Source organism: Anser cygnoides, chromosome 2 (assembly GCF_040182565.1).
Source record: "Anser cygnoides isolate HZ-2024a breed goose chromosome 2, Taihu_goose_T2T_genome, whole genome shotgun sequence".
NCBI classification, from domain to species: domain Eukaryota; kingdom Metazoa; phylum Chordata; class Aves; order Anseriformes; family Anatidae; genus Anser; species Anser cygnoides.
The window spans coordinates 82183407-82654628 of record NC_089874.1 but is presented as its reverse complement, the minus strand read 5'-3'; the positions used below and the strand labels follow the sequence as shown (position 1 = coordinate 82654628).

Here is a 471222-nt window from a genome sequence, read left to right as displayed (position 1 = left end):
GTGCTGCGAGCTGGCGAGGCACTGGGCTGACCTCGCTCCTCCTGTTGCTAGGCTGACTTACCACTGCCGGGGGGGCCTCACTGATGAAGGGCTTTATGCAATTATATATATAAAAAAAATTACAACACAACCAAGTAGCAGCACTGAAGTCCCGAGGGTGGAAAATTGCCAGATTTATCACTGCTCTGTGAAATTTGCTCGGGGGCAGGAGGCTGCGGTGAGGCTCCCAGCATCCTGGAAGCCCTGCGTTGTGCCGTGAGGAGAAAAGGCATCACGTTGTAGCTCTTTGCAGTTTCCTGAATATGCAGGCAGTGATTTCTGTGAAGACCCGGCATCTCCAAACGTCGGTGGTACGAAGCCAGGTTGCTTTTGCTTTATGCAGAGAAGTGCATCTGAAGTCTGTAATTATATGCATGTTCAAATTGAACTCTCAGGCTTATGAGAAAACTATGCTGTTCTCTGTTTCCCAGTAACTGATAGATGCTTTTTAACTCTCCTGAAATTGTGAATTTTGCTGTGGATTAACTGCAGCCACGAGACGTGGGAATGGAGCTTATGAAATTCGTTTATGTCGGGAGGAAGTGGAAGGGTGAAATACACATCTTCCTTTTCTAGAGTTTGATTGATGACAGCTATTTGGAAGAACGGTAAAATGAAACAGGAGAGTTTGCAATCTGCAGTTTTCTGACCGGAGTCTGGCAATCTTGAAGAAGAGTGATCTGATTATAGGAGCTTTCCACAAAAAAAAAAAAAAAAATAAGGGAATAAAAAGTAATTTATCACAGATTACTGTAAATGATTCCATACCACAACTCTTTATACCGAGTGAACAAATTACACGCTCCCACAGTGGCAGGAAAGTGCCAGAAGGCCTTGAAACCGCCAAGGTGGGCAATGTTACACACCCAGTTACCAGAGACCGAGAGACCCCTGGGCAGCAGAGCAGGCCAAAGAGCAGCCGAAGTCCTTGTGGGTGCTGGAGCTGCTGAGGTGGTGCTGGCCACAGCTCCACCTCGAGCAGCTAGCACAGCTACAGCAGGATGGGTCCAGCTACCACCCGCGTAATCCCTTGTTCTAACCTTAATTAATATTTTGCTGGGCAATTCATAAAATGGTTGAGGACCCCTGGAGACCACCTGGTCCAACCCCCTGCTCAAGTCACCCAGAGCAGGCTGCCCAGGAGCACCACGTCCAGGAGGCTTTTGAAGATCTCCAAGGAGGGAGGCCCCACAGCCCCTCTGGGCAACTAACGCAGGGATACCTTATTGGTTCTGTCTAATTTTTCTGAGACACCTGCTGCAATGGGACAACACAAACACCATACTGCCTTTGTAGAATCAGTTTTGCCATGAACGGTATTCAAAGAGGATTTTTAAGTTGTATCAAATAAGCAATGATTACCCAACTTGGTTTTTGTTTTTAAAGATACCATTTCAAAATAGCATGCCCTCATTAAACGGGAATTACTTAATCCCCAGCCCTCGACTACAGAAAACTTGACTGACAAGTCAGTTCTGGATGAAAAGCTGATGAGCACTGAGAAATGCTAATGTGGGAAAAATTATATTTATACTTTGTCTGTTATAAGTCACCATCAATGGTGCCGTTGAATGTTCATCCGTGTTTTCAGAGGGTATGTATGAATCACCTTAGTGATTCCTGTTAACATGTGAAGGTGGGGGGGGGGAGTTTAGAAAGAAGGAATTTAATGCCCTTTAGCCCTGCAACATGTTAGGGATCTTATTCAGCTCTCTTGTTTAGTACCATGTTTTTTCTAGCAAGGGAGATTTCCCCTACAGACAAGGAAGCAAGAGACTAATGTTGATGTCAGAATACTGAAGCAAAAGACAAAACATTTGCCACCGTAAAAATAATTCAAAGAGCAGGAGAAGGATGAGCAAAGGGACTTTTTCAAATTTAACAATATAATAATATCCTTCTTTGTAAAGAGAAATTGAACATCTTCATACGGAAGCTCTTCTGAAAATAATACCTAATTTTATCAGTAATGATGATTTCCAGCCTTCAAAATGCTAGGTGTGCACCTGTATCCCTCATCCATCCGTGAGCTTGTCACAACTGTAGGAGCAAATTGGGTATGAAGATAACAAGGAACAGAAAATGTACGCTGATTGCTGCTCCAGCTGTGAGCTTAAGCGCAACAATGTCTGCATGTTCTGGGCTGGTTGTGTTCCTCCTGGAGAGTAGGGCCTTTGGCGTAGCAAGGCATTTAAGACGGTGCTTATTCAAGGAAACTCTTAATTATAAATGCGCTTTTAGATTGAGCGTAAAATTAAGAACCATTCTTGAACTGAGAAGTTTCCATTAATTGATGCCTGAAATAGAATTGGGCTGTAAATTATCTAATAGGTCGTGCTTGTGTTTATGTATTCAGGAGCACATTCAGAGTTGCATTGCCTGGAAGGTTATTTGTATTTACATCCCCCTAAAAAATGTTCAGCAAGGGTTGATCTGTATTTCTAACTCCAAAACCAATTCCAGCAAGGTAATATCAATGCTACTAAATGCTCTTTAGCTTTGCACCTCAAAGCACCGTGCAGAAGTGGGTAAGTGTGATTATTTCCATGTTACAGAGAGAGGAGAAAAGAGGCAAGTATCTCCCCAGTTGCCCATCAAGCCCCCGTCAAGGCAACGGGGAGAACTTGAGTCCCTGTGTCCTGCATGTGGAGCTTCGGGCTGTGAATCACAGAACCATGGAATGGCTCCGGTTGGAAGGGGCCTTAAAGATCACCCAGCTCCAACCCCCTGCCATGGGCAGGGACACCTCCCACCAGACCAGGTTGCTCAGGGCCCCATCCAGCCTGGCCTTGAACGCTTCCAGGGATGGGACAACCACAGCTTCTCTGGGCAACCTGCGCCAGTGCCTCACCACCCGCTGAGTGAAGCTCCCTCATGGCTGAGTGAGCTGGAGGCCGCCTGAGAGCTGTCTGTGATGGCAGTGATGGCCAGCATTACCTGCCGGCAGCACATGGCCTTCCCTCGCCTGACAAGGGAGGTCTTTACTCTTGCAGCGCCCCCGGTTTCCCCTTGAATTTCAGTTTCTTGCAGAGCTGAACACGGTGAGGTTTTCCTACGCAGCCGTCAGCAGCGTGGTGCCGAGATCCTTTGATGACACAAATGCTTTCCGTTGCGGCCTACGCAGGCTGCGGTATGTCAGCATTGCAGTTAAACAGCTCGGAAATGCAGCTTCATTAGCGAACTTTGGAATTTCTTCTCCAGCACAAACTTCTCCTTCCCGGCACGTATGAAGAAGGCAATTTACAGAAGTAAATACCAGCTTCCCCATCGCTGTTCAAGGTAATGAGCAGCTGACGCTGAGCTAGCTGTGCAGCTGAAAACCACGCGCCGAGGAAACAGATTAGAGAAGAAACACCAGCTTCGTTACCAGGATTGATTACAGGTCGATGGTATTTATCTAGTGTCATATTAAATCCTGCATTAAAATTAAAGAAATATTTTACAGATTTTGTTTTTAATTTGTGTTGGTATTAATTGCGAAGCCAGACCTTGTAATTGCTGAGTGGACTCAGTAACCGCTATACACTAATCCTCTTACTGCGTCTTTGGCTCTTCTGTTTTCAGCTGTGTGTTTTGTTTGTTTTTTTTTCAAAAGGAAAAGAGCTTCATTTTCTCTTGGATATTAATGCACCAAAAGATTCTCTTCCAGAACCGCAGAAATCCTTTCCTGTAACTATTTCTTTTTATCTTTCGTGTTCACATGGCTTCTTCAACCCATTTTGTTCCAAAACCCTACAGCTCCTGGAGGTATTCATCACTATTGATAGAGATGGATTAATGCGGATTCATTAAGCTGTAACCAACGCAGTGACTTGGAGGCAATGGTTTTACATAATACAGGGCCCTAAATAGCACGACTGGCACATTTGAAGTGACCCAGGAGATCCGAATGTTTTCGGTATCAGTTCTTCATGAGGTTAGTCATCTCTCATTAATTCACTCCTAAGTGTCTCAGCCGAGCACGGCAGTGCCTGTTGTTAAAAGGCCGTACACGAAGGCCTTTCACGCAAGGCTGAGCATGTGTTTCTGCTGTACAGCAGGTTTGGCAACAAGGTTGGCTGGCAGAGTTCATGCCCCTACTCACTGTTATTTGCCCGTTCTGCGTGGTGTGCTGCTCGCACCAGCGCGCCGCTGCGACTCTGGGGCTGCCCTGTCAACCGGGTGATGGAAATGCTCTGCGTTAACGTGAATTATGCCTTAAGAACCTCAGGTATTGCTTCGACACGGTAAGAATCTATCACATAAATACATGTTATTTAGTTGTGAATGAATAAGCACTGACTTGAGAATGGTGTACTGGAAGATAAACTTTCAAAATAGGTATTACTGATGATTTATGCCAGTACAGAATGCTATCAGCAGCTGCATCTACAGCAATTTACTAGTAGTATAAGCAAAGATGCACCTTAACGCCCTTTGAAGGAACTATTTAACTTTATTACTTGAACACGAAAGGTGAATCTTGGTAAAAGTAAACATGAAAATCCTCCAAGGAGATTAATAAAGTATACCCTTACACAATTAAAATACTGGCAGGATCAACTTAGAAGTTAATACCAAAATAGTCACTTCATTTGTGACTGTGTGATTCTACATAGCCATATGCCTGTGCACAAAAATAAGAATGCTCTTAGCAATATACCGGGACAACCTGAATGAGCCCAGTGTTCACGGATGAGTCTAAACAAAACCTTCAGGAAAACGAGGCCACCATCTAGCCTATGGATAATAGGGCTCTCCAAGGAATGACCCTGGTTGCTGTAAGGCCCTGCTCCATGCTCTCTGTCAGCCTGCAGAGAAGCTGGCCTGGCACTGGCAGGGAGCAAGGTCATAGGAAGAGGGGGATCAGCTGCCCTTTCAGCATCCAGATTTCACTGGGGTGAAAATCTGCATTGTTAGCACTGCAGATGTTGGCCAAGGCACAGCAAACTGCAGCCACAGGTATTTATTTGGCAGCCTAACTGTTACAGAGGCAGCATCATCCTGCTTTCGGCTTTCCAAAGGTGTCCTCTGTTGTTCTGTGAGTGCCAAGAACAGAGCCATGTGCCCTGTGTGACTGCTCTGGCCAGAACAAGGATAACCCAAGTTCTCCAAAGGAACATGAATTCTCCTTGCTAGAGCAAAATAAGGTCTCATTTTTTCCAAGCTTGTAAGTGCCCGGGCACTGTCACCAGTTGCATGCTCTTCCAGGGTACTCAGGACACATGACCTACCTGTTGCACAAACCAAGACATGCTTTGAGGTTAAAATATTCATTGGCCTCTTGAGACAACAGGTGATGAACTTGTAAAAACCTGTCAATGGCCCCAGCGCAGTTGGGAAATGCCATGCTTTGAAAGTCAGCTAGAGTTTTAGGAACATTGCTTCTGCCAACAGATACTGATAAGCTGTTTTCATAACAGTATCATAAACTTCAGCTTCCACCCACCTGACACATGTCTTTGCCACACCAGACAGGTCAGCCCTGCACTGACAGCAGGTCTGGAATTCAGTGCTGCAGGAACTGAAGCTTTCCAGCATGGATTCTCTGACAGAGGTGTTGCCCAGAGCACATGGTGCAGGTTTTTCTTGCAGATTTGAAAAGGTGGGGAGAGGGAGCTAGCCTGGTACCTGGGGCAGTGAACCATCAGTGTTGTGGTTTTGTTTGTTGTTTGTTTGTTTAAGTGCTGAAGTTTTCTCCATGCAGTTGTTCTGTGTTGTAGCAAATAAGACGTAGCCATGGAGCTCTTCTCCCCAGCATCTGCAGACGGGCTCCTGGCAGCGCTCCCGTCCGTGATGATTTAGCACAGCTGGCCTGCCTGGATTTCTGTGTGATAGCCGAATATTTTGTGCCACACCACTCTTGGCTGCCCCTTTATACATTCTCCATATTAGATACCACAGCGTACAAGGAGCTTTCAGTGGATTCTTGGGTGACTGGCAGAAAACCCTTTGCCACGTCACTCCCCAACACGGTGGCATTGCTTGCAAAAAGCGTCACCTAATTCCTAGTGCATGATGCTTTGTCTTCACTTCCTTTAGCCAGGGCTCTGCTGCCTCAACACCTTCAGGCGTGCCTCCTCTTTGTCACTTACCCTGAGAAGAAAAGCGTTGCATCCGCGGCCTATTACCCGAGCCAGACGGATGGTGCAGCTCTCCAAAACCGGCAGCCAGTCTCAGGAGACCTCCAGGGAGCTGTGCAGGAACATGCAGAAAGCAATGCTCAGAGGCTACGCTGATGCTCCTTCTGTCCTTGGTGGCATGGAGCAGCTTTCGAAGGAGGCGGTCACACTGAGCCAACATGACCAGGAGTGACAGGAGCAAAGACAGGCTGCTCCATGAGCAGCTGTGGAGACCGAACGAAGCCAATTAGTTTGGAAAGCCTCCATGTGAAACTTGCAGCGAACACATTTACCGCAGCGGAGTGATAGGTGATCAGAGCTAGGATGCTCTAAGATGGCTGCAAGCCTTTCCTGTAATGTCCCCACACAGCCCTGCCTTGAAGAGAGTCATCAAAAAGGTTGGACAGGAAGAGACCTCTGGAGGTCGTCCTTCTTCGAGCAGGGCAAGTGCCAAAGTGAGATCGCATCGCCCGGGGCCTCGTCAGGCAAGACTTTACAGGCTGAAATTAGCAGCCTGACTCACAGGACGAGAAACTGGTTGTCAATGAGATGGCTGTTGAGCGAGTGTAACAGCAGATTGTCAAATACATAACCAACGGCTCCGTTTTTGCAAGAGCTGAGGAACAGAAATCATTTGTAAGATTTCCAACCTACGTTCTGTCGAGAACGTAAAAGTCACCAGAGAGGATTAAACTACTGGTCCTGCCAGACAGCGTCCTGCTGCAGAGCGGCTGCTACCACACACCCCAAGGAACGAGGCAAGGAGCATGGTGGCAGGCAGCCCTAGAAAACTTTTCCCAAAACTGCAGTGGCAGGATGCTGGCTTCTCCCCAGAAGCCGAAGAGCGTAAATCCCTTCCAGAGCCCTTGTTTATTTTTACGCGTGTATTACCGGCCCTCTTTTGAGTCCTGCTGAGCTTCTGGTTGCGACGATACTCGGGAGGAAGGAATTCTGCGGAGTAATTGCACGTTGTGCAAAAATTTATTTCCTTTTTTATCACTTTTAAATGCATCCCTTTTCAACATAATTGAACGTTCCCTCGTGTTTATACAGCGCAAGGGAAAACCAGCAGCATGTATTTTTGAGGGCATTTGCTGGACAGAGGTTGGGACTGGCTTCCCACAGCTTCAAGCCAGGGGAAATCACAACAGAGAAGAATAAGCAAATCAAGGGTTCTGTTTAATCAAACTCAACAGTAATTTGCAACAAAAGGAAAATCTTATCCTTGAGCAATTTCATAGGAAAATTGGACCTTATATCTCACCAAAGATTTTTTTCTATTTCTGTTTCCTATTTTTCATCCAGGAGCGATTTAATACAATTTCTTGCCATAAAGAAAAATCAAGCAAACACCCTCAACACTAACCCTTTGTTCCAGCTGCAAAACATACACAAAAACACCCCTTATTAAAGGGGCTAATTAAGTACGTGATCCTTTTTTTCTTCTCATAAAAGCTGCTGGAAAGCAACCCAAGCAACGTCCTTATTACAGCGGTGCTGGGAAAGTTCCCGCCTTGGCAGGGGAAGGGTACTTGCGATAGCACGATGATTCTGTTTCCAAATTCCCTGATGTGCTGGGGTCGTGTCATGTGTTTACACTCCGCCTTACCAGGAAATAACAACACGGGCAGAAGTGTTTATTTTTGGTGTCACTACATTTCAGCAGATGTTACAGCCTCAATTATCCTGGTACTTCAGCTGTAACATTGCATTACTCTCTAAGCTCCATTTATTTGGCTGAAACTGTTTTGTTGGAAGACACTGCCTTCTGTAAGCTGGAGCTTCAGCATGGTGGAGCTTGACAGATACCTTCGGTAAGCAAATTTATCTTTTTGGATTGATTTTGCAGCCTCGCTACAAATCACGTTCGACATACAGCTGAACAAAACACGTTTCTGAACGCGGAGGATAAAACATCTGTCCATTCTAGACTATCTAGTGCCTTAACGCAGGCTCATTAGTCAAAAAGAGTCATTGCCGTTTTTCAAATCCTGTATGTTTCAGTCAGTGTCACGCTTCTGCGAGGCGGGGAAATTCTGCCTTCGGCATCCTCACGGTAAAGGTGAGCATCAGTCGCCGCGTGCAGCACCGTCGGGGAACAGAGCGACGCATCCCGCGGCTCCTGAGTCACAGCTGGGAAATGCAGCACGACAATCACCCCCTCCCGAGGCCGACCACGATGAGCTGCGGCGGAGTGATTTCAAGAAACGGGGATCACTTGACTCGTTTTTGCTTCCTGCCTTTGCCAAGTCTTTAAGCATACCACTGTCACCGCTCATTTACTGCAACGCCTTGCACTGGAGCGACTTGTGAAAGAGGGCCGTGCATTTGTAATTTAAAGATTTTTCCCTTTGCAATAGCACAAGCATTTTACACGCTTTCTGAGGAGCACGTGGAATTTAGAACGCACAAATGAAGTTGAAAATAACTGAAAATAATGTGAGTCGAGCAAACAAAACTGGCACAGAAATTGGCCAAACGGTAGCTCAAGCAAGGTAAATCAGATACTTCAGGAAGAACCGAATCAAATCATTTTCTTTTAAAATACTTCTCACACAAATACTTCTCTCTCTCTCTCATAACACGTCTGCCATGTCTCCTGCTTTATGAACATGTGTACACTTTGCTTGGTAAAAAAGCAGGAGCTTTCGTTGTACCGCACTGCAATCTATATATAGCAAGACGTGGCAGCTTTGTGCTATTTCTCATCAGAAATTCAGTGGGGCTACAAGGAGAGGGGACTCGTTAAAGTTTTATTATTTCAGTAGCAGTATTCTCCAGAGACAACAGTAATAAATTCCCTATACTGTGACTGTCTAAACAGATTATCCAACAATTATGTATTAATTATTAATCATCCAGTGACTCAGAAGCCACCTCGTGGCTCTCTACTGCAGGAATCCTACGGCTTTTGCAACCTAATGGTATGATTTCCCCAACTGCAATGTTGCAACGCTAAACTATACGGAAGGTTAATAGGAGAGGGAGTGATAAAGTCACATGAATGTCTAAGGTTGCACCTCGACTTGCTGGCAGCAGGCTGTGAAAAAGTAACCTAGGCAAATTTATCAGGGAAATACAGAAAGCTAGTTAGCTTACGGATTACTACTAGAATTGAAATGGGGTTGAATGTGTTTTAAAGGGTCTGGAGGGGGATCCATGGAAATACCTCCAAATAAGCAAGTAGGTAAGAACATCTTTTTCTCGTCTGTTTCCTCAGAGCACCTTTTCCAACCCAGTGTTTAAGTGGCAGGACTGAGAGCTGTAATTCGCATTATCTATGCGCATCCTTGGCTGCACATGTTTACCGCACAGGAAAACAAGATTGATTTCTCGTCCTTAAGCACATTTATAATGTCTGTGCAAATGAATGTAGGGCACATCCTGGCAAGATCAATATTTATGCAGCCTACTTTGGAAAGAGCAAGGGAGTTTCTTCAGAGCAGCGGGGGACCCTGTCGTTTGTTTTCCTGCAGTTTCCTCTTTTTCCCCCTTTTAATCAGCAGTGAGCACTGAGCAGGATGCAGGCGAACTGCATGGAAAAGGAGCATTAGCTCAGGGACAGCCCTGGGCCACCTGAAGCACTGAGATGCCCTATGGACATGCAGCCAAATGCAGAGCCTGAGAGCCCCAGTTTGGGAGCCACTGCCACCGAGGAGGGCAAGGATCAGGCCCCACAGCAGGCTGGCAGAAGAGCAGCAATTAGCTATCCTAATTAAACGCAATGATGGAACATCAAATGCTGTGTGGTTTATTTCCTGTTCTAAAGGTTCACGTGTTTTGTGCGTGCGTTCCCCACACTGCTTGTCACAGCTGACCTCGTGCATTTATTTTGTGTGATAAACAGAGGTAGGTATAATAAATCAAAAGGCAGAAAGGAAACAAAACAAGCCAGCCTTCCCGCAGCATGCCAGCGTCGATGTTTAAGAGCATCCTCCCCAACAGCTGTTTCTCAGCAGCCCACCTCTCCTTGTCCTTGCACCTGGGAGGGTGCAGCTTCACCAATCCACCAGCGCAAGGTGGCTGATGTTATCTTTACTCTTCCTTCTGCGCTATTTATTGGAAGCCTTTTTTACCCTGACTTGAACAAAGTCAGAGGCCCGCAAGTGCACTGATGGCAGAGGTTCCCACATAGCTGTGTGTGTCTTTAAAAATAAACTGGAGTTCCAGATCAGTAATTTCACTATGTCCATGCCCTCTGATTCACTGAGTCAGTTTAAGCCTCTGTCTAACAAAACACATTTTAGAGATATAAAACGCATACCCAGCAAGCATTATTTTTTTTCCAAGGGGGCTCCACCACGATTCAAACGTTACAAGCTACAGGTTTTTGATGAGCCTTCATTCCTATGGCTGTGCCACTGAAATGGTGCATTAGCACAAGCAACACACTGAATGCCTCTGCTGTAAATAGTTCAATTTTTCTGAGTAAATAAGTAGGCAATAAGAGCCCTGTCACTTTTATGTTGACAAAGCATCTTAGTTACTAAGTAACTAGAGAGATGTTTCCCTTCTGCTTGACGTAATTATAAAATGCCTTTCATTAGCTCGTGAAAACGTTAGGGCTCAAAGCACAGATCCTCGAACACAGGTCCCCGTTTGTAGGGAAACACAATTCACGCTGACCAGCTACAAACATTTCCTTCTTATAGGGGCCCATAGCCCCTCACAGCCAGGCTCAGGTATCTGAAGCCACCTTCCAAGTGCCCAAGGGCCGGCGGTGCACGTATGATGTTTTCCCCATGACTAACCTGAAACGTCCTTGCTGCCCCACAGGCAGAGAGGAGGGCAATTCCCTTCCTCTCTGCAGCGTGCTGAAACGCTCCGCTTGCCTCCTCCGGGCGGAATAAACCCCGTGCCCTTGCTCTTGCCTTGTAGGTCATGCTCCCAGGTTGGCATCTGCGCCGCGTCCAGCCGAGGCACGTGCCCAAAACCAACCTCCAGCGTGACCTCCAGGTGCAGGAACAGGCTTCTGCCCGTGTCTTGCGAGCTGCAGCCCTGTCTGTGTGCCCCGGCGTGGCCTTTGCCTTTGTCTCAGAAACAGGCTCAGAGCACAAGCCAGAGCCTGGCCTTGCTGTCTGTGAGCCAAGCTACTGCCTGGTGTGGAAGCAGAAAGGAGCTGGCCCTAGCCCAGTCCGTCCTCGTTCATTGTATCGTCAGGTGTGAGCTGCTCTGATCCTTTGCTCCATTTTCTTTTTTTTCCTGGTAGCTGAAGTAGAGCCAGCAGCTCTTTGCCTCCCCGGCTTCTTCTTCACCCCCCTGGCTTAAAGTCAGCTTCACTTGTCCTCCAGCAAGTCTTACAGACAGCTGCTGGTGGCTCAGATTTTGTTAGCCAGGTCTGCAGGCATCCAAGTCTGAAGAACAGCTGTCAACGTGCAAACAACCAGCTTCTGCCCAAACTCCTTCCCCTGTCCCTTCCTTGCAAGGGGCACGCACCTCTCTGCCGCAAACCACTAGTAGCGTCCTGCCACCTGGGGTGCAACCCGCACCCCCCTTTCTCCCTCCTTCCTGCTTATTTGTGGCAAACAAAGCCAGACAAACTCTGAATGAGTATGGTATTTTTAAATTTTGCCATGAGCGGTTTCATATAAAATGAAGTCCCTTCATAAATCTTCCACATATTTGGATCAACAAAACTCAAACGTGTGTGCTTCCCAGGAGGAAACCTGCTTTCTTTTTTAGGGAGGGATAGAAAAATACATGTGGTTCTCCATACATCCCTACACATTGCTATTTGTCCTCCCTGCTGCAAACTTCTCGTAGCGACCTGCCACTCAGTTTGTACCTTCCTTTGCCCCCAGACCATTTTCCTCTTTCTAGGGCTGCCTCTGGTTTACCTTCCTTTTTTTTGCGTCTCTTTCGGTCTTTTATTCCTTAGGCCTAAGTTTACCATTTTTTTTTTGCACGACACCATCGACCCCAAAAAGCACAAATAATACAGAAACATACACTGCTGCTGCAAAGCAGGCTGCTGGCTCTTCCAGAGCACTAAGGAAACACCCCATAAAAGCCAAGGACAGGGACAGGCTGAATGCAGGCGGGCACCACCGAGAGACCACCAAGCGTGAGGGGTCCCCCTTTGTGCACAGCAAGGCCACTCAGGCCCTTTGCTTTCTCCCCGTTTATGAGGGTCCCCACACACTGCAGCTGTCCGCGCACAGAGAGGGTCAATGCAGCTGCATGGGTGCAGCCTGTGCATTCACAAAGCATTCAGCAAGTGTGGTGCCACCAGGCGAATGCAGCCCCCATTTCTCCAATTAATATTTACAAGGGAAAAGTTAGGGGAAAATACTTATCACTGCCCGTGCAAGACATGCTTTTCCCTTTTACTTTGGGCTAAATGTATCAATGGAGTTAAACATTTATTGGCCCTTGCGCAAGCAGGGACAGAGACCTGACTGAAAGCCAAACACTTCCAAAAAGAAGCCAGCTCATGTTGACAAGAAGATGCAGCGCTCCAAGGAAATGAAGATGAGCGAGATTGCAAAACTGGGATGCCTGAGCTTGCAAATTACTTGTAACAGGTCCAGAAATTACCTGTCTGGTGCTGTTGTTTTACCTTTTGCCTACCACTGGGTATGCATCTAAACTCATTAGAGCGCGGTATCGGGACACCTAATTTGTTTGCAGCTAGTTATTGGCCATTATAATAACAATGGCATGATGCATGCAAAAGCACGCCAGCATTTTGGTGGCCGCGTGCGGGCGCGCCGGCTGGCTGCAGCATCGCCCGCCGAGAGCCCGGTTGCAAAACACTCGCCGGTCCCATTAGGAGCAATTTGAGGGGCAGAGCGGGGAGCACGAGGCCTCCCTCGGCCACACGCAAACACGCCCGCTTTATGCTTGCTTCCTCCTTAATTGCGGATGAGCAGAGCCCAGGCATTTTTCTTCCCATCCGGACTGGGTTTGAGAATAACAAAATGAGGGAGAGCGGAGGTTACAACAGGCAGGTCTTTACCTCCTTCCCCAGGCGCTGTATGCATCCAGCAAGCACTGTCCAAAATCAATTTTCTAGCCTCCCCCCGTTACCACACATACTATTAAATAGCTTATTTTGTAGCAGGAGCAATTTTTCCCCCCTCCCAGCTGAGCGCTTCCCTCAGATATCAGCGCGGAGAGTTATTGCTGCAGTTTGGCCAGAACCCTCACACCCAGACGGTGCGCGGGGATAACAAAGGCCGTGAATCAGCTCAAAAAAAAAGGATGAAAGGGAAAACAAGAACTGTATCACTGGCTGAACCTCAAGTGCTAATGGGAATTTGGCCTGCATAAGGCAGACTGCAGATTTGGACTAGTACAGTGTAAATCTTGGTAACATCCTCCTCTGGCATTTGGTTCTGCTTCTAAAAAAATTCTCAGGATCTGCAAAGGATTTGCAAGGTTTTTAAGAAAAGTAATATATATATATGCAAGGAAGCTGCAAGGAAGTGAAAATAATTCAAAGCTTTTACAAAAATATGCAGAAAACCATTTCCTTTAACCAGCTTTACCAAGTACAGACAGCTGCTGATTGAGGGACATAAACTCCATAAACTCTTTTTTTTTTTTCTTTTCCCTCAATAGAAACACTTTTTCTGATGATTTATTGTTCTCTGGGCTTGTCATGAAACAGAACAAGTGTCAGTAGTGTGCCCTGTGAACACAAAAATACCGTGGATAACATCTTAAATCACAAGATTTTGCCTTTCAAATGTTCCTCACTGCAGCGAGCCCTGTGTTTACCAAGAAACAAAAGCTATAAAGAGAACAGGTTTTGTTTGGCACAGTAATATATCTAGAACAATTATTTTGTGGTTATGGAAAAACCCGTGCTGTTTTCCTTGTATGTCTTGAGAAAAAATTTTCTCTCCAAGACGTTTTATGAAAAGCTTGGTCTGCCCCACAAAACCATGCTGTATGCTTAATTCAATAATGGAAATCCGATGTAAAACGCAAGGGCTGCAAACGAGAGGTGAAGCCTCACGAGGCCGTGCGAGCCCTCTCCCGGGACGGAGGACAACTCCCGACTTCAGCCTCTGTTGCAGTAACGCGCCGAGTCCTGACACGCAGCGTAGATTAATATTCATTAATAATAGCTGCTCAAGTTTCGTGCTACAGCCCCAGGGGCAAGCAAACCTCACATCACAACGGCAGGCTTCGCCGCCCTCACGGCCGCCACCTCCTTAGCAGGGCATTTGCTGGCCGATTCCCTAAATCAGTGGCCAGAGGGTTTACCTGGGAGGGTGGCCTCTTCCTTGGCCTTTTCTCCCACCCGAACACAGCTCCAGGCTGTCCCCGATCTATTTTTCCCCACCAGTGCTGCCTTGCAGGGGTACGGCAGCTTCTTCTCTCCCCCCAGAAACAACCAAAGTGCTGCAGGGCATTTCCAGCAGGTCGTGAGGCCCAGATGCGCCTGACGTACCTCAGGGAAGCCAGCTTTGATGGGATTGCATACCCTGGCTGTTCAAGGTGGGTAATGTAGGCTTCACCACGAGCACGTGGAGAAGTTGGCTTCAGCACGGTGCCAGCACTGCCTGATGCACCCAGCAGGGCCTTCGCTGCTGTGGTTTTTAACCTGTCGCTCACAAGATGGCACCTCCACCAAGAGCTATCAGGTTCCTCACATTTCCTACCACAGCAGTCGCCAAGTATTAGTTAAGAAGTGTTCCCTGTACTATGACAAGCACATTAATCTTGATGCAGAAGAAATTAAAATGCTTTTGTCTCCGTTGGGGTGGTTTCGGTGGTGCGCATGCATGTAACGTACAAAGTTTCTCGCGGCTAGGCCGCGCTTCGTTACCTGAAATCAATTTGTCAGAGTTCCTTGATCTCCAGCACAGGATCCAGCAGTTGTGCAACTCTGGAAAAACCTTCTGTTGCACAATATTATTTGGTGTCTCCTCTTTCTGAAATACAACTGTGCAATCCAAGCTGTATTGCGAGCACCAGCCTATTTGTACATCACACACACCTCTCCCTGCCTGTCTGTGTACAGATGTACATACCAAACACTGCCTGCCTGTTGGGGCAAACAGTGAGCAACCCTCTTTTCTCCACACAGTGAAAAGCATCAGGAAAACGAGGTCAGAAGCTGAAGGTGGTCCCTGACCACCTTGATTTGTATTTGAACCACCAGTGTGAAGGCTATTTCTCAAATAGGAAAGATGGCCAGCCCGTGCCCCACACGTTCAACTCCACACATTCCTTGCCCAAAATGAATCTTTCAAAAGAAAATATGAATCATCACACGGCAATTCAACTCCGTATAATGTCCCCTAGTCAACAGAGTGCATCATTTTACAAACATGTATGGACCGGCCCTCATCTCAGAGCTCTTGCAACACCTACGAGATGAGCAGATAGCAAGTGAGAGAGAGAGAACGGAGCAAATGGACCTTCCTGAGGTGTTTAAGTTCTTACTCCCACTGAAACCCGAAGGAAGAAGTCAGCCTGGAAGATTTGGCTTACATGAAACCAGAGATGGTCACACACAACAGGTTGCATAGTGGTGGAGAAGACAGTAACCCTAAAGTCTCCTGAGTCCCAGCCTTCTGCCGTTCATTCCTAGTTTAATGCCAGAATGCTTGATCTTCCAGAAGCTTCTACTAAGATTTCTGCATTTGTTGAAATTTTTAAAATGAAACCTAATCCCCTACAGGGAAGCCTATATTGCCTTTTTTTTTTTTCCTCCCCACTGCCACAGAGGAGATGAAATATGATTTATTTATTTATTTTATATCCCTCATTGATTTTTTTCCTGGGTTTGTGAAGGGTTCACAATTGAGAATGATGGTTCTTCTGGGCATGACCATCCATTTTAAGTGACTTATTTTGCATTAAAGCGTTGGAGGACAGGCTGCAATAAGTACGGTATGGACAGATATGCCTGAGGGCTTATTCCTGCCCTACAGCCCCCCACCAGCTTCACTTAAAAATGAGCTCTCAGCACAATTTGGTTACAGCAGCACAGAGGGCTGTGCGGAGCTCGCAGGCATTTTACCCAAGCATGGTGTGGTTCAGGGAGCAGAGACCTCAGAGTGACTGCGCTCTGTGGGCGGTGGAGGGAAGGACCTGCTTCCTTTTGGACCTGCTGTCCACCCTAGTTTGCGATTGCCCAATTTGCCTTCTTGACACCACGAGGCTGGGCTCTGCCCCAGCTTGTGGATACTGAGACACTGTGTGAGCCACAGGCATCCTCTGGGCACCAAACCCTGGGGACTGGTTTTGGAGAGGGTGTAGCAGGGCTCCCACCAACACCAGCTGGCACTGAGGAACATGTTCATGGCTGTGCCTCCCCCGGAGAAAAGGCAGTCACGTTTCGACCACCACGGAAAGGAGACCCGGGAGCTTGGTTCAAGCGTGGACCTTGACCACCCGCATAGCCAGAGAGTGAGTCACCTGATGACCCTGCAAGCCACATCTGCTGGAGATGTGTGTTGGTTTCCAAGCCACTTCCCGGCTCTTGGTCATGACTCTTTCAGTAACCTTGCTCTTGGAAATGGTTAGAGCACGTCAACTGTAACAGCAAAAGAAAAAGATGAATGTAACTGAAAGAAAAGATGCAGCGCAAAGGGTGTATCCAACAGCTACAACTTAAACACATGCTGTCTGGTCACCTGCAGCAAGCTGAAAATGGGGTCTTATCGCGGGAGATGTTGGACAACTGTGACTACAGCTGCAGTTACCTGAGCTACAGATACACATGCAAATAAAAAATAAAACCAGGTGTACCTATAAATAAAATACAGAACCACAGAATAGCTGAGGTTGAAAGAGACTGCCTGATCCATTCCCTGCTCAAACAACAGCCAGCTTCAACGTCAGGGCAAGGCTTCAATGAGAGCTTGGTATCTGGGTATCTCCATGGGTGGAGAATGGGCAGCCACTATCTGGCTAACAGGCTAATAGTTTGTGTGATTTGGCTATATTCTTACTGATCTTAATAAATTTAAGAGGTTTTGCTTTTCCTATTTAAATATCATAGAATCATAGAATATCCTGAGTTGGAAGGGACCCACAAGGATCATCGAGTCCAAGTCCTGGCACCACACAAATATGCTGTTGACTAGTGTCAGGCCTATGATACTTGGAAGGATCCTTCACCTGGTCCTACACGGCTACTCCCATCTTCTTATCTGGTTTCTAATACTGAGAGCAACAAGGCTCTGAAACAACCTTTTACCAGGAGAAGGACAAAATCCAGCCTAATTGCCTCTATAAAGGAGCTATGGTAGTCTATAAAAGAAGTTTGTAATGGGAGGTGAGTGATGATAGAAGTTGTAGTCTCTAACCCAAGAAGGCTCTTTAGACCCTGTAAATGTTTCCCTTTGAACAGCTTGACAGCAAAGACTTTTACCCTTGACAAAACTGCATTTGCAGATCATCCTCCTGTGTCACCAGGGTTTGCACACTCATGGTTCAAACCTGGGCTGGGCTTGAAATCAAACACTGGAGGTAGGCGCAGCTGCAGAGGCAGCGTTGCTCCTGCCGGGCTTCAACTCCTCAGCCCTCAAGGTCTTCCAGGACAGTCCTGGATATATGGGATGTCTTAGAGCTGAACTGCACCTTGGCAAAGCTGCTTAGTATTCATCCTTTGGGGCCAAATGCTGGCTATCATACAGGGTGAGAGTGATTCATGAGGAAGAAAAGGCAACTTTTGAAAAATAGTGTGGTTTTTTTGGTTTGTTTTGTTTTTTCCAAGGAAGCCTAGAAGGCAGAGTGACAAGATGTATGAAGAGACCATTTATGCAGACAGGCAGCATGGCCTATTTAAGAGGCAAGTGAAAGAGCAATTATTCTGGACTTCCATTCTGATGTTAACCAAAAATGAGAAATGTCAGGATTTGGCAGAAGGACCACACACAGTCAAGGAAGCAGCACTGGCAGCAGGGAGGTTACGCTAGCAAATGGACTCTGAATGGGAAGCAAATGAAAGCTGAATCTCCTGCTCGCAAAATCATCAAGCCGGCACTTCCAGGAGCAATCGACACAAGCAAACGCGCTGAAACACTTCTGTAAGGCAGACTGGGGGGGATACAGAAAGTAAGCCAATTACTGCTGCACTTGCTTCCCCCTTCAGGAAAGTTGCGCACGGTGAGGGCCAGCTCTGTCCTGGATTTCTGCCCGGCCAAGGTCGCGCAGCTGAGGCGGCACTTGGGACCAAGCACAGGGTGGGGTTGCCTGTATCTGCTGTAGCACAACCCCTGAGCTCCTCAGAGGAAATTCTGGAAGAAATTTTATTTCTGTCACCGAAAGGAGCATTTCTTGTTCCATGTTCTGGAGAAGGGAAGAAGGGATGAGGTCTGGGACAGAGGCTACCAGACCAGTGCTACCTGGTCTGGTAAGCTACCAGACCCGCGGTGCAGCGGGTGACACCAGACGTGCTCGTGCTGCCCAGCACTCCAGTCAGGAAGCACCTCAGCATGGGCAGGGTGACCCAGCCCCGCGCTCCGCCCCCTCAGGTGCCACAGGCTGCACTCCTGGACTTCCTCTGACAGAGGGGATTCGTGTTCTTTCCTTAACTCACTCTCGGCATCTAACTCGGGGGCTCTCATCCCACCTGAGGTTTCCCCATGACTACATGCTGCGGCATCACCCCACCAGAGCCAAGCTGCACCCTCCCAGGCATCCCCCGCACACCTCATCTGGGGACACAGACATAGCCCTGGGCTTCTAACACGTCTTCTGCGCTTCCCTCAAAGCAAACCTCTTTGGCAGACAGCATCATTTATGCCTTCCTTCCGCCTCATACCTCTGTTTACAATCAACACAACAGGGGACAAAAGTATCTCTGTGTCTCACAGAGATGGAATTAATTATACAGCAGATTCCGAAGTGCCCAGATAATTTCATTTTTAGGACCACTCGACGTGCTGTGGCTACAGCCTTGAGGCATTGTTTGAAAACTTAGAAGGAAAAAAGCCCCAGATCACAAGTGCTCCTAGAGGAGCGCAGAGCACCGCAAGTTTCCACAGAAGGAGGTAGGTGGCTGTACGCACCCCTCACGATGGGCACTTGGTTGTTTTGCCCACGTGAAGGACATGCGAGTGGGGGCCTGGTAAGGATTTACCGTGATCAGCCCAGCTCAGGAAGGGGACATCCCACAGATCTTGTTTTGTGTGTGTACAGAGGGCACTTGGACACAGCAGTGGTGGGGATGGGAGGTCCCTGAGTGAAGCAGGGGCTGGGACAGGGCAGGAGATGGCTCTGGTCACTGACACGTTCCTGCCTCACCAAGCTCGTAAGGAGCTGCTGAGCTGGACAACAGGAGCTGCAAGGGCTACACGAGCAAAAGCCATGGGGCATCTTGAAGGGTAGGTGGGGAAGGAGCAACCTGAGTTGCTGTTCATCTGTGTATGTTCATCTGAAAGCCTTTTACTGCTCTTCTGTTTTCAGCAAGCACCTCAGCATGAGGATGTGAAATATCAGAATAAAGAAGAAATGCTCTCAGCCTTTCTTCTAATATAAATGTATATTTTAATATCAGAGAGGAAGCCTGTCGAGGGATGCCACATGAGATTTCTGCCCCAGCTCACATGTAAGCCTCGTGTTTCTCATTGGTTTAAATGCAGTCAAACTCAGCTGTGCTTTGGCCTCTGGGGCAGCAGTAGCATCTTCAACACACCACATCTCCATCTCGCGTTGTGCTCATTTACAGGTCAGGCATCCTTCTGGCACACGTCTTCAGTCACCACCTTTCCAGCACCCAAGTTTCCTCTGAAATCCTGCTACAGGCAGACACCACATCTATGCTCCATTTCAATGCCTCCTGCCCCAGTCTGGACATTGTCTTCCCACCACAGCTGATGGTCAGTGTGCGTGAGAAGACAAGGCCAATCTCTGGGCGTTCAAAAGAAAATGAATCCGGGGAGTGAACTTGTCCCTAATCACGTTGCCTGGACTTCTGAAGCTTTTGGAGCCAAAACATGACATCATCCTAACATGACACGATGATCAAATAAACAATGTAGAATAAAAACGCATAAATGAAAAGCCAGCTCTGAGAAATGACTTACAGCCAAGCTAACCGTGAAATCCAACAGTAGCAGATCCAGAAACAGGGATTTGGAGGTTGACCCCATTACCCCCACTAGAAGTGGGCAGGTAGAAGGAGGAACACAGGAGATGGAAGGGTTTGAGACTGAAAATGAGAAGATAGGACCCCACATAGGCAGCACTATGGAACTGGAGGTGAAGGGGCAAATGACCTTGTCTTTCATGGGGATAATTCTGCCCACCTGAAACCAAGTTGCTTACTCCAGGTGCTATCCATATACCCCACCTGTGAGCACCTGAACAGAGCTGTTGTGCTCTTAACAGATAAAACAAAGGGCAGGCAAAGTCCTGGATTGAGAACAAGCAGCCTGTAGGCTGGAGACATCTCAGCCGATAAAAAAAACCTCACTCAAAACACATTCGCATTAACATTCGTAAGCCAGTGCCACAGAATCATTGCCACTCTTTGTCTCAAAGAGGGGAAAATGACATTTCAGACCCCTTGTGGTCTAAAATGCACCATCAAATGAGTTTTCAGCTGAGGCGATTTTATCTGTAAATTAGAGAAATGTAGTTTGCCTTCTCTGATACGGCAATGGCAGTCTGGAGCAAAATCTGCCCTCTTTCACCCGTCCCTGCTGCCTCGGGCTCACTGTGTAATACCTTATTTTAATAGGTCTCAAATGAGCAGCGAAATACATAACCGCACAGTTTAATGGCTTCCACACTGCTGCAAAAATACTTACATAAAAGCGTAGCTGGAAAGCCCTGTTTACATCAGGGGAGAGGCGCAGCCGGCGAAATCAGCACTGGGTTATTTTGGCTTTGCATTTGTTGCATGACTGAAGTTAGTTCAAAAGTATCTGGGACAGAAAGTGGGCCTGAACCAGCTATAAATAAACAATATTTAGTGACCCTAATGGCTACATTTTAGACTATTTTTTTTCCATCTCTTCTCTCCTCAGCTGCATGTTGCTCCTCGTTTAGGTTTTGCTGCAATTATCAAGCATCTTAAATGGTATCTTCTGCAAACTGGATGACCTCCAACCCTTCTACTTGCCACCCCATCCTTCGGCCCACAGCTAACAAGAACCTGTAGGAAGCAAACCATCACCTGCAGGGGGGTTCATGCACCACAGCACAAGCGAGATGAAGAGGTGAGCTTCAGGAGATGCTGAAGGCTCGCTGAGGAGCTGCAGGAGGGAGCCCAGGGTGACCTGGCTGTCCCCAGCACCTGAGCAGATCTGGTCCCACCAACAGCCCCAGGCAAGGTGGGTCGGGCCCAGGGTCCATCGCGGGGGCCCAGGCAGGAGCAGGAACGATGCAGGGGGTACCTGCATCACTCGGCCAGGATTAGGCACAGGGGTGAGATGGGGCTGCTGGCCATGGGCAGGGCCAGGCCGTTACGGCCAATTAGTGCTCTCCGGTGGCAGCTGTTCATTTTTTCCCGAGCTTTGGCTTGTATTTTTTTTGTTGTTGTCCTTCATTGGAACCGCTGGTGCTCTGCACGGAGGGTTTGTGAAGCACAGCTCCCCACCTGGGGATAGCGCAAACAGCTGCTGCGGCTCCTCCACCATCTCTCCCTTCCTTCCATCCTTTAAACTCTCGCATTTCCTTGTATCAAAGGCATGGCCAGCTGTACAAATAAAATCCTGGCACAGATAGAACAATTGCCGCACAACATGCAAACACCTAAGCAAAGCAAAGCAGCATTATGTACAGCTTGAGAAAGAGCATTGGAAACAAAATTAATTTTGCTAAAGAACTGAGGGCATTTCCCAGCTTTCAAGTGGCAACAGGAGGAGCCTGGTGTACGCCTCCATCAAAGACAGATAGAGACTGAACGAGCTCACTAACAAAAGGGAAGCAAGCGTATGGAATATGTTACCCGCATTGGTCATGGAAATCAGGAGCTTTAAAGGGTTCAGAAGGAAATTAGATACATTTCTAAACAAAGAAACTTTGAAAACTACGGGGTGGCTGACAATGCCTGGCAATGGAGGGAGAGGCCTCTGTAGCCTTCCCTTTCACCCGAGTAAGTGAAATATTCTGGATATGAAAGTAGGCTCAAACTGGCCAGCAAAAGCTGGTTAAGGAAGCGCACTGAAGATCTGAAGGATGAAACTTTAAGGCTTCAATCAAAGAGTTTTGAAAAACGGGGCCCAGACAACTGGTGAAACTTTCTAGGTACTCACACTCCGGCTGTCTATGCAATTGGTATTGTCAAACGGGCTCGACCTACTCTGTCCTAATCCTCATTGTATGTGCTTGCAAGAAGGCTATTAGTTAGGAAGGTTTCTGTTTTTGAAATTGAGCAAATAAGCATAAACGATTAAAGTCTGGAACTGAAGCTTCTGCAGCGCAGACCAGCACTGATCTCTCGAGCAGTCCTGGTCCCTCCTGTGGCTCCGGATCCCAGCACCCTCTCCTCTGCCACCGCAAGCAGCATGGTACATGCCTGTGTCCACACACAAACGGGATTTGTGTCCTGTTCTTTGCCTCCTCCACCCGAGAAGTTGCTAGAAATGAGAGATCCTTCCTTAAAAGGGAAGAAAAAATTGGTGGCTTCAAAGTGGAATTTTAAGTCACAGCTCCCACTTTTTCACAATGACAGGTACTGGCACAGTCCTATGCCGAAATTGTTACCTCCTTGCACAGGTTATTTTATTTTGGGTTAGTAAGTTTTCAGCATTGTTGTCTGGGAGTTTTGCATACCATTGATTAAAGCATTTCCAACGGCCCTCTATTATGTACATGTTTCCAGTAGGCGTGTAAAAGAAATGCTAAAAGGAAAATCAGGGCATGAGAAAGATGACAAAAAAAAAAAAAAAGCTAGCACATTAATGAAAATGGAAAACACATCAAAGGAAAACACCATAAAGGTGCATTAGCTAGCTGACAACTCTGGATAGCCTTAAGAATTGTGAATGGCACAGTATTTTAAATGTATTATTACAGTCTATTCTATTATTATGCAGTCCACATAAATTAGCCCTATGTAGGTTGCAGGAAGCTCCAATTTCCTCTGTTGCGTGTGTGAGATGGTCAGCGGCACTATGATTAAATGCAGAAGTCATTTGTGTCTGTACCAAACAGATGCAATCACTTCTTCGTTCTTTGCTATGAACTGGATCTGAGCTGAGGTAAGAAATCTAGTGAAATCATCTCGTCTCAAGCACACCCCAATGCCCGCTGGTATTTTGTTGCTGCTGCTTTCCCCTCCCCTCCTCACACATTACTGATCTTTTCATTCAACATTTTTATTTCATAACACTTGCTTGACAGAGACCAAGATTTCCTGGTCTACATGCTCAGTTTGAAATACCTGGAAATCATTTCAATGTGCACCTCAGAGCTGATCTGGTCTTTAAGGAGCAACTAAAGTCTCGTGTCAAGTTTTCATCCAGAAGTCTTGCCACTGCTAAGCTGTCCACTCGTGTGCTGGGGCATGCGCGTATCCTGTAAAAAAAAATCTTTAAAAAAGGCGAATACGGTGTTTTGACAGCAAGAAAATCTTGTTTTACTGACTACTCTATTTAGACGCATCATGAGTTTCAAAATTTCATTTCAGTTAAACAACAAAAAAATCCGAAGCTCTTGAAAGTGCCACTAGCTTTCAACCTATCAGTGGTGTAAAATAAGACTATTACAATGTAAACATAGTATTTTATTATGTAAAATACTATTGTTTTTTTTCCTAAGGAGTCCCTACTGAGTATCTTAAAACTAAACTTAAAGTAGCAATCCCCATTTTTCATCAATCACACCGATCAGCATCTTTTGACTTAATTCCTAACTTTGTATCAGTAATCAACATCCTCTATCTCTACAAAACAATATACATTAGTAATCAATAAAAAACTGTGACTTTAAATCAAACAGGAGAATTCTAAAATGAATGTACTGATGGTACCTTCCTCGGCATGATGTTAAGAGGCTGTTACTCTATCAGTTTACCAACAATTTTTTTCAGCCTATACTTTCCTAAATCATTTTATTGACCCATTTATACAACAGTGACTCTTTACACCAGTCAGGAAGCATGTACCATTCTCAGAAAGTATGGCTTTATTACGTTCCATCTCTTGGGCAACATGCTCCTGAGCATGAGACACTCCAGACAAGTATATAATTTGAAATTAAATACTGTATTGTGGACCTTCGGACTGTGTATAGAAGACATAAATAAGATTAACTAACCTGAAAGACAGCCAGACTCCCTCAGGAATTATTCTAGTTTGCAAACAAGCTATATGGACTTAAAAAGATACTCTGAAGATACAGCTTTCACACTTGGCTGCAGTTCTCCAGGTTTTCAATACCGTCTATGAGACCTTGCCTATTTTAGCTCTAGGTAGTTAATGCTTCAGATACGCTTTCAGCATGCTTATTTTTTTGAGACGACGACTATGTGCTTCATGCTAGAAAATACATAAACATGAGACATCCCTACAGAAACTAACGTAACAAAAATCACAAGTCAAAAAAATCCCCCAAATAAGCTTACTTTCATGGCTCAAAGACGTTAAAACGAAGTGAAACCGAAGCATCTTACATGGTATCTCAGAAGCACAAGTATATTCAACTGGTGGAGTTATGCTGCCACCTATTGTGAAGATGAACTCAAGAGATTCACTTCATTTCGCTAGGACAGCGCATATGCGAGAACTGCCATCTCTCCCTCATTAAAAACGCTTTCTTCCTAAATATCTGCTACTGATCATTGCTGGAGACAGGATGCAGGCATAGGTGAACTTTCGGTCAGACCAAATATAGCTGCTTGTATGTTTTGACCTCTAACCTACTCCAATATACAGTTTAAATAAGACTAAGGAACGCGCCTGTCTGCAGCTGTTCGTTCAAAGCCGAGATCAGAACTGGAGCTCTGCTCCTTTGCCCTAAGCAGCAACTGAGACATACAACAGCTAAGCACGGAGGGAGGTACCACTCTCTCCCTGCAATAACACTTTGACATTTGCTTTTCCTTCCCTCCTTCAAAGAGCAGAGGGCCGTTGCTTAGTGCTGGGAGCCCGTCCACGTCACCGAGCCCTAGCATGAGTCCACAGGACAGTAACCTCAGCGTGATTCCCACTGAGCAACTCTGCTCCCTTCGACAAGCTCATGGAGAGACGACACGAGGTCCAAACCAGACAGCATCTGCCTATAGCACCAGAATACACCAGCAGTAGGGGTTTGCTGACTTCTCATACTCGATGAGCAGGTTTGGGATACCAGGGTTTATACAACAAAAGGTGGCCTGACTAGGTGTTCCAGACACCTCTTCCTCCTCGCGACCACCAGTGCGATACACGACCTTTACGTATACTGTGCCAAATTCTGTACGTACCGTGCCTAATTCTGGCAGCCGTAATTATCGATGGCACTTCCACTCCTCTATGATTCAATTAACTTGGCACTGGTCTAGTTCTGCAGTTCGCAGTATGCATTTTTGCACCTTTCACTTTTCCATCTGCCTCGGCACGATGCATATGGCCTCTCTTTCCGAACAAGAGCTCCTTCACCCCCTCAATGGTACCAGCTAAGTCAAGATCGAGGCATTAGGTCATCGCTGCCACCCTAATGTCACTTAGCTGGGAAAATTAGGTCATCTGTTCACTCATAAGCAAGCTATGTGCATCGACGCACTCACCCCCTGATACTAATCTCGCCAGTCCTGTCCGTGCCCCGCTCATTGTTCGTTTTTCCTCCCAGCTTTGGGGACAAACGCCACACTTCCACATCCGCAGCAAGCCATACAAACCAGGAGCAGCACAGAACTTGGGAGTCGCTCCTGGACAGCCTGAACAGCAGCCAGGGCCAGCCAGATAGGGGGATTGCCTCACGGATCTTCAGGGCATTCAACTGCTTCCAAGCCACTGAATGGAAGAATCCCTGCAGTTGTAGTTAAACCTGATTGCCCAGGTGAGAGCAGGGTAGCCAGCGAGGACAGCTGGGTGAGAGTATCGTTAGGTCTCCGGCAAAACAAGCAGCAGAATAATGAGGCATTTCATACTGCTTGCAGTGCCAGAGGGCAAGCATTTTTAGATGTTAGGATTGATAGGTGCGCCCGGGATCTGTTAGTCAGGATTGCTCGCAGCATAAACAGACGGTGTCATTCAGGCACACCGGAGCATCAGCATCTCTGATGGCATGATAAGTAGCAGATCCCTTTTTCAAAGCAATATGGTTAACTCACAAATTCCTTGGACATGAGCACGCACTCCGGGAGGGATACGAGATCCTTGCAGAAACGGAATGTTTGCATAATGATGTTTTGTGTGATACCTCATTAAAATACCCGCTATTATGCAAGTTGCCCAAGGAAAAAAGGTTGGGTTTGTGGGCAGCTTTGAGCCTTCTCATGTTGGTTGGTTTCTCATGAAGTAGGTTGCTCTGGGTAGTAAGCTGGGATAAAGATCTAAGACAGTCTGTGGTCCTCAGCTCGGTAGGTAAGCTGCTGCTAAGCACTAGGAATTAGAAGCTCTGGCTGTACAGTAGAGGGAAGGGAAGGTGACAGAGTAATTATTACCCTCCTCTTTTTCAGTACTACTTGAGCACATTCGGGTATTAAACTCCTATCATACCACTCAGCTGTAATCTACACATACATAAGCTGCTTCTCTAGCCCCAAAACTCCTGCTGTCCTTCCACGTATTTTAGCAGACGGAAGAAGATCTCACCTTCCAGTTAGTGCATGACCAGCAAACACGCTGTATCGAGGAGTACAGTGGACTCAAGTTGCACTGCAGTCAAAAAAGCATGTTTAAACTGGGTTTCACCCCAACTCCAGGAGCCATCAGAATAAAACACAGGCTTAACTGCTCTGAAAGAGCTCGGGTCAAAGTCCTGGGTCTATCACAGAAGGCCATCCTCTTTCTCCCAAGAGATCTATCTGCCCTAGAGGAGCTGAAAGCAAGAGACAGTATCCTGACTGCAGTTACAAGACTGATCTTACCTTCAGTCAAATACTCTCAGCTTCATCTTAAAAGTGACAGATTCCAAGCAAAACAGTAGCTTGCCAAAACCTTCCACGTTCCCATCCTCTACCCAGAAGCAAAGTACCACTTTTATTTCATTTTTCTCAGCGATAAAGGACAGTACTTGAACACGGGTACTTTTTTTTTCTTTTTTTATTGCTGTTAAGTCAAGGAAAAAGGTTGCATAAAATCCAATCTCTTCTAGAAATATAAGTGACCTTTCCAGTACATTTCAAATATCAAAGTATATGGTAAACATACAAATAAAGAGAAGGTAACATACCTCCTATTTACAGTACAGTATTTTAAATCATAAAATAAGTTCCATAAAGTACAACTGGCAGGTAATTCACAATACAAGTCCATTGGTGGTTTAACACCCTCACTTCAACTCAAACGCAGTTCATTCATTTCAAGTGGTCCAAAAATACCCAGATCAAATAAAAATTTTAATCAAAATAATTTTCATTTACTACTTAAACTTTTTTTTTTTTTTTAAATTAAAGCTTTCATCTACCTCCCTCCCCGTTTCCCCCCCCTCCAAGAAAAAAGTTTCAAAATGTACACTGGTGCTATAAATATAAATGCTACCTATGAAGAAATGTAGTAATCAAGCTTTTTTTCTTCAAGTTTTTTTTTTTTTTTGTTTAGCAATTTATTAGACGGCTGAACCAAAGATTGATTTTATTTCATCCCTCTACCGGACACTGGGCCTTAGTTTAAGAAAAAAGATTTCTGCCATGAACTGTGAGGAATGCCAAACCCTATGGATATACAGTGGTAGTTGTTCATCGGTGTTGAATGCAGCAGTCAAAAAATACACTCATCTTCCAGATAACCTCAGTGCACTTTAGGAAATCAAATATTACCTGGAAGCAATTTAGTACTTATATTGGCTTTTAAAAATAAAATAAAAAATACAGCAGCATTAAACTTACTTACTCATGATACTGACATGATTAATACCATCTTAACACTCATTTCAGTCTTTCACATTATACCGTAATTACGCATAGTGGTAAATTGTTATAAAATAGTGACTTTGCTATTTGGTAGACAGGTTCTAATACTAATACCTGACTATTTTGTAGAAAACCATAGCTTTTGTTCAGTTTGAAATAAAACATTTACATTCTAAGTACAATGCAACACTAATAGTTTAGGAAAAAAATATTCAATCAAGTAATGTTCATTCTGTGTTGACACGATGTAGAATAGCTTTAAAAAAGGAAAAAATGCTGTCAACTTTCATTACAAATGCAAACACACTGAGTACAACATTCATACCATTTTTTTCACCTTTTTTTTTTTTTGCTGAACATACAGGCTAAAAAGCTACAATGGAAGAAAAATCTGTCAATTTAAGCTTGTTCATTTTTAAAAATCTGTTCAAGTCCACACAGTTTCAGCCACTTCCTGCTCTATGTATTTTCATTATTTGGGACTCTCAAGAGCTGTGTATATGTATTTTTAGTAGATATAGTACACACAGTACGGTGTGTTCCTTTGGATTCTCCTAATAGGACGTTTGAACATCTCCCCTCAATTCATGAGCATTAATTTAGAGTAGGGGCAGGGTCTGTATGAACTGCTAAACACTCATGCAAGTCCAACGAATCCACGTGGACAGACAGGGAAAAGAAAATCAAACAGCAGCATAAAGAGGACAGGGAGTGGGAGGGGGAGAAGATTGTGGTGGGGAACATGACCAAGTTTCTTCTTTCACCATATGGCTGCTCCACCAGTGATGTCAGAGGTCAGAGGACTTTTTTTTTTTTTTAAATGCAGTAAACATTGCACATGTCTCAAGTCTTCAGTGCAAAAGCATGGTTCGAATGCTCTTTTTGATTGTTTGGCTGTGTGTGTGAATTACATGCATTACGCAAGCCTTTTGTAGAACCAGAAGGAGACCAGGGACTCAGCTTTCTTCTTTTGTATGGAACAGAGGTGCAAAAGCAATGAAAAATTCCAAAAGAATATAAAACCGGGAATGTCCCAAAACACAAGACCACCCCCCCCTCCCACACACACCTTCCCCCAATTTCCCAAGCTTCAGTTTAAGTAGGCAATGTTTACTTGTTTCAGTCTGCAGAATCCAAGGTATCATTGGAAGGGGGAGGGGGAGGTGCGTATCTCAGTCTGTAAGTGCCTAAAACAGGAAAGAGAACTACTAAGTCACTGCTCACAATTAAAATGGATTACAAAACCACTACAAGGTATCAAAATGGACATGCTCTTCAAAAGGCACTATCATCCTCCAGTCCTTTCAAAGTAGGTCCCAAGATTTTATACTATTTTCTTTCAACTGCTCGCTAAAAATGTCAGCTTTTTTAAAAAAACCACAGACAGCAGATATAGGACTTCACCCTTGTTGGAAAAAACGCAGAGAAAAGAAGACCCCACCAAGGCTCGTCCTTCCTGTTCCAGTCCGACCAAACAAGTCAAGTCAGAGTGGGCACAGGCCAAGAACCAGGAGCAGTTCACGTTCCATGTGAACACTGCCTTTTCTCCACTGTTCTGAATGGAGAAAAAAACGGCGCGCAAGACCGAAGCCTTTGATTTTTGGTTCCAATTGGTTTCTGCCTTTTTGCTGCAACTTGTCTGAAAAGTTGAAGCGTATTTCATTTGTGTATTTCACGATGGGGCACAGAGGATGGCTGGTTGTGCAAATGTAAGCTTTACAAAAGTTAAATTATCAAATGGCCACTTCATTTGCTTTTTTGAGTTCTCCTAAGTTTTAAGGATTCACGTTCACATTATAGACAGTAATGGATATTTTCTACACTTTTTGCCAATAAATTCTCTCCAAAAAACACTGAACAGGAATGGAAAAATTGGAACAACATGCAAATCTCAACATAATGCCAAAAACAAACCAGTGAAAGGAATGACAAGTTAGAACAGATACAGTTTGAGTTCCCAGCTCTGAATCGTGCCCATTTTCAGCTTCGCGCTGTGAATCCCATTCCCTTGCTCTGTTCTACAAAAATTTCAGGCAGAGATAAGATACTTTGCAGTTTTAGAGCAGGTCACTAATGCACAACCATTTACACAAAACATACACACGCACGCACACCTTTCTGCAAGACCAGAAACAGCACATTCAGTAAGGTAAAGAGAAACTGCTAAACTCAAAAGCAAGTCCGCTGGGAGTTATCATGATTACCTTGTTGACTGGCCTCCATGGATGACTGCTTACAGTCCTGCGCATAGTGTCCACTTACACCACAATTGTAACATGAAACGTTCCCGTTCTTCTTGGGTCCCGACCCATTTGTGTTGGCAACTACGTTAGGTGCTGGATATACAGGATAGAACCTCCCAAATCCTGCCATCTGCTGCATACCATAGTTGGCTTGGCTCCCCATTACCGGGTCATGCATAAGCCCGTTTGCATATGGAGACTGAGGCAGGAAGAAAGGAAGTTGTGTTCCATTGCTTTGATGTGCTTGATTGAGGTAGCTGCCATTGCAAAGGGATGGCAGAGTGAAGAAAGATGGAACTCTGTAGACTTGTCCATGAAGTGGGTTATGATAAAAATAGCTATTAATCTGAAGGCTTCCGTTGGTCCCACAGCTACACCTCCGTCCGCAAGAACCGCAAGGACCAGATCCCAACTGCTGCGGAGGTAACATTGTCCCATTAGTGTTATTGTTTCCAACAGCGTTTATGTAGGATGTGCTGTCGCTCTGTGCAGTGCTGTGTGTTAAAGCAGGGCTCGGGCTAGGGGCAGGGCCTGGTGTGTGTGTAGGTATTGCGGGAGGAACGGTGGACTGCACCTGGCCAACACCTAAACCAGCGGACTGAGGTGGCGAGGAAGTTGCTACAGTGTTTAGCACGTTTGTATTCTGGTTGGGCAACACACTGGTAGCGTGAGGACTGCCTGGCAAAGCGTACGAAGCTGGTGGAGGTGGTGGTGCTGCCGTGGAGAGACCAGCTGCTGGAAGAACTACCTTGAGATTGGTAGGCTGAGGGATCGCTCCTGGGTTTCCCTCAATGTGAGGCACCATTTGATTCAGTCCTACCACCTGGGATGCAGGTTTTGTGATGGGATCTGTCGTAGGAACTGGGGATCCTGGGAAACTACCTGGATTGTGGACTGGGATAAAGGCAGTATTTGGTGATCCAATACTTAAGTTTCCTGTTGGCTGCTGCGGTCCATTAACTGTGCAACTTTCTGACGATCCCTGTGGAGAGGGCATTTTCAATCTGTGTATTGCCAAATGCAAAGCAGGGCTACCAGGCTGGACAGAGTGTGGAAGGAAAGTGGATGGGACTGGCAAAGGGGAAGCCATCAGCTCAAGGCGTTTCTCAGGTTCACCAGAAGTCCCCGGGCCCATTCCACCAGGAGGTGAATTCGCAGACTCTCTCACTGGTGAGACAGCAACAGGCGTGGTAACGAGCATTCCCATCGTTTTACCATCTGCAGATATGGGCGGTGGGACAACTGCTTCAGGCTTTTGGGCAGCGCTGTGCATCACACAGTGTAAGGCAGGCATAAAGGAAATGTGTTGGAACTTTGCGTTCAAAGGATCTTCCGAAAGGCTTCCGTTTTCGTTATTCACCGCAGAGATCTGAGCAGATGATTTGTTCATGTTTGATGAACTGACAGCACTGTAGCCTGTAAACCTGGTTGCGTTTTGATTCCCAGAGTCCTCAGAATTGCTATCCGTATCTGTGGAGAAAACAGCGTTTGTCAGAGTCGGAAGAATGTATATGAAACTACATTAACTCTCACCCTGGACTCATTCACCCACATAAAACTACATTTGCCGACACAAATGATAGTTACATCTTCCTGAATTAGAACAACTTTGAGACTATTTTCATTCATCCAGATCAGGGTAGGTCAATCTCAATCACTCGCCTATACCAAACTGCCTAACAAGCTACCGTGTCTTTGACTTGTGAATATCTGCAAATGGGAACGGTGGTACACAGACCACATTAGGAATTTGCATCTACCTTGAAAGATATTAACACAGTTTACTCAAATTTGGAAGGAGTGGCAAATTCAACGGCCATTAAATACAAAGAGAAGAACCTCCCAGAAATGATGGGCATACTTTGATGTAAAACAAGTCAACTTTATGCCAAACATAAAACATTTTTTCCATATACTGTGCTGCTGAACTTAATCAAGAGACCTACATCACTGAAGTCAGAAAATACTGGTATCTTGTATGACATACATGTACGTAGCAATCTAAAACTCAACAGTATGCAAACAGTCATGCTATTTGCAAGAAGCCTTCAAATCATCCAGCCACAAAACTCACAAAACAAGACGTCATCTGTGGCGAGTTCAGAAATGAGAGCAGCTAATAAAACTGAGAAACCAATTAAAATTAATGCAAGAAAAAGATTAGTCAAGGAATACAGAAGTTCATGCACACTCTCCACAAATCCAACCTCTGTCTTTTTCTTCTTCACTATCAAAGCTTTCCCTCCCATCATGTCGTGGACTAGAAGGAGAACTGTAACTTTCAGACGATGTTTCTCCACATGTATCATGACCAGATCCAGCATCCAAATTCAGATCTAAAAATAAAAATTGGCATTTTTATTTTTAATCTTAGTATATTGAAGTGAGATTGTTTTGGTTTGCTGATATCACGCTAGTCCAGATTTTTGTTTGTTATACTGTGTTCCTACTTAATTGCATCTGTCCCTTCTAATGTTTTAACGCCGTGCATCAAGGGCTAGTCTTGTACCCCACATATCTGATGACTGAATCCTTCATGTTAAAGAAGGTGACACTGAAAATTCACATTTATGCAGAATAATCAAAAGAATAACCCTTCAAAAGTTTTGTGATGCTTATAAAAAGTGTACTGTAATAATAATTTCCTCTGCATGGTAGCAGTCAATTGTTTCCATTCAAGTAGGTGAAATACTCCTTGGTCACACCAGCAAAGGCAGAAAGCTAACTCAGCAGGCACAGTCCAAACAATACACCTTTTCATCACGAACTGTTCAAGAACAGGCTTTAAGCCAACTGTATCAACAAAATCAGAAAAAGAGGTGAACTACAGATGCGTAAAATTGCTTTCTAAATTTTGAAAGGGATCGTGGGAAACTCATTTGCTGGAAATGGGATTTCAGGGTGGGTTTGGATCCTATTAGTGAAGTCAAGTCTAAGCCAGAATGCTCCGGCTTTCAGGTTCAGCCTCAGAGGTGAAGTAACAAGAGAGATGTGTGCTCTCACAGAATGTAGGCCAGATGCTAGCAACAAGGAAACCCCGATGCGGCAAAACTCTGTTGGAAAAACTCCAGGACAAAACCAGAACTCTTATTTAGGTTACTATTAATTGTTATAAATTTTTAATTTATTTATAATTATTGATTCATTACTGTTATCGCAAATATAACAGGTTGGGATAAGTCATTATAAAGCTGACATAATGTTTTGATTCTTGAAACCATTTTCCCGGCTAGAGAAAACCTATACTGAAACCTATACTTGGTAAAATTATTACATATTCTAAACACTTGTTAAAATATAATGTGAAGTGGAAGTGTCAACCTCACAATGCTGACAATTGTTCAAAAAGTCCAAAGCACTTATCACAAAATATCAAGTCTTCTAAGTTACAAGTGTAACTAAATGAGGACTCAAAAGCTAAAAATAGGGAGTGAAAAATGGAAGAAAATACGATGCAATTAAGAGCTGCTGACTCAAAAGAGGACATTTCAAACCATGCTTTCAGATACAACGCTAGGGAGACTCAGACGGCTACATGATTTTTTCTTCTTGTAGACTGCATCTCGAAAAGAGTGTATCAGATGACATTTTTATGTTTGTACGCAAACAGGTAGAAAGCTCATCCCTGAAGACTGAATTGCTTCTAAACTCTCTGGGCTGAAGCTTCTTCTTGGAGCAGCATTAACTAGCCATCTCTATCAAGGAGGCAGTTTCACATCTGTGGATTACTGCATAGTGGGTGAACGCAAAGCACTCCTTTTTAGCATTGCACTGTATCACACAAAATTGCACAGTCTCTGAAAGTTACCATCAGTTCATAAACACTCAGTGTGTTTTGCTTAACATGAGCAGTAAGCAATCAAACGTATACAAAAAGCTGTCCTGTATATTATTTTTCCTACTTGTACAGCTCTTACCTATAACCTTTTACAAACGTATTGTTTTTGCTAACTTTGTGAACTGTGAATTCTTAAAGTTTCTGTCAGATTTTAATACACTTTTTAGAAGATAACAAAAGCTGCCCACAAAGCACATGACACTAATTCAGATATGGGATCTACCTGGAACTCTCAAAGGTAAGAAGTGATGAGAAGAAAGAATGAAAACTTGTTCAAGACTGTACCCCACGGAGAAGCATGAGCAAGACAAGGCACTTTGAAAGAGTGCTTTCAACACTTAGGCCAATTAGGTGGTATAGAAAAAGGTAAATTCTTTTTCAACTTTCTGTTGGGAAAACTAAATATGGGAAAGACAAGGATGCAACTGATATTAGGAGGCTGGAAAACATCAAGACATCAAAGTCAATAGGTAACATAGCCCTTCAGAAAATGATAGTAAAACCTGAAGGCTCAACTTACTAAAACAAAAATGATATTTGTGTTGCTTAACACTGACTGATGTATACAAACTCTGGCCCAGACACTAGATTTTGCTGCGTTACCTAAACTTGAAAACCCTGTTAGGGCAGCGTACGCGGTTCTGTGCTCAGTAGTCACCTGGTTTATGCACTACAGTTCACCAAAGGGTCACACCAGAGGGTTTTTATAACGGGTTCCCCATGTGCCACCCCATAGCACTAGCAATCCATGAAACTAGTGATCTGCAAAGGAAATGCTAATGACAAGACGCTGGACTTCCACACACTCAGACTGCTGAATTCCATACAGAAGAAGCCTAACTCTAACTGTTTCTGCAACTACTACTCAAGGCAATTTACGAAGACTTTACTAGAATGTTTCCAGTTTTGCACAAAAGGAGACATACCCTAAGCAATTTTATACAAAATACTGTCTAGCACATTTTATCCAGAAAGTCAAAGCACAGACTAGACAGCCAACATGCTGACTTGCACTGAAAGAAACTTCAAATTTGTGATTTCCTCTTCACTGCAGAACAATGAATAAATGGGCAAAACTGGATATTCTGTTTCTTACAAAGAGCTTAGGAGAAAACATCTTACCTTTTGCTGTCCCTGTACGTATGTGCTGTGATGCTGCAACTCTAACTCCATTAGTCCTGTTATTCAACCGGCAGTCAGTTTTCTTTGCTTTCTCCCTGTGTAAATAATTTTCACGTTTTTTTTTCCCCAAATGCATGAGCACAGATAACCAACCATGTATGAAAACAGAATGCCACTGTAAACAAAGGCAGTAACTCCAGGCCACAAATGTGTATTTAACAGATTTAACAACAAATGTAGATAATGCACTAATAGCCTTTATTTATTTGTTTAATATACCAGTAATTAAACTACCAACAGTGTTACTGAACACTTTGAATAAAGATCTAAAAGAAAACACACAAGAGTTTAAAAAAAAAAAAAAAGAGGATGCAGCTGATTCTGCAGCCTTTCCTGAAAGCTAACGAATGTTAGTGAAGCCATACCCTAGCCTATGGTAAAAGCATCTGGTTACAGAGTAATAAAATGACAAGAAGTCAAGTTGAAACCTTATTAGATAAGGTTGTAAATTTTTTCACTTCCTTACGGTGGAGGATTGTTAAGCCCACAGGAAGTTCTGAAGCCCTCTGATTCACAAATTATCTTCAATAAAACATTTCAGCAAGTTACCACCCACTGTCTGTCCTTACTTGATCTTCACCATTTTCTGGACAGCTTTTCAATTTTTAACTTTCACATAAATATAAAGGGAAAAAAAGGTAATTCTGTATCACTCAACCTGCTTCTGCTCCTTAGTCTGTTTGCTAAATGACAACTGACAATTTTAGGAAAGGAATGCATACAATTACATTCTGTTTATCGCATTACTTCTTTTCAAAAAATAAAAGGTTTTTTTATATAGCCTAGTCTCACAATATGCCAGCTCTTATTCCACGATAGTAAAACAAAGCAGCTAACTGACTGTACGCTCTGTTTATCAGAGTGAATGCACCACACGTCGTTCCTGGATTACTGGTTACGTTGGAAACCTACTTTTCCAGCTGTGGCTTTCCCTTCTTCTTGCTTACTGCAGAGAGACTTCGTTTTTCCCCTGTATGCTAAACAGAAAATACAATAATGCGAGTCATAAAAGATAATTTGTATCATGAAAACAAACAAAAAACCTTAGACTTAAAGGTCTATGAGCCCATGACTAGTGCTGCTCACAGATGCTACAGCCATACAGACAACTATTTGTATGGTGCAATCAGACCTTCAGAATCATGCATATCATCTTGCGTTTATGCTATTATTAGCAAAGGACACAGCGAATTACTACTTCCAAATATTCAGAAGATATCAGTCAAATTACTGCTATAAGTAAGCTGTAAGTCTTTCCATTTGAGGAGAAAACCAAACACTTTTCATCAAATACTCCCTAACAACTCCTTCCTCGAAAAGAAGTTATCTCATCAGAGTTAATCATAAGGCTTAAGGGGCTACAGAACTTTTGATTTAAGTGGAATTATCTGATTGGGAGGGGGAGAAGAGTACATGTGGCAAATTATTTTTACATTGCAAGTTATATTCACATCTTGACAAAACAGGTACCTGGCCTTGATTGCTGCTAAACTAAACTCTATAAAATACCACCTAGGAGCGTATTAGAAAAAACACAACATCTGCATTTTTCTGTAAGTATATACTAGTTGCTAGTGATATCTCATATTTGGCAAAGCAGTAAAAACTGTGACAACCCAAAAATAGTCTCTGCCTACGCTGTATTTGGAAATCTTCTAAATGAGAAGTAGCTTTTACTCCTTCAGTACATCAATTTTGTCTTGCCTCAAGCTCGCGTACTTCAAGCTTTGATGCAGTCTACCATTTCTGCTTTGAAAACGAATCTCAATTCATTACCCTAGTTTGTGAAATAAGGAAACTTTGGCTTGCCATTCCCCACATAATAATCAATAGCCTAATTCTGCATGTGGAATGAAATCAATATTAAGCAATTCTAACATTCAGGGTTTTTCAAATGAAAACGTGAGCAACCTTCCTTCCCTCAATTTCAGTACCTGAATTTATTTATGAGTAATTATTCCTCCTGACCACACTCATACCGAAATTGACCACCGGAGACAAAAAAAAATAAAAATCTCACACAATGTGTATATATGCATCCAGCTATTAACTTTTTCAATGAAGATTAATACTTAAGTTACTTAGATAATGGAGGTAAGATAGATGAGGGCATGTCTAACCTGTACTCCCTGCTGCGCCGTTCATATAGTTTACTTATTAATACCACGTTGAGTTTGTTGCTTGCAACAACACAAATTCCTTAGGCCTTCTGAAATTCTCTGTTACAGAGAGTTGTAACTTATTGTACAACACGCTACAATAACAGGAAGTTCCTGCTAAGAAATTAACATTAAGACTTTTCTGATTGCACACGTCCTATTGGGATGTTTTAGCTATAAATTCAAAACAAAATACTTAAACTTCAACAGAGTGGTAAGTGTAAAAATTATGAGGGGTTTTCTAATCAAGGTAGGTCACCTGCAACTTGAACATGGACAATTATCGCTACAATTTTAGCAGTCTTCTTCGTCTTTTATATCTAAATATAATCATGTGTAGAGGACAGTCTCATTTCAGAGTTTCAGAACATTGCTTTAAATGTAAAAACAACACACCTGGTCAAGTAGGTTTGTACAGTGCTCTGGGTGCTGCTGGGCAATACAGCTTTTTCTTCTCCAGTCCATTACCCCATTTTGCTCAGAGTGCTGTATGTTAAGGCTATCCAGTGAAGAACATTTTGCACTACTAGTGCTGCTGAAAGGAAAAAAACAAAAGCTATGCCAACGTGAACAAACTTGTGGGCTTTTCCTACCAACATACACATTTTTACATTGTGTTGGGAAACAGTTATTTTGCTTTCTGAAAACGCTAGAAATTCAAGACATTTTAAAGACAAATTACAGAAGTTCTTGCACACTAAAGTTATAATAACGACCTGAACATACATGGAGTTCCTTTTGAACGTCTACTAGAATTTGATGCAAAAGTCAGAAAAAAAACATTTGGAGAAAACAGCACTTGAGAGAAGAGTTTTCATGGATATTTCTGCACGCAGTCTTTTTGTTCGCTTATATCATACAAGATGTGGGGAAACTTTCCAGAAAGAAATGTATTCTGAATTCATTCTCTTTCTTCCTTATGATTAATGACAAAATTTGTAATTACTATTTCAGAATTCATAACACATATCAGAAAAGGAGCGCATGCCTACTTACAAATCGTGCTGCAGCTGTGTTTATTTGAATTTCAAACTAGTCCTCTTGTTTTATATGTTAACCTTGAGGGCTGCTAGATTTGAGTAGTGCTGGGAAATGAGATTTGCATTCGACATTTTCTGTGGGCCTTATAATGCCTTGCACTGATGCTTCTCTTAGCAGTTGCCAGCCAGTGGCAAGTTTTAGCTAGGTCTGAGAGCGCTTGTCAGTGAAGACTGCTGGACAAACAGTCAGGGGTCTCACAAGGTCAGTAAGGGCACATGGATCTATATAAACTTGTCATCTACCATTCAAAAACATATCCTACTATTCACTGGATGCAAAAAATAAGGGGAAAAAAAAGGAGTTAATACTTTTAACTTCTTATCAAAATACTCATGCTGGAAATTTAAAGCACCTTTTAATTCAGGGCTTTTGTCAAGGTACATGAAAATTACTGTAATATGAGATGTTAATCAGTTCCCATGATGGCAGAAATCTAGCTCACTCCAAAGCAGAAGACATGCTGAAGTTCCAGCAGCTACTTACCAAACACCTCTGCAAGTAAGTGCTCAAACTAATTTAAAAGACATGCAATAGAATATTTAAAAACAAAACAAAACAAAAAAAGCTCAGACAAACGGTGAGAACCCAAGGTGGTCCCTAAATAGAGACATGACTCCATAATTGTAGAGATCTAAGCAAGGTCACTTTAGAAACTTCTGCCAAATAGGATTAAGTGAAGCTGCTGCTAAATTTGTTGTCATTTCGTATAAGCTGAAATACTGGTAAATATTTATTTCAGATATTCAATCTCATTCCTCCAAGCAAACTTCTGGACCTTTTCAAGAGTAAGGCTGCCATACTTAAATAACAACAGAAAACAGACGGATATAATGTATAAATTTTCCTGAAATGTACCAATGCTGTCTGAGATGAACCATTATTTACTCTAGAAAATTTTGTATACATTTAAAAGAGAAAAGTATCATTCAATGCCATTTCTTTAGAGCCTATAAATAGCAGGCATAGGTTTTAAGGAAGTCTCAGTGTGAACACAGAAGGATTAACAGGCCTTCAGTAATCAAGTGGTAAACACATTTTCCCCTCTTAAGAAGAAAATAACAGCTAGCAAAAAGATTTTCTATCACGAAGATTTGTGGAAAGACCTGTCCCAGTTCATCAAGCTGCTTCTAAAAAAACCACTTTGAAGAGAGATCCTAAACAACAGTCAGTTCTAGTATACTTTATTATAAGAGTAAGTATACTTATAAGTCTATATTATAAGAGTAAGAAAAAAAAAGACTAATTCTTTTGGATTGATAACTGTATGTTAATAAGCTTGGATTGAGCTCTTATGACTTCATAGTAGTTTTCTAACCACTGGCATAATCAAAGATTTTGTTAAGATGCCATTCTCTTCTTGGACAAATTTAAGTTGAGAGTAACTTAGGAGGGTTAAAAACAAAAACAAAATGAAACCAAATCACTAAGTTGTCCAATCAGTAATTTCACAACAATCTTGTTGGTTAAGATTCACAAAACTTTGACAAATGGTTTTGCACTACGATTGTTTGTTAATTATTGTAATTTCAAGTGAATCTTTCCCCTGAGATAAATACATCTTACAGATAACGTAACAGTTAAACACAGAACAAAATTGCAAACCACAAGAAAAACTCTATTCGTTTTTTCCCGTTAATATAGTTAAAATACTGCACAACTATGTGCAAACATCTCCAAAGATTCTGGTTAAGATACATTAACAAGTGAATGGACTTAAATAAACAAGGTATACAAGCTCTAGCTGCTAAACAAGGGAAAGAATGGGCTACCTTCTCCGCTAAGATCATCTTTGAAACTATTGAAGAAAAGCTGAGAATCAACAGCACTGGAAGTTTCCATATATGCATGTGTGCATGCACAAGGGAAAGAAAATATAAAATATATATTGATATTACCCAGACTATAAACAAAATCAAAATATCAACTTAAACAGAAGACTAACAAAATTTGTGTAAGAAGAGAGTTCCAAATGACCTATACCTACAGATTCAGAAACACAATCTTTTATAATATTTTCAGTAGAGTTTTTAATACAGAACTTGTCCATGTTACATAGACCTTTCTAATACAGATTAAGCTAATCGGAGAAACAACCAACTGAACAAGCTTTTATCTAGAAGGAAAAATATACTACCAAAGCACTAACAAATGAAGTTCAGAAAGGTAGCATGGGCACATTACATCCTGGTACCTACTTGGCAACAGGACTTTTTCCATTATGTTTCTTGTGGACTGTTGTGTGTTGCATTACATCTGGAAAAAAAAAGGCAAAAGGCATGATTCCAATAGCAGTTATTTTCTCGTTTAGATCAATCCAGAAAATTCATCTTTCCATCACTACCCGACACACTGGAAGACATCTCCATTAAATATACTAGACTGAATTTACAGTGGTGAAATTAACAGATGTTGCATAGAGGACAGATCAGTTTGTACAGACAGTAGAATCAAGACTCTTTACCTTCAATTTCACAAAAGAATGAAACAGAGAAATAGGAAGCATAACAACCCTCTGTTTGCTCACCTCTAGATTTAGTCATAAGGACTAAATGTGTGATTGAGTATTGTCCAGTATGAAAGGGATGAAAAGAAGAAAGTGAATTAAGTCAGAAAAGTTCAGAATTCTGTAATTTTTTTTTTGGCTACTAAAATGAATCTCAAAATTCCATGTCATTCACAAGTTCTGAATAGTGAATGAAGGTAAGTCTTACACAGAAGAATTGCATTCTGACCCTCAGAAATTTCACTGTGCATGTAAAGCTTTACTGATAACATGAGACAGAAAAAGAGATACCGCCTCAAACAAGAAACAAGAACCTTGGATTCGTGGTCTGCCCATTTCTTTAAAACAATGGTTGAACTTTAACAAAAACAAGTTTTTTTTTCAATTGCAACTAGCCTTCTTGGTAGCCATCATTGGGCCTGAACTCCTGTCAATGCAACACAGAAGTCCAAATGACGACTTGAAAAAAAATAATTCAATTTTAAAACTTCTGGTAGCACTTATTAAAATGGCACACAAGGTGTTCTGCATTGCATTTGTAGCTTCATCGGTTGAACAAATTCCTTTTAAGGACAGTATATAAAACTTCTTGAGCTGTTTTTGAATATACTGTAAATTTACTTGGTGTATTCTGAACTCTACAGAAGAATATAACAAAACAATCTTAAATAAGAAAAGTCTGTCTGAACTGCATATGTGGATTACTGATTGCACATAAGATCAACTACAAGCTTATTAGTTATTAGCATGTAAGAGGATAAGAGCGGTGCCTTTCTGTGAAAGCTAGTACATCTGTGCATGTTCACCTATCAGCCCCATTTCTCATCCTTTCCACCTACCAGAAAGTTCTACTTGCTCATTACTCAAAGCAATGTGAAACTGGCTTGACATTCATTACAGAATGAAATTACTGACCAGCCACTAGACTGCTGCTTCCATTTGTGAACTGTTTCCTGAGGTATTTGGAAAACACCAGCTTTGAGACTGTAATCAATATTCACTACAGTCCCAAACAGTTAAAATCCTTATTAACTGGCCAGAGTATAAAAGCAGTGTAAGTTAAGAGGAAAAACTTCAATATCCTTTCTGTGTAAAACTAAAATCTAGACAAATTTGACACATTTATAGCAAAACAAGCTGCTGCATTCAACTTGTAACCCAAATAACTGAAGAATAGGTAAAAACATGAAAAGCTGCAAACAAACTTGTCTCAAGTAAATCGTGGAGTATTTCTTCCTGTTTCCTCAACACAGCCGTGAACTTCTGCCTCCAAGCTGTCTATGAACAATCCCACTTCTTGGATTATATAGCAACCCTCTAAGGAAACTGTAGGATGTATACAACGACTCTTCATTTATATAGCACATTTCATCCAAATCTCTCAGCTTTGTACCAATAAAGAAATTGGTCAACTGCATGATTTCCAGAACTGAGTGTGGTAAATTTTCTCAGAGAAGAACCACCTTTAAGTACACAACTACCTTCCTCCTGACTTGAAGCTTCTGAACTGTCCTCCTTGAAGTGTTCTGGTGCTTTAACCGTCTTCAAAGAGGGTTGTAAGTTACCTGCAGAGAATAAAGTTCACGTAGTAACTTTATAGATCTTGAACAACTAGACAGTTCCTGAGTTCTTGCACTAAACTGGAAGCTAGGGAAATGGAAGACTGAACTTTCTGGTTTGCATGTGGCAATAATTTGAACATCGTCTCCTTCAAAGCTGGCCATCTCCAAGAACAGAGGCTCTATGGAGATGCTTTTATTTTGAAGAAAAATGTGTGCAAAACAATTTTAAAGCTATGGTAAAATTTCAAAAGCTTTGGATTGTGATTATATTATGAATATTTCTATCGTATTGCACATCAGATTTTTCATAAATAATATTTTCTGTTTCAGCAGGAAATAGCAGGAGACCAACTACAGTTACTAAAATTTTTACACAATAAGTTACACTCCACTGTTAAATCGTTCACCTGTCAAAGGAGACTTAATTTGGGCTGAAATCGTCTAGTGCCCTTAACACAGTCTTGATGCATCATTTTTGCCTTGTTATGCCAGACGAGGTAACAAAAAGTGGCAATAATATTTACAGTTTTGTTGCAAAAATACCAGTGCCCCACTCTGAAAGAAAACTAAGTTCAGCAATGAATTTAACTCTAGGAGTCGACTCTTTTCCTCTCAAAAAGTTCCAAGTTAGCGCAGGTAACAGCATCTGAAAGCTGCTGTTCAAGGTCTTGAAGTATTGATGGGAAGATCTTCCTGAGTATTGTTTGCATTGAACATACTAAACCCCAAGAGATCGTGTTTGAATGAAGTCTACTGGGATCAAAAATTTACCCCAGCCTGAAGAGGTGTCTAAAATAACTGATGTTATGAACCAGAAGAGAGCTAATTGATTCCCTCCTTAATGGAACTGTGACAGCATAGATAATGACGCTTACTGAACATGTTATTCAGTGTGAGATCTCAACTATTATTTAAGGTATAAAGATCCTCCACTGAATTGACAAGTTATTTCCACAAAGGTTTTACTAAAATCATACCTATAGCATTTAAGTACTTCAGAGAGTATTTTTATATTTCTGTGAATGGACATTGTATCCCCAGATCTAAAAAATGACTGAAGACCAATGCAAGCCACAGTAACTTTCTGTAATTCATTCTGCACATTTGAGTTAAGAAAAATCTCATCCCAGTTCTCAAACACATGCTTCTTCCCTCTCCCCCAGCACTGTCACCATACTCAAAATATGCCACCATGGCCTAAATTGTAATTGTAAATACTTAGCAGGATTTCAGGCTTCCCAAACACGAAATTTAGAAAAACACAGTGGCCAGCAATAAAAAACAAACAAAAAACTCAAAAAAGAGCAGGATGAGTACTTCTGTCTTAGCACAGAACGTATTAGTCTGCTCTACAGTAAATGTGATGGTGAAACTGAACCATCCCAGAGGAGTTATCCAGTCTCCCTTATCAACAGATAAACAACTACACTTAAATTTATCATGCTATTTGTCTTCATCAAAGCTTTCCTTACTATCTATCCCAATGTCAGGGCCCTGAACCACACCAGTGATCTTTACAGCCTCTTCTGTCCTCCCAAGGACCACACCTGCCTGCGTTCGAGACCAGCTCTGGTACAGGGCAGTTTTGCAATCTCGGGTGAGACTGCTGGGAATGAGCTGGGAGACGCCTCGTGCAGGGCCTCCATCCTTGGGCTCAGGAGCCACATTCAAACTCAGGTCTTTGCCAGGGCTATGCTGCAGCCGTGCCTGGGCCTAGCCACGTCTCGCTGATCCTGTTCTTAACCCTGACCCACTGACTTTTCTGCCCTGACCTCAGACATGACTCACTGCTACCGACTTCTCTGGTAATCACCAGACTCTTGCCTGTCCCTGAGCCTAATCCTCCTCACAGCAAGTTAAGCCCATTACAAGTTTTCTCTCCTCTCTGCTAAACGATGAAGTTCCTCATCCTTTCTATCTGTCATGCATTTTAGATCTGACAAATCCTCATGACCTTTCATGTAGCCTATATGCACATATATACACATTTTTGTTTGTTTTTATTACAAATTATCTCCCATTTATGATCACACTATAATCTGTAAGGCATTGTCCTGCAGAATTAATGTTTTAATCTACCAACAACCCTGCAGATCATTTCTGTCCTGCACTCATGCAGTTGAGTCTACTATGATGGGACCTAGCACTGGTTCTTTTTCAGTGCATTTCTACAATTTGTGAAGATCATTTTAAATCATAATAATGTACAACAACATACCGACAACTTTTTCCCACCTAGATGTAGCCTATAGACTAATACATGCAAATCCTATGCAGTGTGTCCATCATTAATGTGGATCTTTCTGGACCTTGGAACTTCCTTCCTCCCCATGCAGCTCTTCATTACAAGAGAGTTGTCAGAATTTTTCACAGCAATAAATTCCAGCCAATTTCACAATCATCCTGGACCTCATTAGTTTAACTGATATATGAAACTTACATATAAGAATGTCCTAACTGTTACTAAAAAAAAAAAAAAATTCAAAACCACAAATAACATCTTCAGCTTCTCCCATAATAACAAGGCCCTATCTGATCATAGAAAGAACACATCTGATACACCACATGTATCGTCTCAGATTTGTGTTAACTGTCATCCCTTTATTTTCTTTCGAGTGCTCACAAGCACTCTGTTCAAAAACTCTGACTTATTCCTTACTAAGATCTTCTGCAACTTCTTAGGCTATGGTCTCACAGTCAGTACTGTAACTGTCATGGTGTATAACATGCACTGAAAGAAGAAAAGATTCAATAGAAACAAAGAGCACATCTTAAGGCAGCCATACAGAGAAGCTAAGCTTGGGTCACACCATTTATAATACAGAAGTGCCAGGTCCACCAAGGAAATATCAGCAACGCAAATGCTCTGAACAAGTTTCTTTAAGATCTGAAGTCAGAGCCATCCTACTATTTACATACTATGTATCCAAACCAAATCTTAGTTTAAATATCAAGACAAACTCTACAAAATCTACAAAAGAAACCAAATAAATAACATGCAGTTTTTTGGGGTCAGTGCAGCAGGCTTTTTGTTCCCATGTTTACAACAGCCTCATCATTCATTTTCACAGGATTCATAAGAAAGGTAGCAGTAGCTTTAATAAAAAAGCATGCTTTTTAAAAACCTGTTTGAAGTCTTGAAGCTTTAAAGAAGTTTTTGAATGGCCAAAAGTATTTGGCTGCATTTCTATTCAATACCACTTGTCCTACTGCTGAAGTGCTAGTGAGGTCAGGGAATTCTGGCCCGTTTTCAGATTTCTTATAAGGATAAAGTCCCAAAGTGTTGCACGTGCTCAATTTATTTTTACCTATTTTAGCAGCATGATGGTACAGAGAAGAAAGAAAGAAAAGAACACAGGCTGATGCTTCACAGCACATTCCCACTGCCAAAAGCGTATGTGTCTGCTGAAAACAACTATTCATTGGCAGTGAGTTCAAGTATGACCAGTAGAATACAATGTAACATGAATACGTAATTAAAAAACATAATTAGGCATGACAGGAAGAATCATTTTTTATAGACTTTTTGTTACATAGAACAGTATTAAGATATTTCTTACTGTGAGTGTGCAAAGATTCTGATGAAATTGATTGGAAGAAGTTGTATACTCTCTGATTCTGCAGAAAAGCTTGTGATGTATTTGAAAATAGCTGCCTGAAATTTAAGTGAAATTTTGTTAAACTGTAAGTAATATTTCATAGGAAGAATAGAAAAGTACCATTTAAGAGCAAATTAGGTAGTTCTTAAAAAGACTAAACACTTTAACTTGCAAACTTGGACACTGAGCATACAGAAGATTAAAGGCTACTTCAGAGCTTTGTTGTTCAGTCCTTGTGTTCAGTCCTAGTTGGAGTACAGCCAGTAAAAGAAATTGGTATGATGGATTTTTTTAAAATTAAAAACGTACGTGCTTTTGAGCCACCCTAATTCAAATATTTTCGCCACCTGTAACATTATCAGGCAGGAGCTTGGACAGATTCAAAAAAGCACTGAACCTTAAGTTTTAACTTTTTTCCTCAACTTCTTTTTTTTCCAAAGCAATGCACCTACTTGTTAAATACACTTATTTGATTAAATACAAAGTTGAATTCACTTATAAAGACAGTGTTTGAATTTCATAATTATCTCCAAGAGAAAGGGTGGGATTCTCAAAATTGCTCAGCACTGTTCTGAATCTGTTCCCAAGAGTTCAATGACTTCCTATAGCTTCAGACAAGAAAACAGTCCAAGAATAAATATTTTAAGTCTCACAACAGCTTTCCAGCTTTTGCTTGCCAGCACTACAGTTCTACTATTTTTTTTTTGGAGGGGGGGTAAAGGCAATAAAAAATTTTTTTGGCCAACCAAGCACGTACTTAAGACACCTAAATACACATTTCTGCTTAACTGACACTGTAAGAAATTTTTTTTTACGAAGTAATGCTATTGTCAAGATTATTCACATGGTCATTTAGCATAGTCACAACTTCATTTATAAATAGTAATTACAACTCCATACTACATCATGGTTCGATATACTGAAAAGATATCCTCAGTGTGTTTGTAATTATTCTGCAGTTAGGCTTTACACCTCTTCTGTACTGCAGATACTTACCAATCGACCAATATTTAAAAACATGATGCTTATTACTCAAAACTGACCTAGTTTTTACCTTGAACATCAAGCCAATAAAAGCCAAATAATGGTACAGATCAAAATAAAAGAAAATTGGGAAGGAGACGGGAAGGGGAAGGTTGAGGCATGCAGCAGCTCTGTATCTTCTGTAGCTAAGCTATTGAGACAAAACCCTGAGATGTAAGAAGCTTGGACTCGAGTACTCATCTGCAGTATTCAGAGCAGGAGCTTGACAAGCAGTGCCTGATTACTTCAGCAAGTGTCTCAAGACACACTTGGCCTAACCTGATTAATAGTTTTAAGTTACTTTGAATAAGGTTGAACAACCCTGACAGAAAAGAACAAACCTAACAAGGTACCTATAGCAAATAAAAAGAACAAGGGAGGCATATTCAAATTCATACTGCTTTTCTGAGGTACAGGATTTAATCAAAATGGTCCACAGCTCAGCAAGCACTCTCATAACTAGATAACAGGTTATGAGGTATCCGCCCTTTTCTTACAAATGTGTGAACTGCATTTTATTTTATAGATACGCTTCATTGTTACTGTTTATTCATTTCCAAATTCTGTTGTGTCACTCTATCGTGATTTAGAATCAGAAAATAGCACTTTGCGTTATTTAGAAAAATTAAAAAGTATGTCTTTGTACAATGGAGATAAGGCCCTCCTCCCTAAAGCACCAATCATTGCTAAACAATGTTGTCCCACACTAATACTTTCTTAATTGGATGATTACTCCTTAATAAGTCCACACCACTGAAGTTTGAAAGTAGACTCTCATTTTCAAGAAAAAAGATATATTTCATCATTGCCTTCCCTTCTTCTTCATAAATTGCATTTACACAGCAGAATTTACACTGTCCCTAGCAGTCATCTAGTTTGATTGCAATCCCTTTTCAGATAATGCATTTCAGGTTATTTGCTAGAATTCTCACCTGATTATGGGCTCAAGATCAGCATGCCTTCGCTCTTCCCTCTTCTGAAAACCCTGATTTAGTGCTCTTAAAATAGTCTTGTCAAATGCTTCAGAAGACAATTCCTTTGGAAGCTGAGAAAAAGGTTAAAAATGTCAATTACTCATTTCTCATCTTACGATTATCTTTGTTCATCATCAGTCTTTATACTTTTTGTTATCAACAGGAAACTCTACTGTTCCAACTTGAATAAAGTAATTTGCAGACAAAGTACAACAAATTATCATAATTTAATTTTGGTAGAGAAACACTTTGCTGTAAATTCTCCTATCAAGTCTAGGTGTATGAAGCTCTAAAGCTGTCTTTAAAAGAAGATGTAGATTCAGAAATTTACTGATGTTCTTTCTCAGAATAATTTACATCCTTTTTCAATGTCTTTCTTTAAAGGTTTCACACAAAAAAAGTAGGTCTGAAAATAACAACAACAAAAAATACCAGGGAGGACGACGAGCACTGTACTCACTATCATTATTTCACTAGATTAAATTATTTCAAAGAAAGAGTAGAAATGACCATTTAAAGTTACATAATGCACTGGGTTTCAGCAGGCAATACTGAGATCACTCAATAGCAAGTCCTTTTCCAGTTGCTATTACCACCAAAGCTTCTTATGAAAATTCATTCTATTTCCAATGCCAGTATCACAAAGTGATACTTCTGATGTTCTAGTGCAGAATGTAAAATTCTTGCTACCAAGGAGCTGTCAATTTTAAATGAAAAATTTTCCCTAGAACAAAATTTTCTCACATTTGTAACTTCCAGAACGATGTCCTACAGTATATGAAAGGCTGGTGAAATTAGTTAATTTATTTAGAAAAAATAATAAAAGTATTTTTTTTTAATTTTGGTACAGTTAAAAGAAAACAGCCACAGCAGATATGCTTTCTCCTAAACTTAAAAGCTATTGCTGATCTGGTTTACATCTACCATCAGTTTTGATCAACAACACTAAGCAACTTATACTATAGCGGCATCCTCCTCTCATATATCTGTAATATGCCCAATCCAGAGCGCCAGCTGGATATACCATGCTGCTAGTGGTATAACAGCAAAGCACTAAGTAATTCTTTCACTGATTGAAGTGCTACTAATAAACAGACACTATGTCTAATGTAGATAATTGCTTGGTAACATGCAAAAATAGGAACTTCTGGAATTCAGATAGACAGATACTGTTAGTATTAGTATAACGCCATAGCACCTGAAGTGCATTAGATACGAAAACAGACAGAAATGCTTCTGAACAGAAAGTAGGTTTTCTGAACACTTTGGCTTTAATATGTGTTACTGAGTATCTCTGACTGAAGAATTTGTCAGTATTAAACAAATGGTTTACTCATGCTACTCCAAAAGCATGGGGAGGTGCAAACTTCCTGTCACAATGTTCTGTATATAATTTTGCCTCAAGAAACAGCCACAACTTTTTTTTCCTTTAAAGCTTTCATTAAAAGGGATTCAAATCCTCTTGTAGATTAAGATTCAGAGTTATACAAACCAAAGTGTAGGTGCTTACTATCTTAACTCCAGGTAATGAGATAGCCTTGTTACCACAAGCATGTTAGTCCTTCCACATATGTGGGTAACTTCCTACACACAAATAACTTCTTATGCTTATCACCCAAGAGAAGGTGCTCTTCAAATATAAGGAAAAGTTACCCCATTTACTACACCTCAGCTTTTCTCATCAATGCTGCTACTCTGTAACAAGTTTTATACAATTATCTTACTCCTACCACCCACAAACTTGTAATTTCCTATCAAGTAGTTTGCCCATTCCTTTCTGCCCTAGGAAACAGAGCGTACTACTTAACAATGCTATGCAGACTGGAAATAACAGAAAGCCAGAATGCAACGACGGGTGAACTTGACAGCATTCATACTTCCATGGTGCTTTTTAAAGCAAGACAAATTCCTCCTATTGTGTTTAACAATTTCCTTTCTTCTGCTGGCTATCAAACCAATAGAAACCAAAATGCTTTTTCAGCTGCGCACATTCTCCACAGAGCCACCACTGCAAGCTTGTAACAGCTTTTAGTTATCTCCCTCCCGCCCTGCCATCTTCTATATATCCAGACTCCGCCAGAGCCAGAGCAATCAGCCAGCACACGGAACATTCCACGTCTGAAGAGCTGCCCATCAGTCCGACTCAACAGCTCTACAAATGAACATTTTGGATCCTGTTTGCCTGACTCCTCCTTGCAGTGAGTAGGTACTAGAAGGTCCATTTCAGAAGCCGGTGTGTTTCTTTACTTTGCAGGTAGGAGAACATGAGGCATGCAGTTCAGCACTCATCCCATGAGCTGCAGAGGATCTCATACGACAACCCTGCTTTTAAGGTTCTCTTCATGAATAGAGGGATTTCATGGACACGCTGTCCACAACTAGATATTCCACCCATAATTCAAACCCTCACAAATCAAGCTGTGGGAACTCTCAGAACTAGATATCCCAACTGGATTACAGCAGCAGCAAATACTCTCCTTCATTTTTATAACACTAGAAAACACCGTATTGATAACAAACGGTGAACAAGACTGTGGCCTTTGTACAGTAACAGGTGTTCCACTTGCAATTAACACCGCAGTAAGAGCTTCAGATGCTATCGAAACATGCCGAAAACAGAGCTCTCCTTAGTACCCTGAACGGTGAGGAGTTTAAATATAGAATTTCCCAGAACAGACAGAACCCCAAATATTAGGCACTGACAATGAAACACACAGTTCAAGGTCATCACACTCTGGGGATCCACATGTTGTCTCTGCACACGAATACATTCCCTGCTTTGGGAGGAGGGAGAGGGGCTTAGAGAATATCTACTTCTTGTAAACATACACGTGCACGCATAAGCAGTTTGTAGAGTTTCTCAAGTTTAACTCCTGACAGTAAATATGCCTGCCTTTGTTCTGCTGAAGAATACAACAGTAAGATTAAAAGCTGTTATGCTCGTGGATCTGCATCATTAATTAAAATAAAAAAATATATATTCTTAAGGTTATTCTAATAGGGTACAAATTAGCAAATTAGCAGTGCTTGCCCCTATATATTAATTCTGTGGGTATATTGTACAGTCAATTTTAAGGCAGCTCAGTTAAAGCTGCCAGACAAGTTTGAGTCATTTGAAACTCCTCAAACTTTCTGTTGAACTTCTTCATCTGTCAAGTTGCTCCACCACAATAAACATAATTTAAATGGTTAATAAAATTCTGTAGTAAAAAAGCCGGTAGCCTGCTTTTGTTTTTGTAATTACATCCCAGAAATCACAGATCTCCTAAACTACATCTGAAGTTACAAATCTGATGTATAAACACTACTTTTGTATTTCAATACATACTTTTAGCAGGAATTCCTGAAGCTCCTGGTGTGTTTTTGTTACACATGTTACCGAAAGATCGGACCAGGTTACCTGAATAATGAAAGAGAAGAGAATGAGTAAAGTTTCTTTTTTTCAAAGATCATACCAGTTAGTCAACTTCAACATTTTCTTAACTCTTATATTGAGATCATCAGACTTCACATTAGCAGCTAAGTAAATACCAGGCAAAATAGAGATAACAGTGTACCTTTTAGAGACGTACACTAATTTTGAGTGCACATTTTGAGATCATTTTAATGTTATTTGTGGCTAAAAGCAATATGAACAAATTCAGGTCAATGCAATCAAGTCCCTGAAGATTACTTAGTGACTCCAAAAGAAGCCAGGCAGAAGGCTGTGTAATTACAGGATTTCTATCAAACAGTCGTCATTAACTTCAAAAAACAGAGCGAAGAACTATAGGTCAGATATACTGGATTTTGTTCTTGCTGCCATTATCATTAGTCAATAAATAAATGAACAAAAATCTTTCTGCTTCTCTTGCATATAAAATAATTTTATCTGCCTCAGGTTTGATACTAATATGGTCATACTAAACTTCTCGTAGGATACAATTCATAAAAAATATTGCAAGTTACTAAAGAAGTTACTTGAGTAAGACAGCATATTGGTATATGCTATCAAATGTTCAATAGCTTATTGTTCTGACACAACATGCAAGCATTAAAACAGCACCTTCACGTGCATATTTTGAGAAAAAAGCAGCTTGGTTAGATGAGTGCTGCCTGGCTTTTAGTCAACCTCTGTGCTTAAGATTCCCATTACATGCATGGGAAGATTCTGTGTAATGGGAGCAGACAAGGCAATTATAAACATTAATTTACTCCAAAGAGCAGACAGGAAAATGTCAACCACCAACTGCCTTCATCTTAGTCCCCTGAAATGCCAGCTACTGTTGGTGACCTTGGTTGGGAAGCCATGACTGTAAATTGCTGTTAAAACCTTAAGAAGCAGTGTCTGGGCAAGCATAAAATGATCCACAGTGAGGAACACGGTATATACCTGCACAGATGAGGAGAGGAAACTGTTTTCTAAAAGAACTGAGGTGGAGGAGATTCAAGCTTACTCAAATACTTCCCAGAATATCTCCAAACATTCCCCCTTTAACAAAGAAATTCAAAACCACTGTCAAATCCATCTACATGCTGAACTTCTAAAATAGTTTTGTGATTTTAAATATTAATAATCCATATGGGCATTCTGTATGAACCTCCTGTATCTACTATTGCATTTTACTTAGTACCTAGTTCACAGACTATTTGGCCAAAATATCAATGACAAGGCTGAAATACTTGGGCAAGTTAATCTAAGAATTGAAGGCTAAATTCTATATTAACGTCCTCTGCAAAAGAAGAGTGTTTTTTTTGTTTTGGTTTCATTTTTTGATTGTTTTTTTCCTCCAAATTTCAGCTTCAGACACGTCCAACATCAAACCTCTTTTTACCTCTTCAAAGAGCTCCCATGACGCACATCAAATGACCAATTACATTAGTTATAATGTTTGATCTACAGCATTCTTTTGTTTGGGGAAAAATGCTAAGACCAAATCTGGTATACCAGATCTGCATCTACTGACCAAATGACTCATGTTAGTCAATCCTTGCTAAGAAAATTATGACTTCGACTCAACCAGAATATCACCGCCAACAGCCTTAGCAGCTATTATTTAAACACCTACAGCTTTTAATAGCAGACTTCAATACTGAAAGCTTCTTTTCCAAAGTAGTGTGAAGTAGTGTTTCAGTTTTGCTTAAAATTCACTTTTGATTGTTTGATATGTTGCCTCTGGTTATTATTATACATGAAGACTATACTAGGAAGGCCTTCAAATTTATTAGCATCATTTTAGTTTGTTTTTTTCAGTAAATGAAAAAACAAACACCCAAGCCACAAAAAAACAGTTTTGTCATTCACGAATGATATCTAAGATGAATATATGACTCCAAGTAATACGTAGCTGCAGACAAGAACTGTACTTCTTTGTCACTCGAGCAAACAATCAGCTAGTTTTAGAATTCTTTGCAACGCTTGCCCCAAAACAGCATAGGCCAAGTTTACTGAAGTAACGTCACACTCAACTGCTGCTGGTGTTTTACACTTTCCCATCTTATGCCCACAATTACATAAAAAAAAACCTGCTCTGCACACCGAATCCAAAAGAATTACAGGGTAATACCAGGAATCTCTGAAGAGCCTCATGTAATTAAAAATGGTCTCTGAGCAGGTATTTGAAACAAGCTGTATACCTCTACAATAGATATCATGAAGATACCAACGTTCCAGGGGTTATTTGCTTACTTTGAATGTGTACTCCAAATGTTTGTCAGCCCTTTTTCTTGGTACTCCTTTCAGGGTTATCTTCTCAATGTGCACAGCTGAAAGAAAAACAGTTTATCGTGCATACTAAAATTATAGTTTGAAAACATACCTACTTACCTAGCCACTCTGAGAACTGCCATACATTATTTACTGACTCACATAACCCAGCTCCCTCTCAGAAGCTATTTTACCGTAACTAACTGCAGGGGGCAGGTGGAACCTTGTTCTCTACAAAGCGTTTCTCAGACCTGACCACAACCCTTTAATTGCAGATCACAGGAATCTGGGCATTAACCAAGAGGTTACTTGAACCTAAAGTCACATAAACACACCGTTAACCACTATGAGTGAAAAGGCAATGAAAATTGATCAAGTTGCTTCTTTATTCCAAGAAGTAATGAGCGCTGAAAAAGAACAGTGACAGTGTCTTCTACATCTCTTTCTGAAATGTCAAGTAGTAGCGAGAGAAAACTGAATTCCACATTTCTGAAAGGCATTTAGGTGGAAGAAACACTTGGTGAAGGAGTAAAGGAGTCAGAAGTGAGTATCAGCAAACTGGAAATCATAGAATCACAGAATGGTTTGGGTTGGAAGGGACATTAAACCCCCCCTGCCATGGGCAGGGACACCTCCCACCACACCAGGTTGCCCAAAGCCCCAGCCAGCCTGGCCTTGAACACTCCCAGGGATGGGGCATCCACAGCTTCGCTGGGCAGCTTGTGCCAGGGCCTCACCACCCTCTGAGTAAAGAATTTATTCCTAATATCTAATTTAAATCTACCCTATTTTAGTTTAAAGTCATTCCTCCTTGTCCTATCAGTACACCCCCTGGCAAAGAGTCCCTCCCCAGCTCTCCTGAGCCCCCTTTAGGTACTGGAAGGCTGCTGTTAGGTCTCCCTGGAGCCTTCTCTTCTCCAGGCTGAACAACCCCAACTTCCTCTGCCCGTCTTTGTAGGAGAGGTGCTCCAGCCCTCTGATTATCCTCATGGCCCTCCTCTGGACTCGCTCTATTACATCCATGTCCTTTTGTGCTGGGCGCAGCAGAGCTGAGCAGAGGGGGACAATCACCTCCCTCGCCCTGCTGGCCACGCTGCTTTTGATGCAGCCCAGGATACGGTTGGCCTTCTGGGCTGCAAGTGCACATTGCCAAATGAAGAGCAGAAGCAGAAGGCTACTACGATCATACCACACAGAGTATCATTAGATTGAACTGAAAAGGAAGAAGGGTACTTTAAAGTACATACTACTTAAACATTCCTTCCCCACAGTCTGCTTTGTTCAGGAATAGACAAGTTCTAGCTGTGACATAGCAGCAGCTATGTATGGCCTTCAGGATCTGGAGATACTCTTCAGAGCACAAAATATTATTCAGGCAATACTGTATATAAAAATCCTCGTATAGCTGAGATGGGCTTTACACTTTTCCTGCTATGCTGTTCTAACAACTCAACCGAATTTTGTTCCCTTACAAGCGTGATCATGACATGTAAAAATTTTTATTCAAAAACAGCTCTGCCAACTCTGCACCATGAATGCTTCTTTTCAGTGCTTTTGAAGCTCTTTTTGAAGGGTATTACCAGTTAACATTTTCCTTTCAATTCTTAACTGCCCCCCTTTTTTTTTTTTTTTTTAAAACAGGGGATACATATTGGGAACTACTCATAACAATTAAAATTACCAACTTCTTACAAGTATGTGTTACAAAGCTTATCCTTGGAATTTAACTAATTACCATTTCATCCAACTTCAACACTTTTAATGAATCCTGTTAGAGTTACAATTAAAGTATCATCCCCATCTGAATATGCCAGTCCTGGGAAAACTAAGTATTAGCAACTTAACAAATCTAAAAATCAGAATAATAAACAGGCATACAAGCCTAGTGATAGTATTCAGCTCCCAATTCTTTTCTTGGGAAGAGTGACAAACGCTGGGTTGGAATGGTGTACATTGGCTGTAACCCTTTACCTGGGAGTTACAAGAACTGGACAACCAGTTCATTTTGATCAATTACTGAAGACTATTTATTGCAAAATCAAAAAAAATCTGAGACGAACTAAGGATGCCAAATAATAACATACAACTATATATCATGGAAAACTGAATTTTTACCTCTCTGGTATAGATAGAAGCACTGTTAGAAAAAGGGCTATGGCCTAACATCAGTTTTAGTGCATTAAAGTTCCTTAACAGCCAATGTTAAAATCAATACCATCAGCTGGACTGATATGCAGAAGCTAATTAAAAAGTTGATTCCCATAACTGGAATCGAGAATAATGTTTTAAGTTCCATTATTTCACCATACGCATATATTTAATTATGGAAACTAATCAGCATCATTAACATTCACATAGAGACAAGATTTTTTCTAACTAGACTGTGGCTATTTTAAACTATTGAATGTTATCGATGCTAAATAGATTTGTCTTCTAATATAAAGAAATTTTATTACACAATGCAGTACCTTCAACTTCCTTAACTTCTTTTGCTGCTGTTAAACGCTCAATTTTATTAAGTTATACACAACAGATAATTACCGCGTAATTGCCTTACAACCTTAGTTTCACAGATTCAATAGCCTACTTTAAAATCCAGTTTCCACAATCACATTTTAAATACTCTAAATGGCTAGACCAAGATGAAATGTTTGAACATGCAAGCTAACAAGGTGCGTTGCATCTCTAAATCTGTTCTGAATGCAACACACATTCAATTCAATTAAATTAAACCTAAGTGATACTGCTTCCATTTTATTTTAAGTATCAATTGAGATTTCTAAGAATCAAAATCAACAAAGCTGAGAATAAAAAAAAAAAACCGTCAGTGCTATTTCTAACCCAGCTGGCACCCTCTATCATAAATCTAATATAACAAATATCACAAAATTATTCTGATCCTTCCCTGCAGTTTCTAAATACAATACAAATACTGAGAAATATTTAAGTACTTTGCTAGACTCGTTTATTCATCTTTGCTTTGCTTCTGTTATTTAATTCAGGAATGTCACTTATGAGTCTCCCATTTCTGTTTCTAATTTGTGAATACGAACACTTTGTTCTTAAAACTCTGTAAAAGGTTTTCAAATACGTTTGTTGTCTGTAATCTGCCATAATCTTTTTTTTTTTTTTGGTAAGGAATTAAAACTTGCAAATTGCCTGTCTTCAAAGTGTAATTAAATCTCCACAATATAGACAAAAGGATATTTATCAGGACAAAAGAATAGCAATGGTTTTCCCAGATTGCTAGCTCTTCACTAACCGGAAGATAGTGTAAGCTTATTTTGAGTAGACAAGTGATCTGCTAATCTTGTTGGAGAATAAAGAGTAAGAAGAAATCTGTTTTCAATAATGCTCATTTCTTCAAACTGTTCTGGCAATTGTACAAACGAATTCTGTTTGTGCTCTGAAGTCTTATCCTTATTCTTCCCTGTACATCCAAAATACAACCTACTTCTGTATGGAAAGCCTCCCACTTCTCTGAACTACCACTTCTATAAAACCTCCTTTCTTTCTTCCTTTTTTTTTTTTTTTTTAAGGCTAATCAAATACAACTAAATTGATTAGCAAAAGCTATTCATGGCTTCACAGTATGCTTAAATTTGTTTCAAAAAATTAAACAACACTAATACAGTGGCATTAAGTTTTTTTGCCTTCTTCCAAATGCCATAGCACTTTTTTTCAGGAGGACACTCATTTGCAATTGGTTTTCATGCATGCAGTCACAAACATTTAGCAGCTAACAAGGATGACAACCTGCCATAACAAAGATAAGACCGAGTAGGCAGCAGAGAAGCTATTATACCTACCCACCATTGCAGTTTCTCATTCAGATGAGCAGCAAGAAAAAAGTAAGATTTCTACAACTCCAAGGTGAGTTTAGCCTTAAAAAAAAAACACACCTCAAAATACTCCTGAAAAGAAACTTCAGAATACATACCTTCTCGCTGAGGTCTATGGGAAGCCATCGGTAGTCCGTCATGAGGTGCTGTGGTTCGTTCTAGCAAACTGGTCTCATTACTCGACATGCAGTCACTATGGGAAAAGTCATTCTAAATCGAGAAGGAAAGAAAAACGAAGTATATTAATACAATGCCTACAATCAAAACATACTCTTTACAGCAGAAGATACCCCCAAAACAGTTATTTTGTATTCTACAGGAAAAAAATAGAAATAGAGGCTCTTGAGAGGAGTCAAAATGATCACTAGCAATTTCAATTCTTACTTTTTTTTTCCCCCCCGTCAACTATCACCTCCACTGTAACAATGACTTTATTTTAAAAGCAGAATGATGTGGGGGACAGATCGTGTGCCTTTAGTCTATCTCAGGGTGGACAATTCAAGATGAGTAACTCAGAACTTCAGTGCTAATTTACTATTAGTATGAACTCTTTCGGTTACTAATCTGTGAAGTAATCTACTCACAGCTTTGCAAACATATGCTCCCTAGTTACATTCATGCACTGTATCTTCAGCCTGCCACCTCTTCTGCATAGGAAATCATGAATATCTGTTTGGACAGTCTACCGGGACATACGATCCTAACAGCCAAATCCGTGCACCTCCAGCTAACCAGACATTCAGAACACAACCGGTTGCCATCAACACCCTCTCCTTCACAGAGAAAAGGAAAGGACCCAGAGCTCATTACCCCCCATATCTGCATGCAGACTTCAAAATGATATGCCAAGAATTTTTACTCCTTTAATACAGTGCGTAAGGAGGGACAGTACAGCAAGTCATACCGCTCAGATAACGCAGATGGATCTCTCAGAGTAAAAGGACAAACTCCCAGAGTAAAAGAACAAACAATGACACATGGATAACCTAGCAGAAAAGTATCAGATGAGCATGAACTTCAAGTGTTGGTGTTTTTTTGTTTTTAATGGTAACATGAACCTGTATAATTTTTCCCAAATTGAGATAAAATGTTAATGTAACTGTTTACATGCCTTTCAATGACCAGGTCTTGTTATAAACCAAACCAGCTAACCAACATAAAACTCAGAAACATTGTAAACCCTCCAGTTGACCAATGTAATTTTACATTTCAAGGAAAGACACTAAATGAGACCTTAAAAAAGCCATGCGTGTAGAATTAGAAAATGTTAGAAGTTACTAGCGAGTTTCTAGATTTATCTATTAAGTGAGACATCTGGTTTTGCCTGTAGCATGTAGTATAACATATGAGCTTAGTATATGCATGCAAGTACCATCAATATGCAAATATCTTGACCTCTGTGGCATGGTGGATTGGTGTGGGGGGCAGTGGCAGCACACAGAGGGAGAGAAGGTTCTCTGTCTCACACACATCAATGAAATGCTATTTTTGTTTGGTTGTTTTTTACTGAGTACTGGATGCTAGAGCAAAAGTTAGTTTTCTCAGGAAAGCTTTCAGAAGAAGGAAGTTAGATGGGGGCATTCACTGCACCCTGAATCTTAGCAGAACGTCTTAAAACAAATGAAGTTTCTGGGAGAAATGGACACTTTTTGTTGTAGATGTATACTAAAAGTTCAAAGTTTATTCCTCTCATTCAGGATGAAGAGCATTACTCCATTAAAGACCTTCATAAGAGAAAGGCAGAGGGAAAAGATAAATCTTCAGACAGTATTCTTACCATTTTTAAATACAGGAAGCATAAGATATTTGAAAATAAGTACCAGAATGTGAAAGAATCTTTTTTTTTTCCCTGAAGGACTTCTGACGGGACAAACCAGCTGCCAGGACAGACCCAAGACCATCACAAAAAATACACCAGAATGAGGAAGCACAGGCATTGAAATGCATCAAAATTCCCTTACAGAATGAGTTTTTTAAGATTTTGCAGATGTCCCAATTACAGCTTGCTTCATTTTACTAAACCAGCTTTACAGCATCTGTGGCTTGGGTACAAACTGAGGCAACTCCTAACAAAACACACAACTCTTTTAGGACCCAGGTAATCACACTGACATCAAGCCTGCCCTGGGCATACTGTTAATCCAACTTTCATCAGTCTCATCCACAGCGGTACAAAATCAGCAACTGAACATCTAACGTGCCCTTTAGATTGCACTACAAACGGTCAGAGGAATTGAAAGACATTTCAGCTGTTTCATCCAAAGCAGCGTATGGTTCGTGTTCTGCACTGAATGTCGGTAATTTCAGGTTTCAAAGCAGTCTGCCTTAAAATACAAAGCACTTGTTGTTTCCTCAAGATAAAACTCACACCAATCCCTAGTCACTCAGTAGATGATCTCAGCAAACTTCTTTACTGACCAAAACATCACTTCATGCTTTAAATGTCTAATAAATTGTGAGCATAATGTCAGACCTGGAACAAGAAAGGAAAATAGCTGCATATCTGTGAGATTGCATTTTAACAGCTCTAAGCCAATTTGCAAACTTATTTTACTAAACAGAAATTCACAAGCATGCCCTGGAGAGAGCCACTTTAAGATCTCTTCAAGACTTCCAACGACACCGTTTCACCAGATATTTCGTAATATCCAAGGACAGAGCCAAAAGCAAGCATTTCAGTTTTTAAGTGTTAACTCCTGGTCATGCGTTATTGGCAGAACTGTTGGCATTTGGGAATTAAATTTATCCTGTTAAAACAGTGATTCATTTAAGACTGTCCATGCAAAGCATCACTACTATGATTAAGCAGCTGTGTCCAGACTACGTTAAGTTAACAATTTCAGCAAACATTTTAGAATAAGAGTGAATGTCTTCCTGTAGAGATGGTCAGCGTTAATTATCTAAGTAAGGTCCTTCCTTAAACTACATCCACATGCTTTGCCATCATCCACATCCCATGTAGAAGACAACAGACTTTTGGATGAACTCTGACAGTGGATATTAACTCTGCTCTACTTTCAGATGTCTTTTTCCACCTTTGAAATCATGATTGTAAGAGCTGAAGGCAGTGCTCCACTCACTTTAAGGTGTCAGCTAGGATTTCCACCTAATCATCAATTGCCTTTTCTTTAGCTCACAAACAGATCTACTACTGAATTTGAAGTCACACCTTCTCTTGCTTTTCAAGTCAAGCTATTTCTTTTGATTATCAGAAAAATAAACTACAATTCTAATAAGTAACTAATAGCTAAGAAGTCAAAGAAATTGGAAGCACTTTTTAGAAGAGGGGTTTAGAAATAAAATTTGTTTCAAAGATATATTTTGCTCACCTTATATCAGAGAAGCAGTAAACATTATTGCCACACCTCCTATGCTAGACTGCTGCTTTTCACTTACAATATATATGAGTGTTTTAATAGTGTTGAAATATTTTTGCAGAGTCTTATTCTGGAGTGGTTACTTTCCTACACATGGCAGCTTTCTCTGTATGAGGTGAACTACATCCACATTTGAAGGCTCCCTCTACTCTGCAATATATTATGTGGTTCAAGCTTGTATTTAGACAAGTCCTGACACTGATAATTTTATAAATTATCGTAACTGTAAATAGATCATAATTCAATCAAAAAATTCTTCACCTAGCAAGTTGAACCAGTAATATGTACTACATGTATTCGGTGAATGATAGCTTTCACAGCACGTGCTGGAATACAGGAGGTAGACGGTAGGCTATCTAGGGCAGTCATAGCTTTACCTTGCAGCTTACTGTCTGCAAACATTGTTTCTGTGCCAGCTACAGATCCTGTGCTTAAGCTGCATTACAACTCTTCGTTAGCTACTATGAGAGTCCTACATCAAGCACTCACAAGGAAGTAAGACTTAAGTGCCACTGCCAGAGTGGCCTGCAAGTGACTGGAAGGTCCAGGCAGTCCAGAGGGCCAACAAATATTAAATGGCTGCTACCTGCTGCTAGTCACACCACAGCCACAAGCCCTTTAACACTGCCTATGCCCCTCAGGAGTTCCTGTCAATGGTCAGCAAGTTTAGTGCTAGTTGTACTCATCATTTCCTGTTGTATAGGGTTTACTGGCAAGGTTGTGGTAGCAGGGGGGCCGCAAGGGTGGCCTCTGTGAGGAGCCAAGAACACGCCCCGTGTTAGGTAAAAGCCAGCTCCAGAAGGACCTGCCACTGGACAATGCTGTTTATGCCTTCACGATAACATATTTAAGAAAGGAGAAAAAATGCTGTGCAGCAGCTGTGAGAAAAAGGAGTGAGAAAAACATGAGAAGCAGCCTGGCAGCCCCCAAGGTCAGTGCAGCAGGAGATGCTCCAGGCACTGGAGCAGCAGTTCCCCTGCAGCCCGTGGAGGAGCCCCCGGTGGAGCAGGGGGACGTGGCCTGGAGGAGGCTGCGGCCCATGGAGAGGCCAGGCACAGAGCCTGCCCTGGCAGCAACTGCAGCCCATGGGGGACCCACACTGGAGCAGAGGCAGAGTGTGAGGAGGAAGGAGCAGCAGAGACGAAACATTATGGACTCACCGCAACCCCAATTCCCCATCCCCCTGCACTGCTCTGTGGGAAAAGGCTCAAAGAGTCAAGACTGAAGTTGAGCCTGGTTTGAAGGAGGTGGTGGAATGAAGGTGCTTTTCATTTTGTGGGTTGGGTTTTTTTTTTGGTTGCTTTTAGTTCTCAGTGCCTTCCTGTTATCAGCTGGCAATACATCCAAGTGACCTTCCCCAAGCTGAGTCTATTTTGCCCGTAGTGGTAATTTGTGAGCCATCTCCCAGTCCTTATCAGAACCTTAGAAGTTTTTTCATCCGATTTTCTCCCTGCTCTGCCTTGCTGAGGAGGGGGATAGAGAGTGGCTTGAGGGGCACTTGGTGACCAGCAAGGTTAACCCACCACACCTGCTGATGAATAAAATGGATTCACACAACACATGCAAGCATAAGATTAATTCCTGCAAAGGCTTTTATCACTGCAAGGCTTTCACATGCAAGGATTCTGTGCGGTTCGTAGTGCTGCTGATTAAATACAGTGAAGCAAGTAACGTGGGTGGCCCCAAACGAGTTGCCAAATAATTGATCTGATTATCTCACAGATCTTTGTGACAGGCTAGGGCATTAGCTACATTTCTCCTTGAAAGCTAACTGAAATAAAACAGTGCTCTAAGGTATGTCTGCTCTCACTACCTAGACCAGAGTTTTGTAGCTGGAACGTCATTGCTCATATGGCTGAAACCAAGCACCTTATTAAAGAAAACACCTATCACTTGAGATGTCTTTTTAGTCACAGGAAACCAGCATCAGCTGCTCAAAACGGAGAGCCCTGCTCAAAAAGACATTACTCTGCATAGCTAACACATGAGAGCTGAGAAAGTCTCAGCTAGTCTACGTGCGGCAAGTGTCCACGCTCTGCCTTCTATTAGTGCAGACTGCCGATGAGAAAGTGTCGTGCTGGTATTCGTTTGGCAATCTGTAATGAAATCTGTTACTGGATAACCTACTAATCATCAAGAGTAATGCACATAAATCTTCTGATGTTTGCGTTGCCCTTTCATAAAAGAGCTATTCATGCATCAGCTCTGATGAGCACTAACAAGGGAAACCTGCTTGCAGCAGTTGGATGGCTTGATTAGTTCTAACCACCCAAAAAGGAAAGCCTATTTTTCTGCAAGATTTCAGTCAACGTGCTGGTAGGGACAGCACTGCTTAGCCTTGCAGGCTGTGCAGATGTAAAGCAGCGCAGCTTATCCGTTCACGTACACATGGGAGTTGGCAAACAAAACCAGATGCCAAGTAACAAACATTGAAGAAAGCATCCTGGAAGAACCAAGGTCTAACTTGTGACCACACTTTCTCAACTGCAGCATCCGTACCTTAGAGAAATTTGTGTAACACCAGAATAATCTCTATTAGATTAGAGACTCACAGAACACCCAGAGTTGGAAGATCTGGTGCCAGTTACAGGACTAAAGCCATGATTTGCTCAACACGATCCTTGCAAGCTACCATCCTCAGTGCTTCACAGCTACGCAGCAGATACACGGCCACGTAGCCATGGTGGCACAGAGGCCGTACCACCTCTTGAGAAGCAAGTCAGGTGAAACTCCACACGCACACATACCTGTATCTGTGCTCTATCGCTTAATTCTTGCTGTAGTTTGCATAGAGGGATAGAGCATTTATGCTGTCGTATACTTTAATGGAAATCCAGCACGTGCACTTAACACCAATGCAAAAACACAGGGCAGCAGCAGACCCAATTCTTCCAAATCTGCTAATGTTGACAACTGTTGATGCAACAGATTGTCTCCCATGCAAAAAACCCACTACTGCCTTGAACGAGCTGCTTGCCAAATGCAAGGTCGAGACTGAAGGCAGCTGCCCAACTGACATTGCTAAGTTACACTTCTGTTTTCCAGCTTTCCCCTAAGCAACTGCACTAACTGCCCTACTGATTTGAGATGCAGAGAGCTGTGGGACAAGTCCAAGAACAGAATCAACCTCAAGATCTAACACCACGAAGATCTACACAATTAACTCTCTTTTGGCCACAGCCAGCAAACAAAGGCTTCCTTCTTAACTCGGTTTTCAGGTGCAGAATCAAGTTCCAGAAGAATAATGCTTATCCTACTTATAATCGCAGGCTGGAGACATTGGCTGACACAAGCCTTCATGAAGTTCAGCAACGGGAACTGTGAAGTCCTGCAACCTGGGGAGAAACAAGCACGCTGAGGGGGGCGATCCCTTGATAGGACAAGGGGGAATGGTTTTATATTCAGTAAAAAATTTAGATTAGATATAAGGAAGATATTCTTCACTCAGAGGGTGGTGAGGCACCCAAACAGGTTGCCCAGAGAAGCTGTGGATGCCCCATCCCTGGAAGCGCTCAAGGCCAGGTTCTTCACTGATGTTTAGAGTGAAACTATTTTAAGAGCTCACCTCCAAGAGGTAGCAATAAAGCATGGTGAGACAGACAAAACTTCTGAAAAATCACCAGTTGATTCACGGTGGAAAAGTACACCGCAGAAAAGCTTCAGCAATCACATACTGATCAACCTGAAGCACTGTGAAGCCATGACAATTTTGAGACAAAGGGTATACCGACCTCTAATGCAGGATTATTAAATCTGGCTGTCAAGGCCTACGACAACTAACCTTGAAGAGCCAGACACGTCAGCTACAGCAGGGATTTACAATGCTGGCAGAAGACTGCACCTTGTGTTTGCTAGAGACACAGCAAGTTCTTGAAGTCTCATCTGCATCACACTTTTTACCTGGATTTAAACCACAGCTTAACCTAGCTAGCCTGTCTCAAAACAGAGATCTTGAAGCTACAGCCAGTAATGCAGCAGTTTAGATGTTACTGCATCTCCAGTCAGTTGCTCATCCCACAGCTTCACGTAGCTTCAGTACTAAGAAAATTACTTGAACATGTTAGTTCAGACTGATACACAAAAGTTATTCTCACGACCACCTAGGGTGACAGAAAGATTCAAAAAAATATTTGTCCCTTAAGACTAGTTCAAGCACAACTAGTTCTGAGAGGAGACAATGCCTTCATGGCCACTGCTAACTACTGACAGAGAATAATACATCTAAGAAGCATGGTTTAAAAGTTTTCTTTCATGTATGTTGTTCAAGTTCTGAACAGAAAGTCTGCCATTTTCTTATCTTCGCTCTTAAGACACTTCCCAGGGCATCAAATCCCCTTCCACAGTTAAATGTGTTTTTACTTTCATCTACCAAAAGGACAAGATTAAGAGGCCAAGGAAAGGCAACAAGCTCACAAAGGAGTGTGATTTCCAGCCAGATCTTGGAGCCTGTCCTCTGCAAGCTTCAGTCTCTCCAAGTATAAATGATTAAGACTTGGAAGATACTACAAAAATTTACCCAAATCTTGGAGGAAACGTGGACAAGAAAATGTGGTAACAAACTTAAGTAGAGATAAACCTACAGACTTCCTACGGAAGACTAGAGATAAAGCTACAGACCTTCTATGGAAGAGTGTGCTTCCATAGATACAGCCATCTTACCGCTGCTGTCCACGTCCTTTTCTTTAGAAAGAACAGAGAGCCCTCAGTACCCCAAGCCCTGGGAGATCCTGCTGTCGACAGGTAAGTCAACCCTGAGTGACACTGGAAACCCAGCCACGGCTTAACAGCAGCAATGCAAGTGCAAGCGTTAGGAAGCCATGGGTACATCTGCAGTCCCCCCAGTGCTTATTTAAGACAACAGAGAAAAAATTGACACGGAAACCAGGGGGAGGCTGATGAAGGCTGGCATAAAGGGACTGGGCAAGGCTACAATCTTGTCTTAATACCTCAAAATTAGAGCTGAACAATGACTAAAGCAACTGAAAGCCATGTAAGTTTTCCATCTGCAGTTTCCTGGAGCATTAACATGTACGTTTAAACAGAGGTCTTTCATTTTAGGAGCTGCTTTTATCTATCCATGACTTCCTTCCCAGAAGACTTCCAGTAATGTTTCTGGACATCCCCAACTCCTGTTTCAAGTCAGAGAAATTTCTGCTCAGAGACAAGGATGTTACAGTCACTGAGAGAGACAGAATACTTTGTATCTCAATATGCAAAACATGTAAAACTCTAGTAGTTTGCTGGACCATCCACAATTTAAAAGATTCTTGCCAACAATAAAAAGTCATCTTTATCCTTCTGTCTCTTATTTAAACCAGACACCATGATACTTAAAGGAGTATTTGAGTACACTGCAGTTTCGATTGTGTGCGTTTTTCTTCTCTCAGAGCTCTTAGGATCTAAAATTAAGTTCTAGTACCTGGTGCTGCTGCAAGTCACTGAAGATCAATCATAAAAGCACTCTTCTAATTTGCAGACAAAATAAACTATAAATAGAAGCCTACTAAACAAAATACCCTGTAAATAGAAACTTTCCCTTTATTTTTAAGTAGGGACTTTTTGTGTGAAGAATCCTCAAGCCAGGTAATTATAAAACTATTCAGCAAGCCATTATCTGCAGGAGACTGCTTATTTCAGTAGAACCTTAGTTCTATTACCATCAAGTATTCCTGATTAAATGCTCCCGCGTATTACGCAAGCCACATTTATCATGTTTGTATGTACTCAGACCTCCTTCGCTATTTCAGCATTCAGACCATAGATCTGGGTTCGAGCAAGATAGGCCATGAACAGGTTTGATCCTGATGGACTTATTAAACATACATAATCAACACCAGAATTAAGCTGTTCTGCTACTTAAACTGATATACGTTAGTGGTATCAGTGTACTTTTTGGTCATTAGTAAGGTTTTTTATGACTACAGATGTGAATGCTGCTGCCTTCTTTTTATACACCAACTCCAGATTCAAAGTCCATATTCTGCACAGCTTAATGCGTCGATGACTTTTTTTTCCCTACATCTTCATTTAGAAATTTGCAAGTTGTATCAGGTGTTTTACCTTAAATAAACATAGTATTTCAGAACACAAGTTTATGCAATTATAAGGCAATCCTACCTCTGCCCATCCCACTCCAACAGTGCTAACCCTCACAAGTTTTGAGCCTATTATTTCCATCTGAATTTGTAAAAGGGTATCGTTACAAAGCGTTAGGTTCTTAAAGAACCATTAGAATAGGATCGCTGCTCTTCTTGGTCTCCCGTTAGATCCTTGTCAAGAAGCAACTTCCACGTGAGCTCCATGTTACCGGGCAGCGCAGACCCTAACCAGAAAACACAGTCCCAAGCATGAGAAAAAAGTAAGCTACCTGACATCCCTAAAGACCGCCCGGTTCCAGCCCCCTCCCACGGGGGGGGACACCTCCCACCAGCCCAGGCTGCCCAAGGCCCCATCCGGCCTGGCCTTGAGCACCCCCAGGGATGGGGATGGGGCACCCACAGCTCCTCTGGGCAGCCTGTGCCAGGGCCTCACCGCACCTAACGCCCCCCCCCCCCCCCCCCCCCCCCGGGGGAGCCGCACGCGCCCCCACGGCGCGCTGCCATTGGCCGCCCGCGAGCCTCCCCGTTACGCAACGCCCCCCCCCCGTGCGGGCCGGGGAGGATCCCGCCCTGCGGGCACGTGACGCCGAGCGCAGGCCGCGCCGCCGCCATCTTGGAGGGGGCGGGAAGCGGCGGGGCCGGCGGGCCCGCAGCGCCGCCGGGGGGGCGCCATGATGGGGGCCGGGGGCGGGGGCGGGCCGCAGCCGCGGGGCCCGGCCCTCACAGCCGCCGCGGGGCGGCGGGCACCGACCCTGCGCGGGGTGCGGGGGGGGGGAACGAGCACGCGGGCGCCTGACGGGATTTTAAATCGGCCCCGTGTAACGGAACAGCGGCATTTTGTGAGGGAAGCCTTGAGCCACGCTGACTCCGTCACCTTCCATTTTCACCTGTCAGGGTCCCTGCAAACCTGAACTGAACAGCCTCGGCAGAAACACAGCAGTCCCTCTGTGCCCTGTCAGCCGCTGCTTCCCAGAAGAGGCTCTGCTCTATTTACAGTTTAACCAATAAGAAAAAAAAAACCTTGCAGAAGGCATGCAGTTGAGCCCTGCGCAGACCAGGCAGTATGTGACATGCATGTTCAGCCAAGCTGGTTCGGATCTCTCCGTGTTCCCTCTGCAGAAGAAACCACCACAACTTGGAAGCCTGCTTTTACGCCGAAGCCAGAACGCCACACGGAGCAGACTGCAATTCCAGTAGTTCATGGGAGCCTGCTCTCCCAGTGCCTTTGGTGGGGCACGCTGAGCACTTAGAGCTGGTGTGCCAGCTTCAGCCAGGAAGCGTGCTTCTAGTTATTAGCACTTCAAACCCAGCAAGGGCAGCGTCCAGCCTTACCGCTTCCTGTAACCCCATCTTCCCCCCCTCTACAGGGACTTGCAGGACATTTTGGGAGAGCTAGACTCGATACAGCTCAGTGAGCCAAAATAAACACTTTTTGGACTTATGCTATGAATTCAGTATGATTTCAGTACCATAACATCCACCCACTAGTTTATGACCTGCCAAATGTGCTTTGGCCTTAAAATGGTACAAGCGTGTACTTAGCATATTTGAAGTCTTAAAAATCCCTGTCTCCTTTCAGTAGTCCTCAAAAGCACATCCTGTCTTTACCAAGCAGATCAAGGGCCATTCCTTTAGAATCACAGCAGTTTTCTGTGAGTGGATGAACTGGACAGCATCAAAAGTAAATTTAAAAAAAAAATGTTTGTACCTTTTTCTGTTAAGCCCCTGACGAATGTGTTGGTTTTAACAGCCTATCTGCATTGTAAGTACCTATCTTCCAGCCCTTTCTTCCTCTTTGCACGAGAGGCCATCTATAGACCAAAAACTGCAGAGCTCCAAGACGATGACTTGGTTGCATAAATATGGGGCGGATTTTTTTTAAAGCAAACATTCACCAAAAGGGCAGCAATGGGTGGCCAGGGGGGAAAAACCCACGTTTAGATATTGCTGCTGCATATGAGAATGCTTCAGTGCCACTCATGGAGAGTCCTCGCTCTGTGACAGCCACCTTCCAGCAACAAGTGGCACATCTGCTTTCAAGATGTGCTCTGCTGCTTCCTGACAGCCACCCAGAAATTAAGCTTTTCTCTGAACAGAAGTTGCAGTTGTGACATTTTAATTTGCTCGTTTAGTAAAACGATTACCACCCCTTCCCAAAGGCCTTCAACCACCTCACGGAACGCGGCTTTTGAGAACCAGCCTCGCGGCCGCTGACCCTTAACTACAGCCCTGATCCTTGCCAAGTCTCATTTTTGGGGGGAGAGAGCAGCTTCCACGTGAAAATTGCCCCAACACCTTCTATTGTTTGGAGCCCCTGCAGCAAGCTCTCTCAGGCCGTATGGTTTCGATCTGGCGTTATGATTATTTTTACGAGTTTAGCCAAGCTGCCGCTTGCACTTCTGCATCGTGCAACTTCTTCAGCGGCCTGCAGCGTACGAGGCAGCCGCTCGAGCTTTACGGGCACTCTGCATCCTACGCTCTAGCAACACGGGGGCTCTAAAGGCAGCGCACCAGAAAGCATGGCTGGCCAGAAAAAGCACCCCCCCCCCCCCCCACTACGTCATACCGGGCAGTATTACGTCACAGCCCCACATTCGCAGCAGGCCCTACAGAGAAGGGGGGCAGGGCTCTCTGGGTGCCCTCTGCCCATCCCACGGGGGTGGGGGGGCTTCGCCTCGGCTCCTAGAAAATCACGGGGAGGGGGCGAAGAAAGGGGAGGGCGCCCAGCGGGAGGGCAGGGCGCGGGGCACGCCGTTACCTGGGCTCGGGGGCGGCCGAAGCCCTCCTCGTCCTGGTCCCCGCACAGGGCCCTCCGCAGGCGCTCCAGGTGCTCCCTCAGGGTGACCCGCTGGTGGAAGGAGAAGGCCGGGTGCAGCGAGGCCATGGTGAAGAGCAGCAGCAGCTCCTCCTGCGCGCCGAAGCCCAGGCCCTGGGCGGCGGGGAGGGGAGCCTGGCCGTTCTCCCCGGCGCCGTCCATCACCACCACCACGTCGTCGTCGTCGTCCTCCTCCTCCTCGGCCGCCTCCTCCTCGGCAGCGCCCGCCGGGGGCCGCCTTGCCGGGCAGCTCTGCAGGATGGAGTCCACCTGGGGCAGCAGGCGGTGCAGGCGGCCGGCGGCCTCGCGGTTCTCGGAGCCCAGCAGGGCCAGGTAGACGATGAGCTTGGAGCGCACGGCCGGGTCGCGGAAGTCGCCGAGCTGCCCGGGGTCGCTCAGCCCGTTGGCCTTGGCCTCCGAGTCGCGGAGGCAGTGGTAGTCCTTGCGGGCCAGGTCCTCCAGGCACGAGCCGAGGAACCGCAGCTCCAGCGGGTTGCACAGGTCCAGCAGCCCCACCATGAACTCCAGCCGCTGCGCCGAGCCCAGCACCAGCCCGAACCACTCGTACACCGTCTCCTTGTCGGTGCGGGCCGCCGCCGCGCCGGGCCCACCGCCGGCACCGCCACCGGCAGCGCTCGGCGTGGCGGCGGCGGCGGCGGGGGGAGGCGGCGGGCCGGGCCCGGGCCCCGTCCCGGTTCCCAAGCCGTGCAGCTGGCTCGGCCTGTCCGGCCCGCACCCCCTCCCCGCGGCGGCTCCCCCGCGGGCCGGCGGCCGGGGCAGCTGCTGCAGCTGGAGGTGACAGTCCAGGGCCGCGCCGGGCTCCTTCAGCCCCAGCCCCGCGGCCGCCGCCTCTTCCGCCGCCGCCGCCTTGTGGCTCGTCTGCTTGAGGGGCAGCTTCATCTTCAGCATCCTCGGCGAGGGGCGGCCGCCAGCGTCCCGCGGGGCCCGGCTGCGGGGCTGGGCGCGGAGGGGAAGGGGACGAAGGGGGGTGGCGGCGGCGCTCAGGCGGAGCCGCCGCTCATCGCCGCCGCGGCCCTGCCGGCGCGGGAGAGGCGCGCGCGGGGGCAACGCTCCGGTGCGTGCCGGGAAACGGGGGGGGCCGGAGGGAGGGAGGGAGGGAGGGGGCGGCGGCTCCCGCAGCGCCCCCCCGGCCGCCGCCTCCTCCTCCTGCCGCTGCCCCTATCGGCGCCGCCGACGTCAGCGCGCTCGCGACCGCGGGGCGGGGCGGCCGTTGGGGCCGTTAGGGCCGCTGCGGGGGGTGTGTGGCGTGCTGAGGGGGGCGCCGCCAGGAGGAAGGGTTCCCTAAGGGTGGGCGCTGTGAGGGCGCTGCCGCCGCCCTGCTCTGTTCCCAGGCCTGCGGGGAGCCCGCAGTTATCGGATTGAACAGCCCGAGCAATCTTGCTTCTTGCTCCGGCTCCCGCACGTTTACATAAAGACGGCGTAACTGAAAACAGAATCGCAAAACCCGTCCCATCACGGTGAAGAACAAAATGTGGCCCGCTAATTAGAATTATGCAAAGCAGCGTCCCTAAACAGCTTACAGCAACAAAGTACGAAGGGCCGCTGCTAACCCCCCCCTTATCTGTCTGTCCGGGAGCTGATTGTGCTGCCATGAAAGAGCCTATTTATTAAACAACCAAGTAAATGTCATGCAGATTGTAATAATCTTGCATGCATCGTTCAGATTTGACACAGACCTTCAGTGTACTCTTCAGTGGTGGTTACAGACTAAACCATATCCTGATTTCTTATATATATTCAGTGAGTACATATACTCACATACATACATTCTATTAAAAAATAAACTTTTAGGTAGTATATGTTAGGTTTATACTTTCCTAATGGCTGCTTTGACCTCTTCTAGTAACACAAATAGACTTGAACCCGATTCAGCTAACTCCACTCTTTCATTACCTTCACAGACCATGGTCACTGCCATCACGGCCTCTTCCAAGGCTTGTGACAGCAGAAATGTAGCAGGGAGCAGGAAGTTGTTCTACTGTTTTCTCCCAGATTGCTAGCAGTTCTTCATCAGTCCCAGAACCAGGAAGGTGAAGAGTAGGTGTAAGAGGTCTCATAAACCCCTTTATTCTTCCATTTTATCTTCCTATGCTGTTCACTGGTTAGGGCCTGGCTGGACCGATGAATCACTCCAAATACTTACAGTTAATAGAACAGTTATCATAATATCCCAAGATAATATTTTCTTACCATTATGAAGCAATAATTCTTGTCTCATTATTACGAGTTTTCTGTTTTGTTTTGTTTCCAAATAAAATCAGCCATGACTATCACAGCAGATATACTAAGCTGAAATCATGGATTTACTGAAACATGACCAGAGGCCTCTACTTTGAACGGCTGTTTCATCTGAATAGAATTTGCAGGATCAGAATTAAAATTGTATGGGTGTTAGAAATAACATTTCTCATATTTTAACAATATGTGATTCGAATAAAACGTGACATAGTTCCAAACAGATGACACCATGGAGGGGGGAAAATGAATTTAATTTTGGTGGGAGGGAAGAAGGCAATGAGAGAAAGAGAAAGTCCACTGAACCATTCATAAGTCCACAAAGGTATGAAAAATTGCACATGCATGAGGGTAATGGTTGAAAGTACACTCCCCAAGTCCAGAAAATACTTGAGCATGTGCCTACGTCCATCCCGATGTGATAGTTCCCAAGCTGATGCTAAGTTTCACAACTAAGCTGAAGAACCTGATTAACTCAGCCCCTTTGTATCTCTGGTTTTCTAATGGTTTAAATTATGATACCTGAGGAAAACAGATTTGCAATATAGGAAAAACAAAACAAAACAAGAAAAAAAAAAAACAGGAAAGGGACTGGTGTGAGAAGGCAAAAAGAAAACAAAGATACTCTAAGTGGGCTTAGAAGCATTTCAGTAGCTCAGGGAGTTGGCAGCAAGAAGAAACAGGACAATGTGGAACAAGGACTCTGAGTATCCAGAGGAAATGAAAGTGAAACTCAGGGCTGGGAATGGAAGAAGAAAGCAGCGGGGCAATGCACGAACACTGCTGTGATACGCTGCCCTTGAGATGTTCTAATCTGATTTTCTTAATAGCATGTTAGAGGAGATGGGAGAAAGAACTGCGACTTCTGCATGATGCATACCATAGACTTGCAGGAAAACAAGTGCAAATCACTCAAAGCAGCTACACACCAGCTAGTTATGGTGCGGTACATATGGAGGGAATAGCCTAACTAGAGCAGCAAGTAAAGATCCCCAATAAAGGTTTGGAGCAGTTTTGCTCACTCATGATTTGCCATTTATCTTATGAGAGTTGGTGTTTTTTTGAGTAGCTTACCTTTTGTGAAACAGGTGATCATTACCTTTTAGTCAGGACTCTCTGGAAGAAAAAAGTCTTGAGAACACGACAATTTGAAATTCACTGAAAACAAAACCTGACAAATCAATATGTTATTACATTGAAAAAAAAATCTTATTGCTTTAATGGTTTTTGAATATTTGAGCTCATTTATTCTTTCCTTTGTCCTCTTTTTCAGGATGAGCTGAACAAGCTTATATTCCTCTGTGCATAATGGGTGCAGATGGGGTCTAGTGGCTTGGAGCAAGGCAGCCTGATGGTATGTGGAAGGGTTAGGGTGTCAGTATCACCTCTAAGGTTGGATCTCAGTCAAAAACCAAGTCAACTGATAAAATGGCGACATTTACTTAGCCATCTTCCCAAACACATAATTTGCAGCCTGATTATATTTTCAATAACGGAAAAATGTATTTAAGTGCTTGCTTTAATACTGATTTTTAAAATCTGATACCATAACTTCCTCTTCAAGTAAATTTAAAATGGTATTGGCAGGAAGTCTTTATCATTTAAGATTAGACATGATGGATAGATCATTTCATGGTACGTTATTAGACAGTTTTGAAAGCTAAAGCTATGTTTAAGGAATGAGATTTTTTTCAATACGCATGTGCGGAATGAAGACATGCATTTTTCAGACTTAATGTACCTAGTGAAATTCAGAAGATGACCCATAGTCCTGATTTCATTTGCACCCTGTGCAGGAATAAATATACTGTATTAAACACAGTTTAAATAGTTTACACATAGCTTTGGATTTAAAGTTACTGGAAAATAAGTTCAGTGTAGGCTGAGGGTGTGTCCCTGGGATTAACATCGTTATGAAAGCCTATTTCTAAAGTCAAAGTTGTTGGTTATTCATTTGCAAAGGTCACCTGTCCCAGGACTCTGTGGCAAGCTGGCCAATAAAGACAATGTTACGAAACACGGTTGCAAATTTCAGTTCACCGTTCAAGGGAAGCTGAACTGAGGCCACAACCCTTTTTTTACATTGCTGTCAAAGGTGAATTATTACTATTTTCAGCTGGATGCAGACGAGAAATGTACGAAAGACTGAAACATTACCAAGCTGCTAAGATTTCAGCTTATGTGTGAACAGAGCGGGCTGCCTACCTGCACGGGGTTCCAACCCATGGTACAAATGGCAGTCTGTATTGGTTTGCTCTTATCCGTGTAAAATAGTAAATAACAGCAAGAGAATTTAGGGAGAGCAAAGAATATACTAGCACTGGGATACTCATATCATTTGCATCTTCTGGCCAGCACTTTCCCTACGCTGATGGAAATTCCACCACCACAGAGGACAGTCTGCATTGATTTGGATCACAGTGATTTGAAGTAAGAATGAATCGTGCTGATGAATTATACATTGTACCTGGAACTGGGATATGCGCAGAAAGCTACTGCCTGATCTAGGTGAGAAATCACTTTGGGGAGAACAAAGTGATGGGATTTCCAAAAGCATTCAGCTTTGGGCTTTCGGATATTGCAGAGAGGCCAGTGACTGCAGGGAATTTCAGGTGAACCATTGCTGTGGGCTTTCACAATGAGCCCATGGACATGTGCATACAAGCAATCTGTGTGCACAGTTCTGCCAACACTGGGGTTTTGCTGTCTTGGGAAGTCCTACTTAAGTTAGACCATTGGGCACAAGGCCATTCGAGCACATGCCCAAATCAGCCCCTGTTCTGGTTCGCAGTGAAGTACATCCTTAAGCGTAGGGCAGTGAAATTTAAACACCTACACGCAGAAGAAAAGACCTAGGCCACCTTAAACATCTGATTAAAGTTAATTGAAATCTGCTCTTAAACGAGGGCCTGCAGGAGGAATGTAGGTGTGGCTCCGACACGCCAGAGCCCAAGCACCAGGCCTGCCTGGAGTTAGTCATGTACATGATAATTGTGTATGCAACGAGCGCCCGGGAATCAAACTCTCCTGAGAGATTTATTGGCTGGATTATTTCACCATCTCTACATTTATGCCAGCAGGAGAAGAACAAAATCCTGGTCAGGCTGTAAGGAGCTACCGTGTGCACCAAACATCCTTCAGAATAAATACGGACTCAGAGGTGCTTGGCGAAGAAGCTTTACATCCTGACCTTTAAAATGTGCAGTCACGGTTATGGAGACCAAGTGATGCCAGCGTGAGCTGCAGAAGAGTCATGAGTCACTTGTGAAATCTCTGCTGCAGAAGGAACACGTTATCCCTTCACTCTGCTGGTAGTGCCAGTCTCTTGCTGTCTTAAGAGACCCATCTGCTGCTGCCCAAATTAGACACACAGCTCTCGCCATCACCATGCAAAGCAGTCAGTGCTCAGAGCGTAGCATTCTCCTCAGCCTGAGCCTTGCTTAGCATCTTACCTACAGCAAGGGAAACCCCCTCCTGCCAAGCGTGGCTTACGTCCCATGCACGGCCTCAAGAGAGGAACGGCTGCTGTGCAACTGCCAGAGCTGATTTCTCAGCACTGGGACTCTGCAGGTCTTTGCCAGCAAGCCCCGCTGTAGGACAAAAGGAGAGAGCTTCCTTTGGGGCAGAAGTTGCTATCATGAGCCGATGGATGAGATGGGGGTCTGGTGAAGAACTGAGCACCTCAGCTGCACAGTTCACGGTATTACCTGAGGAATTTGCTACTACTCATTTGTCTTCAGCTCTGCACACTTAGTCTGGCTCACGGCGCACAACATTGCTGTTGAAAAAAAAGCTCAAGCTTCAGCTGACCTCAGTGTGCCATTGCTGCTTGTTTGAATCCACAGTGTGTGCCTTAACCTGAAAATAATGCAGGAAGGCTTACCAGAGCAGATGTTACACTGCCATTCGGTTATTTTAAAGTAGGTTGTGAAAATATGTAAATCCAAAGAAAAAAAACCTTCACTTTAGCCATGCATGTCTCCTGCAGTGTATGTATATATGTTGAGATGCTCTTAGTTCAAATTACCAGTCCTTGGAAGCTTCGACATTTTCCCTTCTGGGATGTCCAGTACATCGTTCAGGTGTGAAGCCCTGCTCCTAAAGTGGGACTTCTCCATTTGGCAACCCTCTCGAAAATAGAACAAGCAATTGGAAATCTCTTGATGGGTAGGTGTTTCAGACTGGAGATGTTTCTCATTTTCTGCTTCTGAAGAATGAGTAGGTTGCATTGAAATAGTGACATCTGTGGGAGCTTTTTAAGTCTGATATGTATTTATTAGGACTTTATGGCACATAAGTGGGATGTCTTACAATCTGTGATATTTGAGGGAAAGCATCACAGAAATCATTCTGGAAAAAAAAAAAAGTAATTCAATTAATCAATAGAGTCAATAACTCCTCAGGAAAAAAAAAAAAAAAAAGGAATAAATTCCTGGTCCTACTGAAATTAACAGCCCCACTTCAGAGATCTTCAAAGGGCCAAGGCATCAAATTTGGCCTTGAGCAAACCTGAAGTGGGGATCTGTTGTACAGAAAATATCTACAGCATCTCTGGGCACCGAGCACCAGCATGGCTCCTTGGAGCTACTAAGTGCAGCCCATGGGAAGATGGATGTGTCACCAGCGCTGCCCTCAGCTCAGCCAGTCTCCAGCCTTACCCCTCGGGGCATCGCAAGTTCCCACCTTTCTTCCTTTGGTTGGGTGTTTTGTTTTTGTTTTTTGGTGGCGTCCAGTCTCAGGGGCAGCTGTGCTTCTTTTTCATAAGGAAGAAGAGTAGTTCCTACATGGAAGACATAGGGCACCTTTCACATGTACATGGACACTCAAATCATTCTCACTTAGAGCTCAGCGCCTGCCCCTCCGCTCCCCTCGTGAGGGAGCTGCAGGCCGCCATGAGGCCTCCCCTCAGCCTGCTCTGCTCGGGGCTGAACAAACCAAGGGACCTCAGCTGCTCCTCATGTGTCTTGCCCTCTAGACCTTTCACCATCTTCTTAGTCCTCCTTTGGACACTCTAATAGTTTTATGTCCTTCTCATATTGTGGCGCCCAAAACTGTGCACAGAACTTGGGGTGAGGCCGCACCAGGCAGAGCAGAGCGTGCGTTCAGGCATACGTGTAGCTTGAACTTACACGTAAAAGTGACGAGACTTGTGCTTTGCTTAGCAGACAGAGACATTTCACGTGGCTGAAGCCCAAAGCATCATTCATTATTTTTTTTTGTCCTCAGTTACAGGCTTTCCTTAATAACTGAAGACAAGTGAAGGGTCACAAAATTACCCCGTTTCACCCTGCTTCCATTTCATCCCTACCTCTAGGGAAGTTTTTAACAGGATATAATTATCATCCATAATCATCTACTAACTCTTGAATATAATAGGCTGGTCATGCCTTGCTTTCTCTAACATGTATTGAACAAGCAATCAGAATTTCAAAGAGGAATACCCTTTCTTTCTCAGGAATCTGGAAAATATTACAGGCTCTGAAGAGGAGAGGAGAGAGGAGAGAGGAGAGAGGAGAGAGGGGAGAGGGGAGAGGGGAGAGGGGAGAGGGGAGAGGGGAGGAGAGGGGAGGAGAGGGGAGGAGAGGCGAGGCGAGGCGAGGCGAGGCGAGGCGAGGCGAGGCGAGGCGAGGCGAGGAGAAAGAAAAGCCTGGCTGAAGAAGCATTGGTGAAAGGCTGCTTTTTAATGAATAATTTTGAAACTTTTCTGTCAAAAAAACCTCTTAACGTCTTCCTCTACATTAAGTAGTTCCAGATTTACTGAACTGCATTTATCCTGTTTTTCTCCTCTTCATGCCATTTGATTCATAGCCACTCTTATGCCCTAAATACCTACCGTTACATACCAATGGGCATCAGGTGCCTTTTGATGGCCTTTGAAAGGCATGCCTTTAACAAATCTGTTCTTAGCCCAGATGATGTTTTCTTGCTGTGACCCATGTCAGATCTCTTAGTCCCCCCCAGTTCCCACCTCGCTGTAACTCAAGAGCAACCCTGAAGTGGGCTTTAGAAGAGATTTGGAAGTGGTCTGTAAAAGATGACTGCCAGTGGCCCACTTGGTTCTGAGGAGAGCCCAGACCCATGCTTGAAGAGGGCCGATAGCGTTTATTCGAATGCATGCCTACGCAGAGTGGTGACCAGCCCTTGCAACTCTCAGGGGCCTCCATTGACTCCTATCGCTGTACCCCTTCTGGTCCTGCCACATGGGCCAAACGAGGTTGCTTCATGTCCCTTCCCCAGAGGTCCCAGGATTGCCTGCTGCAAGGGAAGACATCATCTGTAGAAGCCAGGCTGCCTAAAGGACAACATGGATAATGTCTGGAGTGTTTCCAAGATGGGCAGTGATGCTGTTTCCAGAGCTGGTCGGCTCAGGACTCGTGCAGACTAGTGTGTTTGCCTGAGGTCCCCATTCAAGGGCTTCCTTTTCTTCTGCCATACACCTGAGACATCTGTTTACCATCTGCGGGAAACTCGTCCTGCCACGAATGAGCCTTTCTCTGTATTTGTGCAGCAGCCAAGGCATTGATTGAGGCCTCTAGAAAGTAATATAATACATAATAAAATACATAATTAAGAAATCCTCTCTTAGTCAGGGACACGTTTTGCTTTTTATATCTTTAATATTCCTGGTGTACTTTGAGACACTAAATGAATAACAAACTTTAATACTTTGAGTTTGCCTAAAGATGATAAAAAAGCCCTGACGATAGAAGGCTTAAATTGGAAAACGTTGTGAACATGCAGTCCACAGTGCAGCTCTCTTATCTGTCTTGACAACTGGCTTTGTCACCTCCCAGAGAAAAGGTGGAAAAATCAATTAAATCAAATGAATTACACTGTTGAAACCTTTTGTGGGATCCCTAAAAAGGCACTCCAGTTCCTTGGGAAAGGATGTTCTATACCTGGGTTTTAAATCATTTCACCAATTTAACTTTTTACCAATTTAATTACTAATCTGTGTTGGAAGCTAGATGCAAGATAATTTTGCCCAATTCTTTCTTTCTCTTCCTTTCCTGTTTTAAAGACTCTCCAGGGGTCGCCTTTCTTCAGCTCTGAACATTCTGTTTAAATACTTCAAAAAAAACTTTGAAATGTGAACATCTAGCTTGGATATGTAGCTTAAATCCAGCATCTAATGAATTCCAAGGGGTTCCCAGCTCCCTAAATTTCTCTGAATATCACACTCTGGTTAATTTTATAATTATATTGCCCTAGGAACTCGTGTTTTTAAGCACTTAGAGAGCATAGTAATGAACACGAGAGAAAAGCCAAAGAAACGTGACAGAGACATGGGTTTCAAACTCCAAGTGCCAGAGACATGAACATCTTTTCCTTTTAAATAAGCTCTCAACCATAAAAGAAAAAAAAATCTGCTGAAGCTGATTTGAGACATGCAGCCTAACAAGAGGTTTCCTCTCACTAGAGCTCTGAAAATACTTGGACTTTTTTTTTGCCATCTGCCAAGCACTTTTCAAATACTGTTTACTTAATTTTAACCCTCTCCTGAGGGACCAGTAAAAAATTACTGCGTTCTTTTCCAAGGTGCAGAAATTGAAACAAACATGGTTAGACCCTGTTATTTAGGAATTTATTCCCAGCAGATGTAATCTCTTTAGCAATACTGTCTTCAGGATTAATGGTTGGAGGGAGCAACAAGAGAGGACAAGAACTGGGAGATTAGAAGTTTTCCAAAGGAAATGAACAGAGATGAAGGAAGAAGAATACGTAAACTGGAATCATACTCTAGAGTGGGAACAAATATTTAGAAGCTCTGTAAAATGCCTGGGAAATAAGGTGAAATCCATAGGCCCAGCACGGTAACAGGAGGTGAAGACGGAGCCTTCAAGCAGCATGTTTGCTCTGGTGGAAGCGAGGGGCAAGCCACACTGCCCATGCCAGCCCTGTGTTTCACTCAGCCCATTGCCAGGGCACAAAACCTTCCTTATCTCTATCTTCATTTCTCCTGTCTGCAAATGGACCTCATACCTTGAGCACAGGAGGGTGTTTAATGACAGAACTGAGAAACGCGGCTGAACCTCATTGCCTCCAGCTAACCAAACGCTGACACACAACTTTCTACCATCGCCACTGCAAGATATATATAATTGGTACATGTTTTAGCACTGTCAGTTCTCTTGTTTTGTCTTACCTCAAAGTATTTGTTGCAGTGGGTAAGTCTTAATTACACATCTGAAGAATACATGCTCATACCATGCACCATACCATGCAACATCATCCAGGCATTCAGAACAGCGGTGGTTTTCTTGTTGGTCATAAGACCCAGTAGCTAAAGCCTAATAGCTTGCTTCCCACTGGCTTTTCTCTCCTGTGGCCATCTCAAAGCTTTAGTCTGAGAAGCATGGCGGAATTGGTCCATAGAGTACAATTAATTGTAGATTATAAATATAGCTTCAGGAACTTTGCCAACGTGATAATATTAGGCAGCGCTCTTAGGCACTCAAGTAGCGTCATTTAACCCTAAGTAGTATCCACATTTCCAAAGATGATTAGAGCTGACACATTTTGACTTAAAAAAAAAAAAGTCAAAAACTATGCTTTTGAAAATTATGCTGCATTGCATTCAGTGTGAATTAGAGAACAATGTCAAACCTGAGAAACATTGCTTTTCATAAAAAAGTATTGTTTGAAATAAATTCTCTATCAACTCATATTGCAAAGAAGGCAGCAGAAACAGGACATTATGTTAGGAGTTCTGTATTTCTAAACTGCATTGCCTGACCCTGCCAACAGTCAACATGAAGATCCATTTTACTGCACCGTACCACTATAAAAAGAAGCTTAAAATGGAAGCAAAATAATTGGAACCAGTCAGAACTTCCAACAAAATGTATTTGCATTGAAAAATGTTGTTTTGCCAAGGCTCAAGTGATATGTTGGGATACATTATTTGTGATTAAATCCTTAATGGTGTCTGAAAACTGGCATTATCTTCCTACTGCCAAGCAGGCATAAGCAGAAATGGGATTTTTCAATCTTGCAATAGATGCTTCAGCACAGTTCTGCTGCATAAATATAGTTTCCAAACCTAATGCAGATTGATAACATTTCCAAACGATGGGAGAAATTCTTGTCCTGAGGCTAGCTACAAATTTTGCTAATGTCTTCTTCAAAGTCCATTTACATGATTAGAAGGGTGCAAAGTTGCTGTTGTATAAATGAGAGTAACTCAGAACATTGGGAATATCATCTCAAATGAAGCTTTCATATACACCCACAGCATAAGTATTTTATAAACTTTGCTGTCACAACCTTCTTGGCACTGAAAGTCACATCTATAAAGGAGACCAGCATAGGTGCCATCAAGGATCAGATAATAAAGCAAGAACCACTGAAAGAAATAGACCTTGTCCCATCCTTTGGATGAGCATTTTACATGTCAGAACTTCTGTCCTTCTTGGAAGTCCAGAAAAGCAGTAAGTTCTGAATACTGTTTATTTTGCAGATGTAATGTGCATGCATATTGTGGTGGAAAATGCTGCCTATTAGCCTCATGCTGTCTAACACAAAGGAGGGGAAAAGTCTTGCGAAGTGCTGCCTTGGACCTTACTGGAGGGAGAAGTAGCAGAAAGGAAAACAGGTTGCAGTGGTTGCAGGAGACAGTTACGGGGAACAGCGTGAACCAAAGCACATGAAGTGTAGTTAACAGGTTTCAGCCACACAGAGGGAGGCAAGACAGAAAGGCTGTGAAGAGGAGAGGGCAAGGTTAAGAAGAAAGTGCAGGCCAACTACTGTCTAGTGCTCAGGAAAGAGGCCTGAAGAGTGCTCCCACACTCAACCTGTCTGGATGTAAGCGTGCTCTGGGACAACAGCGTGAGCTGCTCCAACCCCACTTCGGCATGGCCCCACCTTGTCCTAGGTGGAAGGCTCCCACCTTGTCTTCTCCGTCACCACTGCTGCTTTTCTGATCCCACTGCAAATGGGTTCAGGCAGCTGAGCGTGCAAAAAAAAATAAATTACTGTTTCATTTTATTTTAAACTTGGCAATTATAGTTTTGCATCCATTACTTTTCTGTTTTGATTTTTGAACTCTCTCACCATCAGACAAACTTTATGTTGAGGCAAAGCAAGTGTCTGGCTAGGACTAGAACTGCACTTGTTCCAGCTCCGACTTACACCAGCTTAAACCATCATGGACATGCGTCATGAATGTATTCCAAGCCTAGCATGAAATCTGCAGGTTTGGGACAATGTTAGTCAATTTAGAGCTATTGCTAGCTATACCCTGGAGATCTCTTCAAGGTCAAAACTAATTCTTTGCAGAGACGACCAAGCAGACATCACTGATATAAGAATAATTAGATACCACATTGCAGTTTACTTTAACTGACAATTTGTTTGGCAAAGAGCACATCTTCTACTATGCATATCTTGAACTACTCAATCTCTGTTTTCAATGTTCTTTGCTTAAATCCAAGCAAAACCAAAGTTTTTTCTGAATCCCAGCCCACCCATAATACTGAACTATCAGAGAAAAATTAAATATTTTCATTTGTGCTCCCTTTTAAGAGAAATAAACAGAAGAGCATAAATATACCATATTTGTATGTGCTGGCACTCAGGGAAGTCATCCTGCTCTACTTAAAGAGCAGCAAAGGCAGGGTTTCTTGGTTTAGATAATTAATGCACGTGTAGCCATCCTTAGAGGTACCCACTACCTTTTGGCTGGCATCATACCTCCCCCTGCATCCCTGTCTGAACCTCCCTTTCCACCTGTTGGCAGGCAGGGACGTGGCAACGGTGGCGCTGCAGTGGGACTTGAGAGCAGGTGATGGGACACCAAAGCCCTTGACGGTGCTCAAGTGATGTGGGTTTTGCATCAGGGACAAGGATAAACTAACTGAGCAGTTGGACAGAGGTCATGGATATGTCCCATGGGGATAGAGGGTAGAAAACACACAAGGCATGCTGTCACAGACAAAGTTGTTGGGTCCCCTTCACTGGGTTTCCCTCACGTTTAGCTGTGCAATTTGAGCACAAAATGGTTGCCACCATTCACCTTTGCTGACTTCTACACTGGTTATTAACTTGTGTAAATATAAGTGGCTATGAAAACTGCACCGCTAATCCACTAACAACACACAGAAAGAACAGGTACATTCCTGCAAGACCTTAGGATATTCTATGATTCTATGAGTTGGAAGAGACCCACAAGGATCATAAAGTCCAATTCCTGGCTCCACACAGGACCACCCAAAAATCAGACCGTGTGTCTAAGAGCGTTGTCCAAACACTTCTTGAACTCCAGCAGGCTGGGTGCTGTGACCACTGCCCCAGGGAGCCTGTCCCAGTGCCCGACCACTCTCTGGGTGCAGAACCTTTCCCTAACACCCAGCCTGACCCTCCCCTGTCCCAGCCCCATGCCGTTCCCTCGGGTCCTGTCGCTGTCCCCAGAGAGCAGAGCTCAGCGCCTGCCCCTCCGCTCCCCTCGTGAGGGAGCTGCAGGCCGCCATGAGGCCTCCCCTCAGCCTGCTCTGCTCTGGGCTGAACAAACCAAGGGACCTCGGCTGCTCCACATAGGTCTTCCCCTCCAGATCCTTCACCATCTTCATCATCCTCCTTTGGACAAGACTAATGGCTTAAGACTTTGGACAACTCTCTAACTACTTTACGTCCTTCTCATATTGGTGAACCTTCCACTCTAAGATCTTAAAACATTTTACAAACAGCAATATGGTAAAGCCCAGCACATTTTAGTCAGGTCATCCTTTTTTCACCTCCTGCTGCAGACAAAAAGTTGAGGTGCTGAGAGATTGAAGTGCCTTGCTCAAGCTGTAGAGGCACAACCCAAACCAGCAACTCCTAGCCCTCAGACTTCCCAACAGGCACACCCTTCTTCCCTGAAATAATGTCTTGAAATGGGAAGCAAGAAAAGAAAGCTGCTTCAACAAAATTGTAAGCTCAATTTTAAATTGGAGTAAGTAGGTAATGGGAATACTAGGAACTGGGTAACACACATGAAAACAGTGAAGGAAGGTAACTAAAGAAGGGTGGTGGGATTAAACTGGTGAGATGTTCTCCTACTCATTGTACCAATTAACTGTCTGGCAGAAATGTAAAGGGGACAAATATTATATGACATGCACCAGCCAACTCCAATGCGGGTAATAACATCACCAGAAGCGCATGGGTGTGAGCTGAGAATCAGGACTGGCGGGTGGAGACCCGCTGTCCCCGCAGGGCCTGCTGCCGGAGGGTGACACCAGCCCTGGGCAGGAACATGGCGGGGCCTTCATCGCACAGCCCAGGTGTCCTCACAGAAATGGCGGCCCAGGCCCTGGCTGGAGAAGGACTTCACTGTAGGACAGCCCAGGAAAAAAAAATAATCCAGACTTGCAGGCCAATTGATAAGAGAAATGAGTGTTTTGTTGTTGTTTTTTTTTCCCTCCCCTATCTTTGAGGGAGGATCCCTGCCTGTCACTTTTAATTAGCCAAATTATGGCTGTCATTGCATTATGCAGCTCATTAAGTTCTAGGAGTCTGCCTCAGATATTATAGGGAAATAACAGAGCCAGACTTGATAAGATTCCTTCTCCTAACCAGAAGAATATGATATTTCCCTGAAGCAAACCTTTGTTTCATCCCAGCTCATTTTTAATCCTGCTTTACATCTTTCTAATAATAACTAAGGACTTCAGTTTAGTGGTGCTGTTCTCAGAAAATAATAAATAAATCAATAGATGGACAAGCCTCTATTACCAAGCGTACTGACCTCTCGCTCTTATGGCCAGGATGGTCAAGTACTACATACCTTTGCCTCAAGATACCTTGCACAGAATGTCTTAATATTTTTCTATCAAAGGCATACAACCGTTTACTTCTGCAATGGAAATTCCTCCCCCTTGCTGGGGTTTATGAGGTTTTGTTTATAAATGTGGCACACGTCACTGTTGTAATTCTTTCCCTGTATAACAATTTATCTATCTATTGGAGACAGCTGTCAGACAGGCTCCAGTTCAAATACAGCGTGTTACAGAAACAGGCTATACCTTCCCACAATGACCATATTTTTCCTTACCTCGCTGTTGCTCTAAAGAAATCATAGATCCAAACCTATCTAAACCATTCCTACTGTCGCACACGTTTATACACAAAAAAAATAAAAAATAACCACTGAATAAAAGTGTTTTTTGAATTCTGTATTAAAATCTTATTCCATCCACAAGAGTTGATAATGGATAGCTTTCAGCTACTCTTACTCTCCCTAAGTATTTAATTACAGAAGCCTTTGGGATCTCAGGCAGGTGTGCGGGTCCTGTTGTATTCAGCACAAACACAGAACAAAAGGATGGCGAGTGCGAAGCATGGGTGTAAGGCCAGATGCAATGGACAATCAATGGGTAAATACATGGAGGCAATGAAGTGATATTCATCAGCGCAAGATGTCCTGATCTCAGCGCCCTGGTGGCCTAGCCCTTATAATTTCTTTTTATCAACATCGTAAAAAGGCAGGATGTTTTAAGGTGACCAGTGAAAGCAGTTAATAGAACAGCTGTATACATTCCTTCATTAAACTCCACTACAGTAGGAAAACTGGCATTGGAGAAAATCTGATGGTGTTTATTTAACTAACATTTTCAAAAGTGGAGACAGCAAGGTCTGGGGGACACCAACTTGAGGGGCTTGTCCTTTTCGTAGGGACAGGGATGGTGTGGCTCCCAGCATGAGTGCAGGAGGTGGCAGAGGGAGGGAGGAAGCATTCCTGAACCAAGACTGGGGAGGACGGCCAAGGGGGAGCAGCTGGAAGGGAGGTGGAAGATGGACAACATATGGCAATAATATTGAAGGGGGTGGGAGCGAAGTGCTGTGTAATGCAGGAAAAGGAGCACAGAGGAGAGAGGTCAGGTGGTGCAGACCCTGGGGAGAAGCTCAGCTCGCCCAGCACTTTTCAGTCTGAAGAAAGGATGACACACAAGACGATGGGTGCAAGGACACTGATCAAGGCTGCGTCCACGTTGCATAAGATCAAAGAGCAATACGGCTATACCTGTGAGGGGCATAGTGGCCACCTGTATCTCTGAAGCTTTGCCTGTATTCCAAATGCATTTCCAGGGCTTGCTACTGAAAACAAACATACTGTTTACTTTCTCTTTCCCCTTAGACATACCAAGTCTCCCTGGGAAAATACGGTTAACTTCCCTAAAACCATCAGCATGCTGTTTAGTAATTTTAGTCCCATCCAAGTCCTGCTATGCAGTTAAAAACTGGACCACGTGCTTCCTGTTAAAGCAGAACATCATGTCCCACCTTGGAAAATACACTACATTTGACTGTCCACATTTAGTGGGGCAAACTAATAGGTCTGGCAGGGCAACAAATGTGAGACCGCTACTACACAAGCCACTAATTTACCAGTCTTCTAAATAAGATACAGACCAGTCAATAAAGCACATTTCAATTTAGTTTTCTTCAGGGGAGAAAAATCAAAAGAAGAAACCCAGAAGAAGAAAACAAAAGAAAAAAAAGAGAGATTTTGGCTCCTGGACATCTATCCGTTCATTTTCAAAGTCTGCTTTTATTTATCCTCTGGTTTTCATTGATCTGTGGCGATAAATGTGCCAGCTGAGAGAATTTAGTTTTAACAGACAATTTTTCTTCCCTCTGCCAAAAGTGATCAGGTTTCCTCTGTGAGCAGTGCTCAAGAGTCTTCAGTCAAGTTGAAATATATCTCAGTTCAGAGGATTATAACCAAATTAAATACAGCTTTGCTCTCAAAGATTATTATTATTTTTTTAGGATCTCTAGAATACATTTTCATTCCTTTTCACCCTAAGACATACAGATTTATTGTCAGCATATGAAACCCAGCACAAGTTTTGTACTGCACCTTCACATACTACAAACCCTCCTTCTCCTCTTCCTTCAGCCTGCCTGTGACTTCCTTCCTCACCCTCCTCTGCCAAACACCTCCCGGTCGCCCTGCCCTCACCTTCTGCTGCCATTTCCAGACCCAAGCATTCATCCCCCAGCCTGCTGGCACCGTCACCCTCACGTGCTCATCCCTACAGGTCCCTAGCATGGGACAGGATGAGTCCAGAAGCCTCCACAAGACCCTTATCCTACAGCAGATATCACCTGGGCCCTGCAGGCTGCTGGGTTGCTGCTCAGGAGCCTCCCACCTGACTGGCACGAGGTGAAAATTAGCTACTCACCAATCTGCAAATCAAAAAAAGTGTAAAACTACTGCTTAAGAACAACCCACCTCCTCCTTTCTGCTGCTAGTGAATCACTTTTCCTCTTTCCCCGTTTGTTTGTTTGTTTTTGTTGTGTGCTTTTTTTTTTCCCTCCTCAGCCTCTCTCAAGATATATTTGGGTATTTTCTGACTGCAAGCATCTCAGAGCAAGCTTCCTCCCATCCCAAAGCTTTGAAGCTCCCTTTTACAACATAGGAGTTAATTCAGTGGCAAATCCCAAGGAGCAACTGATTTAAACATTGTTTATTGAAGGAAAGTGCTTCTTTTAGCTTAGATTTGATGCATCTGTGTGTAGCCATTCCCACCCACCCCCCCCCCAAAAAAAACCCCGTGCACTCAGTAGTTGAAACAGCACACCACAGCGTGCCACATTTGCAGTGTGGGCACCGGCACTTTTCATCTAAATGCTGCGAAGGGGGAGCCCACGTACTAGAGCTCTGGCATTTGCATACCAGTGCTTTTGGGTTCTCGCACTGGGACTTGTGAATTTCCCACGTGACTGACATATATAAAGTGTAGGTGCATGCAGGAAGGGAAACACTTGCCAAGAACGTATTTCCACGTGGGCTTTCCCCGCTTTGTCTATTTTCTATCCCCTGTAATGAAACCTCCCAACCTGTTTAAATCAGCAGGCTTATGTTTTAGTGGGTCAAGTGGCCCAGTATACAAAGCAATGGGTAAGTTAAGCATTGATTGTGCTTCGGTAAATCAGGAATTAGTTGGGGGTAATTAGCTAAACATCACCTAGTCTTTACTGAAAGGGAGTTGCTAGCTCAGACCACAAAGGGAATGAGGACTTTGTGCAGAAGTGGCTACTTTTGCAGTTCTATTACCGTTATTGCCTGGTTGGTTAATGCAATTAGTAGCATAAATCACAGTAATTTCATGTGGCAATGGTGAGTTAATGTATCTGTAAATAATGCTCAATACTGTATGTAAAAATATTTAAAAAAAAAAAAGTATGAAATTAAACTTCCTGCCATTATAGAAATTCAATTTTAGTGTACTGGTGGAAACCTGACAAGAAAAGCTATAAAATTAGTGTGAGCAGGTTACTAAAAAATTCCTATGACACCACCAAATGTTTCAGTTTTAGAAGGGAAACATGTTCAGCTCGCAACTTGACTGTCTCTGCTTCTGGCTGCTTAATACTGCAACCTAAATATCGCTTGATCAGGGCTAATTGGGCTTTTTGTATGCAAATTCCCGCAGTTCAAGTAGGAAAGTGCGAGCACTTCATAGCACATGCAGCCAGGAGCACTCAAGCATCAGACATCGCGGGGGCGAGTCGAAGCCACAAGGCTCAACACCAAGCATAGGGGGGTCCCTGGCCCCACAGCCAGGGGGGAGACGAGCAGGGTGCCCCCACCCCAGCCCCACATCGGAGGGCTGCTGCTCCCCGCCATCCTCCCGAGGAGGAGGAGGAGGAGGAAGGAGAGGACGACATGGGCCCAGACAGCAGTTGTTTAGCTTGGCCACCCTCACCTCCCGCCGTTTTCCCTGGCAGCATCCAGTCATTCCCACAGTAAGCCCGGTCTGGGCATGAGATGCTGGTGTTCGGCTGCTGCTCTGGGTGTAGCTGAAGTTTTCCTGAGGAGTTCAAGCCCATGTTTCAAAACCCTTTACAGCTTTGGCCAGACAGGAGCAGGTCTCCCTGGCAGGGGGATGAAAGTGGCTGCCCAGCATCCAGCCCTTCTGCTCGCTGAATGGCGAGGGCCGCGTAGGAGAAGGTGCGAGGGCTCTTCACAAAAACCCACAAGAATCTCAGAGCGCAAAGTGTTCAGCAGCCGGAAACACAGGACTGGAGCCAGCTCCCCTGGACGCGAAAACCATTACTTAACAATTTCATTCCCTTCTTTATGGAGGTAGACAGAGATGTCCAAAAGCGCAGAGCAAATCAGTCATTCACATTAAAAAAAAAAAAAAAAAACCATACACAAAACCCTCAAGATTTTAATGAAATCCATAAAACGCAAAAAAAAAAAAAAAAAAGGCACAATTGTCTGTAAAAATGTTTTCATAGGATCACTGTGTGAGCTGTGACTCCTGCTGATGTTTTTTAGGTCCATGAGCAGACCGTGGACTCACAGTGAGCCCTCCTTCCCTGAGGAGCCACATCATGGAGAATCGCTTGGACAGAAGAAAACACAGCTCGGATACTGACAACTTGACCTAAAATGGGTTTCCTCCATTTCTTATTTCTGGGTGACTTAAGCCTTTGAATTTTGACAACAATTGGCTCATAACTTGTTTTACTTAAGTCACCACATCTCCTTATCGTGTAAGAGACACAGAAGACAAATCTATGGTCCGCTTTATCATTTCTTGAAGAAATAAAGAGGGGAAAAAAGTATCTTGCTGCATTTCAAAATGCACAGTCTCTTAAAAAAAATATTTCAAAAAAGTAAACAATGGGTAGACTCACATCCTTGCTCAAAGCCCATAACAAACAGCACATGTACACACACAAACAAACCTGCAAAATGATGCAGCAACCAAACCAACACAAATTATTACTAGCAGCGGCTCCGAATCATCTGGGGAAATGTATGTCAGGATCGCTCCCAGAGCAAGCATCTGTAGCTGCTCGGCTCTTTTATTATCAGAGAAGAGTTTGATGGCAGTAAAGCGAGCCACGCTTTTATTATTTGTTGCACAGATCCCCGTGGCACCGTTTTATGTAGCCATCCCCGTTAAGTTTACGCACAGAGATACCACGTCACTCAATACCTGCACCCTTGCAGTATCAGAGATAGGCCAGTAGGATGGAAGGCATAACTTCGTTAGCTCAGCCAGCAGAGGGAACTGCTGATCGGCACTAATTGCTTGCACTGGTCTCGTGTACATCCTACCCAGCCCAGTTTGTAGTTTTGTGTATGTAGTTTATTTCCCTGTGTGCCAGACAGCACGTCACTCAGCCTGTGCCAGCGCCACAGCGCCCCTGGGGCCCTCATCTTCTTTCACCTTCACCCCATGGCTTCCTCCTTGGAGCACAGCAAGCTCCGGAGCCCGTCATGTACCAATGACATTTCTGTGCCTTTCTGACCATTTGAGTATTTTAGCCAGAACTTGAACTTGGCTGAACGTGCAGAGTCCTTTCCCTCACCCCCCTTTTCTTCCCCTCCTGCCCTGCTCCCTGCCCGATGCAATGCAACCAGCACTTACACAGAGAGTTAAATCCGGCAACTCTCGTCCAGCCAAAACGCCACAGAGCCAGTGGCAGGTTTAACCTACACGTACTGCAGCTCTAAGGGATGGGGTTTAGCGATGGGACTCAGTAGGTGAGGCTGATGGATGGACTGGATGATCTTGAAGGTCTTTTCCAACCCAGATGATCCTGTGATGCCCGGCATGCAACCAGACTGCGAGCTCCTTCCCCACCTCGCCAACACACTTGACATCTTCCAATAGCACCAAGGGCTTCCCAAGGGTTTTTTGCCACCAATGCTGCTTTCATGGCAGAAGAGCAGGTGGGCTGTGGCCATGTCAGCTATACCTCTTCGATGGAGGGCATGCAGGAACCCTGCAGCAGCTCCCTGCCACCCCATTTCCTGCACCCAGAGCAGAATAACAAAAAGGCATAGGTGGGCAGAGGGCCTGGCCTCCTGCTTTCGAGTAAAGTCAGCAGGGGAGCTCAGTTTGGAATAATAGAATGAATTAGCCTGGAACTGGGCCAGGATTCAAGTTATGCTAATTGTGGGTTTAAAATTAGTGTAATGCTCAACACCTCCTTCCTTCAGTCTTGAGAAAGGTGCCTGGGAAGGGTGTTATGTCTGATTTGTGCTTTTACAGCCTTGAGAGGAAGGTGCTTTTACCACGTGAAATTAATTGCTTGGGAGCTCTCCCTGGGCCCTCGCAAGGAATTGGAGGGAGTTAAAAGGCAACAGCTGTAGAGTGAATAAAGGCAGGAATAAAGCGAATAAAGGTGGAATAAAGGCAGCACCTTGCAGGAGTAGTTTTAATTTTCCTCGTAATGCAGCCGTGCTTAGCCTAGGAGTTTCCCATCTCCTTAACCCTTCCTTTTCCATTACATTTTATGTAAAACAAAAAACCTGCATGTGCCAAAGCCCTTCGAGGGTTTTTGGGGACAGCTCTGTCTACAGTCTGGTGGCAGCTGCCACCCACCGCGTGGCAGAGCGCGCGAGGCTCTCCTACCTGACCCTCCTGCCTCGTAGCCATGGACTGACTTATGGCTAGTAAATATTACTCACCCAGAGTAGCTGTTCTGGTGCAGGTGTAGTCGTTGTCTTTCTTATTTCTTGCAGCACATCGGTGTGCTTCTGAGCGCCTCCCGTGCACTCTTCCACGCCTGAGTTCTCCGCCTTTTGGGGTGGCTTGGAGCAGCTGCCATTTTATGAAGGAAAATAACGAAACCTAAGAAACACTTTTATTTGCTCTTTGCAAGCTTGGCAGGATCCTTGGTCAGGAGGGAACAGGGATTAACAGCCTGGTGTTTTGAGTCTGGCAAGTCTATACCCCAAAACCACAACACGTTAATGTCCTGGAGGCTGTCAGGTAGCCCAATGCTGGACTTTAGGCAGTGGAAACCACCTGACTTGCTGTAAATGCCCCTCACTCACCCCTGCTGCATTAATGGCCTTAAACTGAAAGAGGGTAGATTCAGATTAGATATAAGGAAGAAATTTTTAACTCAGAATTTTACCTACTAATTCTTTGCTGTTCAGCCTGGCCTTGATCATTTCTGGGGATGGGGCATCCACAACTTCTCGGGGCAACCTGCTCTGTGAGGCCCTGGCACAGGCTGCCCGGAGAAGCTGTGGGTGCCCCATCCCTGGAGGTGCTCAAGGCCAGGCTGGGTGGGGCTTTGGGCCATCGTGTTTTGTCAGAGGAGGTGGCACAGGACAGAGCTGGGAGGGAAACTGCCCCCGGCGGCTTAACCCTGGCCAGCTAGTTAAAGCACTTGTGATTTTTACACTTGTTGATGCTATTTCAGTGCTCCGTCTGTAACATCTGGTTGCCTTAGATACACGAGGTAACTACGGCAACTAGATATTACAGGGAGAGGGATGAGAAACGCAACAACACTGCTGAATTTGTCAGGCTCTAAAACAGCTTTTCTGTGAAGCAGGGGCAGGTGCAGAAGGCACGCCAGTGCTGCGGGGCAGCGAGTGGCAAAGGTGTAGTTGTGGCCTCAGGATCTCCAGCACTGGGCTGCGTAAACCTCTGGAGGCATCAGCCCTTGACTCCTGTTTGCAGCCAGACTGCTGGCCAAAGTGAGTTAGCAATGCTGGCAGAGCTCAAAGGGAGGTGCCCAGCATTCATATTGGAGCTATTTCCATGGCAAGAACATCAGTCCCCATCATTCCCCCCAGAAAAGGAAGGAGCTGGGAGCTGCAAATTTTCCTCCCCTGTTTTCTGTCTAAGGGGAGGAAGAGGAGAAGGGAAAGGGTTGTGCTAAATGGAGTCACCGTGAACTTGAACATGCTCACGTCCCAAATACCACTGCTTTAATGATGCCTTGGTGACAACGTAATGCCACAAAACCGATCACAAAATCACGCACAGTTGTCATTTACTGATTATTTTGGTGCTTTTTGGAACAATTAGTTATATGCTAGGAGGCGAGCAGCTCTCAGGGTGCGCCTTGTGTGCTGTCGCCCCTGCAGATGCGGTTGTTAAAGTGCACTGAAACACCCCCGTGGCCTCTCTGCTCTAGACAGTAGGGAGGAGTGGGTGTTCGCAGATTTCAGAGCGAACCACCCAAGATTTCCAGAAAGACGTGTTTATGCCCAAAATGTCTGACTTTTTTTTTCTCTGTCTTGAAGGAAAAGCTTTTTTAATAAATCCATGTGAAAATTTGGATCCACATGCTGCATGAATATCCTTCACCAGGGTTATTCCTACGCAAAAATTTTCCCTGCGTGGTTAGGACAAAACATTTTTTACTTGACTCGATGTTATAGTCATTGGGAAGCAGAAGAAAGCTAGCGCCGTGGCTCCATCTGATGCATTTCACTAAAAGTACCTGTCAGATTAGGGTGTTAAAATAGCTAACCGGCACCAGTTCTGCAAATGAAGTCATCACTCATTAATCCTGGCGACACTGCCTTCAGAGCCACGAAGGGCACAGCCTTATTATGTTGCTTACATAGGAAATCCGAGTGTCTAAAACAGACTGCCCCCCACTTTTCACCTCAGCATGCTCCCCGAGTGAAGCTTGAACAGACTCCTGTTTCCCTCATTGCACAGGCTAGCTGGTAACTAACATAGAGCCATACTTTTCCTGGTAAAGTGCCCTCCTGGAATTCTTCGCTATTATCTTCAGAGATGTGAACTAGTTAGATGAGCAGAAATGAAATTCGGTGTCAGTAAATGTAAAGCAATACAGGCTGGAGGTGTAATGAGAGCATTTCAAGCACCTTAAGGGCTCTAAATTAACTGTCTCGATTTCATAAAGTGACCCGGGTGGCATTACAGAACTCAGTGAAAATCATTGCTCAATGTGCAATCAAAAATGTTGACAAGATATAAGGAAGTTTAAAGAATGGGCTGCAAGTTAGAAAAAGGAAAGGATTTTAAGACCATTTCAAATAACCAAGCACAGGGCAGGCCCAGGAATAACACCGTACATTCACTGGTCAACAGATTTCACAAAAGGTATCATCACAAGGGTCTGGAGGAATTTTGTAAGACAAAGCAAGTACAAAACCTTCCCAATCAAAGCGAGGTTTGAAGGAGTCAGACTGTATTCCCTAGAAAGCAGAAAACTAGGAGGGGACCTTAATACAAGCCTGGGCAATGAGAAATGATGTGAAGAAGAGATCAGGGGCTTCTCTTTTTCCTACTTTGCAAAATGAGGGAATATTCATCAAATTGAAAGATGGGAAGTGCACACATTAAAAAAAAAGGAGATACTTTTTCACAGTATAAATCCCTGGAGATGGCTGTGAAGGCAGCCTAGGAGGTTACTGCCCAGACACCCTTCCCTATTTGGTACCTGCAGGTGCTGGCTCCTTGGTCACCCCACATCACCGTCTGACACATTAGCTTAAAACCAGGGTGAAAATGTCCACGTAGCAAGGTGTATGAGGTCTGGCAGCTAGCAGCTGAAGTACACGATCCACTCTGCTTCATTACGGGGTTGAAAGCCACCAGCAGAGGTGTAGTAACAACTACATGGTGATAAAGAGCTGCAGCTGCTGGCTTAATGAATGTAGGTCAGAGCTGCAAAACCTTAATCTACAGAGGAAGTATGAATGTCACAAGCATAATGAGATTCATGCAGGACTGCAAGTTGTGGGGGTAGCCTGCACTCCCAGAGCTCACCAAAATTAACTGACGGCAAATGTATCTATTCTTGTGTAGATGCACACAAACTAAGCAGCAAGACCTTCTGAAAACATGGTGACCTTGTCAGGTGCTGGTGAAAGATTACAAACTTTTCCCACTCAGCTGGCAGCATAGGGCTGGGACCTTTCAACAGACTGCAGCATCACGAGGCCTTGACAAGAGCATTTTTCCTGATATGTGCCAAAACTCCTATGTGATCCAGTCACGTAACCAGTGCTGCTTGGTGAAGAATATCTAGTGAGTTCAATGGGAACATCCTATCTGGGCGGCTTGCAGCATGTGGGAGCCTTGAGCTGCATGCAGTGTCTTTGGTACTGTGTCAGCCTTAATATGGGATAAGCTGCTCTAATCGGACATCCATTCAGGGAGGGAAAAGAGAGCCTTCAAGACTTGCTCTTTGCAGACACATGTCTTTCTCACTATTAATCTGAAAAGTGACATCGATTATTTTGTCTGTGTTGGAGCCATGATTACTTCATTTCTATATACTGAGGTCTACAGCAAAAATGTTTTGTGAAAAGAACCATAAATTTCACAGGTGACTTGAAAACTAACACCTGGGGACAGGGGACAGAAGAAGACCCAAGTCTAAAACTCAGCAAACAATTGACATGGTTGTATTCTACTGGGATGAGGGCTTATGAGCTCTCTCTCAAGGAACAGGCTGGAGTAAGGCTGTACCTTGGAGAGCTGTTTTGTCTCTTCATAGAGCCATGCACAGTGGTTTGAACACTGTACCCACCTTTGGTCATTCCCTGATATTCACGACATTAAACCCTGCTTTGCTCTACAGAAGTGAAAGTAGCCTGGGCTTTGTGTGATGGGACCTGGTTTTTTATAGAAGTGGGTTATCAAAACTGGTTTCAACACAAAGAAGTCAACTGATTTATTTTTGTTTAACCTACCAGGCAACAGAAACGGAACTGAAAATGCTCCTGATCCTCTCCTGTTATACAAGGAAGTGTGGTGGTCTGTGGTGATGAACAAAACAGCCCGGGTGTCAGAGCAGGAGCGTGGTGGTAGCTCAGATGGTTCCCATGCGGACGTGCCCCATTCTAGGAGCCCGTAAATGCTCCAAGGTGTGGCTGGTTCGGTTAGTGATTTAGGTGATCTGGTCATTTAAAGTGGGTTGCTGTATGTAAAAGCAGAAGAGGAAGGGATAATCTGCTCCAAACCCAAGTGCTGTGTAACCAAGTCACATCTCCGTGAGTGCTGCCCAGCACGCTCCCTCCTCTCGGAGGACACGCCTGGAGACCCACCTCTGGGCACAGCCACACGGCTGAGAGGATGTGCTGCTATTGCTCCCTCCAGAGAGATTCCTCCTATTTTGGCATACAAACTTTGGAAATGCTGGTCTTTCTCTAGGAGCACCGATCCTGAGGGCCATACCAGACAGGGGCCTGAACAACCGACAAAGCCTATGACTGATTCACTGAGCCCCATCCAGCCTGGCCTTGAACACCTCCAGGGATGGGGCATCCACAGCTTCTCTGGGCAGCCTGTGCCAGGGCCTCACCACCCTCACAGTGATGAATTTCTTCCTTATATCTAATCTAAACCTACGCTCTTTTACTTTAAAACTGCCATGCCTTGTCCTATCATCTCCTCATCCACATTCAACTACCTCATCTCCTGCTCTGCTTCCCCTGGGTACCTGATATCTTGCTCTCTGCCTTACCATTCCTCCTTCTGTCCTTCCGGACTTCCCCACAGCCCCCCATATTTGTGGCTCCCCGGCTTCCTGTGAGACACCAAACATCTCGTCCATCCTTCCCCAGCCTCCCTGGGCTCTGTCACTTGTCTGCTGCACTCATCTTGCCTGGCTCCATCCGTACCACTACCTCTGGTCTGCCTGCCAAGCCTCAGGCATTTCTCACCCCCAGGCACAGAAGGACCTCATCCCCTGCACATGGGCCTAGGGGGTGGCTTGAGTTCCTGTCACCCCAGGGTGTCAAGAAGATACTGTGAGAAAAGCCAGGATATATTGCTGATGCCTTCCTCTTTACACTGATATGCATGTAAAGCTGGGGAAAACAGGGAAGAAATTCTTTTAGAATTTCTTTCTTTAGCATTTAGTACTATGTATTTGTTACAAATTATTAATATCAGAACAGCATCACATTACACACTCTTTAACCTACAATATGTAAAGCCGTTGTGTTGTTAAAAGCTATCATAGGCAAAACCAAGTCCTGTTTGCGTTGTTTACAGTGATGTTTCAATCTGAACACGTATTCTACCAGTTTCTGACACTGTGTGGAAGCTACTAGTGCAATGGAAGTCTATAAGACTTCCAATATTTCCTTAAAAAATACATTTTACAGCAGCTGTATTACATTTACATGCGTTCTTTGTGTGTGTCCCAAGAAGCAATCTTTGTTCACAAACCAAAAATCTTACACTGATGCTTTTTTTAGGCTTTAAATTGTATATACACTTACAGAGAAACTAAGTTTTATGGACATGTTGTATTTTAGAGAAATGTCGATGGGAAAAATACAAGTATATTCCACCTCTAATACTATAAATGTCATGATTCAGACTCTGCAGAAGTTATAGGAGGTATTTCATAAATTGAATTGATTTCCTTGTGTTGAGTGAGAATGCAATTCTTACCCTGCGCTTTGGAGAAGTATGTAAATGTAAGACTCAATAAGCAAAAACTATTTCCGTATTGTAATTTTCAATACATTAAACTTCAGGGATCCTTTTTCTCCCTTAAGGATTTTTTTTTTTCCAGAGTACTCTCAAAGGCAGTTCAGAAATGAGAAGACTTCTAGGAAAGGATTGCAAAAGGAGGCAACTCTCGCCGCAGCGCAAGAGTCAGAAAAGAAAGCTTTAATACTAGCACAAAACGGTCTTTGACTTCAAAGGCTTAATTTCTGGCAGGCACAAGATGGATAAAACCAATCATTTCCTCTTCAGATTTTGTTTTCTACTAATTGAATGTCTGTTCTTGTAAAGCGTGCTAGTGAATGGCACATAGTGCTGGCTACAGCCCAGCTCTCTGAGGTCCTGAGTTTATCCATTTGATAAAATACATAATTAAGCTCATTGTGTGCGCACAACCCAAGGTCCCACTGACTTTGACAGCTGATAAGATCGCACTTGGAGACAGTCAGCATCTGTTCGTAAGTTATTATTCCTCCCACTCCAATTTCAGTTGCGTTATTTGTTGCGGCTGTTTATCCGCATTGACTAAGGATTTCACAGCAGCTCCAAGGATTTGAGATACATTTTCCATTTTATGTCTGTATTCTTTACATTTCCTTGAATCATCCCAGTTACCCTATTTCTACAGCAGGGCTGTTGTGGTGAGCAGGCTGGACCTTGCTTTGCTCTCCCTGCAGCGGGGCCTCGGTCTTCATCTGCTCGCTCGTTGAGGCGATAGGAAACGAGGCAAGGAGAAATCACGCTTAACGAGGAGTCTTTGGCGAAAGGGGTTTGTAACTAAAAATACAACCCGCTCCTCCCCCCGGCTTCTACAGTTTGTAAAAGCAGCGGAGACAGTATTTGTGCAGGCGCTTCCCCACGGCTCCATCTGGTGGCCTTGGTCCCAGCCGAGGGAGAAGGGATCGGCGGGCAGCGGGCGCACGCCTTCGCTTAACGAAGCCTGCAGAGCACGGGGCAGAAAGGTGCTGGTGGACCTGTACCTACCCCGCGCATACGGGCTGCGATAAACCTGGCAGCCGAACAGTGCGCTACTACATGCTATGCTGAAATCAGAGGAGACGGGGGATTTGTTTTCTCTTGCTTTGCCTTTTGCCTCTTGGCACCGTTCTTCTGCCCTCCGAATCAGCGAAACCCTTTTGTGTGGATGGAGGCTGGGGGAACAGACAGGTGCAGAGCTAGCACGGAAATCTCTCCCGACAGGGTAGGAGCAGTCAAAGGCAGGCTGGACAGGCATTTCTGGTGGCTGCAGGAGCTCCAGATTTGGGTCGTTTTCATAGGGCTGAGTGATTCCCAGTTGGTCTGAGGGTGGTTGTAAAAGGCTGTGGTTCAGTGAGCTGACTTAAGGTCCGTGAGCCTGAAGGATCATTCTGGGCACCTTCACAAACTACAAGGAGAGCCAAAGCAATAGGTGTCACCACAGTAGTTGAGGAGGGATTGCTTGGTTGATCCCAGCCTTGCGGAGCCAGCTAAATACTAGTCATACTCTAATACCCCATGTGTACACATATATGTGGCTGTTAAATGTTATATGTATATACACCCAATGGCGAAAAGTAATCCGCTTATTTTGATACAGCACTGTCAGGTTAAAAGCATTTTCTTTGATCTAGCACACAGTCAGGAATCCGTAAGCAATCATACGTGATGCTGGCACTGCTCAGGATAGCTGACATCCACAGAGACTTCTTTTCGTGCACGCTGCCTGCAGGGAATACATACCACACTGGGATTTCTCTGTTTCCATTTTGATCACATTGCTCAAACATGAGAATGAGTCATCCACCATACTGAAAACCACGACCTTTGTATTTACACCAAAAAAGGGATGATAAGCTTAGGAGAGGGAAAGAATACTAGGGGAAAAAAAAATAATCCAAGCACGTCTTTGCTGTTTGAAACATATTCAGCTGCTCTCATCAGGATGTACGTTAAAGAAGTTGTGATTGGGTTTGTTTTCTCTATCTGCATGAACTGTGAGGGACTCATGTCAGCAGCACCGCAGTCCCTGCAGCAGGTGTATCCTGATCTCAGTAAAGCAAAGCAAAGCTTTGTGTGTCCGTCCAGCAAAGGAACCACAGGATAGTTTTATTTAGAAACAGGCTCCATCTTTAACTTAGGGCAATCGTGCTCTTCAGCCACCTCCAGCAGAAAAATGGCGCTGGGAGGGAACAAAATAGTGGCATGGAAGAGTGCTTACTATCAAAGTAAAATCTCAGCGAAACATGGAGATCCAAAATCAATTGAACGTCAACGCTTTTAGAAATATTTACTAGGAAAGAATTCTTGAGTATGTTTTTCTCATATTAAGTCTCCTCCTAAAGAAGAATAAAAATACTTGTCTGATTTCTAGTAGTTTTTATCAAAGAAGCATCAGCTGCAAAATTTACTATAGAGTAGATAAAAGTATAATGCAGTAGATCCAAATGGGACCTGATAAAGAACCTGACTCTGAAAAGAAAAGCCTTAAAGCGCATCAACATTTACATATGGCAGGCTAGCCTGACTGACAAACCTGCGCATTGAAGTGGATTTATTTTTATGTCTCTCTCTATACTGTGCTTGCAGCATCCTTTCAGACAAAGGAGACAACCCCCTTTCAATGATGATTTGTGTAAATGAAGATGATGAACTGGACAAGCTTCTAACGAGCCCGTGAAGCGCTGCCCATTCAGCAGACACGGCGGACCCACGGGGTGAGGATGAAAAGAGCAGGGGTTGCAGGAAGCATTTATGAGAAGCCTGCTGAGAAGATCATTAGAGCCACTTGCATCTATCCCATTCTGCAGCACACTCAAAGGGTGGCCTCAGAAGGAAGTTTGGCTGTGCACCAGTGGGCAGCTGCATTTTTAAGTGGACACCCATGTTAAAGAAACACTTTCCATGTTACAGCATGAGCTCTGCCATCTGTTGCCTAGCTCATTTATCACCAACTAAGCTTGCAAAAAAAAACCCGAGGAACTGAAATGATGCAAAAAGCAAATGTCCTTGGGGAAACAGCATTTCGTATTTCCCACAGGGAGCAAGAACTTCTGTACTTTAGAAGTGCCTGCAACACTAAAAGAGAGAGAATAAATGTTAGAACGGATCAAAACCATAGAAAGTAAAGAAAGCAAGCTGCTTCATAAAGGCTAAGTAATTGAGATTTTTAATGTCAAGCCTGCATGCTGAAAAACACCTCCTAAATCCTCATTTAAGGAGCTTCAAATAATTGAGGCTTTATTTAAATAGCCTGCCATTAAAATCCAGTGAAGATCAATAGGAAAAGCCTATTAGGGCCGTGGATCCTGCATCTGAAATGGTCGGTCCCACTTTGTGATTTGTCTCCCCCATGGCTGCCTACGGCAAATTTCACTTCATTTTTTGCACGCCGATTTTTTATTTTTTTTTCAGAGAGACACAGACAGGGCTGGTTTCCTCTGATGGAAACCCTGGACCACCGGCCAGCTGCTCAGCCATCACTCCTTCCCCTGGGGGAGAGAGGGCAGCGGGGTCCCAGCGGGCTGCAGAGCACGGGGGTGGCGAAGCCTCCGGGATGCTGCCGCCTGCCTCGCCGCTGCCGGAGGAGCAGGGTCCCCGCCGGCAGCAACAAGTCGCTGCCGTGCCTCCTGCAGGGCTGTGAGAAGAGGGAACACGCTCTTTTGGACTCTTTGCACCAGCCCCAGACCTTGCCTCTCGCCCTCCCCACCCTACGGTGGGAAATGTGAAGGCCCATCCCCAGGCACAGGACAAAGCTTTCGGTCCTGTAACTGGATGCAGGCACAGCAGTGGGGAGCTAGCTGAAACACCATTTCTTTTTCCGTCATTTTCGAAGCTGACTAAGGAAATAGCTGTGTTAGAGTGAAAGCAACAGCCTGCAAGCTTTTGAGGAAAGGCAGGAAGTGTAGAAGGTGTGGAGGGATTGTGCTCTATGTAAAAGAGCAATGTGAGAACACGGGCATGAGGACAGGTCTGTTGAGCGCCTTTGGGTCAAAATCAGAGGTGTCACCCCCAAGGGAAAGCTCTCGGTGGATTTCTGCTGTGGACCAACTTATCAAGAAAAAGAAATGGGTGAAGCCTTCTTCAGACCGCTCCGAGACTGACTGCGGCAGCCTTGGCTGCAGTGATGATAAGGGCACAGAGGTTAACATCCTCAGGGGAGTGACGAAGGTAAGTAGCAGAATCAAGGCCCAGATCTTCAGAAGCGCAGATTTCAGCTTGCTGAGGGTGCTCTTAGGAAGGATCCCAGGAGGGCCTAGGGGCCAAAGGAGTTCAGGAGTGTTGGGAGACTTCTGGACACAGCATTCTCCAAGTACAAGAGCAGTTCATTCACATAAAGTGGAAAAGGAACCAGCACAGAAACCAGTCTGGTTAAATAGTGAGCTACTGAGAGAACGGAACTGAAACAAAACAAAACAAAACAAAACAAAACAAAACAAAACAAAATCAACCAAACAACCAAAGAGAAAAACATCTGGAACGCAAACTTCCACGGGATGTCAAGAGCAGCAAGAAAGTACTAACATAGTTAGCTACAAATAGAGAAAAACCTGACGGTTTTCCTTCATGCCTTCTTTGCCTTGATCTTCATGAGTAAGGTCAGCCTCCCACGTCTCTATGGAAGCAATGATGAAGCAAATGGTGAACTCCTGACAGTGGAAGAGGGCTGAGTTAGCTGAGGTAGGTATTGGCTTTTCCTGGCTTTCTTCTTGTCCTTCATGCCTGGAAACAGCTTCTAAGAGAACCTGTTCCATAATTTTTCCAGAGACTCATGTGAGGCTGACTCATACGTACTTTCCCAAATCTACTTTTTTTTGCACTTTTTGTAGATGGGTGTAATATTTGCCCTTTTCCAGTCATCTGGGACTTCCCCTGAATGCCATGACCTATTAAAAATGTTAAAAGTGTGACTTTGTAGGGATGTTGGCCTCCTAGCAGCCTCAGACACATGCTGCCAAGTCCCATTGACTCGTGTAGTATGTCCAGCTTGTACAGGTCAACCCTGGCACTCCTGAGCTCCTTTGCTCACCTTGGCAGACTTACTTGGGAACCTTACAAACACTTTCCTGGAACTTGAAATTGGGTGCAACTTTGTGTATGATCAGCTGCATATAATGTACAGAAATCTGAGACTGTCAGCAGAGACATACGATGCCACAGACCTGTCAACTTCGAAGCTAGCAAAAGCTAGTGCAACACCCGGACACCAATCAAGTGGTCAAGCAGGCTAAAGAATGTGGTCATCTTCAGCCAAAATAAAGGAACCAAAAGTCAGCTATCCAAAAGAAGAAGAAAAATGCAGTTATAAAACACATCCAATCAGACACTCTGGGGTACTCAGCCACCGCAACAGGGTCCCTTAATGTTCCTAAGGGCCCTGGAGGATACACACAAAAACTGCCCACTGCCCATCGCCGATTATTAAATTGCTGGGTAGAATGGGTTTGTAGACATAACAAAGGTTGAAAACATTTATTCAGCTTAAGTAAATCTTCCCATATGTGATGAAATTGGAAAGGACATAAGGTATGACAAAAAAAATAAAAGAACAGGAAAAAAGGAAAAAGAGAGAGGAATTTCTCCTGCGCTATCTCCTCGGGTAAGGACACTGTGTGTGATCAGCCACGCCATTTACACAGCAGCAGTTCCTCCTCTTGGCTTGAGGGGGAATTGCTGCTTTTTGATTTGTCCCTCACAATTTTGCTAACGTGGACTCAGCAATCGTACGTAAAGCAGTCTCTTTTAATATGCAATTGGGTTAGACAAACTGGAATTACACGGAGCTGATGTGTGTTCTCCGCTTCCGCCTTCCCACTCAGCAAGATGACTGACACCGCGGCGCAGCGGCAGAGTGAACTCGTATGGCAGAGCTCTGGGAGAAATAATCTATTGTACAGAAACAATTCACTCTTCGCTCTAGCAATGAGGACAGCACCACGGAAGAGAGGAGAAACACGCTGACGATAATCTTTTAGCCTGAAGCGGTGCTCAGTCCCATCGGCACCTGGCATCCTAAGGCCCCTGCTTCGGCAGCCTTGTGGGTGCTGTCACCGCGAGCGTCACGAGATTATCAGCTTGGGTTTTGCCGGAGATGCTGAGCCAAAGGGAAAGTGAATCGCTGGCATCTAGCACCTCGGGGTGGCAGTGAATCCTCACAGACCAGACCGTGCCAGGCAGAGCTCCCAGGTGCCCACATCTGCGAGCGGGAGCGCTGCGAGGCGCTGCCCTGGGCAGGCTGTGGGGAGGTGGCCCCACACCTGCCTTTGGGGTCCGTGTGGAGGTATCCCCGAGGGACTGCGACAGGCAACAGCCATTGGGAAGGAGGCTTGGAGAACGAACGGGCTTGTAAAGCACAGAGTGGTTCAGCCTTCCTCGCAAAAACCTCAGGAAACTTGGCCGAATACATTTCAATTTTCCAGTGGCTATAATTAAGCGTCTATTAATAATATATATTACATGCTCCAGAAATAACTTCTCCACACAGAGAATTTGCAGCCATTTTACCACGTCCACTGGCATGTGCTGACAGCAAGGAATTCTCCAAATGTTGTAGATGGCTTTTAAGGAGGGTTTGGGGGGGAGACTGCTGCCTAATTTGAGCGGATGTCTCTGAAAAAACTATAGCCCTATTACAACACCCGAGCAGCACAGAGCCATCCTTCAGCAGGGTTCTCTCTTATAAAAGACACAGGGCTGTAGTTGCTCAGGTATCATTGCTACGATAAGAGGAGGGGAACCTCAATGGACAGGTAGAAATTATGATGTTTTAGGGATGCTGCTCCCAGGTATGCTGTAGCCCTGCCAAATGATTTCCAATCTCTGCGTGAATGCGCAGTAAAGCACGCAGATGAGCAGCAGCTATTGTGCATATTGATCTTTAATCCCATACTGGTTTTCATGGGGATAAGAAGGGCTGCTCCAGCACCTTTGAGCAAAAGACTGCTCCTCGTTTTCCCATGGATAATACACAGAGGTATTGCTGCCTTTCCAGGCCTCAAGTGGCTGCTTTTCCAAAGCACCTAGCATATCTGCCATAGATAATGCATGTTGTGGGCTCCTCAGACTGAAAGACTTTCAAAAATGCATGCTGTGCAGGATGAAACTTCAGGAATAAATTGGAAGGAGTGTCCAGTTCTTAGCAGTAAAACCACATTCGACGTGTGAAAGCTCCTGCTCGATTCCGTGCGTGTGCCTGGCCGCACTTACTCTCTGTTGCAGAACGTACTGGGGAAGGGAGGAGCACTTTTTCTTAAAACGATTCCACACACAAAGAAAGGTTATGAAAATCTAGCCAGGAATGTTTTTATATTCACAATTTATTTATTTGTTTATGTCAAAATGAGCATGGGCATATAATAATGCATTTGATTCTCCCCATTATTTCAAATCTTCACTCTTTCTTCTGTAGATCTTCAAGATTTTTATTGTCATTAATTACATGTATTACTATAGCAGCCAGAAGCCTCCAAATTTTTGCCCAGTGCATAGGGCAGCATTGTACAAACAGGTGTTAAAAACCAGCCCTTGCTCCAAAGTGACAACAAATGAAATCACGAGGGTACAGAAGTCCCTGTGGGGTCCACGTCTACACAGCCAGGCAGAGACCCAGGGAACATGCAGCGTGCTGATGAGGGTGACATGGTTTCTTCGCTTTTGGGTAGGCTCTGGAGGAAGAAGAATCGGATCTACCGTTTCCTACAAGGGACTGGCCACAGTGCTGAGATCATGACGACCCTTTTCTTCATGCCTGCTGATGAACCTAGTGTCAAACCCTGCTCAGTAGGATTCTGCAATTTGGGAGGTGAAAAATGTGCCTTTACTGAGGAGTGGTGTCCTGGATTAACTCTTTTCAGGAAAATGTGACTGAAAACATGAAGTGGGAAAACACTTGCACCATCTTGCATGAACCTGATGTGTAGCTCTGCTTCCTTGTCCCTGTTGCACCAGGATACAGAAACAGGCCTGAAGAGGCTACAAGGAGGTTGTTACAGGATCCAGCAGGAAAAACAAAACAATACCACAGATAACACAGCCTCAGTTGCACACTTTCTTCAAAGAGGCAGAGGTAGTTTAGGCCGTCACTCAACAGGACAACCTACTTGCCTGGCTGAGTCCAGGGTAGGACGGTCTGGTTCTCTGAAGGCCACAGAGAGGTGAAAAGGAGCCTGGCTGTTTGCACACCCTTTCCCCCAGCCACCCAAGAGACAGTTGCACGTCTGTGCCAAGCTTTACATCCCAGATATACAAATAATGCAGAATTATTTTCCTGAGAGGTGAAGGTGGCTTAGCCCATCCTTCTGTTTTCTGGATGAGTAGTTCATCCAGATGATCTTTTCCAACGTTAATGATTCTATGATTCATCGTGGCACAGTGGTCACCCTGTTAGCTTCCTAATTTCTCTTCACCCCCAGAGCAGTACTACTGCAAACAGGGCAGCTAGGTGATAAACCTCTCAGCTTTAAAACCTTCATGAAGAGGAGCCCTCCCTGCCAGAGATCTTTTCAGTCAGGGCGGATGAGATCACACTCAACAAGAGACCCCTTTGCTGTCTAGTACGAAATGCAGCACTGATCCTCCTGAAGGCTCAGGCTGAAGAAAACCTCCTGCAGCACTCACACAATGCAGGAGAATATCAGAAAATTACGCCATGTCAGGAAAACATTAAAAATATCAACATCTCCTCCTGGGATTTCCCTGAGTCTCTGTTCCCTTCACCTTTCTCTCCATGGTCACTGGTGGAGGAGGCTGAAGGATACAGGACCTGAACAAAAGCCAACCGAGCAGCTGAGACCCTACTAACGACAGCTACTACTGTTCTTTAAATCCAGCCCCCTGGTCCCATAGCTTGTCAGCGCTTAGTGTGACAGTGGTTATGCTCCGATTTCAGCTCAGACAGGCCAAGCTCTGGAAACAGTTTCGTGCTGCCCAAATAATGTTCTGCTTACTAATTAAAATATCAAGGGGAAAGACAAATTTGTTTGGGCAGATGAAGGAACACGTGTCTGACCCTGACCAAATTCTCCATCTTCAGGCGCTCTCCTGTCACTCAGGAAATGTCTGCAGCTACTTGCCCTAGATCCTTCCCCCACCTGCTAGCAGTTCTGTGGCTTAAACCTCAGTGACATGATTTGTGCTACAGCATGCCAGGCACATGTCGCTCATCTTTAGCTTCAGGGGTCTGAGTTCCTCTGGGGAGATGCAGTAAGGCAGAGGTGAATCAGGGTTCAGAACTATAAATGCTCTTTGCTCAGGATTAATCTGATACGCTTTCAAGGCATATCAGTGCTAATGTGCCTGTTACCGTAACGCGGGCGGCACTACACACAATCACACCCACAAGTTAGCAAGGGGCAGGCACAGATCCTGACTTTTGCACTGGTTTAGGACTGGAGCGCCTGTTCCTTTGGGGAAAGATGGGAAGGGCTGGAGCCACGCACCCGATCCCTGCCAGGAGTAGAGGTGGCTGTCGCTTCCTTCTACCACCAGAGGTATCGAGGAGGACCAAGGCCCCGTGAAATGGTTCACCTGATACAGCTACTAAATTCCTGCCCAGAGGAAAAAAACAAAAACAACACCTGGGCAGTGCTTGGGGCCCCTTCCAGCACGCTGCCCCCTCTCCAGGAGGGGACATCCGGTGATTCACACTCTCCCCCTGGCCAAGTCCCCCAGCCTGAGGGTTTCCCTCGGCCGTCCTTCGCTGCTGCCCGGGGAGGAACACAGGGGGAGTCCCTCAGCGCTCTCCCAGGGGACCCCAGCGGCCTCCGAAGAAACGAATCCGTCGCAACAACCGGGATTCGGGGTTGACCCCCTTGCGGGCCGTCAGTTCAACACCTTCTCCGAGGAGTGTCCCAGCCTCCCCTCCTCCTGCACGGGCTGCGAGGCCTCATGGCGTAGGCCCGGGCTCGGCACCGTGGCCGTGTGGTGGTGCCGCGGCCCGGCGGCCCCCCCGGCGTGCAGCTCGGCGCACTTCTCCTTGTAGTGCTGCGCGTTGCCGGCGAAGGTCTCGCAGCGGCTGGGGTTCTCCTCCTGCACCGGGCTGCCCACGTTCTCCGAGGCCGCCCCTGACGAGGCCGTTGCCCCCTCCTGGGAGTTTTGGCTAAGGTAGACGACGATGATGTCTCCCTTGAAATTCATTACTTGTCCACTGGAAATAAACGTGGAGTTACTGTTTCCAGTCACATTTCCTGGGGAAGGAGCGGGGGAGAAAAGAAGACAGGCGTGATTAATATTTTCTCTCATGAGGCGGGTGTTTAGCACGGTGAATGTAATCCGCCGCGATAGCTTTACTTTTGTTCCATTATTTTTATCCCGTGACATAGGGATGCTCTTATAATCAATGCCTTCCACGGGGCTCTCTCATGATTTCCACTTGTGCCGCCTCGGGACGACGCCTGTCACCCTCGGGGAGCCTGTCTGCAGCATTTGGAAAAGTTCTCTCTCTACACTGCTCTCCTGCAAGCAAGAGCACGCGAGATAACCTCATCTTCCCATGGCCTCTGGATGCTTGAGCTGCTCCCAGGCCGCCTCCACACGCGGTTTGTGAGGAAACAGCTATCATTTCTAATTCTTAGATGCGTTTTAGAGCCCCAGGCATCACATTGCCTTTTCCCCCTTGGTAAGCAATCACTCCTATGGTGAGGGCTAGGCAGCAGGTTTATTGAATAAGTCCTGAATGACTTAATGTTAGGCCTTGCAGTCACAGCGTCCAAATGACACAGAGCTTATACGATTATCTTGTATTGTCCCATCTCCCACGTAGGCACACTCCAGCCCTCATCCAGTGCCCTCATGGATTTAACGGGATATATGTTGGCTACGGGGAAAAGAGAGTCTATAATACAGCAGCCTAACAGAGTTACGGCTTCAGTAAGTCTGCCTGCGGCTAGAGATTTCTCAGTATAAATCCAATCTTTGTCTCACTCAAGGACTGGGTCACTGACTCAAGCGACAGCAGGACCAGGCTCTGGGAATTAATAAACTTCCCTTGGAGTGGAAAGAAAATAACTGAGAACAAAGTTTCAACAACAAACTAACAAACTTCCCTGAAATTAAACAAAGTTGACCAAAACAACCAAATAAATAACTCTTGTAGCCTATGAACACTTCTCCTTAGAAATGTTTTTTTCCTGCTGAGCTTCGCTTAACCATGACTTGCAGATTGACCGTGCCCCTCACAGACGTTTTGTGCATTTTCTCAATGCTCTCCTCAACACTTGAGACCTTCACAGTTTGGTTGCAGCTGAGCCCGGAGAAAAGCTGTTTTCCCAGCAGCCGACGGTGCTGTTTACACACCAGCAGTGCACATTGGGTGCCAGCAGTGCCGACTGAAGGCCTCACACAAAGCACTCATAGCCGAGTCTGGGTAGCACTGGAGCATCTAACAGCCCCCCTCAAGCGATCCTATTTACCTGAGCTGAACCACCTCACTGATAGCTCTCTGCCGTCTTTCCAAGTACTGCTGATTACCGTGAGGTGTCAGTAAGAGTGCTCACCGCAGGGACTTCTCCCTGTCTGCCTCTTCCCCTGCGTTCAGGTTGTTTGCTGTCAGCACGGCTCTGTTAGGCACCACGGGAGGACAGCAATAACTTTTTGCTTTCATACGGATTGCCTGCCACTCAGAAAAAGGCACTGCAAAAGTTCACCAGTGCTCGGCACGAGATTCAGAGTTTGGAAATATAAGTGATGGAGTAAAAAAAAAAAAAAAAAAGTGGATAAACACATTTAAATTGTTTAGTTGAATGTTGCTAGCAATTCTTCACTGCTTCCTGTTTATGCTGAAACAAAAGTAAATGTGAAGCACAGAAGCACAGAAAATGGACCTAGGAGCTTCCTGGATTGCACTAAGAAATGTGCTTCCAACCTGAAAAGTATAAGGGACACCTTCAGAGGGCAAGTGAAGGCAGACTTCTCTGCAGAATTTCAGCCTTTCGATCTCTTCGTACTGCCTGATGATATTAATTACAATGACAGATTAATTTCTGTGGTAATTATTCACTGGGAACTGGAACGATGTAGGCAATTAATTTCCTCAGAGCCATCTAATGGCATCTGGGTGGTAGGAGCTGGTTGTTGCAGCTGAACCAGGCTGGTTTGGGCTCTGGAAGCGAAAGTCTCCACAAAACCACCCCTAGTCCCCTGTCACATGAATCTTCAACCACTCGTGTTTTACGCTGAAGCCCTACACGAGACGTGAGGTGGCTGTGATCCATGTCCTGACTGCTGCATCTTCTGACTGCCTCCAGGGAGATTTGGGAGGGTGCTTGAAGGCTTCCCTCAATTGCTGTCCATGACCCCTGTAACGGCAACTGTCCAGAGGTTTACTTTGGCCCTCTCAGGTTATTTCACAGTAGGGGCAGAGTCTGCAACTTCTGTTGTCATTCTGAATGCTAAGGAACCAAAACCAAAACTTCATGGAATTACCCATGGCATTTTTCTTCCCATTTCTTCACCCACCCACTTCCAGGCAGTTCTGTCTTAGCACAACTGTGTGCAAAGCCTGGTGGCTACAGCTGCTTTGAGAAGCTTCACAGAAAGTTATTTTGCACATTTGTCCCATCCGGGCACCTCACAGGGCCCAGCAAAACGACTGATGCTGCTACAGCTCCACACACAGCCCCAAATGTGAGCTGGGGCGCTTCAGCGAGGAAGCTACTACTGCTAAGCCCGCTCCCCCTTCTCATGCAACCAGGAGTGACCAGCAGGGCACAGCCACTCCACGGGCTGAAAAACCCTCTGCCAGCAAGGCACCTTAGCTCCCTACCAACTAAACCCATGCTCTCATACTGCCCACTGCTCGGTCAGTGCCTCCACCGTCACGCCGCGGTGGCGGCGAATTAGGAACGCTGAATCTGTGCTCAGGTGACAGCAGATGGCACTGTAGCACGTACACACCCGAAGGCACAGATGCAATTAAAATCACACAGAAAGAATTGTGCCGTCGAGTTAAGATGGCACTTCCCAGCATGTCACTTACATCCAAACTCTCCTGCTTGCCTTAACGTTTCTTAATATTTTCTCTTCCTCTTCTTGAGAGATTTAGAAAGAAAAGCAGTACTTCTGCAGGGCCAGATAAGACTTGACTTTCAGTATTACCTCAGAGTCACCTTCCACAAAAATAAAATCTGTCTGCTCTTTACTACTATTAAGTTTTGTACAGATCAGGGAGCGAAACTGTTTCGAGATTTCAGGAAACTGAAGCAGTAGAAAGAGTATCTGCTCTTAGAAAGATCAACACTGCACGCTTTCAGGTTCTTGCACAGCTTGTATGCTTAGAAGGGAAGGGCCCTCAAAATGTCACTTGCGGGTCTTCAAAGTGTCACTTTTGGGCTTTGGCAGATTGACAAGAAAGTCTGCGTAAGAAGCCTTAAGGCATGATGTGGTTTTAAAGAAGAGCAACCGCTTACGATTGCTGTGTGTATTACAGTAATACTCAGATGTCCCAGTCAAAGCTAAGGTCCCATTACGCCCGGCAGCACATAGATGCAAAAGCAGAGCATCTGTCTTTAAGAGGTTATAATCTAAAATGACTAATAACACATGACAAGACGATTGCAGACTTTTATACTGAAAAGTCTGAGGGAGGAAGGTTTTATCCAGAAAATGCTCATAACTTCCCTTCTGCTAGTTTTGCTTCACTGATTTTTCTCCCTGCTTTCGTTCGACTATTTTGCAATATTCACTCGATTTGTAAATTAGTAGCCAAGTAGTAAACTGGTGACATCAGTGTTTCAGAGCTGTTTTTGGGACAAAGTGCTTGCATGTGAAGAAACAAATGTATGTATGAAATTATCTTTAGGTGAACGTTTATATATTAGCAAATTAAAACAAAGAGAAAGAGCTAAAGGCAAAAAATTGATCACAGTCTCTTAGACCCTACCCTGGCCACCAGGTAACAGCTCCAGCTGGAGTTTTACTGACGGCCACGTGACTGTAACTGCACCTCAACTTAACGGCAAGGACAAAGATGCATGTGCAGGCTGCTGAATGGAAAAACACCCATCAGAGTTACTTGTCCCTTCTCAGCTCAGCCTCTAGGTGACCATTCTCTCCTAAGTTTTCTGTCATACAAAGGCCTGCCGCAGCAAAGATTACTGAGTTACAGGACTGGCTGGCTTTTGCAGCCACATCAGACGCTGAGTTCTGCATTGCTGGTCAGATCATGGCAGGACAATGACCCCTCACAGTGCTCGCGCTATTTGCAGAATTCACAGTGAACCAAAAGCCTTGCTAGTTCAGTTTTGTCTTTCAGGTTAGCGTCAGGGCAATTAAGCAAAAAGGCACCATGCCATTTTTCTCTACTCCTAGATCAGACCCTCTGGATGATACCAAGCTAGCACGGAGAACAGTCTATACAACTGCGTACAGGTCAAGCCTAATGGACTCACCAGATGCTGGAGGGAGGTCTGAAGTGCTGCTGTTTGTCCCTGAAGTGCTTCTGCTTGTGTTCTGGTACTTCGTGCTGGTACCGTCAGAAGATGCATCTTCCATACCATGGTCACTTGTTAGAGTGCTCTGACCAGCAGAGAGAAAATTCAAGCCACAGGTGCACTGTGCATAGGATCCAGTTTCTGGGGAGGTGGAGGCACTGTCAACTGCAGCACAACAGGGTTTGCTCCACTTTCTGGGAGATTCCTGGTATGAAATGCCACACCTTACACAGATCTTCTCTGAGTCATGGTTCGTTGCAAAACGATCTGTGTCTTTGCTGTCTGTTTCCTTTGGACAACTGTGGACACGTTGGTAAGATTTCTGAAGATATTTGTCCATGGCAGCGTGTGCACCATCTGCATCGGAGAAGGAGTCAGAGCCTTGAGAGACGGACACGTCCTCTGTACTCCCAACTCCTGAAAAGCACTGATTCAAGCTATCGTTCTCCCCGATCTCCACCGGTTCTGAAAACGACGACACAGTTTTACTGTCAGGCCGACTCAGCAAAGATAAATAATCAGCAGCATTGAGATCTTTATCCATATATTCGTCTTCTGTGGGAACAGGTGGGAAATGGTCGTGATCGGTCTCTGTTACCACAGAAAGCTGCTGGAGGTTCCCCCCGGCCTCACAGGGTGCCGTGCTGGGGCTGCTGTGACTGCACGAGGTGTGAGCGCCGGCACAGGATGAGCTCCCGGGGCCAGGACAGGCAGCAGGGCCCAGGAGACGCATGTCTTCAGAGCCCTGGGGGACAACGGCGTTCGGTATGTTTACAGCAACGAACGCATCTCTGGGGGGCTCCTGAAAGACACACAAAAGAAAAACGTATTTGATACATAAACTGGCAGAAGGTTGTCTTCTGAACAAAGGAGGAATAGGCAATGTCTTGGTGTTTCCTTGGTGTGGAGCTGGCGGGGCTAAGCAGCACTGACGCATTTGAATCTTGAGAAGTGTAATTCTGTTCTGCTGTGAAACTGTGACTGGCTGGCTGAACTCTGCCAGTGATCAGAAAAAAATCTGGGGACAATAACAATGGCGGGAGAAGACTGTTCCTAGCTTTTAAGGATCACAGAATCATCTAGGTTGGAAAAGACTTTCAAGATCATTGAGTCCATCCATCAACCAGCCATCAAGAGGGCACTTAAGGGTAAATAAACCTAGAAGTTGCTAGATTCTGCTGTTCCTTGTAGACCATCCAAAAGCCCTACGTAACCTAACTGCTTGTAAGGTTTATAACCTCCCTGAACAACCTATGCCTTTCTTGATCTGTGGAGGCCTCTCTGGAAGCAGAATCTTAATTATCAGATTAAAAAAAAATCACACCAACACAAGGCTGCTTTAACCTGGAAAAGGCTAAGACAACAAATACAAAAGCCCATGACGTTACCTTCCAACTATGTTTCACATGAAGCTATGTTTTTGGTTGGAGATCCACAAAAAAAGGTTTGGGAAATACTTCAAGGGTTCCCTTCAGTTCCTGCCAGTCATGCCGTAATGATGGGTATTTGGGATCTGCTACCTTTCATTTCTAGCATCTGTTTACTTCTTCCAGGATGGAGGAGAGTAAATGCCACCAGCCACTAATTGCTGTTGATTCACTCCTCTGTCCTGGGGGATCTAAACTGCTGCCAATGCAGGGCGTTACATGAACATTTATGAGAAAAAAGAGGAACTGCCTGCTCAAATTTTTTTTTTTTTTTTTTTTTTGGTAGCAATAGGATTTGAGTGTTGCCACAACTAAGCTAGACAGAGCTCCTAGACTGGCAGGTGGGATGGTGGGGACAGCATGCACCTGGGACACAGGGAACCTCAGTCCACATCCCATGTGGATCAGGCAGCGCATAAGCGTGTGAACAAGGATTTCAGCATGTGCTGGAATAAAAGGGACTCGTGGCCATTTTCTTTAGCTGATGGCTGTGTGCTTAGTACTTTGCATGTCTGGCATTCTTGGCATTGCCTCAGATCCAGGTTTCTCTTTCATGAGGACTCTGGTATGTAAAAAGGTGCAAACACAACTAAAGTTTCTTCTAATCTTAGGAGAGAGCCTTTCTAAATCCTAGGTAGAATCTCAGGGCTCATATTCAACCTTCTCCTCTTATAAACATTTAATCTTCAAAGAGACTGTTACCGCTGTTAAAGCTGGCTGAAACCAGAGAGCAGGTTCAGAAGCTATATGAGAATGGTGATTTCATAACCCTCACATTTACAGAAAACCAGACTAAAAAAGCCAAAGCTGTGAGTGGTTTTTGAGGAACTCAAAACTTTTTTTCTAGCCAAACATTATCATGGACTCTGAAGTAAGGAGGAGTGTCAGGAATATTGTCAGAAAGCCATAAAAATTTTAATGTCCCTGACTTTACCTTTGTTCCTTTTATTTGGCTGCACACTTCATTAGCCCAATTCTGTAGATCTGCTGTAGGGAAAAGAAAAGAGTAGCTGTAACATATAGCAGGCGCTGAAGCTAGCCACAGACCTAAACACCCACAGTCATGCACTCACGATCCATAATATTACATTAAATAAAACCCAGCAAGACTGTTGTTTTTACTGACTGTTCAAGTGTCCCAGCATCAGTCTAGCTCAGGACTCATTGTAACTGGAACAGAGAGATATTTCTGTGGAATAAATGTTTCCAAGCTCCTAAAATAGCCTACGGTTAAACTGTGTTCCACATCAAATGGGGTTTCTTTCCTGGTCATATGTCACCATGCTATGACTAGCCTGATACCGACCCGCTTACAACTGTACAGTCTATTTCAAGAGAAGTCACATGGATGGCCCAAAGACCATTCCCAGAAAGGAGTGAGGAGACTGGAGAGAAGAGGGTAAGCCACTGAAACCACGGGATGGCAGACTGGAATACAGCGTATTCCACTTAATCAAGATGTATTTAATTGGGAAACTCACTTAATCAGAGTATCTCCCAAGGAAAAGCTTCAAGTCTAGTAACACTTTACAGCAGGGACTGCTGCTTAATAGAGTGAGCAACTCTTCTTGTTTTCTATTCATGCTTTCAGGAAATTTTGCAGGGCTCAGGTCTTGCGTACACTTTAGGCTCGTGCTGGTTTTGTATGTCTGAAGATAGATCAGCTACGTAGCCACTGGCACTTCCCAGCAATGACTCTGTTCCTCTGAAGTGAGGTCTGCACATTTACCATCAGTCCCCAAGCAGGCAGAGCTTCTTCTCTGGGGCTCTGATCAGCAGGATCTACCACATGAAGGCAATGAAGGACTGCTGCTGCAGAGCAGCAGGGTGATAGGAATCTCAAATAAGGAGCATTCCCCCCAACCTGCTCTGCATCGTAAGTATTTGGTTTGCAGGGAGAGTCACCATTTCCTCCAGCCCATCCCAGGAATTCCAGATTTAGCAAAACCCGTGTTTAGTGTGGCAGAGGCAGCCTATTTCTAAAATATGGGTTGAAAAATACTTTACAAGAGAGGATTGCTGTATTCCCTTCCACTGCTCCCAAAACATTTCAAGAATTGCTGGGGTTTGGGAAAGGAGATGAAGGGAAAAATACAGTAGGAAAAGCTTTCCATGGGAAAGAGGGGAGAAAATAAAAAATGAAGAGAACGGTAAGCATATGTCCTTCACTGTGAAGACATAGGGCTTAACACAGAGTTGAGTAACTGTTAGAGGTACTTCTGTCATATTCATAATATATTCAATGCCCTCGTGTTATCCAGAATGTCTTTGCTAGATTTTTTTTATTTTTTCTATTTTTATTATTTGTTCTATTCCTTCTACTATTTCTGCAGTCTCTCATCAGAACTTTGTCCTTCAGACAAAACCATTGCCTCCATTATGTTTTGAAACAAACATCGGTTTTGAAATCCATATTTTAACCTACCCAGATGCGGGTTTCAGGGGAGGAAAGGAAGTGGGGAGAAGGAGATGGGAGGTGATGAAGGCCCCGTAAGTCCCTCCCTGCTTCCCTCTGACCACGGGCTCTGCCGTGCCAGGCAGCGCAGAGCAGCCCTGCTGGTACAGAAGACCCAGCACCACCCTCCACCACCCACACCGTGCCCCAGGGGCTGCAGGAGGATGCTGAGCAATATGCACTATGTGTAGGTGTAATATGCTCCCTGCCTACAGGAAAGGTTTAAGCCTGGCTTTGTGCTAGTCAAGACATCCATATGGACAGCACATCCAAAAGTTTCATCTCCTGGTGGTTACCTGCAAAACCAGAGTGCACAAAGAGCCACGTGGCTGTCACATTCATGCATATTAGCTATCATGTACCTGTCAGCTTTTTTCCCTTATTCTTGTAGTACACGATGAAGATGACAATGCCAATTAGTGCCACAAAAAACAAGATGACAATCAACACGTATAAAATCTTGTTTGTTCCTGCAGAATATAAGAAAGATAGTACCATCAACATGCAGCGTGTTCTCAGCAGTATGACAATCCTCGCTCATTCACTTGTTTTACCACAGGAGGGGGATTTTTTTCTTCCTAATTGATTTTCAGTTTCTGTAATAACGACCACAGCTCTAGCGCCCGCGTAGCTCTGTGACAAGCAGCCTCAGCAAAGGTACCTGGTACAGAGCCATCTCAGTAAAAACTGAGCGTCTGCGAGAGGTGTGAGGCAAACATCCTTCTCTGAAAGTCTCCTTGCAATCTGTCAGCTGCCCTGGGCTGGGCTTGCTCTGCCTCCAGATAAGGGGGAAATGCAGATCACAGAGACTATGGACTTCAGCCAGCAGAACTCTGCCTTCATCTCAGATTATGAAGGATCACTGCGTGCCAGCCAAACAGCCTCTCTGGTACCATATCCTCGCTGGAGAGAGAAAAGGGCTGTTGGCAAGAAGGGAGAGCTACATTCATCTGAGACTGTGTCCACTGCTATAAAATAAGCGTGGGGAGAAGCTGGTGGCCTTTAAACAGGAGACATGCATATGGAAACTGGCAGGCTGAAAAATGAAAGAGCAGGAAACGTGATGGAGGTCAGGGGTATAACAGCAGCGCTGCTCACCACGCAGTTTCAGGGAGAGGTGTAAAGCACTGCTTAGTATTGGACATCTGGTCTAGAGCTGCTGGGCTTAAACTAATCTTTAAAAGCAAGATTTTCCAAGAGAAAAAGAGACCAATCTTGGTTTACAGCTGCTTCTCCTAGAGTCAAGTACAAAAGGAATATAGTTAAGCCAGCCAAAAACCCTTGTAAATACATCCCTTCTCGAGGGACTTTCTAATGAATGATTTCTATGAGACACATACCGTCTTCTGGTTGCTCAGGTATCTTCCGTTCTGCACAAACTGCATCTGACTTATCAGTCCCAGGGACTACTTCCGCCATTCCCAGAGCTGTACAGCTGAAAAGGAAAGACAAAGAGGCTAGAATCCCAAAGAGGGAGCTTGTCGGGGCTCCTACACTTCTGCAGAGTGGTACCTTCTGTTGTAAAGTACTCTTGCATTTCTCCACCCTTAAGAAGCTCAGGTGCCTTCTTTATGTTCAGCTACATCAACTCAGCTGATGTTACTGCTCTCTCTTGTTTCCCCCTGGGGAGCAGGACTAGAGCTCCAGCATAAGAAAGCCCTTACCACTGCACAACTAGCCAAGATGCTCTGCGCACTCCGCAGGCAAGAGGACACCCCCCTGAAAAGCGTGCTCGCTCAAGCTTCTCGCTGCCTTGTGGCTATCACAGGCCTTTTGCACGACAAACGGACTTACTTGGTCCAGGCTTTACACTCGTCGGTGGATGAAGCAACCTTTGAGAAGTAACCTCTGGGACATGGCATACACTTCGTGTCCTTGTCCTGTTGCACTGCGAGTAGTGAAGGAAGAAAAAACATTACAGCTGAGTTTCTGTGAGTTCCTCTCATGCGAGGGGAAGGTGACTATGCTCCCCCATCCTCCCGCTTCACCCCCCTTGCCAAAAGCTCCGCTGAGGAGAGGATCTAAAATTACATTGGAGCTGCAATGACAGTCACACGTAAGCAGAAAGAAGTGCTCAGGTGAGACCAGCACATTCCTCTGCATGATCAGAATAAGAAATGACCAGGAGCCATTTGCAGCTACTGTGAAGTAACACACAGCTCTTATATCCTTCCACTGCCATGAACTTCCCCATGTCGATGCTATGCCACAGGCAGCGACACCAACTGGTGTTGTCACTTCTTTGAAGCCACAGTGAACACGATGCTGTATAAGGGTTTGCTAGATTGGAGGGAAAACACCACCACTGTGCTCTAGGCAGGCCCATTCAGCATTTCATCCTCTATTGCCCTATTGTGTGCTCCTTTTTTGGAGTTCCTTGCGCTTGGTACAGATGTTCCCAGTGTTCGTTACAAGTCAGAACTTGACTGTCTCTGTTTTCCACCCACAAAACACCAGCATTTTGATCTCAGTCAGAGACCTTGTACTAAATTAAATGTCTGTAATAAATCTTTGCATTACAAGTTGTCTAAAACAAAGAATACTTGCTCTATCCGAAAGGTGTTTATCACTTTTAACTCATAACATTACAGAATGGCAAACCAAAGCCATCTGGCAAAAACTGATTTCAAATCTGACCTCAGCAACAATCCTCAGTGAACCACTTCTCCGAATCGTGGAGCAATGCACAAACTGGTGATTCACAGACTGGCACCTCAGCAAACATTACAAATGCACCGAAGACCTTGTGATTATTGCCATGCACATGTGAAAGCTTGTAAATGTCACCTCATCCAAGATATTATTTAAACTGCAGAGGCAGAAGCCTTCAAAATACAAATAGTCCTGGAGAGTTACATGCAGCAGCAATGATTTGAGAGTCTACAGTACCTGCTCTTTAACACCACAACCTACATGATGCTGGCCTTATTCTGTAGGCCTGAGCTGGACATTTTACTTTCGTACATCCTCTCTGTATCTTACCAGGGTGCCCAATTCCAAATCCTGGAGCACATATGGTATTTCGTTGACAGCAGTCACAGTCCTCATTCCAGTGGTAACCTGTGGTACAGGCACACTGCCGCTGGAATGTGCTGTTTCCCGGGTTCACTTCTTTCAAGGCTTTCCCTAGAGGAGAAAGCAAACAGGAGAAAATATCTCTCTGATAACAGGCCTCGTGTCTATGAACCTCCTGTTCTACCTATTTGCTTTGCTTGAAGGCCAGATGCAAAACTACTCATGTTAAAGGAAAAGCTACCTTGGGGGACCCTTGATTAGCATTAGGCACCTCACTGACTGGGCTCCTGAGCATGCTTCTCCTTGTCGCTCCTGGAGAACATAAAGAGAGGGAGTGCACAGTATGCTGGGCAAAAGGACAGCCTTTAAGATCCAGCTCACAGGGAGTGAACAGCCCCAGTAAAGATAATCATATCAGCAGCATGGAGACTATGGCCATGGTATTCAGCAGGGCACAGAACCAAAACTTCCTGGTGTCTGGGGACCTCCCTATCCACCAGGTTCTTGCGCCACCTCCGTTACCATGTACCTGAACAAAGCATCTGCCCTAGGTCTGCTTGTTCGTCTTTATGCTTCGCTAATTTGGATTAAAAGGTTTTTCAGTGTGAGCAGCTCACCTTGATCGCATATTTTATGTAGCAAGCATTTGTCTTCTTCATTCCAGACATCCATATACTCGTTTGGGCCGCACGGCTGACACACGCTGTCAGAAGTCGCAGTGCATTTAGCAGACATATACTTTCCTGTGAACAAGAGAAGGACAAGGTCATCTGTAAGTTGCACACCAGCTGTCTGAGAAGCACAGGGAAAATAATGAGCCGGGCTAACGCTGCTGTACCACAGGGACAATCATTTCTTCCTCTCCCCCATTCATTTCCTCAGTCTGGCCCCCAGTTAGAGGACTGAAACATCTGTGAAGTTTATGGCATAGGAGCAGTCCCATGAGAATCCACGAGAATCGAGCTGTTTCCATCTCCTGCAGTGGTTAAATGCTATTCCAACACAACAGCTGCTGAGACTTTTGCTGAGGTCAGCAGGACCGCTCCTGCACTACAAGACACTTGAGGGCCTGAGATCATGCATTTGCAAGGGTATGTGCAAACAGATTTGCAGAGTCACAAGAACAAGCTGCCTTACTGACCCCCAGAGCTGTTTCTAGGGAACTTTTTCCTTTACTAAGGAAGCGCAGCCCAGTGCTCACGTACCTGGCTCACACTTGGTGCAGCACCGCCCGGAGTATTCATAGTGTTGTTCGCTGTCACACAGCAGAGTGCTTTGTAGTGACAACTGCAGTGGAGAAGGAGAGAGAGGACATGAGACCCAGCACACCCAGAAAGCTTCAGACCTGCCTTATCACAATGCTGGCAGACAGAAGGAAAACTTCTCTTCAGTGCAGCATTTTGGACAGCAGTAAAACATTACTCAACATTTACGACTTCAAAGACGCTTTGTAGACAGACTAAGAATATGTACGTGATACTGTACACACAGGGACTTGTAATGCAGCCAGGCGATAAACAAATAGCACAATCTTGCAATTTGTCATGAACTTTTAGCCTGCTGTATAATCTTTTCTTACAGTGCTCTATTATTTGAAACTCATGACTTCAAAACAATTGTAAAGAAAATTGTGTTGACATACTTCCGTAGTCTCTTCTACATATATGACCTCAGATCGAGACCTAGGCCACTGACAGTTTTAAAACACAGCATCTGGCTAACAGGTAAAGTGAATGATTTATACCCTTGAAAAATAAGTTCCCATCTTCCCACTGCGATACGCAACACCCCTAGCTAGCACCATAAAATGCTGGCCCTTATTTCTGCAGCTTTCTATGGTTCCCACTATGTTCTGCAGAGGTGACCTCATCTCACTGGGGCAGCCATCCACAGAGGGGACACAAACGAAGCCTTTTTGCTTCTCCAGAACCAAGAAAACAACACACCCGAGCCCCAACCCCACCAAACAAAACGGTTACATGAGAGGCCCCTGCTTTGGCCGCCCCGGAGTCTCCTGGCATTGGTCCTCCGGGCAAACTCAACACCTTACGTCCAGTTGGTGATCTTGTGATAGGTGAAACGACTCCAAATCAGGCCTCTAGCAAGGAACGCCTCACTCCGGTTGAACACTGCTGTTAAAATCTCATTTACAGGACACTGTAATTTTTACTTGGGGAAAGCTGCGCAAGAACTTGTATTGCTGCTTAACAGGAGCTTTTGCTGTCTAATAGCATGTAAGAGCCCTGTGCCTGCTGATATTGGTTTCCGTTCCTCTACTTAGTGTTCTCCCCTTGCTTCCACCAAGCCCTTGCCTCTCCTCTTTCCTCCTTGTCGTAGTCTCATCATCTGCAATATCTTGAATATAAACTACTTTTCCCTGAGCACCTTGACCTCTTCTAATGCTGGGAAGGGTCTTGCGACTTAAAGATGACCAAAGAGGTTGACATTTTTCTTTAAAACACCACCTCCTGTCTCGGAGTTTGAGCCATTTTTGTCTCGTTATTTCCTTGTCCTTCCCTATCTTTGCACTTACTAGCAGTGTCTTGTCTGTGACGAGATTACGCATTTTTTGGAACAAAGACTGCGCTTCATGTTTGCACAGCACCTCACGCAAGGGTCACTGTCAGCACGACTGGGATCCCAACCATAACGTAAATAAGCACAGACATACTTCCACAAGTTTTCCTTCTGGCTTATTCCTGACACCTTGCTCATCTCCCCGAATATCAGGACAACGACCAGTGCTGGCAAAGCAGTAAGTGTAATGCCAGGAGCGTGTTTTTGGTGCCGTGCTTTAGCTGGCGTGCGCTGGCCAGGCCGGGGCTGAGACCACACTGCAGGACCCAGCAGCAGGAAGGACTCGAGGGACTGACTCCTATTCCCGGCCGTCCGCACTGGCAGCAAAAGCGACCAGATCAGGACGGGTCCAGTCACTTGCTTTTTATAGCAGACCGCTCTTTCTTCCTCGTTTGCCCCAGTTTGAAAGTTCCTCTTTAGAAGAAAAGGCTAAAAAACGACTGGAGTGTCAAAGAAGGGCAAATCGCCCTTTTTAAGGAAGGATATGCAAATCTGCTGAAGAACTTACCGCTAAAGGGTCTGGAATGATTTCCGAAAACCAAAGCTCAGCCTGAACAGAACAAGCACCCCCCGCGCTGAGGCTCGGAGAGCAGGCTAATTGCTCAGCTACCTTTAGGAAATCGATTCGCACCTCCCTGCTTTACAGCATAAAGAGGGCTATTGTTGCAAAATACAGCTGCAGCTACGTAAATCCACGCTCTGTGTCAGTAAGTATTCTCTTCTGTGACTGTGTCCTTCCCCTTTTGGGACAAGCCAATGCATTTACCAAGCTGCGATATTCCCTTCTTTGGTTTACACTTGGAGAAATAAAGACAAAGCTATCACTGTCCACGTGCTAACTAACTCCCTCCGCCCGAAGGAGAGGGATTTGGGACAGGTATTTTTTGACCTGCCGAGTGTGAAAGCTGGGTGTGGAGAGGACAGGAAAGGAAACAACAGAAACTTTGTGTTTTCTCAGGGTGGCAGCAGATCCAGCGAGCTGGGGGCCTTTTGTTAGCGGGGCGCGAGAAGCCGGCCCGAAGCACGTGCGCTGCCAGCAGTGACGCCCCGCCAGCGCGAACGCATTCCCAGCCGCAGCGCCGGCCTGAGATAGGGAAGTGCAATTCATGTCACAGAGGAGGAACTCGCACCCAGAGGCCGGACGGCTTCACAAAGGTGACAGGAAATTAGTGGCAAAGCAGGAAAGAGAACCAAGTCTCAAGCTCGCCCTGTAACCCCTAGGGCATCCTTCCTCTCCTTGGCGCTTGCCCGTAAGCAGGAGCGATGTTGACATCTCCAAGCTCATCTCTTGGAGAAAAAGTTATCCATCTCGTCTGAAGTAGCACGACAGAACGAAAAAACAAAGCCTGATCATTCCTTTAACACTCACTGTTGGTAAAGGTTTTCATTAAATCCCACCACCGTACGTGAATGAGTGCTTCAATGAGGTCTAGGTATCCTGTGTGCATTTAATTCGTCACTTAAAATGTACGCAAAGCACATGTTTGCTCCTCTTCCTAAAAAAAAGTTAGCTCTCCTGCTTAATTGGTCCTGGGCAGCCAGCCAGGGCCTTGCTGGAGCAGGAGGACTGGGCCAGGTGACCTCCAGAGGTCCCTTCCCACCTCAGGCATTCCCTGATTTGGTGATTTGTATTTCCTCAAAACAAGAATATCCAAGAGGGAAAGAATCCGGGGAGCGAAGACAAACATCCTCTGGGCTCGGCAGATTGCCACAGGTCCGGTTCGATAAAGCACGCCGACACCTCCTTGCCTTCAAGCACATGAGTAGCATCGATGAGTTCTTTGGAAAAACAGGCATGCTCACGTCAAGGTTTGCAGGAGGACCGTGCTTTGGTGTCAGGCAGCTGCAGGCAGCCTTCTCAGCCTCTTTTTATTTTTTTCCCCCCATTTCTTGCAAAAGGACGCTAAGCAAGAACGTGCTTGTAGGGTTGGAGAACGTCAATGAGTCACAGCTACAAAGCACAACTGTGTTACTCAGACCTTGAAAAAACACGCACGCAGGTGCTTCTGAAGGGGGAACCAGCAGCATTCAGATTCCTGTCCCCAGGCTTAAGGAAATATTTATTCTCGGTGCTGTTGAGCAATCGGATGACAGCAGAAGCTGTGTGTCATAGATGCTAAAATTACTTTCTCGCTCAGATGAATATTCAGACATACATTTCAGAGAAGATAAAGTTGCATGGGCCTCTTTCCTTTAAAAGAAAAAATCTGGAAGAGCAAGCTCGGGGGTTTCCACAGTCTTTTTCCCATGTCACTTCGGAACAAGAACCTGAGGCCTCAATGGGGACTGCTCGTTAGCGAAAATCTGGCTTTTGCAAAAGTTGAGACGTAAAGGGACACGTCAAGGGGTAGCTATCATAAGATGACACCTTCTTGCTCAGTGTAGTTGTTTCTGGAGAGCATTCAAGCCATCCGTCATCGTTTCACTGACCAAAGCACATTTTTTCTGCATTTAGTACTGCAGACCCAAAGCACCTATGGGAGAATGAACTCCAGCACGTCCTGCCTCACACACCTCTTGCTCTTTGAGCTCTGGTGCCTCCTTTTACTCACACTACTTGCTTTTGAGATCCTTGGCCATGCCTGCTGCAGAAGCATAGTATTTCCATGGCTCCTCGGGCTTTATTTCTCCCTGACAAGAGGACTGAGCTTTGACCAACCAGTCTGAAGTATCCTGTGCAGCCTCAGCACCTTGACCTTCAGCAAGGCAGGCCTCTGGTCACCTGCTGCTGCTCCGGTTTCGGATGCAAGTCACTCCCTCTCCCCTTCCAGGTACCGACTGCATGCCCACAGCCCTTTCGGGCCGACCCGGTGTGGCTCAGCAGTGTCGCTAAGCAAAACCAGATTTCTTCAGCTCACCGCCAGCCTCGGTGGCTCGACAAAAATTATTTCAGAACAAACATAGGATCTGGCTCTAGCGTGGCACTGCTCCACGTGGCTGGCATTCCCAGGAGCTCTGCTGGGGCATGTAACAGTAACACTCACAGTAGACAGCTCTCAATGTTTTTACAACTGCGAGTTGGTGAGGGGGGAAGAGGAATTTTGTATTAAAAAGGCTTGATCATAATCACACGGACACCGAATGCAACAGCTCCTTCACAGCCAGGCTTCGCTGCCGACACAAACTCAATCAGGACAGCCCGCAAGTCGCAGCCGCACAATTCCAGTTATTCGCTCGCAGGTCTGTAATTCAACGCAAAAATCTTAGCTTGTGAATGAAATGCTTTTGGTGATGTCAACTTTCCAGTGACCAGTAAACCACATCACAGAACTACCACCACGTGGTCAAATATAGCCGGGAAATGGCAACGGCTAAAAACTAAATATTATTTCGCTCTTAAAAATAGGCCCTTGAAACCCTGCTAGAGCCTGAATACCTAACGAGGCCAGAAGAACACGAAGAATAACACAGATAACACAGAGATTAAAAGAAAACCATAACTTGCAAGCAGAAAGTGGACAAACGGGGGTAAAATCCCCATCCTGGCTATTCCCACTGCTCCCCCGTTTCAACACGTGCCGAAAAGCAAACACCTGAGCGGCTGGTGCTGCCCCACCGAGGGGAAGGTCCATCCATCACTGCCAAGCCCGACGGAGCTATTTCTAGCAGGCAGACGACGTGAAGGAGAAGTGCCTCGCTGACCACGCTGGCAGCGGGGCGCGGGGGTAGGGCAGACAGGAACCTCAGGTGCATCAGATGGGAGACGAGGGGGGTGACAGGCGGCGGGGCTGCAAGCGGCCGGCGGAGCGGGGAGTCAGCCAGCTCTCCTCTGCGGGCTGAAAACTCGCCGTCACATGCACAGCACGGGTCACCCAGTGGCAAAGTCATCCCCGCACAGCACGCAGAAAGGCAGACCTCATGTTTTCACCAGCTGGTCAGCAGCATCCACGCATTACTGATAGGGAGGAAGACAGTGGTGTGTGCCGAACAGCAGGTGGCTGCCAGGTAGGGTGATTTGGAAATGGATCAAAGAAATGAAACCCGAAAGCCAACCAAACCAAAATATTTAACCAGGAGGTCTGAAAGCAACACAACGGTCCCTAAAAAACAGGAATAAGGACTGCGGAGTAGTGACACTACCAAAGCTGCTACCTAGATATCTTGGAGACAGACCTGCGAAGGCAAATCCCGTCTGGATGAAGCAGGTGCCGGAGCACCGCTCAGCAGGAAGGCTCTGCAGCCTCACCCCGCCGGGTACAGCCTCGGTGACTCGCTCCCTCCACTCACCCATGCTTAATTAAAATAATAACAATAAAAGGGCACTAAAGACACATTCACGGGCTGTTCTCTCCTCTCACATTTTAGTCCAACAGAGCATTTTTCCATCCTTCATGACCTGAAGTTGAGGCTTAATGCAGAAATAACCACGAGAGATTTCTTGGGCCGGGCTATTTCTGGATGCCAGATTAGAAGGGCTCAACATAGACTGCGTATGCCAAAAAAACATAGAAAAAACACACGTAAACAAATGTGTTTATGCATCCTTTCCTCCCAGCACGCCACCAGTGCGGAGCGTAGCAGTCTCTGGTGGTGTGGTGTGGACGGCAGGAACGGCGTGGCTGGAGCTGCCCCGTCTCGCCGTGAAGGGACTGCTGTCTGTACGAGGGGGCTCGGGACCCGGCGGAGAAACGGTTCACTGACTCTTCAGGTGCCACCACGAGGAGCCAGCTCTGCCCGTGGGCCAGTTCAGCCCGCAGAAATATCCCTCCCCGATCTGGAAAGGCTTTGGCTGATCTCCACAAGAAGCCCGTTTTACTACACGTGGTATCGCAGGGGAGAACCTTTTTCCTGTGAGGGCAGATTGAAGCAGTCGTCTCCTTGTTCTCGCTACCAGGCGATGAAAGTTAGAGAGAACATGATGCTCGCAAAGGCAGAACTACTCGGTGTGGCAAAATAACAGGCTCAAAATAGATTCCCCTGTATGCTACGTAAGCAATTTTTAGGACTTCATATGAACTTAGCAGCACATTTTCCCTATCGGTATTCCAGATTAATGGCTTGCCTAACAAAACTTCACGGTATTTTTTTTTCCATACAAGATTTTTTTTCCTTTTCCCTCCATTTTGACCACTGGCTAAATATATTCTGCACCGATCTGCAGTCGCAAGTGTTGTTCTTTCTCATTCTTGAACAGACCCTATATACTTCTTTTTCTTTTGGAGTAACCACAGAGTGGTGAGGGTGAATGACCTCATTTTTTTTTTTCTTTCTTCATTTTTTATTTTTACCCCTCCTCAGCTAGTTGGCTCTCGCAGGGTGGATTGAACCGGCCAGCTCGGCTCTCTGACCGCACACGAGTGTGCCACGCGGGGATGCGGCGGGGAAGGGGCACGGGGCCAGGGGCTGTGCTCGGCCAAAATTTGTGTGGAGGCCGGAGGGGACCTGGAGAAAGAGGACGAGGGCTGGGAGACGCTGCCTGCATGACGGTAGCCAGCTGGGGGGACAGATCTGCCCCCTTCCCAGCAGACCTCCCCGTGACTTTGGTGGGAAGGGGACAGGGCTCTAACCCACGGTGATTAACGACTCTTCAGCTGTATTTGCAGCCTTGACATCCTAAGCACTGTGCAAACAGCAGGGAAAGCCAAGCCCTGGGCCCAGAGAGCTCACGCCCTGAAAAGACAAACAGAAAGGCAACCACGGGAAGCACTGCGAGGAGCAGCTGAGGTCGGTGCGCAGGCACGGGGCAAGGAGCAGGACGTCCCGGGGCGCCTGGCGTCAGCCCCCCTGCCCCGGGGTGAGCCCCCAGGGAGCTCCTGTCGCCGATGCCGACACCACGCCGCAGATCCCACTCCCCGGAGCAGCGGCACACGGACGAGGTGACACGCGAACGACAGACCAGGGTGCTGGCGCTTCCCTGGAGGCGAGGCACCGCAGCCAGCGCTGCGGCGGAGCGGGCGCGAGGGCAGACTGCCTGCCTGGGGTGCCGGGGCTCGCTCCTGCAGCCCACCCTGCAACCCGGTCCCGTGCCGGTCCGGGAACAGCCCTCCTTCCACTGCGTGAACTTTGGGCCGCGTTCAAAGAAGAGCAAGTCATAAAACGGGGCACGTCCTTGCAGGCAGGCTATTGTGCCGCACAGACCGAGGCCTACCCAAGTCCATAGTGCAACCTGGTTAAACAGCACTCGATTTTTATATCGTGTCTGTAGCACACAAATATTTGCCTTTGCGCTTTCCATCGGTAATAACGAACCGTTCTCGGAGCAGCTGCTTCTCCCTGCGAGCAGCACCCACCAACGCACGCCTCAGCCAGAGGGCGAGCAGCAGCAGCAGCAGCCAGCGGCTCAGCACGCTGGGTTTCCATCGAAAGGAAGGGGGCAGCCAGCGCGAGGAGCACGGCTGCAGCTGAGGAGGTGAAGAACCAGCCTCCCCCTTGCCCTCTCCCCCCCATGCCCACCTCCGGCACGCTAACCCAGCACCCGAAGCACCGCCGCCTCCCACGGGGCAGAGCCGAGGGCTGCATCCCGCAGCAGCAGCAGGAACCCCGCTGGCTTTGGTCGGGTCACGGTCACGGTCCTTGGGGCCACCTTTAATCCCTCTGCTTGACCCGCGTCCTCTTGTTTCCCTGCGGCACAGTGAGAAGAAAGCCCTGTGCCACAGGCGACAGGGGTTAGCACGCCGCAGATGGCAGGCTGATAAGCTCCGAATTCTACTGACTTGTGGAGCGTGGTGACGGCCCGTTTTGGTCCTCGCTGTGGGAAAGTAGAAATTGCATCAGGAAGATGATGTTAACGTGAAAAGAGAAGCGACAACGGTTTCTTAAACTGTGAATCGGTTCGGTTTTATATGCAAGGCGTTATTCCTTTTATATGAGGTGCTGTAAAACGTTATTTCAGATTTTCACGTGATCCGGGGGAACCTGCGATGCAACGAAAAGCTTGCCAGTTTCCCTTGCAGGACCCTTTCCTGCAGGGGCATTTTGACAAGTAAACTAACTGAATGGCAATAACTGTTAAAATTATGCTGTTAACACCAGAATAAATCCAGGGCTTTAGGCTAGATATGATATCGTAAATTTTGCTCTACTGGGTGACTCCTTTGGCCCTAACAAGGGCAGGAACACTGGACTGGGAAAGCCTATGATCTGACAGCACGGACACGTTTATGCTGTTTTTCTTTCTCGCCATAAATACTGTGCATCTTAGGAAGTTTAAAGATAATCTACATGTTGGGCAAAATAAAATCCTAGATTATGAGGAATTCTGGATGCTTTCAGTGAGCAAACTTTCCCTGTAAAGTAAATATTACGGAGTAGTGGAAGAATCCATCCTGCTGCCATACAAGAAGAATCCTTGATGTTACACCTGGTAACTGAGTTACCACATATTTGCGAATGCACGTTCTCACAGGCTTTAACACCCATCCGACAGAAACGATCTTGCTCTTCACCAGTCTGAAGCAAGGAACGGGATGTGAATATTCTGTACAAAGAAGCTGAGCGGATCACATTTGCTTTCAGATCTCAAAAAGCAAAATACTGTGCCCTCTGACATCTGCCCGGGACAAATCACTTGGAAAGATCATCTTGAGGCTGAAGCACAAGACAAGGAGGGCTGAGCTTTGCTCCCAGTAGTTCTGCTCCATGCTTGGTATGTGACCTACAGCAAGTCACGAATTCTCTGTTCCTGTTTCCTCTTTGGTGAACATGATGACGATGATAATGTCTATTCTCAGCAGCGTTATGAGTACCTACTAACTTACAAGTTAGCAAGTGTTTCTCATTCCTCACAGGAAATGCATTGCACATATTACTGTCCTACCACCACCCCACCATACTGTTGACTCTAACACCAAGGGCATCAGGCAAATTTCAGCCCTGCCACACTTATTCTCATAGCTTCTTCCATCAGAAAGACCACCCATAAGGGGATTATAAAAGACACAGTTCAAATCAGTCAGGTAAAGGAGAACCTGAAAGGCTGCCTGGGAGCAGCATCTATCCAGGCCTGCCTTGCATTCTCCTGCTTTGCTTTCAGGACTTGCTCACTGTGGCAGAGAAAGTATCAGATCAACCAGATTTTGACGACGTGTGGCTTTTCCCATGTAAACTTAACTACAACTTTCCTAGAGACCCTTACTATTTTGCACTGCTACTAAAACACTGGCACTGGGAAGCTGTACCCTATGCAGCCCCCTGCAGACTCAGAATTAGGCACGTGTTGAAAGCAGTGGAAAGACTTTACACACCAGTCCCAAATAAATACAAGTTCCCTGTTTTGCATCCTCTGAAAGGCTATGAACTGAAAGACAAGAAACAACGAGGGGTAACTACTGGCTCCTACACCAAGGCACCTGAAACACTGAGATGAAAAGCATGGAAATCTGAATTTATAAGGTTTGGTCAAGAGGAGCAGTTTTCAGGCAATGAGGAGATTCCAGGGGAACAACTGCCCCAAGACCAAATAGCTCCAGAAAGAAGTAAATGTCATGGCTAGTGATAACCAGGTCTGCTTGCCATGCTGCATTGAACACAGTCCTGAACACCAGTACAGAAAAACAGGTAGATACAGAAGCTGCTGAGGGACAGGACAAAGTGCCTGAAAGCTGTTATGTAAAAGTGACTTTTGAAACATGCAGGCTCGTTTGTATACATATGGAGGACACCTGGAAAGCAGCAATTTCGGAGAAGCCTAAGGAGTGAGGGTGGACAGAAAGAAACATATATTTTGGCGGGGAAAAAAGGCCTGTGTGGTTTCAGGCAACATATTTAGGAACAGGGATCCAGAAGGAAGGCTCTCAGGACTATGTGGTCAGACATTAAATTGTAAGCTGCAGACAGCAGAGTCTTTTTTTTCTTTCCTCCCTTAATCTTTCTTTCCTTGAAGCTGCACCTTGCTCTCAAGGGACGCTGACATGGCCCATGCAGCAGCACCATGTTTAAGGAGGCACTTAACATGACACTTACGCCTAATCAAGAATAATGAGACAGAGAAATAGTAGAAGTTCAACTGAAAGAAATACAGATGGCAGCGAGGCTGCCAAACATTTGATTAACGGTTGCAATAAAGCGCCGGCAGCATGGGATTAGCAGAAGACCTGCCGGCATACAGGGCCCTAAGTAACCTGGAGGGAGAGGAATTATTTTTAAGCGGTCTGATGAGAAATAGCACAGCGAGATCCTGCAGACTCGAGAGGGGCTCCGTCGCGCGGTGCTGACGGGGCTGAGCGACAGCAGGCTGCAGGAGGGGGCTCGGTGGGCGCAGGGAGGCCAGCAGGCACCGCCGCGTGCGGCCGCCGCCATCCCGGGGCGCGAAGCACACACGCTCGGCCGGCGAGCGGCGGCGGGGCCGAACCCGGTGCCATCTTTCTCCTCGAAGCACGAGGGCCCTGCAGCACCTCCAAGGCTCACAGGGCCACCGGGCTTGGCGCCTGGGCCACCCCAAGGGCCACGCACCCACCAGGCCCGCGTCCTCCAGCCGTGGGGCTCCCAAGGCGGCTGCGGGGCTGCGGGTGCTGGGGCCTGGCGAGATGCCCCGGGTAGAGCCGCTGGGCAGGGTGGAGCCCGCCTTATTATTTTTTTTTTTAACTCTCCATGCAAATTATACCCCTCGGCAACCTCACTGCTGGTTTCTCACACCCCGCCGCGGGCGGCTTTCCCCGCCGGTTCCCCGGCTTCGTGCGGAGGAGCTGGGCTGGAGGGCGAGGAGGAGCCGCCGAGCCGAGCCGAGCCGAGCCGGGCCGAGCCGGGCCGGGCCGGGCCGGGCCGGGCGGCCAAGGAGGAACCGCCGGAGCGAGCAAACGGGGGAGCCGAGCCGGGAGGGGGGGCAGCGGGCAGGAGGAGGGGTCCCTTACCTGCTGGTGTCCCGCGGCGGCCAGGCAGAGCAGCGCCAGCCAGCCCGGCGGGCCCGGCATGGCTCCGGGGCCCCGCACGGCTCCGGGGCCCGGCACGGCCCGGCCCGGCCCGGCTCCGGGGCCGCGCTACCGCCGGCCAGCCGAGCCCCAGCGCCCCGGCGGCGCGGGCAGGCGCATCGGGCGGCTTACTTCTGCTTCTGCCTTTCCTTCCTCTCAGCTACGCGAGGGGAGAAGAGAGAAGGAGAAGAAGAAGAAAAAAAAAAAAGAGCCTGACTGTAGTTCCCACAGCATTTCCTCAGACTTGACATGCAGGTTTTTTTGGTTTTTGTTTTTTTTTTTTTCTTCTTTGATTTGTTGGTATGTTGTTTTTTTTTTTTTTTTTCCCTTCTTCTCGTCCCTCCCTTTCCTTTCTCCACCCCCTTTTAGTCACCATACCCACGTCCCTCCTCCTGCCTCTAGGCACTGCTTTCCCCGTCCTGCCCCGCCGGGCTCCCACCTGCCTCCCACCACCTTCTGGGCAACATCTTGGGGACGCGTCCTCCCCAAAATCCGCTGCCCACCCAGTCGTCGCCTGCTCCTTCACACCGCTTCTGGCTGTTCCCTCATGCTATCTGAAGACATCTCGGGGCTCAGCCGAGCCTCCAACAGCCTTCCTCAACCCGCCTGCCTTCGTGAACCCGCGTGGCCCTCGCGCCATGCCAACCCGCACGGCCCCGGGGAGGCAGGGGGACCCTCGCTGGTGCAGCGTGAGGATGGGGCCGAGCCAGCCCTGTCGTCCTAACACCGTCCCCGTGTGCCCGTGCTCATGTTCCAGAGCAAAAAAAAAAAAAAAAGCCAGGAGCATGATTCTGGATTGAATTAAGAAGGAAGTTGTTCTTTCACTTGTGTATTTAGATTTAACCCTTGGCTGGGGAAAAAAAAATATATATATATATTCATAAGCTGCTCTACATTTACAAGTAAATACGTGCTAACACCGAAGACAGAGGGTATTTAAAAACTATTCTTTACTTGGTCTGCTGTGGTCTCTTTTCTGCTGGAAGGAGCCAAGGAGAAGTCAAGGCAGGACTGGCCCCAGGATTTCTCTGATAGCTAATGCAAGGCACCTGTCCGGGTGGCAAAACACAGCTGCCATCTTCTCCCTACCTCTGCATGATTTCTGGAGGCTGTGAAGCCAGACCCGTTTACTCTTTCTAAAGCTCCTTTCTACACTTAATACGTTCTCAGCATCCTCTGCACTGCTCGCCCTGACATGAGCTTGATGCTCCACACCACAGTGTGGTATGGAGCCAAACGCGGGGTGATTCTCCTGGCCCAGGGCTGGCGGCTGGTCCTGCTGCCCCTTCACCTCAAGGGCAGTGAGGCCAGGGCTGTGCTGCGGGCTGTTAGGGAGCTGTAAAGCTTGCAATCATAGGATCAGAGCCCAGCTGAGCTGCCAGAAGAGTCAGGGCCTCTACGCACACAGGCTGGCCAGGCCGCAGCTCTTCTGCTGAACAGAACAATACGAAGACGGGGGGAAGGCCATGGCACTGGGTGTGCCCAGAGGGTGACGCACAAAGCCTCCTTCGCCCGGCGCTTCGTAAGGCAGCACGTGAGGCCTCAGTACCACAGGTGCCCAGCTGCTGAGGATGGCTTTTGCTCCTGGGGGGAGACCAGAGGAGATCCTTCTGCCAGAGCCACCTCCCCACCACCAGCAGCTCACAGCCCTGGCGTTTTGAAGTGCTTGTATTTGACACACAAGGAAATGTTTCTTTTTAAACAGAACAAGCTGTTAAGTCTCTTCCCCTTTTCACATTTAGCACAATACCAAGGCTATGAGCAGTGTTTATTTACCAGCTGCTCACTCTAACCACAGATTTACAGGAGCAAGCTCGCTGTCACCAGCAGTTAGACGCCTTGTCCTCTCTGCCTGGGAAGGTGCTGAGGACAGCCCAGCCCTGCTCAGCGCAGAGCCGCTCCAGGCAGTTCACTGTTACACAGCAGCTTCGTTATTTTCACATTCTGATCCCCAGTCTTGCCTGAAGTATTTGCTGTTCGGGCTGAAATTTCTTTTTTTTTTTTTTTTTTTTTTTTCCTTCTCTTTTTCTTTCCACTATCTGAAAACAGCCTCTTTTGGAAAGCTCAGACGTTTTCCTCTGAGTTAAATTTTATGTTTCTGAGCCAAAAACCACAGAAGCCACTACTGGGTGCTTTATAGTCTTAATTATGTATTGCAGTAGATTGTTAGAAACTGAAATGCAAATGCTTGGAAATACAAACTAGAGAACATATAGAAGAAAGTGTTATCAACGCTCTTTCGTTTATTGCATTTATAATTCTATGCAGCACAAGTAAAAACCAAAAATTTACACCAAAACTGGTTTGTCAGCTTTTATTTTGTAGAAAAGATACATTTTGTATTATCGAATACTGTTTTTTGTATTTGTTTTCAGCTAGCTTTGCAAAACACATACATTGAATAAAGATGAAATACCTGTAAATCTGTAAGTTTTGAACTTCTGATGGCATCCGGGTGCCTGCTGTTTCTATTCACTACTGTGATGTGTAAGCCTCGACTGGGCTATCCTTTGCAATGCTCTTCCTAAAGAAGAGAGATGGAAAACCACGTGCAGCCTTACAGGTGCGACATATTCAAAATACCCTATTTGATATCAGGATCCCTTCCTTTGTGAAGTCTGCCACAGAAACAAACCATCAGAGCAGTCAATAAATTAGCAGTGGTATGGTTTGTTAGTACAGATCTCTTCTTACCTCCTTCCTAGCAAGAGAGAAGTAGAAATTGCATGCCAAAAATACGTCAAAGAAGTACAGCAGTCAATGCTGTATTGTTTTATAACTGTCTGAAAATAAGGCCATTTCAGCATTGGTGTGCAAACGCCTTTTTTCCCAGAGCTTGGATAAACAGTGACTAATTCCCAGACAACCAGCCAACTTGACTCCTGTCATTCAGACATTTTCAACGTGAAAAGCAAAGATAAAGACTGTTTTGGTAGATACAGCGATCGAATGCAAACAACACCTACACACATGAACAGGCTCACGTTCACATCCCCAGATATGCCTTCTCTGCGTCTTAGAAGAGCCTGGGTCTTCGAAAGGATGGAAAGGAAACCTGAGCAGAGAAGCAAAACTGAAAGGCAGGGGTTTGTTTCAGCCTCTCCGTGCTGCACAGAAATGCTGTGAAGGTGCCTCACATGCAGCAAAGGGACAGAGGAATGGAAGGAGGGATTTTCCTTGGATCTAGGTCAGTGGGTTCCTTCCACTAGACGTAGTAAAGGCTGGTTAGGACTTGAGGTTCTGAACTACATACAGGCTTTGTAAATATGAGCACCCAGCTGGGTCAGGGTGAGCGAGAAACCCAGAGGATCTGCAAAGCTGCTGGGGCAGCAGCAACCCATGCAGAGAGTGTGTTGTGGGGCCAGGGAGAGAGGGTGCCCCAGCTGCCTCGCCACCCACCGCAGGGAGAAGCCCCCTGTAAGGTACAGGGTCTGCAGCTTTCTGACAGTGCAAAAGAAAAAAAGACCTATTTGCACATCTTTAGCACAGGGGGCTCTAATTTCAGTTTAGGTCTCCAGCTATTAAAATAAATCCATTAAAAAATTCCATTATTTACCCCCCAAAAAATCTATACAAAAAAAACACTGTCAACTTGAAACTGTCTTCTTCCTCTGAAGTACCCATTTCCACAGCAGACTATTGCCCAATCTGCCTAAGATTTTCAAACGCACACAGTATTTTTCATGACAGAGCAACTATAAGGAAGCTTGTAAGGCACATATGGTGTGGGTTACACCAAACACACTTCTGACAATCCCACAAAAACGTACCAGAGCAGAATGCCTGTCAGAAACCTGAAGTTTGCTGCATTCAAAAGGAGCAAGCGCACAACTAGCCACTGCTAACAAGCTGAATGTTTGAAGTATGTGCAAGCACTCATTGAACTGATACGTTATCACCGACGTTATCACCTGTGGCGATAACCATGCCTACGTACTTGTGGAAGGAAATACAAACGTTGTGGTGAATTTTTAACTTTGAACATTTGTTCACACTGGTGCTGACCTCCGAGACTCAAGTCCTATGTTCATCCTTAGGACAAGAGCAGCAGCGGCAGTCCTGGGAGCTTTCCCTGTGCTGCCCAGAACACCAACCTGTGTGCAGCCTGGAGATGCGTCTTTGGGGCTGGCAAAACACCCAACAGCCCACCCCACCGTGAGGACCGGCACCTTAACACTTCTTTGAAACACTGTGCAGCACCCATCGCCAGTTTGACAGAGCCACCCTGCCACGTTATCTAACCCTGCGTGCTGAACTATCACGAACGTCTTTGAAAATTTACCAGAACGCTCAGGTGACTCATCCTTGGATCAACAGAGGGCATTCATCTCTCAGCAAAGGATCGAGCTGAAATGAAACCTTGCTGCCTAGTAAAAACTACAGCTGCCGCTTCCCTGTCCCCACGCAGCATGCTGAAAGGGAAGGTGTAACAGGCCTGGCAGAACGACACAAGGGATCCTACAGGGCACAGGCTACAGCTGCTGTAACCACTGCAGGACTCCATCGTGATGCGTCCACCTCAGCTGGAAAGAAGTTTCTCAGCTTTTGGGAAACGGGAAAAGAATAGCAGCACAAGATCACAATCAACATAATTTTTGGAATGGGCATACTCAAATACACAGCAAACAGCTCTATTTGTATGCGCGAAGGACTTAAACAGTAGAATTCAAAAAGGGCATCTGCCTCTAGGATGGGAATGTTGGAGGATGTCCTGCTGGGGATGCTGATGTCCCAAAGCGTGCCTCTCGCAGGTTAGGGTACAGACCAGCCCCAAGGGCAGAAGATGAGGGAGACTGGGGGGAGTGCATACAATGCAAGTGCTGGGAAAAGAAACAGCCAGGTTCACAAGTCACATTTTCAAGACATTGATTTCTACTGTGTAACTGCTCTTGCTCGAACTTTCTACAAACCGGAAAACTTCAGCCAGAGGAAACTTTCCACTGTATGGAAAGCATTACACAAGTTCAAGCTCAGTACACAGTACAGGCGCCTCCAAAGAACCAGGCTGTTTGCCACTGACCTGCACATCTTTTCACAAACTCTGTAAGCAGAACCACCTTTCTTACAGCTTACCTGCAATACTGGAGAGCATCAAACGTAAAGGCAGAGCACTTTAGAAACAGTTTCCCTGGAAAATGATTACTCATTCGTGGTTACTTGTTGAGATTTGTTAACACCTGAGATATTACCATACACTACTGAAATCCAGGACCTGGCTAGCCAACGTACGGGAAAACAACAATCCTCCATACCTCTGACTAATTTCATTGCCTAAAACAAACTAGCTACTCCTATCTTTTTCATGACCTGAATGTTAGCTACAAATACCAGCCAAATGCACTTAGCAAGCCAACAAACCAGTTTCCTTGACGTGCTGTTGCCTGACACGTTATTGCGATCCTGCAATTCATCAGTTATTCTGTGATTCTGTCTAGGATGAATGCCATGCCAATCAGACCATTATATCAGCATATTAATGGCTTTCTACTCCGTGAAGCTTTTTCATCCTTTACTTCAGTATCAACATCAGCAAGTTTTATACAGAAAAGTACTTAAAACATCTTCAGCGCGATATCCATTTTTAGAAACTGCACTAAAACTCCTAGAACAGAAAAATCCTACTAACACCATCACAACATGGAATACAGAAACATTCCACATTCCTGCTTTTTCTGCACCATTATTAAATCTTATCTGCATGTAGCAACAAATTCCAGTACATTCCAATAATTCTTCCCCCTTCTTCACCAGAGATATTTCACCTGTAATTTTTATCTTTCAATCTTAACATGTTAATTTGCAGTAATTAGTGTCAGGTTCCCCATTTTCTGTAGCCATGAATCCATGCAAATACTGCTATCAGTTCTCCTAACCAGACCATACTTTTACGTACAACAAGCAGCACCAGCAGGATTTTTTTCCCTCTTCTTGATGGAAAGGGAAGCTGGGAGAGAATGACAGAAGAATGCGTTGCTTTTCTCAAAGAACTCCCTTTATTCTCATTGATTAGAATATAAAGAAAGATTAATTTACCTTATAGTTTAGAAAACAATCTCTTTCAGAACAGAGTACATGCAAATAATGACTTGTATCTAATCTACACAAAACTTATTTAGATCATGAACGCTCACCCAGGCAGCCATGTGTCCTCCACCCATCAATCATCTTTGCTTAAGAGCACAGGAGTTGATCCTTTAAATTTTGTCTTTCAACATTTTGTCTTTAAACATTTTGTTTTTTTACAGAATCCTTATTTTGGCAAAATCATAAGCGATTGAAGATACGTCTTTGAGGATGAATTCCTTTCCATGCTGGCTATCCATCTGTCTTGTTTTAATGAAGCATTTTCACCCAAAAGGTTCACTTAACTTGTTTTGTATAATAACAGGAAGGAAAAAAGTTAATCTTAAAGAAAGGAAATACATTTTTAATTTTATTTAAGAGTTCTCTTTTCTATCCCACTCCTGAGTGCTATAGTGCCACTGTTTGGAGGAAAAACAAAACCAAAACAACTACCTTCCCCCCCCTACCCCCCAGGAGAAAAAAAAAAAAAAAAAAAGCCCCCACACAACCTTCTGCAACCAACATACACTAAAATAGACATGAAATTTAGGAGGTTAAACTCCTGGAGACTACCTGCAAGATGTTTTTTCACCTTCACTTTTTTCAGCTCAGTGGTCATGACAATGGAGCTGGTCTTTCTGGGGTTTCTCAGTCAAATTCCTCCTTGGATCAGCTAGTATGGAGTAAAACGCTGACTACCGAAAGCTAAACTTTGCAAGTTTACAGATATTACATTTATACGCATAAACTAAGGAGACTCTCATGCCACAATCACCCATGGTTAAATTGCTGTCACAGCTTTTTGGCTTGTGCTGATCAGCAGGTTTCCAAACTCTGGCTGAAGTTCAGTGGGGGCTATGAACCACTCTCACAGGCAGGCTGAATGCAGCTGCCCTGCTGTAAAGAGTTCAGCCGTAAAATTATTTCGGTCTCAGGACTACAGTGCTACCTCTGGCACTGCAACTACTTGTACAGATAATGAAAAAAAAAAGGCTAAAGGATTTCTGTGTATTTAACATATATATAAGGGCTGTTTTGATGTGATCATCTTCTTGGAGAAGAGAGGAAGTAACAAGACACGGCAGGTATACAAAACTTTTTATTGACAACAGAACAATAGAGAGGAACATCACCACTTCCCATTCCTCAGGAATGTCTCCATTTCACAGTCAGTCTGCTAAAAGTATACTTTCATGGTAACAAGCAACAAGAAGGCATGGAGCTGTCTGTAATCTCAAGAAAAATGGTTCAGTGAAGGGTAAAGGGACTGGCAGTGTGCAAGTGTGCAGCAGGCCCTGTCACAACACAAACACGGCAGGCAACCGTATACGCAGAGCCAACAGGCACCGACACCAAAGCAGTCAGAAGCCTCAAATTACCTCTATTATTTCCACCTCAGGGCACTACGTGAAGCGCTGCCATCCATATCCTGTCCCAGGAGACTGCAATTTCTCCCTTCACTCCTTTGCTTCCCTATCCTTAAAGACGTTTATGCTTCCAACTGAATGGTGTCGTCTCAGAGAGTGCCTGATCTTTTATATTTTATCACATCTTACCAGTTTATGCATGCACTTGAGTTTACTTTCAGAAGCTTACGTTGACATAAAGGAAAAAGAAAAGTGCTGCATAAGAATAAACGGATTTAGTTGTTAATGCTTCCTTGCTAAGAAAAACGCTTCATTACAAGATACTCCTTGTAATGTTTTTTCATAAAGTATGTATGCAGTCTACCTAACACTTGAAAGAAACTGCATGTCAAAACTCCTTACTATAATTTCAACTACTCTGAAATGAAATTTGAACTGAGATTCAAGCTAAACAACAAAATCTGTACACAGAACTGCACAATGAATGCAAGACGAAAGCAGTCTTTCTCCTGCATAAGGTTACTCTGCCTGCAGAACTGTGTCGGGACCCTGTAGTAGTTTATACATTTGTGAATCTTCATTTATCACGTTTTGCCTTTACTTCAGCAAATGTGCCTCTGGATGTGCAACTAGTTGTTAAAGTGCTTTAAAATAAAACAAAAACTCCAACAAAACAAAACATCCCTCAAAAACCGCAACAGATGTGAGAATTTTATCTGAAGGATTTTGTACAGCATTTACAATGTCAGCATAAAGCATCTGAAACATGAGCATTCCCTGCAGACTGATGCAGTGCAAGCAGTCTTAGACATTAGATGCTGCAATTCCTCTGGATTCAAGATGCACAATACTTACAAAAACAACCCTAGAAGCACAGACAAATGCTGGTGGCTCCTCCTCTTCTTTTTAGAAACATAATAAAAAAATCTGCATTACTCTTTCATAATTTAAATACATAAGTAATCTCCACTTTTATTACTTCATGACAATGACTTCAAATTTACATTATTTTAAGTACCGTCATAATAGCTCCATGTATAATACAGATATTTGCTGATATCCTGTCAGAAAATAATAATAAAAAACAAAAACAGAAAACAAAACCCTTCCACTATATAAAAAAAATTATGCTGGAAAGACAAGAACACAGAACAAGGACTTGGTACAGACTATGATTTCAGTTTTATATCAACCACAGTTAACCCAAAATTAACAGATACACAGCGATATTCAAAAGCAGTGCAAATATCTTTGGAGGTTAGAATAAAATTATACTACAAGAACATAAGACAGAAGAAATAAAAAGGCAAGTACTTCAAGTACAGGAACCAGTCTCTGTGAGGTCCATCTTAGTGTTAGCTGGGAGCTCCTTTTCCCATCTTACTTCTTCCTCTGGAACACATTAGCCAACATTGCACCTGATGTAGTCAGCTGGCCCATTTTGTTCAAAAACTTGGTCTTTGTATCCTCACTCACAAGGCTCGCAGCAATCGACATTGAGCTAGGAAAGACAAAAATTCAGTTACAGAAGACTACAAACAAAAAGAACACCGTGCTGTTCTTTAATAAACATCTAAATTGTCTTTGCATGTTAGTGGTTTCAAGATGACAAAAGATCAGTCTATCATGAGGAATTAAAAAAACATCACCACCAAGCCCAAATACATATAATACCATTCACGTAACACCATAAAGTGAATTATCATGGCCTCTAGAACAGTCCTAGTGAAAAGTAGTAAAACGTTTTCGTGCACACTATTTTTAATTTTATTTTTTACCACCTTTGGAAGTCATCACACTAGCATTGATTAGATATTTGATGATTGCTACAGTGACAAATACCTCTGTGGAAAGATCAGCTTTACCTTCTCACCAGAAATGTCTATCTTTATCCTTCAATATTACATTTGTTTAATACAAGAACAACAGTATTGGATTAGACCAATCTAGCCCATGTATCCTGCCTCTGACAGTGACCATAAGCAGACATGCAGGGAAGAGTAAAAACAAAGAAAGTATAAATGGTGGCCCCTCTCCTTAAAACTCTCTTATTTTCCAACTGCTTCTGCCTAAGCAGAGTTTAGAATTTGCATTGTCTGTCAACTTAGTAACTCCCAAAAGATCTTTATTGCTCAGTCTTCCTTTGATACCCCATACATTTCTTGCAAAACCCACCCTTGGGCACAGCTCTATTGGTTTCACCTGGCAGAGAAGCCTTCTCCTGGTGGCTGCGAATGTGACCCCTACGACCTTTCCTCGAGCGCTCCTACTTCATACATACTGAGGAAGACAATGCAGAGTCCACGAAGTTTTCACAAACCAGACTAGAAAGAGCAACATACTGAACCTACATGATGCTACAGATGTTCTCATGTGCTGTAGTCACATACAAGCAAAACCAGCAGTCTGGAGCAGGCTTTTAGCACTATGAGAACTTCAGCCTGCAGGCCAGCCCCATGAAAGAGGGATGTGAGATGCATGCCACATGCATTGCCCTCAGCACTTAAGCTAAGTACCTCATGCCTTCTGAGATTCTGGACAGAAGCTCAATTACTATCTTCTATGGATCAAAAACTAAGAACAAAGTCATGTGGAAAACAGGAGCTTCATTACTACGATACAAATAAAAGTGTGTTGCCTTGCGTTTTACACCAGAGAGACAGAAACAACCAAAACTGAATTGAAGTTCCTAAGATGTGCTTCAGTGCAGGATTTCTGGTCACAATCTTGGACACCATTATGGAAGATCCTCCACAGAACATTATGCTGGAGGCACAGAAAAAAAAAGAGACATGAAAGCCTTACCCCTGTGGTTCTTGGACGGTCTTGTTTTCCACTTTCTGTTCACATTCTTTTATCATGGAGCTTAAAATGACCTAAAATGAGTAAGGAAGAGATAGACATGATACTTTTTCTGTTACATCAACACTTCACACTAAATCTGCTCCCCAACTAATTTTGACACTAGCAGAACTGTTTAAAATGAATCTCCTGTGTTTTTCAAGTGCATTTAAGTAGCAACTATCTGATAATGCCCTGAGGTAGAAACAACAAAACCATTCAAAATACTTTAAGGAAGAAAAGATTTTTGAACCAGTTACAAGAGTTCAAGAGTCCCTCCTGCTTCCCTCCTATTTTTTTTTAAAAGAGAGCCAAACAAAACTCACTTCTGTTACGCATCTCCTTATCTCCATTTTTTTTCAAACCTTACATTTATTAACAGTTAATACAAACGCTCATCTTCCCTGTATTTTCCTTTAGTTTTCAAGTATGTTTTAAAATTCTTGTAATTACCAGCATGATGCATGAAAGAAAAAGCAAGGAAAGAAAAGAAAAAAGCACGGTAGTGTGCAGAGATGACAACTTAATGGAAAGGAAATGTGAAAGCAAACTTAATACATCATTTCACTGATGTCTTCCAGGGTTACTATGGATCAAGTTTTTTTTTTTTGTTTGTTTGTTTGTTTTTTCCTTTTACTTTAGCAATTCCAGCACTAAAGGTTTCTGCAGAATATTTACGACTAAACTTCCCCACTTGAAAGACTGACAATAGAACTGACTGGGTCTTAGAAATCTCTGTCATGGTGCCTACAAGCATCACGTCAAGGCAAGGAGCAAGGCAAGGCAATTCCAGTTCTGCAGTAAAAGCCATAGTGAGTTTTCTAGCACACTGGAGTTGGAGTAAATATTTTAAAGCTTATGTTTCCCTTGGGATAAGAAAATAAAACATTTGGCATCATGCCTGAAGACAATCTGTCATAGTGAGGCAGAATGTGATAAAGATCGCTCTCAATCCTCTGTCATTTATTTATTTATTTAAGCCTACTTCAGCCTTCAGTTCCTTCTCTGGCTACAGAGAATTACATAAGCTCTTTTGGTTTAATTTAGAACTGAAAGTGTCCTTACACTTTATGAGTTCCACTAATGACTACACAAAAATGAAGTATTAATATTTGTAACAGTTATCTCATTAGTCAATACGACATAAGAAAGAAAATGAAACCCAACTTTTGCCTAGTGCACCTTTCAGGTATGTTCTTGGACTTCACAATACACAACACACCTCTCAGCTCACTCTGAACACAGAGTTGCCTTTGATTGATGCTCAGATCAGTACTGTCCCAATCTGAACGCCCTCTGAAGTCAGATTATTTCCTTATAAGGTTTGAAAGTCCTTCAAATTAATTCACATCCCCCCCAGTTCCACAGATAAATAATATAAAATGATATAATACAGAGCAAACAAGAATTAGACTATAGGTTATTAGACTAAAAATGTAACCAGAATAGATTTTGTTACCAAGTTTAAGAATTCAGGACTCCTAGAAAATATAGTCTAGCTGAATTATCTCACTTGACCAACGTAAAGAACAGTAATTACTTTTCTCAAGTACAAAGCAATCCCTGAAGAACACTATTAACCTTGAGAAAAGACATTCATAAAGACCTTTCTTCACACAGTTAGATTAAATCTTTTCTTCCATCACTTGAAGCGTTCAGACTGTCAAGATTTTCCAGCATGCAACTGAATTATTTCTCTGACTTTCAGCTACTGAATTAATCTCTGTGTATTCCAATCCCTATTAGTGTTCATCCTCTTGAAGTATTTACAAAAAAGACCAAGACACATGGCCAAAACTTTGAAGTTTCTCAAGTCAGCTTCTCTAGCTACCTCTTTGCTTTTGCTACTTTTCTGTGAGCATCCACCATGGAAGATCTTGGTAGCTCTCATGTTGTCCTGTCTACTTATTATAATCTGCTTTTTATGATTCACGGACTCACAGAATGGTTGATGTTGAAAGGGACCTCTGGCGACCATATAGTCCAACCCCGCCTTCTTAATCAGGGCCACCTACAGCGCGTTGCCCCAGACCATGTCCGGATAGTTTTTGCACACCTCCAAGGTACAAGACTCCACAATCTCTCTAGGACCAGTGCTTGGTCACCCTCACAGTAAAAAAAAGTGTTTCCTGATGTTCAGATGGCACCTCCTGCGTTCCTGTTTTTTTCCCACTGCCTCTTGTCCTGTCCCTGAGCACTACTGCAAAGAGCCTGGCTCAGCCTCTTTGCAGCTTCCCTTCAAGTGTTTATACACATGGATGAGATCCCCCTGAGTCTTCTCTTCTCCAGGTTGAACGGTTCCAGCTCTTTCACGCCTCCTCATAGAAGAGATGCTCCGGTCCATTATCTCACTGGCCCTTCATTGGACTCTCCAGTATAACACTCTCTCTTCTCTGCTGGGGAGTCCAGAACTGGAAACCGCGCTCCAGACATGAAGTTCGTCCCACATATTTCAGGACTATGTTTTCTTATCCTTTCTCTCTGCTGAATTTGCTTATCATTTGTCTCCTGAACTCCACCAATTTTCACTTCCATTTCCTTGGACATACTGTGGCCACGGATTTTAGTGTATTATTGTTTTAATGAAAAAACAGATGGTAAAAACATTTCTTTTTATTCAGTCTGTGAACATCTATGACACTAGCTGCAGTTCAATACTTTTCTTCAGGGTACTCAGCCTAAAGATATAATCAATTTTACAGATTTTAAGTTGTGGGACCAATTTCTTTCCCCCCAAATCCTCAATGCTATATACTTTGATACTATTCATGAGTAGCTTTCCTTTACTTCTGGTTTTAAATATCATTACATTTCAGCTCTTGCTGCCACCTGTATCTCATACTCAGTAAATGTTGCTGCTCACCTCATGCTCTGGTGAGAGATGTTCCATGTCATTTCGTAAACACTTAAGTCCTGGTAAAAAGTGATTGACCATTAAATCCTCTGAAATAACTAAAAATCGTGTCGTTAAGGATTGTCTTTTGAAATTATACAATTTTATTCTCTCTTCTGATACTATGCAATTTTGTCTTATCAAACACAAGGACAAGCTACAACAGCAATACACAGGAAACAACATCATTTGCTACCTTACAACTAACAAAAAAAAGTTTGAAACATTTAACTTCATATATTTCATACATCAATACCATTTTCATACATATATATATATGTATTTTTAAAGTTAGTGGTTAAGATCAAGGGATTTTTTTGCAAGTATTTTTAAGTTCCACCTTCCGTGAAAATCTCCTCTTTATACTGAGCAGATCATATTTTAGATCACACATTCAAAGACAAACTTAGTTATTTCTCAAATATTAATCTTCTCCACCCACAATAGAATTAACACCTAAACTTCCCCTAAAAATAAAAAAAAAAAGGATACAACAACAGGAAAGAGCACTGTAGGCTTCGAACAGGTGGGTGGCGATATCCAGTCTCTTAGAATCCACAGACTGCTGGTTGTTGACCAAGGCTAACTTGTGCAAGTGTGGAATAACAACTGCAAAAAGCAAATACTACCATAAGTATTTGAAATTGCTTTCCATAGACTTGCTTAGCATTAAGAGGTTGTTAAGTTACAATCGCAGGCATCTGAAACAGCACGCATCAATGTGGGATAAGAGCTGCAAATAATGGCTTTGATGGGACTGCTCATGCAGATGTAATTGACCAATTCCAATGTGAAATAAAAGTGTAGTAAGAACATCTAAAATGAAAAAGGCCCCTCAGAGTACCACCTTTGGAACAGTAACAATTTACAGAAAATATTTTGTGACATTATTATTCCCCTGTCGCTAAAGCCGTCTAAAGTATATTTCTATTTTATAAATACAGCTCATCAGCTAGCAATACAGATATTGCATGTCATGAGAAAACTTCACTGACTAGAGAGGAAGTCTTATCTGGTGAATTTAGCCTGCTAAACTCAATGCCTACAACCGTTGGTATGATCGCTCCTCATGCTTTGTTTACATCTTTAAGACAATCTAATAATGAACTTTGCTCTTCTATGTGCCTTACCTTTCTGGGCCATGAAAAAGAAACAACAGACCAAACCTCTACCTTGTTAACCTGGGATACACTCACATTTAAGATGTGTGGAATACTTGACATTTATAATGCCAGAGGGATTGGGGTGAAGAAGGGGACGGGGGTAGGGGTGAGAGGAAGGCATTTTACATGCTAAGTAATTCAGAAAAGGCAAATTCATATTTGTTCTTGTGACCAGTCCCCTTCAGCTTTGAAATTATTAAATTTCCACATGCTGATGTGCTGTAGGTACATCAACGCGAGGTCAAGTGAAAATTATATTGGCAAGGTCAAAAAAATATCTAGGGACACATCAAACTCTAAAAAATAGGAGTTTTCATGGATTTTTTTGTAAAGACAGTATCAACACAACCAGCAAACTATTAGCCTCAGGACAAGAAGAGGAAGAATTCATCTTCCCAACACTGCAACTTACATTCATCTCGAAACCTGGGCTCAGCATTAGGTCCAACTCTTCCAAACGTTTTTATGATTTCTGTATGTAGAGAATGTTGGTCTTGATACTGAGGGTCCTCCAGGAAAGATGCCAGCTGCATTTTTACCCTTTCCAGAAGCTTAAAAGTTCCCAGAGAAATAATAAGTTCACCAAAGAATGAAGATGTTAGAAACATTAAGCTCAGAGTACGTCTATAAATCTTCTGTATTTTATATGATAAACTTTGGACCTTCTGCTCACTTACAATCTTTTCTGAAAGGATGTTCCAACCTGTTTAATACAGCTCCGTATTTTAAAGACTTAACAGTGTTTTACTCTGATCTATCTTTAACTATAGGCAGGTGTTTTCACGTAGCCAGTCTCTCCTCCTGAAGTTTGCTCACAATTTTTATCTATTGTAATTTCCCTCATTACTAGTATCTTTGGAGTTTCTCTTTTTAAATACAACTGAGTTCACATTAGTTTCTTTGTAATATATCACCTAAATAAGATGAAAAAATTCCTGCAGAAGACAGATGCATAGATGAGCATCATAAAAGCAATGGAATTAAAAAGATTACTTCAACTAAAGGCTAGAAAAACTGAAACAAAATACAAATATGTCTAAGATGACAAATACTTAATTTGCACTCAAAGTTGTTAAAATAACATTTTCTGATACATTTTGGAAGGAGCTACCACCTTTGTTCTCTAAGGTTTATTATAATTAGTGCAATGAATACAGTCATTTTTGTGTGGTAACAAAACCGTATTCTTTCCAAACTGATTATAGACATGCAATCCAAACTACAAAATTGTAACTTAGCCATCTTCCAAGTACTTGTGAGTCATCACTGACTTCTTACTCACATTTCCTCAAATGCATTCTTTTAGAGTATGTTGAAATTACAGGAAGAATGCAAGCTCTGCAAAAAGTTGCGAGGACTTTACAAAGAAATTTGATTGTACAACTAGTACATGAAATAAAATACAGTATTTCTATAATTAGAGCAGAATCCTAGCTGTCTTGTTCAGAATTCTGATTTACTACCACTGTTTCATCATTTAGAAAACAAGGAGAAATTGCATATCTACATTGTCCTGAAGTATCATTTCATTTACTGCACTTCGATGTCTTTTCATGTCTTCTTGGGTACGACGTGCTGAGACAGTTGCAGAGGACCAGCAACATGAAGGAACTACAAGAGACTTATGCCCTTCTAAAGTAGTTGGAAGCCAACAACGATATCCTAAGCAACCTAAAATGGTGCAATGTATTTATGTGGAGGTAACCAAACCCTAACATGACTTTTTGATCATCATTTTAAAGTAAAGCCACCTATTTAATTTGGAAAAAGTGGATTTGGATTTCTCAACTGTATTAGAAAATGTTTGTTCGTTTTACATATTTTAGCCATGGGTTTCCCATCTTTTAACACAGGCCTCTCCCTTTGCATATCTGTTTTTGTGTTGTTTTTTTTTTTAGTGTTTGGCTTGATATTTAGAAGCAGATGTTTTTCTCAGTTAAAAGAGGGTTTGCTTTTTTGTATAAAAATAGCACGCAAAACAAACAAAAAATCGAAACAAACGAACAAAAAAAAATGACTACAGAAAAACTGAAAAGCATTTTAAAAGAGAAAACAACCAATGAAGAAATAATTTAGAAGTTTTTTTTTTTTCCTTTCTTCTCCAAGTTCATTAATAGTAAGTTATTGGATTTATCAAACCAAGTCTGACAATAGGACTCTTACCTCTCTTTGAGTAACAGTTTCCATGATGGTCCCAAAAGCAGGAATTGTTGCAATCCTCACTGAGCTACAAGAGAAAAATGGTGTCTTTAAGATCTATTCAACATTAAGAATATAAATAATTAAAAATAGAGCAAAACTAAAAAAATTAGTACTTTAAATTACGTTAGTTTCTAGCAATGACAAAACAAAAAAAGCAGACCAGGAGAAAAGACAGACAGGATTAACTCAAGGTCTCAATCTGAAACTCACAATTCAGGATCACTGGACAAGGTTACAAGGGCCGGAGCAACCCGCTTGTCAACTAATGCTTCACTCATGCCTCGAAGAGTCAGCTGTAAACCAGTCAACATGCAATAAAAAATGGTTTGGTAAACTGGAAGGAGAACTGGGTTAGCTGTGACTGAGGATGGGCAGGCAGACTCTTGGGGTTTATCTTGTTTTAGTCACCCACACAATATATTAAACTGATTAAGACACTATTCATGCTCTAGCATTTATTGATAATAAACCTGTTAGTAAGATTAGCAAAGCATCCCTCCTTAGCTTGAAAGAAATATCACATCAGAGTATTATATTACATGTAGTCCATTGAATTGAAGTACTATGGTTGTCTACCGGAAATTAGGTACTGCCAAGACTGTTTCACATTTCAATATTGCATATGATACTTAATTTTGCAATAGTAAAGCTGGTAACATTACAGAGCACATTAATATGCAGCTTTCTACTAGAAATGATTTAAGCAAGTGTCAAAACTGAAATTATGATTTAATATAAAAATCAAAAAAGACATCAATTTAGTTTTCTACTTAAAATGTATTCTGCGATTTTATTCTGTTTAGTTCTAGGTGTTCCAATAAACCTTTCTATTTACAGATAGGTGATTTTAAAGTTACATTTGTTCAAAAGTAATACCCTTTTTTTTTTCTCTCAGCTAGAATAACAAACAGAACTGATGGTTATTTCTTCCTATTAAGAGGGATGCTAGATACATAAGACAGTCAGGAAACTTACATTTCAGGGTCACTGGAGAGAGTAATGAGAGCAGGAACAACTCTCTGAGCTACCAGAGTTTCATGTACCCCCTTCACCAACAGCTGAATGGTCGGAGCAGGGGGGTTATCACAGGTGATGCACGGAAATAGCGAGCACAGTATCATGGGAAGAAGAACGGCACAACCAAGAGAGAGAAAGAAAAAAACACAAAAAGCAAACCAAAATTAGAAGCTAAGCAAATACTGCTACACTAGTGCTTCATAAATGCAAAGGCACGAAGAAAGCTGAAGTGGTCTGGCGATCAGCACAAACCTGACAAATTCCATGACACAATGTAGTTTTCTCTATTTTCAGCTATTTTAAAACTCAAACTTTAGAAAGTTTAGGAAGTAATTTATGCATTATCATTCAAATCTTGTAAAACACTAAAATGATGCCAATTTGACAGTCTAATCTAAACAGTGTTCTACCTCAATGGAATGGTGGTTCTTACAGTATGTGACTGTCAAATGCAAAGTAAGATTTCTTTAGTTAGGCCAAATGCATGTAGTTTTCCAGCACTGAATGACACCTCTCAGACTTCTACCAAGGTGACAAACAGCATCTTCCCAGAGGCCACTAAGCTTTCCACAGTCATTATTTATTTTAGATTTAACAGCCTTCTAAGCAGTCTGTATGTGAAACAACCCAAGTTATACTTGCTGGTCTATACAGGTAGAAAATGGGTAATAATCCTTGATTTAACCATGAAATGTATTTCACCAAGTCTTTTTGAGTACTAAAAAATATGTCGCAATACATCCCAAATATTAAAAACTGAGATCACAGTGAAATTTATGTCATTATCCATAAATGTTTAAATTGTTTACACTTAGAAGTGCCTAAGTGATTTTTTTAACATTACTTATGTAGCAAATATATATGTATTTGTATATACTTGTGAAGTGTGTGTATGTGTAGCAGATGCCCTCTACATGTTTTCTACATACAAGATGGCCTAATTTTTAGAAAATGTCAGATTCTAAACTTTCCTCCTCAGCGAACAGTTCTGTTTTGTTTTGCTCGTTTGTTTTCATCTGCATTAGTAAAAAAGGAAAAGCCTTGATATTTTCATCCTGCACGTTATATAAGAAAGTCTGCATGTATTTGCTGGTTTTAGGGGATAGGCATAATGGGTTTGGTGAGTAGTTTCTGAGAGAAATTTGAAGTATGTTCTCAATATTTAGCTATATTCTAATTACCCACATTCCAGCATGAACACAAAGTAAATTATCTGCTTTTTCTCCAGAAGTGTCAAAAGAGAACATGTAAGATCCATATGTGCCATGGGGAAAGCAGTACCTGGTAGTATATCATGCAGTGCTAAAATCAGGCAAAAAAATATTTACACTCTCTAATTAGAGAATTTTACCTTCTGCTATTTGATTGAGCATTCCGGTTTTACTGACTCTGAATTTAAAACATGAAGTCAATTATTAAAGACTGGAAGGAACCTGACTTTCGAGAAGCCTTCTACACAAAGGTGTGATTTTTGTTAAGCAATATTTGTGCATGTGCGTGCATGTGCGTACACATGCTGTGAACATATTGTGATTACAGATAATAACTGGAGAAGGAAGCACAGGGGAGAGAATTGTTAAACTGCGTAAGCATTACTGCTGCAAAACACCCGGGGTGGAAAGCTGCAACTTCCTATACTCATAATTTACATAGTACTAGGAGTGCACTAGCAAACTACTACATTTTAATACTAATTTTTCATGATTAGTTAGAGTGGCAGCAACTTAAAAAGTGCTGCTGTATTCAGCTTTAGTGGTACTCTTCAAACTGATGTTAACGACATAGCTCACTGTTCAGCCATGGTGACCTTCCTCTCATACAGTTAAGCTATACAATGCTTACTGTTTTCAATTTTGAACAAATAGGTTCTTTACTTTTTTCTTTACTAATCTTAATTTTGAGAAAAATCTGGAGGGAATGTAGCGCTTTGTAATTAGCAAACATTTTAGAATGATCTCAGTTTCATGATTATATGACCTGCTGCACTTCTAATTATGGTAAAGCATGGCAAACAGCATCATTGTCTTACAGAAAACAAAACATGCTTCATAATTCAAGTGTCATACTGGACTTATGTTCCTAACCTTGCACCTAAACAGACCAACAAAGTTTATAACTCAACTACACACTTGTTCAAACCAGCACAGTCAAATCTGTTTGCATCAACATTTAAATGGGAAACTACTGACAGAAAACATTAACACACAGGAGCAAAAGAAACAGCTGGATGGGCAAAGCCACATAGCAGCACGTAAGGCTACAGTGAGACAGACAACACAGATTCTTAAACCTCTTTTAATTCCTACAGAACAATGTGTGTTCATTACTTCAGACATACTACACCTTAGAAATTGTAGCACAAAGCTTCCTGTCCCCAAAGGCGAGCAGAGACACAGACCTCTGCGTCCTTCTTGGCCACAACAGACTATAAGGGTTTGGTAATGTGATTTTGCAGGCATAAATGGCAGAGGTCTCTGTGCTGCTGCAGACCGCTGCACTGGTCAGAATATTTATAGTACACATATAGCTGTCCTGCTGGTGACGCGCTCTTCTGTCTTACTATCAAGTCATTATTATCTACCTTATCAGAGAATTGCTGGGCTTTGCCAGTGAACCACCTCTGAGATGTCAGAAATTCCTTGAATGAAGGAATCTTCAAAAGTAAAACCAACTATTACCATCTCTTTACACAGCTGACTTACATTGCCATGTATAAATATGTATGCTGTGGCTACTAAGTGGCAACATTATTAAAATCTATCAGTCGAGAAAAGTGTCCGCAATCAAATTGCCTCTGCATTAGTAAAAACTGAAATATATTAGGAAACAAGCAGTCAAGCAGCATGCAGAACTACCTAAAAATAACCAATATGCAGTCAGAGTAGAAAAAACTGCAACTAAGACAACAGCCTGTATTAACTGAAGTCTTTCATGAATTGACCAAAAATTGCCATCTCCTTTTCACAGGGAAAAATGAACAAACATAAAGTTGGATATTTTCAAGTGAAGTCAAACAATAGGTCTTTTCATTGTTTAGTGCTTTATCTGCAATGACTTGCAAAATTGCAGTAGAGAAAACTAATGATTTTGGTTATACTAATTGCTCTTTTTTTTGTGATTTGTGTTTGCAAATAGCTACAAGATGGCAGATTCAGCTAGAGGTCTACAGCAAAGCTATACAATGAATCGAACTTAACAGAATCCCAAACAAAAGGAAAAGGAATGAAAAGAATAAAAAAAAAAGATATTCTCTTTGTTCAGCAAGTAGAATATGTTCCAGTGTTTCTGTATATGCCTTTTTTAATCAAAACTTGATAAAACAAAGGCATGATGTAGAAATAAAATCATACTTATTAACTAAAGGCAACAGTCTATGTTAACGTTTAAAAATCAGAATAAAAAGATGAAGTTGTCAATCTAGTAAATTAAGGAATTGTATATTTAGCCAATTATGTATTTTTTGTAAAAATTAGAATGCTACCATATTTGGCGCCAATGGAAACTAGTTTGAGCTACAATGCAGGTGGACTGTTTGTATACAGAAAAGGTATTGAAAACCATTAACTTGTGAATTAGGCTACTGATGACATGTTAAATAGCAAAAGCAAATGTTACAACTTGGAGATGGATGCTTGCTTATATTTACATACAGACCTAAGCAAACACATTTGACAATGTATTTAATTCTGGTTTGAACACAATTTTGCAATGAAATGCATTTTCATAATCAGAAAATGTTTTTCAGCATGCAATAATCAAAATGCAAAAACCAAGTCAGTAGCAGATCAAAGAACACATACACGGTTACTACAGAAACATTTTGAAAGTGGCTAATGACAAATTGCTTAATGAAAGATGTGCTGTTGAATAAAGAACAGATACAGAAACAACTGTACAACTTCCTGCTCCATCACATAGTACACAGCTTATTGAAGCAATGTGTAATTTTTAGGCATGTATCAATTTTATCTGAATCACTACTTTTATATATACACTAAGGTTTCAAATAAGTGATCTAAAAAACTTTGGGTATCACTTACCTCAAACATTCTAGCAGCTGTGCATCGAACAAGAGCAGAAGTATGGACAACTCCATACCATAAGACAGTTAACAGCAACTCGTGATAAGCTGGGTTTGCACTACAAGGTAACAGTTGGGCAATCAAAAGAACAGGACAAAAAATATCCCCAAACCCTGCATAGGTTCTTTGCCTACAAAAAACTGTCTCAAGAATCTATTGCTCAACTAGTCTAAACCTCCAACTCTTATCCTTTATGAAGGATACATTTGCTCCATTCCTAAGAACACGCAACATTTGCTGTCTAGAAAACAGGTTGCATTTTCAAGTTCATTTAAAAAAACACCTTAAGAATATAATTTTCAGTATATTACAACACTGAACTGAATGCAAACACATACGTAGAACATACTGTAATAATATGGAAAATACTAAATGAATTCCTATTTTATCCTTAATAACATTTCTGTAGCTTGCTTTTTTTTTCCTATGTGTGTGAGCGGGTTTGGTGTTTCTTTTTTTAACTTTTTTTGTTGTTGTTGTTTTATCACTACATTTTTAATTTTTGAGATAAAATGTTTACATTTTGTGAAACACCAAGGAAAAATGTAAGGATGCTCTTCATTCATCTGAAGCATCACTGTTGATAAAATTACAGCCAGATTGGGAGCTCTTAATAAAAGCTTCTAATGCATTCAGTTCCAGTCAAATCCAATGTATATTTTTTACCCCAGTTCCACAAAGGAAGCTTTCAGGCTATCAAGAGGAGCATGTGACAGTGAAAGCATGGTCATGACATCTTCCAAGAAGCCAACTAACAGCTTGCGGTCTTCTTCCTAAAGAAATACAACATTAAATGTAGTAGAACTGCTGTCGTTGTGATGACCTACAGCTACAAAAAAGACAAACTATAAGAGAGAGAGAGAAAATTAGATTTAGCATTTAATAATCTTACGAATTTCAAAAATGTCCTTTTAGAACAAGAACCTTTTAAAGTAAACACAAGACTGTATTTTTCTATTTCATCAACTAAGCACATGCTCCTGCACAAATTCCTCTAAGAGTTTTACTAAAGAAACTTAAAGCCAATTACTTGAGCACTTTCATGGCTCCTGACAGTTTGTGATTGCTTACAGCCCACTGTGAGAAATTTAAGTCCATCTGTGAGATGATGTAGGGTTTTGTAAGCCCCATTTTCTTGCAAGCCACGTATATGCCAGTCCATAGCTTCTGCTTACTGGAGGATTAGGGAGTATTATTATGGAGTGTTTATTTTACTACTAGGTAACACTAAAATTTTATGACTCCAACTGTGCTCAAAACAGCAATTTACCTGCTTATTTATTTCAGAGACTGTTGCAAAATTATGGCTCGCAAGGGACACAGCTAAACAGCCAAGAACCCATTTACCGAACATCACAAATATTTTTGATAAAGGCACATCACAGTTGCCAATGTCTACGAGTTAGACACTAAGATTTAGTGAATTCAGGTTTTAACACTGGTGACTACTGCCTAAATGTAGCAGACCTACCTAGGAAACTTTAAAATGGACCTACAGCTGCCTACTTGTCTATTATCTTCAAAGCATGAGAGCATTAGAAGTTTTCAGAGAAAGTGGTGTGTTTTTTAATATATATTCTGTTTTTGTCTGGGAGAATAAATGCATAACATTATGTGAAATTTAACAAAGAAACAGAAAACCAAACCTACCTGAATATAGCACGTAAGGACCCCTGTTGCATAGATGGGAACTGTGGCTTTTGTTAGCACTCCGTTGCCTGCTGTGGAATCTAATGGAACATAGTGAAGAATTTAGTTTTCATATGTACATATATAAAGTAAAATATTTTTGCATTGTAAGAGTGTGTGCATATATATATTTTCATCTTTATATATACACATAAAGAATGTATATACATATACACACATGCTAAAATAATGCTCGACTGGTATTTGCATTTGAGATTTTATTTGCAATTTACACACACAGTGTACAACTTCAGTGTTTCATTCAGATTAAGATGAGATTTTTCAACATTTCAGAAAGATGAAAGATTTGAGAACTGTGGTGTGAAAATGTTATTTGAACAGCAGAGTAACGATTTTTTTCCAGCTGCTGCTAAGATCAATTTTTATTCATTTGAATAAAACATTACTCACCTATGTTTTCCTCAGACAGTCTTAAGATTTCTTGGAATTGTGGTTTTACCTACATAAAGGATTATGAAACGCACATTAGAAAACCTGTTGGTAGCGTCAATTAACTTTCAAAAAATTAAGACAACAAATCCAGAAAAGGACATTTTGAAGACACAGAAAGAAAAAATAAAACCTTTAAAAAGCATAGCCTTTTGCCACAATTTGAAGTGTGACATAAAGAGAATAAAAATTTCTACTGAGTACCCACTCAGTAGCTACCTTTGACGTAGCAGCATTTAGCACTCTTACTGTTAAGAGCTGAAGTCTCTTATCACTTTGCTTAACTGGGCCTTAGGGTTTATGGTTCTACCTAGCTACATGTAAAAGAAATAAATAAAGGAATAATTTTTGTATGTTTATTTCTTTGTTGTCCATGAAGTGCTCTCCTCCAAAATATAGCTGTGGTCAACAATACTGAAGCACTTTTATGTGCTTATTAAGCAAGAATTGCAGAAATAACCTACAGAGGGGACTTTTTGAAGACCAGAGTGATTTTAACTTTCCCTATGGAATCTGCATATTGTAGGTTCACACGGAATGCTATCTTGTTTTTTAATTTTACCTTTAGATAATCTAGTATTTTAGCATTTCCCTTTAAAATATTTTAAATTAATATTCTGAATAAATATTCAGAAGTTATTGTATTGAGAAAAAAAATAACATATTTCCTTGATAAAAAACATTTAGATAAAACCTGTAGAAACTATTTTCAGCAGAGACTATGCATTTTAAATTACTGATCAAGTACAGGACGGAGTATTTATAAGTGCCACAAACAATGGACAGTATGCTGTTCTGAAGAAAGAAAATTGTGAAATCGCTAGAATTGGAATGACCTCTCCCATTCTGTATGCCACTCACAAAACAAGTCTGAAGAACCCAGTAAAAAAACCCTTGCACGTTAGGCAAGACGAAAAGGTCATTCTGAAATGCTCATTGGCTAAAAAACATAAAACAAAAGGATGCAAAAGACGGTTTAAAAATATCAGGCTTAAAAGTACTTACAGAAAAGCATCAGTGGGGCATACAAATGTCACATAAAACATGGGTACTCAAACATACTGTAAATATGGATAGTATATATTATCAAGGTACTTTTTTGGCAGAGCATTTCAAGGTACTTTCTTACCTTAGTGTTTGTAAAAATTTTCCCAAATGTCCTACAAAGTCTCCAGAAAAATCTAGAGAACTCATGGACACATGCAGTTGATGCTACATTGATCTTGCCAACTATTTCTATAAGCTGTGGTAGCCTAAAAATCAGAAAAAAAAGAATATTAGACACCACTTTGATCTTTTGCTTCTCTCCAGTTATATTTGTATAGATTTACTGTTTATGCTAATAAATACACATATTAAGTGCTACTGGTTCTAATAAAATTATCTACACGTTCTGTACAATTCCTAACCATTGAAGAAAGCAAGGGTTTAAATGTCAGAAAAGTACATTCTGTCAGGTAGCTGAATTTTCTGATTAAAATCAAAGATAATCCAGAATGCAATAAAAAAAATCTATCCTTTTCTCTTTAAAAATTAATAATTCTTAAACACAATCATACTTGAAACCTTTATGTTTTGTACCGCTAAACAAAACCATGCTGAAGGACTATCAGTTTTGACCATTTTTAGGAATCGTAAGGTGGAAATGAACTCACAGTTGATTTACTACCCATAGCAGAGTCTCCCAGCCAGTGGTACCCTCGTGTTCTAGCTGGTAGTCGTAAAGTTGCAACAGCACCGCCAGTTGTTCACGGCTTCCAATGATGATGGCCACATCCTGAAGAGGTGATGCAGGTCGGGGAAATCTAGTGACTGTAACAGCAGAGAACAAGCAACCATGAACAAAATAAGATGAAAATACCTTGGCGGTCATCTCAATAAAGATAGACAAGGAAGTCTGAAACTCTTTAGTAACGTCTGTTTAAGTTTATCAAGTTACGTTTTAAAAATCAGTGAGTTAAATATAACTCTAAAGAGATTACACAACCCTCACTTAACAAAAGAAAACGCAAAGATTGCTGGTGGTTCCAGAGACAACACTGCAGATTTATGGTAGAATGACTACAAGACAAGGTCTCTTGACTTCTTCTGCTAAGCTTTAATCATCAGACTGCTCCATCCTTTATACTTCAAGTAATTTTTGAGGAGATGGGGTAGTGGGTGGGCAGCATCAAGTATTTGAATCATCAAAAGAGAGGAATTTACAAAGAAAAAGCAAGACCTCCAAAAATTCTAAACCATTAAAATATGTGGGGCAGAAGGTCTGCTCCACCAACGTTTCTTCTATTTCTCTTAATTTATGCCAAGTATACTTAAAATTATTCAACAATGAAGTGAGAAGTACGTAACCTTTCCTACTGTGGAATTCAAGAAAACAAACTTGCCATTCCAGCAGTGCTACTGGATTAGTGAAAAGTACGTGAGATTTTTTCTTCCACTTATGTGGAGGAAGCAACTCTCTGACTATGTTGAAGCCTGAAATTTTTGAATTCCTTATTTAAGCACTAGCAACTCAGGGAAAATGTACTCATCTTCAAATGACTCAGGTCAGCTGGCAGAGCTTTACTGTGGCATGTCTAACATTTTTATGTTAATGCACACAACATACCACTTGCTCCTTTCCAAATTCCCTTTTAAATGTAAAGTTGTTACCCATTCTTTGAATCTTGACATATAGCACCATTAACAGCATGTAGCAGGTATTACCAGCAAAATCTTTAGAAAGTATTCACTATAGAAGAAAACATTCTATAGGCTGGGAGTGCTGATCTAAGTGCAACTTCACTAATAGGCCATTCAGTCTGCCAAGGTAATTACATAGACACATAAGAAATGGTGAAGCTCCTGAACTAGGCTGTATTTTTCCCTCTTGGTAAAATCTTTTATTTGTAAGAATTCACTGAATCTGATGACAGCTTTCTTGAACTATTATTGGCTATTTGTGGAAAACAGTTATTCGGAAACCTTTAAGAAGTCCAATTAAGGGTTGTTTTGCTTCCTCAAAAGTTTCTTTTGAAAAGTAGACAGAAATACTCTGAGATGAAATAAAGAAAACTATTTTTAGCAATAATCAAGTGGCTTAAGCATAGGAAAGACTGGAAAAAGGAAACATTGCTTAAGGATTTGCTAAGGGAAACCCAAATGTAAAAAAACATACAGAAGGCAAAACCTTATTTCCTTCCCTCCTTCCCCACCAATTCATGTTTTGTATTAGAACAATGAAGTATTTTACTGCAAGATTGTCACAGAATTACATAAAATGACGTCACTAGGCACAGAGAAGCCATTTTGCCTATAACGTACACTAAGGAACACTGCTAAGTAACTAAAGAAATTTTAGCCAAAAAAGAGATATAATTTAGTTCTCCTTTCTTCTACTGGCAATCATTTTGTACATATTCATGTCTTACAAATTTCTTCTGTATCAATAAACTGATGTTTGTAATTAGTTAAATAGCTGAGACGTTTTTTTTCCTAACACTGACTTATTTCATAGCAATAGAGTAGGAGTGGGGGGATGAGGGAAGGAAGCAGAAAGACTTTTTCCCAAAAAGGGAAAAAACAGAACAAAAAAAGTCATGACAAATCTATGTTGGAATCTAGCTTTTAAAAGAACAATAATTCACTCCATCAACTCAGTCACATTAAAGGAAGTTCATAACACGACAGAGGTTCCCTGAACTTCTTCCTCTGTTCTTGCTACATCTGAAAATACAACAAAAAACAGGTAGAGCAGAAAAAAGGTTTGGGGACAAGAACTTAGACTATCTTATAGACAGAATGAAAAAAAAAAAAACACACTAAAGTTTATGCATAAATTCTGCAGCTTATGTTTTTGTACTAACCCTAAGTATTTGAGAATTCCACGTAAATGTGGACTATGCACTATTTCTGACATTTCTTCTTTGCATTTAACACTGATTTGAGATTTGTCACTGAATTATACTTACGTTTCCCAAAATTCCACGTATCAGAAATTAATCATTTACCTTCTATCTGTGGTACTTCTCCCTGAAGTTTAGCCTTGCTTGCGAAAGGCGCATTCTGTAGCACCAATGCAAACAACGAAGGAATCAGTGACTGTAAAGCAGACAGATACATGTGGAGCTTATGTTCATCCAAGCCATGTTCTCCTTCCTGAAACAGACAGGACATTTAAAGTTTTCAGGTTGAATGCACTTGTGATGAACTACTACATAGAAATGCTAATTATATAGTAATATATTCTGACCACAAGTGTACTTTGTGTCACCATCCAAACACCCTTCTTGCCCTTAGGGTACTTCTCAAAAGAATTAAGCAACATAGCCTTTGGCATTTAGTGGTTCACATCATGGAACATAACAATATTCTGAAAGAATATTTTTCAGCACATTTTGAAAAATAGGACTCTTTCGTCTCGAGGACCAATGCATCTAAAAATTGAATAAACTAGTTACTTTTAGATTACTCTTTAAGTCACTCTTAAAATGGGCAGCCTGGTTAAGAATGTTAAATTGTATGAGATATCCTATTTTCCAGAACTCTCCAGGTATCTACCCCAGCCAACTGTGCAGACAAACAGACTCAAAACTGCAAACCACGTAATTAAACCATTCAATCATCCTTTTTCTGGTGTGCAATAAATACTGCACTTTATTAAAAGCTACACTGTGTGACACTTAAAAACAATGTAAATACAGGACAAATGTATTCAGAAAAACATGCCATCTGGTCACAGACTCAAGTAAGCTTTTTCTGAAATGCACATTGATTCTTGGGCTCTAAAACAAAATGTTAAAGAAACATCTGTTTTGTTTGTTCTTTTTTGTTTGTTTTCTTCCCATTTTGAAGCACAAATAAATGTTAAAAGTTACAAAAAAAACCCTCCAGAAAATTGCTAACATAAGTAGCAATTACGGAAATTTTTAAAAAGTCAGTGTATGTAACAAAGATAAAAAGAAAACTCTCCAGTGCAGAAACAGCTGAACACATACCCTGAGCAGTTTTTCAATTTTATTAAGCAGTGTAGGTATAAGATGGAACTGTAAATTTCCCAGTTCTGTTGTCCAGGCAGCATACGCAGGTAAAAATACCTGATGTGTTGCACTAACTACGCGTTCTGAAGGGTCTCCTAAAGCCGAAAGCAGCAGTTCAAACCCCTGGCAAAAAAAAATTAAATTAAGAATATAATGACTTTTCCTACAATTTATCCTGAAGATAGATACACAAAACATGCACAGACTAGAAAAAAATCACCTATTGTAAAACTTTTACACTAATAAAAAGTAAACCAAAGTAGTATATTGAGGCCTTTCAACAGACATTCCCACTTCATCTGCAAAGGTAAACAACACGTAGTCCAACAACCTTGCTAGCATTTTTTTACCGTCAAGTTATCAGAAATAATACAAACACATTTGACCACCCCACCTTCAAAAACTCATGACAGGAAGAGAAATTCTTTGCTTTCAAGAACTTGAAGTATTATTAGCCAGCATTAATAACAACTACAAGTAGGCTTTGTTGTAGCATATGAATCTTTGTTAGCAAATGATGATTTCAAATTGGCTAATAGTATCAGGTGGGCAATGAAGTGTTATGTTCTTGAAAGTGATTTATGAATTATTAAAGAAGCTTCTGTATGAAGCTTACACCCAAGGTTCTAATGACACTTGTATGTATATGCTTTCTTTTCAGTCTCAGCGATACAATAAAAACCAGCATTCATATAAAACATGAACATTTAAAAGTATCAAGAACTGTTTAATAAAAATATTTAAAATTATGTGTTTCCTACTCAAGAAATAAATATAGAACACATTTCATAGACACAGAACCCAACTCAAACTGTACCTGTTGATATTTGTCTGGATCGTCAATATACCCCATAATGATGCCAAGGCTTTTGATCACAGCTTCTCGTACCAGATCTGCCTTATCTTCCATTAGCATTTGTTGCAGCATGGAAAGTACTAATGAACTACGAATTTCCTTCTGTTTGTAAAGAAGAAAAATTCTTGTTAAATCCGATGAAACAAGATATGCTGGTTCATATCAATTTCTATAAATAATTTGCCCTTCTATTAGTGCTCGCAAACAACAATCCCTTCCTCCAACTATGGATCCCCTTCTGAATACTATGCGTTCAGCTGCCAAGATAGCAGATGAATGAAAATAAAGTTTCAGTAGCCTCTTTAGAGAGCCTTTTGTCCTACTAAGCATAGAACTGGAGTCCTTTAACTCATATGGAAGCACGTACCAGAAATAACTGACAGCAAAATACTACTGTAGGCCTAGATTTGGAAGAGTACTTAAAACAGAATCTTTAATCACTTCATTGCTAAATTGGAGAAGCAGGTTTTTAATTTTCATTATTTTCATCTTTGTCTGAAGCTTCAAATTCTAGTTGGCCACTGACCTAATTTTGCTGCCTCTTTTGACTAGCAGCATTCTTCATGTCAAACATTACAGTGTCCAAAGAACTCTGTTACTGGGTATCATTTTTTCAGTGATGATTTACTTAATTGATCTTAACTACCTTTACTTCATGTTTTCTGAAACAAAGACGATTTTATCAGGCTACACTGGTTGTTAAGACATGTTATAGCTACACTGATCTGCTTTCCTCTATAATAATAGATATCCTCTTTATTGAGCCTCCTATGTGTGACAAAGTAGAAGATAACGTGACTGTCTACATGTGACATCCACCCTTGGCTATATTAGAAAAGGCAACATGTTTACATCAAGCAACAGATTTTATCGTTGGTTTCATGAAAAGTATTAAGAGTCATTATTAATACTTACTGGAAGGTAAGGTGCTAGAGCTCCGCAAGACTCTGCTACCAGTAGCCGTCTCTCTGGGTATTTGTGGTTGATCTGGTGAAGAGAAACAGAATGGCTATTTGCTTTGCAGAAACCAGTATTCAAAATGTGGTTAGAATGAACTGCAACACAGGGATATGTGTGCACCTCTTAGATAAACATTGGCTGTGCCTGTAGAAGTTGCATATGGGTATGAAGCTGCCTCAAATTCTTGCACTGATGCATAAAGGCAGGGCAGATATAGCCTTCTCTGTTGTCCTGTAAGTCAGAGCTTACTATAAGAGAAGCTGGGAACTATGTATGTAAACGCAGCAAAAATAAGGGTAGAAAGCAGTGCATGGGTTGCTGGACTCACAGAAAATATTCTCCATAGAATATGAGTAACTTGGGAGCTGGCAGATCCTGAAATATTTTGTCTTGTCCTCTAAGAACTACACAAGTGCCCTCTAGTGATCTGAGCCAACCATTGTAGCATAGCTGCCCAGGTCTTGCCAAGCAGTCAGGGTCAGAAGAGGACATAAATACTAAAAAAATTCTAAGCCTAAAAGTATTTGCATGGTTTTGAAGTTCTGTTCCCAAGTTCAGCATGAACATGTCAAGTCTCTAAGATGCGACTGAACACAGTTCCTGTTCTCAAGAGCCTCTTACTCCTGTGCTGCCTACCTCCCCTTTCCAAAGGCCATTTGAAAATTCTGCCATAGAAATTTGATATCAACACTTCCGAAAGAAGTTTGCATTCCAGTGGAATCAGCTTTTATGATCAGTGAGAGAACAGCACTAATGGCTGAGCAATGAAAAACAGTATGTTTCAATACCCCTTGTGAATAAAAAATTTTAGGGCCAAACAATGGCAGGGAAAAGTGAATAGTTTCATCCTGTCAGGTAAAACAGGATATGCACCTGGTGTGACTATTTCTTTTTCTCTTGCTGTGCAGATGAACAGCTATCTTAACATGGAAAAGACCAAGGTAATGCCGCCATCTGAGTCTTGGCCTTTACTGGGCAGACTTGTCTTCAGCAACCCCAGATCCCTAAAAATCATGGGAAACTTTGGAGCCAGGAAGACTTACCCTTGGGAGAGAATGATCAGGTTAGGAAACATTTAAACAAATTGGACACATGTGAGTCTATGGACCTTGGTGGGATGCACCCCTGAATGCTGAGAGAGCTGGCTGCTGTCATGGCAAGACCACTCTTGACAAACACTGAATGGCTGTTGCAATGGGGGAGGTTCCTGAGCACCGGAAGGAACCAAATGTGACCACTATCTTCAAGAAGGACAAGACAAGATCCAGGGAAATACAGATCAGTCTGCCTTACCTCACTGTCTGGAAAAGCATTGGAGCAATTAATCCCAGAAACCACAAGAACGTGATTGGGAATCATGTTCTTCAAGTCAACATGGATTTGGGTAGGAAAAACCATACCTGATCAGCCCGATAGCCTTCTAAGATGAGATGACTGGCTCAGAGAACAAGGAGAAAGCAGGGGATTTTGTTTATCTTGACTTCAGGAAGGCTTTTGATACTGCCTCCCATAACATCTTCACATACAAGCTGACAAAGTCTGGGCTCGACAAGTGCGCAGTGAGGCGGACAGAAAACTGGCTGAACTAATTGCAGGCTCAAACAGTTGTGACCAGAAGCACAAAGTCCAGCAGAGGGGGGTCAATCCCCGGTGGAATGCCCCAGGGGGTGATTCCAAGGCCAATAATGGAGATGTGTAACAAAGTGTTGCACCCAGGCAGAAATAACTCCCATGCACAGGGCCAGGCTCAGGGCCAACAGGCTGGAAAGCTGCTCAGCAGAGAGTGACCTGGAGGGCCTGGTTGTGGATACCAAGCTGAGCCAGCAATGCACCCTCATAGCCAAGAAAGCATAGGGTATTCTGGGCAGCAGTAGGATGACCATGATGCGTAGGTAAGGAAAATGATGATTCTTCTCCTCTCCTCAGCACTGGTGATACCAAATCTGTGTACAGTTCTGCGTACAGTTCTGGGCTCCCCAGTGAGAGAGACATGGACATATTTTAGCAAGTCCAGCAGAAAGATAAGACGATGATTAAGAGATAGGAGTATCAGATATATGGGGGGAGACTGAGAGAGCTGGGTTTGTTTGGTCTTGAGAAGTGAAATCTCCGAAGATATATCATGCATATGAAGCAAACTTAACCATCAAGCATGAAAGAATTCCTTGAGTGTCTCTGATTTTTTTGTTTTGCATTCATACACCAACAGGGCACCTGTAATATTTTGCAAGCATGGAGATTTAGATTTCATAGATGGCAAACACTATGGGCATACATTAGACTGCTTTTAATACTTGAAACTAATGGTATCTTTGGCTCATGTGGCAGCTTTCTAAACACAAAGTCCCTAGTGGTAATAGACATATACTCCACTTCCTGAACCTTTGCCTACTCAAGGGAAATTGCAAATACTCGTTTCATCTGGTTTAGGTGGAGTGGCAAGGCAATATAAATATTGCCCCTGTTACTTCAGAGACATACTGACATACTGGAAAGGAAAAAAGAAAAAGACCCAAGTTTCTCTAACGCTTGTTGTTCAGGGAAGATTATTATTCCATGAAAATGTAAACATAACAGTAAATTGATTATCATTTCTTTTCCTTTGTCTTTAATTAGTAGTACTACATTTTTGGAAGCCAGTTAATTGGTCACTAGCTGTTAGGGAACTTTTAGCATCCACAGAGCCTTGATCTAAACTCAGATGAGCAAGCCAGAAAATTCTACGTGTAGAGCTGTGAACAGCAGGTAGAAATATTGCAAAGACTAGCTTGAGATCCAGAGTATGCAGATAAAAATGCTGAATGTTCTGAAAGCCCAGTCCTTTGCATCTGTAAGTACATTTTGGTTGAAGCTCAACTACATTAGCCCCTTCATGATTAAGGGATTAGTGGCATCCACTGAGAAAAGATAGAAAATCATACTGTATGTGTACTTTTGAGGTCTTTCTACAAAATCAGTTTTGTGACAATGAGATTCAGCTAGTATTTTGCTGGAGAAAATGCTGACCTGGGCTCAGTACTGCAAACAAAGCCTGGCAAACTGCATTAAATAAATGCATGATGTCATATGGCTTGGCAGCCTGATATGCTGCACTGTCACAGTTGGACTGGTTTGTCTTGTGCATCAGCAATTATCAGGAAACTGGAACGATGAAGATGGGCTCTTACTGAAGTGAGACTGGTTCCTTTAAACACTGTTTAACTTTCATGAGAAGCACTAAGAAAACAAAACAAGGTTTAAGTTTAACTGCTGTGAATCTTTCCTTTAATCAACAGATAAATTAGTCATACACATAAGCACAAATGCTACATCTAATATGTACTTGCACCGTCAAAAAGCGTTAAGGCAATTAAAGATTGGACTTTATTGTGAAACAGAGATGGCTGAGTTATGCATGTGGAGAAACAGGAGACAATTATCAGACCAGAAAGACGGGGCCATCAAAACAAGCATTACAACTCTTGTCATAGCTTAATTATTCACTGTCTTTTAGGTGATGAAATCCTTTTATTTTTTCTACCATAAAGAAGGAAAGATTTTCACCCGAACTCATCTTGTTCTGTTTCTATGTCTCAGATGAAACAGAAAGAGCATTCAGTTTGGTTGTTCGGTTCTTTCTGTTAATTCAGACTATCTGTAGAAAAGGTCATTGTGATTCTAGAAGTCACACTGTAAGCTTCAGGCTGGTCTTGGAGGTATAAGCCATCTATACTTCTGACTACATTAATCTTTAATTTTCTGTTGAAGAAATGCGTATACTGCTCCAAGGTGCTCCAAGGACTTATTAATTACAATGTAAAAGTCAGCAAATTATATCTTTGAATGCAAATGGATTTCCAACAGTCTGGAAATGACTGTTTGAAATTTATAAACACACCTAGTTGGCAATAGGTTAGACAGCACTGCTGATGAATGTGTGCCTGTCTGCATTTCTATATAACATGCAGGTACGTGATGTACAGATACCTAGAATCTCCAGATACACTTGATGAAATTTTCTGTTTCTGAATTCTTTTCCATGTTCCATAAAGGTATACATAATAATGACAAAGACATCCAAATACATCTCTGAAAAATTCCTTGAACCGACATTTACTGAAAAAGAAAACTAAAACAACCCCCACGTCAACAAATAAAACCAAACATTTATGAAGTTGCAACTAATTTACTAATGTAAAGCACAAAATAACCATTACCTGTTCCCAACACTGTGGTAAAAGCTCAGCTTCTACACGCGTTGGTCCAACATGTCGGGCAAAGGCCACACAACCGGTCAGTATCATCTGTCTGAAAACATAAATTTAAAAAGCTTAATCTGTTTATAAAGAGAAGCTCTATAACATATGACATCCTAATTCTTTAAGTTAGGAAAAACGTGTATGGTCAGGCAACAGGTAATTATCTACAGTCAGAATCTTACTCCATACACACTGACTGACACTGACTGAAAGGCTAAATCTTAAACTGAAAGCCATTATATTGTTTTCTACTTAATATGCCTTTTCAAGAAACTAGTAGATCCAAAATGCAATGAGCCAGAGCCTGAAAATCGCTGACTGGGGAACCCCTGAGCACTCATTTCCTAATGTCTGAGATTGGGAATCTCTGACTAAATCTCTGATACAAGTCTTAATTCTGAATACCATGACTCACCATGCAATAACAAGATCTAAGTTAATTAACACTACCTACTGCTTTTATTTAGAAGCATCTGTTGGTTTGAATGACCTTTGTTCAAAGTAATTTCATTCTTTCATGAAATGGTCTTGCAACATTCTAATATGCAAGTTACTGTCATCTCTCCCAAAATACTGGACTTTACCCTTGTCAGAAATCTTCAAAAGCCCATTACGGAAGGGACACAATCAATCAGTAGTATATATGATGACCTAATTTCTATTTATATTCTTGCTAAAAAAACAACAACAACAAAACAAACAATTTAGGAGATTTAAAAATACTTATTCCTAAATTATTATTATTTACTATTAGGATCCAAAAAAACTTAAAGTAAAAATGTCCTTTTGACCAATCCATGCAAGCAGCTGGGTGAGTAACTTCAGGAACTATGTGAGGTCATAAATCCCTCATTATTTTTTCCACTATCTTACCTACATTTAAGACATTTGAAGAACCACCTTCCTCACAAACAGCTATACACAAAATGAGGTTCTACTGTAGGTGTAGAAGTAAAATTTAACTTAAAAGTGGATATATAGGGAATGATTGAAGATAGATCACCCTGTTGCAAAATACATAGTAGGGAAGTTTGAAGGGAGGGGCGGATGTTTGTTTTTAAGTCCATTGAGGCAAAAATGAGATTAAACAATTGGCATTTGCAAAACTGTACTCAGCTGTCATTTATAATATTTTAACTTTTATTTGACGAGAGTTTATTTTGCTAGGAATTTTGAGTTTTAGTTATTTCTTCTGTTAACAGGACTGGAATGAAACCAACTTTGCATACAGTTTACCAATTTGATCTAGTTTTAGTGTTTACATCAACACTTAAGATAACCAGTTTCAAATGATAACACACAAACTTGAGACACTCATTTTATCACCTTTACAGTCAGATTAGAATACTACTGAATTTGTTCATTAATACTTTGCAGAAGGCAAGACAGAATTAATCTGATACCATTTCAGTGTAATTTCTGAACTCCTGAATATTTACTGCAGCTAACAGTATGCCCTTAAGGTTGAAAGGCAGAGATTCTGCTGATTATTTCTTAACCAGTAATACAACATACTCCTCCATCAAAAAGAGACGTGTTAACTTTCAGAATATTTTCAAGGAGAAATAGTCTACCTAAAAGATTTTTTCCCAGCATGCTTTAGGCCAAAAAATACAAGCTTTTTTTTAAAAAAATATTTTTTTAGTTTCTCTACCACGTACAGTGAACTAGACCTTTGATCAAGGTAGAAGGTTTGGGGGAAAAACAAAAACATGACGATTAGATAAGACTCGAGAAATCAAAAGCTGATATTGTGATACCAATATGGAGACAAAAGACCGTGGCAATTCCAAGTTCTACAACAAACAAGAGAAATTCAAATACCTGTCTGGTTCTTGACCTACATACTGCACCTAATCACAGAACTGGGCAACAGAGCATACTTTCACAATAAATAAATAGCAAATGGCAGGATACAGTAGTCATGTGAAATCTACTGCATCAGAAAAAGGGAAAGACAAACTATTTTATTTTTAACTAAACCTCAAAAAACCTTAATGAAATCTCAAAATTAAGTCAGACTTCCCTTTTGCCTTGGCAATAAAGTTGGGAAATTTCAGATATTGCAAAACTATTCAAAATGTTTGACATATTTTACTATAACCATCCTTCAAGTATGTGACAACAGCTGGTATTTCAGGGAAAGGAAAGGTTGAAAGGAACCCAATGACAAGTTATTGAAACCAAATACGTTAACACTGAACTATTCCAAAAGTTGCTGTCTAAACTAGATATGGGGCAAAATGTATTTCCACTTATTGTCACGATGCTCTCTTTTGTTAACAAGATGTTGAGAAGGCTTTCCACAAACAGCTCTCTTCAGCTTATTTATGTGCTTATGATCCCCTAGACAGGAACATAAAGCCAATAAGTACTACTCAGCTTCATCAGTACAAAAAACAAAGTGAAATCAAGAATCAGACTCAAGGAACATGGCAAGAGTTAGAGCAGAACACATAGCTTAACACTTCTTAGCTCTTCCTAGACGTTTTAGAAAGTGGCTGCATGTACTGGTTAGCAATTTAGTCTCACAATACACAGTTCAGAGTCTTTTGTTACACCTAAAGTTTACATTAAAAACTTGCTTACAAGAGCTTTCCATCATATGTCAACAAGTTACATGAATTCTGCACAAAGTGGCATCATATGACCCAAGAAAACTCATACTAGTCCCACTAAGTGTAATGTATTTTAATTTCTCTTCAGTAAGAGAGCTGTTTCTACATATATTACGCTTGGAGATTTTCTCAAGAGCTTACATTTCAATCTATGTTTTAACCTTGTCCTAAAAGACCCCAACAATAAACTACTTTCTTCATGGCTCCCTGGCTTCCAAAAATGACATAATTGTCCAAAAAGCAGTTTAAGTAAAGCTAACACGTATTTGCTTGCAGAAGAGAATTTGATACACATTTGGAAAAGCCAAATAGTGAATTAATGAGCAGAGCCTTGAGGATAAAAGTGGACTTGTTAAATATGACAAATGTACAAGACTACGGTGATATGTTACGTCTACAAGCACCAAAATGCCTTTCACAGGAGAAAGGACAACACAGGCTTTCTGACTAACTGTTAGCATACTTTACAAGGTCAAATATTTATAGTAAGCAGCAAGTTTATTTTAATGGGTTGTTCAGTATAAATATGATGCCATATTTCAGTCTCCTACATTTAACAAACTAAAAAAGTCAACTTATCTGCTACTTTAATGTATAATGTAGGCCTGTACAGCATAGCAGTAGGTGACTGAGTAACATAAGAGCTAATTAACATGATTGTCCTGGTGATTAAACCTGATTGTCTTTGCTCACTTGATAGCACGCAAGACTGCTAAAACATTATTTAAACTTACTTAGATAAAAATCAAGCATTAATAGTATACTTCCATAAATATATGATATAAAGAAATACTGACTGAAACAAGCTCTGAATAAGTATTTCCCAATTTTTATTCAGAATCTCTTTTCTTTGATGGAGGTTATTCTTCAGTAAGGTGCTGTGGCAACATTAAAATTGATTACAACTTACATGTGTGTAAATAAGTCATGCATACATGGCATGTACCCCTCTGCCCTCCAGGGAATATAGCAGAATACTCTTCCCAAATTTATGATGAAACCAAGTTATCATTTTTAGATATAAATTTCTATTTCACAACAAAGAATGAACAACTTTAAGGAAAAAGCAAGTTGGATTTTCTTCCTTCTTAGCTGCTGGAAATGACATACCCAACAACAGCTAAACAAATGTATGAAAAATCAACTTGACAGGCCACCGGCCTTGTGACAAATCAACTACAAGTGACTAGAATTGAGATGCAGCTTCCTGCCCTCCTCAATCACAAAACAGTTTTAACTTCACAATCTGCATGGGATATTGAAAACGTTTTAGAGAACTGTAGATTTTTCAGAAGCAATTTTCTGATGTACCAAAAGTAGAACAAGGACTGCTTCTTTATGTCATTTCAACCTGCATAGTGCCACTGTACTACAAGTTAACTTATTTATTCATACTTTTTGTGTCTGTTTTAGTCTCCAAGCCATCTCTTTCAATTACACATCATCACTATGTTTTAACATGGGAACAATTCAAAAAGACACCAGAACACTTGGGTTTCGGAGATTTTTCAAAAGAAACGTGTTTGACTTATTTCATTAAAGCCTATTTTGTCTGAAGACAGCATAGAGAAGCAACAGATACAGATGCTTTATAACAACTCTGAATAAAATAATGGAAGAACAACAGATCACCAAATACGAAAAACTTTCCATAATTAAAGAAAACATACCAGCTAGGATACAGCCTTTCAACCTTAAGGATAATCTAACCCAGACTGGTACAAAGTCAGACATTCTGACTACTAAGAAAGAACTACATTTATAAAGCAAAATAAAAACAATATTTTGTTTCAAAGGCTTAACTAAAATAAAACAAAGCTCTTAATACTTGTCAAAACTAAATAATTTGCTTCAGTCTTCTGAATTTTTATTACTAACATAGTAGTGAACCACAAACAAAAAGAGTACTACTTTCCTCCAATTGTTTTCCCATGCTAAATAAACACGGTATTTAGCTTACAAACATATGGGTAACTAGAACATGCTAAGACAGGAGTTTAAAAAAGCTGCTTTGATCCCTCTATCTACCACTACTAAGAAGTAGGATCCTAAACTAAGAAGTAGGATCCTAAAGTTTATTTTTACAGAAAATTCCAGTTCATCCTTAAGGAAGAGAGGAACTGAAATGTTACACTGCAGCTAACCAAGCACATTCTTGCATTTCAGTAACTAGAAAGTACAGGTTATAGAAATGGAAAGCCCCAAAGTCCACACAAATTTGTCAACATTATACCAACAAAATATCAGCTTCAGTGAAACTTGGTTAAAATCATCCAGTAATATCCAATTTCTATTAGTTCTGCTTCTCTGACAAAGAAAAAACGTTCCTTCTTGTCCTGCAACACACAAACACAAACACACCTTTGCTCATCATCTGGTCGTTTGATCAAATTGAACAGGATGTGTAGAAGCTGATCTCTCTCTTTGGGTTCAGGATGGAGGCAGGCCGTACACAGGATGAGTGGGATCAGTTCCTAAAAAGTTGCAGGTAGGGGAAAACCAAACAAAGTAAAAATGTTTTTGGCAAATTTTCATTAATGGAAAAAGAAACTAAGAAGATAAATCTAGTCACGTAACATCAAAAAAGTTACAGATGTTTCAGTCTTGACCTCTTATAAAAGTGACCTGAAAAAAGTGAAGGCTTACGAAAGTTAGAATTATCTTCCTGCTAGGAAAGATTAGGGGACAACCAGCACAGAAAATAAAAAGCTCAACACAAATTACAATTAACATATGCAGGTCACTTGTAACCAGAGTTACAGGACATATATGGTCTATATTTTTTCCACTACGTACTGAACTAAGAAACCTCCACAGACATCTATGGAACAATCTGTGGAGTTAGAGATAAAATGTCCAATGAAGCACGCACAAAATTTTCATGCACAAATTTGAACGAGCATCATGGAACATACACTGGTAAAGGTGACTGCAGACAAAATACGTTCTATTTTGTGTTGATTGAGAATGACATGGTTTATTAAAAGATTTTTTTCAATAAATAGGCAATATCTGAGTCTGAATTTTATCTTTAGAGCAATTCAATTTCGTTAATGAACAAACTACCAAGAAAATACCATATGAAACATTAACTAAGAGAAAATACAAGATTGTTCACAGCAGCAAAGATTTTCTTATCTATATGCCTTAAAACCTTAATGGTATTCATTCCCAGAAGAAACAAATGTTTGTAAAACACGGACTGGAAGTCCCTTTCCTTCACCCTGATAATAGGAGTCTTTACTCCAACCCAATTTGGAAACGACACAATTTCCAGTTGATTTTAATAATATATGGACAGAAATATCACAATGGGAGTTTGGGGAAGAAAAGCAACACAAACCAAGGCGTCTGCAGAGAAAACACAGGCTAGTAGCCAGGAGACTGCCTCTCCCACCTTGCCCACACTTGGGAGCCAATTTCAACAGAAAAGCTCTTTGCAAATTAATAAGAAGTGACAAACAAGCAGATGACACTGGCAAAACACTTTTCATATTACCAGGAAAGATTGTACAACGCCTAGAAAAAACTGTAGTTCTCTCTAACATCGTTGCAGAGAGGTGCCAAATTCTGCTTGCAGACAATTCAAAGTGACCTATTCTTGATGTTCTTGAGAAGTAAGCTCAACTTTGATTATCCTGAATAGCCAGAGCTATGTTTATTATAAGCAAAGAACAATGCTCTGTTTTAGAGCATCACCTAAGCTAGTCTCCTCCTGAGAGTTCTTGTTTTCATTAAAAAAAATAATCTACTCAACATGCTTTTTTCCCCCCGAAGATGGCCAAGACAGGTCCTAGAATGTATTTCAATGTTCTGCGAGTCCCTTTAGCAATATTTAACCCATCAAAAGGTATGGATTAGGAAAATTACGAGACAGAGGAGTGCATACAGAAATACCTCACCAACCACTTCAAAAATCTGGAAGTACAGAAAGAGAAATGAAAACTAGATTTGAGTAATTGGACACTTCTTTTTCTCAACATTTTAATATAAACCAATTTTGGATTTTGCTTTTCTATGATTTTAGCACAATGTAAAAAAATGTGAAAACCTGTATTAAAGAGAAATTTTACAAATGTTATTGCACGAAGAGCTAAACTTTCTTCATTTGAAACCTCCCTTCCCTCTAGAATTTGCACGTTGTATGTTATTCTTTGTATCTTTAACGTTCAGTTTTTGCTCCTATTTGAAGTTCTGAGAAGGGAGGGGACTTAACCTATTTATTTTTTTGTTTTGTACTTCACAGAAGCATTTTCTCTACTGTAAACACTGTTTTAACTCAAAAAGATTCTAAAAAAATTACAATAAAAATGCCACGCTAAATACCAATACTTATACATTAAGGTAAGATCTTTCAAAAAATAAATCCAATTGCATTTTGTATATACAGAACATAATTACTAACTTCACCATAATGATTATAGCTCATGGAAAAACCTTTTTACCAAAAAATAACTACATTACTATGCTGAGACATAACTTTCTGAAGGCTACTCTAAGTTCAAATCATCCTAATAGTCTTGCAAATATTCCTAAGGATTCTTATAAAGATTATTAACATATATGTATCTCCTGTGAAACGGGACACACATAGTTTTAAGGAGGTTTTGTTTCATCTGTTGAAATCATTACACTGACTCCACTTTCTTACTATGTTTGAGTACCTACTCAAAAATCTCAATTGCTCACTCAGAACTACTAGATTTCAAAACAGTGTCATGAGGATTTTTTTTAAAGCTTCCTTTCAAATTAAAGTAAGTTAATAAAGTTGCTTTTTTCCATCTGAGTCGTATGAAAGGAAAACACCTCTCAATATTCACCTAGACAACTGTTGATGAATTACCTAATACCACTGATATGGGGCAGATACAAGGCTAATTCTTTACCTTGCAGAAAGCTGGTTATTATAGCTGATGGAATTAGCTGTGTTTTCTTGTCCATTGGTCATTCTTTCATGCATACTATGGGAGAAGAGAGTGTTCTCTGCATCGCTGCATCAGTGCTGCTACAGTTCCTTCTATTAAGGGGAGTGGAGAAAGAGTGAAAAGTCTTGAACAGTGTTGTGCGTGTTCCCTACAGACTTCATAGAAGGGAAGGTAAAACTGGAGATGAAAGGATCTTTCTCTAAAGAACAAAAACTGCTCTCATAGATGGACAGAACGGGTCAAGTGAGGTCTTCTGAAGATTTAAGAAGGGACAGATTCTTGTCTGAATATTCAAGATGATTAAGAACATAGCCGTACAACACTGACTTACAGGCAGGTTCGGGTTCATTCCTGTTTGCTGATAAAGGACATGCCTTAGACAAATCCCAGATTTTTCATTCTCAAAAAAGCCAGCAGAGGAATGCTGTAGAAAACTGCACATTTTCCAGTAACACAGAACAGAATTGGCATTTGGCTAATCAAGGAGAGGACTTCCAGTGCTAATTGAAACATTCTGCCTTCCTTGGGAAGGAATATCACTTGTGCTGACACTTAGACGTTAAGAACTTAAAATTTAAATGAAACTTCACTTCTCTATTTAATTTTGGATCCTTCCTAAACATCCTGTACATGCCTCACAGTCGCCTTTCCCTTTTGCCTCTGACTTCAGAAAACTGTGATTAGTTTCTACTGCTGCCAGTAAACGATACCGGAAGGAGTGACTCACATAGTTTTCTCATTCGAGGGCAAGCGGACTGCTATCATATTTTCAGCGCTTGTGATTTGATGAGTGAGTCCAGAAATAAATCACATTGTACTGGAGGTCTCACCTCTACTACTGAAAAGGTAAGTTTCTTTCTGGGGCAGTTTGTATTTGTGAAATGTCCAATTGTAGAAGGGAGAGGAAAAAAAAGTTAATTTGTTTTTACTGTGAAATGAGCCACACACAGGTAAACCATGGACAAGACCACAAAGCTGACCCAGCACACTGCACAGAAGAACTGAAACCACCCAGCTTTTTGTTTTGCTTCTGGGTAACTCTCGTTTTAGGTCTCCCCAAAGAAAAAAAATCACGTTTTTTCTACAGCATGAAATATACCATAGAACCTTTGCACAACTTCTCCTTAACTTATAACAACATATTCTGTGATCTTTGAACAGGATTCACTATTTGAGCTGACTGAAGTTCTCAATAACAACAACATTTACATAGGCATATGAAGCAGCTCTTCATTATGGTCAAAAGCAGGTGGCTTTTTAACAGGAACTGGTATTACCTCAACTAGAGGCAAAACAGTTCCTCCTACAGGTTTTTATATATATATATATATTTATATATATATATATATATAATATACATATTATAGCAAGCATTTGTCTATTTTGCTGACAACTTTCTTATAAGGTAGCATGTTATTTTCCTATCAGTGTTGTTGGCCATGTTACAAGATTTTTGTTTAATGTTCTGACAAGTCTTGTACAACTGAGTTTCTTTCACTATTCATGTCTTTTGGTCAAAGTGTTCATCAGTAAAATAATCATCTCAAAGAACAAATGAAATTAGTGTTAAGTGCCAAGATTGGTTACTTTAATAGCTTGGCATAGTCACCTTCTTTATTATTTAAAATATTAAAATTAACAACATGGCAAAGAGTTGTAAACATAATTAACCAGGATGACATTATGATAGATCTCATGAATGTGTTCCTTTTATTCTTCTCTGCTAGTCAATGTTTAAGTTGTGATCGAATATTATATTATTATAACATTTTATATGATGTTAAAGTATTATATTACATAACATTACAATATTATGTAATCTTTTTTCTGTGATGTAAAGCCTCTGAATATTAGTAAAGCTAACAAAATCTTGATCGAAGCAACTGATACAGCTGCAGGTGCTAGTTAAGTTACAGGTACAGAATCTCTTGTGCAAGGATGTATTTGAAGTTCAGAATTTAGACATCTTTTAGTTTTAAAATGAAAAAAATATTTAATTGTAGTGTTAATACATGACACAAACTGTAAGAGCCTACATCAGACTAAATTGTACTAAGTAGCAGAAAAAAATTAATTGCTCATTTAAATGTTTTTCTTCTCCCCTATTATATTCCTTTATTTCTCCCCTAAAAGAGGAGCAGTCTTTTAGAATACACTGATGGATGACCACTTTCATGCCTGGGAATGGGGGGGGGGGGGGGAGCTTTTTTTTTTTTTTTTTTTACTTTTTGAACAAAGCCTGCATTTTATGACTTTTAAAGGATAAGACTGAGATGAAAATCTGAGGTCACATATGCAGTACAACTGTACTGAGACAGATAGCTATAAAACTAACCACAGACTAAGTGCCTCAGTAATGTCTATGTGTAGTTAACGCATGCTAATGCAAATAACTTCACATCTACAGCATTACTCTCTTCTAGCCAAGAATGGCACTCAGAGCTTGCGGATTCCGCATTATCTTTCCTTCAACTATGAAGAAATAACAGCAGAACTTGGTTCTTAGCATGTTCAACTCTATATAAATAGAAGTTTTCCAACAGAAAAATTTAGTAGAGGACATTCAATAAGCTATTGCTATTATGATTTTGCTAAGTTTGCATTACACTAATGAAAGCTAACAAGATAAACTAATCCTGGAATAACAGGGAATTGAAAGGTACCAACAGTCGCGGAAGTGTTTCTTGATTAAGATCAAGTGTAACAAGATCCTGATACTAAGTCAAAAAGTTTACTCTGGCGCAAACTCTGCTCAAAGACTACAGATTGCAGAGTATGGAAGTTGAACATGTAAGCAAGGTTATTCCTGTTACCTAACAGACACTGATTTTTAGATTTATTAAGTCTGACAAATCAGTTTTGAACTGATTTATTATTGCAAAACAAAATTTAAGTGTCTCTTTAACTAAAATTTAGCTAAAGGAATCTATTTATTGTATATCTCCTGGCAAACACAAGGTGGTTGATTATGTTTTTATTTTGTTTAAATAAATGTACTTCAGTACATAAAATAAGTAATTTTGGAAATGTGTCAGTCATTCTGACACTAACTAGTTGTTCAGATGTCAACTATGATATTTAATGGACCGCTTCTTAACATGTCAGGCAGCCTGCTACTAAGGGTGAGAAGCATTCATGAAATGGCCTCTAAAACTCTTGTGAAGGACAATACCTATTGAGACCATCATTCTCCACAAACACAGTTTCTCCAGAACAAAAATACACAGCACAATAATTTCAGCTTAAGATTTTGCAACTAAATAGAACGTGATGGATACTTAAGGAACTAAGATGGGGGGACACACTAGAGATTCATTACAAAATTATGTTTAATTCTCATGCTTTATACACTAACAGAGAAAGATCTTAAATACCACCATTATATATTTTCAGAGCAGACTAGTAATCATTTTTTAAGTATCTTGCTTAAGTTGGTGGTCTTTTGATACATTTTTACTTATCAATAAAATCCTGCTACAACTCTCTAACAATACAACTGTTAAGATGAGACCCAAAGCTGTACCTTGTTGAAGAGAGCCTAATTCCTATTTTGGGTTTCTGTAGTATTGATATTCCAAAATACTAACAGACGGTCTACCCAAGTTTTCCTTCAAATTCCATGACTACACCTGAAAGAACATTACAATAGCTACAGTAGTGGGTGGTAACTGAGAAAAGATATTTTTAAAGAAAATTTCAGTTCTTGGGACATTAAGCATCCCATGCGATCCAGTTACAAAATTCTGAATTGTGAGATCTTCAATCAAATTGAAACACGTGATTCATTTAAGATGAAAATATATGTAATCAAATCTAGCTTCAATTGTAAAACAAAGTAAGTAGGGAATAGCCTGAAAGTCACAAAACTATTAAATGCATTACACAGATTATGCTACAAGCTGTGAAAATAAGCCAAAATACCATATACTGCCAAGCAGAGGGAAGGAGAGGAGTAATTATGAAACCAGAAATTAAGCACTGATCCTGGAACATTCACAGAACTATTTTGAAAGATTATTAACATAATCTTTTCCATTGAAAAATAACAACAAAAAAACACTCACTATAAAAGGATTGGGGGAGGGGGTTACAAATTTTGACACTTTTAATTGGTACATCTCAAATTCAACATATTAACAGCTAATAATTATTTGTTACTAAACTTTAGATTATAGGATCAGTACAAATTTCTTAAGGAGTTTTCAAAGCCTTAAAATAAATTTATGCAATATGCACTAAATCTACCATACTGTAGGTCCCCTTGGCAAGAACTAAAACTTACTCAAACTATACTATTTTAAATCTCTTGTTTTGGTGTTACGTATAGGACTGTTGAATTTTCGCCTTTTTTTTTTTTTTTTTTTTTACATGCTTTTGGTAACATGCAATATTTACAGTATAGCAAAAAAAAAATTTTTTTCCCATCTTCAATCACCATCTTCCTTTTCTATATTATACAGTGTGCATGATTATGCAAAACACCAACTTCATTTACAATCAAAATAAACATTGCATTCACTACAAGTTTAAGGAAAATGTATAAGCAAAATTGGTAATTTTCTTATGAAGAGGTGCCTTTGATGAACATTGTCTTGGATGTTACACGGAGCTTCCAAAAAAGACAATAAAATCTTTTTGAAGTACATAGTGCTGTAAAAGAAACTAAACATTAATCTTCTTTGAAATTGATAGACTAAATAAACCAAACGTAGCATCTGAACTTTATATCCTCTGTTCTTTGTAACACATATCCAGCACAGTCTTCTCTAACAAAAATATTTACGCTACCACAAACAAATGGACCTACAGTAACATTTAGTAGTCCTGCTGAAAGCTAATGGGTGCCTTAAGCAAAGGAAGAAATATTAGGATACCATGCAGGTTTACTGAACTCACCTGACAGAGGTGTAAAACCATTTTCTAGGAGCAGAGATGCATGCACAAAAGTAAGAATATGATTGCAAGTAACAGACTTTCATGACAACATCTTCAAAACGAACAAGAAAGCATCCTGGTAAAAATAAAAAGCAAAATTTCAGGGTTCCTCACCTCTCGCTTTGCAAGCAGCACATTAGGAACAATATGAGGCAGGCAGCGTCCCAACATTAACATGACACTTTTTTCACTGTCTGCAATTCGAGATACCTAGAAAACCAAGTATATTAACTTACTTTTTTTTAATTGAAGCACAGGAATAGAAAAACATCTTTTTAGAGGAATAGTAAGAATTGCTGCAGGCTGATCATTTAACCAAAAATATTTAATTCGCTCACATACTAACTCATTAGTTTCTGGTCTTGCAGTTGGTACGCCAACTTCAAAAGCATGAATCTACTTGTTGAGACTCGAAACTTTCCAGTAATTACATAGTTACAGCTAGGTATCATACTTAAGCTAAAATCCCTATTTCTTAAGTTTCATGCACTTAAATTTATCTTTCTATTTACATTACGAAGTCCTGTAACAAAACAATTATTGCTAGTTTAACTATTGCTACCATGCAGAATAAAGGACACGCTAGTTTATGCCAACTGGAATTTACCTCTGATCCCAAACGGCTGTCTGCTGACATCCGACAGAAGGACAGTAGTGCTTGATGGAAAGCTGGTGACAATTTCCTGAAATACCATCAGAAAGGGAGGGGAAGAAAAAAATAACAGATCAGAAGGGTAACTGAACAAGTCCTTTGACTCTGGTTTAACCAGCTAGATAAAATGACATTCAAAAGCTTGTTTTCCATGAAGCACATAGCAGAGCTGTTTAAAATTATCTTTGACTTTTAGGGTTTTTAGTTTGCAGCAAGGCAACAGTGGATGTACTAATTAACAAGTTACTTTTAGCTCCTAAAAAGGAAACATCTTTCAAACTGCTTCACAGACAAAAATAGGACAAAAGAAGAAAGAAAAGGAAGCTTTGGCAATACAAGAGGAAGCAGGCAATTCTGAAAAGCAAGGAAAAAATATCAAGCAAACAGCAGTTTTTGCTCAATGTTCTGATTCTGCACATTGGATAAAAATGTTTGAGTAGTCAGTCATTTATTAGCTTCAGGATTAAATCCATACTGCTAAATGGCCACTCTGAAATCTAAATGTTGGCCTTCAGACGGATAGTGAGAGCATCAAAACTAAACTTGAGTTGCTGCCTCCTCCCTGACGTGTGTCTGTAGAAGTACCACCTCACGGTCACATGCAGCACCAGCACACAGCCCAGCTACTCAAAGCCTCAAGCATATACATAAAACCCCGATAAGAGTCTCAGAACTACCTTGTCCAAGGACAATAATTTGGCAGAAGTGTTCTCAGAAAGCAATTATTGGACTGACCACTACATAAAACAGGCTAGTGTCGGCAGCAGCAGCATCCAACTTTTCCCAGTAATGAAAACTCCCTCTACCTTACCTGAAGCATGTATTTAGATGCTAATCAAACATTGCTTCATGCGCTATGCTTAAAAAGAGAACTTGTCTTCCAGAACACACACAGAAAATAACTGACCGTCTATCACCATTTTCTGTTTGAATCCTCTAACTGTATCAGATGAGATTAAGGAAGAAGTCCTATTTCTTATGTGCAAAGTGCTTATCACCTTTTCAACTCTTAAAACTGCCATTTTGTGAGCCTAAGTGCACAAAAACCTACATGCATGTGATTGCACATGTATGGACATATATACATTTTTATTTACTGGATTGAAATATTACACTATAATAAATACATCAACCACTCTTTTCTAACAAAAGCCAAAAACACCCCACACCAACATTAAGAAGCTATGTTCCTACTTAACATTGTTAAAATGAAAACAGAAGGATTTGGATAAATATACCGGGGCATTTCTCCTCTTCTGACTATTTACAAAATACGATACCTAAGAATTCACATTTATTACTTAAAATCAACTATTTTTTTTGACAATATATATTTTTTAAAAAACATGTTTTCAGTTTTAATGAAGTCAGTTTAATTCAGACCAACTTGATTTAATGAAAGGGTTTACTTTAAAAAAAGAATACTAAAAGACCTAGATGGTAGTCAGTTGTAAAGCATCTTGGTTTGATAATCTGCTAGCCCTTAATATGCAAAAGCATTATTGAATGGTGCATTTACAAACTCTACTCAAAGCCTTACAGTTTATTCACACTGGAAGAATAGGAACAGGTGTTGCAAAGCAGTACTGCAATATTAACAGACTCAGAAAGCCCTAGCCAACCTTTGTCTTGGAGGTCTTTTGTCTCAGCGCTCCATAGAAGGTCAAATCCTTATCTACCTGAAACCTTAATTAAACACCTAAATAAGGGCTAAGCTCTATCCCCATTTTGGAGAGACTGAAAAGCTAAGTGTGACAACGTGTCACTAAATTTCTCTGGGGATTAATTAACAGCAAGCTCTGGGCAACATGGATTCCATCACGCCTTCTGGCTACGTACACTCTAGAAAGCTTCTTGATGAAATCTAGTAAAATCCTTGAAGGCTTTTCCTCACAGAAATGAAGACAAACCCAGGCCTCTTGCACACAAGGCAGTGGAAAGTCTTTTCAAGGACCAACAGATGCCAGTAATGAAGATGTTCAAATACAAGGAAGTATGATGCATACAAAAATCAAGCACCACTACTCTATTCCATACATAACTAGGAAAAAAGAGTCAATTTACTGAAAAAAATAGGACTGAATGTTACATACAGAAAACACCTTGTGTTTGGTTCAAATTGCCAAACACCTAAAATGAGTTGAATAAATATATGCGGTGAAGTCTATTTAAGCTACTGCTAGTGCTTTCTCCTTCAATCTGTTATACAAGGCACTTTTCCAAGGATCTCCATGTCCTCATTTTCGGGCATGCACACACATCTGTTCTCACTGCAGTTACACAAAGCAGGCACACTTGCTCTTCTAGCCTTTCATCCCATCTGAGCAAGATTTTTGCCAAGAATCCATTCTGTAGCTCCTGCAGTAACAATCTTGCCTTTTAGAACCGCGGCTTAGCATTTATTGCAGCTTTTTAATACCCTTTGAATAAACTGTAGTGATTGTCTTCTACAAACAACTGCCCCCAGTCTGAAGGAAATAAATACACAGCACTTGAACAATGCTTCTTCTCCCACAGATCTCAAAATACTTAAGAAAGCATTTAATTCTTAATAGAACATTACTGTATTACAAGCCAAGTTTGTAACCCAGGAAGACAATTCATAGATAAAAATCTATAAAACACTATCAAACATGGCTTCCTTTGACCCTTCAATGACACGTCAAACAGAACTTTCAGTACAAAAATAGCTAAACATTACACACACATTACCTATTTCTGCAGTGAACACTGTATGAGTGGACTTTTGAAGTTAACATTCTCAATGTGAATTCAAGGTTCTCTTCAACTACTTTTCAAATAAATTCACTTGCATATAGATTTTAAAATTTCAGTTTTAACTACTTTATTTTTATTTAACTACTTATTTAGTATTTAACTATTTTTCTAAAGATGTCAGATTCCTCTGGAGATACTCATAGTTCCTTCCTCACTCACTGATCTCCCCCTATTTTGATACCTATCCTCTACTATCCCTAAAACCATCAATCTACCATTCATATTCTTAATTCCTCCTGGCACTCCCAATTACTCTAAACAAAAAAACGTGCAGAAAGTCACAGTTGAAAGTAGGCATACACATTTATAATTCATGTATGACACGTACAAATTTTGACTATTGAGGTTTACTTTCCCATTAAACGCTAGTAAGTTCAGCTAGAATAGATTAAATTAGTAGTAATACTCTAACCCACTGTATTCAGAAATCAGACATCTTTACTGCTGCTTTATTCTAAAGAGGATATATCACTAAAAAACTGTCTCTATCCACTAGGATTGAGTGAGAGAAGTTTGGTAAATCTAGGGTGAACAGGACTTAGAATTTGCAAGAAAAGTTAATTACTAGCAAGGGTAGCAACTCACTTTTTTTTGAGTGGGTTGGGGAGGAGAGCAGGAGGCAGCGGTAATTTTCAGCCTGTATTGATTTTCCATCTTCACAGAGTATTACAAACAAGGATTTCTGCTTGGTAATATTTTCAGATACATACCTTTAGCTGTATATACTCTTAGTATCTGGGTGGCCCACATTACTTCCAATAGCTACACAGTTACTTATCTATTACTTACTGGACATCTTACTTTCTCTCTTCACTATAATGCTTAAGAAGATTGCATATTGGAGAGATTTTGTTACGAACACCCAGACACAAACCCATTGCTTCCAAGTAAAAACATGAATACTCTATTTTCATTAAAAGAATTAAAGTTACGTAAAGAAGAACTGCCCAGAATTCAAAGCTCAAAAAGCAGAATGTCATTGGTAACCTTTATTGGTTATTAAAATAAATAATAATTTTTAAAAAAAGATATATGGTTGTGTTATATACTGTAAGAATAACAATAAGCACTTGCATCTACATACGAAAAGCAAAAATTTCCCCAACCAGTCTTCAAGTAGAACAGAAGAGATTTCATTACAAAATTAAATTTTAACGGAGAACGGAAACATCCTGTCTTCTCATTCATCATATTGATTTTAGCTTTTTCTGTTGTTGTTGTTGCAAGGAACAGGGCAACTTTTAGAAACAAGTAGGAGGTGAAAATAAAGCCTTAATGTTGATGCTAAAAATTATCTTCCCTAAAACCCATCAGGAACAATATGTGAAAATACCAGCAGTACGCCCTAAAGGTATATTAAGTCTTTCATTTGTATTCAGAACATGAAGTGATCTATGCCTGCTGCAGAATTTTACTGTTAGAAAAATATCTATCCACTTTACAAAAATTTTTAATTAGAGTATTTCAGTTAAAACTTATCACCAACCTATTAGGTTTATCAAAGTGGACTGCAGCTTTAGTTGATGGAGCACAAGAGGACAGTTTCTCTGTTTCTTTACGGGGCACAGAATTTAGCGTATCATCTTTAGAAGTCCTTGAATCCACTTCAGCTGATAAAGAAAGGCTTTTCTCCTCAGTGTTTCCATGTTTATTGTCATTCTCAGAGCTCTTGATATCCAAGTACCGTCCATTGTCCTCTGAGACTGTGAGAGGCACTTGTTTTGAAGAAGGATGGGGAGCTACACCATAAACTGTTGACACAGCAAAGTTTTCATTCTTGAGGAAGTCTATTTCACTAAAAAATTAAAGCAAACAATGAAATATTTTTGTAACTTTCATGAGAAGGTTGTTGGAATCACAAGACAAGCAAGGAAATAAGGACAACATACTGAACAGCTCCCTCTTTATCTCCAGTATGTTCAAAACTTCCATTAATAGACATAATTCTGCATCACACAAGGTCTTCAAATAAGCACCAGTTTACCAGAGTTCTTTAGTCAATAATTAGCAGTAAGAAAAATGCTGCATTCAGAATAAGTGAATCAATTATATAAATGAATAAAAAGAGCTAGCATTACATGCTTCTGGCTGAACTCTAAGCACTGAAACATTGTCAGGAGACAGAAATCCATCTGGGGTGCAAAACTTAAAATGCTATAGCAGGGAATTAATACATACCATCCCACATGGCTTTCAAATGGTATCTGTGCAGATCAATAAAGCCACTGAAAAACTACACGCTTGCCCTTACGTTGTATTGATGCATCTCTTAAGAGAAATTATATTTTATTGCTTACAGAACCATATGTTTTGACCAAACATTTGAAGTCTTTTTGTTTTTGTTAAAGATACTGTCACTTCTACTAGTCTTGCACTGTAGAAGGAAAACCTATATTGAAATAAGTTATTAAAACAAACACCTTTAACAGTGTTTGCAAGCTGTACGCACTGCAGTACTGAGGAGCGAAATACAGCTGACTCAAGAGAAAACTTACACAAAACACATCAGAACTGATTCTGTTTTCAATTAGGTAAATAAAGAAGTTGCCTTGAAAGAACAAAGCTCATTACAGAATTAAATGATGTAGGTAATAAAATGCGACTACTCAGTTTGAAGCCTCGTTTTTTCCTTCAAATCAAATAGCACGTATTAAAAGGGAAGACTGCCCTGTTCCAAAGAACTCCTAGTAATCCCACTGTTATAAATTATGTTGTCATAACTGTTCTAGAAAAACACTGAGAAGTTATTTCAACATTTCTTTCCAGTCAAGCAGATTGATAAGTACATACCTCTCAAGTCTTTGGATTTGTTCCATCAAAGACCATTTCTCACTGTTTAACACACTAATTTGATCTTCTAATTTTTGCACTATTAAACATTGCTAAATACAAGACAGAAACAAAAGAGTTTAGTACAGTAAAGTAGCAATGCGAACAGCTGAAATATTTCTTCTGTACAATCTCTTACTTCTATTGATTGTGGTGTTGTTTCAAATACAGGGATGTTCCCAAGTATAGGAGTGGCAGCCTCCAATTCATCATCATCTACACCAACTGATACATCCACCACATCTCTCGCAGTAACATGATGGTTTCCAAAGTCACGATAGAGTTGTAACAGGTCAGGAGGTTTTGGAATGTTCAATCCTACATCATCCCACAGTTCAAAATCCTTCAAGGGAATAAGAGAAACCAAACTAAACCATACTTCCTCTTAGTATGTTTTTTCTTCCTCATTTAACTGTAGGTCTGTATTTGCTGTAGAACAGCAAAACAGTCGTGTCAAAGTTGCACTGTAGTAACAAGGAAATCTTGAAAGAGGTAACAAGAAACAAAAGTAGAAAAACATCTCATTTCATGAAATAAAGCATTTCACACTAAAGACAGCTCTAGGTTGTGTACTCAACAGAGATCCTTCCAAAACACACAGCACACTTTTTATTTCTTCTGGATGCAAATACTTTTGAGAATCAGATACATTGCTGATCAAACTCCAGCAGAAGTCTGTAAAGTTGGTAGAAGACTGACAGGGCTATCATTTTGTTCCCATCTCATTCACAAGTGCAGGTATAGTCTTCCAGAAGCAGACAGTCAAATTGCTCTGAAGATGACTGACAGCGTGCACGTGCTCAGCAAAATCTAGACATAATGTTATTAACTGTACATGGGTGAAAACAACAGTAGGGCCTCCCATCTCAAACCACTACTACATGACTTTACTTTTTTCATTGACATGTAACCATTCTATTACTACAAGATTATTTCACATTCCTACGTATAAGCAGGTGTACACCTTTCCACAGGAGTTGTAATGCTTGCTTTCAGGGCATTAAATCTCAAATACATATACATAGTCAAGAGTTTTTTTCTACTCTTCAAAATTTTCACTATGTTTTGTCATAGTCTAGTTATATACATGTATTTGAACAAATAATCCTTATTTTGTGAAAGAATGACATTAATCTAGAAAAAACAATGTGCATGCTATACATTAACTTAGTATGTTTATGTTTACTCTCTACAATTGAGAACTTTGTTTTTGTTAGTAACCTTACAACATAAAACATTTCTAGCTGAGAAAAATGCAAAAAGCAGGGAGAAGCTATTCATCTTATTTGGTTTTGGGGCTGTACCCTCACAAGTTTATGTATGAAGACCTATTAAACTCCACTTTTAAGTGGGTGATCCAGCAAGTATTTTTAATTATTTTCTTTAGAGATGAAGGTTCGAACTGTAGGAAAAAAACCTAGGGGATTAGTTAGAGAGAGAACTGGTTGAAATTCGCATAGAGAAATATTTAATTCTACTAGAAATATTCCAGTGTTGTGCTACATATATATTGAATGTTGATGACATCACTTTCTTTACCCAGTAAGAGTTATTATGTAACTAGAACCTTCCCAAAAGAGATATAAAACTGATCATCTTAAGAAAAATGCATTAAAGCACAGCTATGTTATGAAATACCTAAGATAAGACCTTATTACAAAGAGACTGGATTCAGCGTCACAGTGTGATTAAATATACACATAAATATACGCTCAGGAGATGACAAAGAATGAGTATAATTAATCATCCCACACAAATCAACTATTTAAGGCCACGTGCTGGAGGACGGCGTTGCAAAGCTCATGGAAGCCCTGCAGTGCGGGGCTGTCTTCCTGAGCCTGCAGGACAGCAGGGCCACGCTGCAGCTGCAAGGGGAGGCCAGGCACGCTACCCTTCATCTCTTCAAATTTTCTGTTGCTGAGGTGAGGACCCAGCTCCAAGTGCTGATGTCTGGCTTGGTGACTTGCATCAAGAACCTAGAGGAATGTCTCGAAGATCTGTGTGTGGTTGTGCAACAGGGCAAGGGGAGAAAGGAGATCAGCCTCCATCTGCTGCCGTGGTATCATCTCTCTCCCACCAAAGGTTTCCGCAGGTGAGCTGGTTCAGAGAACCACGTGAGGTAGCAGTTAAGAAGCTACGTTATCACTCTTTGTCCCACACTTCTCTTCATGAGCTCTAGCCAGATTGGCCAGGAGAGATGCAAATGTGTGGGCTGGGCAGCAGAGGTGCTACTTCTCTTTTCCTGCTTGGGCTGGCCTGTTCCCAAAGCTGGCCAGGGCCTTCCCAGACCACCTTGGGCAGAAGAGATCCTGCATGGGACTAGAGAAAGCAGCACTGTGACAGTGTGCAGGAGCACAACTTTGCCCCCCCATGGATGACACCACACCTTCATCTGTGTGTGTGGAAGTTACCTTACGGAGGCAAGTTGCCTTTACTGTGAAGGTGACAGAGCACTGGAAAAGGTTGCTGTGGAGTCTCCTTCTCTGGAGATATTCAAAACCCTACTGGATGTGATCCTGTACCACATGCTGTATGTGACCCTGCTTGGCAGGGGGGCTGGACCAGATAATCTCCAGAGGTCCCTTCCAGCCTCAGCCATTCTGTGATTCTGTGACAAAGTCATGTTCAAGATTTTATGACATCCAGATCCTTGAGTTTAACTGGAAGGACGTCCATCAGAATACAGAGAAGTGTAGAAGTACATATAACTCATAGTATAATTAAACAGTTGTAACAAAAAGTTGAAACAAAATGTATGCTTAACTTTAGTTTCAAGAAATAAGTTATTAGTGTTACTATGGCTAACTACTGGAAGCAGCTAGCTATTTGTTGCTCTAAGAACAAAGCAAAGCTATGCAATTAAGTATTATCTTAAGAATGATTACAATATTATATATATTTATTATTAAAATAGTATACGTAAGTTTGATATTAAATATATACAAAAGCCAGCAATGTGCACTTGCAGCAAATAAGCCTAACATATTCTGGACTGCACTAGGCAAAGTGTTGCCAGCAGGTCAAAGGAGGTGATTCCCTCCATTCAGCACTAGTGAGGCCACACTAGAGGCGCCATACGTGAAGTGTGGTGCCCAGTTCTGGGTTCCCCAGTACAAAGGAGACATGCGCATACCGGAGAGACGGTAAGGGCCACAAAGATGATGAAGGGATTGGAGTACCTCTCCTATGAGGAAAGGCTGAGAGAGCTGGGACTGTTCAGCTTGGGCAAGAGAAAAGTCAGGGGGATCTCACCGATGTGTATAAACACCTGACGGGAGGCTGCAAAGCAGATGGAGCCAGGCTCTTCTCAGTGGTGCCCAGTGACAGGACAAGAGTCAATGGGCACAAGTTGAAATGCAGGAGGTGCCATCTGAACAACAGGAAACTGTGAGGGTGAATGAGTACTGGCACAGATTGACCAGAGAGGTTGTGGAGTCTCCATCCTTGGAAATCTTCAAAAGCCATCTAGACACAATCCTGGACAATCCACTCTACGCCAGCCCTGCTTGAGCAGGGATCTGGACCAGATTAATTCCAGAGGTCCCTTCCAACCTCAGCCACACTCTGATATTAAGTATTTGACTTTCTAGATATGTAAGCTGAATAGTGAAATACAAATTGAGATAGTTTTCATCATCTTGTTTTGGTTCCTTTACAGAAAGCAAGCATTCTAGTTTCCTTCCTACAAATTCTGAGGATATACTCCTCTAAATGCTGTGTTTTCAGGTGATGCTTTATTTATGAAAATGCTAACATACTTAACTCTTAGAATACTCATCTTAACATTACTTAAGTTCACTACAAAATCCGAATATGGGAAGCGGACATGTAAAAAAAAAAAAAGCACATAAGACCTTACCTGATCATGGTTTTCATCTGAAAATGTTATTGACGTAAGCTTGTAACTATTCTTCAATAAAAATTCATTAACTAGGAAGTTTAGAGCTCTTTTCTCAAGAGGTCTGATTGGCTCCTAGAAAAAAAAAGAAAACAATACACTACTTCTGTGGTTCATTCTCCTGCCATCTACTGAAGGCATGTCTGGATTAATGTCCATGCAAAGCCCAGTTATCACCAACCACCTACCTGAATTTCAGGACTTGATTTATAATTTTTTCGTTCCTGCAAAGGAACTTCATTTTCTGGGGAGGAAAAAAAGAAGTAACTAAATTTTACTCTTTCAGAGAGGATGAGCTCAGCTACTTCTACATTGTTCAAAGTAGAGACTTAAGAAAAGGTTTATGTACACCACCTGCAGCCTGAGTCAGGTTGGCTCGGAGGGCCTGTATGGTCTCCTTGGCTTTCCGTAGTTCAAATTCCAGGACTGGACAGGGATTTGGATTAAACACACACAGGCATCCAACCAAGGCAAGGGAAACAAAAAATAAAATATAAAAAGCAAGGATGGGTGTGAAAAAAAATATACAGTTCGTATTAAACAGAAAGCATGCAATCTTTATGGAACTTATGAACACATGCAGCAGAGTTGGTCTGAAAGCAAACTGGTGAACATTTTCCATAGTTCCATTGGCCTTAAGTTAGCTCTATCAAAATTTCAAGCTGTCTGACAAGGACTCGCTGTAGGGTGTTTTGTTTTTGTTTTTAATTTTGTATATTAATTGGATTTTTTTTTTTTTAATTTCTCCCCCAGCTACAGTCGGTTGATACTGTTAAGCATTTTGATTTCTAGGCGGTGGGGGACTACATGGGTGATCAGAGGACAGATCTAAAAAAAGCAAATACATGCTGGTGGCAGTGTTAGCTGTTTCCATGTAGCAATGCTGAAACCTTAATATAAATGTACTGTCCCACCAAGTACACTTTTTTTTTTTTGAAAATGAACTTATATACTGAAATTTTACTACCTCAAATGGCAGAATTTGAAACATAGTTCATACTCTTACTAAAAACCCATCTCTTTTTAAAACCTTTTTGTTTTACTATACGTTTTCAGGAGTCACAGAATAATTTCTGTTAATTAAATGTATTGAAGGGAATTCAAAACCTAAAGAGATGCACAAGACAAAAAAGCAAAATATGCAGTTTTCTCAATATTTACAGAGAAGCTTACAAAAAAAAAGTATTTGATCCATTATTCTTAAAAGTTTCTGGTGAGCCTTGATCATGCAACACTTTCAATCATCTAAGGTTATTTTAGAGACTCCAAAATACAAAATTCTAGCTGCCACTTCCACCTGCCCTCACTTCCATTACTGTTATGAATTTCTCACATTCCATTATTTCCTCTAAAAAGGGCCAGGAGTGCTTTGTTTGCACTAGAATCTCATGTGTTTTAATTTTAAACCACATCTACGCTGCGGTGTCCAATTATAAAGCCTTGTACTTTTGCAAGAAACATAGTACATGCCTTTTTAATAGCCAGTTAGAGCATCTGAAGGAGCCTATTTAGGGAATTGCTAGATGATTTCCATTAATTCCCAGATTACTTTAATTACACTTAAATAAACAGTTATGATAAATAATGAGTCTTGTACTTAAATATACAAGATAAGCACAAAACAGCTACCATACCAAAGTGTTAAGCTGCTTGAAACTATTCTAACAGTTACTTAATTTTGATTCCCACACAAAACTAGAAGTGTTGCAGTTGCTTTTAACAAGAATATATTTGAGTGACTTTTAATCATTCCTGGAAATAATTTACCATGGCATTTTGAAATACTTGCAGAGGACAGTACATGGCAGAAACGCTGAATTGGCTCTTGTTTGTAAGAAATGTTACTGAAGACTACAAAAGGTGGTTTCCTTTTTGGAACATCTGTGACTAAGAATTTTTGGATCACTAAGAATTTTTTGCATGCATGGAAAAAAAGATTCACTCAGTTTGCATTTATCCATAAAAACTGAAGGAGTAACTACGGTACACCACGTTTGCTACATGAAAGGAACTTGTTTGATGCACAGAATTTTACTGCAGCGATATAAAAGCGCAACTGAGGATACAATGAATAAAATGTATAAAATCTCTCTAGTAGTCAGCAATGCTGATCTGCAAATACTTCTGTGCAACAAAGTTAGAAAATGCTCTTGTAGTAAGGTATCTGATCATTTTAGTACTTCCTTACATTTGATTTACTAATTGACAGTTACGATTCTAAGTTGAAAGCTACTAATTTTTTAGTTTTTGAAAATAGTAAAGAATTCAAATTAATTAGTTCTTCTGATGGAAATGACTTTGTGTTAACATTTTATTCTCTGAAATTTTTTTAAATGACCAGAACAGTTGCAGATCAGGAGTGCCCTGCACTAGAATGATATAAATAATAATAAAAAAAATGTTAGAAAAACAACACAAACTAGAAAAACTCAGGAATCTCATCAAGGAAAATAGGAATAAGACATGACTGAAGGCGTAGAAAGCCAAAAAACTCATGTCAGACAAACCCATGTCAGACGGCAAGAATTAATTTTTTAGTTAACTGTGACAATGCTGAAAATTCTTAGAAGCCATTAGGACTTCCCCTATTCAACCTTAAAAGATTACTCTGCTGCATGTTTCTCTTTATACAGTAGAAGATTCGGAACATAACATATTTGTGAAGAACTCACTTCAAAGCCTGTCACAACAGTTATACAATTCCACTACAAAACAGGATTGCTATAGTTGCACCTCATTTCCTTGTCTTAGCAATGTAATCATTATAATTGCCACTGTACAAACCTCAGTGTACCCAGAAGTCAACACACTTGGCTTTTATCCAAAGAAGCTTGTTTCCAAGTTTTTATTTATTTTTTGTAAAGTTACAATCTCAATAAAATTTAATTATGATTAGAAGCTCTATTTTAGAACTTATTCTGAAATACAATCTTCTGCCAAAACACATGACGATTTTTAATTCAATGTCTATACTAATGAAATCATTTGTTGATGATCTGCGATTCTCTTCTTAAATAAAAATGCAAACCCCTATCCCCTTTCTTTCTAACCTTTTAGAAGTACTGACTTCTTTTAAAAGAAATGAGCTGGTCTCTCTCTTCCCCCTCTCCTCCTGTTGCAATGCTTGCATACCTTTGCAAACTTAACCCTTTAAAAACACTGATAAAGTCTGCTGAAGTTTAACTTCATGCTTGACTGAATTCATAACGTGTAACTAATTACAGTACTTGGTGAAAGGAGTTCACACTCCTTAAGAATGATGCATAGAAGAGCTTTATTGCAGACAGCCTAGGAAAGGAAAGAACTGAATTGATTCTCTTCTCTTCATCAGGAAAGCAGAGAGCAGAAACTGGGAGCTATGAGGTTGGTTAATCCTCCTGTAAGAGTGCATTCCGGATTTAAGTGGCTGTCTTACTTTTCCTTTTTAAAGAACTCAAATCACTACACCTGCTATTCTGAAAAATATTACTTAGCCCTACTTAAGAGTTGAATTTTCAAGCAAGCAACTAAGGATTAGACCAAGAATTAAGTGCTTCAGTTTTCATGTAGCTAATCTAACACTTAAAAAAATAAGTGCATATGAGTAATGGGTGGCTTGTCTGCTCAGCTTAGAAATTTAAAAATGACTTATTTTCAAGGATCTTATTCTATTCATTCACTTAATGACTTCAGAAGTTGTTGAACCATGGATTCATGGTTACATGAACATTAGTTATAAAGAACAACTTGTGGTTTGTGATATTGAACGATTTGAGACGTACGTGAACAGCACTCTCGTTGGGCAAAGGCAAAAAAGCTGAAGGAATAAACAGTATTTCTAAAATTTTTCAGTATTTACTTCTGTTTACATGGTGTGTTTTTTTTAACCCAATTACACATGAATTCTGAATTCTACATTAGAATTATCTTGTCAGACTTTTGCAAACTTCAGTACGAAATACTTCTGACAACACTCGGAATCTAGTTTGACACTGTGAAGACATTGACGGCATTCCAACATTTTCATTTGAAGTAGACCTCCTCTGAAGCACAGTATCAAGGGCCCCTGTGCTTACCTAGCTTTCTCTGAATTTGGACATACTGTTAGAAGTTTTACTGTTGTTCAATTTCCTCCATCAATTCAAAACTATTCCAGAGGTCCTAAATTAAGCCCTCTAAAACGTGTATGACATCCCATTACATTCAATGGATTTGTGCCTACATCTTGTGTCAATGAGAAAAAATTGGTTGTCAGTGAAGCTAGTATCACAGTACACTTCAAGACCTGATGTTTCCTAATTTCCACTTCCCAGATACAAGTCCTAAGAAGAAGTGACCATATTTACTGTCAGCATGAAACATTTCAGGACATAAAACAGGTAGAACCAAAAGGCAAAGTTGTACTAGAGATGGCTATCAAGCTACAAAAATTATGATCATTCAGAGACTTGAGTGCAAGTTAACAGAGAACTTGTTATCATTCTAAGACTGGGAAGCCAACACTTAACTCATTCGCCTCATTAATGTGTCCAAGTTAACAGGACAAGACCAACTACAGAGAAGATCTGATAGAGCAGCCTGATCTTTAGATTCAACCCTTGGAGACTACCAACCTTGAAAGAAATTAAGGAGATGCACAACTGCTAAACAGGACATAAGACAGAAAATGAGAAGACAGGAACTGGTCCATTTCCACTATGAACAAATTGAACACACAATGGTAGCAAGTGACTACAGACAAGTAGCAGCAAGTCTTACAGACTCCTATTGTGGGCTTTTGTTGTGATTTTTTTTATTTTGTTTTTGTCAATTTTTTCATTTCTGAATTGTGTTCAATATTATTTATTTTTTTAAAAAGGGCTGTACAAAAAGCAGAAACATAAGTCTAGATAACATGAAATCTTCAAAAATAAGTGAGTTTTTGAACTTCTCTTCTCTCCAAGTCCTGACAGTGACAATATTTTATTGCGCTAATCAAAAGATACACATTTTAGCCAGAAATTTACACAGAAAAAAAACAAAGAACACAAATGACTGAAATGGAATTTGATGATTTTTCATTTTATTATCACTGAAATAACAGCATCACATTTCTAAAATTATCAGAACACTAGACGTCAAAGGTAGGTTAGCAATGCTTAATACTTTAAATTACAGAAAGTAGAGTTTTTAGATCACAAATATACATGTGCAGTCAGGCTAAGATGTGGCAGAAGATTCAGTTCAGAATGTCAGATAACCTCTTTACACTGAATACTGGAGGGTATTTGATTTCAAGTTAGGAATTTTTATAGAACAACCAGAGAACAGAAGACCTATTTGGAGGAGGTTTACTAAGCCTAATAAAGCCTTCAGTACTGACCTTATCTTAGTAAGAACTGCTTCGGTACTTAGTCTTATAGAACAAGTTGTTTTTACCTAGTACACTGCAAGATCTAACAATGCATACATTTTTTGAAACTTTGTGTATTATGAATGCATTATCCAATTAGTTACACAGCACTCTAAATCTATATTAAGATCAGGTAAATGAGAAAGAAAATAGATGTTTTCTGTCCGATTAGTTCTGCAATGTTGATCCACACCCTGATGGGTCTTTGTGACTTGCATCTGTTCAGACAAGCTGATGATAAGAGACCCACTTCGCTTCCTTTGATCAGATTCTCCAAATGACAAGTTCACACCAACTCTTCAGAATATTTTTGCTTCTAGGCTTTTTAACTTCAGATGGAATGAGGTGGACTAACAGATTTGAAACACTGAAATCCATTTTTACCAAGACTCTGTCTAGTTATTTCCAATATATATATATTTTTTGACAGGTAAAAGAAGTCTGGCGGCTAAGTCTAACACCATCCGTCAGGGCAAAAACAGAAACATGAAGGCTTTGGACAGTATACGCAGATATTTTTGATTTGGTGCTTTCCAATACAAAAAAGTATTTGTATGGGATATGTTATAACTTCATTTTTCAAGTTCCTCTGACTCAGGATTCATGTCTTTTAAATGACTGATATGACTTCTATCCTTCATTTGACATTTGACTAGGAAATTGATAATAGAAATCATGGACTGTGTCCAAATGGTTAAAAAAAACCCACAAAGATAACAGCATGAGAAATGCATATAAAAAAAAGAAACTACTCAAATCTAACTTTGAGAATTATCAAAAAAACACATGACTATCCGATCATTGCCTCCAGCTTTTGCAATACATTACAATTTTACCTCCTATGGATCAAAGCTCTTTGCTAAGAAGAAAGAATATGAGAAGAAATAAGCAGAATGGGCTACTTACATTTCAAAGCACATTTGCAGCTAAGGACAACTTCAAAAATAGAAGTTATTAGCCAGATTTTTTTCAAAGGAGGAGATGGATATAGAAAGGTTTTGAAATCTCTACTGAAATATTTTTAATGTGCATATTAAAAAATTTCAGTGTTCTGAAGGCACTTCCATGCAAGTCAATTTACTGCTTGGAGGCTGCATACAGAATTGATGCATGAGATTGTAAGCAATTATAATTGAACAGAAATAGGATGTTCTAGAAAACTTCCAAGTTTTCACTAACATCCAGAAATCCTATCTAGTATTGCTTTCTTTGGTAAAGTTCTTATATCAGTTTTTAACAACTCATGGAAAAATCTCTCTAAAGGAACACAGAAATGCTATGTAAATATCCTGCCAAATAATTTGCTTGTCTATTACATTAAAGTAGCCAATTAATATACCATAGTCTTCAAAAATCTCTATTTTAGTACATAATAAATTACATTTAATATTTCGTTTTAGGATATATTGATTTCATGCTGGAAACAATCAATATTTTGTAATTAATGTTCCATCGGAAGATGAATGGTCTTACTAGATGTCAATTCTGCCTGGTCCTCACTTTCCACAAGCACCTCTAATCCAAGTCAGTTATCAAACACAGCTCCAAGCAAAGATCAAGCCAGTTCTTTCAGTAATACTATTGCCAAGAAAGATTGTGGCATAATGACCACACGGACACCTTGTCAACCCCCATGGCTACACTCCCACAAAAGATTACCTAGAAAGATTACGTACATACTGGAATAATCTACCAAGATGATGGAAAAAAACAGGGAAACGCCTGCTTCTGCACTGTATTACAGAACATGATTCAGAAATACCTGGGTTCCTTAAAGACGTTTTGTTTAGAACAGCAACTGCGTATTTTTAGATTTTTCGCTCCTTGAAACTGACAATATACATCGCAAAAGACAAGAATTCAATCATTGTAAGAATCTGACAGTTTTCACGTAAATCAAAGAACAATAATTACCTATAGATTCAGAACAGAACACCAAAATACATGAATCTTCATATTTGAGAATTTCACTATTCCTCTACCTCAGCAACAAAGGTCACATAAGAAAAATGACAGTTTCCCGACATCTTTGTTTCTTTTCTGTGGTTCAACACTGGTTGCTATTTCAGACTAATAGAGAGAGGAAATTTCATAACGAAGAACCTTTATAGAATTATGTTTAAGCATCCTCTTCTGTATTTTTGTACTTGCCAGTGTTTCTGCTCGGATAAAGCATGGTGGATAAAGCAGAGATAGTGATATGGAGCAGAGGTATGACAGCTTGCATCACTTCAGGTTTCATAAGCTAAAAAATGTGAACAAAGGTCACAGAATGGACAATTTTCGGGTGGTTATGATGTTAAGCAGCATTATTTGACAGGAAGAAAAATAAGCAGCATGTTTTAGAGAGATTTTATGATTTTCTCTGGAGAAGCTGTGAATAGCTTAATATCTGGATCTTAGAAAAAAGCATGGATTATAGTAACATAGCTCACATGCAAAAGAGACTACTATAAAAATTTCAGATGTAAAAGAAAAATGTTCTCTGCCTTTGATAGTTGAAAATCCTGAAATTAAAATTCCGCAGCCTTAATTTCAGTACTACATGAAGCAAAAAGACCTGTCACTTTGAAAAAATCTTATATGATCCAGAAATCAAATGGGAAGAGAAGAAAAGCACTACAATTAAGATTTGTAGCAAAAATGACTTGTGGAACTGAGAAACCCCAAATGTTGTGTTTTTTTTTTTTTTTTTTTTTTAAAGCACGTTTGATCTAAACATGCACTATGTTTAACCAGATGATTCACTGCAGATCTGTACATCAGAAAGCTGTTATCTAGCTCGTAGTCACACACTACTACATGGAACACATTGTGTTTCAGCTAAATATTAGAAGGCAGTAGGTTTCTATTGTCAGAAACTGTGTCCAAGTTTCAAGAATATTGCTTGTTTAAGTCATATAGAAATACACCTGCCTGAAAATTTACAATAATTATAGTAGAAACGTCTGAAATCTGATGCATTGTTAAGTGACTAGTTAAACCACCACAGTGTGAAGTCTAGTCATCTTCAGGAATGTTCATTTAAATACACTGCTGCTACAAACAGCAAGGCAAATTGTGAAGTCAACTTCCTATTATTCCTAAATCATAAGAACTTACCTGCTACTCTTTCGTCTGTTTCCCTATTGCCATCATCAGAGTATCTTGCAAAATCTAGGGAATCAAGAGTACTGATGCTTCCAGCGCGATCTTAAGAAAAAAATAGAAAAGAAAAAAAAAAGACATCTTAAAAAGTCCTGAAGAGTTGATTAGCTTTAATGAAGAAAGTCAAAACATCTTATTTCAGATACTATTAATAAAAGGCTACATGTGCTGCATGACTGAAATTTCACTACGTTTTCCAAAAAGTCTGTCTCTAAGCAGGTATAAATAACCAGGATCAGAGTACATCACTAAGTTTTTTAAAATACAGCACTACACCAAGATCAGTGAACAGGCGCTACAACAGATTCCCTTTCCCCACTCCCCAAAAGACAGCCCTTCCGCCCTCCAGACAGTATGTCAAGAACAGCATATAGTAGCTCCTTCCCTTTTCCACAAGGGCCACAGACCTCTTCTTGGACTTAAATGAGTACACATAAGAAACCATGCAGATACAAACTCCTTTGTAACAAGCTGCAAGCAGTTCTGTTCCCCTTTTTAGTATTTTAAGTCACATTAACGTAGCCAAACACTTTACAGTACTTCTTTTACTTCACTGTATTTTAATTTATTATATTTTCTATTTACTCAGCATTATCTCCTGACTCTAACCATTAACTCCAGTACAAACTCACTTAATACAACATTTACTAATGAATGCATTATCTAGCAAAATTAAAGCAAAACAAGCACAGTTCTTGGTACTGCAGTCATAATACTCATGTTCTAGAATTTATTTTTTAGATCATTCAAGAAATTTAGAAACTAGCATAAGGTTTTGATATGACCACTAACTTTTCCATTTCAGCAAAAGAAATGCATACTATCTTGAGAATTTCAAGTCCGTTGAAGTACACATTCACCTTTTTGTTAGAAAAAAACGTGCAATGAAATAGCTCAAACAGTGACAGAACCCAAAATAAATAGAATACATTCCTAACACAATTGAACATGCAAAATTATATTAAGTAATCTAAATCTTTCTCCTCCTTTGGAAATTAATTTCTATGTAGCTCTGCAGACATCATTTTAATTACATTAGAATTGTTGTCACTTTAACAAAGAACAAATTCCACATGGCTGTCAAAAATTGCAACTCTCAGAGGGAAGAAAAGCAATTTCATCACTTCTTTGTCACATTCTGTCACGACTAACACTATTGAAAGTATTTAAATCTAAAAGATTTATTCTGCATTGTGTCAGAAATTAAAGAATCTATTATACAGACTGATTGAAAACGTTATGCTTATCTGGAAAACTTCTGAGAATAACAAGTTTGCTAGTTCAAGCAGAGGTATTCTGCTCCAAACTACAGTGCACGGCAATCCTCATTTGTCTATTTGCATCAAGGACGTGGTAGTGTACGCTGTATGTATAATAGTATCTAACCACGTTTTTTTTTTGCCACAACTATGCTTTGCTACCCAGGCGAAGAAATAGATTGTTCCTCCTGAATACATCCCATTTGGTATTTAGTTTTAAAACTCACTGTTCATTTGCAGGTTCTGATCTTTCTGCAGGTTTTCCAGACGCTAACCTGATTTAAGAATTCCGTTTAGGCTGCTTCACAGTGCTTAGCATCATGAATTTTGAACGCGCGGAGAGAAAGTCTTCTCATCTGACTTTTCTGAACGCCTAACACTGTTTGGAAAGCGCTGCTGCAAATTATTTCGTTTGGGGCTGCACGTTTTCTCAGTTCAGTTTTTTGAAATCAAATTCAAGACTCAAGTTAAACAAAGAAACAGCATACAAATAAAGATCTCAATGCAAAAATGATGTTTAAGGAAAGTGACCCAGTCTCAGATATAGCGCCACTGTGGCAAAGCACAGCCCGATTTTCAATTTCTCTTACAAAGCAGGTAACATCAAAGAAGCAATTCCCAAACTTTCAGGTAAAGTCAATCACATCAGAATTATCCAAGCATCCAAAGCTGGACGCAACAAAACCTTGTTCACATGACTGGCAGCATATTTCAGAGGCAAAGGCTTCCCCAAAACTCGTAAATCAAACCCAGCCACGAAACACAAACTTATTTGCCAAAGCAACAGCCAGAGGCTTCTTGAAAAAGCAGTTGCCTAGAAAACAGCATGGTGTCATCTATGTCAGGTGTCATCCTGTATCAGCATGTATTCAATGGAGGCTATTTAAGATTGTACCAGCAGCTGTAAATCAAACAGTTCCCCGCCAGTGAACATGCACCAGTTTTACAATGTTAATAGTACTTGCATAAACCAAATAAAACCATACACTCTGGCGATTTTAACATCCATAAACTTCCTTAAGCATCATCTGCACGCACACCAGCAATTTGTGGGCTTAAAATTTGTACATTCACTGTTTAGACTTCTCATCGCCATCACAGTATTCATAACAGCAAACATCTGACACTCTTATATACAGGTTGGTATACGAATCTACCTCACATATAACTTTCCTTCTCAAAAACATAATTAAGCTTGGTGCTGTCATTACTAAACCAAGTCAATCTTTGTACTTGAAGAACGCGGAGATAACGGGCTTCTATCTGTAGATACGGTTTCCAATGACAAATGACTTTACGTATCATTGTGGTGAAACCTGAAACTACACTAAGGAGTGTGTAGTAGGCCACCCAAAAACATGATGTAGGAAAAGGAACATTAGCAGTATACACACACAGGCTGCACAGGACTTGCTCAATTCAGTGTCCCTCTAGGTAATACACACTGCAGATGTTGGGAAATTACAGCTTCTACAACACAAACTAAATGGTTAGTTTGGGTAACGTAACAAGACTTGTATCACTACGTTGCTGTAGCATAATGCCTTTAAAATATGCGGTGTGGCTACAGCATGGGCTCCTATCACGGTGCCCACACGGACCTCACCGACCTCAGCTAGACCGGCAGCCTCTGCCCCGAGGCACCGACGCTCATGAGCCAAGGGGAAAGTGGGCAGCAAAGGCAGCCCCCTTCCTCCCATCCAGAGCCAAAACACTTCAACATGAAATGCAACCTCGCCCCTTACTACCTCCTTTACAGGCAGTCGTCCGTGGAGACTTACCTCCCAAGACTAATGCCACCATCCAGAAAACTATACAATAACATTTTATAACCTCAAGGTTTATGCTTCCATAAAGCATATACCTGCACAGCAAAGGATCAGATGGGGACGTCGGTACCTTCACTGCAGGCCACACAATGGCCTCATTCACCCAGAAAATTAGCAGGGTTGTTTGAAGGAGAGCAATCGGGATGGGAAGGGTTGTGCTCAGCCCATGCAGCTCACCTAAGGAATGTGAAACATCACCATTTTTCTCAAGTAGAAGTAGTTGCACTCTGAGTGGAAGTATCGCAACTAAAGCATTCGGGAGAGAGAACAACTTTTTGAACCAACTGGGAAAAACACATTTTTTTTTTTTTTAGGAAAGACAGTATGTTTCTTTAGTTAATGTCTATTTAATGAAAAAGAAAAATCTTAGCTTCATGCTATTTGGCAAGGAAAAAATCAAAGCAGAACCCTGCAAAGTGCTAAAAAAGAGAAATATGCTTTGGCTGACCTCCGTTTCTGTTCTAGCAAAAAAAAAAAAAGCAAGGCAGCAGTGGGAAGCCATTTTGCTGTTATTACATGCACGTTCTCACCAACAATCTTCTGCACATAGATTTTGTATTCCTTTATATGTTTTCTGAACTAAAGCACCTTTATTTTTAATCAGTAATTCCTTCCGAGTAAAAGGAAAACAAACCCTGCTGTCAGTTTCATATTTCAGAAATATCAAAACAACATAACAGGAACAGTGCTGAGAAGGAGGTATTAAAAAGCATAGCCCTGTGATGTGGCAAGACAGAGTGCCAGGGATGCACAGAAAGCAAGCAAGAGAGGGGTAGGCTTTTGATACCTCCTGCTAGTGAAACGCCAGGAAATAGACTGGGATAGTAACAGAGAGCCTGCATATGTCTTGTCTCCCACCTGAGCCACTGGAAAGGTATTAAGAAAAATCAAAAAGCAAAGAATCATACTTGATACTCAAAGCTAAGTTTTTTAAACCATCTGTTGAAAAATGGAACCGCTTTCATTTCTTTTGTGAAGTTAAAACTCAGGCTCATCATCATGTTTTGCTCACTGACTTATCTTTTAAAATATTGCTTCATTCCAAAGGAAAAAAAAAAAATCCAATTCCCTTCTTATTCCCAGACCTGTCACCTGTATTATGTGCAGGTTTCTGCTGACAACTTCTGTTCCTTGGGCGTATTCACCTCTTTCTTTCAATGCAACCTGAGTGTAACTGTCTCAGGGAGGAAAAAACAGACAAACCAAAATCAAAACAAAGTGGTAGCTCCTTGCACTAGCATACATAAAGATAAGGCTAAGTTTTGTTCACTCTGATGGTAAAAACAGTTTATTTCAACTAATTTATCTAAAGGGATGCAACAGGAATCACATTAACCACAAGGTACAAAAATGAAGCATAAATAAATTGCCGTCTTCTACATTAGTACTTAATTAATATTCTTTATGTAAGCATAATATCACGTATCTGCTAAAGACAGACAAACCAAGCAATACTGCTTCTTGATGAAAATGCTCAAGAAATAGTATAGATCTTTTAGAAGCTATTTGCATTTACTTTGACAACAGCTGAATTTTTAAAAATACTTGTTGGTAAAGCAGCCATCAGTAAAGCAGTTGTCACATTTTCTTGATGGCAAGAAATCCTATCACTGCGTACTAGCAATTAACCAAGCAGAGCATGTGAAGACCAAGATCTTTTTCCCTGAAATTCAAGAAGTAATAAAGGTAATACCATTAGAAATTCAAAGAGGATTCGTCTTTTGCAAGCGTAAGCGTTCACTTGTACTGAAAAATTTCTGTAGCAAAACTAATACCATGCTTTAAACTGATGGGGGTAGTAAATGGCTGCTGGCAGTTTGGTTCAGATGAGCATCCATACAAAGCAAGAGGCAATGCAAAGAGAATTCTTCACCATGAAGACCAAAGGTAGCTTTTCACTAGATATTTGATACACTAGGACCAAATCTTTTCCATTTTAAGCCAGGCTTCATGTGCATCTTATGCAAGGAGATACAGCTGTAAGAAGACAGCTCATATACATGACAGGAAGATGCAAATGTTTTCAAGACAGTAAAAGTTCAAAGTTCATTAATCTAGCTTAAAACTTACGCCTATCATGCTATTATGAAACCATCATCTAGACTCTTCAGAAGCCCATCCTCACACATCATTCTTTGGAGAAGGAAAAAAACACTACATTTCACCAGAAAAGGAAACAGAAATGGAAAACAAAGAAAACACTCCTGGAAGACAATAAACCTACATGTTTAATACAGTTCCACTTGTCATTTATCGTAGCCTTACTAAGGCAGGAAGGTGGCCTGGAAACACACCACAGACCTGGAAAAAAAACATTATGGAATGTTGTTCATGCTATCAGATATCAGAAAGTATTTACAGAGAATTTTGAGTATTCGAGCTTGCAGAGTTCCAGAAGCTCACCTTCCAAAAGCATGGACTTTTTTTTTTTGAAACACTTCAGAGAAGGTCAAAATGCTCTGACATTGGTGTTAGAAGTATTGCACAAGCAACTTGATCTACCAGAAGTAATTTATTTGACAACACGCACTCTTCACTAAATTAAATTTTAATTACATAGGATTTCAACCTTAACGAGGCCTCCTTAACATTAGATTTCCAGGTTATATCTAAAACTGCGGAGAGGTACAAGTTACTCTTCATTCTTGAACTTAAGATAGAAAATTTGTTCTGTAGAAAACAGATAAAGAAACAGGGAATTGCTAAGGTTTATTTTTCTTATGAATTAAAAAAACATAATTCAACCAACAGACATGCTATATAATTTACTGTTATGCTACATATAACAGTAAATTAGACTCCAAATTTTATTAGCTGCAGTATAATGAAAGTAGTTGGGAATTATAAATGTCAGGAAACCATGTAATTACAATTATATTTGAGAGAATCCAAGAAAAAAATTCTGATTACAAGATACTCTCAGATCCATAAGAGATGATAAAGCTACACATGTTGACTACTGCAGCGCTTTTCAACCTACAACCCATGGACTACTATCAAGGCAAGCTTTAGGATACGTAAGGGTGTGATTGCATGCAACTTTAGAAAATATACAGAAGTTTCTCCTGTTATGAAGCTCTTCCTCCTCCTAATCTACACATTAAAGTACAGTCAAATTTTCTATCCCAAGGAAGCTAAGGTCATAAGGAAAACAAAGCTGATTTTTTTGAAGGTGTCTGTAAGTCCAAGACACTGGAAAAAAACACTCCATATCCATCTGAAGAAGCCAACAGTACAACATTTTACAGAGTACAGCTCATTTTTATATTTAGGACACCCAACATAATTTTCAGGTTCCCAAGAAGATATAGGCAAACCAGCAGACTGGCAACAGAACCCAACTGACAAGTTTCCTTAGAAACTATTCAGGTCTGCCACTTTTTTCTTTTCTTCTGTGCTAGAGGAAAAATAGAAGAATTGCTTATGTTCAGGCCTAAGGAAATACTAGTGTCAGAATATGTATTTTAGATCTCATTCTGTTGGTGGTACAGAAGTCAGCAGACTAGGTATTACACCTACCTTAAACGTTCAAGACCTAGCCTAAACTAGCCCTTTCTGTCACACAACAGCTTGCTTGCTCTCTTCTAGAGCACTGGTCTATAGAAACATGTCCTTGAATTACTCACATCTTCGGCCGTCTTGCACAACATTACAGGCAGAAACAGCAGGAACTGAGGAAACTGGGCATGGACACCACGTGGGAGAAAGAATAAGCACGTGCAAGCGGTAAAAGAGGAAGTTTTAGCTCCAAATTAGTACCAAAATGCAAATATGTGTATGTGAATAAACCAACCGGCAAGAGGGGTACACTCACAGATGTGGAACAAGATAAAAACGCAAACAGCTTGAATGGAGATGTCTCTACACTGAAGAATCTGACATCATTAACACTTTGAAAAGCGATTATCAATTTACAGCTTATATTTGTAGCCACATTATGTAGCAACTGAAATAGGTATTTTGCGTAGTATCTTGTGCAATACATATGAATTGAACAATTTAATTCCCCATGTAGTGGCTTTCTTTACTCTAAACCTTGCCAGACTTGACAAGACGACAGTGGAGCAATATTGCTTTGAGAAGTCTTAACTGGCTGCTGCATTTAGAAGTTCTGACATGTTTCAGCTTCTTCCCTTCCTCCCAGCTTCCCACTGCTGCATCAGCCAGCAGCGCAAACTAGATCCACGGCAGCAGATACGTGATCTAGCATGAAACCTATCAGGAAGGAACAGACTTAGTGGTCAAGTTTTTAAATCAATTTGAAATTTCACAGTGAACATAGCAGATCAACACGCTCCACATTGCTATGCTAACTCTGATAGGGAACTAGGAGCCTTTAAGCCATCTATTGCATCAGGCACTAAATCGTACACACCCAGTCGATGAGCATCTCTTTCGCCCTCACCCAGATGTTCTTTCTTTGATGAATTTTCAAAATTGCTACGTGCTCGAAAGAAGTTCTCAGAGCACCATCAAATTAAAAGGGAAACTAAATTAAGTACAGCTCCTAGAATAAAATTAACTTTGAGCCACCAGAGCAATCCACTTACAAGTCACCTAGAATTTTAACAGGTGTTCAAGATGATCAGATCATGCTAGCCCATGACAGGAAATCCAAACCAGTGTGAAAACAGATGATCAATACATTCACCTACTTCATGCTACGAAAACTCCTGGGAAGCATGAGGGTTAAAGCCCTAAAACTACTTGGAGAACGCTTATCTATGCTTGCTGGCCACGAACAGCAGAAAAAAACAAATCACCAGTTATGTATAACAAATGCTTTGCTATATAGATTGCAATAAAAAGATAATGCTTTCTCTTACGGAAAGGCATGAGCAGAAGCTCCCGTGCAGGAAGCCACACAAGCACAAGATCGATCCCGCAGCCTAGCAGAGAAATAGCACGCTCACGAGCCACTGACTGGGGTTAAGATACAGATCCAGGCACACCCGGGCTGACCTCGCAGAGAGCCTCCCAGCAGCAAACATAGTGCTCTGGTACATCTGCTTACAGCGCAGACAGACGCAGGCAGCACCCATGATACTTGAGCCCGAAAGAACTCAGTTGGCCCTGCTAAAAGCCACTGAGTGTTGCTGCAGCGAACACAAAGACCCCAGGGGCAATTTACCTTGGGGAAAACGCCAAGGCTCCAGCTGCCAGAGCTTCCCAAAAGAGAAGAGCTAAGGGAGAAGCATGGTGCTGGGGCACAACTTCCAGCCCCTGATCCCAGCTTCAGCAGAAATTAGGAAAGCATCAACAGAATCAAGTTAGCTCCATATGCTCTGTGTTGCAGCTCTGCCTTTCCCAATGCATACAAATCAGCTTGCAATACAAGGATTTTTCCTTTCTCTGCAGTAACCAGCTTTTAGTGATATTCTCTGATGCCAGGCAAAATTATCTTGCATCAATCCAGTCCTTAAGTGGCTGACTTTGACGAGGAACTACTTAACATGCACAGATGACACCCACCTTAATTCTCAAGCACCGTCTTCACTCAGTTTTCACATTATTTCACCTCCAGCATATTCTCCTTTCCCTGATTTTTACACTTATCTCAGGATAGTAGTAAATTTTCCAATTAAGTTTTAACACGTCTAAACTGATTTTATACAGAATTTAAAAAAATATTAAAAAACTAAAACTGAGAAACTAGAGACTGAAGCATCTCTCCCACAAGGAAAGGCCAAGAGAGCTGGGACTGTTCAGCCTGGAGAAGAAGAGCCTTAAGGTGGGATCTCATCCATGTGTACCAACACCTGGAGGGAGGGTGCAAAGACGAGGGACTTTACTCAGTGGTGTCTGGGGACAGGACAAGAGGCAAAGTGCACAAACTGGAACACAGGAGGTGCCATCTGAACACCAGGAAACACTTTTCTTTTTTTTTTTTTACTGAGCAGTGTCAGAGGTTGCCCAGCAAGGTTGTGGAACCTCCCTCCCTTCTTGAAGGTATTTGAAAGTCGCCTGTCAAACGAGTATTTGCTCATTTTTACCCTGCCCCACCAACATCAAACCAACATGAAAAAGTACTTGTCATATAAATATTTTTTTTTTCCTGTGAGTTTTTATGTAATAGTATTTCCTTCAATTCAAAAGCAAAGTTACATCACCACCGTGCAGAGTTGTACTGCAGGAAGGGAGGAATTAAATTGCCCGTCCCCTGTGGTGCACAGAGGGGAAAGAGTTCGGTATTTCCCAAAGGCTTTTTCAGCTTGGTCCATTTAAAATCAACAACAAAAACAACACCTCTAAAAAAACCCTTCTTGTCCAACAAACTCAACATACACTTTATACCATGTCTTAGTCATCTGTATTGTAACTAAAAATCCAAAGCCTACAAGCTTACCTACAATTTTCAGCCTTTGCCCAAGAGGTATCAAATGCAGTTTTATCAAGCCTACACCTTTACAATATACTAGAAAATCAATGACAAGTCATACATTTAACGTGAATAGTTGTAATGCAGAACACGCAACAAAATCAGGTTTTAAGACATATCTCCATGTGCTGATAGGAAAGATACTTCTGATGCTGTACTTGCACATGACACCAAGTTAGGTGCGTGTGTCCATCTGCTCGAGGGCAGGAAGGCTCTGCAGGAGGATCTGGATAGGCTGGACCAACAGGCTGAAGCCAACTGCATGAAGTTCAACAAGGCCAAGTGCCAGGTCCTGCCTCTGGGGCGCAACAACCCCAAGCAGCGCTACAGGCTGGGAGATGAGTGGCTGGAAAGCTGCCTGGCAGAGAAGGACCTGGGAGTATTGGTTGATAGTCGGCTGAATATGAGCCAGCAGTGCGCTCAGGTGGCCAAGAAGGCCAACGGCATCCTGGCCTGCATAAGAAGCAGTGTGGCCAGCAGGTCTAGGGAAGTGATTGTGCCCCTGTACTCGGCTCTGGTGAGGCCGCACCTCGAGTACTGTGTTCAGTTTTGGGCCCCTCGCTACAGGAAGGACATGGAGGTGCTCGAGTGAGTCCAGAGAAGGGCAACGAAGCTGGTGAGGGGTCTGGAGAACAAGTCTTACGAGGAGCGGCTGAGGGAGCTGGGGTTGTTCAGCCTGGAGAAGAGGAGGCTCAGGGGAGACCTCATCGCTCTCTACAGTTACCTGAAAGAGGCTGTAGCGAGGTGGGGGTTGGTCTATTCTCCCACGTGCCTGGTGACAGGACGAGGGGGAATGGGCTAAAGTTGCGCCAGGGGAGGTTTAGGTTGGATATTAGGAGGAACTTCTTTACCGAAAGGGTCGTTAGGCATTGGAATGGGCTGCCCAGGGAAGTGGTTGAGTCGCCATCCCTGGAGGTCTTTAAAAGACATTTAGATGTAGAGCTTAGTGATATGGTTTAGTGGAGGACTTGTTAGTGTTAGGACAGAGGTTGGACTCGGTGATCTTGGAGGTCTCTTCCAACCTAGACGATTCTGTGATTTTAAACAGTTCCAAATGTAAGAATGATTTAACTCAGAATTTGTTAGAAATCTTAATTTGGTTTGAAAGTATGAGAACTCCCTGAAACTTCCGTTTTCCATATTTTCATTAATTCTGAGTTTATAGAATACAGTTGTTAGAAACTTTAAATTAATCAGGATGGACTTTGCACGCAAGTCAGCTTCCAACACACTTGGATATCAGTACCTAATTCATCATGGCTTGCCTGCAAATACTAGACAGTTCTTTTAATATCAGGCAATGAATCTTGTGTAAATTTCCAGCAAGCGTGCTCTCGGCAGAACAGAATTTACAAGTTGCATCTTCTGTCGAAAACGACAATTCTCAGAGGAAGAAAAGCTTCAGGAAACTCCATACACTTTGCAGAGAATTGAAATTACACACAGGGAAGCTTGAGAAGCTGCCAACCGCTGGCTCTCAAACGCAATGCTCCCGCTGATGCCCTTGCTCTCCCCCTCCTCTCCACACAACCACCTCTCCCTTCCCCACCAGCAGAACTGATCGAAGGGAATGTGTGCTGCTCCAGCACCCAGTCTGCTCATTGTGATGAAACTTTCACACCAGGCACGGCTCAACTCTCCCGTGACTGCACTAGCTACAGTGCCTACACACAGGTTCACTTCTGCTTTCCCCAGCACGGAAAACCAGCAGCAGCTCTGGCATAGGAACAGAAGAGAAAGCCAGGGCTCGTGCAGCTAGATTCCCCAGAGGGTACCCGCAAACATCCTAAGAGTTGAAGGGCGCACAAATAAGTTACTGCAAGGTAACGCCTGGTGTGGCCATAGGAACCCTTGTTACCCAGTGACAACCTGAGCTGTGCCTGCCTCCTCCTGGGGGATATCAGCCTGCCCTGCTTCGCCCATCTCTGCCGGACGTACCTCGTGCTGCCTGGTCGCATCACTTCTTTGTGTCACTGCACCATTACGGGCACGAACCCATCTTCAGATCCACCAAGACACCCCAGAGCACTCCAATACAGGTATCAGCCAAAGATTAAACAATTCACTCCTTGGCTGCAGCTATCAAAAATTCAGTTCCTCTTTCCTTCAGCATTACATACAGGTATTTTCTGTCCTTTTGAAGAGACAACATTCAGCGTCTCCCGCTTGTCCGTAACAGCGGTCTTGACACCCTCTTCACCTACACCCTTCAATCCTTTCCTTCACAAGAGGAGGACCTTTCCTAAAACAGGTATTAAACCCACTGTCTCACCCACAAGCCGTCAGATCACCATTCATAAAGAAACCAGTGAAAGTTTTAAGCTGATAACGAAAGCAAAACAATACAAGGCAGAACCCTAGTCATTAGAACAACAGATATTACATCATCTTCGTAATTTCCAATCCTATTTAGATTGTCATTAAAGCTGTGGGAGCCCTTTTGATGTAGTACTCTTCTGAAATACATTCATTTAAAGCAAAAATCTGATGAAACACAGATCATGACAAGGGCACGTACAGAGTCACAGCATCACTGTGCCTGTAGCTCAGGATTCAGAGCTGTGATGAAGCCTCCACCTTCTTGTGATAGCATCATCAATGTGCTCTTCCTGCGCCCTTCTTCCAGTAGGACCTAGCTGAATTCCAAAGGCTGTAAGCAAAAACAGAGATACTTCACTGTATCTGAAACACACACACAAATCCCAAACTGCAAGAAAACCCTGCAGTTTACTGCACAGTAGCAGGATCAACTCTCTCTATATTTGTACTCACAGATTAACTTAATGTAACTGGAATCAACCCCCTGGAAAATTACAAACAATTTTACTTTTGAAATATCCAGAAAAAAAATAATCCCCTGAAAAATACAAATGCAGCAGACAAGTTTAACCCCTTTATGATTTTCTTTAAAGCCATTTCAAATTTTTAAAATATTTCTCCTTTATAAAGAAGAAAATAGAAGGCAGATTTTGAGACTAAAGCTAACTCTAACAGTGTAAGCTGCATCCCTTCAGGAAACAGCATTCACCAAGCGTAATACTCACAGGGCACCATACCAAACACATAAGAAACGCAAGTCTTCATCACCTGCTATGCTCAAGCCTGAATTATGGCTGTCAACTTAAAGGACTTCTTGGCACAACATTTGAGGCCGGGCAACAAAGATGAGACATTTGAGCCACTGGATTATTTCTAATCTTTAATTGTCTCAATTTATATGATACAACGGTGATGGGGAAGGGACCGTAATTTTACTTCTAAAACGTAGGTGCTAACCAAAGCCTCCTCAGAGATCTGGAATACCGTGTGAAGCAAGGACTTCCAAACTACACCACTCATATGACTAGCATTAGAAGAGTGGTAGCAAAATGGTCTAGCAGGTTGGTCACCACTGCTATCGAATCCAATGGAAGAAGCAAACATGTAAGTTTGGGAAGACCTAAGCAGAGATGCAGGATATGAAGGATGACTGCACACAAGTGCTTTGCGACTAAAGGAGCAGCGCTGACTCCTTCACAATGTCAATTTTTTTAAAATTCCACAAACAAAAGTGTTAGACACCATACACCTTTCCCCGTTTTTCATTACGGTACAGCTTTCTCTCTGTTTGCAGCTGTGACATATTGCTGCTGCAAAATGGAGGGGTGTTTTTTTCCAAAAATACAGGAGATCCTAGTCATCTGACTATCAACTGCTTTGTAACCAAGCGCTCTGAAGCACGGTTCAGAGATGAAACAGCTTCTAAGTCACTAGTTGGCCACATGATGCTAGTTCTTTAGCTGCTAGGATACTTCACTAAAACCTCTTTGTAGTAGTCCATAAAGAGAAAAGGGAAAAAAGCCCAAGACTGCATATATTATATATATATATGTGGTTAGCACCATATATACATAACCATATAACCATATTTTAGCTTGCCTAAAACACCAAGAGCTGCTGATGAACAGTTGCAGTGAAATTCTCCCATTGTGCATATGAATGCATATACAGTGCAAAGCTGCCCATAGCTCAGTGGAAATCCTCAGGCAGCATTCCAGACATGCTTCACATTCAGTGCCAGTCACCTTTTCCACATCCACTCAGACTACGGAAAACCTCAGCATACAACCAGAGTCACCTAACTTGGGAGTAGGGGATAGCAGGTGCAGGGCCTATGCTGAGAATGAACTCTGACTTTAGGCATCAACACTTTTTCTTTACGCTGAACACACGTGTTTTGTTTTTTTTCCCACTGAGGCACAAAATTCAAGTGACCTTGAAATGTCAATCATACCAAATTCTACTACCTTCTACATCAATAGTTTCTACGAAGAAAACTGCAGTTTTATGCTCAAACTCATTTTGGCATATTAACGTGAGAGCAGGTAGCTGGAATACCCACATATGAATTCTCTGCAAGTCTGCACGATTGCAGGAATAACAGACCACCTCTCAACAGCTTAACTTCACAGCTAACTTAGGAAAACACGCACTCACTGCTGGATTAGACCTGTGGTTTATTTATCTGATCAAATACAATACCAGCTGCTGAAGAAGAAAATGAAAAGAATTCCTGCAAGGACCTTACAATTTTCAGCCCATCAATCTTCTGCAATCAATTTTAACATTTGGATATTGGCTTAAATTCAGAGATATGAGTCCTTCTCAGTTCTCGTTAACATTAACCAGGCTCAGGCTGAACAGCACCGACGCAAATCACCAGCTCTGCACTAGATCTCCACATCTCAACAAATCTGATGACAAAAAAAGTTCGAAAATCTACTTGAGCTACGCAAAAATACATTTTTCTCATTGTTCTGGATCTGACACCTGTCAACGTCAGTCAATGTTAATTGTCTTTTGAAATGCTTTTGAGACAAAAAAAGCACACAACTTCTGTTATAGACACTGGATTTCAAGACACTTCTATGTAACTTTTAACCTAAGGTCTACCATATCTATTTTTACCATGCCTCAGTATTGTTACACTGCTCCAAAAATACATTTTAGCCCCTCTCCTCTCCTCACCTCCTTCCCCCCTTGTTTAATAGTTGCATCCTGCTGCCATGCATTCTGCAGGTCAGCACAACAACCATAAAGATGTTCTCACATAAACGTACATTGCTGTAGAATGCCCCAATTTCTGGGGTGTATAACACCACTTACACAGGCTGCTGTTCTCCTAATCCTACTGGAGTATGTACATCATCAACAACTGGAAACAGCATATCATGTTCGCATAGAAAGGAGAATGTTTAGTCAGTTGGATGAATTGCCTGGAAGCCCCGAGAAAGCTGCTTTTAAGGAAACAGAAGTTTTTGCTGGCCCATGGCCTTGAAGCATGAGCTTCTTCCAACGTTCACCAATCTTATCGTGAAAGCAACCACACTGAAGCTCTCAGTAGGACAAAGCCAAGTATGAAATTCTAAGCATTTGTAAACAAGACAAGCAGCATATAAACAACACGGCAGGAATTGAAGAAAAATTCCATCCAGTTTTTAAAATACATTGAAAAAAATGATAAAAGCTGAAAGCCTATGTGCCTCCTACAATCCAAGTCATCCAGATACCACCAGTTCTTTCCAATTTTTAAGTCTGACTGCAGGTCTTTGCAACATTAGAAACTTTATTGTAAAGTAAACGGAAGTATAGGACTACGTGCAGAACGCCACTAGGTATCTTGGAATATATGTATAGATAACCCTTTCAACAGTCTGCTGAAAAGAACAGCGTTCATTTCAGCGCTGGCCAGGAGTTCATTAGGACCTCAAAAGTCAGGTGGCTGGGCAACTTCTCTCTCTCAGTGCCACTTCCATTAGCTACCAGGTTTTTAAAACTCTACTGTTCTCAACAGCCGTATCGTTAAATCACACAAGTAATTCTATTCTAAGCCATCTGCTCTACTACTAAAACCTAAAAGCTTTTAAGGCCAGCTATGCCACACCTTTTGAAACACCCTCACCGCTTCCAGTAGGTACGCTAGTCCAGTATACTTCCCCCCATCCCAAGTGGTGATCCCCGAAACGGAGAGCCCAAGACTGCAAGCGCCTGGAAAGCCTGGCAGCACTGGTTATCGGAAACACTGCGCTAGTGGTGTGCGACCAGGCAGTACCCGCGGAACTGAGGCCCACCCTTGGGCGCCTAAGCACCGCGCTGACAGGAACACCGCGCGGGCTCCTGACAGCCCGTTTCTGACAGCTGTTACGTGACCCTGCGCAACGTGCTCTGGGTGACCCTGCCCGAGCAGGCGGCCGGACCAGGCTGTCTCGGGAGATCCCTTCCAACCTCAGCCATCCCGTGAGACTTTAAAGGGATGGGTCAGGGGTTTCGACAGCCCTTTCGCCATGCAACACACGCGTTCCTTCTTGAGGGGAGGTACTCGGGAGGGCACACGAGGCCCAGGGCAGCCCAGCACCCATCTCAGGAGCCACCTCAGCTCCTGCCCCGTGCCCGGCCTCCGCCGTCAGGCCGAGGCTCCCCGGGACCCGCGAGCAGGACGGGGGCAGCCCGGCCGCCCGCCCCGTCCCCCCGGCACTTACTGAGCTGCCCGGGGCCGGGCTCCCTGCCGCCGGCCGCCCCCAGCACGCTGCCGGCCAGGCCTCCCCCGGCGCCGGGCGGCGTGCCGCTCTGCCTCTCGAAGTTGCCGGGGTTGGAGAAGAAATCCCGCAGGCGGGGCAGCTCGCGGCCGCTCTCCAGCAGCTCCGTGTGCAGCTCCAGCGCCGTCAGCAGGAACTGGTCCCGCAGCAGCTGCGCCGCCATCGCGTCCATCGACACCCGCGGCGGCTCCCCCGCCGCCCCGGCCCCGGCCCCGCCCCGCCATCGCCCGGCGCCCCCGCCGCCCGCGGGCCCGCCGGCTCCTCGGGGCTGCCCGGCTCCTCCCGCCGCGGCTCGGCCGGCCCGCCCGGCTCCGTGCTGCTGCTGCTGCCGCCGCCGCCGCCGGGCCGCCCGCCGCCGGGCTCGTCCTCCTCCGAGTCGCTGAGGAAGGGGTTCACGCTGCCGCCGCCGCCGCCCCCGCCCGCCGCCGCCGCCATCTTGCGGCGCGACGAGACCGCGGCGGGGCCCGCGCGGAGCCGCCTCGGCGGGGACGGGACCGGGGACGGGCCCGCCCCGGCTGCTGCGGGCGCTGCCGCCGGCGACGCGAGGCGAGGCCCTCCCGCGCGCCCGCCCGCCCGCCGCCCACTGCGCTCCGCAGCCCGCCCCGCGGCCTCTTCCGGCTCGCCGCTCTCGCGAGCGCTGCCCGCCCGACGGCCCCGTCCCCGCCGCCTGTGGGGGCGTGGGCGGGGCTGGGGGCGTGGCTTGCGGGGGTGGGCGGGGCTTCTTGGCAGCGGGGGCCGCGGAAGCGGAAGGGGATCGCGGCCGGGCGCGCGGCGGGAGGCGAGTGAGTTGTGGCGCCTGCGCAGTGCGCGCTGCGGGGAGCGGGGCCGGGGGACGTGGGAGGGGAGGGGAGGGGAGGGGAGGGGAGGGGAGGGGGGGGGGGGAGGGGAGGGGAGGGGAGGGGAGGGGAGGGGAGGGGAGGGGGTCAGGGCTGGGCTGGGCTGGGCTGGGCTGGGCTCTGGCCGCCGTCAGGGTTGGGAGCTCCGTCCTCACTGCTCATGGAGTCCCTCCCCAGCTCTCCTGGGCCCCCTTTAGGTACTGGAAGGCTGCTGTAAGGTCTCCCCAGAGCCCTCTCTTCTCCAGGCTGAACAACCCCAGCTCCCTCAGCCTGTCCCCGTAGGAGAGGGGCGGCATCCCCTCTGAGCATCCCCACGGCCCTCTGGGCTCGCTCCAACAGCTCTCTGTCCGTCCTGTGCTGGGGCTTGTTCTGCACGTGTCCTGGTACAGGCCCGTCAGAATCACAGAATCACAGAATCATCTAGGTTGGAAGAGACCTCCAAGGTCACCGAGTCCAACCTCTGACCTAACACTAACAAGTCCTTCACTAAACCATATCACTAAGGGCTACATCTAAACGTCTTTTAAAGACCTCCAAGGACGGTGACTCAACCACTTCCCTGGGCAGCCCGTTCCAATGCCTAACAACCCTTTCAGTAAAGAAGTTCTTCCTAATACCCAACCTAAACCTCCCCTGGTGCAACTTTAGCCCATTCCCCCTCGTCCTGTCACCAGGCACGTGGGAGAATAGACCAACCCCCACCTCGCCACAGCAGGGACACCACTTGTCACCGCTCTCCTCTTGGACATAGAGCCATTGACCGCAGCAGCTGTCTGAATGCAACCACCCAGCCAATGCCTTGCCCACCTGGTGGTCTGGGGGACAGAGGATGGGATACAGTTTTTTTAATCTTTTGATCATCCTATGTACCTTGTGAGAAAAATCTCAATAATTCAATGAAGAAACCCTTAGCCAAGTTCAGCTCCAGCAGTGCCTTTGCTTTCGTGATCCCCTCCCAGACCTTATCCCTGTTATCTTCTCCGGATTTGTGTCCCGCCTCCACTGCCTGTCGATTTTGGTTTTGTGTTTCAGTTTGGCTAAGATGGCCCGACTCAGCCAAGTTGGTCTCCTGCCACCCCTGCCAGACTTCTTGCGTGTTGGGATTGAGAGCTCTTGTGCCCTATGAAAAATGTCTTTCAATATTTCTGAGCTCCCATTCATTCCTTTATCTCTGGGGTCATTTTCCCAAGGGATCCTGTGCACTGGTATCCTAAGTAATGAAAAATTTGCCTTTCTGAACTTTGGGGTCTTGATTCTACTTTATGCCTGTCTCATGTCCCTCAAGACTGAGAATTAGTCAGAGTAGTAAAAAGCTTTTTATCTGGAAGTATACCATTCTCATTAAAATGATGATGTGAAGGTGTTACCTGGGTTGTGCATCTGACAAGGCCATCTTTTGTTACGCTCTGCCTTCAATATGTGTTCATACTGAAGGAAGTTCAGCTCACTGGAAATAATGCTGAACAGGGTCAGCATTACTTTCTCTTCTGTTTCTTTGAAAACATCCTCTTTCAGTTCCTGCTACGCTCGTAGGAGTTCTGTTAGTGTCAAGCTGATTCACTGGGAGTTCTGTTGGTTGCTTTACTGAAAGCAAAACTGGGGTTGAAATCTCTAATGGAAGAGTGGCCAAATTTCAGGGAGGCACAAAGACGTGTTTCTGAGTGTTTGGAAGTGACCATTCTGCTAATTAATTGAAACCGTATCAAGACTACCTATAATCTTATTTTACTGGGCCTTACTAGATATAGGAGTACTTAGTACCATAACTGCAAACTGGTTAATTCGTGTTCTATTAGTATGCTATAAAAGAGTGGTACTCCCGTATTTAGTTTACATACGTTTTCCTTAAAATGCAATCAATCTGTCCTTTAATAAACTTTTTTTTTTCCAATAATATACTGATTTCATATTGTGTATATCATAGGAAAAGAGTAGGGGAGTGTGAATGGGTTGTAGCATAAAATGAAGCGGCAGTATATTGAAAATGGGATTTTTACTTAGATTACAATAAAAATAAGAAAAGCGTTTTCTCTTGGTACTTTGGTGGAATCAGTGTGGTGGATTTCGTTAAGGAAATCTTGTCGCTTTCCTTTCTGGAGAGTTAAAGGATGCTCAGTGTGAACTTACTAAAAGTTGACCTGCTTGTGGTCTTTTTCCCTTTTTTCCCTTACTGATGTCCTGTAGCAGCCTCTAGTGGTGATCTGCGATGTTTACAAGTGATTTGAAGTTTAAAGATGGTTTAAACAAGTCTCCGTTTCTTTTAAGGTATGCGATGCTTCTGGCTTCTGTGTAGTTTTACAATAAGGACTAAATTTTTCTCTTCTATCCTAAAATAGTGCAAAAATATTCCTCTTTTTCAGTACTTCCTAAGAGGTTTGTTTTGGCTTATTAAACTAATTGAAATATTTACACTGATGTCCCTCAGTTGCTCCAAAATACTTTACTGGCACCTAGGATAAGGTTAACGCAGCTGAAGTACATATTCCAGAGCTGAAGAACGTAGGAAGAAAAGTGTGTTTAAACTGCCTTGTGCAATAACAATATGCTTAAAAATAGTTTATTGCAGTATACAAATAGGTACTCTAAGAGTCTAATTTAAGAGACTTGAGAAGAAAGCCTCATAAGAAACATCCATCACCGTGGAGGATGTGTGAGGCAGAAAAAGATGCTGAAGCTTTGGAAACAAGGCATTAAATAAGTTTACTTGATGGAGACATCTACAAATTCATTTATTTTTCTGCCTCCAAAAGGTGTGCATTGTTTCTTACTGGAATTAAAATTTTCTTTTGCCTTTAAAGGGTGCAAGTTGTTTGTCTGAAGAATAGCTTACCTTAATATGCCTCAGAAAATGAGGTTCCAAAAATAGGTCTGTCAAGCTGGGTATCCAAAATATGGATGGCTTGTAAGGAGATAAAAAAACAAACAGCCTTCAGAGGGTTTTCTTGTGTTTTTTGTTTGTTTGTTTTTGTTTTGTTTTGGTTTTTTTTTTTGGGGGGGGGAGTGTATAAAACAAAACCCATTTTTTCTGCCTATGCATATTTTTTCATGGATTTTTAAACGTGCACTTCTTGAAGCAGAAAATGAGTAGAAACACATCGGTCTTTGCTCTTCTTGTGTTGATTTTTGTAGGGTTGTTGAATCCTGATGTAATATAAGCTATTTTATAAATATTTTTTGTATGTTAAGTATAGCTTTACCCATAGAAACCGACTTTATAATATATCTGAAGTTGGGATCTGAAGTAAAAATAAGACAGAAGTGAGAAGGGACTCTTGGAAATATTTTCAGCCTTTACAAAAATGCGATAATGTCCCACAAAGTAAGAGGAGAACGTGTAAGTTTGCAGACGACACCAAGCTGGGGGGAAGTGTCGATCTGTGTAGGGAGGCCCTGCAGAGGGACCTGGACAGGATGGGTCGATGGGCACAGGCCAGCGGGGTGAGGTTCAACATGGCAGAGTGCCGGGTCCTGCGCTTTGGTCACAACAACCCCATGCAGCGCTGCAGGCCTGGGGCAGAGTGGCTGGAAAGCTGTGCAGAGGAAAAGGATCTGGGGGTGCTGGTTGATGCTCGCCTGAACGTGAGCCGGCAGTGTGCCCAGGTGGCCGAGAAGGCCGACGGCATCCTGGCTTGTGTCAGGAATAGTGCAGCCAGCAGGAGCAGGGAGGTGATCGTCACCCTGTGCTCTGCTCTGGTGAGGCCGCACCTCGAGTACTGTGTTCAGCTTTGGGCCCCTCAGTACAGGAAGGACATCGAGGCCCCAGAGCGTGTCCAGAGAAGGGCAACGAAGCTGGTGAAGGGCCTGGAACACAAGTCCTGTGAGGAGCGGCTGAGGGAACTGGGGTTGTTTGGTCTGGAGAAGAGGAGGCTCAGGGGAGACCTTATTGCTCTCTACAGCTACCTGAAAGGAAAGTGTGGGGAGCTGGGGGTCGGCCTCTTCTCACTGGTAACTAGGGATAGGGCTAGAGAGAATGGCCTCAAGTTGTGCCAGGGGAGGTTCAGGTTAGAAATCAGGAGACATTTCTTCTCAGAAAGCGCAGTCAGGCATTGGGACGGGTTGCCCAGGGAGGTGGTGGAGTCACCGTCCCTGGGGGCGTTTAAGGAAAGGTGGGTCTTGGTGCTTAGGGACATGGTTTAGTGGGTGACACTGGTGGTAGGGTGATGGTTGCACCAGGTGATCTTGGAGGTCTTTTCCAACCTTAATTTTTCTATGAGGTTAGAAATAATTTCTTCCTTTGGGAGGAGAAAAGTTCAATCACTTTTTTCTCTCTAGATGTGTTGTTTTGAAGCATTTCTGTGAACAGTGGATGTTTGAAGAGCCTGCTGTGAGACGCATGGTGAATAAAACATTTACGGCCTGAGAAAAATTTTAGAAATTTCGGAATCAAACTTTGTTCAAATTTCGTGTCATATATTTCATGTTTTTGCAAAAATGAATAGAGAGAAATGCCACTGAAGCCACAACTTGGGGATAAGAGATACGACCTTTTATACATCCACAAATCAGAGAATTGAGTCGTTGGTCTTCATTCACTCAAGTTTGGAAACCTGTGGAAGATGGGTGTATTGTCTGCAAATGTGGGCTGTGCAGAAAGAAAGTTGTGGAGGTTAACAGATGGCTGTTAAAGAAGGCATGCCTTACCATGTTGAAGGACAGTTTAGGTGGGAAAGGAAACAGTGGAAATCGAGTATGAAAATGGTCTTTGTAAAGTCATTCAGAGGTTTAAAAGTACTAAACTCACGTGAGAGGCTAGGCTATGCTGCCTGAATTTATTAACGTGTCCGTTATTGAAGCTTTCTGGAGGTGAAAACAAGGCTTGAAATTGAGAAGGTCTTATTTATTCCTGTCACTGCAGAAGCACACTCCACCAACTTGCAAAAAGATTTCTATATGTACTATGTTTTCCTTATTCTGCCTGCTGTTGTTCAGTCGAGTATTGGAGGAAAATGTGATTGAAGATATTTAAGCTAGCCTGTGGAGGAGGTCATGCGATGAAGGCAATGATGTTAATAAATGTGATATAAGTTGGAAAACAAAGTAAGAATCTGAGGACGTGCTTCGAATGTGCTAAGTTAGCACAGCTGGGAGGTGATGCAGTCCTGCCCATCTGGTGCCAACAGAGGTCTATTTTATTAATTAGAATGGGCAACTGTACTAGAGCAAACTTATTTCAGTTTCCTTCCTTTTTTTTTTTTTTTCCTTTAGGTTACTTTCAGTGAATTCTCCAGTCTGTCTCGCTATGCAGTTTTACAGGCAGCTGTGCCAGTCCAACGGAGGGCTTGGCATGGGAATATGTGGATGGGAGCAGAGGACAGGACAACTCTCTGCAGCTGTCCTAGCTTGGTTTTTCTTGTGGTATTTGTGACTGTGAGGACCTCTTGTTCTTCTGACATGGCAGTAGCAGTTAGGTATTCGTGTAGCAACACCTGATGAAATATTTCCCTTGCTGGTTTTAATTATTTTGGGAAACAGATGTTTTTAATTACAAGACAGTTCCTACAGATGGTTGGATACAGGTAAATAAGTGCTACACAGATATGAATAATAGACTTTTTCTGTCACCTTAAAACTAGCTGGTTGTTTCCTCCCTGAGAGCAGGTACCTAATGTAGGTAGAACTTGTCTGTGTGTTTTTAACATGAGACTATATTTGATGTCTGTAATAATAGTGTCTGCTCTTTGTAATCTTCTACGTACCAGTGTTGCATCGCTCCGTTGTTTTGTTAGCAGAGAAATCAGTCAATGAAAAATAACTACTTGTGAAAGGAAGGCAATACAACTTCTTTGCTTGAAGAATTCTCAATAAACCTCAACATATCCGTGATCAAATACTATGTACACTTGCATTACTAGTTTAGAAGTTGAATGTTCCCTTGAAGGTCATACAGTCCGTCCTTTTAATGTTTTTCTGGGCCTTGCAACTAGTTATTTCAGCTTCTTGAATCATTTCATTTGGTGATTGGAGCACTTTTCCCCCCTTGTGCTAGTTTCTTTATGATGAACCTGTACATACTGAAAGCCTGTTTCTAAGATGGATCCTGCTAGGGTCTTGGTCTGTAACGGTGCCCACGTACAGTTAAAGCAGAGCCAAGATCCTTCTTAATGCTTGCATAGCCCTGAGAAAGACAGATAAGGCATCAGAAAGGGAAATTCCCTCCGGGAGCTGCCAAACAGGCAAGTTTGGGATGAGGGAGCCGGGTGGTAGGCAGGGATTGCTCTATGGGGCGTGCTGTGGGTGCAGGTTCTGTAGGTTAAGAGTTGTACAATAGCAATTACGCTAGCCAGTTGATTATACCTTATGATCAAAAGCAATTCTACTGGCTAGCAGAATTGGTTGAAATAGTACTTTTATCTCACAAGCTCGTGAGTCCTTTCTAAAACACTTTTTTTGAAAGAGCGGGAACCTGTGAAATGATTATTTGACTTACGTGTTTATTTATTATTGAAAGTGTTACTCTGTGCTTAGAAGGTTGTCTTGCAGTCCTTTTTTCCTTCAGCCTGAAACTATTGGCAAATTGACATTCGACAGCCTGTGTGCAGGAAGTAGCTGATAAGTGGCTTCTTCCATTGAAGATATTTCTTGTTTTTTGGTAGCAGTTGATACTGATCAGAAAATGTGACTTAAGACAAAACTCTCTTGTTTCAGCTTTTTTCAGTCTTAAACTAGCTTCTGTAGAGCATACTTTGAACACCATTTTCTTTGTCTAAATGTTTTCTCTGTGTATATACAGGAAAAAAATTGCAAGCTGGTTCTTACTGCAAGCTTAATAGAGCTGAAGGTCGTCTTCCATCCTTTTCCCTGTGTGCTCTACCTTAATATTTGCTGTGTGACTTCGAAGAGTTCGATGCTCCCATCTTTTACTGATAAAGGGAAGAACTGTGCTGCTTGTACTGGTGCCTGTGTCTCACTGCCTGTGTTTATTGAAAATGACTTTACAAATATCTCGTGGGCTTTCAGCTTTGGATTGTCAGGGAGGTCTCCAGTGAGACAGCAAGACTGCTGTGGCAAGTGGTCTTCCGTGCAGTTGTGTTCTTGTAAGTACTGCTTCTTTACTGACCATAGCAGTCCTGGAAGCAGGTGTGCTGGGCTCTGTTAGGTGCTCCTAGGCGGAGGTTCTTTGCCCAAAAATAATCCACAAAACTTGTGAAAAATCTGTCTACGAGATCTCCAAACAGGACATGAAGAAATGAAGTCAAAACATCCCTTTTCTCTGCAAGAATAGAGGTTATACAATATAATGCAAGTCACTTCTGGCAGGAGAAACAACTAAACAGTCTATGTTTATGAAATGATGAATATATGAATGAAATGTCCATGGAATATGATGTTAAGCTGTAGAACAGTGGTGCTCGAAGAAATCTTGCTTATAGAGTATGGCGGTATGACTCCAAAGTCAAGAAATATCCGAAAGGAATCGTGAATACTGCCTGAAAACAGACAGGCTCCCAAAGTGCTGCTGCTGATGAAATAGCTGATTCACAGCAAAAAAAGACACAGCTGTTGGGTTTGAGTTTTGTTTTTTCTGAGATCTGTACTTTTATAATGGCCTGCATGGTGAGCAAAAGTAATGCTGCGTTTCTCCCTTTCCCTTTCTCTGTACTTGGCTGACCAGTGTTTGCAGAGGATGATGCTCTTGTTCTCTTCCACGCCTCAAAGCGTGAGAAAACCACCCTTGTTCCTTCTCAGCGCCGTCATCTTGTCATTGTTGTTCCTGAGTATGTTTCTGTACCTGGGAGACTTGTGGGTACTGTTCCCGTGCTCACAGGGTAATTCAGATTGAATTCTGTAGGCTGGCACTGGAGTGACTGATTTGCAGGGAAGTTCAAGTCATTCTGCCTCGTAGGCCACAGTCAGGTTTCTCCTTGGAGTGTTTTTGCAAAGGAGACTTTTCTAGGCAGGCAAAGCAATTTTGATTATCAAGAGATGTTAAAAAGAAAATTAAATATTCCTTGGGCTCTCTGCCTCAGGTTTGGATGTGCTTTACTGAACCACATTTAAAATTTAAAGCAGATGTCATTTGTTATTATAATCCATAAAATGCTCAGTGAAGATGTTGAACATAAAATAATTATAAACAGATGGTTTAAATTACAAAAGCCACTTCAGTGCAAGAGCAAGTAAAAATACTGTCATTACAGTTTCATTGTCTGACGGAGCATATTATGCCTCAGCAGAGAAAGAAAATGAAATTTGGGAAAGGAGGAAGAGGGACTTGATCATTATCTCACTTACATTCATTGTATGTGTGAAGTCACGATGAGGTTTTTGAGTTTCCAATGTTTTAAGTATTGTGTAAAGATGCGAGTAGGCTTACTGGGAGGCCGGCTGGTAAGTCTGCTGTATAAATTTGTGCAGTCACTAGGCGTGTGCCTTGACAGCAGGAATCACTTGATTGTATTACTTGACAAGTTTAACTCTTTAAAAAAATCTAGACTAGTAAAAGAATAGGGTAAGGGCTGCTAGCGCTATCGTGGATGGAGTATAATTGCCACACCACGAAAAATACTGTCACACAGCAAAACTCCCATTTCGCTCCCCTGCCCTAAGCGGAAGGATCATGTTTTATGTATGGACAAATTGTACAGTCACCAATTTGACAGTTTAAATTACATAATACACAACGCCGTTTAGTTGAAAAATGTATTCGTCAGCCAGAAACAGAGCAGACATTCCTGTCTATTTCTTTTTTCCATAAAAGATACTTACCAAGGCCATTGGTGCTTATTGAAAATGCCTTTCCAATGGATTTTCTTCATCTTAACCAACAGACTTGGCAGTATTTAGTGAGGCATGGTCCCTCTAAAAGAATTGATTAATGTGACTACAGCTCCCTCTCTTGACACTTTATTATCCTTAAAAAATATTCCTGCCAGTGAGGCATACTCCATGTAGTGTTTTGTGCTTGTTTTATTGCATATTTAGGAAAAAAAAAAAGGCAGGGAAAGGAAAAGTTACATTTCTCACAAAGAACTATGTTATATTGCAGCACAAATATGGGTTTCTTTGCCTTATCTGTAATGCTGAGAGATTATAACTTCAGGGAAAAACAGCTTGGATGTGGATTGCTTCAGGGAAACAAGCATTTCCGTAATTATATCAGCTTTCCCGCTCAGCTTTAAGGGAGCTGATCCTTTCGGGGGGGCTGTGGATGCAGGTTGTGCAGCGGCCAGACCTGGCTGCAGGGGAAGTACTGGGCTGTGGTGCAAGGCGAAAAATGTCTTGTTAGCAGGGTATGGCTCAGCTGGAGAGGAGAGCTGATGTGGAACAGGCTGCCTGCTTCTTGTCTTCCATGGGGCGCAGGGGGCTCATCGCAGCTGTCTTGCTCCCCTGCTACTGTCCCAGTCTGGGTGTTGTAGTTCCTGCACTTACACGAGCACTGGTGAGGAACCTGCCTCTAAGGAGGGATTTCTGGGGTGGTTTTGATAGGTGTGAGTACAAAGAAAGAGGAGGCCTTCTCGGTTCCCCGGCTGGTGGCAGGTGTTGTTTTTTCTTTTTCTTAAAAAAGAAAAAAAGACCACCTCTCACGTGATCAAATCACTTTATTCTGGAAAAAAATAATTATCTGCAGCTAGGTGATCCTTGCTGCTTGTCTTTAATCTCCTAGACTTTAGGAAAGGCATCTGCTGACTCCGTCTTGTTGAAGACTCCCTGTGCACGTATGTGGTCTTTTCTCTGATCACGTACAAGATCCAATAAAGTGAGAAGCTGTGAACACAGTCTGCGGAAGCCCACGAGGCAACCCAGAACAGTGCTAATTTTCTATTTGCTCTGCTCATGTGGCCAACTCCTATTTAATGGGCAGTGAACAGCTTGGTGGGTCTTTAGTACTTTTCTGTTAAGAATCCGAAACTCTGTTGTTGGCTCCAAATAGTTTAAATACAAATACATAGTTTAGTTTGTGACATACTGGAGGTTGGACAATGTCGTTATTGGCTCCGTATTTAGTTTTAGGTGGTAGTAATAGAAGGAGAGAAAATACAGAAAAAGAATAAATCAGAGCCTGATGCACTGTTTGCTGCTTGGGCTGAGTCTGTGGAGGAGATGAATTGGCTGCCTGAGCTGTATTATTGTAAGTAGCGTCTTTGGATGGACAGTAAGAAACAACAAGTGATAAATGGGTTGAAACATGCTCCTGACTCTCACTCTATTGTCTGTAAGGCTAGAAGCTGTAATCTTTTCTCTTAGTATGTGATAGGCAGTAGCTAAATGGAATTGAGTAGAGTAATGCAATCAGGATTTGGGCAAAGCTTAAATCTTTGGATTGTGGGAGGCAGTGCACTGAGTCACTTGCTAGGGGGTTGCCTGGGAAAGCATCAGAGGACCCAAAAATGCTGACACATCCTTAACTTAAGTTTTATTGACAGCAAGATGTAAGATACATCTTCAAGGGAGAGTTTGTTTATCCACTTTTTGGGTGGCCAAGCACACGAGGGCAGAGATTTTTGCACTAGAAATAAACTTAGATTCAGTTCCTTGTCCTCCAAAGTTAAAAGGGCTATGTGTCTAATGCATTTCTTTTTTGCTTCTCTTGACAGGCTTTGGCTTTTGCTTTTTCTTATAACTTAATAGTCAATCTACTTTTCTTTTTCTCCTAGTTTTTTTGTCCTTTTAATATGTCTTGTGGGGTTGCCTTGAACCATCAAGCACCAGACTCTACAGAGAAATTTGCTTGCGATGACTCCTACAACAGGAGGAAGGAGAAGAGGAAGGGTCTCTCTCTTCTTTTGTGTGGTGCCCCATAAAAGCTGGATTCCATTTCTGTGTCTCTGAGGATGCAGAGGAACAGTACGTAGAAAAGCGTTTTTCCTGCTAGAGCAGACGTGTGCTCCTGAGAAGCATTACCTGTACTCCTCTGTGCCTGGGGGGCGTGAGGGCAGACTTCACTGGCTTGAGGGATGTCTGAGCGCCTGGAGTGTACTGGGACAGCTGCTCTCTGCTCTTCCCAGCCAGACGAGCGTGCTGGAGAGCTGCTGGGCACCAAGGCGTTTGATACCGAGGCTTTGATCTGCAGCTCCTCTTTACGCTGACAGGTGTGTCAGGGCACCTCTGAGATCCTGTTCCACCTCTGGTTCCCACATTGAACCTGCAGGCTGAGACTGGCTTCTGAACAATCCTGTCAAATGGTGATGCAAAAGCACAGAGGGAGAAGAAAAGGGGCGTGGAAGAGATCTCTGTGTTGCAGATGATTCAGCTCAGTGCTCTGAAGACCTGTGCGTTTTCACATTTCGTGGTGCTGTCACCCCATTCTAGTTGTTACTGCACTGGTTGCGTGGAGGCTGTGGACTTGCAGTCCAAGGCTTTCCATTGTGTCTTTGAGAACAAGGTCAAGTTATGATTCCAGCCATCTTGGAAAAGGGGAGAGAGCAGTGTAAATTAGAGCCCATCATAGGCAGAAAAAAACCAGATGTACCAGGAGGCTGACACGGAGGCTTCTTCTGATTACAGAAGGTCACATCCAGATCTTGCAAGAGAAAACATTTTCACCATATATTTGTAGCTTTACTTTTCCACACTGATGGTCCCTGCACAAGAGCGCAGTGGAGGAGATCACCCCAGGGAACCCATTTGTATTTGAAGTGAGACGCGTTCATCTTTTTTCCTGTTTGTGCTACAAATGCTTATATTTGTAATTACACTGCTTGGCATTAGGCCTTCTTTTTCCATGGAGGTCACTTACAAATTCTGGAAGTCCCCTTGTCTTTTAACCTTTGCTTTCTTCCCTGGTGGTCTGCCTTTCATGATTCAGTGATCCATGGTAAATCAACCTTTAATAGTAAGTCCCAGCTGGTAGTGATTAAGCCAAGAAACAAATTAGTGTCAGCCAAGACCTGTTTCTGCATAGCTGTGGATTGTTTAGACAGGCAAGATCTTACTCAAAATGGAAACTGGTTTTTATGTGGAAAGTGGCCATTTCAGTCCATCATTCAACAATCTTCCACCCATGTCTGTCTTAGACTGTGGCACGTAAGTTCAGAGGGCTCTAGCAAAGGCATTTCTTTGTCAGGGTATACTTTACTTCATTAATCTGTAAATGTTCATTTCCATGTGTATTTAAGCCTCTGACAGGTTATTTCATGAGTCAACGTAACCCTGAATGTTATATTTTACCTTGGTTGCTGTTTCCTCTGCAGGTGGGGTGGTTCAGAACCTGGTCCTTATATTTGATGGTTGCAGTTTCTTCTATAGGCAGTGTGCGTATGGGACCCCTCTGACAATCTTCAGTCTCTAGGAAAAGCTTTCTGAAAATTAATTAGCCCATTTTAATTGATGCTTCTGAACCTTTTAGGCAAACTGCTGTTTCAGCATCCTGGAGTGAAAAGGGGTATTTACCTCTCTTTTCAGTCAGGAACCAAATTTTATCCCGAGCATCCTCTCTGAGAGGACTAATGTGCACAGCCCTTCTCTTCAGGTAGTCTCATTGCTCTGCTTTCTCAGATCCTGCCTGCCTGCCTTGGTTAGGTGTTGGAGAAGAGGTTGGGTCAGAGTAGTTCTTCAGCCATGACCGTGCTTAAAAGTATCTGTCACCTTTAGGCGGGTACCTGGAACCGTGCTTTTTGATGAATTAGTGCAAGAGCTGGTGTGCTGCTGAAGGGAGAGCTGTGGAGATGTCTCATTTGCTTGAAGAGCTCTATAGCTGTAATTACGTGATTTCAAGCAGAAAGATACACGGGAGTGGGGCGGACATGTAGAGAAACGCTTGAAGATAAGAAAAGCAGAAGTATTCAACTGCCAGTAACCAAAGCTCTACAAGAGAGGTCATCTTTCTGCCTGATTGTTTTTCTTTCTCCTCACTTTGTAGTCAAAGATGTCGTATTGAGGGCTGAGAAGAAATGGGGATGTGCTCCAAGTGTGGTAGTGTGTGTTGAGAAGAGCTGAGAATGAGATGAGAATAGACCCATGGAAAGCTGGGTCCAAAAAAAACCTGATCTTGGGTGTTTGTCCTGTGGGATAGAACGGGTGCTTTGACTGTTGGGAAGTCTCAAGGAAATCCAAGCTGAAAATCAGTTACTGGAAATCCTAATTCATGTTGTTCCATGATACTTCTTGTGTTTGAAGAAAACGTATTTCATAAGCAGTCTAAACAACTTCAGACACTTCAGAGTAGCAACGACCAAGTTCGGCTGTAACTTGATCAGCACGAAAAGGTGCAGAAGGTCATTGTTGCTTGTCTACAATTGCTTCCTGCTGACTCTTCTTACCAATGCTCTTTGAGTCTTCTCTAGCCACAGACGTGTGCTCGTTTGCAAGACCTCACAAGGGCTTAGTGGTTCAAAAACAAGACTGCAGTTAGGGCAGGGAGCTGGGTACCCGTCTGTGATCCTGCTTGAGATGGTTACACATCTGCTTTGGAGCTTTGCAGGCGCTTCATATGTGTGGGAAGGTATTTGTGTGCCTGAGGAGAGGACGCTCCTCGTGGTGGTAAGTCACTGCAGTGATGCACAAGGCTGTGCGTTACGGGAGCGATATAAGCTAAGCCAGAGGCAGAAGGAGCAGCTATAAGGGGTGTGATGAAAGCAGGTGGGTTGGGAGCTGCCTGTAGTGAAATCATCAAATGGTGATGAGCAATTGGATATCTTGTGCCCGGAAGAGTGGCCTACTATAGTGTAATTGAACTGTGGTTGCAAATGAAGTCTTTTTTTGGACTTAATTTTGTAGATCACTGTACTCTGATGACATGGTATTAGACTTGAATTGTGTTGATTACACTCTTTTTGCTGCAACCTACGTCTCAGGCCTGGGGAGATTTAAAGCAAAGGGAAATACTTCGTGCTGTAAACAGTTTAGATTACTAATGCTGTAATTGGAAGAACTTAGAAAATGTTAAGCTATAGAATTGTAGTATTGGGAGCACCCAGCAGCAAGTATCTGATTGAAATAATGTGCTCTCATTAAGAGGGTATTTAGTTGCATCGGCTTCTAGGCATGAATAGTTCAGATTCTCTTATCAAAACAGCACAACTACATCAGAAGAGAAAGCCCTTTGGAAAATAAGACTGAGTAAAATGAGGTAATGAGGTAAAGACAGAACTGTGCGAGTTCCTGCTTCAGTGATAAAACCTAACTCTGCATTGAGTAGGGCTACTAGATGGTGTCTCTTTGAAATGCCGTAATCTCGATCTTGTTACTTTTTTCTCTCAGTCTCTGAAGTTGGAAATCGTTACTATATTAATTATTTTGATTAGGAAGAAGGCTGTTGCAGCTGTATTTCAGTAGGGAAAATTAGTGGAAATGTAACTTAGAGTTAAGCTGCGCATAGGCCTGAATTTTACTTTGACGAGTATTATGACATAGATATAAAAAAAAATTTCAAATCTTGAAATCAAAACTTTCAAAACTTCAAATCTTTTTTCCCTCCCCGTGGTTTTCCTGACCCTTTAAAACTTTTATTTTAAGAAAATCTTTCAGGGTTTTTGTCAGAGTCAATTATGCTGTAGTGAAGCCTTTCTTTCCTTCCTTGATAAAAATAATCGTCTTACCATGTGGTGGCTGTCTGTGCCTGTCCGTGTTCCTGTTTCAAACTATTGGAGTTCTGTAAGTAGCAAGATAAGAAATGTGTGCTTTCTCGTTCGGGAGCACTAACTAGATCCGGAATGAAGAGCTGCTTTTGGAGAGAGGTGTGTATTGATAGAGACAATTGAATGTCGGCACCTTCCAGGCTGTTAGGAAGATCTGTTTCTAAATTAGTGAATGGAGGTGTGGAGGTGCTGTTTGGGTAAAGCTGATAATTATCTTATGTAAATAATGAAGTTAGTGGTTTGGACAGTGCTAATAGACTCATTCAGGCTAAGTTTCCCATTTTACCTAACTCTGTATGTGTTTGCGTTGCCTTCAGTAGGCATCGTATGAAACCCTCAGTGCATGTGGTGGATGCATGCATTTCCAGTGTATCTATTTTTAAGCATCTTTGTATCCCTATCCTGACTTCAAAGAATGAAGGCAGAAAAAACACGCTGAAAGCAGAGATTATCGTCCAGCTGAACCATAATTCTTCACCTGTTGCTATTTTGTCACCTTTCTTAAAAGAGTAATAGCGATCTGCACTCACACAGAGCATCTTTGTTCGTTTAAAATAAGTTTCTAAATGGAGTATAATGAGCCCGGAATTGATGGTAAATTTACAGAAAGCACCTTTGGGTGGATGCGCGCTGTAGGATGGCTTTCCCTAGCTGACTTTGCTCCCTGTCTGCCTCAAAGCTGTCGTGCAGTCGGCCAGTAGAGGGTAGTATGTTCACGGAGACGTCGTGTTGTCCCGTCACTGCTGCAGGTAACAGAAACCGGCTGACTGTCAGAGATGCTGGCTTGATTTAATGGTCTTCTGAAGCCAGCCCGTATCCCAGTAAACGCCAGAGTGGAGGTGGTGTGACATAGCTATCTGACAGGCTGAATCAGCAATGCGATGACTTCTGACCAAAAGCAGCGTATCTGGGAAAAAGCTTCTTGTAAATAAAGTTTGCTTTTGGATCTGGGTAACCGCTCTAGTTATGGTACTCCCATTCTGTAACAAATGAAATAAATACTAATCCTAATAAGTCTCATATGACTAACTATGTTTTTCTTACTCCCTCTCAGTGTTGGACTTTGCCTTGGCAGCCCCCTGTTACCATGGGTATACCAGTCTTCATACTTGCTGGTCTCCTTGTCCATTTTGTGTTCTTGGTCTCCATTTTTGACATCTACTTCAGCTCTCCTCTGGTTCATGGTATGACCCCTCAGCAGACTCCACTGCCACCTCCAGCAAAACGTCTCGTACTCTTTGTTGCCGATGGTCTGCGGGCAGATTCGCTGTATGAATTGGATAGCAACAACACTTCCCATGCACCTTACCTACGGTAAGTCCACCCAAAAATGCTTCTGATCCAGAAGGTTTAGTTTCTGGTGACAGTTCTATGTAATGATGAAAAGTGTTCTCATAGGAACAAGAGAAACAAAGGCAACTGTGGCGGCTTGGTACTGCCTTCCCTCTGCCTTTGAAGTGACAAATTTTTGCAGTTATGCTCTGCATGGCATCAATTTTGAAACCGAAGTCATTTATTTAAACTGCTTCCTGGATGTTCAGTTTAGCAGGAGTAGTTCATTAATGCACCTGTCTTCCAATTCTAAGCTGCTGATGAGGCTTCTTAAGGAGTGATTAAAAAAGATGGGCTGAACGGATCTAACAGCAAGCTGCCTCTTCCTGTTTGTTCCACCTTTCCTGCGTGCGTGACCCCGCTGTCTCTCTTGTGCTATCTCTAGCATCTCTCATTGCATAATGGCATGATTTGGTTTAAGATCGTGGAAAAATAATGCTGCCAGAAAGGAATGCTAAAAGTCTTGTCTTAGAGTGATTAAAGTTAACGTTCTCCAGCCTTCCTTGTTTCCTTATGTCAAGATAGTTACTTGATCATAAGACAAATAATTGCCTAAACTTGAAAAAAAGGAGACAGTGCTAAATAAGACTGCTTTTGTGTAATAGCTGAGGTCTGGCTGGCATATCAGAGCAAATCCACGTAATCAATCATCTGAAGCTGCTATGGCATTTCCAGTCTGCTATAGAAATCTGGGAAGCCTGTGCTTTAGTGCTTGCCATCCTGTGTGGGAGTACTTGTAACCGTTTCTCTGGCTGAGTTAGGGTTCTTGTAAGGTGTGCTTTATGCTACACCAGTGTGTTTTCCATACCTTCTTTTAGTGGTGGACTTCATGCCTCTTCCAGAGCAGATTCTTCTTCTTAGGACTAGATTTGTTGGTCTTTTGTAGCATCATAAGGTTGTGAATACCATAGTGCCCCATCTCTAGGAGCAATGGTGTGTTGGGGCCAAAATAACCTCTTTTCCAGCCATTAAGTGTCTTAAGTTCTTCAGTTTCAGAAATTCAGCATTATTACACTTTTCTAGTAATAAGGCAAACCATATATTAGCTTGTCCAGTATTGGGAAATTTGTGCTTTTCTGTCTTTGCTTTACTTTGTCCTATTCCAAAATTTGTGTAAGTAAAACCTTGTCACTTATGCTGAGAGGACCTGGGTAAGTGGAGGAAAGAGCTGCCTTAGAAGAAAAGATACTGGTAGGTCACCGGAGTAAAATGCCAGTGAGATTTGAGGTGCCATCTGTCTATCTCTAGTTCTTTCATTCTGCCTATAAATAATAAATGCATGTGTGAGCACGTATATGTGAGATGAAAGCATGCAGCGTGCTGTGCCTTCTGAAAGGTGGAAGGCAAGGCAGACCAGGGCATATCAAGTCCACTGTTCTGCACGTTCGTTCTTAAGTGTCAAGTGTGCAGTCCCTTACCTGCTTTAGTGTGCAGCATAATAGGCAGATTACTTGTCTCGTGCAGGTGGAGCACTTTGGGAGCTACTGTTTCGTTAAGGAGGAAAGATTATCTTTAAATGAGCAAGAGTTATTCATGTAGCAATGTGCCATAAATGAAAGCAAGGTGTTTTAGTAGGCATGTAAAGTTAATAAATATCCATTATGGTTGGAACAGATTGCTGGCTGATGTATATCGAGTACTCAGGCTTTTATTCTACAAATATTCTTGAAAAATCTGTTGTGTTCCAACCAAACCAGCAGTGTTCTGGTAGCTACAAGGGACGGCAGGTGGTGTGGTCTGAACTGCTGTGGTGTAGTGCTGATGAGGACTGCAAGGAGGATGTTTTATTCCTTGTCAGTCACGTTTTGTATGTATTACTATATCATATTGATCACTATTATGGGTAGCTAATGTTTGTCCTGTCAGGGAAATGAATTTTTAAAACAGTTATTCTGAGTAAAAGGCTTTGAAATAATTCAAAATGGCTAAGTGAATTTTGAAAAGGTAAATGATATTCTGACTATATTCCTTATGTTATTGTTCACTTCAGACATATTAATGCAACCCATCAGAAACAAATGTAAAGGATTACTTTCTAACTTTGGCAAAACGGAGTTGGGAAGTAATCCAAGGGGTACAAATCAAAGTCTAATTAAAACAATTTCCTACCTGTTGTTACAGTGAAGTGAGAGGAGAGCCAAAATTGTTTTATCTGTCTTAAGTCTTCCACTAATGCTAGTGCAATATATCTTGATCAGTCTCCGGTAAGAATAAATTAGAAACCTCTTTCGCTGATACTTAAATCCTTTTTTTTCAGAATAGTACTTGTTTTCAATATGAGTTGTCTTAAAAGTTGGCTGAGGTGATAGCTAGAAATAATGTCAGAAAATGGTATTGCCTTTTTCATTTTTCTCTGTAATATTTGGGCTATTCAAAGTAGTCCCGTGAACTTTCAAGTAGGCCTGAGAATGTGAGATCCAAGATGAATATAAGCTATGAATTCCATGAGCACAGTCAAGCCTTAAATATTCTATGTTCTGGCTTGATTCTTATGTCATTCATGAGAGAAATGTGTTTAGTGTACAGAACTTGTAATTAACAACTGTATAAAACCAGATTGGTCTATCTGTTAAAAACCAAGTTACAAAACATGAACTTGGGATCTACATTCGATCACATTCAAACTCAGAGAGTTTTGTAACTTACACCTTGAACAACAAAAGTAACTTCTGGTAGATTTGATTCTTAAAACTGATTTGGATTTGTTGTTCAAAAGAATCTGCTCCTTTTTTCCTGAGCAATAGTATAAGGTACGTCATGTTGTGTTTTAATCTCTTCTCCTTCCACCCACCACCCTGACAGTGGGCAGTGAATGTTTCTCTGCTTCCAGAAGATGGAGACAAGAAAACACTTGATGATAATGCTCGCTTGCTTGCTCTCTGACAGGTTCCAGCTGTTCATATCTTTAGCAGACAAGAACAGTTTGAGCCTGTTTCTTATGCTTGAGCTTTGTCCTCTATTTTCTTTGCTTTTAATCTTACAGCTATTGTATGTGTATAATCCCTAGACAATTTCTTTATTTCTTTATATTTGGTGAGAACCTACTCTCCTTCACTTCAGCGTAACTGCAAAAGATATGAGGTTTGCCTGGATTTTCTCCGTGTTGTTTGAATGATTTGCACATTACGTTCACATTTGGTTTATATCCTCTCGTTGCTGGCTTCCAAGATTAAGCGTAGATAAAGAAGACAGACATGGTCCCAAGAACTAATTATACTTGAGCATATTTAATGAGCAAAGGAAGATTGAACTTTCAAGCTAAATGGAAAGAACAAAGAAAAGCAATGCCAGACAGCAACAATTTGTTGGGCAGGGATGGGGGAGTTAAGCCATATTAGAAAGCAGCAGGAAAAAAAACTCTACGTTACATGTAAGTGCTGTAAAACATCAGCTAAACTAGTCTCTTTGAAGTGTTGGTGGTCAACAATAGCAATGTTATCTATATATTATAATTATATATTATAATATATTGTAATATATATTATAATATATATTATAATTTAATATTATAATATTATGTAATATTATAATACAGAACTACTTTCAGTTAATGTTTGGTTTGAGTTGCTGCACAGCAGGCTAAAGCAAAAAATCTTATTTTTACTCTGGGCTTTCTGTATTCCCTGTGTAGCATCCTACCTGTCACTCTTTTTATCTGCAAAACATTTTACTTGCAAGAAGTCACAAGCATTAACAGCCTTGTATCCTGTTTCCAGGGGCATTCTGGAGAACAGTGGCAGCTGGGGCATCTCTCATACCCGGGTCCCAACAGAATCTAGACCAGGGCATGTTGCACTAATAGCTGGGTTTTATGAAGACGTCAGTGCAGTTGCTAAAGGTATGCCAGTCTTTTTAAAGTTTTAAACACTGTCCTCCAGAATAAGGAATTTTAGTGATTGATATATACTTGCATAGTGGTTTGTATAACAAGATTATATGGAAAAATCTCATTTTGGATAGTTTTCCCAGTGTTAATATTGATAGCTATGAAAATGCATTACACAAGTTAATATTTTATAACATAGTAAAATTTAGCACCTTAAGTCTAAAAGCAGAAAAGCTTTCTGGATTTACCTTTTCATGTAACATATTTTTTTTAATTATAATTTGGGATATAATGGAAGGTGGTTAAATGTTGCAAACAAAAGTAAACTGCAGTGTTTTAGCTGAACCGTTGTCAGGTGGAGTTGAAGGATCAGTAGCAAAATGGAGTGGAAACTTCAGCTATGGTTTAGCTGGAGATAGCTGCTGTCGGTGAATGCTTGGTGGTTAATAATATGGAACAAACCTTCACATTTCTAACTTGCTGTCTTGTATGCTTCTATGCCTTCCCCCAGGAACACTTGCAATGTTGTATGTTGTTTTTGGAAAGGGGAGGGTAAGAGGAATTACCTGATCTTGTCCAGGCTTCTAGTCAGAAGGTTCTTCCTTCTGACATCTGTTATGAATGCAGGATTGGCTTGAATTGCTGTTAAGAGCATCTCTTTATATTTGTCAGCTGCCTTGTCACAGAAAGTCTTTAAGGTTTTCTTGTGAAAGGGTGGAACATGATTACTGGTAATATAATACGTGTGTGTAACTTAATGCACAATATGTTGAAAGCTGCAATCAGATAACAGGGGATTTAGAATTCAGGAAAATTTTAGCTTTGTAGAAGGTAAGCCAGCTGTGTGTTGTTTGTCTGAATCCTTGCATAATGAGATTTGCTTAGGTTTTCAGCTCATTTCTTGATGAATGGGGGACTAATTGCAAATAGAGGTAAAAAGAAGTAAAACTGAGACCTACAGAGCGTGGTTCATTATGAAATAGTAGAAGGGACCTCCCCCATCCCCCACCCCCCAAAAAAAGAAATTTTGCGTGGACTATTAGTCTTATAAGTCAAAGAAGTCTTTTAGCAATCCAATTGAAATCTATGTATGTTTAACAGGATGGAAGGAGAATCCAGTGGAATTTGACTCTGTTTTCAATGAAAGTAAATATACCTGGAGCTGGGGAAGCCCAGATATTTTGCCAATGTTTGCAAAAGGTAAGGTTTAAATTTTGTGAATCTTTAACACATAGTTATCTGGTAATAAAATAGAAAGACTTGCAATTTTCAAGTTAGAGAAGAAGGTGAATGACATGTTTCCAGTTTATTTTTTGTACATGTGATTTCTAGTTCGTGAATTCAAGACTGGGTGGAGAAACGGTAAGCTTTAAGAAGATATCCCTATTTTATTATCCCTATTTATCATCCATTTAAATTGGCTTTACTAAATTCTGTCACCATAGTAAAGGAGAAACACCCATAACTAAAAGGACTTCATGCTTTTAATTTGGTTTAAAGTTCTTACTTCTTTTTCTGAACTCCAGTCTCTCCTCATTCCCCCCAGTATCTCCTCTGTCACACACACCTCTTTTTTTTTTTTCCTGTTCCTAGGTTGGTCCATATAAATTTAAGTTTATGAAAAGCTGTAAAAATATATTCTAGTAGTTTACACTTTCCCATGACCTCAGATAACAGCTTGTATTTAGAAATATTTTGATGGTGGCTGGGGAGAGAGGAAAGGTAGTATACTGCCCTTGCACAGATTATTTACATTTCTAGGGATGTATCCTTGGGAAAATATTTGGGGAATTCAAGAATTTTACAAAGCCCTGTCCTTTTGTTAGTTTTCTTTGAGTAAGAAGATAAGCAGGGGACTGGAAGCAGCTTTGATGTTTTCTGCAGGGGTGTGCAAGGGTAATTCCATACAGTTGTCTCGTGTCTCAATATGGCTTCTTCTGAGTGACACCAATGTAGCTGTATAGTTTTTGTTTTGTTTTGTTTTGTTTTTAGAATCCTCCAAAAATGAACTGTCCTTGAAGGCATGTGGCTGCACTGCTTGAGAAAGGTTTAGTGAAGCACTGTTTGAGAAGTAGATGTTATCTGGGAAGCAGTTTCTTGTGATATAAAGCTGATTTAACTTTTTGTTGGAAAAAGTGTTTTTTCCCTTCTTCCTTCTCTCCAATATAAGCTTTATCTATAAACAATCTATTTTTGATCATGTATAGAATAAAGACATTGACCATTTCTTTGTTACGAGTTTCCAAAGAAGAGGTGAAGTGGGAAAGTTTGGCTTCTATAACAAAGAAAGGAATGGAATCAAGTAGCTGTTAACTTTAGCTTCGCTTTCACAAAAAGCTGAAAAGAAGATGAGTGGAGCATAGCTTAAACTCTCTCCTCCTTTCCATATTGAAAATTAGTAAGGTCACATGAGTATTGTATTTTTTTTATCATGCCAAAATATTCAGAATTCTTTTAACTGTTTCACCACTCTCGTTGGATGACAAATGAAGAATATATGGTACCCGCTGGGTTTTGTCAAGGAGTGAAAAATCCTGTTTGCTGGCATTATTTATCTTCAGGTCTTTTTTCTGTCATAAAATAAATATTTCAGTCAGATCAGTGTGGATTCTATAGAGAAGGTAAATAAAATGCTGTTGGATGTCGATATCAAAATACTTCATATGCATGATGTCTGAAGGAGGGAAGTGGTTGGTCCACTTTGTGCTGGTGAGGCCTCACCTCAAGTTCTGTGTACGTTTTTGAGCACCACAATATATCAGGACATAAAACTATTAGAGTGTGAAGGAGGTCTGTGAAGATGGTGAAGGGTCTAGAGAGCAAGACGTGTGAGGAACGGCTGAGGTCCCTTGGTTTGTTCAGCCCCGAGCAGAGCAGGCGGAGGAGAGGCTTCATGGCGGCCTGCAGCTCCCTCACGAGGGGAGCGGAGGGGCGGGCGCTGAGCTCTGCTCTCTGGGGACAGCGACAGGACCCGAGGGAACGGCATGGAGCTGGGACAGGGGAGGGTCAGGCTGGGGTTAGGGAAAGGTTCTTCACTGAGAAGGTGGTCAGGCACTGGGACAGGCTCCCCAGGGCAGTGGTCACAGCACCCAGCCTGCTGGTGTTCAAGGAGCATTTTTGGACAAGGCTCTCAGGCATATTATTTGGTTTTTGGGTGGTCTTGTGTGGAGCCAAGAGTTGGACTTGATGTTCCTTGTGGATCCCTTCCAATTTGGGGTATGCTATGATTTTAAGAGTACCCTTTCTTGGAAACCAGCTGCAATGCTAGGGTCATTGTTTCTTGGGCCCTGAGAAGGGTATCCTCAAGACCATGAGGACAACCCTGTGCCAGGGTTATTGTGAAGAGTTTGTGCCTCCTCAGTATTTACATTCAGATTGAAACAGACCTTTCCATCACCTCCTCTTGTTCCTACAGCACACCAAGGAACTGGAAAAAAGCAGAATTTTTCACATTCCTCACCTGGCTCTGTTTGGTGCCAGTTGTCTGTTGCCTGTGTACTCTATTGGCTCCATATCTGACTGTCCTTGTGCCTTCATTAGCTCTTTGCCTCCTTTGTACGTGTAAAATTTGCCAGCCAAAGTCTCCTGCTAGTGTAGGCTCTGGTGTCCCGCGACAGACTTGTCAGACACAGAACTGTCTCGCTAACAGAATGAGAAGTTTGATTTCCAAAGGATGTAATCTTACTGTAGGAGGATAACTCTATTCCTAACCCTACTATTTGAATCTTGATATTAAGGGCTGAGACAACGTGCCAGGCAGAAGTCTGCAGTAGGAACAGCTGGTATCTGGTGTGGGGGTTTCTGGCATCTCCGTGTTATTTCCATTAGTGTAATGGCACCACTAAACACAGTAGAGCTCTGTGCTTCTTAAGGATGTTTTCATCCTTGGCTGTCATCTATTTCTCTGTCACATCTTTGCTTCCTCCTTGCCTTGTCCCCACATTTAAAAGAAGTATCAGGCATACTGTTGCCTATCACCTCTCAAAATACAGAAATATAAAATATTATTAAATAATATTGTATAGCTGGTTGTTTCCTTGTTTCTTAAATCATTTTATATCTTCCCAGCACTCCAAAGCTTTCCTTATGTGGCCTCATTTAGCCACTGTGTTTCTCTTTAACAATGCAGGGTTAGTTTTTTTTTGCTCTGGTGGAAATTAGAATAGGTAACTAGTAGCATTCCCTTACTCAGTCTGCAAGCTACATGCCTTTTGTGTAGCTTTTTTGGTATTGTACCTCACAAAAACAGGTCTTGTCCGATGTTCTGTAATGCTACAGAAAAAACAGTACAGCACTCTAACCTCTTTGAACATCAGTCGTTCTTACAGTGATCACCAGGGCTTATTTCTTCTTTTGAGCTCCTTTATCCACCAATTTGAACTCCTTAATTCACTTTTAAGTGCCCTGGAGTATTTTGTTCTTTTCTTTCAGACTGAGAAGTGCAGCGTGTGTTCTGGGTTATAAGTAGTAGTAACATCTCCTGAGGGACAGCAGGGGGAACTGCACCAGATCTGTGCCAGCTTTCATCTTTCTGGCCTGAAATACCTGCATCACTTGCGTAGGTTTGGATGTAATCTTGGTTAAACAGCTCCCTTATACTGGGATGTTAGTCCATTCACAAGCCTGGAAGCTTACGAAATGGTGTTATACAATTGACATCCAGAAAATCAGCTACATGCTGACTGGCAATCAACTGATAGAAGAATGTCTCCCCTTTGGGATTTTATGTAGTCAAAGTAGAAATAGCATTCCCAAGCTGTTAACAGCTCAGCCACTGACTGAATAGTTCATTAAACTGCACCTAATTTCAGATCTTTCCAGGACTTCAGAAGTTTACTTTCTTCTAGGTCTTCATTATCTTTCCCCCCCTCTTTTTCTGCTTTGCTTTGTGGACAGTGAATGCAGAATGAAATCATCTTGTTCAGATGCTGTGTGTTTGCATCAGTGGACCTCATGTTGTACCCCATGCTGTTGCCTGCCTTGTATGTAATATATGATGGTTTCCTGTATAAAAGGCCTACATGATATCCTATTGTCTTGTATGATTCACTTTAACAACCAAAAGCTAAGTACAATTTACTAAACAAATAACAAAAGAAAAAAAACAACAACTTGTGTGCTAAAATAAGGCTCTAGGTGTCTAGTTTTCTGTTAGAAGTTTTAGTGAAGTTACTTGTTTCAAAACTAACTTGCTTTAACTTGCTTTTAACTTGCTTTAACTGGAAGTTGTTCAATTTCTATCTGCTTTTTGTCACGAGTGCATTGGATAACATTGTTGCTCAACCTCCTCAAAGATGCTGATAAGCTAATGAGATAAAAATGGTATCCAGACTTAAAAACATAAATGGTGGAATAATTTAAGGAGAGATCCTTCTTTGAATTCTCTCAGGATTGTCATTCTTGATGGATTTGTGTTCCTATGCATTAATATTCATGTATTTTTTACTAAGGGAAAAGGATGAAAACTTTTCTTTCTGTTGTCTCTTATTCCATCTATATTGTTTTTGCAGGTGCTTCTGGAGATCATGTCTATACGTTTTGTTACACAGCAGAAAGTGAAGACTTTGGAGCACAAGATGCATCCAAGCTTGATACTTGGGTTTTTGACCATGTTAAGGTGAGCAAAGAATCTTCTTATGCTACCTGTGTATAAAACATAGGTAACGTTTATTTTACTATAGATCTGGAAAATAAGAAATTTTTGAAAGAGATATCAGAGATATCATTTGAGGCAGTAAGTATTAAAAAAAAAGGCTTGAATTGATTATCATGAGTCATGTAATAGAATAGAGGAAGTGTGTCATTCAATACTAATTAAAATGCTGATAAACGTACCCTTTTAACAAATACTCTTGGCTTTCCTTAGACTTAAATTTGCATTTTATCTGAAACCTATCTTTTTAGAGTACTACAGACTGTTTAAAATTTTGTGTGATTAGTTAAGAATTTCCTAACAAGTATCTGGATATTAGGAAAAATTTCTTTACTGAAAGGGTCTTGCAGCATTGGAACAGGCTGCCCAGGGAAATGGTTGAGTCACCATCCCTGGAGGTCTTCAGGAAACATTTAGAGGTAGAACTTAGTAGGATGGTTTCGTGGTGGACTTGTCAATACTACGTTAAAGGCTGGACTTAGATGATATCTTAGAGGTGTTTTCCTACCTGAATGAGGTAGGGAGAAACAGGACTTCGTTATGGAAAAAAAAATGGGCAGTATTATTCGCTTAATTTCTGTCAGGACTCGACCTACACCAAGTATAGTGTTGCTTGTTCTGATGCGTGTAGATGACTCCTGATTATCTGCTGAGGCTGATGCCATGCTGTGACTGCCAGAGGAGCCATGGTTAGTTTTGTTAAAAAGGCAATTTAGGCCCTGAAGCAGGATTACTCATTCACATGATGCTCAGCTCAGCTAGACAGTCTTCTGTGATATTACCGTTGTTTGTATTAATATCCAATGCACATAGTACTTAATTTGTGAATTCCTGTGTTCATGTTATGCTGTGCTACTTCAGTTGTCCTGAATTAAGAAATGCTGTTAGTGGGTGTTGGTGCATAAGTCTGTACGTCAATGGAGTGATTAGGTGGGGTTTGACTTTCTGTGTCTCATAACAATGTTAAATGCAGTTCAAGTCTTAATAAACTTCTTCCACATGATCTTTGGGCTGGATACATTAACATTAGCTGCAGTGTAAATCAAATCAAACCTAAATAAAAAGAAATAAACCGATATATAAACCAAATCAGCATCAGTGGTAGGAAGCCAAGGGTGGGCCTGCTTAAAACGATGATGTAGGGTTGAAAAGTTTATTACAAGTCACCAGTGTTCAAAGGAAGTGATTTTCTGAGTTTGCAAGCAGAAAGACAATTTTTGTTTTGTTTTTTAACCATCGCCCTCTCTGAACTTGCACCTGTGCCAGGTTGTTTGTTGTAATATGTATGAATAATACAAATCAAATTAGGCTGTCAGTTACCCTTGAACAGTTGCCTTAAAGTTACACCCTGCTGTCATTTAGAGTTGCACAGGTATGAGGGTGGTGCTACCTTTCTCTTGTTTTAAAACACACAATGACATTTCTTATTTCAAACTATAATGATATGCTTAACATATGTCATTGCTAATGACTTTTTCCTTGGAACCAGCACCCACCGTTATTGTAAAGGCTTATTTTGCCTTCTGAATTTCATGCTGTGAATGGGTAGGACTTGATTGACTAGTGTAAAATACTTATTTCGTTAATCATCTCTTCAGTTACACATCAGCGATTGCTTCAGAAGCATGAAACTTGAGGCTGCCTGAAACAGGTCACTCTTCTACTATAACTCCAGCATCTGTCTCAGCCATGCTGGTGTGAATATATGGGTAACAAAGATAATGTGCTGAAATCTGAAGTCTACTTCTTCTGCAACGTGTGTTTGAGTTAAAATTAAAGGCAGGAAAATGCTTAACAACATATCATTTGACTTTGTCTTGCATTTCTGGTCCCTGAATTTGTGTCTCCTGCTCTAGGAAGTAAAAGACGAAGGGTGTACCCCCTCTTTGCTGTGTAGTTAGCAGGTCCCAAACATCACGAGGCCTTTTGCGGTTTCCTCTGCCTCCCGAAAAGATGGGGATAAAACGGAGAATGGCCGACTAATGTTATAATGTAATGTTAATGGCTGTTAGCTCTGTCTCTGTGGAATTGCTTATTCTCTTCAAAAGCGCTAAGTAGCAGAAACTCAATTAGTCAGGAGGTATGTAAACTCTGACTAGTATTTGTGTATACGTTGGAAGCAGATTTCTTAAGTCATGAGTGGAGGAAAAAACATAAGATTCTTTATAGTTCTTACAACGTCTATTTATGGTATAAGGACATCCTAGCCCTTTCTGAGAACAGAGAAAGCTAGGTATAGACTAGATGATGTGAGTGGTTATCTGCAGCTCGATTAAAGCTTTGTGGCATGTTAATTTGTGGTAGTAGTTTGTGGGTACTACTACCACCCACCTAGGCCACTTAGGTATGGGGTTATTGGACTTTCCAGAAACCTTCAAAAATAACTAGCAGACCAACTGGAATGTGGCAGGATGTGACCCAACAATTTTCAGTTAATCACCTTTACCTGGATCATACTTTGACTTTGCGCTGAAAAAAAAAAAGGGAACAATTGCTATAAGACTAGGTTAACAGTAATAAATAAATATTTCAAAATGCATTTCTGATTTTTTTTAAAAAATATTGGGGAAAAACGCTTTTATAAGATTGAACCTAATCATATTTAGTATAAAATGATTAAAATATTCTAAGAAGTCATACAGTCTCTTGGAGATGAGTCTCAGTAGTGGTCTGACCACAATTTATTATGACCACAGGGTCAAAATACTTTTAAAATATTAAGTTGATGTCTTCTGATTTAAACGGACATGTAGATGCAGATAGCAAGTTTCTTTCTCTTTTCATTTTGCCCATAGTATTTCTTCCTTTGGCCCCTTTCTGCCAGAAACAGGCCACCCAAGCCTTCAGACTGTTCCTTGTACGTTTGCTGGAGGTTGGAGTCCAGAACTGGATCATGTTAACCTTTGAAGTTCTGCAAGCCGTGTGCCGTGACCTGATGTGGATTTCAATACAAATAGCTTTGTTTTAATTAGCAGTATGATGGTTGAATGATTTATTTAAATGTATAGCGCTGCTGTGCATAAGCATGCTCTATGGATATAAGCCTGACATACATATTTTTATCCTGCCTTTTTAGTTTGCATCTAAAAATTGGCATAACCATTTAAACTCTCGCATGAGCACACATCAGTGTGCACAACTTTAATCAGCCAATTTAATTAAGTTGTCCTGGATTTGTGTGTGAAGAAGCTTTGTGGCAGGAGGAAGTTTGTTTAGTCTCTTTCTTCTTGTGCAGCCATGCAGTCAGCAGCAGTTTATGAACTCTACGAAAGGATTGTGCTTCCAAGGAAGGCTCTGTTTTGGGGGGAACAAGGTACCCTCAACAACTTGGTAGATATCAGTGAAGTCTATATTTTGTTCAGACATCAGTAAAGCAGGTATTTGCTAGACCTTCTAGGTACACTTTTCTTTGCTTTTTCCAATACAAGGAGGGGTGTGACACTAACATTTCTTACGATACTAAGATTTACAGATGTTAAAACCCAACTTCTCTTTTAAATGTTATGTTTTAAGCATTATAAACAACTTTTCAGTTTATTGTGAAAGTTTTTAGTGGAAAATTTATTATCAATCTTCCTAAACTGTTCAGTTGTAGCCAGCATATTTATTTACCAGAAAAACAGAAAAGTTAGCTGGATTCTGGGAATTGAATTATCTATTCCTTGTAAAGCTTGTCATTAGTGTAACTCAGAATCAAAGGAAAATCAAGTTGGAAGAGGGCTCTAGTGGTATGTAGTCTAGCTCCCTGCATGAAGGAATTCCAGTTACAGCAGGTTGCTCAGGCCTTCCCACTCAAGTTTTGAGCATCTTGGAGGGCAGAAATATTCCAGCCTCTTTAGGTACCTGTTCAAAGATCTGGCTGCACTCATGGTTTCGAAAGTAATAAAAACAAGTAGTAAGTCCCTATCTTACTGGCATTTCCTGTGTTTCAATTTGTCCTTTGCCCTATTGTCAAATGTTTCTGAGAAGTCTGGCTCCATATCCTCTTCAGCTTCCTAGTAAAGAGTTGTAGGCCAAGTTTCTCTCAGCCTCATTGTTTATTCCCACCCCAAAACTTCTTGGGGACACTTAGCTTAAATATACAAAGGAGATAATATCACTCAACAGAGCAAATAAAAGCTAAATGAAAAAAATAGAGACAAATATGTAGTTAACGTTCAGTGGTGGCTTGGCAACTAGTGGCCACAAGTTTCAAGTTTTGTGAATGGGTACTAAAACCAGGAGGCATTTAGAAGGCTATGAGGATAGTGTTGGGCACACAGTACAGCAACCACTTGAGCAAGGTTATTTGTTTTTTCCCCAAATGTTTAGTCTCCTGTTTATCAGCTCGTCAGGTTTAGCAGCCTAAGATAATTCCTTGCAGTGAATTTTCTATTTGCTTTTCGGAGCATGCGATTTTAAAAATGTTCCATGGGATAAAAGTTTGCATTTGCTCTTTGAAGAGATGCTGTCTCTCAAGTTACACTCTCCTTCCCTTTGCCATATTCTTAATTAGCCTGAGGTTATGCAAGCAGTTCTGGCTGCTGCTGCTTAGGGTTAAGAGGTGGCTGGTGCTGGAGGAGCGGGGCATTTTTGGAGCATCACAGGAACTTCTCTAAAATAAAGCCTTGTTTTCCTCTTAGAGTTTTCTTTTGCTTTGTTAAGCCTTGATGTAAAGTACCTTTCTTCTAATATTCATCTATGTTTTAAGATATAAGTCCAGTAATTTCCTGTTTCTGTACTGATATTTAATTAAAAATAAAACAGAACTATACAGTATCCTGTAAATTATTGGTGTGTTCTGGGAGGCTTCTTCAGTTTGTGGTCAAATATGTGTAGGTGGACAGACACGTGGGAAATGGAAACACCTATAAAAATAATTATACTGCTTTCAAAACAATGCAATCAGATGGCTTTTTTTTTTTTTTCTCATGTACCTTCATTTGAAACATCTCTGGGCTTGGGTAAGACTTTTTTTGTTTGGAGAAGAGATAGAGCATGCAAATATCAGTCTGTGGCTAGGCTATATTCAGGGGGAAAAAGGGTGGAATTGAGTACTACCATGGTATCCTGACACAGCTTACCATGGTGGTCTTGCTGCTGGCTTGGTTTACTTCTTGGTACAATGACTTTAGTTTACCCAAGGTGTGAGCTTTAATTTTTAGCAGCTGCACTGCCATCACAGGTATGTGATAGGTTGCTTTTCCCTTTGGCGACAGAAATGGTTCGTTGTGTCTACCAGCATTTTCCCTAGGCACCTGTGTGAAATTCAAAGACACTTTTCTCTATGTTCCTGTTACTGAAAGGTCCTCTGGATGCTCTTTGAACTGAAATCCTACCCAACCTTGTTTCCTTGGGCAGTTCTGTTTCTAGGGAGATCATGCTGAAATAGCTGTCTGCCTGCATTTTGCATTGCTGTAATATGGCTGGTCTAACTCTGAATAGCCATGTCAAGACTCATACAATCTCAGGGGAAAATCCCCCCCCCCCCCCCGGCATCTGCCTCGGGGATGCTTAAGTAGGACATGTGCAAGGCAGATGTATGTTCTGTAGCGCTTGTATTTGCAAAGCGTGTCTTGTTTTGTTCTGTTTTAATATGGTTTCTGGAAATGAGTTGTAGCTTGGTATCTCAGTCCTGCAGAATCTGCTTCCAAAGCAGCAGTATTGAGAACTTCGCTCCCAGCTTAAAAATCGATAGAAATATGAAGCTGTAAGTGGAGCTCACGAATGGTGCGTAGTTGTGTACATGTAGGAGGCAAAGAAGGGTTGATACAGTCATCTGGTATGTCTCCCTAATGAAACTAGGAAAAAAAATACTTAAGTGTTGCCTGTCTAGATAAGCTGAAACCTTGGACTGACTATATTGATGGTAGTAAGTAAAGTAAGTAAATTGGGAAGCAATTTTTCCTTCATAACTACTGGTATTTTGATGCAAAACCAGCTGCATTTTAATAGGCTTCCTGTCATCTTTATCCATTCTTCTCAGATTAACATCTTAATGGCTTATTCCATACAGAGCTTCTTTAATTCTTCAAGAAGTAATCAAACATTGTTCTCTGCACTAAATGAAGAAAAAGTGGTTCTGTTCCTGCATTTGCTAGGCATAGACACGAATGGACATGCTCATCGGCCAAACTCAAGGTAATTGGAGAGGTTAAGTATATCTTTCTAGTGTTGAGTGTATACAGTAACTCCTTCTTTTCTTGACCTTGCTCTTTATCAAGCCCCAAACAAGACTTGCAGTCCTGAGGGTTTCTACAATAGGCCATGTATGTCACCATGATTACTTATGCTCTGAATTTTGAGGGGTTTCTTGTTTTAAGGTCTTCTGTATAGAAGTTTTTTGTTGTCTGTTTTTTGTTTGTTTGTTGTTGGTTTTTGCTATATGCCTTATGCTTGGTTCCAATTCTCTACTCAGATCTGATTTTTTAGCAGGTCCTTTAATTTATACATGATCTAGAGGATGTGTAGGGACTTGCACTTTCGCATGTAAAATGTAAACAGTTTTTGGATTCTGCGTGGCTGAAAGTTTGTAAGGCTGGTTCTGTAGAAAAAAGTAAGATCAGAAATAATGATGCTGAAATTTGTCAGCCATCCTTTACCTTTCCTAGGGCATTTGAATGAAGAGTTTAGATTATTAACAGTATTCATCATCAGTTCACCTTGCAGTAGGGTATTTGAGAGATTTCCTTTTGTTTAGACAAATGTTTTGTATATAGGATTTTATATTTTTTCTGTTCTCTTGATCCTTGCAGAGTCCTTGTTCTGATTTTCTATGTCGTTCCAAAGTTTATATTTGTTGTATGTCTCATGTTCTTTTCTATTTTGGTGTTTTCAACTTGACTTTAGCAACAGCACAAATAGAAAATCGGTTGGCCAATAGTTAATCTTGGTCACTGTCTCTAAAAAATATATGATTTTTTAGGTTTAGACTCTGACTCAAACTCTGGGATCTGTGCTGATCTATGAATAGTCTCAAAACAGTTCTTGCATTGTGAAGTCTTAGTTACTAGCTTTAAATTAGAAGTTTCAGAAGTTATTTTATGTTTGAATTTTCCAGAATTCCTTAATTATGATTCTTAATTGTTAGAATCACAGAATGGTTTGGGTTGGACCCTTAAGGATCACCTGGTTCCAACCCCCTGCCACGGGCAGGGACACCTCCCACCAGACCAGGCTGCCCAAAGCCCCATCCAGCCTGGCCTTGAACACCTCCAGGGATGGGGCATCCACAGCTTCTCTGGGCAGCCTGTGCCAGGGCCTCACTGCACTCTGAGTGAAGCGTTTCTTCCTTGTATCTAATCTAAGCCTACCCTTTTCTGGTTTAAAACCATTCCCCCTTGTCCTGTCACTACACTCCCTGGTAAATTTGCTTCATTACTGTGGGTAATAAGCTGTCCACAATCAAGGACCGGTTAGATTTGCAATACAAACAGAAAGCCATTGAGACTGTAGTTCAAGGGACTTTCCAACTGCAATGTGACAATTTAGTATCTCACATTAGACTTAGAGGAGAGGGAGTTTTACATCTAGAATGCCTTTTGTTAGCTTGAGGTTCTGTGAGGAGTAAAGTTGGGCATAATTACTGTGGATAACTTGCTTTATACCAAACGCAAAAGCTACCTTGAATCTAATAACTTTTTTTTTTCTCTCCAGGGAATACAAGGAGAATATTAGAAAAGTTGATGAGGGTGTAAAAGAAATTGCTTCAATGCTTGAAAGCTTTTATGGAAATGATGGAAAAACTGCATTTATCTTAACTTCTGACCATGGAATGACAGATTGGGGTGAGCATTTTTAAATGTTGACAGTCAGCTGAGTTTATGGGTGGGAGTTGGGTGTGGGATATATATCTGGAGTGGGATTAGAGCTCTGTCCCATTAGAAGCTTTGGAGCTTCTGCTTTGATCTGATAAGTACTGCTTGTGTATGAACCCCATGTGAATTAGGAAATGGTTAATGGGGACTACAGGGGCCCTCATCAGTCCTGTGACAGCTGAGTTGCATATCTGAACAGAACAGACAAAAAAAAAAAAAAAAGGTTAAGCTCAACTCCAATTCTCTTAGTGGCTGCTAAGGGGGAGAAAAAGCCCTGAATACCAATTCTGTCAGTACCTCTTTGAGGAAAACGAGTCCAAACAGGAGACTTATTTGGTTGCCAATAGCAAAGGTGGTCTTGTTCAAGTCCAGGTGGGACAGAAAGTCATCACTTTGGTCCTGTGAGTGCCTGGGAAAGGTGGTGAATCAGACTGGGAGCTGGTGACCAAGTTTTCTGGGGTGGTCTGTCTTCCCACTTGTGCTTTTAGGTACACCAGAAAGGATGGGACTGCTGCGCGATCTTTTTAGAAGAGGCTGGTGCTGGAGAGTACGAGGAGCAGCGGTGAGGACAGGAGAGCGAGGCAGGTGGCCAGCCAGGCTGGTACTCATAGAGGGCACTTGTGAAGGGCACAACCACAGCTGCTGAAGGACTGGAGGCAATTCTGATATAACAAGGTTTAGGGCAGATGAGGAGAGTTTCCTGAGGTCAACTCCTTTAGACAAATCTTTTCCCCTTTCTTTTTTCCTCCAGTAATATTAAGAACATTGCTGTCCTTGCATGCTACCAACTGGAGGGATAAGTCCGTCTTACTATGCTGTGTGTGCTCATAGCTATTAACTGTGACACTTCTGAATCAAGGTGTGGTCATGCCAAAATTCAGCATCTTATACCGTGTGAAATCCTGAACTTTTCTAGCGGACGCTATTCAAGCTTTCTGTTATCAGAGATGACAAAAGCATTCATATCTATTCAAAATCAGCCTAATTGCCATCTGCTCATTTGCAAAATGGTCTGCTTTGAGTATTATTTATTGTTGAGCTGGCTGCCACTTAAAATAAAATTGAAATTTTTTTTTTTGTTTAAAGTAATAATTTTTAAATATATGTATATGCAAGTGTCTGTGTGTATATATACATAAAGACAGATATTGTATGATATATATGATCAGAGGGACCTCAGGAGGTCCAACCACCCACTCAAAGCAGGCTCAGCTTTGGGATCAGATGAGGCTGCTTGGGCTTTATCCAGCAGGGCCTTGAAAACCTCAAAGGATGGAGCCTGCACAGCCCCTTTGGGCAGCCTTTTCCATTCCTTGGCTGTCTTTATGGAGGGGAGGAATACACTTCCATTATCTGCAGTCTGAACATCCTCTGTTTCAACTCATGCCTGTTGTCTCTCATCCTTCTGTCGTATAGCACAGCGTAGACCTGGTTCCATCATCTTGCAAACTCACTGGCACTGCGGTACAAGCAGGCTGCTGTTGTGTGTCCCGCTACAAACACACACCACACACACACACTGTGGTGGTTTTACTCAGGTGGGCGGCTGAGCTCCACCACAACCGCTCTCTCACTCCCCCTCCTCAAAGAGGAACAGGGAGAAAATATGATGAAAAGGGCTCAAGGGTTGAGATAAGGACGAGGAGATCGCACAGTAATTATTGTGACGGGCAAAACAGACTCAGCGTAGGGAGATAGTAAGATTTATTGCTTATTACTAACAAGCTAGAGAAGTGAGAAACAAAGGAAAGAAACCAAAAGCACCTTCGCTCCCATTCACCCTCTTCCACCTACTCCCCCCGCGCGGCGCAGGGGAACAATGGGGTTATGGTCAGTCTATAGCGCTTCTTTGCCGCCGCTCCTTCTCAGTCGCTCTTGTCCCCTGTGCTGTGGGGTCCCTCCCACGGGATGCAGTCCTTGGTGAACTGATCCGGCGTGGGCTTCCCACAGGCAGCAGCTCTTCAAGAACTGCTCCAGATATGGGTCCGTACCACGGGGTCCATCCCCCAGGAGCAAACTGCTCCAACCTGGATCCCCCACGGGCAGCAGCTCCTGCCAGGTCACCTGCTCCTGCGTGGTCTCCTCTCCACGGGCTACAGCTCCGGCCTGGAATCTGCTCCGCCAGGGGTCTTCCACAGGCCGCAGCCTCCGTCGGTGCAGGTCCACCTGCTCCACCGTGGTCTCCCCCACAGGCTGCAGCATGGAACCCTGCTCCACTGTGGTACTCCATGGGCTGCAGGGGGACAGCGTGCTTCACCATGGTCCTCACCACAGGCCCCAGGGGACTTCTGCTCCAGCGCCTGGAGCACCTCTCCCCCTCCTTCTTCACTGACCTTGGCGCCTGCAAGGCTGTTCCCCACTCCTCTCACTCTCCCAGCTGCTGTGTGGCGCAGCAGTTTTTTTTTCCCTGTCTTAAATATGCTCTCACAGAGGCACAAAACAACATCACTTATCTGGCTCAGCTCTGGTCAGCAGTGGGGCCCTTACCTAACATGGGGCAGCTTCTAGATCCTTCTCACAGAAGCCACCCCTATAGCCCCCTGCTACCAAAACCTTGCCACGTAAACCCACTACACGCACACACAAATCTCTTGTCCAGGTTAAACAAATCCCAGCATCTCAGCCTCTCCTCACAAGGCATGTGCTCTTCTGGCCAGTTTGGTGGCCTTTCACTGAACTTGTGCGAGTGGAGGGCCATGAAGATGATCAGAGGGCTGGAGCACCTCTCCTACGAAGAAAGGGCTGAAAGAGCTGGGGCTGTTCAGCCTAAAGAATAGAAGGCTCCTGGGTGACCTCGTTGCAGCTTTTCAATACGTAAAGGGGATGTACAAAAAAGATGGAGAACAACTCTTCGCTCTGTCAAAGACAGGACAAGAGGGAATAAATAGCTTTAAACTAAAAGAGGGGAGATTTAGATTAGATTTTCAGAAGAAATTCTTCACTCAGAGGGTGGTGAGGCCCTGGCACAGGCTGCCCAGAGAAGCTGTGGATGCCCCATCCCTGGAGGTGCTCAAGGCCAGGCTGGCTGGGGCTTTGAGCAGCCTGGTCTGGTGGGAGGTGTCCCTGCCCATGGCAGGGGGGTGGAGCTGGGTGATCTTTAAGGTCCTTTCCAACAGAAACCATTCTGTGATTCATTCCAGTTGGTGATGTCTTTCCTCTTCTGGGGGAGTCCAAAATTGGATGCAATGCCTAGAGGCTATCTCAGAAGGCCTTACTGGGGGAGAGTAATCCCTTGCTTGGATCTATTCCCTGGTAACGCAGCCCAGGGTGCTGTTGGCATTTCTTGCTGCAAGAGCATGCTGCTGGCTCATCAACAGCTTGCTTTCTACCGAGTGTCCTGTGTACTCTTCAGCAGGTGTGCATGTGAATATAAAATGGATGCCATATTAAGGTATTCAAAGACCTGTCTTTCATCTGCATTAGCCTGGATTAGTTTTCCAGTTAGTGCATGTGTTTGTTTCAGTAGGTGAAAACAGATCAGCTTTGCTGTTAGTTTGTCTGGAAGAGTAGGTAGTCTTGTTAATAAAATATATTTGTATATATTCTGAGGTGTTCTCATTATGTACTGGAACGTTTGAAGGGGGAATGAAAGGTGACAGGAGTAAGACTTCAGGCTTTGAGAACTACTGGTCTGCCACAGTTTTCTGTCATTCCTTCCTGTCAGAAGTGAAAGCTTGATCTTCAGCCAGAAGTGACAGTAACTTTAAAGCTGACCTGAGTGAATACAAGAGCAAACTTAAAGAAGAGGCAGAGGCCCATAGCCAGCCTTCTGAGGCTACTTCAGTAGATTTTTATTCAGGCTTGTGGTATCCACAACTGCTACAGTCTTTCAGTGACTATTTGCAGAACGGGATGGGCACTAAATTTAAATAAATAATTAAGAGGGTTGTGAGGATTTCCAGCCATTGTTAGCAAAGGCTGATAAAAATCACTTGCTTTCTCAGTCTGACTCCGTGATCTTGCTTTAAGCTGACCTCAGAGGGGATTCCTGACTGCTAACACAGGTAGTCCCACACCAACCCTCATGGCCTCTTGTTCCTGCTGCCCTCATGACAAACATACTGCTGTGTGGTATGCTGGACAGGAGAACAGAAACCTAAACCAGCAGCACCATCTCCTTCCCTTTCCCTTGAAAAAAGTGTCTGTTTGGGGGTGCTGATGGGGGAACAGGGAACTGACCCGGCTGAAATAATTCAGTTTAAGTCTGGATTCGACTGAAACCTGGTCCTTAAAATAGGAAGGGCGGGTACAGCTGCCTCTCTCAGCTACATCTGTCTTGCAGTGTTAATGGAGGCACACTGTCACTAAAATGCTGATAGAGCTGGTGGCTCAGGTAAAATGAAAGCTCACCAAAAACCGTACTTTCCTCCTGTGATACAAGGAAATAGCTGATGCATGGAGGATGGAGGAAGCGTGAGCTCCATCTGTTCTTTTCCCAAATTCCGTGAGGAGGAATATTTGCTGCTTTTGAGCCCAGAGAAAGCCTTCCCAGGGATTTCTGTATGTCTGAAATCTTATTTGCAGACCAGTGTGGTTATTTAAAGAAAGCAGAGCTGGCTTTTCAGTTCTGCCATAGCAATTGTACAGGCAACCTCAGTGCTATTTCCAAATTTATATTGAATTGTTTTTTTTTTCCTTTAAAAATCTGCCCTTGAAGCAATGCATTTTTCTCTATCCTCTTGAATGATTAAAATATACATACAGAGGGGTTGTGTGTCTACACACACATACAAATAAAGCGTATAGTCTTGTAGCGTGTGCCCTGACCAGCATAGTTTGTATAACCATCTCATTACTTTTGAGACTGGATTGTGTCACTGCTGTTGCACCTCACCCACTGAATCCAATGACCAAAGTTTCTTTCAAGCTTGTGTGGCTTCTGCGTCAGTGCAGCTGTGTTGAGATGTTGCAGTTTTAGTTTTCTCCTTTGGGCAGCTGATATGTTAGTCTGGAGGGAATTAAATTTCTCAGGGAACGACCTGCTGTTTCATCAATTCTTAAACTGTGCTACCAGGCTTTAAAGCCTTAAAAATGAACTTGCATCACTGGGAAAGGATGGCAGATGCTATGTATCTTGTCTCCTGTTTTTGAAATTGAAGTTTAATCCTTATTTGAGTACCACAGAGATCAATTCTGTGTGATTTCTAGGCACATAGCTAACTAACTGCTCAAATCAACCAGCTCTGGTTTCCATGGAGCACTCAGGAACAGGCACGTGCAACAGGATTTGAACAGGTGACTTTCTGTGCCTTAAGGCTTTTGAACGCTTTGGCTTTAGTTTCTGTATTAAGCTTCTTCTTCTTTTTTTTTTTTTTTTTTCATATACAACATTATATTTGTATAGGCTTGACCTAAGTGATACCAGTTTCCCAACTTAATTCAACCTTGAATTTTGTTCCTATAACAGAATCTTAGCATACGTTCAATAATAAAAACTGTGTGTGTAAACATTTATTTATTACACTATGCATGTTAAAGCTTACGTTGTTTTTGTTTTGGTGTATTTTAGGTTCCCATGGAGCTGGTCATCCGTCAGAGACTTTAACACCACTGATCGTTTGGGGTGCTGGAGTGAATTATCCACAGAAAGTCACATCCCAGTTCTTTGAAGACAATTTTTTGAAAGGTATGTAAAATGCGAAACTTAAGTGTGAGGTTTTAGTGGAAAGGGCAGTGTTCAACAGTTATATCTGTTAAGCTTCACTGACTTCTGTTCCATTGCAGTAAATGTAACCTGCTTTGTGCGAGAAAGTGTAGAAAGCAAAGGTGACAGGACAAACATATGGGGGATATAGCAAAACTGGATAGATAATATCAGAGTAATTTCTTCTTGAGTCATGGAACTGAGGACTTTCTCTTTGCATACGGAAGACTATTAACACCCTTAAAATTTGGTTCCAGAGGAGACTTACTTCTTCAGAAGACTCCTAGAGGTTAAAAGTTATTTGTACAGAAACATTAGTTGACATGTCCTAGGACCTCTTTCTAGCTCCACAGTAGAATCCTGGGAACTTGCCTAGAGCATCTTATCTCACATTCATCCTCGTAGCTGTTGAGGAAATGTAAACAGTCTTTCTCAATCAAAAACTGTGACTATTTTACTGTTAATTTTCCCCTTTGTAACTTATTTAAGGAAAGTAAACACTGCTATTAAAAAAAATATATATTTCAAAGCTATAAATACTGGTTTATTGAAATTTCCTTGGGATTTGAAAATCAGATGTGATTAACTGCATAAGCTCTTCCTTTTTCATGTGTTTGACTTCTGTAGCCTGCTCTGTTTCTTAAGATGCCTTGAATCTCTCATGGTGTTTCTTGGGATCAAATGACTTCATATTTTATTGGATTGTTTGTCAAGCTGCATTAGAGAAGAGAAAATGGGCAAAAATGACTTGAGACATGAGGTTTTAACCCCACCCTGCTCTTGAGAAGGTATTTGGTAACAGATTAAACAGGACTTGTCCAGCGTAGACAACGTACATGTTGTGCTCATTATTCCCTGCTGTAAAATTACAACATGTCAGATAAAATTGAAAATTAGTTGTACAATAAACAATGGAAAAAAATGAAAACAACAGATTTTGGTGTCTGGTGGCTTACGTGCTAGACTTTTAAGGACACTTAGTGTCTTTGTTTATCCATAATAGATGATTTTTACAGCTGTTGCAGTTTTGATTCTTAGCAGCTTTAGTACAAACACCAGCATTTGATTTCAAGTAATGATGAAAATGGTGTGAGAGCACTTCAAAGAAGATGACTGTTGAGCTGACGTCTAGGTACAAAATAGAAAAAGGGGGTGGCTGCTACCAGTTAGGAAATGTTTATTTTCCTTAAAGCAGGGAATATGTCTGCACCCTGCTGTGCCTGCTTCATGTTTTCCTTGTAGTGGTGTTTTGTTTGTCTGTTTGTTGATTTAAAAAAAAAAAAAAAGCCCTTCATTCTGACCTTATTCTGCAGCCTTCCATCTGAAAATCACGGTGCTGTTTGGCTTAGGCACTGGTTACAGGTTCTTAATTGTCAGGAATAATCTCTCTTTGAGTTCTGAGTGTCTTTGAATATACTGAGAGTTGTAATCTCTATTTGAGTAATAACTATCTTCTAAAAAGTGAATACGCTCTCTATGGTAGCATATTACATTTTGGCAGTGTATTACAGCTTCCAGTAGGCTGTGCAGCATAAAAGAAAAGAAAAAATTGTTGAAATGGAACTTGACACTTTCTCAGGTCAGTACAGTTCAGCTACTCCATTAAGTTACAAACCCGTATGTTTTCATAAAACTGCGATATGCAAGAAAAAATGATTAAAATAATTTTCTTGAAAAGTTCTCTGAATTTGCCTTTCCTGCTCCATAGAAAAGAAGCTGAAACCATGCGCAGGTAAAGAGAGATTGCTTTATTACTGATGTATGCAGGTGTCAGATTTATACTTGAGTTTGCATGTGCCAGCGTTCAAGTTCTTGCATCTACTGACAAAATCCTTCCTAAGTTCTGAGTTACAAGTTCTTGGAAACAGCACAGTATTTTCAACGCTGGCCTACCTGAGCTCTGTTCAATGCAAGTGGGCTCTAGGCAGCTCAGTGAATTGTCTCTCCTCTCATCGCCATCAAGGGTAGGTGCCCCCAGAGGCGGTGCTGGCAGTCAGGACTCGGTCCATCTAATTTGACACGCGATGATTAGCGTGCTCCCTGGGTACTCTGAAGGACACGACGCCCGCTCCGGATGGGCAGCCTTCTCCTCATCAGTCCATTCACCTGTGCGTTGCCTTCCCTCAAGGCTGCCCGTGCAATCCTTGTGGAAGGATTCACGACGGCAGAGCCCCATCCTGCGGGCAGTGTGTAGTGTTACCAGTTTGGCTGTTGCCTTGGCCCCTCAGGGAAGAGAGAAAATGGAGCTGCTCTCCAGCTCCTCAGCATGCACACACCCTGCCAGGTGGCCTTCAGATGCCCGTCCAGAGAAGCCTGTAAGTGCGTGCTGGTGGCTTTCACCCACAGGCTTCCCTTTTTCAGAGGAAGCTCAGCCTGCTTTGCTGCACATGAGGTTTCGCTTCCGTGAGGTTTTATGAGAGGCTTGGTTTGGTCCATGCAGCCTCGTGCTAGTCTCTCTTCAGCTGGCACCTCCCTGCGGTTTCCTCTGGACTGTTTGCAACTGACTGCCCTGCAGGCTGCAGGGCAAGGGAAGGAAAATGTCAAACAAACTGGAAACTGCTGAACGCTGTACAGGAAACTTAAACAGAGAGCTTGAAACACAAAACCAGCTAGGGCAGCATCTAGATTCACCGTGTCTCATTCCCAGGAGTGCAACCCAGCTTGGCCAGTGTGTAGGTGTGTCCTGTTCTTTGGGAACACTTGGATTTCATATCTTACAGTGCCTGGTCCAAGCCTTGTGGCTCAAATTATTCTCCTCTTGAAAATATATAAACAAGGGAAGCAGAGAAGTAAAAGTTTCTAGGTTTGCTAGAAGCTTCTCCAGCAGAGCTACAGTTTCTTCCTTCCCTAGACACGTTGTATGTGTATAGACTGTTTTTCCACGTTTTTGATTGGGAAATGTTATTTAAAAGGGAAAAAACATTGCTTTTATATAATAAAAATATAGGAGAGAATCTGTCTCTAGAAATACAAACCTGCTTCCTGCTCTGGGAAGCAAAAGGAAACAAACTTGCTCATTTTGGTGCAAGTTTAATACAGGATTCATGATAAATGCTGATAATACTTCCCCCGTGTTGCTATGGGAACTCACTGCAACTATTTCTTACTGCTGTTAAGATGCATGGCTGCTGTTCAGGGTGCTCTTAGCACATAAATAACAGTGAACTCGCAATCGGGTCCCTGAAGCTTGCAGTGGTACGAGCTAATTGCTGAAAATAAGTGTGGTACATGCAATATTCAAAATAGGAATGTTTGGGTCTGGTGCTGACAGGGTATAGTGAAAGACAAAAAAGATACAGTCCGGATTTGAATGCTTATTGTTGTTTGGAAAAATAATGAGGTTGAGCCAGAACTTTGAAATACGGCTTACCAGCGCTCTTAACAAAATCTGTTTCTGCTGCCCTTAAACTTTCATTCACTTAAACCCAGAGGATGATTGTAGACAAAGTGCTTATACTGGAAGTGGTGTAAGTGAGGCAGCTGCAATTCGGAGATGCTGGGCAGAGCCCTGCTTGCATCTGTGCTGTTTCTGTGGTGCCGTTTGGGCAAATAGCATTAGCAGGGCAGCGACTGGTCCACTTAGCTTTGTGTGTTTGTTTGGGAAAGGTGGCTGTGTCCCTGTGGCTAACATTACGTTGGGTTCCCCAGTTGAGGATAAGTTGCCCTGAATTCTTTACTGCTGTAATCAAGGTCTGCTCTAGGTACATAGCTGACAGCATTTTAAGTACTGTGAGCAAGCCTTTCTCAGCCCCTACCATTTTTCTCCTGTGTATCTGATTTTTTTTAAACTTGAGTTACCAAAATTGTAGGGTTGGTGGGTTTTTTCTTTCTTTTTTTTTTTTTTTCTCGTGTTATTGTTGTAGGTATTGGGTGAGCTAATTTAAACACCAGGAGAAGGCATGAAAAAAAACACCTCAACTTTGTTTTGAAATAGCTCTCTACCCCCAGTGAAAACAGAAAATTTCCTCTTCATTTCCTTAGAGGTTAATGGAGAGCAGGAAAATGCTGTTTTCAACCAGATTTTTGTATGATGCACCATAGCTTCAGGGGTTTGTCTCTGTCTCTGTCTTCATTGTAGTTGTTCTGATTACTAAATTGTTGAACTTTTCCCTTGAGCTTGCTTTTAGCCAGTATTGCATATGGCACATATGAAGTATGTTTGTACCACTCCGTACTGGTACATTAGAAACCTTTGGTTAACCTTTAAAAAAAAAAAAAAGGCACTTGAAGAGATTTAAACAGTCTTCCTAAACCTGAGTTTGATTCTTTTAGTTGGTACAGAAGATAACACATCACTTTCTGTGCTGTGCTGAAAAAAAATAAAAGGCTTGGACTTTCTTCAACTGATCTGGGTCACAATTGCAGGCAGCAATTTATCCTGGTGGATAAAAGAAAATGTGAACTGAAATGAACGCATTTTATTGTTTCTGCCTGTTGTGTTCCATCCATAACCTCTCCTGAGCTAGCATCCTAAAGCCAAATTATAATTTTCTTTAGTAACAACACTGTTCAGAAAATGCCAACAAGACATTAAATGTCATTTGAATTATCCCTTTCAAATCTATTTAGACTATTTGTTCACGTGCTCTGTTATTTCTTGCAGAGTGGAAACTGGAGAACCTGAAGAGGCTGGATGTCAATCAGGTATCAAATATACCTAATTTAAGAACTCATAAGCTTTCAAATGGAGTTTTGTGTGATTTAAACTAATTGAGGGAACTTGAATGAATCATCACACTGACTTGGCATTTCCGTGGAACGTGCAGGAACTGCCCCTATACTGACCATAAGTGATCTAAGCTTCTTCATGTTAACACACAGCAGCTAGGTACGACTTCTTTTCCTGAAGATGCATTTTCACGCCATTTTTAATTGCGATAATATGCCTTTTTAGAAGGAGTGCAGTACAATATGTGAGGTATTCCTTGCAAGCTCAGTGTCAGTTATCTGATTGTAACTGGAATAGCATCTGTTTTCAGAGTGGGATGTTTTTGCAAGCTTTTAGAAATAGCTTGTGATGCCTTCCTTCAACTTTCTGCTTTTTAAAATATTTTGGATCTGAGCTATTGCCTACTCCTATGTAAGGTGCCTGGCTAAACAAAGAAAGTATAGTCTGATGGCCATGCTTCCCAAGCTAGTGAACATCTGCATGCTTTTTGCTACATTGAAGTTAACCAGTTTTATGTTTAGCGTCGTTTTTCAGAGCTATTTTGATGTCTGTATTTTTGTCACTTTTTTCAGAAGTTGCTATCACTTATGAATCAAAACCAATTCTTACTGTACCATTGAACTGTTTTTTTTAACAAAGTCTGTAGTATGGCCCAGCCACTTGGCTGTTTAGACAAATATGTAGCATTGCACTGTGAAGGAAGAAGGAAAGGACAACTTAACCCTTGATACTAAATCAGCCGATCTTTTATAAATCAAGGAGATAATGTACATCTGTGCACTGGCAACTTGATTCTTCCTTTATCCCGTCCTATGAAACCCAATGTATGAATAAGACTCCAAACATGATAAAACAATGGAAAGAAACTTTTACTGTGAGATTAAAGTTGGGAAAGCTTTGGATAAGCTGCTTTCAGCAAAACCCTAGTATGAAATTAGAGATGGATTTCTGCTTATATTATACTACATACTCTCTGACTACAAACAAATGATGTTTTGGAGTCTGCATCTGCACAGTAAACATGAGGCTGCAGCAGTGCCTTTGATTTCAGCATAGTTTCTTCAGATTTATGGTGGAGAAATAAAAAATCTTAGTGTATAGTTATATACTGTAGAAAAATATAAACCTAGTGAAAATCCAGTGTTTATCATCATAAGTAGAAGGTAATGGTAACTTATTTTCTGAGAAGCCTCGATGTAGGTAAAGGTACCTTCTTGAGGGTTAAGGGCTAAGTGGACACAGGAAAAGATATAGAGCCCCTCTGTGAAGGGGAGAAGTTGAGTAATCCTCACTGTGAAAACTTGGGAGGAGCATTTTGAAAAGCAAAAATTGTGCAAAAAATTGGTGTATTGCTTAAAACTGTAAATATGAAATGAGTGCTTTCTGTGGTATGTTGTCATAAAGCAGTATGCTTCTGAGCGCAGTGAAGAAGGTACTGAATTCCTGTGAATAAACACTTTTTTTATTTTGCTTTTTAAACTAAATATATAGTCTTGAAACTTTATCAGTAGTGGAGTCTGAACATTTTGAATCTAATCATTTCATGATGACTACAAGAAAGAGTAAACGAAATATTATGAAGTAGTGATGTTATAACTTCACAGTTTTATACCATTTACTGTTACAAATGTAGATACGTTAAAATTAAACTGAACTTATTAGTTCTAGAAGCTGGGATTGTGTTAAAATGGGATGTTTCTGTTTGCACAGGCTGATATAGCACCGCTGATGGCTTCCCTTATTGGTGTTCCTTTCCCCCTGAATTCTGTGGTAAGTAGTACAAATGTCTTAACATATTATGGGAATCTGCGTGTCTTAAAGGAAGAGATTTTGGGGACGAGATAGAAGGGGAAAGATTACAGTTCTGGGAAATTGCTCGAGGGTATGAGACTGCTTCTAGTTTTAATTTTATGTGCATATATTTTCACTTTGGAGCATAAACTTAATCTTTTTATATATTATATAGTACTTTAATTTGCAAAGGCAGTCGATCCTTTTATAACCTGCAACCTTACACTGTTGAGCTATGTAAAAGGTTTTTGTTTGTTTTTTAGGGATGGTAAAAATGCAATATGGTTTGAATAACATTTGATTTTGATCAAGAAAGCTGAATATGTAAACAAGATAGTTCTTGCAATCTAATGTTTAATTATTTCTTGTGTAATTTAGTGTGATGAGTTTTTTTCAGATGGTATCTTGTGCTTTTAATTTCACGAACAGTGAGAGAACAGTCTTCACTGAGATAGCTTTTTCTTTGAATTTGCTTCCTATGTTTTTGTGTAGCCCAAAGGTTGTCTAATAAATACCTAATTGGCAATTAGCATTGCATCAGCATGCTCTGATGCTTCTCATTTTCCATTTAAAACATCAAAATACAACACACTTTCAAAATATTTCTTCTGCAAGCTCTGCCCCAGTCCCCCTGTCTTGCAGTGATTGCTGGACTTGCAAAGCAACCTGAGAAAAGTGTCCTAACACTCACTTTCTCATCCTGAGTACCAGGCAAGTCAGGACCAAGCAAGGGTTTGAATGGAAACCTTCTAGATATTTAAAAAAAAAATGGCATATGATGAGTGGTTGAGGCTTTATTACTATATAATATGTAGTTTAATTAACAGTTTGCATTATGTGCCTTTGTGTTCCTGTGAGAGCTGGGATAATATGAGCAGTCTTTGCAATGCTGAGAAATGATGTAAGAGCATTGTTAAGGTGTTACAGTAGTTATTTAAGTAGTAATTTGAAGCACTCTTACTGCTCATTTGGCCCACCATACAGTTGGAGAAATTCCGTTGTCTCCCCGTAAATTTTTAAGATTTACTTATATATTTATTTATTCTTCCCCAGGGAACCCTGCCTCTGGAATATCTGAACAATAGTGCTCATTTCAAAGCAGAGAGCATGTTTACCAATGCTGTTCAGGTTCTCGAGCAATTTAAGGTAATTAAACGTGGTGGAAAAGACAAATATCTCTTTGAATAATAATTATTATTGTTCTGTGTGAAATAATTATAGCGGGCCATGCAGTGTATATGGCACGCTGTGATTCAAAGGACTAAAATTGTACACACATACTAGGTGGTGCTAGCTGTGAACTGTATCTGAAGAGGTTTGAAAGACTTCAATAAAACATCTCCTTAGTAAGGAAAATGAGCCACTTTTTCTTGATTCGGATCTTAATGCTGATGTTTATTGATGTTAGTGTAAACCTGCAGCAGTGTGTAGGTAGGCCTGAAGCTGAGCACTGATTTCTGCTATTGGTAAAGGAAAATTTCTTTTTCAGCAGTGGTTGGGAGAGAAGGCTCTAAGGCAGACCAGTAAACAGATCAAAAAGTAACAGGCACATGTCCATTAAAGAAATTAAATTAGTGTGTTGATTAACCTTTAGATTACGCTTAATATCTGTTGTATGCTTTGTAAGCATTTATCTCTGCTTTCTATCTTGATTTGTCTCATATTGGATATTATAAGAACATATATGTGGTTCAAAAGGGGGGGGTGAAGGGTTTTGTTTCACTAGATGCTGTTTAACTGTGGAGTAAAATCCTAAAAAGAAACAAATCCTAGAAGTTTTAGTTTTGGCAAGACATAGAAATGCTTTGAAGGAAATTTATCATCTCCACAGATAGGAAGCAGAGTCATGCAGAACTGTTGGGAAAGCATGTGACGGTGTCAGAGCGAGGAAGTCACTTGAGATGACCTGTAACATGATGATTAGTGCCTTCAGCACCTTCTGTCCCTTGAGCGCACAGGTTCCCAAACACAGTTTGTATGGATATCAAATTGGCCATGTCAACAGCAGAGTTGCTTTCCAGTCTCTGGTGGTGGAGAGCTGGCATGTAGCAGAGGAAGTGACTGGCTGTTGGGATGTGAAGTTGAAGTATGCTGGCAGAGCCTCCGCAGTTGGAAGACCTCTGCTCTATGTATTGAACAAGTAAATTGGCTCTTTTTGGTTAAATTGTTGTCTCAGGGAATGTTTAAGAAAAAAGTAGTTCTAGTCCTCCTTGTCTTTATTTTTATTCTGTAATTTTGTAGTGTTGAGCTATTTTCTTGTTGGGTAGCTTGTTTCTAGAATTGTTTTGGAAGGTTTGTTTGTGATTTTTGTTTGCATTTCTTTGCTGAAGCAGAAGTAGCACACTGCCTTAGACATGCCAAGTGGGTTTTTACTTTTCCTGTGATGGACTGACCAGACCACAGTTTGTACTCCCTGGAGAGAGGATGTTGTGTTGGATGGATAGGATGAGACATGTGGGTTGCTACTTCAAGCTGTCAGATTCTGGAAGCAGTGTGCTAGAGAGTTCTTTCCTCTGCTTTATGCCAGCAGTCAAACTCAAGTCAAACTGGTGCAGGAGACCTTAAAGATGTTTTGAAGGGCCTTGGGCAAAGTGACTCTGGCATCCAAGCCTTCTATTTTTATCCAAGTGCAGGTTAATCGATCTAACAGTATTGCTTCAGCACTGTTGCAGCAGCGTTCCAGTTCCTGTCCAGCATAAATAATGCCACTTTCACAGGAGACTGTCACTAAAGTCTGTTAGGATTTCTAGCCATTTCTTTCCTTTCTCCTGAAAACTGTAGAAGTCCTGTAAAAAAATCACTGCTGTAGAGAGGGAGCTGTATTTTACCTACTTTGGAGCAGCTCCGGCTTCCCGAAAAACACTGATTCAGCACTGAGGAGTTACACAGACAAACGTTTAACACCTGGTTTCTTGGACACTATATTGGCAACTTGATTTAATTCCTTTTCCGTAGTCTTAGAACTTTTCTGTGGCTTAGTTTAATGCCTGACATAATTTTTGTTCTTGTTGCAACTTACATTTAATGGTTTAACTTTTTTCTTATGCAGGTTAAGATGAATCAGAAAAAGGCAACTACATTGTCATTTCTGTTCACACCATTTAAGTAAGTGCGTGTAAAAGCTTACCTTGATTGTTTTAACGCTTTGGTATTTCAGTGAAATCCAGTGACAGAGAAATCTGGCCTCTTCCTTCCTTGTTAAATGATAATGTTTATCTAACTATGAAACTTCGCATTAGAATGAAGATTTTGTGCAATAAATTTCTGTTTAAAAGTTCTGGTTAGAAGTAGATCTAAAAAAATAATAATCCATTCCTTACACTTAATCTTTGGTTAAGGGTTATTTACTTAACTTTTTTGACAATATAGATATATAGAGACTGCATGGTAACTCTCCCTGATTTCTTTTTTGCTATGTTCTTTTATCATTCCTGATGAAAGGTGCTATAGGGCTAGGAAATACAAACGAGAAAGAGAACAGATTGTACGTATATCAAAGTTGGACTAAGAATTGTTTCTTCTGCAATTTAAATTCTAATGAATAGCCAACAAACAAAACCCCTTGCAGCCAGAAATCAGGCTCAAACTCTTTGTGTTGTCTAGTATTTGTTTCCAAGGCCATGAAGGAATTTTGAAAAAGATTTGTGTATCTGTGAGCTCTGTGTTCCAGTGTACGCAGCCGCTACTGACCTACTCACCCATCAGTCTTATCCAGCTAAAGCTGCTTTATCCTATTGCCCTCTTCCTGCCCCAGAAGTTTTGAGAGAGCTTTGCTATGGGTGCGCATGATCGGTTCTGCCTTTAGTGTGTGGAGTGCTCCAAAAATGCTTTGTCATTGAGCGCAGCTGTTTTCCTTTGGGAAATAAAACCGATGTTAATTAAGATCTTTAAATCATAGGAGCAGTAAAGTACTAGACTCTTTTCCTGTGAAGTACATTTAACTGCTAAATAAGATTGCTGTCTTTCCGAATAGAGATTTATTGTGTGAGTTTTATACCACTAGCTTCTTCAAAGGGCAGGGCTCCAAGACACTTAGTTTCTGAGACCCCAGTTAAGTCAATCACGGGCACATAACAAATGCTTTGATTTAAATTCTGATTGAGAATGAATGACAATTGCATTACCTAATAACTTACTGATCTGTATGGAACAAAAATGCCATATGCAAAGGACAGTCAGTCATCTTTGGTTCTGTGGGGAAATCTGTTAGATTGTCTTCACAGCTCTTCTTTAAATTTCACCTTTCTGCAAGAAATGTCTGATTCTGTAAAATAGGGTGTATTTTCTTAACATTGAGGTTACCTGTAAGAGAACTAAGAGCTGCTAATTGCCTAATGAATTGGTGTTTTCATCTTTTTTTTTTTTTTTGGGGGGGGGGAGAGAAGGTGTATTTTGGGTTGAAATGTTCTTGAAATGCTTGAGACATTTATCACTTTGAAAATATAACTAAAACTTGGTATAAAAATATTGTTACTTTTTAGCATGGTGCATTGCAAAAATACATTTATTCTACTTTCTCTATATATTCTTAAATAGTTTCTGAATCAGAATTCGGGGTAGTGGTTTCAGGGGAAAGGTGTGTGAAACCAAAACCATTCCTTGGATGTGTGGATTAGCTTACAGAAGGTGTTAGCATGTTGTGTGTATAAAGACTGGCCTTGGTTCCTCAAGAAGATCTTGTTTCTCTTCACTCTAGGAAAGCAAGAAAAGACTCATATCACAGACCTTCCCCTGCTTCATGGGGATGTGACTGTGAGAGCAGTGATTGTGAGCCTGAGTGTCAGCTGCCGTTGCTGATCCGATGCATTGGTGTAAGCCAGCTTTCACCAGTTGTCCAAACAAACCTTGCTTGAACTAGAGTGAGATGCTCGGGGAAAGGCGTGTATCCCCTTTTGCTGGCTTTACTGTGTAGGTCAGGCAGCGTGTGTGTTTGGGGGCAGAGAGGAGATGGGCATTTCAAGTCTTCGCAGCTAGCCTTGTCCGTGTTAACTGTCAGAACCCTCAAATTTGTTAACACATGTAAGTAGTTTTTCTGCTGTGTGCTACCGAGCATGTTTTGAAGGAGAGAAGCCCAGAAGGCAGCAGCATTATTGCCCACATGATCCAGTTTCAAATCCGGCAATACAATACATGTTGTCCCTGATATCACTACGCTAAATAAAATTGTGTGAAAGGAAGAGTAAGTACAATTTTGTATTAGCAGTCTCTTCAAAGATAGCAAAAATCTCCACAGATACAATACAGGACTAAATTACCCCATCTTTGGGTATCTGAAACAGGAGATCTCTTGGTATACTGTTTCAAAATAGTTGGTAGTAGTATAGAGATTCCATTCCTGCACAGCTATACACTATTTGGACTTGTCAGCATAGGTGTAATGAGAGGTTTGGCCACAAATTTATGTTAATCTATGATTGGCCTGGTGCACTGTTGAGCACAGTTCTGTATTGTTACTTCTGACCACTACTGGCCTTTCATTAAGGTGAGAATAGCTTCTTCCACCACTACTCATTGTTTTGAATTTTGTACAAAGGAGTTATATATCCTTTTTTAATCTTTCTGGTGCATGAAATGTGTAACGTGATGCTCAGAAACCGTAATGCTTTATTCCTCCCTAGTTTATAGGAGGTTAGTGAAGCATAGTTCATGGCTTTGGGACCATCAACTTTATGTGGAAATTTGAAAAGTAAATACTCAGTCTTGGAATATTACACATTCTGTTTCAGTACCTTGATAACCCGAAAGTAAACAAAAATGCCTTAGAATTGAGCTCCTTAAATTACTTAAGTTAAATGGTGTAACTGAATAAATGTTGTTTAAGTCTGTGTAACTGAAATGTGGATGTGAATTCCAGAAGAAATATGAATGTAAAATTTCAGACGGAGACATTCTATTTCCATAGAAGTTGATACAATTACTATTAAAGCTTTGTTTATACAGAGGGAGATACATTCACAGATAATGCGTTCTGTAGAAAGAAAACTTTCCAGAAAAACTCAGCTTATTTTTTCAGCAAGAAATAGCATAAAAAGGTATTCTTATATTCTAAGGGGGAAATCCTGTTTCTGAGCTTGAATTTTCAAGGCGTATCATTGCCACGTGACTAGAAAACTCTTCATGACCTCTGATGCAATGACTCAAAAACTAGCGTTTGAGTTGCACATTGAATCTCTCACACCAAAAGCATTAAGCTAGTTTATCTATACGACAAGCCTGTTTTTATGCCTTATTTATACAATGCTGGCAACAGAGAGGAAGTCTCTTGAAGTGATAAAAGTCTCCTGATTTCCACAAGGAATCTATCCTCTAGTAGAAATGTGGCTAGCGCAATGGGTGGAGAGTAAAGGAGGCCATTGGAAATGTGCCTTTCTCACTTGGATCCAAATTGCATCTCTGAAATCATCTGTCAAATTTGTAAGGATGGGGAGGATGGATCTGGTCGTTGTTATGCAATGGAAACTTCCCTAAGTGTCTACTTGACCACCTTTGAGGCCGGTCAGAATTTGGGTAGCTGTATCTATTAATAGGGATGTGTCTGGCTGTCAGTGTCGTTTTCATTTAGTTAAAGTCTCTTCATCAAGGAACGAATCTGTATAAAAGTGTGTCCTGAGGCTACCTGTGAAACTGAGTATACATTTTAGAAGGAGCTCAGCTGCAAGGGTCTGATTCTGCAAGGCAAGGTGCACAACCTGCTCCTAGAGGGGTGAATACACAAGAGCAGAAGCATCCTCTGCTTATGTGCAAGTCACTTGTGAGGCTTATGTTGAATAATTCTTTAGAATATTTATAGGCAATTCCAGTTGGATATCTGAAGGGATTACTGTCTGAAATGAGTTTTCCTCCCACTTCCTTCCACTCCCTGCATTTTTCTCCAGCTGTGAAAAGCAAGTCGTCAGAGGTTACTTGTGTAACAAAATCCTGCCGCGTTCCTGAGACATAGGCACAGTGCCCTGACCTTTGTAAGTAAGAAAGGCAGGTACCAAAATACCAGATGCTTTGAAGAAAGACAGAGGGAGGACAAATCTGAAGACTGCGGAGAGAAAGACCGATGTCCAGGATAGTGAATTATCTTAGCATTCTGACCACTTGATGTACCTTAAAGCAACTGCAGAGCTGGCACTGTTTGAAGAGGAGTGTGCCAAGGGGCCAGATGCTGCTGTTGCAAAAGCATTCCCAAAGCTAGCACCTCCAGACTCTGCAAGAAATCCTAAAAGGAGTAGCTGGAGGACAGTTGTAGTGAGGTGAGTAGATGGGACATCAGTGTTGCATTGAAATCATCTTAAACCAGTTAAAACAACTTGATTATTCCAACAGGTGCAAGAGATTTAAGATATTAAATTACACAGAAGCACAGGAGTGCATTTTGTGTATGGCTGGCATACGCAATGCTTTCAAGCAAGACTCTGCTTCCAGCTGTTCAGGTTCTGGTTGACCCATGGTAAGACAGCAGGAGCAGTAGGTTAAGAACCACCACGTACAAAGAAGAGATGGGCAGCTGGATTATGAGTGCTTCATTTCCTCTAGCTGTGCTTTTTCGAATGTCTTTGGCAGTTTATATCAACAAGAAAGGTGGTGTTTTTTTCTTCAGGAAACAGCATAACTATTACTCAAGGTAACCATACCACCTTGATGTTGCATTCTTAAAGTAATTTAAGTATTCTTAAGTAATTTCACTGCTTGAATGCTAAATTTTAATAATCCAGGAGTTATTGGTATGTATAATCAAGCTATGACTTCCATAACTATAGTTCTACAGGAAGTCCCTGCATTGTAGTGTGTGCGGTGTTCTGCAGTTAGGACATGTTTCTCCCTCACTGTGCTAAAATGTAACATTTCCTTCCCCCCTACTCTCCCATATAAATTGAGATATGACTGCCTTAAACATTTGTAAGGATTTAATTCAAGGATGCATCAGTCATGTAGACTGAGTCTTTGCACGTAGTTATGCATCGTGTATTTGTGCTCTGCCCTTGTGAGGCCCCACCTGGAGCCCTGCGCTCAGCTCTGGGGCCCCCAGCACAAGAAGGACGTGGGTTTGTTAGAGTGGGTCCAGAGGAGGACCACGAAGTTGCTCAGAGGGCTGGAGCACCTCTCCTATGAAAAAAGGCTGAGAGAGCTGGGGCTGTTCAGCCTAAAGAATAGAAGGCTCCGGGGTGACCTCATTGCAGCTTTTCAGTACTTACCTGGCTTATAAGAAAAGATGGAGAGCACCTTTTTGCTTGGGCAGATAATGACAGGACAAAGGGGAATGGCTGTAGACTAAAAGAGGGGAGATTTAGATTAGGTTTTCAGAAGAAATTCTTCACTCAGAGTGCAGTGAGGCCCTGGCACAGGCTGCCCAGAGAAGCTGTGGGTGCCCCATCCCTGGAGGTGTTCAAGGCCAGGCTGGATGGGGCCTTGGGCAACCTGGTCTGGTGGGAGGTGTCCCTGCCATGGCAGGGGGTGGAACTTTATGGGTTTTAAGGTCCCTTCCAACCCAAACCATTCTGTGATCCTATGTTCTGTGATTTGCCATGGCAATAGAAAATAGCTCATTCATAACGTGGAGTGTCTGTGAAGATGTACAGCAATTTCAAAGAAAGGCCATATGCACAAATATCTCTTTTCTTCTTCCTTTCTGTGACTGAAGATACAGCACTCCATTGTTCCCTCTGTCTGATGGCCTTTCAAAACTGAACTAAGAAATATTTTGACAAAATTGACATTTGGATCAAAGTGAAATGAGTGACTTCTCCTCCACCATTAGGTGGGGCAGGGTCCCTTAAGGTCAGTAAACACAGTGCATCCTTTAAAGCATCAAGTTCTTGTTTTGTTTAAATAAATGGCATTTATTTAAGTAAATGGCGGTACCTGAGATGCATGTGGTTATATACATTAAGGATTGTTAGATGTATTAGAAATTACTGTCTACTATAAAACACATGTTCTTTGGCAAAAAAACAAAAAAGGTCAGCTTCTGTTTCACTGAATGTGCTGTGTCTGAATCGCTCTGAACGATGATCAGGGAGGATGCAGTCCTCTTCGAAAGCAGGCACCCTGCTGGTCGCAGGTTTCAGCACACTCAAAAGCTTTCAGTTTTTACATACAGAGCTTACTGGCGGTGCTTTCTGCACAGAAGGACTGGACATAATTGGATTTATTATCAAGTAGGAAGTAGGTCTTTAGAAGAATCTAAGAGGCTAATGTGTAAGATAAAAGTATCGCAAGATTTGTATGTATTTGCCTGTCGCCTTGTGTAAATCTCATTGGCCTTTTCTGGGAGATTACGAGGCTTCGTGTAATGAGGATGGCAGGGGGTGTGCAGGGCAGGCAGCGGGGTGGGAAGGGCAGAGGATGTTCATCACGGGGGGAGTCAAGTGGGAGAAAGAGCACAGGGCTCTTTGGATCTCACTAAGAAAGGCACAACAACAAATAGGGTAAAATAGCTGCTTTAATAAAATAAGATTTACTCATTATCTATATTCTTTTTACTTTAAGTCCCTTTGGATGCTGGGCACCCCACCTCATGTTCCTGTAGCATCAGGCAGAGCCCAGATGGATTTTCCCACAGCATTGCACAGATCCTGCCCATGGAGAGGTTCCTTCTCTTTGGTCATTGAAACTGTTATGTGATTTGCTTACAGTAAATCAATTTTATTTATTATTCCTACTGTCAAACAAAACAGAGGTTCACATGAGAACTTCCTGCTGCACTGTGAGATAAAGGCCAGGCTGTGCAGGCAGTATAAGCACTGGGTGCGAGCTGCCCGTGGCTCCTCTGTTACAGCCATCTGGATGAGCTTGGCCAAGGGGTTTGTGCAGCACCACACAGCCTGAAGGCCATGCTGGACGTGCAGTGCAGGCCTCGGGTGGCTTGATTCAACTCAGCAGCTCGGTGGATCACTGACTCCCCTATGTACGATGGTCTCCAGGTCAGGATTACTGCAGGGAGGCAGGCCCTAGCGAGCAGGGTTACCCAAAAGTGCATTTCTGTGCCCAGGGGACCCTGTTATTAGGTGCCTGCCTCAATCTACGACATGTTGTGTCCACGGCTGCATGCCTCAGATGCAACTGGTAGGAAAAGGGTAGCTGCGGTTTGGGTGTTCGGCACGTGGGACCGTGGAGCAGAAGACCTGTGGCACAACACAGCAGGCCCATAATACTGCAGCTATCTAAACGTAGCTCAGTGCATGACATAAATCCATCGTGCATCTTGCAGAGGAAAGGACTGGCTTGCAGTATAGGTAGGGCATTATCATTTAGTCTGCGTATCCCCTGCACTACCGAAATAGAGGAGACTAAAAATAGTTCATTTTCATTCCTTCGAGCATCTGCATCTTCCCTATTAAGCTGCTTCCTTTTCCGAGGCTGCTGCACTATGTCCCGTTGACTCCTCAAGCAAAACACCCCCTCCCTGTGAGATTCCCGCTCCGGTTCCTCAGTTCCGCTTCGAAGCGTCCGGAGGGACCGCATCCGAGTGGCCTCTGCCTGTCTGCAGCTCTTGCAGTAGTAGTTTGCATGCAAACTCGGGCTGTACGCTGCCTGGTTATCTTAATTGTTTCTGTTCAGTGAATTGGCAGCTGGCAGTTAGCTTGCCTTCTCCTTTTCCTCTCATCTTTGCTATCTAAAGGATTTACATAAATATCCTAAGGCACTTTGCTGTAGAATATTTGAATGTGCTTCATCGGGGATGCTGATTTGTGGAAATAAAGGCTGTTTTAGTTTTTAGGATTTGGTAGCCTAGGATTAAGCCATTAGCAGTCAGACCCCTTCCTGTGGTTTCATTTGTGTCCTATTTCTTCATTTGCACGTTCGTAAATCTGAATGTGAAAGCATAGGTTTTTGAACTGCATCACTAGAGATGCTTTTTGGTATCTGTAGCCTATGGAAGTGTATGTTCTGTATTTTCATTATGCTTTACAGCTTAAAAAACTCAGGACTTAGAAGTGTCTTATTACCCTTCTTACTCCTCTTCTTTGTTTTTTCAGAGTGCCTGATGTGGTGCTTTTAATATTTATTAAAAGGAAAAATTTTGCAAAGGCAACTGATGACTGCCCTACAGCCAGACTGGCTGACTTACTCTAGCACAGTAGTTGGAGAACTCAGAAGCCACAAAAACCTAGCTGAATTGTAGCCACTACAGAGCTGGAACTTCTGGCAGTGGAATAGCAGGAGGCGAGAGGTTGGATCAGGAGGAGGTGGAATATTGAGGGTCCTGGGCCTTTAGCAGCAGCGTCAGAGGTACTTAACTCTTTAGTGTGGGTTAACTCTTTAGTGTATCGTGTTCTTTAGCACTGCCTTATCACACTAAAATGTTACTGTATTTTTTCCACGTGTAAATTAGTTGCATCTTCTAAACTACCAAAACTAAATTTCCTAGGACTCGCCTCTTTAGTAGTGTAGGCTGCATTTTAACATTTTACTAAAATGTTTTCAGCTGTCTCTACAGATTAAGCATCACCAAGTTGCCCACTGAATCATTTAATCTTTGGTATTTCACTATTTGTTCAACACTGAAATAAGTTTCTGTATCTCACAGTATGTGCTTTCTGTCTGTCTTTTGAAGATACAGTAAGACAACTCTTTTTTTTGAACAGGCACGTCTAAAGAACTAGAGCAAACACATTTTAAAAATGGAGAAAATCAGCTTCTGAATGTTAAAATGAATGTGTAATTTGGTAAAGTCCATGAAACTATAACACCCTATTTTTTCCTGATCATTACTTCTAGTAGCATCATGTACTCTGTACTTTACAGCGAGTTCAGTGAAAAGTAAACATCGTGGTTCCAGACTTTGATTTCTGAAATATCTATTTGGTTGATTTCCTCCATGGCCCACTGAATGAACTCACGACTTTGCATCGTTTGCTATTCACTTTCTGATAATTTTCTGCTCTTGATAGGGAATTGTGAGGGCTTTGTATTATGCATTTCATTCTCTTGCTACAAGGGTATGCACCATGCCTTTAAAAGAAATGATAGGATGATAAGGTTAGGCTTGATTCTGATTGCACTATCATTAATATCAAATCTCTGCACTCAGATTGCTTGTTAGTACGAATTTGATGTGAATCAGGAATAGGCATGCAATCACATTTCTTGTGATTGATCCTCATCACGCACTGTAAGTATCTTGCTTTGTCCTTTCCCACCTGATCTCTTCTGAGATGCTCTCTGTTGTATGGTGGAGTGTTTGAAGGCAGCTCTCGTAGGAGACTGGCTTTGTTTTGGGATCCTCTTGCTGCTCCGAAAAGGCTGTGAAAAAGTGTTGTTCCATTACTTGTACATCTTTTGAATAGCAGCCCTGCAAAAGCACCGGGCTAGTTTTATATCTGCACTTCCAAGATGCCATTTCGTCAGCAGCAGTGGTGTGGATCAAAATAATAATAGTTGGTCCTCTAAGTACTATTTCAGCTGATTGCAGAATTGCTGAACTGGAAGCAATCTGTCCTTCTTAGTATGACTCCCTCACAGTGGGAGAGTTGGTAAACAGTCTGAATATATTCAACTGCTTCTGTTGCTGGCTGTTTTCTCTCCTGGTGAGAGCAGAGAGATGTTAGTGCTGGCCCCACTCAGCATGACGAGAATGCAGGTGTGTGGCAGAGACCTGGGCTGCTCCGTGGGTGGGATGGTGCCAGCGGGAGAATCTGATGATGAGAGGGGCAGCGTTACTCCAGGGGATTCCTTTCAGGTTGCAAATTACCAAAATGCCAGCAATTTTGTTGGGAAGAGGACAAGGATCTGTGACCGCTCAGCCTTTTGAAGGAAGAGGTTGCTCGGACTGTTTGGAAAGCGTCAGTCTGGTGCCTCTTTCATTGCAAACTGTTTGGGAGTTTGAAATTTCATAGCAAAGCAGGTGAGAAGGTCTGCCGTGTGTGATGTTGCCATATGTGCTGGATCGACATGAGCTGGCAATGTGCGCTTGCAGCCCAGAAGGCCAACCGTATCCTGGGCCGCACCAAAAGCAGCGTGGCCAGCAGGTCGAGGGAGGTGATTGTCCCCCTCTGCTCTGCTCTTGTGAGACCCCACCTGGAGACCTGTCTTGAGCTCTGGGGTCTCCAGGACAAGAAGGACAGGGCTGGAGCACCTCTCCTATGGAGACAGGCTGAGGGAGTTGGGGTTGTTCAGCTTGGAGAAGAGAGGGCTCTGGGGAGACCTTACAGCGGCCTTCCAGTGCCTTTAGGGGGCCTACAGGAAAGCTGGGGAGGGACTCTGTATCAGGGAGTGTAGTGACAGGACAAGAAGTAATGGCTTTAAACTAAAAGAGGGTATGTTTAGATTAGATATTAGGAAGAAATTCTTTTCTCAGAGGGTGGTGAGGCCCTGGCACAGGCTGCCCAGAGAAGCTGTGGGTGCCCCATCCCTGGAGGTGCTCAAGGCCAGGCTGGATGGGGCCTTGGGCAGCCTGGTCTGGTGGGAGGTGTCCCTGCCCATGGGAGGGGGCTGGAACCAGATGGTCCTTAAGGTGCTTTCCAACCCAAACCATCTGTGATTCTGTGTTCAGGAGAAGCTGACACATACAAAATCCTAGTAGGCTTTATTCAGGTGGCCTTTCCACATCTCTTTGGGGTTCATCATGAGGTTCAAAGGATGTATATCCTTACCCTCGAGATTTTTGTTTCCCTTCAATGGAAAAAGTTGGTCTTTTTCCCCATTTCCTAATACCTAATATGCAAAGTTAGATGATGGATGTCTGCTGAGCAGCTATTGCTGCTGGTGGGGTATGGGTTATAGAAATGTGATCACTGTTTTCTGCAAATCTTGTCATTCTGAAAGTGTTGCAGAATGCACAGGTTTCAGTGTTTGTTTTTGCTAACGGGGAGAGTAAAAAAGGAGTGATGGATGTAATGTGTATGAACTGATGGTGGTGAGGTACGTGGAGTTTGTCCTGGAGAGATCGAGTTCTCATGTAATAAATTAAGCTCTCAAGCACGAGTAGTCTATTAGTTTTACATACAGGGATGCGTGTGTGTTTGAGGGAACTGAAAACAAATTTGTTTCAACTGCTTGACAGCAAGCTTTAAAAAAGAAAAAAGAAACTCAGCATTTTTCTTCATACATTGCATCTGCCAGTCTGTGATGCTTCCTTGACTTTCATGATGAAATCTGGAGCACTTTAAATGTTAAACTACTACAGATCCTAAGGGCTGTGGGTTTTTTATAGCATAATTCTGGAAAATTTACTGTACGATATAATGACTATAAATCATTATCCAAATAACCAGACATAATAAAATTACCATACTAGTAGTAGAGGGTACAGATGTCATTGTAAGATGTCTCTCTCCGTTCTGTTCCATGGCTTGGCTGTAGCATGCTGTGTATGCTGTTGGGGATGGTAATTCTGTAGCGTGATGATAAATAAGATTCGTTGGCCAAAGAGAGGTCCCCTTGACATTGCTACGGTAGCCTTGCTTCATCACAGTCTTGTTATTAGTGCTGTCAAATAGCTTAGCTTATATGAAGCGTGAATGATGTGTTAGAAAGATTAATCCTGTCAGGTATGCTTATGAGAAGGGTAGCTAACATCTCATAAGGGATAGTTTACAAGCACTTGCACAATTAGCCCAATTGTTTTCTTTCATAATTAACTATGTTTATTCACGGATGAAGCTGTGATTTCTGTCTGGAGCTAGAAAGCTAATTTCAGATAGCCATATTGAAAAACAAAATTACCCTTCTCCTGGTGCCACCATCATTTCCTGTGAAGAAGGTGGAGTCCTAATGTTATTGTGAATGCATTTATATTATTTATCATATACAGGACTATTAAGTTCTTAGTTTTTTTGTTCAAGTTAAATCTCAGGGTTCTACACTTCACAGTGTGTGAGCGATGTATTTTGTAATGCTTTTTTGTTCAAAGACAGGAGGAGAGCTGAGTTGACTGACTGCGTTCTCTTTCCTATTACTAGACAAATACAGAGAAAACAAAACTTCTAGGATATTGTGTTACAGAAAAATTTGACTTTTACTAGTTGTACTTCAAATTTGGTATTTGGTAGAACTGGATGGTGATGGGTAGCCAGAAAGAGCATGTACATTCACAACTTTAAGCTCTCTTTATAGAGTTCAGAATCTTTTTAATGATGATCAGTAAACTCACTTAATTACTATTAATATTAATTGCACATATGTGCGTTAAATGACCTTGAGAATACATTAGCATGCTAGTAGTGCCTCTGGGATTGCTGCACACTGAAACACAGGGAAATAACTGGTCTGCTTATCCTTGTCTCTGACACTATCTGTTTTGTATTCCAAACCTTCTGAATGGTTTCAATTAAGTTAAAATTAAACTAACCGGTGCTAAGAATAGTTCAAGATTTAACCTGTCAGATTCACATTTGCCTTGCAGTTTTGTTGTTTGGTCACATCTAAAATGAAAACCTACCAAACAGTTTTTCCAGTTTGTGCTCTGATCATTACTATTAGAATATAGTAGCATCTCATAAATTTTGTCTGTAAAGAATGAAATTCTTGACACCTGATAAATTTGATTCTATTTCTTCTCTTGCACTGAAATCCTGTATGCGTTCAGGTAGTCAAAATTAACCATCGATCATAGTCATCTTTGAATAGATGCAATACTTGTTTAGGTATTACTTTTTCCTCTTCTCCATTCCTTCATTTTTGGGTGGTTCCTTACTGTTTGCCTCAAAAGGGTAGGTTTCAGCAGTTTGCAGCTTTGTTTTTTCCTTCTCCAGAGTCTGGTTACCTTTTAATGTATAGTAGTATACTATGGTGGAACCTCTCATTGCTGAATGCATATGGGTGGAGCTAAGTCCAGTAGTTTTCAGCATTGCCTTGAATTCTTAATACTTCTAAATATTCTTAAATTCCTCCTTTAGGTTTTCTACAGTCAGCTGTGGGCTGTTTATTTAAGTCCCTGTCTTCTCCCTTCTCTAGTCAACTTTCCACTTCCATTCATGTGTAAGCTTTATCTCTTTGATCTTTCTGCTACCTCTGGTGAGGATGTGTATCAAGATCCTTGGTGGATGATAAAGTGCTTATGGTGAACTACATTCAGCCCTTAACTGAGGGATAATCTGCATGCTTAGTAGCTCTTCTCTTCAGTCTGGTGTGAGATGTAAAAATCCTCTAATCACTTATTTTAGTTTTTGTTGAATATGGAGGCAAATAATATCTAAGATGACAATCAAACTTTGTATTCAGGATGAAACTTGCGTTTTGATACAGGTATGTGTGAACAGTCTTTAGTTTCTGGTAGAATTCATTAACTTAACACAAAAGTAATCCATAGATAATTGTAATGTCAGTACTTGAAATCCATGTGTATGGAAGTAAGGTAAAATGTGTGGTACGATGTTAGCGATTGAGAATTAACTGTGCATTTGCTAATGGCAACCCCATTTGACATAATAATTGCATTGTGCATTTGACTTACTGAACCTTTCTGCTTAAAAAAACATTTAGTCTGTTACACCGTTCCATGTGCAGAGATCCCAGGAGCTGTCATCTAAGAAGGAATAGGTAAAGACTGTAACTTGTTCATTAATATTAAAATGATTCATTGAGAGTAAAAAGATAATTAGGGGATTTATAGCTAAATGACTGTAGGAAAGATATAAAGTGAAAGGTAAAAATAAGGCTTTTCTAGCATATTAAACCTTTGCATTAAATATTATACGGATAATTGTCAGAAAGCATACATATAAAACAGTAAAAATGAGACAATGGACATAGGAACCCTTTGGATGAATTTAAGTTCTGAATGAATATTTATTAATATTAATTATTTTAAAATATTAATAATATTAATATTTATTCCAGATTCTTTAAATCCTTACCTAAAAGTTAGCACTTTTTCTTCCTGTTATTCATAAGGTGGAAACTGCCACATGGGTTTGGTTCCTTTGGCAGTTTGCCCTGCCAAAAACGTTAGCAAAACTAGACAGATCAAAGATTTCTCTGAGGCAGTGCTAGCATCTTGTTAGCCTACTTGAAGAATTGATTCCTCCTTGAATTATCACCAGCCTCGGTGCACGCTCTCTGGCTATGTGCTGGTAGCCCTTGGCCTTTGAAGCTGTAGGGTTGACGTCCATAGGGACATACCACAAAGGCGTGGAAACAACCAGCATTCATTCTGCTACTTTTCAAGGCTGTTTTCTGAAGTCTTCTGTCTTCCCCTCCAAAGTTAAGGTGATGAAATGTTCACTGTCACCATGTTATTCATCTTCCTTTTTTCCTCTGTTGCTTTTCTGTTACAGAGTGTATTGAATTCCATGGGACCTCTCACTTCCTGCTCATTTACAGATACCACCTTTAGATTCTTCTAGATTTAAAACAGCTGAACATTTTAAATGCAGTTAGTTATTTACCTTTTTCAAAAGATAGATAGATTTTTGCTGCTATTATCTTATATGTTTTAGAAGACTCCTGCTCAATACTGCTGTGCTCTGAAATCAAAGCAATCTAGCAAAACATATCAGGGTACTATTAGTAATAAAAAGTAAAATAGTAATAAAAAAAAAAAAAATTAGGTTGGTCAATCACAGAATCTTTCACATCAGTTTCATGGCTCAAAAGATAGCGTGTATGTATCATTGATGATGTATCAGCTGCTTCTGGGTGGCAGGCAGAAGTAGTTCCTACAGCTCCTATCAAATGCTCAGAAGTAAGTGTTTCCAAGCAGTGGTTGCATAACATCAAAAACTCCTCCCATGGTTCAACGGAGTGCCCACCCAGGTAATTGCTGCTGATGAAAATAATAGGAATGAGACCCCAAGGCTGGATCTGGATTTGGCACAGCCTGAAACATGAAGTTTGGATTTCTGCGTGTGGAGGAGTGTGCGCAAGGGCCAATGGTACACTGCTGGGCCATCGTGCTGGGGGTGCTGTGAAGATGATGCTGTGGCTCAGCAGCATTGTGGAGGGTGTGAAGGATAACTTTCCTGTATCTGTTTATCAGCTATCATGAAGTTGGGACCCATGACAATTTTCCTCTGTGGTGCTGAGAGGGCCAGTGGCTGACAATTTGCCCAGGGGATCCTCTGCCCTGCTGCCATCCTTAACCTGGAACAAAGTGGCAAGGGATTCAGCTCCTTCCTCCTCTGTTTGGTGGGGGTTGGTTGACTGGTTTGTTCTTCCATGGTGCTATTTCCTGTAAAGGAAGAGTTGTAGAAATGATTTTGGATGACTATCAAACTCATTAAAGTCAGAGATTTTTACCACAGGCCTCAGTGCTGTCAGGTAATTGTGCTATCCCCTGGTATGGGGACTCTGTTAACAGCTTCCTGTGGAAGAGGAGATAAACTCTTTATTTTCCTTTTTTTCTTTTTTTTTTTTTTTAAATAAAAGATTGTTAGGCGTCATCTATGGCCATTGTGGATCCTGAACAGTTTGTCCTGTGCTGACAGGCTTTCAAACTTCGTACAGCCATGAGTATCATCAAATCAGTTAATTTGCTTAATTCTTGTGTGTGCAGTGCTTTTTGTTCAGGGCAGTGATCAATAATAATGCACAAGGGAGAGAATTTTCACCAGCAGTATTAGGTGGGAATAAAAGATGTGTCTATTAATGCAAAATTCTTGGGGTAAGTTAGACAGCAGCAGTGTTGACTTACATGTGAAAATGAATATAGAGGTGTAGAGCATTCCCCTAATGAAATTTGGAAAACTTGTTTTGTTTTGTTTCATTCCAGAGTCATTTTTGATTACGAAGTGAAGTTTTTCTGTCTCCTCCTCTGTTCATGAAAAGAAGCATTAATGTTAATATCTGTTTATTTTGTTGTACAGGCCACTTTCTGATTCTGAACAGATCAGCTTTTTAAAGAAAACAAGACTGTATATTCAGCAGCAAAAGTATGATGAAGCGGTAAGTGCGTCTTTGCTATCTATCTTCTAGAAAATTTGAGAACTTCTGCTATATGTAAATATATTTAGATTTGTTTAACTTAAACCAGAAAATATTTGTCCTTCTGATGCACATCTCACTTACCAACACAAATAAAATCCCATTGTAAGTCTCCGAAGTTTTGCATTTCATGACATCAGCTCTATTGAACAATACTGACTTACTCAGTTTTTTCTCATAGTTATTAAACTTTTTGCTACCATTTCACAGTATAGCAGCACACAATGTATGTTTATCTTTTCTGCTGTAAAAAAGGGTAAATTTAAAGAGATACTAAGGCATATAGATCATAATCATCCTTCCTAGGCTGCTAGTTGCATGAAAAAGTATGGTGACTTATTCTGTCGTAGACCCTGCTTTGTTTTGTACTTCTCTTACATGAACCAATTGTTCATGTTTTTAATTTTGCATTTCACTTTGTCAGAAACTGAGAGCCATATGTGGAATCATTATGTGCTTCGCAAGTCTTGAATACCTTCCTAAGCATTTGCTGCTACTCACTGAGACAGGGTACTTGATGATTGCAATTTGCCAGTGCTTGTATTCTGACATTCACAGAAATAATTTGCAGAGCTCAATGATACAAAGAAGACTTTCATTTTAACAGGTTTAGGTTAGTTACTGACTTTTGTGTGAAAAAGCCCATGAAAAAGTTGAATCTGTACGATTGCATTTAACCTAGCAAATGCATGGAAGAATAATTCTGTTATGTGCTAAGGTTCAGCTCCTTTTTTTTTTTCTTAATATGTTTCTCAGGGTTATAAACTACTGTTTCATGCACAGAACAACTAAACCTATTTTATACCTTGTACCTTTTCACTTACATCATTGTAAATTGGAAATAGCTCAGTTGACATCAATGGATTTTTTTGGTGTGAAAACAGACCTTTTTTATTTCCAAATACTACTTGTCTGTTACAGATTTACTTATAGGATGTATTTTAATCATTTTCAGTAGTCAAACCTGCAAGTTTGAGTGTTGGGTCATAGAACAGAATCATAGAAAAATTAAGGTTGGAAAAGACCTTCAAGATCATCTCGTCCAACCATCCCCCTACCACCAATGTCACACACTAAACCATGTCCCTAAGCACCAGGTCCAACCTTTCCTTGAACACCCCCAGGGATAGTGACTCAACCACTTCCCTGGGCAACCCATTACAATGCCTGACTGCTCTTTCTGAGAAGAAATGTCTCCAAATTGTTTTATTGTTGAAGAGTAGTGCTCTTTGTTCAATTCTTTGTTTTAATTGTTGAAGAGTAGGGGCATGACGTTTCCATTTTTCCACTCACCAGGGACATTGCCCAAATGCCAGGACTTTTCAACTCTGATGGAGAGAGGCTTGGCAACTCCATCAGCCAGTTCCCTCAGGACCCTGGGATTCATGTCATCAGGTCCCATAGACTTGTACCTGTTTAGATTCATCAGGTGGTCTCGAACCTCCTCTTCACTGACAGTGGGTGGGACTTTGATCCCCCAGCCAAAGGGGAACCCTTTGATCATCTACGGGTTCAGGGAAATGAAAGACCTGGGAAGCCTGTCTACCAGTGCAGATGGAGGCAAAGAAGTTGTTGAGTACCTCAGCCTTCTCCATGTCTGTCATTACCAATTACTCAGATATAGAAACTCACTCCTAATGTAAGAAATTAGTCACCTATAATCGCTTACACACTACTATTTTCACCCCTCAGTCTATTTTCACAAATGTTAGAGGCGCATGGTGGCCCTCGGGGACTCCTCCTGTCACCCCAGCGCAGCAGCCCGAAGGAAGCTGAGTCCTCTCTTGTGCACTTCCTCGAGGCTCTGTGCAGAAGGGATGCCACCTCTCACACAAGGGCTGGGGGATGGGAAAGGAGCACTCACACAACCCCTGAGAATCAGCAACAGAGTTCTTTATTGCCAGGACATCCTGCAGGTAAGCTTGCGGGATGCCCATGGTGTTTGGTGGCTCCAAGCTAACGCTTGGGATGGAGCCTGTGCGACGAGTAGGGAGTTCGCCGGGCACTCCAGCAACACTGCTGGGGCGCTCTGATGGCACAGAGCGAAGACATGCTGAGGTAGTCGCAGGTCTGATCTGGCCAAGGTGGATCCACTTCCATCAGTTCCTCCACATCTGGTGGATCCATCTCCATGGGCTCCACGGTGTGTGGCAGAAGGATAAGCCACTCCTTGCCCGGGACTGCCCAAATGGGATGCCTTCTGTCCGGAATGTTTTCAGGCCAGGGTGCCGAAGCAGGGGGTCGTCCAGTTCCACCCCTAGGTCCCATGCCACTGTCTGGTTGATTTTCATGCATAGGTTTGACGCTGCCGTCCATTTTACAGCCATGCCTGGGTCCCGCACTGTGTTCCGGATTTTGGGCATGCCTCTGCTCCCCACGGCTGTCTGTCTGATGCTCCTGACTTTGCCCCACGCCACTGCTGTGCCTATAGTAAGGCCCAGGCCCCCTGTTGCTGGGTGTTTGAGGGGCCGGCCTGTTCCCTGCATCGTTGCGGTACCAATGGTACCGCCTGTATCTGTGGGCTGGGCGCCAGAGGTCCCTTGGGCACTGGTGTCTCTTGTGCTGCCAGCGCTATTCCTCGGCCCACGACACATTTTTTGGTCAGGTGCATTCCTTCTTGGTGCTTCACCGGACTGCATGGCTGTCCTCGCACACCAAGGAGGCCTGCCGCTCTCCTTGCTCTTCTAGTCTTCTTCCTGCCGCACAAACTGGCAGTCAGAGGGTCTAGATGCTCAGCGAGTGGTGGGCCAGCTGCAGGGGGCCTGTTTTATAGGGCCCAGAGCAAAGGCAGGGCAGTGGTGGCCACAGCAAGCCTCTGTGATGGAGTGGCCCCTGCATGGCCAAAGGTGGCTGTGTTGGGAGCAGCCTGGAAGATGCCCTCACGTGGAAGAAGGAGGAGGATTGGGGGGGTTGAGGGCCCCTTTTCTGGGGCTGGCTCCCCCAGGCCATTTGGCTTGCCAGAGGTTGCCCCTTGGCCACAGGGACTGCCCTTCACGTCCCATCCTGTGCCCTGGGTTTATTTTTAACACTGGTTTTTATGTAATTTCATTCTATTCTTTACAGAAAAGAACAGAAGCAAGGTGTATCTTCAGCCCCAGTGCCCATGTGCACTTTGTGCTCTGAATGAAGAATTTCTTCCTCACATCACATCTAATCTCAATCTCCCCTCCATTTGTTCAAAGCCATTACTCCTTGTTCCATCGCTACACTCCCTGAGAGAGTCCCTCTCCAGCTTTCTTTCATCTGAACTTGGAGTTGCTCAGAGGCCCTAGAGGTCTAGGGACTCGAGTCCTCTTATATACGAACTTTACTCCTTGTTTGCTTCAGGTACCCAATGTGTCCATGATCGCTCTTTTGAGTACTAACAAATTAGGGTTGTGCCTGTGCCTGTGCCCATTCTCAGCTTCCTATATAGCAAGATAGAAAGTTCTGTGCATTACCAGTGCATTCTGTGCTGGGATTTAGGAGTTTCTTTGCATTCTCAACCCTGCAACTCTTTACATTTCAAATATGTATTGATATTTGTTTTCTCAGGAATGGTGTGATTTTGGGGGGAGTTTGCCCCTTGGCAGACTCTTCAATAGTTGATACACTTTTTTCTGTTGATAGAAATTTTGTCCCAACTTTTTGGTTTAATAGGATCTCTGTCACCTGTTTTAACTGATAACAGCAAGCAGATGATATCAGCATACTCTAATTCATTTATTTTGAGGAACTTTCTGCCCTTCCAAGTGTTTTATGTGTAAGACTGCTTCTCAAAGGATTTTGACAGCGAGACAAATGTTAAATATTATTGCCCTTATCCTTGTACTTGACCTCTTATCTGATCAAGGCAGATCTGAACTTCTTTTTTCAAATTTCCTAGTACTTTGTGGGTCATAGGAAGTAATGGCACATTATTGATTGACATTTCCTCAAATTGAGCAGGAACTGGAAATCAAGTGCTCCAAGAGAAGAGAGTATTTTTTCTACTGGGAGATGGATGTGATATGTCCACTACTGTGCCTAGCCTTGAGAACCATATCAGGCGAATTAATGGAGACAATTATAATAATAACAAAGGATTTAATGGATACTTGGGCATATAAAGAAGCATCATTATGTGTGCTTAACTTCTTCTTATACCCTTCCTTAAAGATCTCTCCATCAATCAGAGAATCCTCTGTGACCATAAATTACACAGTTGTTTCCCATCTTTGGGAAAATCACTGGGGTCAGCACACCTGTGTGTAAGGAATGCAACTCACAGTGGGAATACCACCATCTTTATCATGGTGTCTCCCCAGTGGTTACTAAAGGGAAGGAGGTACTGAGCTAGAGCGACTTGTGATTTAACTTAGTACAGCCCAGTATCATCTGTATCCATAGTCATCCTCCTATTTAAATGTGGTGCTCTCAGAAGCTCGTGACTGTTTTTTTTTCAGGGGGTCACCTGTAAAGGTCAAATGCTGATGGGACAAACAAGTGGTGTGCTTTACAGAATCACAGAATCGTCTAGGTAGGAAGAGACCTCCAAGATCACCGAGTCCAACCTCTGACCTAACACTAACAAGTCCTCCACTAAACCATATCACTAAGGGCTACATCTAAACATCTTTTAAAGACCTCCAGGGATGGTGACTCAACCACCTCCCTGGGCAGCCTGTTCCAATGCCTAACAACCCTTTCAGTAAAGAAGTTCTTCCTAATATCCAACCTAAACCTCCCCTGGCCCAACTTTAGCCCATTCCCCCTCGTCCTGTCACCAGGCACGTGGGAGAATAGACCAACCCCCACCTCGCTACAGCCTCCTTTAAGGTACCTGTAGAGTGCGATAAGGTCGCCCCTGAGCCTTCTTTTCTCCAGGCTGAACAAGCCCAGCTCCCTCAGCCGCTACTCGTAAGACTTGTTCTCTAGACCCCTCACCAGCTTCGTTGCCCTTCTCTGAACTCGCTCAAGCACCTCCATGTCCTTCTTGTAGCGAGGGTCCCAAGACTGAACACAGTACTCGAGGTGGGGCCTTACCAGAGCTGAGTACAGGGAGACAATCACTTCCCTAGACCTGCTGGCCACGATGCTTCTTATACAGGCCAGGATGCTGTTGGCCTTCTTGGCCACCTGAGCACGCTGCTGGCTCATATTCAGCCGACTGTCAACCAATACTCCCAGGTCCTTCTCTGCCAGGCAGCTTTCTAACCACTCATCTCCCAGCCTGTAGCGCTGCTTGGGGTTGTTGTGCCCCAGATGCAGGACCCAGCACTTGGCCTTGTTGAACCTCATACAGTTGGCTTCAGCCCATCAGTCCAGCCTATCCAGATCCTCCTGCAGAGCCTTCCTTCCCTCGAGCAGATCAACACACGCACCTAACTTGGTGTCGTCTGCCAACTTACTGAGGGTGCACTCAAACCCCTCATCCAGATCATCGATAAAGATGTTCAAGAGAACTGGCCCCAGCACTGAGCCCTGGGGGACTCCACTAGTGACCGTCCTCCAACTGGATTTAACTCCATTCACCACGACTCTTTGGGCCCGGCCATCCAGCCAGTTTTTAACCCAACAAAGCGTAAGCCAGTCCAAGCCAAGAGCAGCCAGTTTCTTGAGGAGAAAGCTGTGGGAAACGGTGTCAAAAGCCTCACTGAAGTCAAGGTAGACCACATCCACAGCCTTTCCCTCATCCACCCAGTGTGTCACTTTGTCATAGAAGGAGAGATCAGGTTCGTCAAGCAGGACCTACCTTTCATAAACCCATGCTGACTGGGCCTGATCACCTGATTGCCCTGCAAGTGCCGCGTGATGACACTCAAGATCATCTGCTCCATGAGCTTCCCTGGCACTGAGGTCAAGCTAACAGGCCTATAGTTTCCCGGGTCAATCCTCCGGCCCTTCTTGTAGATGGGTATCACATTTGCTAGCCGCCAGTTGACTGGGACCTCCCCCGATAGCCAGGACTGCTGATAAATGATGGAAAGTGACTTGGCCAGCTCTTCTGCCGGTTCTTGCAGTACCCTCGGGTGGATCCCATCCGGCCCCATCGACTTGCGTACAGATGGCTGACTTTATGTCCAACAGGAGTCTGAAGCAGTGCACACTCCAGTAGTTGATGTTGGCCAAAACACCGTACCTGGTTGTACAGAGGACACATGCTGGGAATGGCAAAACTGCTTGAGCTGCAGTTGTTGTTTGGGTTGATTTGTGGTATGGAGCTTACGTTACTTCAAACTGTTGCTTGTATGTTTTGTCTGTCTCTAGGTATCTCTGTGCAAAACCCTGATTAACCTTGCTTTGGAAGGCCTGTCGTATTACCATACTTATGACAGATTATTCCTGGGCCTAAGTATTGCAATGGGTTTCGTGGGATGGACGACATACGTGATTCTGGTGATTGTCAAGACCCATACCAATTTGACTAAGACTGTCCAGAGCAGTAACAAGGTAGGTCAGAAATATGCAGTGATTTCTCCCTGTTTTCAGTGTTATACATGTGCCTGGTGCCTTTGTGCAGGAGATCAAACTGCACACATTCCACTGTTCAGTTCTTTTGACCACACATGGAAACAGGTGCTATAATCCTGCCTGGTGTTATTGTTTGGACCATTAATTAAGATCAGTATTCCAATGCATAACAAGTCAGAATATGCAATACTGTGTTTTCTGAGTTTCTTTCTTACAGTTGTGCATTTTACTAAACGCTAATGCAAATGTAATAATTTAAAACTATTAGAGAATCTATCTATAACCAGAAGTCAATTTTCAGCATTAAGTGTAATGAAGTCAGCACTCTAGTAATAGTCATTGTTATACAATGAAGAATACAGACTTTTGGCTTCCATTTTAAGATTTTTGTTTTCTACTGTAGGGACAAAAAAATTTGCATGTAGATTCTTTTGTTCCTGTCCTCAGTAGTGGTGGGTAATCAGTCTTCAGAAGCCTTGCAATTGCATGATGGCATTTTTAAAATGTATAACCTGTTTTAATTGAAAGGTGAACTGTGGTTTCACAGGTCAGCTTGCACTCTTGCCCTTTACAATTTGCAAGAGTAGAGAAGAAAATATCAAAGAGTAAGCTCTTTATAACAAGGTTAAAATGGCTCGATTTTTCACAAAGTTCAAAATCCTAGGAAATTCATTTTTGTTTCAGTCATTCATCAGAAGAGAGAGACCTCAAAAAGGTGAACCAGCTAAAAGCTAGCATTTCACTAGGGGAAGATTAAAGCTTTACAGAGAGAAACAAACAAACAGACAAACCCTCCCAGACTTAAGAATTTGTTTCAGAATAAAAGAAATTGTTTAATTTGGTAATGAGTATTCCTGTAGCATCTTTACTGCCTTCAGTATATTATTCTGGGAAAATTCCCATCATGCTATCTTGGTGTTTTTACAACTGGCTGAAATTGAGAGAGTCTTGGCTTTTAATGAAAATGATCAAACAGAATTGAATCAGAAAATATTCGTAAGCGATGTGCTTCATTACTTAGTTTTTCTTTCATCAAATAATTTAGAAGAAATAGTCCAAGATGCTTATGTTAGATATGAACAAAATAATTACAAAAATTAGACTGAATATCGGACATGTTAAAAGCTTAAGCAAAAATGTAGTATTTTTAGTCAACATCAAATTTCACTTCTAAAATAATTTGTTATTTTCAACAGGTAAAATCTCAAAAATGTTATGCAAAACTTAGGCCAGCGACACTGGTGGGGAAAAAAGAGGTTCCATATGTTGCATGTAGAATTTTTCTTTTCACTGTTTTAATAACAGGCCCTTTTCTGTAGATTTTTTATTTTTTTTAGTGTTCATATATATTTAGGGAGTCACAGTGTGAGCCTGACGCTTCTTACGTGGAAGTTATTTGGTTTATAGATAGTATCAGAGCTACTTAAAGAATATTGCTGAGAAACCAATCTACCATTGACAAATAGTTTTGTGCAAAGCACAGCCGTGTATATCCAGTAGCAGCCTTTGAATAATGAAACTGCATATCCTGTATATGTCATCTATAAAAGTCAGTGGCTTCTTATGCTGCTTATGAAAAAACATTTTTTTTCTTTTAGAGTGGGGTGTTGTTTCACTTAGAAAGAAGCCTAACCTTTTAATCTAATTCTAAACATTCACAGAAAATGTGAAATCAGTTTCTATCTTCAATGCATGACCAGCTATTGGATTGTATAATCTTTATCTCGATGTGGAATAAAACGTTGATTGTGTGTGTTTACTCATTCGACAATAAATTCCATTGTGTGTATATCCTATCTATACATATTCATTTTGTGTACGTGTCAGCAAATGTAAAATTTAAAACTAATGGAACCAAATTGCATTAGGTCAGCTTTCTGTATGACTTTCTTTTCCTTTAATGGCATATCTTAGCAGAAATTGTATTTTAAAAATCATTTAGAACTTGCATTTGCTGTCAGCTTAGATCAGGGCAGTTTTATGTCAATTACGGCAGGGAGGAGAACAAAAACTGCTAACCCATCGATGTGGCCTGCTAATTGAGTGTCTTGTCTTCTCAGCATATCTAGCGTAGTCGTGTATCCTTTTAAATAACTCATTCAGAGAAACTGACATTTCTGTTATAAAAGAAAACAGGTTTTTCAGTCATTACCTACCCATTGTGCTGAGGACTGCTCTGCTACTAAAGCTGCCTTCACAACCTCAAGTTGCAATACCAAAAGATAAAATTGTTCATTTAAAACTTGCATGTAATCTTCCTCTACCTGAATGTTCCTAAAGAAGGAAAAGTAGTTCAATGACCAAGTAAAAGGTGGATGGATTGACTGTTTAATGCTCTTCTTTGTGCAAGTGAGAGACCGCTGCTAACTGCTGATTAGTCCCCATCAGCCTGCGCTGCTTCTTCAGCGGGTGCATCAGTCTTTGCACCAGGAAAAATTGGGTTAGCTCACAGGGCAGCTCCTGCACCACCATCCTTGCTTTCATCTCCACTTTGTTAGCAGCAAATTGAATTTGGGGCTGGCTTAGCTTAATGCCCAAAGGTGGAAACTGCGGGGGATCAGGAGCAACTTAGGGGAACTTAGCTGTGGAAGGCTAGTGGTAGCCTTCGGTAGCTGCCACTAAATCCTGAAGAGCTGATCTCAGTAGGAGTTGATGTCTTGTATTTTAATTTGTTTCTCTTATAAATGCCTCAAGTAGGAGAAGGAAACGTGTGCTAATGGAATTTTCATTAAATGCTTTGACCGTAATGCTGTGAACTTGAACTCAAAAGGTTATGCTTTGAGTCTATTTTTAGAATCTAAATTTAAGAGTTGTTTTTTTCCAAGACTTTTCGTGCTCTGACTTCCACTGGACTTCAAGCATCTGTTGAACTTAAATAGTGTTGCACGCATTAGGCTTCCAGATTGTACAAGTGCACTTTGCCTGTGCAGAGTTTACTGCAGGACCCTACGTAGAGCAATATTTAGAAGCAGATCTTCAAATCCTTCTGCAGCTTTTAATTGGGCTGGAAACAGCATCCAGAGTTGTATTCATAGACACGAGGCAGCTTGAGTGGCTGTTCTAACATAGCATTTGCTTTAGGGTGTAACTCACAAGTGGAAAATAGCTTGTAGTTTAAACCATTTCATTGCTGTTTTAGCGTTGTTTGTCTAACCGTTTGTTTTTCAGGAATCTACAGTGCTCTTGTACAGTTTTACATTTGTTGGGATGATGATAACGTTTTTCCTGTTGATTCAAACGTGTCCTTGGACATACTACATATATTGTCTGTTGCCGGTACCTGTGTGGTATGCAGTTATGAGAGAGTGAGTAAAGAATATGTTTTACAAATTATGTTTTTTAAAACCAGGTTCATGTGTCCTTTTTGTTGATAATTAAATTATTTCTGTAAGTTTGGGAGAAAAATAGATACAACTGTAATTAAATTTGCTGAAATGTTTTCTGAGACATTCCAGAGTACTCTGGTTTATATTTCACTTGACATATAGAAAAGTTTCCAAACAGGCTAATGCAGCTGCCAGTTCTAGCAGATATCTTTTCTTTTAGCAAAAATAAATTCATGTTATTCCAAGATGAGATGTTTTCAGTACTTTGGAACAAACAGGTGCTAAAATCTTGACCAAAAATGGGTAAAATGGAGCGGGTTGTTCCTTTTCTTAAGTTATTCTGAAATGGTCTGATTCTGGAAATGTTAGGTATGCTGAACTCCAGCTGCTTTTGGAGAAGATGTGCTAGTCATATTGAGGATTGTGCTCTGATACTGAAGTGAACTGGTCTTGCTTGGCTTTAACTTGACTAAATACCTCATGTCCAACAAGACTTCTTCCTTTCTGTTTTCTATTACTTCCATAATCTACTAGCAATTCTGTAGATACCAACTAGGTATTATTCAGGGAAAATGAGACCAACTGCAGTTAGATAATGAGCTGCCTCATAAAACACTGGAAGAGCTAACTGTTTTTTTTTCCCTCTAAAGCATGTGAATGTTTCATCAGTTATGATGGACATTAAACACAGCATAACCAAAGATGTTCATAAACTCAGAGTCAATTTGGATAAAAAGCAATCTGAAGCTTGTCCAAATACTCATGAAGATATGCCAGAAATGGGAGGGAAAAAACTGAAGGGTTTTATTGTAGGTTTTATATCAAATAAAACTGGGCAGAAGGAGCCTCAGGCCATCACCCAATCTTAATTTCTAGCTGCAGACAGGATCTGCAATACCTTGGTCATTTCTTGTGCTCTGACCCCTCACCCCTGCCCTTCAAAGCAGTAAAAATTTATATTATTTCTGTTGTGTTACAATAATGATTATTGTGTTCCATCATTTTGAACAGACTTCATGTTATTCAAAACCTCGCTGCAAATCTCTGGTCACTTCCAATCAGTCAGTCTCTAGGATTCATCTTGATTTCTATAGTGGGAATTGAAATACTAGTAAGTATCTTATTTGTATGTATCAACAGGGTATCTCATTGCTACCATTTCTCTCTGAGGAATTGTAGGTTTTATTAATGTGCTTGGTTTTCAATCTTACGTTGAATTTTCTTTATTAGGTTTTCAGCTTTTTCTACCGCTCTACACTCACTGTGGGTCTTCTTGTGTTTGCTGGCTGGCCAGTGATCACACAGCTGTGGGTTCAAGCAAAGGTACTGTATGGCTTTTCTTGCTTTACTTAGCAACAACAACAACAACAACATTTTAAATGACTGGCAGATGATTGCAACTTAGGATGTTGGGATTCATCTCTTTTGTAATGCTGCTTCTGATTCTTTTTCAGTTATGCTCTAACTCTGATCTTTGTCAGCAGCACGTAGCAAAGCAAGGGGAATTTCATGTGATTTGGGTAGAATTCTCATATACAAGACAAGCAATAGGATTGGTTAAGAATCAGAACTGATTTGACAGACATTTTGACTGACAGCTGTCATGCATTCTAGTCTACAGTGATTTTAGGCAGGAACAGTTGTAATCTCTCTAGATTACAACTTGACAGAATTCTGTTTTTTTTCCTGGAGTCCAGTATCCTGGCTGTCACTGTCATGTATCATGCTTCTGTTCTCATTCCAGGATAGCTATGAGCTAGCTATCAGTTTTCTGTTGTTAGTGACAAAAAGAATGGTTGGTTTAAAGTCATATGAAGTGCACATCATTTATCGAATTGTCGTAGTGACAAAAGCATTGACATACATGACTGGTGAAAATGCCACCATTTAAGAAATATACTTTTTAATTGAAAAAAAAAAAAGAAATAACTGAAAAATGCTTGTCATGTCTTTATTGTCCGCAGTCAAATGGCGTGTATTGTTCCTCAGAGGCAGCTTCCTCTACTGCTTTTCACAGGAAAAAAACTCCTCTGCTTCAGTAGATAAGGATGTGAAGTGGCACAATCTTTAATATAAGAGACAGTTGTTCCATTAGTTTGTTGAAACTTCTCTTACCTTGCAGAATACCTAAAACCTAGAGGTCTGGGGTAGTATTAGCATTTTAATTGAAATAAAAATTTGTACCCAAATTGCTAAGTCTTGCTTTGCAAGAACTATTGTGATGTAGGCTTCTCTTCGCTTTCTTTTATTGTATCTCAGTAATCAAGTAACACGTCTTAAAATTGGGTGTACAAAGAAGACACTTTCTAGCCCTGAAAATATGTTTTCAGGGACTAGAATCTGACAAGAGCTTGAAAATTTTAAGTGATGTATCTCTTCCTGACTATTGAAAATAAAACACCTGAGAGTTTTCTTTTTCCTCACAGCAGAGAATTTAGGGAACTAGTTAGGTGATTATGGAAGGTAAATCAAATGACATTCAGATACAAAGACTGGAAAATGTTACCATATTGCTAGAGATTGGCGACTAGTTAGCTGCTGCAATCTTCTGATGAGATTACGGTTTTATTCCTTTCTTCCATAAGGTTACTCAGCAGCTTTCTGGTTACTGCAATGTGCATGAAGGCCACGCTTTGAGAAAGCGCTTTTAAGAATAAAAATTAAAGCTTAGCTTTAATTCTCATTGTCTTTGATGGGATTTTGACAGCTGTGTAAATGAGTTTCTTTTTTGGATTAAATCAAAGCTCTGTAATTCAAATGACCTTGTGGCCTTTTACAGTTAATCTTATTATTGATATATATGTGAGGTTTTTGTCTGTTGGGAGGTGCTTGTAGCTGTTGGTAGTTCACTGAATTTTTTGTTTTTTGTCTGTCCACGTGACGATTGTCTATCCATATGGCCTCCAAAAATCCCATTTGTTTTTGTTTCTTTTAGACAACAACATCGATCTGGACTGTTCTGTGTGCACTCCTGGCAGTATTTCCTTTAATGCCTGTTGTAGGAAGAGAACCGAACATTCCTCTGGTGTAAGAATCTTGTCTTGCTGTTTAAGAGTTTTATTTCCCTCTTTGATATTCAGAATTTAGACCGACTTGATATATGTGAGGAGTTGTGTTATTGAAAGCTGGCTGAGACAGATATTGAAATTCAGAATTTAACTAATATGATTATAGAGACGTCGGTTAGTCACTAATGTCAATGAGAAGAGACTTTTAATTCTCTTGCAGTACTTCAAAGAATGCCAAATCCATTTGCTTTTTGCATTATTCTGTGATTTCTTGTGGAGGGAAACATTTTTCACAATACCAGAATTGACAAATTGTACATGAAAATAAAGTTGTCATTAAAGGAGGAGCTTCACTGGGGTACAGACATGGTAAATAGCAGTGACATGTGAATATGAATATTTATTCAAAAGCAGTTTACTTTGACAGCATCTTTCTGAATTTCTCCATCTAATTTTAAATACTTTGTCTTTGAATAACTTCCTGTAACTAATGAGTTATTCAGAGAAATAGAACAAATAGGATCACGAGAGCTCTCCTATTGTGTGCTACTCTTTCATCATAGAGGCATTCTCTTTTATCTGGATGCAGTCCAGTTAGTTGGCCTGAAGGAGTTAGGCTTGTGTTATCCTTGTAGTTACTGCAGAGAGACTTGGATTGACCTGGACTGCAGGGGCTCCTTCTGCTGTCTGACAGAACATACGGTGGCCCATGGGAGTCAGGGTGCCCGATCCTCAGTAAAATATGGGTTGAGGGCAGCAATATATGATTGCAGATAGAATAAAGAGCCCATATATTTTCAAAATTATTTACGTTCTGCCTCAATATTTTTCACTGTAATTTAAATCTATCCGTCGAAAACCTTTGGTGCTTGGGCATATTAGAAATATTCAAGACAGATTAGTGATGGCTGTAGTACCACCTCTTGGCTGTATATACAGATCTGTATGTCTGCTGGTTGTGAGCTTTTTTATTCTTTATAACAGCTTAGCACAGCTTAGAAATCAAAATGGAATTAAATTACCTTCAAGTCTTCCTCCCTGACACTTCTTTACATTCACCTTACCCTGGCTGTTCATCTTCCTATTTATTTCTCTAATGAAACATTGTACCTCTAATATAGCTTGTACCTGTCTGAATCTTGTCAAGGGAGTTTTGAAATTGCAAGGCCTTGAAGCAGCAATTAAAAGTATATGTTTATGTGACACTTCATGATATTGAAGATAAGGAGATACTGGAAGAGAAGATACCACAGGATGAAATTAAAGTGCCAGTGAGAAATAGGTGCATTTATTAAATCTGTTCTTGAACACTGGCACTATAGGTCAGGCCAGCGCTTCTTCAGGACATTAATAAAACTTGCACAGTATGATCCTGACTAAACTCCTTCATAAAAAGGAAGCATACAAGAGGTGAATGCGGGGTTGCATGACCCAGGAGGAACGTAGACATGATTGACTCAGTGTGCAGGGTGGGTTAGGATGCCATACAGGAGCCAAAGGAAAACTAGGGAAAATGTGGACTCTGCTGTTCATTGGGACAGGGGACCTGGTGGCAAAGGACTTGGAACAGACTAAAGCCTTCCTTGCCTCTGTTGTTATTGGTAAGACTGACCTTAAGGATCCACAGCCTTCAGGCCCGTGAGACCTGCAGGAAAGTCTGGAGCAAGGACAACTTCCTCTTAGTGGAAGAGGATCAGGTTAGGGAACACTTTATTTGGAGGATCCAGGGAGCTACAGGCTGGTTAGTCTCGCATCAATCACTGGGAAAGGCAATGAAGCAACTAATCCTGGAAACAAACCGTTTCCAAACATATGACGGAAAAGAAGGTGATTGGGAGTGGTCAACATGAATTTACGAAGGGGAAATTGTGCTTGACCAACATGACAGCCTTCAAAGATGAGATGACTGGCTGACTGAACAAGAGGAGAGCAGTGGATACGGTTTATTTTGATTTTAGCAAGCCTTTTAGTATGGTCTTCCATAACATCCTCATACAAAAACTGATAACATACAGGCTAGGTCAGTGGACAGTGAGGCGGACTGAAAACTGGCTGAACTTTCAGGTTCAAAGGGTTGTAATCAGTGACACAAAGTCCAGGTGGAGGCCAATCAGTAGTGGTGTACACTAGGGCTTGGTACTGGAGTCAATTATGTTTTGATATCTACATTATTGACCTGTTTGATGGGATAAAATGTACCCTCAACAAGTTGGCAGGGGATATAAAACTGCGAGAAGTGGTTGATTCACCAGATGGATGTGCTGCCATTCAAAGGAAGCTCAGTAGGCTGGAGAAATGAGCAGACATGTCCCTTGTGAAGTTGAGGAAAGGGAAATGCAAAGTCCTGCACCTGAAGAGTAACAACCGTATGCATCAGGCAGGCTGAGGGCTAACTGGGTTGACCATGAGCTCTCACTGTGCTCCTTGCAGCAAAGAAGGCCAGTGGTGCCCTGGGCTACTTTAGGGCGAGCATTGCCAGCAGGTCAGGGATGGTGATTATTGTTCTCTGCCCAGTCCTGGTGAAACACATCTGGATTGCAGAGCCAGTGCTGGAACATCTGTCATATGAGGAGAGATTGGTAGCTGAAACCAGGTATCCTGGAGAAGACTCAGGAGGGTCTTATCCAAGTATGTGTATACTTGAATGGGGGAGAAGAGTAAAGATGACAGATTCAGATTCTTCTCAGTGGTATCCAGTGAAAAGACAAGAAATGGGCACAAATCCAGGTACACAAAATTCCATTTAAACATAAGAAACTTTTTTTTTTTTTTACACTGATTAAAATGGTCAAAGACTGGATCAGGTTGCCCAGACAGGTTGTAGAGGTTTTGTTGTTGGAATTATTCAACACTCAAGTGGACATTGCCCTTAGCAGCCTGTGGAAATTGGCACTGCTTTGAGTAGGGAGTTAGACTAAGTTGCTCTCCAGAGGTGCCTTCCAATCTTCATTCTGTAAGTGAATAGCCTGCAGTTGTGTTACTGTTCTGGCTAGATCATTACCAGAAAATTACTATTGTAATGCAATTAAGCAGACCGATTTTATTGAATATGAGCTATTTGTACTTTTTTTGTTATGCCTGAGACAACACAATGAGTGGAGCAGTCACAAATGGACATTTTGGTCAGTAGCCTCTACATGGCGATGCCAAAAGACAAACGGTGGTAACTGAAAAACTAAAAATGATGGGTAACAAAGCAGGTACGTGGCCAAAATGGTGATTTTTGTCACTACCCAAAAAGAATGTAAGTCTGTATTTGTGGATGATAAGCTTGTGAAAAAAAAAAAAAAAAAAGTACATGACTCTGAATTTTGTTTTTCCAAAGCTGGATGTTAAAATTCCTTTAATGTATTCTGTCTTGATACTGTAACAAGTTATTTTATCTTAGTGAAGAACACGTCTATGAAAAAGTTCTGATTTGTTAATTTTGGTGCAATTTCTGAGGATTTTATTGTTCTTTTGTTTTTATAGAATAGCAGCTGGTTTGCTGACTCTTTTGATCTCTGGCTTCTCCTTGGCGTCTTCCTGTAAAAGTGAAAATAAGTACAGAAATAATGAAGATATGAAAATACATTTTTATCAGGTCAGTTGCTACTTTACAGTAATTCTCAATGTTAATGTTTCTATGTGCAATTTTTTTTTTACTTTAAGAACCTTTTCCTACCAAAGCCACAATTTTCAAAAAGAAATTGGTTGTTGCTGAGTTTTCTCCTTAACTGTTGTCTTCAAGAGGACTGTATGCTCATGGTAATACACATTTTTAAATCTCATAATGTGTTCCCAAAAGCTCTTCCTTTATGTGCATTGGTACCTAAATGTGCATGCACATTGTGATGCTCTGCTCCAAGAATTTGATGCTCTGCTCCTGCCTTCAGTCTGTGTATTTAATTCCCACTGACCTTTGCAGGACTGTCCATGCACACTAAGGACAAGCTTGTTGGTTCAGGGGTTTATTTCCAGTTTCTGGGTGGCTGTTTGAAAAACAACTGCGAGACTGATACTGAGCTGCTTTTCTGTTCATTAAATCTTCTTTCAGATGAAAGATGAGATTTTTCTTCGCAGCTTCATAAAATAGGTAGATCTTTTCATACTTGGTGCTAATTAAGTTCTAGAGAGCTTTTAAGATTTTAATAATACTTTGCATGTCTGCAGTCCTCAATTTTTAAAAAAACTTGTTACAAGATAATGGTTTTATTTTAGGACTAACGGTGTTTCTTGAAAGCTTTATTGGTTATGACTTGTATGCTGGAATTTCCTGTTGAGCTAAGCAATGCATTCGTTATATTTTCTTTTTAGGTATGGAGCTCAAATTGGTAAGAGGAGGTGGGGAAAGAATACTGAAGTCTTAAAATGCCTTTACCTGAGCATGCGTGTACTTATGATGTGGTGGTGGTTTCTCTTAACTTTTTCAGCTTAACCTAGGAAAGGAAGTATTGGTTCCCATCTTAAACATTTAAGGCAGACATTTCCCGTATATAATCAGCCATGGATTTCTCACTGGAAAGCTCAGAAACAACTTATATTGGGGGAGTGGGAGTGCTCTTAGGTGGGCCAAGGTCAGCCCGCCACACAACTGTGACAGCATCTCAGCAGTGTAACTTTGTGGAGAAACTCACAAACGAGGAGGATGAAATAGATCAGTAGTCAAAGAGTAATGCCAGATGCTTCTTGAGCCAGCTTCAGAGATTCAGGAAATTCTGTGAGCCCTGCGATACTTAATTAGATGAAAAGGGTCTGCCTGCTTGTTCAGGGAGAAACATCTTCCTTTTAGTCCCAAGCTGTAAGAAGATCATAAAGCTCCTCAATTTGCTCCCTAATCAGGGGATATTTTTACAATAATGACATGTCATTACTGTTATCTATTAGGTTTTTATTTCAATAGCTTTCTTAGGAGTGACAAAGCTGGGATCCATCATTCACTCTCTGGATGAGGAAAGGATTGGGAAGGAAGAACATTTAGACTCAGAGGGGGAAAAGAACATTACAGAGCCGTTACATATGTTCCTCGGTTAAGAGCTTGTTTTGCGGTTAAAATTTATTTGGTTGCTCTGAAATGTACAGGAATGCTAAAGGAAAACGTCTGTCAGAACACTGGTGTCATTTCTAGACACTGGAATTCCCTTGTTCTCCCTTTACTTTTTCTTTTGAGTTGGAGTTTTCAGAGGGGCTGGGGTGGGAGGAGTCAAAAATGCTGATCTGGAGCATTTTGAGCTGTCGAGTTCAAGACACAACTCCTGGGCAGTTTTAAGGGTGAGATGCATCTTCTCATCAGACAAGGCCTATTTTATAAAGGCAGCGGTCAGGTTACTGATGCTCCTACACATAAGCACACACAATCAGGTTCTTGCTTTGCATCTGAGAAAGGATTTCTTGAGAACAGTTCCTGCAGCTCCCCCACCTGTGCTGTTTGGAAGCTGTCACTGGAAGTAATGCTTTCCTCTGATATGTGTTACTACTTAGGAGAAAAAGAGTGGTTGCTTGATGATTCTTATTCTTCATTTTGGTGAATGAAAGGATAGATTCATTTGCTATGATTCGTTCTTCTTGGTGTGCTCCTTTCCTGTCAAGTGTTGATTGAAGTAGAAGGAAAAATATAGTGTCCCTCATGAGCAGTCTTTAAGTTATGCCTTGGGATTCCCTTAGCAACTTCGCCAACCTGTCTTTATAGGTTCAGCTCTGACCAAAAGCCTTTGAACTACCCAAGAGAGAAGGAATAACTGGAGGTTCTAGCTTTACTACTTCTTTCAGCAAAAAAAAACCTGCTGATCTGGCCTAACTTCGCTTACCAGGATCCCTTGACTCCTCTTTTTTCAATCCCTTTCTTCCTTGTTCTGGTACTGTCTGCATGCAAGACCCCTCTTTTGAATCTTTCATTTCAAATTTTCAATCACTCATCTCAAATTTTTGCATCTGTTCATTTAGGATGAGATGCATTTTCATACAAGAAAGCGGATAATATTTCCTAAAGACTCAAGTAGTTCTTTCCATTTGCCCGAGTTGTTCGCCACAAGTTATTTTGGAATTGCATCTCAATAAAGATGCTTCCCTTTTCAGTTTTCTTCCTATGTCAGAGAAAGAAAGGGGTTCAGCATTGCTTAGGCTATTTTTGTTGTGCTTATTTTTTTTTTCTTCAGCAGACAGCTTTCTTCTTTCTTGTCCAAGGGAGCTTCCTTTTCCATCTGAGAATTAGCCTGTAGTGAAGATGCCATGTCTGGTAAGGAACAAAGCTTGTTCCATTACGTTAATTGTTCCCCCTTTTGGCAAAAAGAGACCCACAGAGGAGACAAAACTAAAAATAATAATAATAATTTTTTTAAATGGCAGCTTGTATGTAGCCATCCCCAGAGATGATAAATATCTCTGGTCCAGTCCTGAGCTGTATATTTTTTTCTTGGTTTCTCCATGCATGGGACAGAGTATATTTCCTGGCAAATGAGTATGAACTACCTACCTGTATGGATCTGAGAGCCCGTTTACAGGCTACGCATTCGTTTACTGGCTTTTGTAGGTATTCATCGTGGATTTCCAACACTGGTCTTAGCCTTAAAGAAACAAAAAAAGACAGACAACCAAACATTGTGATCAAAAAGATTTGTCAACTGAAGTGTTATAAATAAAAGTAAAAATACAGGATTAATTAATTATATGTACATTTACAGTTGTAACAGAATCTTCAGTTTTGTTCAGACCTAGTTTTGTAGTTTTGATATATGTCACTGTCTGCTTGAGGCAGAAGGATACTAATTACTTCCCTATTGTTTCTGAAAATTGTCAAGAGTTTCTTAGGTTTTCTTTTGATATCATTAATGCGGGAATAACACTTTTTCCCGAATTTGGTTTCCTGTGGCAAGGAGAGCATTGGTTTCTGGTTAATGCCACTTCTGTCTTTTAGAAGGCTTCGGGAGTGCTTAAAAATGAGTTAGTTATAATCCATCAGCTAGACTGCTGCAGTGCTTACTGTACGACTTCATTTTTTTGGCTGGAGTGAATGTCGGTTTAGCTCTTTGCCAGCAGTTTCATAGCTGAGGTCCAGTTCTGGTTGTACCAAAATCACTGCTGTTCCCACTGGCTGATAAGGCTGGGCCAAGCTGTTATTCCTATGAGACCTGAGCTTCCTGTGGGTCCAGGGTGGGCAGTTGATTGGTTTTCTTCTTTCAATTACTTAAAACCCCAGTAGGAATCCATGTCATATCTATGGAGTTAGGGGACAGGAGGGTATTTTCAGCCAGCCTTGTATGCAGTCCAGCAGATGATGCTGGTTCTTGGACCATCCTCTCTGTGGGCTGTTGTCACATGTGGTGCTCAGGAAAGTTGCTGGCAAGGACATGCAGGGATTGCAGATGTCACTCTTGGTTTCCTCTTTCTAGCTGAGACCTGCAGATGACCATTTCTCAGAGGCCAGCTCTCAGGCTGTTCAAGAAGAATCTCTGAACTAAAAGGAGGTGTGCAGGGGGAAGGAAGACAGGTTCTTAGCTGGAGACCTCTCTTTACATCTCCAAGTTGCTTCTGTGTTGTTCCACAGTCCTGGAGATGTCAATGAAAGCTGGGAGCACTTTGAACATCAGCTAAACTGTGAACACAAATCTCAGAAGCAGACGCTGAGCACCACCCCAGGTCTAGCATAGATCTAGCAGCAGTAAATGGGGTTTTACTGATGTGCCCAGATCATCACTAATCTTACAAGGCACAAGCTATATTATGCATGATGACTCAAAGTGACTTCACCAGTGACTAGGAGGTAGCAGGGGGGATTACCAGAGCTCATGACACTCAAAGAAGTTGAAAAGATATGTCAAAGGGGAGAGGGGATCTGGCCTTGATGCAGTGAAAAGATCCCAAATAAACATCAGAGGTCTAAATGGGCCAATTATCTGAGCTTTTGAAGGCATAATGGTTTGACCTAGTTTGGTCACATAGAAATACAAGTTACATTTTCATGTGCTCTGAAATTAAGCAGAACCAGCAGATACTGAGCACCTCTGAAACTGGGCCAAGAAAGGGTGCTGACTGCCAAATATATCCTCTGGGCAGGTACCACTAAATGTCAGGATGGGAAGTGGCAGCTATTCCTATGGTAAAAAGTTACGGCTGGGAACACTGTTTAGTTGCTTTGCCTTAAAAAAAAAACACAACAGCAATTAGATCTTGCAATGCTATTTTAAAGCACGTTTGCAAAGTGCCGTGTATGCTTGATTTGCCTTTAGTGGAACTGTGGAGTTGTGAACAAATAGCAGTAATTAAAAACTTGGCTCAAACATTTTCTTGAATAATTGTCTGCTTTCAAAAATAACTGACTCATGGGGTAATGTCCCTAAGGGTGTGCTTTATGTTGTTTTTTTTTTGGGGGGGTGCTCCTACCAGATGACTGATTGGCGCCTCCTGAATTAGTCCAAAACAAAAACCCTTTCCATCTTCTGTGTTTTTCCAGAGCAGAGGCAAGTGTGCTGCCCCTGCAAAGCTCTTAACTATCCTTTCCCTTCCCCCTGGGCCTGATCCTGCAGCAGAGCCAGAAGTTCTGCTGGTTCTTCATGGCTGCCATGCGAGGACAAATGCTCTTCTGCCTATTTGTTCTGTGTTTGGTTGGTTCTTTTTTTCACATTTGCACTTATTTTAAGAAAAATATAGGGGGAGGAGGATGTGGGAAGGTGATAAATGGGGTTAGCTTATAAAAAGGGAATTCCATGTTGAGCTTTGATTCGTTGGAGGATTCTCACAATATCTAGCAAATACGAAACATATATACCTACGAGTGTGTAAAATATGCGAGGAAATCAGAAGAGGCATTGTTACTTGATGACTTTACAAGATATATAAGGTGTTGGCAAAAAATTGGGGGCATATATTTTGTGTGGTTTATGTGGTTGTTTAAGGAGTTACTGTTTACAGAGGGTATATCACTGCAAATTACTGATCTGGAACACTTAAGCTATTTAAAAATAGCATGAATAAGTTTTAAAATAAATTTAAAAAAAAGACTAGAAAAGTTTTAAAGGGCATAAATTCTACAAAGGTAGAAATACTCTACTTACATGTCAGAAATTCTTCCTCAGGCTTCCCACTCTTGCATTGATTCAGATGAGGTGTTTATGCAACTCTAAAGCATATTTACATATTTAGTATGAGGTGGCAGAGATCCCTACACTAATTACGCGTTTTATTGATTTTCTTGTTTCTAGATGTTGAGTATTGCACTTTCAACATATGTTGTGAGCAATACCCATAACAGTCTGAAGAACAAACAGGGATTGCCTGTATTCAATCAAGTTATCAGTTGGACCACTCTAGGTAAGAACATCTTGCTTCCCAAACTTGTTTTCTGATAATTTGTGGTGTTAGGGGTTGGTTGGGGTATTGTTAGTATTAACATTTTACTTTTGCACATATTCCTTGATTTGAATCCTTATAGTTTGTAAATGTGTTTACTGTTCTTTTCTATTTTTTTTCTGATGAATGTGTTAGTCTTCTAAAAATTACTAATTCTAAATTAATAATTAAAATTCTAGTAATTCTAAAAATTACTTCTTTTTAAGTTTGTAATAGAATGTGAACAACTGTGACTTATAAGTAGCTTTATCTTTTGTTTTGAATATTCTGAGTATCTTGAAGATCCCTTTAGGGTACAAATGCCGTTTTTGCTTTACTTGAAGCCAAACGGTACAAACGCCGGTACAAATGCCGGTACAAACGGTTTTTTTGCTTTACTTGAAGCCAGATAAGGGTGATCTGAGATGTTCTACAAGCAAGCCAGTTAAAGCACAGTGAAGTAATGAAAAGATTGTTGCTATATTTCAATAAAAATAAACCTGCAGCCGATGACAGAGATCCCTGGAGTATTGGGTAGGCTTTTCAGAGCTGCCTTACAAAGTACTTGTGAACTAATGATATTAGTATACATTTGATATGTTAGAACCTAACTATTAAAGAAAAAATTTACAAGACTGGATTTTTCACTGCTCTTAAATTAAAATCTTAGGATGATTAAACACAGCAAATGTAATTATCACTGGGGTTATAGACCACAGTAAAGTAATGCCTTTGGTATTTCAGCTATAAAATAATTTCTGTAGGGCTCCATTAGAAAATGTTAGGAAATATTTATCACTGACTCATTTGGAATATGGGACTTCTTTTAAAGCTAAACATATCCCCTTTTAAATTTGAAAGCAGCAGTTTCCTATAAGTCAGGACCAAGAATTTAAATACAGCTTAACGGAAGAATTATGGCTCTTGTTTTCTAGTTGCTGAATGTCAGATACTGTGTGCATTCCTGTATTGGTGACATTGCTGTAACTTAATCAGATTTTGTCTGTTTTGCCATTCTTGCTTCTGTTTGATTGAACTAATTCAAGACTGATACAACTGATTGTGATCACTATGTGTATGAGGAACACTTTTTGTAATGTAGTTCTCTTTGGAGCATTCTCTTTTCCATCATCCTTTCCTACCTCTTCATACCCTACTAAGCTAAGTGCTTGTCTCTGTGTGGATGAATTCCTTGCAGTTTTTAAAGTCAATGAAATCAATGATGTCCTGCTTGGCTTACTGTAGCAGGAATTGAGGTTAAAGGTTATCTTTCTCTCCTGTGTAATGGTGAGAGAAAAATATTTTTCATCAAAGAGATGATTTGGGAAGTCATAGAGGTCTAGAGTTATAAGGAAAAAGTATATTAGAAATTCTCTTTGCTGATGGTGTTGTGTCTATGATAGAAGCAATACTGAAAGTGAAGCAAGCTATGTGCCCTGTTTGCTGCCATGGTGGTATTGAATATTTTAGCAAAATTTTTCAGACTGGAAGTAATCATTTTAAGTGGATGTGATATTCCAGGTAGGAGCCTTATGCATTTGTTGAAGTTGCTTTACATAATTAAACACCTAAGCAGGTAAAAAGCTAAGGCATCCAACAGTATGTCCTCAATACTCCTATTGTAGAGAGATGCCCTGTCACTTGCATAACCACAACTTAGCATCTGCCTTGTCATTAGCATCTACCATAAATGTGACATCACGTGTTTTCTAGCAAATTGTTCCCACCCCCACCCCCAGCTATTCATTCTGATGAAGTCTACGGTGTTTAAAAAAATAATAATTTTAGGCCTAAATTAAAACTTTAAAGAAAGGCTGGTTGCGGGGTAGGGGGAAATCAGGCAAGAAACTAGTCACAGGTGGGTTCCTGAAGGCCTGCAAAAGGGTCCAGCTGGCTTCAGCTGTTATGCCACGTGGTTGTTGCAGTGTACCTTAACTACAAACATACAGAGTTAAACCCAAGAGGTATAAAGTGAATCCAGCTGCTTCCACATTCTACAGAACCTTCTTTTGTGTATTAGTAGCTTTCATTGATGGAAATCTACGATAGCAACTAGCCAAATTTTCAGTAACTTCATGCCATAATTTTGTCCTGGGACACAAACAGACTGCATAGGTCAGCCAGAAGTGTGCAGGTCTTTTGATGGCTAATATTTCATGTGACATATCAGAGATGGAAAGGGTGATTATCACCTGCCAGACACTCATCTGTTTTCATGTGTGATTGTGCACGGAAACCAATGCACATCTGATGCGTTGAGCCTAATTTACAGAGGCCCATAGCCACACTGAATTTCTTTCCACCAACTCTGGCTTGCAGTGAGTGTGCCTGGAGTTTCTCCTTGAGCCAAGCTTTCTTTAAGCACAGAAAGCTAAAAGGAATGCTGAAAGGCTGAAGCACCCTTGAAATGAAGTCACTTATTCTCTAACTGTAGCAGTGGCCCAGGCTGAAAGCCAGGAAATAAAACATGCTGACCCACAGTTTGTAGAAACTGCCTCATCTCTCTTTCATTGATATGCTTGCTATAAACACTATTATATGCTATGACAATAAGCACAACAAAACAAATGAGCTTTCCATATATTATAGTTTTATTTCTGTTCCATGATAGAATATGTATTAATTAAGACTCAATGCTGATGCAGCCTTTGAATGTTTCAGCCTAGTGAGGGGACCATAATACAACAAAGAATCACACCAATGTTATTTGTCCACTTCTTTCTTTATAAATGTATTGAATAAAATTTTTTAAAAATTATTTAAAAAAAAAAGCAGGTTTAAAGGGAACAGGTCATGAGATCATGGCAATTCTTTTGCTTCTCCCTTTCCCCGCTTCAAGTGCCTGGCCGTTTTTCCTCTACCTTTCTTCTTCTTTGCTCATTCTCTTCCAGTAGCCCATTTCCACTTTTCTCAGTTTTCCTCACCTCCTGCAAGCCACTGGGACACATCCTTACCTGCAGAAGTTTCCCAGCTAGAAGACTTAGCACTGACTCAGCTAACCAGGGCTGAGCAATGGACTGTGCTAAGGAGCTACATGCAACTCCTTAGACCCTACATCTGCATTATAAAAATGCATTACAGGTTAAAGGCGAGAAGCATGAATCACAACAGATAGGTCCCCTATAGTTCCTTAAATCTTCCTGTTTTAAACCTTTCAAGCAGAGAAGCTAGTAAGTTGATACTTTCTATATCTGTAGTACCAGTATTTTCAGTTGCACCTCAAAATATGGCAGCCTACCTAGTCTCATAAAATGGAGCAGTTGTTCCCTAACTGCAGTCTTAGAGCTGTTGGTGGCCTTCAAGGCCATGGTTAGTGGTTCTCAGACTTGTAGTAAACAGTGAGGTTTGACTGGTTTTTTGGGGGGTAGTTCTTCTGTATTATCTTAAGGGAACAGCAATTCATGAGAAATTATAAAGGCTGTGGGCTAGAAAGCCAGGAGATTGTAGAGAAATGATAGAAAATGACAGCGACCAAAATTACTTTTGATAAATATTAAATGTTCCAAACACCAGTTTTCCTTTACCAGAAGTAACTTCTGAAAATAAGAGGGCATATATGACCAGTATTGAGTTTTCATACATAAATGTCAAGATTTGAAGAACGTTATCTTGTTACTGATGATGAAATGTTTTGCATGCAGTGACTGACAGATCTCTCTTCTTTGCAGTTTCTTCCTCAGTGTTGCCGTTACTGAGCCCCACGTTTCTTTTTCCGCGACTGTTCAGCATACTGCTTTCCCTGATGGCCACCTACCTACTCCTCAGCACAGGGTACTTCTTTCTTACTCTATTGCATTGACCTTGCATATAAGAATTGGGACTAAATGTGAAACTGTCTGCTGAATCTCATGTACATTCCTTTTAAAGGTGTAAATCTTGCTTGCAGCTGTAGTCTCACTGTTTATCTCTTCGATTAGTTCCCTAAAGAAAATTTCAGGGGAACTTCCGTAGTTCTCCTTGTATTTATTGTAAGCACTCTGTTTTGTTGACATTCCTTTCAGCTAGACCAAGCAGAGGCTGAAAGGATGTGTATTCAAACAGTCTTGCACCAAATAAGAAAATCTGTTTTAGTTTCTTCTGTTGTTTTAGTACATGCTTTTCTCCTCACAAAAAAAAAAATAACTTTCTTCTCAGTTGCCCAGCACTTGTGTGTAGCTATGGCTTAAATGACATGATGGGAAACAAGTAGCCCTAAAATGAGGGAAAATTTTATTCAGAGATATTTTCGTGGAAGTATCTTTTTTTCAACGGGATGCTAGATCCCCATAAAGAGCAGGGCTTTCTCCTTTTCAGATAAAAGGCAATTCTCCAGAGCTTGTAAAGGAAGAAAACACCATGTCAGCCAACCCACTTTTTGTCCAGAGTCAGTAGCTCTTAAAAGCATAATTAATGGGGAGTGTAGGAACCATCCCTTCTGCCTCCCCTCCCACTTATCCTCTGGATTTAATTTCACTGGAAAATTAAGTGGAATAAAATATCTTGCAGCAGACATTTTGCAATAGCTGCCGCTTGTGGATACGCTCATTTCAGATGAAACATCTCTTTTTTTATCTCCTGCCTGCCCCTTCCTCCCACTTTCCCATTAGGTTTTTGATCCTAATCTTGCTCCTGTCAACACACGCAGTCTTGAACTCGACCTTCTTAGCCTGTCCTGGTTGCTGGATAAAGCATTAAAATTATTCTGAGGATGACGACCTCCCTCTTTGTATTATGGCCCTTCACCAAATTGCTTAAACGCTTACAGCTCTGTGCTGCCTTCCTACAATGTTCAAATAGACCAACAAATTCTAAAACAATTATTCAAAAAAAAACAAACCAAAAAACAATTGCAGCAAACCCAAGGTTCTCCGTACCAAAAGCATTTTCTCCTCAGCATTCTGTTACATTATGTAATGATAGCCTGGTGCCTTACTTGGGTAACTCCAGCACCTTCCTAGGTGTAGTTAGGTGGAAGTATTGAAGCCAGCTGAATAGCATAGCTGCTTACAACAAGTTGTCACTGACTCAGTTGAAGACATTCCGTTTGTAGGCAAGTGTAGATGATTGTGAGGCTTGCAGGTACTTCTGACAACCCAAGCATTGTCATCTTCATGATAAAGTGCTTGCCACTTTGGAAATTAAAACAAATATTCAAAGTTTTTTGTTCCAGTTTGAAAGCACTTTGTAGCTGCACTAGTGGGGAGATATAATATGGAGACGATATCAAGATTAACTGTTATCATTTTCTTACTTCTAGACAAATAAGTCTGAGTCTAGTGAAAAAAGGGAAAAATTTCAGTCTTTTCAGTATTAGTGTCAGAGTCATTGTCAGTTTTAGAATGCCATCCTGAAAGAAGAAAAGAAGAAGCACCCAACCTGGGACATAGAAGGCAGGGAAAAACTAGTATTATATGAAAACAGTCTACACCCCCAAGTTATAAAGGTGTTTTAATTTCTCAAATAAATACATTCATAGTTTCCTGTGCTGGTATGCTGTAGAAGCCAGCAGTCCCCCCTCTGAGACCGGGCATCTAGCTTCTAGAAAAGCTGAGGTGACTTGATTAGAGTGTGGCTTGATGCTGCTGTTGGGATGGATGTTGCTGTTGGGGTAGATTGATATGTAGCAAAGAAAAAGGACATTCAGCTTCAGTAAAATGTGATGCTCTTTTAATCATATAGATGCCTCTCTCCTGGCAGCTGGTTTGAGACCACCAGAAAGAGTTTGTGTGATTAGGTCCTAAAGAGACACACCTTCTAGATGCTAGGTTGGACTGTACCTCCTCAGTTTCAAGTAGCTCTTGTTATAAAACTTTCAGTTTTGCAGAAAACAGGTGCTGAATTTGACATTTTTTTTTCTTCCTGTTTCTTTTAAATTTCATTTGCTAGAATTTTGTTAAAATCAGTCGTGATACTGATGGGAACTCAGCCAGTGTTGTGGCAGCCATCAGATAAGGAAATGAGTACAAAACACAACTGACTAAAGCTGAAGCAGTCTGCCTCTCCTAGTTTTATAATTTAATCATTGTGTGGCTTTACAGTTCACCAGCCAACTGTGTGTACTCCTCAGAAATGGTGGGTGAAGAAAAAAAATATTGATGTTTGATGTTAAATAGTTGTTAGTGACTGCACTTACTATGATTATTACGTTGTTACTCAGGTATGAAGCTCTGTTTCCGCTGGTGCTCTCTGGTTTGATGTTTGTGTGGATACACATGGAACAAGAAGCACTGCAGCACTATGGTCTTTCGCTCAAACCAAAGGTAACAGCTCCAGATAATTTTATCAAGTTAATTATCAGCTTAATCTTTTACCTTCAGGCATAATAAACAGTTCCAATAAACAATAAAGTTCTGAGTGACTTTCGCAGAGCAAAACTGTGCATTTCCTTTTTTTGAGCTTAGGAGGCCAGTAACAACTGTCTCATGAAATGGGAATGTGACCTTGTAAAAAAGATGTTTCACATCAGAGCTCCTTTCTAGGAATGCAGGAAGTCAATTTGACTTAGTGGTGTGTTCTGTTGGCTACTGGCTGTTCTTCAAATGTAGTGCTAATCAGAGTAAGGTACAGTAACTCTTCAGATCAAGTGCAATGTCACAGTACTTTCTTTCTGATGGCAGTCGTGAGTGTCCGTGTAAAGGCTGAAAAGAAATAATTTCATTTCTGAAATGACCCATAGGAAATACAAGAAATCTTGTGTGACTTTGTCCTGCCCCTCTCTTTCATCAAAGATGGCCCTTTATTTCTGATATGACAGACAAGGAGTAGGAGACTAAATTGAAGCTGTAACATTCTTGGATTTGCCTGGAGACAGAATTTTGTAATAGGTATCGATGCAATTTCTTTCACCCTAAAATTTTCAAAGCACTTTTTAAAGCCCATGCTGCTCACGCTGCTGTTTAACTTTTAAATTAGGTCCAGGTTTTAGCAGGCTGTGGCTTTGCCATTGATTTGGGTAGAGCCCGGATGCCTGTTATAGAGCTGTCTGGGTGCTCAGAGCTAAGCAGGTGTGCAACGTGGCTCTTCTTCACTTCTCCCAATTGTGCCCTCCTTGGTGCTGGTCAGAGAGAATCTGGGTAGGGATGCACAGAAGTGGCCAGAGACGCTTGTAAGAGAAGTGGTGGTATTTATCTTCTGTGACAAAGCAGTCACTAGAGTGGATCTGACAAATGCTGTGATTTTGTCTCCTCAAGGGAGACAATTTTACAACTTGAAAGAGAACAGGTTTTACCAATTTATTGCTGGATATCGGAAATGAAAATGGGAATCACTTTTTATGTATATTGCATATACTAGCAGTATTTTGTGTGAGCAAGCTTTGTGGCATCTTAAGTGATAGAGATGGAGTCTGAATGCAAAAATGTAAAAGTAACACGCACACAGACAGAAAAAACAAACCATAGTGCAAGGCCATGATAGCGGGAAATTCTTAGCACAGCACAGTTTTCAGTGGGATCTACTTTCTCTTCTGCTCCTGAACCCACTGTACCTTTTGCATCTTGTGACAAGCCACCTGTGATGCTTGCCTGCCTGATGGTGGTCTGATATTCTGTTTGCTTTAAAATGAAATTCTATTAAAGCATTGTATTATGTAGAAGACTTGAACAGTGATGAACACTTTATTAATCAAATATAAACAACAAGAACATAAGTGAGCTATAATTATGGTTTATGTTGTCAGTATCTGTATGTCTTTTGACTTTTCTTTCGGTTTCAAGTGAACGTAACAATAACGCTCACCCCACTTCCCACTTTTAGATTAGAAAAATCATCTCTTGAATGCCTGTTAATACCTGCCATAAAGCAAATGTTGTACTTGAGAATCCACCTCAGTTCTCTGATGTGAGATCATTAATTAAAATGTTGACTGTATTGAATGTCTGTTACTTGACTTTTTTCTTTTCCTCAGTGAAAAGGAGTTCATTGGCCTCTTAAACTCCATGAAGACAGTTTCTCTTCAGGTCAAGTGATTGAGTGAAGGAGACGGAGAATATTTTAGTATTCTCATCCACAGCATAAGTCAATTAAGGATGATTGCGGTCTATTATTTCTGTGGGTCTTTATCCACATGTTCATGTGACTAGTGGAAGTGTGCGTGTGTAGGAGAAATATTTATGATGGAAAAAGAGAAGATGATAAATATAAGTCATAGAAGTTCTTTTTTAGTCTAGATAACAGCGGAAACTCCGCTTGTGTTCACTTACTTGATCATCTCACTAGTACAATCTTTCTGGCAGATTCATTGAAGTATAATGAAAATATGGGTAAGTTTGCAGTTCTCATCATAATGTCACTCTAATAACAGCTGCTAGGGAAGTAGGTTTCTTTCTCATTCATTTCAGTGAAAAATATGGTGTTTCTATTGAAGTACATCCGTTATGTTACGTATTGATTTCTTCTGCTGTCTTCCCAGCTTGCTGTTTTCAACTTCGCCTATGCCACTGATATAACTCAGTTTCGACAGCTCCACCTCGATGACATCCGCAGGTCTTTCTTCTTTGTATCCTTTTGGCTGCTGCTTTCCAGGAGAAAGATGGGTTTGTTTCAGAAGGTCCTACAATCAAAAACTTCTAGTCTGGTAGAGAAACAGAAAGCTAGCTAAGAAAAAACAAAGAAAAAGAAATAAAGAAACGAAAGCTAGTGAAGAAACGAAACAGAAGCTAGTGACGATGATCTGACTCGCGTTGCTCAGAAGACAACAGTCTTCTTGTCCATTGCTTTTTATACAGTAGTAAAAAAATAAATCTATAATGAACTGTACTTTCCTTTGAAATCTGTCTCCTTGGCCACTTTTAAAAGTTTAATCTCTTATAACTATTACAGTTAAACTCAACTTTATTCTAAGGGCACCAATTTTCAGTTTGGCTGTATTTTATTACATTTTGGCTGTAGAGAATTCATTCAGCCTTCACAAATTAGTTGGAAAAGGTGATATTAAAATTATACTTGTTTTGTTTTTTCTCTTATGGCAGTTTATTAGGAAGAAAATGTTGGCTGTGGCCAATCAGATGAGATGAGAAGGAAAGTTCCAGCAGACTCTAATGAAATACGTTGCCAGAGTCTGGCCTAGAATAAAATGTGTCACACATCTTTTCTGCTGCTAGAAAGGATTTGTACTTGGGGGGAAGGGTTGCTTGTTCACTAGCATAGCAATTATTTTGCATTACTGTAACTGCAACTGCTGATATTTTTTTTCAATACTCTAAAAGCTTGATAAAATTACTGCTTTTCTCTTTCATCCTGGGACTGCAGTTGAAATTATTTGTTTTTACAGTATACCTGAAAACAGCCTGAGATCCTGCAGTGAGTTCATCTATTTCATTTGCTGCTTTGCTGTTTTTAACAACAAAAAAAGCTATTTTTTGTTGAAATTACTGCTGTCAGATCCTAAAAATTAGCCAAAACCAGACCCAAACAATATGATTATATTTTTTAAAGTTTCAGCATAGTACTTCTTTAATATCAAACACTTAAGATGAGATTAAGTTATTATATTTAATTGAAAACACTTGAATGTATCCTGTTCAGCTCCTGGAAAAAAATACACAGTTTGCTAGTCTCCTTTGCGGAGGCCAGGTGTGACACATACTAGCTCAAAAGGTACTGTTTTGTTTAACTCGGGTATGTGTAACAATTAGAAACTGTGGTGTTAAAAGACTTTTCTACTAGAACAATCACATTGTACCCACAACCCTGTTAGTTGTTTATCTTAAAAAGAATTTTTAAGGTTCCTATATGGGGCACAAAAGTCAGCCTTGCACTGATTGACCTTGTAGCCTGATTTTCCAAAAGCAGATTCAGATTGCATACGCTTAGCATTTTCATTAGACATATGTGCCACTGGTATTTTTTTCTGCTTTATTAGAAAATTGTTGTTGTTATAAATCTCAACTGGCAGATTTGCATTATGCTGTTAGACTGTTGCGTTACTAAACTTGAAATGATGTGATACGCTTGGGAGGCATAATTTCTGTAGTTATGCTGACCTAATCCTTCAGAAATATTGCATACAGAATCGCGATGATTCTGCTGAGTATTTGGTAGCAAGCTGTTTATGCAGAGACTTGAATGATCGGAGGCAGTAGCTGTAACAGGAGTGGAAAGACCCAGAAGGGCCTCTAGCAGCAGGAGCCATTGTCAGTGACCCTCTGCCTGATGGGAAGAGGGGAAAAAAAAAAAAAAGGCAGTTAAAACCATTTTTTAACCAAAGAGATGAGAGCTAGAAGGGTCCCAATGAGCTCAGGAGGTAGAAGAAATTCATCTTTCATGTACTCCTGTAGCAGCAAGTGTTGTATCTAGATGAATAAGGTAGGTTTATAAAACATTGAGCTATACAGATTGTGCCAGAGTTGTCGTCCCTCCCCGAAGCAAGGAGTAGCTGGGAGTCCTGAGTTGCAGTGGATAGACTCAGCATAATTTTTGGACAGCAAAGCTGCAGAAGGGATAACAGCCTTTAGTCTTATTTCATGGCCAACTACCTCTTCCATGGTTAATTCCTCACTAAAGCAATCTATTTTGTTTGGTGATACACAATGCTATTATTATTATTTTTTTTTTGCAAAAATGTATGTTTGTATTTCTGGGATCGTGGTCCAGGTATGTTCCTGTCTTGTTAGGGACCCAGAAAACAAACTGAAGGTTTCTGGCAGGGGATTAAGACACCCTCTAAAACGTTACATGTGCAGCTTGTCTTTCAAATTTGGTGCAATCAGGTGTGAATTCTTGAGTGGAGCTAGACAATGCTTTGGTTTTCTTAATGCCATGTAAAGCTGTAACAGTAAGTCTGCATCTTGTAGTTTCATGACAGGATTTGGGAATGAAATTGACAGGATTTGGGAATGAAATTGACAGGGTTTGGGAATGAAATTGACAGGGTTTGGGAATTAACTTGGAATAAAGGGGGAAAATGCTGGGTTTGTTTTACTACAGCTGTTTCTGCAGTGTGTTTTCCTTAAATACATCTAGGTTTTCTTCATAGTGACAGCCTTTTTTGGCACTGGAAACATAGCTTCCGTTAACAGGTAAATCTTATTCATTGATTTGAGAAACAGTAGGCTACAACAGTTCTTCCTACAGTTGGTATACTGAATATAAATTTGGTTAGCAAGATCAAGGCAGCAGAATTAAAGCAATATTCAGCAATAATAATAATAACTTACTTTTTCTGCTCTCTGTAACCTGTTCCCTAAAAGCCTGCACTGTTTGGTTACGGGGTCATCTCAATTTCTATTAGAAGCTATTGGCAGTATGAGTTGAGAAAGCTCGGCTGCTCATTAGCAGCATGACTCCCCAAAAGACACCAGCAGAGAAAAATTGTAGAGAAAGAAAAGTGTAAACAGTCCTTGCTAATTTAATATTTGAGCAAGAGGAGAGAAGGCTGGAAGCCTTGTTTAAAAATGTATATACACAGGAGTAACTAAATGGTACCTTTTTTTTAATGCAAAATGCCATTTTGAGGACATGTTGTAATGTCTTTTTCATGTTTCCCTAGTTTTGATCCTGCGTCTGTCTATTGTTTCTTAACTGTGTTCAGTCCCTTTATGATGGGAGGCTTGCTTGTGCTGAAGGTTAGTAATCCTACCTTAGTGAAATTTTCTCAAAGAGCTGTTTAATAAATGACATATCGTGTACACAGTTGTTACTTTGCAATTTACAAAAACATATATATGTATTTGAGCTTCATTAGCCTTCTCAACCATGTGTGAAGCTTTCAGCCTTTGTATTGTTTCTAGAGATGGATTCTTCTGATTCTCAAAGGAGAGAAGCTAAATAGTATGGAAAGTATAATTTAACTGTATTAGATCAGTTTATTGCATTAAAATGGAAATTTTAAATGTTGAAAAGACTTCTAGATTATTTTTAAAATGGTAAGTTTTCCCTGTAGTATAATATCTACAGAAACATGGATGGAATATATATATTTTATTAGTTCCATCTATCTACATTACATTAAGTACAGTCTTTGAATGCTCTACTGATTAGGCTGTCATTTTCACAATGAGTGCTATTTTTAATATTTTTTCTAATATCTTAATGGTCTATTAGAGATTGGATTGCACTTCTGGTTTGCAGGCAAGGTGTGGGAGCTCTGTTCTGATACTTGAGAACAGGATCCGCCAGGGGCAGAGGCAAACAGGAAGGGAAACATGGAATTTATGGATTTCTTTTAAAATATGCAGTAGCTCCTGCCTCTGCATCTCTGCTGCTTCTGTCCTTAGGTATATGCACTTAGGTATATGATGTGTAATACTCCAGGACACAAGTCAGTGCAAACTTTCTGGATCCTAGGGAAGAGCTTTTTAGCCTCTAAGAGTTGTGATGTGCTTATACTTCTAACTTAAGAAGTGCAAGTCAACTTTAGAAGGAGCAAAAGACAATGTTAATGTTTCTAACTTTTTGGGGGGCTTTGTTTTGTTCTTAGTTTACTGAACTGCTTTCATTTGCTTTACTTGGCTTTGGAGGAGCAGTGTGATCTTTTTTTTTTTTTGCTGAATACATGCTATACTTTAATTTTTATTTTTATTTTTGTGTGTGTGTGAGGCTAAGATAGACCTATTACACTTCACTTGGAGCTCTGCAGCCTGTCACACAGGATATTAGATCTGAATAGTTCTGTCTTCTAGCCTTGCTCTAGTATTTATCATCAGTGTTAAAATGGCTAAATGAAGTGAGGATCATTAATGTGTTTTAATTATAGTTTTCCATACTGCTTCATGGTTTATTTCACTGCAGTTCAGCTATGATGATGGAAGGGGTTTTCTATTCATCTACTAAACATGCTTCCTGCAGAATGGGTCTCTACTCTTTCTTGCCAATATTTTGTTTTTGTAACATACACATTTTGTGATAATTTCAGAAGAACGAAACTGTTTCCACAACCTGCCAGGTTGTTGTGTAAATACAGTTATAAACCAAAATGTTGTTTCTGTTTTAACAGGTTGTAATCCCATTTGTTCTGGTATCATGTGCTTTTGAAGCTGTTCAAGTCACAACACAGCTATCTTCTAAGAGGTACAGCAAGTGCTGTAGTTCTGCATTAGTAAGGGTTTCAAATCTATTTTGCAAGACTTCAAGATTGTCATATCTAAATTTAAAAGAAAAAAATCAGCCGATGGGTCATACTGTTACTTGTTATTACAGTTTGGTTTTCTTGTTCAGTGATTCTGCAAGCTCAGGAGTTCTTTTTGTGATAAATGATTATAAATGGAGGTGTTGGCTCTGTCTGAAGCAATCAGATATTTAATATTCCTTCTTGACAATACACAGAAGGAACATTGTTTTCTCCGTAATATAGAAAAATGAGCAGAATCTGAAGTCTGATTTTTGTTTCATGTTGCAACTCTGCTTATAGTACAATATTTTAAAAATAATCCATTTATAAGGTAACCAATTCAGAACTGTGTAGCACTGACCTCACCACAAATAGCATTAAAAAAAAAAAAGTATGTATGCCCTTCTATGGCAGTTTAATGCTGCTCAGGTGTCCTCAATATTATATGTTTTTTGTGGTAGGGCTAGATGGCTGCCAGCCCTTTCTCCATCTCTGAAGACTTTTCAGAGTGAATGTGAGAAGGGTCCCCAGCCTCCGTTCATCATGTGGGATTACAGATGGTGCTGAGATGTAGGAGGTCCACCACCTAATTTTGAATTTGTCACAGTGGGATCTTGTGTGGGGCCAAGGGTCTCACTGGACAGCGGCAGGGGGACCGCAGTGACTTTATCCTGCGTATTGCTCAGCGAAGATGGAGGAAGCTGTCCTTGATCACTGTGGTGTCCTGTGCCTTTCTGTTTGTTTCCACCCTGCCTGTGCTCTGCCTGTTGTCTCCTTCTGCAGTTTCACCTGGTACTTAGAGGGGAATGGCAGCCTGAAACCCAACTTCTTGTTGAAGAGGCAGCACAAGGCTTGCCTTCCCACTTACTTTTCCTGCCTCAGCTGTGCATGCAGTGTGTTGGGGCAGACCCTTGACCCCCCAGGAAGGGAAGGGTATCTGTCTTCCTTACTAAGGTTAATACAGGAGCAGGGCTGCACTGAGGAACTGGCGTTGTTCAGAAAGTCAGCTAGCAATTCACATCTGTAGGGATCAGGCATCACAAAGGTCAGCATTTCCCAACTTCCGAATGCTTTGCAACACTGGAGATATTGCAAGCTTTTGTGTAATGTGCATGTGTGTGTGTGAGAGGGGAAATTGTGTATTTTTAAAGCATGGGACACAAGTACATCTTTGCAGGTTTATGAGGCTGTGGTTGTACCTCAGGCTGGGATTTTTGCTGGCTTCATTTAGCTGCTCAGGTAACAATAGCAGTGATACCGCCACAGCATCGGCTTGGGATCAAGACAGAAACCATAAGATGTGCCCAGGTTCCCTGGAGGGGTTGTGCTCTGATTATCAGCACATCCTGGAGTCTGTGCTGTACTCTCATTATTGCTCTTGCTGCCCCTGCTAGCTAAATTAAGCCATCACAGGGGGCAATCGTGTTTTTGTAGTGTTATAAACATGCTCTGAAATTAGCGTTGTCCTTCCATTGCGAAAGGCTTCCCGCAGTTCAGAAGGGCATAAAGCAGATTTTTGTTGTTCCGTCAAATTGCTCCCAAACTCCCTGTTTATAGATTAAAGAATTATTCTTTCTTTCTTTCTTTTTTTTTTTTTTTCTTTTTTCTGTTCATGGGGAGTATTCTGTCAGAATATGTTCTTATAACTTCCCTGTGAAAACAGCCCTCTGGCTGAGTGCTTCCTAGGCTTCCAAGATTGCAACATCTGATCTGAGCCATAGGTAAGGGGACAGGTGCCTTTCAGTGAGCCTGAGACACAGTAGGTTTGTGGCATCCTGATTTACTAACGAAGCACATGCAGACTTTGGCAATACCAGAAACAACTTCTTATTTGAAGACATTGGTATGGGTGTCCTCCCAGAACAGGCTTGTGCAACACTGCTGCAGGACATTTTTTTCCCAAAAAAAGGCTTCATGGATTTACGGCGATAGTACTGATAAATTAACTGTATTATAGTTAAAGACTCCTCTGCTAATGGGTCAGTTCCTTGCTACATTGCTTCAGCATCATTAACTTAGAAACTAGTTTTAAGCAGTTATAGTAATTGCTTTCATGCAATTTAGGATTTACATAGTTTAATGAAAAGAAGAATAGGTTAATGGGGAAAAAAATAGCTCTACGTGCTCCCTTCTGGTTCATTTTATTGGCCGCAGTCTACTTTCCAGAGGTAAACTGCTGCCTGACAGACTCCAGTGAGTCTGCAAGCGTGCCACCAAAATGCTGCACCTTGTTGGAGCAGCTCACAGGTACCCAGGGCTCTGGAAGGGGGAGGCAAGCTCCTCATTCAGCAGGGATGGTTGTAGAGTAGGACTGATCAGCTCAGGTATCCGCCTGCGCAAAACAGTTTTGCTCACTCCTGAGTCCATCCCGAAGCCTCTAAATCAGCTTTCTTTGGCTTAGCTGGCACATGATTTCCCTGTGTAAGGGATGGACAGGCACTGTTTCTAACATGCTCTTGTTCTCTGCTAGTGACTCGTGTTAGGTTTCTCTGTTGCAAAATTGAAGCTGTTAATGTGAAATGTTATTTTCAAGTAGGGTGGGATTAAAAACACCAAACATTCTAGTCATATATTTTAACTGTTCTCTAATACATCGAAAAGTTGCTGAGCGATTGAAAGGCGACCACAAGAATTCACATCTTATTTTCTTTACGGGGGAGAAGGGGAGTTAGTATGCTTTGCAACATCTGTGGCCGTGAAAGAAGGTTGATCTGTTGCTGTTTTATTTTTCTTTGCAGCCTTTTCCTCATTGTTCTTGTGATTTCAGACATCATGGCTTTGGTAAGTTGTTGCACGTTCTCTTCAAATAAGATAAAGCAGAGGGCTCTGCTAACTCCAGCTAGAGATCTGAATTTGCTTCAGACTTCAAAGTTTTTGCAACTAGGGCAGTAAATTGAAATCCTAGCATAATTTAGAAATAACACTCCTGCAATCACCGCTCTTCGAATTTCGTGTAATTAAAGTTTCCAAAGAAGCAATATACTTATAATAACAAGAGACAAAAATGAAGTAACAAGTCATTCTCAGTTTTTCGTGTGCTTTCCAATCAAATTCTTTGGAAGAGTTTAAATGAGAGTATCAGTTTTAGCTGTGTGCTAGGTTTAGTTAATTTTTCAGGAATTTGAACCTTTTCCTCACACCTTCTCCCCCTTCCCATAAAAAAAAAAAAAGATTAAAAGGAAAAATGTGTTACCATTTTCATTGTTAGAATTATCAGCATCTGGGAGATCTGCAACACATGAAAAGGCACAGTGCCTTTTGTAATAAGCTGTTAGGAAATATATTGAGATAGATTGAATTACCTTGGTTCGTGGACACAAACAACCCAGATCTGAGCAATAATAACCCAGTATAATTTTTACAGATTAAAGGTGTGTTTTCATTGTCTCCCTCTAACTGTATCAAGTAATATCAGTTGGTGCCTCTTAATATCATAAATTCAACAGAAATCTTTAAAAGCATCAGGTAGAGCTGGTGTTCTTGCTTTTATGTGTTGTTTTCATTTAGTCGCTTCGGAGTAAGTATTCCAGATGTGATGTCATTGGGCATCATAATGTACAATGCAGTGTGATCTATGGATCTTACCTTATGGGAAAAACACCACAAGTACAAAACCAAATAACGACTAATTTGTCTGTAGAGTAAAAAATGGAGAAGGTATAGTTTTGTGTAATTCCAAACAAGTATTTTGACTAAACTAGTTTTTGATAACCTTCAGAGGAAAAGGATTAAAATATCAGTAAGCCACTCTCTTAGTGTTTCACTAATAAAATCAGTCCTATTTAGACCAAGACAAAAGAGGAATGGGGGTGTGTACAGATACATAGCAAGCCCCAGTATTTTGTATCTCACATGTTCTTGTATTTTGACTTAATGATTTAAAAAAAATTAGCAAATATGTACTTGGTGTAGAAAACAAAACAAGACCAAAAAGGTTTGATATGTAGGAGCTTTGTGTACATCAAGAAATGAGAAAGCTAGCAGGAAAAAAAAATGAAACAACGCTGGTTTTCTTGTCTTCCGAAGTATTTAATGTGGCCGTCAGCTATAATTCACTGATAAATAATTGTCTTCCCCTGACTTTATTGCCTTTTTGCAAATGGGAAACTGCCAGACTTGCACTAATAAATTTGTGGCAGAATTCCATGTAAACAATATGTAGTCTCCTTTTTGACATTAGGCATTACTTGGGATCCCATTATTTTGGGCAATAAGGTGAACTGTATTTTCTTATTGAAAAGGTTCTCTGCTGGTAATCTCTGTTTCCTGCAAACAGAAACAGAACTCAGTCTATCTTTAGCTGTTTGTGTTTGATACCATGTTAAGTCTATCTCTGGCTCCTAGAGTATTCTTTACTTTTGTCCAAATGAGCATTCCTGGAAAGGTCTTGCCCTTGTTCTACTTGAATTAGAGACTTGGAGTAAACAACCTGAAAATGTTCATTTTAATTTTAGGTTTCAAATTGTGCAATGATGATATACTAATAAAACTTGTTGTTTTTTTTTTTCCTAGCACTTTTTCTTTTTGGTTAAAGATTATGGAAGCTGGCTCGAAATAGGAACAAGGTACAGTATTTTTTTTGCCTCCATTGCATTTTAAGAAGGCTCATAGGTTAATATTGTTGTTTATCTACTCAGAACTCTTGTAATTTTTTCCAATTACTCTCCTTAATCAAATGCTTCGGTGATGTTCCCCATACTTAAAACACATATGAATACATATGTGCACACGTACACCCCAACACATGCATAGATATATCCACAGCTAAAATTACATCTTAAAATCTGTGCCAAAGCAACGTGGAGTAAGTAATTAATCTTGCATGACAAGAAATCCTGTTATTTTTAAAGAACAGTAATTACCCAAAAATATCTTAATTACTGATTTACATTGTAATTAGTTTTAATTACTGTTAAAATAATAATTTATCAAAGCTGTTAATTGTCATGAATCTAGTTAAATTTCCATATAAGATCCCCTGTGAATTCATGAACATTGTGCGAATATGTTGGTGGGTACCAATACCCATGCATTTATCCTACCTGCAGTTGGGGGAGAATAAATCTGTGTCATTTAAGATACAAATCACAATTTCAGCGAGTGAATTTGTTTTGCATTGTGAGTCCTACAGCATACATCGTTGAGTAGGTTTTCAACTGTGCATTCTTATTTGTGAGTGGCCCAGAAACAGCAAATTCAAGAAATGCACGTTTCAGACTTACCTTCCCTGAGTTGTGGGAGTAGGTAGTATTCTGTAATAAGCTTAGTAGGGAATGTGGTGTTAATAATCCAGCCAATCTGGTCACTTGAAACTGTTATTTAAACAAAAGTTGAATAGTGACCCGTTGTTAATACTCTGTTTAGTCTACATTTACCCTCTGCTTTGCTGAGCCCTGCACTTCTTTGGGTGCATGCATGCATATATACACACACATTCTGCCTGTTTTCTTTTGGAGGCTGAAACTCCTGCCTACAGCTGTTGAAGGTTCCTAATGGGAGGAGATCGAGTTAGATCAAATAATGGAAACACTGCTTTAACATCACAGTTCCTTGTTGCTGTCAGGTTATGGTTAGTCAGATGGCCTCATCCTTTGGTTTGAATTCCTCTGTAGGTTAATAAGGATTTTAAAGACCTCTAAAGTGGTCTGTTCAGCTGGGCAAGAAGCTTTCTAACTGGGAGTTAGCGAGCAAGAACAAAAATTGCCACAAGTAACCCAAACCTTTGTTTCTCATGTACAGTCTTCACAGCACAGTGATTTACAGCTGGGATAGGTTGTTGGATCTATTTCAGCTGGAGGTAGGCTTTGTTCCAAAGAGCTTGGGGGAGCCTGTTATATACAAATGCAATTCTGCCTCTCATGTGTGTTTTGAACACTGAAGAAGGCATTGAAGAAGTCCTTTTTCAAAGTAATTTGTGATTAATTTTATACATGTCAATGCGTAACGCTCAGGCAGTGTTAAATTTGTCATTACTTCACCTTTGAATGCTTGACTTTACAACCTACATTATTTTATTGCAGTTTCTTTACGTATGTTGTGTGTATATATATGTGTGTGTGTGTGCATGCACATAAGATAAAACTGACTGGGCTGTGTAAGAAAAGAGGTGAAGCTGGAGGGAGAACTGAAGCAGTCCTCTTACCTAGAGTGAACAATCTTTTGACCCCCTGATCCTGAGCAGATTTTTCAACGTGCAGTCCTCAAGCTTGGCAGAATGAGCAGGCAATGGCACAAGATTTTTTTGTTTATTCCTGAAAGATGAGATTCGTGGGGTTTTGGGCAATTCCCAAAACTGGTGGGAGAGAGATACTAATGTGCCTCTTTCCTGTCCTTTTGTTACAGACGCTGTGACAGCTCTGTAGCATTCCTGTTGCAGTGTTGTCTGTTGTTGCTTTGACAGCAAGGTCTGAAAATATCCTCTCTCAGCTGACATTTTAGGTGTTGCCAAAATTTTCCTGAGAAGACTGAGTCAGTTAAGGAAATGATGGTTGGTTTGTTTCCAACCATTTGTATCTCAACAAAACCTGTGCAGAATTTAATGGAACAAAGAATAGGAGCGCCCTTAGGACCAGCTGCTGTCTTTTTCTGTGTGTGTGGTAGTGATAGGAAGTAGTTTGAGGAGGATACAATTTTCTGGTTCATTTTATATTACTAGTTACAAGATCACTGAAATGAAACTGGAAAAGCAGCAATTTAGTTGCCTAGTGAAAAACGAGAGGTTCATTCCTTTGAAGTCCTCTGAAGTGGTGTATATCCTGCATTTGGAAAGTTTCTGATGTATATTTCCATTCTTTCATCCTTTTTTGTGGTGATAGATTTCTCTGGATTTTCTAATTACCACACCTTGAAATTTTTGAATGTCCTCTCGCTAAGAATATGAAAGTTGAGTAGGAAATGCTCATTAGGCAACAGCTGGATTTTTCAATACCAGTGCTCAGTACTTTCAAATGTAAGGTCCCTTGAGGAAAAATATGACTTTCATCGCTATTTTATGGTGGTATTGTTTCCTAGTGGATCTCTCGCATCATTCAGAAGTAGCGTTTGTTTGCCTGACTGATGTATTTCCATTTTTTTATTTCACCCCTGACTCCTGCCTCTTACATCTCAGTCTACCATGCCTCAAAGCTGCCGTAACAACATGTCTGTATTCTTCTGGTTGAATACACCGTACCACTTAAGTATTGTCTCTGAATGTAAAGAGATTTTTACTTTTCCCTCTCTTCCAGTTCATTAATGAAGTGCCGAGAAACAACACACCCAACATAAAGTCCTGTAGTATCACATTCAGCAAATTATCAACCCACCATTGATTACCTCCTCTCAGGAAATTACAAATTAGCGTGATTATTTATGGCTGAAAGTTTTGATGCCCCGTTGGTTAATGGTGCTACCAAAATCAGCAGGAACTTATTTTTCAGAGGGTGTTTGCTTTTCATTGTTTTGATATAAGAACAAGGTATAATCTTTCAGTGAATATTGAATTCATAGTGTTGTCTTATGCAAGCTTCTGAGGTCTGCTAACCTTACCCTGTACGTATATATCTCGAGGTGACCCTGAATTGTATCATATGCTGTAGAAGAACCCGCCATTACATTTCATAGATACACTAATGCAGTATTCACAGTATGTCTGATTTATCAGTGTGTAGTACCTGGTCATGAGAAGTTTGTTCTGACAGGTTCTTTTATTTTTGAAGAACAGATGAATAGAATAGATAGCTTTTCAACTTCTTTGTCACTAAAATATATTTCTCTATGGCTTAAAAGCTATGTTTTATCTATCTATCTATAAAAATGGAGATATATAGCCTTTAAAACCTACTATAGCTGTATAGTACGTGCGGTTTGTAAATAGCTGTATAAACAGATGGTCAAGACAGAACCCTGAAACTTCTTTATATGACAGTATTATATAGTTTTATCCAGACACACACTGTACTACTTGCTCTCTTTTTATAACAGTTGCTAGAAGATATAAAGATAGATACAGTCTGAACTGTTCTTCTGCAGTTTCAAAGTTCAGAGGAGATAGATAAAGCATAGATCAAGGGTTTAGGTTTTCATCTGATAGAAACAGTTTTATTTTGGGGATGGTGGTGTTCTAGGGCTGTTAATTAAAACAAGGGTCTTGTGTCTAGGAGGAAAATGGTGTTTATCAACAATCTCTAAAGCAGGATCTAGAACAATGTGCTTTGTGATTTGCTTCAGATGAAATGGAGAGAGAGATGGTGAAGGATCCTGGCTGAAAATACAGGAGGCTTAAAATTCAAAACCTGTGTCTGGTCTCTGAAGTATTTCTTGGTTGTTGCTGTTTGTTTTGTTTGTTTGTTTGTTTGTTTTTTCCCAAGCACACAGAAAGCAGCATGTCCTGTAGAGATAAGGTCCTTAAACACTTCTGGAAAGAGCTCTTCCAAGTACTTGCATGAGTTACTTTATTCTATTTGTTTTAGTTCAGTCTCTGTTTTTTAATTGCTAAGGTAACTTGCTCCATCTTCCTTCCTTCCCAGTTTCCAGTCAGGTCTGCCATCTTAGCAGTTAGCCTGGCTTGAGAGACCAGGCACAGTTTGGGGCAGGATCAGTTTTTCTTGTTCTCTAGTTATGTTTGATTCCTCTTTTCTTGTTTTAGTACTTCTCCTTGATATCCACTGTCCCAAACAAAACCACGAGAGAGTAGTACCTCGTATGTTCTCCTTCTGGTTACTTGTGACCAAAATGGGTGTTGCCCTGATTCAGATTTTTCCTAGCACTAGCCTTGCCTGTTAACCTTGATCCACAGGTGGGGCAAACACCTTTCTGTTGAGTGGTGCTGCCTTACCTTAGTTTGTCCGTGTTCCCCTACACCAGCTACCTCTTCTCTTACCATTACCTGTCCCTGCCCATCTTGTCCTCCATACTCGTTGCCCCCACTGTAGGCTCACTGTGCCCCACCAGGCCCGGTGTCTTCCCTTCTTCTGCAGGGGTCTGACTTGCCTGGAGCCTGCAATCTCACTCCTTTGTCTTGTTAGCTCAGCTTTGACTTGCGATGGAGGAACCTTGTTCTGAGAATTCCCTGCTTCTCTGTAACTACAGATCCAGCCAAGGGTGTAGTTCTGGGTTGTGCAGGAATCAAGAGCTTTTTCCACTGCTGTTGTGGCACATACCTGTAAGAGTCTCGCTTTGTTTGTTTGTTTAATTACAGCATTACCCCAGCCTGAGAACTAATTTACCAAGCAGAGCTGCCTGCAGGCACTGCAGTACCAGTTGCTGATAGCCCCAGAGATGCTGGCTGTTTGCAATTATGTGACAAATAGACTGAAATTGCTTTTAATTGTGCTCTGTGGCACAATATATATTTTCTTTACTCTGAACATCAGATATTTTAATAAAGGAGCATAGCCATTCCGCCTTATGCAGTATAGCAAGAGAAAAATGTGTGCAGCGCTCTCTTCTTTATAAAAGCATGAAGAATCTAATTCCCAGACCGACAGGTGGCTAAGCAGAGTTTGCAGAGGCTTTTTCCTTTGAAAAAGCTCCTCTCTGTTCCCCCGAATAATGGATGAGCACCCACATCTGGTAAAGCCTCTTTCAGGACAGAGGGCAAGTCAGATGTCTGCTGAAGCACCATGCTGATGGCAGCAAGTCTTCAAGCAAGCCTCAGATGACTGTCTCTGTCAGGGTGTCTGTAAGAGGAAAGGTAGGGTCCTCATTTGACTTCTCATTTTCAGATTTTGCATTTTCAAGCTTTCTTTTAGAGCTGGAGTAAAAGTATTGCTGCTACTGTACATGAGAAACAACAATTCTGGTGCCAAGTGAGTGGGAAGGCTGAGGTGTTTCCAGTAATACGTGAGACATTAAGCCACGCAGCTGTTCATCAGGGTGGCTGTTCTCTTAATAGCTATGCAAACTGCTGTACCTGGGGTGCTCGTACAAGGACACGTTACACCACGAAAACAACTGCGGCTAGGGTTTGACTTTGGCAGCGTTACGTCCTTTCCCACAGAGCACTGAAACTCGGACAGAGTCTGTAACACACCCAGGTGGACTTCCAAGGGCTGCTCTTGAGGGAGTTGCGTAATCTTTGTATCATAAATTCACTGCGGGCCACGAAGTCCGAAGTGCACCGACCAGATGAAAGTGTGCTTTGTGCCTGGTTTCATGCTCTCGTTGTGCGGATTTGTACGTTCCCCACAGAAACAGAGCAGGAGACTGGCTCTGGTAGCTGTGCTGCTCTGCTTAGCTCATGCTAGAGAGGGAGATACTAGTAGGAAAGGGACGTAGGAAATATGTCTCCTGTCTGATAAATTAAACCTTCGTTTGTTCACAGTAGGGAACGTTTTCGGTTACACTGCACACAGGTGGGAGTTACGCAGAAGCAAGCTGCAGGATGTTGGGGTGGGTTATGCTTGCTGAGGCGGGGGCCCATTCGCACCGGTGGATTTTTGTAAATGATTCCTTAAATGTATGTCTTTTGAGCAAGGTATTTGTGAGAAGGTTATAATCAGCCTCAATGGAAACAGAAAAATCTTGTAGCGTGAGTCAGGTCCCTCTCAGTGCTCTCCACCCATTTTGTTCAGATGGGTTCCTTCGGTTGCTTGCATCCTGGCTGTGGGAGAGCTCCTGCTCATTAGTGAACTTTTGGATGACTTTTATTCTCTCACAGTGGTTAGTGGCCAAGCTTTGTTAAGAGCCAGCGCTTCTACGCTTCGCAGAACTAAATTACGGCGTGCCAGTGCCAAGATTGTCACAATCTCGGGGTCGTGAGGATTGATAGCATCAGTTACGAGCTTTACTGCTCTTCCGTGGCTAAACTGTCAAACAGAATGGGTCCTCAGGCAGAAATTCCAGATCATTAAACCTGCAAGTACTCCTTGCAATCCTTTTTTTCTAAATAAACTCAGGCTTCATCAAGCCTGAAGTTACCCCACGCGTCCTAAGGAGCCATCTGCTTTGAAATAGCGGAGATGGGGTTCATCGGGAGATACGAACACCTCTTGTGTCAGAATGTCAGTGTCTTCAATAGTCCTGGGGAAAAAAACAACAAAAAATAATAAAAAAAACAGCTGCACTGGTGACTCGGGATGCTGTGATGCAAACGAGTGCAGCAGTGTTTCATCTGAAACGCTAGGCTGAAATGTCATGATTTAGAAAAATACTAATTTCTTAGTGGTTACATTAACAACCAGCATGATTCAGACACTGAATGCAGGATGCTGAATCTCCCAGGTCAAATCTCAGTCTGAACCAATAGCTGTCTGTACTGCTGGTGAGCATCAGATACTTGAGGAAGTAATGTGCGAGTTTGAGCAAGTGGAGAACAATCTGTGTGTGTGCTAAGCTTTTACTTATTAGTGACTTGAGGTCTTCCTAACCCAGAAGTTGCATCTTTGTATCATGTCTATTAGCCACTCTTGAACTGATTTGATTAATCTCTTTGAATCCATGTGTTACCACAGCAGTGAAATCTATGATTTCTAGAAACATTGGAAAAAAGTGTGTTTTCTTAAAGCAGCTTATCACTGGAGAAGTGCTTTCTCTAGAAAACTGCAGCTTGACTGACCTAAATACCTCAGTTGTCTTATTATAAAGAAATGTCTACTTCTGGGCAAGGTCTCCCTAAATTCTGCTTGATCAGTCCATAGCAAACTGCTTACAATGGTTTGTTGCATACATTGAATTATCCACTTGGATGAAGAAATACATATTTTTTATATGCATGTGTGTAAACCTAGTGCTTCTTATTCACTTGGTACACATTCAGTTGTGTTTTCTGTTGTCCCCAACTTTTTTGGTTTGCAACAGACCTGACTTTGTTTTTTTTTACTCGATAGTGCTGCTGTAATCGTCTTCCTGGAGTAACATAAGTAAAGTAGGTCTAGTTTAAAAAAAATAATCAGGTAAGTCAATTTTTTCTACTCCACAAACTTGCATTTCTCTGTTTTTGTCTGTCTCGTCCTTGCAGCATTAGCCACTACGTGCTGGTGATGTCGCTGACCATATTTATGATGCTGATGAACGGACTGGCCCAGTTGCTAACTACAAAGAGACTTGAACTTTCCAGAAGGACTAAGCACCATGCCACGTGATGAAGCGATAAATGTTCCTGCCCTTCTGCCCACCCTCCAGCTTCCTTTGAACCAACCTCCATTTCTGGAATATAAATATAAATTAACAGACTTCAGTGCCAAAATCCCATCCAGGGATCAGAGGGCGCTGCTGCTGCAGATTAAATGCTGTGACTGATATTTGCGTTTGGAGGTTGCCGTTTAGACATCATGGGGCCAAAACAGCCTTAGCTCTATTCTCCAACTGTACGTATTTCTTGAAAATAAAATAAAATGCAGCAGGTAAGTCCTGTTTAAAGATACAGGAAACCTTTGGTGGTTTTTTTTTTTTTTGGCTGCTGTAATTTACTTGCCAGCTGTTTGTCTCACATGCATACTCTCATTAGGAGTCTGCAAAGTCATAGCTTCATTTCATTTCTCACATAAGTATCTCACAGACAAAAGCATAAATCAAATCAGTCTGGGCAGATCACTGATTTATATGTTGCCAATGTGGCATATGCATTTGAGTATCTCTGGAACTGGCTACACTTTTTGCAAGCCGTGTAAACATGAGGCAGACTGTGTGAGGCAGGTTAAGACTGGTACGCTGCGAGGCTGTTTCTGTAAGACAATAGCTTTTAGCTAACCTCGGTGCAATCTGCGGCCTCTGACCATGCTCCCTGCTGCCTCCTCTGCCAGTGCTTGGGCGGGCTGAGCAGTAAGCCAAATGAAGTAATTGATCCAAATGGAAATGAACCTGATTAAAGAACTGTAGAATAGTATCAGACAGGTTTCCTGGTCCGGCTCGTGACAGAGGGCAGGCAGGAAGGATAGGGCTGATTGTTTCGGTGACAGCCTACAGTTAGATCAGCATAAAGAGGTCATGAAGCTGCAGCTGGAGATGGTGGTTTGCACACAGTGATGCCTATTCTGCTGTGCGGAGGATTTTTTTTTTCCCTTGTTTCTTCGTTTTTCTTTCCACTTGTGTTCTGGTCTGAATTGCAAGCGTCAGTTTGGGTAATGGCTATGCCGTGAAACAAACACAGACACAAATCTCCTGCTTGTATGCTGATTAGAAGTGAGAGCACAAAGAGCCAGGAGACTTAGAGGCTCTGCTGTCATGGGTGCTCCTGGGGACCCAGCAACTGTAAATCCGTTGCGTGAGGCTTTGAGACAGACTTGCAGCTTCGTAGCCTTTCCAACAGCAAGCGTCAGCTTCCCTACCACTAGCCCAAAGTTAATTAAGTAGCTCAAACTGCAGCACCCACCTATACCTCGATGTTTTAGCATTCCCTAAAGTCATCTGTTGTAAGAATTAAACAAAAATGGTATCTCCTGCTCAACAAGAGGCCTGCGCAAAGCTAGGTGCCCTGCCTTTGAAACAGTGTTTTGCATCCACACCGTGGGTGAAACGGCCCATGCAGCAGGGCCCTTTGCACAGGGAAGAAACCGAGGGGAAGAAAAAATTTCTCCGTTCTGCTCCATTGTGTGATAGCATCACCGACAAGCTGTGCTGTGCAATATCCCTGTGTCACACTCCCAAGCTGCAGCCAGGTCTTCCTGTCTGTGAGCTGATGCATATGGTACGTGGTGCTGGCAGCCAGGGCTAGACGCTCGTCACGAGGGCTGTTTCAGAGCTCTTCCCAGCCATCTGGCATTTGGCCACGGTCACAGGGCTGTTTAACGCTCTTGGAAACTAGTCATCCCCGCAGGAAGTTTGGCTGGGAGGAACCAGTCGCAAAGCTCCATCTGCTTGTTGAGTGCTCGAAAATATCCTGTCGTGGGCCTGCAGTCATCCGTGCAACCTCAGAGTGCCTCGTGAGAGTGTCTGAGCACCGGAGAGGGAGTCATTTTTCCACTAGGTAGTAGCCCGGTGGCCCTCCTGGGCATGTTGCTAGCACAGCTGGCCTCAGTCACGGAAGATATTTCACAGTTATTACAGGCTGTGCACGCAGGCTTGCATGTTGGAAGGTGGGCATGTGCCTACTGCCAGTAGCCATGCTTTAAGGCGAAGAGCAACCACGAGCGTGTTGACAGTTGCTGCTGCAGCAAAGACAGCGTTCAGACATGGGAATCTGCCACTCTCGTTCTCCGTAAATCCGGTGAGTCTTTGCCGTGGAGAGCCATCCCACCTCAGCCCCAGACTATCAGGTATGCACGCTGGGTGCTGTATCATCAGCTCTGCGTGACCTAACCCATCTCCTGAGACCTCTGTCCACAGCTCTGTCATGTCAGCACGCACAGCTATAGGCAGCTGTGCCACTGAACACCCCAGCCTCCATCACCAGAGCGATTTCTTTGCCAGGCGACTGTTTGCAGAGCAAATTCACTGATGGGAGCAGCTGAACAGCTGGCGTTGGTGTGACATGAAGGAATTGACTCAAAAAGTAGGAACGCTGGGCCCGCAGGGCTGCCACCCTGAAGGCAGGTCTTCTGCAGGCATGTCAGAAACGCTGTCTGTCTCCGACAAGGCCAAGTGGATGTCCTACCTACCCAGTAAAAGCACCGGAGGTACGTTCTGTCTAGTGCTGCAGGCTCCCTGGGACAAGGCACAGAAACTCGAGCTTGATGTCATTTTTTATTATCTTGGGCTATTTATTCTTGGGCTATGATGGTAATACAGTGGCTCACCCCACTGTCCCCAGTGCTGCTAACATGTGGTGGCAGGCATAATCAATATATTCTGGTACGCAGGCGAGTGGAAATGGCTGTGCCAAGTGCGACCTGCATCAGTTACACTTTCTGCTTGTGGCTTCCATTGTGCCTCCTTCCACAAAGTAGGTTTTCTTACCTCCGTTCCTGTAAGAGCAGAACAGAGGCATTGAGGGGGGCATTTACAACGTGCACACTTTTTTATTTTTCCCCCAGTGCTTCTCTGAAAGGGACTGTTCCTGCTTGCCCTTTTTTAATTGGGCCGCAGTGGCAGCAACCTTAGCTCACCTTTCCCTCCCCCCTGCCAGCCCCGTGCATCCCTGTGCCGTTTGCAAATTCAGTTTCTAGCGGAGGCCGCGGGAGTGCTGGAGAGCAGCTCTGGTGGAGGGGCAGGGTTGGCTGTGCTGATCCTGCTGATCCTCTTGCTGGAGTCTTGGCCTGCACGTTTGGGTTTACTCCAGCTCAGGGAGGTGTCAAAAATTCTCCCGCTCAGCTACTTTAGGCAGACCCATGGGGTGTGTGACACAGTAGACTCCTGCCTCTTACTGATACGTGTTTCCTTTTCCAAAAACAAACGTCATCTGGAATAAAAAGTCCTCGCCAACCTTAGGAGTTAAGGTAGGGAACGAAGTTCACATTTATCTGAGTTTAGGCTTTCTTCTGCTCTGCTAGTGGGTCTTCAGTCCCTCTTCATGAGCGGGGCTCTGGGCACAGAAGCAGGGACTCTGATGTTGCAGGCATCAGCTGGCTCTTGTGTTTTCAGCCAGGGACATGAAGGCAGAAGTACCCCGAGCCCTCCTGCCTCCCTTCTTTCACCTGCAGCAGAGCTGCAGCCTCTCTGACTCCACAGCAGGTGAGGCTCCAGATGGTGAAAACCTCAGGCAGGGAAAGGCAGGGAGATCGACATTATTTATCCCTGAGGCAGCGCAATTTCTTTTAACTATACTGGTAGAGTAAAAACCTCTGCAAATCTTCTATCTGCTTCCTTTCAGAGACATGGATCCCCAAAGAACAAGCCGTAAACCTGGAGTACCCATCAGGTATTGCAATGCGAGGGAAGCTGCAATGTGAGAGCAGCTGATATAAAGCTCTTGTAATCTTCAGTGCTAGGAATTGTTCTCTGCTATTGTGTTATCGAGGCTGTACAAAGCTTTTTGATACAAGTCCAGAGAGTGAGCTGTTTCTTCAGTGATGATGAAGCTTAGATTATATCAAAACCTCTTATGACTCAAACCAAATGATTTCCCCTTCCCTCCCCACAGAGTAAATCAGATTTTACAAGCTTTGCCAATTTCAATGCCTGCCGTAGCTGTTACGTGAAGGCTGTAGCTGCCTTACAACTTCGTGAATGAGGATGTGAATACGTTCATTCATCAGCTTTGATACTTTGACCCAAACCTTGCTTTCTAGAAAGGCTGACCTCTCCTGTCTGGTTTGGCCGAGCCAAGATACAAGCATCGTTTCACCTCCCACCTCCCAGCTGGTCTGTAAGGGGTTGAAGCTCATCACTTTGCAGAATTTTCTGTCCACGTGAATCCTGCAATCCCTTTCGCCGTGTCTTACGCTTTGGGGTGGCGGGAGTTGCTTCTCAAATGCTTTTGGCAAAGAGGATATGAGCATGGAGGGTGCGCTGGGGTGTGCAGTGCATCGCAGTGGCTGGGCAGCTCTGGGCACCCCCTTCTCCATCCTCCCACAGCTTCGTCCAGCCCGAAGGCAAAAAACTTGGACTTCTGTTGTCTTTGGGCAGCTGCCTTGTGAGCTGCAGTGGCCGGGGGAGGTCTGGGAGCACACCTCGCACTGTGGCAGCAGCGCTTGTGGGACAGCCCCAGGACAGTCCTGGCCATTCAGGGGACAGGACTGGTGGCAAGGGGACATTATTTGCAGAGAGCCTCTTGCTGCAAATCCCTCCTCAGGCAGAAAAGAGTCACCCAGACCAGTTACACTATTAGGGACACCGGGGTTGGATCCAGCTCCAACTTCAGCTGCTTCCTGCAGGAGCATCTTCCTCAGCCCTGGGGCAGGGTGCAGCGTTTTGGCATTTGGGGAGGGCTGAAAAGGGGAAGGAAAATGCCGAAAGCATGGCACTCATCCCGTTCCCGTGACCTTTGAAATCAAGCTTGTCGATATTTTCTTTATTCGTTTATTTATTGAGTCGTGCTTGGCAGCAAGCTCCATAACTTTCTAACTGTGACAGTGATAATATCAACTGGAAGTAAAGGAAAATAGATTTCATCTCATTTGCGTTTTATTTTGCAGGCAAGTTATAACAGCAAATGCCCTTTTTCTTTTCATTTCCTTCAGCGTTGCATAAGATGAGGCTGACATACAGCTTTAGCGTTCGCTCGGGTCCTTACTGCTGACCAGCCTGTGAATGGCCGGACACCAGCCGGTGATTTCTGAGAGCGCCAAGAGGGCAAACCCACATCCCCAACCAAGTGTACCTGCAACGGGAACCGAGCAGCGATGGAGCCCAGCTCTGCTCTGAATTTCGTGTTATCTCGAGGTGCCATCTCTGCCCCCGTGAGGCCCCTCTTACCCGGGATCATCCTGCGATCCAGGCTGCTGAGTGCACGCCCCGTGCTCAGGTCGGTGGCTGAGAGAAGGACAGGAGCGTGCAGAATCAGGCCTGGGGATTTTAAATTTAAATCACCGCGAGTGCAGCCACAGCCGGGTCCAACATTTCTGCCTTGCAGCAAGACGGGAGAAGTACATGAAAGCCAGGCTTCACTACACAGACTTTGCTGTCCTCGCTGCCTCCTCTTCCTCCTCCTTCCTCCTCCTTGGGGGTCTGCAGTGTGGCTCCAGCAGCGCCTGCCCAACCCCAACCGAGTTTCATCAGACCTGAGCCGATCCAAAGGACGTGTTCAGTAACAAACGTTGCAAAATTGAACCGCTGACATTTAGGGTAGGGGAAATCTCTGACGGAGGCCTAAACTCCTCTAATTAAACTTAGCACAAACGCTAAAGGACAAGGCACGTCGAGTGCAGCTCTCGTATTGACTTCCCGCGAAGTAACCTTTTATGTGTATCTCAACAGACGTGGCCTTTTGTGCTGGACATCATTATTCTGCTTTGTTGGTGTGTGAGACAGTGCAAGAGGGAAAGCTGCAGAATGATTTCAGCTGGGGTTGAAATTTGGTGGTGTTTGTCTAAGTGAGACATGTGAGCAGAGTCAGGCTTTGAAAATACTGCCCTTTCATTTTTGTATCAATTTCCATATTAAGTTACGGGACACTAGAACTCAGTGTACAAAGAATTGCTATCCAGAGCTATATTTAGCTACTCAGATGTTTGTGTCTCCATCTCACCACAGCTCCAGAAGTGAGTGGATATTTTCCATCACTGGCTTTGAGTAGGAAGCTTGTTGTATCTGACCTGCTGTGAAAGGAAAACAAATGTTTAGCCACCATACATTTTTTCCGTGTAAAGGTACTTTTCTGCATCGCTTGTAACCTACCTTAACACCTTTCTTATAAGATAATGCAAACTTATTTTAACGTAACTTGGCATTTGACTGGTATTTAAAGCAGAAAGCAGAAACAAAGCACACAGGTCATTTTTTGAGAATGAAATCCTGAAGGAAAACCTCCTAGTATTTGGGATGACAGCCAAATCTTTATCCAGGACCTAAATCCAATGCAAGCCTTCCAAAACACTGTCCAAGACTCCTCTATTTCCGGGGGCTTTATTTCACTGCTGGTCCCCAAACAGTCTCACAGTGAACCCTGCCTAAACTCTGCCCCTGAGTGCGGTGCGTGGCGGTCTCCCCCCTGGCCTCATCCCCACCCTGTGCCTACTCCTGGCCAGGACCAGCGCCTCCCTGCAGCCCAAGGGGTTTGTTCAGTTCTTTTGTTTGTTTGTTCTGGATTTTTTTTTACATGATTCTTAAATCTTGGGGTTTGATTTTTTTTTTCAATTAATGCTTGGGAGACCAGCTGGCAGCATTCATTCATTTTAATATGACTCACGTCGAGAAGTGCTCAAACTTCCTCTTAGAGAAAGTGGCTGAATGCATTTATTTTTCAGGCAGTTTGCTTGGCAGAGGATAAATTCTTACTGAAATTGCTCTACGGAGCCGGGGAATGGACTCTGACATTTTTCCTTCACGGTACTCATTTCTCGCAAAAGCGTGTGATGTTTGGGGAAAAGCAGCCTTTTCGTTAGCGGATGCGTGCAAGGCCCCACGGGCGAGAGCGCAGAATAACTGGCTCTGCAATCCACAGAAGTGCAACTGATGGCGTTTTTAAGGCTCTGTATCAGCAAGGCACCACTGCTACCTATCACTCCAACACAATGTATCGGGAGCGAATGGCTTCACCTCTATTTTCTCTCCTCGTGGCGATTTTAATTTGTGAAAAATCATGGGAGCTGCAAGCTTCCTACAGAGGAAGCAAGCCAGCGAAGGTAAGCGGAGGTGACATCCGCCGTGGTTCACAGCAATTAACGTCAGCAACAGAAGGAAAAATTAAAACGGTCGCTGATGTTTGGGAGAATTACCTTGTGATACATCGTGAATACCCTCACTCACAATAAATAAACGTTATTTAACTTAATCTGTGCCACAGTTATGCACATGTGCTCATCATGCATTTGACAGCTTGCTCCCATCCTCACTCTTTCTGGTGGCGGTGTGCGTAAGATGGATTGATGTACATGCTCCTTAAGGTGAAGTGCGTGATGCTCGTCAGGTGAGAGCTAAATGGCATTATTTATTTGTTTATTTTGCAAGCCTGCGAATGCGCCTCGCTATTAAGACTAGGAACGCTGTAATGATTCTGTTTAATTAACGGAGCAGTAACTTCCTTGCCAGCCCTAAGTGCTGTTTGATCTATCTGAGATGTCACAGGACGGGAGAACTCCTGCAAAGGGCTGAGGAAGCATTATTTGTGCTCAGCGCGTGGAGCTTTATGAAAGCAATTTACATATTTGCACGCTGAAGCATGACTACCAGCACATAAGCAAGGTGATAAATGATTAACTATAAAAGATTGACGGTTTCGGCAAAAATCCAGCCGAGCACTTAAGCATGTGCTTACCTTCAAACAACCTGGCTCTGCTGACTGCAGTGGAGCAGAGTCGGGCCCTTTCTTCAGTTCAGGAAACTGCTCGTGCACTTTAATTAGACCTGTGCTTACGGGACCCGGAGGACCTGAGTCTGGCTAAGGGAGCTTACAAAAGGGAAAAACTTTCGTGTGGAGCATCCGTGTCAGGGTGGCGGCAGTAAGCAAGAGTAATCAGAGCTTGTCGTGGATGGAGCATCCTCAGCTGTCAGTTGGCTGGCTTTCCTCAGGCTAGGGACAAAAAAGGGAGGTATTTCAGCAAAAGGCTAACCTAGCTGCCCGTTTCAGAACAGCGTTTTGTTCTGTTTTGTTTTTAATTTGGGGGAACATAAACATATTAAATATTTTATTGTTATTCAGTGAAAATCTCGTTCTGCTTTGGCCAAATATTGCTTTCACTAAATGGCTTAATTGGAAAGGGAACGAGGCCAAGAAAAACCTAAACCCAACAGCAGCAACAAAATGTTTTTGTTTTGCAGTATCTTTAAACTCCCTTCCACCATTCGTCCTGCACCCACCTTATGCAACCAACCAGAGAACCTCTAACTTTGCTTCATCACAAGCTCCTTTCTGGCAATATTTTTGGAAGTTCCTGAAGCTGCAGGTGAAAAAAGCTGCTCTGAACCATGGGTGTTATTAAAAGCTGAAGGTCTGAATCGGGGTCGTTCTGATGAAGTTGTGTTTGGACTCCGTGTAACAAACTTTCTTCAAGTTTCATGTGCCTAGGTGAAATTTAGCAAGCCAGAACTACAGCTGAAGCCCACTGCTTTCTCCTTTTAACTTTTTTAAAGGAGAATATGTGAGTTTATATCCCTGTCAGAAACATGCTTGTTGAGTTACCGCTTCCCTCTCCAGCAGATCCATAAACACAACGGCTACTTTGCATTCTCTCGAGCATGAAACCTTCCCAATGATCCCTGTGCCCTTTTACATTAGCACTAACCTGTGTACACCACTGTTGCATGTTCTTTGCTTTTTGGGATGATTTTTGACCTTTTTTTTCTCTTTATTTCTGCTAATATCATCTCTTAAAATACGTCTGAGGTTGATGCTGGTCAGGTGAAGCTTTATTGAAGCATGGCAAAGTGAAGGTGTCTTTCAGGAGATATGCAGGAAGCCAGTAATCTCCCTTTTTTGAATAAAAATGGAAATGAGTGGATTCAACCCCTAAAACACCAGCCCTGGATGATTAACAAAAAACAGAAAGGGATGTTGAAAAAAAAAATTCTAGGGTCCAAATTCAGATCTAAGAAATAAGATACTGTTCCTGGAGTGTGCATTTTCTGGAGTAACCAGGAGACAGCCAGAAAAAAAAGTTGGAAATAGGATCCCGAGATAATGGCTGAAATGTCTCTCTACAGGCTTGAGTGCTAGCTAGAAAATAATAAGGAAATTATCTCTGAATTGATTCTGTCTTCAGGGCTTTTGTACTTTCTCTCTTTTGTGCAGAATCAACAGGATTGCATAAAAAATACCTGAATCCCTCACCACTTTCTGCTTATAATGGAAACAGCTTAAAAGACAGCGAACAGTGATCAAACAGCATTACATACAACTCCTTATGAAAGTAGCCATATTTTTGTGGTCAGAGGGGAGGGGGGCCTAGAACTTTCTCCATGGCCATTTAATACACCAAAATAGATTTTACGTCCCTGCAATACACACACCTTGGATGTAAGACAGCAACCACCAAAATCTGTAGGATTTTCCCGAAGTCCATGGAAGCCAATAGATGAAGAGGTCTGTTGTAGATAGTGCACCAGAGACAATCTTTTTTTTTTTTTTTTTTTTTTTTTTTTTTTTTTCCCCACTGCGATGTGCGATGTCTCCATCTGCAAGCGTGGCCTTTGGGGGTGCTTGCCTTTCCGCTGAGAAGTCTCAGGCTTCATCTTCTCTACACGCTCCCAGCAGGCAGCTGGAGGCAGCTGTCAGCTCCACCCCTGAGCCTTCTCCCCTTTGTGCTGACCACAGGAGCTCCCTCAGCCTGCCCCTGTATGCTGTGTGCCCCGGCACCCCACTCCCTCCAGTGCCATCAGCTGGGCCCACTCCACACCCACCAGTACCTTTCCTGTACTGGGGAGACCAGAACAGGATGCAGGAGTCCAGACGCAGTTACTAAATTGTCCCCAAATAAGAGAGGAAAGAGGTTTTCTGGTTTTTTTTTTTTTTTTATTTTTATTTTTTATTATTTTATTACTATTTTTTTATTGCTATTTATTGCCTGGTCTTGGAAGAGGTCCTAATGAAGCTCTTATTCATTCTTCTCTGAATGAACAGTGACGCTGCGCTCCAGCACTTCTTCCCGGCAGACCTGAAGTCTTCTGTTTCTTCAGAGGAGCAGCCGTCTCCCTGACAGTTTTGGCTGATCTGCTGCTCTTCTTTTTGCGTTGCCATGGAAGGTGCGGCTTCCTCTTCAAGCAGCCATGGGGCAGCCTTCTTGTCCTCAGACGGAGACATCACCGGGCTCCAGGTCCCAAGGTCCACCGTGGCTCTCTGAGGGGTTCCTTCTGCCGTCCTGGTGCAGCATCCCAGAGGAAGCCAAGTCCCCTCTTGCCCACTCCTCAGGACTCCGTGCAGAAGGGATGACACCTCTGGACGAGGTGGGGGTAGGGGATAGAGGATGGGGGACGGGAAAAAGGCCACCCTGCAGGCGAGCCAGCAGGATGGCTGTGGACGGCCTTTCAGCTATTTTGAGGCGCGGAGGCCGGGCCGTGAATACGGAGCAGGTCGGGTGCTCCTGCGATGCTGCCAGTGGGACTTGATGGTAACGAGCCTGGGCACGGTGGTATTGTGCCAGCTCAGCTGGGGTGGAGCATCCACCTCCATTGGCTCATCTGGAGGTGGATCCACCTCCATGGGATCTTCATCTGGAGGTGGATCCACCTCCATGGCCTCCACATCACGAGTCGCAGCACAGGGCACTGCTCTTCTGCCCCAGGCACCGGTCCTCCTCTGCTTCCTCGTCACAAGCTGTGGCCGAATTCTCTTTAGTTTGAGGAACGAATCCTCTCTAGACCCATGCAAGGATGGGCAGCCTTTGCCCCAGGTCCTCTTCCTGCCATCCATGATGGGTATCGTCAGAGGCCTGGAAGCTCAGCGAGTGGCAGGCCCTGCGCAGGGGCCTTTTATAGGGCTCGGAACAATACGGGGGGCAGGTGCCACTGTGACATCAGCAAGCCTCTGTGATGGTGGCCAACGCATGGCCAAACGCGGCTGTTGTTGGGAGAGGTGTCTGTGGCCTGAAAGACGCCCTCACGAGGAAGGAGGAGGGTCGGGGGGCAGAGGGCCCCTTTCCTGGGGATGGCTCTCCCTGGCCATTATTGACTGCCAGAGAGACAGGCTGCCCCTTGGGCACAGGGCCTGCCCTCCAGCCCCCTCCTCATCCTATGCCTGGGCTCCCTGTGCCACAAGATGGTGGCAGCAGTGTTTCCGGAGGGGCAGGGCCTCCACTACCCCCTGCCACCGACCGGGCTGCCTGCAAGTGGTGCAGCCCCCCATGCTGACAGCAGCTGAGAGGGGGCAAAGCACCCAGACATCCTGCAGATTGGCAATGGAGGCACGGCCAGGCAGCGCCAGGTCTCCCAGCAGTCAATAAAAGCCCTGCTGACGATCAAGTGCTGTGGGAGCCCTTCTCAGGGGCCATCTCCTACACCTACCCCTGTCCCTGGAGCATGAGGAGGTGCCATCACTTGTGCCCCGAGGCATGGGGGAGGAGAGGGCCTGGTCTCTGCACTACTGTGCTGCCACAACACGGGGAGTCTGTGGGAGGGCTGCCGAGGTCCTCGGGGCCTGGAGGTGGTGGGGGTCAGTCTGAGGTTCACCCTTGCTCTCTTCTCTAGTGTTAAGGAGAAACCTTCTCAACATTTTTGGGGCTTCCCTGCTTCCACGTTCAGAGGAAGAGGTCTCCTGTCTGGTTGGAAGAATCACCAGTAGCTCCTGACTGGGAGCCTTCAGGCACATTTCCAGGGGGAAGCTCCTGCCTGCCTGACACCTGGTGCACCCCTCCCTGCTCAAGCAGGGTCACTTACTGCACCTAGCCCAGGACCACGTCCAGGCAGGTTTTGAGTATCTCCACGGAAGGAGACTCCACAACCTTTCTGGGCAACTTATTCCAGTGCTCTGTGCCCCTCACAGTAAAGTTTTTCCTCATATTCAGATGGACCTTCCCTTGTTTCACTTTGTGCCCGCTGCTTCTCATCCTGTAACCGGGCTCCACTGAAAAGGGTCTGGCCCCCATGCTCTTAAAATATCGATATACACTGATAAGATCCCCTCTCAGCCTTCTCCAGGCTCTACAGGCCTAGCCTGTTATCCCTAGGCGCCTTTGCAAAACTACTGTGAAATGAATTCAATTCCATTCTTATTTGTAAACTCCTGCAAGATAATGTTTGCTACGGGTATCATTCGCTATAGCGTTCTTTATTGCGTTGAAGCATCACCCAGGTACGTCGTGACCCAAAATTTTGTTGTTTTCATGTAGTTGCAAGGGTCTGCAGGGTGTCATACGGAGCCATGTGGGAGCAGTTGCTGAAGAGCTGCTGCCTGTGGGCAGCCCCCGCAGGCTCAGTTCAGGGAAGGACGGCATCCCGTGGGAGGGACCCCACGGGGAGCAGGGGCAGGGAGGGACCGTGAGGGAGCAGCAGAGATGAAGCGTCAGGGACTGACCGCAGCCCCCACTTCCCATTCCCCTGCGCTGTTTGGGGGGAAGATGTAGAAGAGGGTGGATGGGGGAAGGTGTTTTCAGTTTGCTTTTAGTTCTCACTGCTCTAGCCTGCTAGTGATAGGCAATAAATTTCATTAATCTCCCTATGCTGAGTCTGTTTTGCCCATGACGATAATCATTGAGTGATCTCCCTGTCCTTAGTTCAACCCTCCACCCCTTTCCATCATGCTTTCTCTCCCTTTTCCTTTGAGGTGGAGGAGAGAGGGACTGTGGTAGAGTCCAGCTGCCCGGCTGAGTAAAGGCACCATGCTCTTCCATTAGCATTATCAAATGCTTTGGGTTTGCTTTTTTTACTAAAAGGAAACTATATATTTTTAGTTCCTCTGGAGTCAGACAATTCAGAAATCAGTAAATCACACAGAATCATACCAGAAGAGGAAGGTATGTTGTTTTCTTTTTCAACCAGTTCTATGTTTTGTCTTGCCTGCAAAATTCTTCCTGCTTCTCACATGCGTGATAATGGAGGCAGCCAGCGTTTCTCATATAAGCCAGAAAAGATGTAATGATAAATGTTTAACTGCAGTTTTCCATTTCATATTCTGAAAGTAAAAATAGGGAAAAAAAATAGACATCTTAATGATGTCCTATCATCATCACAATCTCTTCAGCTAACATGGGAGGAGGACACACAATTACCTGGACAGAGACAAAGTATACTGACATCAGTTATTCCTCAGCTGAAGCTGCTTTTTAAGTGCGTGAGCACAAAAAGCTTTAAGGAACAATGCATAAAATGCTATTATCTTTGGAAAAAACAATATTCAACTGGCTTGGCCATTATGTAGGTGAAAGCACGATGTGTACCAAGACTGTTGAGTACATTTCCATGAGATTAGTTAAATCATCTAAGCAAAATGTCCCTGCTATCTGTCTCACCCTATGCTCTGATGCTGGGGTACTTGGAAACAAAAGCAGCAATGAGGATGCAGCGCTTCATGAGCAATGCCATTATTTTTCTGATAAAAGAAGAGGCGCAAGGAGGTGGAAAGAGGCAGGTTAGTGGTAGGGAAAAGGGCAGCTCTGGACTCTGTTCTGGTTGCTGTCACAGCATGTGACCTCGGGCAACTTGATGAAGTGTCTGGGATCACTTCTTTGCACTTGATTTCATCGTGAACAAAACTTCACAACACCATAATTCCCACTGAAATCCGCAGCCTTTGGTAGGAGGTACAGCACACATCACCACTTCACCTGTGAGATGGGAGTCATTTGACAGGATGACCCACACTTTACCCTTTTTCCGCAAGGTTAATAGCCTGCCTGGACATGAGAGGCAATTTCCTACTGCTGCCTCTGTAATGGGTGCAGTGGGAACCTGATCTCAGCTGGGGTCTTTGGGAAAGGCAGCAATTCCCATAATAACCCCCGCAGCATTGTTTAAAGGATCTTTCCCAGGTTTTGATCGTCTCTGCCGATATTGTGTAATAATAATATTTGCTGGAGCTGAGACAGATGCTGGCCTTTCCAGCATAGCCCTAGGATGAGCCAGCCAGGATGGATGGGGTCTTTCTGTGGGTTGTTTTTGTGTTGTTCCAGAGATTCGCAGGCAATTTGGAGAATATGTCCCCAGGACATTCTGCTTTGGAAAACAGGCAGAGGGGCTGGGATGTGTTAGCTCAGCTGCAGCTTTATTGGCAATACAGAACACGAAATAACACAAAGTTTTCATCTGGCCATAGAAATGACTAAATAGAAGTACTTTACGACTCTGGGAATGTTACATTCTTGTCATGTTTTAGCATTTGCAGATACAACAGATGAAGCAAATTAAACTATGTGTTCACTAAAAGAATGCATTCTTAGCCACAGTCTTTGTTAACTTGCCTGCAAATAAACACAAATAACTGGAAAATGTATTCTGAAGAGTTGGTAGCCTGGTTTGCGTTATTTTTTTTTTGGCCTTTGGCTTACACACATGCCTATGTATGTGTGTGTGTGTGTGTGTGTGTAGCTGTAGGCAACCTATCAGCTGTGCCTGCTAAATTTGTTACCTGGTGGGTTTCTCAGCACAGGAGAAGCCACATGGCTGCACATCCCTCATTTGCATTCCAGTTGGATACAGCTTTGGCAATTTGTTTATGCAACTAAATGTATGCAATCATCAATAACACAGTCCACAATAAGTCCCAATTAACGTTGCCACAGGAACCTTCCTTCATGTTTGTGCTGGCTTCTGTAGATTTAAATGCTCAACCTTAATGATGCATTAATGTTGTTTTCTTTTCTTTTTTCTTTTTTTTTTTTTTTCTTAATGCTGTGTTTGCAGTATAAGGACTACAATTTATTTTGTTCTCTTTGCCCAGCAGGGACATTTTTTCTACTGGCTGTTTAATAAGAAGCCTTCATGAGTACAAAAGCCATTTATCTTTATTAGTTGAATATTTTTGCTCATCACCTCTCTTACATTTATGAATTAAATATTTATTGATTTTTTCCACAAAGAAAAATGCCCCGCTGCTCAGTAAGAGCAATTACACCAGCTATGCACAGGAACAAGAACCGTAAGGAAAGCAAACTTACTTATGTAAGTTGTGTCAGAAATGACAGAAACTGCATGTCTTCTAATGGAGGTCCTTACTCACTTGTGGGGTCTGTTTTAATTGAAGAAATCTGTAAAATGGGCTGTGAAAGAAGGGCTTGCATCAGTTTGTTTGCTTTTTTGTTTTTGTTTGGTTTGTTTTTTCCTTCTTTGCTTTGTGATACACAGAAGAAAGATGAAGGATTTTTGTTGTCTTCCCCACTCTTTGTTTGTAATTTCATCAATAGACCTGGAGAACTGGTGAGTCTGCAGGTGTCTGTCAGATACCACATGAAACCTATCTAGTTATAACTGAAAGCGATTAGCTTACTCCCATTTTTTGACTGATGAATTACCTGTAACGCTTGAAGGACTGCTGTGGTCATCTACCCGATATTTCTGCATCAAGTTTACTTAACTACAGAAATGGAATTTGATATCGAGTCTGCATCTCCAGCACGGAAACCAACCCCCCTGGCCAACATGCCAGGTTGTCTCTGTCTCTCTGATAGCTCATGTGAACTATCAACATATTTAAGTGTTTGTGTAAGTACAGGATTGCCTCCTCAGGTTTCAATTGCAAGAAGAAAACAGTCAAGGAAAAAAACTCTAAAAATTGTTTGCCCTCCCCAGCACTTTCTGTACTGTTTGACATTATATTGCTAGGTATTGTATTATCATGAGATCAATTTCTTTTTATTTCCCCCCTATGCATAATTCAAAGATAATCCCATATGCTTCAGCTTTGACACATATGGTCTGCAAATGCTACCTTTTACTCCTTTAATTCTCAAGGGTATTGCAATGATGCTTTGGATCACCACATCCTCTCAGGATAGATACTTCTGGGCACGCTGCTACCTAGTCCAAGCCTTTCTCTTCCCTGCGCCGTTGAGAAGACTGGACGCCTGGGCTGGCAGCCCTTCCTGGAGGAGGCTGGACTCATCACCCTGACCACCGTATGCATCACCTGGTTGAGGCATTGGCTCTGCACAAAGATGTTTCACACCAAAGCGTGTGGTGGGAGAGACGCTGGGTGCTGTCATCCCTTTTCCGTGTGAGAGCAAGAAAAAGAGAGCAGCTCTCCCACAAGCAGAAGACCCGGTAGGGCCAGGGCTTCTGGGCAAGGCTGTGCCTGTGCCTGATCCCCTGGGAGCCCAGGCAAGGGACAGCAGGCGGGTGGCATCTGCTGACCCACCACATGGCTGTGCCCACTCTTGGCCACCAGCTCTTTCCTGGGATCTCTTGTTCTCCCGGACCACTGTGTCTCATCAGGCTCGTAGAAATTCAATTATTTCTGGTACTTATACCTCTGAGACTCCTTTGAATTGAGCTGAAGTCACCTTCGAGAGAGAGAAAGGCAGAGTGCAGTGGAGTAGGTCTTTTCTCCTTAGGACATTAGCCTCCTTAGGCTAACGATCCTGGCCTCTACCTGCCTGACCTTCCCCTCCTGCAGCCCTTGGCAGCTGAGATTAAAGAAAATTGGTGCCCCTGGTATAAATCATCTCCACAAATCACCTTTCCTTAGGCAAATACTGCCTCTGGGGATGCAGCCCTCTGAACCCTGTGGTCCAAATTGGCCAAAACAAAGCCAATCCCGCTCCTCATTACTGACTCCCTTAACATCTGCAGGATGCCCTGAAAACCTGAACTTCAGTTCATGTTTTTGGGACGGAGGGAGCCTGGAAAAGAAAGGGAGCTTCTGTCCCTGGGGTCTGACCTCTGCGAGGGGTTCCCTCAGCCACTTGGGGCCTGCAGTTGGGGCTTGGCTACACGAGTTGCAGGCAGTTCCTCAATGCCCAGCTGTAATTACTTCTTTTCTTCAAGGAGGCCATGATTAAGAGCTCTTTGGTGTGGACAGCTGCCAGTGGCACCTTCAGTGGGATGAATTCTTTGCTGGTGAAGGCAAAAGTCTAGGCCTTCCTCTCCAGACTCTAAGACATGAGGTTTTCCTTCCTCGCTGGGCAACAACAAACCCTGACAGAAGGACATTGATCCCAGCTGGGCTGACACCACAGGTTACGTGGGACCGCCCCAAGGAAGGACAAGCAAGCAAAAAGGCCCACGGTCCTGTTCTGCTGGGTGGCAGTAGGCCTTGGTTGGGCTCTGTGATGATCTCCTCAGGTGCACCACCAGCAGAGCACGCAGACTCCCTGGGCTTCGCTCTATATGTTTGCCTCCCAGGATAAACCACTTTTTGGTTTGGTGTTTGCTTTTGCTTTCAACAGAAATGCTGTTTACACAGTTGCAGTTTTCATCATCTGCACTTTTTTTTTTTTTTCCTGCAATAGCAGTAATGTCACCTCCCTCCCACTTCTCTGGGCACTTCTGACACATCCGTCAAATGCCCACAGCACGTTTGTCACAAAATGCCTTTTGACAGGAATGGCAGCTCACGGCCCACAGCTACAAAGGATGTTACGAAGATCAGCATGAGGACAGTACATGGGGCAAATGCTGAGGTAATGTCAGACATCGGGGCTTACATAATATTCTTCAAAATGCTCTTTAATCGGCTCTCCTTGTGGGACTTCTCCACCTTTGGCTCTGATGGACTTGTTTTTCCCCGTGAGCTTGCAGACGTGTTTTTGCTGTTATCTCTTTCTGTTGAAACACTCCTGTAATGATCGTTTGCTCATCACTGGAGCCATGCTTCTTGGGAAACTGAATAGCAGCAGAACTGGAAGAAATTTTCTACGTCTCCTGATAGATACGATTTAGGTTAACACTTTCTTGTCAGACACAGGCTTGCCGAAGCTGTCTTCTGACCAGTTGTACTCCTGTATTTAAGCTCTACTGATATTTCACCTTCATGTTGTTTCTGTGGCAGGTAATTCCTTTCTTTGTAATGTGCCTTCTAGCTGAGGGTATGTAACCACCCGTGGAGGCGACCACGCTGCTGGGATGAGCACACCTGAGGGCCAGGAAGAGGCCAGCTGGAAGCATTGCTGCCTTTTGGTGTTAACAACTGCAGCTCGTCCAGTATTGTGAGCAACACATGTGCAAAGGAGCACGTCCTTTCTCTCTGGAGCTCCTAGAGTAAGGAATTGCAATGGGCAGACCCACTCCCCGGCGTGCTGGGATGCACTCAGGTGTGCAGAAGGTCAGCTCCATACCCACTGCTGCTGCACTCCCCTGGGTGAGAACCCCAAGGTGCCCCTGAGGTGCCCTGCAGCAGGCTCATCACTGTCAAAAACAGCCTGGCTCTGCGTGACAGTGAGTGATATTTTCTCCTGTGGTGTCAGCCAAACCTCGGCTTCACCCATGTCAGGTTCGCGATGAAAGATACTCTCCTCCTTCTCCTCCTCCTCCTCAGGACTGACTCTTTGAAAACCAGGGCTGGCTTTCAAGTGCTGGCAGTTAAAAGAGATAACAACACGCCTGCCCATGAAAGCTAACCGTCCTGAATGAGCTCATGGGAAAATCTGATCTAACCTGCCTGTCTGAACAGTATTTATCAGCACTGCTACCCGAGGATTAGGCAGTCCAGCCTGGCTGCACCGAGGAAAGTCAGCGAAAGCAGATGTTTTTATTTCAAACTTTCCAATGTAGCATTTTTTTTAAAAAGTCACGCCTTCTTTTTTTTTTTTTTTTTTTTTTTTTTTGGCAAAGCCTCTAGGGAAACAAGCAGTACTTCAAAATGCTGCTGCCTCCATTTGTTTAAACATTTCAGGATGCTGATGTCATGTCCCTGCCCCCTACCCCAACCTCAGCAAATATGAAGACTTCTGAGCTGTGGGGAAGAACAGGACCAGTGCCTTGCCTGGTGTAAATCCCTACAGTAGCACCGATGTCAGGGGAGCTGAGTTACATAGGCTCACGTGCTTGAACTGCAAGGGCAAGCCAACTCGCGTGCAGGCTTGGGGACTGTGGCCCTGATCCCAGTGCTCTGCACATCCAGCCCTCCAACGTGCCCAGCCTGGCACTAGTGTCTGCTGCTTGTGCTCCACCTGCTGCACACAAGGTGGGGGTTTTCAGCCGGGTCTGGCCAAAATACAGCTGTCATTCCCCCCCTGGGTTGTGAGCAGTTCAAACAGTGCATCCCTGGGCTATAGGCTTCAGGTGGCCTGTTTAGGCACAGGGCTTGGAAGATGATGGGAGGCAGCTGGGGGATGAAGGTCTGCCTCAGAGCTGCCTGCCGGCTGAGCCCAAGAGGTGGGACAGCTGGGACCCTCCTGGTTTCTTTCTCCATGGTGGTAGTGTTCCTCCCGCCCTGGGCTCCCTCAGGTACGTGCCCTGGGCTTGTATCATACGGGGGTTTTGTTATGGGATTTTTATTGTGAGGCAGAAAGGCTTCAAAGCTTTTGCTGGATACCAGTGAGGCTCAGGTTTGTTCCTGCTCTCCTACTGCATGTCAGGCAGGCTCCACGCCTTACTGTTGTTGGAGCAGGATTCCTCCTCTCTGCCCTAGTAGCTATGTGGAAGTCTGTGCTGCTACTTTCATGATACCCCAGGGAGTATTTTTGTCAGCTGTTGTTTATTGCAAAAGCATGCTAATCCTCTGATTCCAGCCCAGTAGGAATGGAAACTCTTGTTGCTTCGCATTACTCAAGAGTCAGCGTTTTTTACTAGATGAGACTGAGGGATAAAGGATGTCCACTTAGGAGTGTAGACATGTGATACTAGAATAAAGTTAATAAAAGATAAAATAAAACAATTAAGATTGTACTTAAAAATATATATGTTTTTTCTTTTTAGCTATTCCTGCAACCCAGCTAGCTCTTTAGGGTAGTTCATTAGCTGCTGCTGCAAGGGCTGGCATATTCTGGAGTGCTTTTTGTTGCCTCTTAAAGGTGACTGTTAGAAAAATTACTCTGGTCGCCCTGTTCCTGTTCTCTACACAGGAGAACCTTCTTGTTTGATTGCCCCTTGCCTGTGATTTACCCCCTGGGATCTTTTATGGGTCCGTAAGGACTTACATTGCTTCGTTCTCACCTTTCCACCCTTTCAGGTTACTGAATGTACGTTTCTGTTGAAGAAGTAATTACCTCATTCCTGGATTCAGGCTACATCCGTTTGCTTATGAAAACAGTGTAGTGTGTCTCTATGCACGATGTATTACAAGAAATGTTAACACTACAAACTCTTTCTATGATTGATAATTGGCAGCTTGCCACGAACTTTGCACACAGCCTAAATACATAAACGCAACCAAAGGGTGATCCGAGGACATGGTTTCCAACATGGTGCAATGCTCGGCTCCCATTTTATTAGATTTTCAGGACTCCACCCCAGCCAGCTACAGAGGAGATGCTGAGTTTACCGTAGTTAATAAAAGACAAATCCCATGCTCGTTGTCATGCCCCTTTCAGCAGTATGTTGCTGCTTTTGCAGGGATTTTCCCAGCACCCAGCTGGTGGCCTTGCGGAGAAGTTTCTCCAGCTCTGCTGTGGTCAGAACCCAACAGTCCCCTGCCAAGACGATGGCATTTTGCTGCCATGAAAAAGAGGGCATAGGCTGATGGGCTCTCCTGAGGCAGCTGGAGGAAAGAGCTTGCTGTATCTGCCAAGCATATTTCTCCCTGAGCTTTGCATGCAGGTAGGTGTGACTTGCACACAAGTTCTCTTCCTGTCCCTCTCACGTGCCCAAAAGTGTCCACAAGACTTGGGTCCTATGGACCCAGTAATCCCAAGGATGTGCTGGCTGCCCTCGCTGAAGCTGCAGAGTGAACGCTCCCAACTTTGTTGCTTCAATTAATTTCTTGCGCCAGACTGGAAATGTCTAAAATGCATCTCCCTTATTCCCTGTCCTGGTCCCAGAGGAACCAAGTGACAAAAATACTCCTTGACATCAGCAGAGCCCATCTCAGAAATCTTACTGAAAGAACTGAGATCAGGTCTGGGCCCCAGACTGCTGATTAGAAGTAGCAGTTTGGGCTAACTTAAAGCATCTTTTTTTCAAAAATATACTTCTAAGGAGTATGAAGAGCATGGAGACTAGCTTTTTTTTTTTTTTTTTAATCTCTTTTGAATCAGAAAAAAGATGATAGTGAAGCTAGTGGGAGTGTAAAGGATTTTTCTCTGAGAAATTATCAACCTCTTTGTTCTTTTTTAAAAAAAGAAAATCTAATGAAAAGCCTTTCTCCTCCCCAAAAGCCCAGCCTTTCCAGAGTTCACTTTAAGATCTTTAAAAAAGTAGTTTGGAAGAACAGCTTTAATGAAAAGCAAGGCTAAAGAGAAAATGTTTGGCTGAAAAGTGACTTCTTCTGAAAAAGTAGCTCTCTTTTGCCTAGTTTCTATATTTAAATTCTTATCAGAGAAAAAGCTATTTTTGCAGGAAAGTTTCTGTGGAAAAATGTTTTGATTGGTTCAGTGCAGGAGTCAGAATTCCAACCCGAGGGTAGCTCTTCACTGAGCTGTATTTCACAAACAAGCCTCCAATTACTTTCCTTTTTACTGAAAAATACTCTCCTTTTCTTGCCAAGCACGTCTGGCAAATCTCAGACTAACCGTGCTGCTGGGGCTAAAGTGGGGCTTTGCATTGGAAGATGATTTGTGACCGCCCGTCCTTTTTCTCCTGCGTCCTTATAACGGATGCAAATCACTTGGATCAATTGTCAAGATGGATATGAAGGACTCGCTTGTCATATCGCTATACGTACATATGTTTGCTCTTTTCAGATAGGTATGATGTTCATGATTTGCAGCCAAGGTTTGATTTGTAGATGGTAATACAGCTCTGCAATGTGTAAGTTTTCCTGGTGTGACCTTTATAAAAAGAATACACTGGATTAGAGAAGTTCTATCAGAAAGGCAATGAAATGGTAAAGCTAATAATCTCTGCCAGGATGCTAGGCATAGGTTGTCATGCAACAAATGGGTTTTGTGGGCCCTTAAGAGCAAACATCTGCAGTACAATTCATGGGTTATTAAAACCATGATGCTCATTAGCAGAATCTTAAAAGCTTGAGGGGTGTGTGTGTGAGAGAGAGAGGGAAGTTAATCCAAATATCTTTTTGTTATTTACTTGAAAACAAGAGTACCCAGAGTGAACCTTCTTACTGGCCTTGAGGCTTTAAGTTGATTGTGTTAGTATGAATAATAGAGCAGTAGTTTGTGTAATGGTTAAATGCTTTATGAGGGTAATGATATTTTTCTAATTTATAATTATCAAGCAAATTTCCATTTGAAATCATACAGCACTCCTTCCCCATAATCTCACAATGCGTTTACAATTAAAAAGGCTGAAAATGAACTGCCTTCACCTTGTGAATGAATGGATTCATGTATGCTGGAGCAGCCAGAAAGGCTCACCTTGGGCACAGGGTTTCTCAGCGATGGACAACTCCGTTCGCACTCACTGCAAATTAAAAAGTCTTGAGGGCTGCGAGAAGGCACGGGGCTCTTCATGAGATACAGTTCATGGTACAGGATGGGCTGCAAAGCCTCTCCAGAGTCCCCGCTCCCCTGCAGGATCCAAATGGGATAGAGGACAGTGGTGGCCCTGATGACCTGCAAGCTCAGGCTTTGGGTTATTGGGCAATAACACAAATTCTGCTTTGCCGTCTGGTTGATCGGGTCCAGAGCAGATACCTAGGGTGCTCATATCAGCAAAAGGCACTGTGCTGCATTCTTCCTGGAGCCATCTGGGAGTCCTGACTGGAGATGTTACAGCAGGTGCCCACCTGGCAGGCTGCTTTCGGAGGTGGGACCACAGAAAGGGAGCCCTCTGTTTCTAGCTGCTGTTGCTGTTTGCATTGGCTTTGGGGAGAGACCAAATCTGGAAGCGTGAAAAGACAAAATACAAAAACTCTTCCCCTGGTAGTGAATCAACTTTTCATCATCCAAAATATTAAGAGAGGGAATTTGCTTGTCCTGTCTCTTGATCAAATAGTTTCTTCCTTCATTCCACTTTCTGGATGACAATATTAGTAGTAAATTGTTGCCCTTTCATCCTCGCAGGTCAAAGTCATATAAAGTTTAACTCAAGTACCTGGTAAGGAAGCATGTTTTACTATAGTAGTTCTTACAGGTATTTTCAGAAATATCAGCTCCATGGATATCCACCTACTTGAGTTTTTAAATATATTTTAAATATGTTTTTTAAATCAAAAAGTCTGGACAAACCTCTCTAAAATCAGCTCTAAGTTCAGAGTAAAAAAAAAATAAATCTGAAAATGTATTCAAAGCCTTCATAATTTAACATCTCTCCATTCCTAGTGTAAAGAAAATAAATGGAGCTTACAATTTTTGGTGCTGCAGTCTCAGGGAATAACTTTCAGAAAAGCTAGGAGGAGGGATCTGAAAGCGAGTTTTGGTTTTATTTTTTTTCCCCGTTGCTCATCTTAGCATGAGGTCGCTAGTAGAGGAAGCTATGCAGTTTGTAATCTTTTGGTCTGTTTTCTGTTTGTTTGTTTTTGTGTACTTTTTTCTTAGGAAAACAGTCTTAATAAAGGGCCAGATTTATTACAACACTTGAATGTTACAAATCATCAGTGTATTGTAATACTCCATTTTGATGCAAACGTGAAAACACAAAGGCTTTTGGGGCTGGACCTGACTGCTCTGAATTATTTTCTCTCTCCTTCTCTCTCCCTCTTCCCTTCCAGAATCATTGATGCATCTCTAATAGGAAAAATGCAAAGTGTGCAAGTTGTCTTTGCGATGTGGCTCAACATCTTGTCATGTTGCACTATTATGTTGACTCTTCTGTACAGGGAGAGAGCATGAAAAAATCCCAGAAGTGCTGTTCTGATTCAGGCAACCACAAAAGCAATTCCCCTTTTTTGTTGGCTGTGGGAAAAGATTCTACAGAGATAGGCATCTCGGAGCTAATCAGCTGGTTTGACTTAAAGGGAACTGTGTGGAGGAAAGCCAGTGGCATATTGCGGACCTAACTGCTCAGACTTAGCTATTGTTTTTCTTGCCTGTTTTTTGGATGCAGAAGGGGAAGAGAAGGAGCTGCAGATTATTATGCTTCCAAAAACTGGATGTATTGAATGATCATAATTACATAAAATGTGAGAGGATGAAATGGGGAGACTTTACTCAATCAGTTTCGAGACTTCCGAGGGACGAATTTAATTATTTTGGTATATCGTGTTTATGCCCACTGAAGTACAAACTCCTTCAGCTACATGTGTCTGCCCATGTGTTTTTATTTAAGACATTTATAGAGCTCCACTATTGTGGTAGCTGTGCCTTTCACAGTCCCTAATTCAGCATGTCACTGGCATATTGGTGATGACCCCCTCCTTGCACAAAGGGAGCTGAGACAAAGCATACATGTTTTGTTGAACTCAGAGGGATTTTCTTCCTCATTTAAAGATGTGCTTCAGTATACTTTTTAGCATTATGTTCAATTTATTTGCCCAAGCCTTGAAGAAGCTCAGCACAATGATTCTGAAACATTAAACCCTATCCCAGTTGATGCTCTTATAGCTCCCACCTGCCTCATGCCCCTGTAACTCCCCTAATGCAGTGCTAGCACAGTCTGCTGCAGATAAGAAATGGGACCCAGTCCTTTCCAGAAGCAGGAAGTCCTCTGCAAAAAGGAGATAAAAAGGCTTGGCAATGAAGCAAAGGCCTTCAACTCTCTTCTTTCACTTGGTTACAGAAGGGTTCATAGCATACCTAAGGCTAAATTCTCTGATCAGAGCAAAGGCTTCCAGACTTTTTCTCTTTGGCTGTGTTTTTGTAGCAGTGCTTTATGAAAACGAGAGTGCTCTCTGTTCTACTTAACAAGAGTAGCAGCAAATCACAAGCCTGTTAAGTTGTTGGTTTACTCACATGATGTGTGCCTGCTGAAAATGCTACCCCAGGTCAAAGTAAGACTGAGTAGTAAACCGTCTATTAAAGAGCCGTGTGACTGCTCGTGGGGAGAAAGGGCGTGAAGAACAATGCAGTAGAGTATTAGAAAATACTTGCTACAGGCTTGATTGGAAAAGTGTTGCAGTTAATGGTAAAATTGTCTTCAGCAAGTTTGGATAAAGCTCTTGCAGAACAGCATTCAGGCTCATTCTGTGGTTGCTTTATACCTAGGAGATTTGTGATTTGATGATTGCAGTGGAGGGATGCCTCCAGGGACTCTATGTGAGCTGCTTTGGCATGAGCAGTAGCCTAGTTGCATGCTGTTAGAGCAGGGGCCTGGGATGATGCACTGGGGGGTCGTTCTCTGCTCTTTGCTCTCAAACCTCGCTTCAGCAGTTCTGATACTGCAGTGATTAGGTTCCCTTAGAAATTACCATAGTTACAATTGTTTTAAGCCTTGACACACTTGTTTCACTATTAAGGTTTGTACTGGAGCAGTCAGCCCTACTTTATCTGAAAGGTCTGTCAGGTGGTTGAAGAGTCTAGATAGTATGGAAACTGGCTCTAAAAGCACTAAGCCTGTCTCTGCACCAATTTGGTGGTACAGAGACTTTGTCGAGCAACCTGCACCATCAAGCAGAAAAGGCCCCTGAAGCCATTCTTGGCTCTGCTGGAAACCATTTGGGTTCAGGAACGTTACTGTTACCTCGTTGGAGGTCTTCGGGCCTTCTGTGCCCAGTTGATCTTCAGGGGCAAATCGTTCCCCCAGAGCACCCCACACCTCAGTGTTTTATTCTCCACTATGACAATACTTGTGTTTTAGTACTGGTGTGAATGTGTCTGCATGGGCATGTTCTCGTATTTACAGTGTGCTCCCCGGCCTAGCAATAGCTGGGAGGGCCCAGGCCTTTGCTCCTGTCTTTTGCCTGTACTATATAAAGGTGGGACAGATTGTCAGTTTGTTTATTTTTGTGAAGAAAAAAATTTTGTGAAGAGGTTTTTTCACCACCATATTGTTACCTGGGGTCACCTTGCTTCTGCTAGGATCACACCAAGCCATCCATCTTGAGGTAGCATGGTGTTCCTGCAGGGAAGACAGAAGTCCTGAGGGATTTCAGACTACAGGGCCTCATAATGCCACTCCACTCTTGCTTTGTAAAAGGGAAATTCTTCCACATAGTCTGGTAGCTGTTCTTCTGAAATATTCAATTCCCTAATGGGCAGAGCTCGTCTTTGTAGAGATGGCCACCAAATGCAGATAACACAGCTTTGGGGATGTTGAGGGACACGCTGCTGTACAGGAGTGGATCACACCCTGGTGTTGGCAGCCATTTTGGAGCTCTCCAGGGAAGGCACCCTAGATCCATAATTCATAGGATTTAAGGCCAGAAGGGACTATTAGATCATCCAGCCTGACCTGCATAATGCAGGTCATAGCATTATGCTGAGTAATTTCTGCTTCAGCCCTGTAGCTTGTTAGAGCTACAGTGTACCTTGTAGAAAAACATGTAGTTTTAATTAAAAAATTCAGAAATGAAGATATGGCGTAATTCAGTGGTAGTTTGGTCTAGAAGCTAATTGCTCTTAATGCTTTGTGATGAATAAAATAAATTGCATCTTATTTCTAAGCTAAGTTTCCAGTTGTTAGATCTCACTGTGCTTTTGTCCACTTGAAATAAGAGCCATCGACTCTTAGATCTTGATCACTTCATCTGGACGCAATGAAAAAAAGAGAGCCTCTGTGTTCCTTAGATGGATCACACTCTTTTTTCTGTACAAATAAATATGCCCACAGAAGGGACTTGGTATTTGTGAAAATTAACAGAGCAAATCCCTTTTAATACATTAACAAACACAGCTTAAAGCCTTTCTTCAGCCAAGCGGAGGAATCGGCTCCTGCCTTGGAAAAAGACTCAGCTGAAATAAAAAATGATATTACAGCTATGCAAAACATTTGTTTAGACCTCAGATGCAGTTGAACTTGGCCCTGGGCTGGAGGCTGAGTGAATTCATGAAGCTCAGCTCAGGCTCATGATAATTCAGCTGTGAGAAATGCAGCTTCTCCTCCTTCCGCAACTTGCACCCTCTACCATGCTCCCCAAAGCCACCTGTAGAGAGAACACAGTGAGGGAGACGAGCAGGAGGAAGCAGGTTGCATCTCCTGTCACCTCTCATTTTTCCTGGGGAAGGATTTTGTTCCCCTTTCCCATTTTTTTTCTAAGTGCGTGGGGATGCTGGATGGCTGTTGTCCTTAGAAAACTACCTGACATGTCTACATTGTAGACTGTTGCCTCGTATCGTCTCTGAAGGAGTTTCTGGGATGTTGAATAGAGTCTGTCCAGATGAAGAGTAAATAAGCAAGATACTTCTGATCCCATCTGATAATGTTTGCTTGGGGTGGGGTGGAGAAGAAAATGGGGGCTTCTGCTAGAGCAAGACATCTCCATCAGAACCTCTCTGCTAGTAAAATGCTTGAGAAGTGCTCCTTATATAAAGGCAGTTTGTAAAGAGTCCCCTAAACAAAATATACAATGACTGCAAAATCATGTTGCTGCCTCCCACAACTTCTGTTTTTAAATCATCAACTGGAGCTGCTTACTGCAACTCTGCTGGAAATTTTACATGTGGGCCTGACTTTATTTTGAGAGAATTTCTGTCGAGGTGGTTGGCCTGTCTGGTTAGCCACCATAGCAAGAAGTCAACTGTAGTTAGGCCATTCAACTGTGAGGGAAACTGTCTGATTAAGAAGTGTGTCATTTTTTAAATTATTTTTTACAGAAAGCAAATTTGGAAAGGGCAAGGGTTATTCACAGATGTTATCATCTCATAAGAAAGGTGCTACATACCTACATAATTTCTGAGGTTGAAGTTTGATGCAGTAGATGGTTATGTATAGTCTTCTTAGATAGCTTTGTTTTTATGGCCACCTGCCCTAATTTCCCGTTTATTTTCCCAGTTCTTTGGCCATGTCTACACTGCAGAAATATCCTCTGATAGATCTGTTCCTGTAATGGACAGTAGAAAAGAAGCTGGTCAGCTGTGGAGCACCTGTGCGTTTCTGGGTCAGCACCAATAGCTGACCAGCTATATGAGGGTTTCCACCAGCAGGCCAGACATCATTGCATCTTCATTCTGCCATGTCCTACTGTTACCATTCCACGGAGCCAAGGGGATGGTGAGAGACCTGTTAAAAACATCCCCTTTAGTTGACACGTGCAGCCCTAGAGCAAAGGAACCCTTGTTGACTCTTTTGGACTTGGTCAGCATTCTCTCAGCTGGAGCTTGGTTAGCACGTTAGTCCCCACCTGCGGGTCTTGATGAGCCTGGTTGCTTCTTTTTGTTCCAGCCTAGCCTCTGCTGGCAGGCATAGCCCTTCTGAAAGAAACCAAGCCAAATGGAAGTTAGAAAAGTAGGCACGTGCATGTGTGGTGGTTTCACCTGGCTAGGCAGCTGAGCTCCACCAAAACCTCTCTCTAATTCCCCCACCTCAAAGGGAGAGGGGGAGAAAATACAATGGAAAGGGCTCAAGGGTTGAGATGAGGACAGGGAGATCACTCGGCAATTATCGTGATGGGCAAAACAGACTCAGCATAGGGAGATTAATGAAATTTATTGCCTATCACTAGCAGACTAGAGCAATGAGAAACTAAAAACAAACTACAAACACCTTCCCCCCATCCACTCTTTCTACGTCTTCCACTCAAGCAGCACAAGGGAACAGGGAATGGGGGCTGTGGTCAGTCCCTGACACTTCGTCTCCACCGCTCCTTCAGGGTCCCTCTCTGCCCCTGCTCCACGCGGGGTCCCTCCCACGGGATGCCGTCCTTCCCGAACTGATCCGGCATGGGCTTCCCACAGGCAGCAGCTCTTCAAGGACTGCTCCAGATATGGGTCCGTACCACGGGCTCCATCCATCCCCCAGGAGCAAACTGCTCCAGCACGGGTCCCCCACGGGTGGGCGGCAGCTCCCCCCAGACCCCCTGCTCCTGCGTGGGCTCCTCTCCACGGGCTGCAGCTCCGGCCCGGGGCCTGCTCCTGCGGGGGCTCTCCATGGGCCGCAGCCTCCTCCAGGCCACATCCACCTGCTCCACCGGGGGCTCCTCCACGGGCTGCAGCGTGGAGATCTGCTCCGTGTGGGACCCATGGGCCGCAGGGGGACAGCCTGCTCCACCAGGGGCTCCTCCACGGGCTGCAGGGGAACTGCTGCTGCATACCCGGAGCATCTCCTGCCCTCCTGCTGCACTCACCCTGGGGGCTGCAGGGCTGCTTCTCACTCCTCTCTCTCAGAGACTGCTTTTGCACGGCGTTTTTTTTTTTTTCCCTTTCTTAAATTTGCTCTCACAAAGACCCATCCAGGGTCGCTCCCTGGCTCAGCTCTGGCCAGCGGTGGGTCCTTTTTGGAGCCGGTGGGAGCTGGCTCTGATCTGCCATGGGACAGCTGCTGGGCTCTGCTCACAGAGGCCACCTCAGCAGCCCCCCGCTACCAAAACCTTGCAACATAAACCCAATACAGGATCTGATACTGGAGTTTATAGGAGTGTTAGGAAGTACCGGGGAATGTGAATAGCAAGCTTGGTTGAAAAGTTTATGCCATAGTTTTGTGAACAACCCTAAAGTTTCGTTAGCCACCACAAAGGAGATATGCCTCTCTTCCTTGCGTGCTTGTTTCTGTTCTCTTCCTTGCTTTGGCACAGAAGATGATGCAGCTGGTGATCTGGGTGCTGATCTGGCTAAAACTAAATACATCAAGCCTTGTGGCTACATGCAGGAAAGCAAACCGAGATACGGAGTCCATAAATGTTTTGATAAACCAGATGGATCCCTTGCCAGGCCATCTGATTTTATTTGGTTTTATCTCCACATTTCTTTTATAGCCAATTTCTATTGCATGTCTAATGAAATGGTATTGCTACTATCTGCTTTGGTAATTGTCTTTCCCGTGCATTGACTGGCATGTTGGCAGCTGATGGATGGCCTCAGGCTGCTGTCTAATAGACTCGACGGTGGCAATGCTTGCAGGACTGTAGCAGATGCTTTGATGTTGCTAACATGGGTGCTGGGTTAACATTAAACTGTAATGCACGCAAACAGAAGTGCCACTGACTTCATTGAGATGGCTGGCCTGTAGTCATCGTTCAAATCTGAATGCCTCGTGATATTACATTAGGCATTTCCCTTATCCCACTCGTAACAACTTCTTTGCAATGCGGAAGCCTGTGTAGCACTTACAGAAGGGTGTTTTATGTGGATATTTGTTTTCTATAAGTATATAAAGAGATATCCATCTAGATGTATAATAAACACCCCATAAAGCAGCTTGACTCTGCATGGAGATTTGCAGCTGTGTTTACATAGCCTGACACTGCAATATCAATACATCATCCCTTCCTCAAGGAAGTCTTGTTTCTCTCATTTCTTCTCGCCTTTTAAAGGCTCTGAGTTAGAATTTGTTTTGCTCCCACGTGACTGAAGTTTACCCTCATCATGTTGCATCTGCTTCTTAGCAGATGTTATGGAAACACGACAGCATGATAAAGAGTCGTGCTAACTTGATCTAACTGCACTTGCAAGAGGTATGCTTGAATTTCAGCACCACTGGTGGGAATATGACTTGAATTAATGAACACGTAGGTCAGCTTTAGACCTTGTTTTCCTCACACCAGCAGGCTGCTAGGCTGCTTGGGTGGGAGCCATGCTTACAGGAGATCATTACCGTGCTCTGCCCCAAACCTCTCCAAAGATGCTAGCAAACTAGCGGGAATGCTGTTCTTTGTGCTCTGCCAGTATCCCTTGCTATCAAGGAACAGATTCTGCAGAATTCATCAGTGGAAAGCAGTTCCTTGTCTCTGTAGGTGGCTCAGCACTGACGGCACGGAGCTCTGCCCTTCCAAAGGAGTTCACGCCTTCTGATCTCATTAGCAAACCTTTGACTTGCTGGGGTTTCCTGAAATCACTCCAGGAGCTTGGTTAGGCAGATCTGCGGTTACTCAGCTCTGCTCTCTTGCGTAAGGTCTCTGTAAGGATTGATTTGTTTCTTTGTAGAAATCACACAGGGCCGATGGAACATCTCACTGTGTGTTTCTCTAGGAATACCTAAATAACACTGTTAGACCACATATGCATACATGCAGCTCAGACTCACACAGAACACATGTGTACTGCTCTAATACCAGAAGTTTCCTGGACATGGTAGGAAACTCCATATCACTACTCATTATGACAATTTGCATTACAGTGGCAGTAGATGGAAGCTCTCATCAACTTCTGTTGGGCATTTTCTGCATACAGCAGCTAAGACAATTTCTCTTTGAATAGCTGGTATGGCATTTCCTCCACACAGTCCTTCTGCAAGGTCATCTCTCCTCCACTTTGCCACTGCCCATTTTCCTGGCTGCAGCGAGGCAGAAGAGACCAAGGCATGGAGGAGAGGGCAGGAGCTCCCCGTGTTGGCTGCTGTGCCACGGCCCCACTCAATGCTTCAAGCAGTGTCCGGTGTCTCCAGCTTGACGTCAGTCATCTGGAGATCCCTGCCTTCTGTACATCTCCCTGGTGGCTCCTGGGGAGGGCAGTGCGAGCCGTGGAAGAGGCTGAAGCACTGCCAGGTTTAGGCAGCGGTAATTTCCAGCAGACCAGTGTGGAGCACGTGACCGAGAGCAGACTCTGTACGCCTCTTCCCAACCACCACCCTATGAGCTGTAAAGCCCTGGGTCAGGGTCACACACAGGGCATCTTGGGCTGAAGGATAAGAAAGCAATTGATCTTGGTGTGCCGGATTTTCCTATCCCTTGTACTGCTTGTGCAAACTTAATATACATGCCAAAGGCTTTGAGCGAGTCAGAGAGAAGAGCCATGTTTATTTGTTGGCAACTCTCTGGTGCAGAGTTATGTTGTATGATTCCTCTAGAAATTGCAAAATATCTTACAGGTCTTAATAGACTCACTTTTTTTTTTTTTTTTCAGACAGACCCTGTGGTGAAAGGAAGGAGGTGCTTCCCCCACAGGTGGATAAAACAACCTCAGGGGATGTCCAGAAGGAGAGGGCTATTTGTTGAGATTTAAGTCCAAAGCAATGTTTTACAGACTGAAAGCATAAACTTGCCATTAGCCTAATGTAAATAGCTCTTCCATATGTTTGGTCTACTCTTCCAGCATATTTTAAGTTACACCCATCATGCTGCTAATGCTGGGAGAAGTTTGTGGAAAAAGCTTGGAGGAAAAGCAGTGCTTCCCTCCTCACCCAGGCCCAGGATATTTTTCACGCTCCTCAGAACTGCTGATAGATCTCTAAGAATTTAACTTTGGTTCCTCATCCTGTTCAGGAAATGCCCTGTCAAAAAGGATTGTCTGCAAAGTGGTTTATATCTCACAGTATGGTCTGCAGGACTTCACTTTCAAATTGCTTTATTCCAAATGTTCAGGCTTGACTTCTGCATTACTAGAACTGATTAAACTTGGATTTTACAATAGTGTGTCCTGCAGATGAGGATTTCTGGGTCAACCCCAAAGCATCATTATGAAAATGGAGCACTTTGGGAAGTAGCTGCCACTACGGTCACTGTAGGCTGTCCTTGCTGGAAGCATGGGATCATGTCCACAGCAGCAAAGTTCTTAACAGTGCTATTTTTCAGTGTGGACAGGTTGCCTTGGTTGTTCAGGGTAATTCATTTATGGCTGCTCTCAAATCTCTGCACGACTGTGTCTCAGAGTATGCATGCTGCTCACGGTTCATGGCCTTTCTCATCCTTGCTGAGGCATTACGGGATGACTGTCCCTGCTTTCCCACAAAGCATCCTTCTAAAGACAACTGGGCAGCATGCAAGTCATGAAAAACATTGCAGAAAATTTCCATGGAGAATTTCCAGCAAAATCTTCCTTCTGTGCTTGCTAGATAACTATAGAGACAATTGCCAGCATAGGGCCAATTTTAGAGTTTTGTTTTGTGGATTTTCTTGTTTGTTTGTTTTTGAAACTACGTGGGCCATGTGGTTGAGTACTTGTCCATGCTGCTTTCTGTAACCAAATCGTGGTTTCTGTGCACATGGATTGGAAGGAGATTCTTCAGTCCTTTGCAATGTGCTCTTCCTTCCTGCCCTTCGGCACCCGCTCAGCAGACCTGTGCGACTCTTCCTTCCCACTCTGGTACATGGTGCAGTGACCCACCGGCCGATCGCCCTGAACTTGCTTGCACTGCTGGGACCTGACTTGCAAATGCCAGCCGTCTTTACTTGAGGAGTGGCAGCCTGGCAGCTCTCCAGTCTTCCTACTGGACCTGGTCCAGCCATTTATTGGGGAACTTTTGCTCCTCCTCCTGGACTTTGCAGCAATTTTTATCCCCCTGGGTGATTTGCCTGGTACCAGGTAGAGAAATCCAATTAAAAAGTCCTGGGAATTTGCTCTGTGCTCAGCAACACACAGATGCTACTGAGCTCAATCCTGTTTCTTCTGTAGCAATATACAAGAGACTGTAAAACCAATAAAAGCTACTTTAACCTGTGGAAGTAAATAGTTTGGTGGGACTGTGTGGCAAGGAAAAAAAAAAAAAAGCTTCATATACTGGGAATTGAGCCAGGTCCAGATTTGAGGATCAGTAAGAAACATAAGGCAGGTAGAGGAGCATTAATTTCACTCTGTGCTTCATTTTGGGCCAAGACTCAACTTCTTTCTTTCCTGTGCATTGCTAAGACTCTTCTCCTTTATGCGTTTAATAAAACAAATCATGCAAACAAAGATTCCCTGTTGTTCAGGCTAATGTCCACTGCTGCACCCTGTGTAAAACCTGCCCCCGCAATGTGGGGCCAAGCAGCATGCTCTTTGCCTACCCTTTATGCCAGTGTAAATGTCTTCAGAGGGGATAATCTCCAAGGCCATGGGAGCCAGCAGTTTAGGTGCACGTCGGTTTAAAAAGTGCCACACACCAGGTTAAAAAACCTTGTTTTCTTTGCACAGAGGGAAACATCCATCTTAATATATAGCGGCTCTGACAGAAGAAGCAGGAGTGCGTACATGCTGCTCCTCAGGATGGAAACTGCTGCTGCTGATCTGTCACCCTCACACAAGCCACCGCTTGCTCATATATATTTTAATGCAGAATGTGGGAAATCAATCAGAGGCTGAGGTAAAACAAAAACCTCTGAAGGCAGCAGGTCAACTGGAAAAACACCCTTCTCCCACGTTTCCCCGTGGCCATTTAAAGAGGTGACCTGCAACAGGGGGAAGGCAGATGGCCCAGCAATTTGACTACACACAACCTTTTGCCTCTGTAAACGTGCCTGATGTTGGAGGTGAGGATTCACCCAGTTCCCACCACTTTGTGGGAATCAGGGATTCAGCCCCTGTGGCCAAACAGCCTGGCAGGGGTGGGGGAGCTGCATCATCTCCTGCTTAGCAGAGGCAGAAGATCAGCTGGAAGGTCAACGCCAGCAGCCGTGCCCCCCATCCTGAGCCAGGGGCTTGCTGAGTGCCCTTGCTCAAGGGCACATCCCTGGCTTCACCTCTGCCACGCAGACCTGGGGTTGGGTGATCAGGAAGGTTCAGTGCCTATCGTGGCTGTCCTTCTTGGTCATGTCTTGCCGTGACCTTGTATCATCTTAAGCGAACGGTGGCAATTGCCCCTTCCCCATTATCCTTGATAATGTTTTATTAGTAATTGCTGAAATTACTTATAATTGCCTGTGACAACAGAGTGCCGTGACTGGCAAGGTTCAGCGTAAGGTTGGTTTCTGCAGTGTGGAATCCTCTGGGTGGGGGAAAAAAGTTGTTCAGTAGTTTGTCACTGCTCTCTTTCATGATAATGTGCTTCGAGTTAACTAAAGCCACAGCTTAGGACAGGGTAGTTGCATTTAGAATATTGGACTAAATTCACCTTTCTGAGTTAGAACTAATGTCTCTTTTTAAGGCAATTCCAGGCCACAGAGAACTTAAAGAAGTAGCTGGGACCCCCAGGGAGTACATGCTGCATTACCCAACCAGGCTTTGAAGAAGCAGATTGTGTCCAGGAGCATGCCCGTGACTAACTGTGAGCTGAATAATTCATCCAAGTAATATCCAAGTATCAGAAAATTTATCTCACCTGAACAGGGAAGGAGTTGGCTCCTTGGTTTGATGTTCTTAGAGAACCAATGCAATGTTGTCCTAAACCGGGAATTTCTATTTCAGAAATCCTAGGCAGAGAAAGAGGTAGGACACCTGTACAAGAGGCGATTTATCACCAGGCAGGATAGAACTGCCACCCCAAAACCAGGACTCTATGGGTTGGTATGGGTTTCCTGACAGAAAACAGTGCTCCTCCTTTGACCCCAAACAATATGGGAATTGCCAGAGTTGCTACTCTGGTATTTATCAGAGATATTTCTGGACCAAGTCCATGTGTCCAGCTGCTGCAGTCTCCCCTGTGCTCAGGGAGCTTCAGATTCAGACCTCAGTTCTCACCCTTGCATTTTCTCTGCTGGACTGAACCTGGTTCTTTACAACTGCTGGATTTTTGGGATTGTTAGAAGGAGGCTTTCTGGGGAGAGATGAATGTAGAAGCTGTGCAGGAAAGGATTGTGAAAAATTGCATCAATGCAGACGCGTTTTACTGCACGCCTCTGCAGTTCTTCTCTTCAGTCTACATTAGTTTTCTTTATAGACATAAATTTAGGACTTCAGCTTGCAGTAATTTAGTATGTGTGAGGTGTGTCCGTAACGCTACCTCAAAATGCCCTTTCATGGAGTCTGATGGGCACTCGTGCTGTATGCAAACCCATATGCCTTTCAAAGCTCTGCCCCCCAGACTTGCCTCCCAGGTTATTGCAACAGGGTGACTCTGTGGTGGTTTCTGACAGGAGGCGGGTGACTGGCTGACTTGTGGGATGGAGGAGGACACAGCAGACTGACAACTGCCAGAGTGGGACCTGCGAGCAAATAGTTTAGAGCCGTTTTAATTGACACTTTATCTTCTGCCTGAGCTGACGTGGAGATCGTAGCCTGGTGTATCCTGCCAATAATATGCTATATCCTGTCCGGCTGAAGTCTGGAGGCAACTCAAAGCCTTTTGCTCAGGAAGCGGCCCTGTGGAGTCACAATGTAAACACCACAATACACGTTATTTTGGGGCAGACATGACGGGCTGAAAAGATTTTTTTTTTTTTGAGAATCTGTTTTCTGGTGCTTTTAGTAATGGCATGACTTACTGCAAACGAAGAAATTGCAGAAGAGTTGAATTCACCATCTTGTATCTGCTGACCTTTTTGTCTGTTTGATTTTAATTCATTTGGGGGTTACTCAATGAAATGTGGCTTCATTTTCTTTTCTACCTACTCTCTAGTAAGCTTTACACTGAGGACCTAGGACAAAAAAGCAAATTTCAACATTTTCCTTTGTACTGTTTCTTGGGTTTGAGAAAAGAACCACAAGCATTATGGGTATTTTTGTTTTCATGTATATTTGTGTATACAATTGTTGTTTGTATAGTATTTGCATTTTCAAACAAATTTGTCTCCCTGGTGTCTCTCTTCATCCTATTCAGTCAAACCCAGTTGTTCTGGATTCTTTTCATGGGTGTACATGTGTGCGTGGTCAGATATTTGAAGAAATGAGTCCTTCAGTTGGACACATCTGCTGATTTCATGTAACTTCACATGGCTGTGGTAGCTCTGTGTTGATGGGCTCAGTCAAAGCCACTGTAAGTGAGGCTTGAGCAATTTCAGAAAGTGCTGAGGAATCCTCCCGGTGAAAAGCAGACCTTTTATTTAAAGATTGGTCAGATCAGACACTCAGGAACTAATGAATCCCTCACACTGTATATCTCAAAACCTCTGGCTTTCCATTTGTGACACGTGGCTGCCCATAACAACGGGCAGATAAAACCTGAGTTAATGATGTAAGAGGCAATTTAGCTTACAGATTTGTGCATTTTATTTAGGTAACTGTAGGAGATGCAGTATGCTCTCTAAGAAATGTAAAGACAGGTTCGATTTACAGGCATGCCTTATGTTCATGTAAAGGAAAACTTGGAGGAATGGTGTTTAGTTCCCTGGAAACAGGCACATACAAATTGGAAGCTGAAGATCAGAGTAGCTTATAAAGGATCTCTAAACTGAAAGCAAATGCCCTGAGGAACAAATATTCTGCATGTTTTTTTTTTTTTTTTTCTTTTTTTTTTTTCTTTTTTTTTCCCACTGTAGCTTTTATTTAAGCCTCTCTTTGGATCCTAGCTTATTCACTCAACAGCTCCAGAAGTGGATTTTAAATTGATACTCTTTTATGAAAATGTCTGGCTTAAAATTACTCAGAGCAATTAAAAAAAAAAAAATCCCCTGGCATCCTTTGATGTATAAAGCACCAGCCTTTTAGGTAATGTTTCTCCCTTAGGGCAACAGAAGAGTGTAAGAGCCTTTAGCTTTAACCAAATCCACTATGGGAAATCCCGTGTGGCAGAGGCCTTTTGCTAGCATGCAGTGGCTCCTCTTGCCCCAGGCTCCCTGAAGGGGGAGGCCACCAGGCAAATGCAACCTTTTCACACTGCCCCAAAAAAACATGGGATTTTTTTCCCCTGGTTGCCAAATTCCTGGTGAGTGGCGCAGTTTGGACGGGGCAGAAAAGCACATTTGTCCCTGACTGATGCAGGTTTAAGGTGTGCCACCATCACCCCTGGAAGGCCGGGATATGGGTATCGGGGATATCGCTTAACACCACGAACCACGAGATGGCTATTATGACGTGCTTCGCCTGCCATAAAAAGCTGCTCGTCTCAGTTTATCGAGGTTTATTAGCTAATGGTGCTGTCGTTGGCCACTGTGTGGTTTGCACAATGTTGGCACCGGCAGCCACGAGGCCCCAGAGGCCTGTGCCGAGGACGGGGCCCTCAGGCACCAAAGTCAGGTGCATCCAGGCCTGGTTTTTGCTGAGGGCAACAGGGTCTCTTAGCAGGGACAGAACCTGTACACCAGCTGTACAAGAGTGCTATCTGAAAGTGTGGTTGCTAGGGATATCTTTAATCTATGTGCTTTGTCTGCGTCTGGACTTGTTTTAGTATCTGTACCATGCCTTCGCTTCTATGTGTGTGCTCTGGGGGTCCTGTAGGAAAGGGCAGTCATGGCATCATCACACCAGCTTTGGGGAGCAGATAAATGTGTTTATTGCCAGCGTGGGGCAGGGACAGGGGCCAGCTGGATGGGTACTACAGGGTTGGGATGGAGGGGGACCCAATGGAGTGCTTTACACCAACAGTAAATCTGTGGTTAGTTGGGTGTATGGAAAGCTTACTGTCCTTAGCAGTGTCTCTTGATTTCCTGAGATGTAAGTGAGCCAGGACAAACTGTAACAGTACAATTATCAGGAACTTTTTTTTTTTTTTTGTCCTACCAACAAATCAGGAGGACACTCATTACTTGCTAAAGCAGACATGAGGGCATTAAGCCATGCCTTTTTGTTGTGCAGTCTAGCCTAGACAAAAGTGCTATGCGTGTTTTCCCAGTCGTCTTACCAAGGCTCTGAGATAACTCTGTCTCCTCTGGAAAGAATAATAATAAATAGTTTTATTGTTGATGGGCACCTTCTCAGTCTCTTAGGCTAAATCTGACTTCAGACACAGTAGTAGTGTTGGTGATTTTTTTTAAGTTTTCTCCTATCAGTTATTTGGATCCAGAGCTTTGGCTCAGAGTACTACACAAGGAAATATGCACAGCAAATAGGGCCAAATAACCATGAAATCTTATCTTTTTATGCAGATTTTGTGGGTAAAGAAACTACGGGAACGAGCTGAGACCCTTCACTTGGATAAAGCCCGGGACTCATAAATACTCTGGCCTTGACACTCTTTAGCCTTGGGCAAATCATTCAGCTTTTTTTGGCTCTGCTTCCTCTAAAGATGTAGTGTGATAACACCTCACTTACCTCTCAGGCCTTTCTGTGAGCTCATTATTAGTGTCCATAAAATACCTTGCAGACGAAAAATGCCATTGACAGCATCTGAGGTTATGACACTGAACCAGCATCATTTCATGGCAATGCTTATCCACAGTTTATTGAAGCTCCAAGGGTGGAATCAGATGTTTTTTGCTGCTAGAGCACCTGCATTCTTCGTCTTCCTTTACTCTCACTCCAAAAGCAGCCTGATGCTTCCTGTAACATCTTCCTTAATTGCAAGCAAGGGCTTGAAACTCACCTATGATCAAAGGCTGCATTTTGACAATTCAAGTGCAATTAAATGTGAGTATCAAGTAGGGTGCTGCAGTTTAATATTAATTCTGTGCTCAAGTGTGGGCATAAAACCAGAGCCATAGCACCTTGATCTTGCAGATCAAGTAGTTAGATGTCTGAATGTGTCCGCTTGCAGACACAGAAGATTATGCTCAAGCTGCTGGATGCTGGGACCAAGCCCAGCTGACACTGAATAGCCAACCACTCCTACAGAGAGGTTTTTTTTTTGATTGGACACAAACCTCTTAACTTGTAAAAAGGGAGCCAGGGGCAAGAATTCAGCAAAAAAAAGTCTTTACTTGTGGACCAAATATAAGGAAGCTAGAAAACCGCTGGCTTAAATGTGGTTTTGAATCAAGAATATTTGCATTATTTTTGTTATTTACACTTAAGGGCTTCTCTCAGAGCAAATAGCTGTGGGAGCATGGAAAAGCAAGAACACATTTGCCTTTGAAATCTGTGCTCTGGAGGACTGGAAATGCAAATGTTTAATCCACTCTTTAAAAAAAAAAAAAAAAAAGAAGTGGAGAAACTCCATTTAAGTGACATACCCGGTGGGATCCAGACAGGATGAATACCAGAAACCTCTTCAAATGTTTGTTAAGGTGGAAGTGAAAAGCAGGCATTCTTTAGTTTCCCCAACTCCAGGAAAAAAAAAAAAAAGGCATTCTAAGCTTCTCTAATTCTTCTATAAAGGATATTGAGGGATCTTTACCATGCTCAACTACAAAAGAGCAACAGCTCTATTGATGAAAATTCCAAGAATCCAAGTTCAGTATTTCTATGGATTTTATATAGGATGTGCTTGGACATGAGAGCAGCAGGTAAGGTTCCCTCAAGAAACACGTGGTCTGCTCCATGGCTATCCACTATTGTTCCTCCTTGTCTTCCATCAGAAAATAATAATTTGTATTTCTCTCTTGTAAAAATAATGAAAATCTTTCATCTCTTGCTGCCATCTCTTTTCCTGCTGGATCGATGGGTGTTATGGACACAACTGATGTATTGTCTGAGGCTAAAACTCAATAACAAGCTCAAATTAGATTTAAGGAAATGAGTCAATAAGCAGAACAGGAAGGAAATAGGCCAATTTAAACCTAGAAAACCACACACCATAGTGTAGTACAGGAGTTTAATACTTTTCTTTTTACTGCAAAACTGGGGACATGAACTTTCAGGTGCAGTGTCTGTGAGAGGCAGCATTCCTACTCCGTCTCAAGTCAAAGAGTACTAATTACAGAAAAATCAAATTGGGATGAGGCAATTGCTTTTGATGAGGTAAAGATCAGAGAAGGTGGATGAAGGGAAAATTAAATCGGGACTGAGACGTTCAGAGACTGAAATGCCAGCCCCGCACAGAGACCACCCCACTGGAGGAACACGGGAAAGGTGGAATAGGTTTAGTCCTGCACTGGGAGTTTGCATCTGAAGTACCAAAAAAAGAGAACAGTGTGTCCTGGAAGGTTTTAAATACAAATTCCTGCTCAGCCCGTTGCCCAAGTGGTGAGGCATGGCCTGTAAATATCAAAACATCATTTGTCTGAATGGGCTGGCTGAAGTGCTATCGCCCGAGCACTGTGAGCAATGTGTTTGTCAACATTATTGCAGGGGAAAGCAAGCCAAACTAACAACAACTGCCAAAAAGTAGAGTAAAAAAGGTATGCTTTCCCTTGTGTCAAAGGCTGACTCAATGCAAGAGACTGTCAGCATGTGAAGGGAAATGTGCCCAAAGAATCCCCCTGAACCTGCCTTCATTTCCTGCTCTTAGTGCTTTATTGTATTTCTATGTAGCCAAACATAGGGGGCTGTGGTAAGAATGGATCTATCCTTTCACGGAGCATGGCGTAAGATGGAGCTGGTAGGAAAACCTATTAATTTTGATTTGGGGCACGGAGGACATTTCTTCTTCTGGTCTCAGAAGCAGCCACAGGAGCTGGGGGAAGCCTTGCTGCGCTTTCACGCCTCGGTGGTACCATCCGCTCAGGGGGCGAAGAAAGCCTAGAAGCTAATAAACAAATTCTTGAATGTGCCAGGAAGTGGCTTTTATTGTCTTTGGTTTGCATACTGCAAAATCGGGGCACAATTTTGACAGTTTGCTAGTGTTTGACACCTGTGTGAAAGGCCCGAGTTTCAGGCATGCTGTGGGAGCTCAGGAGGAACCAAGGGCACCTGCTCGTTCTCATACCTTTGAATAGCAAGTCACTCCTTAGCTAAATTTGCTGGCATGCAAATGCTGGTGAAAGTCAGCACTGAAGTTGACAGCAGAGTTTTGAATCTGTCTTCTCAGCAATAGATAATACCTCTCATTAGGCAGGGTAAAACCACAATGATAATTACTACACTAGGAATAAATCAGTGACGTGCAAACTGGCACATTTTTTGGCAAGCACAATTGCCCATTAAATTTGTATCATTTTTCTTTTTCTGCCCAGTCTGCCCACTTAACAGTGCTCCTCTTTCCCTAAGAAACTGATCCTTAATTTTGAGAGTCATTTACGGTACTAGCAAATGACTCAAAATAGCATTATGGGCAGAGATGTCTCAAAGGGCCATTTTCATCCCCTGGTCTATGAACAGGAGGCCTGGTTGCTCAGGTTGGTGTTCTGTCTCATGATGTCTCCTGGCGGGGGTGAAGCAGCGTTTCCTTGATCAGTGATTGTGTTGCAATTCGGAGCCACAAAAACTTAGGGCCAGATGTATCCCAGGTATAAACGAGGAGCTGGAGCCATGGTTACTGAAAGGAGCTGGAGGTATGGAATTTCACCTGATGTTTCTGGTAACCTTTTGGAGACAGTGGCCCAATTTCAGGCACCCCAACAGCTATGTACATATTGCATAAACGTGTATAGCACTCTCTAAATTTTGGACAGCTGCAATACAGCGTGTGCTGCTGCTGTAGCTTTGACAGCGTTAGCTCGATGAAATTACTAATTGCGCTTGAAGTGCTGGAAATAATACAGCCATATGTGTAACTGCTGTGTGTACTTCATAAATGAGATAGTGTCACCATAAACTGTGAAAATAATGCAGCTGTATAAAATTATAGTGACGAATATGCATTGGCCTGCAGTTCTACTAGAGCAAGCCAGTGCTGGTACTAAAGTGTTCTCTCAAAACTCCAGGCATTTGAACGTGCTTTGTAGGAGGCAATTGCTTAATGTGCCCTTTGTTTATGTGCAGAATACAACGCTGGTATTTCCTCCTCTCAGTGCTTGTAGAGGTTCTTGGATTTTGGTGGAAATGGGAGCGTTAACTACTGACGTTTCTGTCACAGTGGTCATTCTCCAAGCGAGGTGACCTTGGCCTCAGCTGTGGAGAAAATCACCCACACGCCTGGGGATGTGAAGGATCCTCAGGGGAGGGAAGGTGGGAAGAGGAGCAAAGCAGAGCAGTGGGGAGGACGTCTCTGCTGTGTTTCTCCCCTCTTCTGCTGAAGAAAGCTCTCCGTTTAGTAGGTCGTCACTGCCACAGCACATCTGCATGCAACTCCTCGGGGACTCTGGGCAAAGGACAAGCCAGAACAACCAAAAGAAGACTTGAGCCACTAAGAGTTGACAGCAGAAAGACAAGGGGCAGGCTTACAGTCAAAGGGCACCCAAATAAGGAGACAAAGGACTGACTCACAGAGGTGGGACAGGATGGGGAGACAAAGACTGTGATTGCTATCACCTGCTGAAGGCAGCTATCAGCTCCTGAAGATGCACCCCAGGCTATCAGATGGGCACCCCGAGGGGAGAGGCTTTGAAAAAGGTGAGTGACTGTCTTTTGTCCTCCTTGTGACCACAGGGAAACCTGGTAGACTGCTGAGACATTCACACCTTGGTTACCTGGGGAAGACAGTGGTGATACAAGCAGATGAGATCAAAGGTGTTTTAGAATAAAATCCTCTGCAGTTGCTACAGCATTGCAACATTAAAGGTAAGGGTTTAGAAGGAATTAAATCTCTCGCCAGTCTGACTTGGCTGCTGGATGTTTCCCGAAAGAGGCACGTTCGGGATAAGAGTAGTTAAGCCATCTGCAGATAAGCAGAGATTCCTACACTTCCACATCCCGAGCAATCAGTGTGCGGGTGTGGGTGCATCACTCGGGAGTGACTGTCACTGTTTATTCACCTTGATAAGCATGCAGAAACCTCTGGGGTTAAACAGCAGGCAAGGCTCTTATCTCCAGGGCCATAAACTGAGATTCTCCTTTTGATATGACTTTAAAAAAAAAAAAAAAGGCAGACTCCAAAACCTCACCCTAAATACCCCAGAAGGGGGCTTATCAATCAGTGTGCAAGAACCCTGTAGAAAATGCCAGAGTGCGCATGGAGAGCTGGATGTGGTAGTACAGTTCTCTTACCTAACAGGCTGTAAGTGGCTGAATGAGATGAGACATGCATTACGTGCACTCAGCAGATAAAGACCGTGCCTCTTGGATAGCCAGAATAACCCCACTCTTTAAATACTGTTTTTCTTACTCTCATCTTTCATGCTGTGGCAACACCATTGTGGCATCCCCTATGCCTTAAATCGCAGTGCCAACAAGAACCAACCCGCTGGTGAGGCTGCGATGGCGCTTCAGCTGCAGACATGACTACACAGCATCAGCTCCAGAGAGAGAGGTTTGTCATACTGCCATCAGCACTTTCTTGTTATATGGGATGTCTGGACAGGTAGGAGAAATATTAGGCTCTGGCAAGCAGCAACTTGCAACTGCAGCTGTTTTCACAGCTCAAAAATAATCCAATGTGAGGCTACACTGAGAGCAGCAGGAGCAAGGGACCAGAGGCGAGCTCTTTCCTCACCTCAGATTTACAGTTTGGTCCTCCTCGTTCATCTGAGCGTTTCCCCCCAGCTGCCTGGCAGTCTCCTGGAGTCACTGTCACATGTCAGAGAAGTTTTCCTCATAAAATAAGAGGCAGAGCAAGCCAACTAGGGCTGGATCTGGCTGGAGCAGGGTGCTGTATTTATAACACAACAAGGATGTAGAAGCTGGTTACAAGAGTTCAGGCCAAGCAATATCCTTCATGGCAGCAGGGAAGGAATTACAGGGCATGAGCTGAAAAGAGGAAAAAAAAAAAACACAACAAAGAACACAAAACCATTCATAGGACTGAGAATGATGCTGCTTGATCTGACTTTGATAAAGCCTAAGTTAAACAAATCAGAACTACCTAGGGCAATGAATCTCGCATGGGGAGCAGCACAGTTTGCTTAATACAGCTGCAATGGGTAGGAAAAGTGAAATCCCAAGCAGGGGAAGGTTTCACTGGAGTTGGTCTGTCTCCCATGATTATGTTTGGCCATGTGCTTAAAGCATGCTGATGAGTTCAGAGCTTGCTGACCAATGGATATTTTCACTTGTGCTGTAGTCTAAAACAGAGCAGAAAATCTGTCTTTTGTCACTAGGAAGAACACAAAAATCAGTGTCAAAACACATGAAGAGAAAGCAAAACTCATGCAACTTTAAGATGCAGTTGAGCTCAGACACACTTAAGCTTTGGAAAGCTCTGTCTATAAATGTTTTCTTCATGTTCATTTACCACATTTGTGTTTTTGTTTTTGTTGTTTTTAGGCACCTGTGCCATGTAATTCAAAAGGGCCAGAGCCTGCAGCTTTCAGCCAACTCATAGTCCGGAGCCCTTCAGCAATGAATTTCTGAGCATGTGTTGACTACTATAGCAGTAACTTACTCAGTAATAGCCTTATTCCCTATAAGCTTTGGGCAGATGTGACCTAAGCGTGGACATATGTTGCTGTCACTTCTCCCATAGAGGACCTGTCACTATGAGGATCTCTGCCTCCTTAGCTGGGTTCCTGAAGTGCCTGGGGAAGAACTTCCCGAAACGGGTAGTGGCGCCTCTGTAGTTTAAGCATAAGCCAAGGGTTTGGAGTCAAAGGCTTCTCTTTGTTAAAATCCAGGAAAATGATGAAAGGAAACATTTGCTTGGAAGAGAATGAAATAAAAGGGCTTGGAGGTCTTCAAAGTGGATTGTGGAGAAATGTTGGGCCAGTTTTAAAACAAATCTGAAAGAGAGACAGAGAAATGAGTAGAAAATTAAGCAATGGAGGAGAAAGACATGCAAATAAGGTGCAAGTAGCAGTGTAGGGCTTAAAGGGAGAGAGACGGAGAGAACAACCTGTGAAGAAAAACTGAAAGTGGACAAGGTGATACGGAATATGGGGAGAATACATGAAGACACTGCAGGAAAGAGAGAATAAGAGGATGGGGGGTGCTGCTTTTCAAAGGAAAAAAAAAAAGAGGAGAGGAAAAAGAAAACATAAGAAGTGGTGAAAGCCACAGACAGAGGCTAGTGGAAAAACTGAATGTTTGGAAGGGAATTCAAGTGTTAGAGAGCATGAAGAAAGCCATGTAATATTAAGACTAGCAAAATGTTTCTTATTTATTCATGTTACTCCTGGATTATTTTTCCCTGGCAGCTGCTGCGGGTCCGATTGCCATGCCCTCCCCTCCCTCGGTGGAGCACAGCCAAGCACTTCTCTTTGAGGATGATGAATGGGCAAAGCATTCTTGAGTGCTTCAGCTTTACACAAGGCTCTCCAAAGCCCCCCTCTGTCTTGGGCAGCTTCCCCACAGCCTCCCTGGTGGAAACTTGGCAGCTCTGTTACAACCCACACGTAGGCTCCCAACCTGCAATTTGGTCCATTACTAATGCTGAAATACATGTGTTGGGATAAAATATCTGAGAATCGGGCTAACCTTCCTTGAAAAGGAGGTGTCATCTGTTCCCTTTTCTGCATCCTTCCTTGTCACTGGTGTGCAGGGTGTGTGCATGCTCCTCACAGACATTTAGCAACTTATTGATGGGGTAGTCCAAATCCTGTTGCAGTCGATGGAAATTCTTCTCCTAGTTTCAATGGCCTTAAAGTGCTCGTCCCGTGAGGCTCACACCCAGCTGTACCCTTTGGACTTGTCAGAGAACTTGATTTGCTGAGCAATTTAATCAGTGGGAAAGTTGGGACGTTTAGAAAGCCGAGATCAGGCCTTTTAACCTTTTCTTTCCTCCCCTGAGCATGGGGAAGCCTTTTCCAAGCCTAGATAGATATTTAAAAGAAAAGCTTTTCTCAGAGGTAATTTTTATCAGTCCGGACAGTGACACAATAATTTTTTTCAAAAGCTTCCTAGTGATTTCAGGGTGTAAGTCCCATCTGACTTCAGAAATGACGCTTGGGCTCTTTTCTTGCCCTTCAGCCATGTCTTCCTGTTCTTCAGCCAGATCTCTAAGGAGAAAGAAGCAAAGAAGGGGTTTTAAACAACTCTCTTTAAATCAGAGGCATGTTTAAGAGCTGACATCTCACAGGATTGACATTAGACACATGGATCGGGCAAGTCTCACAGCCCAGAGGTCTGAACTAGGAATTCTGTACATGTTTTCCGGCAGCAAACTTAAATGTGATATAAGTGGCACTGGGCTACAAAGCATGTGCAAACTTGACAGGAGTATAGGAGCCCTAGGAAAGCAACTATTAATGAGATGGATCTATCAGCTTAGTAAGAAGCTTATTCCCTCTTGGACCATACACAGGTTGTTTGGGAAAACACACGTTAACTAAGCGAGTCGAGGAAAAGGCAGTAACTTAGAGAGCACTTGCACCACCACTGCTGTAGATCACGTATAGGCTCTGCCCTGACTGTGGGTGCCCCAGAGGCAGGACCCCTACCAGCAAGGGTGCTCGCACTGCTACAGCCACAATCGCTTTCTAGATGCTTTTCCAAAATGTTCTCAGCATCGAGTTTTCAGCAGGTCAGGAGGCGGAAAGCCCATGAGGACCTGCAGCAGCAACTGTGGGCAACCAGGCTCTGTACACGCTGACAAAGGGCTGAATAGCCATGCCTTGGCAGGTCTGGTCCTGAAGACATTTTTTGCATGAATAGCCCTGTTATCTGCAAATTAGACGACGTTGAAATCCCCCGAGCTTCCTTCAGGGGTGCGGGGACTGCAGGGTGAGGCCCTGAATGAGAGACTGCTGTGCAAGGATTGCCTGGGCCAGGAGAGCCTGATGAGAAATCTCTCAGAGGGACAGAAGGGTTTTTAACGCGCTTCCTGCTACAAGCAGTGCCATCCCCTCTGCTGATGCGTATATGGGGTTCTCTACAGTAGCCTCGATTTAAAAAACAAAAACCAAATAAATATTTATATACATTTACTTCATATTCACATACTTAACTAGCCACTGTCTATCTCAGGAAATCCGTGGGATTTCCTAAGGAGCTTTGTTATCTAATTCATTTTAGATGGCGGTGAATCCACAGCTGCTGTGTTAATTATAAATGATGTCATCTTCAGGAAGTGTCGGGATGAAGTGCCTTCGCTGCTGCCATGATAGCGCTGCGCACATAAACACCCCAGCGTGCTTGTTTTCCAATGCATGCTTCAGCTTCAGCGCTGGCATTCCAGCCCTTGGTCCTAATCCTGTTAACTCTTAACCTCGTGAGCAATGCTACTCAGCTGAGCGTGCTTCCAGCTAGCTGCTCCTGCACGTGAGAGGTGGCACAATCAGGCAAAGGTGTAGTTAAAATAAGTCTGCGTAAACACACAGGCTTCCACATCTCGCTTGAATTTCTCTTCTAAACAAGATGGCAGGGCCGTTCTCACTCCCTTGATGGTTGCTGGACTTTCGTTGTGGGACATGAGCCCGGTGTTCAGCCTGTAGCAACCATGACTTAATAACACCAATCATGAGGTATAAAACACCCTAAATTGGCTGGGTGGTTTGGTGATAATGAACTGGAGTATTTACACAGAGCAATTTCATCTTCTCAAGGCCTGTGATGTGAACTGTGGACTCATACTACCCTAGGGGTAATATATATGGGACTTGCATTAGGTTAGAGAAAAAATAACCTTTCTCCTACTCGGTTTGCTTTAATTATAGTCTGAGTTGAGTTGCACCATTTTTTTTCCCCCATATTCTTCAACTTGTTTAAACTGTAACCTTTTAGGCTAACATTTTCCATGCCAGATGACTACCTCAGTCTGACTCTGGAGGGATGTTTCTAGCTGTTCCTTCTAGGAATGTTTTTCCCAGAACAGTTTCTCATGGAAGATGTAGTGAACTTTGGAAAGCCAGATGTAAGATGTGTGTAAAATCTAGTTTCAAGCATGTGTCTTTTGTACCTCCTGTGAAAAATATCCAGATTCAGCCAAGTTATAAGCCCTTGGAAAATTGCAGTTTGCACACACCTGGTAGAGGCTTGCAAGTTTGGCAGCCGCTTGATGTTTCTTCTGCACAGAGAGTGCTCTGGTCTGTGGCTGCAGGGTCTCAGCAGGAGGTTTCTGCCAATGCTCTTCTTCATGCCTGCTGGCACAGGCACAGAGACATGAGCTCTGCCACATTTAACTCCTTGACACAAAACCGTGAGGAGGAAGTGTTCTGGCCTTGATGTCTGCAGGTGGCATAAATAGGTGGACTAAAACAGCATAGAGAGAAAGATCGGGGCTGGGGACTTGGGGTGGAGAAGAAAGTAAGAAACCTGGTCTGGGAGCTGGGGTGGGAAACTGGTGCTGGAAACAGATGAGGTGAAGTGTGCCAAGGAAAGCACAAAGTGAGCTTGCCAAGGAAAACTGGGGGGATTGTGCCAAAGAGAGGAAAGAGGCCCACCGGGGGTGAGGGCACAAGGAGAGCTGGCATGGTGGCATATGGGCAGGTCAGCATGGGGAGCATGGTGGCAGGGTCGTGCTACCGAGGTCCCGCAGAGCAGAAGGGGAGCTCAGCATCATGTGAAAAGCAGCACGCATTCATGTGGTTGAAGAGTATGATTATGTCAAGGGGGATCAGGCTTACTTTGGGCATTTCCAAATTTTGAATGCTTGTGTTTGCTACCTTAACATTCCTTTTAATGGAGCTTTTAGTCAGCAATAGGACGAACTAAAGCAATTCTCTTGCGAGCTGGTGCCAAAGGACTGTCACAATGCTCCAGTATGGAAGTCACGAACAGTGAATGAAATAGTTTTTGCACTTAGTAAATTACGATGAAATATCTCCATGTCATTTATTTGTGTTGCATTCATATATGTATAGCTATTAAACTTACTCAGCTACCTCAGAGGAGGACGGTGAATTAACATGGATGAATGAGGGGCTGTCTGACTAATGGGCTTTCAGTATAGATAATGCCCAGCAACAAATTCAACACTGCTTTGGATAACAGAAGAGGCTTTTTTAAAAAACCATCAAGTTTTGGTAATTGAAATTCACTGATGTGAGAATATTTTTCACACAGATGTTTGCTCTTTTTTTTTTAATATACAGTGCACTATTAATTATTGAGAGGATACAGTCATGATTCTGTATTGATGTATGGTAAGAAACGAAGGATCAAGATTTGATTCATATCAGTGTATTTGTCTAAACATCGCCTAGTGATGGGGCAAGGAGAGATAAAAGCGCAGCTCAGCAGATAATTGCCAGAGCTCCTACACTGTTTTTTTCTCTTTCATTTCTCGACAGCTGCCGCAGCAAAGACAATATCCAGGACTGTAGAGAGTAACCGCTGTGGTAGCACCACTGGTGTGCTTATCCAGCGCTGTGCTCTGGCAGTAAATATTCAAAATCCAGCAGGAGACATCCCTGAGCACCCTGCTGTAGCTGACCCTGCTTTGAGCAGGAGGTTGGACAGGAGGATTTCCAGAGGTCCCTTCTGACCTCAGTCAAGCTCTGCCAATGTGAACTGGTGGCCCCATTGCAGGCACATCCCTGCAGGCTGCCCAGAATCCTGCAGGGAGGCAGCGATGGTGGTGGGACCCAGCATTTGTGGCTCCTGCAAGATGGCTTAGGCAGGGCCATGTCTTTCAGGGAGACCAGGGATGTATCAGCACACCCAAGTGCCCTCATGGATTGGGAGCCTCAGGGGGCTATTTACACTGCCAGTCTTTAGGCACTTCAATTCAGGAAGCTTTTTCCCCTATCTTGTCTTCGGAGGGAGATTAGTCCAGGCAGAAGGTGACTCAGAGAATCCAGGCTGGTCTCCTGCTCTGAATCACCTCCTGCAACATATCTCCTTTGATTATAAAGGCAGCTGATAGATACTGAAGGAGCAACTTCCCTAAGTTTTGTACCTAAAGATGTCGACGCACCTTCCTTTTTAAGGCTATAGATAATAGATAAGTATTTACGAACCAGCAGAAGAGTAGACTATTGGTCAAATTTCTGAACGTAAACTGAGGACAAAAACTGGACTGAATGGGATACATCATAAAATCCAAGTTATTTTATGATCCTATGATACAGATGAATACAGAGTTTCTTTGTTTTGTTGCCCTTCTCTGATAAGCAGATTAACCATCTTCTCCAGCTGGAAGCCTTTAGTGTTAGCAGAGGGAAGACTCTACTCTTATCTAGAGAAAATGTATTTTTGAGGGGGTGGGGGAGCTCCAAGCAATTTCTGAAACAGTGTTACTGTGAATATGCAGCCTTTTCACATGCCCGTTTTCAGGTTAGCAGTCTGTAAAAATACTCTCTCTGCTGAATATTTTAAAGCATGCAATAAAACAATATTTTATGGAAGAGAACAAGGGAATGTGTACGAGCCTGTCAGATTTTGATGAGTCAAAATATTCATCATGTTTTTATCACAGGGTATCAACGTGAGGAGTGATAATTACCTGTGACCAGTTGGGCCAGAACTGTTTTTACTGATAGATGCGTTTTCTTGGTCTTCGTGGGCTGTACTTTTGCCTTGCAGTTTTAGGCAATGCCCTTTAGTGAATCTTTCATGCAAGGTGTGAGGTTTAACAGACCCTGATTCAGCAGTGATTTTATGGCAAGTGTGATTTTTTTTTTCCCCCCATTGGTCCCAGAGGTGTGAGACCATAGAAGTCTGACAAAATTAGCTGAGCAGTGGATGCTATGAAGGTTGGTTACATACTGCTATTCATGCACGTGTGCTTGCTGGCTGCCAGACAGACCGGAGAGCAGCCAAATTCTCTCTGCCTCTTGCTCAGGGGGTGTTCAAAGAAGTTTCTTTCCTATGTCCTGTTGGTGATTAAAAAAAAGATAAAGAAAAAAAAAGGATGGGGCATTACTGTCCCTGGTTTCTCCTCCTCTGACAGTTTGGCCAATGAGTTCAAAAGCTACTGAAGGAAAACAGGAAGACAGGAAGATACACAGACTGTGATGATATAAACTCTGTTTCTCTAGGAAACTAGGCTTAAAAAAAAAGTTCCTAGGCCTCTAAGTAACAGAATAAACCTTGGGAACATGACTTAAGTCTGCGCTGTGGGCTCAGGAACTAAAAGGAATGAATCCCACATGTATTGATTATTTTTAAAATGCTTGCAAGCTCCGGTTCAGTTTTATGATTATTTGGTGACTTGCTCCTGCCTGGAGCTGAAAGTTTGACATCGAGCTCCTACAAATATATGGCCTATTAGAGGTCCCTCTGGTGATCATAACATAGAAGCCAGGAGTTAGCTGCCTCTGTTATGGGTTCCCAGCACTTCTAGGGATTTGTTCCTGTGAATAATATTTCCTCTGGACCCCACCTCACCAATCTGAGCTGCACTTGAGAGGACACATCTAGAGCAATTTGCCAGAATTGACGGTTCTACATAATCTGTTTATAAAAACTGATAGAAACATGTAGATGGAAAAAAAAAAAAAAGTCCCTCAGTGCCAAATGGGTAAGTGTACCATCTCGCAGCAGAAAACAGCACAGGACTGCTTCCAGTCCTCGTGTGCCCACAGCACTGGATGATCCCCTTTATGCAGTTTTTATGAGGTACATACTGAAAAGGGCAGTGCCAAGGAACTCGCTGCCTTTTACGAATCCGAGTCCTTGTGAACAGAGGTTTATAATAATAAACTGTGTGGAGCAATCTGAAGCTGTGCTATTGCTGAGAACTTTTCAAGATTTCTTCCCTAGAGATTTAAAGACTCTTATTCTCATAACAGGTGCAGCCTGGGGGATGACAGCAGCAACACGAGAATCCTCCTGGGAGTAATTATACTTCCTTTCTCCTTTTCTTTGTCTGTTGTATCTATTTGGCAGCACTTCTGCGAGGAGCTGTGCGCATACGTAAACTTTAATCACGTTCAGCAGAGGGAGTCAGATGATAAAATCTCAGCATGCACACCGGACCCTCCAGGACCAGGAGCACGTGTTTGCGTGCCGGTGCACGAATACTCAGTTCTCTGCTGTGCATTCAACCCGGACGGGGATGTAGGGGGTGTCCCGCTCTCAGCGGGACTGCCCGAACTCTGCTGCAACAATAAAACCACAGTAGCCGCAGCGGTAATGTAATTAACAAAGTCACCGTGCTCTTCAGCACTGCCTCGCGGGTTCCGCCTAGGCTAGGGGGTTATCTTTCTCTACGTCTGTACAGTCCCTGGCCTCTTTGGTGGACATCATTTGCAGCGGTGCTGGCTGGCGATTAGTCAGATGTTTGTTTTCATTTTGTGATGAATTTTCCTTTCCTGTGACCATGGAGATCTGGTACCATGCTACTGCTTTAGAGGCATTAGCTGCCACTTGCTTTCTAAGGAGGAAAGGGGGAACTGGCCTCGGCAAGGGCAGGGACTTGGCACACCGAGGCACGCATGGAGCTGCACCTCCAAAACGTGAAGTGTCTGTTCAAAAACCATGATGTTATACAAATACGTGATGCAAATTTACCCTAAGGATCTCCTGATCTGTGAAAACACGCCCCCCCCCCCCCCAGCAGTCCCCTGAGTTGGAAACACGTCTGCAGCCAAGCGCCCAGGCCCAAAGTGAAGCCTGTGCCCCCATGGCCGCCATTTCGCAGGGTGCGTCCTGAGCCGCTGGGCGCAGAGGGGGAACAGCAGTGAAATTTGCGCAGTCCTCCCAGCCTCCTGTGGAGAAATGAAAGCCAGCTGCACGTGCTGAAATGTTTGTGGTGTGAATACGTCGTGAGAAGTCAGAGATGCTAATGACTGATATACTTTGGGGGCAGACGTGATTGGGGGGAATTTGGCCTCCTTGACTTCCCCAGCCTTCTCTCAATTATTTGATGAGAAAGCTTTGATCCAAGAAACACAGTGGGATCTGCAAATCTGCTTTGAACATTCATCCTGAGAGTGGTAATTGAGTTTTCAATATTTATGGCAGGACCTGGAGCTGTACTAGTGAGTGCACTATCATCTCTCCCCTGTGGTAGCCTGGCTTAAGACCCAGCTCAGCCATTAGACCCTTGCAGAGGAGAGCAGGGAGAAGGGGAGGAAACCTCATGGACTTTGGTATATTGTTTATTTTGCTGATTATGGAGGTTTCTCTCCTTCACAACAAACATATTCAGTGCAGAACTGTGGCACCACGCTGACCTGCAGCTCTGCTCTCGCACAATGGGCAGCTGCTTGCCCAGAACAAGGCTGGCTTTTGCAGGAGCTGGTGGTCTGCCCTCACAGTTTGTAGCTCTTTCCATCTGCCAACGCTGGCCTAGTGGGATGCTAGGAGGTACATGCACACTTTTTTTTTTTTTTTTTCCTGCTGCTGTTGGAAATAAGTTTGTTTTGTCCACAGGCAGCAGGAGAATGAGTCCATGGTCCTGTGCTCTGTGCTCACAGGCCGTGATGCCCAGCACAAAATGGAAGCCCGGTTCCCTGCGGTGAGGCAGCTTGCTGGATGCACCTATGGCCTCAGGGCAGACCTTATTGCTCTCTACAACTACCTGAAAGTGTGGGGAGCTGGGGGTCGGCCTCTTCTCACTGGTGACTAGAGGGAATGACCTCAAGTTGTGCCAGGGGAGGTTCGGGTTGGAAATGAGGAGACATTTCTTCTCAGAAGGAGCAGTCAGGCATTGGGACGGGTCACCCAGGGAGGTGGTGGAGTCACCGTCCCTGGGGGTGTTCAAGGAAAGGTTGGTCTTGGTGCTTAGGGACATGGTTTAGTGGGTGACATTGGTGGTAGGGGGATGGTCGGACCAGACGATCCTGGAGGTCTTTCCCAACCCCACTGAGTCTGTGATTCCACGCGTCCCATCCCCAAGCGCCTCAGGAGCCGTGTCGGGGGCGGCCCAGCCGCGGGGGGGGCCCCGCCGCCAGCTCGGGGCGGGGCCGGGGGGCGGCGCTGTCGGGGCCGGCCGCGGGCAAGGTCGGTGGGGTGGGAGCGAGCCGGGCGCGGGGAGAGCCGGCGGCGGCCGGGGCTGGGCCGGGCAGGGCCGGGCAGGGCCTGGGCTGGGCGGGGTGGGCGCGTCGCCCCCGCCGCTCCTCCCGCTGCCGCCGCTCCGCGGGGCCGGCCGGGGCGTTTCGTAACCGGCCCCGCCGCCGGCAGGACGGGGCTGGCGGCCGCCTCCCGCCGGAGACACCCGCAGCGGCTCGGCGGCAGGTAAAATGCACCGCGGTGGGGCTGAGGTACGGGGGGGGGGGGAGGGGGGCTCAGCCTTGCGCCTCGCCCGCGGGTGGCTTGCGGGCTGCTCCGGGATTTTATCGCCTTTTTTTTTTTTTTTTCTCCGTTTTCCTCACGCCGGAGGATAGCGGGGCTGAGCCGCCTTGCCGGGTTTTTAGGAAAAAAAAAAAAAATACGAAAATCACGCTTGAATGTTTCGGTAGGGGCGAGGCGCGGAGCCCGGTCGGCGGCAGCCCGGCAGCGCGGCGGGGCTCGGAGTTTGTAGCAGCCGGGAGGGAGATGCCGCCGCCGCCGCTGCCTCCTGGCCGGGGTCGAGCCGGGGAGATGTGCGGCTCGCGGGGGCTGCCGGCATCCCTCAGCCCGGCGCGTTGTTCCGACATGCCGGCCGCGGGGGAGCCGGCTCCCCCGAGGTGCGGGGCTGCCCGCCCGCCGTGTGCCTGCTCGGCCGGGGAGGCGGCGAGGGCGGGTGTTTGTAGTAGGGGCGTTAGAAAAGCCAACAGAGAGAACAAAGCGCACGGGCTTGTGATAAGGTCCCGCTGGCTCGGCTAGAAACACGGCAGTTCCCCTGTTCGTGTTTCCTCGCTGCAAACTCCTTTCCTCCTTCTCGCAGGTTTGGTCTGCGATTTTTTTCTGTGCTCCCGTTCGGAGGTGTTTTATTTCGATGCGGGTCTGCTTAGATTTTGGGGCTGAGTGAGGCTGTCGGAAAATATCTGCAACCTTCTAACTTCTCATGCCTGTGAAGGTCTTGCTTCCAGCCTTTCTGCATCCGGGCTGAGGTCACGGGCCTTTCTGAAATGCCCACCGAGTCTGAACTAAGGCAGAACTCGTGGCATGATGATAACAGTAATTTAGAAAAAGTCCTGTGCTGAAAATGCTGTTCTTTCTATGTAACGGTGTGCGATTGCATCTGAGCTGCTTGTTAATTGCACGAAAGGTGAAATGTAAAACTAACCGTGGCCGAGGCTTATGGGGTCGGGACAATTTGGGACCGCCACTCTCTGTGTCACCGGTGTACCATCAGCACGGGGTTGTGTGGAAAATTCCCTCCGTGCACATGCTTTTGTTGGCAGTAGAGCTAAAAAGCCGAAATCTCTGGTTCAAACCTGTAACGTCTGTCGGAGGTTTTGGACAGCCTGCCAGGTATGCAAAGACAAATGAAGAAAAATGTTTGTTTTCTGCTGCTTGTCTGGGGGAGACGGGGGGAAGTTGTGAGGGGAACACCTGATGGAAGTTTTGTGCACATTGTGAAGTCTCCTTGGAACCGGTGGTGGTGATGAGATTACATCCAGATCAGCAACGCCAGCAGGACAATAGATATTATTTTGGCCTTAGTATAATACCTTTAAATTACACGTGTAAATGCACTAACTCGGAATGAGCCGCTCGTCCAAAGATGCGCTCTGGCTTAGAGCGTGCAGGGAGCTGGCAGGTAGCTGCTTCTGGGCACTTGTCTCCGTTCCCCAACTGACTCACTCGGGCCTCCAGCTGTGCCAAAATCCCAGGGTATGTTTCTCGCCTGCTTCTGTACCTGATTCTGGCTCCAGTTCAGGGCTCTCGCTTTGACCCTTTGATGAAGCGGAGCAGGATCTCCAGCAGCCACAGCCTGACGGAGGCTTCAGCATGGTTTTACCTCTAGTCATACGTGTTGTCCTGGTGAAATTGAGGGATGTGCATAAGCAAGCTTGCGTGCAAGGGTTTTAAGCCCAGGGCTGCCTACTGTAAGCTTTCCAGGGTGTGAACTGCACATCCTTTTTACTTGCATGGTGCTCAGAACAAATGCCATATTGTATTTGGGTTTGGTATGGAGGAGCTGACCTTGCTTGGGACCAATACCTACAAAGTAGGTGCTCCTCTGCTGGAGTTTTATGGAGGATTAGTTTGTGCTGGAGATTTGAGGTCCTTCTGAAAACTAGTGAAGCTTCTACTTTTAAATGCTCAAACCATCATTTCAAGCAGAATTAAGTTTTCTAAGGCAGTAAAATATTTTTCAGACCATGACCCCAATCAGTTGATGGTGCCTGGGGGATACAGGTCTGCAGGGATGCATGTGACATTGATGATCGGTTGGTGTGACTCTACCAAAGACCCAGTGATTTGTATTTTGTCCATACAATGTCCAAAGTCCATTGACTTTGGGGCCTGGCATAGGGCACCAGCCTTTTAAAAGGGTGGTCTTACACTGCCATCTGTATTTATTTGTCAGTCAGTCCTGCAGCCCTCCTAAGCATCAAGTAGCAGTTACTCAGGCAAGAAGTTCTGCTGGCGTGAGCGTGGTTGTTCAGCTGAGGAAATGGTGTGCATTTTGAGCAAAAGGTTGTGGATTTGAGGCACGAGTGCTCTTTTTTGTGTGTGTGAGGAGCATATGGGAAATGGATTTCCAAAGCCTGTGATCCTGGCATGCCTTAAATTCTCTCCTGTTCGTAGGCTTTGCCTCTATCCGGTGGGTGGGCTGGGGGCCGGACTTTCCTCCCCTTTACAGTACGCAGAGCTTCTGGAGAAATTCCACAGCTGTTTTGGGGTCTGTCCAGAGCTGCCTGCTTGCTGTGCTGGTGCTGTTTTCTCCACAAATAGGTTTGCTGCTGCTGTGCTGGGCTCTGCGAACTCGGGTCCTAGCCCTCCAGCCCTGACAAGGCATTTCGCCCCCTTCAGGTGCAAACGACCTGGCCACCCCTTCCTTCTGGCTGCGGGAATTACCCCTGCAGGGGAACCTGCGAATGGAAATGAACTCGTAATTTGCCCCTTCCTGCCCCAGAGGCAGGAAAGCTGGGAAGTTACAGGGTCTAGCTGCAGCGCGTGCTGTGCCGCTCGCACGCTTGATGGCGCAGGGCTTCGTTTCCTGGGACAGAACCAAACGGGGAAATGCTGCTCATCGAGTGGATCATAGTTTTCATCTCCCACTCCCCCATATTTTCTTTTCTTTGTGACTTAGTTTCCCCAGGAGACGAGTGCTGTCTGTCTCCTGCCCTTCCCATTTGGCCAGCTTCAGCCAGATCACACCAGAGGCTGGCAGGCTTGAAGATCATTAATTTCCCGCTTGCTGTTGCTGAGGTTAGTGGCTGGGGAGATGGGAAATATTTGAAGCAGTGCTGCCTTTGACAGGAAGGAGGTGGGTTTCAGCCTTTCCCCGTTCTGCCACGCAGTGGTCGGACACGCAGCACCTGGCCATGCCACGAAGCGTGTGGCTCCTAGGGTCGGGGTTGGCATGAAGCGACGTTGGTGGGAGCCGTGGCGGAGGATGTGAGAGTGGAGGGAGGACGTGTACTGGAGTTGTCCTGCGTGGATGTGGCTGTGCTGACACATGGGTGTCCTGGGCGGTCTGTGCTGGGGATCTGGGAAAAGCACTGCTGGAAGGAGCAGCCTGACCCTGACCCCAGGCAGTTTTCGGTATGGGTGTGCTGGGTACGTCCCGTCCAGAACCCGACTGAAGGAGCAGAAGGGCATCTGTTGAGGCAGAGGCTGTCGCAGGTGCTCTCTGCCCGCTGTGGCTGCTGGTCCTCAGGCCGTACGTCCCTGATGTCCCAGGGTGTCGAGCATAGTGGCTGCTCTGCAGAGACCTCCAGCGTCGGGCTCTGATGCTGTAAGCCTCACCTAAGAGGGCTGAGCTGAATCTCAAACGCCCTTCTCAGACAGCTCGTCTGAGCGGCCTCTGTCAAGGTGAGGCGAAGGGAGAAACTGTGTCGCTGATTCCCTGTTACGACCTGTGCAACTGGGGCTGCCGGTCCCTCTTGTGCGCTTCTCCACCGCGCACCAGCAGGTGAGGAGGCACAGCAGGCACCTGTGACAGGGGCAGAGCTTTCTCCGTTATGTTTTCAAGCAGAGTGGCTTCCCTGCCAAAAGCAAGGGAGTGCGATGCTTCCGCCACAACAGATGTTTCCACGGCGGAGCCTGGGCAGAGCGTGTGAGCTGGAGAGAGCTGGGGCGGTCAGAGCGCTGCGGGCTCTGGCTGGCTGAGCCTGTGGGACCCGGCAGCTCCACGTCCGAGGGCGGGGAAGGATGCAAGCGCAGCTCGCTTTGTTGGGAGCAGCAGCATGCAAAGGTTGTGACAGGAGCTGCCAGCGCCTGTTAGACGAAGCAGAAATACTACTTGAAAGAAAGGGAGGGGGGTGTTTACAAACAGGAGCATACAAAGACAAATAGAGTTTTATTTTTTGAAAGCGCAAAGCCTGCACAGGGAGTATGCCATCAGACACACTGCCTCTTGCCAGCTAATATCATCTGCAAATAAAACAAGTCAGGTTGTTGCTATTGCAGCTGCTTTCCCTCATGAAGCAGGGTGAGCCAGACGCGTCCGACTCTGAGAAACGTGCTGGCAAGTTGCCTGAAGTCTGAGGTGCACAGGGTAATTCACTTAAAAAAAAACAATACAACAATTATCCTCTAGGATGAGCACGTAGGACCATAATGTTTGCTTGCAGTTGTATTTTCTGTGACACACTCTTAGAAGTTGCGTGTTGGCTGCATTCACCAGCAAACACAGCCTGGAGGTGATCGGCTCCTTCCCTGACCTGCAGTTAACAGCGATAATTACCCTTAAACAAGTTTTAATGTGGGAGGTAGGAGGGATTCAGCAGCTTGGAGCTGTCAGCCGGGTTATTTGGGATCCAGGCCTTGGGAGCTTTCGTTCTGACCTTGGGCAATATGCATCAGCTGCCGTGTCCCCTGCTTTTCAAATCTGATCTGTTACGATTCATTTCCGCACGATTGATTGATAGCAGTCTTGGTTTCCTCATCTGAAGCAACCCCAAAATCTCCAAATGTTTGTGCATGAAATTGAAGTTCAAGTAAGAAATCTCCCTCTCTCCTCCCTGCTCTTTACCTCTGACAGAGGTGGAAGAAAACGAATCATTCCTAGCCATCTGCTGGAGGCATCCATCACGCTGGGAGCAGTCTGCTAGTTGTTCCACATGTTATTAATGATGAAAAGATATAAACACATGAGCTCATAATTATGTTGCATTTAAATTACTTACAAAATAATGACATTAGGAGAACAATGAGGTTACAAAATCCAGCGGACAAAGGCAAGGAAATGCCAGAACTAACGTTGCACAGCTCCCCTTCGCATCTGCATTATGATACAATCTCTAATTCTACAGTTGCGTCATTTTTTCCCTTTCACGTTTTTTCCCCTCTTTCAGTAATTACTGCATAACTCATTTTCTCTCCCCCGTTTACTTTCTGCATGTGTCTCCACACCTATTCTACACCCCACCCAAGGCTCGAACCGAGCTGTGCTGTTAATTCCTTCCCGGGGGCTTCGCAGGCGGGGAAGCTCTTGCGACATCTCAGATGCTGGCACCGTGCGCGTCTTCAGGAAGGGAGGCAAAGAGCAAGTAAAGCTCAAATGAATGAAACTCCTTCGATTTTTGGCTGCCTCGCAGAGATGCTCAGGGGTGATTTTGTTTTTCACTCGCCCCAGAACACCTAGCATGATGTAGCACTTCGCCAGCTGGGGGCACGAGGGCGGTTGGCCTGAGCTGTAAGTCGCAGCACTTGTGCAGGTCAGCCCTAGGTGCCCTGGGTTCGCAGAGGGTGGGGACTGCCCCGCTAGGGGTCACCTGGAGAAAAACTGCTTTTGGTGGCTTGCTGAGCGTCTTGCAAAGACTGGAGCTGAGAGAGAGGTGAGTGCTGCCCACAGGCGGTATGCCCGACTTCCTCAAACAAGGTGGTTGTCTCCGTTTCTTCCTGCCTTGCCTCACTCACTGATCTCTCTGACCCCTACTGACCAAGGCAGGGGCTGAGAGTGCCAGCTCCTTTATCACACAGCCCTATCCCTTTTTACGGCAGCAGCTGGTTTCCAGGACACAAATAGTTTGTGAGTCTGGAATTAGAGACAGCAAAATCGGTGCAGAGGTGTATGGGAGCTGGGGGGAGGTCATAGAGGCAGTCCTCGTTATGGTTCCTCTTAGCTTCGGGGTGCTCAAGTTTGCAGTCTTTGTGTTAAAAGCTAAAACATGTCGGAGTTTTAATGCACTTTTCTAACTGGAAAAAGGGGAGAGAGATTAAAAAACAGTCCTGTTATGTGAAACTGCAGTGACCCGGGTCGTCCAGAGGGCTCAGACCTTTGGGCTGCAGCATTAATTTCTAACCCCTGAGCTAACAGCCTGCGCTGCCTGGCTCTGGGTGCTGGTAGTCCCCTGAACGGGACACGCACCGTGCTGAGGGGGCTCCCTGCCCAGAGCCAGGACAGCCCCAGATCCCATCTGAGGGTGGGGTGGGCAGAGCTCTGCTGCTTCCTCGCTCATCTGGGGGGTTTCATCTTCCTTACTTCTCGCCTAGAGCTATTGCTGTGGTCATCCTCTGAGCTCAGGCAGTGGGTAAATGGCTGCTTTAGGCCAGCTCTGTAAAGTGGCTTTATTTCTAAAGAAAATGCTGCCTTCTGCTCTGTTTCTGTGTTTCTTTGTATGGGGTCTCACCTGATGCCTCCTAGCTTATTCTACAGTCAAGCCTAGGTGAATATGCTGTTTTATGGGGCTGAATATGAGACATTACATCAGTTCACAGCAAAATGAGGAAGACCGACTGGCCAATGACTTTTTTTTGTTGTTGTTGATTTTCTGGGAGTAGGTTCCAGAGGCTGGGATTCCAGCTGAAGTGCAAGTTGGTGCAAACTCAGGCACTTCCCGGAGAAGACGTGTGTGGTCCCAGCAAGCAATTAGATGCTTTTCAGCCTGTGCTTCATTCTTCTGGCCAATTTGCAGTCAGTGTCTTCTGAGAGCTTTGATCAGAGGACAAGGAAGGTTGGTATAAGCCTCACACTGCGGTAACAGAGGAGGATGCAGAAATTCTGATTATGCTCAAATGAACGTAACAATTGGCTTTCTTTACACACTTTGAGATTTGTTTTGTTCATTAAAATAGATGAAGAAAAGTGGATGATACCAGCAAAGAAAATAACAGTTGCCAGCAGAGTCTGGTCTTGGAACAGGCCAGCCTGACCTGCAAAGAAACAAATGGGATGAGAATGGTTTTAAACCAAGACTTGTGTTCTTAGGAATTTGTGATAGTAATCATGGCCATGATAAATATGAACAATGGCAACTTAGAATGGTAAAATAATGACAGAACAGAGAGTCTTACAAAGTTTGGGATGACTCAACAGATTGTACGTCTTTACCGATTAATTGGTAAGCCAGGTACTGAAAACTTGCTTCAGCTAATTCTCCCTGCATTACCGCTGTGCGTGAACAAATCCAAGAACTAGCGTTTCAGAGCTGAACTTCATGTGTTTGGAAAAGAGAAAAGTACACAAAGGAACATGGGATTTGTTTTCCTACATGGTCTGCAGATACTTGGGAGCCATGGATGTTGTGTAAAGAGTCTGTGGGAGATAACGGGGAAGAAATGGGTTGTGTCAAAGGAGAGAGCTACACAACTTTCAGAGGGGTAAAAAAAAAAATGGTACTGTGAATCAAAAGAAGGTTGCACATCACTGACCTGGAAGGCAGCAGTGAGCTTGTGTGCCTGGGATCTGGTCTGGGTGTGGATGGGTCGTGTTGGCTTCAGGTAGGTAATCTCTGAAACAGCCTTGTTCTGGGTAATTTGTGTGTGGGTTTTGCTTCTGAGGTAAACATATTTGGGCAAATCTCCAGGCAGCGTAAGCCATGGTAGCTCCCTGGGGACAGAGGCCGTTGCTTTGCGGGGTGGCCCCATGCTGGATGAGCTTTGCCGGCTTTGCTCTCCCCCTCCAGCTCTGCCTCCCCCTCTCCTCTTCCTCGCAGCATCTGTGGTTGGTTGGATGCTGAAAGGCATGGACAGGAGTTTGAAAAAGCTGGCTCAGCAGAAGAGGTGGAGAGCCAGCTGATGCCAGTATTAATATTCTTTCAAAATTGATGGATGAGACGATTATAAAATTGCAGAGGGAAGTGAAACTTAAAAGGAATCTGTGTTTTAATTGCTGTCTGGATTTTTTTCAGCAGCCAGCTCCTAAGGTGCAGGGCAGATCGAATGTTTTTTGGGTGAGGATGTTACCGTAGACTGTACAACATATTGTTTAAAAAAAAAAAAAAAAAGCCTGTGCCAGTCTGTTTTCTTCAGTCTAGTGCTGTCTTCAGTTGCACTGCACGGTAGCTTGCCGTGTCTAGACAGTAAATCAGATCTGAAAAGCTGTCCCGATGCAGCTGGAGGAAAAAGGGATGGCACCAGTAGCTCCCTCCAGCTTCCCCCGTGGTGCTGAGGTGCCCACGCCTGCCGGAGGTACCTAGGTGGTGGACTTGCAGCTTCCCCCGTGTGCCTTACATTTCCGCTGAGAGGAGCGAGGATGCTGGAGCTGTTTGGCTTGTGGGGGCGGGTGCGGTGAGTCCCCGTTTCCTCCAGGCTACGTGCCAGCCATCAGCACTGACACCATCTCACCCCTCACCTGGCGCAGAGCCTTGCCCTGCTGACGAAGCCCCTGGCTCAGAGTGCTCCTGAACGGGTGGCCTGCTTTATAATGAGAGCTTTTTGCACTTCAGTTTGTAGCCTTGCTTCTCGTTTTCCTTGCTATGCCCCTTACCGCTGCTAGGGCTGTTGTCAGCATTGGACCCCATGCTCCAAACAGTCCTGGGCTGCTGTGTGAAGGCCCTGCAAGTAGGCAGTGAAGTGTGCTTGCAGCCTCTGAGAGGCAGCGGTTGATTTTATTTGTTTGGTTGGTTTTGGTGACTTTCCCACATGGTGTTCAATAATTCTGGCAGGCTGGCTCGCATGACAGGAATGTCTTTGTGTCATACTTCGTATGGTCCTCATAGCCACTGTGGTCACACATTTTGCTCTAAGCAGCAGCGGTGTATTTAGGTGGTCTGAAAAGAAGCGAGGGAGGCTGTGATGCCAGAGAAACAACAATCACAGTTTTAGGCACGATGGATGTGGCTGAGCTGGAGGCACTAGACAGCTAACTACTGATGAATGCCAGCGTGAAAACACAGCCCAGATGTTTGTGTGCTGTGTGAGACTTTCTCATGGACAGGAGGTTTGCTGGAGTGTGTTTCATCTAGAATTGGGCCAAAACGTTCTCCATACAATTCTGATTTTCTTCAGGCTTTAACAAAAGCACGGTTTTCTTGGTAGTAGTTTTCCCTAGCCCTTCTTTCCTCTGGGATTGAAGACTGCAGAATTTCCTAAACCCCAAAGCAATTTGCCCTAATTGCACTTATTTTGAAAAGTACCTGCGTAGGTGAGTTAGTTAAGAGAAGGAAGCATCAGCCTTTTTTTCTTATCTCCTCCTGCTTTCTTCCAAGTCAAAAGCTGGGAGAAGGAGGCACCTTTCAAGAAGCTCCTGACCAGGAGTGGACTCAAGCCTCAATTCAGTTCAAGCCTCAGCCTTGCCAAGTCACGGCATCTTCATCAGACCTCCCATCTGCTGCAGGTGGAGTTGTGTAAGAGGTTTGCTCAGGTGCTTGGAGGGCCGTTTGTAAAAGTGAGTAATTTGAGGCGGAAGCAGTCTTCTGTCTGAGTGCTGTAGCAAGCTGGTTTTGAAACTCCGTGCCCTCTGCCTCTCTTGGGAGGATGTCCTGAGTCCGCTTGAGCTGTGGCGAGCTCCCCCCTTTTTCCCTGCTTATCAGAGTTCCTCTGCCTGCGTTTCCTGCCCTCGTGCAGGTTGGTAGTTCAATGGCTTCAAGCTAAAATTAGGGAGAGGAGCACACCAAAGAGCAGTCGGTTCTCAAGGCTGGCGTGGGCGCCAAAGTGTCGTGTGGATGTGGCCGTGCTCACACATGTCACACGTGTGCTCACACAGGTGCAGGGGCTTCACGCTCAGCACGTGGTGAGCCCTGAAGGTGACAGCAGACCGCTGCAGCCTTCCGGCATCCCAGAGGGCTGCAATCTCTGTGGTGGTTACTCTGCGAACGCTCCTCCAGAAGCGTGCTGTGTACACGTGCGCAGGCATTATGATTTTGCGGTGTGCTCGCGCGCGGTGGCTGTAATTCAGGCACAGCTGGCAGTGCTGGTAGGGGGATTTCTGCTATACAAACACACACTGCTTGGAAAGTAAGAACTTGCTGATAGGGGCATTCGACGTCCAGCAACTCTCCCTTCGGCTGAGCGGGCAGCTGCTGGTGGTGGAACTGTGCTGGCAAGAGCTCACGGCAGCAGGACAGCGGTGCTGAGCCGTTCCTGTTGCCATTCAGAATAAATTCCTCAAGACTTTTCTTCCTTGCGATGCTTTACATATATAAATATTTAGAAATAAGCCTGAGTTGTGCTATTCTGCAAATGCCTGGGAGCCTGTTTTTCTCTGTTCCCCTATGGCAGATCTATTAACATCTGACTGCAGCTACAGGTTGCTTGTCCAGGTGGTGTTTGCCTTTGCTTTTGGGGCATCAGGGCCTGCTCGGTATTTTTGATCTGATTCTGAAAGGATTTTCATTTGTTGGTGCACTGCTCCATCTGCCAGTTTCCCCATAAATGTTGTGAGTATTGGCGATACGGACCTGGTGCCAAGGGTGAGGGGCTAGCACAGATTTCAGTGGCGTGTGTGAGGTGTCCTGTTATTTTGGAAGCCCTGGTGACCCCCGCTAACAGGACAGCAGTTAGGTTTCACAGACAAATGCCTTTCTCATCGTGTGGCTTCAAAGCACTGTAAGAGAGGGTCGGACCATGGCGTCTGTCCCATTTTGCAGGTCAGTACAGCACGGGGGGGAAGCGTTTGGTCGTACCATATGCTGCAGATTTGGGGAGCACTGGGATGGCCCCAGGCTGCTCTCACCTCGCTCTGTCCTCCATATCCAGCCCTCCCTTGCCCGGCTGGGGACAGACGGGCTCGTGAGCTGCGCCGGTGGCTGGGGGACGGATGGCCTGGGCTCAAGTACGAGGCTGCGCTGGGCAGAGCAGCCTCTGGGACTTCTGCACGCAGGGCTGTGCGATCTGAGGGCACGTTGTTTAAGCCCGAGAGATGCTTGATGAGAGGCCAAGATGGTTATTTGCATTAGTGATGAGATGATTAGTAGATGGCGTTCGTGGTTCTCATTAGAGACCTGTGGAAGATTGGGATCAAGCAGAAGGGATTTTTTCGCGTGTGTGTAATTAATTCATAAGACCTGCTGCTCAAGCCTCCGTTAATACTCTCATTTATTGTCTTCCAAACTGGCAGCGAAGCTGGAAAATGCTGATTGTATTGTGCGCTGTCAAGTGGAAACAAAGGCAGACGTTGCACAGGGGCAGCTTCGCTTCCCACGGCGGCTCGGACGCTCCTGAATGCTGGTGTCACTGCTGATCAGCAAAGTACTGCAGAGCCAGTGCAGGAAAAGTGCAGAGGGACCTCATTCTCATATCCTCTGAACGTCTATTCAGAACTGATGATTAGCTGCCTTTGTATAGAAACATCTTCATTTTTACAGGTGAAATCAAAGGGCTAAGCCCTGTGGTCCAAAGCTGTTTATTCTCAGCCTTTGTCACGTGTTCAGCAGACTGAATTACTTCAAATGTAAAACGGCCTTTTCCAAACCAGAAAGCTTGCACAAAAATGTATTTCGCCCAGTCTTTCATTTAAAAGCAGAATGTGAAAAGACAGCTCTCATCTGCTCCCTTCTCTCGCACTCTTCTGTTTCTCTTAGTGGCAAAATGAGAAAAGTAAAAAGGTTGAAGAAAAAGCTTTGTGTGTATGCTCACACGTGTATGTACAGAGGATAAACTAAAATAAATGAATATTTTTGACTTACCAAAAAAAAAAAAAGCCAGTGAAAATCAGTGGTTTATGAAAAATTACTGTTATGAAAAAATTGTTTTAGTAGCAACTTGCAGAGCCTTGCAAGCTCTGAAGTCACCGGTGTGATGTGCTACATGCTCTTGAGATGCAGCAGCTTCTCCCTTGCACAAATCAAATCAAGCAATCAAGCAGGGTAACATGCAGATCCACTTTGTTTCAGCATATGCCGTGGAGAGGATGCTGAGAAACACATGCAAGCATCTTAGGTGAGTGAAACTATCTTCAAATTCTTCAGTAATGTCAAATGTGACCGAAATAGTGAGCTTCTGTATTAAATAAATGCATGTCTTCCAAGGGAAAAAACCCTTAACAGTACTTACAAAAGCTCAAAAGCTGTCGGGAGGTTGTGGGTTAAGTAAGTGTCTCTACGACCACATTATCATTTTATTTTCCGTTCTTGGCACTGATGTGCAGGCTAGAAGAAAAAAAGGTGGGAGGAGGTTGGGGAGAGAAGGGAACAGTTGCTTTGTTTGGGTTTTTGTTTGTTTTACTTCTTTAGTGCATCCATCTTTACATCTGGTTCCTGGCAGTGTTTTATGACCTCCTCTGAGCAGGAGACTGCTGATGAAAGTGATCCAAAACAGCGAATCCCATCGGTGCTCTCTGTTCAGAGCCTCACGAGCAGGCAGAAACCTACTTCCAGTACTGGCCTTATTAAAATACGTTTTTGAAGTTATTGAGGATCAGCTTCATCTGAAAAGAGTACTGTAAATTGGTGGTAGTGCACCTGGGAAATGTGTCAGGATGTATGTGTTCAGGCTCTCTGGAGCTTGAGGAAATATTCTTGAAGTGAGATCTGGGAGTCATCTAGGCATTAGCTGAGGAAGAAAACAGTGTAAGCCACTTGAGGACTGAAAAGAATGAACCGAATAAAATACAAGTTGCAGTTCTATAGTGCCATATAGTAAAAAGAAACTGCTAAACATGTTTCCTTGGTAAGCAAACAAATGTTTGAACTGTATTGTATTACTTTTTCAGCTCCTGTTCTGAGATTGCTGGCACCTTCTGCAACCAGCAAGCTAAAATAAAGCTTTGTAGGAGTAGCAATTTCGGGAGATTGCTTGGAATCTCAAACTGCTTATTTAGGTTTCTTTGATTTATCGGGTGATGTATTTGGTACCTGGTAGTTTGTTTCAGGAGTACATAATGTAAATAAATTTGATTAGCGCCTACGCTTTCCATCAGTCTTTTGGCTGCACTTTCTAGCTTGTTAAAGCACAGAACTCCAGGTATTGGCAAAATCTCTTCCCGTGAAAAGCTGGTGCAAAATAATTGATTTGTAGCAGAGGGAGAGGCCGGCGGGTGTGCTGCACTGCCCAAGTCCGTGTGCCACTGTGAGGATGCACGCATGTGATCGAGCCTTCCCCGCATCGTGGCTCAAACCCCTATTTCAGTGAGCCTCAGCTGCAGCTGTATGGCCCGCTGACAGATCTCACAGCAGCAGCAGAAGGCAAACGTAGCATCAGCCTGCCCTTACTGGTGAGGAGAAGGTGCTCGGCCTCTGGGAGGCACCTGCACTTGTCTGGCAACCCCTGCGCTCCCCAGGAAGGCTGCTGCAAGTCAGGAGAGAGCCAAGAGAAGCAGGGTCTTGCAGCCCACGTATCGTTGGCTTCCTAAGTCTTGAGAGTGCAGTGGATGTTTGGAAGCAATGAAAATAGATGACCATGTGGCCAGTACAAGAAATGATTAACTCCACTGCATTTATTTTTATAGCAAAATTGCATTTTCACATCTCCACGAGGGATACTTTATCAGGATACGAACCCAGCAAAGCATTTGTTTTTGTGGACATGGCAATTTTGGCACAGATGTGATGAAATTAGCTAATCTCTCGATGAAAACACAGTGAGCTGGTAAAGCTGCAATTTTGCAAGTTTGACTGCATCCTCTCTGAGGAAATTTGGCGATGCGGCTGTGGTGGTCTGAGGTCGTATTCACGCTTCAGATTGATGGGATAAGGTACGTTGAATGGGCATAGATTTAGCAAAATTAAGTCATGGTGATTTTAGAGCAAAGCATGGGATTAATAACCAAGAAGACTGAGCGTTATTTGATGGAAATTTGATTTCACTTTTTAGTGACTCAGGAAAGTGAGCATTTAAGATCTGAGTCATGCTTTTTAACGGTGTTTTAACAGGACTTTCAAAGTTGTGGGTACACTTCATTGCGTTCAAATTAAAATGCATGTAAAAGCTTGTGAGTACCAAATGTTTGCGCTTGTGAATTGGACAGTTCGTTGCTTGGCCCACCTGCATTTTGTGTGTGCATGCGAAATAATCTGCATTAGCAGTAGAGCATTCTGAGTGCGCACAGATTATGTTACAGCTAATCTGTGTTCAGGCAAAGCAACTGGGAAAAGCAACTGTAGGAGGCCACTTAGGTAAGGCTGGATACTTGCTGGAGGCCATCAGGTTGTGTCTTGCTTTAAAATCAGAATGGGGATGACAACACAAGAGTGAAGAGGTTGGGGGTTACCTGGTTGTTGCAGCTAGACCCAGTCTATTCGGTCAAGGCAGTGCACTGTTTTGATAGAGAATCACACAGGGCTCTGTTTCAACTGGTTTCCACAATGACTCAGTGTAAGAACTGGCAATGAGGTCATGCGGATTTTTTTTTTAAGGACCTGTTGTACTAATTAGGTTATGTTATGTGGCTTAGTATTAGTTAAGCATGCCCAGGGTTACTGGTAGGAGTTCAACCTTTAATTTTCTGCTGGAAGCGACTTCCCTTCAACATTCAGAGATGTACAGCAGTTGTCATAAAGACTGTAACATATTAATCCCCAAAGCACTGTTTGAATTGTGAAGGAAAGGGGGGGAAGGAAACTGCAGAAAGTGGTAGGGGAATTATTGCATTGAGCAATTGCAGGGCTTAACACCAAGTGTCACAGAGAGAAGATGTGTCAATGTTTAGCAAATACTTGTATTGAGTCTGTTCATCTGCACATAATATGTATATATAAATTAGTGGCAGCTGTGATTACGTGTAATGGCTCATTATGTAATTGTTTGAACAGGGCAACAAAGGAGGTAAGGCTTCCAGACTACTTCTTTTGCTCATAACAAACATCAAGTCCTCTCTCTCCACCTCCAGGCACTCCACACTTTGCTCACACCTTATCTACGTTTGCCCTTGCTTCCTGCTTGTTCCCTGTCCCCATCCACTGCATTTCCTCTTGTTCCTGCCCTGGCCTCCAGCTCCTGTAGGGAGTTCAGTGTTTTTTTCTTTTGCTACTTTCTGAATCCTATCTGCACCCTCCCTAGTCTACAGCAACACAGTCCTTCCCTATCACATGTAAATCAGGCAGATTTTTAGCTTTGCCTAAATTTTTGTAGCAGATGTAAGTTAGAAAAGAACGTGGTTTTTTTTTCTTTTCTTTCTTTTTAAACATCCTTGTCCAGTGTTAGTTCCCAGATACTGTAAAGGATGGGTGGAGACCTTAAAAACAGAGTAATGCTACAAGGAAACTCTCAGTGCAAACCTTGCTATGGCTGAAAAAAATCTTCATCTCTCGACTTGTAATTCTAGGGGTGTAATTTTACCAGGGTTCAGACTCCAAGTTTTATTTCCTAGAAAGTCTGTGGCTGCTAAGAAAGGCCTTCATCTCTCATGTGCTTTTGGCTGTTTGGAGTCCAGAGGCAAAATTCAAGTCCTGGAGTGTGAGGCCGTGTGCCTGTGGGAGGGCTAGGCCATGGCTCAGCCTGACCCAGGTCTTTGTACCACCAGATGTGTGGCAGGATGATCATCTCGGGCAGCGCATGGAGCTGGGTGTTTCGTCTGTTTTTTTTGCTGATCATCAGAGGATGGAGGACTCCCTGACTGGGCACAAAGTCTGTTTGTTGAATTAATGTAACCAGTAAGAAGAGTTTGAACCGATGTGCTGCATGCGTTATCCTTGAAGATGCGTTGGATTCCTCAGGACCAGTTTTGCTCTGACTTGGTGATGGTCGTGTGCTAGCAGAGGTTTGGCGGTGGTATCTGTAACTCCATCTGTCCCCGCACAGCATTCAGCCTGGCATTCACCCTCCAGTGCAGGACTGGCATGTTTTCCTGATTGGTTTTTAATCCAGAAAGAGCACCCCCGTCATCACTGAGCCGCTGGGTAGGTATGGCGTGGGTACGGCTCTTTCCCTTTGAGGCAGTGCCTGGTGTGGGAACAGCCAGAGCTAAACTCACAGTGCCTGAATGCCAGCATAGGTAGCTTGTTATTCTTTGGGACTCTTCAGTCTTCCCAGTCCAGGCAAACACAGTTTCTTTCCCTTTCTCCAAAGGCTGTTGCTACTCGTTGCTTTTCTTTTTTTTTTTTTTATTTTTTATTTTCCCCAGGTCTAACGACTCTCGGTGGCACCTCCAATAATGTTTCATTGCCAAGCAAAAGGAGAAAAGCACTTTGTCAGCAGCCTACTTCAGGCAGAGAAATTCATATCTGTGAGAAGCATATGTACAGAACAGCAATTACTCAGATCATCAATATTTATACAGCAGATAATAGTCATCATGGACAAGATGAATGTTGTCACAACAGCAGTAGTTGCTGGGGGGGGGAACATAATTGTTAGGTTTCTTTAACCAGGATAATTATTTAACTTTCAACTGACTCGTGAAAATAGCTTTGAGTCTGGATCAAATGCTCGGTGGAACTTCACCTCCTTCTAGAAATGGAAATGCCCCTCCTGTCTACCCTTGTGTCACACAGGGAGCGCCCTCTGGGAAGCTGGCCTTTACGTGCAGCTTCTGCTGAAGGCAATGCTGGTGCCAGTAGCTGAACAAGGACTAATGAAACAAGCAAACCAAAACCACAGAAGTCTGCAGCTTATTTCGAAAAAGTTTTCGTTATGTCCGCTGCGGACAGACACGTGTTTGTGGACGAGGTGGACGCAGCTGCGCACACTGCGTTTAAAAGCTGTCCTTAGGGCGGGCCCGCTACCAGGCCTACCAGCAGCTGTGGCAGCCTTTCCCTTCCCGTCCCATCGCCATGCCAGGCCTGGAGGCCAGGTGAGTCCCCATCCCAGCTCCTCTCGCCGCCAGGCAGAGGGAAGGCCGAGCTGGTGCCTTTACTGTTTGCATGGCAGATGCAGCTCCTGATGGCCACAGACAGAGTGTCTCGTGCCACCCACCCTCCTTGGCCTCCCTGTGGTGGCATGGCTGTTTGGAAGAGTCGTATCCACTGGCGGGAGGATCTGCTAGGTTGCCCCGCTTTCAAAATCATTAAGTCAAAAACTCTCATGTGTGCATCGTTCGCTGCAGATGATTTACGTGCTGAGTTTTTTCTTCTGCTTTTGAAATACAAAAAGCATTTCAAGCATTTGAACCCCCTAGACTTCTTTCAGCTGACTGGGAACAGCAGACAGTAGGGTGCAGTACTTGGTGTTCCAAGTGAAGCTCTGTTGGGCTGGTTGTCATTTGTAACACGAATCACATGGCTTCAAGTTTTTGAAACACCACAGAATCACACAACGGCTGAGGCTGGAAGGGACCTCTGGAGATCACCTAGTCCAACCCCCCTGTTGAGCAGGATCACCTACAGCACATTGCGCAGGATGGCATCCAGGCGGGTTTTGAATATCTCCAGAGGAGACTCCACAGCCTCTCTGGGTGACCTGTGTCAGTGCTCTGTCACCCTCACAGTAAAGAAGTGCCCTCTCATATTCAGCTGGAACCTCCTGTGCTTCGGTTTGTGCCCATTGCCTCTCGTCCTGTCACTGGGCACAACTGAAAAGAGACTGGCTCCATCCTCTTGACACCCTCCCCTCAGATATTTATACACCTTGATGAGGTCTCCCCTCAGTCTTCTCTTTTCCAGGCTAAACAGGCCCAGCTCTCTGTCTGTCCTCGTGCGACAGGTGCTCCAGTCCTCTCATCATCCTAGTAGCCCTCCTCTGGTCTCGCTCCGTGTCTCTCTTGTACTGGGGAGCCCAGAACTGGACACAGTACTCCAGGTGTAGCCTCACCAGGGCTAAGTAGAGGGGGAGGATCACCTCCCTTGACGTGCTGGCAACGCTCTTCCAAATGCACCCCAGGATCCCACTGGCCTTTTTGGCCACAAGGGCCCATTGCTGACTCACAGTCAGCTTGCTGTCCATCGGGACTCCCAGGTTCCACAGAGCTGCTCTTCAGCAGGTCAGCCCCCAGCCCGCACTGGTGCTTGGGGTAACTCCAGAGTAACCTGAGAACATTCTCAGCAGAGCAGATCCCCCAAAGACCTGACATCCTGCAGCATCAAACTTCCAGGCACCTTCGCCTATGGGAGGCAGATAACGAGGCTCCTGGTGCAATGCCAGGAGAAAAGGAGCCCCAAGAGTTGCATTTACAAAAGCCAGCACCCCAAATGGGGAGCCATGTAAGTTGGCTTCAACAAGGGAGAATCAAGAGGAGCTCTCTTAAGTCTGCAGCCCTCTTTCTGTTGCAGGGAAAGATGCTGAACAGCTCTTTTTCATTCTTTTCCGGAGTTAGGTACCTTCTCAGGTGCAAGCAATAGAAGAGAGGGCAGTTGCTCTCTGGGTATGGTCTGGTGCTCACCCACAGGAAGGTAGAGCTGTGCTCCTACCTCTGGCAGCATTTGGTCATGGTTCTTTTTCTCTGTAGGTAAAGGCATTAGGCTGCCTGGATTCCAGCTCTTCTCCAAATGAATTTTTAATATAAAATAATTAAACATTCATTGGAACAGGGACAGGAACCCAGATCTCTCTCTTCCCCTCATACTCACTTTTCCTTTTTGACCTGAATATTGAATTATGCACTTCAAAGTAGAATGGGTTCAGCAGGAGGCATTGGCAGAGCTCTGCTGAGCTGCTGAAATTGCTGGTACTTAACATTCATCTGGGAGAAGAGTATTATTATTTGGTCAGACTCATCCTTAGTGAATGAAAATTTCCTTCTGTGATGAGTATACCCAGGTTCTTGTGTGGGTTCGCTGAATCTGCCTGTGGCATGTGGCTTGGGGAAGTCCTGGCTCTGTTGCATGAAGATTAACTTGGACTGGATAAATATTTGACGCTAAATTTAGGCCAGCTTAGATTTTCCTGGTGCAGGTAAAGCAGACATCCAGTAATGGCAGTATTAATACTTCAGATGCTGTTTCCCAGTGTATGACTCTTATTTGAATGCTTGCTGAATTACAGATCGCAGACCCAATATTGTAGCTCTGTGTCTTTAAGCTTTTTCTTTAGTGCCCCCTATTTATTTTTTTTTTAACCGATGGTGGTGTAATCTTTGTATAGAATTTAAGCTTGCAAGCAACAGGGTTTCTTAATTACCTTCCCTACATCGCTTTGAGGCAGTCACTGCATGAAGAAATCATTGCTGTTAAGATTGTTGCATGGATTGTCAGAAAGGTGTTGATCCAAATGTATTTTTTGTTTGTATTTTTTGTTGTTGTTTTGTCTGAGGTTCTGCCTTGGGTAAGGCAAGTACTGGCCACCTCTCTTGGAGATAGTGCTGCAGTTTATAAAACAGTCACTTAAGTGGGTGAGCCAGTCCTGTATCAGCCCCATGCTCGTCACTGATTGCTTCAGTTGTACTGAAGCTCAGAATAGTTTCTTTTTTTTTTTCCTTTTTTTTTTTTTTTCCCAGAGTGAGGAGAAGAATAATGGACTATTGAAGAGAGCAGGTAGTCGGCACTACTGATGCTTCAGATTATTGAACTGTGTTGAAATAATGAGGTTTCTCATCAGGCTAGGTTGCCGGTACCTAATTCTCTGAACCTTTCTTTCATTGTATTAAGTTGCATTGGGATTTGGAGATGATGAAAGGGACCACTTCCCTGTGTTTAATGAGGAGCTGTGTTTTGGCCTTCTTGTGTCCTTGCTAAGCCGTGACCCATTTGTATTCTAACTCCAGGATCAGATTTTATCGGTGGAAGGAAATGGGGTGCTTGCAGCATCCAAAAGCCAAGATCCCCTCTAATTTTGTTTCACTTCACTGTCAGGCACTGGGGCAGCTCTCAGGCTGGTGCAACCTAGCTAAAGCCTTTAGGCGTTTTGGTGAATAGGGGTTTAAAGATCTCTTCCTGTGTAGAAGCATTCTTTTAATTTAAAAATGGTAAGAGTTGTATGACAAAAGGTAGAGTTAAGGATGTGGTGGTATGTAGCCTCAAGGATGTTCCTGGAGCAGGAAAACCCGTCCTCCTTAGCTTCTGACCAGCAAAAGGGTGAAGCTCTTTGCCTCTTCCGTTAGTTTTACAACTAGTTTGAAGATTTCATCCTGTGTTGCTTTCTGGAAATCTTTACTGCATCCAAATTTTGTCCAAAAGTTCATTGGTTTATTTTATGGAGAGGGGAAAAAAACAAATCTTGAACTGAAAAATCAGACAGAACACTTAGGTTTAGGAATGCTAGCACCATCTCCCACTAATTGGCATGCTTTGTTTTCCCATTCTTCCCTCTGGGCTTGACTTTGTGGCTGACTTCCATCTCTTCTGTTCACACTGAGTTGCCCATTGTGGTTGTGGCAGGTACAATCTAGCTAGGAAATCCACTCTGTGTTGGTGAATGGGGCCGTGGGTCATCCCGTGGGTCATCCCGTATGTAAAGACCTTGAGTTGTTACGGGCAGTGTTTCACAGATCTAAAAATGGGTCGCCAAATTTCCATTGTTTAGTGAAAAGGCAGCGCGTCCCTTTGTACAGGTAACATAGCTATTCATTTCACTTCCTTCAGAAGGCATTCATTTGAAAATCTACATTTCCACTGAAACTCACTTGACTGATCTTGCTTTAAATCAGAATCTTGTCATAATTTTCAAGAGTACAGTACCATTTTTAGGGGCTTGCCTTGCAATAATAAATGTGATACTAGGATATAGGAATTTCATTTAAGGTCAGCGTAGAGCAAGTAGTGATTTGATTTGCCTGAAGAGGCTCCTCTTGCTGGTCTGGCGTAAATGTTTCTGTGTGCGGAATTGAATGAGACTGGCAGAGGGAATGGGCATAAAATATACTTCAGGCTTGAGATTTTGCTTTTAACAAGGTAGATTACCTAGCCAAATAGAAATCAACAGAAATATCAGGGTTGCATCAGTTGCAGCCAACTGATTAAATAGTCGGTCTATTTAATCAGAGTAGGCAGCATGGCAGTATATGAAGTTTCAGCATCTCTAGAAGATAAAAGCTGGTCAGTAATAGCCAATTGGTAAGAAATTAGTGAAGTAGCGTTGTTCCCAAATTTGCCTTTAGTAAGCAGCCAGCTGTTTTTACAAGGACACTTACTACTGTTATGGCTGGCCTATTAGAAACTCCCCTTCAGAAAGATGACCCTCTAGCAAGACTTCAAGTGTACAGAAACTCAGTCTTTTCATTCTCGCAATTTCACAGTGACTTCTGTCTTTCAGCTTACAACCTCTTGGAAGCTGCCACTCTCTCTGTATGTGCGACTTCCACAGAAAACACAAGTAATAGTATTTAAAGGGAATTTTAAAATAGATAAGGAAATCTAGGGCATGTCAGGATGATTTTGAGGTGGTCTTAAAAATTCCAGTGGTTGCCTCTTTCGAAAGCTTTTGCTGAATGTTTTGAGATTTAGCCCCCCTGTTCTTTATCTAAAGGTTGGGCAGTGAGACTTTCTTCTCAAACAGAGCCAGTCACATGCATTGCATTTGCTGCAAGTGGGACTGCTGCTGGGATGACCTGTCCTCCAGTGGAAGGGTCTGTGGAAAAGGCTAGCCTTGAACATATCTGTCCATGAGAACAATTACTGTGAAAGCGGTTTTGCCCAGTGCAGTGCAACTGGCTCATTTGTAGGGGTCACTGGCACAAAGAAATGCTGCCAGGCCTGCATCCAGGCTGTTTTGCAGCTTGAAAGAAAGGAGGCTTCAAAGAAATTGTTAATTTCTGCAAAGTCCACGTGATTACTTGTCATATATAAAGTTGTTATTTTCATATATAAAATAAATGAGTTCATGGTATCATACTGGTGTTCCTGAACATGCTTGCAAAGGGGTAAAGTAAGCCATTGAAAAGCCTTTTATATAAGGAAATGTGCATTTTAAGAGGAAATTATGCCTGTACTCAGAAACAGGTTAGGGAGAAATCCTCAAACTGAGTTTCACTTTGGAGTCCTGATTTATAGTCTGTATCATCTCACTTTTGATGCAGCCACGTGCTTGGCGCAAGGAGTGAGATAGAGGGCTGGTTATGGTCTCATCTTGATAATGAGGAGTTATTTAAAGAAAGGTTACGTTTTTGTGATACTGCTTTCTTCCTTATTGTTGTTTGGAGCCAGCATGACCCAAAAATGAGTGGTTGGTGAAGGGCAATGGAAATAAGTCCCCACAACTACAGGAACTTTACTCTTGTAGCCCTTCTAGCTCATATATGAGAAATCTTTAAGACAAAGCGAACAAAATGACTCCTTCATATTTTGGGGAAAATGATTCTTTTTTTTTTCCAATGCTTGCGTTACTTTCCTCTGCTATCCTCTCCTCTCCTATGCTGGCTGAAACTCACTCTGTGGTCAGCCCATTGGAGAATTTCTTATCTTTTTATGTTAATGGGTGGTTATGAAACAAAGACAAAAAAATTAAAAATCATGCACTGGCAATTTAATGAAGCGATAAGAATCTACAACTTTGTCCTTTAATAAGTTTATAGAACTGTTGCTTTTCCAAATGAAGAGAGACACAGAGGTGGCCGTAACCTATACATGCGCAATTTTAAATCAGAATATCATGCTGAGTTGGAATTCTAAAGGTCTCAGTTTCTGGCACCGGTGCTCACTTCCTTTGTGTGATTTTAAACAATATACAACAGCATTTTTTTCCTTCAGTGAGGGCCTGTGCATTTTGGTGACCTTTACTGCATTCTTTAGAGGGGTTATGCAATCAGACATAGGGGAATGAAAAAATGTAATGATTTTTTTTTTTTTTTTTAAAAAAAAAGGTCTTCAGCTTAGGCCCTATTCTTATAGTTGTACTACTCACAGTTAGGCACCTGTTTTTTGCACCTGCACTCTTATTTTGGGGAGCCTGAAAGTCTACTTGCAAAATCTGTGCTTATTTGTGAAAATCAATCTAAAAAAAGAATATATGTGGATAGGATGATAAACTTTAAAGCAAGACACTTTCTTTCTAATATTCTGTCCCTCCTTGATTCCCTAACTCCTTTAAATACATGATATTTTCTTCTAAATTTAAATTCAGAACTTTCAAAGGGATTGACTGTTTTCATCTCCATTGACTAGTAAGCACCAGGGAATTTCGTGTGCCTTTCTGAAACCGCTTACCAGCACTTGCCTACACTTTGCTGCTCGGGAACATGAAAGCTCCCAAGAGTCTCCATTAACTGTAGTCTCCTCTATCAAGAGAGGCCACTCATTAGAGAAGGCAGCGTGCTGTGCCGAGTAGAGGGGAGAGCAGCAAAGCCTGGGCACCCCTTCGTTCTGCTTCCCGATCGGTGGGTGGAACGTGGAGCAGAAGTTGCATCTGCTCGGGGAGAGCCATGGAAACAGGAGAGCCAAGGAAGTTCTTACAGCAACAACTGCACCGCTTGCTAACTTGGAAATATTTCTGATGTCTCATGATAATCACCAGACAGTTACACGCTTCATTGCTGCTTAGTGTTTAAAATTGGTATGGGTTACAGTTATGCTTCATGACTTGCTTTTCCACGTATGAATATTGTATGAACCAAATCCACATCGGGATGGCTGCTAGGAAGGCAGAGTAAGCAAGAACAGTTGTCCCATTCCTCTTTCCGTGCCATCAGCCCATTGTTTTGTACTAAGAGACACTTGCTTGAAAAACACATAACAAGCAAACTTTTGTGCAGTGTGTGCGAGGCACAGACCTTGAGCTTCTTTGGCTGGGTAATGTTAGCAACCAACAAGAAAAAAGGTATGGCTTATTGCTTGCTTATGGGCAATTGGTTTGGAATTTTAGATGTAAACGATGTCCAAAACCATAATGAATATCAAGTGGTGTTGATGGTGGAGCCTCATCTGCAAGAAGTACACGTTCCTTGTCCTGGATTTGTCTGGTTTGTGCATTGCTCATACCCACAGAGACGACCCTAAACTTTTCCCAGTTTTGTGTCTATTTATATCTGTGGTCAGTTTGTGGGGGAAAATGCCAGTGATCCACTGACATATACAGGAGAGGAAGGGTAGTTACTGTCTGAGAGACCTTTCCTGTTATTTCCACGTGAGCAGAAGGATCTCATGGTACGAGTTTGCCTTTAAGGAGAGTTTAAGCAGTAACTCATTTTTACATGAGGGCTAGACATTTTCAGTATTTGTATAGTTTTTAGGTAGTTCATAAGGACTTGTGATAAAAATGCAGTCTTTTTTTTTCCACCCAGTTGTATGACCTTTAATGTTTTACACTAAAATTTCCAGGGGAGGGTGGTGTAGAAATTGCGTCTTTGTCAACTGCGTCGATTCTTTATGTTTCTAAAAAAACAACTGCAATGCTTGATACCTTGAGATGGGCAAAACAAGTGGCTTCCAGTCTGTCTTTAAAATTTCATTTTCTAAGAGAACAGCACAATCTTCTTAGGTTTAAGGGCACCTCCTCCCATCTCCCCCAGGTTGCACGGTGTTTTCTCAGTGGCCTTTTGCAGACAGAGGGACGAGGAGGTTTCCAAACAGGAGCACAGCGAAGCGATTGCTCGTAAAGCCAGGTGAGTGTTGCAAAGACTGGGTGAGCCACAGCTCTCTGAGCTGGATTTATTTCTCCTAGCTGATGAGGCTACCAGGCGGGGGCTTTCCTGCCAGTCAGCGTTTAATTGGAAGAAGTGTCAGCTTGACTGAATCTGCTGCGGGAGGTGAGGCAGAAGGCTCAGAGGAGGGTGGGAAGCGTCAACGGCGCCTCGAGGAGCCATCTGCAGAGATGCCTCCTAGCCATGCGGGAGAGCGCTGGGGCTGTTACGTATGTGTAGGGTATAGCTAAAAATAAACAGAAGGGAAACTGGTTTCTCAATCTTCAGGGTGTGTTTTTTGTTGGTGGTAGTGTTTTAAAGCAATACAAGGCAACATTATGTCAGCTACGTCCGAGGTTGCTGCTTGTTTGGAGGAGTGCAGGAGAGTGGTAGGAGGCAGTAAAGTGCTGCCACTTTTGCATACACAACACGGGAAAGCAAACTCAGCTTGTCCTGAGGGAGCGCTCCCCTTAGGGAGCAAGTCGTGATCTCAGCACTTCGGGTGTGCTGCTGCCCTACGCTTCTGGACGTGATGCCTTGCACCAGCGTCGTGTTAGGGTGCTAAAAGGCAAGGCTGTGGGCGTTTGTACCCCCTCTTCGGGAGTGGGGAAGTGGAGATGGTCATCCAAGCCAAACCTCCTGCAGGCTGCTGGAGCAAGGTAGTGGCACAGCTGAGCAGAACGGGGTTTTTGGTCCTGCGAGCCCTGCTGCTTAGTGCTTTGTATTCTGGAGTGCCACCTGCTGGCCCTTGCTCTCTTAGAGCTCTCTTCTTTGGAGGCAGCTGCTCTAGGGGATGAGAGCTCACGCCAAACATCATTGGTGTTAGTAATAATAATGCCATTAACTATTTGTATTGATCATTACATTAATTTTTTCCTTGTCATAGCATTTAAGGACCCTGTTCATTGGCAAAGACCTTGCTCTGGCAGGCGTTCTGCAAAGTTAATGCGAAAGAAACCGGCAGCGGTTTCACTGCTTAAAAAAAATAGAGCACAGGATGAAGGAGTGGCTTCAAGAACAGAAAAGGATTTTTCCAATCCATTTTTTTCTAAATAGGAAATACTTTTTATTTTTGTATTGATTTAATAAAATATTTTGATCATTCCTGTGATTTGGCAAAAAAATAATTTCCTTTTCGTCAAAATGTTTGTTTTTTAAAGGAGTAATCATTAGAACGAAAGATACATGGCAAATAATATCACTTAAACAAAGATAGGACAACACTGACCCAACTCTAAAAAGTAACAATGATGTCAGTAAATTAAATGATACTGAAAATCTTTTGGATGGAAAGCTAAGGTTGTTATAGCTTGTGGCACAGTGCAGATCTGGTCCATAGCTCATCCTAAATGAGAACTTGTTTTGGCGGTAGAAAAGAGGTATGTCTCTCAGCTGTTTTGTCACATTGATTTCTGTCTCTTGGCCAAATCCTCAAGTGGTGTGAGTCAGCATGGTTCTTCTGGCATCACCTTGGCTGTATGCATTGGTATTTCCTGTGTTTCATGCGCCATTGTAAGGCACACAGACATTGTTTTAATAAAATGGTACAAAGACCTTAGCTGATTGGAATCTGAATCCTGCACAGATATGCCTCCTCTTAGGCTGCATCTTCCAATGCAACACCAGTAGAGTGTCAAAACAGACTTTTGGCCTTTTCCCCTTTCTTTCAACAGTCTCTGTGGCACCTTTTCTTTAGAAGGGCTGTTCTGTATCATGGTACACGTAATATGCATTGGATGCATGTGGTGAAGCTTCTCTGATGTGTTCATAAGCTATTAGTGACTTTGGGATGTACTCTAGAGACCCTTGAGATGAGTGATTTTTTAGAAAGATCTGAACTACCTGCCCTTCCAAAGGATGATCCTCTAGCTCTTCTGCAAGAAACACCTCTAAAAAACAGTAATCCCCTCAAACATATAGTCCTCTTCAGGATTTGATCACATCATGGAAAGTGACTGGTCTGATGAAAATGCCACATGTTGTGATTTATTTATTTTTGTTAGCCAACAACTAAAAGGGTGAAGGATTCTTTGTAAACATGCTGCTATGAAACTGTTGCTGATAGTTCGGGTGTATTTATCTCCTTTGCTTTCACTAGACTGGGAAAGAAAAAGAAAATGTGGGGTATTGCTATACTTAAGCATTCTGCGTTCAGCAGTAAAGTGGTGCGAGTAAGAGATGCTTCTGGCTTGCACAGTGGTTGGTTGACAACATCAGGAGAAAAGTTATTCCAGAGTCAGCACAGATAGCTTTGTTTGCTTTACCTTTTTATAAATTTCTTCCTCTGAAAGGAAATAGTTGAATTAAAATGAAAGTTGGAATGAGCTGACAATTTAATGGAAATAACCATTTTTGCCTAGGGAGAAAGTATTTGCTTAATTTGACCTGAAACTGCCAATGAATTTGTTTACCTCAAAACTACATTTCTGTAGTTAGCTCTAATTCAGGTTCAGAGTTCCCTGAGATCATGAGACTGGTTTGCAAGTTAGAGACTAAAGTTCAGGGGCCTACCTAACCAGGATTTGGGGCTTCCAAAGTCGATGTTTTCAAGCTTTTCTTCAGAAAAAGGGGGCCAGAAACCTTTTTAATGAATACTGAGCTGTTTGTAGATAACCATGTGAGCCTAGGGGATTTACCATAGCCGTATACTATCAGGATTATGATGAAATCTTGAGCATTAGCAATATTATGCTTGTTATCTTTTCAAAGTCTGTTCTGCTGTTACGTTGCAAGGACTGCAGGGCTAGGCCCAAAATTAAGCAGTTTGCTTCATTTTGATGTTTTTTTGCTCAAATGTAGCATAACACCGTCCTTTCCTAGCATCTGCACTCCCTCATGCAGTAAATGGTGTATGCTGTTGGATCAGTGCTGCCAAGCGGAGGGTTTTCCACACCAGGATGTTTCCAGAGCAGCCAGGCTTTGACTGGCAGAAGTACGATGGGTGATGTCTGGCCTGAACTTTGAAACTTACTGTAAGGGATGAAATACAACCTGACAGGGCTTGGCAGGTCTGATAAACTCCTTGCAGCTACAGCCGGTGAGTGGCTCTGGAGTTGAATACCTACTATCTCTGTGAAGGAGAGCATCTGTAGGTTTCAAGTAACATGGGCAAGAATAGTTTATCTTCCCATGCCAGAGCGTTTGAGAGGCCGATTGCTGGTCCCCACCATGACATGGCTGTCAGAGCAGAGAGGCTGGCAGCTCTGCATCTTCGCGCTCCGTCTCCGAGGAGCTGTAATTTATCTCAGCCCTCCAGAGAGGGTTGAGACATGGCAGTGTGGGCCCAGTTGCTACCTGAGCTGTGGTCATGGGCCTCTGGAAACACCGTATTGCTTAGCTGTGAGGTGTCTTGTCTTGCAAAATGTGCTGGTTCCTGTGGGGGAAAGCGAGACTCAACGCAAATCCCCTCACCTTGTTCTAGGCTTCATCCTAGAAGACCACCCATGGGAGTCTTCTTGTTGCTCCCGTGGGCCTGCCCATGTCTGCGGGCATGAAGGAGAGGGCTGTGAGTGTTTCCTGGCATCGGCCTGTTGCCTCACTGCTAGACTCAGTTTTTCCCTGGTTGTACCAGGGCTTCAAGTCTTTACGTACCACCAGTCTGGTTAGTTGTGGCAGTTTTGGGAAGGTTGTGTCGTGTTTGCCCAGGTCACCCATTTTCAGGGTGACACAAGGTGGGTGAAAGCATCTGCACTTAGAGATTTACTGATCTGCCTGCGGCCGCTGACACTGGTTCTCTGTATTAGTTGTACTGATGGATAGTGTGTTAAATATGTAAATGTGCAACTGACCTCAGGAGCATGTATCATCCCATTAACTTCAGCGGCTAATGTCAGGCCAGGCGCTTCATTACGTGGCTGCACCGGACCTTGCAAAGCGTTGTAGTCATGCGTAGGAACATGTGCTTTGGAAAAGTATTGGAACAAGTTACTTATTCAGTATAGCCTGCTAAATCTTTTGGGGATGATTTGACTGGTGTAAAGACAGTGATATAAATCAGGATACCTGATCGCTTAGGAAGTCATCAGTATGTATGCTGCTCAGGCTCGGTTTACCTCTGCTTGTGATCCATATTTGCAGTGAGAGTTGGACCGTTCCCAAAACTCAGGAAGCGAGCGCGGTATTAATATTACTAGCTGCCAGGAGTGTTACAGGGTGAATGATTAGCTTCCAATAAGAAAGGAGCTTTTGGACTGGTTCCAGTTCCTTTTGGTGTAGTCTGCAAACCAGAATGACCAGTGCCGTGACCTGGAGTAGCTGTAGAGCTTATCAGAGGCTGCAAATGCATGAAGATCACAATTTGTCTGCGTTAGGAAATGACATCGTTAGCGGCTGACCTTGAGGGGCCATGCTAGCTGGCTATCGGCCACTCTTGTGAAGATAAGCTCTTGGAAGTCATTCTTCTGTGTTATGACATCTGTTACACCTTTTCTCTTGATAAACGGGGGACTTTACTCCCCTGTGCTGCCCATATAGTAAATTTCAGGAGAAAGGTAAAAAGATTAAAAAGCTCCCCCCCCCAGCGTAACCTCCCTCAAACCTTACTCTACTTCTTTATGGTCTATGAAAGAAAAGATTTTCCTTCCTTATTATTACGAGGCTTCTAATAAAATGTTTTCCAATTTCTTAATCCCATCCGTTTCAATGTAAAAAGATGTGTTATTTTGATTCCCCTTGGTCTCTTGCTTTTTTCTTTTACATGCTGAAGCAAAAAAAAAGAAACATCCCCTTCCCACACCCAAACAAAACAAAATCCAGCCCAGCCCTTGGGAGCAGCAGTGTGAACGTGGCTGTTGAGTGGTGTGGGTCTCAGCATCGCTTCCTCAGGAAGCCGTGCTTTGTGGGTACGGAGTCCCGTGTGTGAGACAGGAACACAGAACGGAGTTGCAACAATTAAACCTCTCATTTGAAGGACTTCTGTTTCCTGAGGTAAGCGTGAAATGGAGTTTTCAGTTTTTGCATTATATAGGCAATACGTGAAATGTGAGTATTGATTCCTTTCTTTCTTTGGGCCAGTATGCAGGCATATTTTGACCTGGCTTATCAAAAACTGCTCAGTGACCTCAGAGAGCTGCAGTGTTTGCTCCTGTAATAATAGTTGGGTATCTTAGTGCGCTACTTCAAGCTGATTCCCAGTCAAGCACCCACTGACCTATATCAGTGAGAGGCATGTGCATTTGAGATTTATTTAAAACTATATATTTGGGGATGGTGGCATTTTGTAAGTCTAATAGCAAATTCTTGGGGGAGGAAGGGAAGAATATTTTAATTAGGTTTCTCTTCAGGTATCAGGCAAATTCAGTCAATGGCAGATGAAGCATAAAGCTGTAATGGGAGAGCAAAATTTGTCACTTCATGGTCTCTCTCAGCATTTTGAATAACACAGAATCCTGTCATGTAGCCATAAATGAAAATCTCTTTTAGAAAGAAGATGCTGCATTGCAAATAAAAGCTTTTACTGAGAGTGAGCTTAATGACCATAGCCTTACTCTTTGCTTGGGCAAAGCTATGAAGATGTGGTATTTTGGCCTTAGTGGCTTAATTTGTGACCTCGCTTTAAGTTAGGGAGGCTACTTCTAAATCTGTCTTTGCCAACCATCTGCTCCTTATGTCCTGGCCATCAGTTACTACTGGTGTTGCTTTTATTAAGGGAGTGAGGGGTAGATAGCTCTTCTTATGGCCCCTCACCCCCATTCCTCTTGGTGCCAGCTTGAATGGCAAACAGTTTCGTCACTTGGTAGTGGAGAAACCTGGCTGTTAATTCCTATCACCCTAGGGTTTACAAGTGTGTCAGGCATAATTAAGAGCAGCCAACAGATCTGAAGAAGTGCTAATGGCCGTGTGAGATTTGCAGTGAGAAAGGCTATAAAAATGAGCACAGTCTCTTGGGATGTTTTGAACCCTGGAGATTTTGTTTATTTCCAAATTGAGAGGGAACCTTTTAGAATCCTGTGCGGGGCAGTTCCCAGATTTGGGATGCCTAATAACCACAGTCAGGTCTCTCATCCTGTCAGAGAATCACAGAGTGGTTTGTGTTGGAAGGAACCTGAAAGATCACCTGTTTCCAACCCCATGGGGAGGGACACCTCCCACCAGACCAGGTTGGTCAAAGCCCCATCCAACCTGGCCCTGAACATTTCCAGGCATCCCTGTCAGTGCACCCCTCATTCAGGACAAGAACTGCCAAGACTTATGGACAGCAGAAATGGTGAGGAGCACCATCACACTCCTCCTGGCCTGGGCAGCACTGCACATGGGGTCTCCTGCACTCCCCCAGGCTGGGGGAAGCCCAGGAGCCTGTGAGATTTAGGGACCTGTAGCTCTGGGGCAGCTTGACAAGTCACCCTGTCAAAAAGCCACAAACCTGGAAGCCCTGGGCTGGTGAGGACCAGGTCAGGCTCCACAGCTTGGGCTCCACATCCAACCGCGTGGAGGGCTGTTGAGGGGCTGGATGGGCAGAAGAAATGTGCCTGAAATGGGCATGTTTCTCTGGAATATTTTTATTTGAAATAGCATTTCCCACAGGAAAACACCTCGCTTGAAACTTGCTGGTGAGCATGGTTGTTCTGTTTTGACTCAGCAGTAAGAATCTGTGCCCGTCGTTTGCTGACCAGGCACATTACAGGTGATTAGTAGTGTTTGCTGTTGGAACAAAGTGCAGTTTATCCTGATCACATTTGACCAAAATAAGGTCTTTGGAGCTGGGGAGTGTGGACGTGTCAAAGTTTGCAGATAAAAGGAGGGAGCAGCAGAGCTGGTGAGGTGAGATGGAACAACGTGCAGCCAAGTGAGTCTCTCTCTGTTTTCTATAAACACTGAAGGCTGGTGTTTTCACCGGATCCATTCTTCTCCAAAAATGTAAACTTCTGCGTGTAATTACTTACATTCCTGTGGGGGACCTTTGTTTCTCCGTCTTCTGTTGTTACGGCTGGCTGGTGATGATTTCTGAGGTAAAGGTGGTGGGTTAATACCTTGCACTCAGGCTCCCTTCTCGTGCTCCACGTCTGATTGCATGGCTGCCAGAGAGGCAGGAGGCTGGCCAGCTGTTGTCCTGATTGATCTGTGCCATTGAGATCACCCACAGCAGATTCCCTATCAGCACGGATCCTCTGGCACAGGTTCGTAGGATGTTGTAGGCTCATATTTCACAGTTTCACCCAGCTTTATTTTCTGTGGCTTTACACATCTGGGAGTATGTATGCTTGGTTCTCATCTTGCCAAGGGCTGGATTTCTTGGCAAGGGCTGGGCTAAAGCTGAAGGAGCAATGTCAGCTTGCACTCGCTAAGGATTTGGCCAAATTAAAATGCGTTTTTGCTCTGAAATATTTCTGTGCAATTGTGAATAACCAAATAGAAAGAATAGTGGCTGTAGGCTGTCTGTCTCAGGGGAAGGTGCCCAGAAAATAAGTAATTCTGGAGAGAAGAATGGGTTCACTTTGTCTTATTGTTAGCTTCATGTTCCTCAAAATGCAGACAGTCTCTCAGTTGCAGTTTTCGTGATGGATAAGCTGTGTCTGTGGAGATGCTTTAAAACTTCTGGATCACAGGCTTTCGTGGTTTCATGGTCCATGGAAAAGCTGGTATGTTCGGTGAAAGCCACTGAAAACCTTGGGCAGACCACAGAGATACTGCCACCTTGGAGAGACTGGGAGAAATGCGTGGTTTACTGAGCCTTATTGATTCTCTGTTTGGGAAAAAAAAGAATCTTTCACCCCTGTCCAGTGGCTCAAGAGGTGAGAAGTGGAGCTGCCACGAAGTTTTCCAGGAGCTTTGAGGCAACCTGGGTGGTGCTTGCATGACCTTGAACCAACTGCTTCATCTCTCAGCACTTCTTTTCTTAGATGATGAAAGGATATAATAATGATAACACTTCTCTCTTAACAAGGGTGTTGTGCTGAATAAATTAATTAATCTTTGTACTGTTTTCAGTTACTATGGTAATTAGTGCTAAAGAACAGCCTAAAAATAAATAGGATCATTTAGTGAAGGATATTCAGGGGAAATCAGGTAGTACGTCCTGCATGTTTGCAACAGCCCCGGTACATTTAGTACAAACAAATCTGTTGAAAACATTAATGGATGGTGAATTTTGTAGCAGAAATGCTCCCAAATATTAGATATGTTTCTTCCTATCCACTATCAGTTTGAAGTGACTGCAGCAGCCATTTCCTTCCATATTTTTGGGCAGATGATTCTTGCAATTAGTTTCCCTATAGAGATGAGTGCCCACTCCGCGCCACTCCCCCCATCTCCTTTCCAGCCTAAGGGCACCCAAAACGAATGGATCTTTCTTCGTCGTAAGTCATACATACTCGGTAATACCGTCAGAGAATGCTTAATGTGTTTGGGGAGTTTGCGTAATGAACCTTCCTTGAGAAAGGTGAAGTGTCGTCAGTGCACTGCCTTGCTAAAAGTCTGTTATTAACCTTGCCATGCAGTAGGTACAGCATGCCTAAATACGTGCATATGTCTGTGCAGAGATTTTGAGGCTTCCAGTGAATGCCCTGGAGCCAGTCTGTAAAAATGGGATATGATATTTAATCTTCTGAGAATTGTATTAAATTCCACAGGCATCATTAAAATATATTTTTGTGGCGTTCACGTTGATATAATTTTGGGCCCTAATAAGTTAGGATGTATGTGTGGAGATAGTTCTTCATTCTCCAGTGGAGGCAGCACCCCTTCAAGGCTGTGGCTTCCATTGCTTAGTCACTGGGGCTGTCCTTACGGAGAAGAAATACCATCTTAATAGGCAATGATTTGTCTTTGGTTTGTTGTTGGACTTGTTCAGCTCTCATCGTGGACGTTTAATGTCTGTCTGTGCACAGGGTTCCAAAAATAACTGCCTTTTCTGACCACTTTATAGTTAGTGTTTGTGCAGAATTTTCTCTACATCAAATCTGATTTTAATCTGACCCCTTTTCTTTCTTCTTCCTCGCACTGCATCTAGCTGTGTTATACTATCTGCAGTGCCTTCTATTCACCTCATGCAACACTTCCCTGCGTTGTGTTGGGAAGCCGTGAGTTGCAACAAATACCCTTTCCCCCTTCACCTTCTTGGGGAGCAGTAAGCCAGTGCTTTGGCATGGCGGGCCTCCTGCTCACCTGAAGAAAGAGAGCTTGGGGCCTGCCACAGCCTCTGACAAGGTGTTGACAGAACAGATGGCATGACTGCCGAGCAGCTGAAAGAAGTTGTATTCTCCGGAGCTTACTGTCTTTGTTGTTCTTGAGTTACGTGGTATTTTCTCAGATCTTATGAACTCTTCAGAGGAGGGCCTTCTGTCATGCTCTGAGCCATCCAGCTGTACCTTGATCTCCTCCAGTGGATCTCATCAGCTTTGCAGGTTCGTCCCTCCGTCTCCTCTCCCGTGTGTGAATCTCATCTCGCCGACCATCAGCAGTCCTGTGGATGTGGGGCAGAGCCACAGCAAGTGTGAAACGGAGAGGCAGAGAGGTTTCCTGATGCTTCTTTGCAGCTCTGTCTCTTCTCACTTCCTCTGCTGCTGCACCTGTCTGACACTTGCATTTTGGAACTCATGGATTTTCATACCCTATTAGTTTTTATTCGTATTACTGGTTAGATCTCAGCCCTGAAAAGCTGTCAGTTGCTGTCAGGTTCAGGCTAGGCAGAGTTATTAATCGCAGCTGCAGTCACCTCTGTGTGTGTGGTTTCACCGTCACGTTCCCCAGCCTTCCCCCCCCCCCCCCACATGCCCATATCCACACACACGTATGCTCTCTTACCAGACCTACAGAGATCCCTGACAGTCTTTTCTGTTTTTTTTTTTTTTCCTCTCTTTTCCTGTCAGTAGCCCCCCGTGTCCGTCACTGGGTGACAAGCGCAAACAATGACAAAACGAGGTTTTTGTCTGACACTGAAGTCAGCAGCGCCTTCCTTCGTCTGCAGCCTGGCTGCCTCTTGGTCGTTGCGCTCGAAGCATGAAGAAGAGTGCAGTTTGAGTCAACTTTGGGCGAGGTGTTCACCTGGGTTAGCTCAGTGCCCTCAGTTAGTGTGAGGGGTGTTGATCAACAATTCAGTGAGATTAACAAGTCGATGAGACATTTCAGTCCTCTGTCCACCAGAAGGTCTGCTGCAGCGTTAACTCTTCACTTCGTTATTAAAATGAAGTGATAGAAACGTACTCAGAGCTCCCATGGCTTTTTCCTTCCTAACCATAGGTAGCAAAATGAAACAAATGGGCACTGTGCAGTTTAATTCTGACTGTAGATGGTGGCTTGACCGTCTTCTATCTCCCCAAACCAAGCTGTGGCATAGTGCAGGAGTGTTGTGGGGCTTTCAGTATGGTTGGGAGCAAAGTTGCCTTGCTCCCATGAAACTAGATAGCAAACCTTTGGACAAGGTAAGCTCATTAGTGTCAGCAAAGGCCAAGGGGTTAGACGGATGTGGCTACTCTTTAACTTGTCCTTAGATACATTCTGAAGGAATCATTGGAGCCTCTCCGCTTACGGGATGTTAACACTGATCTGCCAAAATATATCTCTGGTTATTATTTGAGACTTACAGGAAAAGTAAGAAATGTCATAATTTGGCATAGGTACAATGCAACCTTGTAATCAAAATAATGTTTATAGTTTTGTGGGTTTTTTTTTTTTTTTTCAAGGAAAATCATGTAACTTTAAGACACAGTGGAAGCGACTGTTTCCTTTATTCAACACCAGGTCAAAAAGGGGCTTTCACTAGCTTTGTGGCTTCAACAAACACACCTGTACATGCTGAACAGTATATATCATGCAGGTCCCAAGTCCCATCATGACCTCTTAATTTGTTTCCACTTTTTTTTTCCCTTTTTCTTAGATTGCACTAATGTTTTGTAAGTTTGACCTGTTGGAGGAATGCTTCACGCCATTTCTTAGCATTCAAACCCGCCAAGGTCTTCTTGCTAGAATGGATTTTTTTCTTTTTCCTTGATTTTCTTTGCTTGGAGGTGACTTCTGTTTCATTCTTTAGTTCTGAATATCTCACCTCTTTCTTAGCACTGGTCTTCTGCTGTAAGGATGTCACTGGGATGGGGATGGAGGCTTGATAGCATATGAATATGTAGCTCCTGGGGTTGTGAGGTCAGAAAAATGAGCTTGATCCCAGTCACTTTAAAATCAATGGAAACTTGTTTGACTTTAGCACTTTAACTGGAAAGAGGTGGTTATAGGTGACAGCTAAATCAGGTCAGAGAACTTAGACACTCAGTTCCTTGACTCCGAGATCTGGAGTGCAGATCTGTACAGAGATACTGATTTACACCTACAGGAGAACTACGTTCACTCTGTTTCTAAATTAAAGCTTTACCTTCTGAATTTCCAGGCAGTAGGGCTACTTCTCATAGTAATACTGCAATATTATACCTGTTTTCTAACAGATTTGCAGATACCTAGGACTATATCTCCAGGAGATCAGAATTGCATCTTTTATTGTCTGAGCTCATTTGTCACAGGGATGACTATGAAGACTTTGTATGGACACTTCTGTGCAAAATATAAAACTGCTGGATCATGTGTGGTTGATCACTGAAAGCCGGGTATGATGACTTGAGCGATCCCTTCCTGAGTTCCCTTAACTCATTTCTAATCTGGCCTTTGCCTCTTAATGTTTTTCAGCAGGGAGTGGCCTAGCTTTGTGGATGGTGTTCTCATGTTTCTGCCGCAGTTGCATGCCAGTCTTTTGACAGCTCTTTCTGCCAGTCTTCCTTGTGCCTGCCTGTACCATAAAAATGTGAAGATGATAATGCAAAAGAGGATGAAGAAAATAAAACCTTCCCTCACTTTCTGCTGCTCTCTTTTGGTGTGGCCTTATGAATGCAAAGCCCCCTCTGTGGTGGTGCTAGGCCCCAGCTGCACGCAGAGTCTCTCTTAATGCCTTGTGCAATGTGCTGCTGCTGCCTGGGCACCTTGCCCCAGCCACTGTGCGGGTTTTACACTGGTCGGGGCCTCCCCCAGCACTGGTCTTGGGCAAAGCATCCCAGAAGTGACGTTCCCATGGCTGGAACATGCCTTTTTTCACGTGTTCACAAGCTCCCGCTTTCATAACCTCAGCCCCCACTCCCTCCTGAGTCAGGATTGTCACTGTGTATTTGCTGAAGCTTCTTGTGAGCCAAAATCTGCTGCTGTTACAAAATCGGCAACAGGGCCGGTGCTGCCAGCCAAGTTGTTAGCGTCTGAAAGGATGGCATGTATTTTGTTTTTCCCAGTTCAAATATTGGTACAATATAGGACGGTGTGGTCCAGAGGCCTGTCTTATATTGCAAACCCCACATTTATACCTGCTTTTTCTTCTTGAACCGTGGTATTTCTGTTCGACTGATGTCACCTATTGATTAGCATGTTGCAACCTAGTTGCTATGACCTAGAGGGAAGAGCAAGAAATAACTCTATGGAAAGGAAAAAGTCCTCCAACAGCTCTGGTCCTCTAGTGTTAACTCTGTTTTAGGTATAACATTGCAATAAGAGATGATCAAAGATCACCATGCAAATATTGTGGGCTTCCTTTCTTTTATTATCTATATGCAAATTTGAACTGATACTTCTTCAAATACAGCAAGGAAGGCAAAAAGCAAAAAGTTGTAAAAATGTCGCCCCTTCATATTTATCATGCGTTGGAGTGACTGAGATCAAACAGGGCTAAACAACTTGCTGTGGAAGTAAATACAGCTGCCTCTTTTTGCATAGTGATAAGAAATAAGTGGGGAAACGCAAGGAATCCCTTTTTAATGACTAGTGCGGAACAAGGTCAGGAACAGTTTGCCTTCAATGCCGTGCATTAACAGATGGTTCTCCATGGCACGCTGCAGTCCTGGGTCTAAGCAGAGCCTCTCACCTTGAGCAATGTCTTCCTCAGTGACAAGGTTTGCGTCAGATGGCCGTGTTCAGAAGCTGTTTGTGTAACTGGGCAAACAGTTAATTTAACTGAAAAACTTGCCATTTCTTTCTGTTGTGCACAGATGTGGGTGTTTCGTTGTAAATAGGCGGTTGCTCATTCAGGCATGTATTTTACAGTCATAACGTCGGGAGCTTGTGGAAATGCATCCCTTTAAACATTTTTTTTCCTCCACCTTGCTCACAGAACTACTGGTTGAGCCAAATAGCTAAAAATCCTCAGGGGTTTAAAGGATTAAATGAGAGCAATTGTTACGGTGCAGAAAGGGCTGCAAAGTTCTGAAAGTACAAGAGGCGGATGCCGAAGGACCTGCTTCATGGACCTTTCATGGGTATAAATATGAGTGGAAGTCTGGAACGTTGGTAGTGATTTTATGACTGCGCAGAAAGGGAGATCTGCTGATGGCTGACTGGAAAGTTAGACATGAGGGGTTTTGGTGAAGCTGACAAACTCACATTTGGTTGTTTGGGATTGCAAATTGGTTTCTCCTGCTATCTTACAAAGTCAGTTCTAGTTTTTACTCACCCTTAGCCTCTGGCTCCGTTTCCTCTTGCTCCTGTAATTAATCCACTGATTCACGTTTCTCTGTTTGCCTCAGGTGCTGAAAGATCAGGACCAGAGGTTTCCCTGCGCTCTTCCCAGCCTTCCTGAGGAGAAGTAGTGGAAGGTGGCTGCGGGGTGCCGTGGCCAAACCTCCCTGCCAGGCCGGCGGTGCCTCCCCGCGTCGTGCCGGCCACCATGGAGACACTGTCCCAGGACTCCCTGCTGGAGTGCCAGATTTGCTTCAACTACTACAGCCCGCGCCGGCGGCCCAAGCTGCTGGACTGCAAGCACACGTGCTGCTCGGTGTGCCTGCAGCAGATGAGGACCAGCCAGAAGGACCTGCGGTGTCCCTGGTGCCGCGGCATCACCAAGCTGCCACCGGGCTACTCCGTGTCACAGCTGCCTGATGACCCTGAGGTGATCGCCGTCATCGCCATCCCCCATGCCTCCGAGCACACCCCTGTCTTCATCAAACTCCCCAGCAACGGGTGCTACATGCTGCCCCTTCCTCTCTCCAAGGAGAGGGCCCTGCTGCCGGGAGACATCGGCTGCCGCCTCCTGCCCGGCAGCCAGCAGAAGTCCCTGGCGGTGGTGACGATCCCGGCGGAGCAGCAGCCGCTGCAGGGCGGCCTCCCCGCTGAGGTGGGCACGGAGGAACCCGACCGCAGAGGCGTAGTGAAGAGCTCCACCTGGTCGGGGGTTTGCACTGTGATCCTGGTGGCCTGCGTCTTGGTCTTTCTCCTGGGCATCGTCCTCCACAACATGTCATGCATTTCCAAGCGCTTCACGGTGATCTCGTGCGGCTGAGGCGTTGTGGAGGATGCCCCGGGGGTGCCCACCCAGGGGTTAGGGTGGTGGTGGTGGTGGGATCGAGCAAGACAATTCACTGCAACTTTGGCCGATGGCTGCAGGACGCTTTGCTCCGAGATGGCGGTGCGCCGGCCTGGCCCCAGCCCTTGGCGGCCTGCGGAGAAAACCATGTCCCCTGTCTGATGGTAACAGCACTGAGGAGGACTGCATGCGTCACCATAATCATTTATCAAAGGGACTGTAATTTACGGTGATTTTTATCGTGTTACGAGATTAAAGACATCTACATAGCTGGTTATACTGTAAAGTATGCGGTAAGAGCTCTTCTCTAACCACAGTAGATCAAAATCAAAACTGCTCCATGTAGAATTAAAGGAGAACTGGCGTGTGACTCAGTGAAAGGTGTTTGATACCAACCCACATGTGTTATTTTTTAATTGAGGGAGGGAAGGGGGAGACTTGTAGAACTGAGAAATCATTTAGCTGGCAAGGCATTTTATATGTTTTAAACTGCACATTAATTAAACTAAGTTAGGAAGTTGTATAATAGTTTTTAAAAGGAAACATTTTACAAGCAGTTGTTTGGTTCTGTGGTGTGTGTTTTTTGCCTTTCTCTTTCTCTTTGCTTTTCCCCCATTGCTTTCGGCTGTAGAGAAGTGGCGCTTCAAGAATCTTCTGTGTGAAGGAGCTTCCGAGCAGGACAGCAAAGTGAGCTAGGAGGAATACCTGACAATGCAGCCAAAACATTTCTGCCTAACCAGCTTCACGTGAAGGATGGCTTTGAACGGTGAATGTTGGACATGCTGTTTTACCTCTGATCTGGCAACAGGGCTTCCTGCAGACCTGGCCTTCATAGCCATTAGTGAAGAAATGGGTCATGAGAAGTCCTAGGACTCCTTCCTGCAAGGGCATGATAGCAAATTGTCCTTCCTTTTCTTTTTCCAGAGGTTGGGTTCTCTTAATTTTTTAGAAGAATTTAGACCTATTTTGTCTCCCTCTCTCCTAGGAGATAAAGCTTGTGCACCCATGGGTGCTGTAAAAGAGGGGTTGCTCTAAGGAAGCCTCAGCATCACAGTCAACAGACTGAGGACCCTTTTGTGCAATTATTTAATAAGAGCCAGTGACAGAGCTGGGAGAAGAATACAGGATAACCCAACCCTCTTCTGGGTTGCACTGCACCTCCTAAATCACTGTGGATGTCCTAGTGCCAAAATGTCTGGGTGAGCGTGATGGACCTTTCCCCACATTTCATATAAATGTTGGTGTTCATTAGGACAGACTTGGGAAGAAACAAAACAAAAAGAAAAAGCACAGGTAATATCCCCCTCCACCTATGAATGTCCTAAAACCCCAGTCATTTGCAGTTCTCTGCTCAGAAAGAGCCAAATTCCTGAACCTGCATTTCAGCAGCACCTTCCTCCATAAAGCAGTCCCACTAGCTTTAGTAATACTGTTTGTAAGTTAAGTAGAAGTCTGTGAATTTGGGTATTTGGCAAGTCTGAAAGCTGAAATTTGTTTGAGGTTTAAGGATCAGATCAAGGGGCACATAGCAGAAAGACCTTTAATAAGGCAGAAAAAGCTATTGATTTGCACTGGTTCTTTTTGCAAGTACAAAGTGTGAGCAATTGCCTAAGCATAACCGCCCTGTAGAGTGAACTCTTGTCCTCCACCTAGTGCTCTTTCTAGTAATTAATTAGAAATTGCTCAATGCTGTATTGTAACACTGGAGAACACAATTTTGTCTATACGGTGCCCAAGTTGGCCTTGTAGATGGTGTTGGCTTTCTGATGTTGTCACAAAATCCAGTATCTGGTTCACAATAAACATTCTCAACTAGAACTTCCGTCAGCATACCTCTGACTTAGTGCTGGATTTCTTCCCCTCTTGGTTCACAACCCACCCTTTTCTTCCTCGATTTCTGTTAACTGCAGAATAGCATAAACATATGGTGCTTAATTGTTATGGTGTATGTAGGGTCATGTGTGGAGAGGAACGATTGTGCTGAATTTTATCTACTGTCATATGTATTCATAGCACAGAAAAAAACCATAATCCTCAGATAACACATTCAATGCCTTTTTCATGTAGGTCCAAGTGCCGTATGCCTTGAACCTGACTTATAGTATTGTAATACATTGACACCTCTCAGCAGCACATCTTATTTGGTTGCAGTAGGGAACAACAGGAATTCCAAAATGTGTCTTGTAAACGTGTTAGTCCTGTCACCAGTAGGTAGCCAGATTTCTACTGACATCCACGCTATGCTGCTTGGTACGTAAAGGAAAGCCAGTTCACCAAAAAATCTTGCCTTTATAGACTCTTAAGGAAGTGACCAGACACAGGACTTGACCCTCTACTGCCTTATTCCCTGTAGCAAGCGATGCTTATACCAGGAGTGTATAGCATAGCTGGAAGATGCTCCGAGAACAGCGCGGAAGCATTTTGCACCAACTTCTGCATTTGTTTGAGTTGTTGATGGCTGCACAAAAACATGAGGCAGTCAAAGAGCAGGCCTGGGAGGTGACAGTGTTAAGGCTGGCCTCGTGCTGGCCATACCTGCCCAACTGGAGCTCTTGATGCCGAGGTTTCTCTGGCGTTGCAGAGAACGGTTGTCTTGAAAACTGCCTCTCTTCATCCCTACGTGGGGAGCGCGGTATGAAGGAACAATCAGAAATTAGGTTAAAATACCACGCTGCATAACACATTATGCAACAGGCAGACGTGGGGTTTATCCGGTATTAATGGAGTAAGTATTATATTAGCAGAATACCATCCTGTATTACGTGATGCAGTACGTTGTTTTGTTAATACGAATTTCCTGTACTTTTTGTGCCTGCTGAAATGCATGTTTGACCTAATTTCTGATCCAGACATTTGCCTGCTCACAGCCTTGTGTAAGAGCAATAAGTAAAACCTCAAGATTTTTGTCTGCGTGCGTGTGCGGTGTGTACGTTAATTCCTTTTTTTAAAGAAATTCTGGAGATGTTTTTTGTTCTGGCTTTAGACTGTGACTATCATTATAAATTTGCAACTGCCATATCATGTTGGATCACCTGGCGCATTTGCTGACTTGTATACAAGTGAACTGAATAGTTTGTTGTAATGTACAGTGTTAAAATGTTTCTCAAGTATGTCGATAGTCATACTACTTCAAAAATGCAGTGCAGTCTATCCCATTCCATGGTCCAGTACCTGGCATTGAAAAGTGATGCTATATACACATCTATTTTTTTTTTCTTTTAAACACACATTTCTTTGTAGGTTTTCTCCGTGGAGACATTTGGACCTGTCTAAAGCCCAGGTTCTGGGCTACTTTTTGTTCCCTGGTGTCCAGTAAGAAGTCAGTCACTGCTCAGTTCCAACAAAAAAATAAAAAAAAATAATAATAAAAAGACTTATGTGACTCCAGTGCTGTTTGAGCAGCCAAGGCTTAAAAAGTGGTTGTGGGAAGTACAAATGCACCTGCATTTTTAGAACAAATTACTCCATGTGAATGATGTGTATTTATTTGCTTGTTTAATGCGAAGGATGTGTGTACTGGGGTCCAGCTTCTTTATTATCCTGGGAGGTCCCAACTTCCATTTTGGGCTTGTGCTTTCCTGGCAAACAGACTTTAGGGTTCACTCTGTGAAATTTGATTCAGTGAATTTCAAAAATTCAGATATGCAATTTTGTTATGCGGGATTTTTTGGTTTTAGGAAATTGTGTTCAGTGATTCTTCACGCTTAAGCAAGATGTAAAGGAGCCTGGATGTTTTGTAAACATGGAGCAACCGTGAGTCCAAACTTTCATCTTTATTAATGAAGCTCAGCCTGAATAAAACATTAGCAGGAAAAGAATGATATCAAGTGCATTATGGTACCTCTGTTGCTTTGACATCAAATGAAGAGCATGGATGGGAATTTGGCAGAATTGCTCCGTATTTTACGAGGGGTTGGCGGAAATTTGATTCTTAGTGTTTCAAGGCGAAGTGTTAAGTGTGTGGGATGTGGCAAGTGGTGAAAGGATTTTCACATTTCATTACCTTGGAGTACGAAATTATAGCTGAAGACTACTGAGCCACACAGCAGATTTTGTGTGTGTTTTAATCAGATGATTTACAAGTTTTAAGTAAACCGTTTGTTTATGGAAGTGAGAGGTTATTGGCTTTTATTTTAAGCATGTGTTGTACAGACTGGCAGGCTGGCTCCCCCTTCGCAGTCCTGTTAGTGCTGCTGGAGCCCTGGGCAGCCAACCTTTGTAATATGGCAAATGCTTTTCTGGAACGGAGATGGCTGACTTTGTACTGGCTTTGTTACATTCAAAACAGGGCTAAAACGAAACAATTCATACATGATTTGAGCTCTACTGCCAGTGTCCAGGCATCGAAAGCTCCTGGCACCGATCTACTGCATAAACTGGTTCAAGCCTCTCTGCTCCCGGCCTCTTCTCACAGGAATGCCAAGTGGAGGACGTTGCCTCCTCCTGGGCATAGGAAGGGGCCGTGCCCGCCATGCACAGCCAAACATGCCCCCGGGAACGAGGGCTGCTAGCACGGGAGATGCTTCTGTGAGTACTGCAGGAGACATTCACAGGTGCAGTGAACACATCTCAAGTAAATTTTGGCATCGAAACATTTCCTTATCCTAATTGCACATAAAGCGAGGCTTGAAATGTCTTTTCCCAGACTTTTTCTATGGGTGGATGAGGGCGAGGGAGGGAGGGAAGAAGGAGCTGCATGGGAGCAAATGAGTCCCAGCATCGTCCAGGAGGCTGTTGAAGGATCTGCTGGCCCTGAAGGCAAAAGTTTTCATGCAAGAGCTTCAGCAGGGCAAGACTGTCTGGAAATGCTGCAGTGGGTTTACGGCATGTTAGTGACCTTTCTGGTGCTGTACACTGTCCGTGGGCCTGACAGCTGGGGCTGTTCTGTTCTTTCTCTTTGTCACTTTGCCTCTTGCATGCTCGTGTCAACAAACAAAGCTGCTTGCTTCATCTTCAAGTAGAACGATTTTACAGACGTTTCTCAAGTTGCCTCGAGCATCTCTAATGAAAAAAAAATACCTTCTAAGTTCAGCAAAATTTAATGCTTAATAAATGCATTTTTTTCAAGCATTTCCTTATGCTTCAGTAAACTTTTTATTTTAGTTCTAAATAATTCCTACATTTTTGTTTTGTGCAAAGCATGTTCTTGCACATTTGAGGCAATTTTGAGAGATTAGGTAAGATCCACAGACAGAAGAAAATATTTCCTTGTTCCCTCCCACAGTCCCCTTCAGATCTACACAAGTCTGTGTCCTCAGTTATATCATACGCCTAAGCATGGTGATGAGATGGGGACTTGTGGGCATGCATTGAGCCCCTATATGCATTAGCAAAGAGAATTGTTACCATTTTCAGGGGAGGACAGTAAGTGTGCAATGTGCTCTCATGTAGTAGAGAGGCCAAGAGGATTAGTAAAAGGGTGTCGGGCTGTTGTATCTCAGGAAGGTCATGTACTTTATGGTGCTGAGATGGCACAGTAGCATGAAGTGTAGGCATTGCTACCTGGTTTTCACATGTGGTGAGTTGCCGCTCCCTCTGAGCTGCCTTCTGCAAACACACCTGGTGCTGTTGCGTGGGGCTAACTGCTCCAGAGGGGACACCTGGTCTGGGGCTCAGGTGAGGACCCACATCATTGCTCTGTGCCTCCAGGCTGGGTTGTCCACCCAGAAGAGAACCAAGAGGCGTAGATGTTGGGGTTTTTAGCATATTGGGGGCCTGTGTAAGCTCAAGTGAAGGTCTTTAGAAACAGCTGTATAAAACACTCCTGAAAGCTTGAATGTGACATATGGACTTGGCCTGAACAGGCTTTAAAGAGTGTAGAAAAGCTGCAGAAGAAGAAGGACACCTGGAAATGAACAAGCAATTGGGCAGTAGCCTAGAATTTCAGATTTGTATGTGCAAAACCATCTATTGGGTGCAGTTTGTAGTGGACTGCATGTGTCATTTCTGTCAAATAGTATCTCAAGAATACCTTGGCTGTGAAGCTCCAGATTTTGCTTTTTTCTTCAATATCTTTGAGATTAAAAGCTGCATACTTCAATAGTGTAGTTTTCCACCTAACTGAAAAGCTTGATGGATGGACAGAAATATTGTAGGGTGCTGAAGCATTGCTGAAGCTCAGGACTCAGATAGAGGCTAAACAGGAGTTCAACAGAAAGAAGTTGGGATAAAAAAGGCAAAGTACTGAGTCCTCAGTGTATGAAGATGTGTCCCATTGTTTAAAATAAGCACTTTTTTATGGCCTTCTCCCAGGACAAATAATGAAGTTCACGAACAAAAGTTGGTAATGCCAAACAGCTAAGGATAGGATTTATTGAATCTGTTAGATCTGAGAAGCTGAAAACAAAAGAAGTGGGTATTTTGTACTGCTAATATCCAATTTACAAGATATAAAACAGGAAGATCAGATTAGAGGTCTGTGGCTTTCTGCTTTAGTTTTCAAGATGTAGTAAATAGAAGAACTGAGAAGCGTGAGTAGCTCCGTGCTTAAGGTTATTTATTTGCCTGTCTTGAGAACTACAAAAGGATGTGTGTGTGCTGTTACTGTGCCGATCAGTTTTGGAAGCATTGCCCCATAGGTCCCTGCATGCACTGCCTAGATCTGGGGTTTGTTTGCTTAGGAGACATCTGACCATGCATCAGCATCTGAAAAAAAAACTCCCTTCCCCTGCAAGATGGCTTGATGCTGTAGAGTATGTGACCTTGCTTTGTAGCATTTAAGAACAGAGATGTATCTTAACAGTGCTTTCAGTGCAGCCTGTCATGTGGTAGATGCATGTGGCTGAATAAAAGGAAGCTCAGTTTCTAGGCATGGCCAGTTTGCTGATTGAACTGCAAATGAATAATTTTGTGCTTAAATTATTCGGAAGAACGGTCACAGATGTTTCGCAAAGATTTGCTTAAGAAATGTATTGAAATATTTGGGACGTGACTCAGGAAAATATGTTAACTGCGAAAGCACTAAAGCATTAAATCTAAGGAGGATGGATTTACTCAAACATCTTCTTGAAGAGAGGTGGACTTTACACCTAGGTGCTTGTTTCTTGATAGTTGGCTAATCTGCATGATTCTTAAAGAACATGTGAAGTAATAAGTTGTGCTTTGGGGGAAGATTTTATTTTGATATTTGAAAGCATACTGACTAGTAGAGGCTCTTTAATCCCCCAAGGCAGTTGTTTTCAAGCATTCGAGTGTAGAAACCTGTATTTCTATAACTGCTTTTTTTAATTGCTGATCGCACATAGCTGAGAATTCTTAACTCATGCTGGGGGAGAAAAAAAAAAAAAAGAAAAAGCAGACAGTGCAAACCCACGCCAAAACCCAGAGTGATGATGATTTAAAAAACTCGGGAGAAATAAATTGAATTCTAATCGCTTTTCTCCTTCTGTGTTGAAATGCTAAGGGATTTGCTATAAACCTACAGGTTGATACAACTGAATCCCGGCTTAATGATTATATTTGCTAAACTGGCTAACCGCAGTGGTTACATATAGTGCTCGTTCTTTTCCTTTCTGACCTCATCTGGTTTAGAGAAGACAAGGTTTGGACAGTTGTAGCTGGATTGAACAGCATGATAACAGTTGTAAAATGTTACCAGCAAGGAGTGTAGTTTTTGTGATAAACAAAGCATTGCAACACTGAATGTCTTTCGGCAGCCATCCAGCCAGAACAAGCATGCAGCAACTCTGACAAACCCCAGGGATCGAGAGAAATGTTGTTGAGGAGTAGTGGATAAATGAGGATATTTTTTAATACCCTAGATAGCGCCTGTGTTTGTTATTGCTGATACCTGACATCTTTGGGTATGGGTTCTTTCTTTTGTCCTTCATAACAAGGAGCCTAAAAAGCACTTTGTACTGCTTCCTTGTGAGACTGCCATCTCCCGTTTGCTTTTCTCCTGCCTATTGTTTCGCCAGCCTGTTTCCTGGCAGATTTGCAAGGAGAAACCCATCTCGGTCTATCTGAGAGACTGCAAATTTCTATGGCATTTTCTGTGATGAAAATGATAACAAGTTTCCACACAAATAGGAACATTTCCAGGGCTTTACACAGTCTTATTTGTAATAGCCCTTTCATCTGCTGTCATTATCACCAGCCTTCTCTAAATAAATATTTTTTATTGTTATATCTTTCAAAATACTATAGCCCTACTTTTTTTTTTTTTAATAAAAAAAAAGCAATAGCAAAGTAAGAGGCAAAACAGATTGGAGACTAGAAATTATTCACACAACCTGATTTTAAAAATAAGATAAATCCTTAGTAGCTCCTTTTTGTTGCAGTTCTAGTGCATTAGTGACATTAACTTTCTGATTCCACTCTGGTGGGGGAGGGAGAAAAGGAAGAAGAAAATCCATATTCATGGCTTGGATTAGGTCTGCTAAGTTTCAAATTGTATGTATGTGCTTCTGTTTTGTAATACCTCATAAACCTCCTAACAGCTGAAAACTGCAATAGCACCAAAATCTTAATGAAATGTCACGTGCTGCCTATTAAATTTAAAATGCTTGCTGAAATGTGCAAAGCCTGGACTTTGTGGGGTTTGAGCACAGAGAGCACTACATGTGGAATTAGCTCCGACTGTCAGTTCTCCAAGATCAAACTCGGGTCTCAAGCCTCATTTAGAGCAGTTAGTGGGCTCAGCCTGCGAGGATCATCCTCACATGTCCTACACGCAGTGGCAGCCCTTGCTTTGTACATCTACAAAAAGCAGCCTTTCACGAGGAGATATTTACCAATTTTGAAGGCAAATCATCCCTCTCCTTAAGAAACTGTTAAATCCTCGATGGGTTCGGCGACCTGACTTTTGCTAAAGAAGATGAGAATTTGGATAAAATTGCTTCTGTGCAGTCTGTAGCCTCGGCCACGTTTGCTTGCATGGCCCAAGGGGAGAGGGTGCCCCGGGGCAGGTATTGAACCGGCTGGAACATGACCGTGACCTTCCACAGACCTCTGCTGGAACAACAGCTCTGTAAGGACACGCAGGGAATGTTCTCCTTGCTGAAACAGTTGAGCACATCATCTCTGGTTAGACTCCGGGGTCTCATGGTTGCTTTGCTCTGGATGTGATTATTAGGTTTGAGGGGAATGTGAGACCCTTTCTGTAAGATTCCTTCAGCTTTCTGAGTTGTAATAAACACCGAGGTCTCCTGGCCACTCTGCATCCCGTGAAATGGAAAACCTGTCCTTCTTTTATTCAGCTTCAGGTACAGAAGGTAGTCTCAAGGTGGGCTGCTTGTTGCAGGGTGCTGCATCTGCTGCTGCGCTGAGGTTTAGCACACTGGTCAGGTGCTCTTGTGGTGGGCTCTAAAAAGTGTTTCTCGTCCTTCCACTTCCCCTCCCCAGTCTCACTTTGCTTATAATTGTTTTGGAAAAACAAAAAGCAAAAACAGGCACTAGGAAAAACAAAAAAAGTAAAAGTAAAGCTGTTCTTAATTCAGGCCACGTTTATACCATCTGTTCTGGATCTATTTAAACACTGTTGGGAGAAAGCAGAGGCGCCCCTGAATTTCGGCTATGCTCCCAGTGAATCCCAGTAGGCTTCCCGTTTTGGAGCCTAAAGCTTGCTAAGCAGAAGACCTTTGAGAATAAAAATATCTGTAAGTTCTGGGAGCAAGCAGATGAGTTCCACGGCTGCTGGAAAAGGCAGAGGGAGCAGCGGCAGCCCCTGCGGCCAGGCGCTGGGCCCAATGGTTTGGCACCGGTGGGCTGGTGTGGGGAGGGGAGGGCTGACTGCACGCAGGCACATGTTCCCCAGGGGAGCTGCCTGTCAGCTTCCCAGAGGGTATTTCAGGCTCCCTGTGATTGATATCCGTTCAGGTGACTTCAGCTGCAGCAGCCCAAATCACTCCGAAGGCATTGCGAGTGAGCTGTGATCTACAGCAGCCTAAAAACCCCGTCCCGCAGGGCCTGTCTTTGTGCTAGCCCTATTAGCAAAGGTTTCTGCATTACTAAGGGAGGTAGGAAGGAGGGTAGGGGTGTCTTTTTTATTTTTTTTCCTTTGGGTGAAGGCAAATAAACTCTGCCAGGTGTTAAAACAAAACAGCAAAGAAATGCTGCACGGTTGTTACGTCAGCTGAAGCGTCCTCAGTGCAGCTTGGAAGCGAGAGCTCCAGCTCAGTGCCGACGGGAAGACGTGTGCACGTACTCGTGCACTTGGTCCATTAGTTAAAGCAAGAGCTGAACAAAGGTCTGGCTCTTGTTTCCAGAACAGAAGGCAGACGTGCTCCCATCGGTGGTGCCGATGTCCTCTTCCCTACCGCCCCTTAACAGCTGCACCAGAAGCCGGGAAGGTTGACTCTAGCCTCAGGCACGCAGGTCTTGCACGGCTCTCCTACAGCCCTGCCACCATCTCTGCTCCTTGTTTTACGCTCTGTTTTACATGTTCCTTTGCCCTCTGAAGGCTCCCTCCCCACCCCTTGTTAATTATATTCCAGCTAAGTGAGCGGGCTGGCGCTGTTTGGTGGCTGTGAACTGAAGTCCTTGATGCGTTTCAGAGGCAAGAACACACATAGCATAGCATTAGAAGAATTCCCCCTTTTCTTGCAAAGGGTTACCCAGCCCCTACAGATATATGAGCTGCCGGGCTGCCGTGTCAAAACCTTGCCAAACATTGGCTTTATAAAGGTGAAGTTAAAGTGCTGTCAATAAATCTGAATATCTGTGGAAGCAGTCCTTGCTCGCTTTGTCTGTCCTAGAAGATATCTTAAATGTCGCTGTAACCACCCTCTTCCACAGCCCCTTCTCCCCCTCTTTTAATACATACTATTTTTGTAGACCAATCTCTGGAGTCTTGTCCTTTGTATATGTGGATGCGCTAATTTTATGAGAACTGTTCAGACACATTTGCTATGATTAAAATTCTTTAAAATGATTTTCAATAGACTACTGTGTGATTTTCTTTTTTAATACAAAAAGTAAAATTGGCTGAGACATTCACTCATCGGTTCCACTGAGAGCTTTAATAGAGCAGCGCAGTAATAAAGGAAGAATGAGATCCTCAGCCAAGTTTCAGATGTGTGGAGGTGACTTTCAAGTGGTCCATCAGAAAGGTGCTTTTATGAGCCTGTGAAAGAGAGGGAATATAGTATCTTGTGAATGGCCATGCTCCCCTTCTTTCCCAGGGGAGCTTTGCCTCTACAAGTTTGTCCTTGACTTGGGTGCAAATTGCCATCCTTTGGGACAGGGGCTGTTGTGACATCTCCCTGTGAGTGCTCTGTGACACCTGAGTGTACGGGTGCTTGTGCACGTGCATGCCTGTGTTCACAGATGTATGTCTAGAGATACTCCCTTACCTCCTTAATGGACACATGAATTATAAACACCAACTTAATGGGCTACTGGTAATAATGAATGTAAACCAATGACTTCTGAGGAGCTCTGAGGATTTATAACACCCAAGGACCAATAGGTACAGCTAATTTTTTATATTCAGAAATCTCTGATGTTTCCAATGAATGTGTTGCTGTGAGCCAAAGTGCAGCTCATTTTCCTTGTAAATCTTCCATTTTTAAGCTTGGTTTCCTATGGCAGTAAGATATGCTCTGTGTCTGTGTGTCCGTTTCCACTGACCTTTCAAACGAAATTTAACACCGTGATAGCCATCTAAAAGATAATTAAATTTCTGTTTTGATGATGTGTAGATAGAAGAGTAAAGGGAAGAGAGAGAGCGAGATTGTGTATGTGCCAAACCAATGAAAAAGGTACAGTGTGGACTTGAATCTTATTAGAAATTAGAAATGGGAGACACTCCCCAATAAATGACTCATCCAAAAGAAAAAAATTAAATTGGAGCTTGCAGTGAACAGTGAAACACCAGTCCATGGGAAATCAGATTTTATTTATGCTTCTCTTCAAGTAATTCCTTTTTTTTTTTTTTTTCTGACATGCAGTCTCTCCTAGCATTTTATATATATATATACATTTATTCTTCAGTTGTGAATTTTGGTGGTACTGGCTGCCTGCATATAGCCCAGGGCAAGTAGAGCTTTGCAGCCACAAGAGGCTGAATCCCTTCATTAGCAGCGCTGCACCACAACTTTTATGACATCACTTTCCATTTAGTGACTTTGCACAATTAGGGATGGGTCACACAGTTTCACTGCGATGTGACAGATACCAATTGGCAGAACTGTACAGGGTCATCATCAAAGAAGGGAAATGCCTGAAGATGGTGTATTTGCTTGTTTATTTTAATATCGAAAGCAAAGCAAAACCATGGAGTGCTCTGTCATTTATGATAGCTTAGTAAATATGATTGTTTTAGCTGGGACGAACTACGAGTATAAATTAGGTTTGTCAGGTGAGGGAGCATGTTTTATTAGATGAAGCAATAAGCTGAAGAAAAAAAAAAAATAAAAAATTTTTTTATGCCCGCAAGCTCTTCTTCTTCAAGCCTGAAATAAGAGCAGCCTGCATCAAAACTAGATACAGGCAGATGACAGCTGCCCTGAATTTACCTTAGTTATGCCACTTAGATGGAGTACTGAGAGAGTAAGGGAGACGTGATCCATGCAGGAGAGAAGAAATTTTATTGAGAGGCAGGAGAGCTCTTAGCCTCTGCAAAGAGACAGTATCACCAGTGAAAAATTCAGGTGGTTAAGGGAGAAAAGGACTGAGGGAGACTGATAATGTGGCATAAAATACGGCTATTCAGTAGATCCCTGTCTCGCTCGTGAGGAAACCTCAGTCCTGTGTGGCACCATATAACGGGGACAAGCACCTGGTCAGTGGGAACCCGCTCCGCTATTTGTGTCCCAGGCGTTGTGTGGGGCACATAGGCCGTGCTTTGAGGGAGAGCACGATGTGGTACAGGTTTGCTCTGATGATGTGCCTTTCAGTGCAATGCCTCCTTGGCTTCACCTCCCTGTGGCCGGGCTGTGCCGTGCTGTAGGTGCCCAGCTTGGAGGCCTGCTGGGCCCTGGGGTGGCGAGAAGCGCTGGGGCTGTGCCACCAGCACACCTAGCACAGGCCACGCGGCCCGAGGAGCCATCTTGTGCTAGTGCGAGGCTGGGCAGAGCTACCCAGCTCAAAGACGTAAAAGACGTTGTCCCGCCAAAACCACCCCTTCACCACCAGCTGAAGGCATTATAAAAGACTGCTGGTAGCTGAAGTCTTATGGAAGAAGACAGGTTAAATTATCACGCTACTTTTCATGGCCTCCTCAGCAATGAATCTGTGAAGCAGGGAAGTGGGCTGTCGCTTTCAGCATGGAGGAACTTGTCACTGTAGCCAAATTAATGACTGCTGCTTGAAAGTTTCTCCTGCTACCTGAAGGACTGATTTGCTGCCTGCTTTTTGTTATCTATGGCATTTTTAAGCTTCGCCCAGGTGAGCGTATTTCTGTGTGTATTTAATGTCTGAATACAGCCTTCCTAACCTTGATGCTGCTCATCGCTCCATTTTCTTCTTTTGCTGGGGTTGATGATGGTGTTGTAACAATTTACCTTCCTAAAAGCCTGTTATTTATTTCCCTTGCAGCTATGTTAGAGTGAGTTTCCCCTGCTCCTTTGCATGGGCATGCTTGTAAATTGACCTTGTGGTAGGAGCAGTAAGGCTGCGATGTTTCACTGGTAGTTTAGGCTGTGCAGTCTCCGTTTGAAGATGCAGTGCAAGGTTCTCTATGGTGCCAGAGAAGGGGGAGTGAAGCAAGCAGGTCAGCTGAGTGGCTGCAAATGAGCTTGTAAAGTCATAACTGCAAGGCATAGTACCGACCAACTGATATGCTTTGCTGTCAGTGTTATGAGAATAAACGCCCTGAGCTGTGTTTAGTCAACACAGATTTTTGCTAGCACTATCCTGATCTGGGCTTATCATCACTTTTTTTTTTTTCTCTTTTTTTTTTTTTTTTTCCTATGTGCTTCTATCAGCTATCAGGGGTTGAGAGGTATGGAGCAACAGTAGGGGGGCTGCAAGGCAGGGTCTGATTACAAAAAGTAATGGATTAAATTAATCCTAGAGGAAGCCTTACTGAGTAGAAGGGTGTTAGTTGTGTTCCCTGGCAGATCTGAAAAATGTATGAGTAGAATAAATACAGTGGCATGGTTGACAATGAATATGCAGTGGTTTTCATTTTGACACTATCTGTTACCACAGAATAACAAGTCTGCTAACTCCTGTGAATTAATTTGAGCTTTTCATCAGCCTTATATACATCTCTTGCTGCTGAGACATCTGAAGATTCAGTATTGCCTTCACATTTGTTACGTCCAGGACAGACCAAAATCCCCAGACCTCAACAAATGAGATGTCTCCATGTTCCAGGCTCCTTGTCCTACCTGCGTTTAGGAAGAAAAAGAAATAAAAAGCTGTGATTTAGGACATATTCAGGGGAATCAAAACACAAGAATAAATAAACAAGCCAGTATTTTCATTCCTCACTGCCCTGGTTAGAAGGCCACTACAATAGCCTGTGGCATACTAACAGCTCCCAAGTTACTGCTCAGCTCAGCAGTGTCCCCAGCCTAATTAATTGGTCACAGGTGTGGATGGGCACAATAATTGCACCAGTGTATCACTTCTGAGCAGTCCCAGTCTTGCCCGTGTAACGGGAACAATGTAAGTCATGCAGCTGTTTGTGGCGGCTGTATATGGAGGGTGGATAAATCATGAAGGCCCAGTTCTGCCACCTTTTTTCTCATGGAGCAAGATTCCTTGCGAGGAGAGGTGTTTGAAGCACTGGGACTAATGGCGAATAAAATACTCTCAGCATGAGTAAGTATTGCTGAACAGCAGATTAACACACTAGGCCAAGCGCTTATCTAAAATTAAGTGTTTTTTCCTCTGCTTACGCCCTGAGATTCCTGCCTCCGATTATGTTTGTTTTGTTTGCTTTGTGTTTTTTTTTTTTTTTTCTGTGTGCAGTCAAATGTTGATAAGAGAGCAGTCTACACAGAGACCAACGGATGGATAAGGTCTGTGTAGCACAGTAAAATAAAAGCACTTGGGTGGAGTTCAGCTGCCTAAATCTTAAGGCAATACTTAACCTATTATTGTCTTCAGCTGGGTTTGAAGTACTAATGTACCTACGCAAGAAAACAAATTTACAATGGCTTAGTTAGGAGTTCCCTCTCCAGGAAGAGCTAGAATAAGCAAAACATAGCCTGACACAAGGCCAGATTCCCTATGGACATACGGAAAGAGGCCTTGCTGAAATCCAAACAGTTGCGTGCTGTTAAATTAACACACATCCCCTTCGGCACAGGGTTGCTTCAGGCAGACATGTGGTCCCAAGGCTGCATTATGGAGGTCCGCAGCAGAGCACCCCCAGTATCCTCCCCTGTCCCAGGCTGTCTTCTGGGCTATGTTTGCTGGGACCCTGCTCCCTGGTGAAAGCCCCCAGCCTCATCCTGTATCCCTCTCCTCGATCTGCCCTTCCCTGGTGACTATTTCAGTGTTGGGTCCACGAAGGACATAGCTTCCTGATGCCCTCAGGCCCTCTCCCTGGCTTTCTCCCATTGGTGTCTCTGTGCTGTTCTCCTACCACATTGTTCAAGGGAGGCCCTCACTTACCTTTCCTTCCACAACTGGGGGGCCCTGCATCTTTCTTCCAATGTCTCTGAGGAAAAGGAGCAGGGCTGGAGCACTGGGCTTGGTTTACCAGGAAGAAGCAAAGCAAATAGGGCTGTAGCTCTTTTGCTGTACTTGGCAGCCTGCTGCCCTAAAAAGTTGGTTACTTCAGCTATGCTTAGAGCTGGTTTTGAGAGGAAGGCGAAGGCTTCAGGTTTCTCAGCAGGCCTATTTGGAGGCTGGGAGGTGATTTTGTTAGTCACCTTTGTTGCTGGTGCTTGAACACCGTCGGGAAGCCAGTGGTAGCCCTGCTGTTTGACCCCTCTGAGATGCCTGATGGCTGTGCTCTGTCCACATGCTCTGAGCCATGCTCATCAAGAAACCTAGGGGCAGCAAGAAAATCCCCTCTGGGGTCAGATGGGTATTTATTTTATTTATTTATTTTTTTTCTTATGGGCAGGGAGGTTCAGCTGCTGGGGTCTCAGACACGCATCTGCCAAACAGGCTCAGAAACTGGAGAGCTGCCAGAGGGAGATGATACCACTTCCTTGCTTTCTACAGTCCCATAATTTGGATTTTGGAGGAATGACACATACCTGTAGCATCAGGACATTTGGTTGAAACTGGGAAATGAGAAGGGGTCAGGCTAGTCGCTTTAATGATCCCTGATTAAATTTTTATAATGCTGTATTTTTTGAGTTGTAGCATAGACTACTTCTGCGAGCCTAAAAGGGGAAAAAAAAAACAAAACCCAACAACAAAAAACTACCAACCCTCCAGATTTTACTTCTTGCAGCAGATATCCTAAAATACCTCTTCTAAAGTATGTTCAGGTCTTGTTTTTAAATGACCTTCATCACTTGAGAATACATGTCTGAATTCAAAGTGAGCTGCTTAAAGTTTGTTTAAAATATTGCTGTGTATTATGTAATGTAGAAAGACATCTCAGAATGTGATTTGTATGAAAAGCACTACAAAATTTAATTGTATATTAATTTATCAATTATATATATCACTGTACTTAGAACAGCCCTCTCATTGTTTTGGAAATTATGTAGAGGTTGGTAAGTTCAAAGGCAAGCAACAGTAAAAATTTCAGACAAAACATGGTTTTGTCCTTTCCTTTGGTAATGTAGGTATCAGCATTAATGACCTGTTCCTTCTGTGTGCCTGTATAGTTTTAGTCTGACAGCAAGTATGATGGAGGAGAATTGGATCAGTTTGTTAATAACGATTATTCTTCAAAAGGTTTTGTGTGAAATTAAAAATAATTATACAAGTTTTCCTTCTCATTTACCCAGAAATCATTGTAGCTTGAGAACATGTAGTGCAAGCTGAAGCCTGTTTTATAAACGTACATATACATGTATGAATGTGTGCATATATTCATACATATGTGCATGTGTTTAGCAATAGGCATGTTGTAAAATTTCACATGGCATTCCCTGAGAAGCCTTATGAGCATGGAATATAGTTTTGTGACGATATAAAAAACTCATAGGTAAAACCTTGCAAAAATCCTTCATCTAAAATCTGAAGTTGGAGATCTTATTCTTCAGTGCAACTCACCTCAATGTGGAGCTTTTCAGATTTGCGAGGAATGCTTTCTGCTTTCTCACTCTTTCATGCACACATACATACAGATATACTCCCCTATGATGTGACTCCAAATTACTGGGTGCCGGTACTCTAATTTTAAAAGACCATTCTGTTTCATCTTGTGAATAATGTGAATATTAGATGCAAATCAATAGTTATTATATACTGAGGTAATATGTGCATTCGAAAAACTGCAGTAATGCTTCACAAAAAAAAAAAGGACAAAAGTTACAGCATACAGCATTGCCTGTGAGCACCCCGGTGTACACTCAACTGTACTTTCTTTAGCTCAGCAGTCATCAGAAAATTATTCAGAAGTATGTGAAAGACAAAAGTATGGTGAACTCTGGATTAAACGGAGATCCTGTGCATCAGGTTTCTTTTTGCTGATTAATTTTTTTGAATTCAAAACAAAAAACGCGTTTGTTGCAACTGCACTGTTAAAATGGTTGCTTCTGCTGCTCTTCCTTTGATTTGAATATACGAGGAAGCAAACACAAGCAGATGCTTGTGAACTCATCACCCAGTTAACAGAGCAACTATGGGAGTTTCTAGTGAGTTTTCACTGGTGGCTGAATGCAGCCAAGACTCATGCCCATCTCTGGCTGTTCTGTTGACTAAACTGACCTTCCTTTTTTTGGTGCAGCTTTTCTTTTTTCCTCTCATTTTTTTTTTCCTCTCAAGCTTCTCCAAAGTATAGCTGCTGCTAGAGCACCACGTTTTCACACTTACGGTCTGTACCCCTTCAAGAGCAGTGGAAACACTGCAGAGGAATAATTTGTATGGTCAGGTAACTTGCATAACTTGGAGCTGTATCCTGAAAATGTGCAAAATAGCCCATGGGAGACTATATACTGCTGTCTTACTGGATAAAAGAAATCAGGCTGTGGGGCTCGGAGGCAGGGAGGCTGCTGGGGAAAAGGGCACCCTTGCGTTACCCATATGTGCACGTAACCTACACTGTTGCTGAGTTGTGAGGGTTTCTTACAGAATAGCAAGTTACTTGTACCTTTCATTATCCCCTCTGTGGGTCTTTCACTTTTTTCTCCTCACCCGCAGTGCCATGTTTCGTTTTTCTGTGCTTATGGTTGCTACCTCATGCAGGAGAAGAAAACGTGTCATTTCCAGGGTAATCCTGCCAATGGAGTTTCGGTCACTGTGCAAAATGGTCCAGGTCCCTTGGGCTTCTCCAAAGCACTGCTGTGCTGCAGGGTTTATTTGAGCTGTTATTGCAGCCTGCACAGCTTCACCCCTGCCGCCAGAGCTGGCTGCTGGAGGCAGCACAGCTTATTGCCAGCCACAGGTACCCGAGCTTTGCTCCTTGTGTAGTTTGCACAGAGGAGCTGTGCTAACAGCCCATCCAGAAAGCTGGAGGATCAGATAACACCTCTCTCATTCCACACACGTAAATCATCAGGGAAAGATAGTGTTCCCCTCTGGATTTAAGACCTGTTCTTATTACAGTGTCTGTAGATTGGACTGATTGCAAAACTAAGCTGAATGTGGAAAAACAAAGACATCCCTCTGGCCTTCTGAAGTAAGTAGAGAAGCTGCCACCTAGAAACCATCAGGGATGCGTACCTTTCTCTCCTGCTTTGAGCCAAAGGGCAGTTCCTCTCCTATTAGCTTTTCCATGAGCTGACTTTCAGTGTATTGATTTTATGACCTTTCAACCACTGTCTGTCAGTCTCCTGCACTGACAGCTTTAAGAGGATCAGTTGTATGGTCAGAGCTCAGAAAATCTTTATATCTTTGGTTCTTTCAGAGTCAGGTGGGTTCACAAAATCCTCCAGGACAGATGCTGATATCATTTCTCACCTCCAGCAGCACTGTGCTTTGCAGGCCAAATCAATGCAGCTGCTCAGTGAGTCTGAAGAATTCAGGCCACAGAATTAAACTTTGGGGTCCACTTCTGCTCTCGGTGAAGTTAGGAAGAAAATCCTCCAGGATCACAGTAGGTACTTGTGTGCGAGCTTTCCTTCATGCACTCCTCTGCTGAACTCTGGCTATATGCCACTTACGTTGAACTCTGCATCTAAATATAGCTTCCTTTGTGGAAATGAGAGGTTTGCTTTGTTCGTGTTTGTTCCTTTATCCCTGAATGATTTTTTCTGTCCCTCAGCAGCAACAAAGCCTCTTTGTTTTGGTGCTCAGAGTGGGACGTGTTAAATGGATCCTATTTTCAGAAACTGCTGAGCCTCCAAGCCCTTGAGACGCCTGCCCATTAGTGTTTCACCTTGGATGGCCCAAAATGGAGGGAGTTGCACCCATTCCCTGTAGTAGAATTGGCCTGGGTTGCAGCCTTCTGCAGCTTGGTAATTTAAGCCCATCTAGTTTGTGAATGTCAGGGAAATGGAGATAGTAGATAGCTCTTCAGATCTTTATCTTGGCTTTTTGCTGAAAATAATGCCACTTCTTTGCCAAGTGATCTCCCACTTTGCTTTGTTTTCATCCTGCTGACCATTCATCCTCCATTCCCCGGGCTTGCAGACAACCTCATTTTTCATTCCTACTTCTCCGTTTGTTGACACTTCAGGCTCCTGCTCGTTGCTCTCCCTCAGCAACAAGCTCATTCGCATTCCATATTCAAAACCCACAACGTGACTCATTGAACAGAGAAGTGCTTTAGCTTTGCACGGTTTGCTTGAGACTGACCTGGAGGATGACATTATAAATGAGCTTTTATATCTGAATTGCTTTGTCCTGCTTAGCAACGTCAGTAGAAAACGGTAAGGAGCTTTTGATTTTGAGATCATCTGCTTCTCCACAGTCAGTATTCCTGCTGATCTCATGTCTTTGCTCCCCTGTTGCTGCACGGGAGGCACCAGTTTCAGTTCTTAGGTTTATGAGGGGGATTTTGAAAAGGGCAGTTCCCTACAGGCAGCTTGCATCAGAAGAAATACAGAGTGGAGGTGGTCTTCAGGTATGAAAAGAGGCGGACAAACTGCTTCAGGCCATAGTAACAGCTAATCTGAAAACAAGCTTTTCTCTGTCTTGAAGTTCAAAGTGCGTCTAATTTTTCAAGTGTCTTTTATCAGTTCTGCTTGCTTCAGCAGCATTGGAAGTGCTGAAGCAGTGTATCACTAGGCAGACCCTCGTCCAAGTATCTCCACCCAGGACACAGTAAATGTCCTAAACCACAAGACCCCTGCCATGCTAATCTTGCTGATTCGACAGCTTTCAGACTGTGTGCTATTCACATCAATAACGTAAGTGTAAAAGTGTGCTCCTCAGCAGTAAAATTCAACTTATAAACTGCACATAATTATTCAAATTCTTTGTTTATTCAGACCAATGTTCCAAACCCAGACAGGTAACTGTTTTTAACTCACATCAAATGGGAATAACCTAAGGTCATCCAAATATTAATATGACATCCAAATACTAATGTGACAATATTACCCTGATGTGCTATCTGTTTTTCCGTATTTACTCATCTTTCTTTTAATTTCAGTCATATTCTATATCCATGTAATAAGGTCTCAGTCAAGCATCAAGATTTATAGAGCGGGAAAACAATACTGTGCAGGCTAAAACTTTGAGACATAATGGGTCTCAATAATTATCTTAATAGAGATTATCGTGTGCTTTAGTACTTACAGTAGTTATTATAGTCATTCAGAACATCCCAGCTCGTGACATAAAAATGGCATTTTTTTAATGTAACATTCAGGAAAAGGATCTTAAATATGAAATCTAGAAGAAAACTCTCCTCAGGAATGGGACTGTAGCCTTCCTAGCACCCAGTGCCAGGAAGGTCATTTCCTATATTTTTATGGGGACCATTTTTGTGTATCCCCAATACTGCTCAGCTCACAGGTGGCTCACCTGACACAGGGAGAACTGCTCATAGAGTCATCACAGTTGTTTCTTACGGTGTGGCTGACAGTCTATGGAGAGGAGAAAGGTGTGAATGGTTAACATGGACAAGAATTTTCTGGAATGACAATTTAAGATAGATTTCTGAAAATATTTAAGAACTGTTGCATTTAAAATGTGCTTAAAAGTTGTGGCCTCAAGTAATTAAATCCTGTGCCCATGTACAAGTGAATATGTCTAGAGTAATGCAATTGGCTGATACATAACAAAATTGGTTCTGCTATTGGGAAAAGAAAAAAAGATGGGAGTAGAAGTGGCTAACAAGCACAGACATAGGTGAATCAGATGTCAAACTTTTGGTGGCTTAGCACCATTGAAATTCAGGACTTCTTAGTAAGTTATAATTACTGCTATAAACTGGCTTTGGTAGAGTGGAGTACTAGTCTCCAAAAATCTACTGGAGTTCAGAAATTTGAATCCCAAAGCAGGCAAAGATACAAAGAGAAAGATGATGTGAAGGCATCAGGAGTTTTTTTTTTCTTTAGGAGAGGTGAAATTTAGATAATACTTGTGACTATTTTACTGGTTAGCTAACAGTTTGTGACCTATGCCATGTATAGCCACAGTGAGACTGTTACTTTCTGGTGCCTGCCTTTTCAAAAGGACTTTGGAAAACTAAGGAAACATAAAGTAGTTGAGAGTGTTTGGGGGGAGGCGGGGAGGATGGCTTAGGAATCTGTTGTTGAAGCAAGACTTAAGAATCTCAGTTTATTTTTTTCAGCAATGAGAACCAAAAGGTGACAGGTTTACAGTGCAGATGTTTTTTCAGGAGGAGAGAGTATTGAGGTCTAGGCAAATGCGTGACACGATATTGTAGCTAGAAGTTAAAATTACACCAGTGGAAACAGCAAATAAAGCACAGATTTTTGAACTAGGAGCTCTGCATAACAACATAACAGGGGAAAAAAAAAAGAAAAAGAAAAAAACACAGATCTTCCCTCATCCTTCTGATGTTTTTGTTACCTCTTTGGAAAGCGTACTTTAACAACTGCAGGGTACTGGTTCCAATACAAGACTGAGTGGGTGAGCATTAATTGCTGTTAAAATACGGAGACCCATCCTGGATTGATTAATTATTGCTTTTCGTGGCCTTAAGCTCTGCGAATCTATTAGGCTCCCTCCTTTCAATCACAAAGAATTCAGAGATCAGTATCATTTTGTATTATTTGCTCAGATGTGGTATCTTCCCCCTGTGTCACTAATGTAGGATATAAAAGTGATAGATGCTCTCCTGCTTCCTTTAGCATTCAGGTCCCTCTCGCATAAGCTCACAGTTTGAGACTGAGATTGTGGATGCTGCTTTGTCATGCAGTCTGTAATTTCCATTGCTGTCTTATCATTTAGATGTACGGTTTAGTTTCCAGATGTGGATGCTATCACAGGATTTGGACATCATGCCATCATTCCTGTCTGCCTGTTCAATGCAGACATAGGCAGCACGTTAAACAGTGCTTAACTTAGCGCGGGCTTTTTCACGGCTCACACATTTGCTGCCACCTAAATTCTAAACTCCTCAGGCTTGGGTGCTGACCTTCAGACATCACTGTCTTCCGGTTAATGAATGTGTGGTTATTTCAGGCACAAGTCACATTCTGTACAACACAAACTCATTTCTATATTACAATTTCTCTTATGGGGGGAAAAAAGATGTCCTTTCAGACCTGTATTTCCTCCACTGTTATTATCTACTTTTTAATGATGAAGGATGCAGTAAAGACTGGGAAAAAGCATTTGAAATTCCAGACATAAGGTAAGAAGATACAAACATTTGCTAAAAGTACAAAGGAAGCACAAAATAGGTATTACACATCTTTAGTTGCTCTTTGGTTTGGAAATTTCGAGTGGAGTCTGGGAAGTTTTCCTCCTAGATGGGTGTGGGATGGAGCTGCGCTTTCCCTGGTACATGGGACATTAATCATAGGGTCAAAGGTGTCCTGGTCTCAAGCTTGGCTGTTTATCATGTGTTTCTACCTATGAAATGCCCCAAAGTGAATTCTGGTAATTCCATCCTTACAGAGGAAGAATGGGTGGAGGAATTAATGGGTGAGGGTTTTCTGATCGGAGTGATATAGGGGAAGGATTGGCCAGAAAGAAGTGGAGTAAAACAAAGCATTTTGGCAGCGGGAGGTAAGGAGATGCAAGCCCGTGGAGAAAGATGGGAGGAATGAAGGACAGAGGACAGCTGATCTGAGAGGTGAGGGTATTTCATATGACTGCTTTTTCTTGTCTGCTGGGCTGAACCTAGTGCTGGCCACTCACCAAACAAGCGGTGCCTGTACGAAGGAGGAGCTATGTGAGTTACTGCTCTTGCAGCACTCATGTGCACCTGGAGGTCAAAGCCTTGAGCTGGAAGTGCAGGTACAGGTGGGCAGAGACCTCTGAGCTGCATAGACAGGGCCTGCCCCGCTGAGGGCGCATCACAGCACTTATTGCTTCATGGCACATAATGCTCGAGTCATCCCACTTCCACCTCCCGTCTGTAAAATGTTACGCCGGTAGCTGGAGTAACAGGGCTTGTACATTTCACCCAAAAGATTTTTGCTTCACTGAGGAGGAGGAGGGAATTTGTGAGTGTGTCCTGATATAAAGCCATTTTAAGCCCAAAGGAAAGATTTCTATTTATTATAATGCTGTTTAAATCTGGTCCGTAATGCCTGCTAAACAAATCATGTTACGTTCTTTTTAAGTTATCCTTGTTATATAAAATCAGGGGAATTATTCCTATTTATTATCCCTTTCACTTAAACCTTTTGGGGGCAACAATGCATTCACTTTTAGTGATAAAGGAAATATGGTGATTAATGGCTTTGGAAAACTGCTACAGAAAAGAGTTTGTGTATGGGATTGACTCTGTTTATATCTTGATAACTAGCTATTGTGGAACAGGAGTAATTTACAGAAAAGATGTGGAGAATACCAGGTCGCAGTAGACTCTTGGTATGTCATAGCTAAATCACAGAGAAAAAGATTTTAAATTAATACAGTGATGCCAGAGGCTTTTTATAGCATGTAGGATTTGCTCCACTAAAACTCAATTTCAGTATAAACACAATTATCTTGGAGTAGACCATGCTGGGGAGTAGAAGGGAAAATCCTTTAGTGGAGAAATTGTCCCAGCTATGGCTTTAGGGAAGCACTCTTCTGGAAAGTTGGAGGTTATTTTTACAGATATTTGCAAAATTGGTGATTGAAGGAAATTAATTGCACTTTAGCTAAGGTTGCAACTTGTTTTTTCCTTAAGACCAGATTTTACTTTCTCCAGTAAGACTGTGATACACTTGAGGCTGGTGCTCTGCAGGATCATTCTTTGTTGTCATCTTGACTGCCTTCAACTGCCTCTAACACTTCAATGAGGGAACAAATCACACAGTAGATTTCCTCATATCTTTTTCCTCTGTCCTATTTTTAGTATATCCTACTACCTGAAATGGCATTACTCACAGAAACAAGTGTTACAGGTAGTGCTCTGTATAGTACATAAACCCTAACCTGTGTATTTTAGAAGAGTAGAATTGTCCTACGGTGTGGAGGCCTTGGTCATTGGTCTTCAGTCTTGCAGGACAGCTTGGGTGTAGATGTTTGCCTGATGGGTTTCTTTTTCAAACAGTGTTGTTTGAAGCTCGTGGGCATCAGAAATATTGAGATTACTGGAGCTAAACTCCCTCTATGGGCCTCATGCCACAGTAGCTAAACATCTTGTCGTTTTTTTCCCAAGAGATCTGTTTTCTCCTAATGGCAGGCTTGGAAGTTGCCTGTTCTCCCTCACGGAGGTTGGGATACTGCATGGAAGTCAGTCTGTGTGAGCTCTGCCAGTCCTGCAGGCTGGTGCAGCTAGCGGAGCAAGAAATGCTTTCCATGATGTAAATGATCCTTCCCTGACCTGTAGAAAGCTAGCACTCATCTCTGATTTTATTTTATTTTATTGGTTCATTAAAGACAGTTTCACTATTATACACATCCACTTACAGTCTGCAGATTGTAAGTCTATTCTTTCGTATGGGCTTATATAATTGGGAAGAGGTCAGGAGGAACAGCACCTCTGCTTTTCTTTTTTTAAAGTGTCTTCTTCCAAAATGCTCTGTGGATAAATGCAAAAGCATTTGTGCTCACGCTCTGACCAGATTTGGTAGTTACCTCTCGTGGCCACTCAATAGATTGCCAACAGGGGACAGCAGCGCAGCTACTTCTGGAGGGGTTTAAGCCCATGCCACCTTGAGGCGTTGAGTGGTGATTTTGGTGTGCAAATCATCTGTCCTTGGACAAATCCATTTTCCCTAGCAGAAGCTAGTTTAGAGTTTTGAGTGATTACATTTCCAGCAACCCCACACTGTTAGGTGTGTGAACACTGTTTATGCGTTACCTTCCTAAAGAAAGGTTGGAAGTGGTACTTAGGCAAAGCAGAGTCTTACAGTTAGAGTGGAGTTTGTACTCTGACCGTGGAGTTGCTGTTCCCAGACTTGATTTGACATGTAGGTGCAGCCCCAAAATTGCTTTACTTACTCCTTGCTCCTATTTGTACTTCAGAAGGGTACTGGCTCACTGAGTGCCAGATTTTTACTGCCTTAGGAGGGAGTAATATTTCCCCCTTACAATCCAATCTTGAAGGCTTCAAGGCAAAGCTTTTCCTTGACAAAGGCAAAATATTTTATTTTGCAAGACTAAGGGACCTGGACCTTAATATATACAATCTTTTAAGCTGGCTCAGGTTTTAATGCTCACGGAACTGAAGTGCCATATGAATTACAGGCTGACATCTCCTTTATCAAACGAAATGACTAAGTTGGACTCATTCATGGAATGTTTCCCAGCACAAAACTCGCTCTGCTTTACATTTCCATCAGGAGCTGATCCACAGCATTCTGATTTGTACTCACTGCTAGTAATTTAACTCTTATCATAAAAAGAAATTTGCATGTTGCCATGTGTGGTTCAGTAGAAGCATCCTCTCCTGTGCTACAGTGATAGCTTTAGGATAAATGATGGTATTTTCAAAATAGCTTGAATTACGTAGATTCATCTACCATTTTAGCAGTAATGCACAGTGCTTTAAGATATATAAAATCATCTTTAGGTTTGGGGAGGCATGAATACAGAGAATACTCTGAAAACTCATCTGACAGGCAGATTTACTAGCAGCAAGAAAGTAAAGCAGATAAAAACCATCATAAGAAAATCCACCCTTTGATTAAGAAGGTTCATCTTTCAAATCCTTTTGAGAAGATACTTTCTAGAATTTCAGTCCAAAATTCAGCTGATGTAAATTAACATATTTCTGTTGATACACAAGAAGATGTGTGGTTTTATACCTAGCCTATTTCTAGGCTTTCTTCAGGGCATACATATGTGATTACATTAACTTTGAAGAGAGATCCATGCAGCTCAGCATTGGAAATGACAACTCCAAGTTTTTGTTTTAAAATATCACTCATCAGAAGCAATTCTGGTGTAATGTGTTACCTCTTTCCAGTTCATCTAGGGTCACTGAACTGAGTCCTTCCCAATTACAAAATAAATATATGAGGTTGCAACATTCCTAAGATGCATCTTTCTTAGATGCACACGCACATCACCCGACATAGACCTGACGTGGAACCAGGATGCCCATTAGATTTCACTGCATTTGTTTTCCAGAATTTTATTGACAGCGCACCTAATGTCAGCACTCATTTAAAAAAGTAATTTCCTTGCTTTTTGTGTTTTGACGGGGACGAGAAGTGCAACCATCTTGGCGCTGATGGTGAAAATTTGTCATTGTGATTCTTCTTTAAAGTCACTCTCTGTAACTTCTACAGCTCACTAGGAAAGGCTCCTGAGGTTTGTGAAACAGTCAGTAGCACGAGAAATTTACTGTACAAGTGCAGGTGGAGAAGAGCCCAGCTAGTTCTAAGCTGTGCTTCAGCTTTCCCATAGCAGCTCATGCATTTTTTTTTTTTCAGACCAATTACTTCAGGTCTAGGATTTTTCCACATTTGGACTCCAACCATATACAGTTTTGGGGAAGGCTCACTTCAGCTTGTTTGAATTCTGGGAGCTCATACCCAAACCAAGGAAATAACTCTGCTTTAAATGCCTTTCCCTATCTACACCTCAGATTTTTTTTAATTATTATTATTTTTTTCCTGCAGACAAAGATAGTTTTCAAAACTGTAGGAGCAATTGTTTTTCTTTTCTTCTCTTATTTTTATTTTTATTGATTTATTTATTTCCCATAGTTGGTGTGTTTTGTGACAACGAGACAGAACCAGAAGGATGCCGTGGGCTGAGCACACTCCTGCTATTCCAAGCACTGGCAGCCACTAGCTCCAATCAGAAAATTTTCAATTTCCATAGTACTCTATTAAGAGATAAGTCCTGAAGTAAATTGGTTCAGCAGATAGCCATTGAAAACTTAAAATTGTCTTAATCCAGCAGTTTCTATTCAATTACAGTGTGAGTTGCTGGGGTACATTTGTATGCTTGTGAAAATTCTCTCAAGCAACAAAACAAAGCAGAGGATTCTTCGGAAATGTCACATGGTTATATTTTGCCTTTCTGAATGCCGGACCACACTGTAATCAGAAGTATTTTTAAAGCAAATAAAAATGTTGCTTCTGCAAACATAGGTGCTTAAATATTAATCGGAGCTCTACTGCAACCCCGCTGAAATGCTTAATGATTTTGTGTCTGTCGCTCACTGTAATTCGGATGGTGGTAATTAAATGCTGGTGGCAGCCATGCTTGTCAGTGACTTGGGAGACTGCAGCAGGTGTTGTTCCCTTTTTTAGGACAACTACGCACTGGCAACTGATTTCTTCCCATCTGGAAGTGTGGTGAGACGTAAGTAAATGCAAAGAGGGAGATAAAACATGAGCTGTCCTTTGCGGGAGCTGTGAGTGACCCCTCTCTCCCTCTGCACATGGGATCTATGAGGAACAGCGATGCACGGGCAGATGTGTCCAAGCCCCCTGCCACATGAAGAGTCTGATCTGAGAACAGCTGATGCCTGAACTCTGGGATTTTCCCTTTAAAGTAGTGAGAGAGTCACAGACCATACGGCTATTTGTTAACTATGGGATCTGGATCAGAAGTGTTTGTTTTCCATAATTAAATGACATTTGAATGTACCTAATTCTGCAGACTACCTAGATTGATTGCAAAGTGTGTGAAATGTATCTTAGCCCTAAAACTTCATCTAGAGGCCCTTTTTGAAGACTTGTCAGAGTTAAGAAACAAGCAAAAAAATATTTCTCTCTACTTCTGTTTTGTTGTTAGGTCTTGAACACAGAGAGAGGAAGCAAGAATGCCATTTAGGCGTATTACCCTAGCCAAAGGAATACATATAAACAATAAAAATTCCTCAAATGGCAAACCTTTAACCTTTCACTGGGTGGGTACCAACTTCCCCTTTTTTTTTTATCCCCTTAGGAAAAAACTCTTCATTTTACCATTCCATTGCCTCATTAATATATTTGGTGCATTTTTGACTATGTTAATGTCAAACAAAATGCATATATAATTGAGCTTCGTAGGAATTAAAATTAAATTAAGAAAAAACTATATAAGGATGGATGGCTCTTTCTTTTCAGGTCTTAATGATAAATTTTCTGTGAGAAACACTGCCTTTTGTTGAGAACAATTTCCAGTAAACTAAGATACAAAAATATTGAGGTTTTTTTTTTCCTTTCTGTCTACAGATTTACTTCTGTCTTAGAGGGTCCCAAACACTTGTATGCATTTAACATATGAGCATTTACTTTCCTTAGCTGCCTCCATTTTGAAAAACGATTTCATTTATTATTATGAACTTGTAGGTACATTTTAAAAGTAATGATGAAACGCTGGCTGGAAGATTGGGTATGCCATCTGTGAGGGTTGTTCTTCTAGAAGAAGGAGATAATATACTAGGTGGTTTAAGTGTGACTGACACAAAGCACTCATGTTTCAATACCGGCACAGCATTCAGAAACTACATTAGTGAACGAGGGCCACTGGCTGTGATGGCATTGACCAGTGAATTCCTCCTTTTTTCCCCACTGACCCTTGCTGGAGGCTGGCCAAGCATGTTCTGAGGCCTCTGGAACTTCCTGCCAGGAGAAATGCAGGCACGGGGAAGCTCCTCTGTGCCCAGCTCTTGCTCAGATATGAAGATGCCACTGTTGTGATGCAGATGCACCTGTTGTCTCTGTATTATAGCAAGGCAAGGGCAATACTACAGAATAACTGAGGTTGGAAGGGCCTTCCGGAGGTCATCCGGACATCTGGATCTGCTCAAGCAGGACACCTAGAGGTGTTTGACCAGGATGATGTCTTTTGAATATCTCCAAAGAAGGAGACTCCACAACTTCTCTGGGCAACCTGTGCCAGTGCTTGGTCACCCTCAGTGAAAAAGCGCTTCCTGATGTTCAGACAGCCCCTCCTGCATCTCAGCTTGTGCCCATTGCCTCTTGTCCTGTCACTGGGCACCACTGAGAGGAGCCTGGCTCTGTCATCGTTGTAGCCTCCCTTCAGGTATTTATAGACACTGATGACATGCCCCCCTGAGCCTCCTGTTGTCCTGACCTCGCTCAACTTTTCCTCATGGGAGAGGTGCTTCAGTCCCTTTATCATCTCTGTGGCCCTTTGCCAGGCTACCCCCAGTACATCCAAGTCTCTCTTGTACTGGGGGGCCCAGAACTGGACACAATAGGCCCTCAGTTAGTGTTTCTCCTGTTGCAGCACCTTAGGCCAAAATAGGTTGGAGTGATTCAGACCACCAGGCCTCTGGAGCTACTCAGCCTTCTACTCAGCCTTAGTGCTGGTAAGTCACTGGAGATGAGCCGTGGGGCTATTTCTCCCCAGTGGTTATGGGAGGCGAAGATGGAGAACAGTTTGAGGAGCTCATGCTGATGGCTGTGTGGGGCAGGATGGCTCACTAAGACCACCCAGCTCATGTTCTGTCCCAGAGGAGACGGAGGCAGGCTCTCCAAGCAGCACATGCTGCCTGGGCAACCCATGGCGGCTCACCACCAGATGGCTCAGTACAGTGCAGGACTTGCTGACATCCTTTCCAAGCAAGGCCATGCCTTGCAGCAGTTTGTCTTTTCCCTCTCTTCTTCCAACCTACAAAGTATCAACAGCAGTTTCGCCCCCCACAGCCCCAGCCATCCTGTGACCTCTCCCATCCCTCTCTCCCTGGGAACCTTGCTTTTTCTTTTTTCTAAGGGTGAGAAAGGTGTTATCTGTAATTTAGTTAGCAGGTGGATTCTAAATTTATTTATATTTATGAAATAACAAATAATGGTTGAAACAACAAAAAAGTTAATGCAAATGTATGTAGGGTTGTAGATGAAGCTGAGCTGCATGCTAATATATGTGCGATTTTCTCCCTGCTAATACAGCTCTTAAAACAGCTGAAAAATAAATTGTTGAAATTAGAATTAATGTATCATTACCCTGTAAACAAGATGCTACATAAGCTTAAGGAGAAAGAAATGGTATATAGGCACACTGGAATGATAAAATAAATATATATTTCAGGGGAAAAATCTTTCAAAAATAAATACAACATTGCTATATATATATTATCTTAACAAGCTAGCACAGTATTATGTTGAGGAATGGAAATAATCTTGGATGTATGCTGAAGTTTAACAATTAACAGATGCCTTAGAAAGGATAATTTGCTGATATTAAAATGTCTTGCGTATAAGTTTGTCTGAATTACTTTTTAGTTACATGTGCATTGTAAAGTGCGTATAAGGTATATATATGTTATTAGTTGTAGAAAATATTCCTTCCCCAGTCAATCTGTGAGATACTGTTTCAAATAAAAAGCTTTCTACTTTCAATTAAATCTCAACATTCAGTATTTTTTTCCCATACTACATTTCAGAAAACAAAGGAAAGAGATTTTTCTGAGTAACCCAATTCCTCTTGCCCCTCCCTGCCCCACTCTCCAGATCTGCATCAGGTGGGAGCTATCATGGGTTGCAGCAAGAAGCTGGTGCTCAGGGTGAGTAAATGAGGGTAGGGGAAAAGGTGCAAAGCCTTAAGAGGAGGGAAGCAGAGCATAGCCATTCTGACTTCTTATAAATAGCATCACCTGGCTTTCCAGGATGGTAGGGATGTTAGATCTTTCTGTTCTGTTCATCTACTACAGGCATCCAGTCTTCACCACCCACCAGCACAGGCACTGCTTTCTCTGAGCTTGATGGAAAACATTGCCCTGACTCCCCACCCCTGAGATCTCACAAAAGGATAGAAAAGTCTTAAGGCCTCCTGAATGAGGGGTCAGGCAATGGGTTATCACAAGCAGGCTGCACAGTTGGAGCCATCCTGGTGTTGGAGTATTGCTAGCAGGAGGAGGTAAGGAGGAGCATGGCCTGGTGCTTGCATGGCTTTCTGCAAGAGGGAGAGTAGTGTGTAGAGCAGTACCCACCTGTGGTGGGTGATCTCTGCCTTCTGTAGCGGCTTGCTGCTTTATCTGGGGGTGTGAGTAGCAGAGACAGCAGTGGGGAGGAGAAGGGACCTGCTCCCTATTTGCTATCAAGGAAGGAAAAAACCTACAAAAGCAGCTGAAGACCCCAATGAGCAAGAAGGCAGTTTGGGTAATTGGCACTGTGTGCTCTGCTTTTCCAAGAACTGTTTTGCTGCCTTTCAGAAGAGAAGCAGAGTTCATACATTTAAAGAGGAGGAACACAAGTATAAGGTTGATAGATTCATTTCTCAGACCATGTCGTATTTTTGGATGCTGACAGGTTTTAACATGAATTATTGTCATCTAAGTTCACTGGTTGATTGAATTGTTTTGCCTGCCCTAAATGTCCCTCAAATGTACTTGTTCCACAAGGCTTGTCACCTAAGCACCTCTGCAATAACAAAAAATCTGTGTCATATCCTCTTCGTTTGTAGTCAAGACTTGGCACTGCTGTTACTCATCAATTTGGTGGCTTCAGCACAGCTTCTAGGTACGCTCAGGAAGGACTTTTCTCAAGGTGCACCTGAGCCAAGAAATATAACAATGAGAGAAGTTGTTACATAAGTTTGCCTCTCACCTGTAGTGGGGATGTGGTTGCAATGCTCTTGCATTATATTAGTCAATACTTATCTATGGAAAGAATCAAAGCAAAAGAGAGAAGCCTTGTTTGTCTCCTAATCAGTTTATTTCATTAGTTCTGCCTTTGGCCATTTCTGTCTATGTGTGGATGACTATGCGTTATCACAGACTTTCTTAGATTTATGCTAAGACACCTGTGTTAAGTTTTAAAAACAGTATTTCCTTTCAGTATGAAAGAGATGCCGTGGAGCTGACAGGCTGGCTTTTATAACTCACAAGCATTGAGGATGGTAGGAGGCAAATAAGACTTGCCATTTCCCACTGGATTAGCTTTTCTTTATATGTTTGTTTAGAATGTAATATTAAAGTGGTATTTAGCTTGTAATCTCCTATTGAATCAAACGAGATGTGAGTGCTGATTTTGATTAAATCCATGGTGGCAAGAGCCGTTTGCAGGAAGATATTTCTTTGCAAAAGGGCCATGACTAAATAATTAATTAAAAAATGATTCATTATTTTTCTTTTGGGCAACAGCAGGAAGAGCTCAATAGGATAAACATTCAGGGTATTGCTCATTAATTTAGAAGTCCCTTTTATGAGAACAATAAAGAAATCACTTGTCAGAAGATTAGTTAGTTGTTTGCTAGTCCTTGATTCTGTAGCGACGGATTGTGCTGTCTCCAGTGGTTTATATTATGTCTTTAGATTAGAAGCACTTTTGTGTAAAGTTTGGTCTTGGAGCTTGATCGCGTAAGAATTAAACTTCCATTTAAAAAGAAAAAGAAGGGAATTTCTGCAATCTAGAGAAGAGCTCGAGAATGTCTCTTGAGTCCCAACCATGATTAGGATGAGTTTACTTTTTATAATGGGGGATGAAGGTGCCTAAGGAGTATCTGCGAGATGAATAAATCCATTGGCCCCTGCTGGTGGGGGCCAGCACTGTAGTTCAGCACCAGTACCTGCACTGTACCATCCGTGCCTAAATCACTGCCTCCGTTGCCTGGTACTTCCACCACCCCCACAACCCTGATGTAGCTTGCCTTTGTGTGTTGGATGACCATACACTCATGAATCATGGGTGGGCTCGTCTGTGGGCATAGGTCTTATTGTATTAAATTTAGCCCTTTAGGTAACCTGGCAGGAAGACATTACAACCTTTGTTCAGTATGGTTGTCCATAAATTATAGCATGCCTTCTGTCTGTTTTGTTTGATGTTGCCAAGCAAGAAGTCTGTCTCAATACTGGGAGTACAAACTTTGATGCTGTTTTTTTTTTTTTTTTTTCTCCTTCTGAAAAGCTGGCTTTTTCCTAATGGATAGCTAACACGGAATACTTACCATGCTGTAAAACCCTAGTAGAAACAAGATGCCTGTATTTCTTATCCTCTGGTGGCAAGATGAGCTCAGCATTTTATGCCATACCTGTGGGTTACGCTCCTAACTTGCCTAGAAGTGAAAACTACAGGAGCTTTATCTTCACCAGAGTCTTACTGAAGATAACAAATGACAGCTTTTAAACTTCATCTCCTTTAGCAGTGAAGAGATTACTAGTCTGCAAGTACCACCTGAATGCCCTGAGTATCTTTTTCCTTCATGGTGACCGTATCCTTACCCAAGCAGTTCTGTGGCAAGTCATCACTCCTGTGCCAATACCACCAGTGTGGGAGAGGGAGAAACTCGAACCTCTAAGGAGACCAGGAGTGTTAATGTCTGTAGAGGAAGTTTTTGAAGACACTGTATCACTTACAATGTGAGGAATATGGGGAGGGGACATAAGCAATGGGATGGAAATCATAGCAGAAGCTGTGACTAGCAGTATTTGCTTAATGAGTCTAGAACAAGAGTAATGAGGAAGCACTGCCTGTGAACATCTTCCCTCCCATGCAAGGAGGTTTTCAGAACAAACACAGCTAAGGCGTGCCCATGAACTGTCATGCCATCATTACTTCAGTGGCGATGTAGCTGTTGGTGGGAGTGGGGATCTGCAAGGATCTTGAGTCCCATGAAGAATGGGAGGTTTTTACCCAAATGCCCTGTTGCTCCCTGCTAATTATATAAACCTGACTTTACACCTCACAAATACCTTGATCTCTAGAGTAAGAAGTTCAGGTTGCTCTCTGCCTTCCCAAGCAGGGCTTTTGTTCAAACATGCAAATAAAAGCTTGCATTCACTCCCACAGAGAGGTAGAAGTGTGATCATCTGGTCCTTATGCTTTTCATCACATGACTATAAACAAAATAATGAATGTTGAAAAATATTTAGGCAGAGTTTAAATAAAAAAAAATAAGTTAAAAAGATAAACCAACAAATATTTTGAACAGGGATATTTATAGTTAGTTATATATACATATCTAGTGCAGATTGCATGCCATGGAATTCAGTGCAATTATACTCTCTCATATCAGCAGTGAAGATGACTGAAAAACAAAAAGAAAAGAAACAAAAACATTTCTGGTGTGTTTGAATCAGGTTTATTTTGGTGATGGCTTCTTGCTCAGCTGTGCACAACAAAACAAAGCCATTGTTATCCTCTCAGTGAGACTTGTGTTTACATGCCGTGACATTACCAGTACTGAATCATGGTGTTCTTCCACCTCTCCCAAGAACAACAGTCTGCCTACAAGTATTTAAGAAAACACAGCTATTATTGTTTTCTTATGTGTATTCATACAGTGAATATGGGAAGACCAAAAACACAGTCAGAGTCCTGTGGACACTTGTTTTCGTACAAGTGAAACTTACTGTAATTTGCTTAGAAAGGGTGTGTGTGTGTTGTTCTCACATCATGGAAAATCAGAAGCATTTTAGCAGTACCAGTTAAAAATAATCCTCTCTTGTGGTCAGTTGGTGGGTGGAGGGTGCTTTGGGCTTGCTTGTAAAGACATTCAAGGCCGTGATCTGCTATCTGCTGCTCACAGTTAAACAGTTAGTAGCGTGCTGTGTTCCCTGCAGGGCTTTTGCTGAGTTCTGCCTCCACCAGAGCTGTCTCTGGATGCTTTCATCACTGCTTTCGTGTGACCTTATAGCTTCCCTGACTCATCAGAACTTGTTTCATGTCAGGAGACCACTTTCTTTGGCATCTAGCCTGCATCCAAATGACTCCTCTTGAGGCCTTGTCAGAGTACTTTAGGGATATGACATTTTTGCTCACGACCTCCTTTTGGATATGCATGTATCTCTGTTTAACCAGATAAAGGCTGCTCATACTCTTTATATCTAGACAAGTGCCTCTTTCTTACCAGGTGGGCCTTTGAAGACTTTCCTTTCCACTGGGCAGCTGTTTCTGCCCACCACACCTGGCCCCCACAGAAGGAACTCATCTCCAATTGCAGTGCCTACAGCTGCAGTTGGGTGTATAATTTGGGGTGTATGATTGCTTCTTACTATTGAGTAGGAAGCTACATGGCAGCCTGCCAAGAGTGATAGACGATCACTGAGCAGAAATTGCCTTCTGTTTACAGCAGTCGGTTAATGGTCATAATGCTAATGTAGAAGGAGTGGCTTGACTGAGCCTTTTGTGCTGAAATGAAGCCAAGAAAAGAAGAGGTGGGGTCTGCCCTGATTCCTGTACTTTCTAGGGAATACTAGGCTTCTCCAGTGAGTTTCTTCCCAGTGAGCATCATTCATAAACCAGAGCAGCCCCTGTGGAGGGGTAAGCCCAAAGACCAAATAACTGGTTAAAGGAGAGGGATAGTCTATGCCTTGCTTTTGTCCTGCTTAATGCACTACAAACCCATGCTTACAGCTACAGATCTGTTAAGGATCTCTGACCCAGTGGAGGGTGCTGTTGTCTACGTATCATCCTTTCTCTCCCAGATGAGGGAGAGATGAAGTGCTCATCACCATTGCTGTGTTGTTTAATATATTGCTTAATGTAGACAGTGAGTATAAAGCAGCCCTTCATTTCATCAGTGTTTGATCCAACAAAGAATGATTCCCAGACCGTCTTCATAAAGCTGTCCAGGACCTCACCCTGAATGTGGTATGACTTCGCTTCCTTCCAACATTGAATTGTGCTTGTCTGCTTCTCCCAGGATGCACAAGCCCCATGGGTCCTGGGTCCCTCTATTACCTCCAAAACTACCGGTAGATTTTAACCATCCTCTAGCAAATCACTTGAGGAGGAGTCATCTTCCTTTCCCTTCCTGGATTTCATACTTACAAAACAGAATTACATTACTACGACTAACGAGCCCTAGTTTGGGTCCAGTCTCTGTTGCAATGGTTACACAGAAGAGCCTGATTTTTGCGTAGTATACCTGTGTCAAAGCCTCCTGTTTCCCATCAGTTTCAATGGCTGAGGGCGCAGACTGGAGCACGGGTGTTTGCTGTGCTGGCTGATGCTCTGCACCCATGTTCACCTAGTCTCAGTAGTGCTGAGGTGTAATAGGCTGATGCTCACTAACATCGCTGATAAAATTTCCTAAGTATCTCTAACTTTTGGAGGAAGGTAGCTATACTTTCAAGCCCACGTGAACTGGTGGCACTGAGAGGCACTGCTGAATCAGTACAACACCTGGGTAAACAGGAAATCCAGCCTTAAATTTGCAGTGGGTGATAACAATTAAGTCCTCACCTACCCCTGACTCTTACTGCATGTGAGCAGAGTTTTGTAACTGATTAATGGGCCAGAACAGATTGTTTTGGAGGAAACCTGAGCAGATGTGCAGTGGTGGAATATGATCCAGTGGCTTGGTGTATAAATCACCAGTCAAGTGTTGTGAGACGTGTCTGCTTGGTGGGAAATCACTTTTGACATCCCAGGTACTCCGGTTGCTCATACTAAGACACCCAGGTGCCAAAGCAGCATCTAAGTGGAATAGCTGTAGATACAATATCAGCTCTGATATTGCTAATATTTGTTAATCCTTGTTAATCTGTGATTTAGATCCTAAATAGCTGGAGAAAGTGGCAAGAACTTCAATGGCTATGTCTGTAAAGCTCGATAATAAGAGAGCTGTTGTTCTGGGTGTGAGATGCAGCATGCAACAGGTAAGGGTCACAACATGTATAACCCACGGGTATTACCTTTAAATAGTAATAGTTATTGGAGAAATGTAACATCACTGTTATGAAAGATAGACGTCGCTTTTCCCATTTGTTCAGCCTTTTATGAGAAGAGATTTATTCTGCCTCAGCTGCCCAGAGAAGCTGTGGATGCCCCATCCCTGGAGGTATTTAAGACCAGGTTGGATGAGGCCCTGGGCAACCTGGTCTGGTGGGAGGTGTCCCTGCCCACGGCAGGGGGTTGGAACTGGGTGGTCTTTAAGGTCTCTTCCAGCCTAAGCCATTCTGCGATTCTGTGATATGATTCTATGACCTGAACAACTTAGTCTTGCTTTGCTCTGGATAAAACATTCTTCTTTCACTGACCATTATAAATACCAGCACACCTTTCTGTCCCTTGTGGAATCCCTCTGGCCCCAGCTGGAAACAGTGGCAAGCTGGCAAGCTACTTACCTTGGGAGTATTTAAAAACCAACAACGCAAATCTAGGCTTTTAGCTTTCTTCTCTGCGTGAAGATGTCACCAACTTTTTTCTAAGCTTACTGTTCCCCACAGAGGTCCAGAGAATAGGCTTGTGTTGTTGTACATCTCTCCTGCAGATGTTGATGTATTGTTGACGCTTAGCTGTACATTGTTCTGCTCTCTCTGATAAGTTTTAATTGAATAGCGTGAGAGAGTGATTTAGCAGGGAAAACAAAGAGCCTGTCAGCAAGGTATTTTGCTCAACTGTTTCTGACAAGAAATAGAAATTCTAGCAGCAAATCTCCTGGCATAAGGGTCAGTCCTGTGCGACTGTTTCTGGAGCCTCACCTTCCCAGCAGTGTTCTCCCACCACTCAGCCGCTCCATTACCTCTTCTGAACAGACATAAGTGGAAGGGAGAGCTGAGCTGGACTTAACCTCTTGATCACTGGCAAGTGCATGCCTGAACACAAGTCATCAGTGCCATGCCAGGCATGGTTGTTGGTTTACAGCTCTGCCATAACATAGCTCAAATTCCGTTCCAGTCCCTGTGGCTTAACCTACATAGGATCATAGGAGACTGCCTTCTGCCCCAGGCCATCGAGTCCTGCTTTTGGGGTATGAACACATCTTGGGTTCCATTCCATGGACTAATCAATCTCCATTTACAAGTATTTAGATCTTCCTGCTCTCTTTCCTATGTCTCCCATTAGAAAGCTAGTCTGGAATCAAGTTGCATTGACAGGCCTAATTTGCAGGCTAAGTTTATTTGTTGCCTTTCTTTTATCTTCTGGCTCTTGAGTTATTGCTCTTTGGCTTTACTAGTTATTTTCCTTATTTTGTGCTCACAATGTCTTGTGTTGACATTAAAAAAAAAAAAAAGAAAAAGCTCTGATTCTTGCCAACCTCCCACTCCCTTCCCCCTCTCTTCTTTTCTTGGCTAAGTAGGGCAATTTTGGTGTACTCTTGTAACACAGGGCTTCCACTTTCTCTGATTTTGGTATCCCGTATCTTTCTCACACATAACCGATGCTTAGCTGCTTAACCTGTGCCACACTTCCTTCAAAATTCCCCAACCTCAGCTTCTGTTCCTGATCACAACAATCCAGTGGTATTTAAGAACAGTTTAAAGCTGTACAGAAAGCTGGCTGAGTACTGCAGGTTTATCCCCGTGAATGCAAAAAGTCATTCTATGTTTTTTTTTTTTTTTTTTTCGTAAGGTCAATGAATGTCATTTAGAAATCGTAACCCCTGAAGACAGAAGCTTTATTGGTACTGATAGCTAACTGTGAATATAGGTAATACAACTGACCAACACAAATAGCTTACGTTTTTTCAACCAAAAAGCTATTAGAAAGCTGTTAAAGTTTTTTTTTTTTTATAATTATTATTATTTATTTTTTTTTAATGTGTCAAGCACACATATGTTCATGAAAAACTTCCATTATTTATATGGGTTATCAGGTGCAGTTTGTAGGCTGATGTCTGAAAATGTGCATGTGGAAATGCTAATTTGAAAACACTAAGTCTTGTATGATAGTCAGTAAAATAACCTGTGGGCTCTCCAAATGTATATTGCCAGTCTGTCCACACGTTGACGTTGCCAGCTGAGACCCCTGGCAGTGTCTCTTTGAAACTAGATTAAAATCTCAAGGGGAGGGACTTTCTCCTTAATTTGTGTGTAAAGCTTTGTGCAACATTTTGACCCCCTTGTAAATAATATAACAGGGCTCTGCTTATTTTCTTCCTTTCTTATAAGTGAGCAGTCTTTGTCACCACAGTAGACAAAGACAAACTCAGTAATATGTGAAGATTAAGGCTGGATGTTGGGGGTTTGTCCGATGCAGATCTTTTATTCTGTGCAAGCTCTATCTGCAAGTTGCAGGTGAAACAGCTATTCTAGACACTAAAAATACTTACCTGTTTATATTTGTTCTTCTCACTCACTGGAAATCATTTAAAAGGGGCTGGCAGATGGAATTCACGCGACAAATATGACTAAAAATAACTACGAAATGAACACAGCTCCTTGAGAAAATACACATGACTCTTATTTAGAGTGGAGGAGAAGATACTGAATGGTAATTGTAGTGTTATCTTTGAAGGTCAATTGTTTTCTCATTGCTGGGCCAGCTGTCCAAGCAGTCTTCCTACAATGGCCTCTTGGCTGGGGACATAAATCTCTCTCTAGAGCTCATGCTGTTCTTAATTTTTTTTTCTTCATTGACAAGAGCAGGATAGCTTACCAACCTTTATTGTTCTTGTCAGCCCAGGAATACTGACTATAGCATTATAGATATCCTCAAGAAACAGAATTTCAGGCTGCTGTGATCTGTTTTCTGCTCTAGTGGCTTCCACCCTTGGGGTAGTTATGATGTATGACGCTGATGTATTGGGCATTAACAGTTACCTCAGCATGGTGCTAGTTATGCTGTGTGTTGAATTCAAGATCCTCTCTCATCTGCAGCATCAGATCAAATCTTCTTTTCTAACGTCTTTGCATTTAGATATTTATCAACCATGAGCCTGTGGTGGAAGAAACTGCAGGGGCACAAGAGTGCTTCTCTGCTTCTGTACTGGTGATTCTCAGCCAGCGTCGTGAGATGAGTTGCTCTATTCTGTTTTTAACTACACAGAATCTGACTACAGGGGTAGGCCGGGCATCCAAGAGGTTTTCTTTTGTGTCATTTATATGGACTTCTAACCTGTTTTTACTCTTTGTGATGTACTGCAGCAGGATGGAAAAGAATGAACGAAAAGGACTGGGTCTGTCTGGCAGGGTGTGGTGTTGTCACAGTTGCTGTCCCAATTTAATAAAGTTTATTGCCCCTGGGGTGAAATGCAGTCTCTCTCCTCAGAAGGAGCACACATCTGTGGGTGGTGCTGTGGTGAGGGCAGGGGAGACAGCCATCATTTTTTTGGACCATCAGAAGCAGCTGTGCCGGATTAGAAGATGAGTCCATGTGGGTCAGTGTCACCATTTCTGGTAGTGACCAGCCACAGACTGTCATGAAAAGACTAAGGTATTGGGGCAAGCCCAGAGTGATACGTCCTTGAGAAACCTTCCCCACTTACAGCCATAAGAACTTCCCACGTCAGAGCTTATATTGTTCTCTTTTATGTTTTATAAGTGATTGAGACATCCTAGTTTTAAGCACAGCAAGAGCAATCACAGATTCTGCAACCAAATTATGTAGGAGATTTATACCAGAGCCTTGTGCCTCCTCCGTGCTCTGTTTTTTGCTTCTGCTCTACAGCAGTTACATGCACTGTCTGTAGGGGTTCCCCTGGTCTCAGGATCTGACTTCTGTCTAGCAGGCAAAATGTACTGAGTGTGCCCAGCCTGTGAGCTATGCTGGCACATTTGCAACACTAACCACATGTCAGATGCTTTCCATAGGGGTTTGTGGGAAGAGGAATTCACTGTGGAGAATGAAAGTCCACAGCAAAGATTAGTGGAAACCTTTTTTTTTTTTTTTTTTTTTTCCCCACAGCTTTGGGCTTCCCTTAGGTGTCTCTTTACGAATTCAGTCGCTACAACCCTTGTAGCAGTGGTTGCTGATGGTACCAGTGCAAGGGAGATAAAAATGGAAGAAGTAACCACAGACTGCTTGGCCCTGTGTGAACTACTTATCTTCAATGGCATGGGGATTTCCCTCCTAAGTAAAAGGAGATGCTCTTAAAAGGGTTATCTGGTCTGAGTGTATATTTGACTACAGCAGTCCGGCTATTGAGGTTCTGCTGCCTTTCCATAACCCCCAGCTGCTAATTTGCAAATATTATCGACATGTGCATTAAAACACACTCTTCGCATGTAGCTGTAAAATCAGAATAGCACCTGCGCTGTGGCATTTAATCAGCAGCAGTCACTTAGCATAGCAACTTAATTGTCATTACATAAGTGAGTCAGGTCATTCCAGGCTGGCACCTAATATTTGGCTGTGTCTTACACAAAGCTGTGTGCTCTGACTGGGATTTTTATGTTCAAATGTTGCAAAAATGAAATCAAAGAGTGATTCTGGTGAATGCTGTGCTGCATTTCCTTTTTCTTCACTGTATTCAAGATGCCCCTTCCCACCCACTCTTTTTTCCCATCAGGATCTGTCACATGATAAATCTACTGAAAGACTTGCATTAATCATGCCCTTGTGAATTATCCAGCAACATATTTCCTCTGTCAGTCAGCCTCCAATTTGAAACGATAAAGCCTGCTTGCTTGTGACTACTGCATTATCACTGGTTGCCTTCTTACTGGCTTTAGTAGCAGAATGAATGGATTTAGACTGGTTCATTTGTAAATCCACAACGCATATTTCCTCCTTTCACTAATACTTGAAAGTTGGAAGTCCAGATGAAGCACAAGCAAGCTTTTCCAGAGCTGATTTAGAAAAGCCTGCTCTTGGCTACAGCTTTGCAGCAGTGTCCTGCCCTCAGAATCATTAAGGATCCAGATGAAGTTCACCCTTGCAGTATGATGTCAGTACTGTAATATTTGCATTAAAGAATCCAAGATTTTTTTTTTTTTAAGAATAAACTGTCCTGAATTGATTGAATTAAATCAGAGAACAAACACGCTACCTGTGTTGCATGTGCGGGAAATTTATTTGCTCTTTACAAAAACAAATTAATTGAGCCAACAAGTGGGATGTCAAACCTTTAACTAAAGAGAGGAGTATGATAAGGTAGAGAGAAAAAGGGGGAAAAAAAAAAGTTAGGTAACAGATTATTTTGATACAAACTCTAGTATGTGCATTAAGGAGACAGTTTAGGTTGCTGGATACCCTGATGCATGGTGCCAGTTTTAAAAAAAATCATACTTCTGTCTGCATGACTGTTCCTATTAATGTTACAGATTATCCAGAAGACTGTAAATTTTTTTTTTTTTGTTACATTCCTTTCGGGTATTTTAAAGCACTTTTGTGTAGAATAATTTCAATCTTTTCCCAGTGTACTGTCAAATGATTCTCTTGTTGTTTATGTGGATTTTTCCCACAGCAATGAAGATGGAAAAATAAAGAGTAGTGTAATTATTAAAACAATAAATGTTGCCAGGGGATATGGAATGGGAGAAGTGCTACTATTGTCTTTTTAATAGATTGCAGACAGTCTGTTTACTGTCCCTTTATATATCCCTTTCCTTTCCCTCCACTTAACCTTATATTTTTCTTGTATGTGAGACTGTTTCGTACTCTCTGAAAGTTCACCTGTTGCTTTCAAAGGAAAAAGCCCTGCAAGTGCTGGTTACAGGCCTGCTTCTGAACGCAGTTAAATTAAGGGAGTGCAGGAATACCTTCATCCTCTGGGGAGTTGCACTGAAATACCATTTACTGTAAAGGTTTTTTGAAAACAATGCCCTTGGACACAGGAAAACCTTTTAGATACCTAGTAGTTTATATTTATAAGGGGCAAAACACAAAACCTCTTAAGAGTCAGCCAGCAGTGCAGCTGTGTGGGGGAAACCCTCCAAGTTTCATTTATCTATTTAGGACCCAACTGTTTAGTGGTAGACACCACAAATTGCTAACAGCTTTTCTTCCTGTTTGAGATCATCTGGAGAGGAGCACCCTGTGGAAGTCTACAGCACCCAATAGCACTGACCTTCAGTATTAAAAAAAAGTATTTAAGAAACGAGTAGTGATACCTTCTGCTAGTCCCACATATTCTGTGAAGCTGGAAGTGTAAAGTATAGTAACACTCACTCAAGACTATTTTCGCATAGAGTTAAGTGAGAATGTTTATTCCCCTTCCCACCAGTATCTTAATGTCAGGCCACCACTTTCTCTTAACCAGTTCATTCCCTTCAAACTTTCAACACAGCAGATCAGTGTTTTTTTCTCCTCTGACACTGTTTCCTTGTGCACTTGCCAAAATTTGAAGTTATACGCTTTCTGTTTCTAAATAGGCAACTTCTGTTAATGTCCCATTTCTCTTCAGTTGCTTTGTAGAGAGCACTTAGCAGCAGCATTTCCAGCAGCCACCTTGTCTATGCAGGGTGCGCATTACTACCCCTTTGACTATGATTATGAACTGTTCTAGTTCATAATGTTTTTCACATTCTGGTCCTTGTTTTAGGTTGTACTTTTTGTTACTCTGAAGGTTGTAACTCCAAGTGTTGCAGAACTCCTTTGATTTTTAAAGTTTTCACTGGGTGTCAGGGCCTTGAGGGCACCACCAGGCCTTAGTGTGTCTGAACAGGCTTCCCCTCATGTGGGCTCTACCTGTAGGCCAAGTCTAGGTCCAGCCCTGGGGATGGGGCTGCCCTGGTGCCCTGCTCCTGGCTGGGCTGGTGGGACAGGCCCTCCTTGCTAGACCTTGTCCTGACCCACCTAGGGAGGCCCTGGTTCCTGGCCCAAGGAGCTGCAGGCCCATGGCGCCCTGATTCTGAGCCGCGTGTGGCCTTTGTTTTCCAGTTTCATTTTTAAGTCATATCTTGTTATTTCTATCATGCTCACAGTGTGAAACCATTGTCTGTGTTCCCTAAGCTCCGCTTTGCTTTGGGTTGGGTTCATGTGTTTTGACAACTCCTCCAGAAGTTTGTTTCCCTGTGCTTGGACCTGAGCCACGAGCATGACCAGAGTCCTGTCAGTATTTCAGTCTCCCAAACCTGACCCTGTTCTTTGCATTAAAATGTGCACAAACCTTTTGGTTTCCCTGCCTCTTGCCTGAAAGCATCTCTGCCAGGTATTTATCTGGTGTGCAGGCCTCCTCCAACTCCTATAGTTGCATTTCATAACCTCCTGTACCTGAAATAACTAAAAGCTCTTTAAAATGTCAAATGATCAGAGTCAAAGCCTGTCAGGAATGGAGCTTGTCAGAGACAAAGCTATCTTCTGATTACCTTCCACTTTGCTGGCACCCATTTCTTGCTGATACAGAATGAAACTCTGTTTAAATCCTTGGCAGTAGCCTCTTATCTGTCTTTCCATTTCCCATGAGTTTCATCTCTGGCTGGGGTTTGAATTGCTCTATTCTTATAAGGTATTTTCTGGGTTTGCTTTGCCTGCAGGACCATGTGTTATTCAGCAATCACTTGTGGCCAAGGGAGTCTGCTCCATCCAGGGTGGAGCTAACAATCGTAGGCTTTTTGGGTGGCCTAATACCAGAGCACCTTAAACAGATGGTTCCTCACTGTCTAATTGCTTTTGCTTAGGAGCCCAGGCAGTTATTAGGATAGTCACTCAGAAGATCAGCTAGTGGCAAGCTGACCTTGAAGTCTGTTATTTACCCATGTATGAAGGTTACTTCTGCACCATCCCTGTGACTTATTTTTCTTTCTACTGCTTGGAAGTGAGCAGTCAACTGACCATTTTCAATCCCTGGGGCTCAGTTCTCTAAGTAACATCGGTTTTATAGCAGTACAGTTTCTTTCCTGGTTTACATGTGAATTGCCTAGGTAAGAGGAAGATCCAAGAGCTCCTTTCCACCCATTTCTCTGTGCCTCTGGGGGAGTAACGTCTGGGTCATTCTGAGCACAAAGCCCTTCTGCCTCTGATAAAAGCAAGAGGCAGATTGAGCTCCACGAAATCAAACGAGAGATAACAACTGTTATCAATCACTTTCCTTTTCCTAGAAATAGCAATTCATCTAACCTGTCTGGGGCTTTCTAAAGACAGAAAGGTTGCGAGAAACAAAGCAGCTTCTGTCCAAATCTCAAGGCAAAATATGAATGCTGTTGATAAATGTTTCAAAACTTGGTGTCTCATTGAGGACTGCTCTACTGGCTGTTCCTGTGTAGTGTGATAGTTTTTATACAACTTTGCAGTTTTTTGACTGGGACGTTTTTCTTGACGAAATGTATTGCCCTTTGCAAGCCAAGACTTTGAGAGCGTTTATGTCCCGTTAGTTTAAGCCAGCACTGCCCTCTTCTGGAGGTGACGGCAGGCCATTTCAGCAGGCAGGGTGGTCTTTCTGAACATAAGCTTCATCCAGGACCTGGCATTGACTCAGCAAAATACTTATTCAACTTGTAAAGCGCGTGAGTAGTTCTTCTGCTTAGGTGCTTAAAGACGTCAACACACCAAACTGATACCATAATACTCTGACATAATAGCTTCAGTGGAAACACTTGTACATAAAAATCACATGAATTTATACCACAATGAACTGCGTCTCTGAATCTTAAATCCTGAGGGCAGCTTCTTATTTAATACTTGCCAGAGGGTGTCACATTTCATTAGCCTATGACAATTTGCCCACACTGAGCATCTGCTCTTCAGCTGCCTTGTAACCACACTACCTCTAATCCAGTGTCCATAAATGTTTCATAAAACTCACTTCTTTCTGGCAAGGTCCAACTCACAACAGGGAATAGATGCTTGTAGTTGCTGGAGGAGGTGGCTGTGAATCTCAGCTTCCTTGTCAAGAAGAAGCCCAGGTGGCCACAATGTCAGTGCCTGTTACGTGCATGCTGGATGCGCGCTGTAAGGTGCTGCAGTGTCCTGGCCTCCTGATTATGCCCGTGAGTGGTTGAGTGTGCCTGGGACATGCACGTGGACCTGACAGCTAGCGGAAAGTACAGTGAATTGCACAGTTGAAGTCTGCCAATACTTTGTATAGGTTGTGCTTGTGGAGGCTTTGAATTTTAAGTTACCAATCAATTTGCATATATATATATATACATATATTTTTTTTTTTTGAGGGCAGTTTATCTTATGCGTTGTGATATGCTCAAGTGGTTGTAGAGTCTGAGCAGCAGAGCTAGGTTAACTTTATGACTGTCACCAAGCCCAGATTTCACTTCGAATATTTTATGTGATGCATTTGCAGCCCAGAGAAATTTGTACCTTTCTGACAGTGCTGACTTTCCTGAAAAATACGGTGTGGGGGGTTGAAAAGGAAACACCAAACTTATTCAACTAAACTGAAAAGTATGGTGCTATATCACTCTATAGCAATTTCAGTCAAGAGCTAGACAGTGCTTTTCAAGAATTAATGACAACTGATTTACAATATCCTCACAAGATCTAATGTACGTTATAATAACACCACCGTGCTAAGTGACTTACACTAAGTCATTCAGTACCTCATCTATAATTCAGGTTACCTGATGTCTAATTGCATCAGAAAACATAGTCTTTTTTTGGGTGTGATTGTCTACCAGGATTGCTAAACAAATGAGAAATAAATTTTGTTGATATTTAGTAGAGTTTGAGTTAGACATTTCACATCTTTTCTTTTGATGAACTTTCTAAATTTAGACATCTCATGAATCAAAAAATAGTGGATCTTTTAAACATTATTATGCCACTGACATATGAAAATATTGTGTAAAATACTTTCTTTGTAAGTTTTACTTCCTGATTTTTAACTCTTGGGAATTCTGAGGAATTATGCAAAAGTTTGAAAGTAGATATTTATCCAAATGAGGTTTCCAAGTTCTAAATATTTCAGTCACTTCCATTAATTGTCACTATCTCTTTGTTCAACAGTACCTTGACATTGATGTATTCTGATTTTTCTTTTCAGGTTGGCCAAATTTTTCAAAGAGAGGTGTATCTGACAACATGTTTTGGAAATGTTCAGCACATTGTGATAGCCTTTCTGATTTTCCTACAGACAACAAATGTTTATTTGTCTTTGCACTATCTGTTGTGTGAGAAGATGCATACAGGGAAATCTCTCCTGCCAGTGTAAATTAGCAGTAACTCAGTCAAAAGCTGTGACTCTTGACTGGTGTGAAACTGCTCTGAAGAACTGATTCAAGGGTAATAGGAATTAATAGGAATGTTCCCATCGACTTCCACGTGCTTTGAAGTATGTCATGGGCTGATGACGGTGGTGAGCTGTAAGAGGGTGAGGAGAGAAAATTCTCAGAGGTTAATTTTAGAATGCGGAGAGCAGTTATCCTTAGTACTCCTCTAGAGTCGAAAGGGAAAACAGGGCTTCTCCTCTGGGCTTCTCTTCATTGTCACAGCTCTTTGAGTCAATAGTTTGCATTCTGCTTTAGTTCTGGCTTCCTCATGCCCTCAAAACTCCACTGAATCAGTAGTTCCCCACCCTTATTAGCAGTGTTGATCAGTTTAAATTATATTTCAATGGCTTTTGCTGCAATAGTTTAACTGAAACTACTGAAAATCCCATATAAATAGTATCCAAGTATGTTTTTTTATAGGATTAATCATACTGGGGATATTAAGGTACCTATTTCTTTCAATAAGGTCAACAATATTTTCAGAATTTTCAGTATTGAGCAATGTGAAAAAGCTATGAACATGCATAAGGAGTCAAGAACTGTGTCTCTGAGCCCATAGTTTCGTTGCTGAGATACCTGCATAAGCAATAGATTTTTAAATAAAAGTGTAATGTCTTTATGTCTTTCAGACTCAGTGGTTTTTTTTTTTTCCTTAACAGTAGTTGATCTGGAAAAAATCTATAACAAGCTTCAGCAACAAAATGGCAGCTGTTCAACTCCAAGCTAAGACCCCTTGAAAATGAGCGTGGTGATACATCACGGAGCCTGTGTGCTACATGCTGCAGCTATGCTCTGCATAGGCAGGTTTTAGCATTGTGGTTTGTCATGACGTAAGTGTATTTTTCTTTTCATCTGACAGAATAGTGTTAATTTCTCCTGCAGTACCGTGCTGGAAGATGAAAAGTTTTTTGGCTCCCATGTGCTATTTTATAATACAAGTAAAAGCTGTGCAGGTTTTAAAAATTATGTTTGGCCTTCATTATGTCAAGATTTCATAGTGTTTCGTACAGATTTTTATAATATTTCTGTGGTTATTACAAGCAGGTAATTACTATGGAAATTATAGACTGTGCTTGAATGTTTAGAGTGAGAAATTATAGATAATTTCTGGTACGTTGGTCCAGTTTCTATGGTAATCTGAATAAGTGTGAATTAATTGCCTGTTGTTGCCATGGTTCTTTATGGTAATTCCAGACTGTTAATGTTTGAAATATACCAGGTTACATTTTATTCATGTCTTCAGGACTTGTTAACATGCCTCTTAGGACATTCCAAAGATTACTGTCATCTTCTTTCCCCTGTTTTTGACTATCTGTGGATGTTAACACGAGGAGTTGGAAGATAATCTTCTTTAAGAAAAGCCTTCTAGCCACACTGGCTTTTACTTTACAGCTCAAGCAGAAGTCTATTAAGGCCAATTCCCCATTACTACTCTAGGCTCTGGTCGGGGCCCATATTCTTTTATGTGCAGCAGTGATTGGCATGCCATTATTTTTGACTTGCCTTTTTTTCTTGCTGTTGTTAACTGGTGGAACTGCTACTAGCTTCAGAAATGTCTTGGGCAAAGTAATGACCAAATCAGTGCAAAAGCATCGGATCCTGCTAAACAGGGATTTGAAAGAAAAAAAAGAAAACACTGGAAAATGAATGTGTTCACACCGAAAGAAAATAACCCTCACACTGGTGTTATCCTCATGTCTGCTGGATCTGTATTCTTGGATGATGACAAAGAATTACTGTACCCTGAATGGAGAGGTATAGCAGTGAAAAATTGCAGTGCTCTTTCTTAGATGGTAATCATTGTGTCCAAGACAAGAATTCATGGGGAATGTAAGAGATCATCAAGGGGTGAAATCTATAGTCCTTTTTGTGTTTGGCAATGTGGCAGATAGGCATGTGCTATTGTGTAAATTACAAGAACATGTAGACTGCTATCCAACATGTTCTTAACTCCTAGCCCTGTGAGATTCAGAACAGACTCAGGCTCTGCTTTAGTTATTATTCGGATGAAATTATGTGAAAAACTTGGCTATCTAAGCATCTATCTCTTCCCACCATGATACTTAGATGATTATGGTTCTGTCATATTAGTCATCATTAGCTACACACAACCCCTATATTAATTAATGCTATTCAGATTACAAAGTCAAGTATTCAGGAAATGCCAGTTGAGTTTTTATATGACAGAATTAAGGTATTTGCCTGTGCAGGCTTAACTCAATCCCCTTGTGCTTGGGCTTTGTGATCCAGCCTTTGATTACACGATTGCATACTGTTTTTCCCACATTCAGTGCCAGGATGGCCAGTGCTCTCTTTATAAGCCAGCTAATTGATATTTTTCGCTCATACTTTCTTAGTGGGTGGTGCCAGGATTATTTATGATATTCCAGTCAGACACTGTAGATGTGTTAAATTCCCTATTATCTACAAAGACAGTGAGGATGCTTATCACCAGAGCATTCTCAGCAAAATGACATATAAAGAAGAAAAAGGAAATTCAGGAAAGTTGACAGATTCACTATAGTAATCCTTCCAAATCCCCATTGTTCTGAAAAATGCAGAGCAGGGGGGAAAATTTTAAATGTTTTTTTTTTTTTTTTTAAAAAAAAAAGAAAGAAAGAAAAGAAAATCCCATTTCATTTAACATTTCAAAACAAACCTTTAAATCTTCTTCTTTTGAGAGCAAGATATCTTTAGTAACTGTCTTAAAAACTAACAAGAAAAAATATTGAAATGATTAAATAACACACATACACAGTTGCACCAGACAGTTGTATTAGATTGAACAAAATGTTTTGGGTTAACCTTAAGTAAAATGTGCTCATAATTGGAAAATATCTGTTTTGACTGGATTTGAAACAGTTTTTTATTGACTTCCTCGTTTTAGCTGGTGTGTTCAAAAATCAATTATATTTGCCATAAAATATGAGAGTAACTGATAGTAGCAGTAGCTTCTCCATTCATCAAAAAGATTATGAAGTGGTCTTATCGCTGGGCATAGGTACTTATTGATGGGAAATAGCTTACTTCTGGGTAGGAGAGCTTTTCACCTCCCACAAAGGTGTAAAAAAGATCCAAAGATTAAATGAGGTAAGTTCTATCTTCAAGTAAAAGGCAATTGCTTAGTAGCGAACTTAGAAATTATTATAAAAGCTGCTCAGGGAAGTGGTGGATTCATCACTTCTCAAAGTGAAGTCGTATTTTGTTTTATTTTATATTATCTTTAAATTGAAGTTAAAGCCATTTCTGAGAGGGAAAAACTTATTCAGCTAATCCACATTTTGGGAAGAATGCTGGAGTGCCTGGATGCAGAGCAAGTTTTTCCTAAGCCATTTGGCTGGTGCATTTTGTTTGCCTGATTTGGGGTCATATTGATTGTGGTGTTTTAGGGATGACAATTTATTTGTGTCAGATGTGTTGAGAACTTGGGGGTTCTGGTCTTTCTTCCACATACATGGTCTGATGGGAACACCTTGAATAGATCCCAGGCACAAGTTGTACTTTGACTTAACACTCAAAAACATTATTCTAGCTAAAATATTTAGCTTCGGTATGAGAGCTGCTTCTGTGTAGGAGAGAACATAGTGGTCCTCTCTTGCCTTGAGTTCTGTGAAAATCTGCTTTGAGTAACAGTAGGGGAAGATGGGGAAAATACCCTTTGCCAGAAGGTTTCAGAGATATTTGCTAATAGCAGGGCTCAGTAAACTTGGTCTTAGGTGGAGGCATGAATGCTTCAGTGAACAAACTCTTTCTTCCCTTCTTTTCCTGTCTTCTTGTTCCTTCTCCTCAAATCTGCCTCAAAGGGAGCCATTGTATGCTTGATAACACGGAGAATCAAGCAACGAAGTCCTGGGAGTGAAGTGTGAGTTTAAGTTAGGAGATAGGATGCCTGGGGACTATGTGGAAACTTTGGGGTCTGGAGAGATGACTTCTGGATCTGTAGGTCATAAAGACACGGAGGCGGCTGGCTTTTGCAGCCTGGTGTCTTTCCTCGTGTGACCAGTGTTACAAGGTCTCTCTTGTGTCACTGTACTTCCTTGGCTCTTTCTGATGCTTGGTTCAAAAAGAAAACAAGACTTTAAAATCATTGTCATCTGAGGAATTTGCCCAAATGGTAAAATAAATGCTTGCAGCCAGCATTGCACAATTAACTTCTATTGTATTTCCAGATACTTTCTTAGGTTTGGGTGTTTTAGTGTGAAAGTAGAGATGCATTTTGTGGTAAAAGAATGCAATTATTTTCTTCTTTGTTTCTCATCTCCTAGGTGTCTGCTCTAAGCTTTCCTCTGTCAACCAACTTAAAAGATAATACAAATAAATAGATATTTTGAGATTATAATGCCTCATCACATTACACATCAGCTTGTTATGACACAGCTTACAACGTATCATGTTATGCACCATTTCTACTGACATAATAGAATAAAGCCAAATAAAAGTGAAATGAAGATAGACAAATAGAAAGTTGTATAGGCAAATAACGTAGTATTTTGAAATTCTTTAACAGAAGAGGGAAAAGAAGAGCTCCTAAAGGTACTGATGACTCTGGGAAAGGGTTCACCCAGTTTCACCCAGTGTTTTTATCCCCAAAGACCAGCTGGTGGCAGAAGAGTGCAACACACGGTTTCCAAACTCACTGAAGTTCTTATCTGTAGTGGAGGTGTGTTTGCTACCCCATAAAGAGACAGATGCCTGTTAGGAGATATCTCTGCCTTTCTGGTGGGTGAATTGAGAAGGACAATAAATCTGTTAATGAAAGGGAAATGTGTAAGAGGCCACAGCCATCTCTGGGATTTCCTCCTGCTGTGGACACTGTCTATCATCTGTGAGTTTCTATGAGGCCACCAAGTACCAACCACATTCTCTAGATGGGGTGACCCTGCAGAAATTCATTACTACACCCAACCCTCCTCTGCAAATTAGTTGTCCTTAGCCCTGGCTGCTCCTTTTGATCTTGTAAGATAACCAGGATGCATAGTCCTAAAAGTCATCCTGCCCCCCTAACTTCAAGAGGAAAATCAAATGGTTATTTACGATCACTCTAAATAAGAAAATCAACAACAAATTGTGTACCTAATTTCTTGTTTAAATTTGTCTTCAGCTACTGGTTAGTATTTTATACTTCTCTTTTAATGGATTGCCAGTATTTTCTGTTAGGAGTCTCTTCCTCACCAAAGCAGTTACTTCTTGATCTGTTGTTACAGGGATTGAGCTCATTGCCTTTAGCACTGTACAGCTCTTGTTTTTTTTGGCAGGTTTTATTTTTGGGACCCATTTTTCAACATCCTTCAAGAAAGTTGGCCAACAGAACTGCATATGAAATGAAATGCACAGGAAATAGAGGCAATACTACCCCCTTTTCTTCCTAATTACTGTATTCTTTATGGATCAGGGTATCTTATCAACTCCCTTTATTACAGCATGGGAGTCTGCAAGGACTTGTTTGTTCGCTGTGGCCATGAGAAGTTTTTTTTCCCAGTCCTTCAACTGTGTAAGGCATAGATTGCTCTGACAGGAGGGCATGGCACTCTGCGCTTTACCTTACTGTCCCCCTCAACAAATTTAATATGCAGTGACTATTTTATATTTATTTCTGAATAATTGGTAAAAGTATTTGAAAGTAGAGTTTGTAAAAAACTCTAGAAAGTAGAGTATTACAAATGGGATCTTCTTTCAGGGTGGGAAGGGCCAGCTCACCTGCAGGTCTGGAACTTGAAAGGTGTGCATGCTTGGGAGCTCTGGTAGTCTGGGACTGTAAACTACCTATAAAATGCAAATTTGAAACAAATTTGCATTGTAAACAATTACTGTATAACTATATTCAATTGCCCTGTCTTTCAAAAAAGACATTTTGTCTTTCAAAAAATACATCTATCTTTTATTTCAATTTTATATTATTTAATACTTAGGGGAAAGTGAGCCAAATGACTACAGAGTGACTTGAAAATATCCTTAATGTGATACAGTGCCAAACCCATGAGAACTGCAGGTCTTTTGATTCCTAATCTTGGGACCCATTGCCTTGTCTTCCTTGTGTCTGTTTTCTACTTCACACATAATTCAGCTAGAAAGTTC

General features: G+C 42.7%; 6 protein-coding genes and 1 long non-coding RNA gene across 28 annotated transcripts; 4 read left to right on the top strand and 3 right to left on the bottom strand.

Annotated features, from left to right (window-relative positions):
* Positions 1-27226: 27226 nt before the first annotated feature.
* Positions 27227-71046, bottom strand: ZCCHC2 (zinc finger CCHC-type containing 2). Of its 4 annotated transcripts, none has more exons than XM_066992530.1 (14): positions 69939-71046; positions 57804-57915; positions 53846-53922; positions 51506-51577; positions 48136-48248; positions 46142-46236; positions 42501-42584; positions 40712-40769; positions 37872-38010; positions 36229-36293; positions 35257-35351; positions 32504-32632; positions 30258-31766; positions 27227-29240 (listed from the first exon to the last, which is right to left on the bottom strand). In XM_066992530.1, exons 1-14 carry the CDS (start codon positions 70902-70904, stop codon positions 29173-29175), a joined length of 3582 nt encoding a protein of 1193 aa, XP_066848631.1. In that variant the 5' UTR covers positions 70905-71046; the 3' UTR covers positions 27227-29172. The 4 variants fall into 4 exon arrangements, with proteins under 4 accessions (XP_066848631.1, XP_013042867.3, XP_066848632.1 ...); XM_013187413.3 differs by having other exon boundaries at positions 37872-38007; XM_066992531.1 differs by lacking the exon at positions 42501-42584.
* Positions 71047-71181: 135 nt separating this feature from the next.
* Positions 71182-77316, top strand: LOC106039942 (uncharacterized). Its single transcript, XR_001209581.3, has 4 exons — positions 71182-71756; positions 73525-73605; positions 74607-74759; positions 75332-77316. It is a non-coding gene; the product is annotated as an uncharacterized lncRNA (long non-coding RNA).
* A 27402-nt stretch (positions 77317-104718) lies between these two features.
* TNFRSF11A (TNF receptor superfamily member 11a) lies at positions 104719-131491 on the bottom strand. Of its 2 annotated transcripts, none has more exons than XM_066992527.1 (10): positions 131109-131491; positions 119949-120030; positions 119361-119486; positions 118711-118854; positions 117523-117616; positions 117069-117163; positions 116091-116198; positions 114208-114257; positions 111805-112648; positions 104719-107604 (listed from the first exon to the last, which is right to left on the bottom strand). In XM_066992527.1, exons 1-10 carry the CDS (start codon positions 131166-131168, stop codon positions 107240-107242), a joined length of 1968 nt encoding a protein of 655 aa, XP_066848628.1. In that variant the 5' UTR covers positions 131169-131491; the 3' UTR covers positions 104719-107239. The 2 variants fall into 2 exon arrangements, with proteins under 2 accessions (XP_066848628.1, XP_047932074.2); XM_048076117.2 differs by having other exon boundaries at positions 114208-114260; positions 131109-131490.
* A 6823-nt stretch (positions 131492-138314) lies between these two features.
* On the bottom strand, positions 138315-213773 carry RELCH (RAB11 binding and LisH domain, coiled-coil and HEAT repeat containing). Its single transcript, XM_066992522.1, is given in 30 exon segments — positions 138315-140096; positions 141401-141471; positions 144300-144388; positions 144822-144938; positions 145905-146043; positions 147656-147719; positions 148670-148752; positions 152752-152851; positions 153460-153566; positions 154444-154523; positions 154894-154942; positions 156062-156185; positions 156588-156744; positions 158922-159069; positions 159909-160073; positions 160768-160908; positions 161722-161793; positions 165963-166053; positions 170984-171096; positions 178597-178692; positions 179090-179165; positions 183399-183707; positions 184703-184794; positions 184881-185084; positions 188601-188714; positions 188828-188883; positions 188994-189065; positions 197113-197202; positions 213143-213409; positions 213412-213773. Coding segments are annotated over 30 exon segments (3630 nt in total). The 5' UTR covers positions 213635-213773; the 3' UTR covers positions 138315-139975.
* A 113-nt stretch (positions 213774-213886) lies between these two features.
* PIGN (phosphatidylinositol glycan anchor biosynthesis class N) lies at positions 213887-331387 on the top strand. Of its 5 annotated transcripts, XM_066992523.1 has the most exons (30): positions 213910-213981; positions 229606-229865; positions 233600-233721; positions 234811-234909; positions 239220-239326; positions 245358-245482; positions 246998-247128; positions 252668-252784; positions 257406-257446; positions 259182-259241; positions 260316-260408; positions 262312-262367; positions 277997-278075; positions 284343-284525; positions 287715-287851; positions 288884-288983; positions 289103-289195; positions 290808-290899; positions 294352-294463; positions 300057-300165; positions 303852-303954; positions 306320-306422; positions 308573-308659; positions 311125-311180; positions 311651-311726; positions 313097-313170; positions 315949-315991; positions 317723-317775; positions 325018-325055; positions 325149-331387. In XM_066992523.1, the coding sequence occupies exons 2-29, from the start codon at positions 229639-229641 to the stop codon at positions 325043-325045; spliced, it is 2706 nt and encodes a 901-aa protein (XP_066848624.1). In that variant the 5' UTR covers positions 213910-213981; positions 229606-229638; the 3' UTR covers positions 325046-325055; positions 325149-331387. The 5 variants fall into 5 exon arrangements, 4 of the variants coding, with proteins under 4 accessions (XP_066848625.1, XP_066848624.1, XP_066848626.1 ...); XM_066992524.1 differs by lacking the exon at positions 325018-325055 and having other exon boundaries at positions 213887-213981; XR_010829505.1 differs by lacking the exon at positions 313097-313170 and having other exon boundaries at positions 325149-325245.
* A 160-nt stretch (positions 331388-331547) lies between these two features.
* LOC106039926 (uncharacterized) lies at positions 331548-345016 on the top strand. Of its 2 annotated transcripts, XM_066992528.1 has the most exons (4): positions 331548-332573; positions 335223-342310; positions 342570-342648; positions 343017-345016. In XM_066992528.1, exon 2 carries the CDS (start codon positions 335566-335568, stop codon positions 336538-336540), a length of 975 nt encoding a protein of 324 aa, XP_066848629.1. In that variant the 5' UTR covers positions 331548-332573; positions 335223-335565; the 3' UTR covers positions 336541-342310; positions 342570-342648; positions 343017-345016. The 2 variants fall into 2 exon arrangements, with proteins under 2 accessions (XP_066848629.1, XP_066848630.1); XM_066992529.1 differs by lacking the exon at positions 331548-332573 and having other exon boundaries at positions 332580-342310.
* Positions 345017-367358: 22342 nt separating this feature from the next.
* RNF152 (ring finger protein 152) lies at positions 367359-421824 on the top strand. Of its 13 annotated transcripts, none has more exons than XR_010829501.1 (3): positions 367359-367866; positions 368637-368722; positions 370542-375242. XR_010829501.1 is itself a non-coding variant. In XM_066992516.1 (3 exons), the coding sequence occupies exon 3, from the start codon at positions 417357-417359 to the stop codon at positions 417966-417968; it is 612 nt and encodes a 203-aa protein (XP_066848617.1). In that variant the 5' UTR covers positions 367451-367866; positions 368637-368722; positions 417217-417356; the 3' UTR covers positions 417969-421824. The 13 variants fall into 13 exon arrangements, 7 of the variants coding, with proteins under 7 accessions (XP_066848617.1, XP_066848618.1, XP_066848620.1 ...); XR_010829502.1 differs by having other exon boundaries at positions 368637-368773; XR_001209569.3 differs by having other exon boundaries at positions 367366-367866; positions 369676-375242.
* Positions 421825-471222: the final 49398 nt, after the last annotated feature.

Coding starts and splice junctions, on each gene's coding strand:
- ZCCHC2 (XM_066992530.1), bottom strand. CDS start 70,904: ATGCTGAAGATGAAGCTGCCCCTCAAGCAGACGAGCCACAAGGCGGCG. Junction 42,585..46,141: donor AGAATCTTTGCACACTCACA/GTAAGAAATATC, acceptor TATTCTCTGCAG/GTAACTTACAACCCTCTTTG. Junction 35,352..36,228: donor GGAAAGCCACAGCTGGAAAA/GTAGGTTTCCAA, acceptor TTATTTACACAG/GGAGAAAGCAAAGAAAACTG.
- TNFRSF11A (XM_048076117.2), bottom strand. CDS start 131,168: ATGCCGGGCCCGCCGGGCTGGCTGGCGCTGCTCTGCCTGGCCGCCGCG. Junction 118,855..119,360: donor ACATAAAATATGCGATCAAG/GTGAGCTGCTCA, acceptor TTTCTCCTCTAG/GGAAAGCCTTGAAAGAAGTG. Junction 116,199..117,068: donor ACCTGAGCAACCAGAAGACG/GTATGTGTCTCA, acceptor TATATTCTGCAG/GAACAAACAAGATTTTATAC.
- PIGN (XM_066992524.1), top strand. CDS start 229,639: ATGGGTATACCAGTCTTCATACTTGCTGGTCTCCTTGTCCATTTTGTG. Junction 252,785..257,405: donor TGAAGACAATTTTTTGAAAG/GTATGTAAAATG, acceptor TATTTCTTGCAG/AGTGGAAACTGGAGAACCTG. Junction 262,368..277,996: donor TTTCTGTTCACACCATTTAA/GTAAGTGCGTGT, acceptor TTTGTTGTACAG/GCCACTTTCTGATTCTGAAC.
- LOC106039926 (XM_066992528.1), top strand. CDS start 335,566: ATGGGGGACGGGAAAAAGGCCACCCTGCAGGCGAGCCAGCAGGATGGC.
- RNF152 (XM_066992516.1), top strand. CDS start 417,357: ATGGAGACACTGTCCCAGGACTCCCTGCTGGAGTGCCAGATTTGCTTC.